Source organism: Tympanuchus pallidicinctus, unplaced genomic scaffold (genome assembly GCF_026119805.1).
Source record: "Tympanuchus pallidicinctus isolate F22 unplaced genomic scaffold, pur_lepc_1.0 scaffold21, whole genome shotgun sequence".
Taxonomy (NCBI): Eukaryota; Metazoa; Chordata; class Aves; order Galliformes; family Phasianidae; genus Tympanuchus; species Tympanuchus pallidicinctus.
This window is the reverse complement of record NW_026294733.1, coordinates 9,672,499-10,209,114: the sequence shown is the minus strand read 5'-3', so window position 1 is coordinate 10,209,114 and position 536,616 is coordinate 9,672,499. Positions and strand designations below refer to the sequence as shown.

Genomic DNA, 536,616 nt, shown 5'->3' with positions numbered 1-536,616 from the left:
TGTCCTGCTAGTCCCAAAGGTGAGACCACATTCCACCAGGAGTGGTATAAGTTTGGATTTGATGGGGTTGTGATGTCTCAGGCAGGACCATGGCAGTGAGAAGCAATGCAGGCCAAGCACAGGTGAAGGTGACAAGGCAGAGCCACGCTCCTCAGCCACCAAATGGCCTTGCCCCATTAAAGGGTCTGCAATGCCTCCCACTGGGTTATCATTTGCTGCTGTGCACTACTGCTATATCTGCTTCCAGTTGCCAACACTCCTCTGCTCGTTAAACTAATGAACCCAGTCCTGAGGTGATGCTCCACACTGGTGCAGATGTGCATGAGCTCTCCTGACCAAGGCATCGGTCAGTGACCAAGGCCACGGAGAGGGGAGGAAATAGATGGCACTCCACATAAAGCAGCCTGTTCTGCTGGTCATTTTTCACTGCTACTTCTTCTGCTTTGGCTTTATGATAACCTCCTCACGCACTGCTTCCACAGGTTCTGAAAAAGGTAGAGCTAAGGCTGCAAGGTGGGCCTACAGCATGCATGTGTCCAAGTCCTGAGCTTCCTGGGTTAGACACACTCTATGACTCCATCTGAGTGTCAGGGCCCCAAGCACAGACCCATCTGCTGTGTGAGAGGCACCTAGGGTGCTGTCAGTCCAACACAAGGCGGGAAATTTCATCCTCTCAAAGCTGTCTGCTCTCCTATCAAGATCAACAGCACCACCTAGTGACCCCAAATCAGCTTCTGTGACCTGCCTGCCTCATCCCCTGCATTTCTTGCATTTCTCCAGGTCTCCCGGATGGTCTTCCCACCTCCAGCACTGGTGCTCGGGGGTTACTTAGCAGAAGGTGTTGCACGGTGGAGGCTGGGAGCACTCAGACACAGACCTGCAGATCTGGGATGAGGTGATCCAAATCAGCTCACAGACCAAGGAACACCACTGAGCTGTGGTGTCTGGTGTGCCAGACCCCATTTGGCTCAGTGAGAGCATTTCCTGCACAACTCGCAGCTTCCACATTCAAACTAAACCTCTTCAGGGAAAGAAATGATCTCTCCTTATTCATCCCTTTGTTCTCTCCTGGCTTGACCTTGCCCACATGTTGTTTGAGTCCTGCAATGCGAGGACCTCAAGCACATCAGTCAGAGGCCATGCTTTGTTCCCAAGCTCCCACTGGTACACAAAGGTGATAATACAGATGCCAAGAGAATCAAAAGAATGGTCAACATTCTCTCTGCTGCCCCAGCTTAGAGCAACAGAACAGCCCCACATTTCCAGCATGCAACAAGTCCTTCTGGTCCTCTTCCCACCACTCCTACACTTTTCCCTACACACCCTCAAATAAAATAATATTTTTTAAGGAAAAAAATCTGCAATTTCTGCTCAGAAATCTGGAGAGGCCCCATTTCCTCACCATCCCAGTTCCATCCCCAGAGCAAGAGACAGAAAATACCATGAGGACACTGTATGCATGCACGATACCGTTCCATCTTCCATAGGTAGCAATAGTCCTACCCTGTGAAAAGAAAAAGGCATGAATGGCAATTTGGTGATAGGAAGCATAAAGACTGGGCAGCAGGCAGCTGTCTCACGAACAGAAGAGATAGAAGGGCAGAAAGTGAAGCTTGTTGGCAGATTAAAAAGGAAAAAAAGAAGGAGTCAGATCTTCATGCAGTGCAAACTGTGGAAGTGGCAGCCAGAGGATGCTGGGGGCACCAGAACCTTACATGTGTTGGACACTTTCATGGCAAATGATAAATCAGTGAAGGGAGAGCAGAGAGCAGGCTCTGGCTCAAGAACTTGAAGTGCTTGGGGAGATATGGTGGAAATACCACAATCAGCCTGACTTGATGTTAGATCTCAAAAGAACGTAGAATTCCCTTTACATTAAAAAGGATTTCCAGCTCTCCCTCAGGGGAAAATTAAAAAAAATAAAAATAAAAAAAGGGGGGATTTTTAAATATCTCTAAATTATTTCCAAATTTGAAGTCTGAGTGCAGACAACAGCCTCACAATGAGAGCTCCCATCTGCCTCATATGGCACTTTTCAGGTTTTGCTCTCTATTTGCAAATCTCTGACGAGATGCTGCTGAGCTCCCTCCTGCCAACATCTTCACTTCATTTTGTTAACTAAAATTGTTAACTGTCCTGACACAACCAGATGTACTGCACACATCTGAGAGGCTTCCTGCAGGTCCCATCAATTTCATTTACCTTCATTGTGGCGCCTTTTAACATTTAATTACAAAGTGGTGCTCTTCAGTCCCTTATCACTTGCCATTTCTGTCACCTCAGCATGAGCCCAGAGTCCCCCCAGTTCCATGGCTGGTGGGGTTTAGAGGTGGGAAGGATTGCCTTAAGTGCCTCATTAACAGCAAGCTGCTGACAGACCAATTAGCCCTTGACGCTCCCAGCATTAGCATTGCCCACGTGCTGCCCACTTGCAGGCTGTCACTCGTGAATATTCCCATTCTCATCTATCTGGCATGCCTGGCACATGGCAGAGACATCTCCCACGTCCTGAGCGCTGCCCATGATGCAGGGCAGTGCTGGAGCTGAGCAGAGGACAGGGTGCATGAGTTCAGCAGGATCCATGAGCTTCACAGAAACATCTCTTTCATGGTCACTGCACCACCCACCAACAGGCTGTGTTGATGAGCTAAATGGAAGCTCTCGTCAGCTGCAAATGCACAAGATTAGCTGTCCCAGAGCACAAGGCCAGCTGAGGGAGTCTCAGGCCCCTTACACCTGGCATGCCTCATTGCCACCAGCTGCTGGCACCTGAGGGGCTCTGCAGAGCCACGGCACTGATGCTGCTCCTCCTACTGCCCTGGAGGGTGCCCCTGGTTCACAGAGCCCCGCCGGCCTTGTTTTTACATGAAATCACATTGTTGTAGACATATGTTTCCAAAACAAGTGTCACATCCACCCAAATCAACGGAGATAGAGGAAGGATTTTTTGGCCCATCTTTTCTTGTAAATGTTCCAGAAAGCACAGATCCACCCTGCCCTCATGCTGGCTCACTCTGAGGTGTCACCACCAAGACACGCTGCTTCCCAAGCCCTGTAAAGACCCATGCTCCAGACATCTTTCTCATCAGTGACAACCCAAATCCATGTTTGTTGCAGTTTTAGGCTCCAATTTCACCATCGGGTGGCCAGGACCCTTACCTAGATAACAGCTGGCAAAGCTGAGGGCTCTCAGGGCACTCGATAAGTCCATGTTTGTGCGGTGGGATTTGGGTTTGAGTTTGGATGTGATGCCCTCGTGTAGGAACGCAAAGCAGCAGGGCTGTGCGTGCTGGCTGGTGCGCGCTAGCGGGTGCTGGAGCAGTGATGCACTGGAGGTGTCCGTACACGAGAGGGCACTGTGAAATTACAGATGGCAAAAGGAAAATTTATCTAGGTAATGGAGCTGGGGAAAGACCTCGGCTATGAGAAGGGATGGAAGCTGCAATCGACGAATCTGAACCTTCACACTGCTGTGTAAGGGTGACTCTGGAATATTAAAACGTGCAAAGAAGGGGCTGTATTGGAGAGATTCTTTTGCTAACTAAATGTTTAAAGCCAGCAGCCATCCTTGCAGTTGAAGTTTTGGTTTGATCTGCCTTTCATTTAGGGAGGTTTAATTAAAGGGCAGCTTTGCTGGGGTCAAAACCCATCTAATCAACATTGAATCTGCCTCTAATGTACTCTGAGCTGTTGTAGAGCCTGCCTACACCTTTCTGCAAACCCCACATTTCACAGCGCCGTCGTCCTTCCTGGAAAGATGTGGGTTCCCAAACCACACAGGGAATTCTTTCGGGTGAAATCGCTGTGGTCTCCAAGCAGCCCTGAATGACCAAATCCCACAGGTCTGCCATGGCTGCACCTTGGTAATCTTGCCTCTAGACAGCAAAAGCAGATATCCACAGGAGCAGATTAGCTCTAGAAAGCCCCAAAGGCTCCCCAGGGACACATGGCATCACCATGCTTGGTGCTGTGGGTGAATTTCTCCTCTCTTGCTGCAAGCACGGCATCCTACACCTGCTGTTAGAGGGATCCTGTCTGTACCTAAAGACCCAACCAGGTGACAGAGGAAAGGTGGCAGACCACCTCCAGACCTGCCCCAAAGGATGAGCTCTGTGGGGTGTGCGGGGCTGCCTGGAGGAGCAGGCTCCTGAGAAGGGAATCCTGGAGGCTGAGGTACCTCTGCAAGTCACTCAGAGGATCCCAGCTCAATAATGGAGAGCCAGATAATAGCATTTGAACACTATCTTCTCCAATTCAATTGTATTGACTTATTGCCTGTCCAATGAAGCCATCAAATGTACAAAATGGTTAATCTTTTTCTTTTTTTTCCTGCTGTCATCTCAGAGGAGTAAAGCTGTAATCTCTAATCCATGCAAGTGCGAGGGGAATACCTGACCTACCAAGGCAAGTGCTACTGTGTGCCAGTGCAAATCTCAGTCTGTGTCAGCATGGGGCAGGGGAAGGACAAAAGCCCTTGCCACTGGAGAAGCTGCCCCACTGGAATATTTGAGGTTTGGTTTCAGACCCCTCTGGCATTGCCACACTGCCCCAAGCTTTGGGACCGGGCACAGCTCTCAGCAGGAGACAGGACAAGATGAGCCCCTGCCACTCTGCAGCTCTGCAGGACAGCAAACAGCAGGATGCAGCAGCAGCAGCAGCAGCAGCAGCGGCACATCCCAAGCTTCCTGCCACCCCTCACCCAGCTGCAGTGATGCTGAGCTCCATCACACCGTCGGTCCTGGGACCAGCAATGCCCATCTGCCTTGCACCACTGACCTCCCTACAAGTAATGCGGGGTCCTTACAGCAGAGCTCCAGCAGGCTGGGGTTGGTTGGTGGAAGCACAGTGCTGGGACCTGCACTGGCAACTGGGAGAGAGGGAAAGCGATTTCTTTAGAAGAAAAATAAAAGTATTTTCTTTCGAAATGTACATTTGCAATTAAAGGCTAAGTATGCCCATATCTTTTATTAATGATGTGGGATAACGAGGCATTTTAAAGGTCTCTTTTGTTGTGATGATTTTTTGGAGGAGGGGAAGGAATTGAAATGGAAAGCTTAACACTTATAATTTCAAAAATTTGGCTTTTATTTTAGGTTCTGGTAACATGCAATTACAGGCACTTAGAAAGAATTCCCTTTTTTATACTATGCCCTAGAGCATAAAATTAAGAGGCCAATTCAGGCTTTGTACTGCTTTCAGAGGCAGTTTGCTTCAGCATAGATCAACATGGAGACTGACTGTCGCCTTTCTATTGAATTAGGTCTATATTTTTGACAAGTATGGCAGCAGTATCATCACTTTAATCACCAACAATCCATTGTGTCTCTTTACGCTAATAAATAAAACATTCTGCGTTAAATATTTCCCAGTAAGCGCTCGAAGACCTGCAATCACCACTCCTTCTATATGTTCCCAAGTAAAATAATACAATGGTAATAAAATCAAATGATGTCTAGGAGTTTTATAGACAACTAATAGCAGTTATTGCAAAGTGCACATCAGATACCAATTGAAGGTTACATTTCTCTTTAATATAATATAGCATGCATATTTCACTAACTGTCTCTGTATATCAAACGAATTAAACAGCACAGTGATATAGGTCAAAACCTGAGTTCTTCAGGAGAGGCCTCTGGGCTGCAGGGCTTTGCTGGAGCTGTGAGTTACCAGTGGGAGCCTGTGGAGCCACGGATGAAAAACGTTGGAGAATCATCCAGAGTTACTTAGAAATTGTCCAGGAAGCCTCCTGCCCTGCCCAGCCAGGCTGCTCCCTCCCAGGTGATGTGCTGGAGGGGCTGCTGCTGCCAGGAGCTCCCAAACCAACCTAAAAACAGCCGGGAGGGAGCCCACAGCCCAGCCCACCACCCGGCCTCAGTTCTGGAGGAGCCTGCTGGGCTGGGACTGAAGCAGAGCCAGAAAGTGGGGATTTAGGTCTCAGGAGAGACGTAACCATCAGGGCCCAGAGTCACCCTAAAGAAATCCTTGCTTGGCTGCGGAGGGCCTCGTCAGGGGATTTCTCCCATCCCCTCCACTAATATACCTAATATATTCTGGGCTCCGCCTCAGTCAACACGGATTGTAAACCATTCCTCTAATCCCCTCAACAATACCCTTCCCCAAACCTTTTTTCTATCTTAATTAGATATTCTATCCCTTTGGTTTAAAATAGTATTTAATTTCACTTAATGATTTCAACAAAAAATATTAGGATTCCCCAAACAGACATGTTCCTTCTGAATTCTCTCATTCTTTTTTCAAGGGCTTCAGTTTCATCTTTTTGTTGCTTTGTCAAAACACAGCTAATTGACTGTCCTAAAAGTACAATTTTGGTAATTTCTCTCAATGAAGCATCGCCGCCTCCTCTATTAGCACTGCCTAATTGGACTTTGAATCCCCAGCCAGTGACTTCACCCATGCTATGGGCCCGAATCACTGCAACAGTAAATATCAGCATTCCAGTTAAATGTAGGTTGGCTCACATTCCCCCAAAATTGGCTTTCTGCTCCTTGGAGTGCAATCTGAGGCAATATTACATTAACCATGGGTTTTTGGGTTTGTTTGTTTGGTTTTTTTTGAGGGGAATTGAGGGAAACGAGGGGGAGCGGAGCGGAGCAGCACTGCAGCAGAGCGAAGGCGTTGGTGGGGTGAGCGCTGTGGGGCTGCAGAGCTGCTGGGAGCCCCGTGGCCTCCTGGCTTTGCAGCCTCTAATCCCAACTGGCCTGGAGCACCTGCTTGCAGGGAGCACCCAGCTGTGGGACTGGGCAGCAGGATGGGCTGAGCGGCACCCCATGTGCCACATCTATCACTCTGGGGGGATCCCCACCATTGCTGATTCCCCATCCCCTCTCCTCCGCCTCCAAAATTCATGGCACGTGGCTCGCAGCGCTGGAAGCCCTGGGCACACGGTGCCAGCCCTGCCACGCCGCACGCAGCAGCAAATCGCCCGCAGCGATTATCTGCAGCGGCTCTAATTATCCTCCAGCATCTGCTATTAAAGCACAAGCGTCAGGCCAAGCTGCGGGGAGAAAGCAGAAACAGAACTGTTCGCTGATGCCTGCAAGCGGCACCGAAGGCATATAACTCTGCTAATTGCTAATTGCAAGGAGCAGCAGAAGTGCTGCAGGGCTGCCCGGAGCTGCCCAGAGCTGCTCACCTCCCTGTGGGGTCTGTGGGGGCACTGGGCCCACTCGCGCCTTTCCTCAGATGGGACCCCCTTGGTGCTGGGACCCCAACATGCCACACCAGCAAGGGAGATGCAAGCCACAAGCGTGAGCAGCAGCCTGGAGTGGGGCAGAGCTCCCTGTGTGCCGCGCTGTGCCTCTCAGCCCTGCAGTGGGACCTTCCAGGGCTGGAGGAGCAGCCGCCGTCCTGCTCTGTCCTGCTGCCTGCAGAGCAGGCTGAGTGCTGCTGGCAGCCCAGCGAGCCCACATGTCCCCACGTATGCCCACAGCCCTGGGCTCCTCCTGCAGCCCAGCACAGGCTGAGATGCTGCTCTGCTCCGCTCTCCCTCCTCCCTCGCTGCCAGCAAGCGTGCCGGCGATAAATGTTTTCTTGTAAACATGCCATAGATGGAAGTAGGAGCCAACGAGATGGAGATGCCAGAAGCTTTTTGTCTTAGTGATTTAGTTTCTTATTAGAACATGCTACTGGGAAGGAAAAGATATCATTGATAAGACTGACATCAGAGCCAGCCAGTGAAATTAAGCCTCCCAGACCAGCATAGCCCTTTCCTTGTCAGCACAGAGCACAGGTTCCTGCCGAGTGGGTGCTTTCAGGTGCTCATAAATGCTGGGGACAGAACTTTCCAGAGAAGGAGGAGTGGTCTGATAGCGACAGGACAAAATGGGAATGGGTCTAGTCTAAAAGAGAGGAGATTTCTGTTAGATGTTTGGAAGAAATGTTTTGCTCAGAGGCCCTGGCAGTGCTGCCCGGAGAGCTGTGGTGCCGTATCAATGGAGGCATCCAGGGCCAGGCTGGGTGGCATCCCAATCCAGTGCGGGACAACTCCGTTCATAGCAGCAGGTTGAAGCTGGATGATTAAGGAGCCCTCCAACCCACTCCATTCATTGAGTGATTCCATGATGAGAGCTGCCTGGGCTGGGGCAGAGCAGTGTGCCATGACGGGTGGCACTGGGCTGGAAGGGCCTCTGGGCACTTTGCTTCTCCCAGGAATGTGGCTCTGGGTGGTGCTGGGAAGGAGAGCTCGGAGCAGCACTGTGAGCTTCTCCCATCCCAACCCCAGCACTTACGCCACACGCCTTGCACATGCCTTGCACACATTAGCAGAACCCCAACCAGCAGGCGGACCTTAACGGGAAAAGTTAAACCTCTTTACGCAGCTCAGCAAAGATACCTTGTGAGGTCATTAAGAAGTGATTAGCTTATCTAAGGAATAACAGCCCCGGCCCTGTCAGGCCGGCACACAAACGCTAAGAAGAGCAGGGATCAGATATCGCATTAGGCTAATTATAAAGAAAAGGAGAGACAAGCAGAAGCACAGAATAGCCATGTGGACAGCATTTTGCTGGATTTTCTCTTTGCACGGAAAAGGCCCAATGCGTTCTGCAAGAGAGAAATGTTGGGATTAACAAATTCCTCTCCTGGCCTTTATTGCTGTAGCAGCATGGGCTCGGAGCAGCATGCACACACCTCCCAGCCCTGCACCATGCTGTGCTGCTTCTGCTCTGCCACTGTCAGCAGGGGACAGGACCCCCAGATGAGTGCTGCAGCCAGGAACATCTCAGCCCTGCTGGGGAAGGAGGTGCTTTTCCATTTTTAACACTTGTATCCTTTCTAAAGCTTTTCTTTGCCAAAACCTAATATTAATAATGACAGCAGATCCTATTTTCCTTGAGGTAATGCCAGTTTTAATGCTTTTTTTTTTTTTTTTTTTTTTTTTTTTTTACATAACTGTATTATTATTGAGGAATAAGTAGTAAGTGATAGATACTTTAATGTAATGTGAGTCAATATGTATTTATATGCGCTTTATGGCTTAATCAATATTGCTGCATTAGCAGGAATAAATACGGTGTTTCCTTTTCTGGCCTTGGGAACGAATAAGGAAAGTCACATCGCAAAGTTTAGGAATGAATAAAAATCCGCATTTCACAGACAATTCAGAAAACCTCTGACATTCATTTGTTCTCTGGCAGCAGCAGCAGGAGGCTCAGCCTGTGACCCCTCTTCTTGTTGTTCCCACATCTTCCGAAGAGATACTCAGAAAGAAATGGTCTGTGCCCACCACGGCATCCTGAATGTGGGGACAAAGGGCTCTGTGCACTGAGTGAGGAGAGGTTTTGCTGCTGAGGAACATGAGGAGCCCACAGCTCACGTCACCCCATGCTTCTACCAAGAGAGGGGTGAGGTGCTGGCACAGGCTGCCCAGAGAGGCTGTGGAGCTTCGTCCCTGGAGGTGTTCAAGGCCAGGTTGGATGGGGCCCTGGCAGCCTGGTCTAGTCCCAGATCTGGAGGTTGGTAGCCCTGCCTGTGGCTGAGGAGCTGGAGATTCATGATCCTTGAGGTCCCTTCCAACCCAAGTCTTCTTATGATTCTACAATTCTTTGCCTGCAAGCCGCCCACCACCCAAGCAAAAGCAAATGGGGAACTGGAATCCACTCACCTCTGCCAAACTTACTGATTGTGACAGGCGTGGAACATCCTTCTGTAATGGACAGGAGATTTTCCATCAATTACTTGTTCCATATAGAAAACAAACTCTGCATGAAAGTCAGAGGGAAAAGCAATGTGTCTTTGCACACTGTCCTCTCGATAGCAGGAATGAGGCACGCCTTACTGGAGGAGCACTGCCCCAGCCAGTGCATGGCAGAAGCCCAATGAGATGTCCTCCTGCATGCCCTGCACGCTCACTCCAGCCCTGGGCTCAGCACGCTCACTGGGGATGCTGCTCCCTGCTCTGCCCCAGGGAACTCAGCTCCCATCCCCTCACAGTGAATGACCCCACTCCCACCAGTGTGACCACACACCTGCAGGCTGCTGGCTGCCTTACCTTGCTCCTGATGGACAGAGGGAGCACGAGCCAACACACACAGATTGCCTTTGGGCAGCCTGATGGGGCTGCTGGACAAGGCCAGCTTCTCACGTGGGCTTTGGATATTCCCAAACCACACCTGAGGAGGGAAGCTCACTGCTGGCAGTACTGCTGGAGGCCAAACCCAGGAGAAAACACACCAGCGATCCACAGTGCTTGTTTGTGCCCCAGGTTCCCAAATCCAAGCAAGCAATGTGCATTCCTGGTAGGATCCCCGAGAACAGCATCACTATGATGCTATGATTCACTTCTGGATGACACAGAGCATTTACCACCATTCCTTGCTCATTGCCTGCCCTCCTGGCTGCTCCACGCGGAGCAGTGCTGCTCAGAGAGCAGTGCTGGAAAGCAGCTTGCAGCTCTGCGTCTTCTAACAGCGCTCAGGATGGCTCGAGCTCCATGCTGGGAGGCTGGTGATTCCCAAACCCTCTGACCCAAAACGCTGTTTGCTCTCCCTGCTTTGCCTCTGGCGTTTCTTCTGGTTGTCAGCAGTGGTGACCAAGCCTTGTGGCTCGGGCAGCAAAGCCGACTTTCTCCCCCATCCCAGACTGGGGCAGTTCTGCACCGTGTGTTTATTTTTAACAGATTGCTGCTGCCACCCTTCAGACCTTTTCCTGTTGCGATCGTTAGGACTTGTAACCGGATCATAAATCTTTTAGTAACGTTTGGTATTATACTAATTAAAACTGTTCCCTATATGTATTATTAATTTCTCCAGTACTGCTTGCGATGGTGACACTTTTAGCTGGCTTAGCAGAATGCACCACAGTAAATAAGAAGAAACTCATTTCTAGGCAATTAGGCTTGCAGAAAAATAAGTTTCTTAATGGAGGGCACAATCATTACAAATTTTACCTAAATAAACAGGGTTTCTTAATGGTAACTCTTCAAGCTAAGTAAACAGATTGGTGTGCTAATGTCCTAAGCAATACTTAAATGTAACTGTTTAATAAATTGGTAAATTACTCATTTCATCTTAGAACAAAATGGTAATACCGTAGTAATAACCGAGTATATATTCTGTAAATATGAAGCATTATCGCTTTAGCTCTGAAGAAATCACCGCGGCGATATGTCAGCATTGATCTAAAACTGCAGCATTTTATCTCAACTTTATTACCCATTTTTGAGAATCGCTGAGATTTTCAGAGCATAATGGCAATAAAAGAAGAATTTAAAAAGCGCTTAAATGTGCATAAGTTAATCAGAGGTATCCTCGGGGGGAAAGGGAAATTTGGTAAAACATGAATTATAAGCATCATTTAAACTTACTTTGGACACTAGAGATAATAAATGGCACCATAATTTAGAAATAGCTTTTAACATCAATGACTGTAAGTAGCACTTTACTGTTCATAAGAATTGCAAAGCAACGGTGCTGAGGCCAATTTTATTAGCCATTTTTTTCTTTATAAAAGCAATCCAACCATTTCCAAACGGCGCAGACAGGAACAAGAGTTACGTGTTAATATGCAAAATGCATTTCAGTTTCGGTTTGTTGTTCTGCTTTTTTTTTTTTTTTCTTTTTCTTTTTCTTTTTTTCTAAATAGCCAGCAATAAATTTACCAAAAGATGCAGCCCAGGGACAACTGAATGATCGTTTCAGAAAAGTAAAGCTTCTTCAGAGTTTACGTATTTGGGAGAAGCGGAGCAGAGGAGAGAGGAAAATCGCCGCCTCCGCAGCTCGGGAGGCACCAAACCTTTTCTTCTTTTGGTATTTTAATCATTTTGCTCCTGGCCACGTTAGCATCGCCAGGCCCTGCAGCGTGCCCGGTGTGCGCAGCACGGGCAGAGGGGCGGGATGCCCGCACTGCCGCTGGGCGCTGCGAACAAAGGGAGAGCCCGCGGCACAACGAACCTCCGCTTCCGATGCGAGAATCCGAAATGCAAACAAAACCTCATCGAGCAAACAAGTGTGCCACCAATTCTAATGGCTGGAAGCTACAATTATGCAGTACCAAGCCGAAAATGGGGAGCACGAGATCTATTTTTGCTGTGGCTGTGACTTGGCACTTCGGCTGAGAATCGCTTCTCCAGCACGAGGAATGCTCCACGGACCGGCTTGCTTCTTACGTGACAGATCTCAGCTCCCGTCAGGGTTTACTGGGGAGAAAGGTGTTACTGTGTACTAATTAGGACGAGTTTGCCACGGGACAACTATTTCTCAATTTTCTCTTCATAATGCAAATCCCTTAAAAATCTCTGGGTGATGTTTTCAAGCACTCTCACTCTTGTCCTAAGGGATATCTTTGAGCACCACAGGTCGGCACCGGCACGGCGTCTGACATGAAAAACCCAGAGAGCCCCACTGCAGTGCCCTGCGAGCAGGGAAACCCCCTCCATCACTGCACCCCCAGCAGTGGGACCTCCATGCCCCACTCTCAGCTCTCACTGCAGCTGCATGCAGCGTGGCCAGGAGCGAGCAGCCCTGCTGCTGCAGCCACCCCAGCATCCAGCGCAGGGCTGAGGACTGCTCAGCCAAAAAGCACTGCCTGCTCACTAACATCCCAGCTCCTGCTGCCCGCAGCACGCCCGCCTGTCAGTCTAGACAAGCGTTTGCACACACGATCAGGAAAAGCAAACGCGTGCAGTTATGAAGATTAAAACTCCAACCAGAAACGTGCGCTGAAGCATTTGGCACCAGGCAGGGCTGGTAAATCGTCCCCACGAGCCAGATTGTGCGTAAATCAGCACGGCTCTGCAAAGGCTCCGTCCCAGCACACCAGCCCTTATCACAGAGCAGCAGCCTTGCAGCATGCGTTGGCTGTTAGCTCCTTGTGCCACCCCTACCCAACCCTGCCCCACAGCTGGCACTTACAGGAGGGAGGAAGGGGTCTGCGGGTCTCTCCTGATCTATGGAGGACTGGAGCTGTGGGGCCGTTCCAATCAAGCTCTGGCCCTTCTTCCAGCCCTGGCCGTGGCACGAGCACTGGTGGGGCTGGTGCCCGTGGCCCCGTGCCCATTCCCCGTGGCATTGGGTCCTGCTGTGTCCTGATGCCATGCAGGGACACCAGCCCGGCAGCGGGGCTCCCTGTGCCCGGCAGGCTCCAGAACAGCTACAGGTGTGGGATTTGTCTTGGCTGCTCTGCTCTGTCCTCGTCTGTTCCCATCCGTCTCAGCATCAGTTCAGCCAGGGTACTAAAAACTGTCTGAAAACAGATTTTTTGGAAAAAAAAAAAACAAAAAAAAAACAACAAAGGAAGATATCCCACTGCTCTGTAAGCAAACACAACCCACAAGCCCTACCTGGGGGCTGCCCGCTGCCACCCCACTCCAGGCCCACGTGGAGCACCAGGGGAGCAGTGGCCGAGCAGGTGGCAGTGCGAGCGGCCCCCAGCTGCCACTCTGTGCTGTCAGCCCATGCTAGTGTCACCAGGCGCAGATGGTGCCAGGCAGCCCCCACCACACGTGCCCACCATGCCCAGTGGCTGCTGGGAGCTGTGCTGGGGGCATGCTGCCATCAGAGGGACTCCTGTGCTCCCCCCCCCCCAGCTCCCTCTGCTATCCATGTGGCCGTGCTTGCTCTGCTCCATAGGATTTTTGAGCCATCCTTCTCATGGTTAATGTGCTTGCTGCTTTCCGCTTTGCTTGGTGACACAGTAGCTTTGCCATGAAGCAGCCCTGGTGCTTCAGAACACTGTGCACAGAAATTTCCCCCACCTTACTGCCCTGTGTGGGCTCACACTGAACAATTTCCATTTCTAAGGCCATGCCTGCCTGCTTTGCTTGCACCCACTGCAATGTACTCGGAACTCCAGCAATGTGTTTTCCATGGGCTGGGTGCACATAATTTGCAGCTGGGACACTGTGAAGTGAGAATAGCAAGGAGACAGGAGCACAACACTATGGGCAGAACAGAGACAGGGTCACCATTTTTCCAATTGAAGTGGTGAGGAGCGATTCGTGCTGAGTGCCACTGGAGCTGCAATCCCTGCGGGACCTTGGGACTGCTCTGGGCAGCATGAGGAATATACCAACTGCTTCCTGGCAGTGATAGGCACATTTGGCTGCCGACATGAAATTTGGACAGGTTGGTGCTGGAGAAGGGCTTCCCTCCATCGGGAGTGATGTTGGGTGCACGGTGTGGGGCAGCCTGCAGGCTCCATCCCATAGCTGTATGGGCAGCTGTCAGCCTGAAGCGTTTGAAGAACAGTCCCGACACGAGGAAGGATGTGGACTGTTCTACTTCCCCTACCCTTTTCAGGATCTGAGGAAAGCAGTGAGAAGGGCACAGTGGTTTTGATCCACCCCTGTGCAGCAGAGCTGCGTCCTTTCACCTCTAAGCACTTGGCTGAGACATGAATGGAGAAGGACAACTTCATAGAGATCGATGTTGGAAAGACACATAGTGACAAGGCAGGAAAAAAAAAAACCCAAAACCTAAAACCTGTCAGTTTCTACACTTGATGAACTCAGGACAGGGTGATGCTGCAGATCTCAAAAAATGCCCCGTGCACCTTTTTTCCCCATCCCCTCACCTAACTTACGAGCTCCCATTTGCAGGCACGACCCTGGCAGCAGCACACAGCAGCCCCTCACCTTCTGCTGACCAAAGGGCCACGTCCCGGCTCAGCACATTCCTGACCAACCCTCTGAGGACACGGGAACCTCCAGGGCTGCACACTGCAGCCGGTGCCATGCACACCAGCTGCTGCAGAGAGGCCTCAGAGCTCCCAGCACTGCCACAGCCCCATTCCCACTCCCCACTGTGCAGGCTGCTTTCAGAAGCCATCACCATCGCAGCTCCTCTGTAAGATACGGAGAAATCCCAGCACAGGTGTGAGCAAGCAGCGCGGTGTGCAGGAGATGCCATGTGGGAGAAGCTACAGCGTGGGCTGCAGGGCTGCACCCCCAGTCTTGGTTTTGGCTGTGGGTACCAAAGAGGGACGAGCTGCCTGCAGGACTGTGCACACAGCCACCAGCAGAGCACAGCCCTGCCAGGACTGGCCCTGCCCTGCCCGCCCCACAGCACATCTCCACAGCTGCCCCATTACCCCTAATGGGAACGGCGTGCGGATGGACGAGGGAAAACCTAATGCCTTTCTATTATGCCACGGATTAAGTACTCGGGGTCGTGTCCTCAGCTGATGTAAAGTAGATGAGATACACAGAGCTTAATGGATCTCCGCACCCCAGCCAGCAGCCAGCCCTCTCGCTCCGTTAAAGCCCACAGCTCCTCAGCAGCCCCCGTGTTTAACCCCTCCATCCTTCAGCCACGAGCTCTGTTAACTATCCTTCTTTTCCCAAGTTTGGTTTCACTGCTGTATCTGAAGAGTCGCTGCCCTCACCCAGGTGGGGAACAGTGCAGCGGTGTGGAGCAGAGGGCACAGAGCTCGGGGCTGCGGACACTCGGAGCAGCACACAGGCCCTGCAGCCCCCTCTGCCCTTCCAACCCCGTCCCCAGCAGAGCAGTTGAGCTGCTGCTGAGCACTGGATTACATGGCAAATAAAACACTGTTTTGCAAATATAGGTACATCGACTTTCAGTTAAAGCGTGGCTTCCTCAGCCCGCATCCATGAGCTGCAGCAGGCACACAAATGGCTCTTTTTGCCTTCTGTAACTGGATGGGTTAAGGAACATTCAGTGCATTTCTGCGACAAGGAGTGGAGGCAGCGAGCTGTATGGAGCTGGGGAGGGAAACGCATGGCAACAGCCTATGAACAGAAATGTTCTGAACAAGGAATGCAATGCGGACAGCCCTCGCAGACACCGTTCTCGTGCAATAACTTAAACAGTGAGGATTACTACTTGGGGAAATAAAAGACAACATAACTTTCAAACTTGAAAAGCTCTTCCTTCGTTGTAATCAATTGCAATAATCCACGTCAGTGATTTAGATGAAGATCAACTTTACCTTTCTTTGCTGATGACACAAAACTAAGAGCAATAAAAAACTTAAGTGCATTTGTGCACAACTAATGGATTGGATGTGGCATGTGCCAATGGAAGTCGCTATGTATAATGCAGCACGTACTGGCTGCCAAATTAATGGGATCATTTGGGCATTCTGGAACACTTGTGGCACCGGGCTTAAGTCATCTAAGGAGCCTGGCAAGGGTTCGTGACCTTCCATTTGCAAAAGCCTGCTGAAGCCTTGCAGTGCTGGAGGCAGAGCAGCACTCAGCCCAGCTGCTGTTCGGTTCCAGGCACAAAGGCGACAGAACTGACCAGAGATCTGGACTCAGCACCACATTAGGACGTGCTCCACCAGCTCAGAAGGAGCAGCCCAGGAGCTCACTGGGGTGAGCCGTGGCCACACAGCTGCTCCTCGTGGTGGTGGCGATGCAGCACAGAAATGCACACTTCAGGGAGAATTAATGTGCATAGGGAGGTGTAAATCTCAGTGTGATTGATGTTAGCTATAGATAAGCTAAAGTATGGCTCAGCTGAGCGAAACACTTTTGTAAAGCGGGGCTCTGAATGCTGTGCAGTTTGTGTGTTTGCCAGCGCCGTGCTCTCATCGTGGAGCGGAGAGCAGAGCAAATAACCCATTGATTTTAAAGCTCACTTAGGAAAAAGATTGCCTATATGGATCTATCTGATCACCGTGCATTACTCCATAACACCAAATACCTCGGGCACAAAATAATGCTGAGAGATGCAAATTCTGCAGCCATTTTTATACGGGGAAGGCTGTGCTGTGCATACGGGCGTTCTGAGGGGCTGGGGCTGGAAGTGGGCTTGGGGGGCTCTGGGGATGTCTGCATGGCTCTGGATGAGTCCTGCACTGTACCTCTGGGCACTGTACAGAAAATCACCCACAAGCACCACTCAGCAAAGTTTAAGCAATCTGCATGCAGCCACATCCTGCTGACAGCTCAGCATCACTCCAGCTCTCCATCCCTATCAGCGATGGGTTTGAACATGGGTTTCCCTGGGCTTAGCGCTTCTGAAAAGAAAGGAACACGAACACACTGTCTGTGCTTCCAGGGTGCACATGAAAACGTGTTCAAACCGCTTAGGAAAACCCTTCCAACAGCTGAGAACCATCACTTTTGTAGCAGCTTAAAACACCAATGTACCCAACCCATCTCGGTGGGACACGGGGCACCTCCCCCAGCCCCCACTGCCCCACGGCCACACAGCCCCGGGCACAGGGTGTGGGTTGAGCCTCTGCGGAAGCAGCAGCACCAGCGCACCCCAAAGCGCCCTGCGAGCCCAGGCACTGCCCAGGTTTGTGCTCCTTGGGAACACTGGATGCCCTCTGGGAGCATCACTGCTATCCCACACGGCTCTGCTGTGCCGAGGGACGGCCCCTCTGAAGGGCGCAGCGCGGACTGTTGGGCAGCACAGCCACGGCGGACTCGGGCTGGCAGGGATGGCCGCTGCGACCTACAAAGAGAGCAGCGCGGAGCGTCCGTCTCCGCTGGCGTTCCCCGCTGCTGCCCGGAACACAGGTGCGGATTTCCTGCACAGAGCTGCATCCCGCAGCAGCTCACGTCCCCAAGCGATCCGGGGTCGACAAACCAACTGCCCCGGCCCCATTCCCCGGCGCACGGTGCTGCGGCTGCTCGGCCGGCCTGGCGGCCGCTGCTTCACGAGGCCCTCGGGGAAACTGCGGGCACGAACGGATCCCAGCCCACCGCCGTCCCACGGTGGTGCCGAGACGGTCCTCCCGGTGCTGCCGGCCGCGGGGCCGTGAGCGCTGCGGGGCTCTGCGCCGACTGCTCCGCGGCGGTACCGCGCTCAGAGCGCTCAGCTCCGACCCTGTTTGTTTGGGAAAAATCGGGAACGCGGACAGCACAGAATAGCGCTGCCTTCAAACGACGCCGAAACGTAACACCGAGCACAGGACTCTGACTCTCGGAGCCGTCCCGGAGCCGCGGCGGTGCGGGCTGCCAAAGCGGCGTTCCGCAGACCCGTCCGCCGGGCCGACATCTCGGCATCGGTTTTATCGCCCGGTCCCCGCCGGCCGCTTCCCCTCGCTCGGCGTTTTCCAACGCGGCCGCGCGGTTCCGTGTTCTGAGCGGCACCGCCGGGTTCGGGCTCAGCCCTGAGCCGCACGGCGAGCGCGGGGCGAAGTGGGAGGAACGCTACCGACATCCCCCAACGGCGACCCGCGTCCCCCTCCCTGCACGGCCGCTGCCGACGCCGTTTGGGGCCATTGCCCGCACCCGCAGCGCTGCGGGACTTTCATTCGTTAAGAAAAAGAAAATAGGCATGTATGTCGTTAAAAAAAAAAAATAAAATAAAATAAAATAAGAGCAACGAAAACCAACGAAAGCCAACAAGCGCAGCCCCAGCGCAACCCCGCGGGTCCCACCGCGGTTGTGCGCGGCCTGGTGCGGAGACGTCTCTGTAAAGAAACCGTTTATTTACACGTCTCGACAAGTACAAAGTATTATACACGGGCCGTGCCAACCCCCAGTCTTCGTTACGATGAACCGTAAGGCGCTTTCTCTACTGCCGGTGCGAGGAGGTGCGGAGCGGCGCGGAGCTCGGGGAGGGACGGGGCGGGCGGCCCCGGGGCATCGCGGGGAGCGGCGGCCGCCACCGACCGCATCCGGAGCGGAGCGGAGCCGTCCCGGCTGCCCTCGGCCCCTGCGCTCGGGGACCCCTCGTTGAGGCCGTCCCCGGAACGGGGGGAAAAAATAAAAAAAAATCAAAATGAAAACGGCCTTTCGTTCCGAAGCCGACGCGAAATGCCTACGTCCGGATTTCGATATAAATAATCGAGGGTTTATATAATTCCGTATTAATAGTGCCCAAAATCTCGATGCATAAATAAATTAACTTATTAACACTTCTTACAAAAAGGAACGCCTCTCCCTCCCGGCGGCACCCCGGCCCCGTGCCGCCGGCCCGGCGCTGCCCTTCAGCGCGGGGGGAACCGCGGGGCTCCGCGCGTCCGCTTGGTGCCGGGGCCGCGCTCAGACGAGGGAGGTGACCGGCGGGATCTTTGCGCTTTCCTCCTCCCAGGGTTGCAGGTTCTGCAACGCGAACAGCGACGAGTTGTGCAGGCACAGCGGGTCGGGCTGGATCGACTCGTTGAGCGACTTCTGGAAGGCGTCGTGCTGCAGCTGCAGCATCAGCCGGCTCGCCTGCTGCCGCTCGGCCTCCCGTTCCTCCGCCGTCTGCCGCCTGCGGGCACGGGGCACAGCTCAGCGCTCAGCGCACCCGGCGGGACGGGACGGGGCGGGACGGGACGGGATGGGACGGAGATGGGACGGGATGGGACGGGACGGGACGGGGCTCCGCGCCGCTCGGCCGCAAAGTGCGGCCCGGGAGGTGAGGGCGGCCCGGCGTGGGGCGGCTCGGCTGGGGAAGCTCCCTCGTTCTGCGGTTACTTCTCCCCTTTCCGATGAATCCCTCGTTTTCCAGGTAACTCTCTCCAGCCTTCCTAATAATCCTCTCCGGTTCTCCCCAGCAGTTCGAGTAATTTTCCCCAATAATTCAACCGATTATCCCCAGTAGTTCAACCCCAATAATCCAACCACTTATTCCCAAATAATTCAACCAATTTTCTCAATCCATTAATCCATTTCCACAGTCATTCCCCCAGTTTTCCCACTACTTCCCCTATTTCCATAGTAGTTCACCAATTTCTTCTAATACTTAATCCAATTTTCACGCCGCCTCCCTCAGTTTTCCCAACAATCCTCCCAACTTCCCAATATTTCCCCCCATTTTTCCAACTGCTGGCTGATTTTTCACAGCCACTCCTTCGCTTTTTTCCCCCAATAATTTATCCGATTTCCCCAATCACTCCCATGATTTCCCAACAGCTCTCTCAATTTTCTCAGTAACACCCTTCATTTTTTTCCGACGCATCCCTCATTTTTCACAATAACTCCTCCGACCATCCCAATAATTTACCGATTTTCCCATCAACTCCCCCAATTCCCGAAGAATCCCCCAATTTTCTCACCACCACCCGTTTTTCACAACAACTCATTCCCCTTTCCATCAGTTCCCCTCACTCCTTATCGATTCCCTCGATGTACCACAGCCATCACTCGTTTTTCCCAACGATTCCCCCAATTTTCTCATGCACCTACAGCTCTTCCTACCGCCTCTCCCCATCTCCCCTTTCCTCACCCCCATTCCCGCACAGCTGTCCACTCCCCGCTGCAAGCTGGGGCCACCTGCTCCTGTCCTGTCCTGTCCTGTCCTGTCCTGTCCTGTCCTGTCCTGTCCTCTCCTCTCCTCTCCTCTCCTCTCCTCTCCTCTCCTCTCCTCTCCTCTCCTCTCCTCTCCTCTCCTCTCCTCTCCTCTCCTCTCCTCTCCTCTCCTCTCCTCTCCTCTCCAGTCTTCTCCTCACTCACCGCCACTTCGTGCGCCGGTTCTGGAACCACGTCTTCACCTGCGCATCCGTCATCTTCAAGGACTTGGCCAGGGCCGCTCGCTCTGCCGACGCGAGGTATTTCTGCCGGTGGAAGCGCTTCTCCAGCTCGCAGATCTGCACGCGGGAGAAAGACGTGCGCGGCTTCTTGCGCTTCGGCGGGGTGCGGTTCTGGTACGGGTGTCCGATGCGCCGCGTCACCGTGAAGGGCGTCAGCGCGGCCGCGGCTGCACGCGATGGGAAACTCACGATCAGCGCGGCCGCTCCGTGCCCGACGGAGCCCCCCGCCCGCCCGCCCGCCCCGCCGCGCCGCGCCGCGCCGCTCCTACCCACCCGTGAAGCGTTCCTTGACGAAGCGGCGGCTGCTCTCCATCCAGGGGAAGCTGAGGCCGCCCAGGCCGGGCACGGCGGGGATGGCGCTGGGCACGGGCGGCGGCACGGCGCCGGGGATGGGCCGGTGAGCGGGGACGCGGATCACGCCGCCGGGCGCCAAGCTCAGGTTGACGCCGTACGGCCCCGACTCCTCGAAGGGCGCGGCGATGGCCGGGAAGGGGCCCGGCAGCGCGGGGTAGGGCGCGCCGCCGCGGGGGCCGCCCAAGAAGGCCGCGCCGTCGGGGCCCCGGGGGGGCGGCGGCGGCGGAGGCGGCGGCGGCGGCGGCGGCGGCGGGGGGGGAGCGCCGTCCTGCTCGGGGCCGCTGAGGATCTGGTCGATGCCGAAGCTGATGGGCTCGTGCTGGTGCGGGCCCTGCGCGCCCGCCGCCGGCTCCATGCTCCCGCGCCGCGCGCAGCCCCGCGCCCGCTATAAAGGCGCCGCCGCCGCGCGCCCCGCGGCCCGGCCGGCCCCGCCGTGCGCCGCGCGGAAACTTTGCGGAACGCGCGCCGCCCCGGCAGCCGCCCGTCATCTCCTCGGGGCCGCCGCGCGCCCCGCGCCGCGTGCGCCCCCGCCGCCGCCATTGGCCGCCGCCGCCCGGCCTCTGCGCTCCCATTGGCTCCCGCCGCACGGCACCGGCCCCGCGCCCGACCGCGGGGGCCCCGCGCCGCGCCGCGGTGACATCACCGGGGGCGCGCGAACAAAGCGGGGCGGGGTGGGGCGGGGCGGGGGCGCCGTCGGGGCGGCGGAGCTGAGCGGGGCCCGGAGCGGAGCGGCGGCGCGGCCGCACGTCGGGGCGCGGACTTTGAGCCTCCCCAGCGCGGCCCCCCGACGGCCGCCTCGCGCGGTGCGGAGCGCCCGCGTTCGCCCCGTCGGCGGCGCCCGGCCCGGAGGTCCCGGCGGCGTCGCGGCGATCGGCGACGGGGCGGCCGAGGCCGCTAAGTGAGTTTGCCGCCGCTCCCCGACGTCCAAATGGGACTACAGGCGTTAAAAATTAAATAACGCGCGAATGCATTTACTTAGTTTCCCTCTTATAAAGGGAAATGAAAACAGGGAATAGAATTTTCCTTTTAATAGAATGTAATGGTATTTGATCAGCACCTGGTAGGGCGAGCCCGCGATTCCGGGAGCGGTGACACGGAGGCACTTTATTAGTTTTTAAAGCTCGGGATTCAATTACCGCCGAGCTGCGTAATCCCGACGGCCGGGCGGACACGGAGCCGGGCGGTGCAGGCGGCGGGCGGACCCCGACGGGCAACGCGGCTCGGAGTGCGGCTGCACCGCCGTCGCCGCCTCCGTCGGGGCTCCGCGCCGCCCGCGGCCGTGTGAGGTACGGGGTCGGCGCAGCCCCGGGCGGTTCGTCGCCTCCCGGCCGGTCCCGACCACGGGGCGGGGGATCGAGAGGAGAAGGGGAGAAAAAAGTGAGGGGTGGAGAGAAAAAAGGAAAACAAAACAAAACAAAACAAAACAAAAAAGCAAAAACAAAAAACAAACTGCGACCGGGCGGTAAATAAATAAATAAAGCGGCGCCCGGCCCCGGCTCGGGGCTTTGTTAGAGAAAATTGCGGCTCGATCTGCATAATGGGAACTCGGGCCGCCCAAGGCTATCTTTTTATTGCGTGTGTGTCTGCTGTTATCAATTTTGTGAACGATTTCACAGGGAGCCTGGCAGACTTGAGCTGGAATAATATGCAAAGATGAGCTCTGAATAATGAATGATGTGCTTTTAAACCAATTCCAAAGTGTCTGTGATAGTACAATATGAAAAGGGGTGGTAAGTAATAGTATATTTAAAAGGCGCTAGTATGTTTTTATTACTATATTTAAAAAGATATCTATATTATTTTTGTGAAATGGATAATATATCACGGAGTCTTTGATAATCAGCTAAACAATACATTTTTCTTTGGGAAAACTCTCCCGGTTTTACACAGTTAAATACGGAGCGTCGGCGCACGGCGTTGTACCGCTCGGCGACTTGATTAAATATTAACTCTATTTTAATATTAGCTTTTAAATTTAATATGTTGACGTTCTGCAGTTTTACTTTAATTACGTTTTATAATTAATAACCCGGGACGTACGGTATCCTTAAATGCGGCTCTCCCGCTGCCTCCTCCGCTGTAACCCCCCCCCTCCCCCCCCACACACACACAGGGCGAGACGGTGCCGCGCAAACCCCGCGCAAACCCCGCGCAGCCGCTATTTCCACACCCGCCCCGACGGCGCGGCGCTGCCCCGCTTCGGCCTGGGGGGGGCGGCGGATACCCGCAGTGCGGCCGCGACGGCGGGCGGCGAGAGGCGGCCACGCGCGTTACGGTGCCGCCGCACGGAGCGCTCCCCGCAGGACGTCTCCAGGACCGTCTCCAGGACCGCCTCCCCCCGCGCGCACCTCCGCACAACGGCAGCGGTGCGGAAACGAAACCCGCAGCAGGAAGATGCCGGCATCTGCCCATTCCCCCGGGACCGCCGGGCGGAGTTGCGCGGGTAGCCGGGGTACGGCTCGATGTCCGTCCTGCGAGATCCTCGGTGGGAAGTTTGTTGTCGTAACGTGGGCCGAGTGAGCCGCTACACCTGTCTTATTTAATGCTTACCGCTAATTATTTGTAAAGCGTTTGGTTTCTACGGTGAGAGGGAACGATGTCTGCAATGACACCGAGAGAAAGCGCCGCAGGGCTCCCCCGGCACTCACAAACCACGGGCACGTCGGTGCCACCGCGGAGCTGCGCGGCTGAGCGCAAGCGGGGCCGGCACCCTGGAGCTGCCACTGCTCCTCAGCTCTCCCCGCGCTGCTCCGTGCTCCCGACGCCCGCCCTGCACGGCTCCACGCCTCGCGCTGCCCCTCGCGTGGGGCCCGCGGCTGCCGCGGCACCGGCACCGCACGGAGCGCATCTCCCACCCGCTGCTAAGCTGGCCGTCCCGCCGCCGCCAAGAAATCCCGCTCCTTTCAGGGCGCTGGAGGCACTGCCTCATCCCGGGCGTGATGCTCCGCTGCTCGAGGCCGCGCTTCAGCATGCAGGAATCCACGCGTTGCCCCGAGGACCGGCTCTGCTCCCGTCCCAGCGGGCCTCAACTCATCCCGCCGGGCTGCAGGGCTGTGAGGGCCGCGCTGCTCCTTCAGGCGCCGTCTTTGCCCGTGGAGCGGCACAGAGCGGCCCGAAGATGGGGCGGGGGGAGGAAGGACAGCCCTGGGCATCGCAGCCTGGCTAAGGGGGAGAACCCGAAATACCCCCCCACGGCAGCAGCTGCAGGCGGTGTGCAGCCCCGGACACCGAGCATTCCCTGGTGGCTTCAGCTCACGTTTGGGCACGTCTATTAGGAAAGCCAAAATTTTTAGTTCCAAACCCGCGTCTCGGCCCACCAACACTCCAGCGGGATGAGGAGGGCGGGAAGGAAGGAAGGGAGCTGAATGGAGAGAGCGCAGAGGGTGACGGGCAGATGGGGCCCAGTGCCTCTCTGCCATCTCTGATAACATCAGGCTGAGCCGGAGCCGGCAGGGACGTCCCGGCAGCGCTGCCGGGCATGGACATCTGCTCTGCTGTGCACGGCGCGGGCTGGGGCTGCCGAGGTGCAGTCGGTCTGTGCCAGCCTCTCCTAATTCTTATTTGCCGCACCAACCTGCACTCGCTGCCCGATTCTTACACTAAATATGACTTTGTTGGGCAAATCGCATTAGGGTGGATGCTGCAGGTATCCATTAAGGTTTATTTATCGTGATACGGGTTGGATCTCACGCTCATAAATAACTTATGTTATGGCTTTTGTTTGTAGAAATGTAACTTACATATTTTATTACGCTTTCTGTAAACCTCAAACAGAACGCTGTCAGAGAAGCACTCCTAACGGCCGCCTAAACTGTGGTACATCACATCCACACCAACATTATTTTTTAATAGGGCAAGGAAGCGCGTTACCCCTCTGCAGTTTGAAAGGTTCGCTGTCATCGTAAACTCCAATAAAGCATTAACAAGTCTAAGGAGCTGCTTTACAAAGTGTGCACCGCTCGTGGCTGAGCTTCTTCACAGCCCCCCGGTGCCAACAGGACGGTGCTGGGCTTTGCTCTCCCTGTGCCAGGGCTGCTCTGCTCCTCGCAAGGCAGGCGCTCACCTGCAGTGCAGCTGTCGGTGCCTCACTGTGACCACAGAAAATGCATCTGGGGGAGAATCAGAGCCATTCTGCAGTCCCAAGCTGTCAGCAGAACAAGACAGACTTGCATTGCTTTCTCGAGAGGAAATCACTGGGGGCCGAATGCAGTCTCCTTCCTGATGTTTTCTCCATCCATCGTTTCCATTTTTAAATTTTTTTTCTTTTTTTCTTAAAGTACAAAGAAACCCCAAACCCCTTAAGGCAACAATGCATTTAACCAACCAGGCATCACACAACCTTTGGAGGCATAGGAGGAAAGTCTGGGCTGTGCCCACTTTGCCAGTGGCCTTCTCAAGGCTGACAGCACAGACTCTCAACAAAGGACCTGGAGTCATCCTGCCATCCATCTCCAAACCAAAAATCAAGCCTGTTTATACTACCAGCTTCTCTCAAGAAGGTCCTGCTGTCAGTTGTTAACCTAAGTTGGAATGCTGCTCAAATACACACATCCAGTTTGCCCCATTTACAAGGTGTGAGTTCTGGGAAGTGTTAGAAGCGGAATTCGAGAAGTGCCACAGAAGGCAGCAGCCGTATGTGAACGCAAGCCCTGAGTCTGAACGCTGAGCCACGGGGACACACGGAGCTCTGCTTTCCTCCATGCCCAACTTCTGCTCCCAGCAGAGCCACTAACAAACCAGCGCGAGGACTGGTCGCTGAGCACAGCCGCTTTCATCCGAGCCTCTAAATGCCAACGTGGGGCTGGGAGGTGATGGAAAGTTTCAACAGCAAGTTACCCAGAGCCCCGGAACCACCTGCAGGGGAATGGCAGGACCTCCCTCTGTCAGACGGACATGGCTGCACACACAGCAGGGAATGGCTTCAGCTGTGCAGCCTGTAGAACCTAAGAGTGACAACTCGTTTCCTCATTGTGCAGGCAACCAATTATTTGCCTAAGGAAAAAGAAAGCCCAGCCCAATGCCAACAGTATCTAATTGCACAGAATAGCTTTTGTATGTTATCAACTGATCGACTTATTACTTAAATAGTTCTGATTCTTGTTAGATCTTGCTTCATTCATCATTGGCACCCTGTGCCCTGTGCCTCAGGCCCTTCACTGTGCTGCACAGAGCAGTGCTGTGTGTGTGTGCACTGCAGACCCAAGGAGGGCTTCTGGTTGGTACACACAGAGCTCTTCACCACCTCTGAGAGGTGAAGACAAATCTGCCAAGTTTGCTGGTTTAGATGCATGTATTCATCTTCATTGTGCCAGAAGCCGTGTAAGTATGAGCGATACGTCTTTGGATCTGCTTGCTTTTTTTTGTTGGAGTGGATGCATTTAAGCCTGTTTAAACAGCATCATAACATTTAGCAACTTTTTTCTGCCCTTGTTTCCCCCTCTCCCCGTTTCCAAGGACCTGGAAAACTTGTGCTGCTGAAATTCAGATCCCACCAGTGTTTCACTAACGGCAGCTCCATCAGCTCTCTTATATTATATGCAACATTCTTAATTTCCTGGCCATACTTAAGAGTCTAAAGTGCTCACCTGGAGTCTTCCATCTCCTCATGCACACTGTCATGCTCTTTGGTTAAGTACTATTTCTACACCGTTTCATAAAGATAAAAGAACAAGATAGTAAATTTTGCTAAGAAAGGCAGAAAATGTTGACTTCACATTGCTTTCACTATTGCAAAGCCTTACATTTATACCAGAGATATAAAATGGCAGAAGTTAACTAAAAAAGTAGCTTCCGCAAGGGTCAAAATCTAACAATATAACAAGGCTCCAAAGCTTTCAGAACAGATTTATTAGCCAGCTCTGCTTTCCCCAGTCCTTGTCAGCTCTTCATTCCCAAGCTGCCCGCATCAGCCGCCCCTTCACTGTGCAGCACCTCAGCCACGTCCCTTCAGAACACTGACACGTTCTGGGTGAACCTGGGCAGAAGAAAACCCAACAGTTGGTTAGGAGAGACTTGACATTGATCTCAGTAAGTGGTAAAAAGAATAACGAAGATGGAAACTGAATTGAAAGAAGAACAGAGGAAAATGGGGAAAAAAAAAATCACCACGTGCTCTCGAAAAGAGTTCTGCAATACACCAATGAACTCAGAAGCGTACTTGGACAGCATCACAAACAGCCTACCAATGGTCTGAATCACACAACAAGTCTGCTGGGAACTGAATGCAATGAGGACCCTGATCCAGACCCTCCCCAGCCTCCAGCAAAGGGCTCTCTGGGACGCACCCAGGTGGTCACCAACTCCAGGCCGCCCCGCTGCCACCACCCTCCTCATGTGAGACACTGCGCCAGCACCCGCCTGGCACAGAACTTCATTGCCATTTATCACATACAGCTTGTGTGCTTAAAAAAAGTATTTTAAATGTCAGGAAAATATATAAGCACGCTGCATTTAAGGTCTCTGGGTCATCTTTTGTTTGTAGCCTCAATGCTCTTTGCTTTGATTGTCAGACTTTGCTGGTTCGCTAGAGCAAAGCTAATAAAGTTTGCCAAAGAATGGCTCCTCGGGGCTCCTTCTTGCACGGGGCTGCACGGACAGGTGCTTGTGGAACTGACGTGAGCTCAGGCCAGGTCTCCTGGCAGGAACAGGGAAATAATCCTTCCTGCCTACCTCCACAGCACTGTATTTGATGAGTATGCGTAACTGCAGTGTGGTGAAGTGTGTGGAAATACAGGATGCAATTATGAGTTCATTCTTTATTCTATTCATAATTTTTTACTTTTGTGTTTATTTCCTTACTAATGGAAATTGATTTCTGCTCAAATTTAAACAATCACCGTTAAAAGAAGCCTCCTGTTCCACAGAACAAATCAGACAAGGATTACGAATCAAGGGCTGAAAACAGAACGGCCATGTATTAACTCATGCTGCTTGCTGGGAAGTGATGGCTTAGAAGTCTTCCTAAGTTAGACAGGCGGATGCTACCCAGACAGACGAGCTGCTGTCTGACTGAATTATCCCTGTCCCCCTCACACCTGCACCCACCTCTCCCTGCTGCAATTCCACAAAAGCTCCCCGAGAGCTTCCACGCCACCGCCCATCTGACAACGCTCCACAGAGCTCAGAGATGAAAATACGCTTTACATCTACATATATGTAAATCTAACGCTTGCCAAATCTAATCTTTGCCAGCAGCCCTCGTGATGGAAGCCCCTGTCTGCTCCCTGAGCAAGGAGGGCAGGGAGAGGAGAGCCACATCCCTGCTGCCCGGCTCATGGCTGGTGTGGGGGCCCAGCCTCCTGCCATCCCGCCCCCCTCAGCCCACACTAGCACATCCAGCTGTTCCCTTCTGCCCTTAAAGTCCAGCTTCTAGGAATAAGGCAGCTCAGAGAACCTGCACATCAAAGCCTGCTTTTCTCCGAAAACTGTGTTATCTGGAGGACTTATTGCCTTCAGTAAAAATAAATAGACACAGAACTAAGAAACTATTAATTTCTAGCAAAGAGTTTTGCTCAGTTCCTCATCTGTTCATGTTTCTTCTCTTTTTTGTGTGGTTTTACTTATTTATGTAATCCAGAAGGACTTTTGAGTCAACTGACTCCCCTGGCATTCACAGCTGCAAAGTCAGCCCATGTCCTACAGCTCACCACCATCAGCTCTGTTTTTCTTTCTTTAATGGGCACTCCTGTCCTTTCTGATGCCTTTCTGCCTTTTCCCCCCAGTTTTCTCCCAACCCAGAACAAGTTACACAAAGTCTGTCAGAGTTACTGCCAAGGATGTGATCTGCGCTTCTCTGGGTCCACTTCCAAATCCCTCTGTCTCTGCCTATCATTGATTGTCAGGCCATAAGGAACTTGTTTTAGTATTGGAATTTAACAGGAAAATGAAACAAAATAACAGAGTCCAAAATCAATGCAAAACTATGTAAGGATTAAAAAGTAATCACCAATTTCCACAGCAACAAAGAGAAAAGAAGTTAGAGAAATAAAGTCAGCAAATGGTCTTAGTTATTCTGTCCAAGACGTTCTGCAGGTTGTTTCAGGCTTTGCAGGGAGCCCCGCAGCCGGGACTTTGATTGTGTCTCCATAATTTCAGGGTTTGTTTTGGCAGAGTAATGCACACAGACCACAGGACCAGAGCCACCTGGTAACAAACAGTGAACATTCAATGCTGACAGGAGAAACGCTGAGTCTGCCAACTTCCACTCTGCTTTTCGACTGAGGGCAAGATTGGTTGACTCTGTGATTCGTGTTACCAGAAAAATTACCCTTGCCATGTTTACCCACAGATTCAGGCTCCAAGTGCTCAGTTTAGGGATAAGTCCTTTTATGGAGAATGACCCTTCTTTCTCAAGGAAGTAATTCATGGCTACTTATGTGTTATCAACTCACCAGCCTCTGTTCTTCACTGAAACCTTCTGCTCAACTCCTTTCATGAGGTTCCTGAAGCACTGCTCAAGGACTTGCTGTGTGCTGCCAGGCTGGCTGTTTATCAAAGTTGCCCTCAGCTCACTGAAGTACTGTGATAAAGAAACAGAGAACTTCAGGAATGTGATTTGGAAGTTTAAAGCCAGTTATCCACCTGCACCAGGAGCATTCTTGAACAAAGCTTCACAGGCTGCCCTCTGTGAGAGGAGCTGGGCAAACTGCAAGCAGATTTAGGTGTCCTGAGCCACAACAGCTTCAGTCCTACCTCACGACTACAATTTAGTGAGGGGCCACTTTCTGAGCTCCAACACATGAAGCCACCTGAGAGAGGTGATATAAATGTTCCTCGACTCCTCTTTAAGTCTTTTTTGAATGGTGCAAGTTTGCACATCTCACCGCAGGATCTAATCCACTGTACTGCTGACATGAGACAGACTCATCCTTGCTTCTTTAGAAGCTAGGCATTCTATGACATTTTGTATTACTATATCCACTCCGTCCTGGTTAATCTACAGACTAGTTAAAATATAACTTTTTACCACCTTTGGACAAATTTTGGCTAGCCTAGCAATAAAGAATGGGATGCAATCTCCAGAGTCATCAGCTACCCTATTCCTGTAGCCAAAGAAATTGTATAATCCTGTTTAGTGTTTACTGTACTGACTACATAGACCAAAGTCTTCTGGCCTTGGGCATAAGCACATCCACATATGAACACTGAGAGAGACAACTATTCAGAGGTGAATGAACTATTCTGGCAGAGGTTCACAGCATTCAAGAAGGATATTGCTGGTGGTCTCCACTCCATTCTACAGTACCTTCATTATTCAAGAGGCAGGATAGCAGTTCCGTCCACAGACACTGCTACAGAAAGTTCCACCAGTCCAAGTTTTACCATCAGTAACCAAGTCAGACATATAGAAGCCACTCTAAAATGAATGTGGCCTTTTGGTTCAAGAATGACAACAGAAATTAAGAGGTAAAAGCTTAAGCGACCACACTGACAACTGCTAAGCTAGTTTGGTCAAAGGCACACATACAGATGGAGGAAAGCCTAACCTCATCTCCACATTTCAGTTGCACATCAAGAAAACTCATTAAAAGAAGGCTGAAAAGAGTTTTTAGTATGCAAAATATTAACAGCCTTTTGAAGTTAATGCTAGGCAAAAAAAAAAAAAAAAAAAAAAAAAAAGGATACACCAGGGTATCATACAGATAGCCAAAATGCATGTCAGGGATTTGTTTAACACCTCAGTTTAAAACCAGTTAAATTTCAAACATGAGCTTCCTTCTGACCAAAAATGCAGCTCTCTTGTATTAATGCAAAAATACGAGAAAAGAAAACGTAGTAAAATCAGGGCATTCTAGTTTTAAGCCCATGACAACTCAGCAGGATGATAGGAATACTCAGAGCTGAGGCACTGGCGCAGGTCGCCCAGAGGAGCTGTGGGTGCCCCGTCCTTGAGGTGCCCAAGGTTGGGCTGGATGGGCTCCTGGGCAGCCTGATCTGGTGGGCAGCAATCAGCCCATGGCGGAGGCTGGAGATATGTGGGCTGTAAGGTCCCTTTCAACCCATTCTATGATTCCACGATAGGAAGTGAAAAACCAGCCCCCAACCCAGCTCCTTTCAAAGCAGACACATCCTGTATCACACTTCTGTGCTGGTTGCTACAGCACCTGCTGATCAAATAGCTGGATCCCAAACGACGTGTGAACTCAAACTTGAAAAACACGTAGGAGTAAAAGACGAAATATCTGTCTGCAACAAACACGTTCCCCAAAGCATTCTCTCAAGGTGCCAAATGCAGAGTTCAGTCTAGAAAAGGCTGCAATCCTGAGATCCTCTCTGGTACTCACAGTTTTGGAACAGAGGTGTTCCAAGAGCTTCTTTCGTCAACCCCACAACAGAAGTCTTACCAATACCTTCCCTAACAGCAAGGAATTACACCTCTGTCCAACATCCCCGCCGACAGCCTCTGCTGAGGACTCTCCCATGGCATCGCTGCTCCAGCACTACAGAGCTGCTCTGAGCCCAGGGGCTTCTAGGGCTCCTCTGCAATAACATCACTTCTGCCCATGCACACACATGCTTGTGATCTTCTTTGTTGAAGAATAGCAAGAAGGAGATGCCAGGATCCTGGCTGCCATCAGGATTTAAATTGAACTTGCTGCCTCACTTTGAGAGAGGAACGATGTCAGGAGCCACTGGAAACCATCTCATTTGATAGCAAGCTGATGCTGTCTCAAAAGATTTGGCATTGTTTTAGGGTGGGCTCTGTATACAACTCCCATTTTGGCGTAACTCAGCCTATAAAGACAAGCAAGTATGAATCCTAGCTTTTCTGAGTCCCCAGGTAAACCTGCCGCCTTCCCTTTGAGACGAACTATCGGCAAGGGAAGTATCATTAAAACGAAAGTAGACGAGAACAAACAATAAAAGTAAAATGTGGTTAATGTGTGCTTGCTACCACAGGAACTGTACAGACTGATACCCCACCTGAAATAAAGCAGTCTGCTTCCAATAAATAAGCTGGCGATGTACTGAAACGAGCCGAGGAAAGATGACTCTTACAGCCACATCTAAGTACATCACCTACTTGTTTCTGAACACAAAATAATATGCTCCGTGCAAAACGAGCAATGCAAATACTGTGAATTATATTTCCTGTTCTCCATCCTTCCAAAAGAAATGGAAGGCTTGCTGATAAGTAACGGTGCTTGTACGTACCTGTGTCTGCTAAGCAAAACACATAATCATTAGAACCAGTCTAATTTCAGTAAAAAGAATATTCTGCCAGTCACAAATTTATTTCTTGTGATTTACAGCTCCACAGTTTTATCTTCAAGTGAAATATTTAATTTCTTCTCATACTGAAGCAGCTAACATCAAAAAACACATAATTAATATGTAGTCAGGCTAATACTTAAACGCTATAAATCAGAAGCATTATATAAACAAAAGTGTCGTCTTGAACAAGATTGGGAACGCACAAAGCTACTTATTTCCCACTTTTATAATGATGCAGTGACTCAGAGCAGATAGAAAATGATTAGTTTTCCTTCCAAAGTAGGAAATATTGCTTCCATCTGTAAAGTATAATATTGTGATGTCATAAAGTTTTCCTAAACACTGAATTTGCCCTTATTCCCTCTCAATCATTTTAAAAGAACTGCTCTCTCTTATAGAGCCTGGATTTAAATCACAATAACACACCAAGAAGATGAATGACAGTGCTATTGGATATGGCTAAAATTGGATCCTTCAGCACAGGTGAATGATGAGACAGCGCTTCTCTTCTTGATATATTTTCTTCTTCTATTAGTTTCCTTCCATAGCTGGGATTTCAGTTTGAATTTTAATGTATGCAGTTGCTGCTAATCTTAGTGTCTTATTTTTTTCCAGCACCCTCTTATTGTATAGACAATTCATTCTCCAAAGCAGTAATACACTGAGGCTTGTGACTGCCCAAGATATAAAGCAATTCAGAATAAAGTTAGAGCCAGCTCTGAACTGTGGCAAATACAACAGGTCAGTATCTTCAGGAACAATGCCTGGCTATACAAAAAAATGCACACATTTAGATCGATTCGCATTCATTTACTCAGATGGTTTCCATTTCTGACAATATTGTCTCTATTAAGTCACAAGGGAAACATGATGGGTATATCCAAATTCATAGTTTCAGATTTTATTGAAAGGGCAAATTGCAGAGTATTTCCTGGTTTATATGATTTGCCACAGATGAACACAATCCAAATTGCAATCAATGCTGGTACTTAAGTGTAAGAGCTCAGATAATATCCTCAAAGCTGCTTGTTCCTGTGAAACCTTTCAGAAAAAGGAATTGGTTAACTATTTTTCTAGGAAGCAATTTTTTTCTGACGTGATTTCCACAGTGTTCTTGTTTCAGTGCTGTATCTAAAAGCTAGATGAGCTTGCCTATCATTTCTACCTTATTCTGGAAAAACAGATTTAAAATCTATTAATAATAATAATAATAAAAAAAGAGGTTTGCTATATTTGCATAATCTAAGATTGGGTGTAAAAGTTGGGGTAAAGTTTGAGAAGATTTTCTCATAAAAATGAAGCCACTCAGCCTTTGTGAACAAATCTATAAAATATTACCTGGTACATGAGCTGAGCTTTACTCTTAGCATGGGGCTAAGTGAGTTAGGTTCCAAGGAAAGAGGGAGGGGATTCAAAAAAGCCACAGGCAGCTTTGTTCTGAAGTGAAATAATGATTTCAAAGAGTGCACCTGGAAGAACCTCTTGAATGCTCACCTTCTCATCTAGAGCTATAAGTCCAAGCAGCGGTCCTGACACAGACCGTTGGTTCCTGCAGTCTTCCAAACTGATGGTGTTCATTAGGATTGACATCATCTGAAAGAAAATTCCAACAGTTTGGCGATCAGGAAAAATTAACAAAGCCTTTATTAATCATGCTGAGATTTCCTGGATGGGCACAGTCTCCCAAAAGTCTTTCTTCCAAACAAATATTTCTGTAAGCAGAAATACCAGGTGAAGAAATGAAGAAAGTGAATGTTAAAGCTTAGCTCCGAGGTCGTAATTACAGAAGTCGAAACAAATAGGAACAGAAACTTAAAGTTGTGTTTATTTAAGGTACAGATTCACTTATAGGACAGTAATATGTGTGTGGTCAGTAATCTGTGTTTGTTTCAGATTAATTTCAAGGTGCTATTCAAGATCCTGGTTTTCTCACACCCACTTCCTCCTTCTTGAAAGGCATTTGATGATGAAGGTAATCCTGATCACAGCAAGGCATCTACAAATCTACATCAATTGCAAGGCAGTTACAAATCCAAGTCTGTGGTTTTGGACATTTTATTTCTGTTACTGAACTTACAGAGATCTACAGCACACATAAAGCCACTTGATCAACTTTACCAATCACTGAGACCTATCAATCCATACAGCTAAGCTCTTTTGGCTCTCGAGCAGAAGACAAGTAACTCTGATTGTTGGCTGGCTGTAACAGAGCCTTTGGCTACCACCACAACAGGTATTCTCCCCCGGGGTCTCCTGCTGTGCATCTACACTGCTGGTGTGTGGATAGGGAGGGTGGGACTTATTTCAGGGATCAGCACCACTTTTGTAAAAACAAATCACAGAAGAGCTGTAGAATCCATTTAAAGACAAAATCCGCAAAGATATCCTGGAGACACAGCAGTCCCAAATGCCAAAGGCCATAACATATACGAATCTAAAAACATTACTCAAAGACTAAACAGAACGAAAATTTGTAGAATGTCACCAGTAAGTAGTTTGACTCACATTTATAAAATATCTACACCCTAAAACCAAACATAGAAGAAGAAAATCATTAAATCCTTTCTTTTAGGCCAACGAGAAGCTATGAGCAGGGTCTCCAGAGAGCTGCCACACTACAAACTCGCCTGTAATAACTGACCAAGGCTAAGTCAAACAGCATGTTTCACTAAATGAAAAAGATGAATCCTAGCACTACAAATCACCTGCAACAGAGATATCCACAAATTATTTGAGCTTTCAAGTTAGGAACATAAGGTCTGACGAGGGAAAGGCCCATTTTAATCCAGACCCCACAGTTTTACATCAGGCAAAGTATCTTCCATTACTCCTAGGACAAAACCACCTCTGCGCTGCTTTGCAACTAGAGCAAGCAATCCAAATATCTCTGTACAAGCACTTACCAGGCACAAACAATAATTACAGCTCTTTATATGTAGGTTGCTCCAAAAGTAACATGTCCTATTTATTTCCCTGGAAAACATAACAGATACGTAGAGCACAATAACATTACTTCACAGAGCAAACTCTCAGCTACAGAACATCGTTTTTCCACATAATCACCACCAATAGCAATGCATTTTCACCAGCAATGAACAAGAGCCTGCATGCCACACCTGTAATAATCTGCACCAGCAGATTGGTCACCCACTGCTGCTGTCACCACTGCTGTAACGCAGCACCCACCCCTCACTGTGCTCACATCTGCTGTTTGTTCTCCATAAACGTACAGCAAGCATCAGTGAATGCCAATGGGTGCAACTTCTTCCACATGGAGGAATTCAGTTCCACACCTCTGCTTCACATGCAGCTGTGTCACCACCAGTGCTGACATCTTTCTACAAGGTTGCCTCTGTATAAAAGAACTGCTGGGACTTGTGGCATCAGCTCACTAACACGAAGAAGGCTTACCACCTGTTTGTGAATGCCCCAGGACAGTGATTTATGCTTTTCTTGAGGTTACAGAAGTCTACTGCTTTCAGAGATGGACAATTTGCAGTCTCACCATGTTGTCTCTGCAGATGTCTTACAAGTCCCACTTCTCACAAGGCTAAAGAGAAGCCCCTTAGGTGTACAGCTCAGCAGTAAGAGATGCAACAATAAATTGGGGCAATCCTGTCTACTGCATCGAAAGTTGTCAGGAGTGCATTACAGCAGAAGCCATCAGCAATCACTGTGCCTAATGCCATCAAGATGAAGAGCACTAAAATCCATGATAACAGCCTCAAAAGTCCTCTTGTTTTCTATGTCTTTCCATCACAACTACTGCTACTGCTGCTTTGTTTCACTGTGTAGCAAGGTTTCCTGTGCTATTTCTACGTGAGCCTACAGCAAGCTGTCAGCGTTCCAGATCCTTCTTTGTTTTACAGTACTGCTGATACACACCAAAAGACACTGTGCCCATGAACAAGCACATGGAGGTCACCCCTGCTGCACAGAACTCAAGTCTAAGCAATGCTGACCAAACAACCTTGTCTGCAAGGCTACAGAGCTAGTCTAGACGAGGTCCGTGCTACTTCACAATGAAGCTTTGCCTCAGCACACAGCTCGTTCACTGGCAGAAGTACCAGGCTGCCACTTAATTTCGCTGACTCCACCCCATACCCCTCTTGTTTTCATACACAACACAGATCAGCTCCCTCCCATGCTGACAAACAACATCCCCAGCATCCTCCCCCAAACCTCACACGGCCCTTATTTGGCTCCATTCCCACTAGCTCGTGTCATCAGGAGACACAGGGTGTGAGGAAATTTCCAGGTACACAGCTCCATCTGTACGGCCATTTCTGTCGTTCAGGTCACAAAGGAGCTGGAACTTGGCTTGTGGAGGACCTTGGAAACAACGCGCCTCTCCCTTCGTATTTGATTTGCATTTATATTTATTGGTATTTATGATGCAACACACACAGAGCAACGATGATGGCAATGTTATGGCGCTGCAGTGTTGCCCACCATTTCAGCAGCAGGATGGAGGCAGCCCCAGGCCCTGCTAGCTGCTGGCTGGAGGCAGGCGAGGGGCAGCAGGCAGAAAGCAAGGCTTGAGTTGGGGACAGAGCCATTGACAAAGAAGGGGCTGCAGAAGCAGATAATGCATTTCCTGTGGAGTTCAAACTGCCACCCTTGTCTCTGTCCTCTTATCTTAAATGTAAGGCATCGCTTTATCTGGTTCAATAATGTTTCTTCTGACACATTTGTTCTGTACAAAAGAAACTATTGACAGAAGAGGCAACAGAAAAGAACTGCTCTTCCAATAAATTAATTCTTCAGAGCCTCTCTGCCTTCAGAGCTGCTTTCTCTCTGTAGCGCTGGAGGAAAACGTTGCTAAAGACACCCCTTATTCTGATTTCATTTTTCTAAAGAAGCTGGGAAAGAAGCTGTCTTTCCATTAAAAAGGTTCTTCTGCTGCTTCATGTATCAGTACAGCACAACGAGCACCAAGGAGGTCCTGTAACTCACTTCTCTCTCCCATACGTCGGGATAAATATTCTACCCTAATGCCCCTAATCACATTTTTAATGTAAAGAAGGTTACATTAAAAACTCTGACAGCGTTAAGTAGAGCTTCACAAAAGATCCAGAAGGCTCTAAAAACACACAGGTTTTGACCAGGCACTCGGCTGGAGAGAACAGATCTGATGTTCCAGTCAGACCTGAAAAAGATGCCCATTTCATTGTTTAGCTTACACAACTTGGTAGATTTTATATCTCTAGCTTCAGGCAGTCTGCTCTTAATTTAGGAGCTGTGATTACTAATTTAAATGTCCGTTAGAGTTCTCAGTTCTTTCATCATCAATTCTTTCTATATCAATAAATGGATCATCATTCAACTAATAATATTCAGAGGATTTAAATGCTCCAAGATTATTAAATACCTTAAATTTTAATCTGTTGTTTTAAAATATTTATTTTACTAGAAAGCCTAACTTTCAGATTGATATTTTCCACTTTGAGTCTGTTCAAAAAATAACACTTCCAAATGAAATAAGAAAACTAAAGCCTTGTATTTATTTTGAAAGTAAGAACAAGTCAATCACTCCTGAACTAAAAAATACTTTTCACTTGTCAGAAATAGAAAATCAATTGGAATTTGAAAAATGTAAAAGTTTAAGGGCATATAATTCCTATATCTATGTATATGTGTGTGTATATGTATTTAAGTATACATTACTATAATTCCTTGACTCAACAACAGAAGCTTAAGAAGCTGCAGGAAAGTCTTAGAATAAGAGTGTAAAGAACCCAATCTCGTATCTCAACTGGGTTGGGCCTTTTTGTTTCCTTTTATGAAAACTGCACCAAGGTTTAAACGATCAAATGAAAAACAGTGAAAAAAAAAAGGCAGGGCATCTGGGTGACACACCTCATGCCAACAACTTGTATATATCTGCAGCTCATGAACCGAAATATGATTAAAGTGTCTGGATCTTTCACAGGGTTTCCTACCAGTTATCTGTTATATTGTGCAGAGAGTCTTTTTTTAAAACCGGTGTTCAGAAGGGATGGAAAAGATGGCAATAGATGTGAGAAAGGGAACGGTAACAGAGCGTGGAACTCGTCATTTTCCTGGATATGTCTTTAGAACTGGCCAAAGGGCTCTAAGGATGGGAGTGCTCACTTGAAGTAGGTCCAAATCACAAGCTAGAAGAAATAATCACACAATAAGATTGTACTAACTTATGTCAAACCTGTCTTTGTATCTGAAAAAGAAACATAAGCACATACTCAGAAAGATACATTTAGGATGATAGCTTAAGGCTAATGACAAGCACCTGCAATGCGCCCAATAAATTTACTATACCAGAGCCACTGAAAACAGCTTTCTATTTCTTCACTGTTAAAATAAAACTGGCACAATAACAAAGACCAATAGGGCAAAGCAGACTTTTCAAAACTAAGGCTTGCTTCCAGCACTTCCTACCAGTAGTGAGTCAGTACTGAGTGCCTTTCAGGAAGCCACCAGGACCCCAGCAGCTGTCTGCAGTGCGCTAGGATGTAATGAGGGCAGAGCTGGAGCACGGGCAGCAGCTGCATCCTGCACACAAGCTGGCCAAAGCGAAACACTGCCCTATACTCTTCCCTCTAATTTGAGGACGTATTCTAACACGACAGAACGCGTTCTATTCGTACTGCAGTTGCCTCTAAACTGTTATGTGAAAGTCTAAGATGCTGGATCCTTTCTTGCCTCTCAGCAGCAGGTCCCTCTATCCTAAGGGAGACCTTGTTCCTGGGTCAGCTGGCATCCATCAGGGGGGAAAAGAGATGCCAGCTGACTGCTGCAAACCCTCAGCAAGGTGGTAAGCTTGTGGGACAGGTCTGCCCAGCACATGGTATGGCTCATTAAATAGTGGGAGCAGAACAGTTAACTGCAGAAACACGGAAGATGCTTGATGAAGGAAACACCTCCTTCTGCAGGGAGGAGGGGACACAGTTCATTAATTGTTACCTTCCAGAGTATGCTGACTTGTTTCCGTCTGAGCTGAATTTCATGTAGAGCCTCTGCTGAATGTCACATTCTCACGCTGCCTTAAGTGCTAGGTTTTGTATTTGGATATCTGGTGCAGCTGACAGATGTTTACAAACTCATGTATCTGCACAGCTTCTTTCTGCCTATCCATCTGTGCTCCCTCATAGGCAGCAAATTATTCGACCTCAGGCTGGAATAACTTATGACTGTAACATCAGCTCTTCGTCTGCTTTTTTAGGTGGTATTACCCCGAGATTTTCAGTTACAGATACTGGGGCGGTCGCGTTCAATTAACCTGGGCTGTCTATTTAAGAGGCGGCTCTTTCTAAATAAGCAGCCATAACTTACAGCATTGCAGCTGTTTTTAAGGATGACGGAAGCGTGATTAATTAGGACTTTGGGAACACACAACTTATCACGTTTGAAACATAAACTTCAGGTTGGTTTGGTGTAGGAGACAGCTGAGCTCTTTAAAATCCTTATAAAAAATTAATACACACTCCTCTCTGCTCTTATCAATAAAGAAGAGGAAGCTGGGTTCAGATCTGTACAAAACAGCTCGTGTCAGCTCGGATGATTGCTAGCATTCCTCCCAGCCCGCAGGATAAGGATCCATCCCTTCTTGCTCAGCCAGCACTCCTACCTGAGAGATGGCAGAGGAAGAGGTTGGTGTCTGCCACCAGCACCTCCCAACTAACGCCTGTTGCAGAGTATTTCATCCTCTTGGGAGGAGGGAATGGCAGCTTCACCTACACCCACTGCCTTCCAGCAAGAGTCTCTCTTCAGGGATGTAAATGGCCCTACATCTGCATCTCAGGTCTTTCCCCCAGCTAACAGCAGGGCTTACAGTGTGCAGTTCCTCACGCACAGTTCACTCCTGCCTTCCCTTCCATCAAGTGCTGGGAGTTGGTGCACAAAGGCAGTGTGGGATGCCAGCACTGCGGAAGGGTTTCAGCATACAAACTGGCCTCTTTACCTGTAGGATCATGGCTTTTCTGAAATCTCTGTTACAGGAGGGCCTGCAAATGGCCAGCTGGGTGGCAATGTTCTGTGCAGCCCTCCTAGCCCCCCACCTCTCACGCTGATGCTGCTTGCCACAAGGCAGCTGGGGTTTGCAGGCAGCCGAGCACGAGCTCCAAGCGTGCAGATATCTGCCAGCAGCAGAGCCAGGGCACCCGTACCTCAGCAGGAACCAGCAGCAGCAGGAAGAAAAGCAGAACCTGGGTAATTATTTCACCCATACTTACCTCAGTTTAGCCCTGATGTGGACACAGTCAGCAGGGACAGGGACGAGACCAGGCTCCCAAACCAATCCTTGCAGGAAATCAGGCTTTCAGAAACCCAGCACCATGGCTCCAACCACTGCTCAAGGATCTTCCATAAAGCAATGGGACTGACTTGATTTGAGCAGCCTAATTGCACAAAACTTAAAAAGGCTAATCAAAGTATTAATTACCGATCACCTAACGCACTTCAAGCCTCATCTGTTTTCAAATCATTCATAAACTGATTCTAATTTCTACTGTTGAACAATTAGAAGTGTTTTTGCTATCCCCGTGAACTGAACTGCAACCAAAGCCATTGTGAATAAACATGAAAGACGGATGATGAAGATGGTAATAAGCACATTGCTACTGTGTCTTGAATAGTCACCGACACTTCTTAGTGAATATCATCTTTCACAACAACAACAAAGGATAAGAGCACGAGGCTATTTCATGCAGTCATCAAAACAAAATGCACTGAATATTATATTTCATACTAAATACATTACCCTGGCAGTTTGACACTCAACATTTCAATAGATATTGCGTCTCTCTCAACATTCTCCCTGAATTTCTGCAGATGGACTTTTAAGTATCAATGGAAGATTACTTTACTTGTCACACTAAAAAGATTTTAAAGGATGGCTGCACACACTTCATTTTTAATTTTTTTCTTTTTAAAGGGAAACGAATCACAGACTCAGAGATGTGGTGACACACAGAGGTCAGGCGCCATGCGGTGCTGGAGCCCTTGGCGCAGTGCTGGCTGCCGATGGTCCCAGCGTGCCCAGCAAAGCAAGGGGAAGATCTGATGAAGCTACGCTGTGTTCACCTAAACCATGCAAAGCTCAGCTGAGCTAAATTAATGGTGCTCCCAAATTGCATCCATCTGTTGTGATTTTTTATTGTTTTCTTTTTAAAACTGTGCATGTTCTTGGAGATTCATAAATGCAAGAGAATCTCAGTTTTCAATGGAAAAAACAAACAAGGAAGCACGAGGGAAAAAAATGCAACCAATGTTTCCAGAGATCATGATCTCTAAAGATCCTGACAACACAAACAGCTCACAGGATCACAAGAAACCAAAGACAACAGCAATTTATTAGCCTGGGAAAAGTGTGGATTTTGAGTTACCATCCCAGAACTCCAACATCATGAATTGTGCCAAAATGAACAGGTTGGAGCAAGAGGCCACCAAGCACTGGACCACTCTTGTGCCCAGCAGCGATTAAGCATCCTTGTAAACAAGGGCTATTCTAGAATTTTACATTTGATTCTTTTAAATGGAAGAAGGGGAGGGCGTTTGTTCATCCAGAGTGAGTTTCATTACTCACATGGCAAATCTGCCAGTAGCAGCTCGTGGAATGGATTGTTACCTTTCCCTATCCATTTTGTAAAGATATTGCTTTCTTTCCAGACTGCAAGCATCACTTCTAACTGGATTTTGAATTATAATGTGAACTTTACAAAATTATTGGTGCTATTCATATCGCTAGTTAGATTGTACGGAGTGGCAATATTTTTTGCCCTTCCCCTAACCAGCACCTCTTAGTGTTTTATATAAAAGCACCGCGGCCAGCAGAAATCGAACATTTCCAAGTAATGTAAAGTATTACATTGAGCCCGGCAAACAAGGAATAAAACATTTTTTATACTTCTACTTAAACTTATTCGCTTTTTGAAAATATTTATGCAGCGCAGGAGGCAGGAGCTCATTGAGAAATGCAGCCTGTCCCTCTTCTTTAATTGAAACATTTATGCTTTTTGTTCCGCTAACAAAAAGCAACCAGCAGTAATAACGCAAGATAAACACACAAGAAACTTATAGATATGATTGTAAAACAACATCACCCTAATGCTTCCATTTAATTACCTTGAAATGTATTCTATTTAATATTCATTACTCAAAAGCCAATTTAAAAGAGAAAGAGGTGAAGGGACTTATTCAGAAAGACGGACTGTCATTCACTGCAATAGTTATCTAATATACAGAAGTTAATAAAGCAGATTAATCTACAAGTCCCTTTAAGCCATCACTGAGTTTAGAACAACTGCCTCTTTGACCCTTAACCCTCCCGCTGTGCACCAGTAGCAGGTGCCAGCTGCACTGAAATGATGGCTGCCGCGCCGCAGCGCAAAGTCTTTTCTTACTTTGCTTCTGACCAGCAGCTGACCCTGTAGGAACGATTGTTTCATGTGCTGGCCTAAAGGCTACATAAACCAGTAACTGATAAACAAAAGCATACATACACCAGCTGCCTAGCCCGAGGGTGCACATCCAACACTGACACCTCTAGCACTCTGTGCTGCGAGCCCAATTGAGGCTTTTTGTTTCCACACACGAATTCTGTACAATACTTGTTACTCTGTGGCCCCAAACTTCTCTCCGTCCCCAAAACTGTTTGTGTAAGCTGCAGCACAGCTTGGGTGATTAAGAGGAGATTCCCAATTTGATTTAGCGCCATTATTAAGAGCGTGAAGTCTTCAGATACATCAGTAATGATGATGCATTTTAACATTAAAAGTCTCAAAATCAAATTACTCAATTCACATGACAGCGAATCACAACAGGGCTTTAAACAAAGCAGTATCAGAAAAGACTCCGAGCTCATTAATATTGTTTGATGTCTTTGCTGACAGCGCTCACGCGGTGAAAGCGGTGAGCTTAGCAATATTCTGGAGACAGAGCCCGCTGCTGCCCTTCCACATGTGCAGAAGAAGTGTGTGTGAGAGCAGGAATCGTATTTTTCATTAAGATAAGGTGGCTCTGACATAGTTATTTTGCTGATACAAATTACGCAACCGCAAAAACAATCATTGTAATGATTAAATGCGGTTATGTACATGGGAGACTACGAGTGCAAATGCTAACGTATTTAAATGGGTTCCCTTCATTAAAAAAAATTATATATGATATTAAACCATCAATCAAATCGAAACACTAGAGTCTAAACGTATTGTCACTGGTTAAAATAAATGACTTTGAGACTGAATTTTGGCTCACTCAATATGGTGCCTTTTCTGTTGCTTAGCCACCCAAGTCTCTGCTGGCTTGGGCTACAGCTGGTACATCTCCATCGCTTTCAATTAATAAAGAAAGTTGTGATAGTATTGGATAACATTTCTAAATTGTGCTACGGGGTTGAAAACAGATGTCCCTCTGAAAATGCCTCTCACTGTCGTATCAAAGCATTCAAGCCTGCAGAAGCTGAGAACCCTGCTCCTGATTCAGCAGAGCCTCTGAGCACATTTCATTTTAAGCACAGGAACGGCTGCACCTGTGGGTTTGACTGCTCTTAAAATTAAGCATGTGCTCCAACACGTGGCTTCAGGTGGCATCAGGTGCTCGCTACTCAGCGCCCGCACAGCTGACCTCTGTCAGCACAACCCGGATTTCTTTCTGTGGTGTGCTCACACACAAGTGCTTCTGCATGGGTTTTTCTGCAGGAGGCATAAACGCACCTCCTCTTGGTCTTTTTATTTCAGTTACTGTGCATAGCTCTGCGCTTGCTGAATATGGCACTCAGGTCTATCTGAAAAACAAACATCACCAATTTTACTACAGAAAAGGGAAAAAAAGGAAGGTGGCACTTGATGATACGTTTTTACTCCAGTAATAACATGATTTTTCACTGCAACTGCCATTTTACTTTCTGGTTTACGAGTGCTACACAGTGCTGCTGCGCTGCTTCACGCTGTGCACCTCTGTCACTTGCAGCAGTTGGACGTCACTGGCAGCTCTCAGCAGCCTGTTGAGGTTTCACCCATAAGCACAAAGCAGCACATCCCCCTATTACTGCCCCGCTGCCTGCCTCACCCTTTCCACATCCCTGCCCCTGTTCCTTTGCTGCAGCCCTCCTCACCCAGCCGACCTGGGTGAACACCTCCCTGCTGCACACTGGGTCTTGGCACAGGCACCATGCAGTTCTAATCCAAACAATTGTACTATGTTTGAACACAGCAAAGAAAAAAAGTGCACGGGCTTATCTGCAAGCTTCTGCTGAAAATGATGCACAGAATATGACCAATATGCAACACGCTGTCCTGTTCCTTCCCATGTACATAAAGCCAGGAAAGGAGGGGATCACCAAAATCTGCAGAGCCAATCCACCCTTCCACACCCAGCACAGGCATAACCTAATGACGGCTGTGCACACAGCGTTGTATGCCCACCACTTGTGGCTCTGAGGGATGCTTGTCAGAACTATGGGTGAAAGATCCTACAAAACAGATTGGTTTTTGGAAAGACCTAACACAAATAGCACTTCTCCCTGCTAAAATTGAACGAATAGCTTAATGTGTACAGCTCGACGAGATGAGCACTAGAAGACACAGGTAGCATCTTGAAACCCTCAAAATTACACTTTCATTCATAAAGTAGAGAAAATATCAGCTTCAGCTGGTTTAGATGACATTGGAAAGTTGCTCCTGAAATAACAGCAAGTGACAATAAGAACCTTATAAAATTATTTATTAACATGCTTAAAGCACAACCCAGTGTAGCAGCAATAGCTGAATGTAATAAATTTCTATCCATGCATCTCAGGTTACTTGTCACACGTAAGTTCAGTTCAACTGTAAGGCACAGACATAATGCTGTTGTGTGCAGATGAGACTCAGATTGAGCAGCTCGCCCTTGGAACGAAGCAAAAAGTAGAGCCAAAGCCAAGAGCCACTGTTATGCTTTAAAAGGATGCTGGTCCTTATACATAAATATGAAGTTGTTTTGCTCCTGGTTTCTATTGCTCCTGCCTTTGTACAATCATACCTGCTTACTAAAAAGAAACAAAAACACCCAGAGTTGCTATGAGACATTCCTAAGCAAACAAAATATGAATTAATAGGCTTTAATTATGTAACTCCACTATCCTAGGAGCCTGAAGAGGAGCACCTCGGTCATGGACAACCACCTATTTACTGAACTGCATTCTGATGCCTCATCTAATAGCAAAAAAGAGCTCATTATAAGCCAAGCTCTGAAAGAACGCCAGTGCCATGTCAGGTACTGCTGAGAAACAGTAGGTGCCTGCAGGTTCTGGGAGCCCCAGCTCGCTGCCCCAGCACCTACTGCCAGCAGCTCCTCCTGCAACCCCGCACCAAGCAGCGGCCCCAGCCCCTCCTGCTGCAGAGAAGGAGGCTTGCTCTGCTTCGGCGCCATCCTGCAGCAGCTCCGGTGGTCCCAATGCTGGCACCGCGGCCCCAGAGCTCCATGTCTGCCCCAGAGAATGATTCCCAGGCCTGCTTTGAGAAGAGCTCGAACAACTCTGCTGCTTTCAAGGAGGAAAGCAGTGCGGTTCAGCTGACGGGACGAGCTGGGGCGGCCGCTCCTCCAGTGCTGCAGGAGATTTTAATTATCCGACTACTTCCAGAGATCCAACTTGGAAAAAAAAAGAGTTCTAACTAGTAAATAATTGCAGTTATCATTGCATCAGTTTAGTTTAAAGAGCTGACAAACCTCTCTAAACTCAACGCACAATTAGTCATTAGGGTCTAGTTTTTCAGCACTGTTAAGCAATTTGTAACCCATTGCTTTTAATAGGGTTATGCATTACTTAACCGACACAGATGTCTTGAAAACCGAAACCGCTGGTTATGAAGCAGCAACCTTGCTCGTGAGCTGCCAAGATAGGCAAATCATCTCTAAACCCAGTGTTTAATGGCCAGCCGATGAATAATCAATGTCTCACTTTTCATCCGAGTGTGAAAATGAGAATAATCTAATCCATCGTCCCTCTGGTAAAACGTGAGGCCCTGGGTTCCGTTTCTATTCAGGGCTGATTTATAACCCAATGGAAACCTGATGTAAACATATGATCAATGAGGCCCATCATTGCTGATAATAACCCCCAACCGGCCCACTCCCTCATCTCAAAAGCCATCCCTTTAGGCTATTAGTTTCGTCCAGCTAATCCTCTCTACTATTTCTGCCTGCTGCTTTTACCTCGGCCATCCGTTCAGTCCGGCAGACTCAGAAGTAATTTTATACGCAGCAGAGAGCGGGTGGAATTGATTTTTCACTCAGTGCTCGGTTCCCATCTGAATAATTATCAATTTTACTGCCTCATAAAGGGAAGAGTCAAAATTTCAAATCAATTCAAAAGAGCTTCTGAGACTATAGAAACTGTGCACGAGAATAAAGGTCAAAGTTGTCAGTGACCTCGGGAGATGATGTCAGATATGAGTACACTGAGCAGTTGACATCAGAGGCACTCAATATGATATGACTAGTGCTAATGCAAATCATATTTATGCTGACTACTGGAGACCAGCCATTAATATTTAAAAGAGTTTGTGAAAGCCTGCATTCAAAATAAATATAACGTATTCCACAGAATCCGAAGTTAATAAAGACAGATCACCGCCTGGTCACATGCTGCAAAGTGAAAGATTACTGTGTATTAACAGACAAGGTCCAGCATTAAGATTGCCACAAATGCAGACAAGCCCAGAGCCTGGGCTGCTGTTCTGTCATTTAAGCTGGAATCATGGCACGCACGGTGCTGAGTAATTTGACATATCCAAATGCTGACTTCATTGCTAGCTCTTATGACACCCCTATTCAGCAAGTAAAACACAAGCACGTGTAAGGCGGCAAGGGAATCACCATATTTTGATAATGATGCCAATAATAAACATCATTAATAATCCCCCAACATGCAATATAATGCCAAGGACATACTAGTTACTTTTCACCTTCAATTAAGACTAGAAAACAAATGCAACAAGAACCACGTGGTGATGGCGACTGTGTGCCAGCTTGTACCAAAATGACAGCATATCTATTAGGGCAACAGAAAGATGACCACAGATATTTGCATTTTGTTAATAAACTTCTGTATTGGCTAAAAGCTTCCAGTGAAACACGGCTTCTGAAACAGCAGCTTTGCAACTGCAAGAGGAATCCACCGAGTGTGGTGAACACACATGCCCCCAGAGTTGAGTGAGATTTCAAGGGAACGTGGCATGGAGCAAATCAGAAGATACACAGCTAAGAACATCCTCATCTTCTCTTAATGCACGCAGGCTACGGTGAGCTGGACTGAAGTGGGAAGGGGAAATCTTTCTTGAGCGCTGCAGCAATCACTTCCTTTCCACAAGCACGGGATTTAATTTCTACTGTATTCACCTTTAACTGAAAAATCCATGACTCACCTACTGCGAAATAAAGCATTTGCACTCAAGAGTATACAGCTACTCAATTTAACATTTCATTATGGAAGTGTGTGGCTGAATGCTCCTACAACACTTTCAGAGAACTTCCCTTACCATTTTGTAAAAATAGAAATGCAATGATTATCTTAACACACCTCATTTTAGGAACGAACACGGAACACAAAGTTTTAAGATACCGTACAGCCAAGCATCTATGGTTTCCAGTATGACAGAAAATATCTTCAGCCTTTGGTTGTCATGAGAACACAGCTGAAGCTGCCCTGGGTTGCATGCCAGCCTAGGGAGATTTGCTCTGCTACTGAATTGTCAATGCTACCCTGGTGTGCAGTAACAAAGGGTTCAGAAATCAGGAATATTCCTAAATGTGATAATACCGCAAAGAAAAATCCAGTAATTCACCTGCTGTAGCACTTTCGGATTATGCTGCATGAAATTAAACAATTTTTGTTCATCCTGTGAAGTTTCTGTACATCACGGAGCCTTGCTGCCCTCTTAAACTACGTGCTTGAAGAGGGACGTGACAATGTAGTCTAAACTGGCACAACAGCTGGAAGAGGCGATTGTAGCTGAGTAAAAAACAAAAGGTCTTGAATTCTTTTCCATGAAATAACAAATAATTACATTTTACAGTACTCAGAGAGCTCAGATTTAAAAATCTATTTGACGTTAGCCTAAATGATACACTGTCACGCCTGGTTTTGGTATCTGAGATCAGTTTTGAACATTACTTTCAACAACGCATGGTATGAAACCTTTGCCATATTAAACCTTTCAGGCTTCTGAAACCCAACATTCTGTTTTGATCCACTTACTGAAGGAGTGAGATTCAATCAGTAGAGCTGCTCTCTGGCTTTTTCCTGAGCAGCACAGCGTTTCTCTGCCCCCAAGAGCTTACAGTCAAAGTCAGGTGGGAAATAACAGACAGAGGCCACACCACGTAGTGACGGTGAGCACGGAGCAGCCAAGTGGTCACTCCAATTAACAATTAGCAATTCAAGGAGATTAAGACATATTACACCTGGCTTTCAACAACACCTCTGCAGTGACTAACCAACAGTTCAAAAATGTCCCTAACACAGCAAGTCACGACAGCAAGGACACTGCTGAAAAGCAGAAGCAAAAGCCACTTCATACCATTACTCAATGTTTCTATAAGTAAGGGAGATTAAGTGCATAAACCTATTTGCAGAGTAAATATGTCTGCCTGATTTATGTAAGTTATTTTGTTGCTAGGTGTTGCCTGCTGTGCTGCTGCTGCTGCGAAAGAGGATTCTGTTCACTTTTGTGCCTCAGCGTGGTGATGGCAGTGTGCTGGTCCTCATTTCTCAAGCGCTCTCCTGGCCTTCTTCCTGACCATAGAGGTGAGCCCTTTCCCCTTTCCCAGCTGCTGTCTCCTCCTGGCCTGACATCTGAGATGCTCCTTGGCCCCAGACCAGTGGCTGTGAGATAGAGAGCTGAGCCGTGCCCAGCTCCAGTGCTGCAGTCCTGGTCAGAGACACATTATTACACCACTGCTGGCCCTCATCGTGCCGCCACCAGCTGAAGCTCCCTCTGTGCCCACAGTGCTTTCACGTGCTGGGTGCAAGCTTTAGCCAGAGCTGATAACCCTACAACTGCAAATGTCAAATCCAAGTGAGCGGGGCGTTTAGGCCCCCATCCAGCTCCTACTGACTTCAGCTAGAACTTGTCCGGGCCTTTCATAGTTCACAGCATTTATTTTAGATGGGCCACTGGAGTAAGAGATGTGTGGGGGTTGCAAAAGGAATTAAACTGTTAAAATGCTCATTCTGAGGGAAAAGGGATTAGAAGGATCCAATTAAATGTACCTTGAATTCTTTAAACTACGCTAATTTGGAGGCCTGCCAGCCTTGCAGCGTTCATTTAAACACATCCCTCTGGACACCCAAGTATTTTGATCTGTGCTTGCTTAACTCCTTAAGCTCTGTGCTGGCACTATTAACTCTTTGCTATCTATAAACCAATTGCATTTTGCTACAATTGTTTAGAAATAAATGCTGAAGAAATGTTGGCTGGCAATGAAGCTACAAAAGGTGTCCTAAGACTTGATCCTCCAAAGCTACTGGCTGACTTAGCAGCAGGAGCTGAAATCTGTCAACCAGCTCACAGGAACGAGCTCCAGTCTCCATTGGTCTCCATTGGCCGTGTGGGCTTACTAGGACCTAATTCGATGGAGCAGGATCTGAAGAAATGTCACCCACACAAAGCCAAGTTCACAGTTACGAGTCTTGCCAAAGTAAAGACTGGAACCTGGCACTCACCGTGTTCTCAACCAGAACGGTCCTGCATATAAACTAGAAATGCAATTCATAGTGGAATTGAATCACCATCAATAACAAGTGAGAGACTTGAAAATACATATTTCATAGGAGGGCTCTGCTGTATTTCTAAACCAGTGCTTAACTCTATTTCTTTTTAAATTGAATAATACAAAGTAAATCACTATCATCGGTTTACAAAACAGCAGTAGTTCTAAACATGCTGATACTGTACAAGCAGATATTTTACATTCGACAGTAAGTGATTTCAGCAGGACAGCAGACAGGTCTACGCTATCATTTGCTCGTGAGAATCTGATATGAGTGTTAAGAGCTACTTAAATTTGCCCATAACTATATATCAAATATGCTTCCCTATGCTCATTTTTCCTTTTGATTGCAAGGATATAAGAGACAGGGAGCGTCAAGCAAACTCCCTTGAATGACTCTTCTGGGCATGTGGAACCTTGTGCTGGAGCAGAAGAGCTCTCTCACTAAATCTTAGTGAGACAAGCAAGGCAACCAAATAAATAGAACAAACAAGAGCAACGAGGAGCTACCGATTCCAGGCGATGGTCAGAAGAAATGATGGAGAAGACATAATAAGGATAGAATAATAAAAGACACCGAGGTAAAAGCCTGGAGTAATCAGGAAAAAATGCAGTCAAACCACATTTCTCATTTCTGGTCAACTCAGCTCTACTGTCTGTGAACTGATCATTTGGACTGGGAAGCAAGCAGGCCGTGGTTACAGCATGTGGCTACAGCCAGAACCAGCCCCACGTGTGCAGCTGGGGTCCAGCAGCATTTCAGCAGCCCTGGCAGGCAAAACCAAGTGAGAGCCAGTTTGCTGATAGGTGCTGGTGCTGGTGAGGAGACAGGGATGACAATTCTGGTGTCGGTCACCATCATGTTAACCTGGCTCCTTTAGTTTCTTCTTTGCCAGCATGTATTTATTTGACATTAGCAATGTTGAATTCACATGCATTTTTTTCCTTTAATTACATCCATGTTTTTGCATTATGTGTGCAATTCCAATTATCCATTAGCTCAAGTAAGTGGAAATAGAGTTTGTATGTTAGAATGAGTTATTTAAGAAAAAGCAAACAAAGAAACCAAGCAACTTTTGGTGTAAACAATATGAACAGAGCATGCTGAAGGGGAATTAGTTCTTTACAGCTTAATGACATTACTGAATCTCTGCAAATTAGAAGATTTTGTTTCGTTTTTCACATAAAGGTAAGGAAAGGGAGTTAAGTGATATCTTCCCCGTCCATCAATTGTTTGCAGTTCAATACTGGCATTATTTGCCTTTGAGACTAAACCTAGAAAGTAAATGGATTTAGCAATTTAACATCTAAATTAGGCAGCAAGACAGAAAAAATGTTTTGCTTTTTTCCTCAATGAATAGCACACTACACTATTAATCATACAAGAATTAGAAAAGCTTTGCAGAGATTAGTGACAGTATGCCAGGAGGACTACATTAAAAGGCTCTGATCCACTGAGTCAGCTGTGAAAAAGCCAGGTAAACACTTTAGAAGAGAACTATTGGAGTGTTTATCCTTGCAATAAAAGCTTAGATGAGGGCTTCCATTACAGCTGATTTACTGCTAGGGCCCTCCAAAGGAATACATATTCCTTCACAGTATTTATGAAGTGTGGAATCAAGCAAGGTATTTACTCAGAAACAAAATGAGCACTCCTCAGAAATAAGGATTTGGAGAATGTTTATCCTACAGTTGACAACAGTGAGAATCTCAAAGCTTTCACACATGTAAAGGGAATAGAGAAAAAGGCAGATAAGGGTTTTTTTCTGCTGTCAAATGGAGGAGATTTCCCAGTATTTGATTTTTAAAACAAAAAGCCAGCTATTTTGTTTTTATAAACATTTCTGCAGATGACTTATACTTTCTAATCAGCTTAGAATACAATGACCTCCCTGATGATTTATAGCCCTGAGCCCTACTATTCCGACAATGTTCTTATGCCCCTGATGTAAGAGGCAATACCTGGATAGACTTACTTGCCTATTTGCTAAGGGCAGGAAGGATGCATGTAATCAACTAACACCTAAGAAATAAATTTGTATTTCACTATACTGACAAGTGGAAATGCTCCAAACACCAAGATTTTAGAAGGGATAAAAGACAGAAGAATGAATCTTAAGAAAGTGCAGAGGTAACAAACTCCGAGATGATACCAAAATGCTGCAAACTCACCAAAGAGAGTCCAGCTGGACGTGGCACTGTGGAGTGTGGGAAAATCACGCAGTACTTAAGTAAAACTTCTGGAACATAAATGAGGAATGCAATGGTCCACATCAGCACCAATTGTTGAAACACTCAGTGTTAAGAAGCATGATACCAAGGAAAAATAATCCCTTCATCAAACCAACACAACAAGTAAAACAAGAAGCGTTTTCTAGCTGACCAATTATGGTAAGTGATAATTACTTCTAACGTGTAAGAAACGTTCACAGAGGTGAAGGGCTGCATAGGCAGATAGGTAGAATAAAGAACTGTTTTAGAAAACCAGAGAACACGAGTGGAAAGTCCAGGAAAAATATGGTGGGATTCTAAAGGTGGTGGCAGGAACCAAGCAGGACCAGCCCTGCAGTCCAAGCTCCTGCTCAAAACAGGGCCAAAATCAGACAGGTTGCTCCAGACATCTGGGAATATCTTCAAGGACAGAGGCTCCACATCCTCTGCAGGCAACATGCAAACAGCCGGCTCTGACTGACAGGCAGACCTGGCACACGTCAAAGATGGAAAATGGCTCTGAGGGAATCAGAGTGAAGAAAGAAAAAAGAATGAACGCAAAGAACAACAGCTTCTGATGGGCTGCATGGAGCTTCAGTGAAGTTTAAAAAACCCCACAAGCCTACATACTTTCAGTCTTGCAATTTGTGTTTATTTTAGGTGCTTCAAGGTGAAATGAACACACTGGCTAAGCAATGTACGGTTTACAAAAGGTGAGTTAAATTTTTTGTTGATACTTTTTTCAGAAAAGAAAGCATTCCTAAAAGTCATTCCTCATGATTCAACTCCCGGATACCTAAAGCACAAAACTTTACAACCACCACTGAAAACAGACACTTGTCTTACTCCTCCTGTCTGCCTCGAGAAGGAGATCAACACTTTTGAGAGGGGAAAGTAAACGGAGCACATGAAGGCTGAAGCTTATATAGCTTTTAAGTGCTCTTCTCTTTTACATGAATTCAAATTGGATTTCAAAGAGACGGTTAAAGTAAACCTGGTATGGTAGTGAATTATTAAAATGAATATATCCAATATCTCAAATGGAAGAGATGTGGTGTGGAGTAATAGCGGGGATGAGGAACACGGCTAAACTGGCAGCTGTCTGTCAAACAAACACTGAGTACAACACATCCATTTGCACACAATCAACAGGCAGCCTCGCAGCAGAACCAGCCCATAGGCATAAACTGCTGTACCATCATTACAGGTGACAAAGCACTCAAAATATCTGGGAGAAGATGGATTTCAGCATTATATAATAAAGTGACCTGAATACTACTTTACTGCTGTTGCTTAGCTATTCACTACCCATTTTCTTGCGAAGAGTGGTTTCCCTCTTGCAGCAAAAACTGCTGAATGTGTTTAACATAGCAAATGCTTTGTGAGCCTCAGTGCATTCATGCATTCCTGTGGGGCTTGACTGACACTTGGCAGTAATGAGAAACGCTAGCTATTATGGAGCAACATCCATACACACTAATGTTACACGTTTCTATTTTTTCCCTTAATAACCACCCTAATCAATACATACTACTGTAGGGTTTTAGAGAGTTTCTCAGTCAAACACCATACAAATGCATGGCATTCTCAGCTCATCAGGACACAACTACGTATTTTTTCTTCTCCCAAATGCCCAGTCTTCTCTTCTGTATTCCAAATGAATTTAAGCTACCAAAAAAGAAAACCCACCAGAACCCCAAAAATTCAGATCGTCATCTGGTTAAAGAACACGGAATAAACTGTGCAAGAGAATAAAATTAACTGCAATCAGACTGCTGCATTTTTACTGTTACTCCAAGTATGCTCCTGTTACTCTGATTCTACTCTAAAGCACATCCAAGAAGTACTGAATAATTAAAAATCTCATTTCTTTTTTCCACTTACGAAGATATCTTTAAACTCCCCCAATCATATCACAGCAGTGCAGAATAAGCATTTTTTTATACAACAGCTATGTTGAGCAAATAAAAACAAACCCTAGCAGATTCCTGTACACGTACTGACAAATATATTTTACTTCTGAGTAACAAATGCATGAATTTTCAATGCTGTCCCACCAGAGGCACCTTAATAATTTTAGCCATTCCAGTTTTTAAGAAAGGATAACTTAAAAATACCACTATAGTAACCGACAGGTTAGATGTTCAAAATAACTCATCTCTGTTAACCAAAATAGACACATTCGTAAAATGTTCAAAACCTTCCACTGACGTTTGCTGTCCTGTTTAAGATACAAAGAACGTGCTATAAGGTATGAGCTACTTTGGGAATCTCTCCATTTACTTTGGAAAGTGCAAATAAACCTTAACCACAGCTAACAACTGTAATTCAACTCCTAGAATTTCTTCTTCAGCAGTGTGTGAACAAGTCCTACCTCGAGCAGTAAGTCCTCCAGACACTGAGGTGAGGATACAGATCAGGACATGAGGCTCTAAGCTGGTAATGAAATCCATATGATCTTGGGTCAGACATTCCAAAAGTGGGTAATAAGACTGACTTAGCTTTTGATATTGCTGAAAATGAAAGAAGTTAGTAATATGTTAGTAATAAATATGGACATCTGCATTAACTGATATTAATGACGTTAGCAGATCACAGAAGACCACATTTTTATGATGTGTTAAATTGTAATTTAGCCATTAAATCAGAACATTTACATAGAGAAAATATCTTCGTGTCCTTGGTAAATTGCAACTTTTCCAATTTACCACAGGATATAAACTACTAATTTAAAACCACCTCTGGATAGTATTGCCCTGCTTTGACATGCGATGTAGCCTTCAGTCCAGTGAAAGCAGTGTAACAGGCTGTTCAGCATGTCAGCTGGACAGGCCTGGTGCTTGTATCTCACCTTCTGCAGGAAATCTCACTGGGATTTATCACAGATTTCCCCCAAGTTCTCTCAGAGATGTATTCTCTGTGCTTAAGTGAGTTCCTGCACAGGCAAAAGCACCTGCCTGTTTGTTTGGCACAGTGAGCAAGCTTACTCTTAAGGACCTGTGTTGAGGACATGTATTTCTGCATGGCTAGGAACGTGCAAAATGCCTGCGCTTCACGATACAACCAATAAACAGGTCTTCACTGAGAGAAGCTTTTCCAGTTGTAAGGATTTCCTTCTTGTGATAGGCACAAATTTGGATGTTAACCATCTCTACCTGTCCATAATTTGTCTCCTCCAGCAAGAAAATGACAGTTCTGAACAAAACATGGAAAAGAACAAAATTCAGCTTTAAAAAAATTTTTTTTTCTCCTCACAAAAGCTTAAAGGAAATCCTGGTAAAGCTCCCCTTTCACAGGGCAGTTTTATCACCCCTGTATTTTAGGTGTCTCAATGTAAATCAATCCAAGTAACTGGAAAATGTATGTGAGCTGTTCTAGACCCTTCTGTCTCATCATAACAATATAAAGCCTGTGGTGGTGTTATTTCATGTTTCAAGAGAAGACTCCCAAGATGAGCAATTGCTTACTAGCAAGTCACTGTGGGATGCTGAAAGCAGCGTTCTGACAAAGGCCTGAAGTACGCTGTCAAAGTGCTCGTCCCCATACGACTCCAGGAAGCCAAAGCAGATATAATTTCCACATCAGGCAGATTTGAGTGCAGAGTAACAGATGGAAACGCCCTGAGTTTCAGTGGATAAACCTGATCTTCTGACAAAGTCCCAAGAGAGAGGATCTGATCACCTGTTTTCATAGAAAGAAAGAAAGAAAGAAAGAAAGAAAATTCTGTAAGCAGCTGCAAATCCGCAGTATTTTGATGGCACTATCTAAGCCCATATTTTGTCTTTATTTTCATTACTATTCGGAAGGAAAAACTGTTTCTGCATTTACAGTAAAAGAATTGTTCAGTAAGCATGACTAGAACTTAAAAGTCACCAGGGAATTAATATGCAAAAATTGAAATATACGCAGTGGAATTCCTGCCATTGATTTACGCCCAGACCGTGGCTGAGTCTATCAGCGTGAACTCATCATCGCAACAGAGCTGCAACACACGGTTTTATAGTTGCTCATGCTGCAGCAAAGCCTGGTTTTGATCCATTACCATGATGGTCTCGTGGGATGGCTGCTGATGTATACACACACTAAATATATCCCTCAGAAAACAAATATGTCCATTACAAAAGCCTCTATTTTACCAGTCACAGATGGGAATGACTTTTTAATTAAAATCCATGTTTAAAATGTAAAAATAACAGCTAACTGTAAATATTTGCAGTTGCCACTACCAGGCAATAGTGGCTTTTGGATCCACCGTGCAGCTGCACAGCAGATCCCACTGCAATGCCCTGAACAAATCTGATTATTCACAGGCTTTCATCACCAAGTTTTTTAAAGGCTCTTGTCATAACGTCATCTTATTTTCACAGCATCCCAGTTTTAGTTTGTCTTCATGAGAAAAGTGCATTAGAAAAAAAGTAATTAATGGAATGGAGCTAAAACAGTTGGATGAACAAAGCTGAGATTGAGAGCTTCATCTCTACCATGAAGCAGCCTCACCAGGCGCTGACCGTGGCAAACCTGGCAGGTGCAGAAGCTAACCTGGTCTTCACTCTGTTAGTACTCAACAAGAGTTCATTCTTTTTAATTCTAACCAGATGAAAATAACACAAACTCAGGTACTTTTGAAAGACTTCCTACAAATAAAAGCACGAAGGTCTGCAGATCAGGTGCTTCATTTGCCTGCTATCTAACCACGCTGTCATGGCGATTCTGGCACCTTGGAACACGGAGCAGCGGTGACCTGGACCATTACTGCTCACAGTTCCAAACACATCTGAGAGAGGTATTTGTGGGAGCCCGTTTTCCTTCTGTAATGGGCAATTCAAACATACTGCTGAAAAACTTGCATCACACATCACCCATCTCAGGTCGCCCACCATTGTTTAATACAAAATAAGTGTTATTAGGCTTGTTAATAAACAATCTCTCCACAACTGTCCTTCCTACCCATGCTAATTTTCACCTTAATTTTTTTCTTAACGTTATTGATCGTTGCAAATCAGAAATTTACATCACATAATTGGCAAAATACACACTGAAGTATCACTCCTTGGTGGTGTTCATGCAAACAGGGACAAAGGCACACAATACCGTTTAAAACATTAATGTTCTTTACCACTATATCAAGTACAAAGCACTTTATCCATCAGGTTCTAACAGAAGAGCAGACTTAAAGGACTGGGAGTACAATCAGGGATTACTTTGAAGTAGTAGCCAGGATTTGGAAGAGTAGGAATGGCATCACTGGAGTTATGGAAGGGAAGAGAAGAATCAACTTGGAAATTAGCTTGGAAAGATGGTCACTTAGAATTAGAATTAATTAATAACAACTAATACTTACGATGAAAATGCTTTCGATACTGAAAATGACCATATAAGCACTTGAAGGCTACAGACATGAACATAATGCAAGTGAGGAAGAGGCTGAATTCCAATGACTGCTACTGGATAGAAATTCATTTGAGATGGTGTCAGATCCATTCTACTATGAATGACCTGCATCCAAAAGCTCCTCTTCAAAAAGTTAAACACAGTAAAATATAAAGAATGTCTTCTACTGTACTTGGATATGTTTACTGCAATACTTTTTATTTACATATAATCAGGAATGCAATTAAAATAAAGGTCCTACAGGTGCCCATTTAAGACATTTCAGTCAGATCATTATTATTATTATTATTATCCCTCTTTGTGACATGACCAGGTCCAGTTAATGAGAAGTTTAAGGAAGTTCCAATTCTGCAATAGTTGACCAACCAACCAGTCAGCACGTGAGATGAAGAGGAAAGGCACACACCATGTTTGGAAGCCACTATGTAAACCAGTGAACAACTGCTACGACAAAAACGTGTCAGAAAGGTAAGTGTGCTGTAGGGCACCTTGTCTGGTTTTGTGCACTACTAAGTTTGCTACTGAAAACGTTTAATAACACCAATAGATACCAAACTTCAGAAAAAGACAAAGTTCTCAATCCAAGGAAACAGCACTTGATCCATAGCTGATCAATCCATGGCACCATGAAATCCTAGCTCCTTCAAGAACTCAATGTAATATGCAACAATAGATAGAAAGAGAAGTCAAGGAGGCAACTACGTACTGTATATAGAAATTAATTGGAAGTTGATGGAAAAATGGAACGATGAGGAAGGAAGTTGGAAAAAACCCTAGGAATCCCTTAGCTCCGGAGCATGAATTACAGGAGTTAATCCAGGGCTGGTCTTCTAGCATTTTTATTACTTCATAAAAAAAAAACAAGCAAAAAAAATCACTGGATGATTATAGCCTTAAATCCATTTATCAGCACAACACATTCCATCTAGAAGGGCACCAACCCAGCCTCACCCCAGGCAGCTCTGGCAGGGAAGAATTCAGTGCCCATCCTTTCTAATGAAAACACTGAGAAGAATTAGTGACTAGTGCAAGATTAAAAGCTGTTTTTTGCAAGTGAACGGAGTCCACAGAGAACTGTTCTGCGTTCATGGACTCATTTTAAAAGGGCCTAAGAGTAGGAACAGCTCATTTCAAATTAGCAGCAGAGGTGAGAGACCTTGTGGTCCCTGTTACCAGTGCCCCCAGCCATCAGCCTACAAGTCAATAGATACTGTGCTGCAACAGACTGGTGTTTTAGCATTAGTTATTGAAAAAAAATATCAAGTACGGTGCTATGCCTGACCAGATGAAAAAGAAGAATGTTCTACATGTAGCATTTAGCTGGAGCTTCAGGGGAGTATTTTCACGCACCATGGATACCACTGAACGTAGAGGAATTTACTGAAGGACTTGGGATCAGGTCCAGAACAGCTACTGAGGGTACGTTGATATTTATAATCCTCACAGCAGAACACTGAAATGCAATTTCATAAACGATTGTTATAAGAAATGATTTAAGGAAATTAAGTCATCATAAAAATGACCTTCGATGTAAAGAATTTTTAGATGGTATTTGAAATTCACAGCTCCTGTCTGAATGGAAACTGCAGAAACCAATCAGCAAACTTTCAGAGTTACTGCTGAGGATTAAAAAGTCAAATAAAAAGACAGCTTAGGCCAAATCCTTAACGTGGGAGAAACAGAATAATGCAAAACCTTAAAAATAGGCTGAGTTTCAAAATTAATAAGAATTTTTAATATAACTTTTTGCCCTGCATTTGCCACAGCAATATGTTACATGCAAAGTATTACAAGCTCCTTCAGCCTCAAAGATGATACAAAATCACTGCAGGGGTCAGAGAAAGAATTTTAAAGATACTGGGTGACACTGGTATACAGGAAATTAGTGCCTGCGTTTGGCCGGCAGTGTCAGCATCTCAGCACTTTGGGATGAAGGAGCTGTAGGAAAAATATGTGTGCATGCACAGGAGGAAGACAAAGCCAGCTACAAAACATCTCGGGATGCTCTGACCGAAGATAACATCGCCGTGCCTCAGAATCCCGCAGGCAATATGCTCCAGAGCTCTTTGCACAGCTCATTCCCTCAACCCTCCTCCATGTGGGAGCATGTCAGGACAGCCAGCTTCTCTTTCATGCTCTCGCTTAATTGCTTTTACAGTAGGAGCTATAATACAGAGATGATTTCCTTATGGCTGAGTTTCCGTTAAGCAGGGCATGTTCTAGAATTCAGTTCAATAAGCAGCACTGGTAATAATGCAACCAAATAATGTTTTAAAGCGTCAATTGGATTAAGTTGAAAAAAAAGCCAACAAACTTCGGTAAGCTTAAACAGAGGTTGTGAAAACTTACCATATTTATAGAGGGAAAAATAATGTTCCTTGTCTTTTCCACTTTCATATTTCTTATTATTCATTACTGCCCCATAAAGATGAGTTTTGAACGTATGCCTTCCACGTGTTCAGAATGCCAGGGCAGGATAGCAAAGTGGCCATATATGGAAAACAAAAGGAAAACATGAATCGTAAAGATGAGAGCAGAACTTCAAAAACTAATTTTTAAAGCCTCCAGAACAACAAAACGTGCATTAAAACCTCTCAAAACAGCACAAGCAGCGTGAATAATGCCAAGATAAATTTGCCAAAAGAAAACGATGATGAAATCCGAGTCAGTAATGAAGAACAATATATTATGGAAGCAGCATTGCAGGAGAGAGGACAACAGATGAACAGCAATTGAGAACAGTGAGCAAGCCACTTGTAAGCAAATCCACTGATTAGAAATACCTGCTTAACCACAGCTCGGAAGAAGAAGTGCTGTCTTATGAAGTCGCTAGCACTGAATGGATCACCACACTAAGTTTGGAAATACGTGCTCTAGAAGCAATTTAAAGCTCATTAGAAATAATTGTGTCTGGCTACTGGAAAATGTGGTAAAATTTAATCCACATCCAAATGCTACCTGGGCTGTGAGAACAGGAAATTGTTTTGTGCTACTGTGGCTAACCTCATCGCTGACCCTGAGCAGTAACTGCTACAACAGCTGAAAGCTGAAGCAAAATTAAAAACTTACATCAAAGTATATCATGACAGAATGTAGATAAATAAAAACAGCATATTGAAAGTATTATTTTTATGTCGGTCTTCTGTAATGAAAGGGAGGAGGTTTACTAAAATGTAAAGCAGCCACAAAACAAAAATAGATGGTTCCAGGACGTGCTGAAACATAAATCCTATACAATTGGGAGTTCAAGAACACAGTGAGGAGACTTGCACATTCAGAATTAAAAGTGAGATATACTGGCAATGAAGAAAGGTGGACCATAGTATTCAATCTCCTTTCAATTTTCTTAGCTGTTTATTTTACATCACTGTATCACTCAGTCTCAAGCCATAATGGACAAGATCCTAACAAGGATAATTGACCGTCTAAGTGCCTTTCGCATCGTATGCCAGGGTTTACATCTTTGGAACGCACAGCATTTGTAAAGACCTCTTAGTCAGAACTGCCCTCAGCACGATGTCATTACTGGATAAATCAGCAGCCCTAGTCACAAAGCCAGACCTGCTAAGCAAAGCCATGCACTTGCTAAAGCACTAATTTTCAAAAGCACAAAGACTTCACATTTTAGATTTTGCTCAGCAACAACTGCCAACGCTGAAAGTATTTTGAAAACAGTTGCTGGGGACTTTTTTCCTGCTTTTCACTCAAATATGTGAAATGAGTGCACACAAGTCTAAGAGAAAAACACGTTATGTGTTAGTCAAGAGATGTAAGAAGATTTCAGCATCTCATATCCATTCATGCACACCCTAACACCACAGCACCAACTTTTTCCCCACCTTTATTTCAGCCTGGCACAGATCTTACAGAACATACACAGTAAATGGAGGTGCCAGCTGTACATAAATGGACATTAACAAGCTTTGCAAGAATTTTAGATGAACAGAAAGTGACGCACGATTTTACCAGCTGTTTGGTTAGAAAAGTTATTCCCATCGAAACAACAGCCCAGCATTTACAAAGAACAAAGGCATATGTAAATTTGATTCCCATCACATAAAACAAGCTGTCTTTGTAAAGGATCTGTGCGTTCTCCAAAACTGCTCTGATTCTGTGAGAGGAGCTCAGCATCCAGGGCAGAGCAAGCAGGAGAGGTGAGGGGTAGCGAGCCTGGTGTTCAGGCTGGGATTGCCAAGACAGGCACAGCTGGGCCTTCAGGTGACAGGAGAAACTTCTCAAGGACGACAGGAGCCTGGGCACACTGTATGGGAACCCAGTGCATCAGTGGATGAACTGAGAGCGAGACTGAAAGAAAGGAAGGACATGCTCACAAGGACACCATGAGGAAAGAAATGTTTACTTCTGTTTTGCCCTCTCTGTCTCATCTCATCACTCTGTGCTTCTCTTAGTTTAAAAAGGCAATTATTACAATTAGGATTATAATGAAATCCACCCCGAGTTTCAAAAGTCTTTTTGATCAAATTTGAGGAGCTCCCTGTAAACTGCAGGCACATACAGCGGCTGGCTGACTCGATAAGATAAAGAGCAAATGCTTGCAAATGTTATTTCTTGAAATCCGCAGTCCGTCTTCTATTTGTTCCCTAATGCTTTAGCCATAAAATCATGCTGAAGGTGAGAATCTCAACCATCACGTTCAAAATGTTAAGTTTCTCACACTCATGACACAGCAGACTCACAGCGCTGTTCAGAACGAGATTGCAAGTACTGCTCAAGAACACTGCTGAACTTCACCATCGTCACTGGGTTTGCATGGTCATCTTTCCCAGCATGTCTCCAAAGACCACATATGTTTAAAGGAGAAGTATCGATTCCAAAAAAGCCATGCAGGATTAAAGACTAAAGTTTTCCTTAAAAACAGCATGGATTTTAAGGTATTCAGAAAGACATTTCAAATTAACAAAAACGCACTCGGTATCGTTATTTTTATAGGGACCTAACCACACTGATGAACCCTTACCACACATTTCCAAAAGAGTTGCGTCCGTTCTTTCCACTGGAACAGAAATCTCATCAACTGCTAACTGGTGATAAATGCTAAAAATGTTAACAGCAATCGTTCCAAGGTGATTAATTACAGTATATCTTGAAATACAGCGGGCAGTAAAAACCTCCCAGAGTGTAAAACCAATGACCACTTCAGGAAAGAACTGCAGCAGTTTGAAATATCGCTAATGCAGGACGCTTATTGCAGGGCCCACAGCTGAGCCGAGGCGGCCGGCAGGCCAGTGCTGCCCATCTGTGCCAGCACAGAGCCAGCTGGATTATTGGAAATCACTGCTTTCAGAGGCTGCTTCAGCTGACTGCGCTGGGGGCTCTTTCATGTTCATTTTGCAGGGAGTCTAATCCTGGAATCAGTGTTGACATCACTCAAAGAAGAGAAAACGTGAACAATTTCTCTAAGTATAAGTATTGGAAAGATACTGCTGTGACCCTGACTCTGATGAGAATATGAATGCGTTTTAAAAGCAAAACACACAAAAAAATATTATACAATTACATGCACACAAACATTGAGTACAGGCTCTTCTCCCATCTCCATATCTTTCCTCCAAGTTTAGTTGACAGGTGGCTTAAGATTTTTATTTTGAAGGAAATGAAGAGCACTCCTCCTTTTGCTACTGCAATCTGCACTGAGTAAAACAACATTTTTCCATTGCAAAACAGTTATGGAGGACAAGGAAGGAAATTGTAGAATAAAGCCCTTACATCATCACTTCAGCTCTTCCTACAACACACAAACTGATGCCCACACATCCCTCACGACTGTTCACAAGAACCAACATTTAACTAAGGGAGCAACAGGTGTTTGGACACAGCCTTCAGCACATGCTGTGGCTCCACTGCTTCATTTACATCTTAAATCTGCACTGTCCTGAAATTTCCTTATACAATGTCTAATTAAATCCTAGCATGAGCCAAAAGATGCTGTCTGGTCCCTGTGCACAAGAACTAACAATCCTTCACTGAGAACTTCATGAATTTCACACACACATACCCACAAACACACGTTTTGCATTTGAAAGCAGAAGGTTTCTTAATAGAACATTTTGTAGACCTGAGTTAAGAATGAAGAAGACTGGGGCTGTGTGGCTGACAAAGCAAGGATCACAGACTGGAGGCCCACTGCTAAGATAACAATCAGTAGGTATCGTTTCAATAAGAGCAGAAATGATGGTAAAGGCTGATTGCAATTAAAAGGAAATGTAATGGCAGTGGGGTCCAGTACTGCAGGACAAGCGAGCTTGAAGCTCAAGATTACATTTGCATTTCTTTATATCATCAAAAGAAATTTTCCAGTCATTAAATGCGAACTATGTATAAAGCTAATAGAAACTTTATAGTAAAGTCGGAAAGTTTACCTCTTTCTTCCCATACAAGGAAAACCTTTTTTTTTGTTTTAATCAGTGTCACAAATGCACCTCAGGATATAGCTAAAAGGTTTGTGCCAGCTTAGAATGTGGTGTCTTTGAAAAAGAAAACAGAGAAATGTTTTGGCAAGGAGTGAGAGTTAGAAGGATAATTTTCTTCTGTCCTACATAAATGCATTCTGCATATACCGTTCCCATACCCTGCAGTTCAAAAGCAGATTACACCCAAAGGGTTTTTTTTACAAGCAGCCACGTAACAAACACAATTTCCAGACCTAAAATGCAGCCCGAATGCATTGAAAGCATATTTGATGTACCAGTTTTCTCTCTTGAAAAGTAGCAGGACATTTATGGCTATTTCCTCGTACACAAATCACAAATCTGCAAAACTATTGGTAATGTTCCTTTCAAAATATTTAGGAAGTGAAATTTTAAGCTACAAAGTTAGCTGGAGTCTATTATGAACAGTCGGTGTCACAGACCTGTTGCAACTGAATACCTGAGTGGGAACAGTAAAATGAAGCAACTTATTATGAACAGTTGTAACAGTGCTCTAGGGTGAAGCTGTTATGGTCCTATTATGTCTTGGAGCTGCTGGAATATAATTTGAATATATAAAATCAACCCACACCTATCAATCAGTAGCCGAGATCAAACACCTCACGAGTATTCGTATCTTTGCTGAAATCCATTTACAGCTGCTAAAAGAGTTGTTGGAGTGATACAAGCAACAGTGCTACATGAACGCATCCCCATCTGTGAAAGAAAGGAGCTCCAAAGGTCTGCAGTAAGCTCTGCAGCCCACAAAGGGCTGAGATGGGTGGTAGTACATGGCAGTCCTGCTTTGTTTTGTAAAACTCAGCAGTGGCCAGGGATAGGAACTAACAGGATTTCTGTAGCACGAGACAGGCGAAGAATGACACTGCAGAGGAAATTTTAATGAATACCTATTGTATGTACAAATCATTTCAATAGCTCCTCTGAAGAGAAGAATTCCATTTGGAGATGATCCATCAAAATTTAAACGTCGTGACCTGAAAAAAATAACAGTAAAAGTGCTCAGATGGTCATCAAAACAGAAAACTGCAAAGGACTCATTCCATAAAACAGAGAAAATGTATTTGCTGATCACACAGTACATTTACTCAATAAATTCTAGCTTTCACTCCAATGACGTGACTCTAGTTATCTAAATATGGTTGCTTAAGACACAGTGGTGACAAAAGAGGAAACAATTTTAACTAGAAATGGTGACAAGACAACACATACTTCCCTTCATGGTGACCTGTGAGCACCTTGTGCCTGCATACAGCTCAGAAGACCGACACAGAGTTCCCACAGTCCAACTAGTTGGGATAACTTTTACTCTTGCTTGTTCCTAAAATCAGCCAATCCCCACAGGTTATTCTGTCACATAAAATTCATGGCAATCAAAAGCCAGTTCTGTGAGTGTAAATTGCAACACATGCATTCTATGAACAGTCAGACCTTAAGAAGATGGAACCACGCTTTCTCTCCTGATGCAAACACTTTAGCACAGCCAACACAAACCATTTGGTCCCCAAGTTGGAAACGCAGCAGAGTTATTGCCAAAGTCTCTGCTGTATTTGTCTATTCTCTCTGTGATACAGAATTTTAACTTCCAGTTTATGCCTAAGTGAGAGCCATTTAGAACTTACAAATTGATTTTCAACACAGATCTTAAGTTTCTGAGTAACTTTAGCAAAAACCTTACCTTTAGTGCTGGTTTGTCCTGAGCAGGAAAGGAGCTATCACTGTGAGATGTAACACAGAGCACCCCTGGCTGACCCATTTGTTAGTCTGCTTTTGGTGGTATGTGGATTGTAAGACCCCTGTCACAGAGACAGCAGTCGCTGTCTTTCACTGCTCTAAGTCCAACTTTTTGTTTTCTGAGCCCCTTGAAGCAGCGCCCATTGCTTCAAATTATGGAGTAAGTCTGAGTATTTACCAATAAACAAAACGTGCCGCACGCAAAACATTTGCGGATTCCACATGCTCAACATGATAATGGCTCACAGAGGCAAGAACAAAAAGAGCACATCTTCTCAATGTCTGAGTGGCATAATGCAAAATCTGATACTCTGTAACACGTTTTAACCATGTCAAAGTATATTGTATAATGCATTCTAACCTGTAAAAACTAATGCACTACACAACTCATGAAAACCTCCATCCCAGATGATGTTTTCTAAAGGGAACAAGGCAGATCTTCTGAATACCAATAGACAGAAAAACAACATGAATATGGAAAGTAGTCATTTTTTGCATAAGATTTATTGTTCCAGTTCCTCTTTGCTTCAGTTTGCTATTATTAGAGTGCTGTGTTTATGTTTTAACAGTCTCTCCTTGGAACGAGTTGCAGCACTGTTAGAGTGCACTGCTTGCGCACGGCACTGTCAGTAAGAATAGGTTAAACTTGTCCAGCCTTGACTACAACCCAACTGGGATAAAAGGCATAATTTACCCACACAAACCAAAGAGGAAGCCAAGGCAAGGCAGTCCGCACACACAGCAGCTCTCCTCTAGGCCGTGCAGCCATGCAGGCCCCCAGCACACATCACGCTTCACCAATTTCAGGCACCACCTTCCTGCCACTCCATTCCAACAAGTATTTCTTCAAACTTGAAATATTGCACCTTTTCTCCCCGTACGACTGACTTGCAAGGCTGGATAAAAAGCAATGTGAACAAACCCTGTTCTGCTGAGAACCCCAATCACTTTGGTCACGAAGATAACCAGCACAGAGACACTAACTATCCATTTCTCATTTCAAATTCATTTTTTCCTTTGGGCAATACACTAAATATTTCCATCTGAAACATCCCCAAAATAAATTGTTCTGTTACCAGCGGTAAAAGAGAAACTTCATTCTAACACCTGCAATGTGAAGTGTTGACATCAGCTACTAGAATTGTTCTGCGGCCTTTTCAGGGAGCCCATAAAGAAGAATTTAGTTGGGGGACCAGCTACTTACAAGCTGATTATAACTAATGTTGTGTTGGATAATATTCTTTCCTATTTTGAACTAAGGAAAAAAAAAACAAACAAACAACTGTCAGGGAGCTGCAGTTTGAGAGGCACATAGGCACACTGCTTGGCTTAAGGCAACGACAGCTTGCAGCAAACCTTGACAGGAGACTATTTTCAGATATTTAATTATGAAGTCAATATTTATCTCTAGTTAAAGCATACTATTGGCACTACCTTTTAATATAAAATTGCAGCAGGTTCTTGCATGTTCCTGATGGTAAAACGACAACGCTGAAAGCTGAATTTTGTTTGTGAATGTTGTTCCCAAATCTACAGAAGTAGCAATGCTAAAGACAAAGCCTGAAAGACAGAATGCACACCACTGCAATATTCATCACTTAGCTAATTTCCACGTGATTCTTACCTGTTTGCATGAATTCTGCCATCAGTTTCAATATCGGTGCTGCACATGCAGTTTCCTGGTACCACAGTTCAATAGCTTTTGGCAGAACAGAAATGTATGTAGGGTATCTTCATCAAAATTAGTTAAAGATTGTACTGACAAAGGGACATCCTACAAAACTTCCCCCTATCCAGAGCACACCATCAAGTGGGGGGGGAGGGGGGCAGATGCACCTCATTCTGACAGGGAGAATATCTGTCCATGCTACCTGTATATCTAGACTTGACCTACTCTCTAGAATAAGATTTACAAATTAGCAAATCCCAGGGGCCACAGTTTCAGCGCCACCTCATATATATTGGATTTGCTCTCAGATGGTTGGGAATAATCACATTGTGCGCTGCTTGTTTCCAGAGTATTCAAGAAAAGAACTCAGACAAATTGTGCGGAGATCAGTGAGGAGCTGCCCCAAAAGTTTGCTCATCGGTACCCAAGAGGTATTGGTTCTTTTAACAGAGGCTTGGAAAGAATGCAATACAGAAGAAAGGAAGGTTAGTAGATTCTGCAATGTAACTCAAAAATACAACGAGTTACTGCTTGTATCCAAACATTGGATGCAATTATTTGATGCACAGCTGACCCTTACTTTTCCCAACTTGCTGAAAAGAAGAGTTTGTTCGGATAGGAATGCAGGCCTGTAAATACAAGGGAGGTAGCACAACTCCACTGGTAAAGAATTAAACAGCTTTTATGATACTGAACCAAGAGAACTTAACTATGCAATTCGCTATCAAGATACGATCTAGCCAACAGAGTTAATGACTTTATTTAATATTAAACTTATTTTTCTTTTAACTTCGTTTCATGTCATATAATTCTGCTTTATTTAATGCCACTAGAAATAGTGACTGCTCTTAGGAAAACGCTACTGCCTATTCAGACCATGAAGGCAACCACTGTGAATCTTACAAAGTTGCATACAGGCCAAGCACCCAATGCTGGATCATGAAATACAAGCCTGAAACGCATGAAGGTTGACATGCTTCCTGGATATGTAGACACAGTCATGTCTCAGCTCTCCTGGAGCAGGCCAAGCCGTCACACATGATGAACAGCTGATGAACGACAGCACTGTGCAGACAGATGGAAGGCATTCTGGCTGCTGCTGTCTGTCTGAGGCTCCTAAAGACTGGTGCCTTTTTGCTGCCAGCTGCTCGAGGCACTGTAGGCACAATCTCTATACAGCAGAAGAAGGTGATGTGGAATATACCCTTGCTGCCCTTTAGAGGGTTCTTTACATCTTAAGTCAAACTGGAGCTAAACGTACCAAGGAGAATTACTTAGTAATATGGATTTAAATCCAAATCCTATTTGCCTAAAATATTCTCAGAGGGCACAGATGGCCCACATCACCTCTCAGCTTTGTAATGTCACGAAAGCCATTTCCACTGTTTCCTGTGATGGACTTACAGCGCTCACTCTCTATGACAGGATGGTGAATATACTCGAAACAGAGCAGCGTTACACGGGGTACAGACTGAACTGAGTGACTCATCTCCAAAGCCAAACTTCCTCTTCAGCCTGCCCACATCCACAAAAGGGAAGGTGGTAAAAGGCTGCGAATCCCCATTTTGGAATTTTGTGGGGTAGGAAACAGAAAGCAAAGTAACCTGACAGCCAAATCCTACAACGAAAAGATGAGCGAGCAGTATTTATCACAGGCTGCTAACACATCCAATATGATTAACTATCCCAATTCACAAGCTCAAGCATTAAGCTCACATTAATTGTCAAGGAAAGTCTGGAAACCATAGGTGCATTTTGTAAGTGCAAGGGTCAACAGAAAGGCTTCAGCAATTTGCTATTAAAAAACAACAAACAACAACAATGAAGTAGAAGAAATTAGTTTTAAAGACAACGGTACTTTTAAGTATTTTAACCACAAACTTCAAGGAATCCGGCTAATTCACAAATGTAACCTTACCAGCTTTATTGTTCAAGCTGAAAAGAATGCAAACTGCAAGGAATAACGCTAAGGTTTCAATCAATGCAATTGGCAGTAGCTCCTATTACACACACGTTACTGATTGTGTATAGCCTTGTTTTATGGGAAAATGTGTTTAGAAAACCTTCATCTCTACAGTAGTTTAGTGGTCTCCTTCAAATTCTGAATCCTTAAAACATTTAAACCTAAAATTTCAGTTCTTTAAAAAAAAACTTTTGAAGAGGCCAACTTTGGGCTGTAAATGCTTTTATTTTGTTAAAAAACATCAAACAGATTTGGATAGATATGTAACAATAACAATTTGGTAAAAAGATTTGAAAAAGAGACCTAAAGAAGCATACCTCATCCAAGGTCAACCACAACCCCTAAAGGACTCCTAGGTGAAACTCCTCCAGGGCAGATCATTTCCATCACCTTCACTGCTACGTGTCTCTCTCTGTATAGATGTCTCCATCTTTATCAGAACAATTCTCAACAATTTCATGTGCTCATGCACATACACCCTGTGCTATCCAGCACACTGCAACTCTGACTCAACCCAGTAGCCTAATTCTTGCAACCTTTTTCTTTTACAGGCATCAGAAGTCATAAAATACTGAGAATCAACTGGGAGGAACAGAGCAAGACTGCCTCTAAGTTACCACCTAACTGTAAGAAATACTGACTGGAAGTACAGAAATGTGGATATCGCCCTCAACTCAGAACCAAATCGCCATGGATTTATCGGACTGCAGGACCAAGGACCTGAGACTGCAATCTCATATCAGCAGGAAGAAACACATCAAACATTCAGAATCTCATCCAGGCAGTCTTAAAGCAAGAAACAGAATGAAATACACAAAGACAATCATCATAACCATTAAGAAAACCAGACTTTGATTATTTTCATTTCTTGAGGCCAGAACGGCTGTACATTCAAGTTCAAGACTGGCCTACAAATTACAGCACCCACGTGTTGCAATTACAAAAGACAAGAACTTTCCAAGCTGTGGTACTGGAATCACTGACAGCTTGACATATCAGTGTTTGGGGAAGAACAAATGACTTTCATATCCAGGTTTTTTTATTCTCTTTGCTGGTTTGTGTGATGTTTTCCTTCATCTCCTGGGCAGCCTGATCTACTGGGGACAGCCCTGCCCACAGCAGGCACTGGAGCTTGCTGTCTCTTCCAGCATAAGCCATTCTGTGGTTCTGTGACCTTTCATTACTGGCATTCTTCAGGAAGGTGCTACACACAACACCTACAACTGCTTAAAATATTTTGAAATACTTTAATCCAGTTTTTGTTTGAGATCACCTACACAACTTTAAAACAAATTTTACTTTTATTGTAAGTATTTTCTCTTTGTCCCTTGCCAGAGGAAAACTATAAATCTTGTCTCAGCTGAATGAACACCATTTATCATATTCATTTTCTTGTCAATACAATTATGAAAAGCCTTTGGCCTTTTTCCAAGAAGCCTGATTTGCTACAGAAACTCAATTAGTATAAGCAAGCCTGCTACATAACAGCCCTACTTGGCAACCAAGTGCAGCTTGAGCATACCTGACGATTCACCTCTAAAGCACGATCCTAATAACTCTATCATAATGGTAAAATAGAGGATACAGGGGTGGCATCCCCCCTCCCCGCCTTTTGAGACTGAAAGAACTTGAAAGGAATTATTTTTGCTCATTTTTGCCATCTACTGGACAGAAGGTAAATCCTAAATGCTTGGATCATTAAAAAAAAAAGAGAGGAATCTCTCACCCGAGCAAACACTACGAGTAATTCATTGGTATCAGAGGGATTAGACCCAAAATATTTCCTTGGAAAATTCTGCTGTCAGTGATTCATAAACAACTGCTTCTGTGCTTCTTCAGTACAGAATGATCTCACAGCATTAAAAGCTCACACTCTTATTTCCTGCCTATCCTTATTATTTACTGACTGAACAAATGCAAGTGAATAAAACGCATTGTGCATAATATCCTGTATCGGCAGTTTTTAATATTAAAAGACTAAAGTTTCAAATAGTACAGAATTAAAATCTGTTTTGAAAAACAGCTTGCCTTTAGAATTTAAGGCAATTTTAAATTTCCTGACACGATATTTGAAACAAGAAATATAGTAATCAAAAGATACTTAAACACAACACGACACGATCAGATGCTGACCCTCCCTCCTCTTTGCAGTTTCTCTTTCTGCTGCTTTTACAGCACAGAGGAGCTGAGATAACAGCAACTTATTCTGCTATAATGCTTTGGATCCACACCTGGATGAAACTGGACCCAGCCGAGGTGAAAGCCACTGCTCAGAAGCACACAGCTGTCCCTATGGCCAGAGGTGGTAAGGAAAGATATTCTGAAGGGAAAGGTACCTGGGAAAGCTGAAGCTTCAAATGCCACAAAGACTCATTTTAGTCTATCTGTACTCTTAATATAGATTCATGAAATCCAAAAGTTTAAGGCTGGTTTTGTTTATCTGAAATGAACTTAATTTATAAAAGGAAATTAATACATGTATTTTTAATTCCTACAGGAAAGGATCCTGAGGGTTACGTATCCTGAATCCTTGCAGAAAAAAAACCTTCCTCCATGGATGAATCCATTTCTTTCAAATGCAGAGGAGGTAAGTCTCTCCTCTCCCTCTCTTAATAGCTGGAGCTCTCCAGTTTAGCACAGAGCTCTGTGAAACTTGTGCTGTACCAGGAAAAACAAAGTAAAATGAGTCTGGAATAGAAACAATACTGATCTACTTTTACACATCCTCCAGACTATATTATTATGTTTTAGAGTAACATAAGCACAAGCAGTACTAATGAAGTTAAACGTACCCCAATGGTGCTCACTAGAAAATGAGATGCTAATTCACAGACTGGCTTCAGTAGTTTGTTGTTTTTTTTTTTCCTCCAGTTCTCTAAATCTGAAATTAAGTGATGCTTTCCATTGATTTTAAAGGAAAAAAAAAAAAAGATTATATTGCCTTCTGTTTTGGATTTTTTTCTTTCTGCAAGCTGCGTGATGCAAGCAGAGCCTGCACATGGACAGAATCATTGCTGGCTTGTTAAGGTCTTAAATAGGGCTTATCTGAATGGTCATCACAATCCTTCTGCCCACTATACAAGGATGTTTATCAGATCGTATCAGGCTCAGTTCTACAGCCCTGTCACCCTTTCAGGATGATGTCCTAGTCACCATTTCTCAGAATGCACTCTTTTTTGATAAAAAAAAAAGAAAAGAAAGAAAAAAAAAAAGAAAAAAAGATTAGCAAACAGAAAATGTTCATTATTTAACTGAAACGTTTCTAATAAAACATGCAGCTATACTTGCACATTATTTTTTCTGTTCATAGAATAAACATAATTAACTTCCACAGCTTTGAGATCTAAATTATAAAGCCAATAGCTGCAGTTGCTTCACTACATTTTGCAGTATTTTTTTTCTAATATGACTGTGCCTACAAAGAATTACGCCTTCGTATTTATGGAAATACAAAACATTTCTCTAAGTACTTGGGAAATACCCACGAGAATTACCATATTTGTTGGTACAAAGACACGTACAATACTGAAAGCAAACAGAGCTGCATTATCATCATTTATCCAAGAAAGCTGCAGCCTAAACATTCGGATTTTGGTTTCAGAAGTCCATTTTCTTCTGATCAGGAAGACTGCAGGTGTTGTGATATTAATAGAGTTGACATAAATAGACAGTAACTGACTAAATTAAAGACATGATTCATACCAGAGAGAAATCCCCCCAGATTGCACTTGTACAGGATTTTTTTTAAAGCACTTCTGATGTTAAAACAATCACAGGTACGTTGTGCTTTAAGACACAGCCTTCTCTTTACAAAAACATCATGGATTTAAGCAGGGACAGAAACCATTTGGATGTGTTTTCCAGATTAGGAGTGTGACACAACAAAAAAAGTGACCTCTCTGTGGTCTTTCCCAGTTAACTGCATGGTTGCCATTGTGCTGTAATTTTAGCTGATTACACATTAGTTCATTTAGCTTTGTTTCCTCTTCCCCACTGTGCCATACTATTAAACTAATGCAAGGGGCCTGGTATCCCTCTGTGCACAGAGCTGGTATTGTCATAGTGTAATAAGGATACATCCAGTCAAACAGCATGGTGTAGCTGGTCTTTGTGTTTAGTGCAAAGGCAATCCCTCGAAGATCTCTTGCCAGCCCGATCAACATACGCTGTCAGTGGGAAGGAGACACAGTAATTGATTTTCACGTTAGCACAGAGCAGATGGAGTAATAATCAGCCAATAATGACCACATATCTGATTTTGATTCTTTAGTTTAAATGCCTTGCTCAAATACTTTTTTTAAAATAAAAAACACTAAGGCTCTTTCAACAAACAAGATTTCCACAACTTTGACAGTGAGAACATTCGCACAATGCTCAGAAAATGCTTTGGATTATTCAATATACCATACTAATGAATAATGCAAATTAAAACAATGCTCCAATACAGTGCATTAAGTTTAAAAGTACTTCCTGTATTAATATATTTAAAGTAGCAATAACAATAAAATGTTAATTTAAGCCTGTAATATTTTAAAATGAGGTCTAAGACTAATTAGTAGTCATAACGAGCTGCATTTAAGGTTATACTGAGATTCTCATTGCACTGTTATTTTAACTTTTTTTTTTTTTAAAGTCATTTTCCAAAATAGGCTTCTTCAAGAAGTACTGATGTTTATTTACAGGGGCCAAGTCAATCTCTATCCATATTAACATTAATTCTGAGATTTTTTTCCCTTTAATGAATAGTGGCGTCAGAACCTTTTCAGCTCAAAGGCAGACAAAACTACATGTAAATAATTAGCCCCTATTAAAAGGGTTTTTCCACGATAATTAATAGAAATACCAAAAAACGTTTGCAAATGAAAAGTATTTTCACAACATAAGCACATTTTTTTGACTGGAGTTAAACAGATATTCTTTTTTGATAGTGAATTAGTACTAATAAATGCAATCCATGCGTGGCAGGTGGGGTTTATAGGGATTTCTTTTTTCCATTATGAAGCCCACAGCTCTGCAGAGCCTGGTTAAAAGATCACAGAAGCACAGCAACAAAACAGCCAGGAGTTCTCTTTTCAAAGAGAGTTTTCAAAACTGCACTCAATGATAATACCGTAATATTGACAGAGTTGAGAAATGTAGAAGGTAAAATTCACGTGTTAATTCTAATTGATTACACAAAGAGCAAATTACGGCTGATGCCTTGTTAAACTGCTGCACGTAATCTTACACAAGGGCTAGTTTCTACTTTTCCTATGCAGACACATTAGTCCAATTGACTTGGATGCCATACACGTAGATTTATCTGAGGATAAATTGAGTCCTCTCTGAAACAGCGGTGAGGTTGCTAGGAGTATTTTAATATTTGCACTTCCCTTCTGTTGTGCATTCTAATGGCCTGAACTTTCAAGATGCTCAGAGGTCTCAACTCTCATTAACTTTAATGGGACTCTGAAATCACTAGAGAGGAAGTGTTCAATACCGAGAAGATATGACATAAAATCATAACTTTATCCTTATATTTATCTGCATTTTCATACTTTGTGCACTGTTTTGCCCGCACAGAAAGTAACTCTGTGGCAGACATGGCAGCCAAACCATAAAGAATGAAAAGAACAAGCCAGCAATGCTTTACACTTCTATCCAAAGGGATACAAAGACGCAACAATACATGAGGAGGTGGAAATCTCCCAGAATGATTTGGGTTCTCTTGCCCATACTAGCACAATAAAATAAAATAAAATGTGGTACGGAATACTGCACGAAGTAAAGGCTGATGCAAGGAAGAAGGAGAGCTGCAGCCCCTAGAAAGACACGGACTGGCCTTTGCTTGACGTTGAACTCGCTGTCTTACTGCGGTCTCTAGAACATGGCCTAGATGAATGCAACCAACCCAGTGTATCTCCATAACATGCCTACTCTGCTTTCAGCATCGATATCGGTATTAAGAGGCCCACACCATTAATTATAATATTACAATTAATTATATATATAATAATATATATATATATATAATTAATATAATTCTTGATAAATTGCCTCAATCTAGAAAGCAGCACAATAGTTAATGCTCTTGTCCCATACAATTCCAGAGTACTCAGTGGTTTAGTTTAGATGCTCTGAATCAGAACTCAATAAAAAAGGACCTCTGACAGCTGAGGATTTGAGCAGCCTGTATGCAGTGCTACAGAATCCCAAGATAAATCCTGCTCCATTTATGTTGCTGCTAACAAGTATCTTGAAACTTCAGTTGGAGCAAAAACCACTCCAGATTCCATAGATGCTGAAGTCACATTAGCAAAAAAAACCAAACCAACAACAATGAAAACCAGGCCAGGACCTCACCAAAACCATCCAATTCCCAACACATTTAGGTTTTTCACATTTACTGGTCTGCTATGATTTTTCAAATAGCATCCACGTGCACAAAACTTATTAGAGGCAAACAGCAACACTGATACGTCTCCTTTCAGGCTGTCATCTCAGGGGATTGAAAGTGCCTTGCAAGCTTAACAGAGCAATCTGAATGGCACATGAAGACACTGCTTCATCCCAACTACAACCAGCCGCTTCTGAGGCAAAGGGAGAGCAGATAGCAGCACTGGTAGCTGCAACACGAGTAAGATGAGAAGCAAACTACAACAAATACAAGACACACAGTGAACAGATCTCGTCAGCGGTACGCAGACTTGCACACTGATTTTCCTACTAACAAAACAATTTTGATCAAATTTCAGTTTTAAAATATTCTTCCTCGAGCATTAAATCAAACCAGTTTTTACAACTGCAGCGTTTTGGTTCAAAGTCCCGGCTGAGCCCCTTCAGCAGGCTTTTAAAAGAAAAGAAATGAACGTGTAAATGCTTTCAGAGCAACCACCCTGACGTGCCAGCGTGTGCCCAGTGCCTGACTTCAGCAATTGAGCAGGGATGAGATTCCTCACGGCACCCACCCCCAAAACAGGGTTTGTAATGGAAAGTCTGACAGACCCTTAACCATAGTGGCACTACTGGGTGCAGCTATAATATTACCCTCATAATTCTACTATATAATAACAACAAAGGAAAAAAAAAGGTGAAGGGTCATTGCGCTTTGTCTTTAGAATTAAGATGGCTGTCTTCATCCTTACAGCATACTCTTAATTCTGGAGACACGTCTTAATAACCTCTAAATAGTTCCAACAAAAGAGCCGTGTCAGAGGAATGAGCAGGCCCCAAGGTGTTTCAACTGGAGTGTTTTCATCTGCCTTTATTGCTCTATCCCTCTCCAGAATTAAGGCAATAACCTGTGATAAATTATTCAGGAACTGCTACAGGGATCAAAGCAAAATCATTCTGTTAAAGTGCTGTTTGCAACATTTGGCACTTAGTGTGAAAACTTTTAATGTGTGCAAGCTGAAAATCAAGGATTTTAAATAATTTAACAGCATGGAGTTTCTACAAACCGGCTAAAGATAGCATGTTGCTATTTAACTGCTTTTTCCTCAGATGTTTTTTTTTCACCCATTTCTATCAAACCTGATGATGTCACAGCTCTAAACAAAGTACGCCTGAGATTCGGGCTGCCCGGTCAGTGCATGACCTCACCGGGTTGGCACGAGAAACCCCAAAATTCTTAGGGGAAAATCACCTCTGTTTTAATGTTGGACTTCTTTTGTATCAATACCAGAACGGGAAGAAGGAACTAGGAGAGGAAAAAAAGCGACGCACAATCATTTAAGCCATCTTCAATTACGTTTGATCTCACCAGAACAGAAACCTAAACATATGTTCTGCGTGCAGCCTGAACGATTACAAATGTATCTTAAAAAGAAAGAGCTCCCGTACTGTGACTGCTTTTCAATGGTGCAGTTCAGAAGTACTAAACAAAAACCCTAGCCAGTTAGAAAGTCCTAGTAAAAACCACAAATTAAATGAATTTGGCAGTCCTGGACCATTTTCATAGTGATATTTTAACAGTGTCATCTCCCTGTGGAGTGGAATACTAAGCATTTTATTGAAGAACTGAACTGTTTTTGTTCTCAGTACTTGGGAAATGAAGTACCTGAAAGCACTTTTGCATGTATTATTTATCCATCGTGATAGAAAAATAGCTTTAACCCAATAAATTACATTTAAGAGAATTTAGAGCAAAAGTTTTGTTTATGATAAAGCAACAGATTTAGTCCTTTATCAGTAGCTTAAAGCACCAAGTTTTCTTTATACAAATTAGACAGATGGTGCTTACAGTAGAATTTACTAAAGGTCTGTCACAACAAATGCAGCCAAGCTGCATATTTAATCACTGCAGAACCTTGTCTACCTGCAGCTGCCAACTGCTAATCCAATTTCCCTGATAAATGTGGCAAGAGACACGATCAGCAATAAAGAGCATCTAACTCCATTTTCCTGCAGGGCGTCTTTTGATGAACATTTAGGACGGAAGCACGGAGTGCACTGTGTGGCCCTGGCTTGTGGCAGCTGCATGCATTTTGAAGACACAGTTCTCAGGTTACTCACTTAATTCTGCCACTATCATTATGTTGCTATTGATCTCAGTAGCTCTTGTCTACACAGCATTACTCTAGATGAAGCTGAATCAGGCAGTTATCATGCATCAAACTTGCTCAAAAGCCTGGAGATTTCCCCTTAATTACTTGTGATTTTATTTGCAAATACCGTTAAAGTGTAATCAAGCAGTCACTTTCCAGGGTCGTTAAGAACTTGCTAGTTTAGGAATATATCACTGGCACTCCATTAAAATTTCTCTGCTGAGATGGTTCCTAACAAACCGGGCAGGACAGCAGCAGAATTCTTTTAATAAATGGAATTCTCACACGAGGTAAATGCTGCCTCCTGCAGAAAGGAGAACGATATCCAGCGACCTCTTCGTTCCAACTGTTTGAATGAATGACTTCAAAATATAAAAGATGAACCCCAAATAGTTTAACTGCCTGCATGTCACAAACAAAAAGACACTAAAACTAAATATATAAACAAAATTAAGGATACGTCGAAATAATATCAAGCCTTATTTTTAAAAGACAGCAGCTCAGCTCAAGTGGTTCCTGTGAACTGTGCATCCTCTCTTAATGCCTGATATGCTCTGCAGATAAATCATTGGATAAATATTTCTTGGGTCTCTGTTCATTTTCTTACAAGAAGAAGTGGATAAAAACGATGATGTCTGTTTAATTTTCCACTATGCTGCAAACTGTTTCCAAATAGTGGACTGCTGTGAGGGTGCCTTCCAAATTACCCTGTGTGGCTGAAGCAAGGCTCCAGCCTGCACCGGTAACTATTTATTCAGTGGCAGTGGAAGGGGCTCTCTTTAATGCAATAGCTGCCTAATATATTATCATTCCTGATGATGCAGCTTGCATCTAGCAAGTCTTTTTCTTCCCTAAAATATACTGTTGTTTTGACACAAACAGCTTGCTGCACTTAAGGATTTTACTAATAAAACATAATGTTGTGTTAGATATTATGACTGTTGCCACAGCTGAACTGACTTGTCAAATCAATCCTAATATGGCTCCCACAGGCACATAAAAACCTTATTTAGCTATCAGTTATCCTAATCACTTTGTTCAGTTTAAGGGTGCAATACTTCAAGACCAGTTCCTATTTATACATATATGCCCAGCCATTTAATAAAGTCTTGATTTATATAATAAATTCTTGTTTAAAAAAAAAAAAACAACTTTAAAGCAGCAGTGTTTTATCAAGTGTGTTACAATATGTCTCCTTATATCCCTAATAGATATGTTAATAAACACAATAGGATACTGTGTAGAAAAGGGAAGTATGAAACAGATGAACTATCAATGAATTAACATTTCCCCTCTGATTACAAATGGAACTCAAACGAGGTCACTTGATCCATAAAGCACTGAAATCCCAAAGTCTTTATCAAATATTTGTACAAAGTTTCTTTCATGACAGTCACTCATGGCCTTTGTATCTCCACTGCCTACATACTTCATTATCCACATATGCATACAAGTATTAATATATCAATATACAGGTATATACATTTCAACAGACAGAAAGAGAGCAGAGATGACAATCTGTGGCTGAACAGTTGCCCTACCATAAGTCTTTTCCATCAATAATTTATTTCCCTGTAATTGAAATAAACCTACCTTTGCCTCTTCTTGTTCTAAACTGCTGTTGAGCATCTGAGTCACACTCTCAAATGAAACGGTGAGGGGCAGCATGAAATTCTTAAACTCATTCTCATCTTCACCTACAGGAAAAGAGACAAAAAACAGAAAAGGATCCCATCATATTCACACCATTGTTCCAGGAGGGTCAGTCTCTTAAGCTTTCACAATAAAATATCACTGACATCACCGGAACTTTCATCAGCACTACAAGAAGAGAAATCCGACATTTGACACACATATATTTTTAAATGAGATGTAAATAAATGACAAGTAGTTGGTCGCAAACAACTTGTAACTGAGACTGGCATGTCTCTGCATTTCACACCTTCCTCCTTTTGTTTCCTCTGTTCATCAGACACCATTCGCTCAGCAGCACAGAACAACACTCACCTAAGATATCAAGACTCAACAGTTTGAAAATGTTAGATTTAAGGCTGCAACAGTGAGTCAGACTCTCCCATGAGCATATTTCATTTAAACCAGGATCTTTTATGATTAAATGCTGTTTTTTCTACCTCCTACATACTCAGTATACAGGATGAAGCCGTCACAGAAATAAATCTGGACTGTGTTGGGGTTACCTGTGCAGCACCATCGCCTTGCTTGTTTCAGAGGTGTGAAGTTGGAGCAAATGAAAGAAAATGTTGTGGGAAAAGGCATAAAAGGTTGTCTTCATTAGACTGTTTCGTTGCCCTGTTACAGTGCTGAAAATGTAATTATAAACAACACATTTTTTACAAATGGCAATTTGCATGGGAATTGGTACTCATGCTACTTAAGTTCAGCTCTCTAATGCAGGTAGTCTTCCTGCCGCATGCACTCATCCTCTCCAGGTCAATTAAGAGTAGAAATTTAATTTATGCTCTTTAAAGAGCTTTGCTATAGGACTCCTCTCACTTCTCTTTTAACTGGCAAATCAAATCTAGGAAAGGATTCAGGGGAAACACTTGTACTCCTGCTTTGAGCACCTATCAATGGTCAGTGCCCAAGACAGCACCTGGCCTAGACTTCTCCTTGATCCAACACTGGGATCTTTTCATTCTCTTACCTTCAACAATACCATTTATTCTGAACTAGTATTTCCTGGGCAACTGATGGATACAACAGACGTACTGTAAGTCAGAGCTAAAGATCAGTGGAGTCTCCCATGTACCAAATTAGTTGAAAAAAATGTAGAATAAACTTTAAAGTTTTGCTTCTACGTTTCATATATCCATCTGCAAAATGGGTCTAATTCCAACCTCTTTTCTCATGGACCAAATAATTTATCCCAAAACAGAAAACTTCTGTCTTCCCAACAGAAAGCAAAAAGTGGACTAACAAACAAACCCAGGTAACATCACAGAAAAACAAAATACTCAGTAGTTACTCATTAAGGATGACACATCATCTGAACTGAAAGAGGCAAACTCCTCTGAGAGAATAATTGTGAACCTGCAACTAAAGCTGTCTCATAGCAGTGTATGTATTTACAGTGGAGAGGAAATGGATGTTCCACAGGTCATCTTAGTCACAGCACTTTCCCAGTTCTGAATACTTACTTGGCTTTGTGACCTGAACTGCTTCCTTTCACACAGGGCTTTCATGCCCAGCTTTCTGGAGTTTTTTTATAAAGCAAAGGAAACACTTTCAATAACTTGCTGCTGCTGCTGCATTCATTGACAACAGCTGATGAATCAGGACCTTCAAATCACAAACTATGCTCAAGAACTTTCTCAAACTAGCAAAGTAACTGATGACTTCTGTACCTTCCATCCTGCCCATGCAGAACAAAGGAAGCTGAGACACTGCGTCGGATTTCAAAGCCACTGCTGGCAGCAATAGGATTTGGTGGACTTTGGGAAACAGAACTTAAATCCCATCCATCTTTGACTGTCTCCTCCACAATCTTCTCTCCACCACTTTCTGCTGACCTGATTCAGCCTTATTTGCCTTTCCTGAGGCCTTTTGTCCCCTCCCTCTTACAGTCGTTCCATAGCATTCATCCAGCTCTTTCTGTCTCCTTTCCTCAGCCAGTTCCAATGCAGCACTAGTTTTTGTTCTCCTCACCAACAAGCTTGAGCCTCCTCTTACCCTCCTAGAAGTTAAACAATTACTGTTCATGTTATTTTCCATCTCTTTATAAACCTCCTGTTAATTACACACCGAATTATTACCTAAAGATTTCTTTCACATTCTCCTATAAGCAGCATCCACATCCAGTGATCACTGCAGTACTAATTAGGAAGGAAAGAACCTATGCTTAACAAATCTACCATGGTTCATCTGCTGAAACTCAAACTACACAAACACATCCTCAATGTCCTATGTTCATTACATCAGGCCCACGTGTGGCTTAAGGCAATATTTAAACCTGTTTTCCTTGGAGAGGTTTTGCACTGGGCACGACTACATATACCTGTAAGTACGGGATGCTGACAAATCATGCAGAAGAGATCCTGAAGGCATATTCTACAGTTTAGATCTGCTGTCTTGAGCAATGAAAAAAGAAGTGATAAAAATTTACTAACCCTTATTTAAGAACTTTTAAACACACCTTTTACTGGCGTTTTCTGCATTAGTTTTCGTTACTCTATAATTCACACAACAGAATACTTTGTTTGCTTTAGAAATCTCGGACCAGGAGCCAGTCAGACAAAACGGTGCAGCTCTAAATTGCCCTCCCCAAAATTATTACAAAGACAATCTGGGATACAAAGATTTTTTAGTCTGATTATACAACGTTAAAATTATTCAACAGAATCCAAAGCACATTTTAAAGCAAATGATAATTAATATGTTACTGTTTTTCCCACTACAGTCATATTTTGCCAGTCACTTCAGGAGCACGTTGCTTAAGAGGTAAATATTCTCCATGTACTGTATTTGATTAATCTCCAAGAACATTTCTGCAACAAACTTTTACTCAGAACAATTCATCAATGAAAATTCATCCCAGTTTTATTCCTTCATAAATTGTTTAGATACATCACATAAAAAGATTTGATATAAACTCTTGAAAAAGCAGGAGAAGACATTTGGTACAATGCTTTTTGGTCTAAAAATACTACGAGGCACAGTTTGTTAATATCCCTTGATTCACGTAATGCTGCCATTTAATTCTTGTGCAAACAATATATACGTATAGAAAGCACAATACACTGTGTGCTCTGCTTTTTTTTTTTTTTAATTTGAATCCCAAAATGCAAATTTAGACTTGTTTGTTGCTCCAGATGTGCTTTTCTACCAGTTCAATTCCAAATTAACTTCAGGAGGAACAAAAAGGACAACAGCCAACAGACTGACGCATGTCTTTTTGAGAAGCTCCACATCAGATCGTGTGAAGATGTAAATACAGGAGAATCAGAAGGGCCTTTATTCCCTTGTAACCAGTTATAAGTAACATGCCTGCATTTTGTCTGATGTATGTTTACACCACCTGTGACCTGGTGCTGTTTTTAATACTTACAGTCTTGTTCTTACACTTTTTTTTTTTTTTCACCTACAGGAAATGTCCCTGAATCTGTATGTGCAACCTAGAAAACGTTATCTACTACTGCTTATGTTAATATGACATTAGCCAAGAAAAGACAGGTCCAGGTCACAGCTACCATTCTTTAAGAAAAAGCTGATGACTACAGTTTGGTGTTGTCTCCAACTCAACTATTTTCACCAGTGTTTAGCAGCAGACAGTACAGGCACCCATTAACATCAAAGGAGATATCAACTGCTATTGACTTACAGCTTTGTGCCAATTTCTCCTGCACGTTGCCAGTTCTTGTGTGAGGATTAGCAATCAGTACATGAAAGACTTGGTGCATTATTTTTTGAAAGCTCTCGTCAGCAGCCCCATCTTAGAACATCTACAGACGCCTGCCCCCAAAAAAGCATTCTGTAAGGTGGATCCCCAGCTGATACAGGCCCACAGTTCTGATCAGCTCTGGGCCTCTGACCAGAAGCAGTCTGAGTCACGATGTGTTCGTTATTCACTATCAGCTTCTCTAACACATGGTTTGTTGCAGTGACCATTTTTACAACCTCAACCTCCTCAACCCAGACAAAAGAGAAACAGGAATGCAGATGGAGCTTCACATTTTCTTCAGGTGGCAAAAGGCAGTGGCAGGATTCAAAGTGACTGAACGCACCCTTGCATCTAGCTATTAATGTGTGCTCTGAGTTTTACGTGTCTGAACTCTCTAACTTCTAAAGGACAACTCAAGATACAACCCTAAGTGCTGCAGGCTGAACTGCAGAACTCTGACCAATGCTCTTACTGAACTCACAGTCTTTGTATACTGAGAACTTGCATGAATAAATGAAATAAACAAAACTTCTACCTGAAACTGTTCTGGCACAATCAGTACATCGCCGTGAAATTCAAAGCACTTATTCAGGCCCTTCTTTTGTAAATGTCTCCTATTAGGAAATGCTGTGCAAAAAGAAAAAAACACCCAACTTGCCTTCGTTATTTCTCCAACAGAAGGCAACACATATGCTGCTACTGCTTAATGCCATAAATCTCTCAAGTTGATAGGCAGTGATTTAAATATAAACAAATATTTACTATGCAATTAAACTGCTGTTTAATTGGTTGAATTACCATAAAAATTCATAGCATTACAAATCCTTAACAAGACACCAAGGCATTGCAGGGACACCTAAGGAGGATCTTACCTAAATTTACCATGAGAAGAGGAGTGAGAGCAGTACAGAATATTGTCCAGCACCAGAGGTCACTGATGTTGTAATTACCACTGAAGCCCAAGGAAGGGAAATGCTTACTCTGTTAAAACAGAAGTGTATGAAAAGCCATGTGTTCTACAACATCTAATACAGACTCAACATTTCTTAATGTTGTAAGAACTTACTGTGTGATTCTGAAGCACGAATTTCACAGCATCTGTTTTCACAGGTCTTTTTAGGAAACTATCAGCAGCAGGTGTTAAGGAAATACCAACCTTGCCACATCGCTGCTACGTAATCAGGTTGTACAAACCTGCAGGATTTTTTAGCGAGAAAAAAGTCCCAACTGAAACAACAACAAATTTAAATGAAGGAGATCTTGAATTTCAACTGAAAATACATCATGGAGATGTTCTTCAGAACATTAAAGACCATAATCTATTATTAATTAAAGCAATTACTTTTCGTGGCATATATTCTAGTCACAGAAGAGACGAATGAAATTACTCTTATATAATTAAACAGAGATTCTGATAAGAAACATTAATTTTTTCCCTCAGCCCCAAGTTATCAGCACAATAGAAGCAGCTTTGCAACTGGTTGTGTTGAAGAAGGGCACTGGGCAATGGACTGGCAGCAGCCCTAAGCAGCATTGACCTCACAGCTGCTGAACCACAGAGGCAGTCTTACGGGCCTGTCTCATTTGCTTCAGTTACCACAGATAAATGTGTATCTCATACATACTAAGCTATGTTAAACACTAAAACAAAGTATTTTCAAATGTATTAGAACTGAATATAAATTTCTTAGGAGAGTCTCGTGTCTCGTGTCGGTGAGACAGCAGGGCAGCACTGTGGCAGGATGGCCGCACGGTGCTGGTCTCTCCATGGCACTCGTAAAGCTCTCCAGCTCTGGACAAAAGCAGCCCCATCTTGGGCTCAGCACATCTGCATTTGCTTGCATGAAAAATGGCTCCAAGGGGGATGCACTAGGTAACACAAAAGATAGCCTATTTCGTATGAACACGGAAGCTGAACTTGCAAAGCTTAAGTTGCAGAAGCTCTTACAGGTAAGGGGGTCAAGACTTGTTCCACAGCTTGAATCCTTTGCCAGCAGCATGGATACAAACATCTTTAACAACATGACGACACGCTAAATCCTATCTCAAATGATCCAAACATCTGGGCTTGGAGGAAGGAGATAACGTTGGCCACCATTGCACTGCAGGCACAGCTTTGTGCTGCAGGTGGAGCTGCCTTCAGGGACGCCTGCACGTGAGAGAAGGGGCAAAGCGATGGCCTACATTTGCTAACTGCTGCTTCTCCTGCACTTGAAATAAAATCGCTGGATAACTTTCAGCAAGTCACTTAAATCCCAGTGTTTCAGTTCCACGGCGATGTATCCAAGGGCACTAAGGCACTTTTTCCAAAATATCATTAAAAAAACTGCAAGAAGCAGAGACATGCATCAAAAGCATGAAATAAAAGGACTTACGGGTTTGCACGCTTCACAAGCACTATAAAAATGGGAGTCATTCACTGAATACTATTTATCCTTGGCATTGATTATTTAGGAAATAATAGTATGCAACTGTATAACTTTACAGGAGAGCACATACTCATGTATGCCAAACAGCCATAACTCTTACTGCTGCTCTGTTTTCCTCTCCATGCGCTGCACTCTGCCATTCTTGCACATAATTGGTTGTAGCGTTGGATTACTTTTACAGGAATAAACAATTTCCCTTTTCATTTTAAATGGATTAAATTCTTTTTAAATGGATAAAAGTGTACCAATAGGTTTCATAGCTGCTATTAGAAAATCCCCTAATCTAGTTTTAAGATGATTCTTTGTCAATCTACAGCACTTTCATGTTTTTATATTGCAGAGCTACAGTTTACTTCATTTTTTCCTGTTAAGGGAGAGCACCTTCCATAGCACTGTAAGGCTAACAAAGACATGGATAAAGAACTGAGAGTCTCTCAGAAATATTTCAACCTGTGCCCCTGTGCAAAGCAAAAATGAAACTGTGAGTATTTTGATACAGAAACGTACAGGGGAAAAGTTAATTATTAGAGAGAACTGAACGTGCATGAGGGAGCACGATGGCTTCCAAGACATAAAGGAATGACTAACATTCCATTATGTAAATTAATTCAAAGATATTTCAGGACTGATCAGCTAGGAGGGACATAATGATTTATAATTCAAATAACTGAGCTTTGAAATCAAATTGGGCTAATATATTTCAAAATATGCAAACCTGTAATAATTGTGAAAGTAATGCAAACCATGACACCAGCTCAAATCATTTGTTGCCTTTGCTGTTAATAATGTTTTATGTTTTTCCTTAGTTGTTAAATTTTCCTATTGTACCACAGAGTTACAGGCATAACGTTGTGCTTTTAATCACAGACAATCATTCAAAAATAAAAAGAAAAAAGAAGGAAAAAAGGACAGTTAAAAACACCAAGAAAAACCCAACGCTAAATAACCCAATTTCAAAGGCTGTCAAGAAGCTGATTGACTTACAGGACAAGTATTGAAATTAAATAAATTATTATTTTAACCTTTCAGGCTAGCCACAGTTTAATCCATACCAAATACCGAAAATTGATCCACTGGATCCAGCATCTGAACAATATCCTGCTTCTTTCACAGCAATACATACCCAGTGCCGTTTAAAAAAACTAATGTAATGTGAAAAGGCCAAAGTTTGCAATGCCAGGAAGTAGTTATAAACTACTTCATATGTTCGAAATAAAAAGTACTTCAGTATTATTATTAAAAAAAAAAAAACTATTGGTAGAGTTTTTTATAGGAAAAAAATACATATCTTTAAAAGCCAAAATGACCAGTGAAATTGGGTTGTACATCATTTTCTGGGAAAAAAGAAAAACAGCGTCGACAGGTGTAATTTATCATTTTTCTGATTTAATACCAAAGAAATATATTAAAATAATAAAAAGAATCCTGAAATCCTCAAAATTTGTAGTGATAAATAGCCCTCCCTGTCTTTATTGCATTATGCCTACTAACAGAAATATTGCATGGTGGATTTTGCCAGACAAGGACGATTATTTTCCAATAAAAAGTTGCATATTAAATTCCAGCACAAAAGTGGGTGTCTAATACTTTCGAAATCTTTTATGGTTTGCCAGGGAACACAATTTTAAACTTAACTAATACAACATCACGCGGAAGCGAACCGGCATTAAAGCTGTCTTTGTACAACCCCACCCAGCTAAGCAGAATAGCTGCTGCTCTCGGAACTCCTGCTACAACTATTTCCACTGAAAAATAATTGTATCTGCTTTTGGCATTTGCATTCTGGTTAATTTCTATTTTCCTCGTCCTTAAACGTTTCCAGTGAGGCTTAAGATGCGTATTTATGGAGGCAGCGCTGCTTTACATGGTGACGATGCACTGGGGACCGAGCATCTGAAAATGGTCTTGCAAGAGTTAGGAAGTTTCTGCCAAGAAAAATACAATTTCATCACAATTTTATTCTTCAGGAGAGCTTGGGTTATTAAATATCTACTTTTTCATCCTTTCCAGATCCTGACATTATTATGTCTATTTCATGAGCAGAAACTCATTTACTGCAAATATAATTCGAGTAATTTGAAAACTAAAACTATCCCGACATTTCAGCCTTGGAAAAAGTATCATTTTCATCACTGACCCTCCATCCTTGAGAGTCAGCACATGAATAAATGCCTCCGAAAGCCTCCGTAACCCAGTATGAAACATTAAATGCTTATTGGCTTTAAGAGAAATATGAGGCTGATTATTTCAGCAAGTATACATATAGGCACAAATCCGCAGACACCGTAAGTTAGATGCACCATGTTAAAATTTTTGGTTACTTTTATGTTTTGAACCCTACTGAAGCAATAAGCATATCCTATAAAAGAGGAGGGAGCTCATCAGTCTCTTCATAAATCTTATTAATTAAATCAACGTCTCCTCTTCTGTTTTTGTGACATTTTTTAGTAACGTTTCACTTTCAAGTCCTTCCCAGTCCTAATTCTGAGAACCCAGAGGCATGCACAGCCACAACATCCTCAGCTGGCTGTTCAATGGTATGTCAAAGAAACAGAAAAGTAAACATCGCGTGATTTTTCTCTAAGCAAAATTAACTTATGGAATGTCATCCTTCTACCGACAAAAACATATTAGAATTCTTCTTATATGATTAGAGTTCTGTAGAGAAATAAAATTATTTTGGTTGTCATATTCTACTTGCCTTCCCCTTTGCTTGCCTACCAATCTTCTCTAGAAAATTACTAAAAAGCTGTTTTTATTTTAAAATAGCAGAGGATTTCCCAGTGGAATGCTTTTATGAGCTCTGATCGTTTATTCCCTGCTGCATACCTTTAAATATTTTGTCACAGCAAAAATAATCATCTTTTATTTTTAATCTTCTTCTCAATCCACCGAAAATTCAAAGAATAATAATTCTTCTCCAACTTACAGTACACAAGGGAATATCAGAACAAGACAGAAAGGGTTTGCAATAGGTAGCCAACAGTAGCTAACAGCTAATAGATAGTTAACAGTAATCAATGGGGAAAACTTTCACAAACACATCAGAACCCAGACCAAAAAATCCCACACCACTGTTATGATTTTTCCAGTAGAATGACACGGACACAGTGAGGAACTTCGAATCAGGCAAAGATCAGAAGAGCACTGTGCTTCTTACCTTCGTTCACACATCCTCAAAGCAGAACCAGTCCTGTTCCCAACTGCTTACAGAATCAACCCCGCTCTCCATACAGCTGAACTCATCAATGGCATTAACATTAGGATGAGGAATGGGATAGATGGCCATAAGCAACTAGTTGTATTTTTTTTGTTGTTTTGTTGGTAAGTAGGTGAAAATAAGCATGCCTTTTAAAAAACCAGTAACTCTACATATGAAAAGATAAACCAAAGCAAAAAAAAATTAATATCCTGGATTGTTTTAAAATGAGGCATATGAAACAACAATCTCCTTAATTTTTTACCTTATTATATGCAAATAAAGTCATACACCAAAAAAGGATATTCAACAGAATGGTCATTTAGAAACTGGAGAGTTCTTGAAATCACAGGCTCTTCCTCAGTGTTTAAGGTTTGTAACACTAGAACAAATTGAAAAAAAAGTGATTTTATAACATGATTTCCTCCTTCTGAAAATTGCCATGCAAAAGCTCAGACTAGCACAGCGCTGTATTACGAATATATTCCTGTTGTATGTCTTACAATTGTCCATTTAGGAGACAGAAAATGCTATAACAGCATGCCAAGTGTTTTTCGTTCGTTTGTTTTTCTGAATAAGGTGTTCTACTATGTTTGTAATACCCATATTTAAAATACTCCTATTAAAAAATAAACCTATCATATGCCTCTTTCATGTGGCGTAATGAAAAAAACGAAGTGAAGCTTCCCTTACCTGCATTTCTCTCACTTTTCAACACAAAATCCAGACACTTGACTTCAGCAGTGTTCCTCTGCCTAGCTCTCCACGACCTAAAAACAAATTGCTCTGATTTCCCCTCGACATGTGAGAAACGGAGCATGGAGAAAAACCAGAGGGCCAGATGCACTGAGGCACCAGCGCACCCCGCTGCGGTGGAATTCTGCCTTACGGTTTGTGTACTAACCCTGCTCTCCTTTTTTAACTAACACTCAAGATGTACGGTGGATGCTGCAGTTCTCCTAACCGAATCCCTCTGAGACATTGGCCTGTGAAGAGAAGGAATGCCATTTTTCTCAGGTGAGGAGTGGTTACACCAGCAAGTGAGGAGCTGCCATGCGGGCCCTGCCGAGGATCTAACTGGTCCAAGGTCTGATTCAGTGCTTCTGTTGTAAAACCCAGCTATCAGGCCCCAAGAAAGATGAACCCCAAATGCACAGATGACAATTTCACACTGACTAGCAGTAAATTTTCCAGTACTCCTTTGGGAATTCCTGCCCAGCTGCCTAGCCTACAACAGCTAGCTTGCTCCTTGCTCCCCTCTTTAAAGGCAACTCCTGCGCCCTCCTCCTGTGGGACATCCAGCACTTCCTTTAATTTATCAAAAAGCCAGAAGAAAGTTGAAAACCTCCCTTCCTTCTGACGGAGAGATGATGTGTAAGAGACTGACAGTGGAGTATCTGATCCTGGACTGACAGGAAGGGACAAGGACGGCCATCACAGCCTCCTGATGCGTAGCCCATAGGGGTACAAGGCAGCATTCCTTGGCTCACAAGCCGTGACACCTATTCCTGACCAAGGAAACAAGTTCCTAAGGCGTATCTCAACAGGCAGGTGATGCAAAGTCAGTTAGTTCACGTTTGTATCCCCCAGTTTCCTTGTCTGCAGAGTACGCACAATGACTGTGACTTGAACCTGTCACATCTAGAGATGAAGGCTGATGACAAAAGAGGTGCAATCAGCACCAGCCACACAGATGACGAGGCAGCAGCTGGATGTAAAACTGGGAATAAAGAACCTGAATAAGAGAGGTTGAGTGCTTTAAAATCAGCATTGATTTTTGCCATCTTTTAGATGTTTACAGGCTAAATCTCTTTTTCAGGAAGTTATAAACTCAGAAACTCAGTAAAAGGCAAATAACAGTGCAATTACCAAAGCAGTATTCCTCAATTAATATTTACAAACAAACATCGATTTACTTAATACAGTCCCTATGAAGAACTACAAAGGCTCAGGTTACCTTGAAGAAAATGCCCATTCTAGCAAGTTCATAATTCACACTTTATCCCTTCCATGGAGTCCTGGAGATGTTTATAGCTGCACTAAATTCTTAACAAGCATATACCATGCAGTGCAATAAAAATGAATTTGGACTATCCAGATTTGACATCAATACCAAAATAATAAAATGGCTGTTTTGCAAAAGAGCAGAATCTTTGTCTTTCAGCAGCCAAACATAAGACATTTCACGAAAACCAAGACATCACAGGAAGAGCTGGAAGAGAAAATTAAAACTATATGAAGAAGTCTCTCCCCAGTGTTTCAGGGCACTATTTTAAAAAATACCTTCTCATGGTTGTACATTCATGGTTATATTTGGATGCTGAAGGATGGAGTAATAATATAAATTAAAAGAAGCACTCGTGAGTGAACAGTAGCTGAAAAAGTTTGATTATCATCTCAGCACTTCCCTTTTCTGTGCTTGCCTTATCAATATCAGGCAATATGAAAAGCATATAGAATCTAATAGTTAAGAAACAGCTACGAAACACTATGAGGATTCGGGAATATCTGTTAAGATCCATATAGGAATCCCTAAATACAAAAAGCTGAATACTACCATGTAAGGAAGAGATGCCAAGGAATGAAGACGGAGAAAAATTTACAGCTCTCAGAGAAATCTGTGTGAGCCAGCAGTTAAACACAAGTGCTGGGGCCCGCATCTCTTTCTCTCTCAAGCAGCTAATTAATCTAACACATAAATGAACAAAACTGAGTCAGAGCAACCAACTGTAACATTTCAAATGAGCCTCAGAGAAGAAGAGCTTCAACAAAAGTAACATCGATGCCAAAGTAACAAAAATGGCTATGGTAGTGGGCACTGAGCACATCTGAAAGGCAACTACAAGAGAACTGGAAACTAAAAAATGGAGGACTATTTCCAATTTTGGTAACAAAATCCTGGTATCAAAATACTGAATCACACTTATGAAAGTGGAAGAGTGACAGTGAGCCAAGCTGTAAAACTATGAGAATTTAAGAAGATTTAAAATGGAACACCATTAGGAATCCAGAATATTTTCAGCTATTTCCTTCCTTTCCTAGGTTGTCCTTCCTACGGGGACAAGAACAGAAGCCTGGCTTCTATAAGCTATACCAAAGGAGGTAAAGCCTGCCAGCCTCCACCCCTCAGAACCCCACAGTTTTCTCTGAGGCTTCCCCTGTGACCACAGCTGGTTACTAAATGCAGTTTCATCAGCACACCAATAACCTCTGCCCTTATGTCTCAAAAACGTAGTTTTTAAAAGACTTAATATTTGTTACCCGCAGTGTAGAAAGGGAAAGTGAATACTGATAATATATTCTAATTTACAGCTCTCTGGGAAAAGGGTTCTTTGCATTTTCCCAGTCGTTATAACAAATACAGCCATTTCTGGATATGCATTTTGTGACTTTTTTTTTCCCCAACTCATTTTACAGCCCTTAATTTCCTATCCCACCCTCAACTGCATGATTTGGAGAAACATCTCTTCAGACACAAGGTCTGTATCACACTCATGCAAAAAGCAATCACAGTGCACACCGAAGGACAGTCCTTCATAAAAGATGTAGCAGTTCTTCAGGCAGTTGTGGATTGGAAATGATTCCGTTAGATCAAAGAAGTGGAATGTCCAACTTAGAAAAAAAGAACTGAAAAATATGCAAAGTAACTTAAAAAAAAATTAAGTTTGAATGGAAAGTGGGAAAGCATAAAGTCAGCGCAGAATAGGAAGCACTGAAGAGTGATTACATAGTGTACAAAGCAGGGGAATTCATTTGGCCATATGGATAGTGGGTACCTTTTCCATTTATCATTGTATGCCAAGGTGCTCAAATATTGCTTACAGACCATTTGCAAATGCCCAAAGAATTCATTCATCCTCTTTCCAGGAAGCCTTGAACCCCTTTGCTGAAATGTAATGGTCAAGCACGTTACCACAATACATCTGAGGAATGCCAGAACACCACAGCTAGTGCACATGCGTAGATCACTGCACCTCACATACACAGCAGGTTGGACTGAGTTGCAAAAGATACATTGCAACCCAGCCAGATGAGGTAACTGCTGTAAATCAGCAAGTTTGGGGTTTATTTTTTAAAACAATTAGAGCACAGAGAGTGAAAACACGAGCTTATGGAAAGATGGAATGAAATGGTAAGCCTGAACCGTGCACATTCTGAAATAATCTTAGTCTCAAGGATAATACAGATATACTCCTATACTTTTTGTAAGTAACAATAAAAGCTCTCTGTGGCTCAGTGGCAGTGATTGGATATATTCTTTTCATTAGAGCTGGACAAAAGCAAATATTTAAAAAAAAATGCACATACTGCTGTGAATAGAAGTGCCAAGATTTAGTTTGCTGTGATTCATGGAACATTCAGGAAAATGTAAATTGAGACCTTTTGTACCTAACCAGTATTTAAACACCATGACACAGAGGAATCTATTCACATGTATGCATACGTGCATCCTCCACAGCAAAATTATTACAGCAGTTACTTTAAAGGAAATGATACCATCCAACAGCAGGGCTGGGATATGCATTCTGAAGGAATTCATGTTTTGGTTATTTAATCACGCCCAACATATCAAACATCAGTGTGAACATTCGTTTTGAGTTACTTCCACATGTGTTTGGTGTAACTGAAAGGAACAGTAAGAGTCTACCAAAGAATTAGTGATGAAAAGGAAGGGTGCCTGCCACAAGGGGAAGATGGAACTAAAACTCTCACAGTCTAAATACTTCCCCGCCTCTTACCTACACAAGGAAGGATCAAGGCAGGCAAAGAGCTACTGCTCAAAAGCAGTCACAATTAATTGTGAAGGAAATGACTGCTCTCACTTCTGTGTACAGTGTGCCACCCCTTGCCTCAAGAGTACCAGCCTTGATCCACTTCCGGCAGCCATAGAGGCACAAGAAAATGAGACGTGCCTTTTTTGGGAGGAAGTGGGAGTAGCAAGGATAGAGAAATCAATACAGATGAAGAACAGCCTGTAGCTGAGAAAACAAGTATCCTCAGGCAACGGAGTAAGCAGGAGAAAGCTTAAGGACACAGACTGGGAGCTTTAGTCATGGTGCCCTCCAGATCTCATTGCTCCCTGCAGTCCTACTAATACCCTCAGAAGCCCACTGCTCCCCCTTGCCCATCTTCACCTCCACCCTCACCCAACTCCTCCCAACTTAACCCTCCTTCAACCTGCTCTACAGTTGCTACAAAACCGAGCTTTGCTGAACGTGCTTGAGAAGGAGTAAGATGCCCTGAGTATTATAAAAAATCGTTCTGATGGCAGTATTTTTCCAGTTGGCCTTTCTCCTGCCACGCACAACCTTTTACAATGATTGTTAAAGCTAGCAAAATGCAACCTTTAAACCATAAATTGAGCGTTGGTTTCTGCAGGTACTAGCTGCTACAAGAAATAGCACCTTTAGTTGTTTTCTCTTACTGACTGAACTAACTGACTTGATGAGGTTTCAAGAGAATGTTTTATTAAGAGCATATTTTAAGAGAAAGAGGTGAACGGTCTCACATTTGTGTGTCCTGCCCACTGCTCTTTGAATGTACTAACAAATCATCTAAAATGCCATACTAGATTGGCCCATGAGACCCTACTTGTGTGGTTATGTACGGTGCGTTTTGGTTTCACACCCGGATTTTCCCATCAACATGCTACCACTGGGGAGAAGCTAATTTATTTTAATTAGCACAAACATGAGTTTGTTTGGACAGCAGCTTCACAACCAGCTCTTGAAGATACTGACTGAACCATCCAATTCAAGCTGGAGCATCCACTCTGTAAATGAAAAAGACCTTCACACTAGTCAATGAACAATTCCTTAACTGCATGCTTTGTGAAAAATACAGTAAGCCACAGAGTAAGAGAAAATAACACTGTGTGTAATCTATAAACAGCACTGGTTTTTGCCTTTTGTTTATCTTGTTTTCTTTTAAAATCTTCCACGTAACATTAAAACCCTAACTATCTTATTTCCTGGATTTACAATGCTTCTGTAAAAGCAGCCACATCGAAGCTACACACATGTATTGTTTATCAGACTTGTTAAATGATATTCTGTTATTTCCTCAGTTAGCAAATCTAACGCAGAGTTCCTTGCAATGGCATCAAGAAGAAGAAAAAAGAAGCAAACCGGTGCATCTCATCTCCATAGGAGAGCCCTCCTTCCCCCTTTTCCCTCATGAGTTTAAGTTTCACCTTACCTTGAAACAACAAAAACAAGCCTGGCTGTGTAATTCCATGACACGAAAAGTGCACACAGAAAGTATCAATATTTCTCCATTCATCACTGGATAAACACCAAGGTCTGATGGGTACTGTTGTTACCACATGGCAGGATGCAAAACTCAGTTCTGATTTAGAGCAAGCAAAACATTTATGCTTTGTTTTCTGTGGAAAAGTCACATTAGAAAAATGATCCTGTCCCAGCTGTGACTGGTTCTGAAGGTTGATGGCTGCGGTAGCAAAAGACAAGTCATTTCCAACGCTGTCCAAACAGGTCATGGTTTGCCTGGGAACAGCAACAGAGACCCTTCCTCAAAACATCCAAGTCTACTGAAAGTTTTTAACAGCCATACAGACCAGCTTTAGAAGACACTGTTAATACCAAGATGCAACATGTTCCTCACTACAGAACAGAACTGAGGTACTTCTTCATTTTTCCAGGCACGCACAGAACTCACTGTCTCCTAAAGTCTCAGATTTTTAGTGGATATTCATCCCTGTTTGCAGAGACCATTTTGTTTTGTTTCAAGAGAAAAAATGATTTCATTAAACTCTCTTTGAGTCAAGAGGAACTATCAGTAAGGACCTCAGGAATGAAAGACAAAAACCCTGGTGGTTTTGCTAGGATCCATGGAAGGGGACAGTAGTAGGTGCATGAGACAGAGACTAATTTTCTAGGATTACATCTAAGAAAAGGCATTGCAGCACTTGTCAGCACAAATAACACATCATCTTAATCTGCCAAATGCCAGAGATGAGAATGGCTGACAATGATACTCCCTGTTTCCTTCAGTATGAGTCCTTAAAATTGTTCTCTGAGGATTCATACTTCTGAGAGTACATTTTGCCAGATATTAACAAAAAGCAAAGTACAGGAGCCTCCCCAGCACAAAGAAAGATTTGTTTAACTTGGTGAACAATCTATTCTCAGTTATTTGAAGCTTTACAAGTAATTCTATCAGCATCTGAGCGTGCAAGCATGGAAGAGGGGAAGGGTGGGATATGCTTATGCTAGAACTGTCACTGAACAGGAGTCTACGAAATCTCAGCTTTCTCACATTAAGCCATTTCTAGAACGCCTGATGTAGGCATTCAGGAGGGCATATTTATATGAAAGTGTTTATTTAGAGACTTGAAGCACTTTCAGACGGTAGGTTATGGGTGTTTTTAATATTATCCTTTAAATACTTATAATTTACAGAAGACATTTTTCTTGCAAAGGCAAGACTTAATGGAGTAGAATAAAACATGGATTTTACGTAAGACAAAACAAAATACATACAGAATAGAACTCAAGCACAAACTCACATTTTTGTCATAAATGTTTCCAGAACATGGCTGTCATCTGTTATTCCTCAGACTTCTGACATGCGGGAATACACCTAGAAATAAACATTTACACAGAAACATGGTATAGATGTTATAGATGTTACACGTTACAGATGTTTGTTTGTAAACGTTTATTCTACATTCTTTCCCAATTTTGACGTTTCAGGAGAAAAGTACAGGCACAAATGCTGCCAATCCAACCTAAGTAAAGCACTTCTGTGAGATGAAGTGCACACTCCATAATGATGCTTTGTGAATTTGGAGCTGAAAGGCTTTTACTTGCCCTTGTATTCATCTCTTCCCACAAAGGAGATGTAAATTTTCCAAATTAAACTCACTTTATGGTTCACAGAACAAATCAGTCTCTTTCAAAAGAGGGTTTCACTACAAGAGCTGCAAAGAGACGGAGAAATATTGCCTTTTTGGTCACTGGGCTGCAGTTCAGCATTGGCCTTCATCTTCTATCTTCATAGTTGCACTGTCAGTCGCAAAATCAGGAACTCAGGTACTGTTTGGGCATCCAGCTTTGTGCTCTCCTCCTTTGGCAGCCAAATAACTTCAGTTGTATAATCTTTCCCTTTCCATCAGATCCAAGTCACGTTACCAGCCAAGCTTTCCCAGCACCCCACCTACTAGGTCAAGTTATCTTACTGCTGTTACAATGCTTTAACAAATAGAAAGGGCAAACCAACTGCATTTTTTAGTTACTGTGTAGTCTTCGTAAAAATTTCTAGTAGTTTTGTAGCCAAAAATCTAGTTTGGATAAAAACATTTATCTGGATCAACTTGTTAAAGAAGGGAGAGGAACTCCATAACTGCCTCACAGCGTCCTGTAACTCGCTTTAGCCTGAGCACAAGTAGCTCTGCTATTTGCTTACAGCTAGGCATTTCATTTCAGGCATTTTAATCTTTAGCGAAACTAAACCAAGCATGATTGGTTACACGTAATTCTTCCATATTACGTGATCAAGTCAAGGATCACCAAGGTCTGAAATGCACCAACCCCAGCAGATGCAGTGGCAGGTTACCCAGCAGTGAAAGCCTGGTGCCATCTAGCTGTCAGTTCTGTTTGCTGACATTATATATTCCACTCTAACTTGGCCAACTCCTGCTCCCGTATTTCAATTTCCTCATCCTGTGTTCCTTTCTGCTAGTGAAGCAAACCCACGACTTTTATTAAGAACCAAAGCAGCACAATTTTACCGCTAGGGAAGTTAATAAAAAATTTGTGCACCAAAAACTTCAGCTTAAATCAGAGCATAATAAAAGCGTGAGCAAATAAATCTGCTGCTGTAGCCAGAAAGTGGAGCAAGATCAAGGATAATTTACTTATCTTGTAAGTTAAAATATCACCTTTCATAATGGTATGAATGTAATTTGTTGTGACGAATTGAAGCACAAAAGAAAACAAGGAATATTAAAAAACAGGGAATATGCTGACTTTCAGACTCTACAAAATATCATATTCACGTCGTAAAAGTGAAGCTGTAGTTTAGAGCAAAACATAGCTGCAATACTAACACGTGCAATGATAAAAATCCTATATTCTGATGCATAATAGCATCTCTCTCAACATAGCGCGCTGTTGAAACGCTCCAGCACTCTCAGTCTGAGCTAAACCTAAGTATGCGTTTTACGTGTGAGCTCAACCTAAGTGTGCTTGTTAGCTGGAGAGGAAATCGGTCCAAGAAGGGAGGCAGGGTGGGCGCAGGGGGACGGGCAGCGCTGCGCCGCCTCTGCCCCGCTGTCATCCGGCGGTGCCACATCACGGTTTAACACATAAATAGCAAACCAGCAGCCCGCGCTGACAAAGAGCAGTGCTTTAATCCACAATTATCCTTGTAACTCTTACTACTCCTTTTATCATCCATTAGCTTTGATTCCCATTATCCCATCAAGAAGTGTGTCAACGCTTTTGTCCCTGGGGATTTCCCTCCACCGCCAGGATCTGACAGCCAAGCCCGAGTGCTAAGCAGGATCATTACCTCTTAAATCCACTTATCTGATCCACTGAATAGTAAATTGAAAAGCTCATTAACAGCAACAATCTGATTTGTTTTCACATGTGACAGGGTCATTTCAAGTCAGCATGAATACAGTGCTTGTAATAAAAGCTACTCCTCGCCCGGTAATGTGACAAATCGTAAGCTAAAATAAATGTGATATTTTAAACACATTCTTCAAGATCATTTTCAAACCGAAACACACTCTTAGGATGTAAAAATAGAAGAGCAAACAACCCCCAGCCGCAGCACTGAAACGCCCTCAGACTTTTAAGCGCTATAAAAAATTAATGATAAAGCATTTTGGACGTATAATAATAAAATACTCTTCAGCAACAAAGGCTGCGCTACGTATTCAAAAGGAGAAAAACACTGTTGAAAGGGGGGTCATAAAAGGATGTGAATTGCATGTGGAAGTGATCTCATCTCAAGCTCGTCTGCATCACGAGATGCCCGGCCATCCCCGTGCAGCAAGGAGAGCAGGGCTCGTGGCTGGAGGCCCCTCTGGAGACCCCGAGCAAGGAGCAGGATCATTAACTCGCAGGAGGAAACAACCAGGTGAATCCTTTACACAATTATTGCCCAGTCCTCCCAGCTGTGGGATTTGCCAACGTTATGCAGTCGTGCTGTGATGCTGCCACATAACGTAAGCCTCTTAATAACGACATATCAGATCACTATTATCATCTCATTTTACATCAGTTATGAATGAATGTGAAAAATCCACAGGAGTGCTAACGTTAGGCTACAACGTTAGATGAGCTTCACAGGTACAAGTTCATAATGAAGGTCCTGAAAGCAGGGCAGGCTCATACCACCACTTCAACCAGTGACAGAGTACAGGTTGCAATACTCACAGGTGACTGCAGTCATCATGACACCCAATAAAAAGAAGAAATCAGAAAAATACCATTAATAATAACAATTTCAAACATATCAACGAATCACAGGCACATCAAGGTTGGAAAAGACCTTTAAGATCAACAAGTCCAGCCATCAACCTGACCTATCAAGTCCTACCACTTCACCACGTTGCCAAGTACCACGCTCACGTCTCTGCCACACCTGGGATGGGGACTCCAACTCCTTGGGCAGCCTGTTTCAATGCCTGACGTCTCTTTCTGCAATAAATTCTTCCCCATGTCCAATCTGGACCTCCCCTGGACTCAAGGTTGTTTTACCCAGGTGATAGGACTTGGGGAAGAGACAAACTCCTCCACTGTGCAACCTCCATCAGGTAGCTCCATGAGATCTGCCCTCAGACTCCTCCAGACTGAGCAGCTTAACCCTTCAGCTGCTCCTGTTAACTCTTGCTTTCCAGCCCCTTCATAGTTTTGCTGCTCTTTGCAGCACACACTCCAGCAACTCCAATAGCTTTCCTGCTGTGAAGGGCCCCAAACTGGCCACAATACTTCCAGTGTGGCATACCAGGGGACTGGCTCAGGCTGTGTGTGCCATCCCTAGAGATGCCCAAGACCAGGCTGCCATCCATTCGGCACCTCGCAGCCCCATGCAGTGGGTGGCACCCAGTCCACGTCAGGGGACTGGGAGCAAGTGAGCTTTATGGTCTCAACCCAAGCCATTCTACGACTCTTTCTATGAAAGTAACTTCCCCGGTCCTCCAGGCAGTAGAAATGTTCAGGCAACAGACCCAGGGACCCTTCTTTTTGGCCCCATTCCTACAGGTAAAGCCACTGTGTGCAATAAGGGTGCAGGAGAAGGCAGCTCTGGTGCTGCTCCATCTTTTACCACCCGGCTGCCTTACGGGTTATTCAAATGACAAAACTCTGCACTTCCAAACTACTCGAGATCCAGTTGCTACATTTCAAAAAGAAAGAAGGAACACACTTGTGGAAGCCGTGTTTTATAAAGCAAAGCAGCTGCATGTAAATGCAACCTAAAGAAACTGAGAAAAAAATGTAATTGCGCTGAAGCTTTATTTCCCTGACTCCTCTGCTCTTTGGCCCTAGATAAGTTTAACTTTGCTTTGTCTTTTGAGGTCTTCTCTTTTTGCTGCTATCATTATAACTCTGAAGAAGCTAATTATGTCAATTCTTAAATGTGAAGCAGATTACAGAACTGGGAAGCTCAGAATATGAGTTCCTAAAGGTTGTATGGCTATATAATGACAGTCACAGAAATTCAATAACGGCACTGTATGGAATGCACTCAAACACACCCCATGAAACAAATTAAAACAGAGCAATGAATCTCTCATACTGTGCAAATAAGAAAACACAAGAAAATGTTGGTTTCTATACGTTTCATAAGGGCTATTATAATGAATTAAGATTTTGGATAATGAATCTTCAGAAAATTACAGGAAAGTTATTACCCGTAGGCAGAACATAAATGCTTAAGATATTATAACTTCCTTGAAGCTCTCCAGGCCTTGCTGCAGAGAACTATCACTGCGACATTAAAGTATTTTGTCATGTATACTGAGGGAAGCAGATCTTAACTGCATTTACTCTGAACTGACAGAAGCTGCGCTGCCTCTGAGCCCCCAGCAGCTGTGCTGGGAGCCTCCCTGCCCACAGCCTTCCCCTGCCCAGCAGCTGCTCTGTGCTTGGGCTGCTGGCCCACCTCCCTGCCCAGCACCTCTGTCCGTAACCTCTGAACTCCACACTAATCAACATCTGCTTCCCGGGCATAATTGTCACTGATTTCTAAGTAAATATCAGGTATTTTAAGCTGCAGCGCTCAGCTGCTCCGCTACACGCAGTGCAGTACTTTGATGCCAAAGCCCAATTCACAAAAAACTGAACCCATTTCCCTGATTTGCAGACCAGGGTGTCAGCTCAATCACTTACACCTCCCAGACAAACTTAGGGCTTAAAAAGCCTCACCACAACCAGAGAGGAAACAGAGGAAACCCTGGTCTCCCCTAAGACCTCCATTTCTGACCAGCTGTCTTTAAAGGTAAGATCTCAAAACACTTGTAACTCTGAGTCTAATCTGTTGTTATACAATTAGCTCCCATAAAAAACAAACACACAAAAAGCAAAAACGTAAGAAACTGCCCCAAATAATTTCAGATGGATCTTTGATGAGAAGATTAACGTGGGCATTGTGATACATAAAAAATAATAAGCAGGCTGCTCTCCCCCCCATTACCGCATGTGTTCCTATGCAACAATTACATAAACGACACACCACCTCCTGCCTTGCCCACAAACCTACCTGAATCAAAATACCATGTAAAGTTATTCCTCAATAAAAAAGATGGCCACTGTAAAACAGTGTTTAAAAACCACGGCACCCCTATCGTGACTACATGGGATGCTGAGGCAGGCAAGGTGAGCGTGCAGCATGGCTCAGAGTCGCAGTTACAGAAGGGACCCACCATCCCAGGCTGCTCCCAGCCCCACAGCCCAGAGGAGAAGACAATTCCCAGCAGTGTGGGTGCCACTCTCTGCCCTCCTATTGCTGCATGAAATGCCCAATCTATGCCAGCTTTCCATTGCTTTCAGTAGAAACTGATCTCTTCACATCAATTATTTTCCCTCGGCTTCTTAATCTATTGCTTTTTTCCCTTTTTGATCCCTCTGTTTTCTGAAAATCTGGACAAAAATGTACAGTTCTAGTGAACTCCATGTGGGAGATGTTCTACCAACTACCTGCTGTCACTGCTAACGCAGCATGAGAAGCATGCTCTGGAAAAAAGAGGGCTTAGTTTATCTCTAGGTCTTAGTTAGCCCATTGTTAAGCAGCTGTTTAGCTTTAAAAGTCTCCAGACTACCATTCTTGTAAAGGACTGCTACAGATCTGTAATTCCACTGTCTCTTTTTTTACCCCCTGAGGTTAAAGTACAAATATTATTCTGAAAACTGATAAACAGCATTAGTAGCTATTACTTTGGAACACCATCTCCAAGATTTTTTGTTCTGCTCTGTGTTTTCCATCAGAGCCATACACTGCACTGCAGAGGTGCACAGCCATCTATGCACTCATGCATTTGTTTGAACATGAAAGTAAACTGCTGCTTTAAAATCCTCTAACGACTGAAACGAACCACTACTGTATGGATTACAGTACAGCAATAGATTTCTTCTTGTACAGGAGTCACAGAACTCCAGAAGATGAAGGAGCAGCTACCCACGTTCTTACTTGCCACCGTAACAGTGAAAATTTTCCAGCTTCATTTTATTTAACTGCTTAATTGGACCTAATGAGCAGCCCACTTAGCGTACTTACCTGCAGTAAACTTCAGCATTCAATGTCCTTTAAAATCCACACTGGTTTGGCACCTAAAGACAAGCCATAAAAATCCCAGCTATTTATTATATTCCTGAAATTGCTATTTCTAAGAGTATTTCACTGTACGGACTTTAACACAGCTGCAGGTGTTCTGCATCTCAGATCAAGCCCTAAGCATGCGAAATTCAGTGCTCTCACACATTTTAGAAAGGTTTTGCACCAGAGCTGTACATCAGAGTGCTTTTTGCACATCTATCCCACGGCATAAGGAGAGGTGTTACAGCCACCACAGCTAATACTAGCAATTTGAACAACCCTCTTTGGCAAGCCAGAAATAAGATAATTGTTCAACATAGGCTGGCTCTTCTGAAATACTGGAAGCATTGCCTGTAATTATAGACATCTGTCATTGCTAGCCACTCAGTAGTAACCCTGACATCAATATACAACTATAACACTAAACTGCCTGCAGGCATAGCAATGGAAGCCAGATACGAGAGGCGGGCAATCATCTGCCTCATCCAAACTATCTGTCAAAGGTTCCTAACCACAAATAGCTCTTACGTTTTGTATCCTTAGGATAATATGTTGATTTATTTTAGATGCTCTAATATTTACAGTCCAGGCCATCTACTAAAATAAAGAAACAAACCTTATGGCTAATGGAGGCAGTTACCGTTCAAAATCATCACGAAAGGTCATAGCTCACCACTCAAATGTTAAGCACTGATGGCCGCTTTGAACATGCACCTGTGCATAAACTTGCCCCCTCCCTCCTCCGAAATCATACACGACCATTTCCAAGTACAATTCATGACGACTGCTATTGTCTCATCAGCCAAGACATTATCAAATGACCTGGAGAAATATTTACATTTGGAACAGCTGCAAATATCCTTGCAAAAACGTGTCCAGCATCTCCTGTGGCCGCACGGCTGAATTCCAGCGCCCTGGAGCTCAGCAGCTCAGCACAGCCAGGGCTGCGTGCGGCCATCGTCAATGCCCAGATGTGAGGAAGGAATTAGCATTCCTCATGCAAAGTGTGTTTGTGGATTAGACACTTCATCGATGGGTAGTGGGGAGCTGAATTTACTCCCAGCCAAGGAATAACCTTTCCTGAAATCTGCAGATCAACGTGAATAATTTCCTTTCAGTCTTAAGGTGAAAATCATGCTGAAACAATCAATCCGCTTTTTTTTTTTGTCTTCATTTGAAAATCAATCTCAGAAAGGGGCAAAAAAGATTGTAGGTTTAAACTAATTAGGAATTAACATCCTTGCAATTATCATAATTTGTTATTAACAAAACCGAGATTTCTTAGTATGATTCACAACAGCCTCTGCTGAAGAGAAACTATTAATTATTAGACAGACAGTTAGCTTACAAGTGAGCTGCATTTTAAAAACCTCCTTTAAAATACAATTGCTAAATGCCTTACAGTGCTGTAATGTGAGACAGGTTCAAATCTTATTACTTCACTGAAATTAAAACCTAAGTTTTAATACTGTTCAAGTCGAACAATGATTCCACACTTTATTGCTTTTGAAATCCCTTGATGATCATAGGAAAAAATGCCCTCGAGAAAAAGAGACTCTGTTTTCGATAAACAGAAAATACAGTTTGCACTCTTAGCCTCTTTGTCATCACAAAAAAAGGATTTAATGCCAATTCTTTAAAAAAAGACTTTTTTTCACAAAATGTGCACCTTGTGTGCCATTTGTAAAATCAGCTCACTTTCTTTTATTTATTACTGCAGCGCGGCAAGGCAATAAAGCAGCTACTGATAGCTAATAAATTACATGCCTTTTAAAACAATTCTCCAGCTACAAAAACTTGTAACTACAAAGGCTTACATTTACATGGTACATCGTGTGAAATGTCGGTATTTATGTTCTATTTATCCACATAAGTCAAATCTGACCCTTTATTAAACAGCTGAGTCCGGAGCAGGGGCTGCATGTGAGATTAAATCACCGTAACTTTATCAAGCTCCCCTACAGGTTGAGCAAACTGAACTTAAAATGTAACAGAAAATTGGCATAAACGGTTCAAGTGCAAACCATTGCAAAGATGAAACACATTTTTAAGGATGACCTTCAAACTCCCTTCAGGAAAAACGCAATCACCAATTATTGCACGATGAGAAACATTGACTTCCAAATGTAAAAATAACAAAGTTTTCAATAATAGTAGCAACATATCACTGCAATATAAAGCAATGCTTTGCCATCACATACCATGAAAATCAAGATTTGTTTTTTTAATTTCAGGAAACATCAGAGCGTTGGGAAGGTGCTTTTGGCTTAGAACAGATGTGAAACAAAAAAGCCCCGCACACTTATTTCTCTAAAAGATGCCTTACATCTCTATGGATCCGGAAACTCTTTTTTTCCCCCAACCTGCCTACTAATTACAGTTAACCTGCACAGCACACTGAGGTACGTGCTCTTTTTACTTCTGCTGTGCATTATTTCCAGGCTGCTGTGCTCCTTATTTTCATACAGTTGCTCCTTACAATTTGACCGTCTCACAAACCATTAAAGCAACCACCACGTTTTGCCTCTCCATCACCACACATGCACATGCATTTGAAATGTGTGTTTCTAACAGTTTCCCCCACACACTGTTATTCTCATGCTATCTGTGGCTTTGGTATAGCTTTGCTCACTTTTTCCTCACTGCTGCAGTCCCAAAATGGCAGTTCTTTTACTGAGCATGAAAACAAACTTTAACTACTTGCTAATGTTTACCGGCACTTAAAATACCCCTCCTTAACGTGAAGAAAGCAGCCCTCAACACGTTAGCAAAGATGCTGCACGATTCAGAATTCCTCACTAGGCTCACCACCAGCACCCCATCAATCACTTGGAATGGAGATGCTGTGGGGCAGATCTTTCAGTCTGACTGAGCACTGCTTGATGCAAAATGAGATGGGAAATAGTTTTCAGACACTTCTCGGCTCCCTTAATCCTCAGGCCACTTTTCCCTATGGTAGCCAAAGGTTTACTTTGGTAATATGTATTTTCTTGTGTTTTATGCAGCTAATCACAACTTCACATTATCAAGATGATGACAATCATTAACTAAAGCAGACAAAAAAGGGCTTTAACCAAACAAGAAGCAAGGAGAAGGAGCAAGGCAAAGCCCATGGTTGTCTAATTCATTCTACCTACTTATGAAGATGCAATATAGGTGCAACTTTAATACGATACAAAATAAAAAGTGAATGGCACCTCGTATAGCTGCACCAGGAAGGTGCCCTGTGCAGAACTGGATGCCTGCAAAACACTGCTAAGAGCAGAGAAGGAATTTAACAGGACTTCCAAACAGGAGTTGTGTTCAAGAAGAGTTACAGGCACGTATAAACACAAAAATAAACAGCAATACTCAGACACTGAAAACTCAACAATGGAACATAATGGCAAACACAAGTTGAAAAGTGGAACACCAAAATGAAGCAAGAGTGTGACAGAAAGGAGGGCACAGTCTTCCTTTCCACAGGCCATTGAGAACAGAAAGCATCTCAGAGATGTATTTTGGAAAGAAAGTCGTCGTTATCAAACTTTGCTACGTATCTGATTATAAAAACAGCCACAGATTGACAGAGCATCCTACAAGGTGAGAAGGTGAGAACTCCCAAACAGGACCATACTGTATGGATAAGTGTAGACATAGATCTCACCCAGGATTAACTTCAGGGAATGGAATTAGAGTTACATTAACTGAAAAACTCACTAAACTAACAAAAAATAATGAAAGCAATCAATTCGGATTGGTGAAGAATCTTGATCAATAATTATTCTCAGTCATGAAGGCAGTTTCAGACTTTATTCTCTGATGTTAAAGTCTTCCAGAGGAAAAATAAAAAGAGTGTAACACTGAAGCTGTACACAGAAAAACATGCAGCCTGAAGTGCCTTGGCTCCGGCTGCAAAAATAAAGACCCTCATCCAGGCTAGGAGGGAAAACACAGCACAAATCAAAAGGCCACGACGTCCATCATTTGAATCAGCCACAGAGGGATGAATGCAGCAAAGAACACCGCGGTCCAAGTTATGGAGTGAAGCAGCAGCAGCAGATGACCTAACAGGCAACACCTGCAACAGCCAGATTTCATCCACGTACATCTCTGTGTCTCCATCTCCATTCTGCACGCAGCTCTTCAGGTGATGCCATCATTTTACAGTGTGATGGACAGTAATGGTCTTTAATAATATACATAGGTATGTTTTGCTGACCTCTTAAGCAAACGAGATCATCAAATCCATGCAAACATGAGAGACAGCAGAATGCTCAGATATGACTGTGTTTGAGAGCAGAAGAATCTCAATCACTTCAGAAGCAAAGCAGGCTGGGTTAGGGTGCACTCTGAAGTGCCTACTCATCTTTAGCTTGAGAAGAGATACTGCATAATTATAATTTTTTAGTCCTAAAAGCACATACATTTAGATGACTATGTAAAATTAGCAAATTAGAACAAAACTGGTTCTTAAAGAAAATGCATAAACTTGAACGTAATTGAGCTGTTCAGAGCGCATCCAAAGACTGTCTATCATGTTAATGATACTTCAAGAATTGTCTCCCATTCGTATTCTTACCAAATTTAAAATGATATTTGGTTTAAAATCAACTATATATGTTTTTATCTATCATGTGATAAGCTGCCTTATTGTGTATATGACATCTATACAAATCATTTAATACTTAAATTGATATAAAAATCCTGCTTCAGAAATAAAACTTTGCTCCCATAAGACTTCTTTCTCAATAGAGCTACTTGCCTCAAGAAACAACTCGTCAGCAGTGAGAATGCTCTGGAGAAATAATATGGAACCTTCCTCATGGCCTTCCTAACTGCAGCTCTTTTGATCCAAATTGATGCCAACTACTGACTGCTCCAACAAAGAAGACACAGATAAAATCTATGTGGAACGAGTAACCGAAATGCTGTTTTTTACTCTCCATGCTTCAGAAGAATGGGAAATGGCAGAAGACAGACAACTATTTGCCTTCCTATGGTGCCTAACAAAAGTACACACAACTCTGAACATTATACTTTCAAAAAGGATTCCTTAATTGTAGCCTTATGAACTCCAATTCAAGTCTGCAGTGCACTTAAAGCCCCAGAGTAAGAAAAGATAAGTTATGGAACATAAAGCTGTGGAAACAAATGGCAGTATCATGCCATACTCCATTCAGTTATTGATGATGATGCCTTAAGAATATGAGTGATTTCAGCTAAGAGACAACTGTGCTTTTTAAGAAACATCCCTAAGTACATTCTTCTCCTTCCCATCAGCATCACAATGTAATTTAAGATGGTTTTATAGTCATTTCTTACCTTACCATCCAAATGCCTTTAAATGAACCACACAGCAGCCAGCAGTGTGCCCTTACTGCAAAAAGACAAACCAGGTTGCAGCAGGCTGAGAACAGCCAGCAGGTTGAGGGCAATGCTTCTCCTCTGCTCAGCACTGGCAGGACTCCCCAAGGCTGGTGCTTAGCTCCCCACAAATGGATTTGTTTCTTTATTTGAAGGTATAAATAAATAAACTTTTTGCCTTTGCCCACACTTTTAAACGTAGATTCACAAGAAGCAAAATTTTACCAGAGGATTAACCCATCTTTTCAGCAGAACCAGAATGGCACAAAGGCACTGAAGCACTATTGTGCTGCATCACTGCAGAAACCAGCATTAGTCAGAACAAAAAGAAGTAACATGAGAAGGAGCCCAGATATTCAGCACTCACACAGCTGCACTCCCAGGACCCCACGTGCACCCAGTGCAACTCCTCCAGCAGCAGGACCTGACACCATTATAGCTGGTGCCTGTGCCCATGCCAGAGTGCAGGCACAGATCTTCCAACAGCAAAGTGAAAAGCCAGAACCATTAACACAGCACACACAGCCCATCGCAGGATTCTTCCCCACACTACGTAGCCTTTACAGAATAACCACACACACATTCACTGTAAGGGAAGGAAGAAGGTGGTTAACTCTGATACTCTAATAAGCCATATTTCACAGTAATCACCCAAAAGCTACGTTAAATTGTTAATGGCTTACTTAAAATCTACTTCTGTCAAGTTCAGGCATCGAGCAAATTTTTCTACCTCTCAAGAAGTTGATTTTTTTACTCTTTTAATCTTCTGGCAATGCAACTTTCACTATCTGCATTGCAAATGTTTCATCATTTAATCTAACTGACTGAACTGGGACAGGTAGGTCCTAACAATCCCCTTTACTGTATAAGCAGCTCCTAATCATCTGATCAGAACTTCTGCAGTTTTTCCCTTTGCAAAATACAACTCCATTACTAAAACATTCAGTGCAACAACACGAGTTATCCTGAGAGCTGTAACAGAAGCCTGCCCTTAAGAAAGCAGGCTTTTCCTTGTTCTCAATTTCAAAGCAGTGAAACGAAAGCCCGTTTTCTTGTTAGATTTCCTATCTGAACACGTTTGTACACACTTTTGTACACAATTAGCAATCTAAGCTTAGATCACAGAAAATGCCACTAGAGGGCTCACATTATTATTATACTGCATCGTTCCTATGCATTACTCCACTAATGCAGTTCTAATCACAGGAGAAAACATCGTTGCCAAATGTGCCACTGGGTGATAGCTCACCTTATAACACACACTGACAATGGTCAGTAGTCAATTGTACAGTTCTGGAGGCCAGAAGGTGGTAGCTGTATTTTCTCCACAAATAAGCAGACAAAACCCTTGCTTTCTGTACAACCCAAATCATCAGTAAGTGCAGGTCACACTCAGTGTCACACAGTGTAATGTAACACTGTAATGACATTCTAGAGATAGCCTTTCACATTTAACGGTGACTTTTTTTTTCTTTCTTTCTAGGTTCTGTGGTAATGATTGCCTTCACTAATTCCAAATGTGATAAAGATGCTGTCTCTGAATCATTTCAGTGAGAATCACTAAGATGCAACACGATGGTCACTCCATGCTGTGCTACTTACATTGGCAAGAGAAGGTGGCTTCAGGCCCCATCCTGGGTCAGACCTTAACTTCTCAGTATCATTAGTTTTCTGCTTCAGAGCTCAAAACACAAAACAACAGCAGCATTTAGGACTGAGGTTATGTTTCTCCCACACACAGAGTGGGAGACAAGAGCTGGACAGAAATCAGAATATGATTATAACTATATGCATGCTGTATATAGGCACAACTTGGTTTTGTTCCTGTCCATATTGAACTGTGTGCCAACAAGAGAGCAAAAAGATGGTACAGAAATATATCTATGAATTATTAAAGGAATTGGGTCCAAAATATTTTGATGTCAAGTCAAAGACTCTAAACAAGCGTTTAATTTTGGAGCAAAATATCAATACTATGAATTTTAGACCAAAATATTAGTTGGCTGCAATCCGTCTGACCTAAGAATAAACTAAATAAAAATTATGATTACCAGAACAGCGTGAGAACAAAATTAACACTCTATGGCACATGAATCCTCTGTTGCACCTGTCCTCCACTGTGCAAAAGAACATCAGCCTGCCTCTGATTATTTCTTTTTGACATGATTTATCGCCTACTATTCTTTAAACTTGATAAAGCAAATTAATCTTTGATTGCAGGAGCCACTGGAGGTTGTCATTAGTCATGTAGTTTGGTGAGGCTGCATGTGTTTCATTTACCAGTCACAAAGAAATGAAAGCCCAGCAGCCATCACTGGCTGCTTCAACTGTTTTCCTGATCCACCCAAGAGAAAAGATAACAGCATTCAGTACACAGGATTTTAAGCAGCTACTCTAGAACTGACCCAGATAAACTGAACGGACTGTTTGCTCTTCCAGAAGGAACGCAGATGCACTGACATTTATGCTCAAAGAAAACAACTGCTAGCAAGAAATAATTTGATCTGATGGATACGCTTCAACCTGGCAGTCTGTGCAGTGGTATATTCTTATGTTCTGTAAATAAATAAACAACTATTAAAAAAGCACCAGTAAGTGATTAGGTACTCGTCTAAATGTGCCTGAAAACACTGAGCAAGTCTAACACAAACGCAGACTGAAAAACGCTCGCGTTTTTGTGTATGGACTGATGTTGGATTGTCCACACGAGATCCCCCACCTCCCACCCTGGCACATTTTCAGTATTTTTTCCACTATGCTCAGTCTCACCATAATTTTCTATGACCCAAGCCATGCCATGCCCACTGCCTTCACGCTGCTCCGGAGCCACCAGCTCTCTCTCTGCAGCACCTCACAACAGGAACAAATGACAAACTGAAAGATTTTACTGGACCTTCAGAGAAGAATCATTTTGGCTAGAGAACAACTCCCTCAGATGCAGCTCTCCAGTATCAATGGCAGTCAGGTCTGAAATGCAATTGCACGGGTTGGGCAGTGCCTCGGAGTGCTTCTACAAGAGCAGAAGAGCCTGAGGACAATTTGGGGGTGAAGATACTCCAGCTTAAGCAATCAGAAAGAAAGAAACACCATACTTCACCTGTTGGTGACCAGGAGGTGCTTCCCTGGAACAGGTGAGGAATTATCTTCGTGGAAAACAGCAAGGAAGGAACAGTAGTCCTACTCAGAGGAACTATTCCAAACCAAAACTGAACCACGTCTGGCAATTCTACACAGAGCTCAATACCCTGCGAGGAACAGAGCAAAGGGCCGCAGCTGGCAGCTCCAGCTATGTTCTGCCCAGTGTCACTGAGCAAGTTTCAGATACCTGATGGACACAGACATAAGGAAGATAACGTTCTCACATCAGGCAGTATTTAAGGGCAGTACACAGTTAAACAATTACTGAGCTCACAACTATCTGTGTACCATTAAATCTAATGGCACAACACCTCACACTGCACAGGTGTTTCCTCCACCAGCTACGACGGACAGGTCTGCATCTTTAAGATCTTTAATTAGGTGGTGAAAAAAGCTGGAGGGCCTTTTCTTCAGTCTCTGCCTGCAGTTTCAAAGTTAAATAAAGATTCTCAAATTGCTGTTAAGTAATTTGATGCATTAATGTATTTTTTTTATTTTAAACCCAGTACTATAATTTGAAAATATTTGTATAGAAACTACGTTTTGCTCCTAACTGAGTCTTGTATTCAAGACTTAATAGCACCAGATGCAGAGAGCTGAAGGGAAACTCCTCCAAACTACCAGCACAGGCTTCTCTGTAGATGCTAGAGAAACAGAATAAACTGTGAATTATGAATAGCAGTTTCTGATACAAAAAAAAAAGTGCATTTTTTAAAAGGTGCAAATCTCTACATTCAGCAGCTGTTCTGTATTTTCCTTAGTTGCACAGATAATTCTATGTTTATTTAACAGGAATACAAGTACAATAACTTGCTATTCATATATAAATACACGCTTACTGTTTGGCTTCAATGAGAAACTATAAATTTCATCTATTGAACATTAGCTAAAAAATTACATGTGTTTATCATCTGGATTATTCTCAGATTAATAGAGATAAATGACAAAACATAATCAGCACCAACTCTGCAACTTAATCATTGCATCTGAGCTATAGGAAACACTTAATTACTCTCATTTACTAGGTGCAATCTAATGAGAAGGCATTAGCCAAATGAAAAGAATGCAGTACAAACAAACAAAATAGTTATACCATCATTAAAAAGAAACTCTGACAGTGCAGGTGACAGCATATGCAGGATAAATTACCATAATGTCATAAATGCTGAGCTGTCAGCATGCTAATGCAGTGATCAGATACCCTGGGAATCTCAGCACTATAGCTGTCAGGAACAGGTATCATAAATCACCTCTCTCTTCTGTACTGCTCATTACCACAGCTTCCCTATACATGGTTCTCAGCACAATTCAGAACAGGCAGGAAAGAACAGACACCCTTGTATAACACTCTAACACAAGCCTGCTTTCAGCATCCTGCAGAAAGGAAGAACACCTTTATGCAGTGTGTGTAAAGCTCTCTGCATCCACCTCTACCCGAGTTTCACAGTGATGGACAAAAAGACCTCACTGCAGATTCCTGCCCTTCGCTCAGACCAATTTACAAAACCAAAGCACAACAAAAGAAAAGCAGATCTTCCCTTACTTACACAGTCGCCTCTTTTAAATTAAGATCATTAATTGTCATTAATTGCATAAAACACACAACTTAGGAAGCAAACCCTTCAGCCACAATAGTGAACCCAAGCACGCAGCTGTGCCAGTTCTGCCTGCAAACACTACTCTGAGGTGCCCACTTCACACACATAGGAAACTCCACACTCATTTTCTTGCAAAATGTATTTTTTCCTCCATTATATGCATTGGGGAATATAATGAAAATATGAAATCATGAAACAAAGGTAAATGCTTATTTCTCCTTGATACTCCAGGCATTTAATGCTGGCTGAACTGATGTGTAGTCTAAGATCCAGTGAGATGATTAAGAATATCCATGGCTCTCTTGAACCAAACAACCCACTGAAGTCATCCTTCAGGCTAAAGGACAGCCACATAACATCTCTAAACACATCACTATGAGTTAAACATTATCTAGGGCTATTGATAGAGCATACATAGGTTACAATATGCTTTAGGATCTCCCTTTTTTGCTCAGGGAGATGGGCAGAAGTAGAGCATTCATGGACAGTGCAGCAGATGATGAGAGACGATTTTACTAAGCAGGAGGCTGCTTAGTGCAGTGTATGAAGCAGATTGAGCATGGCACTGAAAACACTTCTGTAACTTCGGACACCATTCATGGGTGTATGAGCAAAAGGCAACAGTAAGAGAACTCACGGTCGTCTTGCACCTAAAATCCTGTACTTCTGACAGCAGCAGAATCAGAGCAGGAGAATTTTTAAGTCCTTCCATAGAGTTTCTGAAGACATGCATGTAACATTACATCACCAAAGAGCGGGTGCAGGTAACTGAGAAACTTGCACACTTGGTCAAAATCCCAGCGATGATGCTTCTCCTCATCTCTAGAACGAACTGAACCCTCAACTATTACTCACATTTATACCCAAACCTCATTCAGGTCAGGCCAAGTTGGTGTTCCTCTATTTGAATGCACAAGCCAGGCTACTACCAGGCAACAGACAAACACAGAAATGTCTCTTTTTAACTTTTTCTACCATTATCTTCTACAACAGAAAACAACTTCTTCAACCACGACAATGAGTTTACTTCATATGCCTGCAAAATCAGGACTCAGGATTGAAAAGTCCACTGTAAAGGAGCAATAAAGAGAACAAAAAGGCAGTCCAAAGCTCAAAGTGAATGCAGGTGCACCTGCACAAAGCAATGGCCATCCATGTTCTACAAAGCATCAACCAGTGGGCAGAATGGAGCATGGCTGAGCAAGGGTTTGTACAGTTCTCAGCACAGGAAAACCCACATGGCTTATAGGTCTACAAGAGCTGAGTCCTATTCATTGCGTAGGTACTTGAATTTAAGGTCTGTTTGTGGGTTGGATTGTTGATTTTTTTTTTTTTTTAATTTAATCAGATAATAACTGCTTTTGAAAAACATTGGCTTAATATTGTTTGCACAACACAAAACCACAGCATCAGCCTCCAACGTTTGGACACAAGGATTTCTTTGTTACCAGTTGTGGCACAGTGATGAAAAAATCCCTGCAAAAGGACTGAAACAATATTTCTCTTTTTCACCTGACCTTTCAGATTCTCTATGCCGAGCACAATAAACATTCATTAAACTTTGAGAGCTGTAAAGTTTCAGATACCTGTGGGTGGGTCCAATTGAGAGTTCTTATATACACACCCATTCATCTTACCTCACCTTTATTTTGAGAATCAAAGTCATAAGTGATAGAAATGCTAGAGAAGGTGCAGCAAGTTTGAAAGATGAAACTATCTGATCTGTAACAGCGACCATAAATCACCTTTAGATTGAGGGAAGAAATGAACCTTAAGAGCCTGAAATGATAAATCTGAGAATTAAAGAATATTTAGCTTCTCAAATACAGGAGAAAAGATCCTGTTGTTAAGAGATTTGATTTTCAGGTGTGTTACATTCCTGCTGATTTCCATGGAGCTAATAACTCTCATCAGACCCCAAAATTAAGCCAACGGGCTTTTGCACTTCTGAGTCTTAAATACTGCAGCAGATAGGGAAACCTAATTTTAATTTTTTGCATTCATGCTTGTGGGGAAAAGTATTCTCCTTCCCAATTTAAGGTGTAAGGGGAAAAAAAGAAAAAAGGAAGCAGCAGCACATGAAGGAATCGCGTTCACACAACCACACAACATTCTGACCTTGAGCTGCAGCCCTGAAAGGAAAAGGGAAAGTTTGTATTATGCAGGTATCCATATGTGCAAATATGTTTGACAGATAATTATTTTAACAATGCATCTTATGTAATTCAACAATTCTTCTTCTGCTTACTGAAAAATATTGAGTCATTAATTCACCAGAAAGATGGAAGATGGCAGAGAAAGGAAGGATTAAGAAAGAAATTCAATACTTCCAGGTAATAAAGCATTTCTGAATTGATTTCAAAGATTCAGAATTGAATTCGGGATGTTTTGTGCACTGGTAATTGGTAATGGCAATCTTCTGTGTAGGCATGCACATAGCTCTTAAGAATTCCTGTTGGACATAAAAAAATCTAAACCAACAAATACTGGTTGCCCTCACCTGACTCTAAAAACAACAGTTACACAAGTTAGATCACGATGTCATGGGTTAAAAAGAACAAAATAGCCCAACTCCTGCCTGGAGTAATCAGTGCTTCCCAATACCTCCTTGCAGTACCTCATACACATCACCAAATGCTTCTCTGAAAAACCAGCAGCACAGAGCCAGCCAGCGCTCACGAGCGGGCAGGGAACTTCTGCAGACAACAGCGTTTATACCATTAAATCCTGACCAAATCCAAAAATAAACCAGTTTTTAATTTTTTTACATCAAACTCGACGTTTCTCAAGCTTCACAGCTCGAGTGCTTCTTATGTTCTACACTGCAATCAACAACTTATTTTTACAAGAACTAAATGCCATCATCTTTTCCCGGGGCCTACTGAGTAAGGAGACTGAATGAAATGCAACACGTTGAATTCGTGTACCATGTGGATGGAACTGCTCTTATATAAGTTTGCTGGTGGAGAGCCTCAATTCAAACTGTGAGCCAATTGTCATTTAGCTAGTGGCAAATGTATACCTACAGAAAATGGAGTTCGGAAGAAGACCAAGGGAAGTTTCAAAGAAGATGTGATTATTGCCAGTAGGTGAGGACAATAGGATGTGAAAGACCCACAGCACGTTTCAAGCCTTCTCAAGAAAATAACATTTCTTGCCTTTCAGAGCTGACATATTCCGTAATTCTGTGTATATTATTTTAAGTAGGCTTTAAATCAAATTTTCAGTACTAACAACAGGAAAGAACAAATAAGAATTATTGAAGTGCATGCAAAAAATCTATATATTACAGACATGTAATAGGATTCTTTTCTCTATCATAAGATATTGCAGGGGTGGACAGATAAATTGCTGTCTATATTCATAGAATAATAATGAAAAAACACTCTTTAAGGGAAATCCTTCCAGATCTGTAGAACACTGGTGACAGCAACAATCAACTAAAGAAAAAAGCAGTCAGTCCTTGACTGATACCCTCATTCGTTTTTATGATGAATGAAGTACATTAAAGGGAAAACAGATGTAAAGAAGTCTGTTTAAAAAAAATGCCATGCATATTCATGCAGTACTGTGTGACAACAGAAAGAATTAAATCTGAGTGGAATACGATCTGCTTCTTAGGCACACTTGCATATAATCAAGTAAGTAGCTTTTCAGCATTGTCACTGAGTATCAATAGAAATGAATATAAAAATTCAATTTATCTGAGAACAGATAGAAGACTTGAAGGTCTGTAATCTCAAATATTGCTTTTAACTCAAAACTTTGTTTAAAAGCTGGAAAAGATATATGAGCTGTGAATCCCTAAGGAATGTAAAACTGTACCTGCTAGTTAATGAGAAGTCAAACATCTGTAGTACAAAAAAAGAATTGTATTTAATCTAAAAAGACTGACAAAATCCTCATTTAAAACAATGTTGATTTCTCTTCATAAAACATTTGCTCGTTCAGGTTTGTTTATAACACATCTATCTGTGAATCCTGTTATGGCAAACACAGCACTGCCAGTGACCTTCTGTGTACAACGCACTACGGTCAGGCGTTATTAAACCTATGAATTAGAAATTACTTACATTTACTATTTAATGAATCGTAAGCACTTTCGCTACTTTGTGAGGAAATGAGCAAATTATAATGTCTCTCTCTTCACAAGAAACCCTCTTTGGGCAACTATCAATTGAGTGTGGCTGTAATTGATAACCTAAGCTGATTTTACATTCTGTTACAAATCCAGGTTCAAAAGGTTAATTATGGCCTGGCCACAGCTCATCCGGAAACATGAAGCTGATTGCTGGATGCCTACTTAATGAAGATGTACTGCATGTATTACAGGAGCTCACTGACAAACGATCGGGACCTCTAACATCACTGCAGCAAGCATTAACATCCACTCTGTCAGTTTAACTGTCAACGTCATATTTACAACCCCAACACTCTCATTCAGAAAACATATTGCCCCTTTTTGCTATCAGATACTTCTTGCTTCATTCTTTTATTCCATTAAATCTGGGAGTCAGTAACAGTGAGTCAATCCACAAAGTGTTAACTATCAAGAGGGCTGCTCCCAAAGTAATGCCTATTTTATTGTTAGTGCGCGGTGTCAGAGGTGGATGGTGGTGGGATGCAGTAGGTGCTGAACCTTCCTACCCGTACCACACTACACTGTGTTGCTGTGAGACAGATGGCAGCAGAGGGGCAGCCTGACGCAATGGAAGTGTGCATGAAGCAAAGGCGAGGAACTGAATTCCTCCATGTGAAAAAAATGGCACCCACTGCCATCCAGCAATGCTGAGGCAGTGGGAGGTGCATTTCAGCGGTGGTGACAGTGAGGTCATTCCAGATGGCTGTACACAGCTGTCAGACCATGAAATGAAGAGCGTCTTGACCAGCTCACCTGTGCAAATTGGTGGATTACAACCAAGGAACTGAGTATGGACCTGAATATAGGCTTCAGTGTGTTGGAGACAATGTTGGCAATGCTGGAATACCTCTAACTGTGTTCTAGATGGGTCCCATAAATGCTCAAACAGGAACAAAAGAACACCGTAAGCCAGTTTGTTGAGACCTACTGAACCAACACGAGGCTGAAGGTGACAGCTTTGTGGATCACATCACTACCAGTGATGAGATGTGGTGTCAGCACTACGAGCTGCAGTCAGGACAGCAGTCCATGGAGAAGTGACACATTCCACATCAAAGAAAAGTTCAAAACGCAGCCCCAAGCATTAGGTAAAGTGATGTGTATGGTTCTTAGGGAAAGGAAAGGGGTGATCCTTCTGGATTTCCTGGAACCTAGACAAACCATCAACTCTGACTGCTAACTTCACGAAGCTGACTACGTGGAAGGCTCAAACTTCCAGGGTCAGGCTGGAGAAGAAGACAGCCTTTCTCTTGCAACATGATAATACCAGCCCCTGAACCGGTCTGATGAACACAGAGCACACTGCCAGTCCTGGCTGGACTGCCCTACCACATCTACTGTACAGTCCAGACTTGGTGCCTTCCACCTTGCGTCTGCTAGGACTGATGGAAGACAGACTGAGTGGTCAACATTTTCCCAGCAACACCAGCATCACAGCAGCTGTGAAACTGGGTCACCTCCACAGGTGCAGATTTTCACAAGCATAGCATGTAGCTCTTGTTCACTGCTGGAGAAAATGCATAGCTAACAGTGGGTACAAAATAGCGTTTAGTAACTGAGAATCTGCTCTATCAAATAGTGTTACAGTGCTCTGTGGCTCTCTGTTGTAGTTTCTATGGAAATAAATAGGAGGCATTACTTTCATAGAGACCTACGTAATATCCAACAAGCTTAACAATCAGAAAGGTCAAGACTTGGCAACTTTTGCAGTCACCTTTCTCTCTAAGACTGAATTTAACCGTGCAAATTGGTCTCGGTGTACTTAAATGATGCCCATATATAAAATAAACGTATTTCAATGGCATCTGAAAATTACCATTATATGCCACTTATAAGGTTAGAGGTGACAGAACAAACATTAAATTCTAAATGAATAGCTAATTGATTTCATCCGCTAGACCAGCTGATAGTAAGATCCTCTTGCATACTCTGCACAAAGCACAGAGTTTCTAGTGCTGGAAAAAGACATTTACAATATAATAACAACAACAAAAACTGCAGAAGTTTCCAGCAGATGAACAGTTTTGTTTTGTTTTTAGCTCATTCTTTGTTCACAATACAGTATTTTCATGGAGATGCCAAGCATCAGTGTTACCTGTTTAGGTGCACTTGGGAACAGCAATGATATTTTCAAACATAACTGGACTTCTGTTACACCTCACAGATTCATAGTCCTCCTTTGACCTATGGCATCACACTTCTTATGCAAAATGCAGCTGATGAGAGCTCGGAAAATCAAACATGCAGTTAAGAAACAACACCGACCAGTTGCACTGTTCCAGTTAAGTCAGTGGTGATGCTCCAGCTGTAGAAACACGACCACCTTATGAAGAAAATCTCCCCTCTATTTCTCTCCAAACTGTGAATCTTTAAGTTAATTTTCCAGTTTCAGTTTAAAACAGAAAAAAGACACAAAACCCCCGCAAGTTACATTCTTTCAACTTCATATTCATAGATTCAGAAGCATTAAAATGGGATTTTAAAAAGAAAATTCTAGAACGAACTTATATACGATTCAATAATATTAAACAAAGGTTAAGGTCTATAAAGAGACCAAAAATATACTGAAGGGAACTGGTGGATGCTGAGTGGTTTCTTACCAATACAGGCAACCACGCCACTTAATCCTTTTATAAATCGCTCAAACTTCATTTTTAAATCTGTTAATAGTCCTGCTTCCACAATTCCCCTCTGGGAGGCTCTTCTGGAACCTCCAGCTTTTGATGAGTAGAAGCTGTTTTTGAATTTCTAGCCAGAGCTTATTGATAGCCATATCCATTTGTTCTTCTGCCAACAGCATCCTTAGTTTAAAAAGCTCTTGTACTTCCCTAGCATTTTTAGCCCTGTCCTTTCCTTTCTCCATGCATATTCATGGTGATCAATTATGTCCCTTCTCAGCACTCATTTACAGGGCGAATCCAAGGAGCTCTCCATTTCAGGTTCACAGCCTTGCTCCGTGCTCACTCTGTTTCAAATGAACCTCTCAAGCAGATGTGACTGCAAACACAACAGAACTCTTCTGACATTCTACACAAAGGGTTCCCACATTTGTTTATTTTATATTTGCAAGGGGACAGAAATTCTCAGATAATAGATTGCCGCACCTCAGGAGCAATTAAGCCATTAGAACACAATCTTCTCTCATCACCTCACCCTACCTGCATCAAAAAGAAAGCCAAGTAAAAATTCTCAACTGTCAGGCCAGAGAAGGTGAATTTTGTTTATTTAAGTGCCTGTCAAGTGCAGAAAAAAACTCATAAGAAACTCACTGGTAAGCCATACAACAGCTAATTCACCCAGAGAAGCTTGCTTGGTTGTGAATGATGCTATATGAAATCATCAAAAAGGCCAGTAAAAAAAGTAAGTATTTAGTATCAACGTATTTCCAACACTGAAGTGCTAAGAAGTACATGGAGCACAGAGGTAACAAAAAAACAACACTGAGAGGAGTGAGAGAAGGGCTTGCAGCTACAGCAAAATGTGCAAAGCAGCCCAAACTAGCAGCCCTGAAACACAGAACTTAAAACAGCGTTTTTTAAACACATGCAGACATTACCCCAGTACTGCTCCTACTCAGTTCTCTGTGATCTGGAATTACTGACTGGTATCTCTTCTTACATTTTCATTAGATTTTCTAGTAATCCAATTAGAAAGAAATAAAATGAAGGAAAACATTATATGCACAGCTTTCCAAAATTGTGGTATCTACTTCACAAATTCAAAGCATCTTAAAATGCATCTGCAAAAAATTCAGTCATAAATACATTTCCCAATGCAGACAGAAAACACAGTTCAGCACATTCTGCTCAAACAGCAAACGCTTCCTTTTGTGCCCACATGGCCTGGACTGAGGATGGAACAACTGCTGCATCCCTTCTGCAGAAAAGGGTAGAACTGAGCACACGAGCAGCTCTCACACAGAACACAGCAAACAGGCACAGCAAACGCCTTGTAGCACAGCCAAGCAAGCTACCTTTGGGAGCCTCTGCTTTACAGAAGCTGCACCCCTGATCTAGAAGTACTTACTGCTGCCAAGTGTGCACGTTAATGGTTCTAACATCCCTTCTGTCACATCGTTACACCTCTACCTTCTGAAAATAGAAGGGGCCATAAAGCCTCTTAACTAATGATGTATGCATTAGAATGTTTACAGACTTTCCAAATTTAAGACTGGAATTTTCAGAAAGTAAATGCCAACCTATTTGCTAAATCACCACCGCCTTCTTGATTTAACTGATATGCAATTAAACCCATATTCGTTAGCTTCAAAAACAGACATTAAAATATTATGATGAAACACTATCAATATCTACTTATTTCAGGAGAAAGCAGATGAACCCATAAAGCTGCAGTCAAATACCTGAGCCTTTCTTCTTGAAATGTTAAAAAGGAACTAAAGGCAAAACTTCAGCCGGCTGTAACAGAGTAAAAATTCCCTGAATGCATGAAGATGAAGTACACAGTAGGCAAAATTATCTACTTCATAATGGGAAATGGAGGACACAGACAGCTATGTACTCACAAAGCGAGCTAAAGAGCTGGCAGATGATATGTGTACTGCCATTTGTTATGTTTCTTTGCTGTGTATTACTGTATTTACAGTCAAAGACAAAGGCACCGAAAAATAAAATTGCTGTCCTGAAATATCACTGTCACTTCTACTAGAGACTGGCTTTCTGCAACATGAAGCCATCTAAAGTGGAAGCAGTGCAGAAAAATGCCTGTAGAGACGTCCTGTAGGGACTTCTGTGCACTGTTAACAAATCCAGGTACTGTGCAATGAGTTCTCTGAGACAAAACTTACCCAAACTGGCTTGCACAAAGCCACACTTCGCATGCACAGCCACACTCACTCATTAAACAGGTGAATAATCCCACAGACTTCAGCAGGACTACAGCTGTGCTGAAGAATAAGCACTTGCTTAAGCAACGTGCTGACTGGCTGGATTTCTGAGCACCCTGCAGAAATGCTCTGTTAGCCCCATTCAGCTATAGCAGAGCTCCACCACCACGTGAGACAAGGGAAAGCACACAGAGAAATGCAATAGAGGCCGAGATGGGCTGCTTCACAAGCAGCAAGGAGGGACTGCTGTGAATGTTTTTTGCCACTCTGTACTCAATATGGCTAATCAATTGAGATGAACTACTGAAAATATTCCATCAGCCTGCATGCAATAACTCCAGTTTAATAATTATTGAACACAGTTGTAGCCAAAGCACTGCAACCTTAAATCAAATATCACTTCATATCAGGAGGTCTTAAGGGACGATTTTGTCTAGCAGTGTATGTGGCATACTTAGATATTAGCATAAAACTACAGTTGCCACAGTTATTTCCAATATAAAAGGTTGTCTACAAATCAAAATTAAATCCCCTTCGCTTTATTCAGAGTAAATGGCTGCATAAGGATGCAAACAAATTAACTGAAAGCTTGAAAGTCAAGTTCTCAATTACTATTTAGCAGCAACTTTACTGTATTTGAGCATTATTTACTATATACTTAGCTGTTTTAAAATGCAATCCAATACTGTATAATAAAAAAACAAATGGCACAACAAATGATTGACGATAATGCAAATGTATGAATACCTGGGTCTGAACAGTGCTGTTTCTAGATATATTGCCAAATACTGAACCATCCTGATGCCTAATAAATCATTCACGAAAACCTGCACAGTTTGCTGTGTAACTGCTCAAAGCCAGCATCCCTCCTCAACGACTGCAACGACTTCAGAGCACTTTTCATACTCGGTTATTAAAAGAAGTTGAGAACTCTCACTTAAATCAAGCAGTTTCTACTGCGAGGGGAAAATACTTGGAGCTGAGAAGGTTATGAACAGCAGCCATTATGACAGAATAAAGACGTGATGAGTTCATCAGTTTAAACACTATTGAACGCACACAACGTTATTGTGTTGACCTACAGCACCCAGTAATTAGCAACATTATGAAACAGCACCGCAAGGCTCCACATCAAGACACAAAACAGCTGCATTATCATAGAAAGACGTGTATAACATCATCTTTATAATAATGATAAAGTGCTCTATGCAGAGTGTTCTATTTGCAGCAGTGATTCATTGTGCTAGGGGAAAAAATGCTGACACTCTGAGAAGATATTTTCCCGTAAAAGGTTGAAGTCCTTAAGCAGCAAAAAACACCAACGTCCATCATCTTTAAACTCTATTGATTTCTGGCGAAGATTTAAAAGGCTGTTTACTTATTTCCCATCATTTCTGTCAGAGCTGTAACAGTTCTCTTCCCACTGAATAAACCTCTCATGATCCTCTTGGTGATTAAGGTCAGACAAAATGTCAAACTCCTAATGCTAAGTGCTTTCACATTAAAAATTAATACCAAATCACCAAGTAAAATCCAAACAAGAAGTCAGACATGTAAACAGTACACAATAAGGGCAATACTGACCATTACAAAAAAGAGGTATAATGCACACATGAAAAAACATTTGGCAACAGGTAAGAGCACATTCTTTCACTTTTGCATCTTTAACCCCCTTTATTTTAGAGTTATTGTACTATGTTTGACACAATCCTTTTAAAAACCTTTTTTCCATTAAAGCTTGCAGTCATCTCCTCTATTTACTCTCAAATGCCATTTATTATACAACCCAAGTATTACAAGGATTGGTTCTATTTTATTCTGAGCTTCAGCCAGGAAGAAAGTATTACCTTCACAGCTGCTGTTGAATACAAAGCAACTGTACTGGTAACCAAAAAACAACCAAAGGGTCCCCTACAACCAAAGGAAAATAACTCCTAATTATCTACACAGTATTTAAAACCAGAGACCATTTTACATTTGAATATCTACATACATGAAAAGATGGCTACAGAATACAGCCCCTGAAGAGGCTTCCTCTGGCCTGTTATCCAGACCGCTGCTACTAGAGGCAACCAGACAATATTACTTCATTCATAAACTTATCACGTTCAATCTTAAAACTAATTACTTTCTTCAACCTTTTAAATGGTTGCTTGTATCCTGAGGAAAAGCACGAAACCAACACGTGTACAGCCAAACTTCCAGGGTGATTGGAAGCCTGCAAGTAACTCTGTAATGAACTGTGAGAGTAAATCTTCAATAAGGTACAAAGGTGGCCAAGGGTGAAAACAGCAGTTTGCTGTAACTAATGGTGAGTTTATTTAAGCAGATGGCTTTCAAATTTTGGTTCAGCTTGCCAAGCTAATTACAAAAGATTGCTCTAGTTTAAAAGACAACAAATACATAAATTAGATCTTCACAAGTGTTAGAGGAAGGACTCTGTGTTCAGTGGGTTCTAAACTCCAAAAGCAAAAAATGGATAAAGTCTTGTCTTGCTCTCTGGAGGTGCTAAGGGGCTGCTCAGCCTTGTCTTCAAGCCCCGACACCATATTTGCAGTTTGTAGTGGAAACAATTCATTTCTGCACAACTCTATCTACAAAACTAAGCAAGTATTCTGTGCTCCAGCCCAGAAATAAAGAAAAGAAGAGTATGTACCTGGGTTTGTATAAGCAATATGGTCAGTTCACGTTTATCAGTAAGAATAACTAATTGAAGACCAGGCTATGATTTCACTGCACAGACAGATGACAGGAGGTATGACAGTAGAGAAAAAGGATGATGCTGTGACAGGCTATGTAGAACCACACTAGGATTATTATTAAAATGCAGTGAGTTTTCAACACATTTCATTAAAAAACTCCAAGCAGAATAAAACCAGAGCTGTTGCTCTTTTAAGTAATAACCATACAGTTGGCTTTTAAAAATCAAAGCAACAACATACAGAGCTATCATTTGTTACATGTCAACTTTTCTTGAAGCCCACTTTGTTCCAACAAGACTCTGATATGGAAAGATTGTTTGAAGGATCCAAGTTCCTGACTTGTGCAAAAACACAACGTTAACACAAGTTCCTTACACTTGGTTTATTACAGAGACTCACAGAAGAAAGCTGGGACAGATTTCTAGGCATTTTTATGGTGTGGATTCTTCACTATTGTGTCACAACCAGAGACCACGGAGAGAACCATGCATTTCAGAGGAATTACAGATGTTCTCACAGAACGCTCGGGAAGCATAATGAGAATCAGCTCTCATCCAAGTGAGTTTTGAAATTCTGTAGCAGAAACTGCCACAGTTGAATCGAACGAAACCGACCAACCATCACCATTACACCTGCTGTACATAGTGGTGGTGATGTTAACTGCAGAACACCAACAGAACATGCAATTTATGGCTGTGCAGCTGTTATACAGTACATGTGGGCAAACAGGCACATTACACAGACTATCACAGCTTAAGCCTTTCTTAGTCAACGAAGTGAAACACACTCAGCACGTCGATTACTGTACAACACGAGCCAAGCACATCACAAGCACTTCTTAGCTATTACAACTTAAGAACTTGATCTGCAAATTACATTTGCTCTTGCTGAAAGAATAAACACTATAAAATCCAAGTTTAATATACAAACACATTTTCATATATAACATTTTCATGCCTTATCCTTAGAGAAAACACTCCTTACAGTATCACTTCCTGCAGTAATATAAATACTCCTTAATATTTCTTAAATATTAATTTTAGATCTCAGCTTTTAGGTGCTGCAGGAATAAAACTCACATATTTGATCCAATTATTTTCCATGATTTAGACTTGTTCTTTTTTTGTTGTTTTTAAGTAAAGATCACTAAGTACCATGGATCTTTACATCTTTCCAGCAATTGACTTCCTGCATTTGAGACACAAATTTGTCCAGGAGCTTTTTGCTCACACATTTTGAGTAGAACTGCCGAATGACATAATTATTTGTGTGCAAAAATGGTACAGCATGCTGAATAAAATAATTAACACTAACAATTCTTCTAATGATAAATATTAGGTGGAACTACAATAAATCTTCCTACACCCTGATTTATTGCCTTCCATGACTGGCAAGCATGTTGGTTCAGATCCCTATCCGGGCCATTTTATTTTATATGTAAACCAATGAGTTTTAAATGCAGATGTATTCCTCTCATTACAAACAAGATAACCACTATGTGCAGAGGTGCATCTCACTCTTCTTCAACCCATCACTTTTACTTGCATAACAGGATGGCTTAACCAAGAAGAAAGGAGGACACTTCCAACACAGGGTAACTCCCACTCTAGCTAGCACAAAATGCTATGAAGACATGAAGACTTGAATTCCTCCAACCATAAGAAAAAGCAGACACCAGTCTTCCCCTATCTTTGGGATCTATTCTAACTACTCAACTGCTATAGCCAAAAGATGAGGCAGAAAACATGCTGCCACGTTGTGGAAGAAAGTAGTATTACCTGGCGTTCTGTAAACAGCAAAAGGTTCAGCAAATACCTACTAAGGATGGATCAAGAGATCTACATTTCAACCCCAATTTCTACACCACATACTTACAACGAAAATAAAGTGCCGCCCAAAAAGGCCCCCCATTTCCTTTTTTCAGCTCTCAGAGTCCCTGAGGTTTGCAAGTCTTATGCTATTGTAGACACCACTCAAGCTCCTGAGCAAGTTTTCTATCAGAAGACTTACTGGCTCAGTGTGGCAGGTCAACTTAAAGTCGTATTTTTGGCGGAATGACACCCAACAGCAGTGAATTGAAAAGTCAATCCCATATTCAAGAACCTCTCTCTTGGACATCATTTAGAGGCCACGTGGTTTCTCTACTGCACTGCTGAACTGTGGGAGGTAGATCACCAGCGGCTGACATGTGTTTGGTTTTTCTTGATTAGGAGATACTAATTGAACTTAATATTATAAAGAAATCATATTAAACCAAAATTTGAAAAATATGAATTTTATTTTTTCCAAAGCCAAAGGCAGAGTTTCTATTATCAGAACAAAAGAACAAGATTCAGTTCGGGACCTCCAGAATTCCAGATCTCTAGCACAGAACTCCTGTAAGTTCCCATGAGAAATACTCCTGCCACTGTGAACAAGGAGACACACCATACAGCAGGCTTCTCCCAAAATCCTGGGAGTGAAAATGTGGCCCTACCTCAAGGCAGCAATGAGATCCCCTCTGATTTTAATGAGATTTAACACAGTTTGATAAGCAGGTGCAGTGCAGATACTTGCTGACTTTACTTTTTAAGTTAATTTTCCATCAGTCTTCAATGATTCAACATATACTATAAATTCTCAATATCTTGCTCTGAAAAACCTTCTTGAGAAACTGAGTCCCATTAATGACTGTACACATACCTGCTAAAGAGCCATCCTTCACGTGACTGGATAATCCCAATATAAAGCCATGTAAAGTAGCTGTATCACAGAAGAAAATGATGAAAACACGTTAAATGATAAAATCAAAGTCGATCCTCTTTCTATTCCAAAGATGTGCCTATCCTGACGCCTGGCAGCAGTTTTCTGTCACTCAAGTTATCAGGACAGACATCTTCATGGCAGAAGTTCATGCATATACACCTCCACTTCTCAGAGGCAGAGCAGTCACATTCAGGGACTACCAACAGACAAAACAACCACCACCCTTATTTTCTGAACGATCCTTATCACTGGTATTACTTTCTATAAAACTAAGTTTCCATGCTATTTAAAGGTAACTAAGAAAAGAGACTGTCGAAATGAAAACTCCATGTGCAAGAAGGAACAATAAAGAAGATTAATTTCTGCTGTTATAAGCTCCAGATTAATCATAAAGGAATAATATTAAGAACACCTAAATTACTCTTCAGTAATAACATTCTGTTTTCCACACATAACTCAGCTCCTAACAACAGCCTGCTCACGTACATTTAAATTTAAATGTTGCAAACCTTCTGCAGTTGCTTTGAAAATGTTGTGGGTAATTTTATTTATGCCTTTATTTTAAGGAAAAAGGAAATTATTTCAACTAAATGAATTGGAAGCCTTTAAGACCAATTGCTATTTGGCTGCTTCTGGTTTGTGCAGGTTTCTACGTACTGATGCCACAAAGAATGTACTTCACCTTGGAAAACAGTGGGATTTAACGTTCTGGCCCCATTTCTGAGGAAAAGAAAGTGGTTTTCTCCTTCACTTGACAAAACTGAAGGATCTTGAACTCCACGAACTTTTCTGAAATTGAGTTTCTTTTCCAAAATGTTGTTCCTCATATTTCAAATACCACTCAGTTCTACAAATTTCTTCATCGTTTGAATGCCAACATATTTGAATCACTGGAATATTTTGAAGACAGAAATGTGTTTTTCAGAGAAGAATCGACTGTGAGCGTTAAAAAACTGCTGAAACTGTGAAAGTTACATATTCTAATTAGTTTGGCAGAGCCAACACAAATCATGCTTACAGAATAACAATAATAAAATTGAAGTACTGGTTAAATATCTAAAATAATTAAAGGAATCATTTTTAGCCTGGTATAATTAGCTAATTCACTTTACAAGCATTTATTAAAATGAATTCACATGTTATATTCCATAGGTAGTTACACAATAGTGTTTATACAGGAAAAATATAATGAACCAAACTCTTTGTATCCAGCCCTCCACAATTAAAACGAAGACTCCCCAAGTAATATCAATCTAGGATAGACTAATTAAGTTTGGTTTGATAACCATTCATTTCTTCTATTGCCTCTGAGCAAATTGTTTATTAGAGAAAGTTATTTTACACAAATCAAATCAAACTGGGTAAACCATTATATTTGAGAGAAACCTTAGCCATCAGTCAATTAATCCATCATTTTCTCCAGACACTTTTGTTTAACGAGCAGATCATATTATCAACAATTTAGATATCGCGTGATTCAATTATGACGGAAAATTTATTGACAGCTTCTCTAATACCTTTGTTATGAATAAACATTAAATGTTCTCCACTTTTGACGAGCAAACTAAATGCAGTAATATGTTAAATCTAAGTAGCCAGAACTTGAGTCAAATCCTTCGTCAACAGAGTGTTTTCAAATGTCTTTCAAACAAATAAGTTGAATTATTAGACAACGTATCCCAGGATTTTTGAGAAACAAGTAAACAAGTTCTGTGATTTCCACTAGCTGCCTAAGTGGAAACACAATCATAAGATCACCAAACAAGTGTGAAGAAAGACAAAAATCCAAGGCTTCGTTTGTCATTCTGGGACAAAAGGCACTCTTACGTAAAAACGACACCACCAATAAACAGGCAGAGACTCTTTCTGCAATTATATGAAAGGATTGCCTGACCTTAAGAGAAATAAGAGCCTACAAACTTAATAGGAAGATATTTGCTGTCAGGAATCACAACTATTAAAAAACAACACTGCAATCTGTGAGATGTTTGTAATTACAGCTGTCTCAAACTAAAGAAAAGAATACTAGCGAGCACAGATTGCTCCCTAAATATCCCAGCCTTTGTAAGACATCTCTCTTTGAAGAAATAAGAGACTGGCTCATTTAGAACTGAGCTAACCAATTCACAATGAAAGGGCCAGAGGACAATGGAAAAGATCCATCTAAACTAATGCCCATTAAAGAGATAATGGAATTACGTAAACTTCTACCAATATATTAGGATAACATTATTACTTCAAAGTATTTCTTTGCTTGAGATAAGGAAGTTGCTTTAACAGTGAAGGGGACTGTAAGCAGGTTTACAGCTGCAAAGGAGAAGCATGGCAAGCTGAATATCAGAGCTACACATCCAGGTAAAGAAAACAGCAACTCTTACCATCTGTCAGCATCTGAACAGTGAAAACTGCTCACCAGCAAATAAACCACTGACAAAACCTCTTCTTCAGGTTTTTAAAGCCTAATACATTCTATTTATGAGAATCAAGCATTTTTTTTTTTTTTTTTATTAACACAGAACGCTCTTTATGTACATATCTGAGTTAAAAATATCTCAAATATATGTGTTTTATGTACGGTTGGCCATAAACAACAAAACCATCATTTCCTCCTCTACCTTTCTATCGGACTGCTATCTAACAGTCACTGCGGTTAACAGGCACTGCATCTACTTCTTTAGGAAGCAAAATGACATAGTTAATTTATGCCAAATGGAAGTAAATCAAAGTTCAGATGCACTTGGTTAAAAAGCATGCACCTCCAAAAGCCCTACTAAAAGCAATTGCACATCAGGTCACTTGCTGCCTCTCAATAACCGCACGCTCTAAACTGATTATTTCACTGGCATCTATTAGGAAGTGCATGAGTTGTAATGCAGAAATATGGACTATCACCATAATTTTATGCTCTAAAAAGAGGGGGAGCTGAGGGGCAGCGCTGAGCTCTGCTCTCTGGTGAAAAGAACGGAGCCGAAGGAACGGCATGGGGCTGTGCCAGGGCAGGGTGGGGGTGAGGGACAGGGCCACAGGGCGGGGGGCACGGCCCTCAGCTGCCAGAGCTCAGGGAGCATTTGGACCCCAGCCTGAGACACAGGGCTTGGATTCTGGTTGGGGCTGTATGGAGCCACAGGTTGGACTCGATGATCCCAATGGGTCCCTTCCAACTCAGGACGTTCTGTGACTCCACTAAAACCTCAGCGGTCAGGTACACAGCAGTACATGAGCTTACAGCAGATGTACTGTCTTACAGAACTCAATGAGACTTCATCAACTTTTAAGATTTTTATTTCAGTATAACTTCGTAAGTCTTGGATTAAGATCTCTAGCTTTATTTGGAAATCTGCAAGTAAAACTGGAAAGGAAGTTGGAAAACAAATGACTATATTTTAAAACTCGTTTCTGACACCTGCACACGTTGCTGAGAATAACAGTACAGTATAAATAAACAGCAATGAATAATGATTCATAGGCATGCTTTTCACAATTGACTGCCAAACAGCTCTGCTTGCCAGACAGGCAGATCTGCAGTAGCTCCCAATTGCTTTCCTGCCTGGACATTATGAATTATACAGTCACAGCTAAAAACCAATTCTAAAAAGAAGAAATCTTAACTATGCAGTCATATGAGCTGCAATGGCAATTCAGGCAAGATAGAAAAAGGACAGAATTATCTTCCCAGCCACAGATGGTTTTAAATCAACTTAGGTGGACCATGAAACCATACTGTCAAGCTTCATTAAAGCTAATTCCTAGAGCTGTGACATCGACAAGGATTCCCCTTCCAATAGATTGTTTTTCCTATGCATAAATCAACAACACACAATCAGCTTTTTAGTCAAATGAGATGACTTATCAGTATTCAGAACTCCCTGCAGTACCAGGCCCACTTATGTGTCTCGCTGCAATTGTAAATACAGCCTATTACTTAAGGACAGGTTGTTTTTTTTCCCCTTTAGTAAATATAGAGTCTACAAGGTTAGAGTTAAGCGATTACTGCAGCATGCTTGATGTGATTCTTCAGTGCAAACTCCGTCCAGCACCATTTCACTGAGTGCTAGAGGTAATGAACTTAGAAAGGGAAAACACACGATATGGCTATGCGAACTACACATCTCAAAAATTCCCTTTGATTTTCCCCTATTTTTTCCTTAGGAATAATAATAATTGAGATGGATGTCTGTACAGTGAGACAAACAAGTAGTAACAAAGATTCACGTTTATGTCATTCAAAGCTTCAATGATAACCACTCAGCAAAAGTGAAGAATAAACTAACTTTTCAGTGTGGGGACAAACGTTGATGCATCTGGAAGGAAGTACGAGGATGCAAGGAAAAAAAAGTGGCTTCACTTTCACAGGATCTGAGAAGTTTTATTACTGGATGTTGTCCTTTTCCACCAAGTTATGGAGATAACCGAGCCTTAAGAAGTTGTTTGTTTGTTTGTTTTTTCCCAACTCCTTGTAATCCAAATGCTTACATCCCTTAACAACATAAAAATTCAGCTACTCAGAATTTTTCATGAGCAAGATTCACCTTCAAAAGGAGAGAAACAACTACATTTTGCTGGAACATTCTGGAAAGATCTAGGAGGGATGAATTGAATACTAACGAAAGATGGCACTGCTCAGATTTAGAAGGCTGTGAAGATCTGGATCCCGCTGAGGAGGCTAGCAGAAAGGATGTTACAACATCACTGACAGAAGAACAACTTCCTGTCACCACTGCAACAGTGTCTTTTTCTCTTCAGAACCTTTTGAACTCTCATGGAAACAAATGGGGAATAGAATCTTCCCTCTGAACATCTCATGGCAGGAAGGCCTAAGTATCAGTCACCAGTAAATAAGAAGGGCTGTCAGTTACCTCTTTTTGACCTTGCCACTGAAAGCCAGACAGGCAAAAACATATCTATCTCCACCCTAAAACACCTATCAAAACAGTTCTCCCAAACTGACACTGATGACTATCCCTGCTTCTAGAAAAAGCAGCAGTGTACTTCAAACTTTAGGCCTCAGATAGCCAAACATGTCTGTTTTCTTTGCAGTAACCTGTCATCTGGGAAAGCAAACCAAGGAATACAAGTTCAAGAGCTGGATGCCCATGGCTGTGGGCACACACAGGACAGAATTTTCAAGAGTGTAGAATCAAATCCGTGGTAGGGTTAGGACAGCAATAGATATGATGTCAGTTTTTAATAAGTTACTAGAATCAACACAGCTGCTGTGGAGAACGAAAACACGACTTAGGAGTGCAGAGCTGAATCCCTGGGATCCTGGTTGAGCTACAGAAGAGCAGCCGTGAAGATTTGCCATCACTCAGCAGCCAATGATTCAGGTCCTGTAACAAGACGATACACATCCACACAGGGACATAGCCCTGTAGCCCTGCTTTCCTTTTTGTTGTTTCCCACTGCAAATGACTACAAGCTCCCTGAAACTGTAATTACATTTTCACTATGGTTGGTAACATCCATTTTTCTATGACTCTTCTCAAAATAGGGCTGACACGTGCATGCCTTGGTACCTGAACATAAACAAGGCTTGTAGGCCCTGCTGATGGAGAAGGAATTGATCAGTGTAACAACTGATGGAGAAGGAATTGATCAGTGTAACAACTTGGAATCACTTCAGAAACCCTGAATGTTTCCACTACTTCTAAGCCAAATGGTGCAACTAGGCCTAGTCATAACAAATCCAGTTATCAACTATCTTATATTATACACAAGAAAAGCTCTGCTTTTATGAATGAGTTAACTCCAGTGACATTTCAAGTCACTAAAGGGACACATCACAGTAGGCATTCGTTGTGAAAGAAGCAGCGACGAAGGTCATTAAGGAGAAAGAGCGTGCAAGCAAGCTGGGAGAGAAGCAAGCAAACAAGAACATGGCAACACAACTTACTTTAAGAGCATGCCATGGGCTCTCCTGCTGTACAGTAAAAGTTTACAGCTCTTTAAGGAGGGATTGTTAAGTTTCCAAATTGAGCTTTTTCCTCCTAGGATCATGAGAACCTGAGAACTTTCACCACAGCTCCTAGAATTCCTAATGCATATTTTGCCTCCGTTCTGCTTGAAGAATTTAATCAGTTCTTATCAGCTGATGTCTGCTGGTGTAGTTTTTCTTCCATTTCTTTTTGCACAATATAATAAAACTGAAAATCGCTATGGATGCTGTATCACCCTGCCCATCCCTCCAAAGCCACATCCGTATGGCAAAAGATGTCAATTTGTCTCTGGAGGTGAATGCTGCAGTGCAGTTCTCACGTTTTAACTGCTTAAATATAAAAGAAATATGAAAAGGGTACGATTCATGAAATAAGGAAACAGTAACTGGATCATAACGAATATATTTGACCTTTAAAGTAGTATCAACAAACATTAAAAACACTCAAGTTGTCCTTTGCTGCCACGCTTATTTTCCTCATAAGTTGTGCCCCATTATGCAACAATAATCCTTCATTATTTCAGCACAATAATGCAGTCTATCGTCTACCTATAGTTGTCTGGTGTCTATTTAGTTTTATGGCAAGCAAGCAATTTGAGAATATGGTAATAAAGCCTCAATCACAGTAATGATGTATGATGGGCTGTAATTTCTCTGTGCTAATGGGTTACAAACAGTATTACAATGATGACGGGAATCTCATTGATTCATTATATGAGTGCAATAATATCAGAATGACTTAATATAGATCACTATTTACTCATGCACATACTGATAACAACCTCTATATATTTCTATATAGAGATATATAGAAATAAAATTAGTATTAGTCTTTCCACATAAAAGTTCACACGGCACAAAACATTTTGTGCAGAGTTTCCTAAATCAATGTTTAAAGTTGAAATTACTGCATTGAACGGGTTCTTTGAAAAGCAACCCATTGATTTTAATCTGCTTGAAGCAATCAATTACTCCCTGTCCTCTTTATTCCAAACTGTAATGAAAACTAAACTGCGTTGTCTTGAAAACTAAATGTGAAGATGATCATAAACAGAATTTAAACTCCATGGATTATTCATATCTACCCATTTAGATTTGCCATTTCCATTATGAGTACATTTGCCATGAGCATTTAATGGACATCTAAAAGGGAATTCATTAAAGCAGGAGCTGTTGGCAGCACTTATGGGCTTCAGACTGCTTTATGTTTGCCTTTAATAGCTCACTATTATAAAAGTGATATATTGTGTTCATCCCATTAGTAGTTTGTAGAAAGGTCTGTAAGACATAACAAATCCTTTTGAGTATTGTCAGAATCAAAACCAAATCACAAGCTATTTTTTTTCAAGCAGCGTATTATGATCCCAACAATGTACTATATTAGGTCATCTAAACTTTGATGATCTTATCCAAGTAAGGATTTAATGACTATACAGACAGTTTGTTCTTTTTTCTTTTTTTAATGAAACACGCATGAATTATTAATGCCATCTCAGATGCACACATTTTTAAAAACTCACTGTAACTATTAAGGTTAAGAATCCTTAAAAATTAAACACGGTTCCTCCAAATTCCGTTCTCACTTGTGTTGGGCCAAACTCGTGTCAAGGAGAGCAGGAACCTCAATTTCACAAACCTGAAGATCAGGGCACTGCAGAGTGACCAGAGTTCCTCCACCTCCTTCCCTTCCTCCAGCCACCCAGAGATGAATGGAAGGCATTTATTTGCAAAAGGTACTTCCTTATTAGGCAGTGAAAGAAAGCAAGAGGTCAACTATAACTAACTCCAACTGCCTCTGAATCAACTGCTAAGAGCGAAGCAACTTTTCACCCTTCACTATCTGTGGTTCACAAAATAGTCCTAAGGATCACAGCTCAGATCTACTCGACAAGTTCTGTATGCCTCTAGAAATATCATTAGACAGATTACAATATAAGAGTATCTAAGTTGCTAGTATGAAAACACAACAGTAATTAATTCTCTCAAGAGTACAAAGCAAACAAGTATTTGATTATTCACTGTTTGTGCACTGGAACCATTACCATCACGAGTCCATCACGCTGAATACAATTCTGTTTGTTAACTTGTGCTCCCTCTGCTGATTTCCTGCTTGTAACACATGCTGTTTCATTCCCAACAGATGTTATTTAGTTGTTCCTAAAGAAAATGGCAGATTTCAGGAAGTATGCTATGCAAGTGCTTTACTTTTAGAAGGATTGTATCACGCACTCAAAGTGCAAATAATGAAGTTTCCCTCATTCCTATAATTTACTTGGCACAATACAGACTCCTTTTAAATCCCAGCTGTTTAGGAGAACACCTTTTCTCCTGAGCTTCAAAGCTTAATGCACGTTAAATTGGTGTTCCCTTATCATTCAAAGGATACGTGTTCATTCTGGCATGTAATTATTTTGAATTTTATTATAACAACTTGTAAGAAAATGTGGCAGTCTAAATGGTGGTACAGATTCATACGAGATCCCCTGGTCTGCATTAGGCCATTAGAAAATCCACATCTAGAATTTATGACTCTCTAATAGATGATGGCATTTTCATAGCAGCAATAGGAAACAACGCATCTTATTCTCGCTCACTGCAGACTGAGCCAATATTGCATAGGAACAAAACCACATTCGTGTGCACTACGACTTCTGCAAGTGTTGGAACCTGCAGTTCATGGAAGATTACTGGCGAAATCAGTTTCTGCACAGAAATCAGAAATTCTCATATATACTGCTTGCAAAGTTATCCACTGCTCTGAATAGCAAAGATCAGGGACAGCACAGCCAGAAAAAGTAGTTGTTTTTAATCCTGATTTCAGCTGAAACACTTGATTTCATAGCATGCTACAAGTACTTTTGGAAGAGCCTCATTGGCCAAAGTTACAGCAATATTTTGTCTGAAATGCTGTATTGAAGGAAGACATCATACCACAGGAACTCCTGAACTTCAAAAGGTTCACGTTATGAAATTATTCTGAACAGTCAGTAATAAAGCAAGAAAGTTTCCAGCCTAAACAGTGTGGCCTTGTAAAAAATAAGAGCTTGTTGATGCCTTGAAAGGCTTTTTTCTTTTTTTTTTTTGTTTTTAATTTAATACGCAGGCTTCTTAAACTACCTGTACCAACCCTACTACAGACACTTAACCTGAAATAGTTCATCTCTTGCGGCTTAAGAAACAATCCTCACTGCTGCACCTTGCTTGGATAGAAAGCCCACCTAAAGACAATGACTTGCCACCAGGACTTTTATGAGTAGTCTGGGGTCTGATGGGGACAAACCAAATCCCCCCTGAGGAGAAGACCTAAGGTGGGCTGGTGTGCAACAAGACTTCCCAGATTCAAGGCTTCTGTGCAACACAGAAAAGGAAACAGTACCAGTGGGTTCATTTTCCTTTCTCCAAAGAAAAAAATCATATAGGTCTGATACCGTGCTTCTAATGCCACTATACAGGCTCTAATACCATGCCTTGTATGCACTTTGCATTCTGACTACTAAAGACAATCATGTCAAAGGAAGAAGACTCCATATCTCTTATTTTTTAAACACTATTTTCCTTGCTTGAATTTTTAAATTCCTAAACGTAAGGTCAATCAAAACATTTGGTATATCTGAGAAACCCATACTGCTTTTCGTAACTGCACAACAAGCCGGGATGCAAAGTGCATATGATCCACGTACTTGGTAGAAAGTAGAAAAAAAAATCCTATTTCATTACTCCATGAACCTGCAAACATTCACCTATCACTTCTGAATGAAATTTCAGAATTCTGCCATGCTAAAAAAGTATCTTATCAACTCCATTTAAGTGTTTTGGGGTTTTACAGTCACTAAGGTAAACTTTTGCCTTCAGTTTTTACTCTAAATTCTTAAGGACAAGCAATACCTCTCCAAAACCTTCAGCAACAAAAACTTCAGAAAACAATGGTCGCCTCAGTTTCTCAGCTGACTGGGTCTACTGGATAGAATACAGGACTTTAAACAGTAACTCAGAAAGGTGACCAAACTTCTCAGAATTGTTAAAAAGCTAAAATAATGACGTGAGGATGACCAGAGGCTGGATTACCTCTCCTGTGAAGAGAAGCTGAAAGAACTGGGGTTATTCAACTTGGAAAAGAGAAGGCCTTTCAGTACCTAAAGGGTGTCTGCAAGAAAGATGGGGAAGAGACCCAGGAATGTAGTGAAACAACAAGATGCACAGCCTTTTAACTAAAAGAGAGTAGATTGAAGTTAGATATAAAGAAGAAAATCCTATACTGTGAGTGTGGTGAGGCACTGGCACCTGCTGCCCAACAAAGCTATGGACGTCCCATCCGTGGCAGTGCTCAAGGCCAGGTTGGGCAACCTGATCTCATGAAAGGTGTCCATGCCCACAGCAGTTGGAACCAGATGAGCTTCAGGATTTCTTCCAATCAAAACCATTCCATGATTCTTCCTCTGTATGAGGGCTGCTCCAAAAGTAATGCCCCCGATTTGATTATGTCAGCCCACAGCAGCAGAGGTGGATGTTGGTGGTATCAGTAGGGGCTGAACCTTCGAGCCAACATTCCGCTTCCTCTGTCACTCTGTGATGGGGGCAGCAAAGGGGCAATCTGACAAAATGGTGCCTGACACAGAAGTGCGTTATGAAGCAAAGATGCCACTGAATTCCTCCATGCAGAAAAAAACTGCACCCATAGTCATTCACTGGCACTTGCAGAACATTTACAGAAGCCAGTAGATGGGAGCACAGTGGGTGGTGTGTTTCAGCTGTGATGGCAGTGACATGAAGGACAAGCTATGTTCCACACAGCCATGCAGATAATTCATTTTTGGAGTGCAGCATGCAGGCTCATGTTCACTACTAGTGAAAATGCATAGCTAATGGTGGTGACTGTGGCGAAAAATAATGTTTTGAAGCTGACAATTTGCTCTACCAAATGGTGCTCTTATGCTCTTTGTATCTGCTGTCGTTTCCGTGGAAATAAATAGAAGCTGTTACTTTTAGAGCGGCCTGCATAATTGTAACAAACTATTTCTGAGTACGTACTTAAGTACCAACTGAACGAATAATCATTTCTTACTAATGAATTAATGAATCATTATCCCCGTTTAATGAATAATCATGTAATATACTCAAAATTAAAACAAAAAAATGGTAAGAATGAATCAACATCTTCCTTTTCCCTCCATTTTTATGACAATTAAGGCCGTTGAGAAGCCCACAAAGCTATTCTACTCAGCAACTTTCCCACTGAGCACTGAGGAAAGAACAATTCTAAAACAGATGAGAAAAACTGGTGTAAAATAACTACTTAAAATTCAGGAGTCCGAAAAAAAAATAATAAATCACAGATCTACCACAGTAATGCCTGCTATTCTTTTCCCCACCCCTTTGATCACTTTTAATGACAGAAATAAGTAATTCAGTTTCTGAACTCCTTAAGTCTGCCTAGTGCAGAAAGCTAAGCTAGAAGAGCAACTGAATGGAAACTTACCAAAGCCATTGCCTTCAGTGAAAGATCTCACAAGCGCACTGCTGGATGCTGCTCTTCACTGCAGTTTGGGCAAGCACTCTGAACAGCTGGCTTTCTGTGTCCTTAGTTCAAAAAGTCCGTTCTCTTGAACAAGTATGTTGTAGGGATTTCTTCTGTTTCCACCATGTGATCAAAGGGGCAGTGTGTAATAGTCACAAAAACTAAAAACAAGTTGAATGCTCCTATCACAGAGATTCCCAATTATAGAGTAAACCTTAAAATCACAACAGAAAAAGGGAAACTCGTACAGAATTACTTATTATCTAATAACCATTGATCACACAACTTTAAATACTGTCTACCATTCCGATGGCAAATGAACCGCTCTTTCTTTTTTTTTCCAGTGTCCTTAGATCCCCTCAATGAACTGAAAACAAAAGCTAAAGTTATCAGAAGTCTAAGACTGTATACCATAGTTGTGCAGACCGCTACAAAGATGCCTTCAGTACTTTGGGAAATACTTAAAGGCTAAAAGGCTGCACCGAGCAACATTAAGCAAACACTCATCTTACACTGCTAGGAAGTTCTTGAGGCTGGGGAGACTACAGCAGACCTGCTAATCAACAGGAGGCAACACCACTAAAAGCACTGAGAAATGCAGATGTAGAATCTGAGCCTCATCATGGCTGGCTTTTGACCTTCTAACACAAAAGACTCCTTGAAAGTATTTATGGGAATGGAACACAGGAGGAGCAACATAAAAACGCCCTATATCAACATCAGATATAACATCAAGGAATTAAGGCACTTGATATTCTGTTTCAGATATTGCCCAGGGAGGCTGTGGATGCCCCATCCCTGGAGGCATTCAAGGCCAGGCTGGATGTGGCTCTGGGCAGCCTGGTCTGCTGGTGACCCTGCATACAGCAGGGGGCTGAAAAGAGATGATCACGGTGGTCCTTTTCAACCCTGGCCATTCTATGCTTTTATGAACTCCTATCTCATGTTGATTTGTTTTCATTTTGTTTGTTTGGTTTTAGTGCTTGGTAGCAAATAGCAGTAAATCCACTTTTGCAGGGAACATCTTAATTCACTAGAGATAATCAAAACGCTGTGAACTGACACACAAATAACAAGGGGACACCTTGGAAATTCTTTCCTTGAATGAGTAAAAATACCATTTCTGCAGAGATTGCCACACAAATTTTTCTTGGTAAAGTTATTTTCGTATAATGGCCAAAAGTAGGACATACATACAGCACCACAGCTGACTCAGGAAATCCTTCACCAACTCACTTTGATTGAACTTTGATTAAGCAAGGGCTTTTTGTTTTGTTTTTTTTAAACCATGACCGGGGATGTTTTCCTTATTTTGCTGCACTCAGTATATCAGACCAATTCTATCTGCACAGGGCACAGAAAGCAAAGGGCAGTCCAACTGAAAACACTTGATTCAGAAATCTGATGATTTCATCAACCTGGAAAGCCTCCAGATCAAAGGAGCTGCAAAGAAAGGAAGCAGCTGAAGCCTCGTTTATATCTTAAACCCCAAAAGGCTTCTTATACCATATCCTGGATTTGACTGCTGCTGCTCTGCAGGAAATAGTTCTTAGCGATTCAGCTCTATTGACTTTCTCTCTTCTAGAGCAGAAGTGATTTCCTGCTGGTTAGACTAGGTAGTTGGGGGACAAGGGCTTGATGAAAAGGGACAGCTTTCTGTACACGCTGCTCCACAATGCTTATCTGCCTTCATTTTTAAGGGATCGGCATTCATCTTTTCAGATGAATACATGAATAAACCATCGTAAGAGGAATGGAAGCTACCTATTCCTGTTTAAGGGAAAAATCAGTAATGACGTGAGGGGAGAACATAAAAGGAGCAATAGAAAGTACTCCACAATTCTGGATTGTATTAGAACTTGGGCTTGAAAAAATAAGCAGAAAATACCCTGAGACACTGGCAGCTCACATGCAACACTTGGGTCAGCAGAGCTTCCCTGTAAGGACAAAAACAATTGACCTTGAGGTCACAAAGAAGGGAACTGTGTTCTTTATCTAATTCATTATCCCGTTTCCTTCATATTAATGCATTGGAAATGGCACTGTTATGCGGGTCAGGTATTACCTCAGAATGAAATCTTTCAAACGAACTCAGTGCTCTAGAACAGTGATTTTTTAAGAACACTGCTACTCAAACACGTGCTCGCCATACAAACCTAGAATGACAACATTATCCAGAGGAACATTCTTGGATGGTTTTAGTAATACACTATTCACTGGTAACTAAATTAAGCTTTTAAGGAGATGCTGAACATCTGATTAGCTGGAAGTAAACAAACAAAACTTTCAGCATTGTTGACCAATGCTGAAGATGAACACAGCACCTAAACAGAACAAAGTGGAATTCACAGCACAAGAAGAATACTCGAGCATCCTAGGTTTATTTTTTTCTTTAGATAAACTGATCAAGTTATTTTGCATATTTTTCCCCTCTGAATTAAACAAATATTCAATTTCATAATTAAGTTTAACTTGAGTCATAAAAATTCCAGTAGCCTAATATTAAAGAATCGTTCACTCTGCTGTGAACTCGGATAGTTAATTTTCTTACTGCAAGGTCTGTGAGATTAATTCATTAAGCTACTTAAATAATGAAATAACGGGGGTTAGAGGCCAACATAAAGTAGCAAAACCAATAGATTTTGGAGAAGTAAGACAGTGACAGCCACTTTTTTCTCCACTGAGATGCCCCAACTGCTACCTATCTATTCCTTCTTGCTACACTGCAATGGGATACACAAAAGTGAGAAGGTCCATTAAAGTGAAAAGGTCCATTAGGCAGGAGTTACTCAGTCTGCTTGAAGTCAAATGATAACTATCAGAGAAAGTCCATCAGTTAGCGATGTGGAGAGAAAAAAATAGCTAGTGTCATTACAACCAGCCCTGTCATCAAAGACAAAACAGAGGTAGGCCAAAAACTTTATGAACGAGTGCAAAATTTGAAACTTTTTTTCTATGTCAGGAAAGAACATTATACATAGGTCACTCCAAAAGTAATGTCTCCCATTTATTCCCATAGAAACACAGCAGACACAAAGAACACTGATAGAGCAAATCCTCAGCTACAACTCTTGCAACGCAGACACCACCAGTAGCTGTGCATTTTACCAGCCCACCCCTTTGCTCCATACGTACTTCCATGGCAGAGCCATTGCAGACTGCCCCTCTGCTGCCATCTGTCACACAGCAACACAATGCAATGGGATACAAGTGAGAAGGTTCAGCCTAAACCCCATCACAACAACGTCCACTTTAATGCTGCAGGCCAACATAATGAAATGAGAGGCATTTCTTTTGGAGCAGCCCTCACATCAGACGATATGAGATGACAAGTCACTAAACAATGTAATAGCTCCTCTATGCTAGAAATATCTTAAATTTATTTGCACTCAAAGTAAGGTAAAAAGAGCTGTGATGGATTCTATTTAACATGCATCCCTCTGCCTGCATTGCTAGATTTCCACTCCTGAGACAAGGTAAGCAAACTGGTGCTCATCAACCAAAGGAAGAGATCCCAAGGAGACAGAGCAGAAAACTAAGTCATGACAATCCCTAACTAACCTGCCTTACTTCAGGTTCTTCTGTCTGCAAACATACTCAAATAGACATAAACCCATTCTCTTTGAGATACTCGTGTACCGTTACTGGTAAAGGCTTTTCCTTATTCTTTTCTTAGCATGCAACAGGTTTGGATTTCTTCTTCCCCATAAAACTGCTAAATGGCCTGAAATGGAACGTGTAACTTTGCTATGAGCAAACGAACAAATGAAAAACAGACAGAATAAAAGAAGCAGCACCACACATACCCCTTCCTGACATACAGTAGCACTGTTTCAGCAGCACGTCGCTGTTACAATTCCCCTTTCTCTTGCTACCCATTTAATTTGTGCAGGGCCCTCACTATTTAAAAAATAGTAGCCTCTCTCAAATCAGACGTTTCAATCACATGCAAATAACCCAGTAATGTATTTGCCAAACACTTAAGAAGTCAATAATTTGTGGTGGAAGCAGGATTAGTTTTTAAGTCTGCAAGTGAAAGTATCAATTCTGGATCATTTACATATTAGTTTACAAATACTGCTTATAGCTTAATAGCATCATAGATGTAACTTCACAAAGATATTGGCTCTAGACAGTAATTATATCCTCAGCCTAATGTTGCAGTTAATGGACATACACATTTCAATGATAATTGCAATGCCTGAACATGATAATGTGCCTTTATTAGCAGCTACAAAATAAAGCTCAGTTACAGCCACGCGCAGAACTGAACTATGCTAATTATTTATTTTTAAGATTGCCTGATTTGTGCTGTAAAATTATAAAATGAAAAAGCACAGCACTTCAAAACCAACGTTTTAACTGCAAATGACATTGAACAGCTCTACAAAGGTTCATTCAGGTTGCAGCTGTCGTGAGCAATGGGCCCAAACCTAACAAGTTCGTAGGATACATGCATAGGTAACTCCACAACAAATACACAGGAGCCTTTAAATACGTATATTTAATCCAATTATTTTTGACGTGGAGCAAGACCTTTGATCCAAAATAACCATACATTTCTAAAAACAATGACCCAATTAACTTAGCTTGTCCCATTCTGGGGCAACTGAATGAACTGAAATAGTAGTCGAGGAGGATTTGTTGGAAGTTCTTTCTGCTGAAGAAAGGACAGGAACTAAAAGGAGACCAAGCTGAGTAAAATTTTTTTAATAAATTTTTGCTGCTTTCCAATTTTCTAGAAAATCAATCAGTCAATAAATGTCAGATCCTCCAAGATGACAAGACTGAAGCAATACTCCTATGAACTTTTTTTTCTGATGGTTAATAAATGAACAAATTACCAATCCTTTTGGTCAAGAAATGGACCAACAGTGAACGCTGAGCTCCTGTAAGCCCAAGCAGCAACTGCAATCCCACAGAACGATCCTAAATTTAACTCTGAAGTACAGATTTGATTAGTTTTGTGGTTGTCTCCATGCTGTAAGACAGAAGTTTAATTCAAGAAATATTAGATGTTCTCATCTAATTTTTGCTCTTTAAAGCTTTGATTTTTTTTTTTTTTTTCTTCTTTAAAAGCATTACTGAAATCACCAAGAACTTATTTGCTGAATAAAGCAACTGTATTAGTCTATTTCAGTCTTATCTTCAACAGCATGTTGACCACACAGAACTAGTGCATATCCACATCTAAAGCATTCTGAAATACGCAGTGGTATTTATAACTTCAAGTTCTGCATGTAAGCCCAATACTTGCTCAATTTTGCAGTTGAAACTGTTTAGGACAAAAGGTTTACAAAGGAATCAGCAACGAGATTTCTCAGATGGGATGTTTGCCTCAGTTCTACAGATTAGAAATCAGGAGATTTCTAATCTGATCACCAACCAGCACCTGAGTTTGACTGCCATCTACTTTATTTGATTCATGCGCTAGTAATTATGTTCAATTCCCAAAGAGCATGAAAATCACCTGAATTTGGAGGCATTTATGACCAGCCCTATGCAGTGCCTATATATACTGTAACCACACTTGCTGTCTTTGATAAAACCTGCTCAGTCCTGGTCGGGTCACTCCTTTCTGCACACGCATTCTGCCTCAAAAGGAATAGGATCTTGCGAGAGCTGTTGAAGTTTGTCACCAGTACCAGATGGATCCAAGCTGCATGGCAGCCAGTGCCTGCCTTCCTGTAGGACCTGCAAGGAGACTGAACCCAACTCAGAGAAGGAAGCTCCTGCTGCCTCACAGCACAGCAGGGTAGCTGTGGGACAATAAAATGAGGATTGGCCCAGTGAAGTGAAATACATTCGTGACGCTATTTTTCTTCTGAAACAGCCATTCTTTATTCTTCCCAAAATATGCCATGGAAATAAGTTGTACCCAATTCTCACTACAATGCTTCCTTAACAAACTCTAAATGTTAAACTTAAATGAGAGGCATTTCATGCAATCTGAAAAATATTCAGTTCAATTAAAAATAATTGATGCACGGTGAAATAATTCTTCCCAAAGCTGCTGTAAAATCTTCAAAAAATAAAGCTACTTAATAATTTTCATCTCCTACAGGCTAGAGAGAAGCATTATTGCATATTAAAAATTGGAGTGTGGTTTTCCCAGAGGTAAAAGAAAGTTATTAAAACAACCTATTTATTGTTGATATAACTATCCATTTGCGCTACACAAAAAGTAACAATTTTAGTACATTAAAAGAAAAGCTAATTAAGGCATAATTAGTATTTTCTATGTTTTGATAATTAAGGGTTAGTTGGCTATTTCTTCTTAAATTCCTTTTTGATGTACCCCGACCAAGCCTTTAATGAGCAGCTAACGCTATTGAATCCCTGATGGCTGAGGAGTTTAGTGACCACTACTACATTACTTCCATTTATCACTGCCTCTTTACCTATAAATTAAAGTAGCCCTGTAGCTATGTTGATCTACTTTATATCAATTTCTTCATCCATATCAGCTGAATATGTATGGCATTAACCTCATTTACTAGTTTGGAAAAGCTGAATTAAAATGAGATCTAATTTCTAGCACACAGAACAATTTCAAAACTGCCTGCTAATTTCCACCACCTGTCAGCGTTGTGATCTTCACCTCACTGTAATGAAATAAAGCAGCATATCTATTTTACAGCTCAGAAAAGAATGATCATTCATAAGTGTTAAGATGTGATTAATCACGAGGACACCAGGACACAGGATGTTTTATGAGATGCACCACAATCAATCAACACCTTCGCTCGCAAAGATCCCCGCTGATGTCAGAGGGATTCCCACAGATCTGAGTCTCTACCTGTACAGAGTGAAAGCAGTCAGATCCTCACAGCTGTGGGCTTGGTTCTTGTTCTGTTTGTTGTGGCTTGCATTTTTTTTTCTTCCTTTTTTCGCTAGGTCATGCTTCTGTGTCTGCAGGCACTGTAATCAAATATACATACACCCAAGAAATATCAAACTAACGTAAGTCAACAGAACACAAATACCCAAGTTATGCATTAGAAGACAAACCCCTGTTCTGTGCTTAGATGATACTTGGTTACATGTGTTTTTTGCTTTCAGCTACTGCAAATAACAGAGCAAGGAAATGATATTTTTCCTCCCCTCTTAACACGTTGTAGTCTAAATTTTAGACCCTCCAGATATTTTTTTTAATCATAATGCAGATCTACCTCACATGTCAAGCCCGTAATTTAAAAGCTTTAAAAACACAAACAGATGCAATCCTAAACGTTAATAAAGTAACATCTTCATATTCACCACATTAATAATAAAAGGTACAGGATACAGTAAGATGTTCCATTTGCATCCTCCACACCCCACTTTACTGTCATGCTTCAACTTGTACGTGTAAAACTTTTATGTTACTGTTCACTCTCACTTGCCCCAGTGTAACAAAGAAATCAGATGCCATATATTGCACTTGACAAAGATGCCAGCTCTCTCTCTTCATTTTTACATGAGGCTGGAACCAGAAACAAAATTACCTGGATTATAACTCCTATTTTGTCCTTTGTGTCTCTCCCACTTTCATTTAAAGCCAGAGCAAAGGAAAAGCATGGCTTAGCAGAACACCCTACTGCACTTCAGGAGGTATCTCTCAAACTACTGCCATCCAGAACATACCAAAAACAGCTGCAGAATACTCGAACCATACTAGGGCTACTGCTGGCTTAGAAAGAGCAGAACACAAAACCATGAATTGCTTTGTGGTGGAGTAAAGGAGTTTACCCAAAGGCACTTTGATTGTTAAGTTTTGAGCTACTTGAAGCAATACCAACTGATTTTTCATATAGAAAACACAACCTTCTGAGCATAACTGTTCTGATTACGGGTCTAAAAAAGGCTCTGCCCACAGAAGCTGAGAACAGAGCTCCAGCAATAACCTTCAGTCAGGCTCTGCCGAAGAGCGCAGCTCAGTCTCAGATACTTGCCGTTACCGACGTCATTTTCACCACGCTCCCCTCATCTGACACGTGAATACCTTCCAGCTTTGACCTCTTGTTTGAAGAACGGCAACAGGAAACTGAAGGGACAAATCTAGACAAATAGCGCCACATGCTGTACAAAGCACAAATGGCAAGTGCACAATTGTGGAAGATACAATTCTTATTCTGCTAGAGTGACAAAACAGTGGAAGTGACATAATGCACAGTTCTGTACCCTAATTCCACTGCCCATGCAACGCCAGAACATTTTAAATGCAATTTCTTTCTCTTCTATAGAACCACTCTCATAATCTACTAAATATTTCTATTGTCAATCACTTTTGTTTTTTTAACCAGCTAAGTGCCATTTATTTCACCATTCACACCAAACCTGAATGTGCAAAGGAACTAACAATAAGAACTTTACTTCAATACACATATATATATTAAACTTTTCTCCAGTTCAGAAATGTTATGAGCTGAGTTAGCTATTAGCTAACTTAGCTACTTAACCTCTTATGAAATATTTATTAACAAAATGTTTCCAGCAAGTTAAAGTTTGATCTCCTCTTGACAATTTCACACTGTCAGTAAGACACAGAGCCCCCCACGACGTCCCATGCTGTCAGCTGCCAACACGGCAGTGGTTTGAAACATGCTGGGGAAGGTTACAAACCCCTCCCACTGCTTCCTCACCCCTGGGACTAGCAGGCAGCCTTCTCTGCCACTTTCTCATGCTCAAAGATATTCCTGATACTCAGTTGCATCAAGCCCCACAGGTATTGCAGAGGCACGTGCTCCTTGCTGAGAAACACACAGTGAGTGCTGAAACAAATATTTCCACCTACAGCAGCTCAGAAGAAAACAGAACAGACGAAACTTGATAGAGCTACACAATGCCAAAGAACCCAGTGTAGTATTTAACAGGAATATAATATTTACTCATTCACATGCTCTATTAAATTCAGAAGATAGCATTTTGATGTATTATTTTTGTATTGGAAACACAAAGGTACTTCAAGTATATCACAGTATCAAGGAAGAGATTTCCAAGAAGTTCCTATTTTTCCTTAGACAGTCAGCCTGGATGGACTGTTTACTAAGAATGCACTTATTTACTGAGCCCAAAGTTCATCTATCATGGGCTTGTTTTTATAGTATGCATAGATGCAAAAATGAGTCAATTAATGTATAAAATTAATCTACTTACACAGTGTGCTCCACAATTTTGTTCAACTACTCTGCCTTCTGTAACCATTTTCTGCATGCAAGTGTATGATTAAGTGGTGAAATATTCCTAGAGATTACTTCAACATGGCTGAAGCGTGCAAAATTTCCATTACACATTCTGTAAATAAATCCATTCAAGCAGTGTTGAATATTTATCGAGATACGTATTAAGTCAGTCACTTGATATATGCCTGATATCTCTGCTACCAAGCGCAAGCCTTTTTATTGTGTATTTGTAAATACCTGCCAGCAGCACACTGCACCATGGGATTTACAACAGTGAGGGTAGAATGCCATCTGCTGCTACACTTGCTGCTACAGCAGGATAGAACAGAAGAATCATCATACAAGTGCTGCCTTCTGGTTTCTCTTAACTGCAAAATGTATACAATGACTTTATTAAGAATTGAAAATGAAAAAAACCACAGCTAGGAGCTCAGAAGATTTACACAGTTCTCACTGTAAGATCAGCTAAAGGAATGGGATACGGAGCACAGAATTCTATCAATGCAAATGGGAGGCTGTTATATCCAGCCTATGAGAGCAAAACAAAAACAAGAAAAGAAAAAAGGAAATGCAATTAGTGTAACTTGACTGCAAACTAAATTATGCTGGTACATACTGTAAGCAAACCATTAGAAAAGGACGTCTCGAAAATGCATTTGTAACGAACTAGACTTGCTAGACTGGGTCTAGAATTTAGAAACAGCCTTTGAAGGGTTTGGCACCCTGGCAAACCTTCCACTTTCCTGGGCTGGTCACTGACAACACATAGGTCACAACCATATGCAGAACGTGGAATCCGATATAGCAACAGTTTGATTCATGCCCACTCACGGAGAGGAGAAAAAAATACTACCATCACCACCACCACCATCTTCTCTTGAATTCAACCTACAGTTTTACACTGAGCCCTTTGGGTAAAAGCTAATTCTTTCTGATCTAATTGCTCTTCAATAAATCAAATGGAAACATCAGGCAGCACTTCACTCGATAACAAACCATTTAACCTTCCACACAATGCAATCACAGAGCTAGTCTTATGGTTATTCAAAACGCATTGCTGAGTCAGATAAATTCAGAGGCACTGAACTCAAGGGTGGTTTGCAAACGTATAAATTTTGCATTTTATCTCCTGAGAAGGGAGTTCCAGGTGTGCACTGCTTTACCCACACTGAAATGCTCCCAGCCTTCCCTAATGAAGGACATGGAGCTTAGGCAGTCAGCATCCCAACAGTGTTACAGCACACTGTACTGACTGGACTTTTCCACACAGTGAGAGCCCCATCAGTCAGACCAGAAAACCATACAATCAAAATTCTCAAACCTGATGAAAACTGGACAAAGAGACAAAATAATCCGGGAATTAGAGATCAAATTAACAGCAAATACAGCCACTTTGCCTCTGAATTGCCATCGGTAGGAGTTCTGCTGGTGGAAATACCAGAAAAATGTGCTATGTACCTTCACTTAGCACTAGAGAATCGTGCCATATTTAAAAATAACAAACCAGCTTTGACAATTGAAAGGAACACATCATTTTCATGAGAAGGCAATTCAGTACAGTGCAACACTATTTTTCATTCTAAGTAAGGAAGTATTCCATGAAGCTGAAGTACAGTTCAAACCCAAAGGGATAAAGGAATTCTTGAGATTGGTGCCAATCACAAAAAAGGATACAGCACTACAGCAGTAAAATCAGATCTCAGTCACTGTCACAACTCTTGCTAAAGATTCGCTTGGGGCTCCCAACAGAACTCTCAGTCTTTCCCAAGATCAATTGATCTCATCTTACTGACATTCTCTTTATAACATCTATATTATGACTGTCCCCTACAGTTAAGGTGAATTAACTGCTGCTTCTTCAAAAACGCATCTTACTTTTCCCTCTTTCGTACTTAAAATGCAGAAAAGCTAAGTAATGAGAGAAATACAGTGGAAACCACGTAAATGAGTAACTGTCAAAAGAAAAGAACTATTAAAAGAATAAATCTTGTGTACCCAGCTGTGAAATATAACACAATATAGCAGAACCCAGCTAAATGTTTGAAATAAAAAATTGAAATGCAAAGTAACCGAGAATTGTTTAATGAACATAGCTGTTAAAATATTCACTCCTCGCATGCTTAAACTTAAGAGCACGATGACACCACACCAGTAAATTACACACCTATCCAACCAACCACCGCTAAGCTCACAGCTTACGTGGCTCCAGGTGTGCTGTCAGGTCCATTTCTCCACACGCCTGCTCCATTTTCACGTCACTCTTCAGAGCAGACGTTACCTCGGAGGTGTGCTGAGGCTGCTCCCCCACACACGTTTGTGAAACCAATCCAAGAACCACAGAATTGCCAGTTCTACTTTTTCATTACCAGCCTGTGGTACCTGGGCATCCAAAGGCATCAGCTGAAACAGCCTTTGGTAACAAAAAAAGGAGACGTTTTCAGGATGGACTTTCAGGTTAAATGATATTACCATAGCTAATTTTAGGAACTCATCAGCCATTTTTTGTTTGCCTAAGTATCTTCCAGGATTTTGTTCTGCTTAGATGCCAATTATGCTAATTGACCACTATTAAACATAAAACATCAACATAATGCTTTTCTAATTACTTTGTCACTTGAAATTTTTCTCAGATGCGTAATGCTATGCTGTGGCAAGTTTGTAAAATACTTTCTGTTCTTGGATCATTAATTTCTCACTGTAACAAAAGCAAATTGAAAGTGCAAGGTAAGAGTTGTCTCAGGGTCCCTGAAGATTGAAGCTATCGTACTCAGAAATAAATTTTTATATGTATATATGATGCACGGCCTCTTAAAACAACCATACAGTATTTTCTGATCCCAATTCTCACATTGTGCACATCTCTTTACCAGGACTGATTTCAAAGAATTAACTACAGTTTTAATCAGCTAAGAGTATTTTTTTTCATATTACTTTATTACATTTTCATGTTCTTCTATGATCAGTTCCTTGAAATCTTAGTTCCATAACAATTCAAAAAGTTATTCTCACTCTTTCCCAATACTGAAACACAGAGTAACTAGATCAGAAGTCAGCAGGCCACTTCATTTGTAAGTCTATATATGAAAACATCGTATTATTAATAAAAACATAGCAGGAGACTGCTAACACCGCACAGCCCCAGGGCAGATGAGGAATGCAAGAAACAGGAAAAAATGCAAAGCTTTTTATCCCACTATAGACTGCATGCCCTTTTTTGTGTGCTAGCTGGTGTAAATATCAGGATCAACGATGCATGCCATTTCTCATATGCTCCTGGTGTAACATAGGTAACAATGGGTGTAAACAAGGATCAAGCGTGTCACATCCTTTCTACCTGCCACAGAGTATGTATGTAATTTGCTATACTCCCTAGCATACTCCTTAACCTCAAAGTTTGCACAATAGGGACTACAGCACACACATTTTAAATCTAAAGCTGCCTCTTTATTCCTAGTTCTAGTCTAAAAGTCACCCAAGCTTTCAGTGGTTGACTAGCAGCTCCTCTATACCCCTTTGCTTGCAAGACTCTCAATTAGCAGGAAGGAAACGGCACAGAAAATAGTAACCACAGCTCACAATCAATAAAATTAATACTCCTATAGGAATATAACAACAGAAATATCCAGTAGCTATCCAATCATATCTCAACACTGAGTATGGCAAGAGACATGTTTGCCTTTAGGCTTCTTCCATTCTTCTTCAGCAGAACTTTGACATGATAGCAGCCTTACTGACCCCTTCACTACTCAAGATGGTGACAGAGGAAAGATCACAGTCACTGCAATGGCTGCACTGCACAGAAACACACAATTCTGGAACACTCACCAACCAAACAATGGATTGAGACAGTTGAGTTCAAATACTAATTGATGTGAATACCAGTCGATACTAAAACATTATAAAAACAGAAATAAAATTAAGCAATACTTACTGACTGGTTAATTCTCCATCCATAGCATCATGTTCAACAGAGCTAGTGTACATTACTCTTCCCCCCACGCCGTGCCAGACGTCCTAACATTAAAAAGAAAAGAACAGTTAGTGATGACAAGCCATTATGGTAGTACAATACACTTCCATAAGGCATCAGAGCTTTCTTAAGGTATCATAGACCATAGAATGCTCTCAAGAGAATGGTTAAGTTTCTTATCTTCTCAGACTTAAACCCTACCCAGAGAACTCAACCAACATTCTGAAGAGAACTGACAGATAAACTACAACAGCTTACTAAACTGGATGCATTTATATACAAAACAGCACAGAACCAACTTAAAATACAAATCACATACAAACTCAAAAAACAAATTCACCATGCTCAAGATAAGACATATAATTAATCTAGTATCTTCACAGCTACAAATTATTTCACAGAATACAACTGTGGTGCAGCTGAATCTACTTAACAGCATTATGAAACAGTTGAGACTTTCTAGTCTGCTTACTTTCTTTGCTCTATTTAAAATAATTACTTGTAACGTCCAACTAATATCTAAAGTCTTGTTTTGAATGTGAAAAATCATTTGTACAAAAGAAAAACTTTATTTTCTTAAGTCAAGCATATTCTTAATGAAAAGAAGTTCTAAACCACCACGTACTTCCAGAAGTCTCTGCTTCATACTACCCCATCATTCTTTCTGATCCTGCAGATCCTTCAGCTTATGTATTTAGCACAGACCATAAAGATGCTAAATACTGAAATCCAGCTTTCTAAGTATGGAATCCAAGTTTACAAACATCAAACAAAGAATTATTTTGGCCTCTGCTCTGCTGGACGCTCACTACCACACTGCAAAGTCTGGATTATTTTAACCTCTCTGGCAAGTTAGGGTGTCATACTTCTATGATCTTTGACCTACTTCTACCTACAGAAGCCAAGCAGATTCCTGCTTCAGCTTTTTAAGCTGTGAATCCAGTACCTAACAGCATCCTCTCTCAGCAGAGCAGTGTCAAAGCTAAGATCCAAATGGCAAACTAACATACAAATCTGTACATATTTTAGGACCTCTAAAGACTCCTTCCTCAACTGAAATGCACAGAGACAACAGAACACTAAAGCTACTTTTAGACTCCATCTTCATCTGGCAAAAGGTACTTTGTAATGAATTCCAACAAAATTAAAAACAACAACACAGCTAAGACTGTGATAACAAATGAATTGGAACAGTTTCCATGCAGGTTACATCAAGTTAGAAATAAGGGTTCTCACTAAGTGTGAGATTTACATAAGCCAGATCTCTTACCGCCATCACTAGGATTTTACCAAGCGATGACAGCATAACTTACAAGAGTGAATACAGCACACTGATTAATAAAGTTTGAAGTCCTCAGAACACATTTTGAAGTTTAACATAAGCAAAAAATTACAGATAAACAAATGAGGTCACATCACAGCTTTAAACCAACATTCTATCTTGAATATTTCTACGTACAAGCGGGGACTGCTATAAGAACAGTACCTGTCAAAATCTCTGAGGTTTTGTATCAAGTCTGTTTCACGTTCTCTGATAAACTACTCTCCATTCACACAACATCAAATATTACCCAATTTCCTCGCATTAAGCATGGTTGTATTTTGGAAAAATCCAGAAATGAGAAAGCAATGAATGCTCTGCTTCCCAAGCTCTTTCAGTGAGGAACCATTAACAGCTCTGAGACATTCCAGTATCCTTACGACCTGAACATGGTTTATCACATGACAATTCAACATAGTGATTGTGCTTCAGTCATACCTATGGTACAGTGCATTCCATACATCTAAGTGCTGCAGGCACAAGAAAACCTCATGACATAACAAAGATGGGGGGGGGATCAAATATACAGTAAAAGATAATGCTGAATATGGAATAACGCAGACCATTTCAAGACAAGTTTGGGCTTATCTTAAATCTCAGTTCTTTTTTTTTTAAATTACCACAGAAATACATACACAACAAGATCTGAAAACAGAAAAGTGTCAACTTTTAAGATGAGATGTGATGAAAACTTGTAACCATCTTCTTGCATTTTTGCTGTTCCATTTCCAAATAATTATTATCTGTAAGAGCAGTTGACACCACGGACCCACAACCAACATAAAATACAACATTTCCAAGCGAAACTTCATCAAACACACATCATAGATTGCAGTACAAACAGCTGTTAATCTAAGACATGGAGAGATTAACACCATCACTAACTAAATACTGAGCAGCTGAAGCGTCTGAGAGAACAATTAGAGCTCAAATTAAATCAGCATTAACAGCTACTAAAGAATAGCACTTTGAAGATAGTATCACAAACTATGAAGCCTCTTCAAACACCATAACAATCACTTTGCCCAATAATCTTTTTCAAAATAAAAACCCACATCACATCCTCTTGCAAATGGCAGCAGCTTGCGTTTGGTTACACGATAAGACGCCCTCTTCTCGCAACAACAATTAAAAGGTTTTAACTTCTTTCCCTCTTTTAGACCCTCAGTACTTAAAATGCATTTGCTTTTGTAGCTACCTAGGCAGACAACATCTTTTCTTTTAGAAAATAATTATTGCAGTAATAATCTGTAATTATGGTTTATAACAGCAATAATCCCAAAGAAATGAGTCATTACCACAGATCACGAGTAATCATTAACAACTGCTAATGACCCATTTCTTGGGGATTATGTTTTAGTAAACCGTGACCAAATCACTATTGATACTGAGAGCAAGACAGTATAATAAAATGGGATCTTAATATGGTATTAACTTATTTTGCAACATTAAAAGCCATTAAACATCTAAATTTAACTACATATGTCTAAGGGATGGAGCAGCTATTGTTCTCCGTGAGCACAAGTGTTCTGTTTACACAAAAGAAACACAAAATTTAAACTGCATCAAGTATTTCCTAATGCATAGAGGCACAGTCCCCAGAGCACCAACACTGAAGGATTCCAACTCATTCCATCCCTCTGGTCCCCCTTATTGGGTAATGCAGTGCAAACTCAGACTGCAGCTAGTCAATGAAATCAGGTCAGTCAGTGGAAGTTCTCCCACACAGAAGTTGCTGGGTGCATGGGAGAAAGTGGAATAAATAAAATCAGGTAAGTGAAAGGTTTTATATGCATCAATGAAAAAATAGGTCCTACATAGAAGGAATTTGAATTGTCAAAGGAAGAACAGCAAAACATATCATAAATATTTAAAAGCCTGCAAAGAAACAGCAGTGTAACAAGTAAGCTGTCTCACCTTGTCAAAACAACACCATTTATCCGTGTAAAGATGCAACACATGTAAGATAATTCATCAAGAAAGAGCCAGTAGTTGTAAAGTTAAGTTAGGTGAGATACAGAGCTCTGAAATAGGTACCCAAAAATACATCAGAAGTACTACTTACTTTTACAACTTACGCAGTAAGAATTGGGTTTCTTAGAAGTCTGGTAATTCATCTTAACAGAATTGTTTAATGTAAGCTAAAGTTTTAAAAGTAAATTTAGTTTTTACAGATGGATAAATGCAGGAAGAAAAATGTTAAGATCTTCAATTCCAGAAAATGCTCAAATAGCAGCTGGCTCCTATTAGGCATCTGGGGCACTGATAGGTTGATGTTCAGAAATTTAAAGAGTTTTTAGAGCTCTCATGTCTATACTTTAAAGATGTAACAAGATATTAAAGGTATCAACCATCCATCTATCTATTCAACATAAAGACAACCAGCGAAAATGTGGTGCAAGGTCACTTGGAACATGAATTTCTAGTTCCAGAAAAGATGGAGAGGCATCTGCCATAAGATCATTGTAAAGTCATAAATCTTTCATATGCAAGGATATTTATACTGCACATAAAACAATCTAAACATTAAATACTGACCTTCCTGGACTGTGACTTCTAATGGATTCCTACTAGAGGAGTGCAATAGTTTTCGGTAGTTTTGGGCATTTTGGTCAAACAACTGTCCAAGAAGTGCACAGATCTTTTCACATCCACACCTGCTAACTGCATAGTTGCTCCAGTTGTTGGAAAACTGTAGCTATATCATGCAGTGAATCTTCCAGGCCATCTCTAGAATAGAAATAAAAAGTAACCACTTAATCACATTGCCTGAAAGCTCCTTCTTCGCTTTCCCATCTGGATCTTGCCCAACTGTCACTGAAATGCTGAGCTGTATATAAAAGCCATAGCACCTGGTGTACACAACAGACAGATGTAAGCCCTCATTTTAAATACACACATACCCCTCCCCACCCATCAGAACAGTATTCTATTTGTGCTACCCTCTTAATGTACAGCTTAAAATGCAAAGAACTACAAGGCAGATAGGAGATGAGATCGGCAGTATGAACACAAAGGTAAATCCTGAAAATCTGAGGTCCTTTGTGCCTATGCCTGAATATACAGGCAGCATATTTCTCACAGGATGACTGTGGGAAAGAATGGAATACGCAGCAGAAGGGGATTCTGCACATCCATCAAGTTAAGTACAAGACCATGATATCAAAGCCAAGAAGTTTCAGTAAAATTTCATGCAGTTGCTTTATAAATGTTTATTATGGGTTCTTCTACAAGAAATACCTCTAACAAAAAGAGCAATAGCTCTTCCTGTGAAGTATAACTGTACTTATTACACAAATCACAGTAGGAGAAGTTTACCCATCAGCAGGTTAAGCTGCTGCTGTGCAGGCAATGAACAATCTGTAGAGTCTTCAGAAACGTTTCACTGGGTACAGATAAAGCATCCTATTTTTTGTAAAGGAATGTAAGCATGACTGCAAGGTGAACACAGAGCTCAGGAGTCAATCAGACAAGCAGGCTGTGAAAATAAAAGTCTACACTGAACTTTAAAACCCAAAAGAAACAGCAAAGAAAGCTGAAATCTCGGTGCTTGGGCTCTACTTCAGGTAGAAAGGCAATCAAATCAGTGAGCACACTGACCGTGGAGCACTGTAGAAGGAAATTACTTCTTTCCAGGCAGAACACATCTCCTTGGTATTGAAAGGTTTACTCATAGTATGGATGGAGGTATCTTCTCTTTGGCTGGTTTCCTCTGCACGTGGACATATTAATGTGCCCAGTGCTAACACCTCAATTTTGAAAGATACAGAACAGCTGGGCATCCTTCTCTGAATGTATAACCTCCTTAATGAAGGGTGATATTATCACCCATACTGGCTTGTAAGGAAAATGATCACTGCAGAAAGCAAGACCTACTGACAAAGATACCAATTAACGTCCTTGGAGCAAACAGAATTCTTGACAGATCAGCTCCCAGACATCCCGTGTTTCTCAAGAACTGTCTAGACACTTACTATCAAAGACTACATTTGATACAGCTGTCTACTGAAATGCCATAACAGGATCTTCATCACAAAAGAAAGTACGACAACGTCAGAAAGATGCATCAGTTAGAGCAGCAGGAGGTTACATGCTCACAGCAATGTCAGGACTGTCTTAAGAACAACACAGAGTGCAGAAAAGCAGAACAGAAAATATGACTTAAAATGTCAAGGAAGTTTAATCTGCCTGAGACATGGCACAAGAAAACAAACTGCATATACACCAAGCTGCTGCTTCTTCCTGTTTCTAGCTTTGGAGTGCTGGAGGCACACAACTTTGAGTCATCAGGAACCTTTAACGTACCTCACGCAGGTAATACCAACAGCAGCTTAGCCACTAAAAAATGAGATGAGAAGAGATGCATGCATGAGATTTTGGCCAAGTTGAGACAAAAGGATAACAATGGTGAAACTGAATGTACTTCCTCATACAAGCAGACCAAATATACCCCAGCAAAAGAAAACTGAGAAAGAAAAGCAGATGTGGCTTATTCCGCAGTCCTGCAGTATCTCATTAACAGGTATCCATGAAAGCCCTCAAAAAACTAAATCCTTTCAGAAATCTGAACAGGACAGTTTCCTGGATCACACAGCATTACCAGTGAGGAGATGTCATGTCACTACCAGTTGGTGCCAAAACCGCAGCCCATAGGGTGACGAGACACAAATTTCCCATTCAAGAAAAAATTCAAAATGCCCCCTCAGGAGGTAAAGAGATGTGCTCAGTCTTTGGGACAGGAAATGGGTGATGAGTCTGAACTTGCTGGAAACTGGGCAAACCATCAATTCTGACTGGTGCAGTGTGACACAGACTAAGAGGAAGGCTCAAACTTCCAGACTCATGCAGAAGATCATGACCTTTCTCCTGCAGCATGATAATGCCAAGCCCCATACCAGTCTGAAGAACATGCAGCCCATTGCCAACCGTGGCTTCTAAGTCCTGCCACAACCACTGTACAGTCCAGACGTGGTGCCTTCTGACTTGCATCTGTTAGAACTCATGAAAGATGGACTCTTTAGGCAACATTTTCTTAGCAACACCACCATCATAGCAGATGTGAAACAGTGGAAGACCTCCACTGGTGCGGATCTTTAAAAGGACACCAAGCAGCTCTTGTTCACTGCTGGCAAAAATGCAGAGCAAACGGTGGGTACTAGGCTCCAAAACAGTGTTTACTAACTGAGAATTTTCTCTATCAAATAATGCTAATGTGCTCTTCAGCTCTCTGTTGTAGTTTCCATGGAAATAAACAGAAGGCATTACTTTCAGAGCAATGTGCATAGAAGGAAAAAAAGGCTTTTTTAAGAACAGAAGAGACTGCAAGAGGAATAAGAACTAGAACCAACATTTGATATTGACCTGGATTTAGTAAGCAGAGTAAATGGTGTCAACCAAGTAAGATACTGCCCTGGTAATCAGAATCAGAGTTTTAAACGTAACCGAAATGTAACAAACTGATACAACTGAAAATTAAACATTCTGTGTTACAGTTCCAACAGTTGCAATTACAAATTTACCTTACTACTGCAGGAACACACTCCAGTCTGGAGGTAATATAAGCTTTTGTTATCTCAGGTGCACACGGATCTAAGAGGCAGAGTTCTGCTGTTTTCACAAAAGGTACAGATGCCTCCATTCTTTGCCACAGAGTTACCAAATAACAAACGCTATTTGGAGCAAACTCCCAGTGCTGTAAGAAACCAAAACATCTGTTAGAGCACCCCAGAGTGAAATTTTACTTGTGAAATACAATGCTTTTATCTTGAGCAGTTTTATTCACTCACCTAAATACTGAAGGACCCTGTCAGAATTGAGATGTTATGGAACACACCACAGACCACGCTCACACTTACTGCAGTGTGCTACCCACTGACACTCTGGCCTACAGGAGCAGCACCCTACTCCTGGGTATTATCTTCCACTGCTGTAACGAAGAACAGAGAAAGCTTCCAAAGGAAACAGTAAATTAACAATCACAGTGTTACTCAAACAGTGGGCACACCCAAAAAAATCTGTAAGATTTTTAAGAAGTGTGAGAATCTTGATCCTGTCTTCCAGGATCAGGTCTTTCCTCTACATCTTTCACAGGTATGCAGGGACCCCTCACAAATTTAGACTCTATTTCACCCAGTTTCTGAATCCAACTTAGCAGCTTAGCATATAGGCAACTGTACATATACATATACACGTTTATTTATGTATGTACACAAAAATTTAGAGATGCAAAGATGCAAAACCAGAGCTTCGAGCATCTAGTCAGTGTAGGCACTATGTTCAAAAGGGAGTACAGGTTCAAGCATTTTAGACCTGGACAGAGGGTCTAGTTTGCCTTTTTTTTTTTAGGGTAAGGACTAGAGCTGGAGGATTAACATCTAGGTCCTATTTCAGTCATCTATTCCTCCTTTAAACCTAGTCCCATTACAGAACTCCGTAGGCATAATGGGAACCAGCTGCAAAGATTTTAGAAGTAACATCACTAATATATACTTCTATGTGATATTGCATCTGTGTGATGTTGCATCACTAATAATACATTTCTATGTCAAATCAAGGCTCACCACATCCTCAAAAAACACCTAAATCAACAAAGCAAATCGGGATCAACTTCTCTGTCTTTCAAAAGTAGAACAGAACAGAAAACTTCAGTATGCGTTCCTACCTGTAGGCCATTAACAGTACAGTTTGCTATGAGCTGGATAACTTCTGGGTAATCTGTCACTAACTCTCCTAGTTGATGGTTTGTCATCAGCTGAGCCAAGAACCGACAGAATTCAAGGGATCAGATAAACCCTAAATTCAAAGGAGCAAGTTTTTAAAAAGCTAACAGTTTAATTTAGTAGAATTTTTATGAGCGCTGTGGCTGATCAGGTGACAATTTCATTTGCACAGCATTTCTGCTTTATTTTGAATAGTAAAGCAAAGCAAACAGATGGCAGGCTGAAAGTGGTTTTGATAGATACAGTAAATGAATGACAAATGTGACAGGCAAAAACAAGCCCACAGCTGTTTCAGCATTCCAAATAAACAGAATCACAAATAGACAGACAGATACCTGTGGATTTTCAAGTATTTGTTTCGCTCCTTTGATTAGATTACCAAGATACCTGGCACGTTCTGGATTGCTGAATAAAGATCTCCTTGTAGAAGCAAACTGAACTAAGCAGGAAAAGAAAGAACAAAATAAATGTAAGAATAATATATTATTCTGGAAAAAAAATAATATGTGTATATATATATTTATTATCTTACTCCTTGAATCAAACGAATCTACTGTGTCTGTAGCACATTCAGTACCTGAAGATTATTCCTTCAGCAATGTCCAGAAGATCATTGTGAACAATTACGGCTCAGTTTTAAAATTCTCTTTTGCAATAGGTTACAACTTCATCAAAATAATTAGGTGGATGCTCTGTACGTGGCAGAGTCATGCTGAAATTCATGGGTTTTGAACACTTTCAAATTTAGAAATGAGAACTAAGGCCAAAGTTCAAAGAAGACATTGTGACTGGGCGCTGAATCAGTGCTTGTGGGACTCATAATTTATATGTTCATGCACAGAATGAAACACTTGTCATCTGAACACAGTATAAATGTAAAAAAGAAAAAAGACTACTGTCATTATTTTAGTGTAAATCTTGTGTCACTTACTAACCGAGCCAACATTGGTGGAAGGCAATGACACAAATCAAAAAACAGGCCCAAGGTCTTTGGCTCCAGGAAGGCTAAAGGAAAAGATAAGTAGGTTTTATTATTTTCTGCCAGCAATAACTAAGTATATTTAACAGAATCATCTTTATTATTCACAAAAACACTGAATATTCATTGCACAATATCACACAAAACACCATTCTCTCTGTATTGCATCTGTCCTACAGCTCAAAGAATATTTCCCTGAAACCACACACGATGCAGAACACTCTCAGTTGCCTGCAGAAAGCTGTTCTGTACCATACGTAGGTAACCATCACGTGATGTCTTTGGGTTGCTACAGCAGAACACTAAAACAGGCACCAGGCAAGAAGGATTAGTTTGAGGCATATGTAAGCAAAGGCAAGTCTTCAGCTAAAGGTCCACAGACTACGCTAGAGTCTGCAAACATATATTTTGGTAGCCTCTCACAGAAAAGAAAACTTTAAAGACTGAATTAGCAGGTCATCATGGAAGCGTATCAAGCGAACTATAGCACTACTTTCTTTCATGAAGAAGTAAAAACAGCGTAGAAAGAAGAGCACTGACAATTCACCATTATGCAGCCCCACAAGAGATGTAACATTTGAAGTTGTTCCGTTTATAAGCACTATATTTCTACAGGCAAAAAATACAAGTTAATATGCTTATACACTGTTTGCATTGAATCAGGAAAAGGGAAATCCTTCTATGTAAAATCTTGAAAAAGTCTCGTAGCCAATTACAGTTACTTGAACAAATTCAGCCTTTCATCACTATTTCCCTGCTTGGCACACATATCTAATATGCCTCATGCTGTGACAAAAGCCTACAGTACATTAAGTTAAAAGGAATGGAAATTGATGAAGAATAATACAGTTGAAATCAAAAGTAGTATCAAACACTACAGTGTCACGTTATACAAGCAGGGCAGCAAAGATGGGGAAAAGCTGGCAGGCAAGACACAGGAAGAGTGGCTGAGGTCCCTTGTTTTTTCAGCCCAGAGCAAGGAGGGAGCAGAAGGCAGCACTGAGCTCTGCTGTCTGCACCCCAGAAATGGCATGGAGATGTGTTGGGGGAGGGTCTGGTAGGGGTTATGGAAAGGGTCTGCACCAGAGGGTGGTGGGCATGGCACAGGCTGCCCGGGGCAGTGGGCACGACCCCAAGCTGCCGGAGCCCAAGGATCATCTGGACGCCACTCTCAGACACAGCATGTGGGTGATGCTGCGTGAAGCCAGGAGTCAGACTGGATGATTCCCGGAGGTCCCTTCCAACACAGCTTTGTCCGTGGTTCTAAGTAAAACACATTTAAACCTCCAATCTTGGTTCAGGGAGACAACGTAGAAGCTTTGTCAGAAGTAAAGCAGACTTCCAAACAGGATCATTTGGCAGGAAGAAAGACAAATTAGCTCACAAAGAGCTCCCTGTTGCTAGTGCTAAACTGCTTTCATTACCCCAGGTAATGAGCTAACTTGGATGTATCCATACTACATTGCCATCTGCAGTGTGCAATTTTGTGAAGTCAAAGCTTTAGAGTCTAAAAACCAGAACATAACACTCCTGCTGCCTTCATTAATGAATTCATATTCTAGTGCAAACAACCACATTTAATACATGATTTTCTCAGCAGGAAGAAGAGGCAATAAATTAGACATGCTACAAGTGCTGTACCTCTTCAAGGTGTTCTTATCTGAGGGATGAGAACAGTGTTCAGTCTTTAGTTAATCTCATTTACTGAGAATACCTACTTATAGACCACACTCATTATTTGTCTGTAGAAGTAATAATAGGAAAAGCTTAACACAAATAGTAAAACATTTCCTAATAACTCATCAGCAAGAAAGCCACACATAGCAAATATTCTCTATGTACAAGTATTGTGACAAAAGAAGTTACACAATACAGTGGGTATAGAATGCTTACAACTACTAGCAATGCAATTCTTCCTTACTTCTTCTCCAGCTTCCTGGAATCTGCACAGTGCATAGGTCATCTGCAGATTCATTAGCTGAGTTTCCAATGAAATCAAAATTGACAATTTAGTACAAGCTTCAACAGATGCACTGCTAGACTTCGTTGCCATCGATCGCAAAGGGTCAAAGGTTTGGCCAAGGAATCACCTTGTCAGGTGACCTGCATAGAACATGTTTTGAAAACAATTTTGAAAAGAAACTTCAAAGTTCACAGCAAGAGACCACACACTAAGAGAAAAAAAAAAGGAATCCTTCAAATATAAGACATGGAGTTATCCTTAAAGACAAGGGAAAAATTACTACTACCACCTGAGGTACATCATTCATGTCAAGCTAAAGCTTTCAGCCTTATAAACAACTGTTAAAAGTCAGTGAAATAAAAATTTTAAGTACTTACAGATAAGACAGGGCACGTCAGTGATAAAGCCTGCTAAAATACTGCTAATGCTCATTGCAAAAATCAAACTGTAAGGTTTCATGCTTTGTGGTTACTCCAGACCAGCGTGGAGCATCTACCATATACATTGTATGGGAAAGGATTGTGTCAGCAATCGGTGATCTTTCAGTTCAATGCCTACGATTGTCCAACCTGCTAAACAACACGATTTCACTTAATATACTCACACTATTCCTTTGCTATGTCTAGAAAAGTCTCACATTAAAAAAAAATAAAATAAAATGAACAGTCTGAATGTAATCTGAATTCAGCTATTTACAGTAGTAAACAGCTGTCTCTGTTGCAGTAACAATGCAAATATAATGCATCTGTACTGTCAGAATAAAAAGGTACTTGTTAAGTAAAACAAGCTCTTGGGATTCAGAAATCTACACTGAACACACAGCAAGAATACATTTTTATTTATTTCTCACTGTAATAATGAAAATTTAATGTTTTATCTTAAAGAAAGTTACTGCTTCGAAATTACAAGCACAATACAAAGGCATCAAAAACAAACCTCAAATTCACCAGTCACTGACATGGTTCCTTAATGCTGTAAGGACACGTTTTGTTAGAAAAACTGTACAAGAAATGCAACAACTTTGTATCGTAATCATCTGCCGTTTACTTGAATTCCAAGTCTCACCTTCAAGCTGATCAACAAAACAAAGATAACAGGAATCAGCATTAACTGTCATTAGACGCCTCATTAACTCTGTAACAACTATTGCATGAGATCAGTACTGACATTAAATTCACTTGGCTTTGATATCAACCATTTTGCTGCCACTCCTCTCCTAACTTCTAGGCTCTTGCAAGCAATAGGCTGCAATTATTTTAATGATTCTTTAATTATTATCTGAGCGTGTTTTTCAATGTGCTATAGATGCTGATAAATATTTCTAAAATCAGCTTTCTATGCTAAACTATAAAGATGCCAATTATAGTTTTCATACACTTCTGTCCCAATAGCTGCACGGGATGTCACTCCGACAAGCCTCTTCACATGGCAGAGGCTACAAAGGCACCTGCAGACCAGCTGAACTTGAAAGAAGCTAGAAAGTTCCCATAAACACATTTACTGTTTCCATGTGTAATGGCATTTACTGTATCCAAGAAGATGGCATGTTCTTGCAAAAATATCTAGTTCCTCTTTTAAATGGCATATGATTTCTCCATCAGCATAGCACACCGCTTTAGAAGTAAGGACTCACACACTGTTATATGTGTTAAAAAACTGCCCCTCAGCTGAGTACTGGTAGCTGATCACGTGCACCATTTAAACCTACTGCAAGAATGAGGTAAAATACACTAGTCTGCCTACAACAAACTGAAAGAAATTTAAACCAAGACAATTTTCCTTGCTTTTTACAGCAGTACCTTAATCAGTTGTCTGAGCCTTGAGTGTCATACCCTTCTAAAAAGTCCCCATTACCATTACCTACTGACATACCATCACGGCACCTGCATTTAAATTCACAGCATGAAATCCAGTGTCCAAATGTCAACACCCAACTTGCTGGATTCTCAGAAAAAGTGAACAAATCAGCACTCCTCCCAAAGGAGTTAAAGAACTGGAGCCAGGTAACACTTCAACAACGAGCTCCTCTCAAAAGCACTGAGTTGATTGAGCTCAAGTAGAATGGTTCCTCATGGCGCCACTTCGGCTGCTGTGGAAAGCTTTAATTGATTAAAAAAAACAAATTCCAGCTTTGATCACAGTTTAAACTACATGAAGCTGAGAAAATAAAAAGGAACAAAGGGAAGACATTCAAACATCATTCAGAATTAGATGGTTCACCATTTGTGCCAAACGGGGAGGACAGAAACGCAGAGCAAGTGAGACATGGAGGAAGGGAGATGGACATTTTCCCACTGAACATTTTTAGGTCTTGAGCTTCACTGGGCCACACATAAACCCCCTGATTAAGAAAATACTAGTGATTCATGCTGCGACAATCAGGATGCTATGAACTTAAGCTTAATTGTGAAGAGCCTCACCTCTCTTAAAAGAGAGCACGCAAGCACCAGTATGTCCTTTAAAGAGGTGCCAAGAATGGGGTTGCTATTTATGATGTTTTGCTGAAGGTCTTGAGTAATCAGCCTAGGAAAAGTTATGACATAATCAACAATGCTCCCTTCTCAGCTACAACTGGACTGTGTGTGCACCTGGCAGGCTAATTATTTTGCACTTAAAAATAAAAACTAACTTCAGCAATAAATACAGACCTACAGACCTTTACAACTTCCTGAAATGCCTTTTTTTTTTTTTTTAAACCCTTCAAGGTTGTACCTTTGGATGGAAAGGTCTGAAGCACTTCTTTGGGTCAAGATAGAAAAGGACAATCATTAGCAGCAACACAACCAAAAGAGCCGATTATTCAGTTCTCTTTATTAGTTCCACACATGGCACACATCTGTTAGGGGGTGGTGAATTTCTGGTCTCCTGACATATTTTGGAAGAGGAAGGAAGAGGAGATAAACAGGTTGTAGCTACATAATATTTCTCCCACCACTTTTACGAAAGGAAGATGCATTTGATGCGCTGCTTCATCAGCAATTACACCCCTTGCACAAGGAAAGAAACGTGCTTACTAGATTTATTTCCTTAGTCAGTTCTGAGAGAATCATTACTCCTATGATACAATGGTCCACAGTGTCCTAAAGAAAAAACAAAAACAACAGAAACCCAGATATGATTGCTCAAACTTCACTGCTTTATTTAATATTTTTTCAACATTTCTCAAGTCAATAGTAATTACTAGTTTGAGATAAACCTAGTTGTTTAGAAGGCTTTCACACACATCTCTATCACATTAATAGAACTAGACGTTCAAGCTCTCTAATCAGATCTGGAAAAAGAACGTGTAAGAACTGTATGATAACATAAAACTGTCTGAAGAGAGTTTAATCAACTGCAATCAAGAAATTCACTATTACACGTTTTCTAAAGGTTTGTTCAGCCTTCCAGAACCAATACAGCAAGCTGCATGAAACTCAAGCCATAAAAAAATTAAGCCATGCACGGATGAAAGAGACCTCAGAGAAAATAAATACAGTTATGAAATGGTATTTATCCCAAACCTCATTCTCTCCTCTCCACAACAATCTACAAAGCATTGCTTTGAATTTAATGACATATTCCATCTCCAGGAACCTGTGCAGAAAGCAAAGCAGCAGGTATCAAACACTGGTTAGATCACACACTCAGATGCAGGTGAGTTCCTCAAAACACTTTGAAACTCACAGTGACTGGAACTTGCATCTGGCTGTCTTAACTGAGCTATTACAAAGCATTTATTATTAAAGAAATAAATTTGTTTTTCAATTGCAACTAGGCCTTATCACTGACTCAATGAGAAGACCTGTGTCTTCTTTCAAATTTGAAGTCCACAGCTTCAGCATCCTTGGTACCCACAATTCATTTTTGTCACAACCAAATCACCATTTTGGCAATGCTGAAGAGCAACTCAAGCTCGACTAACGAACAATCTGGTTTTTCACCAGCCTAACTTCACTGACATCTATTTTGCATTATCATTTACACCAAAAGAAGTCAGAAGAAGTTCAGAGAGCTCTCAGCCAAAATCTCTCCTGTTGCCCTGCCTTCAATAAGATTAAGCAGCTAATCATTTGAAGGCTCAAGTCTCTTTAACATTTGGTATGAATGTTCCTTGGATCTACAAATCTACAGAATGGGAAGATGCAACCTCCCCTTCCCACTGCTGAGGAAAGCTGTGCGGTGAACTACGGCGGAACTGAGAACATGATTACACACCTACCTGCTATTACCCTTTTTTACATATTAAATCACACTCAAATTCACACTGGATGAACTTTCTAAGTATTTGAAGCTACCATTGTTTAGGGATTTTTTTTTTCTAATATAAATTTAATTTGCCAGTAGATATACTGCTTAATTTTCTTTGCTACAGGAATTCTTAATTTAACTAAAGCAATCTCTTAGCAGCTAAATTTTGTATTTAAATCTCCATCTTTAATGAACTATACACCGAAGAGTCATACTGCAATCATTTTAATAATAAATGCAAAACCCAATTACAGTAGATTCATAAAAATTACTGCAAAATGGTGGAGTGCTATACTTGAGTTTGTTTTTAATAAAAAAGATATTGCATATTATCTTTTATTAGACATTCCCAATGTAGCTTAGAAACTACATTAATTTGAATAGGACTATGAACAAACTCAGACTGAAAAACGAGTATGACAGACTCAATGGCAAGAAATTAACTGTAACTTCCTGTTTTCTTGCTGAGTTGCCAAGATCACTGACACAAATGTACGTAACAGATCACTTTAGAAGTAGATCTCCAAACATCTCATAATCTCCAACTTCTCCGATACCTACTTCTCACAAGTATTAGGTTTAATACCTACACAGATATTCAGAAACACTGATCAGAAATAACTTTTAACACAGATCTGTTATTTCCCCAAAAGCTCACGAAGGATATTTTCATATCCATTATATATATAAAATCAGACTGGTTAATAAGCCACGACGTGCAATTGCTGCCTCTCAACTTCTATCCCAGAAGATGCTGTATATCCCATATCTTTACCTCCTGCTGTGTCTGACAGTACTTGCTCTAAATTTGACGTGTAAATTTGCTTAGTGAACAGTGCAAAGTGCACCCTGACTTTGTAAGAAATTCTCTCAAATTTTCAAATACTGTATATATATGTACACACACACACAGTATATATATTCTTTATATATATATATTTATTCTTTTTTATTAAAAGTTTACTTCTCCACCAGCACAGTGGGAGAAGAGGAAATCAGACGGAAGGAAACGCAAAACAAAAGCATTACTGCCTCATTCAACTGTTTTAAAGGGAAGCGTAGTTACCATTCCTCCCCAGATTCCCCACATTACTTTCTGAAATGTGTAACTTTCACAATACCTTAAACACTAGACTAAAATAGGCAAAGTAACAGCTACAAAAAATCTGAACTGATTAACAATCTTCCATGTAACAATGTGTCTTGCAGATTTGCACTCTGCCATTGTATCTTTACCAAGCTATCGAGGTACCGGGTGATTTCCGCTAAAACTACTAAAGTGCAGGCAAAGTCTCACTGCTCCTACAGAAATCCAGTAAAAAACAGTAACAGTAAACATTCCAAAAAGTAGTTAAAAATGTATCATTCTGACCAGTGGTCCGTGACAGCAATTACATTTGAACTGGTTCTAGAACTGAACAGTTCAGCACAGCTGAGGTTAAAGCCTGACACATCTGACAGGCCTACTCTTCACACAGCAGAGCAGCAGTGCTTCCTAATCAGGTAAGTGGAGCTGACACCACACCAGAAATGTATCTCCACCACAGTTTTAAAAAGAGATGACAACATTAAAAAGAACAGATCAGTAACAGGGGCTCACGTTAATCATACCGTGAAAAAGTGCTTTGGAAATCAGTCAGTCAGTAAATAACAACATGGCAGCACTATGAATGTTGTGTGACATCAGTTAACTTACCAAAGCCATCCCCACACGCATCAAAGCCGCTCCCTTCTTCAACGCAGGACAATCTTCTGTTTTAAGCAGTTCTCTTCACATTTTTTCCACTCAAAACAACTTAGTGACACGTCAATCACTTCAAATGAAGTCACCTCAACATGTAAGTGCATGACTGTTTCCTACCTGCAAGAATTCTTCCACATCAGCAATGATGTCTTGAAGACAAGCTGGTCTTTCAGTATGTCAAACCATCCTAATTTGGTAACTTTAGCAATGGCTTGAACAAGAGCTTGTGTGACAAAAGGAGCCAGTTTGGGTTGAGAAGTTACATAGTTCAGAAGGCAACTTCCTGTAAAAAAAAGGATTTTGAAATCAACAGTACGTCTTTCATTTAAAAAATAATAACAGTAAACCTAAGGAGGGATTTTTTAAAAGTTACAGTCTTCTGTTTAATACAGGGAGTAAGTTATGTTTAAGCGCTCAATACAGGTAAGGTAAGCATTTAGTAACACAAAGCACATCACATACACCATCTCCGCACAACACATGACAACAGTCCGTAAAGTCAAGGAATGCTGCCAGGAATGACACTGATTTTTCATTATGGCCTTATATTTGGGGCACTGAATATTTCAGGATAGAACAGCAGCTCTCAGAACCAGCTCAACGTATATCAAAGTCTTCTCAGACAAGAGACCCCAATTCAATCTAGAGTGTTCCCTTGACCAACGCACACGCTTTTCACTGACAGACACTTGTAACTAGCAGGAAGTTTAATCCATTCCAAAAGATGTTAAAACATTAATTAAAGTTGATGAAAGTGAATTGGTATCTAACAGAACACTGAACACCTGTATTAGAAGTGGTTTCTCCACTACGCATTTCACAGCACTGCTACCTACAGAACCAATATAACAGTGCAGATTTGCTCAAACACCACATGCTTCTCATGCAAAGCCTTTCAGTATTCAACATTTCACTCACACTTGCTCACTTTTCCAGGATACAGCAATGACTTTAAGGTAGATCCTTAAAAGCAAGGAAAACTGTAGGATCTTAATGCTGCAAGTGTTTGCCTGCCCCTTCTGCAAATATCAGCACTGGTCTGAAGAGCTGATCACTAAGAACATCACCCATAAGCGACTTGTGGGTATGCTAACAATACCTGCAAGTTTTATCCCATCCCTGCAGGCATTCAAGGCCAAGCTGGATGTGGCTCTGGGCAGCCTGCTCTGGTGGCTGGCGACCCTGCACATAGCAGGGGTTGAAATAGATGATCATTGTGGTCCTTTGCGACCCAGGCCATTCGATGATTCCATGATCCTTTACATACATGAACTAAATTGTTTCATTATCTTGTGGGATAAAGACAAAGTATGCCCTCAAAAATGAACTTCAAAAAAAAAAACCTGAAGTGAAGTAACCTGAAAATTAATTTTAATTTAATTCAGAAACTCAGAAATATGTAAACTACTTGCAGAGAAATGACTAAAGAATTCGCAGTGACCTTTCGGTTCTTACTCCCACAGCAACCACTTAATGGGCAAGTTTAATAAATGCAGAGACCTAGAGAAAAAGAAAAAAATAGGCTTCCCACTGAATGTTACTGAGATAACAAGAAGTTTTAGATGAAACTAATGTAAGTAAACATTAACCACAAAAACTACTTACTGATGTCAATCCTTTGTTCAATAGGTAATGGAGATGCCCTGCTTACAAGCCTAGACAGGCAAGTTGCTGCCAGAACTCAAGTGTAGGATGTCTACAGAAACATATCAAAATATGCAATCTAAAAGTAGGATAATTAAAGGCAGGGTCAATAAGTCATATTCGGTGGTTATCAAGTTTTTGGTTTAACTGGAACAAAAACTTTTAAGAAAATCTATCTTAGTATTATCTTTGCTTCATTCTAAAGAAATGAATCAGAAGCGGAATCCTAGAAATCTTATCCCTTTTGGCGAAAATCACACATCTAAAAGTAATTTTATTATTCAGTGGAGCTCTTCAGTTTTGAAATGTGTACTTTTAAATCACTCGATTTAGAACCATGAGACAACTGCCTCCATTTCAGCTCTGCATCAAAGATATCTTTGTCTTTTTTGAAGTACAACACCTTTAGAATTTGAGAATTTCTAAAGCATAAAAGAAGTATCCTTTATTAAAGGACTCAAAACTACAGATGCAGCTAATAGCTCAAAGCACCAGACAATTCCACGAAATCATGATTTCTTCAACATAAATTCTAAGTGTTACAAACTATTGAGTAAAGCTACGTAATTTAAAAACATATATATATATTCAGAGTCTGTTTCAGCAACACAGTCTGACTTCAAACACAACCACAAAAGAATTTTTTTACCTACATGTAATTCAGTACCTGAAGTTGTTAGTCCTAAGTTATTTATGTAGCTTAAGTTGACTACATGTCACATGGAAAGGAGAACTAAGAATGCAAAGATCGTATATAAACTGTGTAGCTGTTGGGGCCTACAGAATTTCTCTTACGTGTGTCTCCAGCATCCAGACCAGGGATCCAGAAGGTGTATTAGAGCACTACTTCACGCTGAGTTTGTTGCACAAGGAATCAGATCCAGGCACAGCATCTGCAATGCACTGTGGGCTCCCATAGTCAGGCACAGCTTTGCTGCTCTTGTTCGGCTCCCCAGCTCACAAGGCCATCAGTAAAATAACCATTCCAGAGCTCAACCACTGACCCAAACTGGATTCCTCAGAAGCAACTTACACTCTACATTAATTAAACTTTAATTAAAGGATCAGGCACAACACACCGCTGACAAATGTAAATATTTAAATACTTTTCTACAATGAATTCTGTTTATGAAACAGGTTTTGTAACAATTACATTATGGCTGAATAAACTAGTTAAGCATGATGGTTTGGTTGGTTCTTCCAAGGTGTTACCCAATAATTATATGGTATTATATATACTATATGGTATGGTATTATATACATTATATACTCAGAGTGTCTTAAAGGATGTGTCTGAAATACCTGGAAAACACAGACACCAGTACTGAACTCAGCTTGAAGCATCAAATCAGAATCAACTCTCCTATCGCTTCACACAGATTTAATCATGAAGGTAAACATCAAAAATGAAACTGGGTAATGAGAAAAGAGTGCTATAAGCTGACAGACGAACAATTGAAAGACTTTTTTAGTACAATTTTTCTTCATCGTAGCTGACAGCTGGGAATAAGAGCAGGTAATGTTTATGTATACCAGGTTACACCACACTGGGTATACATGGCTCTACAGATTACGTGCACCTCAATTACAAACTTCAGGAAGTAATGAAACCGAAAGCTAGATGCCTTTCCCTTTTGTCCAAGTCATCTCCAATGCAATGTATCATCCATCAGCCTTACAGGGATTACCTCCAAAAAGCTGAATTTGCTAGAATAGTTTACAAAGCAGAATATCTATTAAAAAAAAAAAAAAAAAGGAAAGCACAATGATTATTGTACTTAGATGCTAATGGCCTGTGGCTGGCAAATCTACATGACTTCTACCAGCACAACTACATTTATGGATAACACATCTTTCGGATGCTTACAGTTCTTTGTTCTAACAAAAGCTGGCACTGGCTAAGACAATCTGGGCTATTAATAAGCTCCAAGACCACGTTCTCAGCTTGCATTTGCTGTGCTAGATAGTTCCATCATACAGGTGGCTACTCAGTACCTCTAGTTTTGCCAGATTCTGTTAGGAAAAAGAACGCAATTGAGTCCTCTATGGAGACTTTTCACCCACAAAGGATTCCTCTGAAAGTTTACAAAACCAGATACATATCACCGATTTGAACTGTTATCTCTGCTAAGCTCTCTAGTTGATCCACATTTTAATTACAAAAAGATAAGAGGCTTTCTTTGCCAACAAACCAAAGAGAATGCCGAAAATTAAGCTTCTGCATCTTATTTTCTGTGCTACCAAAGTAAGGTTCAAATTGTCTGTTATTCTGACTCTTCACTTATGTTAAACAAACCAAAAAGAAAGAAAGAAGAAAAGATGAACAGTAAACAGTTTGAGTTAAACTGCTTCAAAGACTTCTGAGAAATCTCATTTTTAAAAGTTTTAATTGTTCATCACATTACTACATCTGGAAAAAAATACATAGTCTGCATCTGTGGGTGCAAACATCAGTGAAATATAGGGCAACTCAGAAGCTACAGCAGGAACAGAGAAGCCAAAATTCCTCTCCACAACGAAGCTGAAAAGAACATTTTGTGAAAGAGAGAAGGAAAAAAACCAAACCACCCCCCTGTCCCGTGTCCAATTCACACCTACTAGAGCCAGCCTCACAGGAGAAATGAACCTTTGGAACAGAAACACTGAGTATCCATCCACTCGCCAAAGCCTACAGAACTTTCATCAAGATCCGGTCCTGTTATTAGAAGGTAGGTGTTCAATATTTTATTATTTGAGCATGGCCTAGAAAGAGCTGGAAAAAAGAACACCAATGAGCTTAATGCAGTATTTGATCCGTTTCATTTAAAACCAAATCCTTTTTCTGGTCCTTCCAAAATTACATTTTGTACCTGAAGATCTAATTTAGTACAATCTAGCATTTGTTTAACTTGAGCTATTTTAGACACCTAGTTCTTGGTCTTGACAAGCTTTTTCTGAATTTTAATAACAACTTTGCAAGAGTCCCTGCTTTTTAATTAAAAAAAAATTAAATAAATAAAAGTCCTGTACTTATTCTCTGAAGAAAGTTTAAGGAATAGCATATTTGGAATGAACAGACTAAATACATCTCAGACAGAATTCAACAGAGATGTCCTTTGTTTGTTTGTCTGCTTTTCCTTCCCCAGAATTTTGGGAAAAGCAGACAAAAAAATAAAGAGCAGGTAATAATCCCAGATTTGCCTCATTTAAAACTGTATGATTCATCTCAATTAAAGAGAAAATTAAGACTCGTAAAATACAAGCATTTACATTAAGGAAAATATAAAATACAACACACACACAAAACCCAAATGCCTTACGAGGCTAAAGCATGGCAACGAGGATATCCAGTAAATAGAGTTTTCAAGCACAAATTCAATGCATCTGTCCAAAATGGAGCAATCCCATCAGCACTTGATATGTATGATTATCACACCATTACAAGTAGAAGTTAGAGACCCTACACAGTCATCTGAACTGTGATTTTCAGATCTGGACAAAGATACCTTAGCAACAAGCTCAGGGAAAGTCCAAGAGAAAACTGGGATATAAGCTTAATCACCAGCATAAAACTTGTATTAAAATAGTCAATTATTTTTATGAGCTCATTAAGTAATAATTTATACAAGTAGAACTGAGAGTGGATTTTAAAAACATACACCTTGATGTACTCTCTTAGTGTGTTAATGCTACACTGAAATCTAAGCTGAGGATACGAATTAACTTCTTGTAGACACGCTAAAACTGCCAAGGATCACACTTCATCCACAGGATAATGAGGGAAACTGACCATGATTTTTCTTTTTTTTTTTTTTTTTTAAGCAAGTTTGAACAAGAATGATTTCCAATGAAAAGTTGTTTGTTGGAAATTGAGAGTGATGATCACTTTGAAATGAGCACTTTGATGAGCACTTTGAAATGCTCCATATGAATAACCCGGCCTCAAGATGATGTTACCATAATGCTCCTCACAGGGAAGGTAGAGGTATGGCCAGACTACTTGGAACTGTCAGGAAATTGCCAGAGATTCTCTGAGTTACCCCTCAAGTGTGACACTGAGGAAATACATCAGCTCTCCTTGACTCAGTGAAATCAAGAAAGACAACACGAATCATGCAAATACAACCATCTCAAGTACAACAGAAATTAAGCAGAGCAATTTCACTAGGAAGAAGGTCTACGCTAGCTCTATACACTACATCTCTATCTCCTTCAAAGTAACAGAAGACCGACATGTCCCTTTCTGACCGTGACAAAAAACACGTGAAACTGCTGCTTTCCAACAGTTACTCAAATCCTTATCAACAGCTGAAAGACGTCCCTAGGAAAACAGCAACGGCATCACTGAAGAGCACCCAGGAGCGCCGTGCCGACTGCTGGACGTGGGTCAGAAGCAGACCGCCACAAGAAGCAGCACTTCTGGTCACAACGCGGAACGTTGAGATCCCAGTCCTCATGAGAAAAGTTCGGTGTTGATTTCCTTCTGGCCATCGCACTTTTGTAAACTACAAGAAGCAGCTAAATAAAATTAACTAGACGCCTGTGGCCGCAGCTGCCGCCCTCAGGAGCCCCGGCAGCTCTCCCAGCACCACGGGCCGCAAGCAGCAGCAGCCCGGCTCCGCAGCAACACGGCGGGCCGGCGCTCAAGGAGCACGGCAAACAGGCAGCAAACCACTCACGTTCCCGATTAAAGCTCTGCTAACACTGACAAATTCCCCCAGACGTTTTCATTTATCAACCGAAAAACATGCCGTGCGGAAAGTTCGCTCAGTTCCACGGGAGAGCAGCACTGCGGAGACGCCGGTGCCGATCGCGGGGACGGCAGCAGCTCTCGCACCGCTCGCCGCGCGCTGCACGGCGTCCGAGCACCCAACGCTAAGATGGCTCCTGACGCTCCAACCCAGGGAGCCACACGGGTCCGAAGGAACGCTCGACATCTCGGACAGAGCCCTGCGAGGCCTCGTTCCCTGCCCGTTGTTGGAGCCGTCCCCCCTCGGACACGTCCAGGGCACCGGCTATCTGCGGCGTTCGGACCGCAAGTCCGGCGCGGAGCCCAGCGCTGCCCTCAGGAAGCAGCGCAGCGCTGCCGGCTCGCACGCACCGTCACGGGGAGCAGGAAAACCCACCCGTAGCCGCGCGGCCCCGGAGGCAGCGGCAGCAGCACTCTGCACCCGCCCGGGCGTTCCGACACGGCCGCTCCCGCCGCCGCCACCTCCCGACACCTGCGGCAAGCAGCCGCCCACCCCGCTCCGCAAGGCGCGGAGCCGCTCTCCTCAGCTCCGCTCCCCGGCCACCCGCCCCGCATCGCCGGACCCCGCGGCCCTCCGCCCCTCGCCGCGCCCCGCCACCGCCCCCGGCGATCGGGCCGGCTCCCCTCGACTCCCTCTACCCTGCTGTGTCGCGCCGCACTGACCTGGCCGGGCGGGGCCATCTTCCCGAACGCCGGGGAGGAGCCGCGGGCCCGGCCGAGGCTGTAGGCAGCACCGAGCTGCTCCTCGCCGGGGCGGCCGCTGGGCGGGGCGCGCGGGAGGCTCGCGCTGACGGGTCCGCGTGGGGCAGCGCGCAGGGGGCGCCATTTTGTGAGCGGTCGGAGCTCGGCTGGTGCTCGCTGGCTGCCTTTCCTGGACCTTGGCATCTCCTTGCTGACTGGAAGGACCAGGATTTTCAGTAGGTACCGCGACTAGGTGCTGCTTGAAGTGATTACGACTTTTGTTTTGCTTTGCATAATGAAGCTTTTGCAGATAGCACCAAGTTGGCAATGCGTATGAGGATAGGAGGACATGGGCAGGCTGATCGCTGGGCTGAGGCCAGTGGAGTGTCGTTCAACAGCACTGAGTGCCAGGTCCTGTAATTGGGCTACAACAACCTCAGGCAGCTCTGCAGACCTGGGGCAGAGTGTCTGGAAGCTGTGCAGAGGAGGAGGATCCAGGGGTGATGCTCAGGAGGGTGCTGACTGTGAGCCAGCAGTGTGCCAAGGACACCAGTGGAATCTTGCATCAGTAATAGTGCGGCCAGCAGGAGCAGGAGGTGATGGCCCCTCTGGCCTCAGCTCTGGTGATGCTGCACCTCAAGTGCTGTGTTCAGTTTTGGGCCCCTCAAAAGAAAGGCATTGAGGCCCTGGAGCGAATCTGGAGAAGGACAACAAAGCGATAGAACAAGGGGGAACGGCCTCAAATTGCAGCAAGGAAGGTTCAGGTTGGATATTAGGAAGAATTTTTTTCTCAGAAACTTAAACTTCCTCTGGTGCAATTTAAGGCCAGCACTTCCCTCACTGTTAACCTGGGAGAAGATGCTGACACTCACCTTACCACAACCTCCTTTAAGAGAGTTTTAGGGATCTTGCTGCTAAGGCCTCTGAGCCTCTTTCTCTCCAGACTGAACAATCCCAGCTCCCTCAGCCAATCCCCATAAGACTTGTGCTCCAGACCCCTCGCCAGCTTTGTTGCCCTTCTCTGAACACACTCCAGGGCCTCAGTATCTTCTGAACAGTCCTCCAGGTGCCGCCTCACCAGTGCCCAGTGAGGAGGTATGATCACCTGCTCCTGCTGATTCACGGGATCACAGAATGGCCCAGGTTTGAAAGGACCTCAAGGATCATGAAACTCCAACCCCCCGCCACAGGCAGGGCCACCAAGCTCCACATTTGATTAATTAATTAATTAATGACTGCAATATTTTTGATACAAACTGGGATGACGTTGGCCTTCTTGGCCACCTGGGCAGACTGCTGCCTCATGTTCAGTCAGCTGTCAACTAATACACTCCAGGGTTCTTTCCTTTCCAGCTGCTCTGCTCCAGGCTTGTAGTGTTGCACAGGATTGTTGTGGCCAAAGCGCAGGACCCAGCACTTGGTCTTATTAAAGCTCATACTGTTTGCCTCTGCCCAGTGATCCAGCATATCCAGATCCCTAAAGGTCAGTGAGGTGAGTACTGCACAAGTCAGAGTCACAAGAGGATTAATACAAAGATTATCTAACATGAAGCCCTTCTATGGTTTTATGATTTGAGCAAGTATCTGCATAGGAAAAGGTGTGCTTTCATGCGGAATGCTGAATTTGGGAGGCAAAGATATCATTCATTCTGACCTCTATAAGCTGAAGTTGGGCAAATTTGCAACAGAAATAAGCAACGCTGGGGATTGTTGGAGTGACTTACCTGGAGACTGGGGTACTTCCTGTCAACAGGTTGAGAGTGGTTATTTTCATAAAAGATGATGTTTTCATGAAAGATAAGTAAGTGCACGAGCTGTGTCTTGGAGTGGAAATTGGTGAAGTGCATGGTTGTTACAGGCTGCGTGTATGCACAACACTGTACCATATGCATGCAAAGCAATTTTTTTTTTTTCACGTGAAAAACTTCTTTACAGTCAGAGTGACAGAGCAGTTGGAGCAGGCTGCCAAGAGAGGCTGTGGAGTCTCTTTCTCTGGAGATATTCAGGACCTGTCTGGGTGCCTGCCTCTGCAACCTGCTGCAGGGAACTGCTTTAGCAGAGATTTGGACTCTGATTTCTAGAGGTCCCTTCCAACTCCTACAATTCTGTGATTGGACAAAATGAGAAGCATTTGTGTATTCTGTGTCCTGCTGAAGTGAACAGTGATTCTTTGTAGCATAAAGCCAAACTGAACCTAGAATAAAACTCAACAATGTGTGTTTGTTCAGGCATCATAAGATGCATCTGGAATCAGTAGCACAGGGAGGAAGGAGGTAACAACAACTGAAGCGTCACAGAGAATAGGCAGCAAAAACATTGAATGGTATCACTGTGGTACTAGCATGAGCTGGGGAGAAGTTAGCAGTGAAAACCAGCCACGGAATGTCTACGGACTATTGTCATACGTAATACACAAAGAAATGCTGAGCTTCTTACTGGGCACACTGTTGTTTGATGTTTTAACCTAAGAGTAAGGATTTTTGTCTGATCATCCCCTGCTCAGTCTCCCCAGTGATTTGTAGTCCATGGCACTTTTATTCTGCTTGACAGATGACAGGAGGAGTTTGTGTAGAATTGCTGTTTCTCTCCTGCTCTGTCTCACTTTATAGAAATGCTCATGTGAAGGTTGGTAGCCCAGAGATGAGGGAGAACTGAGTGAATGGAAGCTGCTTCAGAACAAAAGTGAATTTGATGTATTCTTAGCTGAAATCACTCTGTAGCAGTGGGGTCAAGAAGCAGTTATGACACTCTAACTGGATAGGAACAGTAATTTCTTTGTACATGAACTATCACAGTTGAATGATGATATCTTTGAATCACATGCTTTTGTAGAAAATATATCGTTAATTACTGGAGAGTAAAGCAAAATGAAAAAGAAAAACTATTAAATGGAGTTTCTTGATCCCATGCCCTCACAACTGGCTGGTGCTTCAGAAAGTCAAATAGCTCAGACTGCTCAGTCCCCTAATTATTGCTCTTCAGTCCAGTGCGCCCTTTTTCATCCCTTACCCTGTGCTGAAGCAGAATCATTTATCTGCAGCCATTGTCTAAACTAAAGGAAAAGTAAAAAAGCATGCCAGAGGACCAGAAAAAAAACAACAGGGACTGACGATATGCAGAAGGGAAACAAAGGGATTTCAAAGGGAACTGGGGGAACAGATCATAGCAGAGGGATCCCCAAGGCTGAGGAATATGGAATGAAACAGTGACGTGGGGGGTGAGGAAAGTCAGCCATAAGTTATGATGTGGCAGCTGTGGGAGATTTTCAAATGCTGTAGATTCATGAAGTGCCTGAAGAGCCAGAAGCAGCTTGCTGATGTAGGTCAGAAAGCCAGCAAGTTCTTACACAGCCTTTCAAGACGTTGACCCAAAGACTAGTTTCAGTTCTAGCACTTACTGTGACTCCTGCTCCAGGTGATGGGCCATTACGTATGCTGTGCCACTACATTGTGCAAAGACATGAAGAAATGAGGTTAATAAGTTTAGCAGTTGAAAAGCTGTGCACAGGCTAAGGACACTGCAGGCTGCTGAGCATGAAGGAGCTTGTGCCTTGTGCAGCACTGAGCAGCCTCTTACCCAGAGACATCCGCCCGTATCTCATCAGCCTTGGTCCCAGTTCTGGTCCAGCAGGTGAACACAGATAGAAGCTGGAAGCACAAAGCTCGTACCACAAGGCACACAAGTGGTGCTCGCTCTGCAGCATGCACAGCATGACTGTGACTATTTCTTCCTAGGTTTAATCAATGTAATCATTTAAATCTCTCAGATGTGGGCAATTGCACTTCTGTATGCAATTTCTGTTAACGACAGACTGATTATTTCAAAGGCAAAAAAAAAAGTCTAGCTAAAGAATTAACAGATTCCTAGACTAATACCTAACAAGCTCCTGAGATTTAACATAGCAAGTAAGAATGTCAGACTGTGAAGCTGCTTCAGACCGTGTCAAAGTCCTAGCACTAAGGACAAATCTGTGTTAAGGAATGTAATTTATTTAGAAGCTTTCATGCAGTTCCTTTATCCTTACTTGGGAGGTGGAAATGGCACGGAGAAGATGCTTGTGTGACAGGCACTGACGGGAGGAGGCCGTGCCATGAAATTCAATCTTGCTCTTATGGAAGATGAAAACAAAATAATTTCTTCTTCCGAGGAAGTTGAGCTAAAGGAATGTTTTAAATCTGCCGCACCACATACAGCAGTGAGACCTCCCTGCAGCTTTCCCTCCACTATGGTTTGCAGCTCAAGTCTGCATCTCATTTGCTGCTGGGTGGAATAACGCCCACTTCCTCAGTTTGCTGTGACTTTGCATTATGTGAATAGATCTGTTGCTGCAGGCAGTGCACTCACAATTAGAGCCATTCCTTTGCAGTGCTGCTTACAGAGGGTTGAATCCTCTCTGCCCTTTTTGTAATTTAATTTTAAGGGACCTGATTAAAGCATGTAAACAAAGTCAGCCATTTTTTGGCTCCGCAAAACCAGAATTAGCAAATGGTCAGGATATCAATGTTCTTTTTTTTTCTTTTTGTTTTTCTTTCCCCTGCATTACATCAGGGTTTTCCCTAACATGCAGTTTTCCCATTGGAAGGTATAGCAAGTAATTGACAAGAAATGATTAAATTCAATTGACAAGTAAAGACTAAATACATTTTAAAAAAAGAAACTCTTGGAGATAAATGCAATGGATTTAAAAATTAGAAGGCTTTGTTATAGAAAGGTTAGGCTTTTTCAATAGACATAGTCCACCCACCCAACCAGTTGCAGCCTGTTACTGGATATGGTTCTGCTACACATTTTTTCATTCAACTACTGTTTGTTTTTCTTCTCCTTTTCACTTTTCACCAGTAATGGCAGAAGGCCCTGAGGAATTACCACTGGTAATTCTCTATGGCTGATGATTTCAGGATTATTTTGCTGTGCCACGCTGTAACCCTGCCACAGTATTCATGCCCACAATTTAGTGGGTGCTTTACTAATCTAATTCATTCATTTGTAGCACAGATTGCAATTGATCTTGAGCATATGTCTGAAGATTAAATAGTTACATTAACAATCATCCATTTAGAAATACAGTGATTCCTACCAGACAATTTTATGTTAAAAGCATTACACAGTGAATAAACAAAAAGCTTACTAGACATAACACTAAGAAGACCAGGAAGAGCCTGTAACAGCAAAATCAGTGATTAAATCTGAAGTCATTTGATACCTCTAATTAAAACTAACTAATCTTTGCAATGACCTAGTGCTGTGCTTTGTATTGTAAGTTGACAATATTCCAGGAACTCTGAGCCAAAATAAATTATTCTATGCTCTTTTCTTACCTGTACAAAGATCAATAATACCTCGGGGCAAACGCAGTCTATGGCCAATCTCCTGATGTAGTTTATATTGAAGAAAAATGTCTCATGGCAAAGAAAAGCACAAAGCAGCACAGCATTAATGGAGGTGTTTGTGATGCAGTGTATATACATTTTAAACACTCTGCAAGGTGTGTGCAGCAATCACTGCGTGTTTTGGTGCATTTGATAAAGAAGATTACAAATAATGAGGGTTAAAATTGAGGTGCCTGAACTCTTGCTCCCTTACTTGTTGCTGAAGTCTCTCATTAATTTACTGCTGGTCCCAAATACCGGTTCTCCATGTGTCTGGCACATATATAAATAAAAATAGGACAGTGGTACAAATTAGACATTTAGTTTAACTGCTGGCATTTTTTTTGTTGTTAGAAAAAATTAAAAATGTTAAAGAAATTATAGAATAATATACATTTAAAAAAATTAATATTAAATTGGATCCTTTCAGGGCACTTACTGGGTACGTGCTTAAGAATTTTATTGAACAGTCTAAATGTGTGAACTTCAAACTGTTCTTATTTCAGGTAAGTATCATGATACACTTCAGCCAAAGCTGGATTTCAAGGAGGTGGGATGCACACATGAGTGTAGTGTTATCAGAGAAGCTATTTACAGCATAGGGAGTACAAGTAAATATAACAGTGTGAAAGGTGTCTGACAACACACGTACAGAAATAGTTATTCAGGGCTGTTTCAGTTTTCATAGTCCCCAGATTCATATTCTTCCTCATCCTCATCGTCAGAATGGCCATAGTAGTCCTCATAGTCAGTGTCATAGCTTGCACTTCTACTGCCAGCAGTTAAGGCAAAAGCAGAAGGTGAACCTGCACAGCAAGACAGCATGGAATCCTAATTAATTTAGTTGTTAATAGGAGTGAACCGGACCGTAATGTTTTACGTGCTAGCTGGTAGGACTGGCACAATGCAAAACAGCAGCACAGCTCTTTCTTGTATCTTTCCAAACTGTTATGGGTAAAGTACAGTTTCAATCCTGACTTTTTGAAAAGCAAACTGAATAGATAAATAAATAGATAAACTGATAAATAAATAAATAGATAAACTGATAAACAGATAAACTGAACCGGTGGTTCAAGGACTGCCTCCGCTGCAACAGTTCTGGATTCAGAGCTTCCACTAACATCTCAGGGCTTCTGTGGGATGAGGATAATGCAACTGTGTCTCAGGGCTATGACTGCAATCCTCAGCATTCTGTTTTCTTCTGGAAGGAGATATCATTTGAAGCAATAATATTATGCTATTAGTGCAACATTATTTTTCTCCTCCAGAATTCATAGGCACTTCTGCGTTATAAACCTTTTGCAGGCTGTTAAGCACTTCTCCTTTCTTCACATCAAAAAAATACCCAAGCCAAAATCAAAAGGAACAATATACCTTCAATGACTTTCAATCTCGCAGAGGCGTATGTTGCACCATACTTGTTTTTGGTATGGCAGATGTAGGTGCCTTCATCTGATTTTTTGAGGCCTTGAATCTGCAGCCAGCCAGTCACACCATACTTCTGAGGTCCACCTCTGGCCTGTGAGAAGGGAAAGAAACAGTCAAAATTAAATGGAAGTCAGGTAGTTAGGAAGCAAGAGGATATTTCTAAAAATAATCGTGGCCAGATTTATACATCACTGCAAATTTTGCTTTGTTTACTATGTCCTGCCATCATGCTCTGATTCTGTGTTTGATTCTGCTGCCATATGTTCTAACTTTTCATTGTCTCTGTGCCTCTCAGTTCATGCATTCCTTGCTTTCATCTTTAAACTGCTGCCCTCTGCAGCGCTCTGATTCCTGGTCTGCTTCTGCATCCCAGCAGTCCTCCTGTCTCTTGTCCTGTCACCACTTCTTGCTGCAGCTTCAAAGCATTGCCACTTACTCTCAAGCTCATCGATTTCTTTAGGATAAGAGTGGCATTTGAGCCTGGGCCAAGCTCAGCGTCCAATTCTAGCAGACATAGCATGAGCTTTCGTAGTTAGTCAAAATCAGTTTCCACCGACTGACTCCTGCCAAAGCCTTTTAATGGGGGGCTTTGTTTTCCAAACAAATAATACAAGAACAAATCAGTTAAATGGTAACAGAGATGCTCTCATGCTCACTGACGAGACAGGTTAACAGGTTAGCCTCCGAGTTGATCACTGCTTGGATGTGGCTCCTTGCACTGTTGTTTCTGAGCAACTGTTAAGTTCACTAATCCCACTCATTCATGCTATCTCTGAATACATTTCTAAATAACTCTAAATGACTTTTAATACTTTTCATTAGGTTTTTCCTATGCTTTTTCTATCTATAATTTTATTCAGGTTGTGCTCCACGGCTGCTAAATCTTCCTGCTTTTCAGTTGTGTATCCAGAAAGCTAGATTTGTCGTAGTCTGTTCAGATCCTTTGTCCACTGGAGAAGGCACGCTGGTACAGACTCCTTCCTTCCTGCAGTCTGCAGCGTGTCTGGCTTTGTTAGCTCTTCTCCCCCAGAACGTTATTTCCATTAAAAAGAATTAATGTTTTGATTTAATTTTAGCTCCAACCTTTGGGCTGTTTCTGCATTTGCTCAAAGCCCATACCAATGCCATTCCAATCTCCCTTCAGACTAAAACACAGTATCCTCCATATAAAATGAGCACATTTCTTTGTTTTCCTTTTGAACACCTCAGGGACTGGACCCAGATGGCACATCTCCAGAAACAGCATCTTGCAAAGGCTAATTTTAGATATGTGCCAGAATGATGCTTCTGCATGAGGAACAGAAAAATAGCTGCCCACAGCCATCTTTCTCAGAGTGCACCTTCTTTTTCACAGTAGCCTATTCAGTTTCTCAAGAACTGTACCCACATAAGGAGAATCTTCCCTTCCCCTGAAGCAGGACGGATGGTACCCACCCTATTATTCATTCTGCTTGGACTGCCACAGCAATGATCCCTGCACTGGCCAAAATCAGAATCCATAACATAATCATAGGGCCCCTGTAGGAAATTTGTTTATTGCAACAGCATGGCATGCTGTGGGAGAACTTCACCAACAAATCCCCCTACTCCTCACTGCAAACCATAAGATGTAAAAAATGCATTTTACCTGAACTGAGATGTGGGCGTCATCTCCTGGTAAAAACATTTTATTCCCCTTTTTTTTCCATTCAAGGTGTGGCATAGGATAGGCTGACACCTCACAGCCAAAAATGACATCGTTGCCTGTGAAATTCTGGACATCTTGGGGTGGCATAGAAATCACAGGAGCTGCAAAGACCCAACAGTATTGCTTTAGGAGACCGTGAGCGAAAGCCAACACAAAAGGATGTAACACCAGCCCTTGTTTTAGGTAACTTTTCCACCTCACATGTTTGGAAGACCAAAAGATTCCAAGCAGCTTTTAAAGCTCAGAAAACTTCACATCGCATTGAAGTGTGAACAGGTATTTTAAAGACTTGTTTTCAAGGATCTGCTTGTCCTTTCTCTGTGCGCATGGGCATGAAAGTTAAGATCAAAGTTCAGTTTGTGCCATTGTGGACTGGACTCAAGGCCTGTCAGTCTGGCACAAGTAACTCATCCAGACCTTCAGAGGAAGGTACAAGAAATTCGGTTAGCTTAAAAGATGAAATGCTGAACTGACCTAAAGCTTATCAAAACTTGTTTAGTGGGTGCATCGCCTTGAAATTGCTTTGTTGTAAAGCCTCCTCTTCCATGTAACCCATGGAACTCAGTAACACCATTCATGGATTTCATGTTCATCCTCACTTGCTATCAATTTCAACTGATTTCCTTGTGTTAGGAGACATAAGCATTAAAAGTAAAGGAAATTAATTATTTTATAAGGTTTTGAGTTTAGTGAAATTATTAGATTTCCACTTACTTGCTTCCTATCATTATTTTACGCTCATCCTCCTCATCCATTTATTTACTGCTTCTTCAAACTGTTCTTTTCCACTTTTTCCTGAATAAAAAGCTATCAACAACCACGAGAGGGAGCCAGACCAGGGATTTGAAGACGTTAAATAAACCATCACCTGATGCATTCAGGAACTCTTCAAATACATATCCATCCACAAGCATGTATCAGCACACTCCCTTTTAACAGGACATGATGTTATTTAGTAGCAGAGAAGAAAATAACTTCTTTACTATCATTGCAACTCTGCTGTTCTGGAAATCTCATTGCATTTTCTCTCGTCCACTTCTGGTCAGTGAAAAATGTTTTCTTTCTAAGGTATGTTTTCCTACTCTTTTTATTTTCATAATAGTTTTTAAAGAAAGAATTTATTTTCTGGGCCGTTACACTTGTATTTAATTACTGGTTGTATTTTGTACAGATGCTTAGGAACTTCTCCTAAACAATCAATATGTTTTCACTCAAAGCATTTCAGCCAGTGTGTAGGCACATATTTATGCTTCAGCAACTGAAAATAACAACATTTCACTCCACGTTTTGAAGCAGGGTTTCTAACGTGTCAGTTTTTAAGAACAGATACCTGTGCTGAAAATATCAAATGCACACGGCTTAAAGTTAATTGAAAAACAATTATACAGAAAAGTATCGACTTCCCAGTTATGAATTCCTCTTAAAACCCTCCCGATACTCTTTAAAAGTGAGGTTTTCAAACTCAGCAGGGTACCTGAGCCTGGACATGCTTGGTCTTTTGTGAGAACTGTACTTTCAGAGCCTGTATCTCCTTGTAAAAATGCCATGTTCCAATCAACACCGACTGGCTATTTTGCACAGGAGTTTTTTGTCCATGAGCACAGCTCAGACATTGTAACACACAGTGAAATATTAAATCTCAGAGCATCTGCACTGCCCCTAATGGTGCAGCCGCCTGGTCAGGGATAGGGAGGACTGCAGCTTCGATCAGACAGAAGTGCTTTTTCTGATTTGAACACACAACAAACACTTGTGACATCTACACAAACTTGAAGTGCCTCCAGAAATAAATACTACAAACCCCGTGTGTCTTACAACACCAGTTTGCTGTGTGTGAACACAGAGAGATGAAGTTACGACTTATCAGAAGTTTACAAACTTCCTGAGTGTTTCAGAGTTTACGTTCAGCCAAATTCTCCCATCTGCATCTGCATGGTGTTTGTTTGCTTGTTTTGCAAAAGTGTGCTGTAAAAGCAAGTCTCTGCTGGTATGATAACCAGTTTTTTAAAACAGGGAAGTTCTTCTTAATAATTACAGACGGTGTTGTGTTGCCTCTGTGTACAGAAGTGAATGCACAGCAGTTGTGCCTTGCCTCAGACAATTCACATATAAACTATCCTCCTGTGTTACAGAATACATAAGCCAGAAGCCCACAAGCCAGGAAAAGTCAAAATACTGCTTCACCTTTCTTAATTGCCTTTAGCCAAACCAGACAATTGTGTAATCACAGGTTTTTGTTCCTTAATTCGTATTCATTCTTGTTAACCTGGATGTGAGCTGATGAAAATGGCAGAAAAATTGGTGGATTAGAGGTTTTTTGTGTTTGTTTCTTTTTTACTCTAAACGTTGAATTACTGTTTGTTTTTAACTTTATACGTTTAATTTAAGATTTTATGTTCTCATGCGATACGGCTAATTACAGAGAGAAGCATTGCTGGTTCTGTTACCTCATTAAGTTATCAGCAGGAAGGCTCTGAATGGGGATAGATTAAGCGTGGAGAATCTGTATATAATCACTGTACTTAGTAACCTTGGTAAATTATTAGATAAACCGATCAAAACTAGCATTTAGAAAGAGAAAGGCTTCCTTTCAGGGTTACTTTAGGGAGCTAGGCCTTTTTCTTCCCCTTTTTCTGGTTAGAGATGAAAGATAAAAGGCTGTGCTCTTCTGATGAAAGGAGTTTATTGTTATTTATTTATTCATCGCTTGCTGTATACAATTAATCCTTTTGGCATCAATAGGAAACAGCAGATGCTTTGAAGGAAAAATAGCAAAACAAAGTACTTGGAGTTGACTGAAGGTTGTATTTATAGATTGGTACCAAAACCCCACAGTGTTCAGTGTTTATTTCTCATGCAAATTGCAGTCAGTGGAAAGCAAGCTCCATGGTGAGGAAGCTGCTGCTGTTGGAGCCAGGCTCCCTGTTGCCTTTTGTCATTGGCCACTGCCATGAAATAGCATAAATCACGGTGCACTTTCACATGCCCACTGCATGCTTTGGGTAGCTGCAATGGCAAGGAGAGGGGGTTTACTGGTAGGCTGTTATGGAGGACCAAGACATGGTGCCCATATGGTAACACCTCTGTGGCCCAGGCTCCTTTCATGTCCTAAATACAGCCTACAAAAGCAGCCCAGGAACAGAATGGTAGCTGCTCTGAGAAGTGAGAAGAGGGGCACTGCTGCTCTGTCTCCTTGCTGCCCCAGCACACACCACAGGCCCAAGTGCAGATGCCACTGGGCTTGGACGCCAGCTGCATGCTTCTCTCTGCAGGAGCCAAGGTGATTTATTTTCTTAAATAAACTCTGCACAGCACTGAGATGGTTATGAGCATATGCCCAGGCATCTGTGCAGTTCAGTAAGCTGAGTCATCCTAATAAATGTCTCAGTATTTCTGGAGAGAGGGTCCAGCCTTTCTGGGGACCAAGGGAAGTGGTAAAATAGACACTGGTGGTAATGCCTTTGTGTGGAGAAGCTGATCTTGTTCATCGTGCTTAATGAGCAGCATTACACACCTCAGAGGTAGCTCCAAGGCCAAATGAAGCTTTTTGGCTGGGTCTGTTTTATTAATTAGAACAAAACATTGCTTTAAGGTGTTCAGGCACACAGGCTTAGATCAGTAGCTATTTGAATGGCACTTCCAACTGAAACGTCCCTGAAAGGATTATGCTGCCAGAACTAGTGCTATTTTAATGCCAGATAAGAAAACATAGCTAAGGGCAAGCAGGCTTTCAGTCATACTATGAGCTGCTGTGCACTGAGTTTCCTGAATGTCTCTACAGACAAGTCTTAATTCCCAGCTTAGTACCTTAATGGCAAATAAGTGATTCTCTAATGGATGCTTCTTTTGCGACTAGAGAAAACGAGAAGAAGTCTGGTTTTAGCTACTCATCACTTTTCCTTTTAAGCACTCAATATCCAGTGTCCATTCGATATAAGAGTGCAGCATATGGTCCAAATTGGAAGCAATAGATTGCCAGCAAGGAATGGGTAACGTGCACCTGAGTTACTTTCATATGCAGACCTTTGCCAGAGATACAATTTTGGATTCTGAAGTATGACCTATTTGTGACTCAGAAGCCTCTTTCACTGATATTTGAGAAAATATTTCCTTCTATAGAGTGAAAACATTTTAATTCTATATTCACCTGTTTTAGGTGAAAGGTGCCCGGAGTAATAATGTAAAGAATGAGAGCAGCACATGAGCAGGAGACAGTATTCCCTCTTACAGCCTGACAAGTCCTTCCACTAACAGTCACCATGGAGGGGCATTTATTCACTGTAAGTATCTTTAATAAAATTGTTTGATTTTATCCTAATATATGGATTTCTATTTCATAGGTACCTCGATTTTGTGATTCATTAATTAGATTGCTTTGGATGTTTTTGTAAAAAGCATACATAGATCTATTAATTAAGTCCTATCTTCTTTTTCCTCTACTTCACCACTGTCTATACATACATACAGATACATGCACATGAATGAAGTCTGCTTTCTCATCACTGTTTCAATATGATGTCAGTCTTCATATAATAATTTGCCCAGTCCTCCCAGACTATTTTATCTGTTCATCTACTCCCAATTACACATACAATTTTTGTAGAAAAATATCTCATATTCTGCTTTTTTAGTACAGATCTGGACCACAGATTTGTGCCTTACTAGTTGCCATGTGATATAAGATCCACTAAGCAAATGCAGAGGCTTATTACACACAAGATTAAGTTACTGAAGCTAAGCTTCAGTTAAGCTACTGAACCACAGTTAACACAAAGTAGTATTGCAACAGAATAATGATAAGTAGAACAAAAATGCAGCACTAGTTCATTGAAGTTAAGACTGGCATCTAGTAACACGTTGCAGAATCAGAATGGCATCTTTTTTTAGTTCGAAAATAACTTACCTGATTCACATGGTCCTTTGTGTTTCATGCTGATATTTCTTTTAGTTGCATAAGCCTTGTTGAATTGACAGATGTTCTCATAGGTTTTCCCATCAGATCCGCAGATGCTTTCTTGAGACTTGCACACACACTGGGGTTCAGGGACTTCCCCAAACCTGGCTTCATCGGCATCCAACCTGCACTCGAGGTTATCCCCACACTGCCCATAAAAATGATTGCCCTGGTCCAAGTCACAGATCTGACCTTCCACATTCCCACATTCAGAACAGCAGCCACAGTGGTCCACTACGGTCCCAGCCAGACAGTCTTTTGGCTCAGAGCAAAGTGCCAAATCACATTTTCCACAGCTATCTCCTTCCTTTAAGAGCCTCCACCAGCCTCGGTGGTACAAGGCAGGGAAACTCTGAGAAACCTGCACCAGTACTACCAGCACTGCTGTAACCACCGGGGGCTTCATCTTGAGAATGTAACGAACAAGCAGAAAAGGTCCTTGGAGTAAAGCCAGGGCAAAAAAAAAAGAGCTTGTGAGAGAAAAACGTCACAATCCTTTTTTGTTTTAGAATATAAATTCTCCTGCAAGCACAGGCTTTAAGAAGAAATTAGCATCAGATTCCTAATCTGGAATTGATAATAAAAATGCATACAAACCCACCAGCTTTTCCCTAATGCAGTTTGGAATGTGAGTATTGCTTGCATGGAAACCAAACTGCCCCTTCTGACAGCTCTCTGAAAAGCTGTTTGCTCATTGTCTCCTTGAGCCAAATTTGCAAAGCATTGCTCTACTGAAACAACATTATGTTGCAGCTGTGTAGAAAAGGGAACAGCATAAGTTAGTGCAAAATGAAGAAATTAACCAGTAAGAGTATTTTATTTTAAAAGAGGTTAAAAAAAATATATAGAAGTGGACAGAAAGTAGCATCTATGTTACCAGCACCCTGGAGCTCAGCTGGTACTCTAGAGACTAGAACAAGGTTTAGCACCAAATTTCACCTTTTAATGATCTTATCTAGAGGTTTATGAATTAGAAATTTACTTACAGGCTCTTTACAAGCAAGTAACAAGCCAGGACATCTGAAACTGACTTTGAAGTCTTGGATTTGAGAGTATGGGTGCTTAGACCCAGTAAAGAACCCATTGTTCTCTGTCCATTTATCTTTTTTTCAGTATTTATGGGTGTCTGTGGTTTGCAATCCAAAATAATGCAGTCCACATGTTTGGATCTTGAAACAAAGTCCGAGTGATGCAGGACATGTGCCAACGTAAGCAAGCTGCTGCATCTTCAGTCGTACCAGAAAAAGGCTTTGCTGAAGTTAGATACGTCACTTGTTTTTTCAGAGCACTTTTCTGCCTGTGTTTCTTAAGATGTGTTTACACCATTGATTCATGAAGGATGATGAAAGAAGTTACGGTGATTTCTTCTCCGTTTCATTTGTGCCTAAATTTCTGCCGGTGTAGGGAGATGGATGTGCAGTTGTTTCTAACCAAGTGTTGTGCTTTTCTGCATAGACCTGGCGATTTAGGCATGCTCCTTAGCATCCTGCCTCATATCAGAAAGTCCCCCTTCCTCACGGTCCCAAGAAACTTCAGTTACCACTGTTCAAACTATATGCAGCTCAGTGGGATGCACCTTACTATCTGTTGGAAGTAGAGGTGAAGCATGCTGGACTTAGAGAATCTGCAAACATGGCTCACTACCACTGCCTGCAAACGTCTTTGTGTGTTTGTTAGTTCAAGACAACATTTTCAAGACATATGCATAAGATGCTGTTAAGAAAGAGCAAATGAGAGAGAAATCACACTTGTACCTACTTGTCCGAAATGTTATATACAGGTAGCTTTTTCTTCTCCTTTTATGTCCATGGTGCTGTGACTTAAGCCCCGTGAGTGAAGCATTTTGTTGTATAAGGCTTACACCTTTTAGCTGCATCCATAAAGGCAATTCCTGTAGGGAAGTGTGTTTACTTTCCCTCCAAAACATATCCATGGCTTTTCCCAGGTTCAGCTTCTTACCTTCTACATCACTCGTGCCTCAAATGGTTTAAGATCACTTTCCTCTCCCAGACTGCATATAATGCAATTTCCCAGTATTATATGGGAAATATTCAAGCCAGTCTGGAGTGACCTGCAGGGCCCTTGTCAATGCTGAGTGATGCCTGGCCTAATTCATTTTCTGCACTGTATGCTGATTCTGAACAGAGAATAAGACTACAAAGGAATATGGTATGTATGTAATTGATGCTTTTAACATTGAGAAGCAGCAAAAAAAAAAATAACCAGTGAGCTTAATGGGAAATTGATTTCTTGTCCCACTTTCTTACTCTGTTTAATGTGTTTTATTTCACACTTCCTTGTCAAATTCTTATTGGACATCTAGATTTGCATTATAGAGTCTACTCATCACTGTCTATTTTATTGTTTCTGCATCTGTAGGGAAGGAGTAACTAAAGGATAAGGATTTGCCAAGACTCATAAAGTAAAAAATGTTTGTGGAGATGAAACAATACATACAAAGTGAAGCCTTGTTTTTCGCAATGATCCTGCTTCACCGAAGCTCTAGAGTCACAACAGACTACTTTTATCTTTGCATCCACCAGGTGCAAGGACTTTTTTCTTGCATTTTACATGTATTATTTTGGGTTATAGTGCACTAAGATAGAAAGTTGCTCATTCAGGCATTACACACAATAGGAATTTGCCAAAACGGGGAAAAGCAGCTAAAAGTCAGCCAACAGTCACAGTGATGAAGCTGATGATGGACAAATGAGGAGAAAGTAAGCAGGCAATGACCACCAGAGGCCACTACCACACATACCCAGAGGAACATTAGCTTATATTAATGAGTTCTTGGAAAAGAATGAATATACATGCCAATGTATCACATATACATATCTTAACTTTTTAAATGTAAAACTAGTGCACTTGATTTGTCAAGTCATCCCGTATGTATAATTAGGAATAAAGGAATGCTGCTAACACCACATTGGAGACTGTTCTCCCCAGATTTCAGATGACACATGAAATGTGATGTGAGGGCTGTAGAACATCAGTGTACCAAGAAGTACTTTCTGTGCCCCAGCATTTAAGAAACCCATCATAAATATCCTTGAAAATATTTTGTGCATTATGCAGTAACGTAATCTGAGTTCTTGGTGGATCCACCTACAAAATAAGAAGTGGGCATACCTGAGGCCTTACTTGAGCAGCTGCCACTTAGTAATGACTCTGCAGCTGAAAGTTATTTTGGCCACTGATTCCTGAATTCACCTGGGAGAAGCTGTGAAGGGAGGGGGTGAAATAGTGTGGTACAACATAATACATGAGGTACACACTGACACCTACTAAAATGTCTTCCATAAGCAATGCCAGCTGTGATGAATTGAAAACAGTGCTGTAACTCCCTACTACCTAGGATGGATATGTGACAGAGTCTGAGCAAATGGGAGAAAGGGAGAAGCAAGGAAAAAGAGGTGGATGCGCAGCCTGGTTTGAGTGGCACATCCGAGGCACTGTCACATCTAGTTCAGTAAGAAGATACCCATTATTTCAATTTGTCTTTCAGCCCTGAAACTTGCTTTGGTGGAAAAAAGCATTGAGAATTAAGTCCTGAATTATCATAATTCTAAATTTCTCCCTGGCTCCAAAACAAAACACAATCAGCAATAGATCAACATTGCTGGTGAAACAGCAAGACCAGCACTGCAGTCTAGTCTCCATTTTGCTGTAAGTGAATTGTTAAGGAAATTGTATTCCTATTCATTTCCTGCTTTCTTCTTGGGGCCAGCGTTATGCTAAGCTGCTGAGTTGTATGGCTTTATTCTACTTTGCATAGTAATAGGTGAGGTACATGGCTGATGCAATTTGAAATCCTGTTGCTAGTGATTCCTGAAGTACTTCTTTTTCAAGCAAAATGTGGTTCAGATCTTCATTTGTATTTATTTGTATCAGCAGGAATTTTTCGTAACTCAGGGTTTCTGAAGTTGGTTCCTACCAGACTGTCAGATCTGTTTTCTACACAGACACACACAGGAACCGTGCAAGGAATAATGGCAAAATACCAAGTAATGAAATTCCCTTCTATTCCCTGAATCCTGCAGTGGTACCTCTTGTTAAACAGTTGAAGTTGAGTTTCAAAACTTCAGTGTTCCATCTCTTAGAATGCATTAAGAACCCATGTTTGAGGTTTCTTAGCTGACTCAACATGTTTCTAACTGGGAAACCTTACACATTATTGCACACGCACATAAAAGAAGCATTAAAGAAGATGACTGTCATGCTGGGTAGCAGCAGATAAGAGATAGCTATGCCACTGAGTATGCGTATTATCCCACACTATACACCAATCTCATAGCATAATTTTTCTCCTTTAGTTTTCAACATTGAGCTTCAGTTACGGCGTTCAGCTCTTTTGAAAACAGAATTTGTTTTCATAGAAATGAGTGGCAAGTGGTGGAAAGTAATGATGACAGATTAGCCAAAAATAGTTGGATGCTGTTTGTGGGCTCCCAGCAGAAATGCTGACTTGCAGCAATACAGGCAATCCGGGGATCTCCAAGCATGTTCTTTGGTGCTGATCCTATTTGCTGACACGTTGCTTTCGTGAATCTCATCATTAGTGCTGTAAGCACATGAAGAATAAGTTAATTCTACTGTAACGTGATTATTAAATCCATTAATCAAAGGCAGGATATCCGTAATTAACTTATTCTCCAGCATCAAGTAAATGATTCTACTGTGAGCTTTAAGAAAGCAATTGTTCACAAATATGCAAACATACAGTGGGGCTATTAGACTATAAGGCTTGTGTAATTGTATAATTAAATTATAAATTTTGCATATTTTAATAACATAACATATATTTTAATTATGATCTTTGCAAGGTTAAAATGGGAGATCATTATTTTTGCTTATTTTTAGTTCTTACATCCCACTTAGTAAAAAAATGAAAAATAAAATTCATGTCTGATTCCTGCCTGAAAGCTGGCTGTGTTCATCTCAGGCGTAGGCAGGGCTTTTGTTGACTCATTAGATCTGTTTCTACCAGTGGTTGCCTACAGATTTTTGCTGTGTCACACTTCAGCATCATCACTGCTGGTACTGTAGGCATTCAAGTTTCAACTTGCAGTAACAGAAGAAGTGCCTGCTGGCACTGTTCAAGCACCAAAAGCTTGGGTTGGATTAATGCAGGTTTACTGACTCTTTTTCACACAAATAAGTCTGAAAATTCCCTTACTCAAGATAGTCTTTCCTTCCAAGGGGGCAAATACTTCAAGGGTTCTTTTCAAGTCCGTTTCACTTCTCTGCTATGGTTTAAGAAAACCAAACTTCTGGAAGCTTTGTAGTTTTACTCAGAAATACTTGAGATTCCTATCCTGTAAGAGGAAGGTGATAATAGACAGATTTAGAGAATCAGCACTTAGTAATAAAGTGTTTTTCTGATGTCATTCTTTGGAAAGCTGAGTTGTAGTGAGGAAACTTCCACAGAAAATATCACAAGGGCACTTTCTTGTATATCTTGCCCACAGTTCCAACTTAACTTTTATCCGAATACAATACAGAACCGCCATTCTTCTTTTGGGGGAGGAAGCACAAAGGTTTGCTTCTGTCTTTTCCACCTTCTGCCTTAATTTTTGAGGAGAGCTAAAGGAAAGCCTCTCCACGTTTTGCACAGATCTCAGTACATTCAGGTGGCAAGCTTTATTGCAGCTGATGCTGCAGTTGGGTGTGGAGTTGAACTTGTGTGTCAAAAGCAGTTGCTGTCTACATAGGTGGTGAGACAACAGGGCTATCAGGTATAGTGGAGCTTCAAAGACACCAGAGCATAGGGGAAGCCCTACTAACCCTTCACAAAAGAGCAAACAAAAACTGAAAAGCCCAAGAAAGGCTTAGCCTACCAGCTACAAGCCTTGGGGCAGAGAGAAGACAATGGAAGTAGGTAAGGTCCTGGTAAGCACAGCATGTCCCAGCGTTGAGGGTGCAAACTTGCTTTCCCATGTCAGCTGGGTGACAGCGCTCTTCTCACTCCACTTTGGGTGTAACTCACTTTCAGCAGTGTGTTTGAAGACTGGCCTGATCCTTACCCCTGACCTACCACAGAATTGTTCCAAACGCTTAGAGAGGGGCTGGAAGAAGAAAAAACAAAAAACCAAAACCAGCATGGTGGTGTCTTAAGGAAATACTTTGAGGTACTTCCACCTAACAAAGACTTGAGAAGTATTATTAGCTCAGAGGGGCAGATGTGCTTAAGCATACTTGTCCCCTACAAGAGAGGCAGCGAGTGGATACAAGAGCTGGTTGGAGCCCAAAGATGGCACTGCTGATGATACGAGTTGCCTGTACCTGGAGTTCCTAAAAAGAGCAAACCAGTCTTTGTTGTGAAAGTCTTCTTTAGAGAAGGAACTCTAAAACTTACAGAAATGAATACAGAGTAATTTTTCCTTGGCAGCCTTAATGTTAATGGGTATGACAGTTTGCCTTGTCCAGTTTATATAAGAGCAGCTGATACAAGATGACTTCATAGCTGGATATTTATGAGAAGTTTCATTTCAAATAATATAGTTTTTGCCTCTGGCAGTGCTGTGGTTTAGCCCTGTTATTACTGAGAACTAAATCTTTAGGATATTCTAACTATACCTGCAGGGCCTGTTTGATCTACCCAGCAAAGTTAATATTTTCCAAAGCAATGGAAACTTTATAATGGAAAGTCTCATTAGCAAAAACTACCTATCCCTAAAAGCAGGCAGAGGGAGGAAACTTTGGAGGTTTTCTTTCACCTTCAGAAGGGATATGCATGCTGTGTGTGCGGAAAGAGGCTTTGATCTGGGGCAGAATAGGTACAAGGAGTTACACAGCAGCAGGGGGCAAGAAGCTGTAAGAAGCTGAGATGGCAGGAGGAAACTTTGGTGTGGGTAGGCACAGCAGCAAAGCCTGAGACAAACTGAGGGGCAGCACTTACCACTGGAAGAAAGTCTGGGAGCACAGGTGTTTCCTCTGGCTGTTCTGATCCCTGCTGTGCTCAGGACTTCGTGCACTGCCTACTGACAAACAGGTGTGTGTAGCTGGATGGCAGGGATGCTCTTCTCTCTTCTTCCGAGATCACTCCTCACCAATTTCTCTCATGGACTACTGTGTAGTAAGTTCCTAGAAAGCAAGATCCCTATGGTACTCATTACATGCAGATAGCAGTGCAGGGAGCCTCAAAGTCCTGAAGCTCAGAGCCAGGGTCAAACCAAAGGCCTCCCTTCCCCAGAATCTGAACAGTAGCCAGATAAAGCCTACCTGCTTTGTAAACGCAAGTGGGGAAGTGCATATCATGGCCACAAGTTGTATCAGAGGAGGTTTAGGTTGGACATAAGGAAGAACTATTTCTCTCAGAGAATGGTAGGCACTGGAATGGCTGCCCAGGGAGGTGGTGGAGTCACCATCCCTGGCAGTGTTCAAGAGGTGTCTGGGTGACGTGCTGCGTGATGTGGTTTAGTGCTTGTGATAGCAGTGGTGATGAGGAGACGGTTGGACTGGATGATCTTATAGGTCATTTCCAACCTTGTGATTCTATGATTCTATATGCAAAGAACTTGGTCTCAGCCTTTCCAGCAAGGCCTTTCTTTCCTGCTGCATCTTGTCAGGAGCTCCTTGGGAAATACTGCTCCCTGCTGCATCTGCCTGGGCCACCCAGGCTGAAGGGACACTCACCTGCAGGTTCTGTACCAGCACAGACCCACACCCTTCACTCAGTGTTTCAGTAATGCTTACAGTCTGAGGCTGGAATGGAGCAGGGCTAGGAGTAGGGACTTGCCAAGCCTTGGAAACCTTGCACTAGTCCCAGCTACTTTCCTCTCTTGTTTCTGAGGGTCACAATAAGCTGGGTAGCTTATCTGTGATAGCTTTGCACATCTGTTCCTAATGAAAGGCATGAAATCTAGAACAGTGAGGGGAATATGAGTAAAAAATATGCATGAATTAAGAGTTACGTCCAAAAGCCTGAGCCTAATTTAAATCAATAGCCAGACTCCCAATAACTTAAATGGGCTTAGGATTTCAACCAGCCTTTTTTCTTTTTTGCTTAGCTGGCTTCCTGTTTGAGTTGGCAGGGCAAATGGTCTTTGTCCCTATCCAGCAGGGTGTACTTCAGTTTGTGTTTTTGTAGTTGAGGCTGATGAAACACTCTTAGAAGTTTCAGTTTGTTCTAACCAGCGTGGCTAGAGATAGTGAGCACAAACATCTTGCATGCACTGAAGTCAGAATGGTTTTGCTACAATGGATGTCTGAAATCACAAGAGGAGATTTCCTATTAGCTGGAAAACTCTGCTTATAGGAAATGCCACTTTAATGGCACCTACCGATACTGCAGGTGTGTATTGCTCATTATGAAAGCAGAGTGAAAAAGAAAGGTTTGTAGAGCATGATGGTATAAGAGTGTCTGACTCCTCTACCACAGTGTTATGAGGAAACAGAACTGCTCCTTTTTTCAGGCTTTCAAGGTAGGCTGTGTGGGGGAAAGCCAACTGAAAACAGGAGGACGTCTCTGGGAAAATCTGAACTGGTTGTCTAAAAGCAAAACTCACTGCCACCTTTGGAAGGAAAAAAAATATTTCTAAGATACATTTTAGGTTGGCAAAAGTCTAAAACTCTATAAATTAAGGGTTGAACAAGCCTTGCAATTCTGAACTGGTGGGAGAACTTAGTCCTACAGCAACGACCAGAGATTGCTGTGGTCTCATCCTACTTTCAGAGCTTTAATTCCACATGCTGTGAAGTTTGGGATTTGTTTTTTGGGTCTTTCAATACAATAAAGTATAAATTTTTAGTAGCATAGTATTTTATTCTATGCTCTGTAAAACAAATTAACTAAAAAAAGCATGGAAACAAATACAGGCCATTTCCTTCCAAATACTCCCTTCTGTAATATGGAGGGCCTGTACAGTGTGACTGAATATAAAAGCCCACAACATGCTGGGCAAAAAAACCCAAAGAGACAGCTTCTAGATTCACAGACCTCCAGGGCAGCATGCTGTCAGGTTCTGCCTCTGGACATCTCAGTGCTGAGCAGATGCAACTGCCTGGTGCACCCAGCTGCAATGCTGATGGGACTCAGCAACCTCTCTGCGCTGAAGTTCTCTGCTGAATCAGAACTGTGCCAGTACACTCACAACTTTGCTTACAGTCTGGAATCTTCATGTAGTACGCTGTCATTGCACAAAGGCCTTTCTTTTTGGTGGTGAGAAAAAGTCATTTGTACCTGTAATGCTATGATAATAGCAGGGTGGTAAAGCCTTTAGCTACAGCAAATGAGAACAAGCCCAAATGTAGCAGCCATGGACTTAGAAATGAAGGTAGAGAGCTGCTTACCTTTGAAAGACCTCAGGAAAGCAGGGATCTCCAGCAAAAGATGCCCTCACTGCCAACCCTTAAATGATACCTGGGGAGAGATGGATCCTGGCTTCACCCCTTCCAGTTACTCAGGTGCATTGCTGGCAGAGCTCCCCTGGGATGGCCCTGCCTTCCCACCAGGTGCTCAATCACTGCTTCAGGTTGTGACTTATCATTTCCACTACAATACCTAAAATTTAATTTGCTTTCCTTCTCTGAGTTTACAGTTCATAAGTCTTCTGTTAATACTGCTTATCAGGGGGGGATGATCACCCATATGTTAGCTTTGTATGAATACTTTCCAAATAAGGATTTATTGTTTGCAGTCAAAAGCATCTGCATTAATCCAACCAAGAAAATTAGACATAACAGATTTCTTATTCCAACCAAAGCAGCTTGCAGTTCAAAACTGAATTCTCTTGGAGTGCTCCTCTAGCATGACAACTAAAAAAGAGTTTTAGACAAAAGGAACTTTCAGAAGAACTGTACTGTTTAGGACACAGAACTCAAAAGTAAGAAAGGAAACATTGCAGTATTAATTACAGACTTAATACTCACCTCAAATTTACAAGAAGCTTGTTGTCTGATCCTAGATATAACACTAGATCATAATTTAAAACAATGAATACAGAAGTTATTTCAGTGAGAATTTGTAGTGAAACTGTGCTAATTACCAACATTATACAGCTTTTCCAAGCAAAGATGGTTTTCAGGCTAGCTGTGTGCTGTGACACTAAATGCCAGAAGCAAATAAGATTTCTGCTACTCATTCATTGAATGGGTTTGAGGTGGAATTAACCTTTTAAAAATGCAAGCAGCAGATGGTAGTGTTTGTCTATAGAAATACCTTTCAGATATCATAATGAAAGCCACGTGTTCTGAAACAATAGGATTCCTCAGCTGAACACATCCTCCTCCTCAAAATGCAAGAATCATCTCAATCTCAAGCTGGTGGCTGCTGCAGCACAGGACCTGCTTGTGCTGGGGTGAAGAGGACACGAGAGGAGATGGGAAAAACAAAGGTGGGGGATGTGGAAGGAAGCAGAATGATGCTGGATGCAAAGATGATTTGTATCTATCACTCAGTTACTCTCTAACATGCACGTTGGCTCTAGCAAAGGTCTGCAAACAGGCTGTAATAATCTGTTCTAGCCCTCCTCTGTAGTGCAGTGGTTTCATATTTTAAACTAGGCACATAATCCCAAAAATACTTGATGCTGCTGTGGCTAGACTGCCTTTGGTCCACACTAGCTAGGACAACTCTACATAGCATACTCTAAGGCATAATTTTTCTCTGGGTTGCACCAAATACAAGCATTTGCATCACCTGAAAGCAGCATGTTTTCCTGTGGGTCTTTTTCAACCTAAAAGATTCTATAAATACATTCACAACCTTTTCTCTGCAAAGGCTCAAAGAGCATGTTTTTAAAAAAATAGAATTCCAAAATGTATAGCTTCAGAAAATACTCATAAGGAAAGGTTGCAACGAACCAGGCCATCACTGCAAAATCATCTCAGAAAAAGCAGGTAAACCTTTTCTTTCACACGTTTCCATTTGGCCAAGAGCACAATCAAACTGGCATTGTGATGGAACAGGGAACATTAGGGGTGGATCTTGGTCCACTGGCTCCAGATCTGTGGTGCCAGTGCTGTCAGGCAGATGTAGTCAGTGGGAGATGAAACAGCTCCCAGCTCAGCTCATTACCTTAGAGACCAGAGATCTTTCAGAGAACGGGCAGCTGCTCAGAACTCCTCTTGTTCCCTATGAAGCGTACAACAAGGCTGACCCCTTAAGCAAACCAGAGCCTGTGTGCAGAGCTTACCTGTGGCTTTGCTCTCACCAGCAGGGTACATGTTACATAGCAGTCCTTTGTGCAAAAGGAAGATTTCCATTTGATGTCTGTCAGGGTAGCAGAGCTTACCTTAGCATACCAGCAACACAGGAATTGCTCTGTATTATACACCTATCAGAATATGAAAGTCTCCCATCTTGAACTTAGTGGTGCTTCTAGCTTATATTAGACAACACCTGAAAGGGACAGGAAAGACAGGATCTTGCAGTGCACCGTCCTGACCACTTTGAAGAACAAAATGGGCTCCTGCTGGTCATCTGTCTCTGCCAAGAACCACATGTGGGACCACAGCAACACCAGCAATAACACGGGACTACTCCAGGGTATTGGGGAAGTTGAGTTGACTTGCTTCACTATAAAATGTGCAATTGCAAAATATTAACTTTGGTCCCTCCAATATGCCCAATGTACTGCAGTAGGAGCACAGGCAGCTTACTTCATCTTATACTTCTGCTATCTTTTCCTTGCTGAGAGTAGGTTTGACTGCTGACAGTCCTCAGGACCACCCTGCGGACAGGCCACAGACTTAGGACCTCATGCTACAGCAGCCAAACACGTGGTGTATTATTTATAAAGGCCATTGCTAGAAGTAAAATTACAGCAAATAAAGCAGGAACCCATATTTCTATATACTGAGGTTTTTTTCAAGTTAGATGTTTCCTTTGTCTACTCCATTGGCTCCTTAGTAACACTTTCGTATGGTACTGAAAAAAAAATCCTTCTCTTACCACTTTCTTTCCCTCCCTCCATGCGGTTACAAAATCAGCAGATAGAGCTGACACTTTCCAAGACAACGTGCCTTTCACTTGGCCCAGTCTGTGCATGACACTCTGCTGCACAGATGTGTAACTCAGAACCAGCCCTGAGCAATCTCAAAGCCACAGAAGAATAAAAAAGTAAAGTAAAAAAGCAGCATCTATTGACAGCAAGCATTGAGAGTGGCAGCTCAGGCAACTCATACGTCTTCTGCCATAATGTACAAAGAAATTCCTTCTGTTAACATTAATATTTGGCAGCTGTTACGGAGTGCACAAGGGCATTTTAGTTAGGTTTTAAAGAAAGAAATTGACAAAGAAGGCAATGATTTTTTTCTTTTTTTCTTTTTTTTTTTAATAGAGGATCTCTCTGCGGGTTTGTGTTCATATCACCAATATTCACTTTATTACATTTTATGGAATGGAGTTTAAATGCCAGTATATACAAGCCAACATTTCATTATTAGAGTTTGTGTTTATTCACTTGCCACTCTAAGGCTGTTCCCCTTTGTCTTTTTGTGCTGCTCTTTGTAAAATCTATGATTTATGAATATGTGGCTTAGATCCTCCACAATATAGCGTGGTGAGGTGGTTCAATAACAAGTTATTAAAGTTAAAAAAAATAATCTATAGTTTCACGTGCTTTGCCCACCTCCTATAGCAAGTCCCAGTAAGACTCATGCAGGCATGAGACTAGAATATGAACTGCCTGCTGAGACCTCATTCAGCCCAAATTCCTGCTGACTGGCAGCCACTACAGTCAATTACTTTTTTGCCTATGAAACTGCAAGACTATACCCTCAAAGCAATGAAAGTTGCATAAATTAAAAAGGAGGGAAAAAAGCATGCTACGCACATTGATTTTAAACTTGGGAAATGAAGACCCTTCCAATAGTCTGAAGATACATAGTACCAAGTGCCATTTGGTTCCCAAATATTTAGCATTTGAAGGATGTGCCTCATATTTATTTCTATTGCTAGCTGCAGTGTAAGTAAAGCCAACTGGCAGTTTCCAGGGCCTGCTTAAGATATGAATTTCTGCAGAAACTTAACGTTTTTTCAGACTTAAACAGAAAGGAAAAAGCTGATTTGGATCACTGTGCCTTTTAGCCCCACTCATGGATTTTTCACCCAACAGAACTGTTGACTCACCACAGCTGCAGAGCCATATATAAGGAGGGACAGCAAACTGGCCACTTCTGCATGACTGGCAGGAAACAAGAGCTACTTATAAGAGTGAAAACTGAAGGCACTCTCCAGAATGAAAATCAATCTATTTGTGAGGAAGACATAGAAGGGAGTGAAGTCTGCTCAACTGTAGCACAACAGCCAGCAGCACAACAGGGAAAGCATGAGATGCTTTATAAAAGGCTTTTGTTGCCTGTAGACCCTGTACCCAAATCTGTGGGGAAAAAAAAAGCAAAAAACAAACAACAACAACAAAACACCTTTACAAATGAAGAGCCCATCCATCTGTCTCACAGATCTGTCTTCAGCAAATGAGGATTACCTCACCAAGTCTGCCAGGTATTAAAAACAGCAAGGCATAGCACTTTGCTGCTGCCAGCATCACTGAAATCACTGCTCTGGTGCTGCATCACCCCTGGGGCAGGGAAGCGCCATGCGCGGGAGCCATTCCTCTGCGCACAGCACACTGCTGCCTTTGGGTTCACTTTCTTGAACAGAGGAGCTATTGAGATGGCAGTCACAGTCCCTCTGTTACTGTTATGTCTGGCAAACACAGAAGAACAGCTATAATCGTATATCCTCATAAAGATCTAAACTAGAAGGTTCCAGTCCACTTCAGGTTATCAGGATAATTTTGCTACCTCTGGTAATCTGTGGACTGCCACATGCAGTCCTACATATCCATCCCTAGCCAAAGAGGCTGGATGTTGGAATGAAGAGCCCATACCAGCCAAAAGCCCAGCAAAGCCACTCAGCGGGACAGGCAAGTGTCCAGAGTCACTGTTGCTAATGCTGAAGCATGAAGGCTTTGTATCTCACATACCCCACCCACTCTTTTGCTCCAGACCTCAGGAAACACAGAACATTTTGTCTGTGCTTCACTGAGGATTCACAGAGATTAGATAGCTAGATGACCATTGGCAGGATTCCTTTCCCACTAAGAGAACACAAAAACCCACTCCTGCTAAAAATATAAATAATAAGCCCAATAAAACACATTGACCAGCATAAAAAACAATGGAAAAAGCAATTTGGAGTAGTGGTCTACATTACTGGGGTTCTGAATTGTGAAATAACCGATAATCCTGTACATTTTGTTTCTCAAGAAGCATTTGATTTTCTCGTGAGTTTTCATAGTCAAGTCACTGCAGTTAATATTATCACTGGAAATCTCAATGCCTGTAAAACCAATTTGCTGCTTATAGCTGGTGATGGAGCTGCTGAGGATTCCAGTGATGTTGATTTCTTCCTTTTCTTTAGTAAGTTCATTTGCAGGCCCCTAAGAAACAAGAGTATACAAACCAGTTATACCACAGTTGTAAGGTTTGGCTTCTTCTACAGAGGAAAAGTATCAATAAATAAGGAGACCATAGGGATAAAGATGTAAACACACAGCTTCATATGTGTTCATCAAAAACCCCAATATTCAAAGCTAATTTCAGAGTCCCACAGCTGTACATTCTTCCACTGCTTTATTTCTAGACGGTTTTAGTTCTTTAAAGAAATCTAATTCTTGACATGGCTGAGCAACCCAGCGTCCATCTTCTTCAAGGCCTTATGGGCCAGACATGGCAATCTGTCTCTCTTCACTTCTACACAATAAATAGCTGGAGAAACCACCAGGGACATGGGGTAGCTCTTTCATTTCTGTCAGGATTTGTATCCTTGCTGACCACTGGGCTATTGTCATATGTGAATATTTCATGTCTTCCACTAAAGCAGATTGCTTTGAGCAATTCACTCCAGGCCTAGGTATCTTCCATAATCACTGCTGTTGCATTTGTTGCACACAAAAAAATTACGTTTAGTGGCAATTAGGAGAAGCAGCTGTGAGCTGTACCCATAGCAGGAAGAACAGTCGCATGCAGTTAATAAAAGACTAATTATTGTTCATCTGAGATAACGATTTTTGTTCTGGTAGATCAGACTTTACCTCTCGAGGTGTTTTAGCTGTATGTTTTTGTGATGAGCTGTAGTGAGCCACTGCATATTCCACGAGGGCACCAAAGATGAAGGTGAAGCAGATGCCGAGGTAAACATCAATGGCCTTAATAAAACAGTTGGTTTTTGAAAGCGAACTTCGTGAGCCGATCATCAGAGTTGTCATGGAAAGCACAGTTGTTACTCCTTGAAAAGCACAAAAGACCTTCTCACACAGACACTTAGGAAAAGGCTTGGCCTATCCTCTATCCCTGTACCCAGTAGTGGGAGCAGCGTCACTCTGCTGCTATACAAAAACAAGACATCTTCTCTTAGCAGATCCATCAACTGAACTGCAGTTAGCAGCACTAGCTACTAGCTTCACAGACATTCTCCCTGCTTTTGACAGCTTGGCTCTGACAGGTACTTCACTTTTACTTTCCATTTTTTCAATTAATAATAATGAAAAAAAAAAAACCAAAAACTTCCCTCCACCAAGGCTCATTAGGAAGAACGTGTGCTCTGTCCTTCACTGTAAACCTACCAGGAGCCAGTAAAGGCAGAATGTGAGCAGATTGTTGAAGCAGAGACTCAAGAAAATTACCATCTATCCAGCCATCAGAGGCACTCCTTGCCTGCTGAAATCTCCCTTTCTCAGGCACTCACCAATGCAGGTCCTCGCAGGCACTGAATCCAGCGTGATCCAAAAAGAAACCCAGGACAACATAACAAGCAGAGTAGATGGCACGTAGGTCTCCAATATAAAATAAAGGACATTTCTTCTCAGCTCAAACTGCAGTATCAGTCGTGGGTAACTGCCTGTTCACAAAAGGGAGAAACAGTGATCGTGAGGAGATTTCCAAGGACCCTAAGCCTGAAATGGGGACTCTGCAGCACCATTCAGCGGAGCCTCACTGAGATCACAGGAGATGCATTGCTTACAGAAGCTTGACTCCTTGCCTCAGAAATGTTTCTTATCTAACATATCCTAGACAAAAGCACATGCACACACAATGCATGGTTTGCAGTGGGGCTCCTAAACTTAATCCACACTGGGAATATTTTAATCCAGTGTTATAAGTCAAAGTAGAGAAAGGCCAGTACTCTTTTCTATTCTCTTTTTCAGCACAGCGTATTTTTTCCCAAGAACTACTTTGGAGGGCCACTGCCAAATTCATTCTTATCTGATGGCCGAGAAATTAAACAAAAGATCTTCTTTTGATTTCAGCATGCTTTGGTTCATGTCCCAAAGCATCCCATCATCTTATCATCACAGGGATTTACATCCCCTTTATTCATTAGTAATTTGTGATCTTTGGTAACTGTGTCTTTTTGCACTCCAAAAAATTTCAGTCTATTTTTTTAAAAATCAGCTTGTCTTTATACTGACATAAGGATTTAGGAGCTGGACCGTAAGTATTTTCAGGAGATATTTCTGCTGTTTAAACAGTAGCTCCCTTTGAAGCGTGGAAACAAAAAACACGTTGTTCTTTGGCTGTGTACGCTACAGTAAACAGAAGAAAACCCATCGTTTATAAAACCTGGCCATTTTGAGGAAGACTTGCCCCTTCCCTAACATCTGAGTGAACAAGAGAGTATTTACGCTGAGTTCTGCTGCACAGAGGGATCTAAATCCATCAAAACAATGGAATTGTCAGTTAGGAAGAAAGTATATTTTGAAGGTTTAATTCAGGCGTCTGTGGAGGAAGACACTGAGAATTTCAAGAAAACTGATTAAGTGAATGTAAAATATTAAAAGATTCATCTTTCCATCCCACAGAATATCCTGATTGCAGTGAACTGGATTTCACTTTCTTCCCATCTCTTTGTACAATTAAGTTTTGCTTGAGGTTTCTTGAGTCAAACTGCAGTAGTCTGTAGAAGAGAGGGGAGATGAGAGGGGAGATATTTAGGGTTTTTCTGGCTTTTCTCCTTCACTGCTTTACCCGTTTCCTGCTGTGACTTTGAGATGAGGGTGTAGTAACGTTCCACTGTGTACTGAGAGAGCCGCAACTTTTCTATGCCGTGGACAGAGTCATTTCCTCTCAGCCACGTGAAGATGACATCATTTTCATCATATCCCCCTACAGAGAACAAAGACTGGTATTACTGCGGTCACCCAATAATGCCCAGCTGTTGCTCTGCCTTCCCCATTGGGTGGGAGCAGAAACGTCACCTCCACATTGTAGGCTGCACAAAGACCCTCTCACTGCATCAGCTATTGGTGGACGCTGGCTCTTCCTTTTGCTTGTGTGTTTTCAGTCTGCTGGTTTTGATTTGACTTAGGAACACACATCATTGTGAGTGATGCACAACATGAAAGAGTGCAGAGAACCCGTTTCAGACATCTTCGTTGTGTATTTTAAATTATTTTAACGTTGTTAAAGATTATTTAACATTCGTGGCATCCCCAGATCGATTGCCCAGAGCAGGATAAAACTACTGCAGCGATCTCAAGCCTTGAGCATAATCCTTTTGGTCACATAAGGTGAGCAGAGGATTGCAACAGTTAAAAAAACCTAAAACTAAAACAGAGTACAGATCGCATTGAGCCCCCTACCAGGTTGAAGAAGCACATTGCTCTGGCCCATCTATTCAACTGCTTCAGAATATCAGAAAAGGTGTTCTTATTTGAGAGTGTGGAGCTCAGACTCTCACGCAGTTATAAACCAGGCTCTTCTGACTACGTGTTGCCCAGGTCTCTTTACAAGTAAATGTATTTAGTGCTTAGGTAACACTGAATTCCTGCTCCAAAACACTGGGATAGATGAGATTAACAGTCCGTGTTCTTATCAGAACAGCCTACATACATACATGCACTGGCTGCAAAATTGCTCCAGGAACATAAGCGATGGCATCACACAATGTCAGGTTACTTCATCCCATACTCCAGTCTGAGGGATGAAGCTTGTACTCAGGCATCAGCTAGCCATTCACTTCAACATTTTACACTTAATTGAGGAAAAAAGCCTATCAATCTCACTGACTTGATTCTTTTTTTAAGTGCCCTTCTACAGGAAAATGAGTAGGGATGCCTTCATACTGATAACGACCTGTTCATCCTCGTAGAAGGAATAAGATGCAGTTGCAGTTCTACTTTTACCTAATTGTGGTGTTTTATTTTGTTTTTTTTTTTAATTAGATACAAATTACCAGAGCTTGAGTGTGATGAACTCATACAGTATGTGTCCAGGGTATGAATCCCTATGTAGAATCATAAGCACGTGACTGCTGAAAATTTCTAAACAGTTTTATAAATTGTGATTAATAAGGAAAATTTTATAATAAATGATAAACTGTTGTTAATTCATCTGGCAAATGTTTAAACAGCATTATTTCTGGGCACTTATCCTAGCGAAGCCTCCAGTGGGCAATGTGCATGTAATTTCATTGGAATTATGCAGCATGATGTAGGACCCAATCACGTTTAAAGCAGACCCAAACAAGCTATTCTTTAGCAGAAGAGGGCAATCATTATTATTTCAGGAGCTATTCTTTGTAATAAAGTTAACCACGGTGAACTAATATGATTTTAATGTGAAAGTAATATGTGCTTCCTTAGGTGCTTCACGCTGCAGCCCCAGAAATTTAATGTGCTCTTTTCAGCACTGAGATTTCAAGCATTTCCTTTTGTGACACAAAGTGGGAGGAAGTTGCTTGCTTGTTGCAGAGCTTCACAGATCCATAACAGCAGTACTGCTCTTGTTGAGCTCCTGGGAAAAGCCCTGTAGTATCCCAGGTTTTCTTTGAGCATTTACCTGTTCTTAGAGTTCTTAGCCAACTTTGCCACAGATGAACATTTAATTTAAGAGCAAAACTCACTGACGATTCCTTTTCTTGAGATCTGCAAGGCTGAGACTCCTCCTGCTGATAAGGGTCTCACCATCTCCATTACTGTAACAGGCGACCCTCACAGAGAAGGCTGGGCAGGTTTGGGAGGTACAGCAGGTTTCAGAAGCAATGTGGGAAGTTGTGCAGAAAGGGACCACATTTGGAAAACCAGCAACTAGTATTAAATTATTTCTATATAAAACTGAACAATTTACTCCTTGATAAAGATAGGATTTGTTACCACTTTTATTTTAATTGCAGTGGCAAAAGTCCTCTAATCTGTAGGTTACAGCACAAACATTTGAAGAATAACGAAAGAAAGTTGTTTTCTTTTGGACATTAATATTTGCTACTTCAGGAGCTCACTGTGATAAATGCAGATATTTAAGATGCATATTCAGTAGGAACAAACAAACATCCAGCCAGGTTTTGTTATACTTACAGCTCTCTAGCTGCAGTCTGCATGTCTGTGTGTCCATGGGATACTTTGACAGGTCCATGTTACAAGCAACAGTAGTAGTAATTCTGTAGGAGAAAGAACTCCAAAAATCACAATAAAAACATATAATGCAGTATTTCTGCCTTTCTCCTGTACTATTTCTACATAGCAGAGAAGACCACTGCAAGGATTCTGATTTGTCATTTAAGTCATTTTGATCTATAAAATGAAGGAGCTGCTATAATCAGAAAGAACCCTCCTTAAGATACACTCTCTGCAGCCATACTGATGAAAATGTAACCAAAAGAGGAATTTTGCCCTGCTGTGAGTAGGAGATGCAATGTAGATTCAAATGCTTCCATTGCTACTGTTAGCACCTACAAAGAAGTTACCCCTTGCCACCTGAGGCACAGTAACTAACTGCATGCACACCCTGGCTTGCTTCAGTGCAGAGGGTAAATGAATTCACTGCAAGTAAAGCTGCTATAAGCTGAAGTCACTGGCAGTTATGTTAAACTGGGAAGAGATAACACTAAGACCTCACACAGTTACAACATACATTTCCACAGTACACGTACACAAACACTTCTTGCTAAAGAGAAGAAATCACAGCTAAGTGGCATCAGATTAGCAAACAATTTCATCATAGAATGGCTTAGATTGGAGTAGGCCTTAAAGATCATGTAAGTTCTGACCCTCCTGCCATGGGCAGTGTTGCCAGCCATTAGACCAGGCTGCCCAGGGCCCCATCCAGCCTGGCCTTGCACATCTCCAGGCACGAGGCATCCATAGCCTCTCTGGGCTCTCCAGCACCTCACCACTCTGCGTAAAGAATTTGGTCCCCTCCATCTGTCCAACGGCAACAGGGCAGGGTCCACCACTATTAGGAGTGTATCACCCCAGTGCCTTTCTCACAGGTATGGCAGGGAGTTGCTCCACCAGGATCTCCTGCTCATGTTCCCTGATGCTCCTTAATCTCTGCATAATTCTGGAGATCTGTTCTAACCACCGTCATCGGGGAAGCCAAAGGTTGGTTTACCTTAAGGCGTACAAGATAGTGCCATTAGAGAACAATCTGATGAGGCGGTTCCCCACAGTGACATCATGCAGGAAGGACCTTTTTGACTCCACGATGTACGTGTCTGGTACCCAGAGCAATTCCACTAGACGAGCATCCAGCGTGAAGCTCTTGTTGCCATGAAAGACTAAGCGTGGGTCTGTCCAGCGCTGCCGCAGGTAGATGGTGGCTGTGTAATCCTGGGAAGAAGAAGAAGCAGGGGATGCACGTCCAGAACACCTGCATGCCATCAACTGTAGGCACATGCCACGTGTGACAAGGCACAATGCGTTTGTTTAACCCATCAAAGCTGAGCTCCAAATGCATGCAGTAGAACCAACAGGTCATCACAGTTTGATTATGTTTCCCACATACACTCTAAGATGATTTTTGTTTTTAGACTTTTTTTTTTTTTTAAACCAGCAGGGCCATCTCTTCACTAACAAGCCCATATTTCTATGGCATCCACATAACCTGCAGCTGTAGGAGAGCCCAGTTCTCCTCACACCCCCGAGAGGTGGTCACAACTAAAAGCAAAGCAGCTTGAATAGAACAGTTTCGGTGCTGACCACAAGGTAACATGAAAAGTCTCTCAAGCAGATTCTATTCTCTCTTATGCAAAATAATTCACTTACCATGTCACTCTCAGATATACTAGAAATACTTGCAATGTCCAGGCTCATTGCAATTTGAACAGGTTCTCCTGTGGAAGGAAAGAGAATGTAAGGTGCAGTAAATCCGCTGCCCAGCACAGGCACTGCTCCCAGCTACCCCAGCACACCGTGCTCTCTGAAACTGCAGAAACCAGAAGGACCAGCAGACACAGTGTCACAGGTAGTCCTGAATTCTGGTTGTCTACTTCCTATCCTCAACTCTTGAAATCCACCACCAGAGGGCAGCTGATGCACACGGATGGATGTCCTGCTCAGAGCATGGCTTGGTGCACTGCCTTCGGCCCCTGTGGTAACACAGCAATGCCTTTCTGCGTGGGACTTGCTCTAACTGCTTTTCCTCATCTCTTAATCACATGCAGGAAAGTCTATAGGACACTTTCTGAATTTCTTTCTGATTTAGAGGGTTTTGTGTTGTTGCTGTTATAGTTCTTTTGTTTGTTTCTGAAATGTTCCAAATCAAAAAAATATGTCATTTGCATAAAATATGTATATATATATTTTAATATAGCTGCCATTTACATCCTTCCTTCATTGTTAAACACCTAAAACTCTGGAGGAGGTCAAACCTGAACCTGACCGTTTGTATCGCATAGCTCTAGATGGCATAGTCTGGTATAATGTGTCTGTTATGCAATTTGGAAGCTTCAGTTTGCTTATGTGACAGGCTCTAGCAGAGCTGTTCTGTTCCTGCGTGAGACATTTTGTGCATAACAAGCTGCTAAATGCCGTGTTGTCTAGAAATGTACCACCATGGTCAGAAAAAGGAAGAAACTCAAAGCTGCAAAGAGCAGGAAGTCAGTCTGCAGGAGCTGCAACGGAGAAATGTGCAACTCCTGGAGAAAGCTGATAGGTAAGTTTTCTAGTAGGCTTTGTTGTGGTAATGAGTACTGGAAGACAAGCAAAGTTTATAAAAAATGTTCACAGTATTTTGTAAGCTTTCATCATTATTTTTCAGGTGCTGAATGTCGTCTCGAAACCCTTTCCCTCCAAGAGGTTGCAAGAGGTCCTAGGAGGTGGGAGACCTGACAGCTGACAGTAGCCTCAGGTGAGTTCCTAAGTAACTGACTGCCCCTCAGATGCTGTCTCTCTGGAGCTTCACAAGGGGTTTAAAGGAGATTTAGTTTTTGTCTCAGAGTGACAGGAATGCATGTGCCAGAAGCCAATATTTCTGGAAAGGAGAATTCGTCTATGTCCACTGTCTGAGTAAACTGACAAACAAAAATAAAGCAGAAAATCACATGGGTAAGGCTCTAAACAAAAACATACATGATTACAGCAGACTTTAATTATTGTCAGATCTTTCATAGAGATGTTGAAGTTTGTAAATTCCCTCACCTTCATAGATGGACACATTCTCCTGCCCCATGTATGCATGTGTGCACAACACATTCAAGGTAACTGGATGCACAGAAAGGAGAGCAGCCTTGGCTACTAGCTAATTTTAAAAGAGCACAACCTTTTAAGCTGGGGCATGCTTTTGAAAGCTTAAAGCATGCTCACCACTCTACACAAGCATTACAGACTGTTCTTTGAATAGTGAAATGCACAGAGCCAACGTACCACCAAAGTAGGGCCTGAGGTATTTGTTGTATCCCATCGTGAGGTTCTTAAATCCAGGGAGGGATGTTGCGTCACTGCCACCCAAACTGGACACATGTCCAAGTGAGCATTTCCTGAGGACACAAATAATGTACTGCTAAGTATGTGGCCAGGCATGCTGGGCACATCAGGTGTGCAGCTGCATCCCCAGCCTGTGTTCAAAGAAGCAAATTACTTAAAATATTTATTTAAAAAAGTACATCATTGAAATAATGAACATTTACTGACACTGCTTACCTTGGCTGAATAATTAATACCTTAGAGGGGTGGGAATACAGCAAATAGCCTGAACAAATAATCTCTGGTTTCCAGACAGTGGCTTAAGGACATTCTTAAAAGGCAAATCAAGCAAGGGCAATATATCACAAAGCTTAATAGTAACCTGCAATCTCCCCTTCTCATTCCTCCTCATAAAATGTATACAAGGAACCTTTTTCCTCCTACATACAATATAACCCAGGACAAATCTTACTGCCCAACAGCTCCTCCTTCTTAATCATCATTCCCATAAGCAAGCTTTCATCCTTATTTGTTAGCATTGGGCAGCATCCCAACAGCTGCCAGAGTGAAGCCTCTAAGAATGCCAAGAAGTGGAGAGGTAAAACAGTGAGCTCTTCACAGACAGCAAGGCAGCACCGTGAGCAGGACTACCACTCCAAATTACCACTACATATCAAAATTAACATTTTCTGTACTGAAGATACAGCAGATACGTGGCACTGTGAGGTTCCCAGAGCTGTGCCATCCTGTAAATAGAAAGCTACAGAGTTTGGAGGCCATAAAAAAGGTGCCATGGTGCAGTGTGCTTGTGGAGGCAGGTGTTCACTTGATGAAAATGTGAGTGAGCCATTATGAGTTTGATACTGCTCTGTGAAGGGCTGAAGGAGGTGCTGCCTCTCTCCAGAGACTCAGGACTGCTGGCCTGTCCTTTAAAGCTGGGTTAATAGTCCTTGGACGCTTGCTGAAGATTTTAGATCAAAAAGAAGCTTACAGCAGAACTGAGTAGTTATTGTGCAGCATTAGCTATATTAGAGCCTTTAGAACTTGACTGCAGTCAGGGATGGCAGTAACAGCTGGAAGAAATGGGGTGGAAGAGGACACTGAGCAAAACCACCACAATTTCCTGCTCTTGAACAGAGAAAAAGAGCTTGCATTATCAATGTACATTATATTTTGGGAACCTGTGCAGGTTGCTCCCTCTGCCTGACCCCTTAATGCACCCAACTTCCTATGAGTGAGCTGTAAAACTGGAAGCATTGTTTCCTTTTGATCCACATTACTTATGTTAATTGTAATTCATATGACCTGTAAAGCAAAACAAACGCTCTACTTGCCTTTGTGTTTGAAGGAAAAGACACAGACTGAAGAAGCAGAAATATCTGCAGAACATCTCCGGAGATTATTTCAGTATTTGCTCTGCTCTTCTGTGAAAGAAAAGGAGATTTTTGTGATTTAAGGAAAACTATTTGCTTAGGAACATGATTTAGTGGAGGGCTGTTAGAGTTAGGGTAGTATGGTTGGGTTGCGGTTGGACTTGATGATCTTTAAGGTCTTTTCCAATCTGAGCAATTCTATGATTCTATTTTAGGTGAAGGGGCTGGAAAAGAAGTGCTGCACAGAGTCAGAATCCCACACAGCAAAATGTTTAACATCCTCAACACACAGTGACACCTGCTTTTTCCATCTAGCTCAAACCATGCTATGTTTGCACTTCCCTCATAAAAGATACTCCGTTCCAAAAGTCCTTTTGCAAGCTCACCAGACTTTGGTTACCACTGTTGCACTCCATTAGCTTGTACCCGAAGCAGCCCATGCTATTAGTAGTAGCATTGGTGAGTCACTCAGCATGCAGCACTGGATGAAATCATTCTACTTCAAATGGGTTTCGTTGACCTTTCTGGGAGTGGAACCAACTCCTGGATTCTGGCCTGGAACTCCCACAGGCTCATGATTGTGCCACAATGGGCAACTCTGTCCATGCTCTGCTCTGCATCCCTGCTCTCTGCCTGAAAGGCTGCATCAACTGCACACCTTTATTGGGGGTATGGATAACTGCCACACAACTGTGTGCTCTCACAGCAAGCTGCTGCTGCAACAGGGTAATGAAGGCACAGCTGCCAAGGGGGAACTGCCACTGGACCATCACTAGTTTGAGCTGGAAATACAACACTGCTTGACCACTAGACTGTTCAAAGTGTACCTCAATGTATCAGTTTTCCTACAGGTAGTGGCAAAGCAACATCATTCTTACATGTAAGTTTTCCTCTCCGTCAGACTGTCACAAATTGGGAATGGCTGTACGAATCATCAGTCCCTGAGCCCTGACTTGCACAACTGTGAATGAGCACTTCAACTTCAAACGTGGCTACTCCATAGTAACCCACGGGTTGGGAATTTTCCTGCTTGGGTTAGAGTCTTTCTGCAGCAGCTCAAAACAGCCCAGAGGACACTGTGCCTTCTCAGCTAACTGTACAGCTCTGGTGCAGTGGAACAGTCGTGCACCAGGCAGCAGGGACATCTTTGTCTATACACAGCCAGTGACAATACCTGAACGTTCAAAGCACCACGAATGCAGGGCCATACAACAAGAGTCCCACTGGAGAAAGGCAGGATATATTTCAAAGTAAAATATGCTCTCATATCTGCCTAACATCTGAATTCCTAATAAGTCTTTGCGCTTTTTGTCCTAACATGGTGTTTGGATGTTTCCAGATGTTCCCAACAGCTCCTCAGGACCATGTAATCATAGAGGGCTAGAGAGATTAATCATCTACCTGTTCACACAGCATTAGACCACAATTTTGATGAGAAAAGAAGGATCAGTGCAGTAAAGTAAGAAAGGGTGATTTAACAAACCAGCATGTGATTAAGTATAAAAACTGATAAATTTCAGCTGAGGAACCCTTCATGGACAACCCTCATGGGCATCCATTTTGCAAAGGAGTTGCAATTCCTAGCATTTTGGTGCATCCGTTTCTGAATTTCATTCTGTCTGTCTATCCCAGTTACTGAGACCTTGTTTTGAAAAAAAAACAAGTCAAATTCTATTTGTTTTGATGACTAATGCACAGAGGCCTCTTATGTAGTAAAAAGCATTCCTGTAAAGCCTTGTTTATGGCTCTTGTTAACTGAAATGCACACTGCAACGTGTGTTACTTCTATCTAGCAAAGACAGCAGATTGAAACAAACCAAACCAACCTGGATAAATCTCTAACTGCTGCTTCCACAAACCCGAATGAACTCCACAGTCCTGTTTTCCTCCTTCCAAACACAGCTGTGAAGACAAGTATATCAAGAGTTGGGAAGCAGTGATCTGTAAGTACCCAAGAGAGCTAGAAACTCAATGTGCCAGAGCACTCACAAGGCCAGAAAAGGGTGACATCTGTGCCTAAAACTGAATATCACAAACGCAGTTTTCAGCTATGTACTGAAATATAGAGAGAGAAGTGCCAAAACTGTGAGACTGTGCTTTTTGTGGAAGCCTAAGAATTATACTGTATCAGGAAGCAGAACTACAATTCTGCTTTTATAGTTCAGAAGCTTTCATCAGAGATTACTAACTTCATTACTACAGTATGCTGGGAAGGAACAGTTTTAAGATTGTGCATTTATGCTTCTCTATTTAGTAAGGGATTACAATGGACTTTTAACAGAAAAAGAAACTTAGACACTGTTAAATCTTGACATTTTGTATGTAATAGCACAGCGCAGGCAATACCAGTAGTTGTGAAAGCTTTGCTTCCAACACCAGTGTTACCTAAAATCATTTATTGCATATGTTTATTGCATATGCTCAGAAATAAAGAAAGCCTTGAGAACTTAACAGCTCACCCAGCTCCATGCTCTTCCTACTGACAGGGAATTATTCAAAGATGCAAGTATTACAGCAAAACACGCAAGCAGACTCCTCAGGAGTTGAGCCTGCATCTGCTTCCATAGAAGTTCATGAAATAATGCTTATTTACACCAGCCAAGACCATATGTATAAGCCTCCACTATTACTCAGTTCTATGTTCCTTAATTCTACTGCATTCCTTTAATCTGGAAGGCTGTTAAGAGTGAAAACCCAAAAGGAGAAATATGATAGTAGAGAGGTGTACACTGACACCTGGTGGAGCCCGGATAGCTTTGCACTGCCGTCAGCATCACCCACAGCGATCCACTCCTCATCAAGCAGATACACAGCAAGGGAAACAGAAAGCTCTACAGGCCCACACTACCTCCCACTTCACAGGTGAAAGCCCCATCTGTGCCTCACTGCACAGAGCAGAAGATCAGCACATTCTCTGATATTCTCAGGGCAAATGACATCCCAAAGCCAGGCAGAAGGAGCTGTTGCAAGAATCTGAAAAACCAGCTACAAGAGCAGACCCACAGGAGGAGTCAGTGATCTGCAGGCAGTAATAGTGGCTGAGGGAATTGGGATGGAAAGCATCATGACACCCTCACTGGGAGTTTCCAGCTTCGTGACGCTGCTCCATCCCATGCCGAGCTTTCTTTGGCCACTCCTGTGATTGCAGTTGCTAAGTACAATTATAAATCCATGAAAGAAGAAGAGCACTGTGGATTTTGGGATCAAATTTAACAGGCTCTGTAGAAGCCAAGATATTACATCCAGGTCAGCAAGTTTATTTAGAAGAGGTTTGAGTGACTGAAGCCTAACAATCTGCCTTTAAAAAAAAATAGCACTTCTTCCCCTGCCCACTGTGAATTATGGACAGCTGTCTGATCTTGAATAATTAGTTTGGGGATGTGGGTGGGAAGGGAATTTTGTATGGAAGGGTTCATAGCACAACCTGCTCTTGGCACAGCTGCAGCCAACAAGCTGTATATTTTGATGATTATGACAGCTGTTCAAATTTTAATTTACTGGCCAGACAAGTCATGAAAGTTTTATTTTCAGTTCATTCAAAATGATTTGCCTGTCAAGTACCTCAAATTTAGAGTTAACTTGAAATTATTTCTTTTTTCCTTTTTTTTTTTTTTTTTTTTTTTAATGTTGCCCAGAGAAGTGGTGGATGCCCTGGCCTTGGAGACACTCAAGGTCAGGCTGGATGGGGCTCTGAGCACCTGATGTAGTGTACGTGTCCCTATTCATTGCAGGGAGTTGGACGAGATGACCTGTAAGGTTACCTCCCAGCTCAAATGGTTCTGTCATTCTATGTTAAATATCTTTTTTGTCAGGCCAGGAGAAAACATGGAACTACTACAAGGAAGAGAAAAATTAAACAAGACAATGTGCCACATATTTCTGCAAGCCACTCCTACTGGAAACCTCACAGATTTGATGCTAAAAATCAACGTATACAGAATTAACCTTATTTTTACAGAACTAAGTAGTTAGTGAGGTCCTGTTGTGTGTCAACAGATACATAAGTTCAGCCCTCAGCTGGTCAGGACCAAAGGCAACATCAGATGTGGATGCAGGGAAAGGGGATGAGACATGGAGCAGCACCACACAAGCTGGTAATACCAAAATGAATTGTCTGAATTTTTAACTTTGATTATTTTATTTTTTTTTTGCTTTAATATTTTTTAACTAAAGGCAGTGAGAAGACTTCCAAGTCTGCTAACAAAGCACACTGCCATGAAGTCTTTCCTATTTTAGCCTTCTGTCCAAATCTCAAATTCATTTCAGTTTTTTTTTCTAAACAAAACACTTAATTTCTTCCCCTTTGATTTCCCTGTTTGAAGAACTCAAATTTCAGCCTGCTTGTCCGATAACAGGACAAATGAAGGAGAACACCAGCAGCCCAATTTCTGCCTGGAACAGCAGGAGGCACATGCTGAAGCTGTTAGCCTCAGCTCAGCAAGGCACGTGCCAGGCAGATGCCAGCTTCCATAACCTGCTTTTTGCTGTTCACTTGCCTTCAGTGGTTATCAGCAATCACGGACAGGTAAACAGGTGACTTCATCATAGCCACAGAAATTTCAAGAACTTCCGTGAACTTTTGCTATTGGTAAAAAGTGGATTCTTTCCATCCACACCACTGTCATGACATCACATGAAAAATGACCTCTCAGTTCCAGGAACAGCAGCACCACCGAGGGCCTCGCTGAGGCTGCTGCACACACCCTGCTTGCTTGAGGCAGCCCTTGCTGTGTTTCAGTGTGAGGCAGAGCTCGGTGCTGTGTGGGACCAGCCCCTGTGTATGCACAGGATCACACAGTGGGGATGGGGCAGGAGCTGCACCAGAAGGCAGCTGTCCCAAGGGCCTGGCTGCACTAACACAACATAGTATATAGACTCTGCTTTGTGAGCTAGCACTTGGAGTGCCACAGACTTTTATACACACTGATCTCACAGATAGTACTGTTAGTTTAGGGCAGTATGAGAGCAGGGAAGCTCTCTTGTTACTTACATGACACCATATGCTGCAGGTCTGGTTCTTGTCTTATTCATTCCAATGAAAGACAGAGGTAACTGCAAGATACAAGAAATGTTAATATAAAATTGGGTTCAGCCCTTATTTAAGAGTGTTAAAGCCATGCCCAGGTAATGCATTTATGTTTTAAAGATGCTCTGATCCTTCAAGCTGCTGCGGGAATGACAGCCATTGCTCACATCTCCCACCCAGCACACAGGTCTGCCTGCAGCTTGCAGGGTAGAGTCCTTCAAATACATGCAGAAAGCCTTAAGTTATATAAAAATGAAGTATACTGAGTTTTACTTACGTGGAATAAATTCTTCCTCTGGAACGTCAAGCTTGGTTTCTGTTTGGTCAATTAATTTACTCTAAACAAATGCCATGTCTATAAGATTTCTAAGTAATTTGTTTTATACAGAAATTTAACTTGCTCCAGGCACATTTTCCTCCTGCACTGGGTATCTTAACTCCAGCTGCAATGTAAACTTGCCTGCAATTTTCTGTCTCCTATGGCTGCAGATCCGTGAGCTCACAGCTGCCCGTGCTCCATCATGTTGGGGAATTATTGCTGAGCACTGGTTTCATTCATTCAAGAAACCTGCCCCTCACTGCAGGCACTGATCCAGGGCCGGGTGCAAGAAGCTCATCTTCCCTCCTAACAGGCACAGAGATCACCAGCCAAGCAACGTTGCTTTCTATGATTTTGCTCTCAACTTGCCAACCCAGTAATTGTAACCCTATATATACGGTCCCTCCCACCTCAGCAGTTCTGCTCACTTAGTCTCCTCCATTGTGTGTGTGCAGGTATTTTATGTGAGACTTAATTATTCTTGCTCCTATCAGCCAAGACAAGCATGCATGACATTAACTCCCTCGTGGGACACAAAATGGTGCACGCTTCCAGACCATCTACGTACAGAAATGGATAAAGGCTATAGGATCTTCTTACATTAAAAGCAAATAAAGCAGAGGTGGTTTACTGAGAGGCTTCACTGAGTACTCAGCTCAGTTCTGAGTATGCCAGATGAGGAAATGGGGGTAAAAAAAAAAGATAATTACTATGGAAAGATTCTCATGTGAGCAGAATTTGAAAATAATGAGATTATGTCATTTCAACAGAAAAGGAATTAGAGGAGCATAAAAATAAAATCAACAAATACAGAGAGAAAAAATAAATCAGATCCTTTGTTTCTGACTATTCTTACAGTGTATAATATATAAAACTAAAAGAGGAGAGATTTAGACTGGATATAAAGGAAGAAGCATGGGGTGCCCAGAGGTGAAGTGGATGCCCCATCCTTGGAGCACTCAAGGTGAGGCTGGATGGGGCTCTGAGCACCTGATTAGTGCTGGCATCCCCGTTCAGTGCAGGGAGTTGGAAGAGATGACCTCTAAAGGTCCCTGCCAACATAAATGATTCTATGATTCCTTATCTGACCCAGGCTCAGCCAATTTACCAGAGGGCTACAGCCACAAAGCCCACACAGCCAGCACCTGCACTTCCCCTTTCCAAGGGATTCAAAAACACCGAACAGGCAAACTTAAAATAAGAAACGTGCAGATGTGCTGTTTTAATCCTGGGTTTGCTTTCCTCTGTCATCACTGACAGCCAGGTCAAGGGGAAAGTTTCCCTGACAGAGGTTTGTTGGCTGGGCTCCACCGCAGTGCTGCGTGCAGTGCAGGCTGCCCATAGGGCAATGAGGCAACAAATGTGAGGCAGTCGAGCAGTCGCTACGTGCCTTGGCCCAGCCCTCCAGGAGGGAAAGCAGGAGGGACTCACTGACCTCTCAGAGGACAAAAGAAGCAAGAGAAAGGATCGCTTTGTTATGCCTGAATCCTTACTATGCTTCTGCCTCCCAGGAGCCGGTCTGTGTGCTGAGATGGGCAGAACCTCGTTGGGTGGAAGGATGCAGTGTGGGCAACGGAGGGAGCCAAGACAGAGCTACCAGAGCCTGTGAGTCAGGGACGACACACTGATGGATAAAAACTACCAGATGGAGCCCAAGGAGCACAGCTCCACCGTTCATCTTAAGGATACAGCAGTCTGAATTTCAGTTGGGCAGTGAAATACTCCTGGGCCTGCAGAGCTCCCTGTGTGAAGCACCTGGGCCATGGTTTGAATCGGTCACAGTGCCACGTCCAGCAGCTGTATGCTGTACTCAGCCCTGTGTGGGGTACAGCATAACTGCAGGCCATCCCTGGGATGGCGCTCATCAGTAACTGCTGGCTGCTCCCAGAGGCATGGATCAATTGGCAGATATTATAATCCCTTAAAATATTAATGCCCTATCAGGGAGACAATTTCACTGGGCCTGGAGACTCTTCCGTTATTAGAAATTATGCCCCGGCCTTAAATAAATTAACTCAATAAATGTCTTAGCATGAATACAAATTCCTGCTTAGGGCCTGCAAATAAAATGATTTAGAGCTGTTCTCCGAGGAAAGATGAGGTGCTTAAACTTGCAAAAGAAGAAGAGCCACCACATTCATTGGTCTTTTGTTCTAAATTGACTTCTCCTAAACTGACGGCATTCCTTTCAGAAGGGAGGGTGAAGGTTTGGGAAAATTAAGTGGTGACATTTTCTTACGCTGTGCTTCATGGCTTCGGTGCTGAAGTGCACAGATGTGCTCTCAGCTCCAATGGCAGCCCTGGCACTCAGGATCCATCCGTGTCCCCAGGGCTGGAGGGAAGCTCACCACCCACCCTTGGGCAGTGTGTGCCCACAGCTGGGAGGACCCTGCCTGGTGCAGTAGCTCTGTGCAAGCCTCAGCCTGCAGCCCCCAACAGCCACAGTTCATGGGGTGCCCACTAACAACCTCTGCAGTTAATGAAGCCTCAGCAGGTGGTTGCAGTTTCAACAAGTGATGAGGCATATCCAGGCCCATTCATCATCCCAGGCCTCCCGTCAAAGCGTTTGCCCTCTTCATATTGATGAATTGAATGTGGCAACGTGAAAGCCACGCTGTCACATTTCATTAGAGCTATACTTTGCACCCAGTAGTTCAAGACTACTTCTACAGCTCTGCACTTTTACCAGTTTGAGTGTGAGATCACCAGCAGCAGAGGAGCACCTTGGCTGGCCCTGAGACACGCTCACACCACCTGCATTTCTGGCTGTGGACTTTCATAGAAGCTTCATTCACAAACACACTGCCATTCCTCTCCATAAATGTACTCTATAAACACATCCCTTCAGAAGCTGATTTTCTCAAGTGAGCACTGCCTGCTTTGCTCTATTGGCACTGCAGCCCTGGGCAGCTCATCCACGATGCCAGGAGATGCACACTGGGTTGTCTGCCTCCTGCCTGCTGCTGGATGTCACTGCCCACCTGTGACACGCAGAGAGCCTGCAGCAGGAAGGCAGAGCTGCACTGCACTACAGCAGGAGACCATCACAGCAATGCTTCCCAAAAGGCAATGTCTGAGCTCAGGATCCAGTGTACACACCACATCCTAAGACAAGGCAGTGAATGGATGCAACCCGCAGGTAACAATCACCAGGTTTATCTCCTCTGCAATATTTCTGTCTGTGCACTGGTATCAGTTTGATGAGACTTTGGTTTTTAATAACCAAAGCATTGTTGTTTCCTGGTTAAGAGCTCATGTGGCAGTTCCTTGGTCCTGGCTTAACAAGAGTGAAGCACCTTTTGTAGATGGATGCATTATTTCCATTTCTTACTTTTCAATTCATACATACTAAAAATACAAGAAAAGCTCAGTCCCCTGCTGCAAGACACACAATAAAGATGCAAGTCTAGATGAAAAAATAGCCACATTCCACTTGACTGAATCAAAAGATTTGTGAAAGAGACCACAGGTTCAACTTCCTCTTGTTTCAGATAAAGACAAATTCCATCAGAAGCCAACCTCAGAGCCACTTCACATACAGGAAACTCTATAAGAGGATCAAAGAGATCACCTTGGCAGCAGCCTTCTCCTGAGTGTTTCCTCTTCACTGCATTGACTTTACATCTGTACCTGTTGCAGTCCCACCCGATGCAGCGCTGTGGTGCTGTGCTGGTGGTAGAACCACTCCCCAGCAGCAGAACGTGCTGCAGCTTCTACCTGCAGCATCTGAAATTGCTTCTTAGCACACTCGATGCTTTGGATAAATGCAACCCATGCTTAGTGAAGTGAGAAACTGAGAAAAAGGGAAGCGTGTGGGCAGGGAGAGGCATGCAGACTATTCCCTCCCTCACCAAGTGCCCCTCACCCAGCACTGGATGCCCACTGCTGTACCTGTGCTACCACGGAGCCCTCAAGCACCCACCAGCATCCATAGACACCACCAAGTCCCACAAGTTGCTCCCAGATCAGAAGCCTCTGTGAGCCTTTCCCTGAGAAGCTGCAGCTGCCTCCAGTGTGGGATGTGCCATGTGGCAGCCCACGTGGGATACCACCAAGGAACAGCGCTGGGTAAAACAGCACAGTCCTGTATTACATTTAGGACCTGTTATCTTAAGAGCTATCTGTGCAGTAATGTGTCTCAAAGCAATATGGCAAAAAACATGCTCAGAGCACCGACCTCCCAGCTCCATGCTGGGCCCCTCAGGAGCACAGTGGCTGGGTGAGCAGTCCCCCACCTCCCCTCCCTCCCTCCCTCCATCCCAACATGTGTGGTTCTGGCTCTGTCTCCATATGGGCTGGGCTCTGCAGCTGCTGGGGATCCTCCTGGAGCCGGCCTGTGCTCTGGGAGATGATTCCTTAATAGGCTGATCCGTGCTAGTGGAGAACTGAGGAAGGGAGGAATACATTATCAGCTCTGATCTGGCGTTATGACATGTTTTCTGCTTTGGTTCTGCCTCCCAAAAGCAGAATTAATTGCTTGGCTAGAACATGCCAATAAATCAGTTGGCTTTATTTATTATTTATATAAATCCATTACCACTATTTTCTGCAGCTTTGTGCCAGGCTCCTGGCAGTGACACCCACACCCACTATGACAAGAAGTGATGGTCAAACTCTTGCCCAACCACCTGGAGGTACTGGCAGGGATGGGCAGCACAGCCATGGCACTGCCCTGCTGTCAGACAGCAGCATGCTGGTGGCATTGCTGCCCCATTCCAACATTTAAGACAACTGCCAAGTCAGAGCCATTGCATAACTTATATCTCTAACTTTTCTAAAATAGGTGCTTGAAAAGATGGAGAGAAGGCAGGAAACTGATAGCGTGAAAAAACAAATGTCACTTTACACCATGGGCATATTTACAACAAACTCTGACTTGACAACAGTGTCTACAGCAACAACAAAAAATAAAACACTGAATGGTAAGCAGTCCACTCTGCCTGGGTGAAAGGATAAAGCAAGCACGAACTTGCAGCCAGCCTCCCCCGCTGCACAGAACGGTTGGACTTTGCCTCTGTCCCAGTCTGCAGTGCAGGTTGCTGATGACTGATGGCCAAGGCCTGTCACCAGGGATGCATAATTGCCAGCAGTGATGCTCCCATCCTTCCCTTCCCCACCAGTCCAATGCCAGCAGAGCAGGACGGACCAGCGCCACCAGCGCAGAGCTCTCATCCCTCTGTCACCCCTGGAGTGTTCTCTGATCTAGGAAAGATGCTTTCATGCACCAGGCCTCTACCACAGCTCAAAAACCAAAGGTCAGGGAGATGTAATCAATATGGCTGTGTATGCTGCCATTTAAACTGCTCTCAGTTAACTGGAAACGAGAAAGCTTCTAACTCCCCCTCTCCCCCCCTAGTGCCCTGACACATTGGGGCACAGACATCCCTCCTGGAATGCCACGAGATTAGAGGAACCTGAGCTGCTCAGTGATGCCAGGGGTCCATCATACCCACTCTGCCCTGAAAAATGCCTTCATTGCTCCCTGCCATAGTTACCCACATGAAAAAGGGAAATAACTGCTCTTCACACCATCTGCCAGGGACCTTAAAGACAGAGATGCACAGAAACACATCTTTGTGCAGATCTTCTCTGCGTCTCACTCACTAACAACAAACTCTCCATTACCAACACTGCTTTTACCAGGTCTAACACACCAATGCTGCAAACATTTGAACTGAACAAACATTTCACATAGAAACAACAGTTCTGGACAGGTACCAGACATGTTTTTTTTCCCCCAACCCAAAGCCCCACTTAACTACTTCCATCATGACATTGCCTGTTACAACCTGAGAATGTTATTTCGTCTGCGTGCGCATCAGCACCCAATGATCATGTGTAGATTCTTGCCCATTTGCTTAACTTCATCTTAAAGATAATACAATTTAATCTGGCCCATAACAAGTGCCTCCAGTACCAAAATATGGGCAGATGCTTTAGCTGGCACCAGCAGTAGGATCTGGAGGGAAGCATTGCTTATTGTTTCTTGGATAGGTTGAAATAGGCTGAGACAGCAGATCAGATCAAGATGTGCTTTACTAGACAGGCTGTAGCAAGTGCTGCTTTCTGGTTTGCACATCCACAAGATGTTCTTTATTGGTGGCAGATGTGGTTTGGAATGCTTTTGAACAGCATAAAGGACCAAAGCCTTGTTCTCTTCCACGGTGGGAGTTTTAAGATGAAACCAGAATGCCAAAATACTTGGATGAACGCATTAAATGAACACACAGATGATTTGTGCTTCCTCTCTCCAAACATGGCTGCACTCAGCAGCAGGACTCCCCCTGCAGCAGGAACACAGCACCTCAGAGCCAAGGTGAGATCTTTTTGTACTTAATTTCATCCCTGTTAAAGAGAACTGATATGCACAAATCTGGTGCTTTGCTGCTGGTTATAATACTCTCTGTATTATTATTTTCACCATTCAAAAACAATAATTCTTCCTCTAGGTTACTTTTGAGCAGAGGAATTCTGGATAATGGAAGATGTTAGATCCCCATAATCCATGTGCAATACGAAGGCAGCAATGTGTGCTACCAGCAGACAAGTAGAAGAGCTAATACACAGAATCATGGAATGGCCTGGGCTGAAAAAGACAGCCCAGACACAAAAGACAATGATCATCTAGTTTCAACCCCCTGCTACGTGCAGGGTCACCAACCAGTAGACCAGGCTGCCCAGAGCCACATCCAGCCTGGCCTCGAATGCCTGCAGGGATGGGGCATCCACAACTTCCATGGGCAACCTGTTCCAGTGCCTCACCACCCTCTGTTTCTTACACATCTTACCTGAGGCTCTTGCTCTGTTACAGCTCGAATCCCAGCCCTGCCAGTGCTCAGCCACCACATCCTCTTCAGCACAAAGCCATGTGAGCACACACTTAGCTGCATCAGGCCCAGGAATGGAAGTGCTTAGTGTCTCCTTGGAAAGAACATCTCTGAAAGGCTTAATCATACAGCGTCTGAATAATCTCCAAGACCAACTTCCAAGGAGCAAGTATTTTTTGCTTTGGGGAGAAACAAAGCAAGGTGGCTTAGCTCTATATTTCACTTTCAAAGCAGTTGTGTTAGGTTTGCCAGGAGATAGGCAGCTTTCATTGCTTAGAATTGGCAGGGCTTCACTGTCTCAAAAATGCCTCAGCAATAGACAGTACAGAACAGAAACTTATCTGTGTTTAGAAATAGACCCAACTGTTGTTAGAAGGTATCAAGCAATGCTTTTTGGTCTTTATCAGTGTAACGTAGTGGGGACACTATAAAAGGATAACTGTTGTTACACAACAAATGAGGAAACACTGCTTTACCCAACTTACTGCAGCCCAGCGTGAAACATTAACTTTGCTCTGAATTACGGCAGGATGTAAAGCAGCCTGAACAAAAATGCGGGTTTGAAAATGTTTTGAAGGGATTTAAAAAACAAATAATAATAACTGCAATCTCTCCTTCGGGTTTTAAATCTCATGAAATTCAAAGCCTTACCAGCATTTGCACAGTTCAGTACAGCTATGGATGGGGTCCCCAGCCAGCTCTGTGTGTCCTGGGGAGAGGTGTGAGGCACTGGAACAGGTTGCCCAAGGAGGCTGTGGATGCCCCATCCCTGCAGGCATTCAAGGCCAGGCTGCATGTGGCTCTGGGCAGCCTGGGCTGCTGGTTGGCAGGGGGTTGAAGCTAGACGGTCACTGTGGTCCTTTTCAACCCAGGCCATTCTATGATTCTATGATACATAAGGATGGTTAAGCATGGTTGCAGTACTGGAGCACCTCCGGGCACTGGCACAAATAACACTGCCAGTTCCTACGGCCAGAAATCTGAGCTGCTTCTAAACCGATGGCGAACACCAACCACCTGTATGGCACTCGTCACCAGCACAGAGAAAGCAGCCAGTGTGTCCCGAAAGGCCCTCTGTCCTATTTACTGCTGCAGCCACACTTGCTGAGGACCACACACACCCAAAGCAGTTACAGTGCAACTGGAAAAGTACTGAGCAGTGTCCCCGTGGGACCGGCGGCACCCCAAGCCCCAGTGCACTCCCAAGGAACTTGTTTATGACAGGGCCATACATCTGCCTGCAGAACGCACGCACTGCACCACGAGGGAGACGGCAAGAGAAGGAAGAGAGCCAACGCTCTCGTTAACCTAACTATTAACGATTGCCTTCAATTGCCACATTAAGGTATTTTAAATGAATTTATCACTAATTCACATCAGATGCCAACCTGCTGGGACAGCAGTGAAGCAGAGTGCCACAGTATGCGACATGCTTCAGACAGAATACATCAGCAGCACTGTAACAGACAGCAGAAGTGATCATTTGTAATGCTGAAACCTGTGCACAGAGCTTCTTCCCACGTTAAGATGTTTCTATATTTCAGGTGAATAAACACGCTTGGAAAATATCAAGTTCACCCTGTACAAAGCCAACGAGATGAAGTTTTATATCCAAAAATTTGCTCTGAACAGAAGCATCTCTCTTAGAGACACACAGATTTGTGTCCCTTTTTCTGAGCATCAGTTGCTAACAGCAGGGCCCTGCCCTGGAGCAGCAGTCAGCACCTGGTGCCTCCTCAGCAAACACCTCCCCCACACTGCGGTGCAGTGCTGGATCTGCAGAGCTTCTCAGAAGTTGCGTGCCTGATTTGGTGAGGCCATGCAGAAACTGCTCTGAGCCCATGCAGGGCTGCCCTGCAGAGCCATCCTGGTTCTCTGCAGCCAATCCAGGTGAGCCTTCAGGAAAGCCAGGCGTTGGGTGTCTGCAGCCACCAGATAGATGTGACCTGAGCAAGAACAAAGCACAGCCATTCATCCCATCAGTCACGCGAGGCAATACGCAGACAAAGTGTGTTTCCTGAGCCCTGCAGTCTGGGCCTAAAGATGTCCCCACCACAATTGTTGCTTTCTCATCTATATATTTTGGTCAGGCTAAAACTGCACCCATTAAAAAAAATTGTGCAGAATATTTGAGAAATGGGAGAAAGGGGAGCCAGGAAACCATCCTTCCATGACACAGCATGCTTCAAGAGGAGGAAATGCTAATAGAGTCCTTCAGTGGTGTATCTCAGACTGATCAGCAGGTCCCAGCTGCACAACAAGATCTCAAACCACTGCCCTTTCTTGGCTGAATCACTCCATCACAGGCTACTTATTCAAATCTGAGCTTAAATTCTGTATTTTACAATGAGAGCACCCCATCCTCAGCTCCAAAACGCACTCTGGTTTTTTGTTTTTTTGTTTTTTTACAACATACAAAAGCTATCACTGTGTCCTTAGGGGTGCTCCTGCTCGCGGGACGCCCGCCACTGCAATCATGAATAAAACCTGCTTTTATCAGAGATACTGTCCTGACAAAATTATTTGGATATTTCCAACAAGGCAGAGCAGCATGGGAGCCCTCCTCACTGCCTTGGAGCCACCAAAGGACACCACTGCAGTGCACCAACAGCATTCCAAGCCCTGAGTCTTGGGCAACTCAACTGCAAAAAGCAGATGGCTGCACCTGCAGCAGAAGCACAGGAGCCCTCAAAGGCCGTTTTAACACCAAAATGCCTTTCATTAAGCTAAGAGGGGAAGAAAAAACAAGTATTATACTAGGAAATTCACACTATACTGACACGGTAGCATTTTCTGGGCAGTGTTGCTGTCTGACACCCACCGCAACGTCTCAAAACTGATAGTATTGGATTTTCGTGCAGCTCTGGGCAGGGGGAGCACACAGAAGCGTCCGGCACTGTGGGACAAGGGCAGCCTGCTGCCCACAGCAGTCTCAGCATGTTTGCCAAGCAGCTGTGCCCAGGGGTCAGTTCTGGACTCCACACGGGCTGTGAATGGAAGCTGGGGCTGTGGGGGAGCTGCAGAACTGCCTCTCCTTGAAAACAAACAAGGAACGGGCAGTCAGGGCCCGGCTGCCCATAGATCAGTGCACTAAAAATACCTCGAGAGCGAAACCATAGAAGACCAGCCAGACAACATCTATTTCTCCCCTCTTTGCCAAGTGTGAAGAAAGAGACAAAGGAGGAAAAATCCCAGTGCTGGGAACAGGTCTGACCAGCTGTGCCACATTTCACTGCTCACCCTCCCCTCTAACACACAGAGCTCTGTCTATCTCAACCAGACTTTGTCAGCACTGTGAGGCACCTCCAGCCCCTATCCCAAGCAGGCTTCAGCCCATTGCCACCAACGTTCCTCAAACCCAAAACAGGGCACCTTTTCCTCTGCAGACGCACGTGGCAGCCAGCAAGGTGTTCGGCTGCTGTCACCACAGAGGTCACACAGAATATTCCAAGTGCTGCACCAAACCCACCGTGAAGTGTCACTAAAGGAACAGTACATCTCTTCTTGTCCATTAAACTTCTGAACACTGCTTTTACAGTATCTAAAATTACCTACAGGTTTCTGCAGTGTCACATGAATTTCTGCAGTGATCTTTTCTGCCCCGCTGAGCTGGGCTCCTCAAGCCCTGGAATATCCTTTTCTCTGGCTGTAATGAGATTTCTGTTCCAAACAGAGATTAAGGCCAACGTGCTTTCAGAAATGCGAGTCTTCAAATTCAGAAATTCTCCTTTTTGGGTTTGCAGCTTCCAAAATGCTTTCCCTTGTCTTCCTGGCTGTGCATTCTTCACATTATTGTGTGACGTGCATGAAATATTCGCTGCCACAGTAAGACTCAAGCTTACATACTCTGTTAGCCTTATTGCTGAAACCACCACAAAGGATTCCTCTAACTGAAATCTACCTCCTTCTCCTTTCAAAAGGAGCCTCTTATTTGCTCATACTTCATTTTAAAAGGACACTGATACAGATAATGGCTCAACTGCTTGTCTGTAGCAGATGTCCTTAAAGATTTGAGCATGATGTTATTACAACTTAATGCAAAATGAAACACATACTGGCTAAGTTATCTACTCTGTAAAATAGATTTTCAGAAGTCGACAAGTCTTACCTCGAGCAGTAAGTCCTCCAGACACTGAGGTAAGGACATGAGGCTCTAAGCTGGTAATGAAATCCATATGATCTTGGGTCAGACATTCCAAAAGTGGGTAATAAGACTGGCTTAGCTTTCGATATTGCTGGAAATGAAAGAAGTTAGTAATATGTTAGTAATAAATATGGACATCTGCATTAACTGATATTAATGACGTTAGCAGATCACAGAAGACCACATTTTTATGATGTGTTAAATTGTAATGTATTTGTAATTTGTAATTGTAATTGTGATGTCTCAATGTGAATCAATCCAAGTAATCGAACTGAAAAATGCACATGAGCTGTTCTAGACCCTTCTGTCTCATCATAACAACATAAAGCCTGTGGTGGTGTTATTCCATGTTTCAAGAGAAGACTCCCAAGATGAGCAATTGCTTACTAGCAAGTCACTGTCTGTGTCAGCAAACAAGCAGCCATCCCCAGCCACACAGCGGGGTTCCATCCATCACCAGCCTTCCAGTGTACAAAGGCACGCAGGATTCCTGCTTATGCAGTTCCCACACCTGATCCTATGCAGCCATCTCCTGCCCCTTGCAGTGCTGCCACAACCTGCCGGCTGCTGGCCCTCACTGACATCTAGCGTTCCTGTGTGAGCTCCACGGGCAGCAGAAGCACTTTACCAGTGTTTATTCTATCTGACCTCACGGAGTGCTCAGACTCTGCTATCCAAAAGCCTGGCATCTACTCATTTGCTGCTGAAAACACAGCATTAATTGTTCAAGCTGTAAGTTACAATGAAACCAAACCCACACTGGCAGCACATGACTCATTAATTCTAAGAAGGGCAGTCGTGGCCCCTGGGACATCTCTGCTTAGAGGACCTAGCAGCAGGCACTGTGCTGCAACGAGACTTAAAACCATCATTTTTCACAGAGCAATTTGTTAAATGGGGTTAAATCAGGCTATCCCAAAATGCTCCCAGCCGCATCCCACTCTGCTACAGGGACAAGACTCACTTTCTTCAGCACAGTTTCTCTGGGTGTTTCCATCTCAGATGCATTTTCTGACCCAAAATGGAAGAGATCCACATGGTCAGTAACTTCGGCTCCTGCAGAGATCTTGATGCCAGGTCTTTCCTCCTCCACCTCTGCTGGGCCTGCACAAACGAGCAGAGATCACAGAATTAATCTCATAGCCTGAAGGCTTTGAATTCTAAAGTAACCATGAGCATATGCTGAGCTGCATCACACCGCTCATTCTCACTCTGTCACATCCAGGAGGATCCCAGAGATGCAGCACTCACAGTGCTAACGGGCAGCACGCAGCCACTTCAGCAGATCCGGCACTAAAAACTGCATCAAAAACAAATGCATGCAGCTGTGTGCAAACCATGCAGCCGCTGGTGTGACCTGGTGCTGTGAGAGGTGCCAACCAGGAGCTTCAACAGCCGTCCATCGCCGGGCAGCAGCTGGGCCTCTGTCCATGGAAGTGCCATCGTCCTGCATAGGCAGCAGTGCTGGCTGCTGCTGGCTGCTCCCTCGCCGCATGCTGAGAGCTGCCCTGGCAGTGCTGCAGCGAGACTGAGGCTGCGTTTCACACACAGACACCTTTATTTTCACATTTCTGCAAGTATGCAAAACAATGTTCCTTGTCTGGGGATGTGCTGGGGGATGTATTATACCCTGTGTGATGAAGCTGACCAAATTTTCATATGTGTATCTCTATACGTACATGTATAAATCTAGTAAAACTTATTCTGTAATTCTCTGTGTGTCAGAATGGATGCTTTCAACAAACCAGAGATAAAGGGACATGGAGAGGCTTATTTTTCATATCTCTGCAAGTAGTGCTAGCATGTTCTTCAGTGTAATTTCTGTTACCTAGAGGTACTTAAGCAAAAATACCCAAGAGAAAAAAGATATCTATAAATTTTCAGCTTCTACTGTTCCAAGACAGTACCAGTGAATCAAGTTGAGTATTTCCAAACTCTTATTCACACCAGGGACAAACAGAGGTGTATGTGACCACACCAAACAGACGAGCATCCCCAGATCAGCAATGGAAAGAAATCATTACCATGTAAACGTAGCTTCAGCAGTCTAGCAGCCCCTGTGCAGATCGATGCGTGGTTCTATCAGTCTCCTGGCTGTACATCATTAACCTGACAGCGTCCCGTGAGAGGAAAATGCATACTGGGCATACAGGAGGACACCCCCCTACAGACACGTAGTTTTTATTATTAAAACCCAAATCTTCAAAACCATTCAACAAAACGTCATACAAACTGCCACCGGATAACAGCATTTTTAACAGGAGCGACGCACCGCCGCTCCACCCGCATGGCTTTAGTTTGCACCACCGACACCAGCAGCACTTTCCCACAAGTCCTTCACGGCGCTCCCACGAGCAACGAGCTGACATGAAGATGCCCTGCTCTTACCGTGCTGCAGCCTGGCATTGCCAAAGTCCTGCCTGCGGCGCTGGAACCTTTGTATATCCGCACCTTCAGGTTTGCAACTCAACATACAGTTACTCACAGTATTGCAATGCATTCAAAAATACAGGAAAATGTACATCAACGACAACAGATGAATTACATTGCTTGCTTTTTTTTTTTTTTTTTGCATCATCATTCATCATATTCCTATTTTTCAACAGATGGTTGCCTAAAGCGCATGTTAGAAAGGCTTTTATTAGAAAACGCTAGCATGAAAATGCAGATTAATGCTTGTAAGTAGTGAAACAGTCAGACTTACAATGCAGATGTTATTGAAACATTCACAGCTTCAAGAAAATGTGCACAGCTGATAGCACTGACAGAGTCTAACTGTAACTTAGCAGGCAGCGCAGCAGCTTCCTTCACATCCTGGCAAGAGGATCGATGGCGAGATGAGATCAGAACAGCATACTATGTTTTATTTGGAAAGCCGTAGCAGTAAGTATTTGCCATCAATATTGCAAGCCTCATTTATGAGCGATGAGAGGCTTTGCAAGCTTACAAACTAACGTTCACCAAGAACATAAAAGGCAAACCCAAAGACATTTCCATGCAGAGGATGACTCTCTCACAGTCACTACAGCTCTGTCACCTGCCACGTGCATGGATGCTGCTCACGGAAAACCCCGAGGCCCTTGGGCACTGATGCACACAAGCCTCCGGCTGCTAGCAGTGGGATCGTGGACAAACACAGGATAATAAATGGTTTCACAAAGGCAACTGCTCTGTCACCAGAGCCAGAATACATGACCAGAGCTACAGGAAATGCTGCTGTTGTGCGTCACGTGGCAAATCCTCCTATTGTAGCAACAGACTTACAATCAGAGAAGAGTTTGAGTTGGAAGGAACCCTTAAAGGCCACCTGGTCCAACTCCCTGCACTGAACAGGGACACCTCCACTAAATCAGGTGCTCAGAGCCCCGTCCAGCCTGACCTTGAGTGCCTGCAGACATGGTGCATCCACCACATCTCTGGGCACCCTGTGCCACTGCCTCATTGCCCTCACTGTAAAAAACCTCTTCCTCATATCCAACCTAAATCTCCCCTCTTTTAGTTTACAGCCATGCTCTACCTTACATTCCCGGGTCTGCACTGATAGCAGAGCTTGCTGTGACCCAAGTGCCAAACCTTGCACTTGGATTTATTGAACCCCATGAGTTTCTCCTGGCCTGGCTGGGTCTCTGGATGGCACCTTAAGGGGAACATAGAAGCAGCAATCCAGGAGCAAATGGCAGGCATGAGGCACCGGCAATGGCAGCTGGGCTCTGGTTATGGCTTAGGAGTCAGGACCAGAGCAGCTTTCAGCATCTCCCTCTCTTCCTAACACAAGGCCATCATTACTGGGAACTGATAAAAACTACAGCAGTGCAGAAGAGGAGAAACAAAAAGTGTAAGGGCACTAATAGTAATCTGGCTTCAGCAATGCACTTAAAGATACATTGAGAGTAACATGCAGATATTTCAGGTATGTTGCTCAGTCAGGCTGTACTTGACCCAGAGCAGTTCTGGTCCCTGGGACACAACACTTCTCCTAGCGGAGACTGAAAACACAGCTGAGGCCAAATTCAGGGTGGCTCCAGAAATTAATTTAGCTCCAGGGTCTACAAGGATCACACATCTATTAATACTTCTGGTCTACTGAAAAAGGCACATTCCAATTCTGAGAAATATTCAGGCCACATATGCCATCTTGCGAGTACATTTGGAGCATCACTGTTAGAGGTTAAAGACACTGAAGAACTCAGTACAAATGGTTGCTTTCCCTTTTTTGGTCCAGTGACATTACCTGCTCAGACTGACAACAGACACATGCCTGTAGGGATGGAGGAGAACAAAGCAGGTTGCTTGTTACACTGAAGGCTGTTATTTGCCCAAGTGATTACAAGAAGAATCACAAGAAGGAACAACATAAATATTGGGCATTATTCCAGCTACAGCTGATGTCTTTACCAAGTGCCTATTAAACAAAAAACAAATAGACAAAACTGGACAGCTGGACGACAAGGCTACTCTCACAGCACTGCATCCCTTCTGTGAATCCCAGCACATCACTGGAGCTGCTTTGCTCTGCATACTTGCTAGAAGGAATTAATTCATGGTAATTGCGTGCAAGGCAGCGAACAGGACAGATTGAGATGTCATTCCTGCATACAAGTAACTTCCCTCAGCTGACCAGCTGTTTTGATGACAAGTAAACTTGGGGGAACAAAGCAAAGACCACACAGAAGAGTATGCAGAAGCACAGAAAAAAAGAACACTTCCCATCTTGAGGAATACACATAGCATTACTCCAGTACTGATCAGACCTACCTCTATAACCAGGAATATTTCAACAGATTAATTTTTTTTTATAAAACATAGGGCTACAGAAATTAGGCATACTATATATTTAGTCTTATAAAAAGCTTCCACATACGTAATATTTAAAATATATCTTCAGTGCCAACAGTATATTAGCAATATAGTATCTGACATAATAAAAATATATGCTTACTGGACAGGGACGATGTTGGGTGCGACAGGGGATTCCCCTTTTTGTGTGGTTTGTGCAGCTGGTACAGGTGGCTGCTCCCTCCTTCCCTTGGTTTCCCAACCATCAGCTGCTTGGGAACAGCCATTTTCCTTAAGACTCCTCTGCAAAGCAGGCTGACCTGTTCCTCAGCAGACACATCTACTGGGCATAATCCAACCTTGGTATAAATTCGCTACATGACTCTTCCTGTTTCCCTCTTGGAAGAAAGAAACCAACAATTCCCCCCAACAAAGCTCTTCGGGGCATTGGTAAGGATCAGGACTTGTACGAGTCATGCAACTGTCTTGTGGGATAAAGATTTTACTACAGAAAATGTGGAACTACCCCGGCAGACATTTCTGATACTAACAGCAACCATGCAGGCGCCAATTAAACTTATTTGGCACTCTGTGGGTGCCAAGGCCCTTACGTGGGAACACAGCTGCACCACCTGGCCCTTTTCTGGAAAGCTTAAATAACTCCACAGAGTAGAAGTCACTTTGTTTTAACATCTAATGGAGGAATACAGATGTTCAAGTGACGCATCTAAGAAGCAGGTGCCAAACCACAGCGGAAGGACCATCGCACGGCCACGGTGCTGCTGAGGTGCACAGTGGAGAATCGCTCGGTGTCCCACAGCGCACCGGGACTGCAGAAGGTGGCTGGGACCAGAGCAGGTGTGCATCTTCCCCTAGCTGCCCTTATAAACCTACCTGGTCCTGCAACAACTTACCATCATTGATCAGATTTGCTCTGCACTTCAAAATTTACGTGCTACTCACGCTTTGCTCCTTTCTGACTAACCCTGGCATCGAGTTCCTCTGGTTGATGTGCTTAGGAATACCTCCACCAGCCTCAGCGTGGTGGCACCAGTGCAGTGAGAAGCAAGATCTCTGCAGAAATGGGGATGCTGGCTACACGGGCTGTCTGCTTAACGTCCTAGGTACATTCACTGTTCATTTTTACAGATGGCCCTTGTAGATTCTTTTTTTTTTTTTCTGTAAAAGCAGATTAAAGGCAAGGCATCCATAAAACATTTTGCCATATGGTTGTATGGACTGAGCTTTTTGCTTGTAATAGGTGGCTGAATATGCTATCAACATGAGCTATCATACGCAATCAAGCTTGCTAGATTAAAGCAGGACTTGTGGCTTGCAAACAGAACGCTGTGTATTACTCATCGAGCTTCAAGCAGCAGCTCTCTCGTCAGGTTTTATTAAAGTATTTGCATGCTTCCAAAATGAAATAGAGGTCCACCGTCGTCTCTTGCAGAGGAGAGATGGGATCAGTTGCATTCAGTTGCCGTTTGGTTGGACACGTCATACAAAACCCTCACACGCTGGCTGAATTGAACATGGCTGAATTATAAAAAGCTTTCACCCAGAAAGGAGGTCTTTGTTACACACACAGTCTCTGACTCTTCCAGAGCTTTCCAGGCATGGTTACATTACGTTCTCAAAGAGCTGCAAGGACCGCATGATATTGTCATCCTGAAAGCAACGAGAAGACACGTTCATGAAAGGAGCACTGATGAACACAACTCCTAACCTGGCACGGCACAGCAGGGGCTCTGCGGGGACTACTGCAGGCAACAGCCTTGCTTTCCACCCTCGGTGAGCTTGAATGGATTCAACAGTTAGATCCTGATTTGGAAAAGCAGCGCTTTTACTTCAGCATCTTGACTGGTTTGAGGCATGCAGAGGACTTTCTCCTAAGCTTGGCTTCCAGCATGGCCTGTGCTTCACAGAAGAAAAGCTCAACCAACATTGAAGCTGTGCCCTCAGACATCGGCACCCACTGCACTGATCCTGAATATGAAGGTGTGTATTTAGCTTCATCTGCCTCAGAAGCATAAATGAAATGACAGCTTTGAACGGACAAGCATGCTGCCATGAAGGACCAGTTCCTCACAGGAACACCTGGGGCTCAAAACAAGAATACATGAAATACCAGCCTCTCTCAGGTCCCTGGATCCAAATGAGAGAGTTGGAGACACATAAGGGAAATACCAGATTGTTTCTGGTAGCAGCATCCACCTCACTCATCCTAACACAGTTTGGTGATGCCCTGTGTGGGGAACCAATCCTCCTGTGCACAGCCATGCCATGACTTCACTGCCCGAAAGCTGCAGCCTCAGATATGGCAGAGGTAAGCACATTTGTTTGTTTCCTTAAAGTAAAAAACACCACCTTTGTGTGGCATGGCTCTGGTGTGCCAGGAGATAACACACGGCAGTGCATGGGTCTGTGAGCTGCAAGCCCAAGCACATCAACAGTAAGGAACCAAATACCCTGCCCTGGTTCTGGTTTAACAAAACCCTACTGTTGAAGCTGCTTTGATACTAAGATCTCTAATCACACACTGAAGACACAGCGTCAGCCTCTTAAATATACAACTAAGTAAATAAAATCCTGAGGAAGGTAAAGGGCATTATGAGCTTTCTCATAATTGTGTACTTGTCACAGAATCAGCAGCACTGACCAGCCTGACCCCACAGCCCTGATGGCTCAGCAGCATCACAGAGCACCACCAATCTTACAGCTGCTTGTTTTTTTAGAGAGCAAAGGAACCCCGGGATGGAGTGGCACCTCCTTGCAAATGAAGTTTGGTGGAAGTGAAAACAAAGACGGTGGCATGATCTGTACCTTTTGTTGCACCTGGCATTTCATCCTTACCTCCTGACACGATTCGATAAACTCATCTAAAGTTACAACACCATCTTTGTTTTTATCCATTTTCTGCAAAATAAAAACAAACATTTAGTTCCCATAGATAACACTGTGGTAACAGTATAACATCCTATGTGCTGTAACTTGAATAAATCTAAGGCACGTGACCAGCCAACATTACAGACTCGGTGCCACTGGTTCAATTTGCTGGCAGCTAAGAACTGGTTCACTCTGGTATGCGGAGGACTTTCGAGGTCATCTCCACCTGAACCTTTGTTATACACATGCAACAACCTCTGCTCATATTACATCATTTATTTCTTCACTGCCTCACCATATGATTGCTGTCTGTCTTTATGAGCAGTTGAGAAGAGAAGCACCAAATGACAGTGATACATACAGAAGCTCTACATTCACTGGATGGACATCCTCCCGTTGCAAAGGGTTGGGCTAAGTCAAATAGGATACCTCAGACTCAAGAAGTCAGCAGGCACTGCAGCATTAGGTTGGATGGCTACTAGAATTTGTTTTAGGATGTACAGTAGGAAACAGTTGTGTAGCTGGGATTAATCTTGAAGTGTATCAGTGAAGAGCTCAGGTGTTGAGAAATCATCAGAATTGAAGTACCTGGAAGAACACTTCTACGTGCTGCCTTGGAGCATCTTCCTTCAGCACAGGATACGTGTACTTTCCCATCATATCATAAATTGCCTTTACTATATCCATCATCTCCTGCAGTAGTGACATGACAACAAAAGCACAACAGGGAAATTAATAGAAATGATAGCACATTTATGTCTTTTACTGCCCTTTTCTTCACCCTCTCCTGTTAACAAAACAGCACAGACCTCGTGCCCATATCTACTGTCCCCCCAAGAACACATGCATGCAGACAGATGCATCATCAGATATGTGCTAACCTACAAATCTGGGGGGCTTGTAGTGCTCTGGGTGAGCCCACATCACACCTCCCAGTGCAGCCAGAAGCCCCTAATACACCTTGGTCACTGAGTACCTGCTGTCATCATCCCCTCCCCTCCTCTTCACAGCTTTGCACTGCTCATAGATTAAACCAGGGTTTTTCTCCAGGTAAGAGCTAACCATGAAAGCCAGTGTAACATAGGAAAACACATCTACAAAATAATACAGTGTGAGATCACTTTGCACTTTCTTAGACAGAAAAACACTCAGGTCCAGTTTTATATGCTTGATGAGCTGTATGCAATGTTAACTGTGCTATGCAACAGAAACAAGTCAGCTCTCATAGAAATCAACTACATTTGTCAGAAACAGCCCTACCTCCTTGTTTATATAGCCATCCTTATTTATGTCATAAAGGTTAAATGTCCATCTGAGCTTCTCATGAACTGTTCCCCGCAACAGAATTGACAACGCCATCACAAAATCCTGTTTGAGGCAGAGAGAGAAATGAGAATCTGTGCAACATCCCTTTCCAAGTCACGCTCCTCATTGCACCCCCCAGAGAAGTTACCCACATAGGATGAATGTATCCTCTGACTGAGCTCCACGGACACAGCGCCCGCTAAGATGGTCTGAGCAGCGCTAATAAACGTGTAAGAGGGAACTGGGAAAACCCCAAGAGTCCTCAAGTACTGAACTGTGCATCCTCCCTGCGCCCACCCTGAGAGGGCCGGCAAAACTCCAGACCTCTCTGCCACGCAGGGAAGCTCAGGTTTTGTCCCCTGGCAAAATACAACACGTTTAGCCAAGTGTGGTTCCCACCTCTACTAACTCAATCTGGGACACGGTATTTTGTTTGCATTTTTGATTTGGAGTGGAGTTATTGCTTGCAATAACTTTGATTTATTGTTTGCGCTGTGCAGTGGCTCAGCAGCACTGCTGTATTTGTCAGTACAGGCAGAGCTTTGAGCTAAAGCAGCTATACTCTACCTGGTGTCTCATTTAACACACTTAATCCTCCCTGTATCATCTCCAGTGGCTCTGCACGGGGCAGAGCACTGCTTCCTAAAGACCTTTGTTCCTTTTTACCCACACTCAAGAGAAATTAAAGCTTGCTGAACAATACAAAAAAGGGGACAAAATGCTTACATGTGATAACCACCAAAAAGACAGATTTGCCCGGAAGGAAAGCTCAGCGTTTTTCAAATATACTTGTCTAAGCATTTTGCTGTGGGTCAGTCCGTTTAGGACTCTGGAAGTCTCTTAATGCTCTCCAGAAGGGCTGATACAGGCAGAACTCCCACTGCAGCCATCACTACAGAGATGCACTTCCATATGGCAACCTTCCCACAGCTGATAAATAATCTCTCTGTCACACCTGGAACTAATGGGGATTTGGCCACTTCGATGGCATAAAGTGGGGCTGCCTAGCGTTTCCACCACTTTCTGTTTGCAGACGCAGGCTGCAGCTATGGGGTGGATTTGGTATTCCTCAGGAACTGACTATGTGAGATCCTTGTTGAACATCTCAAATCAGCTTTGAAAATGCATACATTCCAGGAACGTACACGTGAAACCCTGCAACGCATGCGAGCTGCAGGAAGCGTGAGCTTCTCTGGCCTTTCTTTGACAACCACATTATCTGTGCCACTCGCTGGTCTCTGCTCCATGGGACTGTCACTGCCCTGTGCTTTCTGTTACACAAACCATCTGCACTTTCTCCCTGTGGCACTAACACTCCTATGCTGCTGACTAACACGATCTGTTTGTTTCTCCAGCGGGAAGAAAGCCAATCCATCTGCACAAGAAGCCTGCATTAAACAGAATGAGATTTTGACGTTTCATCTGGTTGTAGCCCTCCAGCCCATAGCCCAGCAAATCCCATAGTTTACGATGAAAAATGGATGGGAAGCTGAAACACACAGAACTGAGAAATAGGGCATTAAAACAGGATGCAAACCAGTTACCTCAAACTTCACTGAGCCATTCTGTGCAGTGTCAAACGCGTTAAAGAGATAATGTGCATACATGCTAGCATCTGGAAAACACAAAAGGCACCAATTGGTACAACAGCTCCTTACATACCACTGGTTCTCAGCAAACTCTTTCAGTATAAAGCCATCCTTAAAGCACTGCCACTCTGTGAGCTAGTAAATATTAACATGGACTTGGAGTAACCACAACCCAACCCCACTGAATGCAAAAGCTTGTACTGCACAGGACATGATCTGGATTGCGGGGCTGTGCTTGTAAGAACGAGAGCAAAAAGCAGCACATAAGCGTATCTCTGGGGCCAGTGCAGTACTAGCTCCAGCAGCAAGTGCAACAACTCCATCGCATAGCAGCACACTGCTCTGTGGCTGACAACTACTGGCAATCTTTAATGTGGGTTTGCCTTTATTCTCATTAAATAGCTTTTCAAAGGGCCTACATCAGTGTTCTTACCTTGGTTGTGTTTTTGTGTAAGACCCTGCAGCCCTTACCTCACTTTCCTAGCACAGAGCATCCAAGAGCTCTGCAGCCAGATGACATCTTGCATTAAGTCACACTTCAACGAACCTGACAAAGCATCCTGCTTACCTCCATGAGGAAAAAACTGTGCATAGATCTGTTTGAACGTCTCTTCATTAACCACCCCGCTAGGACATTCCTGTCGGAAAAAAGAAACAAAACCAAATCAAAACACACACCCCAGCTCTGTTAAGGTTCATTTGCAAAACTGTACAAGCCCAAAGAGAGCAATGATACAAATTGCATCCCTGTTCCCATAGCATTCTGGATGTATGGGCTGTGCAGTTGAAGAAATTAAAGTTAATTCAGGCTGCAATTCCATCTTAAGCATCTCACAGACTTGGTTCACAGCAGTGTTTAATTCCTGTTTTAACAGATGACTGGACAGCCAGCTCGTGCCTTCTGTCACACGAAGGCCTCCTCTAATACATTACAAATCACTGCCAGCAATCGCTTCCCTGTCCTGCCCCTCACACCAGCTCCATGGAGGCTAACGGTACGTACCAGCAAATTCTCAAACATCAGCATTGGTATGAGGCTTGAAACCAGAAGAGCCCTTCAGGACAGCCCAAGTAAAATTCAGGACCAGGTTTAGCTTTGTTATGTGCTTCAATCCAGAGGCTTTATTATAAAGCAAACGCCAAATCTAAACAACCTAACTCCAGCTCTCACAAACCAAGGGAAGTCAGCCACTGCCCATCCCTCTGCATACGCACAAAATAACCTCTCCCGTTTTTATTTACAGACTCAGAACTCCAAAGCCTCATCTTGGTTAAAGGCTCTGTTTGCATGACTTTGTTTAAAAACTCATCCATCCTGTGATAGAGCACGCTTGAGTTCAACCACAGTTATATTTTTACCTAACCAGCGCGGCTGACAGAATCCATTCCTCACAGCTGCTTACAGGTCGTTGAATTTGGGATGAGCAAACTTAGGAAGCCTGAGAAAATCCCTTTGAATCGGTGACACAAAGTCAGAGGAAGATTCAAGCCAGCGACTGACTTACTGATGAGTTGTTTAGGTTGTCTTTTAAGAACAAAAGGACCTTGACGAGAAATTCTGCCATCAAGAAAAGCTTATAAACAGAAAAAGCGTCTGATCTGCAGCATCGCCTGCTGCTGACATTGCATTCCCCAACCACGGGAAGGCAGAATAAAGAAGTCGCTCCATCCTGTGTGAGTCACAGGAGAGCAAGGAGGGGCACTTGGGGCAACACCAGAGGCACCCCCCTAATCACACACAGTCTGTACTCTTTGCTACTGGAATTAATGCAATTAGGTCTGAGTTCCTTCCTTCGGTCCAGTAGATGCCTTCTTCCTGGCCACTGCAATGCTTTAAGACAGTTTATAAATACAGGGACTACGCATTACATTCTCCATACCTTTCCCTTGCCCCAGGCCATCCCAGCAGCCCCAGCCACCATTCATGTTCCTGTGCCCCCAGCCTCAGAGCATCAGCACTGGGCAGGCACAGTGAGAGGAGCTGCACTGCTCTCAAAGAGGTGAGGTCTCTCACAGCAGGTCTGGCCATTGGGCCTGATTACATTTTGAGTTTCCGCACAACCCTGCTTGCTTCTGATGTTCTATCTGGAAGCCAAATGGAAGTTTGCATCAAACCTCCAGGAGCGCAGTGCTGACACTGATCGCCCTGCTTAGCTCTACATAGCAGGGCTGCTTTCAGACACATATGCTTGTAGCAGTTCATTTACACTTAATTGATCACCATTTTGTTTTGTAAGAGTCGAATAAAGCTCAAGAGGCCTCATTAGTGCTACAGCACATCTTAAGGCAGCTGACTCAAAGAAATCCCTCTTGTGGAAAGGAGCAGGTAAGCTCTGTGCCAGCTGAAATTCCACTGAAGGCAGCACAGGTTTCCTCATGCAAGAGAAATTTCCTAGCAGCATGAAAAAGCACCTTCCACTCTAATACACACAAGGCCTTCCTTTGACAGCAGTGGGTTAAATTTCAGGTAAACACCTCATTTTTTTTTTTTAAACCTATGAATTATTTCAAAGTGTCTAACATGAGAAGTGAACACTTGGTTGGTATTGTTCCCAAAATTTAGCTACCAAGCATTGGCATTGACGGCAGCTGTCACGTGTATGGATCGACCTCCTCTGACTTCTTAAACCACAAGGGAGCTGAAAACCACACTTTGAAATAAAAAAAAAAAATCAAAGAAAAATTGCACTTGGGGTTCTTTCTTCTGCTAGAATCAGGAATTACTTTGCTGCCTTTCTTGTGTTCTCTCAGAGCCAGCAGTATATTTATGGCATTATGAAAACACCAGAACTTCCTTATCTCGTTCACACTGCTTGCTTTGGTCTTCAAACCCAGACTTATTTCAGTCATCCCGTCTCACAGAAAACTCATTCACATACTGCATATTTGCTAAAATAGTCATGCTACAGCAAAGCCAGAGTGTTCCCAACAGTTCCTGAGTTATTTGGGGTTGCTGTTCTCTCATTGAGTCTTTGCAGTGTCCCTCGCAGCTAGCAGCTGTTCCCCTAATAGGGCAGAACCTCCTGAAGAAAGCAGAAAATCCCATGAAGATCCCAATCCTCTTAAATTCATGCACTCAATCCAAAGAATACAAGTAATGAGAAAGTCCAAAAAGGACTTGTTGAATTACTGAGCCAAAAGCTCTGTTGTTGGCGATCCCTTAAACATCAACAATTTATCAATTTGAATCTTACAAACAATTTCTCATTCCCACCCATTCATTAATGGTTCCCCAAACATCTCACTCACCTGGGGAACAGAAACCTCTAATTGCACCCCATGCCAACACTGCTTTCTAGCTCAAACTATTCTCTCTTCCCATGTATGTATAAACAACCATGTTTTATTTTGTTAAGCTGAACCAAGGTAAGACCCACCAGACTCTACTTCTTGCTGCTTCAGTTATCTTGCTTTTTCCAGAGCTACAGCCAAAGCCCTCAGCCCAAGCATCTCATGTCATGCAGCCAGTCTGGCTGCTGTGCTCTGCTTTGCTGGAGTGGCTGAGTTGCAGTTTGGTGCAAGCCTCCACCAGTCCAGTGTGGAAACGACAGATCTGAGCAGTCACACACCAGGAGGAGCCTGAGCTCACGGCCCATCCCAGCTGCATTCCTGGCTGTTGCCCACCCTCCTCAACAAAATTCTGCCCTCCCCTCCTTCCCCACCACCTTCCCAGGGCAGCTCTCAGCCCAGAGACCCTTATGGGTCAGCCCTGGGTGCATAGTGCATATCAGAATGTATCATTTTCTGTCTCAGGATTTGTTGTCTTAGAGCACTGTGAGTAGCCAGCATTTATTTGTAAGGACAGAAATAAAAGAAGAAAAAGAACAGACTTATAACTATTCAGTTAGCAGCTTTACTGGCTGCAGAAACATAACTGAAGACACAAAAGCCTATCAGCAAGTCTGAAGGATTAGAATCACTTGATTTCCTCTAGAACCTTGGAGCTGCACATATCTTTTCTGCCCCCCAAATCCCGTACTTTCACAGAACTTGCTTTTGCTCAAGCAGCTGGCAGCTTTTGCTGTCACCTGATCAATCCCTTCTGCCAGTCCTGTTGGCCCAGAACCCCCTCAGTTTTTCACAGGGCTCGGGGAAAGCAGAGATGCACCTCCCAGTGCCCCTCACTGCCTGCGCTGTCACCTGCCCAGGTGTGTAGGGAAAGACTTCAGAGACAAAGGAACACTAAGAAAGACAAGCATGGAGAATTAGGACCCCGGTCAGACAGGGCGCTTGCCTGGAAGCAATACCAGGCTGTGCTGAGCTGCCTTTGGCTGCATGTCTGTGAACACGACCACCCAACCAAGTATGAAAACAGCAGGACTGGGAAGGACCTCATTCCTCCTGTGCTATTCCAAGTGCCTGCAGCTGGCCCTGTGGTAACCCAGCTGTTGCCCTGTGATTAAACACGACCTGTGCAATCAGTGAGAGCAAGCAGCACGAGCTGGAGAGAAAAATGACTGTTTTCCCACAGGGCCTTTGAATCTCCAGATGGCACTGTAACATCATCCCGAGAAGCACACGGTTCGGTACAAGGGGAAATATGGTAACAGCTGAGATAGCCTGCCTACTGTGCCTAATTACTCATTCTATTGAAACCATGATTTATAGGCTAGAAATGCTAAAGCTGCCCTTTCAGTTTAAACTTTAAATATTAAAGCTTCATGCACACTGCGTACACAGCAGCTGGAGGAAACACGCTGCTTTCCTAATGACTTGACAAAGCCAGGATCGTGCCAGCACTGCCAATGAACACCAAGACCATCAGTGTGGTCTTACAGAAGGGTCGAACACACAAGTTAAATGCACTTTTATCATTATTCTTTCCCTCAGAGGTAATGCCTCTGTACTGCAAAATGATAGCAAAACTGGAGGGCAGGGGGAGGGGGAAAGGATAAACCCCAAGTCTGCTGAGAGCTGCAAGGCTCACGTGCCTCTGGTTTGCATCAGGGCTGCTGACTCAACCTCTCCCTCTCAGGATGGTGCCCTGCACTGGGCTCCCATACACAGCAAGAAAGGTATGTCAGCAAGATATGAAAATACAGCAGTTAGGAATGCATTGAGTTCTGTTCCCCATTGTAGGGGGTTATATCGCATTATACCATATATTAACCTATTGAGCTTTGTCTTCAAAGCTGTATGTTTTGTACCTGACCAGCCAAAGCACGATGAGGTCTCATAAGGTCCATCTTCAGTGGTCAGACTGAGGTCCTCCCTAAGTCCAGCAAAAGCTGCACAAGCACAATGCATGCAATAAACAAAGGTACAGACAGCTGTGCTGAGCTGGAGAAGTCAGGTATGTGCAGGAGATAGGATGCAACCAAATTTCAAGAACGTCAAAAATAAGAAAGGACCTTCACAACATCCAGCAGGTTTCCCTCAACAAGACTCCCATTTAAGGTGGCTTAATTTTTTTATGGCAAGTCTTCAACCAATGGACTTGACTTTACAAGAAGTTACAGTGTTTTGCTATGACAGTAGCTGAAGTACTGCAACTGTCCAACAGAGCAACTTAAAAACCACATGGCATCTATCAAGCTAGTGCAATAACAACTCATTAATCACCATCAAAGCATTACCTGACACAAAACATCCTTCTGACTCAGACCCTCAGGTAGTCACGTAATGACTCTTCAGCATTCAAGGTCCATAACACATCTGTTCCACATAGCCTCAAAATCCCATTTCTGTTTATTATGAGTCCCTGTGAGGCAGCAGCAGGGGACCTACATGGTGAGGCTCACAGCCCTGTGGAGACCAACCCTACCAGGGAGAATTGGCTCTGGCTGAGGTTCATGAAGACCAGCATGCTGCTGCTGTGTGCATGCAGCTGTGACAGCTGACACATTCCCTTTCACCTAAACTGTGGTCTCCTACCCCTCGCCCTGATACCCATTACCTTCTGAGGTCTCTTGTGCTCCTGCTTTGTTCCCTGCTTACCCTGGACTTTGTAGTCCTAATGTGCTCTAATAACATCCTACTCAAATAGCAAGAATTATCCAAGGTAGGGAAAGGGGGAAAAAAAAAACAAAAATCCCAGGCATCCCAAGCAAACAACACAGCTCAACTGCAGCATGAATCGAGCAAGCAAAAATTAAATTAACATGAAAACATTTGCAGATTATCTTGAAGTATAGGCACAGCTGAGGAATTTGCAGCACCTTTAGTGACATTTAGGGAGTAAATGTAAGGAGTGTGATGTGCTCATGCAATCCCCATTTTAAGCAGATTATGGGGGCATCAATATTAGATGGAAAGGTAGATTGTGAGCTCGTTTTGCTGTGGTAGAGGAGATGCAGAACTGCTGGTAGGTAGCAGGAGAATGATTCAAAACACATCTGAGCAGTTGGGGCTGGTGGAGACACACATACTGGATTCAGTTCACTGCAGTGCTGTTCTTACATTTTTAAATCCTCTGTAAAGCACTTGAAGCTCTCTTTTAGTGAAATTGGTTTGTGCTTCAAGCTGTTCCAGGCCTTCGGGTCTGTGGCACACCGTAGTCATTTCTAATTCATCTTCGATTTTATCTAAAAGAGAAGACAGGAAGATATTCATTTTGGTTGTTAGCTTTGCTCTGTTAAAGCAATGGGTAAGAGATTGGATTTCAAGAGCAATAGAGAAAAAAAGAAGCCATCAACAGAACTGATCTGTATCACTGTTTTCAAATTTTCAAAAGCACAATAAAAGCCAGGTGAGTAAAGCAATAGCTCATACTTCTTACTGGGGCCAATTAGCACCCCATTCACAAAGCCAAAACTGATGGGGAGAACAGGATAGGCAGCAGACACGTTGCTCTAAAAGGCAACGCCAAATACTCTTATCTAAATACTGAAATGGCGTTGAGAGCAGGCCTTTCCAAGTACTGACCTGACAGAAAGCTGAGCAAATACAAGTAAGAGAGCAGTCATGCTTAAGCATATTAGACAACGACATTACACTGAGGGTAAACAGTGAGGGAAACTCTTCTGTATGCTGAGTGAGTGAGGGGCTCGCTGCCCAGACACCAAAGGTCGCTTTCAGCCCAAGGGAAATTCAAATTATGCCCACAGTTACTGAATCTGAATGAATCCAACCTGCTTCTGCACGGCTTTCTAGAAACTGATAAGCAGTGAAAAAATAGTCGTGTATTTTATTCAGGAGATTGCTCTCCAACAAGAAGGAAAAACATTTGAGACGCATCTCATGCTGGATTCTCTTAACCTCACCTCTCCTCTGACTTACCTTTTTACCTGTCAAGCCTGCTTCCCCAACAGCGCAGGTAACACCAAAAAATATTCCAGTGCTTAGTAAGTGTCAATTTGACATTATTTAAACTTCAAAAATCAGTGGCAGCTTTCAGTTGACATAACTCATAGAATAGTTTGAGTTAGGAGGGACCCATAAAAGAGATCCAGTCCAACTCCCTGCAATGAACAAGGACACCTACACTAGAGCAGGTGCTCAGAGCACCATCCACTGGCCTTGAGTCCCACATCCAGCTGCCATCACCTGTACCCCAAATCCTTTTTTTGCATGGCTATACTCTATAATATCCCATTTATACCCAAAGATGGCTTGGCATAAAAGCTAGCAATTCCCCCCAAACCATCTTCAGTAAAATGATCATCAACTGCTCCATTACCACAGACTGCGCGTGCAATGCACAGTATTATTGAAACAGCTAAATTGGTGCCTTGAAAAAATGTGCAAGGTTATGAGATTACCATTGTAATTCTTACTGATAGACAAGGTTTGATACAGAAGTCCCCTCCTCTTTTACAACATCACTTCAGCTTCCCCTTTCAGTATGCAGTCCTACCTGCAGTAGTAACTTAATTCTAGTCAAAGAGGTCAGACAACACAAAGCAGCCTAATTACAAATGAAATATATGAAATTTAAACAGGTGGGCAATGGAATTTGGGCACTGTTGCAATAGTTTATATCAGTGCTATCAATAGTTAAAGACCTTCCCCCATCAGTAAGCAACAAGAAAGTCAACACCAAAGCTGAGAAGTGATAAAAGTTAGTGACTAGACAGCTCTCAAAAGCCAGAGTGGAAATGCAATAGCTGAACAAAGACAACACCAAGGACTCTTTGCATACGTCTATGTTTTAGATACATCAGAGAACAGAATTCTCCCTTACTGACAGGAAGGGAGGCTGGGGTGAGAAGAAGGCAATCTCATGCTCTTCCAGATCACAAGAAGTGCCAATGTATGCATCAAACAGTGAAGGCTGACCTTGTGGGTGTTAAGCACACAACTGAATAGCAGTGTTAAGCAAGCTGCAGTTACCAGCACGTTCAACACAAGTGGGTTTAAGTTGTTCACTGTGGTTTCAAAACTTCCTGTGAAAATCTACAGGTTCAAGTCAGGACAGTGCAGAGTCTAAAAAATGCCTAATAGGATTTATAGAGACCGACTTCAATTAATCTCATAGAATCACAGAATGGCTTGGAAGGGACCCCAAGGATCACCAAAGTTCCAACCCTGCTGCCACAGGCAGGGCCACCAACCTCCAGATCTGATACTAGACCAGGCTGCCCTGAGTTTCATCTGGCTCCATAAGTACATATTTATCTTTTCTTTTGACATGTCTTGACATTTTTTTCATATCTGTACAAATTCATATATGCACACACTTGTACGTGCAGGAAATATGTATTAGCAGAAGTCATAGGGAAACTGAAAGGGAATAAAGGTAAGAGACTTGGTAAGAGCATGGAATAGGATGAGGATATTACAGTCATTCCCAGCACAGAAGAAATGACTGAAATGACAAGTGGCATGGAGAGACCTGAAGGAGGCAGCTTTGGCACACCAAGGGAACAGGAAAACGTGAGGAATGCTAACTGCTGTTAGAAGAAAGGAGATGGAAAAGGATGCCTGCTGGAGGAAAGGAGAAACAGATAATGAGAAATAAGGTGAAGAAGGCTATTTTCTTTGAAACAGATGGCAGGTGATGAAGCAACGTGGAAAAAACTGAAGGGAGAAAGGCTGGAAAGAAATTGCTTATAATGGGGGAAGGGGAATGAACAATAGAAAAAAAGAAGAAAACCATGTAAGAAAAGGAGCCAGGTTATGGGCTCTGATCACTAACCTGTACATTGCAAACCATTTTGTTAACTCAAGGTCACCTAAAACCCTTCACAAAATGCACAGAGGTCCAGAGCCCTTCTATTGTGCTACCCTGCTGTCCCTGATGTGAGTGATGCAAGCGTAAAATACTAACCAGCTAGTTTTTATATCCTATAACTCAGTGAAGAGAAAAAGCTATGTCATCTCACATAAACCATGAGACCAAGGAGGGATGCCAGTCTGAGGGGTTTAACCCTCATATTTGGTTTTATTTGGGCCTTGTCCCAGAGCCACGGAGCCCTGCACATGGAGACCACCCCAACAGAGCTGCCGTTTGTTGTTTCCTTTTAGTGCTTTGTCTTCAGTCAGCTCTTCAAAACCTCTTCCTTCTATTCTCAGGCAATAAATTAAATACACCTCAATGGCAAAAAAAGGAAGTTTTTTCTCCCCTCCTAGAGTTGTCTTTTACCATATAAGCTGTATTTCTTTCTTACATTTTCATTATCGCACTGGCTCAGTCTCTCCCAGCGTATCACTGTGAAATATAAGCCCTCACACTCACAAACACTGCGTTTTTATTTTTTTTTTACTTCAACTGAAACTAACTTTATAGTGACGAGTGCGAGTACAAAAACAGTGATAAAACTAAACCTGCATGTGTTCATCAGCAAAGTATGACACCAGTATTTTACATCGCGTCACACTCCTTGTTTTTGCCCTGCTCAAACCTTGACTAACAGCCTGGGAGATCTGAATGCACAAAACAAGCATGGCATTGGTTTAAATATTCTTCTCCTTCAACTTGCAAGTGCAAGTAAGGCAGAGGGACCAGGTGACAGAAGCAATGTGTACGGTCACCTCTGCAGTGTGAGCAGCAGCGGTTGGGTAAGCCATTGCTTCCAGCATCTCTGCAGAGCTTCTCCTAAGAACTTGCTGAAACCTGGGAGTAATTCCTGCACTGCTTGGCAGGTACAGAACTGCTCACACATTTGCCCAGATTGTTTTGCCTACAATTTAGTTAGAGATAGACAAGAGGAAATAGAACTGAGGCTTAGAATTCAGCCTCTGGGTGTATTTTCATGGCTGCTTTGATAGCAGGATGTGAATTCCTCTGGCTGGGAGAAGCATCCAGGGTGACCTTACCACGAAGCATGACGAAGTTATAACTATCACTTCAGTTTGCTTTACTTTTTTTCCCTGCAAAAAAGTCATTTGCCTGCAGGGTAGGCATACTTCGTGTGCCAAAGAGCCACTTCACAAAGACACATGCACTTCCATGTACATTTTATGGATTACTGCTAATGGAAGACACTGCATTTCATTTTTCTTCTGCCTACCGAGAGCAGAGAACAATTTTTCATTAGAATAGATCAATATTTTAACTGAGTACACTTTGGGAATTACTTAATAAAGCTTAGCTTATGCATCCTTCCATACCTTGCTCAAATTTTACCTTTTGCTATCTTTATTTGAAGATTTCCACACCTAGAGTGTGTGCAATCGGTCTTCCACTGCTGTAAGCTTTGCTGAGCACAATTTGTATTTCTGAGTGATGAACCAGAGTCATGTAAGCCCGCTCATGTAGAAGCTTGTCTTGAGCAACCACATGTCTACAGACGAAACTGTTTCACCACTGATGAAAAGAGATTTTCAACTCTACCTGACTGCTGCTCTACATCACAACACCTGGCAGAGGGACTCAGCCCCATCTTAAAAAGTCCAATCAATCTGAAGAAACACAACCTGCTTCAGTATTTCACTTCTCCAGATCTTTCCACTTCATTGGACACAAGCACATTAATCTGCCATGGTATGGAAAAAGTTGTTTCACTGGCAGTTTATCTTTGAAACACACCAGCAGGGTAACACACACGGCAGGACAGCTCTGCAACGTGGGCTGTTCCCAGCCAGGAACGTGCCCCAGCAGCAGGGCATGCAGGGGGATGAGCCCTGCTGAATTCCCCTGCTGGCAGTGCACCTTCCAGCCAGGCCTTAGAAAAACACCTCATCAATATTCTTCAGCTCCAACAACCCTTTTTGCATAAGCAGAACAGATGGAACTGCTTGCAGACAAGGCTGAACTGTAGTTGTGTACTATAAAGTAGAAAAAACTGCATGTTATTTAGCAGCTGCTTCCTCATCTGTGGCTGTGAACAGCCAAGGGGCCTGAACTGAGGAACCTGCCCAGCCTTTCCCTGCAAGCACTGACCTCTCTGCATCTTGCTCCAAAGCCTGGGGCTGCTGTTGCTGGACAGGACTCAATTAGGAAGCACCAGGAGCCAACCCCTTTCCTCCAGCATTCCCAGTGCCCAGCCTCAGAGCAGCAGTGATGCCATCTCACAGCCTCAAGGACACCCCAGGCCAACAACAGCCCAAAGAGAGGCTGCAGATGGTCATCAGTAAAAACCCAGATGGCCCCAATGCTGCTTCTGGAGGGGCAAAGGCTGATATGAGCACAGCTCCAAGAGTTGCAATGGTCACAAATTCCTGTGCATTTCCACTGAGGCAGAACTAAGCATGAGCCTTCAATGTTCAATTAAACTTCAACAATCCTTTATTAGTAAGCACTAAGTATTATTAGTATGGAGATTAATCTCCAAGCCAAGGGGGCTCTTGAGCTGATAAATCAACAGAACGTCTCCAGATCTCTCCAGACCTACTTCCTTCCTGAAACCCCTCTGACTTTCAGCTCCATTTTCCCCAGTAAAGCAGCAATGCCAAACTCATACAAACACACCCAGGTCTGACAGGGGCGTTCTGCCCACCTGAACCTTGAGTACCACCAGGTGGAGAAAAAAGCTTTCTCAAACCCAAATGGGATCAAAAACCTGAGATTAAGACGAAAACTGAACTGAAAAAGCCAAGAGGAATAACAGTCTATCTCAGGTAATCCTCGTAATGATCCATGCAGAACATCAATCACTTCCTCTGCCTCTACTGCTGTGATCATTTCCACTGAGCACACTGGGAAGCTAGAACAGGGTTGAAACTCTGAGAAGGACTCAGAGGCCACAGGCCCCTCCAAAATGTCTTTCTGGCACAGCTAATATCAGGTAGAGCAATTAGAAGACTGCTCAATATGGCTTTAGATGTTTTTGCAGGCATGTACTAACTTCACTTTGCACTAGAAGTGAAGGCTCTGATCTCCTGGGTAGGAGACAGCAGGGTGGCTTTCCATTGCAGCCTGAGATGGGTTGCTATTCTTGCTTTTCCTTGAATTTTCCCACCTTTCCAAAGCAGCATTTATGAGGGAAACAAATAGTCAAAGTAGGTGGAAATCCACTGAGAGCTTCCTGAGCACTTTGCTGCTTTTTCATGGGGATGATGTGGAGAACGTGCTTCTGGGACAAGTGATTTCCTCCATGCTGGTCTAAGGTGGATCTGCAAATAAACCTCACTACAAGGGTGACAAAAATCACCTCATTTTCATGATTTTTGGAAAATTCCCATTCATATAATCCTAAAGCTTTGGAATACCATCTTAAAACATGGAGAGTAGCTGAATTGGTAAGAAGGCGACTCGATGTACCATGGGCTGAAGTGCCACATGCAGGATGCTCTGACTGGGGCTGTCCTCAGCAGCCAGGACCTGCAGCCCCAGCCTGGGAACTGGGCAGATTTTGAGCACTTTCAGTGCGTTTGCTGCCAGCAACAAAAGGGAGAAACTCTGCCTCGGGGTGAAACTGTTTCCTGGCTTAAGAAAACTTTTGTTCCAGAAGTTACATGACCAATAGAGTCAAACTGGTTTAAATTTTACCTCTCTGATACACGTAAAACCATCGGGCAGGGTCTAGGAAAAAGAAAAAAATTGAACAAAAAGAATGTGACAACCATACACAACTTTGTCATTTCTCAATATTAACGTGACATTGGTGGGGTTCTGTAAAAGTGCCGCGGTCCCCTTTCCCAGTGACTGTAGAGTTTTTCCAGATTTATTTTCCACATTTTCTTTTTTGCTGAACTGCCTCTTTCCCTTACCCCGCAGGGCAGGAAAGGAAGTCAGAGCTCGCTGTCCCTGCATGACTTGAGACTCAGGGCAGCACGTGCAGTGATGCATGCAGCAGTCACACACTCATGCAAGCAATCATGCATGCAGCAAGACAGCAACACCAAAGCCACCCTAGCCACTCTGGTAAGGGATAAGGAGGAATTTGCATGCAATCTGCTAACAAGCAATAGGAGCCCCCCCCCAGCCTTCTGTTTCCTCTCCAGAGATAACTCTGACAGCTGTAGAAATAAAACAAATGGTTAGTAAGGTGAAGAATTCTCTGGTGGCCTGCACATCCATGGAACTGGTGCTCTTTGCAGTCACTTCACATGTAACATGGTCATTCTGTGCTATCCTCACACTCTGGGATAGAATTTCATTATCAAAAGTTTGTTAAAAGCAAGAAAATTTATTATAAAGATATGCATATACTTTCTTGTAGCATCAGCTTCTTTTTACTGGAGAATTTGGTGTACAAGATGATCGGCAATAACCTTCAACAGCAGCAACAAGCTTCAAAAGGTGCAAGAGTACTGATCAGAATATGACTGCCTCCATCCCGGGCAGCTCCTCCTCCCTTGGTCAGCCTGGCACCCACTGTTAGGACCAGAAACTGTCTGCATGTAGCCCATATCACCGTGCAGCCTGCACCTTCCCAAGTATGCTCCCAGCACCATGAGGGCTGCAGGATCTGTTTGAGAACCAGGCCTGCAGCCACTGCACATGACACCAGCACTGCGTGCTCTTGATGGAGGCATAACAGAATTACTTGAAGTCTTTATGAGTGGGTGTTGAATGGTGTGAGAACAGAGGTAATTTAGTATTGGAGGGAAGCAAGTTCCAGGATGGCCTCCCAACAGCACTGCTGACACAATGGAAAATACCACTCAGGTTGGGTCAGGCTGCACTGCTGCCAGCCTTGCTCCCTGCAGCTCTGAGCCTGAAGGAGCAACACAACGGGAGAAAAACCAAGACAAGAAAATCCCAGCAGGTGCTCTGGTCGGCTGCTGTAATGGAAGAACAATGCTGATACAGAAGACAGTGCTGTGAGACCATCAACAACGGAAATGAATGCTGAATGCCTGAGAGGAACAACTGTAGATACCTGTACACTTTCCCCTTTTGAGCTGGAACTCCATGACTACTCAAGATCAAAGAGCCAGCAACAAACCGTGGGCTTACGTAACAGGCACAGATCACAGCACACACTAATGAGAGCAGTACATATTAGCAGCTTTACCAAAAGTATACAAAAATAATTTGCCAGATTTAATATCCTGTATTCTATTCTCTATCTATCACACATTCATCACAAGACTTTCTTGGTCCACCAAGATAGGCCTGCAATAAATAGAGAATGAACAGGCTGCTTAAAGGGGTCCTGAATCTTGACAGAAGCAAGAGGTGTTGAATCAGTCACCATGAAGCCAACCAATGCTTGGGAAATCCCAGTTTGCTGGGTGTCCCAAGGACAGGAAGGAGAACTTTCCCACTTTAAGTCTTATAAGCACAGTTCTACGTTTGCTGTTAGCACCAGCTGAGGAACAGAAACGTGAATGGAGCCATTCCACAAAGCAGGATAACTGTGCCCTGATTCACTAAGGGTGAAATCAGTGAGCGCATGGCAAGGTCCCCATGCAAACAGTGCACTTGAAAACACAAAGAAGGATCAGAGATTATTAAAAAACAGCAAGAATACAATAGATGTGCAGCAAAAAAAGGGAAAGATAATCTGTTTCTCCATATTGGGAAGTCTTATGCCTTATCAAGACTTTAGACTGAATAATACCTTGCAGATATAAACAAAGCCTTCTCTTTGCACAGATGGGAAAAGAATTCTCTCACAGCGCAAAGCTCTGTGTAACAATAGGTTTCTGCACACTGGATGAGAAATTTCCTAAAGCCAAGTTCCAGTGATTCAACTGAAAATTAATTATCTTTCTGAATATTAAAGTTAGAAACTAAGTTTTTTATTCATATTCTGTATTTAACACTGAATTAATTTTTTTTAACTGCACTTTCCAGTAAGCTCAACAGCTCAACTTTCCAATAAGCTCTGCTTACTCAGACAAAGCAGCCCTAACAGCAGCATCCTTTTTATTATGAAACAAAACCACATTGAGAAATAAAAATGCATTTGCTTCACAAACACCACAGAAACAGTGGAAAAGCTTCTGTCCTCTACTTGGGTCAGGTCTGCTGCTAAGGAGGCAAAGTGAAAACCTGCAATAGGGGATGCTGTGCAGACTGCATTTTGTATTGCATTGCTCCTCAACCAGATCCCTGAATTTCACAACCCACCAATTTATTGCACAGAGTTTTGTTTTGCACCACCCACAGTGTGAAGTGAGAGGCTCTGTAAGGACCACAGTGCACTGTTCAGTATTGACACAGAAATAGACATATTGACATTCTATTGACATAGAATTGCCAGTTGGAAATTTCCAGCTGAAAAGAAAAAGGAAGGTATGTACACACTGGCTTTATATAGGTGAACAACTTTCACCTTTCTTCAGCAGTGCATTTCCTGCAATGCATGCATTCCGCAGTCATGGAACCAGCAGCACTTTCCATTTTATCCTATTATCTATAGACAAAGCTGAATGTATTACATCACTTCTTTCACTCAACTTTGAACACCTGCACAGACAGATCAGTATGATGTACATTCAGCTTTTTGGGTGGTTAAAGGCTATTAATGCTCAGCACACAGTGTTCTCATCAGTTCTCAGCTGAGAACAGCACTGAGGTGGCTCTGGGATGCTCACAATCACTCCTGGATGTGGAAAGGCAGTCAGCTGCTGAGGGCCATTAGTAGTAGTGCTGGTTTTACTCAGTTCTGTCCAGGTAAGGGGCAGAGACAGAAACAAGGGAACAAGCAGCTGCACTGAGCTGCTGCCTTACTGGGTGCCCATTGCAGAACCCAGCCTGAGAGTGGAGCAACACGCAGCACTGGGGCATGGCTGGGCTCCAGGGCAGCCAAGGAGAGAGGAAGCAGCAAGAATGCTAACCCAAAGCACTGTGCTTTTCTAGAGAAATACTGCAAGCTCTTTGGAGGGCACTTAATAAATGAAGTAGTCATAGAAGAGTTCTGAATTGTAACTGAAGCAACTGAATGTAAAAAATTGTTTTTTAGTGAGAGGTTATTCATCAAAAAGCCTCTGATGAGTCAAGACAATGCATTACAAATGGACTTATTCTCTCTGAGAAGAATTATTGCTGCCAATGTTTTTTTCCTCATTGAAAAGCAAATCAGACACTCCCAGTCCCTGATTTATTACCGTGCTGATTTCCATGAGCACTGGTTTGCACCCGCTTTCACTTAGAAAAAGGCTTTTGGATCAACAGCAATCAATGAATATATAATGTGGGAGAATCAAGCAATCAAACAGTAATTAGTTCAGTGCCTAATCCAAGGACACGCTATCCTTGGGTTACCACAGCAGAAATGTTTTATTTGTGCATTCATGCATGCAGGGTTTAACTCCAGTCTTAACCCCAATATGCTTTCCCCCTCAGAGGGGATTCTTTTAACATCTACCTTTGATGCTGCAGACTTGGAGAGCTGAGCAGATAGGAGGAAGATGAGGAAGATGAATACAATGGTGTGAGCCAAGCCCCTGGCTGTGTGGGCAGCTCAGGGCTACAGCCTGAGCAGACGAGGCAGGCAAGGCTCAGGAGAAGGGCTGTTCTTACTCACTCCCAGACATCAGCTCAGCTAGCAGCGCTAATAACCTTCAAATCTGCCACTACAGCAGAGGACTGTGCTGTAGGAAGGATCAGAAGGGCAGCAGGGCTCACCACACAGTCTTTCAGCACACACCCTGCTCAGAACAACCGTGCACTTGACAAGTCACCATGCAGTTCAAGTACCCAATTATTTAATGTTTACCATGCTGAAGTTAAAAACCTAAAATTCCACTTATTTGTCTGAGAAACTGCTTCTGAAGCACGTTTGTTCCCAGCTGGAAAGAGAAGGCCATGAGGTTTACAGCTTCCCAGACTGGATCATGCCTTTGCTCAACCGCCCTAGGAATACTGGCAAGTTCAGAGCTCCAGTCTGCACTCACAGTACCACCAGCACTGCATCCTGCTGCTCCACAGCAGTGCCCCTGACAACTAGTGCTATTCTGGTTGACACTGCCTGAGGACTTGTGCAGCCAGAAAACAAATACACGCTTGAGAACATGACCAATGCCAGAATGCAGCTTATTAAATTTTCATGCTGGTTCTGATTACTTTTGTTTAGCAACACAGATGTGCATCCAGGACTGGGAGCTGTCGTGCCTGTGAGGGATGGGAGACAGCTAGCAGCATGAGCAGGCTTTGGAAACCAGTCCCTTAGAGCAAATGGTGCTCAAGTACACACTTTATCAGTGACTTGATTTCAGAGAAGCCGTGAAAACATTTTAATGTATTAGATCCCATAATTTGATTTATTTCATCCTGTTTTAATGGAGCCGCACATTAAACCACAAGTGGGTGAGAAACAAAGATAGGAAAGCATTGCAAAGAACAGTTAAAAAAACAACATAGATCACCAGGATTAAATGAGGGTATTACATCTCAGATGTAAATGTGAGATGTAAATGCTGAGATGTAAGTGATGTAAATACTGAGCAGCTCTCATCCATTCTGTGTGAGCAGAGCACTGCAACAGGGCAAGACACAAAGAACAGGTTTTGATGGACATGCCATCAGCATTAAGCTCATCCCACTATAGCCCAGGAGCACCCAAATACAAAGCCCATCAGCTCTCCCCATTCTGCTCTGGGCACTGACATCCATGTGCCATAGGACTACCAGCAAAAGGAAGAGGGAACCAAGATCTGAGTGCGGACGGCTGCTGATCCAGCTGTGTTCCTCCTTTTTGCTGTAGGTAGGCAGAAACACTTCACTCCTTCTGACTACAGTATTTCAAGTCAAGATTAAAGAAGGAAAATTTCCCCATTCTGAATGCTTTAGATTTCCTCTTGCAATTTCAATTCCCCTTTTAATCATCTGCAAGAAATGTAATAAAGCTTTGGCCTGATCCCAGAATAATGGGAAAGCAGAATTAGAGCTGAAAAGGCACAGGGCAGCACAAGGGGAGGCTGCATGCTGCCAGGCCTGCCCCATGGCCAGCTGCCTTCCTCCTGCCCTGACCGTGGGGACACAGCATGCTGCCCTGCTGGGCACGGGGTTGGCACCCTCATCTGTCCTGTCCTTCCTGTCAGTGGTGCATAAAAGCAGACAGGGGACAGTGCTATGGGAACTCCTGCCGCCCCATGACCCCAAACCACTGTCCCCATTGCACCACTCACCCAGCAGGATCAAGGAGCACTGCCATCAGAGAGCCATCAAATGGACAATTGAAAGTTTTTATCTCTGTGCACTGCAAAGCCTCCTTTTAAGAGGAGGATTAACTACTTAAGTAGTTAATTAGGACTTAATCGAGATACATTTGGACATGCATCCTCAGTTTGAGCTTCCCATGTGTGGATTTAAGAACCATGGGAGAGGGATTAAGGTAATGTTAATTATGTCCCATTTATATTGACTATTTAAATAGCTATCCCTTCCCAATTATGAGCTTCTCCAACTCCATTTCTTTAAGGAAAGCAGCCTTACCCTGAAATTCTCAAGGATGTTCTTCAGCCAAAAGAAATGTCTCCCTGTACTGCTGTAAATCATCCAAGTTAAGTGCAGTGATTCTAGATTTAAAACCACACCAGCTGAGAATAGCTCTCTTGTAGGTTTTTGAAAGCGAGGAGACAATGAGGCAAACAGGGGCATGAGGGGGATGGCTCCTATTGGTGACAAAGTGATCAGCACCAGCATGAGAGTTTGGACTGCTTGGACTAACCAGTGCAGCACAGCAGGTTTCAACTTCCCAAGCAAGCCAAGCCATCACAACAGCTGTTCCAGGGGTCAGTGCAGGGACCAACCCTCTAAACCCAAGCAGGTTCCATCTCTCAGCCTCATGCCGTGCTCCCAGCTGAAGGCAGCACTCCCACATGGCTGCACACAGCATCTCAGCCCTACCACAGCATCGTGTCAGGAGCCAGACCTTCAGCTGGCAGCACAACTGACTGCATTACAAACGTCTTTAGGATTCCACTTACAGGATTCCCAACAAATGAGACTTCAGGCACCTTTCGTATCACGGTGCTCTATGTTGCTGTTAATGGTACGAGTCGAGGATCCTTATCCTTGTCATCTAGCCATGTACCTTCTGAACTAAGTAATGAAAACAGCACTTGTTTTTATAATTTAGAAATGCATGGAGAAAAAAGTTATTTTTCCTTTCTGTTGCAGTGAAAGGCCATATTTATTTCATTAAAAAAAAATCTACCACCATTATTTATTAGCAAGTGAAAAGCTTGTGGGTGTAATAAAAATGTGTCACGTAAAGCTGCAGCTGCCTCAGGAGAGGGAGAATTAACTGTAATGAAACTGGTTTAAAGAGCCTCATAACATCACTTTAAAATACCAAAGAAGCAGAGGCAAAAGGAAAAAGAATAATTTTTTTTACATCCACAAACTAGCATCTGTTCTTTCTGCTAATTTCTTGTATGAAAATAAAGACAAATTCTCATCTCATCTTTCCCTCTTGGATGCATACACAGCATTTGCTTCCCACGTATGCTAACACTGCACCTCTAACAAGCAGCAAGGTTGATTGGGATTTCTTCCCAATGGCAGATGTTGCACTACTGAGTGTCAGCCAGGTGAGCAGCTAGCAGGCCAAGCCAACCTCACAGGGCTTGGAATACACAGAGCCCAGCTCACCAAGCCTCAGTCAGGAAAATAATCCTAGCTATATCTAGAAATTGAATTATTTCTATTTGCAATGCATTGGCAGGACTGGAAAAACAAACAAACAAACAAACCAATAACAAAGACACGCAAGTATTTAGAGAGGAAGTGGGCTGCCACCTCCATGCTCCTGCCCACAGCACAGATGGCTCAGAACAGGGCTCCTTCCTTATCCCAAGGCAGCAGACACTGCTGCCATCTCACTTAATGCAGTTACAAGCTCTTACCACATGTATTTTATTTTAGATGTCTGGCTGTATTAAGCTTGTGTGTGCACTTTGAACTTCAGGGTTTGGTAGAAGTCGTATCTTGCAGAGGTACTCAAAGTTCCCAGTGCAACAGCTACATAATAAAGCAAATTTTCAGAGAGATTTACAACCCTCAGATTCTGTTACATTATACAAGACAGACTTATGCCCTTCACTAAGAAAGTACTTATTTGATTGGCTGAACTAATCCAACACAGGGATCCCTGCAGGGAAGGCGCAGACCCTCACACTGCAGGAGGGGCTCTGCATGCAGCCCAGCCCCACAGCCCACCTGACATGCCCAGCCTGCCCCACAGCCTCAGACGCAGAGAAAACCTGCACAGATTCTTCATTTCAGTCTGTTCCTGTGCAGCATTCAGGTCTCGGCTGCCACCAGGCATTACAGAAGCCAAAATGCACCATTAATATAGGAACTAACTCTGTGACCCAGTAAGATGCTGGTTTCTTGTCTGGCTCCCCAGCAATCAGCCAGAGCTGAACTCGTACATCCAAACAGCTTCTACAAGATCAGACAAGCCGCCCAGCTTCACACCAAAATAAGCCTGTACAGTGGACTAATAAATTAATGACCAGCTCTCGCTGGGCAGGAGCTCTTTTACAGTTGCTTTCTTTTTTTCTCCTCCTGAAGTACTTTTTCTCCTTTCCCTATGGAGAACAGCTCAGGTTCATGGCACATCAATAAATTATGGACCCTGTGTGTGAATTTCAGCCATGTTCCCACTGATACAGAGTGCAGCACAGCCATCAAAGCACAGAAACCTTTGTAACGAATCTTAGTGCATGATACTACAGCACAAGGCAATTGCCGTGTGGCACGCAAAGCTGTGTTTAGACTGCTGCTGCAATGATGGTCATTAATCACCATGGCCAGCCCGGATCTCTGAGACAGAATGCATTTCATTTCCTCATTCCTTATTATAATTAATACATTTGCATTTAGTTAACCACACAGCCCAGATGTGACTACTGACAGATAAATGGCCCAAACCTGCCACACAGTGCAAATTATTTCCCTTTTTGCCAAAGGAAGATACAAGCAAGGCTTAAAAACAAATAAACATAAAACCCACACCATTCAAGATGCTTCAGTTAGATTCCCACCCCCCGCTCCACAATCTACAAGGATGAAACAAAACATGAACACCTGAGATTCCACTAGAAGTACAGAGAAAATCGAACCAAATATACAGCTGGAAACATCACTGAGCACCTTCCTTCCATCTCCCTCTCTACCTCACATCTTGGAGTGAATTAAGGTAAATTCTTCCTCCGAGAATTTGTATTAAACAAAAAGTTTTGTGCAAAGCAATGTCAGTTATTCAGACAGACTGAATAACAGTTGCTCCAAAGTCAACTGCAGCTTCAGCCATTACAGCTCCGGGAACAGCACAAAGGGCCACTTCACTCCGTGCCACGCACTGTGAGCACCCCAAGGCTTGAAGCAAACGTGGGCAGCAGGTTAAATGGTTGAGAAAGCAACAGAGTATGACCATCAGTTAGTTGGATATCTTTGCTGGAACTTCACTGTACAGTGTCAGCTGGAGCTCTGTTACTATCAGCACTATCCCAGCTGGCCCCTCAGCCAAAGGAGACAGGTTCTTTTCTCACTACCGTAAGCCTGAAACAAGAAAAAAGTCTCAAGAGCTGAACTAGCATCAACATCAATGACACGCAAAGCAGGCTTTAAAACAAGACAACATCTTTTCCTGCTTAAATTTCTATTAGTGATCTCTGAAGAGCAGCAAAATGAGGGGTTGGTAACCCACCACAGGAATCCTTGTGCTCAGCAGCTCTCTGACCACAGACACACCTGAACGGAGAGGTCCTATGGCACCCAAGAAGCACGAGGCCTCTGTGCATAGTGTGTTTCCAACTGATCCTGCAGTCCATAAAAGCAGAGCAACGCAAAATCCATTTTCTATGCTATTAACCATCTTAAGTTCGTAACAATTCCAATACCGCAGAGTGCTTTGATTTAATTTCCGAGGTACAATTTTAGGATTGATGAAATGAATGGCTTTTGGCATCTTCCAGTCAGCTAATTAGTGTATATAAATTATTTACACCGTTATGGAGTTGTTGGGATATGAATTAAATTTTCAGCAAAAAAAGATTAGAAATGGGAGAGGGGAATGGAAAAACAGAGACTAGTTTTAGCCAAACATAGATACGTCTGTTAATGTTATCACATCCTGCTGAAGGATATACAGAGACATTCAATTATTTGTACGTTAACTCACAACAGAACATGAGGTCCCTTTGTGCTGCACCCAGCCCGGGTAGCTGCCACGCTTCCCCCAAATTCTGTTACATTTCAGTTCCACAAGGAAAGCTGAGATTAGCATCTCACAGCTCAGTGGAAATGCAGAAACATATTTGACACTAACAGAATTTAAGAACTGCTCCCTGTGAGGTATTATTCATTTCTGGCTTTGCACGGATAAAATCCCTTTTATTTTGACTGTTGTTTCTGCTAGTGTTGATATCAAGGAAAGAAACAGGCACTTAAATAGTGTCCCAAGAGCACTTTACCAGTGCTAAGTAAAACAATCAAACCAGTAGATGTTATGTAAGCTCTGTGTTTGCAGAATGGAAAAGAAAAACTCAGAAAAACTTTCAGCAGGTACAGAAACTAAGTTAGGAATTGATCTTCACCTTACTGACATGACTGAGCTCACGGCAAGCCGCCCAGCAGCCAGAAAGGATTGAAAAGCAGCTCTTTCCCACCTCATCCTGAATTCCACCTACCAGCCAACCTTTCTGCTATGTGCCCCATTAGACGTTAAGCTGAACAGCCATTGCAGGCGTGTGAAACTGTCCGAGCCCTCCCCTGCCAATGCAGTCCTTGTGCTGCTCCAATGCCTGCTGTGCAGAAAGGAGTTACGACATGGCATCCATCAGAACAGACAGAACGCAGTATCGCACCATCACTACACAAACCAAGTTACTTCTGGAATGCACCTTCAGAAAATCAGTGCATTATTAATGCACACAAGCAATTACTCAGCAAGAGAGAAAGGACGGCATCTTCAGTAGTGAACTGAAGGAACGTCAGTCCTTCCAGGATGAAACCAGCCAGCACTTCAACCGCTTCAGAAATATTCTACACCCTTCTGCACACCCAATTCCGCCAAAAGAAGTCTTGCAAGAGGACATTTGTACAGACATGATGTCACTAAATCCATTCCTGACAAAGCCCTTGTACTGGTGCTGTACATCCATTCCAGCAGCAGCCCACAGGCCTCTCAGCAGCTTCACCACAGAAGTAGATCAACACGCACCCATTTCTAGTCCCTTGAAAGCTCTTACTGCAAGGAAGTCAAGTCTATCACATCAAGATACACTTTTTCCAGCACCTGTCACTAACTCACCAATGCATTTTAACTGAATGCATTGGTGAGAATGTGCTTCATGAAGCATTTCATCTACCCTCTACCTGATGATTAGTAAATACAACCAGAGATTGGGCAATCTCTCATCAGCTGATGCTACACAAGTTGGATGCTGTGGTATTTGGAATAGAAGCTTCCTAAGAAGATGAAATCCAGGTTATACGTAAAGTCTCTTGCTTTAACCTTCAGAAGCTTTTGTTTGCTGCTTTTTTATTACATTGATCTGGAAACTATGCCCATGCAGCACAAGTGTGCACACAAGTGATACACACGCCTGCCTGAATTCCACATGATGCAATAGCTCTTTATTCCAAAATCCATCAGAGAAAGTTTTGTCTCAAAGGGGAAGGGACAAAGTATGAAAGATACAGACTTGCTGGAGAGCATCCAAAGGAGGACCACAAAAATGATCCAAGGGACGGAACACCTTCGTGTGAGGACAGGCTGAGCTGGGGCTGTGCAGCCTGGGGAGAAAAAGGCTTCGAGGTGACTTGATAGTGGCCTGTCAGTATCTCAAGGGGCTGTAGGAAAAAACGGGACAGAGCCTTTAGTGGGGTCTGCTGTGACAAGACAATGGGAAACGGTTTCAGTCTAAAACAGGGGAGAGTTAGATTGGATATAAGTTGTTGTCCTCCCCCTCCCCCCACACAATGACATCTTTAATGATGTTACCATTTTGTTTAGAAAACACAGCTTAAATAAAGCCTAAAATCCTTCACTTTGGAAATCTCTGAAGCAGCTTGTTATCTATGCATTTTACCTTTAAGAAGAAAGAAACTAAACAAAAATCCTCGCAATGAAACTGAGGATATCCATTAAGTTTATGCTATCTTATTGAACATCATTCTAAATAGGCTACAGCGTATCAATCTCTTCCATATCCTTCCACCCAGCCAAAAGATCAATTTAAGGAAGGAGTCTGAAAGGAGACAGGCCAGACGGAAGGGAGGAAAAGTAAGTAGGTACCAGCACTCATGTGCCATTGCACTTTTATGTACTTGGGGAGCTAACAGCTAAAAGTCATGGAATGGCAAGGCATTGCTGTTTTATCAGTCTTAATTCAACGCTTAGTCTTTCATCATTGGGCCCTGATGCATGCTTTTTGTTGCAATATAAGTAAGAATGAATCCAAGGTTTGTTAGCCACTATGCTGCTGCAGGTTAGCACAACGCCAACACTGCTTTGCTCTGCAATGCTCGCTATTGAAGAAGGGCCCAGTGGTGCTGAGATGCTTCCTGAAGACAACAGCTCACCATGCTGCACCCTGAACATCTACTGCACAAAAGAAAGAGAAATAAAACTTTTATCTAATTCTGAACTGTTAACGCTGAAGGGGGGAAAAAATAAAAATCAAAGATCACTTCTTCTGTGAAGGCTGTTTTACATTCCTGTCGATGTCCCTTGACATTTTATAGACCTCAGATTGAACGCCTACAGAGATGGTTACTTTGGCAGGAATTGTACACACAGGGGGCATGATTCTGTTGCACAAAGGAGGAGAAAGGGCATTCTTCATCTTCTCAGTATTCCTGTTGCCCTACAGTTAGCTGTCAGTAGTTTGGGATGGGCAGTGTGTACGTTCTCCTCACAGCCATATATGAAAAATGCATGAACACGAAGTAAGAGCTGAACCACTCTATAACTTAAGAGTTATGTCAGCAATTACAGCTAGAACATGATGTAAGGAGGAAGAAAACATGAAAACAGCAAAGGCAGGATATTCCATTTTGTCCTGTAAATAGCAAGCAGCTAAAGGAGAGAGAACCATTACAGGACAATGTAGTTTTTTCCATAATTACACTTAGGTTCTCATAAATAACAGAGGCTGCTGATTTGTAAAAGAACACAATCAGAATGAAATAAAAGTAATACTTCTGGCCTGCCATCTCCTTTGAAAGCTGAGAGAAAAGTGGTCTGTGAGGTGGACAGTGAGGTGCATGGCAGCTGGCTGGGCAGCTGTGCAGATGGCAGCTCCCAAGGCTTCAGCAGCAAAACAGGAGAATGGGATCAAGTAGGACCCCATTGGGGTCATCCCTTGATCTAGGCATGGCCAATGCAGTCACTCTCCTGGCCAAACAGCAGTGATCACCATGAAAACGTGAGGAAAAAGCCCAAAGATAGCTGGATGGCATTTGGTATGGGATATTTATACCCACTGATCCAACTTTTAACTTGCAAAGTAAATGCTTTTTTTTGAATTGGTCAAGAAAGGTTGTCAAGTTTCCCAGTTTCAGCATGATTCAGTATCCCTGAAGAAATGTGTTTCTATAGAAGCATCACATGATTTTTGCTGAGAACTGGTTAGAAAACAGGAAAAAAAAAATAAAAAAAATAAAAAAATCAATGTGGAAAAAGCTGCTAGCCTCTACATCAGATCCAGCACTGCGGAGTTTGTTTTGCTTTCCTTCCTCGTTGGAAAAGGTTAAAACAATTCCAGAAATACCATCAACAGGGAATTCATAAGATACAGTTTTCCATAGAAATGACTGTGTTTCGCAGTACCTATAATAATCTTTTCAATAAACATCTTGACAGGTTGGGGGACACGATACTCTGCCATTTTCCACTTGCAAGTACTTAACTCTCCCCTCCAGAGCGGGAGACAGTGCAAGCGATAACAGAAGTGCAAATAAAGTATTAATCATAGAAATTCAAGAGCAGCAGCTTCACCATCTGGGAGGGTGGGACTGGTGCAGGGCAGAGACCTGAAAGAGCACAACCTCCAGCCCAGCTCTGTAAAGCACTAACAACTTTCTGACAAGCAGCCAAGGGACATGAGCACAAGGTGCAAACGAAAGGGTTTTATACAGCTGCGCTGCAAGGGAGCCCAGGCAGAACCCTGCAAGGGCAGCAACAGCTGCAACTGCAGTGGAAACCATACGTACCTGATGTAGGTGCTAACCAACCTGAGTACCAGAGCCAAACTGTGAAACCACAAGGAGACGGCATGCAGAGCCACAAATGCACACAGCAGTTCTACTCACACAGACACAGAGCTAAACGAGGAGCAAGGAAGTGTGAAGCTTCACGACATTGTGAGCAAATAAGAAATTTGTTTCACCAGAAAGGTCAGCAGTAGGACAGCTATGATAAACATCCAAGCTTGAGCAGGGCAGCACGCTCTTGTAAACAGAGCCATGAATAATTACAGCTTCTAACTGCATCACCCCATGGATCTGGAGGGTTGTGGCACAATCTCTGCTGCTAAACAAACCCCTGTGAGCTACAGGCTGGAACTGATTGTCTGAAGGAGTGCTGGATGCTGACTGCTACAGTGCTGGAGCAGCAATGGCACAAACAAATTCCTTGGGGAGCAGAATGACTGCAATTAATCCACCATGTCAAACTCTCTCCTTCTCCTTAGCAAGGCTGAAGCTGAGGAAAGCCACAGAGGCGGCTGTCAGAGCTAATCTGGAGAGACTCCTTAGGCACTAGCAAATGCCACCAGGCAGGGAAACAGAAGATCAAACACAGCAAACAAAGTTCATCACAGCCTCATTTGGGAGCCAGCAGCTCCCTGCACACAGGGCAGGCAGGGGAGCTCAATACGAGAGGGGACACCCTGAAAGCTCAAAGAAATTTGGATATTTCAAGAAGGACAACCTACAATTATTAGTTGAGCAGCTTTTTTAAAAGAAAAGCTGAATAATTATAAAGGCAAATATGCCTGAGCATCCGTGTCTTCAACTCCACTCGAGCAGGTGGAGAAGCAGTTTCACTGCAGCAGTGTGTTTGCAGCACATTATGTTCCACTACACCACTAACAAGGCACTCGAAAGTGTGACCATGCAATCCTTGAGGCTAAACACTTTTTCCTTAAAAATATAAGCAGACATCCATTTACAGATTTTACAGGTTTCTGTCTTTGCCATAAAAGAAGTTTTATAGTCTCTGCCACAGAAGCAGGTGCATAAAGTAATGGAGGTAATTTCTCTGGAACTTCCGTGAACATTTTCATTTATTTTTCATTCCCTAGTATTCAAAATAGGGAATGTTCTTACTTTCTTAATTTGCACTATACTTGCTATGACTAAACTGTACTATGTTGCTACTATGACACTACACTATACTATGACTAAAACAAAAACAAACAAAAAAGAACATCGAGGTAGGGAAGTGCTATAGAACACTGCAGAAAAACATGAGGAAAGAAAACTCATAAGCAGCATGATCCAGCCAGCACCTGCCATCAGGTATCCTCTGCTTAGCAAAAGCCAGCAATTCATACCTGAGGGCAGTGACAGGATGAGCTGCATCACAAAAGACAGCAGCAATGGGATCCCGCAGTAACAGGGCCCTGCAGAACACAGCATGGAAGCCCAGGTGCCCACCAGCCCGTACTTCTGAGCAGATGTGCTGTAAGCAGCAGTTGCACTTCTTTAACACCTCTCATTTCAGTCCCCCACATAGTTGTGAATAATCATCTTCCCTCTGAAATAAGTGAAGGAGGGGCACAGAAGTGACCTCCTATAGCAGTGTGCAGCTGCAGCCTCTATCACACCAACCCCAGGAAGCTCCCCAGCACCAAACCCTGTGCACCAGCACAGCTCAGAACCCTCAGAGAGGGAAGAAATCACTGTGGGGAAACCTGCTGGCTTGGTTATACTGAAGGCACACTGTGCTGAGGCTGACATCCAACCTGAATCTTTCCTCCTTCAACTTAAAGCCATTTCCCTGTCCTGCTGTTATCTACCCTTTCAAAGAGCTGATATAAACACACTGAGAGGATCAGTGCACTCAAAGATGCATTTCACTCCACTTATCTTCTGGATTTGGTACCTTGCTACAGGTGTTACTGTGTCAGTGCTGAACTAGTCCAACAGCACAGTGTGCAGATGCTCTGCATCTCTCTAATTTGAAGAAAGATGATTTATGAATGCTTCATATGTCTCTGGAGGACGGATGGTCAGCAAAGAAGCTGAGCTAAACTCATAAAACAGATGTACAGCCAGAACCAACTCTTGCATTACAGGGAAGGTTATTGTTCCCCAGCCATAAGTTAATACAGAATTCCCCCAGATGTTTTCCCAAAAGGCATGTAATGACTTCAATTGCTTGTGGATGTATTGCTACACTGAGGGACACAGAGCTTGGACTCAGCTCACTGCCTGGGATGTGGCTGTGTGTCAGGAGCTGCTTCCAGCTTCGTGAGACTGAGCGGCTCCCAGCACAGCACTGAGTAGCAGGGAGCCACAGCCAGAAGCCACAGAACCCAAAGAGAAAACAATGACAGCTCAGCATAAAAAAGCAGTGAGTTTTGCATGTTTCTATACCTATTAAGATCACAAAAAACTCGTCCTGTGCTTTTTAAGAACTTCCCTTTAGCTAATCACGTTTCAGTGCATGCTGATTCCACCTCCAGCACTTGGTTTGAATCAAACAGAACCAGTTAATGGAGAGTTCTGGAAAGCATAGACATTGCAGCAGGCACATCTCATCTCATCTGAGCTCCTCCAGCAGAGCCTTAGGGTACAGCTTCAGACAGCCTTGCTCCACCTGCATTTCAAGGGGGACGTAAAGATTAAGGGGGAAAAAAAAAAAAAATCAGAAGAATATTCTATCACTTGATGTTTTGTTAAAAAAATGCCCAACAGGGTTCTGCTCTGAGATGCAAACTGCCACTGACAGGTCTCATTTCAGTCATTTTGTTAATCCCTCAAATGAAGCATCTGCAAGAGCCAGGCCTCACCTCTAGAACATAGCTACCAAAGGGGAGCTTTGCAAACACACTCAGCTGCAGAGACTTCTGAAATTCTACATCTCCTGAGCTTCTATCTGCTGCTTTCCTCTTCACACATCTTGCTTCTTCTGTCAGACAAATGAAGAACTAGCACTCAGCTTTTTCTGAGGAGTACAAAGGAGTAAGTCAGCTCCAGAAGATGGAGTTTAATACTGGTTCCTACACCTCATCTTAGTGTTACTACACACAGCCCTGAGACAGCACACAGAACTCCTCTACCTCTGCAAGTAAAAAGAGAAATAATTTCTAGTGAATATAAATATACAAGAAATGTTTATGACATAGTATATTGTGGATGCCCCATCCCTGGAGGCATTCAATGCTGGATGTGGCTCTGGGCAGCCTGGTCTGGTGGTTGGTGATCTTCCACGTAGCAGGGGTTGAAACAGGATGATCATTGTGGTCCTTTTCAACCCAGGCCATTCTAGGATTCTATGATAACATATAAACACCCACTGTGCCTTCCCAATTATAGCTGTGCAGACCATTGAACAAGAGTGTAATGCCATCTTTAAGCATTTCCTAGTGATTGAAATCTGCATTGCACTCCATTAACAAGCACTTGTATTATGTCAGTACTACTACTTATACAAGTTATTAATTCCCAGTACAAGTGAAGAGTCAGAAGGAGAAAAACACAAGATCCTATAGTTTAATGAATATCAAATAAATGTGTCTTGGTCTCAAAATGAACTATTCTGCAGCAAGAAAAAAATTCCAGCAAAAACTCAAAGCCCAGAAGGTTGATAGTCATGCTCTGATCTGTCAGATAAGAGCAGCAGCTATCAGGCACTATGCGTATCAGTAATTATTACAGTGCTCCCTTAGAAGGAGCTGAGAAAATTCTTAAATCCTTCTACACTTGAATGGATCGAGTGATTGACTGATGACTGCAAACACACACGTCCCGAGCTGCTCAGCAAATGTAATTTAGGATTATTTGCTCACTTTTGCTCATTTCATCTGTGAGCAGACAAGTTTCCCACCTGCCACATATTTGACTTCACTGGAGAATCTTCAGGGGAAAGCAATTGCTCTGAAGAGTGCAGACATCAGAATTATAGTAATGAGATCTGGAAAGAAGGGATACAAGTGTTTGTGCTGTTAAAGAGGCAGCAATGCAACTGCCTCAGCATTTGACTTGACAGCTAGTTTTTAAGGTCAGCACTTCTACTGCTGTTGTTTGGAATTAGTTATTATTGCCAGGTATCTTAATTTATTTGTAAGTACACAACTGAACTGCAGTGCCACTCCAAGAGTAAGCTAAAAGCTCCTGTGACGCCCATTCTGCAACAGGGAATACCAGCACATATAATAACAAACACATAACAATTTGCCTCCTCTCATAGTGTAAGTACTGCTCGCATTGAGGCCAGTTTTCATATTTTTCCCAAGTCCCACAGGAGGATTCCTATAATTACATGGCAGCACCAACGATATGGTGGCAAGGTAGAAACTCCATCTCTCCTTGCTTTTCCCAGCCAAACAAATCACCTCTACCTTTTGTCAGCCTCAGCAAACCCATGCTTGGAGATACATGAATAAGTAGCACAGGGATTTCTATCAGTATTTCACCATGGCTGATGCTCTCCTGAACAAACTTGGTACAGTCAGCGATCTACGAACACACACAGCGAGTTGTGGGGATCGGTTTGGTTAAAAACCAAAAAATCTCATTTGTTTTATCAGTAAGTTCTTCTCTTTTGAAACTCACAGTGACACTCTGATACATCCATCCCCTTACAAATAAATAATTCAACCACCATGGCTCACTTAATTTCAGACATACGTACGCTTTCCTCACTTTTAAGAAAAGCCTTCTTCTTCAAGTTTGTTACACTGCAAAGATGAAGAGACCAAACTCCCCACTTCAGCACTTGAAAACAGAAACCTCTCTCCCCTCTCCATAAGCAGTAAAAGAAAAAAAAAAGGTTGGTTTGCTTCTGGTTCTTTGACTGAAGCGGCCGGAACAAACACAAAGCTTTTTCTGATTCACATTCAGAATTTATTTCCACTGCATCTTTAATTTGATGTACATGTCATTTTTTTAATTTTATTTTTTACTTACTATTTTATTTATTTTTACAGGTAAAAATATGTATTCATGCACCAAATTGTCAGCTGTACTTTTATTATCCCAACAGAGATTTTTCTCTCCCAGGCTGGCATTAAATTTGATTTCAAGAAAGAAAAAAAGTTAGCAAGGAAAACTAATCAAGAAAATGAGATAAGGTAACACACAAAGCAAAAATCACAGCTTCAGATCCTCTCTGGCTGTTATAATCCACTGAAAGCAAATGGATGTCCCCAGTAAAGCACAAAGCCCAATTCCCTCTCGGCAGTCTGTATGATTCCTAACACAGATGAAGACAACCCTGAGAAGCCAGCACACTGACAGACCACACTTTCCTCCCTCTGCCTACCTGCTGCTCACACTGCCTTCCCTGAAACCCACCCCAAAACAGGAGCTGCAGAACTGGGAAAGCTCTCTTACCGTCCGACAAGTCAATGAGCCCGAGGTAGTGCAAAAGTTTCAGAGAGGAGCACACCACCACCACAATGCCCAAAGTCTGCAGTCCCTCCGACTCGCCTTCAGCCCACATCCTTCAGGGCACCACGCAGATACCTGCTAGCGTGCCTGCAAACAGTCGGCAGGCATCTAAAGCTGAGAAATCCTCTGTTGGAAGCTTTCCTTCCCGATGCTCAGCCAAGTGCACGGCTCAGATCCTCTCCCCCTTATCCTCGCACTCCCCTCCGTCTCTCGTGCTCTCCCCTTTTCCCAGCTCTCCTCTTCCCCTCTCTCTCCTGCTCATCTTTTTTTTTTTTTTCCTCCCCTCTCTCATCTTTTAAACATCCAAGCAATTTCAACATCCCACAGTAACCTATGGTTTTATTTTCTTTCACTTTAGGGTAATTCTCTCAAGAGAATATTCTCCCAGCACAACTTAACACAGCGCTCCTACCCACAGTTGGTGTCTCACATGATGCTTATTGCTATAAGTACCTGGGATACCAGTCAATTTTTTGCACTGGGGATTTTCTTGGTAATCCTGGCAATTCTGAGCCTCTTCATCAGTGTCTTTTCTGTATTCATAGAACATGGCACACTGTAGGGATGGAAAATTTCTCCCTTTTTTAATCCTCCTCTTACTCCACAAGCAGGGAATGCACACAATGCCACTCTGACGTATTGGGGTACAGCAAACACTTGCCACTGACACATAGGCACCCATCAAGAGGACCCAAAAGCTTGCTGTTGCCCAGCAGCTCACCCAGGGAAGCATAACACACACGCAGATGCTGGGAAGGATCACTGCTGGCCTGGAACAAGCAGCCTCAGCAGGCAGCTAAGTAAGATAAACTACTGTGCTTTACACGTGCTCATCTTCACTATATTTCACTGGGCTGCTTGCATAGGGTAACACTGCAGGTTGTTTTCAAGTTAAGTCAATTACATGCTTCTGTTGTTTACTCATCTGTGGAGGTATTCAGCAGGATGGGTGTTTTATCAGGACAGCAGTTGCAAGACTGCAACACCATTAAAAGCCATGTTTTTCAAGCACGCTTTTAAGTAGAAGATGCTGGTACGTCCCACGTAGGATCTCCAGAAGGACAGAGGCTGCCAATGTTTTTCTTATTGCACAGGACCAAGGCTGTCACTTTCCTCACACTGTCCCCACACCACCAGCAGCCCCAGCACCCTGCTGCCTCTCTGCCTTAAGTTCCCACTGAACATAACATCCGGGCCAGAACCTCACAGGGATCCTGCACATCATGCAAACACTCAATTGCCAAAAACTGTTCATATTAATGTCAGGCTGGAGGTGCAGAGTACTCATACATACTTGAGTCATTAAGTACAGAATACTAATTGAATTTGAACTTTGTTTCTATATGCAGGTAGCCAAAAAAAATCATGCTTGCATTATTCATGCGTGTTCTGTCACTGGCTTCTACCTATGCAGAGCTCAGCAGCACGTTAACAAAGTTATTTCTATTGATGAACATTTTAAGCCAAACAATTTCTTTTGTTCTGTGTAGCATCTAACACATTAGGCTGTCATTTCCCTGATTGCTGGGCTGGCTATGATGCCACTTATGGTTGTTTGCAGCCAGCTGGGAAAGAATGCAGAGGGATTTCTTCCATTCATGACCACCATGTCTCTATGGCAATCACCTTGCAGCCAGTAGCTCTGCCCAGAGGCTGTTTCCCTCTCCTCATTTCCTAAAGCTTCCCTCCTTCTAGTCATTTGGCCCAGTATCAGCTGCCTGTTACCAACCCAGGAACTGGAATTTCCTTCTGCTGGGACACGTTAGCACTGCATTGTGCTGACTTCTAGAAACTGCTGTTGGGTGCCAACAGATAAAACATGAGGTTCCTCCAGCTAAGCAGCCACGCACTGATGTTATGGTGGTTAATTAAACCTTATTAGCTTTCTACTGCTATTTAATCATACAAATCACAAGTGACTGACTACAGAATTGGCTACAGATGCTTACTGCTGACAAACTCTGTAGACCCTTGCGTTCTTACCACTTTAAGATATAATCTAAGACAGCATCTTTCAACAGAAGGTTCCCTCCTACCTTGGCCCATTACTTACAGCAGCACTCATTCTCTACAACAGTACTGAGCTGAGAGGAACTGATTCTGATTTAAGTTGGATAAAGGATCCTCAGTACAGTGCTCCAACTGAAATCTGCACTGAAATAGAGTTCCACCAACATTTGACAAGAGATAGAAATATTAAATAAGAGCTTATGAGGTGTTTTATTTCAATTGCTCATGGAACGAAGGAAAAACCCAGCTGAATCAATGCCAAATAGTTGGACTCAGAATTTGAGTTCTTTGGAATAAATATTCTACAGCCTAGAGACATTCTGCAGATCTGCAGCAGCTTTTGGATGAATGCTTCCCAAACACTGGAAAAAAACCTGCAGTAAAATACATCTTGCTATTCTCAGAGAGAATAACTCAAGGGCCTAAATGGTTTTAAGTAGGACCACACAAAAGGAGCACAAACTCAAGCGTTGCCATTGAAAACAAGCTTTGTAGAACAGCAACTGAAAGAATGCTGCTTTGTTGCATGTGGACAAACTTACGCTTCCTACGAAGGAGTAAAGCAGCTTCATTTTTGCAAAATGATAAAGAGGAATGAAAACAGGCATCAGTTCTTCCTAATGCCTAGCATATGCAACTCTGACATACAGCATTAGGGGCTGAGTGGCTCCATGAACTGTGAACGAGGTTTGTGCTGGATACGCACAACACACACCCCTTGTGGGAACATAAAGAACTTCACAGTGATCAATCAAAACAACAAACAATGAAAAGAACTTTGTGGTCATAAAAGAATTGCAGTGATGCTCACATCAGTGACCTACGTAATCTACAGTCAGCTTTTAAAATTGGTTAGGGAAAGATGTTTCACATGAAGGTGCAACTACACAGCAAAACAGAATAACTTCCCATAGTCCATGGCTGAGCTGTTAGGACTTTATTTATGCTTTCCAAAGAGGAGGATTCATCTCCTTGCTCCATTTTAAAACAAAAACAGCACAAAAGTTTCTCATTACTCACACCTGTTAAAAAACTCCAATGGTTTTTCTATGATTAGCCTGGTATAAAACCCCAGATATAAAGTTTGTCACTTTGATGGAATACTCCTTTGTGTTTGTGCTAGATAAAGAATAAATCGGAACATCTGATTGATTCTTCCCGTACAGCACTTCATTTCAAGCATCTCTAGAACAACTGTGTTTATGGATCTTCCTTCTCTTCATGGCAGTCCTGAACAGCCTTCCCACACAGCTACTTGGCCATAAATCTATTTCTACTGCAGATCTGAAGTTCTTCTACCTCTGCCGTATTTTAAAAACACATCATGAGATCACTCGTACTACTGCAGGTAGCTATAACATCAGAAATATGAATTTACTACTCCATATATCCTTCTGCAATACAATTTGCATTATGAAGTTGGAGGGAGGCCAGGTGTGTGTGGGGAATTAGTGCTGTTTTCATTTTCAACCAAGCAGACCAAAATGAAAACCAGCTGTTTCTTGGATGTGATTTTTAACACACCCAAACAACGATATTAATGCATCTGGATTTTAATCAGCCTGGCTTGGTCAGCTGGTTCATCTGCCCCTTTCACCATATGTGGTGAAACCCACTTTTTTTTCCCCCCTCATACTTCTCTGACTAGCCCTAAGGAATTTCTGTCATCTGCAAGTTATGTGAAAGATAACTGTAGATCATGATAAAAAAATCATACCACAGTCATTGGCAGACTGGTACCCCAGTTATACCAGTTCAGCTAACAGCCATGTGGAAACAACAGGCTCAATGCCCTACCTGCTTGCAACCACTTTCACACCACGCTGACCCCTCTGCCTGCATATTAGTTTGGCCTTGTATCCTGTTTGTGTTCTCCAGCAGCTGTCCATCAGTGTTTTTCTAAGTCCTGGCTAATTAGCAGTTATTTTGTTACTAGGGAGACATTCTGCATAATGCTAGGCGAACCACAGATGCCCCATTGGTTTGGTTCAGATGACACCGAAGGAGCTCAGGTCTCAGCCTGCTGCTTCCTCCTTTGTGAGCTCAGGGAAGTAACCAGCAGATGAACACCCCTTCTGATACACTGTATATTTTTCTACCATAACAGAAACAGCTTTAACTCCATCAGAAGGTTTCCCCTTGGTTAGTTCTTCTGATTCACATGAATAAGCCGCTTCCTTCACTCTGAGGGCTTTCCTACTTGCTAGAAGGTCACAGCAAGTGATCAAATACAGCCTTACTGACATCTCCATAGGTTGCAGCTAGAAGCAGACAGCACGTCCCACCCCAGAGTACCACAAACCACTGACTTGGTTTTGCTCAGGACCCCAGGAAAAGAGGGGCTGAAGTTCCAGCAAGCCTCCTGGCAAGCTGCAAATCATGGGAAACCAGCAACTAATGAAAGAATCATGCAACCTTGAAGAAACAACTTGAACCAGTTTACTTGCACACCATCTGAAATTGGGCAGCATAATCACAGAATCACAGAATTGTAGGGGTTGGAAGGGACCTCCAGAGATCATCGAGTCCAACCCCCTGCCAAAGCAGGTTCCCTACAGCAGGTCGCACAGGTCGGCATCCAGGCAGGTCTTGAACATCTCCAGAGAAGGAGACTCCACCACCTCCCTGGGCAGCCTGTTCCAGTGCTCCGTCACCTCACTGTAAAGAAGTTCTTGTGCACATTTGTGCAGAACTTCCTATGCTGCAGTTTCCAGCTGTTTCCCCTTGTCCTGTCTCCACTCACCACTGAAAAGAGCCCAGCCTCGCCATTCTGCCCCCCACACCTTAGATATTTATAGACCTGGATCAGGTCCCCTCTCAGCCTTCTTTTCTCAAGGCTGAACAGAACCAGTTCACTCAGCCTTTCTTCATAGGAGAGATGTTCCAGGCCCCTTGCCATCCTTGTGGCCCTCCGCTGGACTCTCTCGAAGAGATTCCTGTCAATAAGTACAATATATAACTATTCCTGGAGCTCATACTAGGAGGTGAGCACTATTCTCACTGGTAAATAATACACATCACTGGTGGGAGTAAAGCACAGACAAAAGAAACAAAATTGTGGCTGCCATTACTTTCACTGGCAGGAATCACAACAGGCTCCATTACTTTCTTCCCTACTAACTACTTTCCACCTATTTCTCTTCACTTTTTTTTTTTTTTTTTTTTTTTATAAGCAAACCAGCATAGCCACCAGAACCACAGCCCACACCAACTGCCTCTCAGGATTGCAGGACACTGGCTGCTCCCAGGAGCCACGCAAGCAGTTCTCCAGCACCACACTTGTGTTTGCAGTGCAGCTGGCTTCAGCTGGATGAACCACTGGCAGCTGCTTACTGATGCCTGCTACACTACAAAAGGAGCTGGGGAAAGGCATGAAGACTTTTCTTTGTCCTACTTTCCAAACACACAATGAAAGTTGAGGACACACACCGAGAAGAAATTAGGTGAGAGGAAGCAAGAAGTCAGAAGGTAGCACAGCACAAGAGGGTATTTCAAGCCTAAAATAAGGAACACTAAAACCATGTGATGTGATCAACAGATCTAGGAAGGACTGAATTAAGGCTATATGTACTCTGAAACCTCACACAGAAGTCTAAAACCTGACATTTTAGTTGAACCACGGGCTGTATTCCCATACAGAAGAAGCACCACAGCACCAGCACGCATCCAGTTGACCTGCACTGGGTTCCACATCACAGCTGAGCACTTTCCTGGAGCCCACACTTGGATGTGAGCACTCTTCTCTTCAAACGCTTCACCAGCAAGAATTTTACCTTTATGTCACCTTGCTAATAACTGACAAGATGCTCCTTCTGACCAGATCTTTTCTTATTTCAATCTTACTGGCCTTCCTCCAAGCTGTCCAACTGCTGCCCACAGTCAAAATACACAGGCTGCTCTGTCAAGGAGTGCATTGTCTCAAATGTGAGACAATCAGCAATACTTTGTAGACAGTTCTACATTTGGAAGCATTCCTTTGGACAGAACCAGAAGCTGTTTGCTTTCTAAAATGAATGCCCAGGAATGTTTTCTAGCTGACAACGTGGCCTGGAAGCAAGTATTTCAACTTGACATAGGAAGTTAGGAGATGAATAACACTGTAATCTGTGAAGGCAAAATACAAGCTGTTATCACTCCTGATTTAGACGCAGGTGGCCTGGAAGACAAGAACAAGGGTTCCTGTTGAGATCCCCCAAGCTATCCAAAGAGCTGTGTCTCGACCACTCTGGGCTTTCACTCTTTGCAGTAGCCATTGCCTAATACTGGTTTAGAACTTTCAGCACAGAAATAACTCCTGTGCTAAAGTACTCTTAACTATAATGCTTATTAATTATAATTAGCAAATTAGCCAATTTTACCTCCAACTAGAGTATTAGTTTTGTTAGAAAGCTCTCAATACATTTATTTGTATTATTCCTCTGAGTCTCAGGTAGCTCCATTATTGTAACAACCCATATTGGCTATGGGAGGTGCAACTCAGGAGACAGAAAAAGATTCACCTCTCAAAACTGAGTGGGACAAGACCATGTTCTTCAGAGAAAGATCCTGAGCATGGACCAAGACATTTGGCTGCAGGCTGCTTCAGTTCATTGCTGCCATCCAAAATCCTTTTGTTACCCCAGGAAATGCCAGACTTAATGCCAACAACACAAGCTTCTGTCTTACCTCAAAGCACTTTCAACTAAGGTGCAGAACATTTAGATTCTAGTCGTCTATTTCTTTCAAAGTTCAGACTGTAAAACATGTAACAGAGCACTTTCAGAGGAGAAAACAACTGGGCTGTTTTCCACTGTGGTCTAATCAGTAAGCATGGATGGGCTATCCTCCATCTAATTAGTAAGCAAGGAAGGTTCTGGTTTGCACCTCTGAAAGTTGCAGATCTGACTGCAGAATAGGATTAAAAATGTCACCATCTGGGAAAATACACTTTGGGAATGTTTCACACATGGACTTGATGGATATCAGACTTCAGATGCAATTCAGCCCAGGAGGACATAGCAGCAGGGATGGTACAGTTCACACCTTTGAGATGAGTAAGATGTAGCATTGGTCAGAAGGGAAACAGAATCCCAGTAACCATGAAAGAGCAGTAAAGAAATGCAGATTTGGAGCTGTGGGAGTTTTGTCAGCTACAAGTTTGGAGAAGTAAGAAGAAAGCCAGGAAGACATCCGTCCCTCTGAAAAGCCTCCAAACTACAGTGAGTGTCACAAGACACAGTTCTGATCATGGCACCGATGTCAACCCAGCAGTGACAAGCAGCTCACTGCTGCCATTGTTCTGGGAACATAATAAGGAGTAGGATTACCACTCCACCTGCAGTAATGCACAGAACTTCGTCAGCCACGTTATCATCACAGCTCTGGTGATCTCTAGTCCACGCACTGGCTTCTCACCCACTTTAGCTTTTAAGTAGTGAACTAAAAAGTAAGTCTGCTTGGTAGATTTCCAACCCTCCCCTGCATCCCTCGCTGCTCTAGTGGAATACCACCATCTTATTTCACACGAAAATGATGTAAAATATTGCCCAGTAAGGATCACCTCATTCATTCTCCTTGGTTAAAACATACTCATTACAAGCTTAAGCACTGAACTGCGCCTCTCCACTTGTAGAATGCTGCTCCTGTCTGTTACACTAACCAACCTTTTCTTACCACTCTTCATGACGTTCTGGATTTCTTTTTAAATAACCTCAAGGAATGAATTAGCCACAAGCACATGGCTTATTAAGCAAGCCTATATTTTTCACTTATTGATCTGTTGCAAGAGGAAATACCTTTCAATGTCCTCATTGACTCTTGGCTAAGATCTTTTCTTAACTGTACCATCGACACAAGACTTGCGTTTCAGTTTTTATCATCAGTAATTTGTATTTCTATTTCCCCCCAGCCTGAAAGGAGGCTTCATTTAATTGCTCATTTGCATAATTATTCACAAAAAGAAAGCATCACAAAAAATTACTAATAGGAGATCAGACTAATATATTCACAAAAAAAATTACAGAACAGTACAAAACTAAATGTTTTACATGCTTCATCATCTCAAATCACCCCTGAAGTGTTTGGAAACCCAGTCCAAGCAGCAAAAAACTCAGTAATTAATACTTCGCAATTAAACAAATCAAGAACAAAAAGGTCAGTTCATAGAGAATGTCTCCTTGAACAGAAGTTTTCCAAAAATAATATCAAGTGTATAAAGTACAACACAGGCAACAAGAAAGGGAAAAGGGAAGGGGGAGAACTTATGGAGGACTGTGAGCACAGTGCTAGCTATTAGGACCATGGCAGCAGTTTCACATCATTTACACTCTGCGAAGCAGTCAACACAGACTGCCCCTGCTTCACAGCAGTGCTGTACCTGCTCCTCTAGTGGCAGCACAATAAACCCTGCTTCTCAGCCCAGTACAGCAAGGCTGAAACTCATAGAAATGTGGAGGTCTGACCAATAAAGGGCTTGATGATAAGCAGTAATACAGGTGCATGTGACAAACTACAGAAAGGATGCTAAAGCTAAGCAATAGCCATGCATGATGTCCTCCTTCCAGCCCCTGACCTTATGTGAGTATTTTAAGTACTCAATTACCAAGCTGGACTTCAGTGATGGAGCCAGCTTGCTGCTCACGTTGCTGCCACGCAGCAATGCGCCAACAGCCCACGCCTGTCTGTACTGGGGGGCTGGAAAGAGAAGGGAAAAAAACAAACAGCCTACAGAACCCATAGGCTACCTCTTCAAGGAATGAGGGGATCAAGAAGCAATGTAAAATGCTGACTGCACATCAAAAGTTAACTAGATGCATGGAAATCAGCAGTAGGGAAAGTGAAGGTGCCAGGGATTTTCAGCAAGCAGATTTACACTTACAAATTAAGCTGAAAATCAAGGACAAAGGCAAACTGAAGGAGATTTATGACTATAGTGTCATGAGCTCATTTCCCAGGCAGTCAGCAGCGGGCAGATCCAGAGCAGGGCCAGGATGCACAGCATCACACAGCTCTGCACCTCTCCCAGTGCTGCAGTGACCCTCCCACAGAGCTCAGTTAAGCATATATGTTTATGATGGTCCAGAGCATTGATTTGATGCTTTCACAGAACTGTGTCTACTTAAATATTCCTGTCAGCTTGCTGAATGGGACATACTCTATTTAAAGGAAAGGGATATGCTACAGTACACTACTTTCCTTCCCTGTCAGTATAATTAAACTGCAGCTTGTTAATTGCAAGTTACACCCTTGTGGGAAAAAAATACAATGTTTAATTACCAGTATTGAACTAAATATCCATTTGAATAAATCAGTGGGTGCCACACTACTGCTCAAACACTTCACAGCTCAGGCCCAGAAAGTAATGCACTTACATTAAATGAAAGGATGTTTCAGCTGCCAGGACTTGGGCAGTTCTGAACTCTTTCAGCAAGACAAAACCCAAAACAAAGCACTGATGCCAAATTATGTCTGTAGGTTTTGGAGTTGACAGTTTAGTTAGTCTAAAATACAAAACACTTCAGTGCATTACAAACCCTTGGCTAGAGCTTGCTCTATCCTTTGGTGTTTTACATTCACAGTAACTAACTGTAGTTAATTCATTTGTCAATCACTGTCAAACCACACACTACAACAAAAGTGTTTTAGCATTGCTAATTCCACAGTTGCAACATAAGAAGTTAACTATTGATATAAATGCCAGAGATATATCACTATTCAGCCACTTCCAGAGATGGTAAAAACAGAGCACCCAACTGTTTCTTCTTCAGCAAGGAAGTACTGAGCAGTACCCTCTTGCAGTTAGCAATGAAGCAAGAAGGTAAAACATTTGCTATACAAAGAAAAGCAGAAGTACAACTTCCAGCAGATAAAATCACTCTGCAAGGCTGGGCTTCTTGCAAGAGACGTAGAGTTCTTTGTTGCTGGAGATCCAACCATCTGAGCAACTCGAGGATTAATGTGCTTGAAAAAACCAGGATTGTCCAGGCTGGTAATACATCCCTCTTTTTTTCTACCCTCCATTCCAGTTTTTTTTGTTTGCTTGCTTGTTTTTAAATAACATTCAGCTGTGAGAAAAGCTAGGCCTCTGACTGGGCACAGACTGACCCAACTGGAACAGAAGCTAGGCTTGCTTTGTTTTGCCATTTTACTTGCAAGGCCTTCTTACAAGAAGTAACATTGAACCAACCAAGGGACCTCAGCCACTCTGCACACATCTTGTTCTCCAGACCCTCCACCATCTGAGCAGCTCGTTTTTGGAGGCTCCACTAGGCCAGCAGTGCTGAGCCTGGTACACCCCTACAGGATGGCTGGCCCCTTCAATGGCCAGGGCACACTGTTTGCTCTAGACTCAGCTTACCTGCTTGATTTCACACAAGCATATAAGAAAACTGTCATGTATTCTGCTGAATTGATCGGAACAGATCACAGAATTTTCTAGCATCTCGTGTGCTGCACACATTGCAGAGTTACCATCTTTTGTGCTAACATGCACAGAAATAAGTCTCCCTGTGTACTTCTCCTGAATGTCAAGTAGGCAGTCTGGAGCTGTTAGGATATAAGCTCACAGACATCCAAGCACTAGCAAGCATTAATATTTAGGTTTATTCAGGCCTGGGCATAAACTGCTTTCCAGTGGGAAACATATACATCTTTCTGAACACCAGAAGAGTGCCTGGAGAGCCTGCTAAGAAACAACAAACATCATCTCAGTGCACTGTCCCAAATCTAAATTCGGGATTTAAATTTTCACTGCTATAATTCTAGAAAGAGAACACGTAGTTAGCATATTTATTCAAAACATTCATTTCAGTTTATGCAGTAATTGTGCTTAGAAGGGGCATTAGGCACTGCAGATTGGGAAACACCACACAGCAGCCTAAAATTCATCGTCAGCTGAGGACTGCAGTTGTTACTTGTTTATGGTGATGCTAACTGCACAGACACTCAGTTGGATTTAACTGCACATCATTTTAGGCTTTGTTTTTGGTCTCTATGCTACCATTCCAAAGCACAGACAATCAATTAAACGTGCCAGAAAACATGTAACTGACAAAACTTAAACAAGGGTTTTACTTGAAAGGAAAACCAAGCTATACAGATGTGAAAGATTCCAACTTGCATTGTAATGAATTGTCAGAGCTGAGTTTGAGCCTTAACAGGAGCTATTTCTTTAATACCTCTCCCTCAGTGGGGAGAAAGGAAAGGATGCAGACACTCACACATACAGCCCCACAGCACAGGAGCAGGATAAACTCTTCATGCTTTGTATCAAAAGCAAACAGTCAGGAAGGCAGAGGCCCAATGCAGTTTGGTGGCGGCTGGCTGCAGGAGCACCAGAACCATCAACATGACCAGGGCAGGGAGGCACACACAGTCCTCTTCTGCACCTTCGCATGCTGCCTGAATACACTTACTTGTACTAATAGTCCTTTGAGAATAAAGCCATATTTCTGTCCCCTTTATTCTTCTCTTGGGTAAATGTGTCAGCACTGCTTTGTTACTGGAATGGACATTTTCTTCTTGATGTTCAAAGATTGCCTGCCTGAAATGCTGTTATGAGATTCTGCCCTCCTGGTACTCCTCAGTTATTGCTGGGCCGTCAACTTGTCTATCACTCTACCCCATTAACCACTAATAGGCTGCCAGTGCCTGCTTTTGCTTGTTCCTACCAGCCAACTGTGAGTCACAAAGAGACAGAAGAGACGAATGTTAGCTTTAGATCTGGGAAGCCTTGTAGTTCAGCTGGAGAGAAGCAAAACCACATCCAAGTCACAGAAACCAGAATGCCCCAAGTATGTTTTAGGGCCCAGACAGGAGGTGTGCGCTCATCCCGAGCTTCCCCTTTTTGCAAGTGGGCTTATGGCATGGTCTCAGAGGGCTCTTACAAACTAAGCATGCTAAACACTGCACTGTGTGGGCACTTAAGACTCCTGAAGCAGGACTAGAAAGGTAATAACTTGGCAAACAAAATGTGCAAAAAAGCATGATACAACAAATTGAAGCCACTTAATAGCTACTGTTGTCAGCTCAGTGCAAGAAAGCAACTGTGTCACAGATGCTTAACCCCCTTACGCAGATTTCAGCATCTCAGAACTTGTGAGGAAGTCAGCAAGGAAGGTTGGCCAAGGGCATCTGTCTTTCAGAAAGTCATTCGGGACTAAAAGATGATCTCCCTTACACCTCGACCTCCTTGGTATAGAGTTCTGAAGGTCACCATACATCCCACTGTTTGATCAGCAGGTTGGGAAGAAGTACCTTTGCAGACCATTTCAGAGAGTGCCCAAACCAGAGGTCCCTCTATGCAGTAGAGCTTAACGAGACATCAGCTGCTGAGCATGTTGCAATATGGGTTTGCTGGGACTTAAAGGGAGGCATGGAGAAACATCTACTTTATTAAAGAAATCAGGTACAAAAGATACCATTGATAAAAGACAGTACCAGTAACCAGGAATTAACAAACCTTTGCAATTAGCCAATTAATTACCTCGAAACTAATTCATTGGGAAGTTGCTTGCCTTCATTTCATTCATTTCTCCCGGTACCTGCTTTCCTCCTAACTTTAACTGCAGTGAATGTAGGAAAAGTGAGACCCAGCAAGAGACACTGGGTTCAACTGCTACACAGTCTCCAAGCTCACTCTGAAGCCAGTGCATATTGTGCAGCCATCCCAGCTCCGTGGGAGGCTGCAGGAGCTCAGCATCTGGCAGGTTTGCCCACAGCCAGCCACCATGACACAGGATATAGAGGAATTTAAGCAGTAATTTGAACATATATTGAACTACCAGTGAGATTGGCCAGACCAAAGTAACACCTGGTGGTGCAGCTTCTGCAGAGGGTACCCCCACTTGGATGTCTAGGGTGCAACACCTGGAGGAGTCTTACAAAGCTTCTCCAGGATCCTACATCTGTTCTTCACAAAAGTCAGCAGAGAAAAGGGACAGGTACGTAAGGCTGCAGGACATACGCTTGGTGGAGTATGCTCAGATCCAAGCTCTGATATAAAGCCTGAGGTTTTCATAAAGCCTAACGAGAGCAGCAAATCACCTCTGCCTTAAAGTGACTGGTGGAAAGAACTCCCTTTCACAGCAAATGCTTTCTGAGTTATCAGCTCAAGCTCTCTGCCTCCTTAGGGTTTAAGAGAAGGAAAAAAAAATATGAAATGCTCATTTTTATTTCATTTCTGCTTATAATCAAGCCACAAAGTCTGTCTGTACTTGGCAGAAAGCCTTCACTGGCTGCACTGCAAACGCATACTGCAATTTGGTATTCCTTCCAGATTATTTCTTGAGCAGAACTGACAAAGGTCCCTATTTCCTAGCTATAATGAAATGGAAATAAATCCTGAAAACCTCCTCTCCACATTAACTCTGTGGAGATATTTTCCAGTTTGAGGCTATACATTTTTTTAGCTACTGCTTAAATGTGCTTTAAATACAGTGTATAAAACTTTAGCAAATGGTGAAAGAATGAGGCAATGTCTGCAGGTCCCAAGAAATGCACTAACAGGAACAGAAGAAAAACCATCAGTAAATGCTTCAGATTGAAATTTCCCTTAGCTAAATGTCAACCAGGATATAGTTGTCATAGCCATTATAGGCCTTTCACCTACAGTCCTATAGTTGTAGAATATTTTACAAAGTAAATTCCAACAGGGAAATTGAGGAAGGAGGAGAAGCACCCCCCGAGCCCAGGGGGGAGCCAGGAGGAGCAGAGGTCATGTTCCCAAAGTGCAAAAGCAGATCTGTTCGGAAACTGCCTTCCTCCCACTGTCCCACCTGGGCCCCTTAAGCAAAGCTGTTCAGGCTCAGCTTTACCACTGTGTTCACCGATTCTGCTTTGAATGACCTATTCACTAAAGCCCTCCCAGCAGGGCCTTGTTTTGAGCAGTAACTTCACAATTCCGTTTGAAATTCAGTTGAGCAAAGATGTTGGTTACCCTAAGCTCTCAAGCAGGCATCCCAGGGCTCACCATGGCTTACAGGGCATTTCCTGGAGTCTCTGGCTTCCACTCAGGCAAATACCCAAAGTCATTTTGACTTTGGAAAGGAAAACAACAATACAATTACATGAAACAAATATAACAAAAACGAAAAAACAAAGCATCACAGAAACTGTAAGACCGGAGAGACTGAAGGAGAATAAGCATTAGAGGAGGAAGCAGCATTATATGTGTATCTCGTGGTGGAGTATTTCATTTGTCAAGCTAATGCAAAGCCCACAGATCCTTCTCTGAACAATAGAAGGTTTTAGCTTCCTTGGGAAGTTACTTGTTCCCCTGAAATAAAGAGAATTTGAAAACCTGATTTTTTCTTCAGAAGACTCTTCTGGAGCAAACTCTGGTATAATACATTAAAGCAGATTAAGAATAGTAATTCCTTCAGCTTTGAGCACAAACAAGCTGGTGCCAGGAATTGTACTGATGCATCACCCAGACAGCAAGATCACCTTGTTTTAGAGGGCAACTGAGACAACAGTCACTTCAGCAGAACGAAGGGGGATTCTTAGAAAATAAACTTCACTGCAAACTCTCCTGGACATGTCTGCATGCATTGGTTGCTTGCTTCTCTTCCCTCAAAAGCAGCAGCAAGAACAGGGAGGGATTGGAACCAGCAGGTAGCAGTGATGTGCAGGGTGGGAAATACCAAGGGGACCTGTTTGGACAGCACAAGGTGTGTGGTTGAGCACAGGCTGACAAGGATCCCACCTCCCACTTGCAGTGTTTCAGTTTTCTAAGCTTCAAGTTCCTGTTTAAGGAAGCTGCAGTTCTTCCTATCGGGGCACCAGAGCAGTTTTGTCTCTGGAGTTTAAGACGGCAGATTTGAACTGTAGAAAGCCTGGCAAACTAAAAATTCTTGTTAAGCTTTATGTTGGCTCTCCAAATAGTCTCATTTAATAAAAAACAGATGGAGACAGAATATACACACACACAAATTTACTTACTATAACACTGCTGAAAAGGTAAAGTTGGATTATATTTGTAAGGTCTAAAACCTGGTCCCTTGGTTTACGTGGATGCAGAACTTCCTGTCTCCCAAATTCCCAGAACACATTGGGATGGAATCATTTTCTGCTCCGACACCAATCACATCCATTCAGTACAGAAGTTGAGCAACACATTCAAAACGGATTAAGTTGTCTTTGGGACAGCAAGGCAATTCTGTTGCTGTCATTCCTGAACTTGCATGTACTTAATTGAGGCTACCCTCAAGAAAGACATCCCTTTAAACAGATTAAGTTATGATTTTACTATCTATTGATGCACAGTTTCTTAAAGGAAGTCAGACCTACTCAGACAGTCCCCTGAACCAGCCTGGATTTTAAGAGCAGCCCATTCCACAGTCCTGTAGCTTTCAGACTACTGAAACTGCAGCTTAAGCAGCACACTGCAGAATTAAACGCATACCTTTCAACTGCTATTTTAAAAACATACTAAACTGCCAAACCCATAGGAATTTTAAGCCCACCTCACCAGCCCCTGCCTTACACCAGTTATGCAACTGTGGGTGTGCAAAGACGATTTAATTCCCCTTCCAACAATATTTTGTGCTACAGTAAAGGACTTGAAAAGCCTCTGAAATGCATAGGACATCTGGATATTACCAAGTAAATCCTGCTGGCATAAAATATAAACCAGAAGATCCTCTGCATCTTGGCTCTCAGGATTATCCCAGACCACTTTCCTAAAGTCATTTGTCTGCCAGTACAGCTGTGCCTGCATTTCTCATTCCAGATCATTCCCTCACCTTTTTCCATAACAGCCTAAGAAAATAAAGTTAGCTTTATACCAACTCTTAAGACTAGGAAAATCATTCCAGACTCCAAATTGGAATCAAGAGCATAGAAATGCATGTTACAAATAAACAAGAGTGCTAACTATGAAGTGACAAGCTCCATTAAGTAACTGGAAACACACAATTTCTCACTGGTCAGGGGAAAGCAACAGTTTAATTGACAGAGAGCAAAGCAACATGTAAGCAGCATTCCAGCATCGATATAAATGCACAATTAACTAATGTGTATTTATTTGGAGATCAATTCTCCTTCTGCACAGAGCATTTTAAAGTGTAGGGGGAGAAGGAAATAGCTGTAAGCTTCAAGGTCCAGCATAGCAGATTTAATAGCCTTCACTCAGATATATTAGGAAGCTATTAAATGTCTCCATACAGGTGATTATTGAAGGTTTGCCATATCTTTCACTGTCCCCGGGCCAAGACACAAGGAATAGGGAGAAGGGGGAAGAATGAGAGGGAACTTAATGGATCCAGCCAAAGAGCTTTTCTCAGTAATCACGTCTGACTGGAAAATTGTTTGCTTCAAAGAACAGAAACCTGAAGCTTTATCAGTAATGAGAGATCTCAAGTTCCTAATTAACTGAACACGAAGTACCACGCATTTCACATCATACGTTCTTGTCACATAAGCCCTCATTTTCTAATTATTCCCTGAAGGACTACTTTGCCCATGACATGATGGAGAGGGGGCTGGAGTCTTCAGAACAAAATCAACCCAGTGCTTCAGGAACTACTGCATGGCCTGCGAGGAAACTAGGTTGCTTACCTGTCCAGTTACCCTAATCCTGTCCAATTTCATGTGCAGATGGATACTGCATCACATGCAACTACTCCAGTCTGTGAGAGGAAGAAAGGCCAGGCAAAATGCAAAGCCAAATGACAACATATTTAATTGCAAGCTTTTCTGGAAGAGTACCAAGCAGGAGCTGCACGAAGTCTTCCTCCACACGGGCCAACTGCAGTGCAGACCATTACCAACATATTGACAGCCCTATCCCTCATTCCTCTGGAAGAACACCAGCATCACCTTTAAGGACAATTCTATTGTTACAGATTCCCACTTTGGGCATGGGAGTCAGTGTCAGGAATTTCCGGCTGTGACCCAAAGGTTCCATTCAAAGCTATTGGAAGAACCCCCAGTGCAAAACAGCTTCTGCCCACAGAGGCAGGATTCAGCACCAACGATGATCCCTGCCTTTGATTTCTGCAATCCCAGGAGCTACACAGGCAGAATTGAAGGCCAGGATCCCGAGGTGTCCGCAGAACCTGGCTCTCTGTGAGAACTGAGCCCAGCAGGGACTAGGCATCACGCGTGCTTCAGATGGGTCTATTGCCACATATTTGGTTGGAAAGTTCTGTACCTGGTGTTAAATTCACATCTGGGAGATTCAGTATCACCTTTAACAATCTGACATACAGAATCAGGAACAGACTTGCATCAATTCATTATATGATATTACTCACAATTTTTCAATTTCTATCACACTTCTAGGACACAGGCCAGAGTTAGAAGTGACAGAAAAGACTATTCACATTTTCATGTATAAGTTTGTGCAGAAGACAATCTCGTGAAAAAGGAATTGTGATAAAATACAGATAAACATTTCCACAGTGAGCTGAGCTGCTGTCTGTATCCCAGGCAATGGGCTCAGCCCATCACCAGTGTAGGACAAGTATCCCATACTGCTTTCAGTCAGAAACCTGTCCTAGTGGGCTGGTACATATCTCAGACAGAAAACTCATCCTGCTGCAGGAGAGACAACACTGGGGAGACAACATGGGGCAAGAATCCTTGTTGGACACGGAAGCACAAAGCTGACACCATTTCTTAAGCAAGATGCTACAGTTCTGCAGTGCAAAGCATTGTCTGAAATCTCTAATATGCAGATCAAGACTCACTCCTGCCCTGTTTGAGCAGCAGGAAAAACAATGTCATATCAGGATGGGAAGACTGGATCCCAGACAGGGCGCAAAAGTGGGTTAACAGACTTGTCACAGAGAATGCACAGCCATAAAAGCAAGCAGGGAATGCTGAATGTGATTGAATTTGGATTTAAAAATTTGATATGCATTTGAAATTCTGTATCTCATTAACAACTGCGGTTATAATTCTAGTGTTAGCTGGGAAAAGACGCTTTGAGGAGCTGCACTTCCTAGCAGCTACTTCAGAATGCTCTGTGTGCATAGGCTATTACTACATGAGAGTACTGAGAAGGAAACCCCTGCAAGATGCTTGGGCTCCAGGTGATCCCTGATGGTCACAACACTTCCATGGGCCCAAGAAGTGCAGCAACTCAATTGCAAGGCTGATATGCCTGTCCTTTCAGAGAGAGCCATCAGCTCGCCCCTGGGTTACAACGTGCTTTCTGGACAGGAGCTATAACAATCTCACCTTCAAGCTAAGCAGATTATTTTCATACAGTACTTTTTCAACTTTTTAGTCCACCCTTACAATATTTATACTGTATTTATATTTAGTCCAAGCAATAGCTTGCCATGCTGTTGAAACTGACACCGCTAAGACTTTGAAGAGTCTGGCTGAAATAGCCAGGCCCAGACTTGCTAGATATTTCCATGCATAACCCCTGCTGTCACTATCAGCAAGACGGTGTATTACACCCAGCTGCAGAAGCAGAAAGAGGACTCCCCTGGCCAGCAAGAACTATAGTAAGCTCTTGTTCATCCCATGCTGGAATGATCCCTGTTGACTTCAGCTGCCAATTTACCTGGCATATTCCCACTCATTATTTAGGCTCATAAATACTTTAGAAGATCATAGAGGCTGTTAATATACTACACTTAAGAGAGTTTGATTCACTGGTATTGGAATAGTACATTAATCATTCAGCATAAGTTGGAGTCAACTGTATATTTATCAATTCTCCCTGTCCCGTTTGAAGGCCAAAGCTAATGTAAGTCTCTCAAGTATGCTTTCATAATTCACAATTTAAGCAGCACAATTTGTTTTCTATTTGTACTGAATTTGTCTAGGTACTTTGGCTTTAAGATTTGGTAAATAACATCAAAGACCTTAAGACCTAATTAAATATCCTTGTAGAGGGTTACTAACTGAATCAAACAGAAAACAGCAGAAAGGTCACACAGTATGATTACAGAAAATGCTTTCAGAAGATTCTAGTAGTGTTTCAGGTAGCTCTTTACAAAGCCTCTACCAGATTTTTTGTCATCTATAACCAAAGCCTGGAGGAAAATTTTGCATTAGGAAAGACAACAGAATTTTTTTTAAAGTCTAACAAACTCAGTAATTAACAACAAACAAACTTGGCAGAGCAACGTTCTCTCACCCATCACTCCACATGTAGTCCCATAAAAGGCAAGAGCTTAAAAGGAAGAGCTAATACCTTGTGGCTAAACCCAAGCATTTGGCAGGGAAAGCAAGCTGTGTTGCTTTGCATCCTCTCGCCTCTGTTGACAAAGCCAGAACAAACGTGTGCCAGCCCAATTCTGGCCAATAAGACCACAAACCTAAAGGAAACACTTCATGTTATTTATTGCACTAACTGCTGTAAGCTAGTCCTCCTCATTAGGCCTGGCAAAGACAGCAGTACATCAATAGGATAGCACTGCAGGTGCAGCACAGCAGAAAGCTGCTTTCCTCCCTTGTGCTTGTTGATTTTGGCAAGACAACCACATTCACATTCAAAGACATTTCCTGTCCCGTATTTTCAACTGCATTATAGTTGTTATAGTTCTTTGCAATTCCCATTTTATAGGAAGACTTTAGACAGAACTTCTTAGCAGTTTTTATCACAGCAGGGTTAATAGACCTTACGGCCACAATAACTTCAACACAGATAAAACCTGTATGTAGGAGCAAGCTGTGGGAGGTGAAGTCATACCAACGAGATGTGACAGCATGTTTGTACAGCTCTTTTATTAAATAATTCACCTGGTGTCCTGCAAGTGCTAAATAGTGCATAGCATTTGTTCTTTGCTTAATTACAATCCAAATTACAGTGGTATTTACTAGAGGGCTGATGCTGTAATTAAAAAGAAAACATTTCATAACTAAGACACAGCCATGAAATGCAATTACACCAATCTTCAGAGAGAGCTGAAAACTGTGGTCAGCTCTCAGAATGGGGAGGCTGAGCCCAGCCTCCTTCAGCAACTCCTATTAGCCACCACGCATTTCCTTGCAGAAGGCAGCGAGTTTCAATATTAAACTCATACTTGTGATCTGGATAGCCATTTTATCCTTAATATATCACATAACCAACTAATAAATACACACCATTTAAAAGGTTTTTTCCTATTTTTTGTTATTATTTTTACTTTTTTATTTTAAAAAACCTCAGTGTTCTGCTTTAGCGTGTTCCAGTTAATTTTTCTGTAACAGTCAGGGATTCAAATAGAAATGTGTACGGAGTAGCATGATTAAAAGTCAACATGATGATAGTGCCCTGCAAATTGTAGTGCTAATTGGATTTCTTAATTGGATTGGATTGAAAGGGTTCAGTTCCATCTTTGCTGAGGGGAAGAAGAAATGAGACAAAACAAGAAAGAACCAAATATCTCTATATTAGATATTCCACTCTCAATTTTCCCCACACAACTCACAGGCAATGTTCTACAAGCCACCCATATCCCCAAGCAGCTCAAACAAACAGATTCTGACACCACTTGAGAACACAAAACATTACTCACAAACCAATCTTAACTAATACTATGCAGAACTTTCAATGAAGCTTTCACAAAATGCAAGAAGACTTCAGACTGCCACAAAAAACCAACCAACCAAACAAAAAAAAAAAACAACAGATAAGCCAAGATGCAATTATATCCAGGACAAAGATATAAAAACAAGAAGTGTGAAGTATTGCTAGTAGAAGTCTATCTACTTTGTTCTCAGAAACCATAACGAAACTCTGAAGACAGAAAAGAGATTGCTCAAACTCTTAGTCTTCACCTCAAAGCTGATCTATACCTGATGCTTCAGGGACTAACAGCCACAGCTGCAGTCCCCAACTGCCCAAACAGCTTGCATCTTGACTCTGCAAGTCTTAGACCTGAACTTAAGACTCCTTCTGCAGACCTTTATCACTTACACACCAGAAGAAGTCCACAAAGGGCACAACATGGCACGGATACTGCCCAACTTTGTCACCGATGCAGCACAGTCAGCAGCCTCCCCGGTGAATGAATTAACCCTCATGTTTTAGAGGTCAGGTGATATTACAAATAATTTTAAAAAGGAACACAGTCTCTAACTTAATCTTCAGAAAAGATTCTGAAATGCACAGTGTGAAATGCTCTTAGCTCCACTTGTTCAAATGGAAGGTACCTTGTGCTTCCCCCAGGGAACAACCAGGGCCATCCTGCACTGACAGTCAGGGATTAACTTTTACTTCCAGTCTTCTTCCCTCCTGACCAAAAGACATGCTATGGGACAGAAGCAAACAGCCAGCATATCCTAGAACAAAAGGATTAGGATAAAATCCTGCACCACAATATCAGACTGCTAAGCTATTGGCTCCCACAGAATGGAAATAAATGTGTTACCAAGCAGGCTGATTGCAAATTGAAGATTTGCTGAATCAGAATATACTAGTAATGAATAGGCTTAGTTGAAGAGAAACCATGCATTGTTTCAAGCAGAACTGCATTATTGATTTTCTTGGAGTATATGGTTAATTTGCATACAGAGTTACTTGACAACACTGAAATAAGAGAGTTTAAATTATTTGGTTGTACGATACTTCTAGCAACAGGAGAATTGAGATTTAAAAGTTTAAAACTGTTTCCATCCATTGCTATAAACAGAGTAAGCTTCATTCCACTTTCTGAACAAGGCTGCACGCAGATGAAGGTTACAATTGAAGGAACTCTCATACTGCCATGGAAGAAAGCAACTGCGTGTGAACTCTGGGGATTAAAGGTCTTCCACCCCTCCGAAAAGTAGGCACAGCAACACACATGCTGCATCCCCAGCCACAGCTAGTTGTACTCTGCAGCACCCCCATGAGATCACGTATCTGCTGTCACTCAGCAATCTGTTTCAAAACATAGGGAAGATGTTTTGGTGACTACATTTGGATGCAGCCCTTCATCGAAAAAATTCAAAATCTTCTTCCACTCCTCCTCCTTCCTGCTCCTTGCCACAGATGACAGCGTGCATGAGCAGTCTCTGCTCCTTCCTAATTGCAAGCAAAACAAACCAGCACACCAAACACTCATCTGATTCCCCACTTCTTCCTTCCCTGTCCTCCAAGCATACACAAATCTTTTCTCCATACCATCCACCAGGTCAGCAGAAGTTCAAGAGCAACTCTGTCAGCCCTGGGGAAATGCCACCTTGAGAAATTTCCTGCAGATCTCACAGCCAGGTCCTGTTATTCACAGCACAGCACTGTCAGTATCCGTCTCTGCTTTGCAGCCTGGTGCTGTGCAGGCCCTAACTAACGGGCACATAGCACATTAATGCCCACAAGCCAGGACACATCAGGAGAGCCAAGCAACCATTTCAGATGAACATGGGTAACCACAAGTCAACGCGTGACTCATCTCCTAATTGCTGTGCCTTGGAGCTGCACAAGTCCAAGCCTTCCTCTGACAGCCCTGAGCAGCAGTGGCTGTGAGCAGCTGTCAGCAGCACGGCCAGCTTGCAGGCACAGTTCTGCCAGCCAGGAACTGGGGACCAGCTACAGCCCCCCACGTCTCACCAACAGTGCTGCTCCTGCACCTGACCAAAAATCTGAGTTCAGAAAGCTGATCCCATCCTTCCCAGATCCACCCAAGGTTAATGTCAGGCTTTACTCTTTTAAAACACCAGCACAGCTGAACAGCTCTACCTTCAGTTGCTTCTCGGTATTGTTTTATAACAACAACCAGAGATGATCATTCGAAAAGATGGACTGCAGCAGGCTGGAGCGCGACTTCAAGCTGCTCCTCACAGTGACAGCAAATGGCACATATTATGGGCACAGTGAGATTTGAGACATGAGAGCTCAGCAACAGGCATCATGGGATCAGGGTCTGCAGGAGATTTTCCTTTAATGAGCCATTTGTTTGTTTTAAACATGATTCATGTAAAGGCACATGAACCATAGTAAATTCAGATGAGTTCTCTCACACATTCATGAAAGCTGAATTACTTTCTGCAACCACTAAACAGTATTGGCTTAAGTGAAAAGTCTCAGATCTGACAATTTACTTTCCAAATCCCTATCATTCTAAATGCTAAAACTGCCATCTAAGAACAGGAAACAAGTGCTTCAAGGTCACTCTGGAGATATACCTGCTTACATCATGCCATAACTTGGCATAATTTCCTGGCAGCAGCCCTTTTACGTTCTCACTAGAACAAGCGCTTCTTAAGACCTGACACAAACACACACATGCAGTTGCAAGTCATCTAACTACACTGTGCTATTGGTATGCATGTAGAAACGTGATGCAATGCTACAGTCATCTCTGATGCTCCAGTGCTCATGTTCAGAATTATTTGTGAGTAAAGAAGAAAGCTAACTTGGGGGTAATTCTCCTGTGCTGTTTGCAATGCTACTTACAGGACAACTCTGCTTAGTTTGTGGAGTCTGACCACCCAAGAGCCCAATTCTCTGCTTATATAACTCTGACAGGGCACCTGGTCTAAAATACTTGAGGAATATTATACCTGCAGCAAGAAAACCCAAGAATTTCTTCCCCCACAGGGGGCTGGTAGCAATTGTTAGGGTTCTAATGACAATTGCCATTAAAACTACTTTAGAAAACTTGGTTTAGTCCAGCAGTCTGAAATTCAAAAGACAAGACTTTTTAACAGGAATAAACAGCACGATGCATCTGAAATGGGATTCTCGTGGGATTTTTTGATGTACATTCTCATCAAAAGCTCTGTTCTCAAATACATTTCATGGTTCATTCCTCCTGAGACACACTCCTTATCTGCTGAACCACCAGGCTGGTAGGCTGAACAAAACACGGTTTGCTTCAGCTTTTTCACACGCTGTGCAGGAGGAAGGCAGGACACCAGGCTTACCCTTACCCCAGGGACAGCCTTGCTGCAGTGCAGCACCAGCCTCACCAGGCCCACTGTGCAGCAAGGACAATGCGAGTTAGCCTGGGACAGAAACCCACAGCAGAGGTGTTTCAGCTCTTAAACGCACACACAAAAAATCCAAGTCATTCATCCTTGCTGCTATTTTGACTTAAATTAATCAGCTCCATTGGGCCACCTTTCATTAAAGGCTTTTCTTTCTGAAGCTGCATCTACCAGCTGTGCTGCCAATTCAGCTGGGGCTGTAAGGAAGTTTAATGACTTGGTATAAGGCAGAGATCATGGTGAGGCATATTACAAGTCTGCCTGTTAGGAGATTAATGAAGACAAGGCCTGATCTTCCAGAGAAAAGGGACAATACAAGATTTTACAACAGAGACAGGAACAGAGCAAGGATTTGCTCTTGTCCCACTTTTACTACTCAGTCTTAGGTAACACATTTCTGAATACGTTCACCTACAGATTAGATGCCACAATGCAGTTTTCTCCTGGGCACCATGGGAGCAGCTGTGATGTTCCAGGTGACCAGGCAGCTTTGTAATGAGGAGTAGCAGCCTGGGAACAAGACACATGCAGGGAAGCTTCCCACATACAAAGTACCTCAGCCTGCATCCTCTGCTTCAAGCCCACTCTTCCAGAGGTCAGGCAGAATGAGGATTAAACTGGTTTGCACTAAGTTGGATATAGCAATAAACCTATGTGGTGGTTGGCTACCAATCAGATTCCTGTTCAACACTCATCTCTTTCTGTCCTCCTCTGAACAAGTGGTTACAAGAAATACGAAAGCAGTGAGTTCCAGGTGATTAAGAAAACATTTTAAGAACTATTTTTTTTACTCTGCACCTTTTCAGCTTTTCTGAGCACATAGTTTACTTTTGCAATAGCTGACTGTGCCACTAAGTTTAAAACTTAGATTGCTTTGCTCCCTTTGCTTTTACATCCCTATTATGTCCCTTGTGAACAGGATAAACAAACAGACCATCAATATTGTTGCTCAGCAGTTCACTGATTTATAGAGAGACTTCTGCAGCAGTGTTACTTACGCCTGCTAGAATTAAGCTTTTTCCCAAGGCTCCTGCATTAAGGAGAATTAAGAAATCGTTGATTTCCTTCTGAGTGAAATCATGCAGTCAGATTCAATTTGCATCATCTTCTAAACATAATTTAGTACAAACAGCTCGGAGGAGGAATCTGATTTCTTACAGGCAGCGATTTCCTCTCAGGATGACGTGCCCCCAGCAGTCCCCAGGGCGTCTCCACCTGAACAGCACTTGGGGCACTGCCCAGCCCAGGCTTCACCCACACCCAGCACAAACAGCCTGTGGGCAGCACCGAGGAGGGAGACGTGAGCCCACTTGTTGTGCTTCTGGGCAAGGTCTCCCCAGGCTCAGCCAGGACCACGGTCATTCCTGCAGCGCGAGTCAAAACCTCTCAGCTCCAAAGGTAACACTTTTCTCTATACCATTGAAGTCCTCCACAAAGGCGAATGGACATTTCGTCTTACATCCTGGGACAGCATAATGGTGAACACCACAAATTATTTTTAAATATACCTCAAGCACGCACAGACACCAAGATCACACACCTCTGTTTTCTTCCATGCAACCTCAACTTCCCAACCAAGAGAACCACATTCTCTTTCACCAAGTTCTAAAGAGCAAATTCAATTCTGAATTTCCCAGCTTTCTGCCCTCAGCTTTGCACGTTCTCATCACAAACTACTTCTCACCTCTTCTCACATCAGAAATTCCAGCAGACAACAGTCATTCCTGTGCACAGCATTTTATCACAGCAGCCCGTTTCCTTCACCAGCCTTTACACTTTCTCGATTTCAGTTTTGCAGTCTGAAGCATCTATTTAAACCCCTCCAGGTACTTTTTTTCTTCTTCTCAAAAAGATATCCACTCGAAAGCATGAACTGAGAATGATGAAGCCTCAATCAGCGCTCCCTGTAAGAATCTGTTACAACTCGCCATGTTTTCAAGTTTTTATCCACACGATGCCCTGTGGTGTGAAAGGTCCCTTTGGCCAGTTTGAGTCACCTGCCCTGGTTCTGCCCCCTCCTATCTCCTTGTGCCCCTCAGCCCCTCGCTGTGAGGACAGGACAAGAAGCTGAGATGTCCTTGGCTCTGCAGTGCTGCTCAGCAACAACTGAAACACTGCTGTGTTATCAACGGGATAATCTGATAATCTCAGGGAGATTCCTCCCCTCACTCCCTAAGGGCAAAGTGCACTCCTACCAGAAGAGGCATTTCCAGGTTGAAGGCACGACCCATAGCATAGAAATCAGGCAATTTTATTTATGAGTGTGTAGCTCTGGATTTAGATGGTATTTGGATGATATTTGCAGAGGCACCCAGTGGCTGTTCTCTGAGCACAGCAGAACACCAAAGCAGCATTTGTTCACAAACAGCTGGTTCCTAGCTCCAAATTCACATGCTAAGGTGTTAGACTGGGCACAAGACACACATCATAGCTGGGCACCTCTGAAATTTATCTAAAGCCTGGGCTACGTTAGGGTATACAAGTACAAGAAGCCTGGCCTAATCGTACTGCCATTTACAAACTTCTCCTGCAGCTCACCTAACAGCAACTAGAATAAATCAAGCCATCTGTGAAGAGTAAGGGATATCTATGCAAGCACAAATGGCAAAATGAGCTGGAGCTCATCACCACCTGTAATTCTGACAGATTCACACAGTGCAGCATGAAACTATTTTCAACTTTACGTGATGTAAGCAGTGAGGCTTCATTATTTGAAAACAATCTTTAAGACAAACTAAGTGGAGAAAGGATAAACACAGACAAACATCTAGAAACACCATATCAAACAGTTTGGCTGTTATCACTTACTTTAAACAAAACACAACAGTGAGCCTCAGCATTCATCTTAACACTGCCATTTTGATGCCCTGTATTATAATAGCAAAACCACACAGGCCTGAACTTAGAAGGAGGTCCTCAAACACTGCTTGAGAAGGATGCAAATACTGTGGCTCCCTTTGTAATGCACAGGCTTTGTTTTGTACCCCAGGAGCAAACCAGCAAACTCTCCTGAATGCAACAGCGCACAGATCTGCACCACATTTTATCTTCCTCAAATATTACTTGGTGGAGTTTGAACAGGACAGGGAGGCTTCTAGTAGAGCACACACTGTTCCGCAGACAGCTGCTGCCTCCTGCCACTGCGTATCACCATGCCTGATACCTCTCTCACGTTTTCCCACAAACAATGGAAAAGAGCACTCCATAACCTAACACAGAAAAGAACAGCAGTACCATCCTACGTGGAAGCGAGAGCAGTGACAACTCTCATGCCTTCCAGAGGATGCAGATGTCACCCAGCGTTATCTTATGTGATCTTCTGACCAAATATTATCTGCTTTCAGAATATAACATCCAGAATACCACAAAGAACATCCTGTAGCTCTGCTTTTAGGATAGGAAAGTTTGGCCTCAGGGCATCCTGATGCAGCCTGCTCTTGGCTAAGCTATTGCTTCCCTGATGGCAATTAAACAGGGTCAGCAACATAATTTATCCATTCTTAAATTACAGTGCAGAAATGTTGCACAGAGAACCACAGAGTGTGTGAGATTCAGCAGTGGCCTGGGAGCTCGATTATTAAACACACAGGGGAGCATATTATCTGAGTGCATTTCACATTAACGCTAATGGCACGTTGAAAAGAAAATACACCCCGTAAGCCTTCATTGCTCACTTTCTCCCTTGCCCTCTGACAAACGAGTTACTGATGCAGACTCAGAGGTAGGCAATACATCCACTTCTCACTGTGGCAGGACTTGAGAAAACCAAACAGCTTTTTTCTTTCAAGTGCAGTCACTGCTGTATCTCACACTGTGTTTTTCATAATGTCCCGCTTTCAAGAAGCTCAGTTGCAGCTGGTATTTGATGACGGACTCACATAGTAACACACACTGACAGAATGGACAGCCCTCCTTCTTCCATCCCCTCTCACTGTCCCCAGTTTTGTACCAGCAGAGGTGCTTGTCTGATGCTGTGGAGAGCCAACTCACTCCTCTTGAGGAGAAAAAAAAATCATTGCTTCTAGCCTAGAAGGAAAGCCAGGTATTCCTAAACTGCTTCTCACTCTGAAAGAGGTTGGCTCTTTTCTACAGCCAGTTGGCATCCTGGTGGCATTCCAAGTGTGTAACTAGATTCTGGCCATTTGCATTCCCAGAACACCTCTCTGTAAGACACAGTAGTTTTATTCTATGTTTTAAACCAACTGCAGCAGAGGTGTGAGGTATCACTTCACCAGTAGTCAAGTGCTGCTGATAAACAAGGCAGCTCTGAGTAAGGAAAATACCACTAAAGAAAGAAAAAAAAAAAAAGGAAGGTCACAGGTGTTGTAATGAATGATTTGGGTATCACACAGCTCACACACAAGGAAGAGCAAGTCCTTTGTACCTGTCCACCAGGACTGTTTCTTGGGAAGATGCCACATCTCCACAAAGGGCACAGAAAAGCAAAATTAATTTATGGGACACGAGTCACCAGACTGCCTCTGCTGGCAGGAGAAAAAGGGGAAATCTTTGGAGAGTTACTCACGAGGGGTGGGCAGAGGTGGGCTGCCTCCTACCCGAGCTTGGCACTGAAGTTGCCACCCACAGCCTGGGGCCAGCAGGATGCTGATCAGTGACCCAGGCCAGGCTGCCCCTGGCCAGGCAGTGTCCACCTGCCTCTGTGCCATGCAGGAGCAGAAGCAGGCAGAAGCACTGGGTCAGCTCCCCAGCGTTCCTGCCAGCTCTGCCTCTCTCCTCCCCACATCTGCTCTTGGCCTCAGACTCGTTTTATTTTTTTCTCCTTGGCTGCCAACATGGTTGCTTTGGGGAAAGATGTAGGAAGAGCACATCTGGACCAAATGACCATCTGCATTTGCTTCAGGGAGCTGTTTGTGCTTGCAAGGCTGTAAACAAAAGCCTTATTTCTTTAGCTGCTAGGTTGTGCAGAGCAGGAAGAGGAAGATGTTTTCTGGAACAGTTACTGAATGTAAAACACTGCATAAACAAACACAAATACACTTAAGTCAGAAACAGCAAAAAGCCAATCCTGAATGGAACTTACTAATGCTGCCTCATGGCTCAGCATCCCCAGCACCACGAACTACCTCTAAGCTCACCTGAGCCACACCAATTCCATTTTACTAAAGACAGGATTAACACTAACAAAATTCAGCCTTACCTACAGTGATGAGAAAACCCAAATCAGATCTGTCTACTCGAATCTGGTCACCCCCCTTTCTACTTGCATTCCCACATCCTGGGAAAAACAAACAAACAAAGAAAAAAAAAAAACACACCTCCAAGACAACAAATACAGCAGGAGATCCTGCCCAAAACTTGTGCCTTTCAAAACCTCTGCAGGGTCCCCTACAGAGCCACGCCACTCTGCTGTCTGGAGGCCTCCTGGCCAACAGTCCCAAAGCTACACTCAGATCCTTTACACAGCACACCTGCCTCCACTAAAGCAAAGGAAAAAGCGTTTTTTTGAGCCTCACATACAAAAAAGCCCAAAAATATTTATAAATGTAAAAATAAATAAGACAAACATACCTGAAATTAACTGACTGTATGCTGGCGTTCTTATAGGTCATGGAAAAGCAGCACAGAATACGGACATCACACGTAATGGGCATGAGCTTTTTCTGCTCAGCATCCAGCTTTCCTTATAGCAGCTCAGTACTCACCTAGCAGCAAGAGCTGCTCTGAACACAAGGCCACATTTTGCACAAATAGATTTCTTCACGTGGAGTTGCATAACAAATAAATCTCAAGAATAAGGCCAACCTCAAGGCATATGATAGCAGTAACCATAACATTTAACAAGAGAAAGGACACACCACCAGGACAGACCCACACTAAGGTGTCCCAGCAGCTCTTAACCTGCAATATATATTGCAGACTTAATGGAAACAGCTGCAAATAAACTATGAACAGGTGGACTGAATTATGGGAGGCCTGCGTCATGGCAAACAAGCCTTCACGTTGATGAGGCTCTGCTCACTGCAGCTGGAGTTGAGCAGGGGTTGGGGGTGCAGAGCTGGGGCAGGCTGTGAGCAAACACCAGTCATCCAAATGGCCCTTTTCTTTACCCAGGTACCTTCCTTGCAAGGATGGAATAAACTCTACTGACTGGATTTGGCTCCTGCACTGGAGGGGAATTGCATGTAGCTGGTATTTAAGAAGGAGGCAGAGAAAAAGGGTGTACCTGCAAGTAGGTTGTTCTCATTGCTTCAGTTCCCCATCAGAGGGAGACCCACCTCCCCGTGCAGGTACCTGATTGATCAGGAAGCTGTTCTATGCATCACTCAACAAATAGTGCCCCACACCAGACTCCTGCTACAGTCGCTTTGCTGGACCCCCTCCAGCAGTCATGATGTATCAAAGGGTATATCTGGTATTGAAGACTGTTGCTTGTTTTCCTCTAAGCAGCACTGTCAAGCTTGTTGCTTTGACCAAATTAACTTGAAGGGCTGGTGAAACGCATAAGATCTCTGAGGGGTTCAGGACTTCAGAAAACCAGGCCATTCCTTTTAAGTTGTAGCTATTAACTTAACTTAATAAAATCTTGTTGAAGTTTGTTTAGCAGCTAATTTAAGGAGATACTTCATAGTCTATCCTGGCACTCCATCAATTCAAATCAATGTTAAACCTACCACTTTGCCAAAAGTACATTTGCTCCAGATTGGAAAGTGAGCTTCTGATTTATTCAATCACTGAGTGTTGTTCTTGTAAAGTGATGTTCTGACTTGTGATACAGCACGTGTGCTAGAAATTAACTGGAAACCACTTTTAAATATTCAGTATTCTGTGTGATAGTATCAGAGATCAAAGTCGCAGAGAAATTCTACTTATTAATTAATAGGCCAGGCTTTAAACCACAGATAAGGAGCGAGCAGAAATAGGAAGCTGTCATTCATGAAACATAAATCACAATTTTCCATTTCTTTTCCCACCCAAGTAATCACAAACAGCGATGAACCATGGTCAAAAATACTTAATGACTTCTTGTGGGAAATCAATGCCAAAATGGCCTATTTAGCCAATGGATAGCAATAGCATAAAGAATGTTATATAAACTCCAGGTTTCTGACTAATTAGTGTAATGTGGAAGATATGAGGCTGGGAAAGAAAAGGGAGGGGATTCGTGATTGATATTTTTTTGTGGCAAAACCTGCAAGGAAAACTGAAAATTCTATTCTTACTTACATTGATGCTGATAGTCACAGCAGTGTTTGCAACCCATATGAACTTTTAGCACAGATCCCTCACATATAAATATTTACTTTCTCGCCGGACATTTTTCCTCAAATGAACGTTAAGATGTGTACTGAAGCAGAAGGTTGTAAGTTAATTGCTATTGTCGTTTCTACTCAGTTACTGCCTACACTAAAGCTGTCATGCAGTAGAGGCAAGAGAGAGAGCAACACCACTGCTAATGGTGAATTTCCTGGCTTTTATTGCTGTGTCAAAACATTATCACTCTGTAATCACCGCCTTTCATGCAAAATAGCTCAAACGGCAGCAAAACCCTGATGCAAAGTATTTTCAAATATCAGCTTAGTGACAGCAAGGATTAAGCACTTCACAACTGCTTAAGGTTCCAGCCAGCAGGTGTGCCCAGGAGCTTCCAAGCTAAGCATGAGCTGAGCTCCCCTTGCCCAGGGCAGAGAGCTTCTCCGAGGCTCTCAGTAGGCTGTGCTCCATGCAGGCAGCAGTGCTGAGAGACACAAAGAGGAGTCCCGATCCTGCGCTACAGGGAACTGGGCGCTTCTCTGCAATGGGCATTCACTGCCACCTAGCATTTCTGGCATTCCATTTCAGAGCTTGGGGGACCAGCAATCATGGTGCTCATCAAGAACATGCAAAATCCAAGTCTATGCCTCGGGTTTGTAAACCCAGGTTGTCCTTGGAGCACTCCTGGCATCTAACACTGGGTTGCTCCCTAGCAGTTTGAGTATTAACTACCTGCATGGCATGGCAAACCCCAGCTAGGGAGGCTGGGAGACACCTGGACTGGGACACCTCTTAGGGTGAGATGTATGTACTCCTGGGAAGGAAGAATACGTGCAGTCCAATCTCAGTTCATAAAGAAGAAACTTCACCTCTAAGCCAGATCAGTGCACCAGTCTCCTGCAAAATGAGTTTCCTCCTCAGACTCCACCAGCTTAGCTTGTGGTTTCCCTCCAGCAGCCTGGATTCAACTCTTATATTCTGTGAGCTACCTAATACAAGCTCAAATGAAAGATATTGCGTATAATTAACTTTGGTAGTTTCTTTTTTTTTTTTTCTTTTTTTTTTTTTTTGAGACCAGTGAAAGTCACCAGATTTACAAATTGTTTTGACTGTTCTGCTAAGTTTTTCAACAGAAAAAAAAGGACACAGATTGCACAGCTGCATTCCAACCCCAATATGGTACTTTCCCCTCCACTGCTGTTCAGCCCTGAAAGAGAATAATCTGAGACACAAGGAATGCAGGGGGAGAAGAAAAGGTGGAGATGATGGATTGTGACAGCAGATGATCTGATTCACTGCCATCAGTGAATTACAACATGAATAGGTCCACACCTACCAAAGTTACAGTTATTAAGCAGCAGCCCAATCTATCCACCCAACTCCCCCAGCTTCAAATACAAACATTTTTGCATTGCATTTGCAAATCCCACAGATGGAAATTCTGGATAGGATTTGTTACTTCTAATCACGTTAGGCAAGTACACACAAATGTGCAACCCTCCCTCCACACAGCAGGCTCTCTCCTGTCTGCAGACATTGGTATGAGTGCCTTATATTTCCTTCCTGCAGAAACCCCTTCTGCTCACAGCAGAATTTCTGAGACACAGGCCTTCTTCTAAAAGGCAGCATTTATTATAGATGTAATTCTGTGGCTCAGCAGCTCTTTCCCCTCAGGTAACTCAGACATGATCCTTTCTCTGGAAATGAAGCATGAAAGTGTAGGGAAATAATCACAGCTTGACAACTGCAAATCCTTGCATGTGAGCCAAATAACCAGGAGCGCTGTGAACACACGGAAACCTCATCTACAAATCAGCCTGTTGTACAACTTATGACCAAAAAGAAGCATCTGCATATTCCACACATTTTAGATTCCTGTTCTGCCTGAAACTACTTGTTCTTCTGGATACTGGGCAAGAATAATTGCCCATGATGTTTTCTTAGATACTTCCCTCTAACAAAACAGCAGTGTCACTTACAGATTACTATTTCTTCTGCTTCTGAAATGTCCAAGGAACGTTACTGCATCAAACCATGAAACCCTGACCAGACTCCTGTGTAAGCAAAGCAGAGCAGGAAGGGAGAGCATACAGTACTGTGCAATGGGCAGAGAGAGGGGCAGAGAACGCCCAATACTTCTTCACCTTTCAGGATAAGCCTCCCTATGCCCAAATTGCAGGCACATAGCAGAGGCAGAGGTAATCGTTATATGCAGCCTGCCAAGGGCTAGGAGCTGATTATTAACTCATCAAAATTCATGGAGTTGACATGGGTGAATTCTCTTGCAAAATCCCAGCTTTCACATTCATGCTACACTACTCTGAGCACGACTCAACAAACATCCAAGGAGCCAAGTTGTTAAACATGCTCTTCTTCACTCAGGACCAGATTTTGTTACCAACACCACATTTTTCGTGGATGGCAGGAGGAGTACCTGGAATCAGTTTCATTCTAAGGCCCACTGCTGTGTTTGAATTAATTCTTAGATTAACGAGTAATTTATTTAGAAGGGATGACAGGCACCAGAAGTTTCAGGAGTGAATGATAATTATAGCCAACATGTTTTAGTCATGCTGCTGAAGAAGATTTAAGCCTTCTGTGTTTGGGTGCAAACCTGTTGAAGCCTTTCACTGAGAAAGCAGCAGAAGTTAAATCTAATTGAGATGGTCCCTTGGATTTACAGATCCATGCTGTGGTTGCAATCACACCTTAAACCCCTTGTCCTAACCTGGTTGTGTACCAGACGTTAAATGTTGGGAACCAACGAGAGAATTGATTGTCCACTTCATGGCACCTTAAGGTCAGCTTAAAATTCTGCTGTATCTTAGCTGTCTGTTTAAAACGTGTATCTATAATATGTGAAAGCTTACAGCTGGACCTACACTGGCCTAATGTAGGCCAGCTGAATTATTGCAGATGTGTGAGCTCAGAAGCAGTGCACAATTCTTAGTAATAATTTGTTCAAAATGGTATTTAAAGAAAAAAGCCATGACTTTTGTGGAATCCATTAAGTTATGCACAACTTTTTCCTTAAGACACAAACAAAATTCGCTAATTGGTTTTTATATTTGCACACAACTTACATTTGAGGGAATATTTTAATTAAGCTCTTCATCACTGAAAGACATTAGTGCAGTGTTCATGCTTTGGCAGTGAGTTCAGCTGCAGGACTGTAGTTCTTTCACTCTGATGATCAACAGTATTTTACAAGAAGGCCATATTATATATTTGCACATTCCTTTCTTCAATTTATCTGACCACCTCACTTATCAAACTGCTTTTGATTGCTTGTAGCTGGGATTTTTAAACAAACAAACGTATCCAGATGCCTTAACAAAGAGAAACTGGAAAAAAAACAAAAAACAAAATCAAGACATAAAAAGCTGCTGTGCTTTTGGGCAGTTCTCCCCATTCCCAGCCCTGCACTTACACATTTTGCAGCTAAAGCCAGAAGTTTTGCCAGCAGCCCCATCTGGCTGCGATCAACACGGCGCTGAGCCCAAGATAGCAGGAGCAAAGTCTATTGAGTCACACGTAGAGCTGTGCCACCCAAACAGCTACTCTCTAAACTGCAGGAGCCAACCCCCATCTCAGCCAAAAGACTTCATTCCAGTGCAGCTTCCACAGCAAGAAGCATCTTGGGATGCCCTCTGTGCATCTGAAATACAGGACTGATGCACCTCAGGTCAGACACCACAGAACAAACCCCCATTCAAAGATGATGCCTTTGTTTGGAAATACAGCCCTTCACTTCTCAAAGGTGTACGCGCCATAAGGTTTTTCAAACTGGGTTTGCTACCTCACTTAATTTCTAACATACTCACTGAGAATTGATATCCTTTGGCTTAGTGAAATAACTGACAGAGTTTACAAAGAATTTTAGTTCTGAAGTGCTGTACCATCTCATGGTTCAAAGGAGCAATTACACTTGATACAGTTGGGAGAACAAATAATCCCAAAGTGGAAAGCACTCTTTCACTTTCCAATGTAAAGAAACAAACAAGAAAAACACAGGAAAGTTATGTGATAACATACAGATCTAAATGATAGAAGCTGCTTCTGCTTCTGTGTAATTTTGCTGCATTGCTTAACAGGAAATATTCAAAGTGAAGAGCTGTCAGAAACTTCCACTGGATCTGCACCTCATCCTCTCCCATGAATTAGCAGAAAGTAACATATGCCCTTTACTATTTTCCCCTTTTGACAAGCAAATTTGCTCTGCAAACACTACAACCTGACGCCTGCAGAGAAGAGGCAAAGGAGAGAGGTTGGTACTTCTTTGCAGTGATCTTCTCTATTTAGAAAGGTTTTCCTTGCAGCAGCAATTTGTCATCACAGCACTAATTCCAGCCACTGCCCCAGAACACCTAGTCTGCAGCTGACACATCACAGTTGTGCTTTAGAATTAACCTTCTCACATTAACTCAAGGGCACTTTATTTTCTCCTTCAGCTTGAGCTTTTCTTCTCAACTGCAGAGCTACTCTTGGAACAGGGAAAGGCTGCACCTGAGATCTGGTCCCATCAGTTCTGCCTGCTTGGTCTGCCCTCCCTGACAAGCTCTAGAGCTGATATGGGTACCAGAAACCCAATCTTACCCATTCTGCAGCTATAGGTCCAGAATGAAGGAAATAAACCCAGCAACTATTGCTGTTGTATGGCTTTTTTTTCCCCCTAACATTTTTCTGCAGTAAAGATCTAACTTCTGCTTCAAGTTTATCTGTTACAATTAAGGCCTGTCTCCAACCACACTCATAATCTCCTTTTCTGTCAGCCCCAAACTGAAGGTGATTGTCTAAAAGACAATACTGCATTGCTCTAGAAATCAGCTGTGATGTATCCCACCCTTTTCAATTTGGTGTCATCTTTTAGACCAGAAAGATTTGCCATTAGCATTTTTTCAGGTATTAACTTTTTGTTTTCTGATGGGAGGTCAGATAGATAAAAATCTGAATGGTAGCTAATTGATAATCAAAGTAAAGGGAAAATTTGCTACAGATATTCAGAAAGTAATTTTGGATTCATTTATTTTATTTCACTCAAAATAAAAGCATGCTGTTATAGTAACTTGTCAGAGAGTTCACAGCAAATCCTATAATGAAATCTTGCAATGCAATTAATACTGCATATGGTAGCATTCAGTTTGTTAGTTCTTTCTTTAAACAGGCTTCAGCAATCTGCACTCCAGGAAGTAACACACCGTGCCAAGCTTTTAAAGTGCTTTACAAATGTATTTCATTAATCTCGAGCAACTTGTAGAAGTGCACATTACCATCCTTACTCTATCAGTGGTTAAAACATTGCACAGAGAATTAACATGCAATTATTTAAAAGCATTTAATGCTTAACCTTTAGTGAAGCTCAAAAACATAGCTGTAGCATCTAGGTCCCTAGAGGAAGCTGAAAAGGTCTAAATACAGGCAATAGTAACAACTAAGGCATAGGATGATTTCTGCATGAGATCAGATGGACTGGAGCTAGTTAAAAGAGAATGAACATATGGGCAAGAAGACATAAGCAGCCAGCATGCAACCTGCAAGTTGCTCTTCCTTCTTCATCGTGGTTTAGCAGAAAGCTGCAAATGGAGACTTGCTGAAATACAAAGGCACTGAAACTCAAAGTTAAGGAAATAACACTGCATACAGCTCACACATCCTTATGATCGAAAGACCCCTGTTGGGCAAGAAATGGCTTCAAACACACCTGTGCTCCAAATAAATGCGCACCCCTTTCTCCTCCATCACCCTTAATACGCATACCAACACAGAGGAGATCATAGAATCATAGCATTGAATTGGAAGGACCCCTACAGACCATCTTGTCCAGCTCCCAGAAATGAACAGGGACACCTACAGCTCAATGAGGTGCTCAGAGCCCCATCCAGCCTCAATGTGAATGTCTTTAAGGACAGGGCATTCACCACCTCCCTGGGCAACCTGTGCTATTGAATATAAGGAAGAAGTTGTTTACAATCTCCTCTTTTAGTTTGAAAGCATTTCCCTCTGTGCTGCCACAACAGACCCTGTTAAAGGGTCTGTCCCCTCCCTTCTTACAGCCCCAATAGATACTGAAAGGCCATTACTGGGTCTCCCTGGAGCCTTCTCATCTCCAGGCTGCACAGCCCCAGGTCTCTGCCTGTCCTTATAGGAAGGTGTTCCATCCCTTGGATTATTTCTGTGACCCTCCTCTGGACGAGCTCCAAGAGGTCCACATCTCTCCTGTGCTGAGGACTCCAGATCTGGACACAGTACTTCAGCTGAGGTCTCACCAGGAGACAGACCATTACACTAAAACCTGCTTTGGGTTATTAATTAACAGTAAGCTGTTCAGGGCTTGGAGAACACATCCCAGATAGCTAATTCACAACTGCTGGGGAGAGGTTCTATACTTTTTTCTTTATACTTTTTGACCTCACCACTTCTCTTCCACCAAGGTTTCCTGCTCCTGCCTTTGTAGCAGTCAATGTAAAAGTCATTAGGGTCACCAAGGAGAAAAGCATGAGATGAGTTGATTGCTTCTGTGCCTTTCACAACAACTGCAAGAACAGAGCAGGCTTGCAGCCAGGGCTGAGCAGCATGCTGCATGCAGGCAACATTTCAAAGTACTCTGCAGAAGGTACCTGGGCCAACTGTCATTTGAATTGTAAGGAGAGAATGTCTCGATTGCCAGAAGTATTCTGTTTGTGAAATAAATAGGAAGCCTCCGTGAAAGATGCACACCTGAAATCCATGCTGGATGAGAAAGTGCTAACTGAGAAAAAAAGTTCCAGGGCTTCTTTCTAGGGTAGAAAGTTTACTAATCCAAACTGCCACAACAGTAATGCTTAGGGAATTAAGTTTTTTTATTCTGTAAATAACTGGAAAAGTGACCTTCAACAAACAAGGACAGCTGGCTGTCAAAAATAGTAATTCACACACATCCAAGGAAAAGTCTAATACTCCTAACAAGGCTCCCAATTTCAGTGAGTTTCATTCCACATAGGATGTGGAAAAAACAACTAGAAAAGGGCTCATCCAGACCGGGTCCTAACCAAGAATACATGGAAAGTGATAAAATCAGTGACATGGGACTAGGTCTTTTTTCATACAGAAAGAACAGGTTTGAAGATACTTAAGTGAACCAAAGTTTTTTAAATTGGCTGGGCCTGATGCAATCCAGGCTCTGCTGCAATCCAGGCTGTGCTGCTGAGGTCTCAGGGCTGTTAGCAGTTATTAGCAACTGATGGTGAAGTACAGATGAGGAACAGAACAAAATATGCACGCTTTTTGTCGTTACAAAAGACAGAGGATGAGGAGGTGAGGAATTGGATACCCATCAGCTTAGTTTCAGTTCATAGAAACAAATAATAACTGGTAAGCAGAGAGAAAATCACAAGAAAATGAGTGGCTGCCTGATTGGATCTGTTCAGAGTAATTGGTGTCAAATCAATCTAATTTCCTTCAGGAGTGAGACAATACATTTTGTGTCACACTTTGATTTCTTTAAAGCTTCTCATAGTGTTTCCTATCGCTTCTTGCATGTAAGGTAAGGAAACATAGTCCGAATGGAAGTAGCAGGGAATGGATGCCAAAACTACCTGAAAAACTACTCAGAGCAGTGCCAAATGTTCATTTCCCAAAAAGAAGTTACACAAAAATGTGAGCTTCTTGGTGGGCTGTGTTATGCCTGGTATCCATCATTAGGAATGGCAGCTGAATGAGTGAACTTGCTAGACTGGCAAATAATACCAAATTAGGAAAATTGGGAAAATGGGCTGAAGGTCAAAGTAGATTTAGAAATGGTCTCAAAAGGGGAAGCTGAAGTCCAAAAAACCAAAATTGGGATCCTGTTCAATAGCCAAAAAAAAAAAAAAAAAAAGCAAAAACTACTCCTATGCTGGAATAATCATCTGCACAGATGCAGGAGAGAAATCGTACTGGTATTAAATCTCCATAAGAAAAATCAGAAGCTACACTAAGCGTTAAGACCCTATGTGATAAAAAACAGGCAAATGCTCTTCTGGAAATACAAAAGAAGTTGGCTTGCAAGACAAATGAAATAGCCCTTCTCTTTTCAATGCTATCAGGACCTCAGTTAGAATACAGTATCCCATTTTTGGGTCCTGCACACCCAGAAAGATATGAGCCAATTAAAGACAATTCACAGCAGTGAGAATGATCAGTAGCTTAATAAACAAGACTTAAACAAACTGCGGTTGCTCAGGAAAGGAGAGACTGAAATGAGATGGCAAGCACACAGAAGCCCAGCATAGAGGAACAAGTTAATCTATTCAACATGTCCTCAGTGGATAGAAGTAACAAGCTGCAAGTTCCACGTGGAAGAATCAATCTGGTAAGAGGAAAAAGGTTTCCAATGGAGAAGGCAAGAAAGCACTGAACTGAACTGCCTAGAGAAACTGTGGACAGACTGTGTGGGGAGGGCTTCATAAACAAGCTGGAAAATAGCTGCCAGGAAGCTGCCTTGGGGCAGACGTTTGGATCAAACTGGATCCACAGCAGTCTATGCTATTGCCATGCCTCTGCTGCCTTATGCCCACACTGCAGTTTGCCAGCTCACTGTCACAAACAACACAGAGCTAATCAAAAGCAAACTGATATTCTGTATTTGGTATGGGAAATTTACCCAAAAGGGTATCTTACTCCATCCTTCTGGAGCCCTTCAGCACCTTACTGCCTTGCATACACATGGTGCCCTAAGCGCTAAAGCTCTCGATGCACCTTTCAGTATTGAGAGGTATAGTGAACTGTGATAGATAAACTTGCCAGCAAGAATGTGTAAGGTCACACAGAAAGGCAGTGACAGAGCAGACAGCTGTTCCCTCTGGCTCCAACACCCTTGCTGTTGCCAGCTGCTCACTCACCCCGCAACTATTTTAATACAGATGTACAACGTGCGTTAACCTTTCTCACCAGACCAGAGAGCTAAATTCCAAGTCCACTTTCCTGAGCTGCTCAGAAAGCTATTAGTATCTTGTTCCCATACATAAATTTAGATTGTTTAATTTCCCAGACAGTAAACTGCTGATTACCAGAGTCCAGGCAATAAAGCTAGATGTTACAGCTCCGGAGCAGCAGTTTGCCACCCCTGGATGCAGACTGTGTGCTCGTCCGCTCTTCATCCCCCCTCCCCTTTTCCATTTGCATCACTCGTGTCCTGGTTTGTGGTGGAGGGTGGCTGTCACATTCTTTCACTTTACTGAGAGATTTCTTTATCATTTGCATGAGTGCATATTTGCATAATGGCACGCTGGGGAGTTCAAAGCTGTTTTCTCAGTTTCAAAGTAGTCTTTGCGTGTAAGCTGTCCCAGGTCTGATGTGCACCAGGCTTGTATTTTTGTTCTTGATTGAGCACTGCTGCACCGTATTCCTTTTAAAACTCCAGCTATTCTGGGAGATGTGTATAATTTAATATGTTCAATAGATTTCTTGTCAGGCATTCATGTACAACTTCCTTCATCTCACGCTCAGATGTTTGATTTTCCACAGTAATTGGTTTTGCCACATTTGTGTTCACTTTTATGACCTATAGTAAATGCTGCTTCTTTAGCCATGGGCTGTTAAAGCTTTTGCCAGACCCTACAGTAGCTATCAGGTAGGTTTATCAGGCATTTCCTAGTCCTTGTCTGTTAATGGGTCTTGATCTATACTTATGTAGCCTAAATGTTACATTAAATGGAAGCTCTTCTTTACAAGAGCAGCCGTGGGTATGCAGTGCAACACGATTAACTTACTGGTTAGATGCACAGCTGTTTAGCATACTTACAGTGGGCCAATCCCCACATATCCAAGAGTCCAAGAAGACTGAGTTTGCTCACAGGAGCTGCTCTGATGCCCATGCACAGGCAGAACTGGCCTCCACATTGAAAGCAACATGAGAAATCTCAACATACAGTGCAGAGACCTTCAAAAATTACTGCAGGGACAGAGCCAATGTCCCAGGGAACTTAAGAGTCGTGAAGCTGGCCTAGGATTGCAGAGAACAAAAGCAGGAACAGGCCAGCATTCAGTGCTGCTAGGAAATAATTTTAGGTCAGCAGGAAGCAAGCGATGTTAATGTTCTTCAGAAAGAAAAACAGACAAAGCAATTACTGGAGCTATTCTTATTTAAAAAGGAGAAAAACCATCACAGGGTATGGTAAAGCAAGCAGATGAGTGATAAATATGGACAACAGATTCAGATCTCCCAAGTTCCCATATATGCAGTGATTTGCATTATCACCCCAGTGACTTTCAGCTATATTAGACAGGCTGAGCAGTTTGCTTGCTGTCCTAGACCACCTTTGAAAGCTATCTCTGATTCTCATACAGCATATAACACTGTGACAGTCTGACAGAACTGCAGGATGTCACCTCAGGTGAAAGAAAATGACTTCTCTACATTTTCCAGGAAACACATTAATTGGATGCATATTATTCAAGGCTCTTGAAATTAGTGGCTACAGTGTAAGCTCAAAGTATTGAAAAACATAATATAGAAAGCACAACCTTTTGAAGTACATAAAAAGTAAGATGTACGACAAGTCTTATGGACTTCTTCCTTTTTCCCCTGCTAAAATATGCATACTGTACAGCAAAATTTTCACAAGAAGCAATTGGGGAAAAAAAGCCCACAACTTTCTGAAGATGTCAGAATTAGGTCATCTCAACACTGTTGGGATGTTTATTGAATTCATATTTTTCCACCTCATCAAATGACACAATAGAAGAAATTCTTTAAGAATAGTAACAATTCAGAGGTCAGGACAAAAGGCAAAAAAGGGGACAATTTTGACAACTGGTAAAATCCTTTGAATCCAGGAGAACTGAGCTATGAAGCAATTTTAAGCTCAGAAGCATCCAGTTAGGACAGAAGTGGGTCAGGTGTTTAATGGAAAAGCACAGACTAAAGCGAAAAGTTTTTTTCCACTTCACAGTACAGCAAACTTGCATTAAATAGCAAGCCCAAAGCTTGAGGTTTTTTGAGATATGGGAAAAAAATTGACATTCTGTCAATATGAGCTCAGCATTGGGTGCTATGCAGAGCCCTACAAGTGCCCCACAGAGATGATGTCCATCATGGTGGACTCTGTAGGAACTCTGGGGCCACAGACACTCCCCATGTCCTTTAGAAACATCTGCACCGATGAAGACAAGCTTTTGTATTGGCTCCTTCTATCCTGCATCCAGTTTCCACCTGCCTTGTCCTACAGCGTGATCTTTCAGAGTGACACGTGTACCTTTGTCATGGAGGCACACGCTGACATGGAACTGTGCACCATTACCAACACATCACCAGCAGCATGACAGCTCGCAGTGACACTCAGCACTCACCCCTTCTCATGCTGATACAACCTCCACATGGGATACACGTTTCCTAGCAGTTTCTACCTGGAAAAAAATGAACTGTCTCTTATTATTATTAATTTTACCTCCTCTGTTTGGTGCTGAGATGAAGAAGCTGCCCAGTAAGCACATAAAGGGACAGTCACAAGGCATGAAAGTCATAGCCACAGAGTACATAACAACAAGTTGCAAGTGCCATAGCTTCTCATACGTGGGAAGGCAGTGCTTCAGTGCGGCTGAATCTTGTAGCTATTATCTGTCATGTAGAAAAATATCCATTTTTTCCACTGCTCGTGGTTGCACAAGCATTTCCAAGCCCCCTCAGACAGGGCATTTCCCAGGCCTAGAGCAGAACAACTCCCATCCCACCAAGCGACAAGGCTATCAAGACAGAACATAGGCTTTAGTGGGCATCACAGCCACGCACACACAAATGTCACTACAGTCCACTTGCAACTAAACCCACTTCAAGCTAAATGGAAATAATTACATAAAATGCTTCATTATCTCATGAAATAAAGAGTGATTTGATAATGGCTGTATTAAGTGTAACTTTCAGTGGCTTTAGAAACCCAGTAAATTATTACTTTAAGGGCCAATAAGTTATTCTTATGTGACCCAGAAGCTGTATCTGCTGTTGACAAAATGCCTATGTGTATAAAACCCAACTGCACAGAAATTTATGTGCAGCCTCTTTCTATTTGTACTACAACATTTTCCTGACAAAAAGCAGAGATGTCCAAGTCAGAGTGCAGAAAAAGCTGCGAGCATGCAGTCTGGAAGCTGTGCAGATATGCTCACAGCAGCTGCAGTGTAATACAGCATTCCCAGTCTCAGGACAAAAAAACATTTGAAGAACTGCATGAGAGTTCTGCATTATTCTTAAAATAATTGTGGATGGATGCTTTCCTTGCCCCTACTTTTGCACAATATTGTGGATATGATAACCCCTGCCCTGCCTTCTCTAAGGGAGAAGAGGAAACGTGATCTGTGCCACTGCACTGCCAGCATACGGGATGCTTTTTGTCTCCCCACTGGGCTGAAGCCCTCAGGTGTGATAAACCAAGGACTGGAGCTTGAAGTTCAGTTTTAAAATGATATCAGATGAATGGAAACATAAAGAACCAGTAGGCAGAGAGCCTGATGCTGCTTAGACTAAGGTGAGCTACCAGGCTAAAGAAGAAAAGTGAGGATGCTTATCAAAAGGCATACACAGCCCATGTCGTTCAGCAGCCTGAGTCCTGAACGGACACATTCCATAGGCAGATACTTCATTTCCAAGAGACTCAGCAGCCTGGCTTTCTGCTTGTCCTCTCGGTGGCGGAGATTCTTCCAAGGAAAGAAATAAAAGCCTTCCAACTAAAGGAGCCAAATGAAGAACTAAAGGCTGATACATGGTGTTCTTAGACCTCCCCTGCATGCCTCAATCACTCTCTCCCTGTGCCTGCTCAGGGTCTCAGCCACACTGCTATTTTTGGTAGCCCAGGTAAGGAGCATCATCACAATATGAGACGAGAAACAAGCAGATTACCAAGAAAAAGTACAGGGTTTCTAGTGCTGCTTTTTGAGAGGAAAGAAGGAAAGAACGCTCAGTACTGAAATGCCTTTTTGTTGTTTGTACTACCAAGATCCATTTGGCCAAAGTACTCTCCCTTTATCATCCTCTGGTATACAAAAAGTTCAGCCCCACACACCTATTCTCCTTCCATACTGTGAGCAGTCTGATTTCAGGTACCATTAGACAACATACTGCCCTTACCTCTTCCATAAGTCTATTCCGTTCCTATCAGAGTTATCAGATCCTCTGACCCTCCTTGCCAATGTCCTTTATCTAGGATGTTTGGTAAATTGAAACAGCAGCTAATACAAACACAGACTGCCTGTCAGAATGAAAATCACCTTTTTGCTTATAGAAAAGAACAGCAATGACAGCACTGTGACAATGAGGGAAATCAGTTCCACTCCATCACTGATAAAAAACAACAATGAAAAATGCATGTAGAAGTCAAAATATCTGCAACGTTTTTAGAGCATAGGTGGTAGCAGGAGTTGGAGGAAGCCTTTCCCACTCTGCTTCTCCCAGCTTAAGAGGAACATTCTTCTCCCTAACCTGTGCTGCTACATTTTTTTAATAGTGACAGCTTATTAGCAACTACACGCAAAGCCTGCATCTTCAGTAGCTGTTACTTTCCACATCTGAAGGAAGCACATATGCCTGAGAATACACCAAATATGAGAAAGGTGCAGCTGTATATTTATCTGGAAAACATCAGCACTTCCAGTGGAAAAAAAATTGCCACTGCACATAATGAACAAAGATGTGAAATATCCTGCTGACATTACAAACCAAGAGCAATGTGAGATTAGTGGGACAAAGTTAGGATCCTAACTCTGCATTATACCCATCAAGTCTCCTGTGATGATCTCTCACCAACTTCTAAAGAGTCAATTAGATGATCACTATGAGGAGTTGTCAGTAGTGGCAGAACGGGGAGAGGTTTATTATGTGCTCAGCAGTACATAATAGAACACTGTTACCAGAAGCCTTGGGTTTGATCTCTACTGATTTAGTAAACTTTCCATTTAAAAGTTCCAAGTATTTCAGGGCCAAGGTGTTTTCAGCAGTTGGACTTGATTCTTGTGTGTTCCTTTCAATCATATCCTATGATTCTGTTATTCCTTTTAACTCCTTTTTACATATAGAAAAAAACAAGTATACACAGGAAAAGCCATTTAGTCTGTCACAGCATTGCATTGGAGAAGCGAGGAAGAAAACATCTGATGCTTCTGTCATGGTTAGGCTGTCCACAACCATGGCACAGATGGCAGCAAACAAGCTTCTTTCCATTCAGGAACTCCACAACCCTGACTTTCTGTGCTCATAAGCAGAGGCACAGTCCTGTTAGCTCACCTAGGTGTGTGCAAGTGATAAGCCAGACCTCCTCCCTCTGTGAGTATGAGCATTTTCATCAGCCAGTCAGAGAGCCAGAACAGGCAATAGGTAAAAATCTCAAAGCTGGAACAGAGAACTGAATACTTGCTGCAAACAGCTTACACTGAGTCCACAACTCAAGTGTTCAAGTCATTAATACAGCAATTAACAACAACGAGTAACACCACTCCAACTTTTAGATTATTTACAATGACCAAGAGCTGGATATGGTGTGCAATGGGCAAAGCAGTCAGAGTGCACCAAGCACCAACCAGGACAGGATGACAAACGACTGTGCTATAGCTGCTAGGGATACAGCAGGAAACATTTCAGCTCTGATAACGGTTTTCTTTCAGTCAGTGAGTGTACGACAGCCAGCCGGCCCTGCTGCATTTTGCCATCACGTTCACAAAGGCAAATACACACAGTTGTTTTGTTTGCTACTCTGGAAGGTGCTGGTTTGGTTCAGCCTACCCACAGCCAGCCCTGTGCCAGTGCAGAGGCAGCCCGCTGAGCTCATTCAGCAACACTGCCATGATGGTCTCTTTCTTTTCCATCCTTTTTTTTCCTTTCTTGAAATTAAAGAATGATTACAAATAATTGTTGTGGTGCTGGTGAGGCTAACAGAGCATGCTAGAAAGGCAAGGCACAAGACAAATTCTGGGCAAATACTGACTGATAGTTTTGAGCTATCAATTCCTGCACTGTGCAGATTGCTCACGTTTGGTCCAGACTGGCCCACAATGAGCTCCTTCTGTCTTTAACAAAAATAGCGTACTAGCCTAGATATTCATTAAGTAGCTGGGAGATAATATTAATCATATTAGCCTAAACATTTATTCAGTAGCTGGGAGATAGTATTAATCATTCATACCATCAGAGCTCAGTACTTTCCAATAGCAGAAAAGATGGGCATTATGCTCAGCGACAAAGAAAAGTACATGTTTGGCTTCTGACAACCCAGAGTGAGAGTTCAGTTTGATACTCCCTGCTAAGCCATGGTCAGAGCACAGGAGTCTTTGAAAGGAACTGTGGCTGTGACAGCAAATCTCATGCACTGGGAAAGCTGGAAGCTGCTACCTGCTCCATTGGGGAAAACTCCATGCCATCCCTCAAACCCAAAATAAATTCTGACTCTTCAGAAACCATAAGCTGAAATACAGTAATTTTCCCCAGGAACATCGAGCTGCTGAGTAGGTGTTTAAAAAAGAAGCTTTTCTCCAGTACATTTTAATACTGATGGAACAGATGGGGAATGGCTTGTTTGCAAACTTATTAATACTGTTTTCAAAACATTTTTTGATGCAGACAAATGTTCAGTTAGGAAAACTCTGAAGTCCTCCTCTTTGCTCAGTTCAAAGTTTGGGCTAATGCTTTTGCAGAGCAGATTAAAGGCTCGGGTGCTGAACAGGTTGCTCAGAGGCAGGCCCTTCCTCAGCACCACCAAGTCCCCTTGCTGGCTCTCCTGTCCAGATGTCTAAGTTTTAGATTGAGAGCAAAAGGACTGCTTGAATTCTCAGCTCTAACTTGAAAGGTGGCATTTCTTTTTGCTAGCAGTGACCTTCAGCAGAGCATACTCATTGCTGGCTGGAAGGCTACAAGGGTTCAGGAAGTTCAGACTGTTTCTGTCTGTGGTCATTCTGATCCTTTTCCTCCATGAAAAAAATATACATACACACTTGTAAACATCATTTTGAAAATCTCTATATTGATAGTACTGATGAACATAAATAATAATTACTGAGGAATCAACCCACAGACAGTATATTATCAGTGTGCTACTGTAAACTGCACAGTGTGAGGGGGTCCACAACTATTTCAAGAGGTAGGAACAGCAGCTATGAATTATCTAGGCCAGAGGCACCTTCCAGCTATTGCAGCTGCTGTTTGCATGCAGTCCATATGCTGGGCTTGAGATTTAGCATGCACCTTTCCACTGCTGTATGTATTCAACGCCTATTTTTCCTTTGCATAACAAAGTGTGACCACAGCAAATTGTTTTCTTGTTAGCATAATCTGGTCTTGAAGAATTTATACTGTACTGGCAGAGTAGACAGTCCTAAGTAGCAGCATACTCTGTAAGTCCTACAGAGACCAATATAGTAGGGCTGCTAATGTTAATAAAAGATAATGCCAGTTAAAACCTTTTCCAAATAGAATATTAACTATAATCTCTTAGTATAACAACTACTACTCAATAAAACTATTGCAACAAACAGCCTGTGGTCTCTGATGAAAAATAATGTGAGACAGCCTAACTTCAGCCATCTTAACGCAAAGCAAGCAGCAGACTCCACAAGGACTGCACTGAAGTTTGCATATGCTGTATGTTTTCACACTGAGTTGATGCTGCAGAAGCAAATGGGATTAAGCCATCAGTGTGCATGTGTTCAAGCTACAGAGGATAAATATGCCAACTTGCTCTGAAGTTGTAATATCTCCATTTTTACCTGATCCTTTCTTAAGCGTAATCCACCAAGTAACCCCAATCTTGTACTCCATATTTTCATCTAAATCCCAATAGAAAAACATCTAAATCTAAATAGAAAACAACCATCCCAAACTTCCCCCTCTTTAGGAGTTAATAGTACCAAATATGCAATTCCTCCTTCATGACATATATGCAGGTCTCAAGTATGGGAGGAGATGCAACGCTGGGCAGATGCAGCCACTGAAACACATGGCTTTCTCCTAAAACTTCCTTCTTCAGTGCTCTCTCTCTCTAAACCAAATTTCTAAATAGCATCTACCCATCAACTTCACTCAGACAACAAAAATATTCCAAAAAAGAGGTGCTCAGATGGAGCCAATTCATTAAAGACTCTGCTGGAGCTGAAGACAGGAAATAAAGAGTACATCAGGCACCATATAAAACTTTTTTCTACCTATGGTAGGAGTGCACAGACTTTTGAAGACAAATGAAAACAGGAATAAATGCATTTTTTCTGTAGCCACTCTGACTTGCTTATAAAATATGATCGTTTTCATAGACCTTGAGCTGTTAAGTACAGCCACTGACAAACAATCTGTACTATTACCCTAGCTCCAAAATGCTGCTTCACAATGCGATGCAACAATTATCAACCAGGCACCTCCTAATTAAGCATAACAGGTTAAAGAAAAGAAGTCAAACCAGCAGAAAGGAAGAGAAACACATGCATGCATGGCAAGTTAAAGCTGAAGCACACATCCAACAAACAAAAACTTTCATGACTTTTTTCCTCCAGTAAGCACTGCCCGCTGGTTGCCAAGGTTCTTTGAATCTTGCACTAAATTTTGTCAAATAATTAATATGAGGCCAGCAACCTCACCTTTTTTCAGGCTGTCATGAGCTTTGAAGCAGAAAGGAGTAATTGTTCAGTATCTGTGGGTAGTGAAGGTTATTTTAATACCTGCGTATTACCAGCTCACCATGAAAAACGACCCTTGAGTTTCCATAAAAAGCAGCTCTTTGATGTATATCACATCCGTGAGCATTCAGACTACACTGTAAATCTACTCTTCCTATTAAACAGGGTGGCTGTCTGCACAGGCACGTTCTGATTTATAGAGCTCACTGTCTGAAATTCATCCTTTCTGCTTCCATGTAGTATTTTCCATGCCTCTGCATGAATTACGCTGTTTATAAAAACAGAGAGGTAATGAGAATTAAAACATCTTCAGCAGTCAGCTCCCTCAAACTGTCTTCAACAAAGCAGATTGACTTTGCTATCCATAGTTTCTGTGTGTTTTTGTAAAGCATTCGTGAGCCTATAGAGAAAGAACAGGCAGATTTGTTGATGATAAATACTCTGAAATAGGGCTGAAATGATTTTGATAGAAATACCCCCATAAGCTCAGTACGGTTTCGGGGTTTTCTGTTAACAATCAGTAGCTAAGAATAAGCTATGACATTGCCAGCAAAGAGAACAAATTGAGAAGTTACAATGATAAACTTATTAAATCATAAAGCCTTCCTTCATTCTGTGCTCCAGGATGCGAGCTGCACTTTACTAAAGCATACAGATCTGCACCAAAGTTCCTGAAACAATCTTAAACATAGGCAAAGAATCATCAAAGACAACATCATTTATTTTCAGAGCTGCAGTGAAAACTACAATGCTGTTCTAGCACATAAAATACCTTTCATTTGTCTAAAGAAAGCATCTTAAAGTTATCCGAGCTGCTATTCAGGTGCTCAGATACTCAAACGCTGTACATGCACAGATTCAAGTATAATGCTCTGCAGCAAATGGCTTTCAGCATAAAATAATTTTGTATTTCTTAACGTCCTACCTTCATAATTGCCTTCTAGGAGACCCAGATGCTCAAGTGCCTTCACAAATCCAACAATTATCACCAGTACCACAATCATTTCAAGTCCCTCCAAGTTCATCTTGAAAAATTATTCGTGTAAAAGCATCTTTTCTTAGGGAGCGTCCTGACTTCAGAGTTAGACTTTAATTAAAAAGCCCTCCTAGCCCATGCCATGTCACACAAGCACAGAAATACAATGCTAAAGAAGCCCAGCATATTCCCACCATAAAACATTTCTATTGACAGCAAGATGAACACAGGAATGTAAGGAAGTCAGATCTTACCATGGCTGCATCACTTGCCTGCCTGGATACAGATGTTTCAGTCTCTAAGGCAACAGAATATACAGTAACCACTTTGTTTAGCATTTCCTCTCAGTCACAGCCAAAATTAACCAAATCTGTCTGATACCTAGTGAAACACCGTGCTGCTTTTCCCACACTGAATTACAGCTTTAGAGAGATCCCATCTGAACCAACACATGAGATAAAGTACAAACACATTCTTATGGCACGCACTGAAGCCAACTTCAGAAAACTCAAAGAAATAATCTCATTTAGAAAGTGACCCATTGCTGTATTTCCCTATGGAATGAAATCCATATTCATTTTAGCAGACACTCAGTTACCTTTTTATTCCCTACTGCAGACACACTGTACATCAAATACCAGAATCTAGTAAACAGTAAATGTGGTAAGAAGAGACTAGTTAGAGGGAGACCTATTTTAAAGTTTTAGAGATGTGTGAGCAATAAACACTTCCCCTCATGCTGCTCTGTGTGCAGGCAGTGGAACTTGCTGCTGCTCCTGTGCCATATTCCAAATGAGGAAAGGGCAGAAAGGAGAGCAAGGGCACCACGGCCACAGTCAGAACAGTCACTCGCTCAAAGCTAACTCACTTTGGGATAATTTGACTTAGAAAGTAAACTGAACTGACATTAATATGGTAATCATCTGAACGCTCAAAATCTGCCTTGCTGCTTTCAGTTATTGTTTTTTTAACCATTTGTGCACTTCTGACGCTTTACTTGATACCTTCCAGGATAAAGCCAAATTGCATCAAGTGTTTAAATGATGCAGTACGGAACTGAATGCCAAGACCACTGCATGCACGTGAATCACAGAATGGGTCCGTGCTGCTGTATAGAGCACTCAGTCCCACAGACTCCTCTGATAGCTCTAAACAATTTTCTTCTTCACTTCAGCAATACTATGCTGTGTTGCAGTCTCTTGCTAAAGGTCTAAACCAAGTTCAGTGATTATTCTAGTGTATTAATATTTTAGAGCCATTCATTCTTTATTTATATAATTAGCGTCATCAGCATCCACACTTCTGTCAGGTATCCTCTTCCAAAATAAGTGCTGTACTTCTTCCTGCTATCAAACTTCATTTAGAGATCTCACAACTTCCTTCCAAATTTCTCATTGGGCCTGAACACTCCCAAGGGGAGGTTAAGTTGCTGTAGGATCAAATCCAACTGCCACAGAAATGAAACACCTCTGGGGCAGTCCAGACATAAGGTACAACAACATTCATCAATAAACATTTCACTTGAGAAGGGAAAAGAAAGAGATGCTGCCTAATGGAAATGGCCCAGGATGGAGAAGAATAAAATGGCTTAAGCCTAATTTTGGCCGAGTTAAACCGATGAACTTGGTGACATGAGTTGGGAGATGCCAGTGAGCATTCTAAATTAACATAGAATCCTTAGAGTTCTCCTTAGAAAATCTTAGGGAGGCATTCCATCCCTTGGATCATTTGTGTGGCTCACCTCTGATGCACTCCAACAGGTCCACACCTTTGTGCTGAGGACTCCACATAATTTTGTTTGGAAAGGGGATTTCTCCCAGTCCAGTGGACTTATGTCATTGTCCCAGTTTGCTGCTGCTGAGCTACCAAGATAACTGATTACCAATTATGTTGTCTATTTTTCTTGCCAAAAAAACCACCATCCCACAGAGAAGGAACTTCACAGACTGTCTCTTCCTACTGTTAAGTTCTATCATGAAATTATAAGTTGCTCTGTAGCCCACTCCACAGAAACTATTTGAAATATTTGCTCCTTTTTCTCCCCCCAATCACGGAGATGTCTTTAAACCTCAGAGAACTTCCAGCTGTTCCCTGGCCAGCCCAAGGCAGGGAACCAGTAAGAACCATAAGCCAGTGTCTTAATGAGAAAAGAGCAGAGAAGCCTAATCAAATATATGCCTATCACACACCTGGTTTTGCTCGGACAAGCTGGCAGGACAGAGGTGCAGGCTCTGCAGTTAGTACCAGCCATCACCTCTCAGCAACACATTGTATACCTGCAACAAACTCGGTACAATTTTCCACATTCATGTTTGAACCTGAGCAACTCACTGCAAAGGAAAACACTCCTGTTAACTGCAAATGCCCAGTTTCTGCTGGCTGCAATATCTGATTATCTATTCACCCACCTACCAGCAGTAATAAGGAATCTGAGGGTGCCATAATGCCTCCTTCCTGCTGGGAACAGCTGTGTGCCCAGAGCAGGGGACCTGCATGGTGTCAGCCCATCACATAAAACTGATTATCACTGCAGCGCGAGAGCAGAATCCAGCGTTCCTGGGGGTTCATTATGTATGGACACTAGTCCTAAGTAACTGCTTAATTATTGTCTGCTTTGCAGACAGTTTCCACAGCATGAGATAAAATTAAGGTGCATAAAGGGTAGAACAAGAAGAAAAAAGAGAAAGGAAACATGGGTAAAATAAAAAAGAAATAAAAATCAAAACTGTAGACAGCTTTTCTCCAGCCAGACTCTGTGGGAGATGCCCACATACCCTGCTCTGATGCTGGATGAAGTCAGAAGCAGCACAGGGACTGCTGTTCCTCTGTCCCCACCACACCCATGGCTGCAGCTGAGCCTTTCTGTTTCCAGCAACAGTGAGAGATCCCTGAGTTGACCTTCACACTCATCATACAGCTGAAGTGTGAAAGCAAGATGAAGAGCATCAAGACAAATAACTCTTTGGTAGTTAAGTACTCCTATACAGCTACCCTCAAGAGCAGGTCTGAGATCCGACCCCACTGTCCCATCTCACAGACCAAATATGCTCCTCCCCTACACAATGGCTCCTCCCCTACACAAACCTTTTCTTATCTTTAGGTGCTGTTTTTAACCCTTGGAAACTGGGCTAAGTCCACAGAGGAGGTGAGGACCTGTTCAGCAGCACAGCTGAACAGAGACAATAGCATCTACTGACAGCACACAAGGCAGAGCACTGCCCATATCTCAGCACTGGAAGCTGGTACATGACACAAGCACAGAGCTAATTCAGGACAGGGAGCCCCAAACCAGTCCATATGCTTCTGCTCCTCTGTTCCTAGCTCCTCTACTCCCAATAGCAACCAGTCTCCCAGCTGAGTCCTGCTGCAGATGACTCTGGCAGATCCATCATTTTATTAATAGCATGATTACAGTATAAATATTTCATTCCATGGTGTGTAGGAGGCTTCATTATGCCTCGGTTTCTTTGCATACTCATCTCCTTTAAATACAGCTCTGTTCAAACTTACGGCAAATGCGTCAGCTCCAACTCTTTCAATATTTCCTTTAATGCTTTCATTAATTTCTCCAATGCTAACAATGTTAGATCTCAGCCAACTTATTCAGTGAATAAAATCCACATCCAATAATATAATTTATTTTAAAATAGTCGTACAAAAGGAGAATTTAATGCAAATACAAATTATGTCTTTGAGAAAGAGATGGTTGTTATATCCCCACTTTATATGCTGTTCTATACAGTATCACAGGTTGGCTGTCCAGGGCAGTAATTTCATCTCTCAGTGTTCCACTGGTCAACCTCACCACACTCAGATTCATAGCCAAGCCCTTAACACACGCTGTGCCTTATTCAGAGTACTAACCATGTCCTTGATATAGACACTACCAGCTGTCTTTTGTGTTTTAAATGTAATGACACCTTCACTACAACAATCAGCTTTCTGCTTGCTGGATAAGCATCTGAGGGGCAACAGCAGCAACTTCACCTCATGCTCAGTGATGCACTATTTCCAAAAATGGAGCTCCATTATACCAACAGGTTACAGGCAGAGAATGGCACATGTGGTATGATGACTTGGCTATGGCCATGAACCTGCGTGGGAAGAGCTAGCAGCAGAAAGAAAGGCTTGCAAACCTCTTCTTGATGTCCCCTAGCCATACAAAGCCATGCTGCTGATGGATCCAGCATGAAAAACAAACAACGCCAGACCCAGGAAGCAGCTGAGCCTCTCACATGAAAACAAAATAATGTGTGAAGGTGACCTTAGTGCCTCTTTGTGTAATAACCCCTCACTGTTTCCAATGAAGCATGAAATTAGGGGGAAGAAAGACAGCTGCTACAGGCTGGCATAGCTGTCAGGGCACTGTTTGCAAAGAAATGCTTATAGATTCTCATTTTTTTCCTGAAGCTTTAGTCAAATTGGTTATGCCACACTGCTGGGGCTTTACAAGAGCCTCAGCTCTCTCTGAACGACAGTGGAGAGTTGCTGCAGATACCCAACCTGGCAAACAACAGGCCTGTCTTTTTTTTTTTTTTTTTTAAATAAAAAAAGAGGTGGAGAATGTTAATGGTGAGAGAAAACCGTATGATGCACAGCAGAGCAGGAGGAAAGCAAAGCAAGTTTTCAGGATTTTCAAGGAATAATTGTTTCGAAGAATATTTCATTCAGAAGAGAGCATATAGTGATAAGATCTGCCAGAGAGAGAAAACTAGAATGTCCAGCCTTGAGCAGACAGACACCTGTTTGTGACAGGCAGCAATCATTCATCATACAGAACTATGTCCTGGCCACAGGCAAGGCTCAAATGTGCAACAGCTGTTAAATAAGTCTGTGCAGAATCCAGTGGGAAGACTTCCCATCACTGGAAGAACTGGTCTGGGACAAGAGAGAAGACAGGCAACCATCTAAAGGATTTGTCTTTTGCACAAAGATGTGACTCATTGTGGTCACTGCCCATGTTCACACACTTGTTTTTGCCATGGCAGTGATGCCAGGCACTGCTGCAGAAAAGCCCCTGCCATTCTTGCAGCACCACCAAACCTGTCCTGTGGGCATGCGAGCATTCTCTTGGCTCCCCTGCTACTTTCCACATTCTCCTCCATTCCCACACCTACATTAGGTACAGGCCTGTATTCATACCTACCTCACCTAAAGTGATGATGAGAGAAGGCCATGCCTATGATTTCATGACAGCCAGTGGTGAAACAAAAGCTTGAAACTGAGGTTCCGACTTGGGATAAAACTGAAGTACAAATGCAATATTGTGGCACTGGTACAAACATTTTAAGGCCATGGATATCCTGATGCATTCATGAGGTTTCGCATGGAAGTCTCTGCTTCCCTTATGCTCATACCTAACTCTTTACATCATTTAGAAAGCTCCAGAACTTTAGAAACCCACCAAAAAGCCTCTCCTACAGCGTGCTTTGTACATTGACTCACTTAGTATCTAGCAGTTGCTAATGTCAGCAAATGGAATCAAGTTATCCACCAACTTCACTAAAGAGCTGACGAAATCACTCTGCCACCACTCAGTCAGCTATTCAGTTTCATATTTCACCTACATATTCAAAATACATATTCAACCCTATGAGCCAATCAATAGCTTGAAGACAGAAGTAACTTAAGTAACTGCAGCTTTCTGATTAGAGAAAACACTGCAAGAAATAAAGTACTGCACAGCTTTGGAAGCACAAACACACTTTTTCCAGTCTATAAAAGTGAACAGGGTAAGGATGGAAGCATTTCTTTCTCTACATATGACTGGTAGACACAGTTATTTAAAATCGTGCAAGTGCACACTTCCAACAGCTAGAGCAAATCTTAATGCAAAACAACCACAACAGAAAACATTCAGAATTGTCTACAAGGAGATCAGCTTCCACAAAGCTGATAATTAGTTGTTCAAAGCTCTCTGCATTGGATTAAAGTTTGTCCTGTTTGTGGCAGCAGTCCAACACCTGCCAGGAGCTGTGGGACTGCTGTCACATGCTGCTGTCCTTTTTTAAAGAGCCAAAGCTGTAACTCAGTCACTGCTTACTTCAATAGTGAGTTTAGCTGACATCATGTCACATAACACACATTAAGACCTTAAGAAAGGCTATCTATTGATGGAGGAAAACACATTTGTTTGGAACCCATGGTCTGAAAGGCATACCTCACACTGGAAGGCAGCCCAATTATTTGCAGGTATTTTCCCTGCATCACAGCCCTAAACAGAACCTTGAAGAACTGCAGATGCAAGCTGCTGCTCGAATAGCAGACTGTGCAAAGCGCCCTAGCTTGTCATATGTACTGAAGCACTCATTTCTCCATAGCATTCTCTATTAGAGGCTTGCTTCATGAGAAAGCCTTGTCCAAGTTGCACAGTGGCACATCTCAGCTTTCTCCCTTTCTCTTTTCAGAAATTAGAGCTGTAAGCCGCTATGCAAATAGTAGATATGCCCTCTGCAGCTGTGCAGGTCACAGCAACACACAGCCCAGGCTTGCACACCATGCAGCCACTGCAGCACTGTGACCATGGGCAATTTCCAGCTGCTCAGAGCAGGGCTCCAGCAGCAATGATAAAGTTGCATCCATAGGCTGCTAGGGATGAATAATGGGGAGGGATTAAGAAAATAAGTATTCACAACTGGATTCGGGAAAAGGTGTTAACTAGCCATTTATATTTAAAAGACATAAATCTCAAGGAGGAGGAGTTTTTTGCAGAGGCTCACAGAGCATAACTTGAAACGCCATGTGGCACTGCCAAAGAAAAGCTCTGATCTGATCCTGCTTCTCACGCCCAGGCCAGGCTCCCTCTGAGACCCACAGAACTCTGTGGGAGTAACTCTGTGTTTTGAGTTAATGATGATGAATTAAGCGTGGGGAAATCCATGCACTGTTTCATCTTTCTCAGTGCTGACTGATGAATGACATGGGGGCTGTCAAACAGCAACACCTGCTCCACAAATAATGTATAAGTGTGCAAACACTGCCAGCCACCATATTTCACACCTAACGTACAGAGAGCTTGGTTGTAGTTTGTGCCAACTGCTGCTATGGGTCTTCTGGGAAAAAGAGATGATCAGTTTCCCAGGAGGCTGGCAATAACTAGGCTAGATTATTTTTAGGACCTAAAAGACTGCAAATAACTACAATTTTCCACACTAAATAATAATTTCCTATGATAACAATGTTCCCATTTTTTTTCCTAATAATTGCTGTCCAATTTTTTAACATGTGGAAGGCAAATCATGTCTTAATAGTTTAGCAGTTAATGAGAAACTAGCTGTTCAGTTAAAAGCAAATAATTCAGGCTTTCCTCATTCTCCCCAGGGGTTGTTCGAACAGTGAGATGTGCTGCTTGGCATCAGTTCTCAGGAATGAGCACAGAGACACAAGGAAGCATCAAAACCTTCATTACTGTCACAAGCTCCTGTCACATACAGCTGCTTGGTTTACCTTCAAGCTCCCCTGTTTGATCGTGCACTGGTTGATACTTCACTAATTCAGAAGTAAATCCCACCTTCTCCTCCCAAAGCATGAGTTGATCCCAAGTCTTCAGTGTTGCTAACGCCTCTCTGATAGGCCAAGTGCCATCTCATGGTCTTTGCTAAATTACTGACAAGCTGTTAGCTCAGAGGGGAAACTTTGAATTAAATGAGGCAAAGTACAGCGCTTCCATACACTGCTTACATTTCAGACACATCAATAAATGAGCTAACAATGCATGTAAATAGAGAAATGCACAGAACTCATGGACACTTGTCACCTCAGACCAAATACCAGAACAAAAATCCCCTTCAGGACTATGATCTCTGATGGATATAGCCAGGATCTAGTAAACCTATAAAGAATGAGGGAATTGCACTCAGCCGCAACAACTGTATCACAGAGGCAATTTATTCACCTGCTGAAATGCTAATGGCTCTACTAAACAAGGGGAGATAAAGGATCACGGGTCTGTATACAGAAAAATCAGAGTTGCACATTGCAGTAACCGAGGGAGATGCTTACAGAAGAAACAAATTACTTCTGAGAACTCAGAAGACACTGAAGCTGTGGAACAGATGCATCCTCTTTTAAGGCCCTTCTGCAGAAGAAGAGACAACTTCAAAACAGATTGAAGCGTGGGGTTGAAGTCAGTTGGGTGCAAGTTGAAAATAGAAAAAAGAAGCTGATGCTCCATACACAGAAGGCTACCTGCAACTGAAGAATCTTCTTGTGGTCTGAGACTTTGCAGACGGGCTTACAGCCATGCTTCCCACCACAAGGCACAGTGCTTTCCTTGGTGTAGAGCATTTGTCTTCTCAATCTTTACGTTCACCCAATGGCAAAATATTCCTTTGTTGGGAGCGAAACATTGGTGTTCCAGACGTGAGAACAGCTCAAGAGCCAAAAGCAAGTGGTCAGCTACACTTCAGCATTGTCCATCTTTACGTGATGTAACGTTATGCTGAACTACCAAGCAGATGGGCAGCACAGTCATGGGGTTCAGCACTGCAGGTATCTGTTTGTTGTAAGGATGCTGCCATACAGCATAGAGTGACACAGAAGCATTAGGTTGAAAACAGTGTATATAGGACTATTTTCAATAGTGATAGCAACAAAGGTGAAAAGAAAAGATACCAAAGGAAATCTGAAATACAGAAACCCACTTGAAGACAAAGCTGAGCTAGCAGATTCACAACCCTAGCAAAATCAGAGATCACAGTTTTTGTGTTACTGGAAGGAATATACATTCTTTATGAGGATGGAAAGCACTGCCACAAACGGGTGGCATATGGGGCAGCCTCATTCTACTGAGAAGACTGGAAACAGCCGTGAACTGAATAACTGGTATCTCACGATAGGAAGTCTTTCTTCCCACAGGAAGTTTGCTTTAATGCTTGTCCCCTTGTGAATGGGTCTGAAGTTCTGCAAAACATCAACAGCGTTTGAGAAGGACACGTATTTACAATTTCTAGTCACAACAAATATCAGAACAAACCAAGTTTGCTTCTGGGTTTGGCAATAACTGAGCTCGATCTCCATGACATGGCACTCAGTGTGCACCTGTGAACTGGGAAGAAATCATTTGAAAAGCCTGTGAACTTCTCATTATATAAATCACTACCAAACATCCCACTTCTACCTCAGGGAAAAAAAAAGTTCAAAGAACAAATGATAAAATAAGGTTGCAACACAAATCCTCAATTTTTACATAAATTACTTAACAGAAATCTTACAAATAATATGCTTTTTTTCTTGCAAACATTTCTTATTGCCAGGACCATGCTGTGGGCTTCATAAATCACAGGCTGCCCAGGCACCTTGATGTAGGTACTGCTTTCCATCACTGAAACAAACAGGGCTGTAGGCAGCTGGCTAACATTTCAAGGACCGCAATGCCTGAGCCTGCTCTGAGATTTCAGTGTGCTGCTCTTCAGCATCCAGCATCTTGTGGATGCTCTCAAGACCATGCCTGACAAATATACAAATCTATAGCAGGAAAAGTGTGAAATTCTGACTCTGTGGCTAAAGCTGAGAAACAATTCTGCCTCATGTTTTATTTCATTCAAAATCAAAGACATCTATATACGTGAACACCAGCACACTCTCCTAGCCCATGGGTACTCGGAGAACCATAGTTAAAAACAAGTGCTCAGCACTGGCAGCAAACAGGACTGTGGTTAACCACCACCGTCCCTCTACCTTAGGGCTAAGGAGTAAATTTGGGTACCAGAACTGCAAGGTTCAAAGATTAAATATGTTCTTACAACCTTTATTTTCTTCCCCTCCCAAATGTGTTAATTTCTTTTGAAAAAAAAAAAAAAAAAACAAAAACAAAAAAAACCCACCCTCAAACAGCATTATAAATACCATTTAGGTCACATCACACTCAAAGAAATCTCTTATAAAACCTACCCATACTCATGTTGTGCTGCACTTAGTCAAACAGAAAGGCTTAAAATGAAGGTGTGCCTTGCACCCTGCAAGGCTCCTCTGTTAATCCCAGTCCTCCAGACAACCACAGCTAAAAAAAATGTTTAAAAACATGTTTAAGTGTGTTACAGCTCTGCACTCCATTCCCTTAACAACAGCGCACAGACTCTGAATAAACACAGCCTTTACAAACGCTGATTCAATATTAAACACAAGAATTAAACTGACTCATTTTTCTATGAAAGTTACAAATACCTCAAAAGCAGGAATTCACTCAACCTCTTCTCTCTGCTCTCTTGTTGCTTTTCCACTACTGACATCTCAATACCCTCCCAGTCAGAAGTCTCCTTACAAGCCTCCCTCCCTACTTTTATCCAGGAGTAATAGGTTTTGCCTGGTCCCCCTTCTTACAGAGACAGTGACAAGGAGGATTCTGCTGCAATGTAAAGGTATAAAGCACAACCTACAGGCTGCCACAGTACATTTCAGAGCACAACACCACAGCTGCTCCTCAGAGCACATCCCACTAGGCGAACTGGACATGATGCTTTCTGCAACAATTCCCTTTCACAGGAAGGAATCCCACACACACACACTTATCAGTGCTCCTTGTTTCACAGCCAGTCAGGCTCTAAACCTGCACTGCAGCTCTCTAAGACGCCACACAAGGAGTTACTACTTCAGATGGCTGCCAATCCTACTTCTGCTATTCAGAACACAGTTTGCGGAAGGCAGAGTACTTTTCTTTGTGCATCACAGTTCTCCTGAGGACAACACAGCAAGACTGTTCTGCATGAGAGGCATGCGGAAGAGATACATTTTTAAAAATGAAATCCCAAATCCCAAGAAAATTGACCACAGTGCTGAGTTCTGACACATACTGGAGTAAGCAATAGCAACATATGAACAACATTTTCAAAAATGGTCATTTTTGACTTAACTCCTCAATGCTCCAGCATTGTTTCAGCAGCCAAAGGAATGACCATTCTACATGCTGTGACCTGCACCTTCATTTTGCACTCAGTGCCTCTGCAGGTCATTTTGTGCACATTTCTTTAAATCTGAGCTTCACCTGATGTTTATTTTTAAGGCATTATTTGACTGATCTGAATTCGTATTCACATCTATTAACATCTTATCTGTTTACATCTAAAAAGCCCTGAAAGAAACATTTATACGAGTCAAACAGATGCTGAAATACAAGTCTGCCTTTTATTGCAATGAGACATGACAGATGGAACTTCCCCATCTAAACCCTCTTCCATTGATAGATTCAGAGTGCTTTAAAATAGAAGGAAACACCACACAGCCTTGTCACATGGCAGCATGCTTTCTCCATTGACAACATGCAATCTGCCTGATTTCTTGTGGTAATTACTGCTCCCGGGGGCAATTAATAAATTGTTTCAAGCAGGTGGAGACTGCTCCCTGTTGCAGAACTCCCCAGGCAGAGAGTGGTAAGGATATCTAAGAGTGTGGAGGAGGCGTACAGCTGGGTGCCAAAGGCTCAGCGTGTTGGGCACGAAAAGGCACTGAAAATTTTCAGATGTAATGACAAAATCAATGGTATACATCTGTATTAGGAGAGGGGAAGGGAAGGAGCCAAGCGTAAGAAAGTTGTTCAGCACTTATATAAAATTTTGGTGCTTGATCTAAACAGTAATTGAGATGGGATAATGAAATTCACATAATAGAGAGCAGCTGCAAAACTAATCAGTGAATATGAGGACAGCAAGTAGCTTATATTAGAGTCCAGATGAAATATCAAAAAATCTGTATTTGTAAAGCAAACAACTTAAAGCTTCAGAAGTGACTGCAAAAGAAGGTGCATTGTGTACTATTTTCTGTATCTTGACCATCCAGTATCTGTCCTGTTACCTAGCACTGCAGTGACACAGCTGTGAGCAGGTATCACAAAATGTAAGGAATACTGCAAAAAAAGGTTTTGTTACTGGCACTGGAACACAAAGAGGAATCAGGAGGACAATACAAGCATCTGCAGAAGTCATCATTTGATTTATCCAAACACTTCAAAAGAAAGCCAAATCCTGAATTTGATGAGAGACAAATTTAACTATTCTTGGAGGTAATGGGAGAAGGGAAGACGAAAAAAGTTTAAAACCATCATACAATAAGCGTAACAGCATCTCAACAAAGTCTGCTCATTCCAATGCAAGGAAGCTTGCAAGGTCAGGAGGTTTTTTTCTGCTAGCAGTTGTCACAGAGCAAGGTTCAGGTGGGAAGCAAAGCATGCCAGTTCAACAGCTGCATATTACTGACTGAAAGCAAGATCCTATTGCCAGTTGATTAACAAGAGAGAATCAGTTCTGGGTGATCTACAAAGTAAGCTTTTCAGTGTGAGACCTGTTAACTTGGCTCTGTTCAAAAGCAGACACATCAACAAAACTGCTGTAGTTGGAGAACCCATTTCAGTGTTCACTAAGAAGGCTTTATAGAAAATTGCATTGCCCTATAAGGTATCAGTAGTGTATTTTGCATTATCTCCACCCACTCTTGGTTTAAGAATGAACTGGAGAAACAGCACACAAAATAACAAATATGTGTTCCTGAGAATTATGTGGCATTCACATCTGACACAACAGGCAGATCCCATTGAGTCTGCATACCTGGATCCATCTGCAGTTACATCATCCAGTCCAACTTCATTTTAATTTACAGTAATAGAGCTCAAAAATAAAAGACAGCACTCTGACCTTGTTAACAGGCCGGAACAGCTTGGGGAAGGCTTACTTTGTTCACTCTCATTCCCAAAATGCACAGTTCAAACACACCAAGCCAGACTTACCTGCAAGAAAACAGAATGCAAGTTTGGGGTTACAGTTTGAAGCTTAACAAAAGTCTGACAGTGCAAAGTGAAAAGAAATAATGTATCCTTGAAAAATTTCACCACACTTGCGCTAAAATGACTTCTTGTAGTACGAAAAATTATTTAACTACACTTTTTTTCCACAGCCTTTAAATAATTAAGATAGCCTTTTTCATCCAGATAATTGAATTATCGAAGGTTGCATTGCCAAAGGGCAAAGCGTAGCACCTGCTGGTTTTATTACCAAGTACTGTGTTGTCTGTTAATTTAGGTTTGCTCAACTCTTCAGTTCTCCCTTCCCATGCTGCTCTGCAGTGCAACAGAGCGTGGCTAAACACATGGCTGGGTACAGCATGAGCAGATTAGAAAAGATGCTTTATGAGCCACTTGTAATCAAGTTTTTAAGTAGGAGAAAGGTAACAAACCACCAGCCTCATGGCAAACCTCTGTCCCTACAACAGAAGTACATGTTAGGACCTCCAGCTATTCACAGAAGCCAGCTGAGCCTCTACAGAAATGCTCTTCAGCCTCCTGGCAGTTTTCTTCATAGGAAATTCATTCGGAAAACGATGGAGAGAAAACTTCCTCCTTTCATATAATGTTACAATCAGAAAGGTCAAAGCAGCAGAGGGGCAATACAGGAGTGCAGTAGCAAAGGGACTAGCACAAATGGAACGGTGTTACAAAGAAAAACTGCTCACCTATCCCAGAAAATGAATGCATGTAGGCAAAACTCCACAAGGGAGAGATCTCCAACCAAAGATCTTTCTGCTCTGGCAGTCAGCCCTTAAATAGGGTCTCAGAGAGGTGCAGCCAGGCTGCAGCCCTTCCTATCACACAGCTGAACTGCCTTCACCTGTGCTCCCAGGGCCGACCAGGTCCTTTTCCCAGGTGCTCAATTAGTGGGCCAGGCTGTGACTCAACTGTTCCCACAGTAAATTCATTAACAGTGATTTAATAACCTTGGTAGCAGGGACTGTCTTAGGAGAGATGGCAGGCTGCTGTTTCCAGTGCAAGTGCTCCCTGTGGAGTACCCCAGCTCTCACAGATTTCTAACACAAGAGCTGCCCAGGGCATCAATATGACCCACCGATACACAGCACAGTATGCAGCTTTGGAAGCCCATGGAGAAGGGGCACAGTGAGCCTCAGGGACACGGAGAAGCCCACTGTGCACTGCACAGCAGTGTGTCACGCTCCTCTGTCACATAACTACTGCAAATAGCAAACTTCCACTGAGCTGTGACAAGAGGAGCCATTAATACATTCCAGAAGAGTCAGTCTAAACGTAAGACAAAACGTGAACAGTTTATGTTTAAGCATCTCATACTGTCTTCTGGTGCCAGAATCAGAGCCCACACATAGGGACACCCTCGCTCTGCATATACCTGGGCTGTTGGACAAATGGGGCTAAAGAGCTCACTTCTGATTTTTACCTTAAAAACCCTGCACCAAAAGCCTGCTAAAACCACACTCAGAGAATTAATCTGTTATAAAAGATTTTAGGGTGAAGAATACCCACTGTGATCTGAATGTACGAACAGCAGAGCCACTCAGACCAGTGCTGATATTCGGCTATGTGCTGTTCTCCTACTAAGACAGCACCTTGATGCCACAAAAAATCATGATATCTGACTTTCCTTTGTCCATCCTTCTTGGGGAGTGGGGCAAAACCGTGACCATACGCAAATCATTCCAGCAAAAGAAGCAAAAGGAGGATGTTGTGGTTTGAGAAACAGGGAGAAATAAATAGGAAATGATGGTTTAATACCTCTGAGATAGAAGCTCAAGAAATAAAATAGTTAAAAAACAAGATGAAATAATATCAGGCTAAGCCTGCCACCTTTATCTGGTGAAACTCATTGCTTCTCCCATTGTAAGGGTTGAAATTTCCATCTAAAGACTCTTTATATATATAGTGTTTGTACTATATCTATGTATTTATCTATAATATATATAACTAAAATAGAATGCAAAAGCCCCAGCTTCTTCCGCTACTATGCAGTAGCTGGCACAAGGAGGCTCTGCCAAGGCTGACTGTAGAAATACTACCAACAGCAGGAGATGCTTACCAAGGCAGTGTATTCTTTTGATCAGATGGACATTCAGTTATAAAAATTTTGGGAAAGAATATCTGCGTCTGCTAATTTTAGAAGTGAATTATATCTAGGGACAATCAAAAAAAAGCATTGGAAATGCTTCCCTAAGATGACCCAAAGCTTAGAACTTTTAGGTTTAGTTAAAGGGAGAGAAGGACTTCAGTAAAATACAGATGATTGACAGACTAATTGTATTTAAGATGCGATGCTGACAATATTTTGGAAAATTAAAACCATTTATTTCCACATTATCAGCCAATAAAAACGTATTTGTATGCTATCAGAAGTATCTCAAATACTTTGTTAGAAACTGCCAAATCCATGTTGTTAAGAAGCAAATACTGCACAATACAGATGTGCCTGAGGTCTCAGCATCTGCAGTACATCAGCAGAAGGGAAATCATTAATCACTGCTGCCCACCAACCACCAGCACTGCTGGTGCTCTGTGATATGGTCTTGTGATATTCTGCTCAGTGATCAGTGGAAGGTAAAAGCAAAGAAACTGATCTTAGCCATCTGCCTTCCACAGCCATCACAGAATCACAGATTTGGATTGGAAAGGACCTTGGAGATCATCTATTTCCACCCCCCTGCTATAGGCAAGGACACCTCCCACTGGACCAGGTTGCTCACCCACCCTGGACTGGAATGTCTCCAGGGAGGGGAGCTGAGTTTAACTTGCTTGCTTTGTAGTTTTACCACTACTATACTGCTGAAAGACCCAAACCAAATACGTAACTGGGGATGGAAACTCCAACATGAGACTGAAAGGGCTCTTATCCCCACCTGGTGGCTTTGACATTATTGTCAAGAAACAAAAGCAAAGGAGCCAGGAGTCAGCCTTAGCTCGGAAGTGCTGTTTTCTCCAAACTGTTTTCTTGCTAGAATGGAAAATTCAGTATATATCAACGACTGGCAATTAATGGACGACATGGTTTACGCCTCCTCAGATTCACGGGGTCCAAATTTAATGAAGGACTTAACAATCTTTTCAACAGAGAAGCACCACTGCAGACTCGTCGCTTCAGCGTGCACCTCTCCAGGGCTGCTTTCCTGATGCAGTGCAGGCAGACAGCAGGCTCCTGCTGCCCTCTGCTGTCCCTGCACCGTACAAACAGATGCTCTGCCTCCACATCCTGCCACTCCGAAAGAAAAGTAATGGATGTTACACAAGGAAGCAGAAATACTGTGCTAGTCAGACAAATTTAGGTTTATCCCTAGAAGGAATTATCCTCCTTTTATGGTGAATAAATGACTTCAATTAGTGCTTTACTGACTCTGCTCTTTAACACCTCAAATTTCAAATTTCAGGCACCCTTACAACAATTGTATCTTGCTGTACTACCAGATTTTCATGCTTCTGTGCACAATCCTTGAAAAATCTTTCCTCCTTTGTCACAACTTGCATTTGTGGCCCAATCCTGCAAAGCCCCTCTGGGAGGATCCTCTGCCCCTTGCACAGCCAGCAAGAGAGAGGAATGTGGAAGCAACAGCCAAGGAAGCTGCAGGTACGAGCAACCAGCACCTGTTTTAGTTCATTTTATCAATTCCCCCAGCGCCCAGCCAAAGCATCCCCAGATACTAGCAGGGAACAGCTAAAAGGAAGAGCTCTGCCCAGGAGGAGCTCTGGGTGCTGCAGGATGGAGCACCCACAGCGGCTAGTGGCAGCCCAGGGAGATGCTAGCTACAGCCAAGAGCATCCTCTATGGCTCATTTCATGCCACTACCTTGCCAGGCTCACTGTCAAAGCATTTACAACTTTGATTTACATTAATTCAGTGTCCATTAAAGGATGCAAATACAGTCCTAAACATTCCATCTACTGTGCAATGGGGTGTCTCACTGTCCCTGAAACAGTCACAAAAACAAGACAAATCACAGCAAGTGCAGGCACGTGGAAGAGCACAGCTCCAGCTCCACCCCAACAATCACATTTTCCACTATTTTCCACCCATGCTCTCGTACTGCTGGCCTTGCATGCTTTCAGTGCAAATTTTTCTCTTAATAACTTATCAGGCTAGCATGAAAGAACACTTTCTGCATGGAAACTGCAAGAACACTCATCTAGGCAGTCTAACAAGGCAGTGTGGTTGAACAAAAAGCTATGCAATAAAAAAAAAACACAACCATCACATACATTTCATGTTCCTCATTCCTTTTGCTGTACTGCATGACGAAAGTTAGTGTAGCTGATAAAGCATTCATACACAAGAAAGGGTATACTTCCTAAGCGTGCCAGTTTCATTAGATGCCTTGTTTTTCAGCCAAGAGTTTTTAAATGACCACAACTAAACCTTAACTCCATTATTATGTCACATCCAAACAGCACCAAACACACCAAGATTGCTCAAACTTTCTAATACTGGCAGCCGGGATGACAGAACCACTGCATATGAGGAAGGCTGTTCAGTTTCCACCACAGCTGACTCAGGTAGGTGGTTATCAGAAGGCACTGCTGCAGTGAACTATCAGTAATTTTGACATAGGGAGGGAACACGTACAGGCATAAATGAAATGAAGATTAAGTTATTTTGTGATATTGGATTTAAACATTCAGCTTGATGTGATCACTGGGTGCTACTGGCAGTTATGCATCAGAGAAGGACAGAAAAACAGACATCCATATGAAGAAGTGATGGCTGGTGATATACATCAGCCCACAGGTGCATGGGCACCAGCTCTATAGGTCAGTGCCAGGCTGATATAGATGGCAGAGGCAGCTAGCTAACTAAATTAGTTAAACAGCTAGTCCCAAGCTCTTTCATTTAACCTGTACGTACAAATTAGAAACCAAAGATTCTCTTTCTCTCTGCTGTATTCAGAATTATAGCTCACAACAAGAATAAAACATGTTTTACTAAGTGATGAAGCACACAATAAAAGAGGAGTAGTTTGGATATCCTCTCAGCATATTACAGCAGTAACTAATTCCAGCTTAAACATATATATATAAAATGTAGCAATAGCTCCAATTTTGAAATAATCTTGTAAGACAAAGTAGCCCACATTTAATTTTTATGTAATTTTAATTTTTAAATCTCTGCCCTAAAGGTAGAGACTCTGCTACCTCAACTCTTTAGCAAAGTTTCTGTCAAACCAAACTCCTATTTGGTGATGGTCTGCTTTGGCTGATATAATTTGAGTCTGTGATTAGATGGTCATGTGTCTCCTAACATCAACTCCACAAAACTAGTATCTTAACTACCATCTGCCTCTCTGTCTTTTTACAAAAATTAGTCTATGCGAGCTCATCATCCATGAACAACATTACACAGAATTACAAAACAGTTAAGGTCAGAAGGGACCTCTGGAGATTATCTGGTCAAACCCCTCTGCTGAAGTTGCCCAGGTCCTTGTTCAGACAGCTTTTCAAGTCTTGCTGTACTTTGAGGAACAGGCTGCCCAGAGTGGCTGTGGATGCCCCGTCCCTGGAGGTGTTCAAGGTCAGGTCGGATGGGACTCTGAGCAGCTTGGTCTAGTATTAGATATGGTGGCCCTGCTTGCGGCAGGGGGGTTGAAACTTGTTGATCCTTGGGGTCCCTTCTAACCCAAGCCATTCTGTGATTTTAAGGAAAAGCCACATGCTTGGCACTTTGGAGAGAGCTCTAACTTTATGTACTACAGCAATGATTCTTCTGGCATCTGCATTTCATAATATTGTGAATTTATTCTTTGTAAGGCAGATATTGCATCTATTGCTGCTGGGTTTTGTTTGATTTTTTTTTTTAATTCTTAGTACAAGGTAATGATGTCATCATGACACTGACTGTGCTTCACCTACCAGAGTGCCACCATGCTGTGAAACTGGTAACATATCATACATATCATTTTAATTTCTGCAGGGCTGCCAGATGAATCCAGATACCACTAAGGAACAGAGAGGGTTTGTCCTCAGCCTCTATGCAAGTTACTTTAGAATTGCAAATTTAGTATTAATAATAATGATCCTACATTTACATCGAGGACTGGCTATACGTAGACACTGGCATTTTTATCTGTGCAGAGCCATTGCCTTTGGAGAAGAGCAGCATTCTGCTCAGTTAATTTCTTCCTGTTAGAGAATAAGGTTACTATTATCCTAAAAGAATATTTTTCTTTACATACAGAACACATTCTTTGTCTGCAGAACTGAATCACAGCCTGCTAAGTGCTTTTGGCATCCACACCTGTGGGTATGGTAGGATGTGTTAACAACCATGCTTTGCACCAGCAAAGAGGAGGGAGCTGAAATGGCAACGTTACTCACAGTGGAAAAGACAGCACTATCAGATGGGATCAACTGCCTGACTGGAAGAACATGCACTGAAGTATGGATCATTACTTCTCAGTGGGAGGTACTTCTGCTTTTCAGCCTCCAAAGCAAGCTGTCTTTACCTTTGCAGAGCTTTTCATGCAAGTCCCACCAAATTTTAAATTCAAATATCTGAAATAGGATTTATATGAAACAGAAGAATAGGGATTTGCTAGTTGGATTCCTCTGAAACAAGAGTAGCTAAATATAGGGATCTGGATATAGCACTGAAACTTAAAATCCTATTTCAGGTGCTAAAGCATAGAATGATATACATCCATAGGGGTAAATTAGTCTAAGCAACATTTTATCTCATATCATGCATTAAGAGGAACTGTTACTGTGTATTAGGGATGAGACTGTCAAAACCACTCAATTATTTTAACTACTGTCTCTCTGTGTGATAAAAAGGAGAGAAAAATAACACTTCAGCTACTTCACACACAATCATACCGAGAAACCTGCTTTCCTTTCTAATCCACTGGCCCCAGGACTCTGTAGGCACTTACCTCACACCTGTGATTTGGGGCTGTCCTAGCAAGCACCCTGCAGTCCTTCCCCAGAAGGCTTGTTTCCATGCTCAGTCCCTTTTTCAGGGTTTGTCTGAATTGCCATTCAAATGTTCCAATAGCTCTGAGCCTTCCCTACATCAGAAAGATGATTTAACACAAAGACTAAGAACTAAGAATATTCCTTTGACAGTCATCAAGTAGAAGAGTAACCACCTATAATTAGACATCCCTGCATCAACACATAATTTTTCTCATTACATGAGGAATATAATCATAAAATCATTAAGTTTAGAGAAGACCTTTAAGATCTTCATGTCCAACCACCCACCTAACACAAGTCTACCACCAAAACACATCCCTAAGCACCTCTTCAATACTTCCAGAGATGGGGACTCTACCACCTCCTTGGGCAGCCTGTTCCAATGTACCCCACCCCCTCCTTGGAGAAATTACTCTTCACATCCAAGTCAAACCTCCCCTGGCACAACTTGCCTCATGTCCTATCACTTGTCACCCAAGTAAACAGCCCAACACCCACCTCCCTGGATGAAAACTCCTCTAGTTTTCAATCTCACCAGTGCTGTGTACAGTGGGACTATCACTTTTCCAGTCACACTGGCCACTTTATTTCAGATACAGACCAGGATGCCATTGGCTTTCTTGGCCACCTGGGCACACTGCTGGTTGTTGATCAGCACCCCCAGTCCTTTTCTGCCCAACAACTTTCTGACCACTTCTCCCCAAGCCTCTACCACCACATGGAGTTGATGTGACTGAAGTGCAGCATCTGGCAAGTTGAATATCATGTGACTGGGCAGATCCCTTTGATCTAGTCTGTCCAGATCCCTCTGCAAATCCTTCCTCCACTCAAGCAGATGAACTGTCCCTTTGTCATCTGCAAACTTATTGAGGATGCACTCAATCCCCTCATCAATATAATTGGTAAATATATTAAACAGCTGCCAAGAAGATTTAACTTCATTCACAACAACCATTTGGGCCTGGCCATCCAACAATATTCTATTCAGCAGCCTGTACATACGTTCAAGCCATGAGCAGTCAGTTTCTCCACCAGAAGACTGTGGGAAACAGTATAAAATACTTTGCTGAAGTCCAAGTAAACAACATTCATAGCCTTTCCCCTGTCCACTAAGTGGGTCATCTTGTTCATAAGATCAGGTTAGATGTGCAGGACCTGCCTTTCATGAATAACAGAATCACAGGGATTGGAAGGGACTTGAAGAGATCATCAAATGCAATCCCTGCTGACCAGGTCAGATCACCTGTGTATCCTGTCCATGCCACATGACAGCATTCAGGATGATCTACTCCATAACATTCCTTGATACCTAAGTCAGATTGACAAGCCTGTAGTTTCCCAAGTCCTCTTTCTTGCACTTCTGTGTAAAGTGATTTCCTGCACTTCTTGTAGACACTGGGGGGATTTCATCCAACTACAAATATTTTTGAGTATCCAAGTGGTATATTAGATCACTAATCATTTTCCCTTGGATTATAAGAGCTTCATTCTGCTCCCTGACTATTCCAGCTCAGTGGGCTGAGTACCCTCAGAAGAATCAGTCTTACTAACGAAGATGATGGCAAAGACAGCATTTTCCTTATCACTTGTCACTCCCCTTCATCCAATAAAGATGGAGATTCTTGTAAGTTCTTCTTTTCTTGTTTATATACTTAAAAAATCTTCTTACCATCTTTCACTTTAGTAGAAGTTCCAGGAGAAGCTCTTTGCTTGGCCAGACTGGTCTTCTTGCCTGCTGGCTCATTTTTTAACCTGGTCCTATGCCTTTCAAGAACGTCTTGAAAGAATGTCTCATCTTCCTAGACACCATTGCCCTTTAGAATTGCCTCCCAAGGACCTTGTCAACCAGGTCCCTAAATAGGTCCAAAGCAGCCCCACACAAGTCCTAAGTAGCAGTTCTGCTGACTGTCCTCCTTGCTCTCCCTTGGATTGAGAACATCTTGTGATTGAGATATCTTGTGATCGCTGTGCTGAAGATGGCCTCCAGCCAACATATCCTCCACAAATCTTTCAAATTAACAGTCAAGTGGGTCACCTTCCCTAGTTTGTTAATGGGTATTTCTCTGTAGAAAACCTCTTCATACACCAAATTTAAACTTTGCATCTACATGTAAATGGAAAACATAGTTGACATTTAATTTATGCGGCTCATCACTAATTCTTGATTGAGATGAGACAATGGCGATCAAGCACTCCAAGAGGGAATCGATTTGAGCTGACCCCACCAGGTCCTTCACTACCATTTTACCACATGGCCTAATCAGCAAACATTTTCCTGATTCAAGCTGTTCTGAAGGCCTGTTTTAGGAGTATCCTCTGATCTGTTTTAATCATGCAGAACTGATGCTCATTTGTGACCACCTTTCAAGTAGACATTGTTCTGTTGGGATGGATGAAACTTTTCTAATACAGTTGATGCCAGAGGGAAATACCTATCCAGCCAACAGTGGATAAATTAAACACGGCATTTCCCAAAGCATTCCATGTAATTAAAGGCAAGCCTGTGCTCACCCTTTGGGAGCTGTCTCATGGAGAGCCAGCCTTGAATGGGAAGAGCTGCCAAATTAATCCTGTAATGCTGTGGATGGTACTACAAGCTGCATGCATTTTTGAGCTAAATTAATTTCTGTTGTAGCTGACCTGCAGCTGAAGAATGTTGCTTACCAGGCTGGGAATTGCTTGTTTGTTGAATCCATAAAATATTGTTATTTCAACAGTCCAATGAGCTCCTCTGACACAAGTTCTTTTTCCCCTGAAGGCTCTTCTTTGTAACTGGAGTTATTGATACTTTTAGCTTAAAACAGGAAATCATCACTGCATTAGCAGACACCAAAAAGGCCTTCAGTCTCTAGAGTCTGTTTTCTGGTGTGCCACTGACTGGGTTTTTTAAAGATGGGAATAATGTTGAGCTCTTTTGTTTAAAGCGCAGTAATGTGCAATGTATGTTCGTTTGACTCTTTCAACTGAAGTTTCACAGTGTGCACGTGTGTATTACTTTTCAAGCACTTCTCAACATCTGATGACAAAGCAGTGCTACTGTGTTCAATACAGTGGAAAACACAGTCAGTTGTCTAGTCTGCTGCGTCTATGTTCTTAAACCTCCCATAACACACAGGATCACAGCAGTCCTTGGGCTGATGGTAGACTCCCATTGCTGTCTGCTTCTTTAGTGAAACATCTAACTTCAGCAGGCAGCTCAACCAAATGATCACAGTGTCATAGAACACCCTGAGTTGGAATATATCCACAGGGATCACTGAATTCAGCTGCTGGCTCCATTTCCAAGGAGCATTATCCAAATACTTCTGAAACAGCAAGTCAGGGAGCTAAAGGCCCCTGACTGAAGAGAGATCCTGGGATGGAAAAAAGTATTCTGACAATTTTAAGGGAAATGATATTTGTGGCTGGAACCATTTATCTTGGTGTGCTAGGGAGTCAACCTTGCCAGTTATCTTGTTTTGCACATGGTTGAGCTTGCTTGCAGGCAGGTGTTCCACTTGGGCTCTGCATCACGCACTGGCCGTGCTGATGCAGTGTGCAAGTGGAACAAAACCTGTAGACCCTGGAGAGAATAAAAGCAGGAGAGAGGCTGCGATGGGGGAGAGGCTGCGATTTGAAACAGGAGATGCTAGGGGCAAAGCCACCACCGGCTGAACAAACCCAGGGACTTCAGCCACTCCTCATACACCCTGATCTATAGGCCCTTCCCTATCTTCACAGCCCTCCTTTGGATGCTAATAGCTTTATGTCTTTCTTATATTGTGGCACCCAAACTTGCACCCAGTGCTCAACATGAGGTCTCACCAGTGCAAAGTGGGACAATTCCTTCCTTTGACTGGTTGGCAGTGCTGGGCATAGAAGGAAATTGTTATCAGGAAAGTCCTGTTAAATATGAATCTATGTTGGTTGTGACCAATGACTTCATTGTCTTGCAAGTGTTTTTCAATGACTCCCAGAGTAATCTCCATAATTTTGCCAGGCACCAAAGTGAGACTGACAGCTCTGTAACCAGCAGGATTTTCTCCCTTGCCCTTCTTGAAAACTGGGACATTTGACAGCTTCCACTTGTCTGGGACCTCTCCAGATTCCCAAGACAGTTGAAAAAATAATTGAGACAGGTCTTGTGATGACATCAGCCAGCTCTTTGAGTATCTTGGGATGAAATTCATTGAGGCCCATAGACTTACATGCATCCAGCTCGAGCAATGAATCCCACTCAAGTTTGGGTCCTGGCAGGGTATTGTTCCCACAGTCACAGTCCTCCAACTCAGGGCTCCAGAGGCTTTAGACCCTCAATGTCGGTGTTAAAGACAAAAGAAGTGAAAGCATTAAACATTTCTACTTTGTCTGCATCCCTGTTTGTGAGGTTATAATCTACACCAAGTAATGGATCAGTGCAATCCCTCATCCTCTGTTTCCTCTTAACATACTTTAAAAAGCCCCATTTTGCTGTCTCCCACTGTACCATACAGCTTCAGTTCTACTTGAGCTGAGGTTTCATGGATTTTCTCCCTACAACGGTGAGTAGCATCTCTGCAGTGTTCCAATGTTGCCTGACTTCCAGTGCACATGCACTTTCTGCCTAAGCACTACAACATCCATGCTCAGCCAAGCCACCCCTGCTCCACCTTCACGACTTCCAACATTTTAGAATTTCGTGTTCCCGTGCTCTTAAGAGGTGGTACGAGGGGACAGTTAAAAAATGACCAGCACTGATGGGTCCCAATACTTTCGGAAGCAATTTCCCAGGGGACTTTACCACTAATTTCCCGAGCATCCTGAAGTCTCTGCTCCTCATATCCAGGGCTGAAATTTTGGTGGCAGTTTTCCTCCTGCTACTAATGATCTTAAACTCTAATACTTCACAGCCACTATTGCCAAGATGGCCTTTAATTGGCACTTCATCCACGATACTCTCTGTTTACAAGTGACAAATCTAGAAGAGCACCTTGCCTAGTCAGCTCCCTCAGCATCTGTACTAAGAAACTATCATCAAGTATTTTAGGAATCTCCTGAACCTATTTATGTCAGCTGTACAGTATTCTCAGTTAATGTCTGGGATGTTGAAGTCCCTGAAGGACAAGGGAGGCAGATCTAGAGGTATCTCTTGGTTCCTTAAAGAACGGTTCATCAGTGCTGCAATCTTGGCTGGGTGTCCTATAGTAGACTCCCACAGCGACATCTGCTTTATTGTCTTGTTCCTTCATCTCTACCCAGGGGTTCTCAAGTGTGTCACTGCCATCTGTAAGATCCATACAGCCCAGATCCTCCCTCATTTTGTGTGCCACCCCCTCCCACTTCACTTGCCCTGTGATTGTAAGTAACTGGTACGACTTGAGTTTCCCACACACTGCACTACAACATTAAATTTCAGTGTTTGCCATGTAAATACAAAATAATCACTTCTGAAACTGTATTGTTTGTTTCTACATTTACATGTTAGTTTGAGCCTGGCTTTACTGCCCAGCGATGCAATCACAACAGCTTGCTCTGAAGTAAACATGTAATTAAGCCTTATTCAGCTCACATATGGAATAAAAGCTAACTTTAATTGGCAATACAGATAGGTATCACCAAATCTTGCATTCTATTTGCAAGCCTGGGACTGCACTTAATCTTTCCCAGCATTCTCTTTCAACATAGTGCCAAATGTCAGAAAAATATGGGTATATTAAACATACCCATAACTCACAAACACTGCAGTGCCTCGTTAATATAAAAGATTAAAGCTGTTGATGCCAGCATGACATGTCAGAGGCATCAATATCTATGGATATCTATGGATGCCTGAGCATGCTGCCCTGCTGCAGGATGCGGCTGGGTGCACTGGTGAGTGCAATGCATACACCGCCAGTTCAGCAGATCCATCCTACCGGATTTGGTTTTGATGCTGCATGCAAAACCAGAATAGAAAAAAAGAATTGTGCCAATCTGCCTGCAGCACTAAGTCCACTCCTGGGGTCCTCTGCTGAGTGTCTCAAATCCAGAACAAGAAGGTGTTGAGTGGATTCATCTTTTTGTGGAAAATAACATTTCCACTTTTTAAACACGTCTGTGTAAAACTGTAATGTTATCTGTTTGGAATGAAGTTTATAGGCAGCGGAGGCAAGGAGGAAAATCAAATTGTCTTTATTACTGGCAATCAGAGCTACATTGAGAACAGTTTCCCAGACAGCTAATCAGATGAAAGCGATGGTTCTCATTCCAGGGAGATTAACAGGACAGTACTTGGGGGCAGAATACAGCAATATTCTCAGTAAGAGGGTGTGCAATATAACTGTCCCTCCACAATACTTGGTAAATTATTGTCTTAATAGCATATAACTTGCAAGAATGCCTGTGTACCTCTGAATATGCAAACTGCTGGTGCTAATGGCATAAGGTTCGTTATGCAAAATACCTGCTGGGGTTCAGGTAGTGACTATCAGTCAGAGACAGAGCCATCATAACTTAGCAGTATGCCAGTACTGAAAGGACAAGAGGCAAGTTCTCCTCACATCTGGAAGGGAGAACTTTCTAGCTTTTAAGACTACATGTACTTTCCTGTGATCTTACTGAAGACTTTTCCAGTAACTTAATAGTACACAACTACGTGAATTCATGATGTTTGCACTGAAAACATTCCACTTGAGAAAGGCATGATTAGAGCACTAATGAAGTGATCTCTTGAGTTGCAAACTCATTTATAGAGAACATGAACCTGTTAAAATTGGCTTCGCTTTTACAAGAATCTGCATGACTTCCATACTAATTTTAAATTTATAGAACAATTTAAGAAATTCTTATTTCCAGGACAGGACTGCTTTGGCAAGATACATCATCAATACTAAACCAATGGCAAAGGCTGAGAAGGTTCATAATCAGTGCAGATTCAGTGTATCTGGATGAAGTAGTGGTATGGCCAGTATTAGCTGTAACCAGTGTACCACACAGACTAGCAATCACAGCAATCTCTGCTATCCAGGTTCACCCATAGTTTTCCAATCTCTGCATTGCATGTAGGAAGGATTGGGAACTTTTTGAGCATACTGGTAAAGCTGAACTCCTGGCAAAAGAGTGCTGCGCTGTTTGTGGGACCACTGTCCAGAATTTTGAAAGTTAGTCTTTGAATATTCTTCATGATTCACTCTTAAACAAGCTTTTCCTGCACATGGTATATTGAAACAAGTTGACTGTTAGCAGCAGCTGCCTGGTGTTCAAAATACCATTGAGGCACTTCTGCTGTGGTGCTGCAGAGATGTCTTGGAAAGACACACAAGAATGTATTTTTTTAGAAAGAAAGAACATGGGATATTTTGTAGGCAGCAACACAGTTTCATGAAAGAAAGTCTCTGTTTCATCTAACTGATGCTACTTGGCACCAGACCTGCTTCTACCAATCAGTTTTTGTTGTTTTTTTTTTTACCAAGACTGCTTCAGTCTTTTTTAATTTTTACTCTCATTTTAATATCTCAGTGAATAAATGTAAATCCAAGTCAACAATTTAAAAAATGCAATGTTGCTGTAATATGCCACCTCCGTTAACAGATTCTGAAGCACTGTTAAAATCCAAGCTGAATGTAAGCTTACTTCCAAGATTAAAAAACAGCCCGTGTTCAGATGTGCGTAACACCAGACAGCACTTTTCATACCAGTTTTTTTCAGCGCATGCATTAAGTGTCCTAATTAGTGAACAGTTCATTTCTTAAGCGTTTAATTTACAACCCTAATCAGCAGGCTTAGCAAGCTGAAGTCAAGACCCCATTAAACCGCCATCTCATATTTCTTGGGTTTACTCAGCAAACCTCAGTAGCTGCAATTTGTCTTCATCTCTTAATCAGCTGATTAAAAAATCACTTTCTTTGGGAGATTTCTGCAAGAGCGACCAAGGACTCCATGCTACACTTCAGTGGTTTCTCAAACTGAAGTTAGTCTGAGACATTTGGAGTTCCCCTAAAGATGTGTGCAGGATGCATCAACAGCAACGAGGCCTTCCTCGTACTGATACTTCCAGATACCTGCAGTACAGAGCCATGGCAGCAGTGGCTGCCAGTCAGCCCTCACCACAACAGGCAGCGTGTGTTCAGCTCAGAAGAGCTGCTCGTGTGATGTGTCAGAGCACATCAGAGCACAGGAGGGCAGCTCATTTTGGGGTTTCGGTTCTGAAGACGTGTCAAGCTTCCTGTCTGAATCCAATGAGGAAGAGGGAAGGACAATTCATTTCCCTTCAGGTCTTTTTTTCTGCCCAAATCAAAGTGTTCTAAGATGAAAATCTCTGCATGGAGTGAGAAGAAATGTGGAAATGAAGCCAGCCTTCCTTTATCAGTGCTGCTGGCCTCAGGTTTATTGGGCAGCCATCTCTTTCCTAAGGAAACAATGTCCATTTCTTTGGAACTTTTCCAGACTTATAGGGTGCAAAACACTGAAATTTGGACAATTGGTACACAACAGAATTGGTTTTTGTAGCTCAAGCCTCTCTGTTTCCAAGCTCGTATTAGACAGAATTTAGCACATAAAGGAGATGTAAAGCTTTGCACAGCTCTTTAAGTTTCCCTTATCATTTTAGCTGCTGGAACATCTCTGCAGTAAATCAGCAGGCACTGGGAACTGGAGGAGATCTGGTTAGTCACCTGGGTAAAAATCACTCAGAAGCTACAAAGTTTAGAACCTGTTTTTAAACCAGATATTTTTTTAACCTTGCCAGTTGATGAAGCACTGTGCAACTTGCAGCAGAGGTCTTTGTGGAAATGAATCATAGAATCATAGAATTGTTTGAGCTGAAAGGGATCTATATAGGTCATGCAATACAACTCCCTGCAACGAACAGGGACACATACAGCTCCATCAGGAGCTCAGAGCTGCATCCAGCCTGCCCCTGAACGTCACCAAGGATGGAGCATCCACCATCTCTCTGAGCAAACTGTGCCAGTGCCTCACCATCCTTACGTAAAAACTTCTTCCTTATATCCCATCTAAATGTCCCCTCCTTTAGTCTGAAACCATTTCCCCTTGTCCTGTCACAGCAGACCCCACTAAAGAGTCTGTCCCCTTCCTTCTTACAACCCCTTTAGATACTGACAGGCTGCTCTCAGCTCTCCCTCACCCTTCTCTTCTCCATGCTGCACAGCCCCAGCTCTCAGCCTGTCCTCCCAGGGGAATCGTTCCATCCCTTGGATTATTTTTGTGCCCCTCCTCTGGATGCACTCCAATGGGTCCTGTGCTCAGCACTCCACATCTGGACTCAGTGCTCCAGGTGAGGTCTTGTAACACAGAGCAGAGGGACAGATCCCCTTCCTTCCCCTACTGCCAAGCTGCCATTTGCTTTCTGGGCTATGGGGGCACATTGTTGTCTCACGTCCAGTTTACCATCCACCTGTACCCCAAGGTGAGTACTTGCACTTGGTTTTCTTGAACCTCATGAGATTCACTCTGTCCCACTGCTCAGCCTGTCTAGGTCTCTCTGGATGGCATCCTGCCTCTTGGGTGTGCTGACCACACCACACAGCTTGGGGTCATCTGCAAACTGCTGAGGGTGCACTCAATCCCTGTTGATGTCATTGATAAAGATTTAAAGAGCTGTGGTCTTAACTGGTCTTAAGAACTACTGACCCCTTATGGACAGCACTTGTCATTTATCTCCATCCAGACACTGACCCACTGACCAACACTCTGGGTACAATCTTACAACCAGTTCCTAATCAACTGAACAGTCCGCCTCTCAAATCCATAGCTAAAAATATTGCCTTATATACAATTAAGTGACCTTCCTGCTCTCATGTTATCTGACAAACTGCATAGCAACCACCAGGATGACTCATTCCTTTTAATATTATAACACAACATTCTCTAAATTATTTAATTGTCAAAATGAATGTGCGTGGAGCTTATGCAATCCTCAGCCATAGCCTCAGCCAAGTGGTTCTTGCACACGGTGGGTTGATGAGGAGCTCATGCAGATGGAAAGCAATTCCACCACCCAGCAGCTGTGTTCTCAAATGGTGCTTTTAAAAATTAAAGAACCTGACACTAAGTTGCTTCCTCTTCGCAGGCTCTTTAGACCTTCCTATGTAATTAAATGCTATTATATCCTGCTAAGAAAAATAAAGATTGGTCTCAAAAATTTTACTGAAAGGCTACTGGCCCTGATTAAACTCTGCAGGGCTTTTAAAATCTAAGTTCTAACCTCAGCTTCTTGCAGCTCCCCAGCTTCAGCAAGTTTGCAGCAATTAATCAGCATGAGATAATGAGGCTGTGAGAGGCAGCGTGATTTCTTTATTTCAACTTATCATCATCATTATAATTTAAAATTTCAATGTCAAGAACTTGACAAGTGTTTGAGCAAGAGGAATCACTGTCTCAAAAGCAATTAAGGTCCGGCAGAGAAACATTCCTGATCCCAAAGAAAAGCAATGAATCTGTCCTGTCACCACAATGTAACCCTGATCTCTGCTGGGTGCTGTTGACAGCACCATGGGCTGGTTCAGAAGTCCCAGGTCTCTTCCAGAAAGTGTGTTCCCTGATCTCCAGCCAGAAGCAGACTCCACCATGGGGACAACTCCAGTAAATGCTGGGGCCTTGGCAAAGGAACACCAATCCCCAAAAAGGAATACTCTGCTATGACATGAAGGAACAAAGGGATGTAAGTAGGTTGTGCTGCATGAATGTGTCCCCTGGCATCACGCACCACAAGCTGGACAACTGGTATACTTGAGAAGACCATCACACTTTTTTGTTGTTGTTGATTTTTTTGTTTGTTTGTTTTTGCATAGGGAAATCATGCTTAAAAAAACACACATTAGAGCCACACTAGATGTTACAAGAAGTGACAACCCCCAGAAACCATCTGTGAAGTACCTAAAGACAGAAACAGTGCAAACTGCTCACCACTGTGGACCCAGCTGCCAGCAGCACAGCCCACCTGTCCCCAGCCAGCTCCCTCCAGTTCTGTAGTTCTCTGTGACCCTTTGGCCAGTTTGGGTCAGCTGTCCCAGTTCTGTCCCCTCCCAGCTCTTTGTGCTCCCTCAGACCCCTCACTTGCAGCTGATAACAGTGTCAACACTGATTTTCTCCCATACACAAAGCACAGCGTGACACCAGCCACTGTGAAAAATTAACTTGATGTCGGCTGATATCAGGACAGGGATTGATGTGATGAGCTGGTACGATGCCAGGCAGGGGGAACCCAAACCAGTGGAAGCAGCAGGGCATCTGTCTGGCAGGAATTAGGAGTAGTCCCTTAAATCATTTCCAAATAGCCATCAGAACCACAGAAATGCTCATTCCCTGTCTCAGCAAGAATCTAAACCATGTTTTTGGCAGTGCCACCAACGCTGCCATGAGGCTCCTTTAATGTTTCAAACCATCTGACATGTATTTCATACTTCCAGAATTCTTGCTTGTATTACATTAAGCAGGTAATCTTTGCAATTTGCACTGAATCCTACTGAGAAATTGTAGATTCACAGTGAAAAATCCCTATCCCTAGTAAAGAACTGCCAGAACATAGGCTGCTAAGGTGAACTGAAGTCCAGGGCTGCAAATCTTGGATGCTCAGCAGAGAAGATAAGCCCTGACTGCTTGCACACAGCCAGTCGTCCCCAGGCTGGTGTCAATTCTGCTTTCTGCATCACCACCCAGGGAGCAACAGGCGACTTGGAAACTCTGAGTCAGGTTAGACTCCCAGCTAAGTGATGTGCACCTGCTTCAGGCTCTAAGTGGCTGTGTGCATTATAGATGTGAAGTTGAAAAGACAGAATTAGACTGGAGTGAATGCTATAATGAGCAATTTCAGCCTCTCATTGATCAAAGAGTAGTTGAGGCTGGAAGGGACCTCTGGAGCCAAGTACTTAATAGAGGGTTAATTTGCACAAGGATGTTTGTTTTCTATACAGCCCAATCCTCCCTGATGGCTTAAACAGACGCTTTTGTTTTTCAAAGGCAAATATTTTTTCTGTGCCACTCAGCCTCCAAGCTCAGCCCCGACTACCAAAGCACTTCCAAGGGTTCTCTTTATTTTTCACCTAGCAGCTCTGCTGCTGGCCCTGCATCCATGCTGGGAGGAGGTAGAGGAGCCATAGCCATGGCCTGGCCAGTGGTCACCCTGCAGCTTTGGAAGCCCTAAGGTGTATGGTTTGGAGGAAGGACAGTGCTTGTTTGCTTGGGGACCTCTCTGGGGTGCTTGTGTGCTCTGGGTGAAGCAGCTGCAGCTGCAGAGAGGGCTGCTCAGCATCACATGAAAAACTCATAAAGCCTCTCTGAATCCAGGAGGTTTAGCTACTCCCAGTCTGGTCCAACCCCCAGTATAACAGGGTAATCCTTGCATTTTATGCCCTTTCATCCTGTTATTTTAAAGTCATTAGCCATATATAAAAGGTCTTTCTTTTAAATATGAAATTACTAGCTTTATTAAAGCAGAAACTTACAGAAAATCGAGACTTGTAGGGCTGACTGAACTTGAGCTATTAAAATGATGACAGATTTATTGATGATGGACCATTATGTTCTTGCACTAAAGAAACAGACATTCCAGCAAGCCTTGCTTGCTAAGAACGTAAGTTAAAGATCATTGTATTTAATTACACAATTTATTTTAATTTGACTGTTGGTTTAAACTCTAGAAATGGGATATCTATAAATGAATTAGCAGCTTTCCATGTGAAAAATCTATTTACACTGTCTTCATATCAAGTTTGTGGGTTCTTCTTACACTCTATATAGTGCAGCTATGGTGAAAACCACTCAGGGAAATTACTGAGGATGTCTGATTTGATGGGAAGCACCATTTGTGCAGAATCACCTACAGCCATCAGTGCCTACAGTGTGTGAATGCAGCCAAATGGCCAGCTCCATCCCACAAGTAGCTGCACTCTAAGAGATTAAAAACTGCATTTTTTGTCCCAATCACCACTTTCATAACATTATGCATGTGCAAAAAACTGCAGCCAAGTAAAAAGCTTCAGAAAGAGACACAAGAGTATGTTCACTTGGAAACTTTGTCCTGGAGCTCTGCCCTATATAGAATAGAAAACCTGTGCTGCACAGATCCTGGGAACGAGGTGGACGTAGGTTTTAACACAAACACAATAGATGGGTGTAAAGTCAAGCCAAACAGGACACAGATCAGAAAGACTGTTTGCTGTTCTCCAGACTAGAGGCTGAACTATGGGACAAGGAAGGATTCTGAGTGGTGTGTGCCCAAGCAACAGGTTTCATGTGAAAAGAAGCATGCACTTAGCATGTGGGAGTACTGCACAGTGGTGCAGAGCAGAAAGCAGCTTGGAGCTGCTGCAGCTATTCCCAAGGAGGTTTACATTGGAACAGCTGAGTGCATTTAGAGGGCAGCTTGCATTGTGTCTTACATATCTGATTATTTTACACCATCAGGCAGAGCCTTAACAGCCTTTCCCATTTACCACCTACTGTTCCTCCTGTTAGCAAATCTTGCAGTACTTCTTGTCACTTGACCTGGAACGCTCTCACTCAATATGCTTATTTCCACAATTATAAAATACCAGTTCTCTTTTAAAAATGTTTTCCCTAAAACAAACTCATTAAGGCCACCAAGATTCAATTTAAGCAGTGCTGTAGCATCCCTGCACAACCAATTTGGAAAGCTGGCCTACTTGCTCTTGTTCTTCGAGACTTTTTTCCTTCTTCCCAGCCCTTCTCAGCTGGGTTTTCCTCAGCCTTGGAGGTGAAGCAGCTCCAAAGATTTCAGCTGGATCTCAGTTTTGTAGATCCTAACTCAACCCAAGGGGAAGAGTCAGTTTCAAACCCTTGCAGGCAGCTGGAAGTTTCACCCAGATGCACAGAGATGGTCAAGCCAGGAACGTGCCTGCAGTCCCACAACCAGAGGAGGTGGGACCACTGCTGCTGCCAAGCCCAGATCAAAGATGTGCAGATTCCCCTCCAGACAAACAGCTCATTAGCCAGTGAGTACAGCTCTGAAGCTTGTGCTGCTGATTTCCATGAACAAGCATTAAGATAGCTTTGAAATGCTATAGATGATGCTACAAAATGCACAGTACAGATCCCCATGCTGCTGCTGAAATTAAAGGCTGCCTCATCCTCTGGAACATGATTGCTTCAGGAATTGTCAGTTGACTTCATTTTCATCTTGCTTATTCTGCTCCTTACTAAGTTTTCATATATGTGTATACACACACACACATATATATACAGGTTTAGATCCAAACAAATAGATGTGCACCCACACAAACCTTCCAAATAGCCTAAACTGCTTACAAAAGGCACTGGGAACTTTATTTTTCTGCCCACGCAGCCCACAAGTAGCTGATAAAAGAAGAGAGAACTGTTCCCTATTCCCTGCCGGAATGCAGCACCTCACTGCTCTGAATCAGTCTCAGTGCCTCTCCTCTCAAAAGGCCGATTTCAGCTCACACTGGTAAGCAAAAACCACCCAAATCCAATGCCTACACAATGACTGAGAGCAGAACCCACATTTGAGCAGCAGGCCAGGGCCGCACAGCCGTCTCAGCACCCAGCATTGCTTTGCATGCACTTCACATGGGACAGATGTAGGAAAGACCAGGGAAGCTGTTTCACCTCCCACCGGGATTTAGCACCCATTGCCTTAGAATGCTTTACAGAATATTGGCTAAAGTCTTGTCCAGAGAGCATCTTCTCTGAGCTGGGATTTCCATTTCAGAACAAGCAGTCCCTCATACAGCACATCCTGCTCCAAGCCCTTCCCCTCTGCAAGGCCTCAGCAGCAGCAGCAGATGCATCAGGAGCTGCAGGTGCAGAAACTCAAGAGGGGGCAAATGAATCACTGCACCTCATGCACTCATCACTGGCTGAAGAACTGAACACCAAAATGCAGACTGGGCTATTAAGAAGACAGTGGAAAACTAGAATTAGTGGTTTGCAGGTTGTGGATAACCATTGGAACAACAATGAAAGGATGGGCCTGGCAGCTGTTATTTGTTCCTTAGTGCCAGCTGTGCTGTAAGAGAAGAACACTCTGCCTCCCCCAGCTTACCAGCTAGAGAGTGCAGAAAAATAATAATCAGAGGAGACAACCACACAGCAGGAGCCCTCAGAGCAAGATGCAAATCCCTATCCTTGCATACTGCAAAGGTAATGGCATGATGTATACAGATTAGTGCTTGTGAGCCACAGAATAAATGGATTTTCACAAGGGATTTAACTAATGAGTAAGTGAGACTTCTGGCAAAAGAGTTAATGCCTAAAAAGCAATCCTAAAGCATTAAATTCCTTTTATTTCCTTCTGTGTTAAGCTTTTAGTGTTCTGGTGCCTGCAGTAACAGCAGAGGTGGATCCCATCCTGCATGCAGCTCGCATTTCTCACTGTAGAATTGGCTTTTTTGGCTCAGTCCTCACTGCATACAGTAAGGATGGTTTACCTGCACAGCACAACACACAAGACCTGCTCCACCACGGACAGGAGCTTCCCCCAGTCCACAGCCCCTGAGGCCATCTCTACCACTTCCACAGCAGCACTGAATGGACTACTGGGGGCTTACCAAGCTTTTCCTGTAACTCTGTCCTGGTTTCAGCTGGGACAGAGTTGATTTGCACCACAGTGTCTGGAATGATGCTGTATTTTGGCTGCAGGAGAAAAACACTTCTGATAACACAGCTGTGTTTCAGCTGTTGCTGAGCAATGCTGCTCAGAGCAAAGAACATTTCAGCTTCTCATCCCACCCTACCAGTGAGGGGCTGGGGGGCACATGGAGCTGGGAGGGGACAGAACCAGGGCAGGTGACCTAAACTGGCCAAAGGGACCTTCCCCACCATATGGCATCCTATGAAAAAACAATAAAACTGAGGGGAGTTGGCTGAGGGGCAGCAGCTGCTCGAGAACAGGCTGGGCATCAGTTGGCAGGGGGTGAGCAATTGTGCTGAGCATCACTTGTTTTGTAAAAAAAAAAAAAAATTAAAAAAAAATATAAAATCATTACTATCATTTCTTTCTTCATTTTCTGTCTTAGTAAACAGTTTTTATCTCAGGTTTTTTTTTTTTTTTTTTCCTCCTGATTATCATCCCATTGAGACAGCAGGCTCCCCAGGGCTCACATCTACTTTATGTAAAAACTTCTACAAGTTCACTTGTGAAGCCAAGAAACTGTGGTTCAAAATGGCTCTGTAGAGACATTTTAAATCTTTCTAAAATAAATCAATGTTGTGCAACTGAAACGTGGTCAGTTCATGCCCTGAAGCACCAGCTGTCCAGCACCCCAACCTCCCATTTGGTCCCCATTGGTGGCCTGAAGGCCATTACCAGAGAGGAATTATCCCCCTTCTGACAAGAAAGGGATAAGCATGAGGAGAACACGTATTTTCCAGAAGACATCAGATATATGCTGCGAAGTGAATTTTCATCAATCACTAATGAATAACATGAGGGAAAGATCTTCTAGTAGCACAGGCACAGAGGACAGAGCATCCAGCGCTCATGAAGGTACGTAACAGTTCTTCTTAAGATAAGGTAAATGCATGCAGAGCATCAGCTTGCAGCCTGAAGGAGGGCTGGTAGGAAAATCAATCAATCAAGCCCTTGACCTCATATCTGGGATGTGGGGAGGCTTCTTCAATCCTCTCTGTAACTCTCTGTTCATTCCAAGAGTGCCCAGAGGCTATTAGGGCCGTGAAAATGTGGGTTTAGTATGTCCTAACCAAAATCAATCAACACTGTTCCCCTCCCCGCTCCAACCTAAGAATTTGCACCAACTTGCTTACTTGTGAACACGACCTAGAGATATGAGCAACCTGTATAAAACCTGCTGTGAAAGCAGACTGAAAATATTTAAAAAAATGAAAACCTAGGTGTCTAAATTATTTACCAAAATCTCTCTGTTGCACTAAGCTGTGGCACCCGGAGGACAAGAGGAGCAAGGACTGCTCTGTGTGCCTGCTGCACGTGGCCTGCACTGATGGATGGCTCCGAATCCCCACTGAGTGCACAGTAATTATGGGAAGGCAGCGTGTACCCGCATTAATTGTAGCAGCCAGCAGAGCCAGAGTGATTCACTGCTGTTTGTGGAACTCTCATCGCTGGCAGAAAAGGAAAGCCTTGAGCCACACACAATATGAGGCTCTTTATATACGCTGTTGCTTTCAAATACATACATAAACAAAGTCCCTGTAAGGGTAAATGTCATCCATAGCTCTGCTCTTGATGTGAGCAAGCCTATTTCATGAAGACATGCATGTTAATACTGAGCGTGTGTCAGCATCCAAACAGGGCTCTTAACTGTTTCAGAGAAGGTGGAAGAGATGGGTTTATATTAAAAATATTTACTGTATGCAGTAACACAGAGGTCTCCTGCAGTCTAGCAGTTATGTGACACACGTTTGGTCCTGTTGTAGGAAGAAAAGAACATTGGTCATTAAAAAACCCACCCTATGTTTCTAGGTAAGCAGCTCAGATCAAATCAAACGAGCATGGGAAATGTGAAAGCAATAAAAGAAAAGCAGAGTACGCCATTCTCGATCTGCAGATTCAAGTTTTAAATTGTCTTTTGATTGATGATTCTTCTTTTTGTGTCTTTTTCTCACAACCAAGTGATTAAAAGCTGCGGAGGGGGGTTTCTGCAGGCAGATGCTGACATGATTCACTGCTGGAAGCAGCGTGGCTGCTGAGCACCGTGCCGCAGCGCAGCACCCACAGCAGGATGAGCAGCATGGCTCTCAGCATCCTGCATCCCCTCCCAGCACATGCTCAGCCATGTCACAAGTGCAGCTCAACTCCAAATTTAGGCAGAAGAGTTCATTTCCAACACTTTCTACCAGTCTCAGCCTGCTACAGATCTCCCCAAGCCCTCACCCATGAATACACCCATGCTGGAAGAACTTAAAAGAACAGTTATCCTGTGAAGCAGCTGCTGAAGTTTTACTTGCAAGTAAGATTTGCACACAAGGAACTGAGGCCCTTGTGATTTCTATTCATGGTGAGTCTTAGAAAAAGTCAATTTAAAACCCTGATCATTAAGGAGCTCCCGTAATCATATGCATCACTCCGTATTCGCTGCAGAGAGCTGCATGACTCACTGGCTAGCAGAGGCAGATCTGTTCAAATAACAGGAAAAATTCTATCCAAAGAGAATTTCCCGAGATGTAGATTTACTTTAGAGAAAGCACTAATTCCAAACAAATCACTTCTATAATTTGTGCTGCTAACACAAGAACTTCCTTCTACGTCAAGATCTTTTAGATGTATACTCCTCTGGATTTCCTTTCTGGCTCACTCACAGTGCATCAATTCAGGATTCAAAAGAACCACATCTACCTTTATTTTTCCCAGAGTACATGTTGTACGTGTTGATGAGTCCAACAGTAGGCACACTGACCGCAATAACCTTAAAAGAAATATTAAAATATCATTCCTCCAGGCACCTGTCCCCTGTATGGCCACTTTACTCTGTGACAGGATCCGTCTCTCGAGGGAGCAAACCCACACACTGACAGAACTAGCACACGTTTGAACAGGATTTGTAAGGTCTTTTTAGGTCAGAAAAGTGAAATGGAAAAGCAGAGATGATTGCAGCGTGCACCAAGGGCTGTCTCATAGAGTTCATTTCACGAAGATGGCAGTGCTAAAATGGGGAGGTTTTGCTCTAGGAAGAGCAGGCAGCTGGAATAGCAATTTAATGCAGGTGGTGGCAGGTCACAGCCCTGCTGGAGAGCAGCTCACCACTGCAAGGCCTGCTGCATTTGGAAAGAGCTCCATTTCCTTACAGACCTGGTGCAAATTGGAGCATTTAGCTCAAGGCTAAAATTGCTAAATGGTCAGGCTGGAAAAGGCGACACTTCTAATCTTAGGACAGCTTAGACTGAGGTTCAATAGGAGTAACATCAGATGTCTCATTCGAAAGGTTTTTTCTAACACTGGTGATTTTTAATGTAGCTGCAAGCTGAGAGATCTCCCACAAGAATTTCTATTCTGCTCTCACTTCCCCAAGGGCCATACTGAATAAAAGAGACTTCCAGTGCTCTGCAGAACTTCTACTTTTTTCTCCTTAACAGCATGCAAGAGCGCAGCAGAGCATAAGGAGGGATGCAGCCCATCTATCTCAAAGGATAGGACAAGGGAGATCACCGCAGAACAAGGAAGCCAAAATTAAAGCCTTGGGTTATTGCACACAACAAGAAGACAGAAGGCACATATTTCTGAGTAATTTGCTCCAACAAAAAAGTGCCGAATAGAGCCATGCAATAGCTGGGTGTTCAGAGTGGGACCATCCATGCATTGCACAGCAATGGGCACCGTGCTGGAGCTGTGCTGTCAGCTACCACTGCCCATCCCTTATGTGACATCCTCATGGAATAGACACAAACATCAGAAAAGTGTAAAAAGCTGCAGTTTCCTCTTTTATAAACAGAAATATTGTATTTTACACTACTATTTGCTCAAGCTCTGTGATTTCCACATAAAGGCAGTGTGCTTCCCATGGCTCGGAGAAGCTTCATTGGCATGAAGTACTCTTGATTAATATTTGTGAGACCAGTAATAAGAACTGCAATAAGATATTACTTTTATTATTATTAATAATAATAATAATTATTATTATTATTATTAAGATTACTTGCTGCTGCTGAATTTTGGGTTCAAGTCTTTGTTTAAGCCTACGCTTAAAAAAAAAACAAGAGCAAAATACAAGAAATCTCCAAAATCTTTGCAGTCGTGTCAAGACCTGTAACTTCCTATTGCACATTCTGCTTCCAAAGGCTACATCTGAGTTAACAGCTCCCTCCTAGTGCCACTTGGTATCAGCTTTTCTGAAATGCTCACACCCAGTAAGCATCCAAAAGATGTTCAGCCTCCCTAGAGGGGCTGGCACAGAACCTGGCTTTGCACTGGAAGAATGGCAGCCCAGCAAAGCCAAGCAGCTGCCTGCCGGGTGCCCCAGCAAGGAGGATTTTCTCCATTTTCTGCCTTCCCATTGGGCCTTCACAAACTCAGGGGTTACATTTAGCCCTCCCATAGCTCACTGTGGGTGCCTGATTGATCACAGCACAGTCAGGACATTATTTTTCCGGTCTGCTTTGGTGAAAATGTTCCCTGAGCTGCTGTGTAGACGAGCCGCACGTGCTCTCACATAATGTTAACATGGAAATACATGGTCAAGCTTTCAACCAGAATTCAGTGTGAGAAACAGCAGACAGCAGCCTCAGGGCTCTCTGTGCCTTCCCAATGGCCTTGCTGCCTGTGCCTGTGCTGGCAGGGACCAGCTGGACCATGCTGGTGCTGGCTGCCTTCCCCGGCATGGGGGAGCAACTGCAGGCTGAGCTGCAGTCAGTTCTCAGGGACACTGGAACAGGACAAATCCCAGAAAACAATACCTGTGTGAATTCCAGTGCTCAGCACTAGGTGGGAATTCCAGCCAGCTAGCAGGCAGGCAGCTCAATGCAAGGGCTAGCTGCCAAAGCACCAGGACTTTACCTACGCCCATGATGATTCATTGGAATTCTGCTGGCAAATGTACAAGGGAGCATCAATTCTGAAATTGCTGTACTGTTTATGAATGAGAAATGCCACCTCAGGAAGAAGCCCTGCAGCTCCCACAGGGACACCTTATGGCAAGGACCTTGCATGCATCTTTTTACAGGGCTTTCTCTCGTGGCTCATCCAGACTTACACTTATCTATGTTAATTTGGTCTCTTCCAGTCTAATTGCAACTCTCTGTGTAAGTCTCATTAAGATCTTACCTTTGGTGGGATATTTATAGTCTCAGTGTCCCCATTTTGCTGGGAGCGAATACAGAAACTGGAGTGAGAAACACAGAGGTCTGGAATACAGACAAGAGAATAAAACTCTGCATTTGACTCCTGATTGCTGCTAGAGACACACAACACCAGGGAGATGATGGAATCCAACTGACCGAAGGGTTCTGCAGAGGAAAGAATGCACAAGGGAGAATTATTGAGGAGATAAAAAGGCCAAACTGAAGTGTGAAAGGTTTCCAAGGCAGAAGCTCAGATTTCAGGCTTTGAAAAATTCTTTGTAATTACTGTGACACTGATGAAGTAATATAAAAACCAATACAGAAGAGTTGTTACCCACAGGAGTGTTAGTCACAGGTTGAGCAGCCTGAAGAGCGTTTGGAAGAATACGCATGAATTTCAGTCCTGCACAAATGAATATCCCCCTCAGCCTTCACACTGAAAACTGTTTTATATTCACCTCTCCACAGATGTAGCCTGAGATTTCACAGACCCACGCACTGAGCACAGATATCACCAAAGTAATTACGTAGATGATCCAACACTGCAGCCAATAGCCCAAAGAAAACACTCCAAGTAAGAATTTCTCTCCTGTGGATGCTTAGTAACAACCCACCTACTTCACTGGAATCTGAACTGATTCACAAAAAAAAACACAAAGGCCAAAAATAAGTGGCTAAATTTGAGATGAATAATTGAAGCAGCTCCATTTCACCGTAACCATTTGGCTTGTAACAGTGTTCTGTTTCATCATGAGTACTTTGCCTTCTCATTTAATTTAAATCCAGATCTGTCAGGTGTGCATGGGAAGATAGAAGCTTCAACATATTTCCCTTTCTTTTCTTTAGTGAAAAAGAGACTGAAATGAAAAATATGCAGATAGTACAAAGGAAACAAAATTTCTGGCACCAGCCAGAAACCACTCCAGCCCTGTAACAGCCAGCATCATTGGCCTCAGAAAGCACATGCAGCCCCTCTACTGCCTTTAAAACAGACAGATAGGTTATAATATACACCAAAAAGTATAGGCAAAAATATAGCATAGGTATTAAACATCTTCTTTTAGTATAGTCCAATGAGCAGCAGTAAAAATTGAAGCTCATTAGGGTTAACTGAAGAGTAAAGACTCCAGAGCAGCATGAAACAGTAAAATTAAACTTCTCTATTACCAGAACATTACAGAAAAGGCTTTCTCTATAAAGAAAGGGGGAAAAAGTAGGACCAGGAGCAGGGGACCACATGGCAGTGGTCAGACAGAGACACATGCATGGGTGAACAGGTTACAAATATTACTTAGGAAACAGAAATAGTTCTGCTGCAGGAAGCTGTGCTTTGAGTGGCTTTTCCTGAAGGTGCAAACTAACCAGTTAGCAGTGGCAGAGGTGGCAAGACTTGTAAGAACATGTAATGTCATTTGTTAGATTAGCTGAAATCAGGCTAAAATAGTAAAGGGAAGTGATGCTTTGGAGCATTTCGTCTCATTTGCTGGTTACACTGACTGGCTTTATAAAACACAGAACTCCCCAAATATTGTCAGAGGCACTTCCACTGGGCTGTTGGCAGCGTTACCTTTTCAGAGGAGCCCTCTCAGCATCCCTTGGGACAATTCTGAGATTTTCCCTGCTGTTTCCCAAAATGACAGCATTTCTCTGTCACACAGAAACCCATCCCCTTTCCCCACTGAATCTAGTTCACAGCTCCAGTAGTAAGCCCAGCCAGCTTGCTTTCCAGAACACTCTTGCCTCACCTACTCAGTCGTGCCCCATCGGATGCCCACATGCCCTTCCCTTGAAGGCCTGTCCAAGATCACAGAACCCAAAGCCCTGATCATGACACCATCCATGCAGCCAATTATTCACCTGACTCCATCTCCTCCTTCTTCCTGGGTCCCAACAGCCAACTGGGGGGACATAGGAGAACACTGCTGGCACTCCTGAGACCTCCAGTGCCCAAGGGATGTAAAGTCTCTTTCAATGCTAGGCAGTTTCCTTGTCACAGCCTCCAGACACCCAACTTGAATGAGTGGGTAGTACCACCCTGCTTTATCAGACCCAGAACCCTCTTCCTGATGTCTCTAACATGCACCCTTCACAGACAGCAGACCTCTCTGGAGAGATCATCCAGGTGGCAAATGGGAGCCTTGGAGACTTCCAACAAGGAGCTCTGGGCAGCCTGGTCTGGTGGTTGGCAACCCTGCACGTAGCAGGGAGGTTAAAAGTAGATGATCACTGTGGTCCTTTTTAACTCAGGCCATTCTATGATTCTGAGATTCTATGAAGGAGTTTTCAATTGCTAAGACTTTGCCTTATTTAGGTGGTACTAGTTCTAATGTGGCTCCTTGATTGGATCTGTTTATTGTGCTAGTTGCTTCCTGAGTCTTGACTTGACTGTTACCTCTCCTTTTCAGCCCCAGAACCTCATATCCATTGCTCAGAGGTAAATAAAAATAAATAATCCAAAATTCTGCCAGTGACGCCAGCCTCAGAGCCAGGGAACGATCAGATGCATCTGCCTTTTCCTTCCAATATAATTCCCTGGGAGGATAGAGCAAAACATTGCCTGTGCTCCTGAACTTCTTACCTCATCAAGGGGATGCAGCCCGCAGTGCGATTAGCGGAGTGCCCTCACCGACATGTTCAAGGCCTATCAATGTTATCGCCGTCTTTTCCACAGAAGTCTTTTGATAAACTTCTCCATGAATATTCCAGGCATGATTGCTATTAGGGCCACATTTCCCCACTCAATTGTTCAGTTTCGTATGGTGATGAACAAGGAACTATCTAGGGATTTCTGGCAGCTTAGCGCTGTTCTAAACCATAGCTCTTGTAATTAGCTCCAAATGCTGTTTTCATGAAGCTGTATTGATGTATCCTAGAGTCCCCAGTTGTATTCGCCCACCATTTTAATTCCAGAGAACACTGATATATAAATGGCATTAAAATTGCAACAAGTGGCTGCCTGGATGTTATATCTTAGACAAGGGAAGGTGTATTTAAATGTTCCGTGCTTGAGGGTGCTCCGATTTCATATCCCACGGAACACAGTTGTAGTTTCTGCTCACTAACACTGGCTTTGCTCCACTGGTCTTACAGGGAGGGTGGCTTTGGATGGTGGAGCTCATGGCATGAACAGCCATCACACCTTGCACAGGTCAGCTTCTCCTGAGAGACTGCTGGTGGGCACGGCAATATGTTTGCAGTTTTGCACTTCTCAGTTCCAAACCTATGGCCCAATGCCTCTCGATAGGAGGACAGCACCAGATCAAACAAAACATAATTTAAAGGTGATTCTGGGACTGAAATACCTGCAAGTATTGTATGGATACAAAAGCCTCCACAGTGAGCCAGGTGCCAGAGGAAGCTGTTGGCAGCATGAGTGACACCTGACCATCATCATTCACGTTCATCTAGTGGGTTCCTCAGTCTAGCAACCCTAGAAAGACAATCATATATTCTTTCTATAAATGCATACATTCATGTAAGCATACATTCATCTGTATCTTTCTATATCTATCTATATCTATATCTGTATCTATATCATCTATATATAAATGTAGGTATTTTCTGGACCACATTAGCCCAAAAAACTATTTTGCCCACAAGAGAGACCCTATGATTAATGAATTCTCACTTCAGTGTTTGCCTTAATTGCTACCCTTGGTGACACCAAGGGTACATTGCTTGGTGACACCAGGCAGGAGCTGTGCTCTGTTCTGCATTTGCCTGGAGTCACTGGAAAGTTGTTAGGCCAGTTTAATTTGTAAGCTATTGATAAGCATTTAATGTTAATGAAATGTTGCTGCTGAGTAATTTTGGCAGATAAAACTCAGCTAGCTTCTTGTGCATCTCATCTGTTTAGTGCTATAAGTTTGTTCTTTTCTTTACTCTCTGAGAAGTCAAGTCTGGATAAAAAACTTCTGCATCTCACATAAAATTGTTTGGAAGTTAGGCAAATTTCTCTTTAAATGCTTGCCTTTGTGTTTCACATAAAGCCCTGCCCCGGGGCATGCATCCCCAGCAGGATGGAAATACGAAGTGTAGGCTGCTCCTGGTGCCTGTGTGTGCCTAACACCCACACTGAAGGAGGCAAAGGCAGTGAACAGGGAGAGATTTTACACAACCCCACGGGTGGGGAAGGGTTTGACGACACCGATGGATTAGTGGGATCCCAATTCCGTTGTCCTCTGCACACTGAATTTAGAGCATGTGCATCTGCCCTGCACCATGACCAACATTCCAGCTGGCCACTGATTGCCGTTACACACAATACCAAAACTGCAGAGGCCACCAGAAAGCACAGACGAGCTCAAAGGAGGGAAGTCTAAAACACAGTGTGCCCAGTGGTCCAGAGGGCTGAGCCCTGCGCCCGATGGGCCAGAAGCAGGCTGCAGTCCTGGCAGCTCCCAGCACACTGGGCTGGAGGAGGAGACTGTGGTTTTACTGTTCTTCATGTTGAAGGGATGTGCACAAAGCTGAGAAGACGCGCAAAAAACAAAGCTGTTCATCTCCTCAGATTCCTATTATATTCATCTAAATGCTAATATCAGAGTTACCACCTTTTCTGTTTGACTTGACTGTGAAATTGAAAGCAAGGCTTTCTGCAAGTTCTTGTTTGCTGTGTGTCTGAATGGCAGTTAACAAGTTATAATATTGCAAGGAAAGAAGTTAACAGCTATTTATTCTGCGCAGGAAAAATAAACAGAGACCATTAGGGTGAGAAAAAAAAAAAAAAAGAAAATAAAGAGAGAGGAGGCACTGCCTTTGCATTCTTCTCAAATTTATTCCCTAATGGATTTCAATAGACATTTGGTACCAGTTTGTCAATACTTTACATTTATGGTTGGCTGATAAATTATTAGGCTTACCCAATGCCTGAAAACTATCAATTAACACTCAGAAGTTTGATTTACTTCATATGCCTTAATTTGATCGTTGATGAGAAGCTTAACTTTGAGCTGGCAATGAGTGCTCATCTGGGGCTGCATGGAAAGCAGTGTGGGCAGCAGGTCGGGAGGGGACTGTCCCTCTCTGCTCCCCTGTTGTGACCCCTGGGCAGTGCTGTGATCAGCTTTGGGCCCCCAGCACAAGAAAGATGTGGAGCTGCTGGAGCAAATCTAGAGGCCATGAGGAGGCTCAGAGGTTAAAGCACTGCAAAAACAGGCTGAGGGAGCTGGGCTTGGGCAGCCTGGAGAAGAGAAGGCTCCAGGGCAGACCTCTTCGTGGCATTCCAGTACCTAGGAAGGCCTAAAAGAAAGCTGGGGAGAGACTCTTTACAAGGGTTTATAATGAGTCCTAGAATCACCAAGGTTGGAAATGACCACCAAGATCATCCAGTTCAACCATCCACCTATCACCAGTATCTCCCACTAAACGATGTCCACCAGTACAGCATTAAATGTTTCTTGACCACCTCCAGGGATGGTGATTCTACCACCTCCCTGGGCAGCCCTTCCCAGCACCTGATCATTCTTCCTGAGAAGAAATTTCTCCCTAGTGTTCAACCTGAAACTCCCCTGGCACAACTTGAGGCCACTCCCTCTAGTCCTATTGCTAGTTGTGCAAGAGAGGGGGCCAACCATCACATCGCCACAACCTCCTTGCAGGCAGCTGTGGAGAGCCTGAAGAACTCCCCTGAACCTCCTCTTCTTCAGACTAAACAATCCCAGCTCATCAGCTGATCCTCATAAGACTTGTGCTCCAGACCCCTCACAGTTTCCTGCCCTTCTCTGGACACGCTCCAGGTCCTCAATGTTTTTCTTGTAGTGAAGGGCCCAAAAACTGAACACAGTACTCAAGGTGCAGCCTCACCAGAGGGTGCAGAGGGATGATCACACCCTGCTCCTGCTGGCTGCACTATTTCTGACACAAGCCAGGATGCCATTGGCTTTTTTGGCCACCTGGGCACACTGCTGGTTCATGTTGAGCCAAGCATCAACCAATACCCCCTTGTCTGTTTCCTCTACACGGTCTTCCAGCCAATGTGCTCCAAGCCTGTAGTGCTGCCTGGGGGTTGTTGTGTTGATCCCATGCATTCCTCTGCTGTTTTCTTCTAGACGTTACACTTTCTGAGATCTGAACCCCACTCTCTGACTAGAATGAACATTATTGTTCATTCAGCTCTTGCAACAGCACACACAGGGATGGATGCTTCAGCAACCTATTTGTATTCATTCAGATTGTCACAACCGAATTCTGCTTATGAGACAGCCTGAGGTACGTGATTGATGGTCCCATCCTTTAAAACATGATGAACTTTGTGAAATAAATCAATTGAAACTACTTTAGCAGAGAAAACAAGCATGGGTATTCTTAAAACAGGCTGCATGCTGTCATTTTATTATTTAATGTATCACAACTGGAAAAGCAATTTTGAAAAGTCTCTGTGATGAGCAGTACCTGGTAATAGCTACTCTATTTGCCAAACAAACTTCAAAGTAGCATCCACAGAATTAACTACAGGCAATAAGTAAAAGAACAGTAGATACGAGAGGACATGTATCATGCAAATATAAATATGGGGCCTAAATCACACAGACACTCCACTATGTTGTAGAGTAAATCTTTGCAATAAAGCTACTTATGAAGCACAGATGGGGCTAGGAGCAGTCTGCTTGTACCACCGCCTGGCTCTGCCCTGGACAACCTCCTCCACTCCCTGTTTTAAGTTGAAGCTTTGTAGAAGTGAAAAAAAAAATGTATCAGCTTTATAATAGTTTTTTTTTTATTTTTTGGAAATTCAATCACAGCAACTCAGCTGTTTTTGCAGGTAAAACTATAACAAGTCACCTGCTTTTTCTTTTACTGAAATATTTGGGCCATCACTTTGCTTGGCAACTCAGCCTTGTCCTTGCTGTCCCTTGGCACCCTGATACATGGTTGCCTACTAATGATGCCTCTCCAGAATTTATGCCAAGACATCAGGTTAATTGTTTATAGGAAGCTTTCATCCTGGCACCACTGGGTTTTGGGTGCTTAACATGGTCCCACTTGTGTGCTGCTGATGGGGAGGACGTGGCTCTGGACAGCCTGGTCTAGTGGTTGGTGACCCTGCCTAGATGATCTTTGGGGTCCTTTTCAACCCAAACCACTCTATGATTCTGTGAGTTGTCTGCAGGTGATGGAAGATCAATTTGAAACCAGTGTCCCTGCTGGAAGACCCATAGCATAAGCAGGAACATCAATCATGCTTTTTATGTAGCTATTACAACTAAAGCGGAGGCCACAATACTAAAGGAGAAAACTTTCTCAATAAAACTAAGGATAAGCAAGGGCTGAAGCATTGCTGAGTCCGCTATTCAGAGCACACACCTTAAACTGTGTCCAGTTGGAACTGAGCACCACCACTGCAGAGCCGCTCAGTGCCGGTGTCCCAGTGGTCTCCTCACACCCCTCAGCCTCCAGAAAGGACTGCCTGGGGGACACCTCTGTGACTGCCACTCTGAGTACTCACACTTGCCATATTTACAGCCCCAATTAGTCTAAAACCTAAAAGATTTTGCCATGGAATTGATTACTGCTGTTTTGAAGGCTGAGCAGGTAGCAGGTCTTGTGTCAACAACAGCTCTCATGTATATTCCTATTTCCCTCTTGATCTCTAGCTAATGTTTAAACATTGTTAACTATAAAATGAAAGAAAAAGAGAAAGGAATTTCCCTGAATGTCATTATCAAGTAATTTACTTTTCTGTTATGAAGTGATCGTATTGACTTTTCCTTTGTACCGCAAGAGAATAAGGATAGAAAAAAAAGAGTATCAAATGTTTTCAAAACCACAAAATATTATGTTGAAACTATGCGTGGAGTTAGAAAATTACAAATCTCTATCAGGAGGTTGTCACAGCTAAGAAAGCATTAAATGGTAAATAAAAGATCTATGGTTCATAAAAATGTATGTAGAATTGAAACCAGTGAGAACTATTGTCCTTTGCCTCGTGCATGCAGAAAGAAGTAATTAGATCTTACAGAACCTGTATTAGCTGGATATAACGTTTCCTCTATTCCTTAGCTGTGCTTTCACACTAGCTGAGAAGGTGAGAGCAGTGATTTAGCATCACTTTCTGTCAGGAGAGAAAGCGACTGTTGGTGTGAGCTCAATATGTCAGCAGTGCGCCTGTTTCACCACTCCTCGAGACTTGGAGGAAGCACGTTATGCACTGGGGTCATTCTGATTGCAAATGCGTTTTCTTCTAATTTGTTTCAGTCTATTTTCTGTTACATACCAAGTCTCAGAATACCACTGGGTTCAATGAATGTCCAAAGAAACCTGGAGGTGTCAAGAATGGGTGTTGCAGACAGTGTCCTAACCTGGAAAACACTCCGTCTGGACTCCCTACACCAAACTGTGTTTGTCTCTAAGTACAAATATCAGAGTCTATGAGCTCAGCACAGCAATGGAGCCATGGTGGATGGGAGCAGTCAGGTGCAACCCCTTGACCCCTGGACTGTGTTGGTGCCCTACAGAAGTTATTAGAAGGATTCAGGAAGGCCTTTGGCCCCTAGGAGGGACTGCAATCCAAAAGAGAAGTATTTCCTGGTCTTGGTGACTTGTTACCTGCACTACTGGCTGCGCAGCAGATGAATTTGAAAGCAAAACCCACTCATTCTGCATGGAGAGGGATGGCCAAATATCATCTCACAGTGATGCTGGATCAAAAAAAATTATCTGCTCCAGGATAATTTCCCAGATGAATCTCTGAAATGGTCTCTTGCTCTTTTTCCCTGCGTCAGGACTTGAGGAGCTTTAGGATTTTCTCTGTGTCGAGGCACTGTCTGCAGCAGTAGCTGGCAAGGGGTGATGCAGCCAGCAGATGTGGGATGACTGTGCTCTCAGGTCCCAATGACAGACCATGACTTTTTGTGCCACACAGAAAGGAGACAGGAAAGTGAAGTTTTGGTATCCACAGAAAGCCATGGAAATAATGACAGCAAAGAAATGCTGTGACTCTGAGCTCAGCATCATGCAAAAGGAACGGGGCTAATTCTGATCTGCAGGGCAGTGCTGAGCACTGCTGGTTTGATGCTGTACTTGAAATTCCAGCAGCTGCTCTAAGAAGCAGAGATACAGGCACAACCCCTCTGCTCTAGGTGCACGTGCTTCTTTGCTTTCTTGTTTGCAGGCTCCTACCAAGTTTATATATTTTTTTGAATCTTCTCTTTTTCTTTGGACTGAAAAAAAAAAAAAGCCAGACCAATACTTTGTGACAGAAAGCAATAAAACTGCAACAATATTATTGATAAATAAGGACATTTTTGTTAAAGAAATATTTGTGCTGTGCATTATCTAAGGGAACTTAAGGCAGGGAACAGGGACAATGTTACACCAGGTAAAAAAGGACCGATCTGATTTTCTTTTTTTCCCAGTGCATGAACAGCAGTGTGGTTTCCATGCAAACATTACAGATGGATCAAACACATGAAGCCAGAGAGGAACGACTCTGAGCACAGGCAGCAGAACCAGGGCCCAGTTCTGTGCTGTTTCCTTGCAAGAAGATTACAAGCAGAACACAGCCCCATTCCTCCAGGCACAGCCCTTTGCCAGCAGAGCAGCATGAGCACTGCAGCACACTGGGCAGCTCAGAGCAGAATTTGGGTCTGTGACCACCTCTCACAGCCTTGTACACCTGCAGGGCACCAAGCAGTGTGCTGCAAGGTGCTGAGCTGTGCCACTCCATCCCAGAGTACTGGCAGTGCCATCTGGCAGCAGCTCGTGCCTCCCTGATTCTCTGCAGTTATAAATGGATCAGAGACCTGTCAGGCTGCCAAGTGAACCATCATTATCATTCACAATATCATTTAGCACATACTCCACATGGCAGTCAATTGCTTGCGTTATAATCACCTCGTAAAACTGTGACTCCATAGATATAATATCCCTGCGAGACAGTCTTTACCTGTTACATTAAACTTACAGATATTTAAAATGTCAGAAGATCTTTCATCTGAATCACACTGCTGTCTAACACAGTCAGTCAGCCAGCTCTGGAAGCAGGTTCTTGTTTCTCAAGGAGGCAGGAGGAAAATGCTTTCCTGCATTCATACACAGATGTCTGATTTGTCTTCAGATGGGAGAAACCAACCTTGCTGTGTGCAACTCTGAGTCCTTCTGTTATTACACAGCTACCTCTGAGAGACCTAGTGAAGACCAAGCAGCCTGTTGAGGTGCAAGGCTTTCTCTTCTATGTTGTCTTCACTTTTGGCATTGACAATCTTCATTTTAAAGTGAGATCATTCTAAAAAGGGATAAATTGTTGGCAGTTTTGTTTTTAGTGTTTCTCACTGTTAGCATTTAGAGCATCGGAACTAGTACAGTGACAGAGCAGAAGAGCCTGGTTCATCGTGCTGTACACCATCCAAAGAAGACAAAGCTGCTGCTGTTCCCTTGTGCCTGCTGGCATAGTAATGCCACAAGCTGTGCTCCAGCATGCACTGGTGTGGGCTAACTGCTCTCACAGCCCGTGGGCACAGTGCAGCCCCTGCAGGATCGTCCCTTTGCCCTTGGCACTGGATCCCCTTCCAAGTTACTCACCATGTTCTGATGGGGATCACTATTTACAGAATGGCTCCTCTCACCAAACCTACACAGAAGCTGCAAACTTTGCTTGTCCACTTTTGGAGCTTTTATCACACCAGTGACCAAGCTCAGTGTGTCAGCTGTAAATATAAGCTTGAAGGTCAGTGCCACAATGCAGAAAGAGCTTCTGGCACTCAGTGTCACAAGATCCCAGTACCAATGTGTTGATGCAGAGAAGATGCTCCAAGGAGCAAGACACAGAGGCTCAGCAGCAGTGCTTTCATACTGATGAGTTCCACTCTCATCCCTGAGCAGCACTGTGGGCAGCAGGTGATGTGTGGCACCTCACAAAGCCTGGCACCCAGCTCTTGTCCACTTCATCTTTCCAATGCCCACAAATGCTTAATCAAGTTAAACAACTCAGCAAGGCATCTCCAGATCACTTCACAGGGATTTCTGTGCATCTTATCATGAAAAACATTTTACATTGACCATAACATGGCTGTGACAATACAGCATTATAAATCTAGTCAAGGAAAAGTATTTCCACGAGGAGTCTCAGTCAGAGAGATGGAAGCTGCAATTTCACTGCACTTACAGAAAGAAATAGAATTACTTACATTTTGCACAACATCAATGGGAAATTCCAGTCATGGACAACAGAACTCCCATAGCTCAGCTATGGTCTCAGCTTCAGTTCTCCACTGAGCACAGCACCTCAGAGAAACAGGAGCTAACAGACAGATATACTCCTACTCATCTAAGTCTGTAAGTATTAACACTACTGAAGTCCCTGGTAGAGTCTTTGTTTAAATCATTATTTAAGGGGGAAACATTTCTCCCAGGGGACAGAGACTGGAGCCAGCACTCCAGCCACTTTCTGGTAGAAGTGTTTTCTTTGTCTCCTGCATCATTAAGCAAGGGAAATCAGTGTTTAACTGCTTTCAATAATTTTTGTATTGGCTATGGAGAAGCCATTGTGAGCTTAAATAATTAGCATCTGTGCTATTCTGGCTGGTAAGCTCTATCTCCAAAACAGTGATAGGACTAGAGGGAATGGTGTCAAGTTGCACCAGGGGAGGATATTAGGAAGAATTTCTTCTTGGCAAGAGTGGTAAAACATTGGCACAGGCTGCCCAGGGAGGTGGTGGAGTCATCATCCCTGGAGGTGTTTAAAGGAAGAGCAGATGTAGCACTTAGAGACATGGTTTAGTATTTAGTGTGGCAGTCTTGCTGGTAGGTGGATGGTTGGACTGGATGATCACAGAGGTCTTTTCCAACCTTAATGATTCTATGATGATTCAGAGAAATGAAGTGCAGGGGGGGGCTATCACAGCACAGAGCAAAGCTTCATGCATGAGGCTGCCTGAGCCCAGCTGCTGGAGATGCATTGAGCTGCTGAGCCTCCCCTTGGGACAGCCTGGGCCCTCACTCATGGCATCAAGATGCAAAGATCATATTCCCAGCAACAACTCATCCAGAGAAGTGAAACCCACCTGAAACCTCTTTAGGCTTTGTGCTGAAGAGCAGCCTGCACACCTCTGTAAGTGGTTGATGCCTTTTGTACCCTCTTATCCTTAATAAGCTCAGTTTTGACAGTGCCAAGCCTTAGATCAGCAAAATGTTAAGCACAACAGTAGATCACATCCCTGAGCCATCTCCATATGCTCAAGGATGCAAATCACATCCATAAATACCCAAATTTATCCAGGAAGCCTTAATAAAAACAGAGGAGAGTCTGACCCTGCCAGGTTACTTCTTGCAGATGGTTCCACTAACCTGAAGCAACTTGCTCCTTGTCTTGTTATTAACCACTAAAACATTTAACTCACTTTAGATCTTCAACGTTTAGCCTAAGCCTCCGAATATACAACCAGAGAGGATACAACCCCCAGACACTCTGCAGATGAAGCAGAGGGTGCCATGCCCAAATCTCCATCTGCTTGAGATGTGAGGACATCCTCCAACTGTTGGCATGAGTCCCTCTTCAACTAATTGTCATTCCCCAACCTAGTAGGCATTGGATCCTTAAATCCAAGTGTTGCCCTCCTTGTCTCAGTAAAGGCATGACCTGCAGCACGTCGTGGACCCCCGAGGACCTCAATCCCTGCATTCTGTGCTGTTGGCACCACTTCAGAGACCACTAAAGCAGGCCAAGATGCTCCTTCCCTAAGATGAAATCTGACACAAATAGCTAGCTGGGTCTTTGTCAGCAGCTCCTCGCTTCCTTCTGCCCAGGGGCAAAGCCACAAGTAAGGTCAGTGCTCTCAGGAAATGTGACAGTTATTATTCAGTAACTGAATTATAGGCTCATTCTTGAAAAGGAATAATGGGGGAAGGGAAGGGAAGGGAAGGGAAGGGAAGGGAAGGGAAGGGAAGGGAAGGGAAGGGAAGGGAAGGGAAGGGAAGGAAGGGAAGGGAAGGGAAGGGAAGGGAAGGGAAGGGAAGGGAAGGGAAGGGAAGGGAAGGGAAGGGAAGGGAAGGGAAGGGAAGGGAAGGAAGGGAAGGGAAGGGAAGGGAAGGGAAGGGAAGGGAAGGGAAGGGAAGGGAAGGGAAGGGAAGGGAAGGGAAGGGAAGGGAAGGGAAGGGAAGGGAAGGGAAGGGAAGGGAAGGGAAGGGAAGGGAAGGGAAGGGAAGGGAAGGGAAGGGAAGGGAAGGTGGTGCTTTGCTTCACAAGAGCTGAAATGCCTCAAAGAAATATTAAATCTGTGATAGGAAACATTGGTGAGCACTTTGTACTTCAGCAGCTTTCTCTCCTTTCGGTGTTACTGCTTTCAATGTTTAGAAGTGTTTGTGATGCACAGAACACGTGACAGCAGGCGCATTAAAAATGCATTTCACTGTCACACTGCATCTCCACAACATGCAGGAGGTGTGGGATATGGGGACTGGCAGGAGGGCTGCACCCGCGTGCAATGTCCAATTAAAACCCAAGCTCATGGCTTCTACAGCATCTTCAGTATAGGTTAAGCTGTTTGGAGAGAAATGGTCCATGCTAAAACTCTTATTATCCGTAGAAGGAAATCATCCAGCACAATGAAATGGATAGAAAAATTCCTTATGCACAGAAAATGATCATTGCTTTAGATCAGGGAATAGCAACAGATCTAAAGCTGAAGATATTGTTAGCTGTGATCATTACAGAGAGACAGTCTAATAAGGCACTGCAGACAATAATGACGAGGCACAAACTCTTCAACTAAACAGATTCATTTAAACAAAACAGCTTGACAGAGAAATTAGGAAATCAGAGGTGTAGGTAAGAGATGAGGAGCACTGCCCTACCGCCGCATGCTAATTATCATCTTGGAATTGCACTGAATTAAATGACAACAAACAACACTTTTTTTCCCCATTAAAAGACAGTACTCTTTGAAAATCAGAGGCTTTCCAATAGTTAGTTAAGATGTGTTTCTCTTGTTATGCGGTTTTCTCCCTCCCCATTCATTTTGCAGTTTTCTTGTAGGTCTTCACTTTTGGGCATTCTTTTTTCTCTTTTATAATTGCTTTTGGAAACAGCCCAGCCTGATGCACGATCTGCAACTTCCTCCATGCAAGCGCAAAGATTCATGTAGGAGTGTGCATTGACACACCAACAAAAAAGGGGAAAAAAAGAAGGAAGAATCACACCAATTTCCCAAAAGGCAGGCCGGCAGGAAGCACTGCCTTCTGCCCCAGGTCTTACCATGGTCAGGGCCCTGTGACCCAGCCAGCCCCATGCTGAGCCCAGTGCATGCACTCAAGCAGGTGCTCAGTGAGGACTGCAGTCTGTGCATCCTTGCTGCCCTTCTGGAAAAAGGTGTGGGCAGATTTGAGAAGGGATGTGCCTGCCTGAAGTCAGGGCTGGGTGCCCCTTCCCCCTTTGGGGCAGGGCTCTCCCCTCCAGCTGCCAATTTCTACCAGTTTACCAAGTGCATTTTCAATCCCCTCCATGTTCAGTGAAATGCATGAAGTGGCATCTTTTACCTCAGGAACCCCTCTGACTGCGCTGTGTTCTTCAGATGGCAGAGCAACTGAAAAAACAAAGCAATGCCTGAGTCACTCGGCAGCATTTTGAAGTGCCAGGAGCCCTTCAGAGCATTACGAAGCACTTTTTCCCTGAGCTGTGCCTTTCCCATCTCCGCAGCCTCCACAACCACTGAGTTCTCATGGAAGAAGGTGGCCACAGGGCACCCCCAGGATGCAGAAACCTGGTCCTGCAGAGCCAGGAGCCACAGCCACTTCCATTCACAGCAGTTTGCACTGCCTCCGGATCTACATTTCAATTCCTGTGAATAATGTTGAAGAGCTTCCAGTGGAAACAGAATTATTGATGGTAACAGTAAAATTATTTTCTCTACAGAAGTCAGAGACAGCATATAGTCTATCAGGCGCATTTAGGCTGCCACAGAGATTAAAACATTTTTGTTAGAAACAGCACTAAGAGCATTACAGAGTTGGAAACGGCACCCTGAACTGATCTGTCATGATAAGAAGAATGTTTTCTTCTTCCTGTTTGCCTTTGTAAACTATATGAACACAGTGGCAGAGCTCCTGAGGCAGGCATGGAGCTGACAGCCACGCTCAGCATGTGCTCTGTTCCTCATGCTCTGGGCAGGGGGACTCACAGACCCGACAAGCTTCTCCTCTCCAGGAAGAAGCAAGCATGCTGCCACGTAGTCACAGTCCAAGACAAATTCCAATAATAAAGAAGTCACAACATTGGAAGAGAACTGCCACGTTGCTCACAGGGGAGATAAACCGGACACGAGCAGCAGGGGCGTAAATCAATGCGATGGGTTTGACAGATGGATTGCAGACAGCAAGCCCTGAGTTGCAATGCAGAGCCAAATGTAGTGCAGAGGTCAGGACAAAATAGGCAAAACAACTTGGGAACTTAAATTGGTTGTTCTTTATATTTACAGGCTGAAATCATTTAACTGCATTTTCCTGAGGGACTGTAGGTGCCTCTCACTTCTGCCTGCTCCCCTCTAACAAACACCCCGTTCCAGGCCAATTTTCCCTTGAAATGATGCTGCTAAACTGGTGCAACAGATTTAGTGTTGCAGTGAGTACATCCTCCAGAGGTACTGCTTTGAGCAAGAGGAACTAGTAACCAGACTCACTGGTAGAGGTAAAACATCCAGTGAATTCAGCTTTGGGCCTGATCCTGTGGTTCTCCAGCCATCCTGACCTGGATGTCAGGGGGAAACTTTGGATGTGAAGGGAAAGTTCTTTACAGAGAGAGTCGTGAGGTGCTGGCACAGGCCGCCCAGAGAGGCTGTGGATACATCCTGGGGGTGTTCAAGGCCAGATTGGATGGGGCTGCGGTCTAGTACCAGATCTGGAGGTTGGTGGCCCTGCCTATGGCAGGGAGGTTGGAATTTGGTGATCTTCAGGGTCCCTTCCAAGCCAAGCCGTTCTATGATCTCCCTGGACACACTGGCTCTGCACACAAACAACTACCAGCCCAGCAGGGACGTTTCCTCCTGCAGGGCCCTGGATCCCAGCTCTGCATATACCCCCAAAACCAGTCCTGGATGCTGGCAGGGAGCACCTTGCAGATGAGGTCAGTGTTGGCCTTCAAGTAGCAAAATTGAGGTATCTTGAGTTACAGCTCAACAGGCTGACACACAGCTGTATGGGAGTTCCAGCTAGTTCCTATGCAACATTAAGTGCTTTGAGCCATGTAGAGGAAAGACGTAGGTCCAATATGGTAGGTAGAATACGTGATAGTAAAAATGAAGTTCTGGGAAATTATTTCATTTTGTCTGGGGGCTACATTTTCTCTTAAGAAAACAGATTAAATGGGGAATTCTCAGCCAGCTCTCCCAGATGTGTCATTACTGGGTAATATCTTGGGGCTGCTCTTTGCACAGCTGAAAGGGGACCAGCTTTACTGGGAAATGCAAATCGTATCTTCCATTTCTTAAACCCATCTGTTATATTTTTACTCACTTTTCTGCATACCAGCCACACTCAGCTGCCTTTTCTACCAGCTGAGAGCTAACCAAGCAGCACATTCAACTTATTGTCTCAAAACAATTGAGTTGGTCTCCGAAAATGCCTGTTTTCTTCTGCAGCTTCTAAAGGAGATCACAGAGGTGAGCTTAACCAGGACATGTAACATTTAAAAGCACTTTGCTGGTGTCTGTGAGTCATCCAGGCTCTTTCTACACAAAGGAGAAGAAAAGCGTGTGATTCATCTCATACTGAAATAGGTGTCCAAGGGAGGTGGGCTGAAGACTGGCTCTGAGCTGCATCTCTTCCAGGCAGAACCGAGAGCCTTCCTGACGAGCCCAGTCACAGCACACAACTTTTACATTGCTAATGTATGCAAGATTAATTATGCAGAATGAATTCATTCAGGCAAGCTCAGCCTTTGCAAATTATTATCAAACAGAACAGGAAACCAGGAATAAAATCAACTAGCAAAGAACATGGCAGTTAAAAATTCACCTAGAGGTGAGTACCCCAAGGGGCAACTGAGCGAAGGACTTCTCTTACACCAGTGAGCAATGGGTGTGCACCAGAAGGCACCCAGCATCCCAATGATTGGCACAGCACTGACTTCTGAAGCACCTGGAATTCTGACTGTCCTGAAGCCTCAAGCTTCAGCAGAGAAATATGAACAAGATGCTACTTAATGAGGAGGGGTGAGCTCAGAACCAAGGCTAATTTAGACATGGCTTAGAGGTGCGTGCATTGCGCATCACTCTGACCTCCTGTCATGCTGCAGGTGCTGGCAGCAAAATGCTTTTTTGCTCCTTGTTTCACCCCCGTAAATGGAATACAGCTGCTTTAACTTCTGGATCTGCAGCACTAGATCTGCTCCTTAATTGTACCCCTATAAGCTCACGGAGGTCTCAAGTTCATCCGAATACAAAATTAATTCACATGCTAATATCTCATTACTCTGGTTCCAGACAGCCATTCTTGTGCTGTTAAGTATTCTGCCCCAACCCTTCCCCTTGCAGCACTAAGTATCACCAGATTAAAGGTGCAAGCAGTTGCTTCTAGTGATAATAAAAGAAACAAGAAGATGATTAAAAAGTATACAACACGGTGTTTCTTTGAATTGCCTTCAGGACAGCAATTTGCATTTCTGCTCAGCATTGACGGCACTGGAGTGAATAGTTATACTATGACAGTGCTAGTGCAAATTAGAATATGGGAGAGGAATGGTGGAAAGGGTTATCCACCTGCAGTGTCATGGAGAACAGGGTGAATACTGATCACATTCAACCGCTGGGGTGTTAAAAATGACTGCACAGGTGGAATAAACAAGAAAGAAATAAAACTGATAAATCCTCAAGCTTTTCCTTTCTCAGACATTCAGAACTCTCCAACGTTCCTGATGTCCTCTCCTTTCCCTCCAGATCTGTGCCAGCACCCTACACCTATAGCCATTTTATTCATTAGATCTTGGTTTAATATCGAACTAATAGTGTCATATACAGGAACATATGCTGTTTGCCCCAGGCAGACCAAGAAATTGGTACATTTTATAAGTATTTTTGAACCAGAGTGAGAATTCCTGGTTATCATTCATGTACATTTATGGATGGACAGACTGAAACCAAGGAACTCACTGGTAAGTTTTCAGACAGCCCCACACAGCAACAGCCCAGCAGCACCAGTACCAGCACAGCCCTACACCTGAAAGTGTTCACTTGGCCATGCTGACACTATTTGGCTTCTAGTCACTTATTATAGGAAGAGTGCTGGGTTGATTCCCTTGGTTTCAGTCTTGTAGCTTGCATTTTTGATCAGGCTTCTCAGTATAATGCATTTGATCTCCATTGGAATGGGAGCCAAAGATCTTCACAAGATAAAACAGCTGTCTATGTTCAATTCTTTTCTTCCTAAAATTGATTCCAAACCTCAAACAACGATACTACCAATCCTATCACTATTTGATTATTAGCTCAAAAAGGAGCAGTTGTGGTCAAGTGCACAGCATGCTTTTTCAGATCTTACAAAGCAGTGCAATTCATTTATAAAGGATTTCAAACTATCAGGGCAACATCTAACGTGATAATCTCAGCCTTGAAAAAGATGACATCACCAAACATGCATATATTATGGAGTATTCCAAAGCCTCATGCATAGGGTAATTGGAAATCATTAAAAATTAAAGAGAATACTGTGGAATGGAAGCAGGGAGGGCATATTTTGCTCTGGGCTCTATCACTTATTTCCATGCCATGGAGCCCACGTTGTTTTGCTGCAATATTAGAGGAAGAGAGCTAAGAAACTCTGCACAGCCTATTGCTCATGGAACTGCCTAGCTGGCAGCACCCACAGAGAAACAAGGGGCAAGAGATGCATGCAGCCCTGCTGCAAGTCCCACTGCAGTGACCTCTGCTCAAGTGCAAGGAGCTGGAGCAGGTCTGCAAGCCATCCCATAGTGGTCAGCAATCTGCAGACATATCTCACCTCTACCATTTCCCTTCACAGCTCTCTTCCAAAGGTGATTCTCACCCTACAACATACAGATTTTGTGCTGCATCCTCACTGAGGACACCCATCCTGTGCTCACCAGCTGCTGTGGTTCATTTCTTATTGCTCAAGGATGATGTGCTGAGCAGATTTTTCTCAATAGCAATTTAAGTGCTTGAAAAACAAGGCCTGTCCCCACAGCCTGTGCACACAGCACTGCTGAACCCTGAATCACCCACTCCCCACATTATGCAGATCCTGGGAGCGATTAGTTTTAAATCCTCTCTTTGTAGAACAAAACTGTGGCAAAGACCCGAAATTGCAGTCATATTACCCAAGTATTCATGAGGCCGTCTCAGTAATAAAACATGTCCCTCTGGAGATGGTACCAGCTCAAGAAAAGGCTCTTAACTGACATTTAAATGTCAGGCTGCTATGCCGAGTATTACGGGCACATCTCATTGCTCAGCCCAGGAGAAGCATGAGCACAGCAAAAGCTCCTTTATTAAGCCACATTAAATGTTGATAGGCTTTGGCACCTGGAAAAGCAACAGCAGATGACATGTTTAACCAGAGCTGATGGATATCTTCCTAATTCAGCAGCATGAATGCAAACCCACACACATCTCCAGTAGACCACAGGGAGTCTATCAAAATAATTATTTCAAGGATAACTAGTTCATTCCTTCAGAAAAAAAAAATATCCTTTCCCCAGAGATTCCCTGTGTCCTGCCAACCTGACCTTATTTTAGTGATACTGAGCCTTAAGGACTAAAAACCAGTAAAAATTTACTTTATTGATTGTAAGAGAGAGCAGGAACTCACTGTCCACATCCATGTGTTTGCCTAGAACACTGCCAGCTGCATTTGCAATCTACAGTTATCTGAAATGATCCAGCAGCATTGTACATGTAATTCAGGAAGGCTATGAAAAATAATCTCTCTGAATTAATACACTACAAACTAATAAACTCTTTAAAAGGTACAGCAGGGGTAAGTCAGGCTTGGCAAACCCAACAACATGTCCTTCAAAGCTGCAAATCTAGGCTAAATGAAGTTAAGAGCTGATAAATGTAAAAATGCTGAAGTTGCCACAGTAATGAGAGATTAGATCAGTGTTTGATGTCCCCAAGCCCCTCCCTAGAGGGGCTGCCGTGGCTGTCAGATGATGGATCACAACAGCAGTCCCAAGCACGGTAATTGCTAATATTTGTTAGCATTTGTAAACATTGCACAGTTATTTCTGGGAGTAAAAGTAGCACAGTGAGTAGTAGCTCATCTTCAGCAGTCAGAGAGGTGCTACCGTAACTGTTGGGCAAAGGTATCCATCTCTTCAGCCTCAGCCCCTGCAAAAAGGGGGGCAGTCACAGGGAGAAATGCAGACGGGTGAGCACATTCAGCAGGTCTGCACTGCTCTGATTATCCTCTTCTACCTTCTATATGACCCTGCCTCCTCCTGCACACTTCCTGGGATTCACAACCTGAGTGATGGAGGATAGGAGAGACGTGAGCTCAGAAAACATGCCAAGGTCTGCAGCCAGCCCAGACACGTGGCCCTATGGCAGTGGACGTGGCACCAAGCAGCTGTCCTTCCTTCTCCCCACTCTGACACTAGCACTCACAACCAGGTCTGCCATCTTTCATCACGGCATAGTAACGAATGTCAGAAGGACATTATCTGAGAAAGTGAGCTGGGCTTCCTACTCCACCAGGAGGACAAAAAATAATGAAAATACCAAACGTAATTAAGACATGTAATCTTCCTAATCTTCAGAGCTATGCAAATGTAATTCCTGTCAAATTACCAGGAGGTACATATGCATGTATTACTGGCTGACGATTTGTATGAAGACTGCCTCATGATTAAAGAAGTAAGCCAGACTTTTCTAAGAAAAGGTTGAACTGATGCCATGAATTATCACAGAATCACAGAATCACAGAATCATCCGGGTTGGAACGGACCTCAAGGATCATGTAGTTCCAACCCCCCTGCCTAGCAGGGCCACCTAACATACACATTTAGATCAATTATAAGAATGTGTAACAAATGACGTGGTACCAGGCTGCTGACATCTTTCCCAGCAACATGCAATACTCATCTCAGACGCAGCAGAGGTGCTGGATATAAAAACCACCTCCAGTACAGCCACTGATAAATGACTGTATCACAATGAGCACTGAACCATGCATTGCTGGGGATGTGATGCTTTGCCAAGAAGTGAACAAGTGCATGCGTTGTCAAAAACTGAATGACTGCTTTCTGTATGTTGTATGGGATCCAAATGTTACAGAATAGCCTTTATGGCAGAGATTATTTGGCAAGAAGCGCTGTTCCTGGGACTCCTTTTACATCCTGTTAAAACATCACTGCATTACAACACAGCTGACAAGCAGCACATGCAGCTAATTCTCTAGCACTAGCCAAGAAATCTAGCAAATTTAACATGGGGTTTCTATCAATAGCAGAAGCTGCAGTTGTCACATTGACAGTTAATGAAAGCTGTGGCTGGGGCAGGCAGAATCCCACAACTGCCATCAGCCATTGGCTGTTTTGACAAGTGAGGCAGGATTATTATTCTGTACCTATGCCCAAGTGGATAATTAAGCTGTAATCTTAATGATTACAGTTGATATTATTGAACTGAAAAGCCCAGAAGATTTATGTCACCCTTGTATGCACATCTCTAGCTTTGCACATCCTGGCTTTCTCATGAAAATATCCAGTGTGGAAAGCTACACCTGGTCATTCCAGTCTCTGCTACAAGCTCACCTACAAAGGCCCTGCATGAACACTGAGAGCAGTGTGCAGACATGGCTTGTGCCTGACTTCTGCTTTAACTTGAGCAGCAGCAGAACCTGGTCCTGCCTCCTGGCTGCTGGGCCCAGGATGCCAATGGTGCTGCTCTCACCCCATGGGCATTGTGCTCAGCCCTAGCCGATAAGGCAGCTAGGCAGGAATGGACCCTGAGGGTCAACCCAGCTATTGGGGATTCATTCTTGGACAGGCAAGGGCCAATATGGTAATGTAAGCCCTTGATACTGTGACTGCTACATCTTACTCTTCGCTGGCTTTCTATTAGAGCTCTCACATCACGCTTCAAATCTGTACTCACTGCAGCACAGTAAGAGCTATCGGGATGGGAGCCACAGGTCTCCCAGCCTGCAGGGTGCTTTGCTGTGTTTTGCACGACAGTTCAGGCTCATTTCTCAAATCTTGGTGGAGAAAAGCATTTAACAGAGACCAATCAGCCCCACTCTACCTCCAGCTGCCTGCAGGAAATGCCACAGGGGCACACAGAAATGAGTGGAGCTGCTTGGGGTGGGAGCGCACAGCATCCCTCCAATCCCACTCCAATTCTCTTAATGCCTATCAGCACTCCAACTTCCATTTGCAGGTAGAGGTTTGCTCCTAAATGGCAGCTTGAGACTCAAGAGTTCCCCAAACTGCCTTCTGGTGTGGCCATGTCAATGCCTTAAGTACAGACAACCTTTTCATATTTTCTTTCACAACAATAAGATGCTACTATGAAGACAGTTTATTGCTGGCTATTTTACTTACTAGGATCCTCCTGTTACAGACAGCTCTGCCCCAAATTATCAGTGGCTATTGGAAACCCCTTCTCTTTTTGAATGAACATCTTTGAATAACATTCGAAATTCCTGTTTGAAGCACAAAAGCCCAGCCCGGACCTTTTCCCTGTGTATATCAATCCTGGATTGCTGCAGAACTAATTAATGACTGACAAAACATGATAATCAAACTGTGGGTTTTTTTCACTTCATCATTTTTTCAATCCTGTTTACGTTAACATTAGCATATATATTAAAAAAAATAAAACTGCAAATCAGTTCCTGTACTGACCGCATTCATCTTTCTTAGTTTCTCAAAACTATTTGTCTTTGATTACAGAAATGCTCACATCTAATGGGGTTTGCTAATAACTGTATGTATCCAGCCATACGGCTGCGATGCAGAAGCATAACATAAAGCTGGTAATAAAATTTTTTTTACTGTCATAAAGCTGTGATTTCAGTTAGATAAATGTGACAATTAATTACACCAAATGCAAAATATCTGCTGTGATTTCAGTGGTTCAACAGAATGTTTTAATGAACAGCTGAGCAGCAGCTCTAGCACTGCAGGCACACCACTGCTGAACGGTCCATGCCCAAGTCTTGCTAAGCAGTTAAAGCTATTAAAACTTCGACCCCAATTATCTTGCTTTCTATTATCCTGAAAAACACTGATGATTTTTTCATTCTAAGAAAAGTGATGATTGAAATATATTGTAAATAGCCTGCCCAGCACACAGCACAAAGCCACTGTGAGCTTTGAGAGGCAATGAGAAGTAATCATCTCACACTCGTAATGGGAGCAGAAAACATTTAAGGTACATTGGTAAGAGCAGCACCAGTGCTGTAGTTAGAGTATCTTGCCCCTGGTTTGCTTTTGCTTATTTTTGTCTCCAGGAGACAAAAACTGGGGAGAAAAAATACTGATTGCACAGTATGGTGCCTCCGTTAGTCCAATTATCCATCGGTTGTTCCAGATTCTGCACAATCAGAAATTTCCCTGCAACACAAGAGTAGAGAACAGTATGCAGAAAGGAACAAGAGAGAGAACTATTCTTGAAACAGTGCATGCCTCTGCGCTTTCAGCATGTGTGTAATTATAGCCAAGCCTTTTGAACATTCAATGCATCTCACAGAAAATGAGACATCCACATATTGTGGCTTAATGAAAAGAACTGAAGGAAATGTACCAAATTATTGGTTAACAGGCAGCTGCTTCATAAATGCTATCTCCCATCTGTTTTGCCCTTCTCCTTCTATCAGCTCATTCAATCCAGAGCCTGCGAAGCAGTAAGCCTGATGTCTCAGGCTCGGAGCTCTCCTGCCAGCGCTCCTTGAGGCAGCGTTTGGTGGCTCAGAGGTCAGCCGACATCAGCCAAACACAGCACTAAAGGAAGAGCAAAACTGAAGCTGACACAGCAGCACTACAGACCTGTCAGCACAGCTGCTCTCGCACCTCTCCCTTACCTCCCTCACCTCCAGCGAGCTGCTGAGCAGTGACATTAAATGCATGCTCCATTCGTGAGTGCCCCACAGAAGTCAGCTCCTAGGAGAGCCGTGAAGGTAAATACTCTGCCTATGGCAGACAGCACATCCCAGCAGCACTGCTGGAACAGGCTTCTTCTGTGACACCTCAGGCATTGGCCACTGGCGAGGTGCTGCTGCCCATGCAATGAGCTGATCCACCACGGCCGAATAATCAGCAGCTTTTCATGCAAGATGAGGAGCAGCAAATGGACACGGTGCTATAAGGACACGGCAGCATATGCAACACACTGACTCATATGAAAGGTCTGCCATGGAAAGCTGGCAGGGAACAGCTTGCTGACCAAAGATAGCCCTGCCTCCTCAGGGACTGCAAACCTGCAGGAGCTTGCAGTTGGGGGGACTTGTTGGATTCTCTTTCCCCCCAGCAATGAGCGATTCTATTTTCCTTCATTCCAACTGAGGCTGCTGTCATGAAATATTCAGCTCAGCCATCTAGTTCCACAGTATAATTACCTGCCCAAAACTGCTAACTGATCTGCTTCTGTCATCAACACAAAGCTGGCAAATCCTCTGGGAACCTCTTTTTAATTAAACACCTAATATGGTATGATAAACATTGAAAATATGCACTGCTCCCCTATTAAGAACGTGGCTTGATTTCTGAAGTGCACCTAATCAATTCAACTGTAATATTTACTGTGGCAGCAAATCTTCAGGGCTTCATATTTCAGGTAAAGCTTGTTTTAGCTATTTTATTAGAGAAGGAATGAGCGAGCACAAATAAAACACAAAATCTCAATTCAGGGTGGTGGTTTACTCATCAAGCCTTGGCTGTCCCTCCTGTGTGCTACACTGCTGGCGTGCTCAGCTTCACACCCTCACCCCCACTCCTGCTCTGCACTGCTGGTGTTCAGCAGTGACATTCCCTCAATGAGAGGGGAATGAGCCACAGAAGCAAATGAAGCTGTTGGGAAATAAGGACATCTTCCCTCTGTCAATAGCCGAAGCCCCGTGTTTGTGATTCGCCTTGCAGGTGTGCTCATGCATTTGGCACTGAAATCAATGAGACTTGAACTTATAGATCCCAGTGTACATTTATGGATAAGCTGCAACGATTCTGAAAAAGCATTAAGACTGCACGAGGCCAAGGAGGCTCTGAAATCACCTTCATGCCTTGCTGTAGCCACACCGAGCAGCAAACAGCGGGCATCTCCCAGACAGGATGAACACGCCACAGAAATGTGCCCGATAAGGAAAAAAAAAATTAAAAAAGATAAAAAACCAGAAGAGTTTTTGTAATTAGGATCCTTTTATGTTTCAGCAAAATAAAGGCACTATTTTTTGACCCAACCAGTTGCACTACGTTCCCAGACCAATGAGAACTACACAAAGCCGCTGACACTGTCCCATTTCTGCTCCGTGTGATGGACAGGAGCTGCTCCCCACACCTCCTGCTGGATGCTCCTCCGATGCTGCAGGAGTTCACACTGAATCACAGCGATTTGTAGCAACATGGTGTTGACTGAGGGCAATGATAAAACCCCTCCAAAAACAATAATAATTCAAAGGAAGGTTTCTTTCTAACAGCTGTACTTTTCTCAGCCTTGATGGATGTAGAAAATACCATCTTTCTACACAAAGAAAGGCAACACAGGATTTTACCTGAGCCCTGCCCTGCAATCTCAGTACCAAGGCAGGAGAAGGGTGCTGCCTGCAGATGGGTCAGCCCACACCCACCTCGTACCAATGCACAAATCACCACTCTCTGGGATCATGTTCTGCCTTTTACCAGTAAAATAACGCTGACTTTTCTACATTTAGACAATAATCAATTATTGAAATCCTCCGTGTAAAATGAAGCATCAGCAAAAAGGAAAAAGGGCAGGAGAGGGAAGAAGGCATTATCTCAGAGCTATGAGCTTCCTCCTGCCTGCTCAGCATCTCAGCAGAGCCAGGGGCAGCCCTGAAGGCCCCAGACCCGCCGTGTTCCCCTCTTACCCCCTCTCAGAGAGGCTGTGTGCTGCAGTGATGCTGCTGTCAGTTAATTAGCCCAGAACATGTTGTGAGAACAAGTTGTAAAATGAAATTATCATCGAATTAACAGGTATGGTACTGCTGGGAGGGCAGGATGTGCTGGTCTGTGTCTGATCGATAGCAAGCCAGAAAAGGCAGCTGAGATCTTCCAGCAAAACAGCACCAATATCACTCTTCCTATATGTCCTATAAATAACGACCTAATTCAGCTTATCCTTACACCTTGGTATACCTCCAGCACAACACAGTGTGCGGAGTGTGTGACAAATGCAAACGTAACAAAGTGAGCTGTGGATCCAGAAGCAGATCAGTGACACAAGCACAGAATGCTGCTATGGCTTTTTAACAAAGTGGAAGATTAGCATCCCTGTGCTCAGGCACAGTGTCCTGCTGACTTCTGTCTTCATGGCAGCTTCTTGTTTGGCCATGCCATCTCATTGAGCATTCTAAAGTGCTCGTTATGCCTTTCATCAACTTAGATTTTGAAGAAGGAATCCTATTGCTACTCTGGCTGCCATATCCACAAAAAATTGCACTGCATCAACCTCAGAAAACAAAAAGCTCTCCCCTGCTGCTCCATGCCAAACCAACCAAAGAAGGAACAACTCAGGAAATTCCCGAGCCCTACCACCACAAACATAAAGAAATACAGTGCAAAGAGATTTGCTCAGCTCTTTCTGGCTGGTTTGCCTTCACAGGACAGCTGGGGCACAAGGTCACAAATCCCAAAGCACAGCTGGGTCCTGTCCCTCATCCCGGCCCCACACCACTGCCAGCAGTGGCAGCTGCTGATCCCTTCACCTTCTTGCTGACCACAGCAGGAAAAAAAGCACAGCAATGCCAGCCCACCAGACAGAGCCTTGCTTTTGTGTTTCTCAGAGAAGGTTAAAAATATTGGGCACCACACAGATTTTAAGCATCGCTCTTCCATCAAGCGAAATACTAAAGCCAAAACTAATTCAGTGGCAGGCAGTAAGCGTTGGGGAACCCTGCTTATCTAATTTGTTGTCATCTGCAGTAATTTTTGCTATTAATATTGCTAGGAAGAACATGTCAAAAGCCTGAATTCATCACTTTAGCTGGTCATTCAGGGAATGTGTACCAGCAGGAGTGATTACTCCTCTTTCCTCTTCAGCTGCTGTTCTGAATATTGAAACTCCAGCTGCAGTACAGTGGCCAGCATAAAAAATATGTACCCAAACTGTGTGCAAGGTGTGCAGCCATCAGAGATGGGTGGGGAACATTCAGTAGAGCTAAAGAAATGCATGGGAGGCAGGGTTCACCTTCACATGGGGGGGAAGTTCCCCAGTTGGAGAGGATGTGGGTGCAGCTGTGCAGGGTCTGCATGCACACAGCCCCCAGGTGTGCAGCTCAGAGGGTGACAGTGATGGCTGTCACAGCAGCCAGCCCAGCACAGCTGTGATTGCACACACCACACCACCACCTCTATTTGCTTTGCAGTGCATCAAAGGGCTTCAAATCAGACAGCTGTGCCTCCCCCTGCACCCTTCCAGGCACATCCTAAACTCCACATCTTTCTAGGTATCAAATTGTTCTGTATGCTCTGACATCTGCTCCCAGTTAGACCTTCCTTCCTCCGATGCATTCCTTTCATTTTATGTAATTTAATCTTTCTATTCCTTATTGGATTCCCTGACCTAATAAGATAGCTGTACTTTATAAGCAGAGGACAGCAAACGGCAACTAAATGATGTTGCTATTATATCAAGGAGAATTGAAACGTGGAGAAAATACTTAAAGACCACAGAAAGGATCCTCCATTGGTCACAGTCAGACACATCCCTGGTTGCCAACAGATGGTGTGTGATGCTCTTCAGCACTAACATCACTGGCTCAGCACTGGAACAAAGGACAGGGATTCCAGTTCAGTATTTTTCAGCTGCTTTTGGGTGTAATCCAAAAGAAATAAGCCATAGCTTATCTCACAGAGGGACTACATCACTGTGCACTAACCCTTCCTTTATCACAGAGAGACAAGAAGAGCCCCAAGAGAATCCCAGCCACAATCAATTGCCATCTAAAGGCACTCACAAACTGTACTTGGCGCTCAGCCACCTTAACACCTCTCGCTGTTGTGGCCATGATGCACAACAACAACAAAACAGGAAACATAAGGCCTGTGGCTCATGGAAGGAAGCCCAGCTTGTGCTAAATGCTTTCAAGTTCTTCATTGTTTTTTCATATTTTGCTATTTGTTTTTTTTTATTAGCATTCAGGCTGAAAGCAAATCAGTCAGTAATGAGAAGTCAGCACAGAAGACACTCAGCTCTTCGCTGGTGGAATCTAATGCCTTCTGATCATTACATTTATTATGCACATTAAAGAACACAACCCTTTTCACTCACTTTTTCACTGTTTGGCTTGTCAGCCTAATGAATGTATTAATCTATTTACCACTAGCAGAAAACGAGAGTTTGTGAAATGACTTATTTTCTTCTTCTTCAGCACTATTTTTCCACTGCCCCACAATGCATAATGTTAAACATATCTTCCAATGCCATTAAGAATTTTTATTAAGTGTTTCAATTAATAATCTTTATGATCCTGGATGTACACCAAGCTGTGAGATACTGAATGGGGATCAGTGCCAGTGAGGTGATACCTTCACCAGAAGGAACATGAGGAACAGAAGCCTGCAAAGCTGGGAGCAGGCACTCATCAGTTTGGGTTAGGGAAAGAGAAAAACTTTCAAACTCTCAAACATGCAAAACATCCACATTTGCTTCTATAGTAATACTTTCAGTCTATCTTGAATCTCATTTCTTTGAAGAAATAGAACCCAAAGATTAACAAAAAGACATACGTACAAATTTCATACAAGGTGCCTGGCTTTGCACTTCTTCATATCAGACATAAAAATAATTTGTTTGTTGTTTTGTTTCTTTAAAATTGATTATATTCTGTAGCATACAGAGTTCAGACTGCCCTGAGAAGAATCTTTCCTTACATGTATTCTCCAGCAGACTTTCAATGACGTTCCCACGGTTTGGGTGAAAAAGTTACTATGAGGCTGATTAAGATATTTCATAATGTCATGTTAGACTCACAATATAATCTATTCACTTTCAAGTTTGTTTCTTTTCCACAGCTCTTGGGCACCCAAAAAGACACTCACAAATCCTACAGGATGAGTTTCCAGAAAGGAGACCTCTGGCAAATTAACTGAGATTGTCTTTTTGCTGGAATGGTGCGGCCCAAAATGCATCCTGTGTCAGAGCTTCCAGGGACAGAAGGCCTTAAAGGACCTAAGGAGGGAAGAAAGAAAGAGAATGTCCCCTCATGGTGATTTACACCTGAGAAATAGATGGCACCATTGCCCTGTGCCCACAGATGCACCAGCTGCCTTGTGCCCATTAATGGGGCATTTGCCTCTCCTTCCCTGCTCCCTTCAGCAGACAACATCAAGCAGCAATTCATGTGTGGAAGGACAATCATTTCTCAGTTACCACATGAAAGAAATACCAGCCTGGTCTGCAGTAGATTACATGCGACAGCATGTAATACATTCCCAGCAAGTTATGACATTGATTCATTCCTTGGATTGAATTTGTTCACAGTAATGAATGTATTACTTTTTCCCTGAGGGCCCCAGTCTTTTCTCTCACCTTTATTGATCAATGCTTTATAACTTTAAGACTATTTGCAAAAGTGATTAATGAAACTTACTTTCCAGTCTTAAAAACAGCACAAGCAATTAGGGTTCAAGCAGCAATTCCCTGCTAGTGCAGCAGTGAGCTGCAGGGACCAGTGTGTTACCTGACACATCAGCCTACGCCTCAGTAGCAAACAGAAAGGGTTACATCAATACTGCACCAGAGTACATTCATCTCTCTGAAATCCCACTGTAAAACATGGAGGATGAGCTGAGAAGAATTAATGGCTCCTGCAAAGCCTCTGTATAATCTGCAAGAAAGTAATGGGAAGAGTGCAATTCTTAATCAAAAGCAACAGTGTGATTCCCGGCTATCAAGAGACAATCAATAACTATTAGGGCTTCTCCAAAAATAATGCCTCCTGTTCTGCTGGCCCACAATGACAGAGATGGATGTTGGTGGGATGGCAGTAGAGGCTGAACCTTCCCATCCATATTCCATGACATTGTGTTGCCATATGACAGATGAAGCACAGGGGTGGGAGTGAATTCCTCCATGCAGATCAAAAACGGCACCCACTGCCATTCACTGACACTTGCTGAACGTTTCTGGAGAGCAACCCATGGATGTGAGAACAGTGAGGGGTGGGCGACAGTGGGTCACCTCCACTGTTTCAGATGTTTGTGAGCATGGCATGCAGGCTCTTGTTCATCAGTGGCAAAAATGTAAAGCTACCAGTGGTGACTGTGTCGAAAAACAGTGTTTTGTAGCTGAGAATATGCTCTATCAAATAGTGTTGTTGTGCTCTTTGTATTTGTCTAGTTTCCATGGATATAAACAGAAGGCATTACTTTCAGAGCAATCTATGTATGCATGCAGTTGCTTGGGAAAGACAAAAGAAGATGAGCTGAACGAGACTTCATAGAGACACGTACCACTTACCAGCAATGCAAAGGTCAAACTGAAGGACAGAGAAGCTGTGGATGCCCCATCCCTAGAGGTGTTCAAGACCTTGGTTCATCCAACCAAGGATGGATGGAGCCCTGGCAGTCTGGTCAAGTACCAGATCTGAAGGTTGGTGGCGCGGCCTGTGGCAGGGGGATTGGAACTTTATGATCCTTGGGACCCCTTCCAACACAAGCCATTCTATGATTTTATGATTCTGTGATGGGGCAGCAAGTTGAAGCAGATGAATGTCACTCCTGAACCTTTCTGTAATTTGTTACAAGGCACTCAGCTGATCTGCAGCCAGCAACAGAGATCTGTATAACCCAGCCCTTCACCCAGGGCTTATGCCATACAGAAACGCTCAGAAAGTGAATGGATTTTTTTATTTTGAGAACTGATATTATTAGGATATGGCTATTCCAGATGTTGTTATAATAAGACCTGTCTGAAAATGACAGAGAATTTGGAATAAAACTGTCACGAATCATGGGTATGTGATGGTGTGAAGGTATCTGGATACAAACAAGCACATAAAGGAGGCAACTGCTCAGCCAAGCCAGCAGCGCTGGGAGAGCTCCAGGTAGGCAGCCAGAAAGCCTGACCTGAGACAGACATGGCCATGCCTGGAATGCTTTAAAAAGCATGGAAATGGATATGGAATTACACCAAATCATACTAAAAATGGTTCTCTGTAAAGCTGCTGCATTTGTTCACATTTGGAGAAGGACAACAATCTACAGAGGTTCAATTCACGTATGAAGCATACACAGAGACATCACTGCAAAATCTGCTGTAGGTCAGGAAACAACAGCTCATTTCTAAGTAACATTTTCAAATGCAGTTAACTTCAAGGAATACGTGCTGCAGTTGGGATTGCATTAAAAAAAGTCACTTCTTAAACTGGGTTGCTTTTTCTTTTTTTTTTCTGAACAATTTTTCTCCAAATATTACACGTTTGCAGAGTGATAGTTGAATAGTCATTTCTATTTCTAATTAGAGGTAATTAGGATGGAAGTGGTCTCTAATCAGCAGCATTTGTAATTGTAAGGGGAAGGAGTTGAGAGCAAAATGAAAGCAACAGGATGGAGAGTGCAATGGTGCTAGACAGCACACAGTTCTCTTTTAGGAAATTTTACTATTGTTTGTGTTTAATCCTGCTTTCAAACTGCATGGCACTGCACCTGAAAAGATGATGGAAAGCATTCACTATCCCACCATGAGGACGGCCCCAAAGCAGGGAGCAGGCTGACCAGGACTGGCTCCAGCCTGGACCAGGGAGGGCTTCTGCCAAGGCTTTCAGGCATGCAATGCTCATCATGGCTTTGGAGATGGTTTTTCGTGCAAATGTTTTCTCATGCCTTTGAAGGGTAAGTTCCCCCAGGCTCCTCCTTGGACAATCTTACATTATAACGTAGTTCGAGAGCAGGACTAACAAAACAATCAGCTGGTAAGAACAAATGCTGTGGACTACACCTGCAGATGGTGTGGAAGCAAAGTGTGACCAGCGCTGAGCTAAGATGACAATGCGCAGTGTGAGCTCTGTTGATTTTCTTCCAGTGAAAGCAGAAGCAAGCACACAACACAGCCCATTTTCTCCCCACAATGGCCCAGTCTTGGGCTGCAGATGCACCAGGAATCCGAGTCAAAACATTCCCTGAAAGCCTGACCAAATCCTCCTGTGGCAAATCAGTAATTAGCTCAGTTCACTTCAGCTTACTTGGATGTTGGATTATACCAACATGAATGTACATTGGTGCCTCTCTGACAGTGTGAAATAACAGCAGGAAAATCCCCATCTGAGCAGAAACATTTGGCATTTCTGTGTTCACTAGAAAGGTTCATTACCTGAAACTCTGCTCCATATCTGTGTGCATGCTTCTTACTGGAACAGATGTTGTTCTTTAAAAAATCCAGGTTTATTTACCAACAGTGAATTGTAAGGTTAGAAAAGCAGAGCTGCCAGCCATTTCCTGAAGTTCAGTCTTTGCCCTGGTTAGGCTGTAACTACCAGGGCAGTAGTATTGCTATTTATGAGCTATTGAATTAGTAGGAAGTGTGAGGAACCTGAGCCTGAGAGAAGAAGCATCAGCATCACTGTCTGCAAGCGGAAGTCCCACACGTGGAGGTCTGGGGGCTGCAGTCATGGCACAAGGTGGGGATGGCTGAGCAACCATAGGGCAGGGAAATTGGTTCCAGGCAGCGGGGTTATGGGCAGCGAGGGCAAATGGGGGATCTGGGCTGAAAGCAAAAGCAAGGAGCAGGGGTACATCCTGCTGCTAGCGCTCGTGTGTTGTGACCACTGGTTTGTGTGTCCTTTTTTGTGGTGCTTCCACAGGCAGCTGGGAACACCGACACGGCACCACTGATGCCAACACAAGTCAATAGCAGTGATTAACCAGAGTGCGTATGGCAAGAATCAAGATAATTTGTTTTAAAAATAAAGTTAGCTTGGTGGTAAACTAGAAGCTGGTATTTGAAATCTGCATTTACACACCACATAAATGCATGCATATTTCTGTAAGCTCCCCCTTCTCACACTTCATGCCACAGTTTTTGACTTGCTCCTTTAAGTCTGAGGCACAGACTTAAATCACAGGGGACAGCCAACTGCAGCGATGAGTGAGAATATTTCAGTCTTTGCTTTTGAAGCCTTGAGCCCCGCAGTTTGTTCAGATGGCAGCAGCACTCCTTAATGGGTATGTGGGTCATGGACTTCCCCAGGAGTTGTTTTCAGGAATGAATTAAAGCACAAAGGAAACACGGATCTCACCTAGGGAGCTTCCCTAAATCCTAATTCCAAAGAAAGGAGTTGAGAGGACCTTGGGTCAATGCATCTTTTTCACTAAAATCAGATGTTTGCTGAATTTCTGATTCAAAAATAAACAAAGGAAAAAACAAAAAACATCCTTTCTTCATCCTTCTTCAGACGTCAGATCACTTTGAGCACTTATTGCTGCAGAAAAAAACACATTTTCTAAGCCTAATGAAGTGGTTCTGGTGAGAAGCACCTCTGCACTGCATGTCTAACCTGGAAACCACTTTCCACTCCAGTAGAACAGCTGATGAGTAAGGAATCACATGCAAGTGAAGCAGGAATGGTCTGAACAGCTACAGAATAACATATACTGAGTGATAACTGCAGTACTGAGCAGAAACTGCATCAAAGAGCTGGTAGTGCTCACTGCAAATAAGAAATAGTTTGATTAGAAATGTGTGCTTAACTGGTGGCTTTTATTTTTTAAAGACACACAGGTCAAGTTGTGATGATTTTTTCTTCAAAGCCTCTAAGAGCTTCCATATCTTCATACGGGTTGGCAGCTCATTTTGCTTTGAGAATGAAGTCTGAGGCTTGAGTTGCAACCTCAACGCCGCAGACACAGCTGAATAATGCCCAATTTTGAATGAGTCAGCAAGCAATCACTGGCTGAACAAATAATTGAGACTGAACTGCCTCCAGAAAGTGCTCATTTTCCTCCACACACATAAGAGCAGCCTGCCAGCATGGCACACTGCCATAGAGCTCACAGGGAAGCTGCCCAGCTCCCAAACACAGGATCCTATTCCACCTGTCCTACAGCAAATTGTTTTGACTTTAATCACTGTGTCCTCAGGAGCTCCAGAATAGATTGCTTCCATGCAGGCCACAAAAGAAGAGCTCCAAAACCTAATGTTAACTGCTTTCAAACGGGGAAATAAATAAAAGCAATGGTCACGTATTAGTAAGAGGCACAACAGCTCCCTTAGGTACTGGGGAGAGCAACTGCATGCTTTCTGCCCACCTGTAGCACAGACTGGGGCCACATGCATCCTCTGCTACTTCAGTTTTTTTCTTTGGGATTCATTTCTCCTTGTCTTGCTCACCAAAAATTTACACAGTGTGTCTCAAGAAGAGTCAGTGAAGAGCAATAAGCAATTCATCACATTTCCTTTTGACACCTAGATTGTCCTTTGGAGAGACATATCGCTCCCTATTGACTGTAACTGGGCCCTCGAGGAAAAGCTGATCTAAACATCTACCTTTCTGGCAGCTGGAGGGAGGGAAGTGAGTCATAGCAGGGTATTCAGACAAATACTGCAGGGATAAAAAAAGGAAAAGAACCAAACAGCTGCCACTTGGAGGTAATAATCATCTGGGGGCTTCTGCAGCTGCACACTCTACATTCAAGTGACAGACACTTCTCTGAAATTAGCACCTTACATTCAAATAGAAGTCTGAATGGGTAATACCTACCAGATGCCATACACAGAATGAGTTTGAACTAGAAGGGCAATTTGTATCTAAAGCCTTGTTCAAACAGGAGATCAAAAAGCCTTTAAGTCTGCATTTAAAAACATCCACTATGAAAGACATCAGTGGAGTGGATGCAGCCAATTGCAGCAGTATTTTGTGTTTTCTAAAGAGCAATTCCCAGGTTTCCTGGCATGCAAAATGAAACAGACAGGGTTATGAAGTGCCCATGGAGGTGAGCCCAGCCTGGGGCAGAGGGGCAGGGCAGAGCACACTGCAGTGCACGCTGGTCCCAGGGCCAGCGATGCACCTTGCACCATGCCAACATGTGATGCCAAGCTGATAGGTGTAATGGGGATGCAAACAACATTTCTACAAACAAAAACCTCTTGACTTTCAAGGAATGCAGGTGCAGAGCCCAGTTAAAGCAGCGGGAATCTCGATTCAGATCTCAATCTGCTGCTGATAGGGTCCTTTCAATTCATTACCTAAATTTGGTTGTTGCTTTTAAGTTCTGCAGCAGTATGAGTATAAACAACCAAAGCATTCACACCAAGCTGACCCCACAGACTACAGCTTGTTTATCAGTCACACACCATACAAAATACCACTCAGGAACGTAAAAGCAGCTGTGTCTCTGGGAGCCTTATGCAACAGCTCACCCCCAACACAACTGCAGTCAGATGGAATTAAACACGATTCGCATCTCTGCTCTGTGCTGATTGCACCTCACCCCATCATTCCCAGGCAGCTTGGTGACCGGCTGCACACCAGGTTCTCTTTGCTGACATAGCTGCTATGATGTTGTTCCATTGCCCAAACTTTTATTTTTACCCCACTGATGCCAATGCAAGAAACTTGCTTCAGAAGAGAATAGGGAAGATGCTCCATACATGCTCTAAAGCTAAGCAGCACAAGGCTTTTTATCATAACCTAAAAGTTAATGATATCTAACATTGAGCTGCAGGATTTTTGGAGTAAAAATTATCAATGTCAGTCAGATACGATCCTTCTTCCCAGGGTTTAATTTTTTTTTTTAAATTGGAGTCTTTGGAAAAGGTTTTCTCATGCCAGCAGCCTTATTTATGGTTATGAGAGCAAAGCAGCACATGCTGATTTTTGACAGACACATTCTGGAAAGACAAAGCTGAAGGGAGGCACAAGGACAGCACAGCTGCAGGGAAAGACCTGCCTTGCTGTTTTTTCTCAGAGTAAATGGGTGCATGAATATCTCCGAGGAACCACTGGGAAACAGTTTTCCAAATACTAAGCTTTGATGTCACCATAGGAAAAGCCATGAGTTATAGCAGAGCTTCCAGGGGCTGATTCTGAGCTTGCCTACGGCTTCTTTCCTACGTCCATCCATCAGCCAGTATGTCTGGTGCTGCTGAGCTGACATGGTGTAAAGGCTTCCTTCAGCACCCGTTTTGTTGCCCCAAGCAGGAGTATGTCAGGAATGGAACTGCAGGCAGCAATTGCAGAAAAGGTCCTGTACTCAGTGCTCCACGTGTTTCAGCCAGCTGCAGACTATTCGAAAGTAAAGTAACAGAGGTGCCATGGTGGCTGTTCGCATGGCCTTAAGAGCAGAAGGTATGTCCAACTAACCCAGGTCCCCAGGTGATTAGAACCAGTACCTTTAAGTAATGGGTGGGTACTCTGATAACAGCCAAGGTTTTGTAGCAGCAATTGTAAAACTGTTCATTTGTTGTTCAGAAGTGCTGAGTTCAAACTGTGGGCACTGCAGTGTCATTTAAAATTACGAGCATCTTTTATTCAGAGAGTAATGCCATAACTTTTATTTTCTCACCCAAGTGTAAAGTTGAAATATAAAAGAATTCAAGGTTTATTTTCTTACTGGTCAGACCGAAAGTTCTATTTGTGCATATATCAAGAAATTCAGAAACTCAATTGTAAGCACCTGGCTGTTTCTGTAGCTAAAATAACGAAATACCATATATTTTAATCTCTGTATTTGAAAACGGAGGCCAAGGCCATCATTAAGTCCATTGTCACCATTTGTGATGCTCTGATTGAGGACTGAGCACAGCAGTCTCATACACCACATAGAAAATCCCTTGTTGCTTTCCCATCCATGTGTTACACAAACAAGATAGGAATGCAGCTGATCACATCACAGAAACAGCCTGCAGGTCTCCCAGGCTGCCCCAGGGGTTTGCGAGGATGGGAATTTCCCACATGCTTTTCATCTCCTGGGTGGATTTCTGACACAGGCAGCCTTTGGCATCAGCTGTTTTTATCCTTATGAGGTGCCTCTCTGCAGTACTAGCACAGAAAACCCATACTTAATTATTAATGCTGCTAGATATCAGCCCTATGTACAACTGCTAACATATTACACTGCATTTTTCCCTGTTTTTTTTTTTTTTTTTAATGATTTTTAACTCTAAAAACATTTGCTAGTATGCATATGGAGATTCATTTTTGAAAGACTACTTCAGAACACCAATGGGCACCTGTCCATCCTGCCAGCACAGAGATTCTCCCCAGCACCTGCTGGGGCACACAGCACTGCATGGCATCAATGGGGCAGGGGGAGATGGGGAAACACCTCAGGCCTCCCCCATTAACATCTTCTGGGTATGGACGGAAGAGGAAGAAGGGAAAAGGGGAGAGTAGCTCTCTGGTTTAACTAATATGGGATAGAATAATGTTTCTCCTGTTAAAATGAAATGCAAACTTCCCTGGCAAAGGCAATTTTTGAAAACTTTTGAAAATTCAACTGAAAACAGTCAGTGTATGACCATATCATAACGTCTTCATACCAAATGTATGACAAGTTCTGAATTAACAAGCAGCCACAGCCAGAAGGACGTGGAGCTGAGCCTGGCCCTATAGCCTGTGCTGGAGGCACGGGGCACCCAGCCATGAGCAGAGGGCAGGAAGATCACAGGTCTGTGAGACAAAAGGACCCATACGTGGTCTGCTTGTGTTTGCACATCATCTAGGTACAAATCTCACTTCTCCAGGCTTCCAAAATCAGTGAGTGTTGCAGTATCTGCCCAGCCAGCTCTATTTATAACCCCCCGTACAAACCAGCAACCACTAGCAGGCTCTGCTGATGCTAATCAAGCTGTTTGTTAGCCTCAGGTATTTAAATATAATTAGAATTCCTACTAAAGCTGCACTAGCATGAACCTCATCATATCATCTCTATGCTGAAATTAGTATTATTTAAGATGGAGCATAGGGAAACATAATAATAATAATAATAATAATAATGAAAGTTCTGGAGGGTGAGAGACACAATCACTGCCTTATCAACTTGCTAAAAATTAGGATTTTGATTTTTTTAGTAATCCAATGCAAATCCTTTCAATATTCTGTTTCAGAACTCTGTTACTGCCTCGGATGGCTGCTACCCAGCATGATCCATATGGGCTGACACAAGGACTCACTTCGGCTTCAGCACGTCAGATCGAGGCCGGTCCTTTCTATACATACACAGTAGCACCATTTAGTAGTGACAAGATCAAAAAACAACACACAGGAGTGGGAAACAGACCAACTGGAATACAATTAAAACTAATTTGATTCAGTAAACAAAGCAACCAGATGCCTTTGTGTAGAAGTGCGGGGACTGAATCCTACTTTCTGCTGTGACGATTACTTTTCTCCTTTGATTTGTGTGTGAAACAGCTAACTTTCCATTAGCAGCAGCTTCCTATCCCATTTCTAAGGTTTTCTATTTCTAAGGCTAATCCATCTGCTAAATGCTCTTCAGCTCAGGACAGAGGTGTGGTTACCACCGCTGCATTGCTCCGAATTACCTCTTTATAACTAGCAATCTAAACCATGCTTCAGAGAGCAAAGAAATTTCAAATGTGTTTCCATTTGCTCTTTGCTGAGAGAAAGTTCTAAGGAACCTGAATCTGTGCACCAGAGCAGCTGTGATGTGGTGCAGGGCTTGGGCAAGAGCCAGCACTGTGGCACACAGGGCCACCGCTGAGCATAACCAGAGACACAGAGCTACAGGGAGATCCATCCCTACATTTACACACAGCTTAGCTGCATCAGGCTTTGCTTTTCCCATACACTCCCACAGTCACTAAGGTTGCTGTCTGCAGGTGCTTCTGTGCAGAGCCAGGTGGTCAGGTGTAATCCTGCATTGTTCTTAGGCAGGACCCTGGCTTTACCCCTTCAGAGGAGACAAAAAAGCTTTGGAAATTAAATTGCAGCTGTAACAGAGGAAGGCAGAAGGGGAAAAGAGGAATGGATGGTCTCAAACTGTAGGTAGCATTCTTCTGGAACAGACCAGAGGTGAATCTCTAATTGCAGAAATAGTCATTAATTGCACATTCGTCACTGGGTGCTCAGCATGGAGGCTAGGAGATGGTTTGTACAACGCTGAGTACTTGTCAGCTTCAACAAAAGTGATGCAAACTCTGCTTTGATCTTCTGTAGCACTACAGCATCTCCCAGCACAGCCCAGCACTGTGTGAAGGTAACGAACCCAGCGCACAGTTTTGCTGAGCTACAGAAATCAGTGTCAGTCCCTGTCTGGAACTGCTCTGGGTTTACTCTGAAACAAGAATAAGAAATCCCGTTCTCAGACACTGCACGGCAAAGTGCAGATTTCTCATCACGTATCAGAACAAACCTCACAGAAGAACACTCCAACCTTGCATTAACTGTGCTGTAGGTACACCGCACTGCAAAGAGCTGGGCATTGCAGGCAGGAATGGACAAGCTGGGGGGCACAACGCAGAGGACACAATGTGCTTCCAGCATGGCAATGGCATTCCTTCCCAGCACTGCCCTGCTCTGTGGGGGTATGCAGCCTGGGGCTCACCTGCACTCACACCTGAGTCAAGAGAATGCACTTTTTCACATGCCAAGGACTGATGCCTGTTACACCTCCATATCCTGTCCCAAACATGTCCACATCGCACTGCAGAAAGTAAGTAATCCTTCCTGAGGGTACAACGCTCTTCTAAAGAAGAGGTTACGCCACAGAGGAACTCATGAGGGTGGCCCACATTTTTGGGAAGCCTTCCTCCTACTGCTCTCATTGACCAGCAGATGAGAGCCGCCCAGCACTGGCCATTCCCCATGTGGTCAGCAGGGCAGAAGGCCCAAGGGAAAGCACCAGGATGGGGGAGAACACCTGAGTGGAGCTGTAGGACTTCTCTGCCCTGCTCTCTTCTGCTGTGTCACAAGGCATTTCAGCGTTTATTTTTTTAAAACCAGATTTTGCAGAGTATGTTTTACCCACTATGAGTACATCTATTTCTGTTTCCACGCTGATGCGTCAGAGGACTCCTGGAACACCCCGCTGTCCCATTTCTCAGCAGACGGCTCCTTCCCAACTCAGGCAGCAGGAGAGCTCCTCCCATGCTTCCCAAACACCCACTGTATTTTTCCAGCCTTTGTCTTGTATTTAAAAGCCACGACAGACCTCATGCATGCTGCCCAAGTCCCGGTGCCCACCCTGTTGTCATGGCACCTCCCAGGCTTACATTGCTTGGGGCAGGGCGTACATCACACTGTAAATCAATGGCTGATTTAGGAAGTGTACATGCAGCAGATCAGCATGCCTTTAAGCATCTCTGCCCCACTGTGTAGGACGTGATTCTTTTAACTAAGCACTGTGTTTGCATCAAGTGGGTGTTGCTCACATGTAACCCCTACCTTCCTGCAGCAAGAGCTCCCAACCATGCTATGAGCTCAGCTATGGGAGGGGTACATTGCTGCTTGCACCCTCTGCCTCATGCCCAAAGCTTTGTTATTCCTGTCCAGAGCACATGACAGGAGCCAGGAGCTCCCAGGCTGCAGATTACAGCTGTAACAGCAGCTGGGGCGCAGTGTACCTGCTGAGTTTGGAAAAAAAAAAAAAAAAAAAGATTTCACACTTTCCCAGTGACTGGGTTAGAAACACGTATCAATAAGGCAAAAAGAATCATTTTGACAAATTGTGCTCCTCTTTAATGGAGCTGCAGTAAGAGGTAGCTCAGCAGGCTCACTACATTAAGCCTGTTGCCTGTCTAGCATGCTGGCACTGCTGCTACGGGTCCAGGACTACCTGGGAGCACAAGGCTACCAGTAGGAACCCAGCACTCAGGCTCAGAAGCAAGACAGGGAGAGGAGCTGCAGCAGGGACATGGCTGGCATTGCCCTTGGCTCACCCAGGACCCTGGCAGTGGGCTCTGCAGGATGCATCACACCAGGACACGGGGCCTCAGTGAGGTCACCTCCTCCTGTGCAGCCTCCTGCCCTCCCCACCTTGCCCTTACCCTCTCAGAGGTATGCAATGCCATTCTCAGAAGCTGCGACCCACAGCTGAGCTTTGGAGATGATCATTTCCTAACTCTGGAGAAGACTGGAGCTGGACAAACCCTCAACAGTCTGCTTTGCATCAAAGGGCCAGCAAATGGCCTAAATGCATTTCTTTTTCACCAGCTCATGCTCAAGCCCCAGCGGGCACAACCAGCCACGTGGAAGCAGGTAGGAACTTTGCAGCGGCAGAATTCACCACTTTGAGCTCAAATCAAAGACCACAAAATTCATCCTAGAAATTGCATCGCTGAAGGTTACCTTTCTACTATATTAAGAGGTAATGGTTTTGAAACAAGAAATAGAAATGTACTTGTAAGGGAATACGGCGATTCTGTTCCTCGCCGAAACACTGCTTGCAATTACAGCAACTCGGGAGCTCAGAGGTACACATGTGTTACCCACACTGTCCCTGACAGCAGTGCTTGCTGACATTTTGAGTATGCCAAAATACATGCACTGCTTGTGAAGGAGACACTGAAATCCCACCCAAAAGAAGAAAAAATGACACAGGAACTTATTTAATAGACCAAAATGACTTTAAGAAATGCTTTAGAAAGAGCACAGGAGTGGAGAAAATATACAGCTGTGCCTTTCCAAGGCTCCGGCTGTTTCCAATTCTTGACCTGGATGCCACTGTCTCTGTATTTAAGAAAGCCCAGGCTCCTCGTATACTTACAGCTTCATCCTCCTGTGGCAAACGCTCACTGAAAGCAGCAGCTGATGTGCAGAGCAGTAAGATGTGCAGTGTCATGCAGTGACCCCGCCGCTGTCATTTGCTGTCACTCGGTGTCCCCACATTGCATGAACTGACATGAGCAGCACACGATTCTCAGCCTAAACCATCTCTGCATGTCACAAGCCAATTCAGCAAGACACATCATAGTCTCTCACACTCTGAATGCTGTGTTAGGCATCTAAGAATCTGTAAAACTAAGGAATTAATCATTGGTATGGGAAATGCCAATGCCACAAGTGACTATATTATACTTATGGAGAACTAGTTTGTCCAATCTGGTACAAAGCAGGAACACCAACCTTCTCCATCATGGTTTTGGGAAGTCAGAAAGATGTGCTTGGAAGCAGCACGCTGGGGATAACATCCAGCCCCAGGAACACAAAGCTGTTACAGCCAACAAACCGCACAACCTCTGTCAGGTCGAAGTGCTCCAAAGGCCCTGGGATGGCACCCAGCTGACTCTGCCTGCATGGCCCAGGGCTCCATGCACACAGTGCAGGTAAAGCTGCTCAACAGATCACCGCCACAGGGCTTTGCAGGAGGAATTACACTTGAGTTCATTATTCCGTTCTTCCGTTCTTTTAGGTACCTGAAATCCTATTAAAAAAGCAGAGCTCCTGCAGTGAGGGAGAAACCAAAGCTGCACAGAGGTGAAGCCAGAAGCCATCTGAATGCTGCACAAAGGAAGGAAGGGCAAATGCAGAGGCAGCAGTGCTGAGGAACTCACCTCCTGCAGCAGGGACAGAGGTGGGAAGGATAAAAAAGTCCTGAGAATGCGACGATTGGGAGTGCAGATAGGGAGAAATGAATGAGAATCACATGGCAGGAAAAAACGTAGAAAATGAAAAAGAAAGGTTTAGAAAAGAGCAGGATTCTGAAATGAAGAAGTAATTAAAATAATCAGTGCCAAAATGCCTGGAGGGCAGCCCAAGGCTTTGGCAGCAGAACAGCAGAATCTGCATTGGGAGCAACTTCCTCACCAGGGCCCTTTTATTATTCCAAATACAGCAGGTTTGAAGCTGGAAGAGCAGAAGGTACTTAAGTGCTTATTAAAGGCCCCTGGGGATGCCTCAGGCAGCTCCCAGTGCACCAATCCTGCAGGGAAACCACCAGACCCCACCTGGCCTGTGCCAGCAAGCCTTGGCCACAGTGATGGCAGCTCCCCACCCCCCACATGCAGCTTGGCCAGCCCATGGCACACCCCCTGTGTCTACATGGATGGGAACATAACACTGGCACTTTCCACGACATCCAAAGAATTTATCCTTGGTGATTTTGCCGCAAAAAGCTTTGGTGCCTGCAGGATCGCCTGAGTTCAAGAGCTGAGGGGACTGCACTGCTTCCCAGATGGCAAAGGACAGTGCTGGGAGAGGGCTGGGGTGACACGCATGGGTGCATCAAGCTCAGCAGGTAAAGATTTACAAGGATGAATTTCAACCTTAACTTTCTAGGTTAACTGCTGTGCACTGAGCGTGGTGCACAGACTGAGAACAAATAAAGCTGAGCAACTCGGATTACAGGGAGCAAGTTCTGGCACCAGGCTGCGGATGGGCTGTACACATGCTGCACTACATCACCATGCCTGGAAAACCGACACAGCTGACTGCCATGCCCTGAGCTCTGGTCCCCACCTGTCCTGTTTTGCACAGCTCCAGATAATAATAGACCTCAAGGTTTCCAATGCCCAAATCTTCTCTGTATACAGAGCAATACAATAGCCCAGCCTACATCAGTCGCTGCCTGTCCAGTGAGCTCCTCACTTCAGGCACATGAGACAGAGCGCTTAGAATAACACCAAGTGAATAGTGAGAAGAACTGAGATACCCATCAGAGCAGTCACTTCCCCCCCAGCTGCAATCCAGCCCCACAGCAGCCTTCCAGCCCAGCTGTATATATATATATTTGTGTTTCCCTTTTACAGGTTGCTACTAAATAGCTATTTCCTCAATTAAGAATGGAGAAAAACACAAAAATGATGTTGATACCAGAAAGTCATACCAGTTTTTTAAAACAGAAATAAAGTTCCCCTTCTTCCTTGAAGTGATTTGCTTGTATCCATGTAAAAATGTTAAGCTAGTTCTGTAGCATCTACTGTTAGATTGAATTTAAGATTATGAACATGTGCAAATGCTTGTGAGGCAAAAGTGGCTGTCCTAGCAAGGGACTAACATCACACACAGCAACCAAACAGCTGGGCTCCTGCCTTTAGCTGCACACTGGTGCTCAGAGGTGCAGATCCTCCTCTTGCCACCAGCTGTCTTTGCCCTTCATTGCTCAGGTCCTTCCCTTCCCACACACTCCCCAGGATAACCCCAAACAACCCCAACTGGAGCTTCTTCCCTTTCTGTCAGTCACCTCCCCAGGCAGCTGGGCTCCAACATGGCACACAGGGAGGAAAGCACCTTTAGCAAAAGGCAAAAACCTAATTCCTCATCTTATTGCCTTAGCTTGTCCCCAGAGCTCAGAAAGTAAGGACAGCCCACCCTGCCAAGTGAGGCCTGGGATTGGACTTCAGACTTCTTTTTGAGGGCTTAAACTGAGCCTTCCATTCCAAAAGGCTTATTGGCTTGAGCCCAGGCAAAATCTAATCAGCTTATTACAAAAGATGAAATGAAGAAGCAGAATACGCAGGGACAGGACTTGTGAAGTTTTCTAGCTACAGATTTTTCTCCCTAGCAATCACTCTTCTTCCTGCTATACCTGCTTAAAATTGTAGCGGAAAAAAAGGAAGGAAAACACATTACTTATCTGTAAAGGCTGCATTACAAACACACAACTTCTTTTTCCAACAACACCAGCAATTTACTTCTGACTTCACATACTGTATAAATACAGCAACCTCTCTCTGTCAGAGAACCATGTGGTGCAGCACACACAGCTTCCCAGGAGCACTCAGCAGCAGTGAGGAGCTGAGCTGGGCAGGAACACCAGCAGGGCTTCACTCTGAGCATCTCCAGTGCTGCAGTTAACAACCCATCCAACACGTGGCTGTTAGTGATCTGCAATTTGCCTGTCAGTTGCCAAAACAGGCTCCCTCCAAATACAGTCCTGCCATATTTGTTGCTTTACGTTCTCCTCCATGCTTTCCTGCCAGTGCTTTTGCACCATCCCTGAAGAATGGATCCCAGGGAGCTGGAAACTGGCCCAGCCCCCATCGCCTGGCAGGACGCTGCACTGCTGCAGCCCGAGCAGCTTCCATTCCTTGAAGTAGGTTATTGCCACCAAGGGGAGCGAGAGCCTGCAAATTAGTGAATTAACCTGTGTGTGAATTGTCTCTGCCTGCCTGCAACACCAAGTGTACAATTGCAGGTGAAATGAAAGCAGGTGGAGAATCACCAGCCCCAAACTTCCCAGCCTGAATCCAGCACCATCAGAGCATTTTACTGGGCAATCACTCTGTGCCTTCAAGCTGCCCTGCTACGCTGAGAGGATTCTGCAGAAGGCAGTCTCACATTTTTCATCTGCTTGCTGAAGTTTAGAAGCCGAGGCTTAGGGAAAACAAGACGTGTGCCAGCACGAGATGCTGGAATGGAGTATCCTACATATGCTCCAACAGGGAAACAAGGAGATTTTGGGGGCAGGATTGTACAAATCTCCGTTTCTATGTTATGGTGATGTTAAGGTGACTAATTAGAGCACTGCAGAAATCAAGCTGCCCAGTTTATTTCTCGTGCTCCCCATCAGCACCATGGGACAGCAGGTTTAGCATTTAAGGCTGTTCACAGAGATCCCCCTTCTGCAAACTGATGTCGACAGCAAACTGCCTTACATTGGATGTCAACAGAAAACAGCAACACCAGCGATGTTCCTCACGTCCGCCAGCATTTTCATTCTGTAGCTATCTTCCCTCCCATTTCAGTCCAATGAACAGCTCCGTAACTAAGATGGAAGCAGAATGCCAGGGAAAACTCATCTCTGATTCTGAGACAGCTTATTTACAGGAATCAGAAAACTCCTCCAGAGTTGTTCCACTAAATTCTCTTTAATTCTGCAAGTATCTCACTTATACTAATGCTTTAGGTTGTCTGTTTCAAAGCTCTGTGAGCCTACAGATATTCCGAGCATGTGCATCTCCTGCATGCTCCATGAGTCCGTGTCCCAGAAACGCATAAGCATGAAAATAAAAAGCAAACAGCAAGGGAAAAACATTTTGCTCCCTTTTCTGGAATGCCTACAGTGAAAACAGAGGAGGGAAGGAGACAATTTGGGCAGCTTTTCCACATTTACGTCGACCATGAAATGCAAATCAGTTGGAGACTCTGTTAGTAATACCATAAATATTCAGTTAACAAATGTGTTATTCTCTGGGCACTGAATCCAGAACCCACCACCCCGTTAACATGGATGTGAAGTTTACACCCTGATGCTCCATCCTGCACAGACCAGTACCTGCACTGCTCCTTGTACCATCGCACACAGCAGCAAATGGGTTAAAATCCCAAACAAGATTTATTGCAAGGCTGGATTAAGAGAATCAGGGGATAGGAAAAAGGAGAACAGATATACGTGTGTTAGTTCTCCCCATCACTTAGCTTGAGGTAACTTCACTTTGACTAAGGGTGCATTGCTCTGAATTGGTCCAAAGAGACATTTCAAAATGCAGGGAGATTTCAAAGTAGTGTAATTATTAGTGCAGTTACAGCTGAACTCTGTTGACTCTGCAGAATGTTTCATGGTAAATAACAGCTCTCAGAAAGGTGATGCTGCTCTCCACTCACACATGCCCAGCCCTGCAGCTTCCCAACTTCCTCTCTCCATTCCCACACCAACCAAAGGACACAATCAAACATTCCTACTTCTTTGTGACCACAAATGCTCCTGCCCTACCTCTGCTGTCCACAGCTGTTCCTGCTCTCACCGTGTCACTGGAGGAAACACCCCTCAGTGCAGGAGGGGCATCTTCCCAGCCACCAGTGCAGAAGTCTCCCCTGTCCTTTGGGTCATTCCCCGTATTCCTCCTGACCTGGTACAGAACATCACATGCCCTTACCTCATTCGCCTGGTGGAAATGGAGACAGCTAATCTGTGACACTGCTAAGTTATTTACCCTACCAGTAATACAGGAGTGACCTGTCCTGACCTCTTTCAACGACAACAAAAAACCCGCTTTGTTCTCTTCTGTCCACATATGCAGTAGATTCCTTAAACCCAATGGGTGCAGGTGAAATCAGTCCTTCCAAACTGCTGGGAAGAATCCTACTCCTAGCCTTGGTATAGGAAACAAACCTTTCCCTGCCCACTCTGGGAAGAGATCAGGAGTGCTGCTCAACAGAAGCAGCTCATGTAGGTAAAGCTGCACTGTGCAGCTGTTTGTGACAGCCTTACCCACTGCCAAGAGCCATGGGGCACCCTGAGCTGCCAGCCCCCCAGGCTGAACGCTCCAGCTGCAGGCAGCCCATGTGCTCCTCAGCTGCTTGGGTGCCCTGCAGTTTGCCGCTGCCCTGACAGCCCCACAGAACAGATGGCAGTACCTTAGCTTTGACCTCCCAGCTCCCAGAATCTCATCCTGTTGGGGAGCTAGCTCAGTATTTAACAAAATACAGCAAAATTAAACCACGGGCAAATGACAAGCAATTGAGACAGCAAAGCTGTGCGGATGTGGCAATGACTGCACACAAAAGCACAGCGTGCTGCTGCAGCTGAGCATCACAGTTTGGCACCAGAACATCCCCACCCAGCCCAGGCTGAGCAGCTCCTCCTGCAGCAGCATCCCCCAGCCAGCCATCCTCAGAGGTTTGATCTATAGGGAGATGAAGCTCTTTGATGAGATTGATATACATTCCAACTAATAGAAGAGAAACACAGCCATTAAGTACATGGGCGCAGCTTGGCTGCTCTGCAGAGAAGCAGACCTTCCCAGAGACATGGGAAGGTGATGGAGGGCTCACCAGTTCCCTTCTTGTTCTCTCAGGAATTCAGCAGAGTTTGAAACATTCTTGCTGGTGGAAAATACTGCCAGGTATGAAAATGCATTAAATATTCAAGCACCTTAACAAAAAACGCAGGGCCTGATGACAAACTGTGCTGAGCATTTTATGGCACTAGTCTACAAGAGGGAGCATGCTCCTCAGCAATGAGGGATGCTGATATCAAAGCCAGGATTTCGAGTTGCACCTGCGCCTCTTGGCTCTGCCAGGGCGATGGGTTTGGCTGCAACCCCGGCACTGCTGGAGCCTGAGTAGTGGGGTGGAGGGTGCAGCTGAGGGTTGGAGAGGTTGGAGTGATCAGAGCGTGAGCTGGAAGCGGCATAGGGTGGAGTAGGGCAGGAGCTGTGGACTTCACACCCCTGCAGCACCCAGTCATCATCTGTCCAGTTTGGAGCAGGACAGATATTGTTTAAGAGCCTTGATCTAGCAGCTAATCCCTCAACAACAATAATTTCCATGTAATATCTCTCTAGGGACTCTGTCTGGGTAAAAACGATGCAGAGATGTGACAAAGTTTGTTCCAAGTCTGAGCATTTCCAGACAAAGCACTTCTGCTGCCATTTCAGATGGCAGGTTGCTTCTCTCCTTCATGCTGCCTCCCAGCCAGCAGACTGGGAGAGAATCACAGAATCACCAAGGTTGGAAAGACCTCTAAGATCACCCAGTCCAACCATGCACCTACCACCAGTATTTCCCACTAAACCATGCCCCTCACTACAATATCTGAACATTTCTTGAACACTTCTGTCAGCTTCTCAACCATGTTCCATATGTGACCTCCATCAGCAGTCAGACCAGAGAGAGGAGGCAGAGTAGCATTAGCTAAAAAAAGTGCAAATGAAGCCATTTAAAATGCTGCAGCTGATGGCATTGCCCAGAAAACAACTGATCAGACATTGCTTGTTTTCTTGATGGTCTATGGTGAGCCATGTGCAGCCTGGAGCTCCATCACAGAGGTGACTTTAGGGCAGCAGCTCAGCTGCAGTTCCTCCCTCCTGCCAGCTACCAGACTCCAAACGGCTCAGCATCCCACTGGGTCAGCTCCTTTTTGAAGCCTCGAAGCCATAGAAAGGAAAAGGCACCTGAAGAAGCAGTCTCAGGCTTTACATTCCAGCATGTAACACGTTCACTGATCCATGTGGAGGAAGGGGCTCAGGACTGCACACCCCACTTCTGCCCATCCTCCTGCACAGACCAGTGTGCACCCAGATGAGATTTCCCCCCTGCTCTGATGCAACCATTTGTCTCGCTGCCTGCACTCTGGTTAGCTTTGCATGTACAGCACTGCAAATCATACCTTCTGTCAGCTCATGTGTGAGAATACCAGACAAGAACAAGCTCTGTGTCACAGAGGCTCAGGCCCACACAGAGTGGTGTCCCAGTCCCTGAGGCATTGGTACACGCAGCCCGGGGTCACATCTGACTACGGCTGCTTGCCAATCTGCCACCTGAAGAACAAGCTTTGGGAGAAGAGAGTTTTCCTGGAGCAAGAGAAAAGCAAACACCGGTGTGTGCAGAGTGAGATGTCAAGAAAGCACTGTTTGGACTGAGGAATTGGATTGAGCCTTTCTGCACTGTTTTTCCTTTATGTTCCCTGCGCAGTGACTTTTACTAAGAAAGATATAAGCACCCAGGGCTTTCCCCAGTGCAATGGAGGAAGCATGTGAGCATTTGGGCTGCTCACAGCCGCTGCACCACTACAATCCAGTCACACACCAGTGAAGTGCTCTGCGAGTTCTGAAACCTTGGTCAATAAAACATTTGCACTCAAAAAATGTTTCACTTCATTTTGGAAAAAAAATGAAATTGTAAACCTTCAGGGTTTGAAATAAAGCTTAAATAAGTACAAAGAGGAATATTTTAAAATGCAGTGACATCAGCTGCTGTGAAGCTGGGGCTTGGCCAAAACCTGTGCTAAACTAAACATTACATTCAAAGCTTTTCACATCACAGTCTCAAATATTTTATCTGAGAATAATCCAAGTGCATGGCAGTGCTCACTGCAGCCACCAGACAGGCACCCCACAACTCACACTGGAACTGCTGATGAGGACAGAGGTTGGACGATCACCAAGGCTGGATGTTACAGCTTGGAAAAATTTCACCTTTGTGGATTACTGTAGAACAAAAACTTCAAAGCACTGCAGCCTCCAAACAAGCAAAGCCAAAGGCTCTGTTCAGTTGTGGTGGGACTTCATGGCCATGTGTGCACAGGCTGCAGAGCAAGAGCCACAAGGAGCTGTGCCAGCAGCAGGGAACACACACACACCTTGGATGCTAATGCGTTGTAATATGCAGTGTGCTATAGGTTGGACTTTCCCTCATCCATTTTACTTTCTGGGTCTGACTACAGCAGTTCATGCAGGCGCTGTACGTGCGTGGGAAGCAATCAGGGACATGCACAGCTTATTTTAATTTAATCAGTGCTATTTGCTCTTAAGAGCAGCTATTTGAGATCACTTTCCCTCACTGGCAAGAGCTGAATTTATGGGGAAGCAAGCAGGAAACAAAGCAAGAGCAAGGGAAGGCAAATAGAGCAAGCTGCCCCACTGGAGCTAAATACACTTGGGCTGAATGATGGGGGAGCAGGGACAAGAAGTAGCCGTAGGTCTGCAAGTCTCTGCCTATGGCTTTGGCTCCCAATCTCCAAGAAAAACTCAGTCACACTTGATCTGACACGATGCAGATGTGGAGAAGTGGAGTGCAAGCAGTTCCCATGCTTCCATGTCACCTAACGTGCACCCCAGGGATGCTGGGTGACAGCAATGCCAAGGGCTTCCTTGCACTCTTTGCACCTGGGAGACACTACAACGTTTCACACAGCCAAAGCAGCAAATACTGATGAACACGTATTGGTCAGCAGGATTTTTCCGTATCACTTCTGAGTGATGACATCAATCAGCTTTGCTACTCAGTGCTGCTGTAGATATCCATCACAAAGGTAGTTTCCTGAGAAAAAGCTGTTCCTGTCAAACCTTCCATTTTCTGCCAACCCTAAACAGATCACCGAGGGATAAAGGAAGGTCTGTTGCTCCTCCCAGATGAATTTCAAAGGCTCATTGAGAAAATGAGCAAAGCTGCACTAAAACAACTTACAAAAAATTATTTTGTAAAGGTACCTAGTAGGCAAAGTGAACGCCAGGGCAGCTCTCCTTATATGACTGTGACTTTCTCCATCACCTCTGCTCTACAAGTGTAGCACTGAACAAGACCAACCCCTGCAACACCTCCAAGCACCTCTGAGTAAAAGAACAGGTTGTTCTAAAGCAGGCACCAATGCACTGTTCTAAGACAGTGTCAGCACTGCCTTATTAAGACTGACCCATCAAGTATCACACAGTGATTTTCTGGTAAGTCATGCACTTGAAAATATGGCTGGTGAGACACAGGATCTGATGCTTTTGGACAATAAGCCATTTCAAAGCAAAATTTACTTCAGAACTAATTACTGACGTTTTAAGCCAAGTGAATTCACACTGTTAGCTCTTGCAAAATTAAACAACTATGTTGGGGTCCAATTGATGGTTACGGCTTGGGTGACATTGGATCAAAACAGAATTACCTGCATTCAGCAAACTGCAATTCCCAGCCTGAAGTCGTACTTTCTGCTGGTGTAGCCAGAATTAGAGCTGGGGCTTGCAGCTTCAAGGCCAACAAGACACAAGTAATGGAAATATTTGAGTTATATTTCACTTTCACTGGAGGTGGGAGAGAGAAAATTTAGAGCAAACACAGCTGATCCTTATTCCTCGACCTCTCTCTTCTACTGGAATTGAATTTCCCACAAAACACAGTGTAAACATCCCCAGTGCACGCAGGGAGTGCAGAACGCAGCCAAAACAAGAAATCCACCCTGTTGAACAAATCTGCTGATCTGAACGTTTCCATGACAAATATGGAAATGGCTGATTCTAGCCACAAATTTGGTCCTGATTGGCTACAGACTGTAAAAACACATGAGAAATCTGTACTTCAGCAGTGACTTGAAAACAGAGATGTATCTGTGCTGTGCATTATCTGCTGTGCTGGCCCTCTGCCTTTTAGTGTTGTTTTTATTTTTTTCCCCCTAACTCTTTTACTGTTATATTGCTTATGTTTGCTGGAAGATATACAAGCAACTTGAAATTCTCATGCCTGCCTTTGTCTTGCATCCAGTGCTAACTGCTCACGTGCTAAGAGAGGGCCAGCTGCTCCTCTTGGCTTCACTGGTGCTCGATGCACTGAGATCCCAGCGGTTCTCACCATTCCTGGTGCCTCCAGACCCTTTTTTCTGTGTGCTGGGAAGGTGACAGCAGTATCCCAGCAGTGAGGACAGGATGTTGGCACGGGCCAGTTTGTCTCCACTGGCTCCCCAAGATGGCTGAGCTGATGTAAGGGCAGGAGTGACGAGGTGCTACCTTTTGTTTGGCAAGCCCATGAAGCTGAAGGAGGCAGGCAAGAGGAAACCCAACAGGGAATGAAATTAAAATGCCATCAATTCAGGAAATCAGAGGAAATAACTTGTAAAGAAATGTACAAACAACCTATGGAACTACCCTACATCACCACGGCTTCCAATAGCTTATCTCACTGAGTAACACACCAGAGACCAGGGAAAGCTTTGCTGCTAGGAACACAAATCTAGGAAACAAACTGTTGTCCCAAAGCAGAGGCTGCATGGCTCACCACCTGCCTAGACAAAACACCAGGTTACACTGCACTGGGCACTCACGCCTAAGCCAAAAGTGTGATCCCTCCTACAAACAGCACTGCTCACTCCCAGGGAAAAGGTCCTACACCTGGCAGACCGCTGCTCTGCACTTCAAGGCAGATTCTGGCTTCATGTGAGGTGCAAGGGGCAGAAATACAAGCCACATCTTCTGCACCAAGCCATGAAGGGCTCAGCTTCAGCCCTCTCTGTCAGCATCTACCTCCTTACTTATGGATAGGAAAATCCTGACTTTAGACATTGCCTGCTTCTTTTACCAATTCTCAAAACAAGAGACTTGTGCAGATTTTGCTTATAGTTTATTACTATAAAGCAGCTTAAGATCTGTGTATAAGATGCTTGGCAAGACAAGGCTGTACAAATTGTCTTCCAATGCCTTGGAAGAGCACATAGATTATAGTGTATTCACGGAGTGTGGATCTAGACCCATTACTATTTCTTCAAGCTCCTGTTTTGGCAGGACTTAGCTTTTATATTAATCCTGAAATACCCAAATAAACACACAGAAATACTAAAAATCAAACAGAGATAATAAATAATCTAATAATGAAACAGATTGCAAGCACTTCACTCAATAGAAGACAATACTACCAAATGGAACAGCTAACCTGGGTGCTGCAGGCAGTGTGCCTCACAGCCAGGAAGACAGAAGTTTTAGCAGAGCCAAATGTGCACCTTGTCCTCTGCTCAGTGCTGTGAGAGCTCTGCCAGACTGCAAAGACAAGGTGGAATCCTTGGAGCACTGCTCGAGGAACATTTGCAAGTGGCTGAAGTCAGCCTAGCAGTGGTACACAGTGCTCCTTCCTGCCACATTAACAGTGACCTAAAGGCATGGCATCCCTCGCTGGCCTTGGAAATATCCAAGAAAATCAAAGGGATTTCTTCCAACTTACTCTCTCCAACTGAGTACCCTACTAACGGACAGCAACACTTGGATAACACATCAGAGCCAAGAGGAGACAACTCTGGGAACACAAGATTTGATAAATACAGCTGAACAATCAAAGCCAGCAGCAGGCATCAGCAAGATTGAATCCCACTTTAGATGGTAAAACGTGTGACCAGACGCTGCATTTTTACTGCCTGTGAATTACAGCAAAGCAATTTCTTCCATCCTTTAGGGAATGCAGCCAATCGGAAGACAGCAACGTAGTGGAGAACAGGCACATTGAGCCAAAAATGATCTACACCCAGCGCAAATCAGACCCAGCCTCCAGACTTCTAACAGGTGAATGGGACCCTGCCTACTGCCACCACAACCAGTGCCACCTGGCAGTGCCCAGCACCACTCTGCTCCATGTGTGATTCAGGGTCTCAGTGCCCAGACAGTTCTGCTTGTACCGTAACGAATATCACACATCCCAGACAGTCACATAAGTATGTCTGTATGATGAATAACACAGAAAGACAAACTGCAAACCATGCATATGCACACATTATCATAAAATTTTACCCTACCAGGTCAACAACTTGTTTTTACAAGATTTTACACTTGCTCACAAGCTTGCTCAATTAAATACCTTCCACAGTCCTCCCCATTTTTCTCTTTACAGCAAGTACTTGAAGTTCTGTACTTCCAAAGGTGATATTTTTTTCCTTTGAATTGATAGAAAATGCATGCCAACTTTCAATTCAAAAGCATGCGTATGAGTGAGCATCAGATCCAGTGGAAATAGAGACATCCTAGAAATACTGATATACTGCTAAATGCAGAGGTTCTGGCAGGGAATATTCCCAAGTAGCAGACAGACTTGCCAAAGTTTCAATGTTTTCTTCCTGATGCTCTCTAAACAATACTCGTTCTGCATTGTACCAATGAGCCCCCAGCAGTGCTTTCAACTTTCTGCTCAGCAGCACCACAGAATTTTTGAATTAACCCTGCAAGAAACTGAGCAGAGCTTAAGCAAATACTGTACAAAACAGTCCGCCTGAAAAATCAGTGCTTTGCAGCCAGTATTTATGGATTTAAGGGATCTTAGGGATTTTAATCTCTAAGATTGCTGCTTGCTTTCTCTGTTATTTTTTTCCATGAGCTTCCCCTCCTTTCTTTCCTTATAAAAATGTCCTAATGTTTTTCTTCTTGATAATCTTCATAAAACACACATCATTAGCACTGCACACTTGGTGTTAGATTACTGAAATACAACATTGCCTCTAACAATACTTTCTGAGAAAGAAACCACAAGGTATTGGGAAGAATTTGCCGTGCATCTACGTTTTATTCCCTCCTCGGTGGATTTACAAAGTATGGGATTTGGGAATAAACAGGTCTCTTCTGTAAGAGCTCTGCATATGGAGCCACTGAGTTTCTCCTCCTCGTCCATGCTTGCACGAAGGATTACAAGATTTCAGATGGTTTTCTCCTCCAAAGCCCCTCCACAGCAATTTCCTCGTGCCCACACGTTTCCTCCACCACCTCACATCCCACTCTCCTCTCCTCTACAAATTACAACTCACATAAACACTGCTGGCTTACTTGCAAGTGGCACACGTTCATTTTCTCCTCCCTTCCTAATACTAATTTTTATCGCAGCAAATACACAGAAGGGACAGGAAAAGCAAAGCAGATCTTACCTTTTGATGGTCTTCTTTGTTTCGTTTGTAGAGAGGAGAACGTACCCATCACAGCGCCCATTGCAAACGCTACTCCTGAGTTCTCGTGGAGGATTTATTTTGGCTGGGCTGATTTTGATCCTTCTCACACCCCTCCCTCCCACCACCAGTGCACAAAATCTACGCGAAATGCCCACGAGAACAAAACAAAACAGAGGAAGTCAAGAGAAGAAAGAAGAGATGAAAGGAGGAGGGAAAAGCGAAGCACTGCAGCTCAGCGTACAGCAAGCGTTAAGCTTTGAGGGCTTTTTTTTTTTTTTAGTCAACACACATGCACTGACTCACAGCCGGCTGCACTGTTATTATTCAGAGCAGCTCCCCATCAAAATTTAAATGCTAGGTAGATTCCCTTAGACCAGAGCTGGCAGCAGATGCATCAAAATATTTACTGGAGCACAGCCACACAAACACACAGGGTAATTCTTCCTCCCCTTCCCTGATGGCTCCAACCAGCAGCCTGGAGGTCTACAGGGGGAGCATCAGCGCGTCGCTCCCAGTGAATGCTAAGCTGGCGTCCGAGGCACGGTGAGGGGCACGGGGGGGTGCCAGGGCTGTGGGCACAGCACCAATGAATGAATGGGAATCTTCTGAGTGAGAAACGAGAGCTTCTGAGCCATCAAAGCCCCACTGCCCAGACTGCATGCTCCTGCTCATCAGGAGGCTGACAGAAAGGTAGGAAACTGCAATCCCTAACGTTCATCTCGAGCACAGAAGTCAGGGGGAAAATAAAGCGTTACAGGAAAAATGGGTAAAAAATATCACTACAACCCTGAGTCCTTGAGTGCTCGTTCACACAGCAGAGGCATTTACGAGACTGTCATCAATAACTTATTTTCCTACAAGTATGTACGCATCCTTTCTGGGGACACGAAAGCTGCAAAGAACAAAACCCTGTGAACATTTGATGGCTCAAAGGATGTTGGACAACTCTCTCTGCTTTCTTCATATTTCAACATATACATGGCACACTTTGTTATTTTTCTTGGCAGGTGGAAACGACAAGTGCTGAGGCACAGAAGGAGTTAAAGTCAGGAAGGCAGAATTAATCTGCTATTTGCTCACAGGGACTTCAATTAAGGCAGCATCTGCGCAAACACTGCTTTTATCTGAAGAACCTCATTCACACACTGGAGACCAAAGCACCACAACAGGTTTCTTCAGCTTTCCTCTAACTTAGGAGAACAATTTCATCAAATTCATTTTCCAGAGCTCCAGAAATCAGAAGCTGCCAAGCACTGCTTTCCTGTAGCACAGCCCTGGATCTTCCCCTGCTCACAGCCGGCCAGCGGAGCAGTGTTGGCACACAGAGGTGCCTTTGTATCTCCTATGCATACCAGCAAACCGTGCTCAATCAGCTTAACTTGCAACAGGCTATGGTGTTATGCATAATGCGTTTTCTTTTTCCATTTTATAACTCAAAATACAGCATTTTTTCAAGCATACTGTGGTAACACAGTGCCAAAGTCCTGAACTCACCCATAGCAGCTTGCAGGTGGGTATGAAGCTCCTGGCAGGTGAGGCACTGCCCTGGGTCCCCCCTGCCCCCAGGCTCCAGCAAAGTGCCTTCCCCAGCCTCAGGCTGCACTCATCCCCAAGCTCTGAAGAACTCTGAGATTAAACACTTTTTTATCCAAATACCTATAGCATCTATTTGATTAGTATTTTTTTTGCTCCTACACATTAATATATGAGACAGCTTGCAGTATGCACATGGAAAACCACCATTCTTGTGCTTTTTGCTCACAAGAAAGGCCAGAGGATGACCAGAGAATTTGGGAGATGCATCCTCACATGGCAGCAGCTGCTCAGCACCTGGTGTCTGGCTCAGTCAGCTCCATGCCAAATAGGAGCAATGAGGGGGTACTGCAGTGCAGGGGGGTCTGTGCCCCCTGTGCTACTTTTGGGCATGGATGTGGCTGATCACAATGGGAGATACATAGGAAAAAGAAATTTGGGAAGACAAAACTGCATTCCTGATGCTGCATTACTGTTAACCTGAAGCAGCACGGTATATGGAGTCAGAGGGCATGAGTGGATATTTGGTCTTTTTCAAGTCTTTGAGACTTGAAAGGAAAAACGGCTTGTCTTGGCTAGGAGCCAGCATTGACAGATCCCTGTGAAATCATGGGAATCACGCACTGCGTACATTTCTCTTTGTATGACTAAAATATGCAAAACAGGAATGAGAGGAAGAGCTGTATGTGAGTCTGGGCAAAGAGTACAGAGTCCCAGACCACAAGTTCACCAGCAGATGCTTTCTCTTACAGCCAAAAACCAGGATCTCCAAGGAACAGAAGAGTTGTAAACAATAATGAATTAGTGTATGTGACACTGCAGGCAGGAATTTCCTTTCCCTGAAGATGACCATCCAGATTTATCAGGCTAAAAGGTATTACTTGCTGGGGGTGCAAAAGATGCTGATGGTTACCTCTACAAGGCCATCTACAAGGACCAGAAGCCTGGGTTCTAATCCCTCACACCACATCTGTAAGTCCCATGCTGCGAATTATCACTGCTGTCTACTAGTAATTAAACCTCACTCCATCACTTTGCCATTATGAGGCACCCTACAGCAGAAGGTGGTTTTGTTCGGCATGCAGCAATGTGGATCTTGAACAGTCTGAAATGTCTTCCCAAAGCACTGTGCCCCACTGTGCCTGTGAGTTATCAGCCATCTTCTCTCTGTAAAGCAAAGCTATAGCACCCATGTTTAAGACTAGCAAAGAAAAGTCTCAAAAGTACCCAGATTTTAAAAGCTATGACATTAGTGAAATTCATTCTAATGTTTGTTGTGTTTTGTTTTGTTGTTGTTGTTTATTTTGTCTCCTGAAGGATAGCACTGAGCATTCGTCTAATAGTAACACAAAATCAAAAAGTGATGGCTTATGGCAAGCCCTTGTCCTTCATCCTGCAGCAATCCACCTGGAGTGCTCCCAGGTAGGCTCTGTTTGAAAAAGGCTCAATTAGCATTACCAACTCCTTCTCTCTCCTGGCTATTCTGAGACCCAAGTGGCCATGCCCGTCATTCCTCCCCAGTGCAGACACTGAGGAAGCACAGCACTCCCCTTGCACACTCAGCTATGCACTGTAGGCACTGCCCACAGCCCTTGCCCTCTCTTCCAGCTCTGATTTTTAAAACAAAAGATGTAGAGAACTGGCTAGCTAGGAGAAAAAAAAAACAATCCCAAGCCAAGAGGAAAAATGTTCCTTTTCTAAGAAAATGAAATGAGAGTTTCTGTTGCTTAGCAAATTTTTAACCCGTTGCTGTCCTCAGCTGTCTGTGCCTGAACACCGCTGCCATGTGCACTGCCTGGTCCCAGGTCCTAACAGGAGCTCCTTGGGAATAATTCCTTGATAAGACTGCTCAGGTTTCAACTACACTAACCTGTGCATATAAGGTGTGTTTGCTTATGATGAATACGCATCATTAATTCCCTGAAATTGTCCCAGCTTGAAGCAGGAATACAGACAGCTAAGGGAAGTCCTCCCACCGAGCAAAAAAAGCCATCTTACAGTCCTGCAGGGATAAATGCGAGCAGCATGGGATGATCTGCTGTGCCACAGGGAAACCAGCTGGGTGACAAAGAGACCAAGCTGAGGCTGGTTTTGCTGCTCTGTACCTGAAAAAATTGTCTGGGGATCATTAGAGTCCATCACTTGGCTTTTTTTATTTTGTCATTGTAAGAACATACAGTAAATCTTCATATTTCAGATTTTCACAAGGAATTCACCACTCATGTGGGTTTGCTTTTGTTTCTCTGTTATTTTTCCCCAGATTTTTTTTTTTTTTTTATGTTTCCTCCAAAAGAGCAGAACCTAATTTCACCCCCTCCTTCTCCACTCACAAGCCATTATGATACACCAGGATGTCTTCAAAGAAACCTTTCTATTCTGAGTAAGGACAAAGCAGAACAGAACCATTAGAAGATTTATTACTGCCCCTTTATGGACCCAAAGCAAATTCTCATGCTAGTTAGTTTTGCCAGATCTCGAAAGGCAGAGGTCCTCCCTTTCATTTTGCAGGAAATATATTTTCCATTACATGAAAGCCAGTGAATAATAAAACTGGGAAATCAGATGGAATAGATGAGACTTGAAGCTTTGGGATCATCTAGATTGTCATGCAAATACAGCACTGACAGCATTAATCAAAATGTTAGGATGCTACTTGCTTTCCAGTTTATAGCATAGACAGATATACGAAACCAAACCAAATAAAGGCCAGTGTCACTCCGTGTCACCAAGTGGGGAACAAGGAGTGAGGTGCTGGGGTCAGAGCAGTGAAGGGTCAGAGCAGTGAGGGATGCTCTCCTGAGCACAGCAGCACAGGGCTGGCATGTGGCACCCCAGGCTGGAGCAACAGCCCCTCCTGAAACACAGGGTCAGGCATTGCTGTGCTGCTCTGTCCATCCTCCTGGAGAACATCGAGAGAGACTGCCCACACACAGACATCTGTGCACTCCAAGAAAAGGAAAAAGAAGGATGGAGGTCTTGTTCTGCCTATATGAGTCAGCGCAGCGAGAGCTGGAAATAAAACTGCATTACTGTCTGCTGGTTCATCTTTGCTTTAGTAATAAAACTGAGCAGGACTCCACAGAGCAGACCTAGCGCTTGCCCTAAGGACGTCACACTTGAAAACAGATAGCTGAGAGCTCAGGGAGGGAACACTTCACATCTCTAGTGACAACTTCAACACAACACGAGGCAGATACTGCTTTCTGTCTTCGGCTGGATTGTTTCTTCTATGAGCTGAGGGAGAACATTTGCAGAAAAATATCAACAAAGCAGGAGATGAGAGCCGGGGGCTGGGAGGGGAGAGCCAGGCAGGGCCCTGAGCTGCTCCAGCAGCAGGAGATGGAGCCGAGCGCTGTGCAGGCAGCAGCCAGGAGCTGGGGAGTGTCACGAAAGAATCTGCCTGGGGAGAGAAGGCCTAGGGTCAGTCCCAAAACAAGGCTGTGGGGCAGGAGTGCTCCAAAGGTTAGTGCACCTGAGCCAGGGCAGCGTGCAGATGAGCATTTTGGGGCAGAACTGCAACCTTTCTTTCTTGAGATCCCACTATGGCAATGCCTGGGGATGAAAAAGCTCACATTTCAGTAATGAAAATCATGTATTATCCCATGAAATACGCTTGAACTTTGTGCCAAGTGCAGTCTTGCCTTTCAAAATTATAAAATTCATAAAGGAGAAATGCATGGCTGTCTGAAGCTGGAGACCCCGAGGGATGGGGACAGAGTTGTGCTGCCGCATAAATTCTGTGCACCAGGACAGCCCTGCGCCATGCCAACAGGAGCTCCTGTGCTTTGAAAAGCAGTATGTGAACATAAACACAATGTATCAAAGCCTCTCCTACACAGGGAATGAGGAGAGGGCTTTTTAAGGGAATTCTGGCAGTCGGCATAGCAGAAAATGCCACAGACCGATGACCCATATTCCCTCCCTGCAGACAACCAAGCTGCACCCTGCCACGTTCCAGCAGTCTGACTGAGACAGCCCAGTGCAAGGGGACCACAGTAACTACAGTGGCATCTCTGGCAGCACTGAGGGCTGCAATCACGTGTTCTGCCACTAGAAATTCTGCAAGGAGAAACCAACACCAGGTATGAGGTGCATGCACAGAACCAAAACTCAGTAAACAATCCTTATCTCCTAACCTACAAGCCTTTCTTTTGCATCAACAGCCTCTGAGAATAGCACAGAGGACGTGCAGAGCTAAACTAACAAGCTCACAGCAACGTGCACTGTGACCAGACAGAAAAAGGCCCTGGGGAAACGTGTCCTAGCTGTGCACATGATGACAAGGACAGCTCTGAGAGCAGCTGGGAATGCCAGCGCCAGCATGGGACACGCGTGTGCTCCCTCACTCATGCCAGGCTAACGTACAGAATAAGTGAGCTGCACTGTGCCCAGGAGCATTAAAGAGAATATGCCAGAATGGTATAAAGAATGTGAACAAGAAATGTCAATCTGAGTTAACGACTGGCTTCATTTCTTTCTTATGATAATGATCAAAGGGGGTCTCACTGAACAAAAAACAAAAACAAACAAACAACAAGACAAAGCAATTCTTAGTTATTTTGTATTTCCAGAGATGACTGCTAAGAAACTGAGTCCAAACATTCCTACTGAGTTCACTCCAGGGAGGAAAAGAGGGAAGAGCAGATGTTCAGATGTTGGGGTCTCTCCCTTCGTTTTGCTTTCGTGCACTTCAAAGAAATGTGCCAAACTAACCACATATAATTCAGGTCATTGAACAGATGCACATACCACTGCGTAACCAAGGGGGAAATTTCATCAGCTATTTTTGGTTTGCACTTCACCTCCCATCATAGGGTCTTGTAACAGAGAGCAAGAGCAGCCATTAGACAGCTCTAGGTAAGCTCAGGTTCTGTCAGGTTAAATCACATCCGTGCAAAGCAGGCTAAATAAGACAGTGCTCTGTTCGTACAGTTGAGCAGCTGCATTCTGGATGTGCGAGGGCATTCCTGGTGGGGTCCTGCTGGGACATGCTCTCCAAGTCACAACTTTTGTTTTCCAGTCATTAACAGCAGTACACTTTAACTGAGACGACAAACAGCGTTCATTGCATCATTTCGTAACTTTAGAAGCAGGACTTTGTATTGAAGATTCATAATTTTCATGTTCTACACTGCAATCTTCTCTGCTAGAAAAAAACACGATGGGCATATTCCACTACAGCTTGCTGTTTGCAGCCATTGCAAATAATCCATTAAAATGGAGATTAGTTTGGCAAGTTTCATTAAGATGAGCATCAGCACCTCCCAGACTCACAACACCCTGTGCACTGAGCAGACAGCTCTATGACTGTTAATTTCCCATCCTGTGAATGCACACCTTCTGATGCTCCACCTCTACAGACTGCTTGCAGGAAAGCAATTGTTTTCTGTACAAAGACCCCCTCAGTATGTTAACCTCAGCCGAGCACATTGTCTGGGAATATTCTGATTCACTGCTAGACTGTACTGAACTACATCAGTGAGATGGAGCAGAGCCTACTGGGCACAAACAGGCTCTGAAGACAGGACTTGCTGTCTGCCCCAAACATATAACTAAAGGCAGATTACACCCTATTCCCTGCTGCTGCTCCAGCAGTCCTTAACACAGCCTAAGAACCAATACCAAATGTGAGCAGGGCAGTGGTTTCCCAGTATCTATGCAAGCAATCACAGGGAATCACATTGTCCCTATGGAAACCTCAAGGTCTGTGATATGCACAGTGATTACTGCCAGAGGTTAATACACTGGAACCATTCACAAAATTAAAATGAAGACCGAATAGCATCAAAAACAGAATTTACAAGTAAATGTAAATAAAGCGGGATTAGTGGTGACCAAGTGGTATAATAGTGGGACCTGCAGATTGGAGCCTCCTTACTATGGGACCCATGGACAAAACAGGCTTTGTGCTCCACAGAGGCTTTCATGGCAACAAATAAATAATTATTTCAGGTAGCTCCCAAGCAGTTGAACTCACTGATATTTTCCCCCTCCAACACATGTTTTCAGGATTCTTGAAATCATAACAGAAGCCAAAGCCCAGCAGCAGCACTCCAGCACACCCCAAGGATGCTGCCTGAGCCCTGGGGCTGCTCGCTGGCCCTGCAAGGGCTGCCCACGTTGCAAGCGATGCAGAGGAGCAGCAGGCCTTCCAACCAAGGAAAAGCATGGTTTGGGGAAGACGAGCTCGTACTCATGTAAATTCAGGGGCAGTACTACATGACACAATTACAAAATGAAGATGTGAAAAGCAGCAAAGGCACAAACAACTGTGACAAGTTTGGAGGTGAGTGCATGATGCAGAATTATCACCTGGTTGGGGCAGTAACCACAGTGCCCTGATAATGTGCTGCTCCATACACTTCTGATGTTTATTTCCATCTATAACTCTGCTGTAACTTTGTTTAAGCAAGAGAATCCACATTAAGGTTACAGCAGATGAAGAATGCTTCCTATAAAGGGATGCATGTGCTCCTGCAGTGCTGACTGCTGGTCTGAGTTATTACTACTACAACTTGAAGGCTGAAGCACTCCCCAATTCACATCACTAATAGCTACCATCAAATTCTGTCCAATAATGCAGCCAAGATATTCTCTGCTCTCATTAACTAGTTATGCATATTCCATTTCAAGAGGTACAAATGGCAGGGTGGGCACAGCACCAAGTCCCACTGCTGGCAGCAGGCTGCTGCATGCAATAACCTCAACCAAAGCAAACGGACTCAGCATCTGAATGTTGATATTCAGTCAGCCTCTGTCATAATGTGAAGGGTACCTTAAGAACCAGAGACCTGCAGCATTGGCAACTTTCTGCTGAAGCTGATGAACGACTTCTCATCAGGTGCAGACCACTAATTTCCAGGCAGCCCATGATTTCCTTTCCAGGTCCTGTCAGCAGAAGACTTATTGCTTGTTTCAGATTTAATTCTCGCCAACAGGATGACAGCAAAAAAAATCATCAAATCTAAAGGAAACTGATCTTCAGTAATCCTCTTTTGTGAGCTATGAAAATTGTCATCAAGATTTCATTAATCTAAGATAAAAAGCCTTGGCAGAAAGCAGCCAAATTGAAGACCTGCAGTGTGTGCTCAGCTCTGGGGGTCCCAAGGGCAGCTGAGACCCCAGACACTGCTTCCCTGCCCCCCCTGCTTCATCAAGGTCCCCCTGCACAGCCCCCACACGTGTTGGGCTGTACATGGAGGCAGTGAATGTCAACACCATCAGTTATAATGCGACATGCAAACCCCACCTGAGCAAACACAGCACACTGATACGGAGGACACCATTCTCCCTCTGACTTTCAGGCTACAGGGCCGTTTGAAATATATAGTATCAACTCTCTTCGATGAGTCTAGATTTATTTGGAAGTCTCACACTTTCCTGCCCTTTTGCACAGAAAGATAAAAAAAAAAAAACAAAAAACTTCTGACTTCACCCAACAGCATACAGAAAAAAAAATGGGGGATTGTAGTTCTACTGCTCCAGATATTAGAGGAGTCCCTGGCCTCACTGCTTTAACATGCAGCAGCAAAAATCAAGTCAGTCTTTGTTCCTGCAGAGCACTATTTAGAGCTCTAGATATCAGAGCCACTCCAGGCTCTCCAGGAACACAGATCTGAGGCTCAACGAATCTGACCTCTCCTGTCCTTCTAACGTGGGGCTGACACTCCAAACAGACACACATGGGAAGGGAAGGAGGGGAAAAAAGAAGAAAGGAAAGAAAAAGGAGAAGATCCCTTGCACACCAGGACTGACCATTTTCTATCAGAAGGGATTTTGGAGAAAGTCACAATGACACGTTCATAAAGCACTGAAATTTGAACAAGCATCAAACATATTCTGGAACTTCATGAAAGTACAACACTGACCCTATGCACATCTGTGGGTAACAAAACAAGCTCTTAGCTCTCCTAGTTTCTGAACCACCATTCTTCAACCGCTGAGCTGCTTCTACCTGCTGCCTTCTGAGAGCAACCACAAGATCTCCTGTCCTGTCCCCTCCTGTGCCCTGCTCCTGCAGCTCAACACAGGGCATTGCTGAATGTGCCCCCACCCAGGGAACCGGTTTTAAATCTTTCCCCTCTGCATGGAATTCAGCGTTAGAGACAGCTCTCCCAAACCCTTCTCAAGCTGCAAACTCAGTGGTAGACAGGCACAGAGGAAGCACCTGAGATGAGGTGCTGGGATGTCCTGGAGCACGACCATATCAGGGCTTAGCTGAACTGGAGATAAAACCAACTCCAAAAGGGCTGTCCTACTCATCTGTGCTTTGCGGGGCAGCTCAATGGATGGATGTTACAAAGCTACAACGTGATGCATTTTATAGCAGAAGAAAAAAGAAAAAAAAAAGCGTAATGAAAAGCATTCCTCATCATTTTATTTCTTTTCATGTTGGCAAATAAGCAAACCTTTCCAGCTGCAAATCGCTGCTAGTTAGTGAAGCAATGCACCATAAATCTAAAATGCTGGGACTCACGTTCTGCTTGTTATTAAGCTGTTCAGAAACAATTTCTCCATTGTTTCTTGATTAGAAACATTTGTGAAAATTATTTTTCATACGTTCTTGTCACAGGCAAAATAGCTGTGCCTAGCATTTAAATTACAGCATTCAGCAACCTTGCTTATGTTAATTAACAGTAAACATACGAACACGATGTGGATTAGCATAATGTAAGTATTCACAGGTGACAATGACAGGTCCAGACAGAGGCAAGGGAGGTCTGCAGCAAAACATGCATTTCGAATCACGCTATCAGTACACCCAGACCAACAGCAATAGCTTTTAGAAAGGGATGTCATATATAAGATGCAGTGAACCATGTAATGCATGCACCTGAAAAAGGGCTCACTGCTTTGGTGATGAGCAGAAAATCTCTCTGTCGGATGAAGTTATAGGAAGTCAGGAGCGGTGAGGGCAGGGACCTCAACTACATGCCCCTGCCACTCCTCACCCACAGTCAGGCAGCAATACAACTGGAATGCAAGAAGGACCAAAGGCAGCAGAGGGAAGGAGCAATCAGAAGGGCCAACAAATGGCAACAGCTCAAAATAGTGAAGTTGTGGACGGGAAGAGAGAGAGCAGATACCAAACGAAAGAAAATCAGGAGAAAAGTATTTAAACACTTCTCTTTAAATGGTTTGATTCTTTGGTCCCCTTGAAGTTAATGAAGCATTGCTTCATGGCAAGGACGTGCAGAGGATGCAGTTGTCTCTTCTGAAGCTTTTACTGCAGCTCACTGTAGCCATCACAGCTTGGTGCTTTCTGGCTGATCCTGGCTGAGTATCACTTCCTCCAGCATTTCCTCCCCTCCTCATGGGAGACTTCTATCATTCCAGCTTCTGACTTCCACCTTGCCAGGTGAGCACCAAGGCTGAGAATTCATCAAATCCTTCTTGGAAGTCTCTGCTGCTTTTGTCAATAAATCACTTCTTGCAGGCCTGCTGAATTTTTCACTCACCTCTTGTTCCTTTTGTATCTGAAAAATCTCAAGTTATTTAACTTCTTCAATCTTCTTTTCTTACCCCAAGCTTTCCTTTGTAGTAATTTTCTACATTGTGCTCAGCCTTGTTCTTTGATCCTCTGATCCTTCTGTTATAATTAGATCTGATGCCTCCACTCACCCAAACCTTTGTGAAGCTGTTATTGGAGTTTGAATTTTCTTGACGGTTCAAAAAATAAAGAGATCAGTGATCTACCCTTTAAAATATGTGGTTATCTATAACTCAAAGGTGCAGAGCAATTTCTGGGTAGAAACTTGAATGCATTCTGTACTGAATGGCGTTTATCCTTCCCACACTAATTACAATTCCACGAGTCAGATACTTTCAGAAAGAGCTTTTGGTTGGTGCTTCTGAAGCCAAGAGAACAAGAACTTCACTCCAGAAGAGACAAACTAAAAAACTACTGAAATAAAAATAAATAAAAGTGTTTTTCAATTTTTAATAGATAAAAAAGACAGCATTTTGAGCCTATGGTGTGCTAAGAAAATGCCTCATAACTATTCTCTTTAAAATTACGTCTTTATTAAAGAAGTGAGATGTGGGAATCTGGAGCAAACTGACCTGAGGGAGCAACAATGTGAAAGGACGTGCTGAAGAAACATCCATGATGCAGTAGCTTAAATAGCAGAATGGGAAGCTTTAGTGTTAAAGGGCTCAAAGAATTGGAGACTTTTTTTTTCCCCTAAACTCCAAACCAGCATTTTTTTGTCTTATTGACTTAGCACAGCAAGGAATGGCTCTTTCAGTACCAGGCTGGCTCTCCCCACCCCAACTGCAGCCACCCCACAGGGCAGCACAGTGCTGGCAGCCCCTCTGCAGCCCCACCTGAGCAGCAATGTGTTGGAGAGCTGCTTTTCAATTGGAGCTACAAACCACACTTAGCACTACTTCAATTCAAAAGGCTGCCTAAAATCCCCTTTAATTTCCATGCCTGGAACAGAGTTTTATTAGCTGCTGGGGATTACAACCAGGAGTTCATGTTAACACAACTCACCAGCTGCTGATGTATTTACACAGCATGACTCAAACATGAGTCTGTGGTGTAGCAACTCTCACACAAGCTAAATTAATTCTATAGTAATTAATACAAGTGGGGATGGCTCAGGTTAATTGCGCAATAGAAATACAGCCCATAGGACAATTCACATGAAAGTGGTTCGGGAGAGAAAGTGAATAAAACTCTTCTTTATGGGTGGATGAGGGGGACTTCTTCCCCTACGGAGATGATGTTCCAGTCTTGAACTACCTGAAAGGGGATCTGAGTGGGCAAAATCTGCTTTTCCTTGTAGAAGCAGAGGAAACAGTGTGGCCACATGGCAGGCAGCTCCCTTTCACACCACATGCAATTGTCTGTCCAGTGAGCCTGCAAGAATGCAGCCACAAAAGCTGGATAGAGCCCCTACATAGTCAAAGTCAACTAGGGAATCACAGGAAAACAGCAGGAATACAAAGCACTCCTAGCTGGGTCACATAAATACGGGTCTCTGATGTGACCTGCTTTGCCCTTCTCAGTGTAGGAGGCTCCTCATGCACAAAGCACTGTTTTTGTTGGCTGCCTGAGACAGTATTGGAGCACTGAGAGCTGCCGCCTCCAGCCCCTCCAGATCCCAAGACAAAGACTGCCATCCACAGGCACCTCTCTTCCCAAGGAATACAGCCCTGACCAGCAGTAATGCTACAAGAAGCCCTATTTTTCCTCCCAAGTGCGTGCAAACATAAAATGATAGTGAGTATTTCATTATATGCAATCACCATGACACCAAAATTTCAAAGAACTATTTTTGTTGTAATGTTTTCTAATTGTTTCCCTCGAGAGGTGAAAAGACTAAATAGATGTTATATCACAGCTCCAGCACTGCTTTGAGGTAGATAAAACGCAACCTCAGACGTACCGCAATTATTTCCTGCAATTAATACTTCCCTTACATTTGCTATTTTTTGCCGGCAATATCAATTTCCTACAATCTAAAGTGCTGCAGCCTACGCTTATTCCACTATTGATGAGCTGCTGAGTAAGCCAGTGAGCTGACCAACAGAACTTAGCTTTTCTGTAGTACTGAAGCTTATTAGTGATTTAACTGTAAAATATTTGGACTTGCTGGTTATGAGCTGGTGACTGCTGTAGGCCTTGGGATGCTGGGATCAACATGCCCATCAGGATAGGACTGCTCCTGCAGATGGGCTGTTACTCGGGCTCCAAAGCTGCCACCTGCTTTTTCTCCAGCTTGGCTTGCTATGCAGTAGGCATGTGCTGGGTTACTTCTCACAACACCCATCAGTCTGAGCCGAAAGCATCAACAAGTAAATAACAGACAGAACCTTGCACTCTTCACTGCACACACACAACAACAAAGCCTGCCGCATTTACAAGAACTAAAACCAGCATTTGTTTCTTTGATAATCTGTCACAAAGTGAAAAACTAAAAGTGCTTCATCTTACCTCTGAAAAAAAACTACTCAGCAAGCTTAGACAGGTTGTATCATGCATCTCAGCTGTGTTCTGAAATCCAGCTGGAAACTTTCTGAGAACAAATGCTAAGACCTTCAAGAAAACAATGACAAATATTCATCTGACAGAGATAAGGAGCTGCCCAATGTGCAGCATAGCTCTGTGATTTTATCAGGAACAAAGGAGGGCTGCAGGTAGCAAGGCTGACATTATTCCTTAAATAAACAGACAAAATTTCTTTTTACAGCAAATTTCTTTTCCCCAGATAACTGCATTTCTAACTGACAGATTTCAGGGCTTGTGAAACAGAAGATGGATACAAAGCACAAAGCCAACAAGCTCGGATTGAGGCTCCCACCCTTTCCAACTAGCTGAGTTTGTCTCCACAGACAAGTCACAGAATCATAGAATCACAGAATCACAAGGTTGGAAACGACTACAAGATCATCTAGTCCAACCATCTTCTCATCACCACTGCTACCACAAGCACTAAACCAGATCTCGCAGCTCCTCATCAAGATGCCTCTTGAACACTGCCAGGGACGGCGACTCCACCACCTCCCTGGGCAGCCATTCCAGTGCCTGACCACTCTATGAGAGAAAAAGTTTTTCCTCATGTCTAACCTAAACCTCTGGTACAACTTGTGGCCATTTCCCCGAGTCTTGCTCGTTGCCTGGGAGAAGAGGCCAAACCTCTTAGAACCATTAAGGCTGGAGAAGACCTCTAGAATCATCAAGGCCAAGAGCCAGAGGGAAGTGTGACCTTTTATTGAATAAACCTTCCTGTTGTACATGCCTGGGGCTGCGTGCCATGGCCTGAGCAACCCGATGGGGACCGTGAGAAGACGTCCCATGCACCGGTGATTGGTGTGAAACACTGATGGCAAGCAAGCAGAGGTGCAGGGGAAGGCCCAGAAACGTCTGCTGGGGCTTGAGTGCTGCTGGCACACGTGCAGCAGGTGAGGCTCATTGTGATGACCAAGCCATGGATGACGGCATCACTGTGGGACGGGTGGTGATGACCCGGAGTGAAGGTGAGGACTGGCAACAGGGCCAAGTGATCCTTTGTGACATCGCTGTGCGGTGGATTGTGACTGCTCAGCCCACCCTGCTGCAACGCGGGTGCGGCAGCCCAGCCGATCAGTTCGTGCCTGGCATCGGACCGAGCGTGTGTGCGAGGACCGGAGCGCAACAGGGCGAGTTTGGAGCTGGAACGTGCTCTGGGTGCTGCCAGCGCAGCTCTCAGCGGCCGTCTCAGAGCCACTTGTGCCGTACCCTGACCCTGCTGGGAGCAGGCGGACGGGACTTTGTTCAGAGTCGCGTGCAGCAGTGCAGGTAGGCAGCGTGGCAATGCCTCACGCTGGCAGCTGGGGGGATGCCTCTTGAGGAACCCTCCCCAGGTTGGTCGGTGCCCGTGGGGTCTCTTGTCCTATTGCAATGTGACACCCGCTGCCCCAGCATCAGTGTCGGGGAGCAAATTGTCATCTCCCACTCCTCCATTCCCACTGCAACTGGTGGAAGTGTGGAAGCAGCTTTAGGCACCCACTGCCCCTTGTGCCTGGAGAACTGGGACAGCGTGGCATACACTGTGCCATGCTGCCACCAGGTTTGTTTCCACCGCATCCAGCGGTGGACGAGCAGCAGGCCCCAGTGCCCGCTCTGCAAGCAAGGCACGCAGTCCATCATCCACGCAGGGCGGGCAGGCAGGGACTTTGAGGAGCTGGCCCTCAGGCCAACCGCAGCGGCATCCATTGCTGCATGTTGAACCTGCCTAGCTTTGTCTTGTGGCACCACCTCATGACAAGTTGGTTACAAGTTACATGTGCAGTAGAAACATGTGCAATTTTTATTCCTCCAAGTATATTGCCATTACGAAGGAAAATCATGGAATGACAGAGGGTGAGGAAAGCCCAGGCTGGTGCCCCAATACGTGCAGTGATGGACTGTGAGGTCACCGACCGAGGGGTTGTGACAGCAACGAGAGACAACTGTGACCTCAACAGCCCTTGCTGTATCCATTTGGGTGCCAGCAGAGGCCAGCGTGCACTCGTGCCTGGACTCCAGCTGAGCGTAGCTGTTGGACTTGGAGCACTGAACCAAGTGGTTGTGTTGCGCTGTGGGGCTACTGGCAGCAGTTCTTGCTGCCCATCCCACAGCATCACCAGCGTTTCCCCCAGCCCTGCCTGGCTCAGGCAGCTGGGGCTCTGCAAGGTGCACTTGCAGCAGCAGAGGTGAGAGGTGCAGGACGTGGCCCCTGCAGCAGCTGGTGGAGAAAAGGGACCGGGAGGGTTTCTTGCTGAGGGACGGGGGGGGGCATCACTGCTGCCTGCCCCTGGGGCAGCAAGCGACCGTGGCCTCTCTTTCTCTTTTGCAGTTTGTAATACCTTCTGCCTGCTGCAGCACCAGTGAGGGGAGCAGCTTCCCAACCTCAGGTCTCCCCAGCCCACCGCAGAGCCCGGGACCATGGACGTGCCATCCAACTGGACCTGCCCCGTCTGCGGGCAAGCTCGGGAGGATGTCACCCATGTGACCCCCTGCCAGCATCAGCTCTGCTATGGCTGTGCCATCTGGTGGGCCCAGAAGAAACCGACTTGTGCCGTATGTGGGCACAAAATAATCACCATCCGCTACTCCATGAGGGCGGATGACGATTATCTTGAGTGTCCCATCCCGCAGCCCACGGGACACTCAGATGATGGCCTGCAGGATGAGCAGGGGCCTGCAGAGTCAGTGCCTGCAGAGCCAGTGCCTGCAGAGCCGGAGCTCATTCCACCGGAGCACAACTTCCCTGCCGAGGTCTGGGCTGCGTTTTTCTGTCAACATCAGGAAGACCTCGCACCCCTGCTCTTCTGGCTGCAAGAGGAGATCCGGGCAATGTCCGGCGGTGAATGGTGGGAGGTGCAAGTCGGACTGTGGGCCACTGTGAACTTACTGTGCGAGCACGGGCTCGACCAGGCGGCCTTGGTACAAGAGCTGCAGGTGATCACCCACGGCGACATCGTGCCCTTTGTGCAGGACCTCATCAGCATCGCCGCAGCCCTGTATGGCCCCCTGATCCGCCGCCAGCTGGACCAGCAGGACGGCCGTGCTGCACGAGGGCGGGAGGACGGCCCTGCAGCCAGCCCCAACATCTGCACCTCCCCTCAACATCCTCCTGCCTCTGGAACCGAGGAGCTTCTCAGCGGCTCCACTGGGGGACCTGGGCTCCCCGGCACCGCCACCGCAGCAGAGGAGCCGCAGGAAGAGCCAGGGCAGGCAGCAGCTGCGGGCCCTTCCATCCGGAGCAGAGACCGCTCGTGTGGGGGGCCCCGGCGCGCCCCGAAGAGGAAGGCCTGCAGCAGCCCCCAGGATTCGCCCCCACCCCGCAAGAGGCGGCCCCGACGACGGCGCTAGGCCTCGTCCCACTGCCATCAAAGCACGCCTCCAGGGGGCTGGGCGGCCAACATCTGCCTCCCAGCCTGCTGTTTGGAGAGAAAATAAAAGTACGTTCAGAAAATAAAATGTCTTGGTGTTATTGACAAGGCTGATGGCGTTGCTGTCCCTACCCATGCCGCTTTCTCCCTCTTCTGTTCCTGTGGCATGGTGTAGAATCACTACTTTATTTCCACCACCATACACTGGCACTCACAACAGCACTAACAAAACACGTGTGGTCAAGTTGTGAACCAAAACTACAGCTCCATCTATAATACGGATTCCCAGAAGCATGCTGTGTTTCTCACTCATGTTTCAGCACTGTAGCCTTTTCAGAACAGTACAATTCTTCAGTACAGCATCCCCAAAGTGAGTTGATAGTGATAGGACAAGGGGGAATGGTTTTAAACTGAGAAAGGAGAGGTTTAGGTTGGATATTAGGAGGAAGATTTTCACTCAGAGGGCAGTGATGCACTGGAACAGGTTGCCCAAGGAAGTTGTGGATGCTTCATCTGGGCAGCCTGGTCTGGTGATTGGTGACCCTGCACATAGCAGGGGAATTGAAACTACATGATCATGGTGGTCCTTTTCAACCCAGGCCATTCTATGAGTCTATGATCCCTGTTACACCACTACACCAAGCTTCTTCAAAGTTAGGCATATATGCAGATAAACACGATTTGTGAATTGAGCTAGCAGCAAGAAAAATATCACCAAAGTTGCTTTGAGGTGCTACTGCTAACATCCTGTTGCTGAATATCCTCGCACGGTGAGCTCCTTGTATTTCTTAGCTTCAGTCTATGCTGGTGCCAAGTTCAGCAATGCTGCACACACAGCAGCCCTACTCCCAGCTCTATGGTGTGGGCACTGCCCGGGGCTCCTGCATATTGCACTGGCTCCTCATTATGAAGCTGCTTCTTTGCAGCTGTGAAATTTGAGCTTGGGATTGTAAGGCAGAATTACAATTTGGTTTTTGTTCTCTGGAAGATGACAGTGGCTTTTTGAAAGTTCATTTGATATCAAAACATCCTAGAAAGAGCAAATGTAATTAAAATCTTCCAGGAACACTGCAGTTGATTAGAAATTTAATCAACAGCAGACACCAAAAGAAATAGAAAATACCACAGAAAATGCACTCAGCCACTCCAGCACATGCAAGCAGCCCCACATCTGACCACACTTGAGTTCTGACAAGTTACCCTCTACTGCTGCTAACACAGGGAGGCTTCACCAGCCACCCCTAAGAACACTGCAAGGCACGTGCCTGACTTCTCACATTTATCTTCTTCCTTTCACAGAATTCCTCACCAAGCATTTGTGCTGAGAACAAAAAGCTCTCAATCCATATAGAAATTTTACCCCATGGCTGCTGCTCACCGTGACACAGTTTGCAGCCAGCTGGCCACAGCTAAATGGAAATGCTTCTCAGATCCCACGGGGGCTGTGTTACGTGCCTGTACTGCTCTTTGTCTTCATATTAACAAAGTGGATCAATGCTTTAATAAGCGTGGTTATTCTTTAATGATTACTGATAACATACAATAATGTATGCTCTATTATTGACTCCAGGTCAACCAAAAGGAACTTTTTTATTTTGATGCTAGGGAAAGGAAGAATTGGAGATAAGAAAGATACATTAACAGGGGTGTTCTGAGCAGAACACTTCTTCTGTAATCATCATCTCCTGTCATCTGTGGGCAGTATCTTTTGCAAGCCTGCAGCCTTAGCACTGCAATGCTGTATGTATACAGAGTGTTTAACATGAATTAAGTCTGAATTTGTCATTCAATTGTGGGAGTGAGGGACACCTTTGTGTACATCTGCAGGAAAGCATTGCATTTATTCAAAAATAATTTTCTAAGGAAGGAAACACAGGTAATAGGCAGCACCCTCTGCAATGAATTATGAAGCAGTGCTGCTTTATGACAGACTGGGAATCGTGGTCTTTCTGCACAGCCTCGCTTTAAGCACCAAAGCCAAAATCCCACCATTTCCAGCCAAGTCAGGTATCACTGCTGTTTAACAGATGGAAAACTCCACAAAGATGCTAAGCAATGCACAAAGCAAGCACCTGTCCTTGCCATGCTGCCTGCACCAGCACTGGGACATACACAGCCCCCGCTTGAAAGGAGCCCTGCCCGGGAAAGAGTCTTTTCAGACACAGACACCATCATTACAGTGGCTTTTTCACAGCCAGAACATGGAGAAAAAGTATCTGGTCTGCAGAGAGACATCCATTGACAGCATTTCTTCCCCTGGGCTTTCTCATCTCTGTGCAGTATTATGGGTGGCAATGTTCCTTCAGAAGTGCTCCCTCGCTCTTGACTTTTTCCAAAATGAATTAGTCCACTCATTTGTGTAATGCTCACAGATGCCTTTCACATTTCTCTTTTCATTGGTGCTGCAATGTCATTCAATTTAACAGCATCTGCAGATGACAGTGTCGCATTTAACACAGCTTTCTGATCAGCACTGAACATGAATAAAGTCCTGCCATTGATTCTGGCAACCCTCTGTCACAAAGCCTCCCCAGTCCCAAGCAATGCCTTCATTTAAAATCTTTCAGACAGCCACAAAGGGTGTGGGGGTGGAAGGGGAAGTTCTGTCAACCCAACTGGGACTTGTTTTTTTAATGGAAAACTGAATGAGATAAGATCAAAGGAGTTATTAGAATCTGAATAGATCACAAGCTGCTTTCTCCTAATCCATCTAAGCAATTACAGCAATAATTAAGTGAAAGTAAATTGGTCAAGACCATTTGTAGATATAGCTTGGAAACAGAGCACGGGGGAGCTGTTAGAGCAGGTACCTGAAGAGAGGAAACATCAACAACAAAAAATGCAGTGCAATCCCACTAAGCTACTTCAACAGCAATCACATAATCAGCCTTGCTAGACTAATTATCTCTTGAAATAAAGAAATAAGAGAGAGACTCATGTTGCTGATTACGCTGCTATGTAAGCACCGCAGGTGGATGTGGGGAGCTGCAGCCCTGCAAGGGAGCAGGGATGGCTGTAGGCTGATCCTCCTGGCCTGGGGAGAATGTGAAGACTTGGAGCCATTTGCAGTTGTCTAGAAACACGCTGTTTGACCTTGAACCTCTCATTTAATTTCTTCAGGGCTTGTTTTTACCCCATCTGATCCACGTGGTTGTGATGCTCAAGGGCAATGCTTACTCTCTGTACCATGGACGAGGTTCTCATGAAGGGAAAACACCAAGCGAGCAGATTTGTAAGGCTCACAGCCAGAAGACTGCAAAGGAAAACCTCCTTCTGTCACACATTTACTGGGGGCACTGCGATCCCCCACATCCTGCACTGCTGTGTTGCACAACAAGCCCTTAACGAGTGATGTTATTTTACAACTCAGCTTATCCTTCAGCACTTAAAAAAAGCACATCTTGCTCTGCCTTGGTCTGCTTTCACCCACAGTCAGCACTTTGGGAAAACGCTACAAGCACTGAATACTTATCATCAAACAATATCTAAAGATAAGTAGCATGCAGGCTGTCAAGATATGCTAACAAGTTTTGATTTCACATCAGCTTTGCCAGAAGTTGGTCTCAGCTTTTGAAATACATCATTGTGCATCCTGCACTGGTATCAGCAAGTCTTAAAACCATCAGACTGCAGGGAAGACTTACAGCCTGTCGCTTGTATTAATCAGTTTAGGACCTGACTTGGGTGCGATCCAGGTTTCTATTATTTACTACTGACATATGCTTAGTTGAATTTTTTTTCCATCATTTATGCCTGATTCATAAGGAGTCTAACAAGAATATTAAACACAAGCCATTAAATTTATTTTGACTTGACTAAGTTGTCTCAATAATTAAGAATTCTATTTAGATTAATACAAGGAAATCTCTTGACATATATTGCCTTGCAGCACTGAAAAGATTATGGGAAATGACTGCATAAGAAGGCTTCTCTTTGAAGTACAGTATTTGGGTAGAGACAGCTTGAGCAATGCCTGTTAGGCAAGCTCCATATCCCACTGCTCAGATACGCATTAAAACCAGAAGGCTCAAGTGTCTGATACGCTCAAGTTGAGCACCCACAAAATGACAGTGTTGCACTGTGCTGCCCATTGAGCTGCGCCTCTTCCCTCTGTGCGCCCTGTGCAAAGGTGGCCAGGTCAGCAGGGGTGGTGCTCTCCCTCTATGAGGTTTATAAGCAGGCTTCCAGAAGGGGTCCCAGGACGCATTACAGCTTTGCCCACATTGCTCCCTCATGCTTTCAATGCAGAGGACCAGCTCTCCTCCTAGGCCAGAAACCGTGGCTGCAGAACGACACACCTCACCTGTCCTTATGAGACTTGCATCAGAAGGACAAATGGGTTTTCGTGGCTGCTCTGAAAATAAGGCAGCCAAGACGCTTCCACAGATGGACAAAAGTAAATTTCAGACAGAAACTGCCCAGTGAGAAGCTCTCCATCTAACTGCTAGCTCAGAGGCTGGCAGTATGCTCACCTCAGCGTGTCTAGAGTAGAGATCATCTCTGTCCCAACAGAATCATCTCAAAGCCCCGTTGAAAATTTTATAGTATTTTAAATCAAGAATCAAAAAAGCCCTCTGGGCCAATTGACAATTTTTCCAAACCCAACTTCAGCAGAATAGTATGAGGTTCTTCAGCAATGTTTAAATGGGATGTAGAATACAAATGTTCACGGGTCTTTTTCTAAACCCACTCATCACTACAAAATTTTCTCAGTAAATTAAACATTTCTTACTGCACTGTGAAGGTTACCTTCTGTTGTCAGGCTTCAAACACCTCATTTTCATCCCACATAGAATCTTATAGCCTATTTTACAAGACAAGTTATTTTTCTCCAAATTGGTCCTTCTTACAGATGAAATGGTGCTGCTCTCAGACTGGAGCAATCACACTGGAACATCTGAACCACAAGGAACCCACACGGCGACTCCTCCTCTGCATCTTTGCCAATGACTTTCTCCCCATCCCAAATCTCATCTTATTCAAATGAAATACCCTTCTTAACAAAAGATGTCTCTTACAGACATCCACGTCCTTGCAGTACGACTTGCAGTATCTCACTGAAGAGCATTTTATTCTTTTTTCCACACCTACTCCTTCCTACTGACTTGTGAATTTGTTTCACCGTCAACTAATTTTCTCTCTGGTGTTCCCCATATAAATTTCTCCCTAAGACCTCACCTGCCACGTTCTTCCTTTGCTATCATTGCCATCCCTCCTGCTGACATCTCAGCACAGACTTCTCTCAGAGGTAGAATTTAACCTTCATTTTACTTCTTTGCATAAAAGCCATTCTGTCCCTCAAAATGTTCATTCATTGTTCATTCATTGTTCATTCAGGAGCAAGAATGCATTTTGCTCTGATCAGTACCTCCTACTGAATGTTCCTCTGTGCATCTCACCTGCAGGCCCTTCTGCAGGCACAGCCCCACTGGTGGGCTGCTGGCACTTCACCTGGGGGTCATGCAATCCCACAACCCTCCCTGGTCTCAGAACTGAGGTCTCCGTGCTTCTCTGTCAGCCCCTCCCCAGCACTGGGATCACAGTCAGCTATCAGCTAACACTTGATTAACTTTGCAGTCTCTTGCTGGAAACTGAATGTTCATATAAAATTTTATAGACGAAGTTTATCTTCAAATCAAAGGCATGACATGAAAATTTAAAGAAATCAAGAAAAATAGAGCACCATGAGCACACAGCGAGCTGAGCTCTGGGCTGCAGGTTATACCAAACACCTCAAGGAACCAACACATTTATTTGTTACTGGAGATTAACTTCTACAACATTTTAATGCATCTTTCCCTTTGCCTCCCTCTTCTGCTACCTCAGTCAGAGGTTTCATAAATGTTAATTAAGATGCTGATCTCGAGTTGCACAGATGGAGCATCGTCTGTGTGTGTGCGTGTGTGTGTTTTAGCAGTTTTTAATCTGAAGCAGAAAGAGGCTGACACTTTCAAGTTGTTTACAAGACGTCCCTGTTTTCACGCTGCTTCTGGGACAAAAGCACTGAACCCACAGCTCACATAAAATCCAGCAGCCACTAAAGAACACCTCAAAAGCTTCAGAAAGTATCGGGAAGTTGTGGTGCACTGTACACAAATGCTTTTCAGAAGCACACACAATATCGTGTACATTATCCATACTTCTTTCCCATAGCCATTACAGATGTGAAAATCAAGATACTGGCACAGGAAAGCTCTCCTTCCTAAGCCAAACTGAAGGCACGCGAATCAACCTCGAAGAGTTGCTTCCCATTTTAAGCAGGCAGCGGCGGGTGGCTGAACGCCTTCTCTTCAATCTGCTTTCACTTTGCTCTAATTAAACACTTCAGATGTGCTCAGAGGTGCCATGGCTCCCACGCCAAAGCAGGCTCTGTGTGCTCTGGGGTATTTACATTATTATTCCAAAGCACCATTCTCATTGTAGTTTTCAGATGACTTTTTCCATTTCTTACAAAGACTTCCAACCTCCCCAGAAATAAAAAATTTCCATGGAAACACACACCCATGAGATGCATGTGACTTGCTTGGGAGCTGCTGTGTAACACACTTGGCTGCTGTAGCCCTTCTGCACACAACACAAGCAATGGTTCAGCCATTACCAGCTCTTTTTCCCTATCTTTTATGTTTCTAATTAATTTGTACTAATTACACAATTGGTCCAGCTTGCATTCATCCTGCTACAGCCGTTATACTTAAAACAGTGGGGGAAAAAAACCCAACATCTATGAGTTATTTCTTACAAACATTTTCTCCGGTTTGTTTTTTAAGAACTGCAGTTGAGCTTTTCCTATGCTTGCTTCACAGAGCAGATTTATTCCTTTCATTTTGGTTTAAAGCTGTGAGACGACAGGATCTGTGGCCTGATGATGAATCCTCCCCTGTCTGTCTTGTGCTCTGCCTGCAGCTCTCTGCAGGACAGACACGTGCCTTGGCCATGAAGATTCCTCCTCGTGGCCGCTGCTCAGACCCAGCATGCCTTGAAAGGCCCAGGGAGAGGAAGCAAGAGGAGAAATGGGAATTAGAAGAGATGAGAAAAGGGGAAGGGAGGAGTTTCAACACAGGAGACCCTGACTTTGGGAAAAAACAAAACAAAAAAACAACACACACACACCACTATCAAAAACCTACAGCAATTGTTTTCAATCCATTAGTCATTACTACATGGAGGAATAAAGCACATCAGCTGCCTGATGTGAAAATGATTGTACCTACCTACCAAGTGTGTCTGAAAACTGAAAGCTGCCCAGATGCTTTGAGAAAATACATATAAATAAAGATAAAAATGAGGTGGAGGTGTATCTCTGTTCCTCACAGCAGGAGCAGAGCTCTCGTGGTTCCACAGGAGGAGATACCAGCAGTCATTTCAGGGATCTGCCCCCCAGCCCAGCCAGCCTCCAGTGAGCTGAGCTGTACATGCTCTGCGCCCTCTGAAGTCACGGATCTGCTCTCCATGCTTTACTTATGCTTTTTGTTAGTTTCTGAAGTGCTGCCTGCTGGAGGAGGCTGAAGAGGGGCAAAGTTCTGCCCCATTTTGAGTAATGTTGAGAAGCAGAGCTAACAGGACATACACAAAAGCATAGAGATCTTTGCATCTCCTGGAATAGGAAGAATCTCAACTTGGAGCAGCAGTTTGGGTAAGCAGGAGCAAAAGGTATCATATGTGAGGGCAGCAACTGATGGGATGGTTAATTCAACTTAACTCTTTGGCTGTTGGGAGTATGGGTGAGGACAGCAAAAAACCCCACCACTGAGTTAATTGCATCTGAATTTCAAAATGATACACTCACTCCTCATCTTTAACATTTTCATTAACGTCTTCATATACAACAGATTTTACAACGAAACTAAGCAACTGCAAAAGCATATGTTACTGTCAGCTGAGCTCTTCATTCACAGATATTCATGCAGTATCATTAATTCTTTGACACAATTTGCTAACTTAGAAAATCTTCCCCTATTTCTGTGGCCTGCTGAGAGCCATCTGCACAGGGAGGTCCCCAAGGATGCGAGGGGATCTGGTGGGGGGACAGCTTGAGATGACAAAAAGCACTGCATGAGCTCAAGCTGCCATTCACTGAATGGGCCCCATAGAAAAAACAGGGTGCAATCATGTAACTGAAGTGGTCGTAATGTGGAGTCACAAGGGAATGAAATGAAATGGCATCAACAATATTGATTCCATCCTTGTTTTACTTTAGAGTACTTGCCAGCTGTTTTTTGTTTCTGTTTTTATTTTAAGTGACTGATCAGTCACAGTACTGAATAAAATTTCCTCCTATTCCATTGTGTCTGACCCGAGGAGGATTGGCACTGAGCTGTAAGCACCACAGCACACGTCTCCATCCCTTGGGCTGACGGTCAGGCTACAGAAGTGGATCTGAAAGGCAGGTAGCAATCCTGTGAGGATCACTTGGAGGATGATTTCAGAGCACGTTAAACGTGTTGGAACAGCCCCACTGTACCTACAAGAATGGCTGTGTGGCAGGCACGGTGTGCCAGGATGCAGGGCGGCACTCGCCGTGCAGACAGCAGCCCCACATGCACTCTCTCTGATGCTCCCTGCACTGGAACAGACTCAGAGCAGCTCAGCAGGGCCTCGCTCCCCTAAAGGCTGCTCATCATCCTCTCCTTGTGCAGAACTCCCCTGGCTTGAATCAGCCTTTCAGAATTCCTCCTGGATCCCAGCAGCACAGACTCAGACCACATTTGCTGCCAGCAGGGATTATTTTCAGTGCATCACACTGGCAGGGAATATGGATTTATTCCTTTCCTCAACCACTGGAAACACTCAGCTGTATGTCATCCCATTGGTTCGTTGGCATGACACCCAGACACAAGCAGGGCCTGCTCCAATCTCTTCCTGTATGTGGCATGTAATGCTCATAACCATAAGTTTTTGGCAATAAGAACTGCCCTCCTAGACACGATGATCCTCATATCAACCCCCAGTTGTGAGCTTGCCTGCTTTTAAATTCCACAGAAAGGTGAGAGCTGCTTTCTTTGCTTGAAGGCCTCCAGAGATCAGAATGAGGTTTTTGTTATTTTTGTCTCAAAGAACAGACAAGAGATAGAAATTGCCTTCTGATGCAGCGCCCTGCAGTGAGCAACAGTAAAGTAACACAAGAAGATGCATGTGGACAGTGTCTGCATGAGGCTGCATCCGCTCAGTGGATTAAGGCAGACTGTCTGTCCTGTCATTCATTTCACACACTTCACGTTCCTGTTCGTTGCAGTCCTCACTCAATTCGACCAGCAGTCTGATTATTTCCCTCTTTGTCAGCCTGCCCAGCTGTGCAACACTGGAAACAGCCATGCTGCAATTAAACCTGGGCTAGCAGGAAGGCTCCGGGGGCAGGAAGATGGAGCTGGTTCCCACGAGAGGCACAGCCTGTCTTAGAGAACACGATTCTGCTAGGAAAGTTAAGGAGAGTTCACAGGCAGTAACTCATGCATATGGCCCCAAATAAGTCACTAAGATGAAAACATCTTTCTATATACAGTGGAAGCTTTCAAAAATCCTATGGGCATCCACACCAGCTGCTCCTAAAAAATTCTAAGTAGTATTGCTGCAGGCAGCAGGATCTGTATTTCAAACACAAATATTCTGGTCCTGTATTATCTGTAGGAAGGAAAGTACGGTTTATTATGCAACAGCCCCAGTGTGCAACAGAGTTCCAGAGAAGAACAAGTACATAGCACTGAGAAGCTCCACCACCTGTCTTGCAGAGGACAGTGCTGGGCAGAGCTGTCTGGGGCTTGGAAGCTGAAGATCATCCTCTGCTCTTGCACATGGCATTGGAAACAGCAGAGCTCCTGCCTCCAAATGATGCTCTGGTGCTTATAAAGAGGGCTGATGGAGAACTGTCAGTGAGTGATGATTTATCACTGATCTGAGGCTTTCCACACAGGCAGAAATACAGTAATTACCTACGAGGACACCAATAAAGCAGTGCAAATATATTCTGGATTTTTAATAAAAGAGAAAACATTTCATAAAAAAAAAAAAAAAGGACCCTGAGGCAATGCTATGCCTATGTAGATGAAGTGAGTCATTAGCACTGAGCAAACAGCTGGAAGGCCATGTAAGTGAGCTGCAATATGAAATAATCAAACACGTAACCTTTACCCAACTGCTTGATGCAGCTCCCAGCCATTCCTGACAAGAGAAGCTGACACTTCTCACTGCTCAGAGCTCCGGAGCTCCGCATAGTGCTACTAATTCCTTCCTCACTGCCTTGCTGAATAGATCCTGGGCACATGCAATGACAGTTCTGGTTGGGGAACTTTGTCCCTGAGTCACAGTTACTGGTATTAAATATGGCAACACGAAGTTTCCTCCATCACTTAAAGCATGGCGTCTCAGAACCACAAGGGCCAGGAGCGCAGCCCAGGACAGCACTGTCCTCACCCTGCCCTCAATACCAGAGGGTGAGGAAAGTTAGGTTGGATTGGAAAACAAAGAAGGAACCCACTTCAGCTCTTCTTCATTCACCCATGAATGTTACAGTGTGAATTAACCAGTGAACAGTTTACCCTTGGGATTTTCTGGCATAGCTGAATCTGTCAGTGTAAGAAAGCGCTCAGCTCTATCCCAAATCTCACTTTCTTCACTCATTCTGACCATAACTACTATAAACTGTTGCAAGTTCATCAGCACATCATCTCACAGCTCTATCAGTCATATTGCACACACACTGCATGCAAACTGCATGCACTTGGTGGCTTGTTTTTCCTTAATTTCATAGCAGCAGTTGCCCAGCCCTAAGTGCTGGGAGCAGTTTGCTTACAACAAGGCTTCCTTACAGGCTAAACTGTCACACCACCCGCTCACCAAGTACAAAAAAGCTTTGAAAAAAATTCATGTCAGGACATGAAATCCCCTATGTAACCTGAAAACTTGACGTTTTGTCACTGAGATCTAAGAACATCTACAAACAAAACTGAGAAGAAAACAGAAAACGGCAAGGTGAGCATACAGAGCATGCCTCCCCACAAAAATGTACAAGCAGCTACACGTGTTCCATTAGACCAGTTAACAACCCCACAATTAATAACAAACAAAAGACTTCTAGCATCACAACGTCTGGTTTCCCCTCTTGCAATTCCCACAGCAGCACTGAAGCAGCAAAAATTCTTGTATGAATTTTGTCTGCTTTTGCACACTCCCTCCTCCCAGCACTCCCAAAGGGGAAACAAGCAACAGGATTTGTTTGAGACACTCGTAAGGAATGGTAAAGAAAGATAAATATAAAATTCTCATATTCAGCACATGAGAAGCAAGCTAAAAGGCATAATGACACTTCAGTTGCACAGAAGCTTCTCGTGGGCTGTGCAGAGAAGCACATGTGCATAACAGGTCCCCCAAAGACATGGGAACATCATCCCACATCCTCAGGGTGCCCTGACTGCATCCAAAGGAACAAATGGGCCTTGCCTTACCTACTAACCATCAAGTTCTCTCCCTCACAGGATGATGATGAAAAATCCTGCAGTGTATCCTGTCAGCTGCACCAAAGGGCTCATTAGAGGCACCGGCTCCCAGGAAACCAGAACTCCTTCTGCAGTGTGCATGCAGTCAGTTTTAACCAAAACTTGTCCCTCCCCCCAAACTAGCTTGCTGGAAAAGAATGGGAAATAAAGGCCTTGTGACACAGGAAAGCAGCTCATCAGAATCCTCCTTTTAAAAGGAGAAACCTCTGAAGTCCATTCTGAAGCAAGGAGAAACTTCTTGAAAACAGTGACCATCAGAGGCAAGCGCACAGCTAATTATTCAGCAACAAAGACTCGAGATAAAAACTCATCTCCAGCTGAATGCTGGTCACTTATGGCCATTCCCAGCATGTAATTCAGCAAATTGCAGCTATCTGACCTCAATTACCAAGTTCTTCTCACAAGTTTCTCTGGAGAAACTACTCCCAACTTTTGTTGGAGCTGTGAACAAAGGATTCTCGTAATATGAGCTCAGGTTTATATAATCCACCATGTAACCAAAGTCACCAACAAAGTCAGGAAAGATTTCAGAACACACTCCAACGTCAATACAAAGGTTTGAATAGCTCTGTAATTGATGTTAACACAGTTAATTCGCCATCCAAAAATTAAGTTTCAACAGCACAACTGAAAGCACAAGATCAATTAACTTCTGTTACAGAAATTCATATTTACAGCTTACACAGCCATCCTTTGGAGAAGATTCCTGAAGCATCTGAACACAGGTTTCAGCAGACACTGTGAGCCCAGCTTTTTTGTTTCCTCCTCCATCTGATCAAGTTTCAGCTAAGCTCCATTTTAAAGTTTAGTTTAATTCTCAAGTCAACACTCAATGGCTAAAGAAGCCACAAAAGTAAAATTAGTATTTGGGAGACGGTTTCTATTAGCACCAAGCAGTGCTGGTTTGGCACAGGACTCGAGCTCTCACTCCACCTACCAGGAAACTCGTATTTACTTTCTAATTTTCAGATGTGTGTTGACAGTCATCACTTGTGACACCTGTTATCACCCTCCTCACTGCATCACTAACATCGTGAGCTGGTGCCTCACGCAGTGTAGCATGGCAAGGACAGGCTGATAAGAACAGGGACCACACCGGGACATGAAAATTGCTCTCCATCTCTGATGTGTCCATGCCAGATATTGCCAGTGGACAAGCAATTGCTCCATCACCCAGGTGTGAAGCACAGACAGGGTAAGAGAGAAGACAATCAGAGAGATAAAAACACAGGAGAAGGGACAAGAAGCAGCAAAGCAAAATATACTTTGCAAAAATAGAAAGTAAATCCGAGAAACTGTAGCTATCTTTTTCTATTAGCTTGGAAACAAGCTAATCTTGCTCTCTAAAAATTGTCTTAATACCAATAACATTTTTTATGCCAAAAGGCGGATCGTTCAAGTCTGGTCTATGTTAAAAAGCATTATTACACAAGAAAGGAATGTGACTTTTTGTTCTTAAAGCAAACACAGTTCAGTCAGCAGGGACTGCAACACACTGGTGTAGACATGACTTGGGGCAACTGAGCATGATGCTCTTGTGTAAGAACAAATGTACTCATGGGAACATGGCCCCACTGATACCACTGCCCCCCACAGAGCTACTTTACTGCCCTACAGTGGAAAGGATAAAGCAGCACACTTGAGGTTCTCCAAATCAGGTGATGGTGTGCAACAAGCAGGAGCGAGAGCTGAGGGGAACACAAGCATTAGCACTTTCAAACCTAACTGCTATCTTCAGCAGTATCAGCAGTCCTCTATGCATCCACAAACAGCAGGTCAACAAGTCCATGCTCTGCTGGCCCGACCTCAATGGTCTGCCACCAGCTGCTTCTGAACTTTGCAGCACCACCCAGCTTTCCGTCTGCAGGGGAGAAGAGAAGGAAATGCACCCAAGGGGATGTACTGATTCTTATCCAGGCTGAGTTGCTGCCTTTACATGTGTTTATAGACTAGGGGTTGCAGTGGAAGCCCAGCACCATGGAGCAGAGATTGGTGCAGCAGCAAACACAGATCAACCAGGGATATCTACTGTTAATTCAGGCACTGTGTTTTTTCAGGCTAACCAGAGCAGTACTGTGCCAAGTCATGCAAGGCCACGAATTTAAAGCAAGTTGGAGAATTTTTCATCTGCTTTGTTGATGCCTCGAGTACAAAACCTAGCTCAGCTGCCACCCACAGTGGCTATGGTCCCAGCATCCCTCCAAGGCCATTTGTTTTGCACCACTGCACATGCTCACTGAACAGCTTCTGCCTCACTGGCTTTTTGCATAGAGGCCTTGACCACTGAAAGCACAGCACAGTTCAAGCTTTTTGGCAGCAGCCGTGTACAGAAGCTACATTTCCTTCCCCTATCCCTTGCCCTTGAGTTTGGTTCTCTCCCCATTCACTTACAGCAGAGTTACCACCAGCACTTTTCTCCCACCAGCGTTCCCCATGTCTCCTCCTCCCACTCCCTTGCCAATGCTCAAATCCCACGAGGAACCACAAAGGAACAGCTGGCTTTTACAGCCCTGTGCAACCGGTGTGCTGAGCAGAGCCAGAGGGAGATGGCTGTCAGCTGTCACCTGTCAGCACAGGCACATCAGCAGCCGTGTCAGCCCACAGCACTCGGTGCCATCCCTGCCACAGGGCTGCCCTGCAGCACTGCTCAGCTGTCAGCTCTGACTGCACACCTGCTATGACCAGGCTATGTCGGCACCCTGTGCTATTCACACATTGGTGCACCTCTCCTCCTTCCTTTAGTTTAATTTTAGGAATGCACAGTGGGGTAGATCACTCCACGATGACTCAAATGGAAAAATGGCAAGCCATGACATGAGATTCCAATGATTCCACCAACAGGGGCTGACGTGACTTTCCTCTCAGGGATCTAGCGATGTATTAGAGCTGAAGCCAAGGAAATAACTTGTCACCACTGCACAAGAAAATGGTGTGCAAGCCTCTGAATACCTGACTCAACATGGAGAGGAGAGGGAACAGAAACCCAGTGCAGCATTCCTTGCTAGTCCCAGCTCCCTCTGTGCTTTCAGAAGTGTCCCAACCTCAGACACTATCTGCTCAAACAGGAGCTGCTGTGCACGGGGCACCAGCACATGCCCTGCATCCCTTATTGCAGCTGTCCACTGACAATCAAAGGGTGTGCAGGAAGGAGTTATGCTTACAGGAATACATCGCCGTATTTTAGCTTGACTGGAAAAAATAAGCTGCTAACAAAGCGCTGCCTCAGTGTTTTGTATTGAAGCTTTTGTGCAAACCACGCACAGCAAACCGAAAAGTTGCATCAGAGGTTCTGGATTTTATATCAGGGAGAAGAAAACCACAGAACTGTTTTCAGTCTGTATCTTTTTATTACCTAGTTCTCGTGGCTGCCATAAATTGGTGCAATACTATTGGTTTCAAAGCTCATCTTTTCCAGCTAAGAACATGACCATATGATCTGACCATATTCAACCATCTGCTAAATTTCTGTATTTCTACCTGCAAATACACTGAAGCTGGAAGAATTTTCCACTTGGTCAGGTACTGGTATATGCCAGCATGTTATAATGAGAGCACAGAAACAAGCATCTCCACTTCCATTCCCACTGCCAGACCAGAGGGGAACAAGTTATGCTAGGCTTCTTGCTTCAGCTACTGTCCAGCAATAAGCCCAACTGCTGCACATCATCAGTTCTTCCTTTGTTTCCTCATACATCAGTGTTGATGGCTGTCCCAGAGACTCACAGAATCTGTTTCTCTACTGGATGAAGGACCACAACTTACACTGCTTCCAGAAATGCACTGCAATCCTAAATTGGGGCTCACCTGTACACAGGAGTTCAGGTAGTCTTTATGGACCAGGCACCCCATGACTTCCACACCAAGACAGGCAGCATGAGGACTGTGGCAGTCCCAGTGACAGGAATGTCTGTTCCTTGGACCACACATTACTTACTGCTGTCAACACTTTGCACCTTCAGCTTTACTGGTAATAAATTCTGATTTAAGACTTTTGTATCTTACATCATAAGCTTGTTCTGTCTCATACCCATGTTTTATTTTGCCCCGAGATACTGATTTTCACGGCATCGTGGCCTCAATCTGCCTTATGATGCCTGAGCATTGCAGTGTGCTCTGCAGGTAGAGACTTTGCTTGTGGAGAGTGCTGCATTTCCCATCTTTATCTCAGGTAAAAAAAACCCAAGTTACATCATTACGTTATTACTGTAGAAAGGTTTTAGGACAGGACTGAACCAGAAATCAAGAAGTATAGGCAGCTGAATGGTTTTTCATATCTATGTCCTTGACTAAATAATTTAGAGTATTTTAAAATAGTTCACCAGCAAATTCTACATTTATCTCCTAACCTTGCTGTTCTCCAGAGGATTATAAAATCCATTATGATGGCTATTGAAACCAATCCCATAGATGCAGAATTTCAAAAGGACTGGATAATTGCATAAGTGCGAGCATGACTAGTTATGCAAGATAGAGTAATGAGGTCAGCAAAGTATTGTGCTTCGCAGCACACACTGGAGGGGTCAGGAAGGAACTACTGGAGAGCTGTACTCTGCATACAGCTTTGCAAACATGGCTACACCTTCCTCTCTTCAGAAACAGACGATACTGTCAATACTGTCTTTTGTAGATTTTGTAGGAGAAGAGGTGAGGATTTGCTGCTTCCATGCATGATTCTCCTGAGTCCATGAACCACTATAGCTCACAGATGCAAGAGATGATGCACAGGGAGGACAGGAGATCCCTAAATAACACCTCAGGCTTTTTTTAAGCTTCCTTCACATACTTTCTTTGGAGCTTCTTTGCTCTTTGTGATGCTGCGTTTGTGGCTTTTCTGCTCTTAGGAGTAGCAAAAACAACAAACATCAACCAGGTGTACCTTTACCATGGGAGCTGCCACAACCTTTATGTGTATTTTAGATATAAACAGAGAGGGGCATGTATGTTTTTATACGATGTTTTAGCTGTGACCTTGCCCAATCCTAGCCTCAGAATGCTTCAGTCAGGACATGATATTACTGTGCTACTTTTACAGCAGCTAACTTGTCAAAGATGTCTTTCTTGCAGCAAGCACCTATATAAGAAACCATTTTAGCACAGATAATAAATGACATGACGGCAAGCTGAACAACATCCACACTCCCCAGCCCAGTCTGTCTGCTCAGTATCTGAGGTATTGGTCAGCTGTGGGTCTTGCAGGTTCCTCCTAGCCTTGACAGATTTCTGGGATCATCGCAGCAGCCATACAGAGCCTTATCCTGCTGCACCAGCACAGATTAAAAAAATGATAGTTTTTCCATGAAAAGCTATTAAACCAACCTTTGTTTCAAAGAAAGGCACTTAATAATCAGGCATCTTCTGCAGCCAAAATCATTTGTGTCTCATTTTTATCATTATTTTTCTGTCTCTTTCTTTCTTCCACTGAGGAAAAAGCAAGCAAGCAAACAAGGAGAAAACAGGTGAAGAAGAGGAAAACAACAACAAGAAGGTCAAAACTCAGTTTTGTCAGAGGACACAGACCTTCCTTGCCAAGCACTACCAGCAGTGGAGATTGCACGTGAAGGTGCAAAGCCCTCTGTACGTACACTGAGTGCACACATGAGGCGTAAGCTTGGTTCTGCATGAAAACCTGCTCCCTGAGGACACATCCAGCCACAGTCTTACATTATTTTCTTTTTAAAATACCATTAAAACACAACTCCACTTTTCTCTTGTCAATTTGGAACTTGAGTGAGAATACAGCATAAATAAATCGAAGATTTTGATACCAGTAACTGTTCTGCCTCCAGCAGCCAGAGTTTGAGAACATTTATGATACAAAACATAGTCAGTGATAATCGAGTCCCTCAAGACATCTACTAATTTGTTTTATTGCCCTTTTATTTTTGTCCCCTTTCATTTTCTGAAATATAATCATAGTTCAGTGACTCCATCTGCAAGGAATCCAGCAACAAAGCTTTCGCTGTAATGATGTACAACAAATGAATCACAATTCCTTAATCACTCCGTTTCCTTTATTGTTGCCTCATTGGAATTCATGGGCTCCTCAAAAAATTCAATTATATTTGCAATTTCTTCACAAAATTACACAGATAAATAACTGAAAGCATAATGATTCCTTCACTTTCTGAAAAATAAAGGAAAAATTTAAAAAGCATCTTAAGTTACTGCAAGGATAGAGAGTATGTATTCAAATAGAAAAGCTCAGAGGAAGAAGTGACACGCAAAGCACTGTGCTGGGCTCTGCCCCATACGGACACTGCACACAGCAGCCTTACCAGGGGTAAGGGTAAGGTGCCACTGTGAATAGACCCTGAGGTGGGATTACAACTCTACCAGACATCTGACCCCAATTTCAGACTCAATCACGGCTACCAAAATCCCACATGGCACGAGGAGGGGATACCATGGACCCAGACCTATCACACAAGCAGCCAAATTTGCTCAGCAAACTTGTTCAACCCACTGAAGGGAGAACATGAGAAACTGGCATACACCTGTTATCCCCCTGACATGAGCTTCAGCTTCAATCAGTTTTTGTATTTTGAGTTTCCAGTCTACTTTCCTCAAACTCATCTGCACATAAGAACTGGACAAGTAGATCTCTTTCCATGTGATCAGAGCACACAGATACCACTAGTGCATATAAATTACATTTTCATATCCTCAGAAATTGGCAGACAAGAAGAAAAATGATTCATCTCTGAGCAAGTCAAACTAAATCAATAAATATTTTGTCATGCAACTAACTTTAAAAAAGCACAGGGATTTGATCGAGTCTGTCATATTAAAAATAATCCTGAAGTGAATTAGGACTACCATACTTCAACTGGCTAGATTTCAGTTGGAAAAGGTGGCTAAGGAGCTAAAGCCATATCCTGATAGATGCTCTTGGAAATCCACTGAGACCAAAGGAGCTAGTCCAGATTTTCACCTAAGAAAAAGTAATAGGCTCCTACTTGTGTCAGTCCTGGGGGGAGATACCTTGGAGAGGCCATTCCTCATGCATTTCATTATCTCTTTCCTTCTGAGCACAGCAGCATAAAATAAGTCACAAATTTCAAGGTATCCTTTACTTGCCAGAGAAATAATTTACACACAGTAATATATATTTTTTCCCATAAGCTTTATGCAAATCTGAAGCTTTCTTTTCTGGGCTCTCCTGCACTTCCAAAGCAACCACCCCAGATTTAAATCTGGGGAAGTAATCAGTTTTTTAACTCAGGAACAAGAGAATTTAATTCTTTTATCCCTAAGAGACAGTAATGCTCTTTTAAAATTACACATGGGCGTTTATATATACATGCAATTGAGTATCAGTAATTAATGAATTACAACTGCAGTTTGCTGTGATTTTCCCCATGACTCTCAGACACCTGGGGTCAGACTGGAGCCTGACCTGTCCAAACAATCACTGCAGGGACCAGCAGGTAGAGATCAAGAAGCACCCCATAGCCAAAAAGGGAACACTGAAACATCCCGGCGGCAGTTAAAAGGGCTGGGTTTTGCACAAGGTGAACTTGCATAATAGAAACCAAATCTCTCATCAAAGCCTTCCCAGTCCTTTCCTCTCTGGTGATGCTGACCAGATGCTGCCTATGTGATGGTGTTCAGACTGACTGAATCGGAAATTTTCTACCAAAGCATTAAAAAAGACACTCATGGACCCAGATGGTAGCTGGGCAGCTGCTCATCTCTCTCTTCTTATTTTTCAGGGAGGTTTTTCTCACTGCCTTTTCCTTTATCTACAACACAGTCAGCTGAGCTTTAGCTAGAGCAGCTTCAGCTACTGAATGAATTCAGCCCTAAAAGATGTGTATGCATCCAGAAGAGCTCAGACATCAGCAACAATTCCAATAACCTGCACTCTTAGCCGGTGAGCCTCCAGAGATAGAATAAGGCATTTTGATAAGTTAATCCTACAAAACTAGTTTCAAATACAATGCCAAATCTGACTTTAAGATACCAAAATAAGGATTCAAATACAAGTGTAGGGTTGTTGTTATTTTTTTGGCACGAAGGAGCTTCCAGTCAAGCAGACAGGATCACCCACACTACACAGTGCTTACATTTGGAAGGCAGTTAGGTCTTCTGCAGCTGGTAATAAGATAAAAGCATAGGAAAATAACAGCTCCCTCCCAAGGTTTCTTGGTCTTAACCTTTTAATGCATAGGGTAGTTTTTCAAAACTGAGCTGATTGTAAGAGGACCTTCAAAAAGAGGAATCTGTTCTCTTATACATACAGACACTTCTGTGGGACCTAGCCTGCGTTAGCACAGCTGTGTATGTGAACACGTTTCACTGGGAGCCCATGCCTTGATACCACCAATCCGAATTACTGCCGTTTTTTGCAGCAGCAAGTTCTCACGTGCCAGATGTTGTGTTTCACTGTGCACCAGGCACAAAGCCTGTACACCACTGTGCAGCTTTAGAAGCCCCTGGAAGTTCAAACAGACCAAACCACAGAGAACCAGACCAAAGAATCAAGCCACTTCACAGCCGCATCCATAATCCTGCTTACACTTCAGTGAGTTGCTATTTATAATTAGCCATTTGTCATTTCAGCTCCAAATACAGCTAACAGCAGATTGTACTTAACGTTGCTGTAAGAGGTATAACTGCCACACAGTGAACACAGCAATGCAGACTGGGAACCCCCGGGGGATTGGTCTCCCTTGCAGAAACATCTAGACTCTGAAACTGCACAAAGAAATAGAAAAACCAAGCAGCTGGAGGTGGCATAACGCTTTCCCCAAATAAAAGTCTACTTAGAGAGTAGCCAACAGCAATGAGCTGGGGGATTAAGCTATATCCCTTCAATTTCGACTCCTGCACAGCTCTTTTCTATAGCTCGGTGAAGAAAAGTATAAGCACCCCGTGTCACTGTGTTTCCCCCAGCACGTTCACTGGACTGTGCCCATTTATTTCATGCTGGCAATTCTCAATAATACGCTATCTGATTTAGTTCAAAACCTCAGAAGGATTACCCCAGCTCTGTGTGAGCTGCTTCTCCCAGTCCCTTCCCATCACACTGTATTTTGTGACAAATCCCCGTGCATCTCCACGTTTGGTGTGTATCACTCAGGAGGCTGAAATAGATCACTGCAGAGCAAATATTGTTGCTAGTTAAGCTGTGTTCACTCTGTGGGCATCTGCCTTGAATTGTGCTCATACTGCTGCTAGAAAACTCTCTAATTCTCAATCTACACCTTCAGTCACTGTCACTCTCCTTCACAGGAAAGCCCTCAGCAATGCTAGTGTCACTTTCAGCCATGCTCCCCCTTCTCTGCTTGTGCAGGAGACCTTTGGTTCCTCAGTCATGAGACCCTCACCATCCATGTCCCCATCCCCCCACTGATCTCCCCCACCCCACCGTCTATCTGTCCATTTCACACCCTCCAGCTCCCTCCTTAGGCACCAGCACTGCTGCTTAGAAATGTGTAGATGTGGTACTACGGAACATGGTTTAGTGGGCAACATTGGTGTCAGGTGGATGGATGGACTTCATGGTCTTAAGAGCTTTTTTCCAACCTTAGTCATTCTATGATGGCTCAAGCCCTGCCCATCATGCTGCTGACCTAATGCTTCCCAGCCCATGCAAAACCACTGTCAAGATAAACCACATTCAGGACTGAGTAAGAGAACGTAAGAACACAAAGAAACTTGCCTTATTCTGCCTTGGACATTCTGTTGTGTTACCCATCCATGATCCCACTAGCATCAGTATTTGATCTGCTGCAGGGGGCTGCAGAACTGAGGCTCCACGTTTTAAAGCTGCTCTGCCTCCAGGAGCAGCTCAGTAGCACACAGGAATGAGCATGGGGCCCATTTCAGAGATGTTGGCTTGAACTCAGGGAGTAACTGTTCTGTGTTAAGCCAAAAGTATTTCAGCTTTCAATACTCCTATAGTGGTGTTTCTTTTTTTTCCTTCAAAGGGAGGTTATCTCGCTCTGCATGTTTGATCTTCCACCATCTCTGAAAATGAACAACAGAAAAATCCACCTCCAGATTTTGTCCCAGCCTAAGACAAAATGTTTAGTTTCTCTTCAACTGATCAATAAAGTTCAACTTCTTTTGCTGCTATGGCAAGGTAGAACATCAGAGAACAACATTTCCTCTTTTTATTTTTCTTCTTTTTTTGTGAAAACAGGTTCCCCTGCATTTTTGCCAGCTACAAAAATAAGTTTAGAAGTACACTGGCACAACACTTCAGGCAGAACTGTCGGGAGCTGAAGTTGCTAATATGTCCAGCATGGGGAACATTTTCATGGCTGAGTAGATTTGTGGGCCATTATTACCCCATCATAGCCTATAAAGGAGGAAAAAGATAACCCAGAAACCTCTCCAAAAGTATTGACTAGAGTTTTTTCTGTTATTATTCCTCCTTTTCACAGCAATGATGCTAAAAGGAAAGAAAGAGTTTGGCCATCACACCAAGAAGGATGAAAGCAAGCCGCAGAGACTGCACAGAGGTAAATACCTCTCAGCAAACAGAAACCCATTCTCAGGCTCCTCTCAACGTTTGCCACGTGCCAGCAATGGCTGCTGCTATGCTGCCCCAAACATGCACATCTCTCCTGCTGTGAAAGCTTGCTCTGCAGTTCGCAGAAGACAGAAAATGACTGCAAACAACAGAAATCCCCCAATGACCCAGAGGTCTTCCAGGGAAACTGAGAGCACATTTCTATCAGGAGGACAAAACAGAGGTTGGCCATTGATGGAATGTCTTAACATAATAAGAATCTGCCAGTTATAGTCCAGTCACTGATTAAAAAAGCATATAAAAAATTAAAGACCCATCTCGTGGCTCATTGCTCCTTCTATTTTAGCTGGTCTAACTGAAGTCAGGGACGTCTAGAGGCAAGCAATCATCTCCAACCTGCTCATGATTGAGCTCATGAACTTATTCCACTCCACTTGCACTTGTATAATGAATGATTAAACACGCTGCAGCGCAGGTCCACAGAGAGCCCTGCACATACCCATAATATCAGCAGATTTGTGTGCTTCCCTGAGAGGGAAGAGCTGCCCCATTTCCACGTCTGCTACGTATGCAGACAGTAACACGACTTCAGATATATAACAGGGGAAATTACAGGCTACGTTAAGGACAACCTTATTGAAAACCCAATATATTTCCTCGATGATGGCTTTGTTTGGACTGCATTATGAAAGCTTCTTGAGCAAATATTTTGCAGTAGGTGTTAAAGTCCTGTTTGCAATACCACCTCTCTATTGTCAAAGCTGAAAGGCAAGTGAGACTAAGGGAGCAATTTAAAAAAGATTGACAGGCAGAAGATGGTTGAAGTCCATTTGCTTCTAATTACTGGCACTTTCAAAGCCAAAGGGAACTTGGTCATCACATTTCACCCACAACTTAGCAGAAACATTCAACATCAACTGTCTGTGCATACATCTAAAAGCAAAGAGCACTTACAAGGAGACAAGAATTTATGCTATTTGTATTTTAGAACTGTCACACCCTACTTCACAGGAATTCTATTCTAGGTCTCCCATGGGATAGCTGGCTGCACCATGGTATCACCTTGCTCGCTGCAGTATTTCTGCAGATAGCTGCTGTGCTGTACAATGTGTGTGAACAGCTGAGATCTGGGAAGGAGGAATGCAAACACTGCCATGCACTGAAAACACTGAGTTCTTTTTAATTCACCCAACATCTTTGTATCAAACATAATCAGAGAACGTTCTGCATATGGTGGATGTAAGAGAACAATACTCTTCTCTGTGTTACAAGTATGCAGCCACAAGCAGGTGAAGAAGGATTTTCCATAACGCCACCACAAAATTCAAAACACGATGAAATGAGAGGTGTAATTTACCATAGCAGATACCTGTTTTCATACAGAACATTTTCTTGGCAGCCAATAAGAAAAACCATCCAGCCACCAGAGAGATCTGGGACAGGCATGGCTACAACAGCGCTCATCATTACTGCTGCTCAGCTGCAGTGTTCCCACAGCTCCGTACTTCATTAAAGGGAATTACATATTTGCTATCAAGTAGTTTTCAACCATGTTATCGAGCTTAAAAAATCCCCGTCTTCATCTTCTATACGCTCAGCAGAGACCATCTACAGCTAATTAATTCCCGTGTTCGTCTATCCTTCCACACCAGATGGCTCGGTGAGCTCTCCAAGTGCTCCCAAACAGGGCATTTTTTGGCAAGTTCCTTACGAGCACCGGACACCGCGGGCAGTTTGGCAACAGCTTCGAGCCACTATGAACAATGAATAAATATCACTGACAGGCTCAGCTGCTCTTGTGTTCCAGGAAACGTGCTGCTGTCTTGATAAAGCAGCTCAGTGAGCACAACAACAATGCACAAATGGCTTTGGCTTGTATACCTGTAACTCTGGATGTGCAGCTTTTTCCAGTAGGAGCCATTTAAATTGAAATTCCAGCAAGATACCATTACAAATGGACATCCTAGTTTTAGATCAAACTACACCTCAAAGTGAAAAATCACATAGGCATGTGTCTTCTGTATGTTCTGCAGGAAAATTAGGCATATGTTTCACGGATTAAATGGCACGCAGCAAAATTTATGTTAAAATGCTCTTGGTAAAGGGGAATAGCAGCTAGACTTGGAGAGCACATAAATGTAAAATAGGCAGAAGATTGAACTGTCAAAAAAGTCAGAGCTCTAATTCTTCTACAGAAAACTCCATGGAAAAACCTATGTAAGGGGAACAAATGGGCTATTTATGCAAATAGCTCTTGAAAATTGTCAAGAAATATTAAGAGAGGAATTTGGTTCAAAACCATCCATTTTGCAGGCTTCTTAGGAGCCTCAATTCACAGCCTGATGCTTTCCCTTTCATCTTTAAGCTGAGCACATCTACTTATTTCTAGTCCTTTACCACACAGTTACACACGCTACTTGGCGTTAGCATGCAAAAGATCATCTTGGATTTTTTTCTTATCAGGAGCAGGGAGATAAGTACTCATTGGAGAAGGAACAGGGAAGGAACTTAATGCACCTTCACACAGAATCAGAGGGACTTTCTGCTGAATTTCACTGAGGTTAGACCTGGCCTCACCAAACACAAGCAGAAGCCTGCCCCACTGTTTCCTAGCACCCTGAAGGGGCTTTCCAGTGCATTCGAACATGAACCCCTCAAACCACAGCTGCCTGCAGCACATGGAGCATCCCCAACTCTTGGAAGAACTTTTGACTCACACAGCAATAAAATCCAGCAGCATTACTACCAGAGTTGGCTAAATATGCACTTCCTAGCTATTTTTTATTATTATTTTTTAATTTTTAACTCTTACTTGCATGTTACTCATTGTCATAATTAAAAAAAAAAAAAAGTTTGTAGCTTAGTGTATATATTTGCAGGTCTTTAACAAGCTGCAGAATCTCAAGTCCAGAGTTACTGTTCACCTTAGCCTGGTTTTACACACATTCATCTCAATAGCTCCCTGATTTCAGCAATGATGAGACATGAAGCAGCACAACCCCCAGACTGTCCCTCCTGCAAAGCACAGGGCTGGAGCCAACCCCACTGCTTGGGGCAGTGACTGAGCTTGCAGTATCAGGTTGCCTCATCACAAATCAATGTCTGGAAATTATGGATTCAAGAAGCAGGGTCCACAAAAGATGGAACATTTTAAGCTTTGCAGTTGCCAGTGTTTTACTTGAACTGTTTCTAGGATATAGCTCTAATTTCCATATCAGGAAGACATCCATCACAAACACGATGTGCTCCCAGCTGGCCATGCACTAGAAAGAAGAGTGACACCTTTGCTCTTGAATGTTGCTGAAATACTCAGCAAAGGAAATGGGAAATGTCTTATCTGTGTTGTCACTAAGGGCAGAAAAAGATTGCCAGAATATTTAGCTGAAAAACACAGATTTGTACCACATCAAAAGAGATGATAGTGGTTTCTCATCTCTTCTAAAACATTTATGTCAAAACAGGGGAGAAAATAAACAGAAGTAAACATTTTAAGAAGCCTGAGCATTTGCTATAACATCTTTCCCATAATAAAATGAAATCAAAACCATGTCCATTCAGAAACACTTCAGCACTATTCAAGTATATATAAACCAAAAAGACTGTGTTTTATTTCACATTAATGTATTTCAGACTCATGGGTAAGTGCTCCAGCTTTATTCTTCAAAGTCAAAAAGGAATTCAGTGCTTCCAGCCTCCAGGAGCTCAGCAGGGCACCCAGGGGAGTGCCATCACCCCAGGGATGTGTGAGAAGCCAGGGATGCTATCTGAGAAATAAACGATATGGGAGTAAATTGATTTAGATCAGGGATGAGAACAGAAACCCTTATCTCCTTGTTCACTCTTTCTGTCTTGTCATTGGTACGTGCAAGAGCTGCAGCAAGCCCTGTTGTCTGACAGTCCCCACTGTGTCAGACAGGCCTGGAGAAGCGCAGGCTGCCCCTGCAGCAGCCCCACGGCTCCTGGGTCTCACCTCTCCAGCAGTGCCATGCTCGTGCTGTCCATGCTGCCTGCACCAGAAGGACACCTGTAGGGCTGCTGTGCCCACTGAATGCCTTGGAGCCTTCTCACATTGTTTCTCATGGCAACATCACAGACCACAGCCAGGTCAGGCACTGTTTGAGGGGTACCAGCGCTGATTATGGCAGACCACCAGAACGTGACAGGCTTACGGGAATAGTGAAGTCAGCTAATGCAAGCAGTACCCAGAGAAAATAAACCAAAGTAACACCTAACTGACCTGCAGAGCTGCCTGAGACCTCTGCAGCTCTGCGAGGGTTAGCACTGATTGATTCAAGCTGTGTACAGCTGTAGTTGGGGAAGTCCTTGACTCCTCAGGTAAGATCAGCAAAGCTTGTTGAATGAAAATAAACCTCAAAGTGAGCTCTAATGTTAAAGAAATCCAAACAGCAGTAAAACAAACACAGAGAAGACAGCTCCTGCTGTGCTGCTGAAATGCTATGGGGCCATTAAGAATGCAATTATTCCATCAGGATGGTCGGAACTGCACTCTCCCAGGTGGGAGACGGGCAGGCTGAGAAACTGGCAGTGAGCCCTGGCAGAGCCCCTGGGTGTGACAAGGACGTCCCACAGCAGCAATGCCAACAAAGGATGGGCATCCACCATGGCACCAGGTGCTAGAGAGGCAGAGAACAGCTGTGTCCCCAGGGCAGGGGATGGTTCATCCCTTTGGAAAACACCGGTACCTCCTGAAACCAGAAGTTCCTTTTCTCCCTCCTGAAACCAGAAGTTCCTTTTCTCCGTGTGTGTACAGAAACACATTTGTACATAAAAAGCCAGGAAAAGCATTCTGCCCTTGCAGAAAGCAGATTTGCTTTTCTGAGGCGAATTCTAAAGTAAACAATGCTTCCCTGGCAGACAGCAAACATCCGTCAGCATTTCCAGCATTGAGGAACTGTCACCCTATCAGCTCACAGGTCTTCATCATCATTTTTAGTCTCCAGCCTTCCAGCTTCACCTGAAAAATAATTTATGAGCTCTGTGGCAGTTGAAGTCCCTTCTTTTCACAGGAGTTAACACATTTCTGCTAAGGAAACAGCACCGCAATGAGTCCTTTGGTTCATTTACTTTTGTAGCATTCACACACAGCTCTCTTGGCATATAAATATCTTAATTAAGTGTGACTGAGACGCTTATCATTACCAGATCCATTTAAAGGAATACCAGACTCAGAGAGCACAGAGGCATCACTTACATTTCTTATTTAGGATTAACCATAAAAAGTCTCAAAGTTTCCTTATGAGAACCATATGGGCATCCAAGCAGGAGTCCAGCAGTTCCCAGAGCAAAAGGCACACACGAAGCAGCCAAGGTACTGCCCCACACTGATGGGATGGGGACTGGGCACTGAAGAGACTCTGTCAGAAACCCACACAGAAACAGCCATGCAATCAGCCTGAGCCATCACCAAGCACGTGCCTGGGAGACGAGCTCAGCAGGTGAGCTTTGGCATGGCACTGCTGCACTGCGGGCAGCAAGCATGTCTCAGCTTCAGCCTTAGGGCTTAGGTTAACACCTTCATTGCTCTGGGACAAGTCATCTCTCAGAGCATGCTCTGCATGGTGTGCAAGAAAAGAAACTAAGAGGAATAATTAAAGCTCCTAAGTAGGTGATACTCAGTGCTGAATAGTGAAGATGCTGGGATATTTAAGCATGGTCTTGGTAGCACAAGGAAGGACTGGGCTTGAGCACAATGGAGACACATATGCTAAATAGTGATCCTCCCTCTTAAACACTGCCCCCTAAGCCCTGAAGATATCGATCTCTGAAATATCACTGAAGTAAATCAGGATGAGAGGGTAAGCTATTAACCTGCAGTTAGTCTGCAGAATATTGCAGCCTGAAACACACCTGTGAGAAGGCACGAATACTGATGGGAAGCAAGGAGAGCCTGCTGGAGCTTTTTCTGACTGCTCTGACATTAATGATCCAAACTGAGATGGGGACTTTGGCAGCTTTTCTCACAAGGCAGCGACTGTGCTCAAAGAAGAGACTGCTGACAAATACAGATCTATAAGAAAGGCTGTTTCTACCTTCAGAAAAATCATTTTGTGTGAAAACGTTACAAGGAAAGCAAGGTAAAACTAGACTGGAGACTCATGCTTAAAGAGGAAACTGAAAACAGAAGGTCATAAGAGCAAGAATTCAGAGGACATTTCAGAGATCAAAAGTGAAGAGAAACGTAAAAGGAAACTGTGCAAAAGACTGAAAAATCACAGCCTCAAACCATCTCCAGCTTTTCAAAGCCACTGTACCAAACCTGCAGAAACAGCTATTAAGAAGAATGGAGCTCAGGAGGAACAAAAGATAAAGAGAAAAACCACACGAGGCACTGGGAGCTCTGCTTGCAGGCAGGGGCTGCCACCAGCCAGGACTGCGCTCATGCACTGAGGCAAAGCCTGGCTGCCATCAGCAGATGATACCTCTCCCTTTGATACCACTCTTTGAATTCCCTATTACTGCTCATTCAACATGAAAATGTTTTGGGAATCTGAATGAGAAATCTTATAAATTGGTGAAACTGAAAATTTAACAAAAGCACCATTTCTACTGAAAAAATGAATCAAATGCAAGCTATGGGAGAAAACGGAAGATGTGTAGCTAGGTTCATTCTAATTACTGGCAATATTAAGATTAAAAGCGTGCCTAGCTCTGTGCTCGATTCAGTGAACAGACACTGTGAGACTGCAAACAATTATTCAGCCCTCAAAACAACGTGGAGTGCATTTAAAAAGTCACGGGAAAAAAACAATAATGAAATTTCTCAGAAAGTCACTGATGTAAGCAGATTGCAAAAGCATGACAAAGCCAGCCCACAGCACAGCCCCAAGTGCAGCCATCTGCAAGGAGGGCTGCACACAGCAGAGCTGCTGCAGCGCTGCCAGTACTGCTCCCGTGCCACTGAGCTCCTCAAAGCCAAGAGGGTTGGTTGTGGCTATTTGTCTGAAAAGGAACACAGCTTCAAAACTCTTTGCGAAGTTTTGAACACCTCAAATGATGTCCAGTGAGCCTGAATAGCTAGGTTACAAACTGAGCAGAATGTCCCAGCAGTTCCTGCTCTGCACACCTCCCGTGGGAGCAGTATGCCAGCCTATGGCTTTCAGTGAACAACCTCATTCTTATTTGCAATTTGAAGGCTGTGTTTATACACGGAAGGATCTGGCCAGAAATTTCCAGAACTCAGGTACAAATGAATAGAAATCATCCTTCCCTAACAATTCCTCAAATTTACAAAAGCAGGAGATGTAAAGTAACCCTCACAGTGTGGCCACAGCACCACAGCAAGAAATGACATTTCTTGTAGCTGCTTTTAGGTACTTTATCACGTAGGTACACAGAAATAAGCTTTTAGTGATTTTAATGTCTGTTGGCTTTTACTCTGTTTTCCATCACATGTGAATTAAGCCAAAACTTAAAATTAAATTACACTGAAATAATGATTTCTGCGTGACAAAAAGAAACATGGAGAGCTAACATTAAAGCCAGCAAAAGCTGTTGAAAAACAAGGTAATGAGTTGCAATGAACACATTTAATGTAGATTCTGAGTTCCATCAATATAATGGGCAAACAACCTAAAGGAGAGCAAGGCACAAAAAAGAAGCACCCTGGATTTCAGTACATGAAAGACTGGAAGGGACTGTTGAAATGATGTGTACATTAGACGTAACTGTGCCTTCTCACTGTGAAATAGGGCTGCTTGCCTCCCTCACAGCCTTTGTTTCACTTCTTTCTATCTGTGTTATGAGAGAAGCACACAGGACATACAGCACTCAGCATCCCTCTCCATCACTGCAGAATTACAGAGGATGACTGCTGAAGCCATGTGGAAGAAATTACACATTTGTGAAGTGCAAAGTGACAAATGAACTGGAAAAATAACATGTCCTGCCTGGCAGCCAAGGACCAGAACCACAGACAGGTGCAATTAGAGACTGACAAGAGTCATTCAGAGACAGGCAGTGACATTTCTGGGGATGGTTCACAAGGATTATGTTTTCCTGGTTGGCTCAGCCTCTCCCATGAGTTCTCTGACCACTCCTGGCAATAATTAGCAACTTGCTCAAACCTTTGAAGAAGTTTCTTACTTCTCAGTGGAACAATTCCTCTTCTGCACCATGCCCAAGCTGTGCAGAAGGGAATAAGACATAAAACAAATATAGAAAGTCATAAACCATCCAGGGAGTGGAGCAGAAACCAACAGAACTGTGAATGCAGCTGGGCCCGGGGCCAGTTCCTTGTGCATGTGGGGCAAACTTCTCCCTCCTGTTCTGGCAGAAGGGAACCACGGAGATTTTCTGTCAGCAGTTTTCCAGAGAAATTGTAGTTCAGACAATTTTCTACACTTTATAAACTCAGGGAGAGACTGTGGTTGCAATACTCCACTGGATGCCAGGACTGTGCTGCAGCTGTGATGAGGAGCTCATTACTGGAGGTCTGTGGTTTGCACAGGGCAGACACAGCTGCCCCAAGGTAAACTTCAGCATCACTGGGTAATATTTGCTTTAAGAAAGCAAACACTGGCCTCTGAATAATGTAAGGTAAGTACAGATAGGTATTATTTGCGTGTTCAGGAGCATTTCCAACTTTCAAATACTCTTCAGAAACAAATAAAAGAAATCCCAGCAAATCAGGCCATAAATATTGCTGTTAATTAACTACATCTTTTTATGGCGCTTGTCAATGAAACAGATAAATAACTAATGAAGTTAAAAAAATTGAGAACTCTCACTCAAGATGCAATGCAGGAGCATTTAGGATGAATGGGACCCAAATGGCTCCAGCATTCCCAGCTGCCTGCATGCTGCTTTACATGTGAATGTGCTGTGGCTTTATTTTGCCAGCAGAGGAGGTGACAGCGGATTTACCCACATTCTTGAGAAAACACCTCATATCAAGTGGCCTTCTAAGAACACCGGGCTCTTCATGTAAGCCTCAAAGAAACCAGCAGTTTCAAGACAGGGACGTCTCTGCACCACCAGCAATGTGCCTGGCACACCTTTTCTACAGGAAAAAAATCACTTTGTATTCTTTGGGAAAACAACTCTGAGGTATAAACACTGCAGGGTGCGTTTCTGGCTAAGAATGATTTCCTTTTTCCCCTCTGATTATGTATTTTTATATGGAAAACACTTACTTTTGGTTACATATGAATAGACAGACACATTTCTTTTCAACACACTGGAGCCATTACGTGCTAACTGACTGTGGTCTACATTACTATTGTACCTCATATTTGCTGTAGCCTTTATCCTTTTCCACACTGCTGTCTCTGCTCAAGAGTTCAACACAGCATCCATTTTCAGTAGTATAATTCGTCACATCAAACCTCAGAGCATTAATCTGGCAAACACAATTAAATGCAAAATCTTTCTCACCCACTGTAGTTCATTTACAACTTCCTTTTTCTTTTGCTAATGATTTCAAAGCAGAATATTTTTGGAAAGGATATTTTTCTCAATGCTCAACTCTTTATTAAGAACAGATGCTCTGACTCTTAGGCCCAGATACACGAGCTCTGATTTTAATATTCACTCTCCCTTCATATTTCCTAGTACAGACAGACATACGTACACAGAAGTTGAGCAAAAGATAACAAGACAGTACATACCAATGGCACCATGTACCAAAAGCAATGTGCTGCCCAGGGCATTAGAGCCCTTTTGGGAGAGGAACACAATCAGGCCTTCTCCATCCTCTGTTCAGCACTACACGTTCCCACTCCCAGGATTCACAACCAGGTTGTTTCTATGTGGAAAACAATTTCCTGGTCAGTAGATTTTTTGCTTTTTTTTTGTTATTGTTGTGTTTTGTTGTTTCCCCTCCCCCCCGAAATGAACAGCTGTTGAAAGATGCTCAACGGTTTAGCATGACTGTTAGGATGGATTGTAGGACAACAGCAGGAAAGAACTGGTAGCAGAAACCATAGTTGTATTTTAGCATGGAGGCATCGTTAAGGCCATATAGAAATGGGACAACAGAGCCCACAGAGGCAGACCAGGACATGGTCACTATATGACCCCATGTATGAGATCTCAGCCACCCCAGCAGGAACCTCAGCACGGTGTGGGGAGCTGATCTGTCACACTGCACGCAGCCCAAGCATCGCTCCACCAAGGCAGAAATGTCTTAAACAGTTTACAAATCCATCTGCATCAGGCAGTTTTATTTCTTCTCTTTAGCACTTTATCTTCCTCTTCAAATAGGGCATTGCTTAAAATTCTGTTTTTATACATGTGTAAATGTCAAGAAAGGCTCAGCTACATCATTATAGTCGGCAGACTATATGTTAAGAAAGTGCTAAGAGCTCTATGCTAACTATCAGAAAGAAGTGGAAGAATGAGAATTTCTTTTGACATCCCTTAAATTTTTCTGATTTCCTCTTTGCCAGTTCATGCTCACCCTCTGAGGCCACTGCAGCACACAGTGCCCTGGGCATGCAACACGCGTGGCTGCTGGAGGCCAGCTGGGAGGAACTACTGCACCTCTACAGGGCAGCAACCAGCCCAGGCTGCTCTGCCAGCTGCAAAACCACTGCTGCTGCCCCATGGCACTGCACTGGCACAGCTGGCCTTGGGGGCTAAGGGATGAGGCTGCTACTCTCAGCTCCAAGCCAAGATTGAGATCCCAGATGCACCCATCAGTAGTGAGAACTAATGGGGAAAGTAATTCTGCGGGTGTTGTTAATTGGGCTTTGCTGCATGGAGCTCATATATCTGTTCTCCTGCATCTGCAAGGCAGCATCCTGATGTGTTTCTGCAAAAGGTGTGACATCTGTACCAAGAATAAAGACAAAACCCTCCCTGGTAAGAGGAAGCTATTCTGGGTGACACAAGAAAGCTGTCAGGAAATCAGCAGCCTGCTAAGCTCCGCAGGCTAAATATTTGCACTGTGGTATAGAGAGCTAACAGCTTAGATTTGCTACTAGGAGAAAACAACACTTCCATAAAGTGGTAAAGATGCATACGTACGCCTGCTATAAATATTTACAGATCGCAGCAGTCGGAAAAGCGAAGCCTGGGTGCAGCCATCCCTTCAATCCTGCCGCGGGCTGCAGCGCTCCGGGCGCAGCCAACACCGCCCTCTGCTGCACGACAGCACGAGGCGCGGCACCGCGCCAGCATCCGCCTCTGCATCAGGACGGAGTGCTTTTACAGCGTGCACGCAGCAGAGGGCGCGCTCATCTACTGTATACAGCCGAGCCGAAAGGATTCCCCGCCGCCAGGATGCCGCGAGCTCAGAGCCGCGACAGCCCGGGCGAATTTAGCAAACAGAGCCAGAAGCACCAGCTCTATGGAAGGAGATGCGGCGCTTTCGGTTTTATACACTTCAGGAGATGTCACTGAGACAGAAGGCGTGGGTCAGCAACCCCAACAGTGCTGCAGAACTCAAGCCTGAGAAAACTAACATACACGTGGTTCAAACTGCATCAATACCAACTTTAGCTCCTCTTTTGCAGAGAAAATTAGACAGAGCAGTAAGAACTCAATCCATTCAACACATGGGCTGTTGGACGCAGGGCTTTCCATGAAAACCCTGAACTGAGGACACAGCTCCAAGCTGCATCTGCTGGAGCTGCACCTGCAGGGAGCACAGCATTTCCAAAGGCAGCCAGCATTCGCCAGTGGGGAGCGACAGTGGGGAATAGGAGAGCTCTTGCTTGCACAGATTTGCATGTCAACTCTGGAGCGAAAGCTGAGGTAGCAGAATGGTGCCTTAAGTTGCACATAAGACACAGAGATGTGTTATTTCATAGTCTGTTTCTCCAGAGCTCCTGCTGCAAGCATCTGAGACCTTACATCTGCCAAAGCAAACTGCATCACATCTTTTTGAGGGTGAGGGAGGTAGTGGATAGATTCAACCTAGAAATCGCTCCCTCTTGTCACACACAGACTCCACTCTCAAACTACTGCCAAAGCCTTCCATGGCTGTTGCCTTAAATCCAAGTCAAACCCAAAGCTCTCAAACAAGCAGTCAGCAGCACATCCCTTCTGCAGCCCAGAGTCCAGCTCTGAGCCTTCCCTGCTGGGGAAAGATGAGCAAACCTCAGCCTACAAATGTTACCCAGAGTGATACTGGCAGCTACTATGTAGGCAACAAATGAAGCTTGCTGAGACTGCAGGCTGAGCACAGAGAGGGTACTTCAACTGGGTGATACACAGCTAAGCTGGGAAAACTTTCCTACAGCTGTTACGTTTGTATTCCTTCAAAAAGTAATCGAAAAACTATAATCACCACCATCAACAAAGAGAAATCCATGAAGTCTCATTAAATCCAAATCCGTAGAGCTCTGTAAGTTCCTGGACTGCTGATCTCTAGAGGCTAGAGTTAATTTAGGGAACCTGGCTGTGCCACTCCTTGGCACCTGCACTGCCTGAAGATGAGATACCAAGCTTAGTCAAAGCCAGGAAAAACATTTTGGGAACAGCATACTTGAAAGGAAGTGAAGAAAACAATGTAGCTGTGATAACTCTGTGAAAACAGGCAAGAATTTTCATAAGTTGCAGCCTCAGGTTTTATCTACACAGCAACAGTCAGGAAATGACAACTGAGTTGCTTTCACAAGTGGCTTTTTCATTTAAATCATGCATTACACCCAGTTGTTCCTAACGTTGACCATCCTTAGCCAAAATTCACGCACCCTTCCTCGGATTCAGTTATTTTACTTCAAAAGTGAAGCAAAAGAAAAACTGGGTACTTGAATTCTGACCACCAGGCCAGGCTGTGCAGCACCCAGCACAGAGCAGACCACAGACACTGCTACAGCTTTTTGCTTATAAGTAAGGCATAAAAGTAATAACGCCCCCAAGTGAGTGCTGTATCTGACTAGGAGAGTGCTTTTAAATTCTATTATTTTTCATTCAAGTTTCATTACTGCAGGAAGAGGGGGAAGAAAAGCAATCAATGTGAAGAGATAATAAACAAAACCCATGCAGATAAATCACCACCCGTGCTCACTTGATCCATTGCTACAGGCAAGGCTAATGAGAAGCAAGGTCTGCTGAGTTTTGTTAGCAATGCATTCTACAGCAAAGACCAAAATCTTAAAAACCCAGAATTTATTGAATCATTTACTGCAATTGGTGACACTGCAATAAGCACATCAAGGTGCAGCATGCTGTCCTCCTGCCCACTCACAACAACCACCCACCACAAAAACCAGTCAAACCTATTTACCTAGGGGCAGAGTATTGAGAGGGGTTGGAAATGATCAAATTTAACATTGAAAAGATATTCCTGCCAAATCCCAATCTTTCTTCTTCTCTACTTTCTCCCCCTCTCCGCCCCGTTATCTTTTACCAGCAGCTTTACATAAGTACTTGAAAAAAACATACTGTGGATTATTTGAAGTTGTGGGTGAAAGCAGAGTGCTGTGAGGACAGCCTGGCTGCTGCCAGGACTTTGGCATGCTGCACATGAAATTCACAACTCTTGCCAACAACCTCTGTCTTTGCTGCAGTGCAACAAGGGAGGTGGATGTGCAGTTAAATAAGAGCAGTGGGCCACATGGCACAAGTGCGTTTTTTGGAAGTGCCTCTTGCAGGAGTTCTCCCCCACTGCTCCACCAGCGAGAAAAGCAGTTTCCCAAAGGTTCCAGCTCCAAAAGTCTCAAATAAACCTGCACCCACAAAGCTCCCAAAGCTCTGTGGTCCAAACCCTTCTCTGGAGCAGGAGCTGTTCCTCTGCCTCGCTGTCTGAGGAAGGGGCATGGTTGATGCCTGTCCCTTGCACAGCTCGGCACTTGTGGCAGGAGGGAGATGGAAGGAGATTTCTCTTGTAACCCTCTGCATCAGGCTTCACAGGAACCACACATGGTTGCTCTTTTCCTTCATTTTCTTGGCACCTTCTCACCGTGGGCACTGAGCTGTTTGCACCAGCTGCGTCTAAGCGCTGAACTGCTCCTCTCCTCATGCTGGGCAGGAGCAGAGGGCTTAGCGCTGGGATTCCTTTTTCCTATCTGGAATGGGGAAGAGAGGAAGAAAGCAAGCACGATGGTCCATTCACAGACAGAGCCAGATGACCCAAGAGAGAAAGTCACCCAGGGGCTCAGCCTGGCATTCACATGGGGCATCCATCACAACTCACAGTTATTCATTAGGTACTCGCAAGCACACAGACCATTCTGGGAAGGAACTGAGCACCAACCCTCGATGTAGGATTCCTCACTGTACACGCTTAGAGCCCTTGGAAAATAAATTATTTTTGTGAAATACTCCATCATGAAAATGCAAGCACAAATTACAGTTTGATTGCTATAAATGCCATCAATTATTTATTTCCCTTGCAGGGGTTACAGACACAACTGTTACGTTTTAAAAGCATCACACAGACAATATGAAACATTTAAGCAGCTGCACACTAAGGAGAGGTTGATTTAACCAGACTTTCCTATGTTCCCCACAGGAATTAAGTTTGGTAGTCAGCACTTTCCACAGAAGCCTGAGCTCATTCAGAGCTACTGGAAGCAAAATGTCACCCTGGCCATTAAATGCACACACAGAGTGGCACAGCACAACACGGCCAACTGTGTGCAAGTCTTACAAAAAGACCATTTATGAGTAATACCGTGCCCAGAGGCAACATGGAACTTCCAAAAACCAGGCTACAGATACAGAGAAAACAGGGCAGAGCTGCCATCTCACAACATGTTCATGCCCCAGTTTCCTTGGTCAGAAAAATCTCTGTTACTCTTTCCTACTCGCATTTGACTATTAGGTGTGCTCCTATGCCAACCTGTTGTAATTATACAGATTACTTGGAAACAATGTAGCCCAGTTAATTTAGTTCCAAGGCTGCAAAACTGTACTTTGTGTTGATTTTCTTGTATCATTGGTGCACCCTATTGGTAGGCCTCTACACAGACAGCAGGCAAACATTCTTTCTTCAGATTTTCATACGCCAGGAGAAGTACAGCCGTGCTCCACTGGAGTGTGCTATTTGTTTGCAATATGAATATCAGCTCATGGTATCCTGAGGCTGCAAGCAGTGCTGCTGCCTGCACCCACTTGCACACTGCTGTGAGGATCCGTGGCAGCTCCTGCCCTAATACAACTCTGTGGGTGTTGCAGACAGTGTCAGGACTCCATCAGCTGCCCTGTGTCAGCAGCTCCCCCAAGTGCTGCTCCTCTCATAGCAAAGTTGACATGGGACCCATCCCACACAGACCCTCCCTCCAACCTCAGCCAGTCCTATGGCTAACAGGACTAGTAAGTGCCTTGAACTGCTACAGTTGCATGCCTTTCCTTTGGCTTGCTTGTTCTACAGTTACACTCATTAGCCATCACATCAGTTAATTATAACAGAGAGCAAAAAAGGGCAACAGCAGTCTCTCTAGTTTGACTGAGGACAGTGGAGGATCTTAAGTTTGCTTTATTTCAGAGGCGGGGGGGGGAGTGGAAGGAAGAAAGAGCAATGCTGTTGTGTAAATATTCCATGCTTTGGTAACTTTGCCTTCCACAGCAAATACTGAGAGCCAAGCATCCAGCAGCATAAGCTTGTCCTGATGCAATGGAGCCAGCACTGGGCTTAACCACTTGGGAATGTGATCCTGAGGACCTGCAGTTACAGTGCCTGCTCATGCAGAACAGAGTCAATGCAGGGAGAGGTAAACTTCTAAATTGAACCTGAATCTTTTATTCTCTCTTCACAGCATACATTAATGGGGACTACTCTGTATGGCTGCAAATTACTTAAAGAAGCACTCACTTCTAAGCTAAGACAAAATCCTAATGCTCACCATCCTTGTTCTTTCATTCATTGCTGTGTTAAATCCCCATACTCTCAGCAGGCATCAGAAAGAAAAGGGACTACAGTCACTAATTTAAAAACCTTTGCTCCTGTGAGTTGACAACATCTTCTTAAGGAACTTGCAAAGAAAAGGCATTTGGGTTCAGCGGGAGGACTCCTACTGCAGGAGTCAGGATGCTAAAGTAAAGCCAGAAGTGTCTCAGTGAAGTTTCAGAAGATTTACACATGAAATTACAACATAAAATAGAGAACCAAAAAGACCTTGCATAGTAGGACAGAAACACAATTTGCTAGCTCTTCACTTATTTAAAATGAGAAATGGGAAAAGTATTCAAGGAGGTCTGAAGCTAAGAAAAACAAGTTATGGATTTTGAAAGATAAATTACGAAGTGGAGCAGCAATCATGTGAAGATGAAGGCGTGAATTTACCCAAACCTTACAACAATATTCTGTGTCTCCTCATCTTCTAGCCATTGTGTATCCTCCACTTAAAATCACTCACCATCCAGCCTCAAACTGGCCAATAACTGGGGCTCTGACAGCTTCCAAGAATCCCAACCTCCTCTCCAAGACAGCAGCAGCTGTGCTGCTCTTCACAGTGAGAGGAAAGGCACAGCATGCCACGTAATGTCCAGCTCTGAAGAAATGCAAACAGCTGCCGTGTCCAGCAGTGCCTCAGGGGCTGGTGCTCTGCCTGGGACCACGGGCAGAGCAAGGCAAGGTGCTGGCAGGCAGCACAACTCCCCTATCCAGGGGCTGCTGGGCAAGAGGGGAGCCTGAACCCATCTCTGTGGGGCACTACAGCTTCCCTAAGCAGATGGCAGCCACCGCTCTACTCCAAGCAGGCAGTGACAGGGGTCACAGACAGAGCAAAGAAAAACACATTCAGCTTTACACTATCAAGTTCAAAGGTTATGATCAGACTGTCTTCTTCTTTCACACTACCCAGTCTCACGTTGTGTAGCTGTAAAACAAACGGACTGCCAGCAGTTTTTACTATGCTCTGTATAGTGCATACATAATGAAAACACAATCTACTGCCCTAGCCCACAAGAGGGTACAATTTGTTTTTGAGATGAAGTTAGCTTGCTAATAGTGGCTGGCAGCAACTGCTGTTGCTGTCATAACGATAGTGCTTTCTTATTTTATGTCTCTATTCTCTACAAGAATCGAGGTGCCTCGTCATGAGCTAATGCTGCCATCCAATAAAACATTAAAAGAGGCATTAAGTACAGCGCCTTGCCAAAAGCTATTGCAACTACAGACAGGCAACTACAAAAGTGTCTAAATGACCCTGCCTAAAAGTCGGGAGTATTTTAAAGCAAATGTTCTTGCTTAGGATGTCCACCACACGTTTCTTACTGAACACTGGAGTTGATGGGATCAGGGACAGGTCCTTACCATGCAGAGACTAAGACTGAATTTCCATTTTCCTGCCAGTCTAAATGGCTAGGGGCTGCTTTAGTCCTAAGCACTGCCATAGCTCATGGATGCCTCCCTACGGTCCCTGTAAGCTCTGAAGGAACAGGTGGAGCAGCAGCTTTCCTACCACTGTGCTGCACACCCAGCACAGATGAAGAAGCTCTTTAATATTGCTGCTGTGAACTATCATTAGGATTTGTGTGCTCTTAAAATGCACAACGGAAAGAACAGAAATAGGGGATAACAATTTATCCTCTGTAATCCTCAGGGACGTAAATATCCATCACAAAAGCAGCTCTAGCTGAAGACACAGAAGAGAGTGTGTTTTGTTTTTCATTAAGAAAAACAAAAGGGCTCCGTTGGCAAGACTGAGCTGAATGTACACTGCTCACTATAGAATGAGCTTGTGCATCCCACAGGATGTTAAAGCTTCTGAAGAGATCTAGTAATGCCCAGAGCACAAGAGGCAGCTGTTACAAGCGGACACACCAAGGCAACCATGATGCTTTGGGCACCCTGTGTGACAGCATACAGAGCCACGTGCTCAATGTGGCTGGAGCAGCCCAGCAGTCAGGAGGTGCTCACCTGCAGTTCTCAAGTTGCTCTGTGTCATGAAAGGCAGGGCCTGTGTCACACAATTAATGGCATGGCTGTGTAGTTGCCATGTATCAATGGCCAAGGCCAGCAAAGTTCACTGGATGCTTCAGCATCATCATCCTAAAATGGAGCAGTGGCTGCACTACAATCATTTGCCAAGGCCCTGTTGGCATGTGTCAAAAAGGAATCATGCTGTTCACCACATGAAGAGGTTCTGATGTGGTGATCACAGTCTGTAACTTATTGACCAACAACTTCACCAAATGTTTGCTGACTTCAGTGTGTGCACAAAACCAAGCAGTGAAAAGCAGAGATAGGAGATGCATTTCTCACCCACGATTTCCAGTCACTGCAGCTCCAAAAGACTCCAAATTAGAGCAGCTACATGGACATCAAATACAAGTAACAGTTCAGGCAAGCTGGACAGTAAGCAGAAAGAAGGAAAAGCATCTTTTGTTGACTCACTGTAGCCCTCCCTATTGGTAAGTTACCTTGTAAATTAAATGAATAGTAAGAATGCAGCAGATAACTGCTCCAACAGCCAGGTCAGAGCCTCAGCTGATCTCCAATGATCCACAGAGATCTGCAGCCAGCATCAAATGCTGCAGCCTCAGCACTTTGCTTTTCCCAAAACAAATATTGAAACTTAATATTCAAACTCCCCAGCGTGCATGAAGGAACACATTATTTTCACAGATTAATAATTACCATTTTCCTTCTGCACTGATACATTATTATAAGCTTCAGAAATATTCTAAAGGGGGAGAGTTTCCCCAAAGCTGTATTAAATATAAAATTCATTAATTGTAGCAGAACACCCTTTGTATTACAGACTGCACTTGGCTACAGCTTGCTATTGGGTTCACGTTAAGATGCTTTCTTTCTTGAGAAGAGTTTCTTTAGAGGATGCGTTAAAAGACACCACTCCAAAATGAACCATCTAAGGGGTGGGGGTAAAGAAAAGTAATCGCTACATGCTTATAGATATCTGTTGAAAGGCGTAGTTATTTTACAAACATGAAAATTGTTTCCACAAGATTGCTAATAATGCCCTGACTCTTCCATGTCCCTGCCCCCAGAGCTGCATCCCTCTGCAGAGGGGCTATCAGGAAAGCAATTGCAAGAGGTAAACCTGTGAGCTCCTGCACTGCATGAGTGCTGGGAGGATACCAACCACATGGTACCTTGCCAATATTTTCCATAAGAAAGGGAATGAATACTTTTCATTAGTTCAAAACGTGTTTATCTCAAAGTGATACAACATACTGGTAAACATTCTAAGAGAATATGCTACTCACTGTATTTCTTCATTATCATTTATAATTAAGAGTATAAATGTTTGTCATGCTTTTTCTGTGTTTTATTACAGAGACCGTGTGCTGGTTTAAATGATAAGGCTGCTGACTTAGGAGCTGGCTTTATCCCAAGCAAAAAGAGGAAAAGTCCCAGGTAAACTTGTTATAATAAGGTACAATTCCTGAGGAACAGTGCCAGTGAGTTTAGAAAAAATCCCTATAGAACAGACCCCACTGACCTGATCTCTACTAAAGCCTACAGATCACTATTAAAGAATCTCCTCTCTGGAGGGTGGGACTTGCTGGCTAAAAATACAGATTGTCAGCAGAAATCAAGGTCGGTGCTGAGGGAGATGTCACCCAGCCAAACTGACAGTAAGAAGCAGTGCTGCCAGTCTCCAAAGCAGGTCAGTATTTGGGAGTTGAGGCCGTGCTGCTGCACGAAATACATGACCTTCCTTAAGCTCTGTGCAGGGCTTCCCTCCTTTTGGCACTGGGTAAGTAAGGCACACTGCAAAGACTGCTGCACAAGGCTAAGCACAACGAGTTCCTGCTGTGGCTTCACTGCTGATGGAGCAGTGAAGGTGAAGAACCAAGTATTGAGCAGCAGCTCATGCACAGCTGTCCCGCTTTACTTCTGTTTTATAGCTTTCCTTGTGAAAATATGAGGGAAAGCCAGCAGTAACATGGCTGCTAAGTGTTTAAAAGTGAGCATTTAACTTAAATTTGCTGTAAACTATACTTATCAGTTGCTTGGAAAGCAAAGCAAGCCTTTGCTGTCTTCCTGCACCAAGTTTCTAAGTGCAGTAGCATAAGGCTCAAACACTCACCTCATCCCATTTCTGGCAAGTTTCAACTGAATTTGATAGAGAAGTGATCCTCAAGTGCATGGGAAATACTCCTTGGGGAGAACTACGGATAATGGCACCTAGGAGTTAAACACTGTTCTAAATCAAAGCAAAACATCTGCCTTACCTGTCCTGCAGGCTGGGGCACCCTCACACAGCTCATTTACACCAGTGTGCCACTTGTCTGCCAGTTTGCTGCTCTCCTCAAGGCTAGCAACATTTAAATATTGTGCTAGAAGAGCAGCCACAATTCAGACACCAGCTGGTATGGGCTTTTTTTACTGTTCATAACATTGTTTTTCACGTTCTCCTGACAAGAGTATTTAAAACAAGGCAAAAAAAGAAACTAAATCCAAGTGAAATTCTGCACAGTGCACAAAGATAGCGCAGAGCAGGGTGGCTGATGGCTCTGCCTAGTTTCTGGCTGCTGTGGGAAGCAGCCTGCAGACAGAATATACTAACAGGGACACGCTTGGTAAGTTTTACTTACCATCTTAAAAATAACTGCTTATTTTTCCATATTGTAGTGTTTTACTTTCTTTTTGAGAGTACAGGTTCCAAATGTACTGGTTTGCTGACCCTTTCTTTTTTCTTACCAGTACAGATAACAAGAAATTTGTTTCCCAGAAAAGACACTGTAGTTGAAATGACACTTCTCATGTTTCTATAGCAAGAATCACTCGGTCACATAAGTCACCTCTAAGAAACTTTTTCCTGTAACCATTAGCTTCAGCACAGAAACATAACTTCAGCAAAGCCAATAACAAATTTAGCTCAAATTCAATACAAAATTTAGCTGGAACAGCCCCACTGACCATGAGGAGCAGCTTAGAGATGTGGTCGAGTAGCTCACGGAACTTTGCTTTTTAGTCTGCTCCATTTTACCTAAGTAAAGGCATTCATGGCACCAACCCAGGAAAAGGGATTCCTGGATCCCAGTCTGCCCCAACACAGGCTTAGTTCTTCACATAAAAGCATGTTTAGTGAGTGAGTAAGGATGCACAAAGAATGCAGCCCACCAACTCCCTGTCCGAAAAATTTTGACTTTTGGCTCTTCTAGGAAGTAGGAGCAGATAGAGTTTGTAGAAGTTTGATAGACGTAGAGTTTGGATATACCCAAAAGTGTATCTCACTGCACATGGATCTCCTCACCCTAAATACATGTTGTTAAATTCCTGCAATATTGAGTATCAACTCTTTCCAAATGCTTCCTATTATTTCTATCATTTATTCTACGGGTGTCCACAGTAAAACTCTTTGTTCAGAAACAAAGGGAGATTTCTTCATTTAAAAGGAACATTTTCCAGCATTATCTTTGGCAAGCAAAATACAAAAAAAAATTATATGTTTATTTCAGCCTAAAATGATTCTTCATTTGCCAACACTGGTACACAGCTGTGAAACCAAAAGCCCTTCAGAGCCCTGTTTGTGACATCTCCAAAATCATCGCAGAGTTGGGACCCAAACCAGAAAACGCATCCCAAAATCATCCCAGTGAGCAACCATGGCAGTAACTATTGTGTTTACTTAAGCACTGCTCCTCCAGGACAATTCAGAAATTTGGGTAACCTGCAAGTTTAGGTGCAATATCCTCTTCTGTCATTCAGGGTCATACATTCATCAGAAATAGATAACGGAACTCAAGGAGGATGGAAATTGCACCTAATTTCACCTCAGCAATGCTCAGAAGAGACTCTCCAGTTGGAGAAAATCCCTGATTGAAAAGAAAAAGTTTGACTTGCCTCCCCCTCTTCAACTGCTTGTAGTTTTCCCTGTAGTTTCCTTGCAAGCCATTCACCTTACAAACTGTTTTCTCTTGAACATAAAGATCAACTCTTCTGTCAGGAATTCAGAGGCAATAAAGCCCCAGGAACCAGAACCTGCTTCTTATCTTGTTCACGGTACAGGTGCAGAATATAACTGAGATGTGAGCAGGGTGAAAGTGCCCAGCCCTGCACTCCACAGAGCCACGAGCCCAGGCTCACTCCTGCAGCCTCACAGCTTTCCAAAGACCAGATGCAGGTGCTACTGAAGTAAGACAGGGGAAGAGGGAACACCTCAGCATCAGCTCTGATAGGCAGAAAGGACACAGGAAGCTGAGTTTCTTATTGCTGTGATTTCTCTTATTTGGACATGATTTGTGAGTTTGACAACGCAGGACAAATTCCAGTTCCCTCAGAGAAGTACTGCATCCTGCCCCATGACTACCAGTGTGCCAAGTTCACTGTCAGCACTTCACAGCAACAGTTTAACAGTTTAAGTGGTTCAGTGTAAACAGCAAGAAACTCCTACCTGTCCTACAGGGTAAACATGATTAGGTTTGATTTGATCTGAGATAAAGCGGAACCACAAGCAAGAAATGCTCTAAATGAAGACAAACCAATAGTTTAAACCAGAGAAGAGTTTTGCACGCATTTAACACCTCCCACTGCTCTCAGAGCTCAAACTCTACAGTCAGTAGTAACACACGGAGGACCTGCAGCCTCAGGGGCCCAAGGAACAGCGAGGAGATTCCCCATGGCACCACGAAGGAGCTGGGCAGGAGGGGCTGCAGCTCTGCCTTTTCAGGTCCCAAACTAATTTTTCAGCTCCTACTCCCTGATCTCCAGGGCAGCAGGATCCCATCTGCTAGACCTGACAATTCTGTTAGTCGGAAAAAAAGGAATAAAAGTAACAATGGAAGAACACGAAGGAAGTGCTGGAGTGTGTAGAACCAATTCTATGTAACATCTGGCTCATAGTTTAACATGAGGTCTGCAGCTGAACAATGCTGCAGTTTATTGCTCTGTGCGAAGCCTAATATAAATCTCTTTGGAAAAGGCAACTATTAATTAGTCCTAATGAGAATAGAATTTGCTTTCAGCAGGCTTACTTTATTGAAAACAGTGGAAACAATTGAGCTGAATAACAAAACAAGCTGCAATTAGAAGCTGAATGTCCACTGGCCCTAGAGCAACATGCACAGCTGATTGCTAATGACATGATCTACATTCTCCCATACTTAATTTTGACCATAATGAAGAGATGCATGTTATGTATCCTTTCAGACATGAACCTCAGGTATTTTTATGTCTTGGAACCACTTATGCACCAAAATGCTGTCTGGAATCTGCAGCAGCAGATGTGGGAGGCAGTCAGGACACCTCTGACGTTCAGAAAAATCCAAAGCATTTCTACATGCTAAGCTCAGTGCTGCTTGAGGAAGGATATTTGTTTATACAGACCACTGCTATGCACAAAAACATCAGGTCTAAAACTGTTGAGAATTGGAAGAAGTAGGTAATTGGCAGAGGGAACGTTTTAGGTTGCTGGTGAGGATTAGAAAACCAACAAGACCTCACAGAATACCAGGTCTTTGCAGAAACAATGAACCGACATTCATTCTTCCAGGTACCCAGTTTCAGGCCTTTTTTCAGGTACTGCTGTCCTTTTCTTGCCACCAAGAAAAGGGTATCAAAGTGAAGCTGCCCATGGGGAGCAGCCGTGAGGGTGATATGTGGACAACTTTCTATTCTATTTTCTGTGACTGATACTCAGGAAAGTAAAAGGTCACTTATGTCCTCTCTTTCACTCCCTACACCATTTGTTCCTCTTAAACATTTGCCTGGTTGTAACCATTTCTCACACCTTGGCATGCATGGCTGCATGGACACAATTGTGTGTGCAGGGTGGGGAGGAAGTAAAGAAACTAAGCTGAAAATAAACTCAGAGGCAAGAATCTGTCCAATGGCCACAGAAGGTTAATGGACTACACTGCACAACTGAACTACTTGGGCAGTAATCAGCAATCCCAGGATCTGCTTTATTTCCAAGCAGACAGTTCACACTCCACATATACACACCGTTATTTGTTATCCTCACTGATCTCCTCTGAACTATTTCTGCATGAAGCCACCCAATGTGAAAAGAATATTTAATTTGTTACAGATTTCTTCAAAGTTTCATCTTTCCTTTACCACCTTTGTAGTCATTCTCCTTCCCCAGCTTCAGTGGCTCAAAACACAAAAGCAGAAAATCATTTGTTCAAACCACAGTCTTTCACAGAGATGCTTTAGCTGTGATTGAGTTTATACAAGGACCATTCAAAGGCAAAGTCATCTCAGAATTCTCATCCCTGGAATGCCTCAGGAGCACATCAGCACACTGATCTGCCTTCATGACTTTGGTTTCTGCATACCCTACTGACCCCCCCAATCCTGTCTGCAGCTGGAAAGGCAGCACCAGAGACAGAATGGAAAAAAAATCAATTCAACAGGCATCACTAAGGCTGTGATCTAATGCAGTGCAGTTGCACAAGAACCTAAAAAAGAATAAAATTATGAGATCTGATTCCAGATGCTCTCAGTAATGCTGATTGTGTTCCAGAGTTTTATTTCCAATATTTCCAATGGAAATTAACCTATCAATAAGCTTTCTCACTATCTTTTAACTTTAGAGCATGACCATAGCCACAATTTATATTCTTTTCCAAACCCCTTCACATAGCAAGAACTGTTCCAACGCTTGCTTGCTGAACCTTGGCTATTTGCGGTACTCTGTGTCCTTGGGGAATACTTTAAGAACTACAGTCAATTTAATTTCTACATGCAATCAATATTAAGATTTTAAATAGCTCCCATTTTTTACCAAAGTGACCTGATGTAATCCAAAAATGGAATCAAAATGGAACAAAAATGTAATCGGGACTTAACAAAGATAAAGAGCTGTCAGCAGCTGGAGGTGCACGCTTCAGTGAATAAAAGAAACTTTCCACATCAGAAAACAAGAAACACCGAAGAACGTTACAGAGTATAAATTTCCTCATCACCAATGAACCAATTGTTCTTTACTCCCTTCTATTCAGAAATACTTGAAGCACATAGCTAGCAGCAGCCAAAGGCACTGCAAAGACTGGCCAAGCCCCAGGTCTCGTTACAAAGGTCCCAGACACAGCCCTGCAGAGACTAAAACAACCCAGCACAGATGTTAGAAGGGCAGATCTTGTACTCACCCTAAGTTAATGACTAAATTATTTCCAATTTTCTCCAATACACACAGAAATATAAATAAAGGTTATTTGCATTTTCTTTTCTTATTTATTCTACAAATAGGCATAGAAATATAATCAGGCTATTGAAACTGTGAACCCTACTTTCAAGAATGGCTTTGTCATGGCATTTATGTTTCCTTTATAGCATAACAGCTATATAACAGTGAAGTAAGAGGTCCTGCAGGTTTAGGGATTCTGAAAACTTGAGACAGTCTCTAAGGAAAAAGTGTTAGTGCGTGAAATTAAACTACATATAGAACTGTTACACCTGAAATATTTAAGCATGACTTTATTTGTGATAATGCCATATCTTCAAAATCTGCAGTAAAATAAATATTGTCTGAAGAACAAAAGGAATGAAAAATTGCTTGATGAAGGTGACTGACACCTCCCATACACACCCAGACTTTCCGAAATGATTTGTCCGCAGGGCAGCCCTGCTTTATTCAACAGCCAGTCTCTGTCTGATTTAAATGACTAAATAAAATGCATCTTTTGAATACAAAACAGGTATGAATTTATGGTTTGTTATCATTTTTTTCCCCCACGTTTCTGCTGCCTCATCAGTTCCCTGACCAAAGACAGGGATATGACAGGATGCTTCAACTTAATGGGTTAATGCTGAGCCCCAATACTAAAAAGCCCAACAACCCCTAGAGGAAGGAAGACAATATCTAGGAAATGTATTCTCTTCCAACCTGGGAGAACAAAGATTGGCTGGGCACTTTGGAGCCTAAGAGTTCCTTCCATATAAACCTCCAGCACCCCCACGTGCAACAACCAGACATTTCTTTTTCAGGCAGAAAGCAGGATTTTGACTTCAAGTTGCAGACTTCTCAGGAATCTCATACTCAACAATCACCTCTCTTACTTAAAGCATAGATTTGGTAGCACCAAAATATTTAACAAAGTGCAAACTCCCTGATTTCTGGCACATATAAGCAGGTTTAGAAGATATAATATCAAACCTTTTGAAAATATGATTTATCTTTTTGAAATAACTTTCTCTTATATAATTGTAGAGAGATTTACTTTGAGTCAAAAAATTTTCTCAAACATACACTTAGATTGGTTTGGCAAGATTGTTTAAATTGATGTGCATTGTGTATAGCCTCTTCCCTCTTTTTCAACCAGGAAGCCAGTGGTTTTCCTACAAGGTTTAACTGTGCAGAACTACCAACTGTTAGAAATGATGCTCCAAGTGAGATAAGCCAGGCATGCGGTCTGAACTCAATATGCCAACCTGCTGCTGGGAAATCATGCATTCTCTGCATTTCAGCTCCTTTACTAAATGCAATAATGTTATCACTCTCCCATCTGTTGCCTTTTTTTTTTTTTTTTTTTTTTCCCCCTTTTCTGGAAACAGCAAACATTCAATATTTAATCCTCAGTCACTGTGAGGCAACTAAAGCCACATATGAGCAGTATGTATGGCACACGTGTGCTGTACATGTCAGCTGAGAGGAGAGTTAATTACCTATAGTAAAACCTGAGAGTCCTGTGACTACTTCAGGCACAATACAAGACTCAGTGCACTTGCTGGAGCAAGTCAGCAGCACAACACAGGGCTTCCTCACCCTGCAGGGCTCCGAGCAGCACTTGGAACTTTAATGGAACTCCTGCCTGGAAGCAGCTCCTTGCTCACAGCCCTGATTTACACACGGCTGGTGAAGCTCTCCAGACCAAATATTTACACACAAATATTTACATGAACATTTCAAGCAAGGACCACAAACCTGAATCTTCAATGCTACGTTATTCTATACCAGTATATCAAATATAAATCCCTGACTTTTGCAAGTTTAGTCACATTAGCTCCATTTTTAAAATATTCAAGATGACTTTTACTATTGAAGACAATTGCTTTGTAAGATGTTTTATAACTATGGCAGTGCAGATTCACAAAACACACCAAGGAATGTTTCTAACAGTAAAAGGATACTGACTGACATGGTTGCTAAATATTTAGGAAGCAAAATGCTTTAATAAAACATGGAATCTCACCCGGAAGCAGTAACTAGAGATGACATTTTCATCAGTGATATCAAAATTAACTAAAATTAACACCAAGTGGTTGAATCCATTCAAAGGTTACAAGTGCTTTTTCCCCCACCATGAACACATTGCAGCCCAAGATGTTTGTCTTGGGGAGAAAACTACAAACTTATAAAGTACTTCTTTCACAGACTAAAGCTGATATAATGCAAAGGAAAAAAGAAAAGGTAGTGACAGTTTCTGTGATTTTCACAGCTCTCAATGAAAAGCTCTTTAGAAACCATAGACCTTCATTTGAAGGAAATGGACTGCTGCCTAGAGAATAGGAGAGCATGTGGTGAATTTAACCCTTTCGTACTGAGGCACAGTGTGGACCTGGGTACAGCATCTAACACCTCCATGGAACTCATCCCTTCTATCCTACTGCAATAAAATACATCATTCATAAGCAAATGACATATCGAGGCAGTTCAGGAAAGCTGCTACCCATTCTGCAGGTGAAAGCATCCACCACGTAGCCTGTATTGTATTTCCAGAGAGCAACCTGCTTGTAACCCCCTTCCTGCAGTCTCAGACATCCAGCCCTATATCCACACACCTCTCACTATTGCTCATCCCACACAGTGACTTGGAAATAGGAGAGGTTTACACACAGCACATATTTCAGATCCTAATGAGCCCAGATCTACCAGGAACTAGAGCCAAATTTTTCCCTAATAAATTCTTCACAGAAGTAGAATTCACTGAAAGAAAGGAAGGAAATAAAAATAAAAGGTCAGAGTCACTGAAGCTCCCAAACCCTACATTTCCTTTGTGATGTTCAGAAAAAACATGTATGTATGTGTGATGCAATAAATGGTGTCCTCAAAGTGGATAATGTGTTTGGCAAGGGCAGTAAGAAACAAGAACAGGTAGCACAGAGCTGGGTGCCTCACAGGTTCCTCAGCACATTTCAAGAGTCAGCATCCTGCTGGGTTCTCCAACTAAATTGCTCCTGTCAAGAAATGCTTCCTCATAGCAAATGCTTCTGTGAACAGCACTGCAAACTCAACGCATCCATGGTGGGTCAGCTTGAGCGTCACTGTTTTTGTTGGAGCTGCACCTCACTGCTCTTGGCCCTTCCTCTCTGCAGCAGCACCAATCCAGCTCTGGAAATACAAGGTATGTGAATCACCTGCTCACCAGCGTAGGTGTCACAACGTGAGGAAGATGAAGCAAAGTGCTCTCAGCACAAAGTTGCACAGAGCAACTATCAAAAGTATTGGTCCAGAGTATGCTGACTGCTCAGACAGTCCACCTTGAAGGCTGTGCCATGCTTTGCTCAATTCAATGCCAGGCACGAGAGACTGCTCCAGTATGCTGCCTGCACACAGCTGGGCTGGGCCTCCCTGCTGAAGCAGCCATCTCCAGCAAGACTGTATCTGCTGCACCAGGGCATGCTGCTCCTACAGCAGCCTTTCAAGGACAACAGGCGAGCACGAATCTGATGAGCAGCATCTAAATTACAACCTGAACATGCCTGCTGGCACATTGCAAACACCTGTTTTCGTAGCTGCTCGTTTCCTCACTTACAGTTGTCATTCGGACAGATAAATCTACTCATCTATTAATTAATCCCCAACTCCTTTTATTGCTTTCTGACAAACAGGTTAATTCTCTTAAATCTACTACACAGACTTTGCATAAATAAACTCTTCAGGAACAGGGGCTGGGGGACAGCTGGAGGTGGGACCTCAGTGAAGGCTGTGCTGACTCCTTAGGGACCATATGGTCACTAAAGCCCAGATAACAGTATCTCCTGCACTAATACTGTTGGCTGGGACACATGCCATGCTCTTTTTACTACTTTTGCTACAAATAAATGCAGTTATACAAAACAATCCAAAGTAATTAAGCAAAAAATAGCTAGAAGGCTAAAAAATGAAGTTAAATGCATTAAGTGATCCCCTTTAGATATTTCTGCTTAGAGGCATCCATCTACTTGCCAATAATACAGGTATACTGCTACACGCAAAGGTATGTGGCTTTGTCCAAAGAATAATATTTTAAATGCAAAACAAAGATCATCTCCACATGCCTTAGGTATGAGCAGACAGAAAGAAGCAAACAAAGCGTAAAGGAAACACAAAGTGTAAAGAAGCAAACAAAGTCAACGTTTGCAAACAATGTCTTATGGTGCTGACATAAGACAACAGCTGAGCTCTAACCTGGCTCATTTCTGTTACACAAAAATGCAGATGTCCCTTTCTTTCTAATATCATTTCAGAATTACTGTTTTAAGTTACTATTCAATGTTTTAATGTCTGCTAAAGCCAACTTACTGAAAAGTGTAAGAGCAGACACAAGTTAGTTTGTTTTTATTAAAATGCTTTCACTATGTGGTAAAGAAACAGTCAGTGGCTAAATACATCCCTATAAAGCAAAGCCACAGAAGTCACTGTCACCATCCTCCCCATTTGCAGGCTTTTCTTCACAACTTATAATGCATGCAAAATTGCACTTTCAATTATATTTGCTATTCAACAACTACTTAGTTTAACATCAAGTATGAAGTCAATTTATGGAGGAGAATGCTCTATAAGCTTTGAGACCAGCCAACAGACATTCAGGATGGGTAAAAACAGCACAGTCTGAGCCCTACATTTCAAAGCTTGTTTTCCTATTTGTTTGCACTTTCTTGAATCCAAGTAGCAACATTTCCTAGCTCCTTAAATTTTCCCTCCTGCTCAGGTTTAGTTTACTTACCAGTTGCCATGTGCAGTACTATGCCATCATGTCAAGAATTTGCCCAAACTACACAAAATAAAAACAGTGATTTAGTCTTACACAGAAAAAAAAAAAAATAATACAAGGTTGGTCACAATCAGGATTCCATTCATCCTCTCCAACTTTAATTCAAAATATCTTTTATTCATCAGCCCATCTATTACTGCATCTATATTTGAGCAGAAACAAAATGTTTTAAGGCCACTGAACACAGAGATGTAAATGAATTTAGTCTACACCAGGCTGATGTAATACTAAAATGTGAATGATTCATTTTCAGAGAACAGACTTTTTTTTAAAAAAGAAGCTTAAACATAATGGTACACACCAAGATGATTAAAATTAAGTGACAACCGAGTAAATATTTATGAGAATATTTATGAAGCTTTCTGCTCAACAATTATGTACGTCAGAGCTTCAGAGCAATGCGTTCCTCATTAAGGCAGGCGAGCTGAAATGCTCTGATTTTTGTTCCAGCTCCTCCCCCAGCTCTACAGCAAACGTTCGTATCGACCTGTGCTGAAGTTTCTGAATTGCTGAGGAGGATCTGTAACTTCAGTTCATGCCTTGTAGCACCTCTATGTGTTCAGAGTGGCTTTTCAACACATTTTGCCAACAGTAATTTCATGAAGATGAAGCTGTGGAGCTGTTGCTAGATGTGCTGAGGAGAGAACTGATAGTAGATAGACACTGGTCTAGTTTGTCCCTTATCACCTACACAGTTCCAAAACATGCACGACATTATTCCCAGAGCAATACTTTGTGTTGAAGAGTCTTAATGCCAGGTGAACGCAGGGTAATATTCCTTTTTCTTTCCACAGGGATTAACCCTGCTACCAAGAAATCCAGGGCTGCTGAACAGAGCTAGATTGCCACTAGACAGGGCGTAAAGCAGCAGCATGGATTTTTTGGACATTCAGTTGCTGTATATTGCACCTATTCCAAATTCACATCTAACTGAACTCACACAACAGACCACTCATGATTTGCCTCTTTTACTCAGCTGGTGCAGAAGCAGCTCTGGTTCCATCACCACGAGGATGCTCAGACGAAGCTTACACACCTGGGTGGTGCCAAGGCTGCCATGACTGCCACTGTCATTCCTGCCAACCGAAGTACCACAATGCTAAGCCTCACACGTTGAGGAATACATCTTCCACTTATGGTTACCTGGTCTCTTGTGCTATGCTGAGCTTCTGATCCCAAACAGCATTACAATGCTAAAACTGCACAAAAATTTCACCACAGTCAATATATTAAGGTGTATATATATTGTATCAAGAGCGTATCTAGATTTTCTTATCTAGTTAATTTTTAAGAAAGAAATAAGCTATTTAAATTTTCTTCTGCAACAACAGGGAAAACCGTATAAAAAATAAAACCAGATCCTAAAAATAATTATTTTGCTAATAAAACAGGCAGTTGCGTCTTCTTCAGCAAGAAATAGTGTGAAAACAATGAAAACAATGCTGCTGCTGTCTATGAGTTATGAAGGTACATGTATAATAAACTTACTTTCACTTTAAATAAGAGCACATACTGCAACATTGCTTAAGGTTCCTCCACATATACAGAATTTGAAATTGATCCTGCTGGAAGTACCTGAATAAGAAAATAACTACATCCAATGGAAGCATACCTGGACATCCATAATGCATAAAAAGATGCTAATGTTAGCAAAGGTAGTAATAAAAACAATTTCTAAAATATTATTATATTTGTGAAGGATTGTCCTTGCTTTGAAAGAGTCTTGAGGAACTCTCAAGTTAGCTCATAATCCTCCCAATATCATCTGAGCGCAGCTAGAAAAGATACTCATTCTCTACTGATGATGACATACAGGTGTTTTTTCCTTTGACACAGACTCAGCGTTATTAATTACCTTCAGTTCTTTAAAGCAGTGGCTGGGTTTCTCAAATGAAACATCATGGAAGACGGCACTTCCCCCGAACACAGTGCAGTCAGCACAGGTTCCCTGCCCTGCCGCAGCCCACACAGCGTGCTCCTCCTCCTGAACTCCCTTTTCCCTGCTGATATCTTATCATCATGCTTCCTCTCTAATAACTCATTTCCAGACTTTCTCTCCTCTTGCTTTAAAATGACAGGAGAAAATGAGGTGTGTTTTCCCATACACAGAGATACTGTCAAACACAACTCGGTGCAAAGCGATCTATTTTTGCTTCTTCTGATCCTCAATAGATCAACTATTCTTAGAAATAAAGTGCCAGTGTAATTAGACTAACGTAGGAAATGATGGCTGTTTTTGAGAAAAACAGGTGATTAAAATGACAGCAATTAAAATTGTGTGAACCAAGTTCTACAGCGCTCAACCTCAAGGGAAAAAAAAGCCAAAACATGACTTTATACAACTCTATTATAGAAGGAGGTGCTGCATGCTCCACTCAGAGGCTAAACTTGTTCCAGATATTAAAAACTGTAAATTATGGGGTTTCAGGACATCAGTGAGCCACATTCTGAGTAGCAGAAAGCGTGCAGGTTTTTGTTCTTTCTGATGGAGTTTACATGAAGTGCCTGGCCAGTGAGACTGGAGGAGCAAGATGCCCAAGAACCAAGAGGACAATTTTTGCGTCTCATCCGTGCTGAAATGATCTGGTGTTTTCACAGAATGACTTGCTCCTCAGTTATATCCATACTGAATAAAAACTGTCACATACAAGCTCAAATTGTAGGCATTGAAGAAATAAGAACTTCAGATGAATGCTACACAGAGCAGCCTGCTTAGGGAGGCTCAGTCTCAAAATAATGTGACAGCAGAACACCTCCCACGTGGAAACATGAGTAGTGTATCACAGAAAACAAGAATAAAATAGAATAAACTAATGTGAGATCTACTAAGTGCAGCAGATGCTTACACATCTGAAACTGCTTTAATGTCATTGGGATCCATTAGAAGGAGGCTCTGTGCTCTTAGAGCAGGATGTGATACTGGAAAACACAACCCCCAGCAGTGCAAAGGAATGTTTACTGACTTAAGAAGAGGATGGACAAAAAAAAAGAAGACAAGAAAAGGGGAGGGCAGAGGGAGAAAGCAATGCGAACAGAAACGATGCCAATATCCTCTCTGCATATTCTTACAGAAAACAGCTGCAGAAATATAAAATAACTGATTAATATTAAACATGCAATTTTCACGGGAAAGCTTTCTGACCTTAACTGACAGGCAAATTCATCTTCCTAATAATAAAAAGGCACACACAATTTCCTGAAAATTGCTGAAATTTGAAGATAGCTTCCTCAAATTAACATAAGTTAATGACCATAAATAATTTAATAACAACAGATTACAGACCCAATCTTTGCAGACTCCATCTTTCACTTAAGGACCAAAGACCTCTAAAACCAGTTTAAGGTAAATGACTTCTTCAGAAGTGCTTTTTTTCTTCACATCTGAACTGAGCAATGGCAGAGAACATAAAAATTCTATACATGCCTGTCTGCTGCAATTCAGCAGCAATGCTCTGCACTGAGGCTAATAACTGATGCACAACAAATAGGTTGAAAACATGATGATGAGACAACCTCCCCCGTTCTGTGAAGCTGTTTCACAGTGCCTGCTCCATCCCACTGGCTCTTAACAAGAACCCTCATCTCAGTGACCAGATGAAGAGCTTCTGCTGACTCCAGCCTGCATGGGCAGCCCTTCTGATATCAGCTGTTGAGGTCAGTAAGCAAGAAGGAATGCTGCCCTCTCAACAAAAAATAAAACACTGTGGACTCTGATCATCTCCACTGGCAACTGTCTTAGCAAGCCCTCAGAATCCTCCACCTCTGGAAAATTTCTTCTTTCAGCAAAGGACCGGAGCTGCTAATCCCAGACAGCAAGGCAAACATTGGCCAACATAACTGGGGTGACAACCAGCTTCAAAGAGCCCATAACGAAGTCAAGTGACTGTGACAGTAATTTATAATCCTAGTGACATGTCTTCATTTAGTGGCCCAGGTAATAAGGGGGAAAAGAGTATCTTAGGTTATTCTTTTCTTTATGTTATCTCATTTTTGAGGGACACACATGGCAGTGCAACATACGTTATAGGAAGACTGGCCTATGCTCACATAAATACCCTAATTCCCAAAATACAAAAGGCTCTGTGCTGCTCTAAATACAAAATACCAGATATCAGCAGGTATCTTAATCTTCCTATGCTTAACTGTCAGTCTCTGTATGTTTTCCTTATCCTTCCTTTCTTTTTAAGCCACTTAGGATTTGCCCTCCTTAGTAGAAGTGCTGTCAGCATCCCTCAGTGAACCTGGTATTTCCATTTCCAGCTCTACCATGAAAAAAAGTCACTTTGGCTCAGCGAAATTCAACCTGCAAATCAAGGACATGCCTACAAAAAACAGAAGTTTGAAACTAAGGTCATAGGTTCTCAGGGAGGAATTTGATTCAGTAAGCCTACAGGAAGAGAGCAGGATTTTGCAATCTGCACTTCAGAAAAACAAACAAACAAAAAACCCACAAAAAACAAATACACAGAACGCAGCACAGCTCAGGTCTCTGTCCTAAATAGGCTTCAAAAGTGTCTTCCCAAAGGCAGCCTTACGATTTCCTTAAAAATAAAATAGAACCTTAAAATAAACAGTGTAAACATTATTTAGGATTTACTACTAGCAGACACCTGAACAACAGACCAGTTCCAGTTGTTGTGAACAAACACTTATTACGGTTTAAGTGACACTCAGAATTGGCTTCCCTTTTACAACTGATGGTACCTGGCAGGAGCTGTCTGTACCCAGCCATTACAGTGGCTGCACTTCTGGAAGGACTTTCCACCAGAGTACATAACAGGCAGCTTGCCTAGCCATTGAAACATTACACAAGAGAAGCCGAATTCTAAAGGTTACACAAATCTATACAATGCCTGAACTCACACTGTGGCCCATCTTCTTTGTTCCTAATAAATACAACAGAACAAATGCATCCTATAAAGCTTAGCTCTACAGCACAGCAGAAGCAGACAAGGATCAGGTAGGTACACGTGCTAAGCTCTGAAGCAGATGGAGCGATGGCTGACAAAGAAGTTTTTAAGCATTTCAGCCTCTAATCTACTTCTTTGCTGTATACTGGGTAAAAATCAAAAAGCATCCATTTCCAAAAGCTGTTCGCAGGCTTGGAGATAAGCAAGGCTCAGTGAGGGGTATGATCTGAATGTACTTACGGAAACGTCAGCTTTCCACATTGTCTTATGACAGATTTTGGTTCCCGTTACTAATCTTCCTATCCAGATGACATCCCCACAGTCATGACTATTGCGCTCCACAGCAGTCACAGGCATAAGGAAGTATGACTACACACTGTTCCTCATTTCTTCTGATCCTTCTTATCATCCTCTCCTTACCTGCTTAATAGAACTCTTTTCTCACAATTTGTCTTCCATTGGTCTTACTGTTTCTAGGCAGAACAGATAGTGGCCTTAATAACATAGCAGAAAAACACTTGCATCAAAAAGATCCTTCAGCCATTTCAATTTTCATGTATCAACATTTCTCAGCAGTTAAATTCAGTATAGCATGTGCCCCAGGAGGAGGAAAAAAGGCCAAAAAAGTTGGTACCAGTAAAAGAAACCACTTCCCCCTGTCTGAAGCCTGGGTGATGATGAGGATGAAACAGTACCAACATTTGGCTTATTCCATTATGGAAACGATCCTTCACTTCTCAGGTTAGGAATCCGCAGACTAATTCTCTTTGGGTTTCAGTACATTTCGTACTAAAGAAAGGCATCACAGCACATTAATCTGCAAACTTACTGAGGACAGTAAGTTTATCGACAGGCTCAGAGGGTGTGACATCTCGTGCCTGCCTTAGAGGCATCACCTCTCTTAGAACTCAACCACATGTTGGTTGGTTGCCTTGCTACTGTGGTTTTTTTTGTTTTGTTTTTTTGACCAACCACTATGTTAAGCATAAGACCATCTTACACATGCTGGTATCTACTGTCCATAAATGAAGGTACTTCCAAAATCTCTCATATCACAACCAAAAATTCATGCTGTCCCTTTCAAGCCAGTTTCTGGTGATTTCAGCATCCTACTAAGATACTGCATAGAAGGAACACGTGCTAGAAAACTCAGACTGCTTTTTAAGCTATTTACAAGAGAAGCATTGCAAGATTTGGTCTGTATTCATTTTGGCTACTCCCACTAGGGAATAAACATCACTCTTTCTTTCACCTCTCTTTCCCAATAAAATAAAAAACAAAAACACCACAAACTACTGCTCTTTAGAACTGAAGCAAAATGAAAGCAGTTCAAAGCCATAAGCAGTGCCACATTACTAAGTTCTCATCACTAAGTTCTGAAGATCATGAAGACATTGAGAAAAAAAACAAACAGGCCTCTGACCATAAATCACAACACCGATAGGAAATGCAGTAACAAAAGGCAGAATCACGACTCCTGAGATGGTAAGCAATGTGGGAAAGCTCTGCTGGAAGGACTCTGAAGACTGACTTGAGTCTTAGAAACAAGTCCAACAGGCTTAGCGTAAACCTGGAGACATCCAGAAGGTCACAGTGCCAAAAGCAATGCAGAAGATTACAGGAAGCCTCAACACTTAGCACAAAGCACACCACAGGTTTTACTCAAATATGTTGGGCATACACCTCTGTTTATATACATAAGCCTAATATCACTGAGCCTACAGCTGAAGTAATCAACCTTACAAAGTCTGCTTGTCAACCCTTGGAAGGAGTCTTATTACATGCAAGAAGAAAAATAGTAGAAATTAGAAAACACTCCTCCTTCAGAGCACTTGCTGAGGGAACTCAATATTGTCTCAGCAGCCCTACTCTAAACAGGACATAAACTGGAAGGGGCTATGATGCATCTTGTGGTAGCATAACGCAGGCAAATAAGGCAATATGTTGGTGCAGCTGGATATTCCATCATCATAATGTCTTGGCATGAAAGCCTTCTCACCGCTGTGCCATCTTGCCTCTCTAATATTAATCCAAGAAGGACAGCTGGAATCCAGATTTTTAAAATTTTGGGTCTATTTGCTTTTTGGCCTGCAGAAGAAAGCTGCAGGGTAGCATGAGAAACTGATTCCATCTTCTTATTTTGGGTATCAAAGAGGTCTCATCAGGCAAACGACACATGAATCACAAGCACACAACGTGGCTCTACGTCGTAACTGCCATTTTATCCTAGTTTCTATTATAATCCTTTACAGATCATTTTTATGTCTTGAACATGGCTTTAAAAATCCAAGAACGACTTTACAGATCCTACAAAAATCCTGATAGAAGTCTCTTGCCTGTTTACAAGAATAGACGCCTGCCAACTTGTGGAGATTTTGAAGAGGTTTTGGCAATTATATCCTCAGTTATCTCCCAGTCTTATACACTACCATTTAGAAACAATTCAGTTATCATTAGAGACATCACTACCCATAAACACAAACAAACAGAACCACTGACTTGAGGGCTGGTTCAAAGCCCACCACAGAGTGCCCATATTCCACACACCATCCCCCAGGAACACTGCAATTTTTCATAACCAGTCCCACACATTCAAAGTTCAGGAAACACTTTTTGCCCTTTAGTCTGAAATTAACTTGGAAGTTGAATAAGAAAAGAACAGAGAGAAAGAACCTGAGGGTGATAAAATAATTTCACTTAGAACAAAGAAATCCAAGGGGAGAGCAGAAATGCTGAGCAAGTACAGTGAGAGATAACCACGATTAAACATTGTCTCTGTTTATGCCCTAGAGTCATAGCATTTTATCAAGGTTTCCAAATCCTGAAAGGCGTTTCAGAAGTTACCAATAACATGCATGGCACTGTTAACGGAGCTCACTAATGAAAAGCTGAGGTTTGTAAGCTCAGCACAATTTCCATCTAAAACAGACCAGTGCAAGCTCAACTTTAAATCCTCTATTTTATAAGTTGTCATAAAACAAACTGCTGACAGTCATGTGCAAATGGCTGATAATTTAGTTTGGAGGCCAAACTTTGGTGTGGGTTTATTCACCAAGACCAAGTAGAAAATCTTTCTTAATTAAATGGAAAGTTTTGCACAGGGCTCTTGTAGTTCTGCCTCCCAAGTCCACATGCATCCTCCTATTCCACTCACTTTCAGGATGTGATGGACAAGCATCTCTTAATTTCTCGTTCATGCTGGAGCTTTTCTACTTCACACACAAATCCACAAGGAAGAAAATACACTGCCCTGGAAAGAGGGAAGTATTCATATTCTGAGATCAGATCATTGACTTGATAACAAAAACAGCCAATTTATGACATTTTCAAAGTCATCTGTACTTATTTTATGGTCTCAAAAGCCCTCCTTTAGGCTACTGGAAGGGTGTAACACATTCCAGCATATTCTAATAGCACAAAGGTTGGGAAAGCATCCTAAAGTCTGCTTTTGGTTCAAACATGTTCTCTGATGTAGGTAATCAGAACTATGGCTTAAAACTAGTTGACTTTTTTTTTTTGTCACTGCTTTATAATCACAGTGCCATTGGATATAAAAGGAGCTAAGAAGAACAAGAGTAAAGTTTTTTCTGCTCATCTGTAAAGGTCTTCCTAATGCAATCTCCTGCATTACAATAGGAGGTTACAAATCTCCTGACCATCTTCATTCACTGCATTTGACATCAGGATAAAATACATTCTGCTTGCATAGAAGGAATGCCCCCATTGTAGTCTCACTTGCACTCAGATAAGTGAGGGCTACAAATACACACCACATCCCAGGTAGACATCCTTCTCAGAAAGCTTGTTAAGCATGACCAGCCCTCCAGCTGCCCTCTGCAGAACAGAACGTCCCTTTCTGAGGGAAAGGATGTGCCAAATTGTTTAGTCTGTGACAGTCCAGTAACTCTTTCACTCCATCTGCACGTTAAAAACAAGCAGAAAGCCAAATCATACATCCTAGCCAAAGCACTGATTGCATTCACTTCTAGAAAAGTCTCTTCGCCTGTGCAAGTGCCAGTTCCTGTGCAAGTGCACCAACATCAAATTGCACTCAATGGCATAGGTTCAGCATTCATTTCTTCTTGCTTCTGCCATACAACACAGAAATAAAGAAGCCAAACACCAGAGATAACAAGATGGTCCAAGGCAGAAATACACAAAGTAAGGAAGGCTGACAATTCATAGTAAGGACTGGTGGTTTCTTCTCTCCGCCAAACTAATTAGTGCTATTTCCTCTAGCAGAACATTTCTCATTCACATCTTTGAAGACTTTCAGATGGTTGGATAAAACAAATACAGTTTCAATTGATTTTCTCTACGCTTTTATTTAGTCACTGACAGGAAGAGTAATTTACGCTCCCCTCCTATACTCCTCACTTAGAACAACTGGGGTTTTGTTTCACTATGGCAGCGCACAGCAAGCTTCAACCAACAAATGCACAAAGCCACCAATCACCAACTTTGTGCTCCAATCCATCGCCTCTCTCAGGCACTCTTCAGCTGAGCCCCAGCACACAGCCCAGCACTTCTCATACACAGACCAAATTAATGGCTTCTGCTACCAATCGCTCATTTCAGTTTTCAACCACAGTGAAAATTGTTCCATAAGCTTGCAATGTAGCTGCAGTTTGCATCCTGGGGCAACGTTACTTTGAAATGGATTAAAGTTCCCCAGGTAAAGGAGAAGCTAAAAGAAATTGTGTTACCTTCATGGAAATTGCACAGTAAAGTACATAAAGTGCCTACATATTGGGACTGGATTCCAAAAGAAAATTCAACTGCTTCAGGGAACTCGGGGTCTATGGTTTTCTTTTTGATGACAACCTCCTTTACCTTTCACAAGAACAGAATAATGTCAAGGAAAAAATTTCCTTATATAAATCTGGCAGGATTAAAAAAAATTGAACTTTTTCCTTTAGAAAAAGTGCGGTGTAGAAACAAAGGTCATTTCCTATTACATTTCCCTATAGTTTTTATTTTTTAAATCCTGCCTTTAAGCAATGTAATTCTCAGAAAAGAAGTAACAGCTCCTTCCATCTCTATTTTTTGCTCTGTTTTTTGGTATATTTTGCTCCTCTTTTCGGAAGGAAAGTAACTCACTGCAGTAAGGATGTGACATGCAGTGCTGGGTGTTCGGGGAGTGTGAGAAGCAGAAGGTTAATGCCTCCCTTCTCAGTCTCCCATTCCCATTACAGGAGAGCAATGAATTGGTGACAGCAGCATCCACATGCAGGCACAGGAAAGGAGGGAGGTGCACCTTGCACACAACACCCACAGTGGCAAAGCTTCCAGCCAAGACAACAGCATCACTGGTCAAATGGGCAACAAGATACTCTTCAAACTGGGACTTCAACAAGAATCTCATGTAAACTGAATCAACTGCCCAGACTGGAAATGTCATTTGATAAGTAACAACAAAATAGTAGACCCCTTAAATATGGTACATGCCTTGTACACAAGTAATCAATATGCAGGCTCCCCAAAACACAGGGGTTATCCCCTAAGCCAGACCTGCTGTAACCAGACGGTCTGATATCCAGAATTTAAGCAGCAAGTGAGATCATGCAGGTCATGCTAAAGTTACTTAACTTACAACAGTTGTTTCTGAATGGCACGTGCAGTAGGTCTAACATATCCAGAGCTACAAGGCTGCACGTAGCTGTACTGTTATCTGGGTTTTGTTGGACAAAAATATCAGATCTCTGTTTAGGTTCAAGAAGTGAGAAGAAAAAGCCTTAATGATGCTGTGATCTCTTCTGCTGCACAGTACTACGTGATTTTATTCATCTGTTCAAAGCAGCATTCTCACAGGCTAATGACACCACGGACTATCATGTCTCAGTATCTTATTCTGTGAAAGGATCTGCACATTCCTTCTCTTTTTTGCTTGCACATGCACTTCAGCTCTGTGAACTAACCAATACGTGGAAAAAAGCAATTTTCATTTCATTAGCCCAACTACATATTGAGTTATACTCAGTTAATATACTGAGTGCCTTCCATTAAGGAATTATATTTCATTAATGTGTTCGGCCTTAGGATAGTAAGAATGGATACATCATTGCCATTTTATAGATGAGGAGTTGAAATCCCTTCTTTAAGATACAGGATAAGAAAGTTACCCATTTTACTGCAGCAGTCAACTTCAGACATGACAGCAAAAAGCAAAGCACAGAAACTCAAATGCAGTCACCCAGCTGCCTGCACCAGCAGCCTGCTGGGCATCCCGGTCCAGCTTTCTCACACTTGCCAGACCAAGGCAATTATCTCCTTGTGCCCATCTACAGAGCAAGATTAAAGAAAAAACACACCATTCAAGCTCTGAAATCAGTCAGTACGTATCCACCAAACACTTGAGTATCTTCTCGAGCTTTGGTATCCAGAGAGAGTAGTAGAAGAGTTTGAGAACTTGAGAAGAGAAATGAAGTCCTGCCACAGCTTTGTACAGTACCCCCATGGATGCCCATCAGGACAGAAATGCCTTCCTCTCAGTCATTCATCCTGAGCACACAACCACAACATGGTGAAGTTGGACGTCCAACACACGATTCAGAACTCCTGCACAGATACCTAAGTGTGAAGTGTGAGTACTCCTGTGAAAATCAGGAGTTATCATCAAGTTTGACAACCATTTTTTGTTTATTTAGTTATTTAACAAGAAGCAGCAAAGTTCCTGAACTTGGCCTGCATCTGATTTAGACGTGCCAATGATTAGGACATCTTGCCTCTTCTCGCATCATTTTCAAGTGAGACTGTTTCTTGTTCAAGAGCCACAGCTTCTCTTTATGATGCCCATTAAAAATGACAATGCACTACATTATGAATATGTTTCAATTAAGAAGGGGGAAGCTAATAACTTTGCAGTGCATTCTGAAGATCCAAACAACTGTTCTCATTTCACAGCTCACTGATTCTTCAGAAGCAACAGAAAGTCCTGGAAATAACATGGCAGTACTATTAAACTAGCTCTGCCTTACAGCCATTACATTTTTCTTACGCTTCAACACGAAAACAACCCATTTGGATGATTAGCTATGAAGAATAAAATGAGCAGTTCTGACCACCTTGAAGACTTTTTTTTTTTCTTTTTAACTACTGAGCTGCTCTTTATTTTAAAGCCAAAAGGGAGCATACAGTTTGCAAACTTGCATCACTTATGCTTGCATACAGGCACTGTTTGCATGCTATCCCTAGGCCAGCCAGGAGGAACCACCCACTGCTTTTGACCATCTCCTGTGTGACAGGTCAACTGCAAATGCAAAATAAGATTAATTCACACAACGTGACAACAACAAATTAAGCATGGAGTCACGGCAGACCCTCTTGATCTTCCTCAGAACTTCAGAATGACAGCACAGTCAGCCCAGTTCCACTACTAATACACAGTCATGATGACTGACCCTATCAGACACAAAGAGATGGCACAAATCGTTCTACAACAGAGTGCACAAAGCACTGAGACTTGAGTACTCACTGCAGAGTTGTACAGCAAAGAGAAGCCAGAAGCTATTTTCTCCTCCGCTGCCGCAATGTTTATAGCCCCGTCATACTTTTATTTACAATACACAGCTACAATCTTTGTATGCTAATGCTTATATGGTTTGTCTCTCCAAGCTCATCCCTTCTCTCACATTTTTCCTTCCAGCTACAGAAAAATTGATTACACAAAAATATTTATCTTCAACCTTTGTCTGATATCTTCTTGTCATGGAACCTGATAGTTTTAGATGTAAATGTTTCATTAACTTCCAGCTACTATTTTCAGGTTCATATCTTGCTCATTCTTACCAAGAATCACAGCAAACTGACCCTCAAATTTTGTTTATTTTGGCCTCAACCAAAGGCCTTGACTGAAATAAAGGAAGTGGGAGGCAAGACATTGAAAAAAAGGGATTGTAAAAGGGGCTTATAAAAGGAAGGGGAATCAACTTTTTACTTGGATAGATAGTGACAGGACAAAGGGGAATGGTTTTAAGTTCAGGGAGGAAAGGGTTAGATTGAATGTCAGGGGGAAATTCTTTACAGAGAGAGGGGTGAGGTGCTGGAACAGCTGCCCAGAGAGGCTGTGGAGCTCCGTCCCTGGAGGTGTTCAAGGTTGGATGGGGTCCTGGGCAGCCTGGGCGAGTATACCAGGTCTGGAGGTTGGTGGCCCTGCCTGTGGCAGGAGGTTTGGAGCTTGATGATCCTTGGGGTCCCTTCCAAGCCAAGCCATTCTGTGATTCTGTGTCACAAAGCTTGTTCAGATTCAAAACAGAGTGTCTGCAGTTCAGGAAAGCCTGCCCCGACATCGTTTCACTTCTCAAATTATAGTCAGGAACCGAATATTAAAACCACACACCAAGCCAAGCTTCAGAAGGCCTTTTTTTTTTTTTTTAAATCTTAGTTAGAAAGCAGTATTTGCAGAGGCTCTCAGACCAGCCATGTCTGCAGCCCATGGCCCCAGCTGCCCCTAACCAGTCCCATTCTGTTCTGCCACCCTCACTCACAGGGCTGTGTTTCCTGGCAGCAATCCCTCTTCTGGGTGAGCCAAGACAAACTGTGCACTGCCAGTTACACAGCATGGAAAGCAGCAACAGAGGTACTGCCCCAGCAGACTGCAGCTGGACCTGGCTCCAAATGCCAGCTATGGGTAACAGCACAGCAGTTACCTTTAGTGCTTGCACACTGTTATTTCGGGTTAGCTTTCGGGATTCGGTGGCCACCTGGACCTGCATGTTTGCAGTGCAGGAATGAAAATGAAACAAAGGTGATGTGTGGTGTCAGATGTGGAGCATGGCTTCTCTCTGCTCAAACAAAACCAGTGTACCTCAAACCAAGCCAAAGCACTAACACCATCATTCAGGGCACCAAAGCACCTCCAGAATTTACTCTGTTTTGTCTGTGACATGCACAGGTTGTGTCTTCGCTATGCAGTGTAACTCCTGCATGCACAATGCATGCATAGCAAACAGATCTGCTGTCACAAAGTTCAGATCAGTCAGCTGAATTAAGGACAGCAGTCAGGAGACAACCAGTCACAGACTCATGAATTCAGTCGGTAGCATTACCTTGTTTCCTGCCTCTTGAATCACTCAACCAAAAACTCCTTCCTAAAATTCCCCACTAGAAGCAGGGTTCCTTGAGCCTGAGCACGCATCTTGGATATTTCAAAGCTGGCTTTCAAAATGTTCAAAAATAATAAAGAAAAAAAAAGAAGTCCACAAACCCAGATCACATTGTAGCTGGAAATAACTCCTGTTCTAAAGCTTTTTCCAAACTTCAAGCGTCATTTTTGAGATTTTGCTACATCACTTCTTAAATATTAAAAAATGGCTAGGATCATAAATCTTTCCAATCTAGGTGACAGAAGCAGGCTTCATCTTAGGTAACTGCTAGACTCTTAAAGCTAAATCCAAGTCAGCTTTGTGTGCTCTCTTCTGCATCAGTAATAACTGAAAAAGTACAATGACTGGAGAATCATCTGTAATCTTCAGACAGCTTAAACACTCTGAACTTGCTAGCTTCAAATCTTTTACTACAAGCAAGCCTGAATGACCAGGTCAAGGTGAAACAACTAATTATTAAGTTAGAAAGCAGAGTGGAGAAGATCCCGTGCTTGTTTCCAATACTCAGGACACTCTGTGTTCTTGCTGAATTAACTCACTACAGTTCCTTTCGTCTATCAGTAAGGTGACCTTCCTCCCTGTCACTGCAGGGCATCTACCAGTAACATCCAGGCTGAACGTTCCAGTCATCACCATGGTCAGCCCATTCTCTTCACACTCTATACTAACAACAATCCAGCTTATCAGAGGAGGGAATGGTCAGGAGGAAAAGGGTCCTTTATTTCTAAACATGAAGTACCATATTTCCAGTGCAGAAGGGGAAAAATAAATACTTGGGCGTTTTAGATGAACTGGATGCCAACAACAATCAGGCCACAGCAGCAAAAACGTTTTCACTCATTGTAACTTCATTGCTGTATTTTGCAGTTGAGTTGAGCCTATGTCACTGCAGCTATGCTCTGCTGGAAACGACCTTCTTGTGCTCTAAAACTCCTTATGCAGGAGGATCTGGTTTTTGGCAAAGATGACCTGCATGCAGCTCAGTAGTTTCCAGCAGCATCTATCCAACAGCATGCTCCAGCATTTCCCATCTTCTTCTCTGTAAACCATCAATACTTTCAATACTTCCAGCAAGCAAACAACATCTTCTGGAACACAACTGAACAGAAGGTTAGACACTCTATGCCCTAAGAGAACAAACGAATCAAGTTCTGAAGCTCACTGAAGACCCGTAATCATTCCATCTCTATTTCAAGGCTTAAGCAGCTTCATAACAAGACACCAGATAACTTTTATGAGAAGAAAATGAGATGTTTTATACATTTGTACACACATGTATACGCACACATGCACATATAAGCACATATTCACACAACAGAGTCCTCCATCTTCTTCTCCTCTCCTGTGCTCTGAGTTTCCCACTTTCTTCTCCCAGATCTCCCCTAAAGCATACTTCTCTTGTTTACACGCTCCCTCTCTTCTTCTGAGGCAGTGCCCTTCAGCCTCATGTCCTGCAGGACATAACACAAGTTCCCCACAGGACTCCTATCTGTATCTGAAGGAAAGGACCACTGGTAACAGCACACTCCCAGAACTTTTTTTCTTAGAAAAAAAAAGAAACCAAACCCCCACAAACATTGAATATTTATAACACTTGCAGTCCAGAGCACTTCCGTAAATCTTACCCAAAAGACCTAACAGATTTCTAAACCAAAAAGCTGCACGAGAGCAGTAGGAGAGCAGCTTAAGACAAATCCATGGGGATGTGGTAAAGTGGCTGTAGTGTATGAGAAAAGTCAGTCCCTTCAGCTGTAGTCAGTCTCAGTATTGTGGTTTCCTGGTTTCAGCAATTAATCTGAAAAAGGACAGCACTCTTTCATACCTTACCATTTATGGTTACAGAAAGCTTCTCAATAGGGGAACTAAGTTATGAGTTCGGCCACAGTAAAGCAAACCCAGAGAAGCACAGGAAAGAAAATAAAACCTCCGCCAGCTCCACTGCTTTATGGTGCAACACCTTTCTGCCCAACAAGTCTGTCACATAACAGGAGTTGTCCTTCCACAGCAAAGGCAGCATTTCACCAGAAACAGTAAGTATATTTTTAATCAATTTTTGTTTTCCTTGTGAGTGAACAACAGCTTTCCTTTTTGGCAAATATAGAGCTCTTGAAAGCAACCGTCTTTCTAAATCTCCAGCACTACAGAGGGAACCCACCTAACTTTTCTGTAGCACGGGCAAGTTGTAACTGCATGCTAATAATTATGGAGAATTATCAGACTGCAAATACAATGGTTGTTCTTTCCACAAAATCCAGAATCTTAAGAGTTTGCAGCCCTCATAGGATCTTTGCTCTTTGGAGTTTCATGGCTCTGGGTGCTCCACACTCCATAGCATTCCTTCAGGGACCGTGCTTGATCTATCCCCAGTTAGAGATGAACCACACTTGAACTCTAGGACTTCTTTGGAAATTACTTTTAAGCTGAATAACTTTGTACAGTTCTGTACTACAGAGAAACACAAAGCAGCAGTCCACAAAGAATTCAGAAGTGCTAAACTGATCAAACGGCTTTTTTTCTTTAAGAACTACCAAGTATAAAAACTAACATGCATATAATCTTAGACTCCACTCATTTTTAAACAAAAAAACTAAATACACACTAGTGCCAAAGTAGCTAAGCAGTCCTTAAGTAAATTGGTATGATGTATTTTGTAAAAAGGATGCAATTGTATGGCATTATGCAGTTTTAATACTGAATCTTACAGTAGAGCACTGCAGAATCTGCTTTTCCATGCAAATTTACACTGAGGTTCAGCACTAGTCTATTCTGTGAGATGCATCATGTTTGCAGTCGTAGGTGTACAGAATACACTGAAAGCAATGGACTCATATTGCAACAAACAAGTTTGGTGCCCTCTGGCCCCAGCGTCACCTGGGAAGGCAAACCTGTTACCAGTACAATGTTTATAAATGCTAAGAAAGGAAATGGGGGAGAGGGAGGGAAGGAACCAAGTGCCAGAGTGAGTGCAGGTCTAACTTGAGGGATGTATGTGGGGGGGCAAGTATGGGAGTGGAGCAAAGCAAGAAGAATCTACAGCACTGAAAACACTCATAGGAACTAATAAGCAAATGCCAGTGATGAGCTTAATTCTACTACGAAACACTAGCAAGTACATAAGGCATACAGCTCTGCCACAGCAGAATAACCAATACAGAACTTATATTTACCTCCCCTGTGAGGACAGGCTGAGGGAGTTGGGCTTGTTCAGCCTGGAGAAGAGAAGGCTGCGGGGTGACCTCATTGCAGCCTATCAATACCTGAAGGGAACCTACACCCAGGAGAGGAGTAAACTCTTCAAAAAGGCTGACAATAGCAGGACTAGGGGAAATGGATCCAAGTTGAAGGAGGAAAGATTTAGGTTGGATGTTAGGGGGAAGTTCTTTACAAGGAGAGTGGTTAGGCCCTGGAACGGGCTGCCCAGGGAGGTTGTGGATGCCCCGTCCTTGGACGTGTTCAAGGCCAGGTTGGACGGGGTCCTGGGCAACCTGATCTGAATGTGTACGTTTGGTGGCCCTGCTAGGCAGGGGGGTTGGAACTACATGATCCTTCCAACCTGGGTGATTCTGTGATTTACAGACTCAGATTTACAATTGCCTTTTGGCTCCCACACCAAGAGATGCTATGGATGCCCCCTGGATAATGCTGTTCCTGAGCTCAGAGCAGCCTGGCACAGCCTGAGACAGAGGCCCTCTACCTCTTACCAGCTCATGGCACTGGGAACTCCTCAAGAGATGGCAGAGGAGGCAGGGGCTTCCCACTGAGTACCAGGCACATCTGTTAGTCAGAGCAGGGGACTGTGTTCCAAACCTGAGCAGATGGCATCTTTAGGATTATCACCAGCAGCTGTCAGTGCAGTGATTATGCATTGAAATTGCACAGCTAATGTACTGTATAATTTAACTAGACTGAGGGAAAAGAAATATCAGGGAGAAGGAACATTATGAGAAGATTTGGAGCTTGTATTTTCCTAATAATTATGGAGGCACCCTGCAATCTTCAGTGCAGAAGACACATTCAGATTTGCTCTTAAAGGACGGACTAAAATCTCCATTATATACTCCAAACATCTCCCAATCCAAATACACTCAGACTTCCTGGGCCAATTGAGTCCTCAGCAGTGCTTCGTTTTTCAGAGACTTAATGACTTTTTCGAAGGAAACACTTAACGAGCTCTTTCAACATTCCTCCTAAAGCACTGGTGGGGCCAGAAGATTGAAGAGAGGAAATATTAACCTTTTAAGCACTGGTGAAACTCTAAATAAATTTTTCTATATGTACACACAGGATGATCCCACAATTTCCCAGTGTAACTGGGACAGCTATGTAAACGCTGTAGCTCGAGAAAAACTTGGAGAGTAACAGCACTAGAGACAGAGTTATCCACAAGTCACACTGAGGGTACCAATTTTTCCACTCTTTCCCACAGAACTGATTAAAGATTAATCATTCTTACTGCACGTAAGAATTGCTAGCAAGGCAGGCCTCCTGTTCACTGTCACCAGGCTCCCACTGTGCTTGGAGGACCACATGTTTTCAGGGCCCATGCCCCCCGCTATTCCATGTTACCCCCTGACCAAGCTGCACAACCTAACTTAACAGTATTAGCTCACATGGACTTTTTGTGTTAAACTCTAGCTCCAGTAAGCAGGTCACATCCATCTTATTGCAGTTTCCAAGTGAAGATTCTTCCCTCCTAGAACACCAGTGTGTTATACACAATCATCAGAAAGACAGTGCCCTTAAGAAAGCTGTGAGCCACATCCTGAGTGGTCCTTGATGTTCTATTTAAAAGCAGAATTAACCAGAGTTCTGGACAAAATTCACTACTCCAATGATAACAACTCTTTTTCTTCCTAATGATCCCTGAAAACATTTAGATATTATGCATTGTTATCTGAAAATATACACAAATAAAAATTAAGATCTCAAACTACGTCTTAACACTTTCATCAATGAAAAACACAGCTAATGAGAGCAACACTCGAATTATACCCACACTCTTCCTGTAAAGGGCTGACGGTGCCTTTCTCTTGCCTTTTCCCAGCCATGCTGACCCAGCCCAGCCCTGCTGGGATTGCCTGCTCATGGGCAACAAGAGCAGCCATTCACAACTTAGGCTTGTGGCTACCTTATGCTTTACCTAAACTCACATCTTTTATTTGCTCCATGGATTAGCTGAGCACAGGTGGATTTCAGTGGGTACCATGCCACACTGAACACCAGCTTGCAAATAAACACCAAACAGCTGCGCACAAGTAAAACCAAAACCCTGAGAATGCCTCAGCCTCTGCATGAAGCCGTCCACTACTGTTTTGCTATGAGAACAAGACAAGATCTGTTGTGCCACACACATAACATTCTGCCCTTCTCCTGCACTGCTTTCCTCTCCTCTGTGCCCAGAAACCCACACACATCTTGCCAGACAGTTTTTTCCCTACTTGTGGCTTGTACCATGTTTCAATTAAAAAAGCGAATGCTCAAACCTTTAGTTACATCTGTCAGCAGGACACAGATCCTGAAGGTGGGTTGAACTCTTTGCGATTGTTATGTCTCATTTTGATAGCAATACCATAAAACAATAGTACTGATTTAACAGCATATGGATTCACAGCAAATACCATCAGATTCTCTACCACAAAGTATCAGCAAGGTAACTGGAAATGCTGTTTAGCAAGGGAGCACAGTGAGATGCCAGGCTCCCCCGAGCTCTATGAGCTCCCAATATGACACCAACACTGCTGGGCTTGTCCCTGTCTATGAGTGCCAGCAGCAGTCACTGCCCTGTGACTGTGGTGGAGCAGCAGCAGCCCTCACTGCTGTCTTCCCTGATCCTGTCCAATTGGGTTTGGTGGCATCACACTCCCTGTGCCATTAAAATGCAGCTTTTCTGCCCCATGTAGTTGGATAGCAGGCTTAATACATCTCCAAATGGACAAGACCATCAAAGCCATAGATCTCATTTTAAATGTAATGCTTTTTTCAACTCTTTCGAAATAAAAAAAGGGATGCACTTCAGGCTAAACCTGAAGACACAACGGGAAAAATGGAAAAAGGACTCTACTTTGGGAGGATTTTCCCTTCATACAGCCATTATCAATGCACAACACAGAGCACCTCTTACTTCAGGCAAGAAGTAATGTCAAACAGACCAAATTAAGGCTAAAGACAATCCAGCTGTTCAAACTCCCTCAGATCATAACGACAGTTTCCAACTCCCACCCCCAGCCTTCCCTCTCTGCTTTCTTGACCCATCACTTTATTAAGCAGTACACAGTTCGTGCAACAAGAGATTTCAGAAATCATTCAACTGCAATACTGACAGCCAGTTCTAATCATGATTGTCTCTCACAAAACAGGATCAGAGACATTCCAGACTTCCTAACACCTAAATCATGTTGGCAAAAAAGCTGGTGACTGCACAGAAGCGAGGAGAGACGAGGGCCCTATGTCTGGGACTGGGAATGGTCGCGTGCTCCATGATGATGTACTTCTTTATTGGGATTACAATTGTGCCATTCTACACTAAAAGGTAGTAAATCATTTGATTATGAATATAAGGCTGTTTCTTCTTTGCTGTCTTCAAACACAATTATTAAGAGAGTCAAAATATATGTTAGTACACTGAATAATGAATAAATATTACGTTCTTAAAGAGCTCACAAGAATGGAAGACAGAAGTAAGAAAAGAGCGAGCCATTAAGTGAGGCATTTAAAGGTAAGCACACAAAAGAGGGCTAGAACCAGAGCAGACTAAACCAAAACATTTACTATGAAACCATATAAGATAAAAACCAGTCATGCTTATCAAAGCTTGAAAATGAAAAATTAAGTCTTCCATAAATGTAAAACCCATTAAAAAAAACCCCATAACCATACTTTTCAGTGGTAGAGGCTTATAAGAGAAGTAATGGTAAATTTGTTTGGTCAATCAGATGTATCTTGCCTCCAGATCAACCATCATGAGAAACACCTTCAGCAGCCCAGCCTACCACAGCAAATACTACATTGAATGCCAACAAGGTTACAATTACTCACATTTGTATTTCATTGCACAAGTTCTGCCTCTATATATAAAATCAATTTGCAAAAAACTGAGTGTACTAAAACCAAGAGTTTACTAAAACCAAGACTTTAGCAGCTCATTTTTCCATGCATGAAGATTTTGACAGAAGTACATCCATTGTTTCTTTCTTTGTAGCAGCACCTTCATACTCAGAAACCTCAAGGCATATATATATTGGCAGATATCAATGCTGCTTTTCATACCACAAAAACAGAACAGCCAGACTTCAACATTACCTTATGTAACAACATCACAGCTGACAACATTCCCTAATGGATTCAGAAAAGCTATTCAAAGCCATGCTACGAGATGTGAAAAACATTAACAAAAGACATGTAAAAAAAAATAGTTTCTTAAGAGTGCTAGGATGGGCAAAGCTCACTGCACTGGTGATGAGCAGCCCTGAGCTCTGCCTGCGCTAAGCCACCAGTGGCACCCAGAGATGAAGCTCCAATGTATAACAACTCACAGCTGATGCCACAAAAGCATTCAAAAGCAATGCCTTTTGTTTTGATTTTGTAGTGTTTGGACAACAGAAACCATATGCAAGGTCCTCAAAGCCAACATCAAGGACAAAGCCCTCTGCCCGAACAGCGAAAGCTCAGAGGATGAAGATATCTTTCACTACCCTTGCCTACAGGTGTGGGTTAATCTGACAGCCTCAGGACAAGAGGTCATGCTGTATCACACTGAAGATACCCTGGAAAGAAATCCAAAGGTATTCGGAGCACATTCTGTTCTCTCTCGGCTGCTATTCAACACCTCTGATTCAATGGGAGCAGTAAGAGCAGGGCGCACAGCTTTGCAGCCTCGCCGCAGAGCACAAGTAGTTGTTCAGCTTTCACACACCAATGCCCATGCTTAGACCAAGGAATGCTTAAAATGCTTCAGAACATGCAAGGGGCTTCGATTTTTTCTTTAAACATTACATCAAACGTTAAGTTAATACTTATTAAGCAGTTGTACCAACTGGTCATGAATATTTAACATATATGAATATTTAAACATATGCAAGTCTCTGAGTTGAAGACAAATGGTACTGTAACATAAAAGTGACAGTCCCAATAGCTGGACTTTCGTTCTGACCATGTTAATGGTTTCTAGCAACATTACTCCAATCTGTTAGTCTGCAGATTTGGAGCATACATGCACCAGAAGACAGCAGGGAAATAGGGCAAATGTCTCACGGACAAAAGCACACCCAGCCAATCTCGGGATACCAGCCTAACCACAGGAGCTTTTGTCAGCACCAGCATGTTTGTTTTACTCAGTGCAACTTTACTACAAATCCTGCATTACAGCATCTGTCATAACAAGTCATTTCAATTTCTCCTTCCAGTGCTCCTATGTCCCCGGCAACTCCGAGAACTCCAAAGAAGTGAAAGCACGAATAGAAACAATTGCAAACAATTTAAAAAAATATCAGACTTTCCCATGCTACTATGACCCAGGAGGAATGCAGACCAATGTCATTTTAAGCAGACTTTATCCCCCCAAAGGCCTCCTCTTCACTTTCCTTTGGCCCACGCTCATGTTTACCGGTGGATGTCTGATTATTGTCCTGGTAAAGATCAGCCAGTATGTTTCTGTTCTTTCTGCTCGGCAGTAGAAAGTAAATATCTCGCAAAGACTGTTGCTACCTATTAAAGTGCCTTTGTTCTGTCTTGGCATTCTGTGACTTTTCAATGCACCAGGAGTCAGCAGGTGGGCAGGCTTTCTAGGCAAACTGAATGATGCTCACTGCAGATGCATGCTAACAGAAAGATGTCTTATGTTGAAGATATGTTTGTTTCTAGCATCAAGACTCCTACTCATGTTCTGAGGCACATACAGGTAGATGCATTTCCTGTTCTCTGAAAACAACCCTAAACCAATTTCCACATTGCTACCAGACACAGGGAGAACATAAGTTGCATCCTGCATGCTATGTTTGACTGTACCTGGGACACAACTAACACAAGTCTGTGATCATTCACAGTGGTCTGATTTATGAACCACTCAGGTCCTGTCATTCACAAGAAAATTTCAGGGTATAGATAGAAATCTAAATGTATGAAATCTTAGTTGTAAGAAATTAATGTACTGCAATTCTCTGTTGTTAAAAAAAAAAAAAAAAAAAGTTGATATTTTAAACCATTATAGGCATTTTCCAGCATCACTAATGGAACAGCAACAGAATTTGTGTTTCATTACAATCAGAAAATTGAAATGAGACCAGAGTACTAAAAATTAATTATTAACATCAGCAACGCTCCTTTAACATGTAGAATCATGATGGTTATTGGTAATCTCTACAGGGAAGAAGATCTAATCCACCCTTTTAAAATTCAGACTTTGGAAAAGAGGTGGGAGACGTGGAGGGGGTGTAACAACATCTACTGTAGGAGGAAAAAATATTTCCACGAGAAGAAAGTATTTACATCTTCATAGAACACTTTGTTGAAATGCAGTGTGTGAAGCAGTGCGTACGTGCAGTTCTGATCTTTCCCAAGGCGGAAGCGCAGCTGACAGAGGCAGGGGAGATTTGGATGACCAAAAGCGTTCGTTATGAGATGGGAAGGGATGAGATCCTGCCTTTTTGGTTTTTGGCAAGGATACAATAACTGCTTAAAAATATATAGCTATTTAACAGGGATATATCTGCTGAAGCTAATGTGCTGTACTGGTACAAAATGAGGCAAATAGACTAGCTGTAAATAGGTTTACCCCAAAACTCCTTTTCAGCAGTTGAAATATCTTCCATTTGAAAGCTTGAAATCACTCACAACTACTCCATACTTTCTCAGACCACAGGTAAGCCAATCACCTAGGCAAGTCCCTGCCAGCTTGTCCCCCAGCCCAGCAATGCTGGTGAGCAGTGGCTCTTTCTTGCAGCAGCCCCTGGCCCCCTCATATCCCATAGCTCTGGGATGCTCAGGAGTCAGTCACTTGTCTCAGAAGAGCAGATGCTCCTGATCTCACTGAACTTGAAGGCCAATGAAAAGCGTAAAGGCACAGAACTTGTGCTGCAGATCCCAGCTCAGTTTCCTGACACCAGCTCAGGAACCCATCCATCCATCCACCTCCTCACCTCCTTGCTCATGGTTACCCCTGACAGCAGGAGCTGAAAGTTTATTCAGAGCTCTTCCAGATTTACCTCTATCAAAAACAGAGGACTAAATGAAAACTGTTATTTCCCTCCAACATGTACACATTGCAAGTACATGAAAAAAAAATCTTACACAACCATCACAACTTCTTCTTTCAATGAAATACCATTTTCCATTTGGGTAGGAGATATTCAGAGTGAAAGCAGCAAGTGCAGGAGAAAAACATGCAGACACACATTTGTAATCTTTGTTATTTTGTACGCTTTCCAAGTCCATATTAAAAGGGAGAGGGGTTCAAATGCAAGAAGTCAAAAACTCTTTTGTAGAAAATAAACAAAATATATAGGTGTCACAGATGTCTGCTCTTATTTTAAAATAATGCATCCTCCATTAGGCATAGTTCTCCTTAATGAGAAACTGTTGTAGATACTTTTTCCTTCACATGTTCTCTTAAAGCAGAAAGGTTTTTTAGCAGCACGCCAGATTACCGAAATACTTCTTGTAAGCATTTTAAGTACTTATTGTATGTCTGCTGAACTTGAACTCACCAAAGAGTGAGACTGAGTTTTCCTAACACTCTACAAGCTTCCTACAGCAGCACATAAGGAAGCTATATACTCCACAGTTTTTTTTTTTTAACATTATTGCATTGTACTGTCAAGTCTACAATAAACTTTAAGAAATGCTGTTCTCCCAAGATGTGGCAAAACATATTGTATAGGAAGTGCTTCAATACAATCTCCAAATGTGGTCTAAGGCACAGGCCAATAGATCTGCCTCTGTTCCCACAGCCTTGATGTGCACCATCTAACCTCCTCAAAAGGCCCTGCCTCCCTTTACCTTCTCCATAAGAACAGCTTAGCTTACAATGGATGCTTAGAGTACATCTGAACCTCCATGGAGTTCCTCCTCCTTTAGTTGGTCCTAAACAACTCCATATTAGAAAGTAATACTTTTGAGAACATCAGAAACAACACAAACTCTGAAAGCTTGCTATACATTACTCACCAAACCACCTGTGATGGATCAAGCAAAGTAGCCCAGAAATGCATCCTTATAGGAATAGTTATGGACAGATTTGTTTAGCAAATACATGCTTATAATCACAAAGCAATCACATGAGTAAAACTTAAGCAGCCAGTAAATGCCCAGCAAACAGTAACAATTTATATGTTCCTCAACATGCCTCAGTGAACTGCCCAGTGCCGTCCGTACAACTGCACAATGGAGGTGTGACAAAAGAAGCCATTAGGGAAAGAACGAGAAATAAAATAACAGAAATAAGATGCCTCCAGAGAAATACATGGAGAGTATTCCTCCTGATCAGGAAATAACTGATCAGGAAATAACTACTGATTGGGTTCCAGGCAGGTGCACCGAGCTCCCTCTTATAGCACAAAGAATGGCTGCTGTGTGCATCAAACTATTACAACAATAACAGTGCTAAGGCCAACTGGGACATGAAAGAAACACTGGAAGAATAAGCATAGATTTTATAACCTGATTAATAATTTACTTATGCAGGCCATTTGTATTTCTATAGGAATAACACTGCTTTCCTGGAACTGTCAAAAATCCTACTTTCCAAGTGCTGGATATAGACTGTTGGGAGCAGTTTTTCTTGCTGATGTCCAACAAGGCATGGATGGCAGTTCTACCGTAGAAAGACAGAAAAAAAAGTAATCCAGCATTATTGTCAAGGGAATTTGCAGAACACTCTAAAGTGAAGCTCATCCCAGAAGTGAGAAAATAGTTTTCTGGATAAGGTGGATTCAACATTGATCAGCTTTCAATAAGGTCACCTTGCTCCACCTTTGAAAGACAGCAACAATGGCAGCTTTAGGGGAACTGAAGGGATGCTGATCCATTACAAAGTCACCCATCTGTCACCCATGTCATTCACCTACATAAAATATGGCAGGCACGTTCTGGCGACCTCCAACAATTCTTTTTTAAGCATGCTGCTAACCAGGTCTGTTTTCACTCCCCAGTACTCAAAGTAAAGACAAAGGACAAAGCTCAGGACAAATAAGACAGAGAAGACTGGGGTGCCCAAGGACTCCTCACTCACTGAATAGAGAACTGCTCATGGCAGTCGACACCTTCCAGCCGAGCAACTGCTGCCATGTTCTTCATAGTCTTTAAAAAAAATAAATAAGGAAATAAAGAAAAAAGAACAACTAGCACCAATTTGTGGCCTTAGAAACCATATGAAACAATCACCATATTATACTTTGAGCAGTTTCTGTATCAGAAAAATAGCCTTTGTGGTTAACCAGATAACCCTCCACATATAGGAGATGAAAAACCCAAAGTCAGAAAATGTTTCATTTGGGTAAAAAACGATGGTAAGTTTTGCTACAAGGCATTTTTCTGCTCACAATGAAAGGTTGGTAAGTGGCAGAAGGAGACACCCGGCCATACCAGCTCCCCTGCAGGAGACAGCACGACACACAGCCACACAGCTCTTCTCAGTCAGACGACACCATTGGCAACCATCTCAATCCTCTGAAACCCAAGGGCTCAAAAGAGACATCAGACGAGCCATAGAGCAAACTGCAGTTTTCTTTTTACCTCCCACTATAAAGGCAAACTGTAAAAATGCTATGAAAGCACGCCACATAGGAGCTTCTTATTGATTGTAGTGTTTAGTTCTTCTGGAGCAAGGTTTCTTTTACTATGCCTCTCTAATCCTTAAATATAAGTTATAATGGATAGCTGTAATATTAGATGTTTTCCTCCTTGTTATCTCTGGTTCTCCACACTCTCGAGCGCTTTAACAGAACAAAAAAAAAAAGGCAGCGAAAGTCTGACAAAGAGAGGTGACTTCTGCCAAGTAGAGAAGTCAATGAAATAGATTAAAGAAAGTGGTGACTTAATACCACGCTCTTCTTGAAGAAACAGCAATGAAAAAACATCCTGTCAAAGTTGAAGGACGACAACGTGCTCTTCCACAGCCTTCCAAAAATAGCTGTGCATCTCTTAAATAAATACAAGTAGTCTCGTTACACCCAACATTTCTTCCCCTAGAAGTGTCAGACAGCAGTCGCAGAGATATTAAGCTGTCATTCACATGCTGCCATACCCAAACCAAGACAGCTATGTTCCCTTTTCTCCTTGATCACATATCTCCATCTATAATAAAACCAAAGATCTCATGATTTATTCCTATACCTTTCACAGAAAAGCAAAGACATTTTTTTCACAGAACTGGGTACTAAAGAACTTAAAAGCTTTAAAACAGCTGAGTTACAAGCAAAAATCATATCCTACTGTTATTTCATATATAAAATTAGGATGATGTAAATAATTACTATTGCATTTTTTATTTGTCCTTATATATGTATATATACAGATAGCCAGATAGATCACAACAAGAAGGCCCAGAAGGACCGAGCACACTGACAGCAACACAGCATTGGCCACTTAACATTCATTTTACTTGTTGAAATGGGCTTAGAGACAAGCACAGAACACTGCCCAAACCATACATCAAAAAAAAAAAACAACCAAACAAACAAACAAAAAAAACACTTATAAAGCTATAAAACCAGAATCAGCCAAATGGATTTTTATCATCTTATCTCCAGAGGAACATAAATGAACACTTTCTATGTGGTAAGACAGCTCAAATTCGCAATACAGAAATCATGAAGGTCTTGTTTCAAGTCTCTCAGTGCTCACGTACGTGATGGAGTGGCTGCTGAAGCCTGAACTGAGGCCATGGAAGAAAGCTGCAATACATCAGCCTGTTCTGCAGAACCCCACTTCCCTTCTGAGATTCCTCCCACACCAACTGCTCTTTGGGCTGGCTATCACCATGTCTCAGTACATAAGACCGTCATAAGACCATCTGCAGAGAACTCAGCTCAAATCTTGTCTGTCTTCTCCACATGAACTTCACTACGGTATAATTTTAGAATTCCATCAGCAAGAAATATGAACACAGCTGAATAGACAAAAATAACAGCAGGGCATCTGTAATTCCTCACAGGGCAAAGAGGAGAAGCATTAGCTTGATGAACCACACTTTAAGTTAACACACTATTTTTAAAAGCATCTATGCAACTTGGATGTCCTTTAAAAATTTTATGTTCACTCTTTTGTTTCTGGAGATGACCATAATGTCATACCTCTGGAACACAAGGTGAAACAGCAACGAGATAGGAAAGTCCTGCTTCAAAATACAAGGAAATGCAGGGACACCAGACCGTCTACAGATGAGTCAAAACAGTAGGCATGAATTTTAATTCATTAATAAATAAAGCATTATAAATAAAGCAATAAAGACACTTACATTTGTGCATGTATTTTTAACAGCGCTGTAACAGTTTATGTAGCCTGTCATATATTTGTATACTTACATACACATACAAGCACAAGTTCAATTCTCATTCTCTGGGAGGAACAATCAGTATCCTTTAAAGCCAAAGGAAACAAAGGCTTTCATACCAAAACCAGCAACTATTTCCATAAGGAATATTATAGTTAAGAAACAACACCAAAAACCAAGTCTTTCAGTTACTCTTGGTAGATTGTCAGACACAAGACAAATGAAGGAGTATAAATGCAAATGAATTGGACACTCTTATAGCTTTAAAGTTCCAAAACTCTTCAAAGTGTTTTTACTAAGAAATACGAAACAGTGTGACAGTTGCAGAAACCACAAAGGGACACCAAAGACTGCTCCACTGTGCCCACAAGTCACATCAGGGTAGGTTTCCAAGCTTCACCTGGAGTTAAGATACTACACTGGGGCAGAGGGAACATCTACTGTCAGAAAAAGTGTCAGTCAGCCTTAGAGAAGTCTGTGTTTTTCCTTTTAGTTACTGACGTTTCTTCTCCTCCATAGCCACTCAAATAGTTCTTTAAGACTCACTAGCAGAGGAGAGATAATTCATTGCTTTCTTGACTGCATTTAGTGGAGCAAAAATAGACAGCACCAACAAACAGAACTTCTGAAGATGTTAAAATAAGTTACAATCAAACAAATAGCGTGAACTTGAACACCACCGTGAGCTGTGTCATACAGTCATACCCATGGGTAACTGTACTCTCACACCTCTCAGCAGAAAGCTTGCAAGAGAATGAGAGCAGCTCCGAGCTGCCATGTTGGCAAGGAGCCTCACCACTCCGTAACTCAATGAAGTACTTCCCCACAGCTCAAAGAAACAGTTCACATTTCTTCATGGTCAGGTAAAAGCATTGCTTATTGTCTGACACTTGCCCAGAGAATCCCATGCAAGCAATTCAGACTGGAAGAATCAAGTCATCCTGGCAGAAATGAGATCGTGGGCCTATACTGTTGTGCCACTGCCTTCATAACAAAGCATTCTCAGCTTTCCAATATTGTAGCAATGTACTTACAGGCAAATTACTTGAATTTCACCAGAGATGAGGAAAGCAAAGTGACTTTTTGACACAGATGCGAGCAATGTATGTAAGTGATTCAAGGCTGTGTCCCTGCATGCAGCTTTATTAGGTATCAGTTCAGGAAAAGCCATCCCTTCTACATCACAGTAATGAGGTCCCTTCTACATCACATCGATGAGGAAAAAAAAAATAAATAGTGTCAACTGTGTGCTGTTACTGCTGATTTCAGCAGAAGCATCAGGGTTGTAACTGACTCATGGCTGTTACACACAGCTGCAGCTTCAGGCCAGGGTTGCTGAATGACACCTCATTTTAATCTTAGGTCAAGCAGGCACTGACTGCAGATGACCAAATTCCAGTCCTTCACATCCATCTCCCAGAAGTCATGTACTAAACTGTGTTCAGCAAAATCACAAAGAACTGTTTGGTGCTTTTAATTGCTGTAACATTAGATGCTTTGCCTACATATATTTAAGTACGCGCTGGGTATCTAACAATAGAGAAATCTGCAAATGCAAGGGAAATTACAGAAACATACAGAGGTTACACTGCACGTGTGTGGCAGAACAAAGCTGAGCACTAGATTTAAAGCAACAAGTCAAAAAGCAGTTGGGATGACATCGCACTGCTAGTCTCATAAGTGAGAGTTAATCTAAGACTGTAAAAGGAATGCAACGCTTTCAGTAATACGCTGCCATCTCAGAAAGCTGCTCACAGGGACCAAAAAAAAAAAAAAAGCTGGCACAGTCAAAGAGCCTTTAAAAAAGAACCACAAACCAACTGAACTTCACTACAAGTATTTGTAGGCAAGGGTTTTAGGAGCAGGCAAGTTGGAATACTCTGAACAGGATGTGAGCTGAAGGTGGGCTGCAGGCCTTAACAAACAGAAAGATCCCGACAGCACCAAGCGCCTGGCTGTCAGCATGGACCTCATAACCACAACTCTCACAGTCCCCACTTATTAGAAATACAATCCTAACAATTAAGGAGCTCCTTCTAGGATGCCTGATGACCAGCTGTTCTGGAACAAGATTATCAACATGCTTGTTTCATTATTTTACAATCTGAAAATCAGCACTCCTTAGATGCACATATGTAAAGAATTGACCTTTATGAAATGCAGCAGATCATCATTCTAGTTGATGTTCAGGTGCTCTCATACAGTGTTGAGACCTTGTATGCTATATGTATACTATACAGCCTTAAAGTACGAAGACACGATGCAAAGGTAGCACCGAAAAAAAAGAGAAACTGATGACACTTTTTGACCTCAGATAAATGTATAGCAAGATATTTACAAACATTAAGATTAGGAAAAAAAATTCTCAAGACAAACATGAATTTAAAACAAGAAAAAACAGATTGTAATTCTTTATCCCATCTTCTCAACTTTTTCAACCCAGCTTGATTCTATACCAAAAGCAGACACCGGTATCTGAGTCAGAAACCTAAATCCAGAAATTCAGAATTTATGTGAATATCAGAAAGGAAGGTATAATTCCAAGTTATAAAAATTAATACATGGTTGTGGGGTTTTTTTTTTGGGGGGGGGGGAATTCAAGAGCAAAGCAACTAAAGCCAGTATATAATTAACTCTATAATACCATTCTCACGACAGTTCTGCAGTTGAAAGAAATGCAATTGTTTACAGGGGACCAGCAGCTCCAGTGCTCTGTTCTATGTGTTCCCTGGTAGCTGGAGATGCGATCAAAGCTGGCGCCCATTCAAGCTGCTACTGCAAAGCCACTGTGCTTCTCTCCAAGTCAAACCCATGGGTAACTGAACTCTCACACCTCTTAGCAGAAAGCTCACAGGAGAATGAGAGCAGCTCAGAAACAGAACAAGAGAGAGACTTTGCTGGAAATGCCACAGTTTAACGTGAACAACAACAAAAAACAAACAAACAAAAAAACAAATTAAAAACCAACCATCACCAACAACCACACCAATAAAGAGCCAGAAATATTCCACAAATCTCACCACATGTTCTATACAGCCAATGACAAGCAGACATTGTTTCATCAGAAATTTCACCTATATGCTGTACTCCAACTTTGGTTATAAAAAGTTAGCTAGAGTAGCTTCAAAACAAAAGCTCATTAATCAAGGAGCACTGCATTTACTGTTTCCAGCACAACTTCCCTGGTAGGGATGCTAACAAAAGCACAAAGGGCTTTGAATTTTCAAGGTCTCTTCCCTCTGCACCATGTTATAAATACGATAATTGTTTTTCCTCAATTTCCCTCATTCTCTGCCCATTCTCAAAAATACATTCTAACATATACTCTTTCAGAGTCGTTTTCATCAGGCAATAAAACTCAATCAAGCCTGATCGTTTTTTTTAAGCCACTGTTCCCATCTTGCTTCTCTTTCCTGTGCAAACCCATTGTATGAAGCAACCATTAACTGGTTTTTGAGGGCTAAAAGAGGCCTTTCTTCAGCCATTACTTCAGCCCTGAGACACTCAATGCTTATCATCCTTGTCTGCCTCTCTCATTTCCAGCATATTTTTAGAATCTTTTATTGCCATCTCTTATTCCCTTGCTAGTCGTAGCAACTCGTTTTGCACCTTGGCCTTTCCGATTTTATCCCCACACGCTTCCACTATTTCATCTGTATCACTCACAGCGCTTATCTTCCCGTACCATCAGGATCACTGCCTGCCCTTTCCAGCAGCAATCAGCTTTCTTCTATCTTCTTCCCAGGAGACTCTATAGATCAGCTTCCCAGACCTGCTAAAATCTCTTTCTGAAGACCTCAGTTCCATCACACTGCTGCTCTCCTTTCTCCACGCACGGCTGTGATCCCTGTCATTTAACAAGTGTCATCAACTCAAACCTTTTTTCCTCAGTTCACCCTGAAATTATGCAGTTCTGAACAAGGAGAAGGCAATTAATTCAGTTTATCAATAAATCTTTAACTTTTCCTGCACCTAGGGCTATTCAGCATACCATAATACTTAATCTAATACTTCATAACTGACTGATACAATAATAAACAAGCTATTTATTGCCCTTAATCCTCTTATGAACGATACATCTGTTGACATTTGATGACAATGAAACAGGAGGGAAATATTTTTTTTCAAAAAAGGCTCATCTTCCAGGAGATCAAAGGAGCTACAAATAGTGCAACCCAGCAAAAGGAAGTCTGAGGGATAAACAGCACAGCACAGCATTTAGCAGTCTGTTTTTATACTAAGAAAGAAATTAACAGCCTGCTCAGCCGATGACACAGGACTGCTCTGCAGCCTGATCCAAGAGCCTCAAAATCCAGCTAGCGTGTAACTGAGACCAATTTTTTGACTGCCTTGCCTCTAAGTGTAGCAATAAATACAAGAAGTTCGTGTTTGAATATGGTAGAACAGTGTTTGAATATTGCCAGTAGCAACTCTCCATCATAAAAACATATTTCTACAGCTTACAGTCCACGCACACCCACCTCCCAAACACCTCTGCACTTCTGGTCATGCAGCCACAAGCAAGAAAAACAGTATTTCTATTGGAAGTTACAAAAGGGCTGTAGCACAGATTTGATTTAAATACTAACGCACTCTCTAATACCATTACAGCTATAAACATGGCTGAAGAGATAATAAGAAGGAAGGCCAACTTTTCATTAGAGATTGGAGAGCAGAGCCTGTATATCACTGCTTCTTTTTGATCATGAAAATGGTGGGATTTCTCTTTTCTGTTTATGTGCTGCTTTAGCAGACACAAATGAGAATCTTGTCTTTCCTAGGCAGGGATGTAGCACTGGGGCTATCTATTTCTCAGCACTTATTTTCTTCTTTCTGCTCCAATTTATCTTTCTCCTCTGCAGCGTTTGCTTTTGCACTGATTTCTTCATTTTTCACTTACTGGAGACTTTTCTCATTTCACTGATTTCACTCCTGCATGACTTCTTTCATAAAGCATTATAAACTCCAAAGGAAAATATCTATTATGCCATTTAACAGTAGGCTGAAAAAAAAATACTTGAACAAAGCACATAAGCAGAAAAAGACTAAGATGTTTGTGTTTCACATGACCATTTTTTGCAGAACTTTGTAGATATTTATCTCTTACCGAGTCTACTCCAGTTTTGTCTCACGGATCCATTATTTTTAATTAAAAACCATTCTTCATTACTTTGTCTTAAGAGACGGCAGTCTGAAGTCTAATTTGGAAAACAGTATTTCAAAATCATGTAAAAAAGTAGTGCCTGTTGCATTGAATTCAGAGAATGGGAAATAAGAGTCTGTTTTAAAAGCTGCTAACCACACAGCACTGCTTTAAGACGACCCCCATGCTTCAGTTCACTTCTGAACACAGCCCTACCAGCTTCCAGTGAAGAACTCCTCTCCTGGTGTATGCAAGAGGAAGAGGAGCCAACCCTGCATCAGGCAACCAACACACCCTGCAGTCATGCTACTCAGATCACTTCTTTGGCAGCCCTGGGCGTTTCACTTGCTCCCTCCTCCCACAGAAGAATGAACACAGAACTAATGTACAGCTCCAATGACATTAACCAACCCACCCAATTAAAATGCACTTTCAGTTTAAGTCTTAATACTTGCCATTAATCATCACCATCTCCACACTAAACCTCATCTTCCATCTCTAATCACTGTGTTATTGTTGCAGTGTCATTTGAAACATGATATATGGATGGATTTACACCTTCTGTGCAACATATCTTCTGACAAGCATTTACAGATCAAGATCACTGAAACAAGAAAAATTCTACATGATACCATTAGCACAAAGAGGCCATATGCAACATGTAAAAAACAGACAAACTTCTACACCAACTTCACTCCTCTAAGCAAATAGTTGATGTGCTTTATGTCTGAGTTTAAAAAAAAAAAAAAAAAAAAAAAAAGCTTCTTCCTCCATAATACAAACCATAAAATTCCTACTGTCTATTTTTACCTCTCATTAAACTCTCAGATACCCTACTGGTCCTCCACTCGAAAAATCAAAGCTACTCTGAGAACAATCAGCTGCTTTAGCACTTGGCAACTTGTACTTCCTAAACGCTGCAGATAGCTGCTGTTTGACTACATGCTATGGGTGACCAAGAGGGCTTGACCTGAGAGCCAGCTCTTATCTGACCCAAATTCAGGATTCAGTGAGTGCACTGAAAGCACTTCCTGCTTTCAGATGGAACACCACCGCTCACTCCAAGGCAGAATGATTAGGGAAGTGAGGACCTGCTCATCCCTCCATCCCAACGCGCATACAGTGCCAAAAACTCAATTAGTTAAAATGAGCAGAAAACATAATTTATTATTAATCAAACGGATTACCAGAAAGAAAAAAAAAAAAAAAAAATGTAATTTAACTGATCAAGCCCTGTAGAAGGCTGGAGCAAAGGTTTCATTCAGACAGCTGCCTTCACCAAAGGCTGCACTGAAGCAGAGCGTTATCTGTTAGATAAACACACAGTGCTTTACAAAGCCCAGTAATAACAAGGCAGCCACCAGCCTCCATTTGTCAGATCAGCTCCTGCTGGCTGGCATCTTGCACAGTTTACTATTTAATTCATTCTGAAAAGCAGCATGTAATAAGCTATCCTGACATATATTTATTGGGTGCTCTTCACAGCACAAGTGCTGTTAAATTGCCTCCTGCACATCAAATTTTCACCATCAGTATTTTCAAATTGCAAAGACTTGAGAGTCTTCAGCTCTAAAAGTGAATACCCGAGCCCTGGAGCTGCCAGGCTGTTAGAAAAGCAGGGTCTTTGAATAAAACACACTGCCAATAGTAAGTTGGCCAGTAATGCTGCTTCCCATACCCCCAGCAGGCATGATTACAGAAGCAGTAGATAGGTTTTCATTAAAATCACTGAGGATATTAGGGTGTTTACAGAAGGCTTGCGTTTACGACCTTTCATTTTGGATGAGTGAAGATGGTCTGAAAGACTATTTCCAAGTTTAATGAATTTGATAAAAATGTCATTAACTGTTCTTTTGTTTTTTTTTTCTCCTTGATTTCATTAGTTGTTCAAATCTTCCTGCTGCAGCAGAACCCCATGCAGAGACCAAGAGGTCCCCTATTGGAAAGATTAGCATAATACATTTTTAAAAACAAAACAATAAAACAACCAACCAACCAAAAACCTACACTGAACAAGGGATGCTTCATATTCAGCACAAATGTTGGAAGTTCTGAACCCTCAATCTTCTCAGAATTATGACTTGACTCAGCAGTGAGACTGACAGGTCTCAGGTCACAAAGACCACCATGCTGCTCCACTCTTTTGCAGCCTTTAGAGAAGGCAATTCTGCAGGTAGAAACCTGCAGTGCAGCAGTTTGAAATGGCATTATTAACATTCTAAAGGCACTTTATAACTTTGCTTTGGTCTTTCAGTCCAAAAGTTACTTCGATCTGAAAAAGACAGTAAGGTGGTACTGCATGGATTAATGGGAGAATCAGAAAAGAACAAAACAAAACTGTAGTTTGTGAAATGCAATTGGAAAGCAGAACTCTAAAAGGTTTGACTCTGAAACTAGATGAGAGAGCACAAGTTTTCCTCCAGTGCCAAATCAGTTTCTCTCCTCATCTCATACTACAGCTTGGTGGGAGAAGGCTCCTGCTGGGTGATCTGCATAAGTTTGCTGTGGTTGGACATCCTGAGCAAACCAGTCTCTTCCTCGCTAAGCTTCCTCCCAAGAGCCATCCTGTGCTCCCCTACACTGCATGGCTCCAACGAGGGCAGCCTAAGGTGGAAGGGGAACAGGGGCAGAACTTGCACATCTCTTCCTTGGCAGATTTAAGATAAAGTCATTTGCTAAACATTAAGATCCAAATTAAACCCAACTGATGCTCATTACAATTAAGCATTGTCTTCCCTGCCAAGATGAATGAGACAGGTTTTTCTATAAAGCCTTCTTACCAAATGAATTCTATGCAGGAGTACAGTGGCACTAATACAAAACCATTAAAACGAATGTCTCCAGCAAACAGTTTTCTTGGCTTTCCCACGTTATATTGAAATTCAACAAGAATGGCAAAAAATAAAAAAAATTAAAAAAAAAAAAACAACAAAAACTTAGTAATGGACTTAGGAAGAGAAAAAATACACAGGTTGATACAAAGATTAAGTTCCAAATAAAAGATGAAGCTTTGCCATTTTGTACCCCAGCATGGGGAATACCAAACAAGCTAAATTCTTGTTCATGCTTTATCTGGAAAGAAGATAGTAACCAAGACAATTCTGTACATCAGGAACTTGAAACCAAGCACAAATTGCAGCCATTCTTCAGTTATGACTGGTCATCTCCATTCAAGAGTAGACATCAGCACCTAAATTATCCATTTCCCTTCCCTCCTTCTTCAACATCTCCAAATCAAAATATCTGTTTTATGATTTTAACGAGATGAGCATCTCATACAACCATAGCATTAGTAGAGAAAATGAAAAAAAGTACACTTTGCAAGCTGAAAAGAAATACAGTATTTCTGGTGTGATAACACACTGCAGCAAACAAGGCAGAAAAAAACCCAAGAAGTACCCTCTGCTCTGTGACTCCATCCCACATGGGATCCCAATGGGGCTGGTTTTGCTCTCATTAGAAGAAAAAAGCTGACTTTAATTTCTACTTAGAAAACAGAAGCTGGCAGTATTGGGCTTTCATGCAGAAAAGGAAGTTGACTTAAGCTGAGAAGCAGTTTTTACCCAAAGGACTTCAAGAGAGGAAAGAAAAGGTAACTTACCTTATAAGCTGCATGGTTCACAAGGGCTCCTAAATCATCTAGAGGTAATTCTGATTGTTGTTGGCCTACAGTAACTGCATTCATCTCCTGAACATGCATCAAACTTGCTTCCAGTGGATAAAAATCCTATTTAGAAACTGCTGCATGGAATTTAATTTGGCTTGAGCGTGTTTTTATTTATCACCTTCCCCCCCTTCTCCTTTGATGAAGTACATAACAGAGCCCTGTGATCTCTGAAATGCACTGCTTAATATTTATGTAGCACTCTAGCAGGAAAATGATGCATTTAGTAAAGTTGCACCATGACAACTGCTCACAAAGAATATTTCCTTGGCTTTTCAACTCATGGTCCTTTCTCCTCCTGGGTCACACAACTAATTCCTTAGTTTCTTATCTTGCAGTCATTAAAGCATCCCTCATCACTTATAGCTCATCTGATCTGGCCATACATCTACATCAGCAGGCTGCATTGATAGCAGCTTTGTTGAAGCTACTGTTTTAAAACACACCGAAGTAGGCTCAGAATATGTCACCTTCCAAACTTGTTTAACTGCTTAGGTAAGTCAATGAGACTTGTTCTAAGAGTTTAAAGCTGCTGACAGAAGTCAATATTTGCAAAGAAGGAAGCATTATTTTACTGGACTCCATTATACGATTGCGGTAGTGGAATTCAATTTAGCTTAATTCTCTGAGTTTAGAGCTCTGCATTAGTGCCAACCACTGTGAAAGAAAAGGGGCTTTAATGTCAGTTCACTTCTGAGAGGATGTTTTAGAACCACATACAGTTTTCCAATTCTTAAGTGTTTCATCCAGCAGTCAAATGAGCCACAAGGCCATATATTTTTCCAGTTCTTTGTGCTTATGATATCACTTTTAGAATTAAGGGCCAGGATCTCTAGTCTCAGACCACTGCTTTCTTTCATCTCCTACACCAGAAACTATTGCAAGTGAATTCTGATTTTTGCTTCTTGGTTTACACAACACAAGGCATTCCTATGGCAACATTAACAAATTGAATTCCATCTAGAGAGCTTAACTCCTAAAGAGGAATGGATCAGCTTCCTAGTATTTTTTGTGTATATGCAATCCTAGTTTTATTTGCTTAGAATTTATTTAACTGCCAACTACTCAGCACTTTATATATGCAGTGGTGCTATACCCAGATATTTGTTGTCAAGGGGTTACTGTCAACATTTGCCACAGAAAGCATGCTAATGTAATATTTAACCTTCTTGAAGCATCCTTTTATTAAGCAGGACTTTTTTCAGTCAGTTGGATGTCCCATATAGATAAGGGATGAAAGTAGGAACATCACAGCACTGCTCCAGCTTTGCAAGACGACCTCAGTGGACTCTGCTAGGATTCTCACTGCAGAAGTGTATGCAGCTAACAGTAAGAAAACCCACAGAGAGCTTAATTAACACAGCGCCAATGAAGGTATGTCAAAGCTGCAGATGTTAAAGTTGAATTACAGTCCGATTTGATACAAAGAACTTTACGAACCAAGCTAAAAGACAGAACTAAACCAAACTGTTAACAGAAGGAACTATAACAATGTCATGTAGCTTCCTGAAATTCACTTCAACTGATCTTTCACTTCACCAGTGCTCAGACTTTGAAGGGTGGACAATACTTCAATGCAAGAGGGGAGCTGAAGCTCCCCAGCAGTTCAGTACACACATCGTGCTTTATCCAGTTGTTCACAGCAAACAGCTTGGGATGGAGGAACACGAGAAACACGAGACACTAAACTGTCTAAGAACAAGAGAAGTTCTGCCTTTTAAAGAGTGTTAGAAGCAAACTGGTGTTCAGAGCAAATTTGGCCCAGCTGCTCTGGACAGAAGCAAGCACTTACAGACCTTGTAACCACACTGCAATGCAGTTACTAGCAAACAGCTTACTTCCAGCGCAACAGTGACATCCCCTACACAACAAAGGCTTTATTAAAAACCAACAAAAACCTACAAAAGAATTAACAAATATCTCACCCAGCAGGAATGCTGTTCTCTGCAGCTTCTCACTGGGCTTCTGGGACTATTTTTAGCTATTTTGGAACATATGAACTAATCCAAATGGTCACAAAATTACCACAAGAAAATCCCTTGAGATTTATCATTTTGAAGTGCAATTCAACAGCTCATTTCATCTTAGGAAACACTGTACTTCAGACAGCAATGCTCAGCAACTGCAGTGAACAAGTCTTACTGAAACCACGCTAAGTTTTAATTTATTTTCTGCAGTGATTACACTTCACCAGACTCTTCAGGGGGTACACACGTATACAAGTACACAAATGATTTCCATATTACCGTGCAATGTGTTTGGTATTTTTGGTTGTTTTGCTTTTGGGTGTGTGTTGGTGCACACAGTAAGAATTACTTTATCCCTCAGCAGGTGCAAAAGGACAGAAGTTTCAGTCAAACAGAAGTTACACCATACCAGAATCAGATTCACAGCAATCTAGAAACTCCCTTGAAAAATCTTCTTCCCTTTAATCCTAATGTATTTCAGAAACAACCACAACTCAGACATATCAAATTAGTTACCTAAAGAGAGACAAGTTTCTCAAACGTTGCCAGATGCATATCCCTTAGGATACATTGCACTGGAAAAGTACTACTGAAATGCTTTCAATGCACAGACGTACAATTCAGCTGTCCTTTCCTCAAAGGCAAACCAAGGTTCTCACAGTACATAGCAAATACACTTAAGCATGTCGTGCTCTTTCTGAAATAGCATTTCTGAAACCTCCCCGCTCAGAAATGCTGATAGTAGTTTTTCCTTCTGTAGTGGGACCTCACATTCCCAATTATAAGGTCAGACCTTGAAATGCTGCACAAAGCTGTGCTACTTCATGCATGTGCTGGAGATGTGACCACAGCATTTCAATTTTAGAGTCCCCTTCATGACGGATCAATGCTCCAAGTCCTGCTGTCTGTCCCTGACAGAAGAAAAACAGCCCTCCAGTAACCATCTACATGTCTACAGAACCACAGTACCACGTATTTTCTGCTTGAACAGACTTAATAGAAGGCAACTGTAGAAACAACCATCAAAAAGGACAACACCAAAGATGCATCACCCAAGAATAAATTCATAGTTACCAACAAGCCACCACTTGGTGTAGTGGTAGTCTATATTCAGATTATTTTCTTTAATGCAGAAAAGCACATCTGTCATTTTCAGTTTGTTTGTTTTTTTTGTTTTGTTTTTAATAACAACATCATCTTCAGCTACTTAAATGTTGATTTCAGCTTTGTTCAGGGAGACCACAATGACTCGATATGAGGGTCAGAAGTAAGCACAAAGCAAGTATTTCTGGGTGTTGGAAGAAGACAGCCTTCCACAAACTTACTTTCTTCTGTTTTCAATTCCTTTCAAAGGGATGTACAATTCAGTGGGACACAGGCACTCAACGTCAAAATATACAGCTCCTGAAATGGATGCTCTTGATTCATCTATACAATTCAATGCACAATGAGCGCATCAACTATTAACAAATGGAAACCAGAAAAATAACATTTGCTTAAAATTTTGCTCCATAGCAGCTGATTCAGAGCATCACCTTTGCAAGTAAAAATTACCAGAAAGCCATTGGGTGTTTCTTCATTTGCAGGTCTGATAAGCTCAGCTATCTGATGTGCTGTGGAAAAACAAAGCTCTGTCAGAAGACATCCAGTTCATGCTGCCCTGCTACCTTGCAGATACCACATCTATACTGGAATGCCTACAATATCAGTACTTGCTTGTGTACCAAAATCCAGGTAAGTCTCAAAATGGAATAAAACAATTTTTATATAGATACATATTTACAATATCTTCATCTAACTCCTCAACCAGTGACCCTGAATTTCTCTGGCAAAAACAAACCAAAAAGCCCCACAAGGTAGACAGAAGCTTTGAGCAGACTCCAACTCCCATACATCATTTCTGTGCTATGCAGAATGACTCTCTCCACGTCTACATCACATCACATCACATCACCCTTTATGGTTTGCTTTGCTGCACTCCATATTGAGTGACTCCTGACTTAAATAACAGCTCCTTGCTTGTGAACTTCTCAAGAGTTAGACAAGAATATTTAATAAGCATTTAAGCCTTAATTCTCCTCTTCCCTAACTTCCTAAAAATAGTGATGAATCTTTGCTATTTGCTTCCTTTCTTTGGCCTTCATAAAGTTCACTTAATAATCTATAGCATACAAGTAAGTTCTCCTAATAGTGCCAGCTCTTTCTCTCAAAAAAGAATGCACATCTTGTCCATCACAGCTGCCTTCACAAGACAGCCCGTGGCCCTCATGCTTTTTCTTCCCATGGAACACTGCAGATGTGTGAGGCTTGGAATGGTGACATTGCAGAGGCAGTGTTCAGCCAGCAAATGTTTCTCTTGTTTTCCTGTATTTATCAAAAGATAGAAAACTGAAAATAAGTAGAATTGTTTCCAGGATGAGCACAGGACACAGCACAAGTTATTAAACCCTCAATTCAAATAGCAGCCCTTGAAACAAACACATCTTTCTGCTTCTGAAGGAGCGATTAGCTTCTCGATGACTGCGTAAGTGAGGCTTTCTGCAAACTGAAAGGACGTTGGTTATCACAGCTCACCACGCTGCCAGCACCAGGAGTTAACACATCTGCAGTATGGATTACTTTAATACAGGGCTTTTATTCACTGCACCTCAAATTGCTTCTCACAAAACAAGAGATAATATCCCTTTCAAAGCAACGTAAACACACAATTCATCAATCAGGGAGCTTGCAAACATTTTCAGAGCCAGGACCAAAACTCACTGACAGTTATGAGTTTCCCCAAGAAACACAACCTAAGGAACTGCAGCTCACTGTGTAGATAAGATGTTGTGGGTAGCAGACAAAAATCAATATATCACAGCAAAAATACATTAAGTAGGAATTCAATAAGTCTATTTCACTTTTGTTAGCTTAAAGCTCACTTAGTTTCTCCCAGTTTTGCATTTGGAAATGAAGGGTTTTTTGAGCGTTAGCCTCCTCATAGGCTGAATCCAGATGGTTCTCACTCAGTTTTAAAATCTATTGCTGCCATTTCACTGTTTAAGGAAGATGAGAGAAAAGATATATCTTACTATGTTATGCTAAGCACTTTGATGTAGAAAATCTCAATATTCAGTTCCACTAAAGTAACATGCCTGTCTTCGCCAAGATGTAAATATTAAGATTGCTCATACTTTTTTTTCTTTTTTTCTTTTCTTTTCTTTTTTTTTTTTTTTTTTTTAAATGGCTCCATGCAATTGTTGCAATGCTGACAGACCATCAGAAGCAGATGATGGAAACCATCACTAGCTTTATTGTGCAGTACTTCAGTGCTTTTCCTTGGGTAGCCACCAGGAGCTCTGCCTTTCACATTTACAAAACATAGAATGCACCTTTCTAAGCACTGCAATTTATCATTTCATTCCTCTTTAAAAGATAGACTTATCACAGCTTATTATCACTAAAGAAGATATTGAGCATTTCACAAACATAAGCTAGCACGTAGCACGTCAAAGTGAGCATACTTCAACAGACAACCTACCCAGGTCTCAAGATTTTAATCTTCTTTCTCCTACAGCTCCCAAAGTTGGAAATTTGTTACTGAAGTAAACAAGTTTATGAGCTTCTCCTGCAAGTCCCTGTGACGCCTGATACTACAAGCAACATCACACGGCCCTCTCAGTCCTCTGATCTGAGCCCCACTGGCACCACATACAAACCATGAAAACTGCTCCCTACCTGTGGAACAGTGGGATGCACAAAAACATTAAGAGCACTTAAATTTATTTGAAATTACCACAATCCTCCTCCTCCTCCATTATTATCCTTCCATGCATGAATTCGATTTACTTAAATTAATAACCAGGACACCTTTTTTAACTCTTAAAACTCTATTTTGGCCTCATAAGATGAGCACCTCATCAAGCTTGCAACAGCAATTTCTAACTGTAGTGTGAGCCTGTTGCACCGAGTTTAAAATTTATAAAAGAAAGCATTATTCACTCTTATTTAAAATCTGTTTTATTTATTTAAATCTCTAGACTATTTAACTTCTCGTTACCAGCATTAATATACTCCACCTACGTGCCTTGCAAGCCAAATGTTGTGCAAGAGGAATTCACAAGGAATTAAATTAGAAGTTCTAACCAGCTGAGAAGCAAAAGTCAAATTATATATGCAAGCTATTGGTTTTTAGTAAAGCTGTACAAGTGTGGAAGAAGTTGGCCATGAATATTCATTCCAATTTCCTCATGAGCTTAAATGCTGCCACAGTTAAAACCTCTCCCAGCCCACTTTCAATTACATTACCATTCATGAGCTTTACTAATCATACTGAAGCAGCAAAAACCAAAATTAGAAGAACAGGAACCCCACAAATACTGTAATAAAGAAAAGTCAGGACAGAATTTCATTTGCATCCCTAAGAGTGGGACTCCTGCTCAGGTCCCACCAGTTTTACCCAGCACCCAGCACAGACTAGAAACACCACTCATGTTCTGTTGCTGGCAGGAAAGCAGTCAACATCCGAGAAGATAAGTGAGAACACATACAGAACATTACCCAAAGGAAAGATTTGTGCTGCAATTTGTGGTTGGCAGTGTGCTCAGAAATGACTGGCAAGGTTTCTTTTCACCATTTAGCATTGTAGTATTAGAGGTAACTTAAAGGAGATAAAAGAGAACTTGTACTTCAAATTAGCAATTAGCACATGAATTGCAAATTTAGGATAAATTAACACATGTGACTATCTACTTAATTCCAGCCAACTTCAAAAGTTACTCAATTGCACTTCTATCCATTGATTAAGTGGGTAGCAATAGGATCAATTAAGTTAAAATACGCTGTGGAATGCTTGTTTTTTAAATGACAAAACCCAACATGGTAAATTAGCCGTCAACGATCTACAGCAGGGGCACAAATTCCTCGGCCCCTGGTCGGAAGAAAAGCCACCACCACCACAAACACCCACATGTTTGGATGCCAAATTTCTGTAAATCGTTTCAAAGTTATAGAAACTAACATAATTGCTTTCTTGTCTTATCTTAAAAAAAAACAAATAGAGAACATGCAGATCAAGTCATCAGTTACACAGAAAAAAGTGTCCTAATAATTATAATCAATGTCTTTAAATCAGATGCCAAAATACACTCTGGTTTCCCTACACAGAAGATTCTTAACTAGTCACAAGATATAACAATATTCCTGGCTATAGAACACCGCAGATACATGCTTATTGCAAAGTACCATCACAAAATCTCCTTGGATAGTTTCCCAGAAGAAACAGGATTTTCTTGTTTTCCAAGTAAAAAATAAAATAAAAATCAGATTTTTGGAGCTATTCTCTTGCAAACAATTAAGTTCTTAGACTTCCAACATACGTGCAGAGACACCAGTTTCTACAACCATAGGTTTGTAAAAGTTTCCACTGCCTCTTGTTCTTAAAATCAGGCTTGCTTCAGGTGAGAGACAAATGAGAAATGCATGCAAGCATATTTGGATTATTCAAAGTTTGCAGCATTTGTAAAAAAGATTTGTTTGCAGTTTATTTTTCATAGACAGATGCATACCTGCCAAACTGCTGTGCCTTTTGCTTGGCAACTCATGCAGATGGGTTTGTCAGTATGGAGAAGAGCAAACAAACCCATACCACACACATGCTCAGGCAAGAGCTTCTACCAGCCAGGCAACTGAACAGATCTTCACTGGTTAGTTAGGATGAGGTACTAACTCTCAAAGCTTCAGTAGCTGTGGACTCTTCTCCACAAGATACACAGTGCAGACAGTTACGCTGCCTCTCCTACTGATGGCCCCTCTCTAAACAAAGCTCTACACCAGCAGTTTTAGTACTGAAACTTCCATTTACTCCAGGCTGTCCTGGAAAAAAAAATAAATACACGGACAAAATCCAACCTAACATTCTTACTAAAGGGCTTTACAAAGTTCCAAAAGTTTTACAAAGAAAGAATAGGCTTAAGAGCCTTTACAAAAGCCCTCCAAATAACAGTTCCTAAGCTCGCATGCAGTAGCCAGAATTCAAGGGGTGAAGGCAATGTAGGTTGGCTACACAGCAGCAGGAGAATCAAGATGTCTTCTCTCACGGGACACAGGTGCACTGGCCTTTCCTACGTCTTCAGGGATCTGGCATCCTTGCATCTTCAGAGGCTGGAGTCACAAAGCCAAATGTAATGTTGCACCAGTATATCCCAAAGAACAAGACGGAGCTCCACTGAGAGGAGACAGAGCCAACATATGACCGAAAGCGACCATGCCCCTCCCTTACCATCTTGCAAAACATCTCTGAAGAATAGCTGTAATTTGGATTCACAAAGAAGTAGGAAAACAGACCACAGCGCAATAAGACACTCTGCATACTTTTCTTTCATGCTGGAGAAGGCTGTGGGGAGAGCAAGATGTTTGAAGACTTCATCATTGCATTGGAACAGATAATTAGGCAATTAAAACTATGAGAAGTGAACAAATTACCAGTTCCAGATGAATTGCTTTGCAGAACAGAAATGGGAAAAGTGAGAAAACAGAAATGAGAGCCGCTGGCAAGCGTTTTAATAGCGCAAGTGAAAGAGGGGCAGCTTGGGAACAAAGGTGAAAGGGCAGTTAATTTGCAGAAGCTTATCTGCTTCTCTGAAGGAACATTTTGAAGGGGCCAGCCCCTAAAAGAATCTTATTTTTCACGTGCCGATAATTAGAACACACTAGCAAACCCAAGAGGTCTCATTCAAGAAACCAGATGAGGTTTAACAAAAGCAAGTGTAGAGTCTTGCATCTACAGAGGAATAATTGCATGCACCAGTACAGGTTGGGGGATGAGCTGCTGGAGAGGAGCTCTGCGGAGAGGGACCTGGGTGTCCTGGTGGACAACAGGTTGGCCATGAGCCAGCAGTGTGCCCTTGTGGCCAAAAAGGCCAATGGCATCCTAGGGTGCATTAAAACGAGCGTGGCCAGCAGGTCAAGGGAGGTGATCCTCCCCCTCTACTCGGGAGCACTGCGTCCAGTTCTGGGCTCCCCAGTACAAAAAAGACAGGGATCTCTTGGAAAGAGTCCAGCGGAGGGCCACAAGGATGGTGAAGGGCCTGGAGCATCTCTCCTATGAGGAAAGGCTGAGTGAACTGGGTCTGTTCAGCCTTGAGAAGACTGAGAGGGGACCTGATCCAGGTCTATCAATATCTAAGGTGTGGGGGGCAGAATGGCGAGGCTGGACTCTTTTCAGTGGTGAGTGGAGACAGGACAAGGGGAAACGGCTGGAAACTGCAGCATAGGAAGTTCTGCACAAATGTGCACAAGAACTTCTTTACAGTGAGGTGACGGAGCACTGGAACAGGCTGCCCAGGGAGGTGGTGGAGTCTCCTTCTCTGGAGATGTTCAAGACCTGCCTGGATGCCGACCTGTGCGACCTGCTGTAGGGAACCTGCTTTGGCAGGGGGTTGGACTCGATGATCTCTGGAGGTCCCTTCCAACCCCTACAATTCTGTGATTCTATCTTCATTTTTTGGTCACCCCACAAGGCTCTCCTGCACTGTGTTCCTAATGCCATCAGTATCTCCCGACATACACACAGAAGATGTGTTTAACCATTCTGCTCCATAAGAAACATCAATAAATTCCTTTTGAGCACATACATTTCTTGATCCCATGGCACTTAGGATAAACCACCATTTCATATTCTGTCCCTACTGGGGAATAAAAGGACATATGAATCTCACATGAAACCAGTTAGTTGAGGTAACTGTGCTGCAGAGACACAAGGAATGCATAGAGTGTAGCTAGCATAGCTAAGGATTGCCTCTTGTTCAACTGCAGAATAGAGCATCTCACACTCAAAAATTCTCAAGAAATGCAAGTTAAGAATGAATCCTGAGCTTTGCAAAGGATTTTCCCCATGTGTTAAAAATAATATTAAAAAAAATTAGACAATATTTAGACAACAAGACAAGAATGGGATGAAGAACATGGAAGGTACAGCTTGTTAAAAAAATACAGAATACACAACAAGTTTCTACTTCACTGCTTTACATCCCGAAGTTTAACTAAGAGAAATACAAAACAATAACTTCTAGAATTAATGTAAAAGCAAACATCAACTTAAAATACGCAACCAACCTCCTGATGAAGATTTCTGATCGCTTTCTTTCTAGGTAAGAGCTTCATAGCTAACGCTATCAAAATGCTCCTCTTAATTAAAGGAGGTCTCTAATACCTAGAAAACAAACTCATTCACATGAGTGAATCTGACTCCTCCGGTACAAAAGCAAGCAGATCAGTAGGGGGAAAAAAAACGTTTGAGTTTTAAATTCTTTGAATCCAAGAAAGCCACCCTTATCTAATCCAAACAGCTTGAAATGAGACATTACCATAGGACAGATGTATGTAAAACTCTGATTGCTTTGGCTGCCAAAGAGAAAAGCAATGACAGCACAACTCTGGCGTCTTTCAGAATGGGGAAAAGCCTTGTACGTTCACTTTCTCTGTGATTTCTAGCTCACTCTCCAGTGCTATTCTGCTGTCAAACTCAAATGCTCATGTGTCCCATTGCCAAAGCAAGACAAGCAGTACAGAAACAAGAGCTGCTTGACAATTCCTCATTAAGTGAACTGCACCATGTGCACATGTAGGGAAACACTACCAGAACACAGATTTCCTCTTTTCTGAAGAGGAGCTCAAGAAAACAGCAGTTTATTTATCCATCACAGAGCAGGATACAACTTACATTCCATCTTCTCCTGAGAAAAGCACAAATAAAAATGAAGTACAACAAACACACCTGACTGACATACGAATTTCAATGGAAAGGATGAGGTCTTGCAGCTGCACTCTATCACTACTCTCTCTTCTTCAGCGATTGCAATAAGATATATTTGAATCTCTCCCTTATTTAAGTGTTCTGGCATTAATCATGAATTATAACCAACATCTGACAGCTCCTTTCTTTGACAGTCTTTTACAAGTTTTTAATCTTTAATCTGCTGCTGTTTGGCAATCTATAGATGACAAGAAAAATGCGGAAAAAGAATGAGTAAATATAGGAAGATTAAATTTTAAACTGATCGAGGTTTTTCAAGAGCCTCTTTGTAGCCTTGATACAAAACAGAGCATTTTCAGGTTTTGTCTTAGATTGCCAGAGTAACTTGTGTGTTTTCCCCAGTTCCTATGAAAATGACGTGCCCATGGCAGGGGGGTTGGAACAGGATGGTCTTTCAGGTCCCTTCCAGCCCAATCTATTCTATATTTATGATTATATTTCAGTTTTTGGTACTTCTATGCTTTCTACTTTCAAAGTCCCCTCAGTCTGTTTTTGCTTATCCTAAGAAACAACTCAAACACCAAAACTCATGTAGGAACATACGTGTTTCAGACAGCTGCACACCACCACAGAAGATTCCAACAGTATTCAGAAAATTAATGCTTCTTTCTTTTACATAATGACTGTGAAAGCATTATGAAAACGTCTTACACAGATCTCTCCTATGATAGCTGGTTTTGAGTTTTCTTATAAATCCTAAACACAAAAACCTTGGCCAAGTTCCTGAACTTTGTTCACATGTGAACAGACCAGCAGCAGTCAGACGCAGTGCAGTTCTGCTATCAGAGATACCCAGCAGATCACTGCTCATTTACTCACCTGCTGTAGGTGTTGCTCAGAAGCATCACTGCAAAAGAAGAGAGCAACAAAAAGAGTGTGGTAACTTACCTCAGCACACCGTGATCGGAACGCCTTGATTTACAAAGAAAAACAGACCATTTCTTTTGGTTATTGTTTGCATTTAATTGAGGACAGTGTAATCAAGATTGGTGCTGCTCCACCTGCACGTGATAAAAGTGCACTGGGTGTGGGTTAACGACAAATGGAGTTAAACAGAAGATACCTACACGCGCTGAGCAGTCACCTAGCTTTACAACCAAGGAATACGCTTGCTTCCAACAGCTCACAGAAACGCTGAAGCACAAACAAGACGACAGAGAAGCACTGATCTGCCCGCAATCCTGAACTCTAACCTGCAGCTCCGCACCTCCTCCCTCCAGAAACGTCTCCGGCAGGCTGCAGCTGCCGGGTACGGACACAAGGTTACAAACCACACCAATTGCAAGCAACCACCAAAAGGCTTTACGGTACAACTACCGTCCGCACGCAGGAACTTCTCCAAAGCAATCAGTCCCCGTCCCCCCCCCCCAGATAAATGAGAAAACCTCTGAAGAGACAGCAACGAACTCCACCACGAGCATCCTCAGCACCTGCAAAACTCCTCCCGCGAAGCCCGGAGCGCAGCAGAGCCCGGACCGAGGCGTTCTCTCTTACCTTTGCTGAGAGTGCCCGTGATAAGCTTGAAAATCGTCCGAGCGAATTTGACAATGCCGTGCTTGCATCTCTTGGAACAGCCGCTCATGGCTCAAACGCGCAGGAAGGTATTTTTCTCACAGGGTCCAGAAATACCAAGGCAGAGTTCTTCGCAAAGTTCAGCTCGTGCAGCGCTCAGAACTCTGCTCTCACGCGCTTCAGCCTCTACTCAGCTTCGCTTCCCCCGAACCACCAGGAAAGGTCGCAGAGCAGAGCCGCGCTCCCGCCGCCCGTTACAGGTGCAGCGCTGCGCCTCGGAGCCAACCGCGCTGCCCGGCTGGAAGTTGCAGAGCGCGGGGCGGGGAGGGGGAGGAGCAGGAGGAGCCGTGTGCAGGAACCGCGGGACCGTTGCAAACAGGAGGTTTGCTGCCTGAAGGCTCTGGGCGTGCTTTCCCAGCTGACTTCAGCTAGGTTGTCAGTGCTACTCTTACCAGGCACAAGGGAACCAGTAAATACTTACCCTACTAGTGCTGTACTCACACTTCGTACGTAGAAGACTGCGGAGTATTCCTCTGCAAAACCCGTTAGAAAGTCCTTTTCCACCTGGCAGCCCCGGGTTACCGGCTCATCCCGCTCGCACAGCAGCCCCACAGCCGCACTGGCTGCGCGCTGGTCGCCCGGTGCTCGCGGGCTCCGCTCGCTGCACGGCGGGTTTGTCCCCTAGCAACAGCCGCAGCTCTGGCTTCTCCGCTTCAGTCCATCGTTTCTGCGTGCCCAGAATACTTTCAATAAAAAGAGCTGATGCGTCCGCCAGCAAAGCGGAGATATCTCGGAGCTCCTGACCTCACCTGACGTTAGGCATATTCAGACTTTAATTTGCGCCGGATTCCTCTCAGGTGCATATTGATAACTGAAGATGCGGTGTGTGCGTGCGTGTCTCGGGCGGATTACCTCAGGGTTCTGCTTCCCCCCGCTGCACGAGGCGGCAGAGCCACCTGGAGCCAACCGACACTTGTAGGCAGCAGCAGCCGCGTGCCCCGCTGAGAAAAAAAGCTCAGCACGCGGTCCTCCACGTCGGGGAGCAAACGGTTCGCTCAGGGCACGAGGCACCGTCTGGCGGTGCGAGCTGCGCTCCCGTCGGGCGGAGCCGTGCCGCGCATCGCTTGGCGGTGACGGAGCGGTGCTGCCGTGAGGAGCCGCCGGCTCCCTCAGACCTGCTGCCCCACCGCCGTACGGTTCGTGCCACCGTCGCTTCGCATCGCCCAGACAGTTCGTTAGACCTTGACAGCACCTCCTCCCCATATCACATCTGTGCGGGTCCCCGTTTCCAGGCTATGCATGGAGGACATAGGAGGAAAATAGATTCCTCGAACGCTGTTAGAAACCGTTTCCAGGTTATGCACGGAGGACAGAGGAGGAAAACAGATTCCTCGAAAGCTGTTAGAAACATGTGGCTAGATAGGGAGTACGGTGTGATTTTCTGCTGTAAAATAATACCTCTGCCTCTTACACCGCAGATTTCCAAACAGTAAGGTGAGCGGTATACAGGGACACAAGGATGGGTATGGAGAAGAATTAAAATAAAAGCAGCAGTGAGGCCTCAGTGGAAAACGCAGAGAACTGCTTCTCTGGGCAGCTCTCAGCTCAGCAACCTTGGCTGACTGCACAGAATGAGCAGCAGATGGGGGCAAAGGCAGGGCTAAGGCACTCCTTCATGACGCTGGTCCCCAGGCTGCCCTTAAT

The 536,616-nt window shown here is 43.1% G+C and overlaps 7 protein-coding genes and 2 long non-coding RNA genes across 25 annotated transcripts; 3 read left to right on the top strand and 6 right to left on the bottom strand.

Annotated features, from left to right (window-relative positions):
* Nucleotides 1-18,922: 18,922 nt before the first annotated feature.
* On the bottom strand, nucleotides 18,923-21,103 carry TLX3 (T cell leukemia homeobox 3). Its single transcript, XM_052684934.1, has 3 exons — nucleotides 20,668-21,103; nucleotides 20,318-20,561; nucleotides 18,923-19,133 (listed from the first exon to the last, which is right to left on the bottom strand). Exons 1-3 carry the CDS (start codon nucleotides 21,101-21,103, stop codon nucleotides 18,923-18,925), a joined length of 891 nt encoding a protein of 296 aa, XP_052540894.1.
* Nucleotides 21,104-26,578: 5,475 nt separating this feature from the next.
* On the bottom strand, nucleotides 26,579-83,996 carry LOC128081572 (ran-binding protein 17-like). Of its 3 annotated transcripts, XM_052684948.1 has the most exons (9): nucleotides 83,899-83,996; nucleotides 73,181-73,269; nucleotides 71,335-71,393; nucleotides 59,641-64,714; nucleotides 54,275-54,413; nucleotides 51,862-51,929; nucleotides 33,457-33,555; nucleotides 29,139-29,266; nucleotides 26,579-26,722 (listed from the first exon to the last, which is right to left on the bottom strand). In XM_052684948.1, the coding sequence occupies exons 4-9, from the start codon at nucleotides 59,686-59,688 to the stop codon at nucleotides 26,695-26,697; spliced, it is 510 nt and encodes a 169-aa protein (XP_052540908.1). In that variant the 5' UTR covers nucleotides 59,689-64,714; nucleotides 71,335-71,393; nucleotides 73,181-73,269; nucleotides 83,899-83,996; the 3' UTR covers nucleotides 26,579-26,694. The 3 variants fall into 3 exon arrangements, with proteins under 3 accessions (XP_052540908.1, XP_052540910.1, XP_052540911.1); XM_052684950.1 differs by lacking the exons at nucleotides 71,335-71,393; nucleotides 73,181-73,269 and having other exon boundaries at nucleotides 83,899-83,984; XM_052684951.1 differs by lacking the exons at nucleotides 71,335-71,393; nucleotides 73,181-73,269; nucleotides 83,899-83,996 and adding an exon at nucleotides 66,906-67,073.
* Nucleotides 83,997-151,565: 67,569 nt separating this feature from the next.
* LOC128081577 (uncharacterized) lies at nucleotides 151,566-175,664 on the bottom strand. Of its 4 annotated transcripts, none has more exons than XR_008207251.1 (12): nucleotides 175,532-175,664; nucleotides 168,613-168,778; nucleotides 165,536-165,601; nucleotides 162,899-165,044; nucleotides 162,452-162,661; nucleotides 160,515-160,584; nucleotides 159,915-160,018; nucleotides 159,522-159,652; nucleotides 158,647-158,786; nucleotides 158,380-158,552; nucleotides 155,399-155,590; nucleotides 151,566-151,583 (listed from the first exon to the last, which is right to left on the bottom strand). It is a non-coding gene; the product is annotated as an uncharacterized LOC128081577 (long non-coding RNA). The 4 variants fall into 4 exon arrangements; XR_008207253.1 differs by lacking the exon at nucleotides 162,899-165,044 and adding an exon at nucleotides 165,234-165,386 and having other exon boundaries at nucleotides 168,448-168,778; nucleotides 175,532-175,663; XR_008207252.1 differs by lacking the exon at nucleotides 162,899-165,044 and adding an exon at nucleotides 165,234-165,386 and having other exon boundaries at nucleotides 175,532-175,663.
* Nucleotides 175,665-175,676: 12 nt separating this feature from the next.
* LOC128081578 (uncharacterized) lies at nucleotides 175,677-218,018 on the top strand. Of its 6 annotated transcripts, none has more exons than XR_008207256.1 (5): nucleotides 175,677-175,785; nucleotides 188,190-188,313; nucleotides 210,758-210,869; nucleotides 210,975-211,064; nucleotides 216,988-218,018. It is a non-coding gene; the product is annotated as an uncharacterized LOC128081578 (long non-coding RNA). The 6 variants fall into 6 exon arrangements; XR_008207260.1 differs by adding an exon at nucleotides 184,040-184,216 and having other exon boundaries at nucleotides 175,681-175,785; nucleotides 210,975-218,018; XR_008207258.1 differs by adding an exon at nucleotides 184,040-184,309 and having other exon boundaries at nucleotides 175,681-175,785; nucleotides 210,975-218,018.
* Nucleotides 178,329-190,094, bottom strand: LOC128081563 (kazal-type serine protease inhibitor domain-containing protein 1-like). Its single transcript, XM_052684932.1, has 4 exons — nucleotides 188,937-190,094; nucleotides 183,974-184,134; nucleotides 182,293-182,437; nucleotides 178,329-181,724 (listed from the first exon to the last, which is right to left on the bottom strand). Exons 1-4 carry the CDS (start codon nucleotides 189,391-189,393, stop codon nucleotides 181,594-181,596), a joined length of 894 nt encoding a protein of 297 aa, XP_052540892.1. The 5' UTR covers nucleotides 189,394-190,094; the 3' UTR covers nucleotides 178,329-181,593.
* Nucleotides 201,289-229,409, bottom strand: GABRP (gamma-aminobutyric acid type A receptor subunit pi). Of its 2 annotated transcripts, XM_052684924.1 has the most exons (12): nucleotides 229,272-229,409; nucleotides 217,982-218,043; nucleotides 214,818-214,893; nucleotides 212,953-213,042; nucleotides 211,580-211,692; nucleotides 209,981-210,048; nucleotides 209,328-209,545; nucleotides 208,292-208,374; nucleotides 205,965-206,102; nucleotides 204,685-204,837; nucleotides 204,032-204,225; nucleotides 201,289-203,377 (listed from the first exon to the last, which is right to left on the bottom strand). In XM_052684924.1, the coding sequence occupies exons 4-12, from the start codon at nucleotides 213,006-213,008 to the stop codon at nucleotides 203,063-203,065; spliced, it is 1,338 nt and encodes a 445-aa protein (XP_052540884.1). In that variant the 5' UTR covers nucleotides 213,009-213,042; nucleotides 214,818-214,893; nucleotides 217,982-218,043; nucleotides 229,272-229,409; the 3' UTR covers nucleotides 201,289-203,062. The 2 variants fall into 2 exon arrangements, with proteins under 2 accessions (XP_052540884.1, XP_052540885.1); XM_052684925.1 differs by lacking the exons at nucleotides 214,818-214,893; nucleotides 229,272-229,409 and having other exon boundaries at nucleotides 201,292-203,377; nucleotides 217,982-218,051.
* A 4,188-nt stretch (nucleotides 229,410-233,597) lies between these two features.
* On the bottom strand, nucleotides 233,598-536,252 carry KCNIP1 (potassium voltage-gated channel interacting protein 1). Of its 6 annotated transcripts, none has more exons than XM_052684938.1 (8): nucleotides 534,895-536,252; nucleotides 246,266-246,390; nucleotides 240,435-240,504; nucleotides 239,822-239,892; nucleotides 238,233-238,340; nucleotides 237,561-237,665; nucleotides 236,940-237,002; nucleotides 233,598-235,754 (listed from the first exon to the last, which is right to left on the bottom strand). In XM_052684938.1, the coding sequence occupies exons 1-8, from the start codon at nucleotides 534,980-534,982 to the stop codon at nucleotides 235,707-235,709; spliced, it is 678 nt and encodes a 225-aa protein (XP_052540898.1). In that variant the 5' UTR covers nucleotides 534,983-536,252; the 3' UTR covers nucleotides 233,598-235,706. The 6 variants fall into 6 exon arrangements, with proteins under 6 accessions (XP_052540898.1, XP_052540899.1, XP_052540900.1 ...); XM_052684939.1 differs by lacking the exon at nucleotides 534,895-536,252 and adding an exon at nucleotides 416,706-416,998; XM_052684940.1 differs by lacking the exon at nucleotides 534,895-536,252 and adding an exon at nucleotides 334,726-334,771.
* On the top strand, nucleotides 430,905-433,930 carry LOC128081562 (uncharacterized). Its single transcript, XM_052684931.1, has 2 exons — nucleotides 430,905-431,544; nucleotides 432,584-433,930. The coding sequence occupies exon 2, from the start codon at nucleotides 432,673-432,675 to the stop codon at nucleotides 433,600-433,602; it is 930 nt and encodes a 309-aa protein (XP_052540891.1). The 5' UTR covers nucleotides 430,905-431,544; nucleotides 432,584-432,672; the 3' UTR covers nucleotides 433,603-433,930.
* On the top strand, nucleotides 501,235-508,080 carry KCNMB1 (potassium calcium-activated channel subfamily M regulatory beta subunit 1). Its single transcript, XM_052684947.1, has 4 exons — nucleotides 501,235-501,377; nucleotides 505,704-505,876; nucleotides 506,933-507,128; nucleotides 507,750-508,080. Exons 2-4 carry the CDS (start codon nucleotides 505,740-505,742, stop codon nucleotides 508,017-508,019), a joined length of 603 nt encoding a protein of 200 aa, XP_052540907.1. The 5' UTR covers nucleotides 501,235-501,377; nucleotides 505,704-505,739; the 3' UTR covers nucleotides 508,020-508,080.
* Nucleotides 536,253-536,616: the final 364 nt, after the last annotated feature.

Coding starts and splice junctions, on each gene's coding strand:
- KCNIP1 (XM_052684937.1), bottom strand. CDS start 271,710: ATGTGGGCTGAAGGCGAGTCGGAGGGACTGCAGACTTTGGGCATTGTG. Junction 240,505..246,265: donor TTTACAGAGGATTTAAAAAT/GTAAGAACAGCA, acceptor TTTTTCCGACAG/GAATGTCCTAGCGGGGTGGT. Junction 238,341..239,821: donor ATGGCTCAGTGAAGTTTGAG/GTAACTGGTTTG, acceptor TGCCTCAAACAG/GATTTTGTGATGGCGTTGTC.
- LOC128081572 (XM_052684948.1), bottom strand. CDS start 59,688: ATGAAAGTGGAAAAGACAAGGAACATTATTTTTCCCTCTATAAATATG. Junction 51,930..54,274: donor TGGAGGACTTACTGCTCGAG/GTAGGACTTGTT, acceptor TTTATGTTCCAG/AAGTTTTACTTAAGTACTGC. Junction 29,267..33,456: donor TTATAGCTCTAGATGAGAAG/GTGAGCATTCAA, acceptor TCTTTATCACAG/TACTTCAGTGAGCTGAGGGC.
- LOC128081563 (XM_052684932.1), bottom strand. CDS start 189,393: ATGAAGCCCCCGGTGGTTACAGCAGTGCTGGTAGTACTGGTGCAGGTT. Junction 184,135..188,936: donor CAAAGGACCATGTGAATCAG/GTAAGTTATTTT, acceptor GGGTCTTTGCAG/CTCCTGTGATTTCTATGCCA. Junction 182,438..183,973: donor ACGCCCACATCTCAGTTCAG/GTAAAATGCATT, acceptor CCCTTCTCACAG/GCCAGAGGTGGACCTCAGAA.
- TLX3 (XM_052684934.1), bottom strand. CDS start 21,103: ATGGAGCCGGCGGCGGGCGCGCAGGGCCCGCACCAGCACGAGCCCATC. Junction 20,562..20,667: donor CGTCAAGGAACGCTTCACGG/GTGGGTAGGAGC, acceptor CATCGCGTGCAG/CCGCGGCCGCGCTGACGCCC. Junction 19,134..20,317: donor AACCGGCGCACGAAGTGGCG/GTGAGTGAGGAG, acceptor CCGTGCCCGCAG/GCGGCAGACGGCGGAGGAAC.
- LOC128081562 (XM_052684931.1), top strand. CDS start 432,673: ATGGACGTGCCATCCAACTGGACCTGCCCCGTCTGCGGGCAAGCTCGG.
- KCNMB1 (XM_052684947.1), top strand. CDS start 505,740: ATGTTGGCAAAAAAGCTGGTGACTGCACAGAAGCGAGGAGAGACGAGG. Junction 505,877..506,932: donor GTGCCATTCTACACTAAAAG/GTAGTAAATCAT, acceptor TTGATTTTGTAG/TGTTTGGACAACAGAAACCA. Junction 507,129..507,749: donor CCCTGGAAAGAAATCCAAAG/GTATTCGGAGCA, acceptor TTCTCCTTCCAG/TGCTCCTATGTCCCCGGCAA.
- GABRP (XM_052684924.1), bottom strand. CDS start 213,008: ATGTTCTGCAGATATTTCTGCTTCTTCAGTCTGTGTCTTTTCCTTCAA. Junction 208,375..209,327: donor ACTATCTTGTACGCCTTAAG/GTAAACCAACCT, acceptor TTTCTCCTACAG/AATTACTACTACTGTTGCTT. Junction 204,838..205,964: donor AAAGTCACAGCAGGAAACGG/GTAAAGCAGTGA, acceptor TTTTGTGAACAG/GCAGTTACCCACGACTGATA.